Below are 576716 nucleotides of genomic sequence, written 5' to 3' on the forward strand. Positions count from 1 at the left end.
AGAACCAATACTTTTAGAATTGTATAATGAGGCTTTGTTGGAAGCAAAAATGCCTGTTTCATGGAGGGAAGCATATATCACGGTGATTATGAAAGAAGGTACAGAAGCAAATCAAATCCAAAATTATAGGCCAATTTCACTTCTGAACGCCGATTATAAAATTTTCATGACTATTATAGCAAGAAGGATAAAAAAAATATTAAATGAGATTATTCACCCTGACCAAAATGGTTTTCTCCCATTGAAACAAATCAGAAATAATACAAGAACAGTATTGAACATATTATGAAGTCCATCCAGAGAAACAAGAAGCACTTGTTTTTCTGGATGCCCAGAAAGCATTCGACAATTTGAATTGGTAATACATGATTCGACAAATTAGAGAAATGAAATTCGGAGACAAATTTGAACAAATGATAGAAGCAGTATATTCTTCCCAAAAAGCAAGTATTATAATAAATTGAGATATTACAAGAAATAATTTGAAATAAAGAAAGGAGTCCACCAGGGATGCCCACTGTCACCTCTGCTCTTCATTCTGACATTAGAGTCATTATTAAAAAAAAAAAAAAAAGAGCAAACCCAGAGATTAAAGGAACCAAAATCAGAAAGGAAGAGTATAAAATACAGGTGTTTGCGGATGACCTGGTATTTTTTATTGAGGACTCAAAGGAGACAGGACCTATTTTAATATGGGAAAGAGAGAAATTCGGAGAAGTATTGGGCCTTAAAGTTTATAAAACAAAAACAAAAATGATAGTTAAAAATATAGCATTAAAACAGAAAAAAGAATTAGAGGAAGAATTCGGACTACAGAGCATGAAAAAACTTAAATACGTAGGAATTTGGCTGACAGCGAGTTGTTCCTTGATTAAAAAAGATAATTATGTGAAATTAATACAACAATTAAAATTGTATTTGGAAAGATGGGGGACATTACAGTTATCTATACTAGGTTGAATTGCAACCATCAAGATGAATATTTTGCTGAAACTGCTCTACTTTTTTCAAACTATATCTATAAAATTGGATAAGAAATTTTTTACAGATTTGAATAGAATTATAACAAAGTTTATATGGGCAGGTAAGAAAGTAAGAATAAAATTAACAGGTCTTCAGGATAGTAGAAACAAAGGTGTCTTAGGGCCCCCAGATTGGCGACTTTAATATAAAGTGGCAACTTTAATATGGTAGTGGATTAACCTGAGAAATAGAAGACTGCTTACTCTGAAAGGACATGACCTACAAAAAGGATGGCATGCCTTCTTATGGGACAGGGAGAATAAATCTCATTTATATTTTTTTAGACATAAAGTAAGGGAAGTTCTGATGCAAATATGGCAAGAGATTAAGAGAAAGCATTATATGAAAATCCCCAGTTGGTTATCGACAATGGAAGCGATGATATATCCTAACATTGCTGCCTGCAATTACTGCAGGGTTCGAATCTCGCCAAGGCTCAAGGTTGACTCAGCCTTCCATCCTTTCTAAGGTAGGTGAAATGAGGACCCAGTTTGTGGGGGCAATAAGCTGACTTTGTATAAATATACAAAAGGATGAAGGCTATTGCTGAGCACATTGTAAGCCGCCCTGAGTCTTCGGAGAAGGGCGGCATATAAATCAAATTAAAATTTAAAAAAAAAAAAAAACCACTCTGGATATAGGTAAAATGGCCAAATATAACAAAATTCTAGATAGCCAAGGGAACTTAAAAAATAGACAGGAATTGAAAGAATAAGGTATAATCATAGATTGCTGGCCATATTTGCAACTTCAATCACGGTATAAAAAAAGACAAAGATGAATATGGAATTGAAATGGTGCCGCAACAATAGGATAAACTATTGATTGGCCCAGATGAAAAATTGATAACAAAAATTTATAATTACCTATTAGAATTTGATAGAGCTGAAGATATAGTGAAGGGAGTTATGATAGCATGGGCAAAAAACATCAGGCATAATATTGAATTGGAAGATTGGGGGGAAATTTGGAATAGAAATTATAAAAAAACTAAATCAGCAAAATAGAAAGAGAACCAGTATAAAATGTTTTATCGCTGGTACTTGGCACCCTCTAGACTAGCGAAGATATACCCAAACCTAACCCCGAATTGTTGGAAATGTGGCCAGAAACATGGTACCTTTTATCATACATAGTGGTTGTGCCCTGAAACGAAAAAATACTGGAAGAAAATACACAGGTGGTTACAGGAATTAACAGGACTTCAGATAGAATACACTCTGGAACTATTTCTCCTAGGGATAGTTAAAAGGAAATATGAAAAAAGAATAATATAAATCATTTTACATGTAACTGCAGCAAGGATAGCTTTCGCACAATGCTGGAGAAATATAAACATACCTCCCGAAGGCTTAGTAATAAAAAAATATTTGATTGTGCAGAAATGGACAAGTTGACAATTGAACTGAAAGGACAAATAGATTTGGAATACTACACAACATGGGAGAAGTGGTATAACTGGATTGAGAACAGAAAAATGGAAAAGAAATAGACAAAATAGAAGTAGAATTAAAACGTATAGTAAAAATGTATAGAATGTATTTGAATTGGAATGTTACGGTATGTAAATGGTTGCAGTTATGCATAAGATGTAAGATTTGTTTAATTGTAAAAATGCAATTTAAAAAAAGGTGCAAGGCAGGGTTGTCCTTTATCCCTGTTATTATTTGTGTTGACATTAGAGGTATTAAATAGAAATATAAGACAAAATGAAGAGATAAGAGGTATCAGAATTAAGAAAGAAGAATATAACTTACAGGCATTTGCAGATGATCTGGTGTTTATTTTAGAGGAGCCGCAAGTAGTTGGGCCAAAATTAATAGAACAAATAGAAGAATATGGAGAAGTGGCAGGGTTGAAAATTAATAAAGATAAAATGAAAATATTAGTGAAAAACATCACAGAGAAGCAGAAAAGGGAGTTAATGGAAAAACTAGATATTCAGATTGTATATTTATTTTCATGTGTTATATTGTATATAAAGAGAAGTTAATGAATCCTGCTGAATCAGTTACCTGTGTGTGCTTTCTGGATGTTTGATTTCTGCAATAAACTGACAGAAAAGCTGCCCAGCAAGGTGGTAGACTCCCCTTCAGCAGATGTTTGTGAAGGCCAGGCAGCGATTCTTCAGCAGATGGTTGGATCTACCGGCCAAACTCTGTAATTTCCTCAAAGTGGGCATTGCTAACTTAGCTAGGATGTGAAGGGAACAAGAAATAAATGTCCTTAGTGGTAGTAACTTGAATGAATATTCTCTTTACAGTATGTAATACATTGCTTTGCTCTGCTTTGCTTCTGTGGCGTGTTTCCAAGGATCTTACCCAATAACTCCAACACGAAATGTTCTTGAATCAAAGTTCTTTATTGATCAGTTATTTCTATTACAGGTGAACGTCTGGAAGTGGAAGTGGATCCCTGGACCACACGTTATATACTTGGGAGGCAGAGCTAAGGTAAGGAGGGATCAGGGGAAGGGCCAGGTGGGTGAATGAGGTTAACCCTTACTCTGCCATGGGGAAGCAATGTTAGGCATTTATATGTAACAAATCCCCTTCTAAATGCCTAACAGTTGGAGCTGTGTGTATGTGTTGTATGTGTACACCTAATCTTGAAGTTAGGTAGGCGTGCTGTTTGTTCTGCAAAGGTTTGGTCAGGATGTCAGCGATGTTAGGTGTTTTGTGCCAGCCATGGCAGTCTTTTCAAAGGCCACCAGATGGGGGCAAAGAGGCACCTTTGATCCCATTGGTGGGTCAAAGGGCTCTGGCCCCTGCAGCCCCATTGGGGAAAGTTAATGGCCCTCCGGCCCCCTCACACACCTTGTAAGGGAGGGGCCAGGGGCCCCTATAAGAACCCCTGCACAGGGGATGCTCTACCCTCCCTTTTTTGCCCTTTTTACCCGTTTCCTTTTGCCTGCTCTTGTTCTAGTCTCCTATGGGACTGACCCATGGGCTCAATCCAGGCATGGATGCCTCCATGTCTGGGACCTTATTTTACTCCACTTTTACTTCTAAATAAAGACTTAATTTGATTGCATCCTTGTGTGCTGACCTTTTTTTGGAAGCGCCCTCAACGAACCATCATTCTTCGTGAGATCCCTCACAAAGTGGTAGCCAAGGATGGTTTGAGGCAACGCTTCCAAGCCAGCAGAAGCAAGATGCCAGGAGGTTCCAGCAAGAACCCCCAAGAGATGGATGGCAGGACTTCACCGGTCATGACCAGGAGTCTTCAAGCAAGGTTGGCAGCCCTGCATCCAGTCCCTGATGCGAGCTTCGATCCAGAGGAGGTTACAGATGATCTCTATGCCCCCAAAGGACCCAGCGGAACGCAAGGGACCCCTTCGCATGCTTCCTTGCAGCTGCAAGCCACAGAGGAAGGCATGGAAGACCAGCAGTCCACCCAGGACTGCCAGGACACCGGGGATGTGGCCAGGGACCAGGCCACCCCCAGCGTAGACCAGCTCACTGGTGAGGAATGCAGAGAGCTGCTATGATTGCTCCTAGCAACCCGAGGGATGCCAGGAACCCAGCCATGTGGGACACCAGCGCAGGGGGCCTCTGGACACCGGGTAAGTCCTTCCCCAGCGCCCAGGAGGCTCCCCAACATGGCGCCGGCCACCCTGGGGGACCCCGGGGACCCGGAGCTTTTGGCAGGAAAATTCCCGCCAAATCGTGACCTGCAGCTTCTGGGGCCAACCGGAAGCAACATGGCAGCCCCCAGGCCACCTACTCCAGCGAGGCTTGGTAGGCCTCAGCTAGGCCACGAGGCCCAGCAACAGATGGCAGCCAGCCAAAGCAGCATGCAAACTGCTCGGTCCCCCCCCACAGGCAAGCCTCGAAGTCTGTCCAGCCGCTCCTGCTGCAACGGGCATCAGGGCTGCAATCCAAGTCCTGGTCGCAGCCCTGGAGGCCACGATGACCGAGGCCTCAACCTCGGGGGCAGCCAGCCTCCCTCAACACCCCCAGGGGATCAGCGAGGGGGGGCATCCAGTCCGGAGCCCCCCAGCCAGGACCTAGGCCTCCAGAGAGCCCCAGAAGAACCCCTGGGGGCTCCAGCCTTCCCAACACCCCCACCAAGGCAACGGAGGACTCACCTGGATGACTTCAGGGGGCCTCCAGCCGAGCCTCCCACCTCCCAAGATGGATGCCTCCTCCAGAGTCTTCAGGACCAGCAGTGGGCCCCTCCAGGCGATCCTCAGCATTTTCGGGCTTTTCTGGCCCCATCCTGCAGCCTTCGCCCCCTGGTAAGTGTTCCAGTACCAGGGGGGCTTCCAGAAGACTCTTCAGAGCCCCACAGGCCTGGGCCCAGGCCTGGCTCTGAAGCACAGAGGGAGAGGTCCGCCCCCGTTGGCTCCTGGGCTGGAATGAGATCTGAGCATGCTCAGCAGTTTGCACATGCTCAGTTGGCTCCACCTGAAAAAGAAAAGAATAATCAGAGAAAAATACCTACACTGGCCAGCAGAGGGATCCCTCTCCCATTTACTTCAATGGAACCAAAGCAAAGATACCTTGGACAGCACAATATATCAGCATTTTCTGCCCCAGCTGTGTCTGTTCTCTCAAATAATTTCTAGAAATTACATCTGGCAGGGGAAAGTTATAATATATGGAACAAAGAGATTCAGGTATGTCTCTTAAAAGAGGGGACCCTAGAAATGGTTTTAGACCCCCCACCTTTCCCTTGGGGACCTCAAGAAGAGTGGTACCACAGGAGAACCTATACTACTCTACTGAGCTCACTGGATGCTAGATTGTACCCTAGCATTCCAGATGGGCTCACAGCTGGTGAAATTTGGGGGTTGTTATATAGCCTATTTAATAGTGATAGCTTGGGCTCCACCACAAGACTCACAACAGAGTTCTATAACACCAAGCTAAAATTTGGGGCTAGCATGGCTGAGCACCTGGGAAAGTTGAAGGCACTCAGGGCAGAGCTGGTGCTCAGGGACTACCCCGTGACTGAGACCAACATGATCACTGTCATTCTGGCATCCCTGGACAAAAGTTGGGGCAATTTTATTGTCTCACTAGAGGAAACCAGAAAGGAAGCCATGACGCTGTCCTACCTCACAGGGGAGGCGCAATGAGGAAGACAGGAGGCGTAGAGATGCGGGAGAGTACACCAGGGCCACAACTCATCACATCAACAGAAGGCACCAGAGTTCAGAGCAGGTTAATGCTCTACCCAAGTGTTTCATCTGTGGCTCTGAGGAGCATCTGAAGAAGGACTGCCCCCATTACCAGCAAGGACCCAAGGAAGGGGCAGGGGGCAGAGAAGGGGGCCTGGTGGGGGCAAAGGTGATGCTAAGGGCAATTTTGTGAATACTAGCTATTTCACCCCCGCCACAAAGGCTGATGGCCCTACTGGCCTCTGGTTACTGGACTCTGGGGCTTCATCTCACATTGCTAACTTGAGGCAAGGCTTTAAGAGGTTAAGGAGAATTAACTCCTCTGTTAAGGTTGCAAATGGTAACAATGCTTTGGTTGTTGGGGAGGGCACTGTCTTTGTACCAGGGCTGGGCAATGTCGAAGGTGTATTACACGCTCCCTCTATAGCCAATAACCTGTTAAGCATAACCAAGCTATGTGATGATGGCAGGGTGGAGGTATTGTTTTGCAAAGGGGGAGGTCATGTCACTCGAGACAAAAGGGTCATTGGGAATGTTACCATTATAAATGGTTTGCCATATTTCTCCCCCGAGTACCCAGCCACAGGAGACAGCTCACAGGGGCCTGCGCGCAGAGAGAGAGAAAGGCTCCACAGCCAGCTCCCAGGCTGTCAAAGATGCACAAGACTGAGGCAGTTGTGCCCACACCGCCTCAACCAGTACCACAGCCCTCCAAGGCCAATGCGGGCAAGAAACCCGAGCCTCAGCAGGCACCTAAGGCAGGTAAGCCCAAAGAAGGGCCTAAGGTGCCAGCACCGCCCAAGGCAACCAGAGCCAAGGGGGTGTCAGTGGGAAAGCCACTGCACGCTAAATGTGCCCACCTCTTACATCGGAGGTTAGGCCATGCGAGCTTCCCAGTGGTTAAAAAGATGGGGGAATTCGCTGAGGGGATTCATCTCCAGGATTGTGAGGTGTTTCTGGACTGTGCCATCTGTAAGAGGGCAAGGAGGAAGGCCGCCCCAATACCTAAGGTGTCACTGCGTAAAACTCAATACCCATATCAATTAATACATGTTGATTTGGTTGGGCCATTTACACCGTCCATAGGAAAAAGGCAGTATTTCCTCACTGCCGTCGATGATTTCTCGAGGTATGGCCATGTGTATACCCTCACAGAAAAGTCTGAAGCCTTTGATGCCATAAAATCATTGTACAACTATGTGGAAACTCAGTACAAGACAAAGATCGCGCAGCTGCAGAGCGACCGTGGGGCTGAGTTCATGTCCCGAAAATTCCAGGACTGGATAAGGCACAGGGGCATACACCATTTTCGTACAGCGCCCTTTACACCTGCGCAGAACGGTGTGTCAGAAAAATGCAACGGCATTCTGCAGACCATGGTGCACAGCCTGATTGCGGATGCTGGGGTTGCGGAATCGTACTGGGCGGAGGCGGTACACTATGCCAACTACACCCTGAACCGCACCTGGAGCAGCGTTGTGAACCAGACCCCATATTTTCTGGTCCACGGTAGGAAGCCAAATTTGGGACACTTGCGTGTGTTTGGCTCCTACGCTTGGGTGCACATCCCCAAGCAGCTGTGGAAGAAGGGGAGATCCGTCTCCCAGAGACTGAGGTTCTTGGGCTATGCCCCTGGCTCCAAGGCCTACCGATTCCTGGGAGAAGGGGGCAGGATTGTGACCTCCCAATCTGCCTCCTTCGAAGAGGACTCCAATTGGACCCAGATCCACTCAAATGATCTGGGTCCATACATTAACCGGCCCAGCAAGGCTGCACCAATCATGACACCGCCGGAGACAACCACAGACCCTGCTACCAACAAGAGCGAGGAACAGGATGAAAAGGTCAGCCTACCTGGTCCAGATGAGGAGGATGAGCCGTCCAGTCCTGAGGGGAAAGACACACCATCTTCACCTGACTCTTCGCCTCCAGTGACCCTCCAGAGGCCCATGATACCCAACGCCTGGGACCGAGGGCCTCCACATCCCGGTCGTGAACAGCCAGTTGGCGAGGAACCCACAGAGGAAAAGGGTGGTGAGTGGCAGGAGGTCAGAAGGTCAAAGCGGTCCAACAAGGGGGTCTCACCTAAGAGAATTGACATTGGGCATGTCGCATCCGTCAACAGCGTCGTGGTCACCCCAAAGACTTTCTCTGACATCCAGGAGCTGCCCGTCGAAGAACAGGAGAAGTGGCAGCTCGCGATGGAACAGGAGATGGAGAGCCTGAGAAAACTCAAGGTCTTCACCCCCGGGCAACCACCCAAGGAGAAGAAGGTCATTGGCACAAGGTGGGTTTTCAAGGCCAAACCACTTGCCAATGGCTGCTACCTGTACAAGGCCCACTTGGTAGCACAGGGGTTCGCCCAACGCTACATGGAGGACTACATTGACACCTACTCTCCAACTGTTTGGGCAGAAAGTGTCAAGGCCGCCCTTGTAACTGCAGCCGCTCTGGGGAAGGAAGTCTACCAATTTGACATCCAGACGGCCTACCTCCATGCCAACTTGGACCGGCAGATCTACGTGAGGGCCCCTCCTGGTTACCAGCAGGAGGGGGGAAACACATGGCTACTCCAAAAGGGATTATATGGCCTCAAGCAGTCGGGGAAACTCTGGTATGACTGCCTCAAAAAGGGTTTAGAGCTAATTGGCTTCAGGGCATCTCATGCAGATGAGTGCGTTTTTACATGTGACACCAAAGGTGATACAGAATGGGTGTTGGTTTATGTGGATGACCTCCTATACGTAGGGCCTGGCAAGGATAGGTGTGACGAATTTGCCAAGGCCCTGGGGGAAAAGTTTACCCTGAAGTCCTTGGGGCGGGTTGACGGGTACCTGGGTGTACATATCTTGGCCGCTAAAAAGGGATTTGCATTATCCCAGAAAGAAAAAATTGAGGAATTGTTGGCCAAATGTAAAATGGCAGAGTCTAACCCAACGCATAGCCCCATGCAAAGTGATTACTACGGCCACAATCACAAAGACAGCCCTGACTTCACAGACAACAAATTATATAGATCTGTGATTGGCTCCTTGCTATACATTAGCAATTGGAGCAGGCCTGACATAGCTTTAGCTATAAATCTATTGTCTAGGCACGTGGAAAACCCAAAGGAATTCACTGGAATGCTGTCAAGAGGGTACTTAGGGGCATGGCTGATGCCCTCCTTATGCTGGAGCCAGAGAAGGGGAAGCCAGCCCAGCTCTCCGCTTACTTGGACGCAGACTGGGCTGGTGACACCAAGAGTAGATGGAGCACCTCTGGTTTCCTCATACTGCTAAATGGCTGTCCTATCCATTGGCATGTTAGGCAGCAAAAATTTGTTTCTTCCTCCACGGCTGAGGCAGAATATGCCAGCCTATTGGACACTACAAATGACTTAATTTGGTTCAATGCTCTGGTAACGAGCATCTGGGCACCTCCTACTCTGCCCATCCAAATTCAGGAAGACAATACGGCCGCAATTGGGATCTCCGGGGCATACGCAGTGGGCTCTAGGTCCCGCCACATAGACATCCATTACAAGAATGTCAGGCAGCTTGCCAGAATGGGGTTTGTACAAATCAAACATTGTAACACTACCGACCAGTTAGCTGACCTGTTTACAAAACCTGTGCCTATTGACTGACACAATCTTCTGTGTAAGCGTTTGTGTTTGATCCTGTAAACGATGCATCTGTATGTCTATGACACCTGCTCGCCCCCTCACACACATTCACCATCACCTGTCATTGGCTGGCAAGAAGGGGAATTGTTAGGTGTTTTGTGCCAGCCATGGCAGTCTCTTCAAAGGCCACCAGATGGGGGCAAAGAGGCACCTTTGATCCCATTGGTGGGTCAAGGGGCTCCGGCCCCTGCAGCCCCATTGGGGAAAGTTAATGGCCCTCCGGCCCCCTCACACACCTTGTAAGGGAGGGGCCAGGGGCCCCTATAAGAACCCCTGCACAGGGGATGCTCTACCCTCCCTTTTTTGCCCTTTTTACCTGTTCTCTTTTGCCTGTTCTTGTTCTAGTCTCCTATGGGACTGACCCATGGGCTCAATCCAGGCATGGATGCCTCCATGCCTGGGACCTTATTTTACTCCACTTTTACTTCTAAATAAAGACTTAATTTGATTGCATCCTTGTGTGCTGACCTTTTCTTGGAAGTGTCCTCAACGAACCATCATTCTTCATGAGATCCCTCACAAGCGATTTGTTCAACAGTCTCGCAGTGTATGGCTTTGATAAAACCAATGTTTGTAAACTGTCTGACGTGCTTATGTTTGATATCTATGTGCCTTGATCTCTTGCCCACGGCATCTGCCATGGATATGTCTCCTTGTTGTCCTCATGTATTTTTTTTATATATATAATTTTTATTAATATATTCTATACACTAATACACAAATAAAATATACAATCCTGCCACCATGGTATAATATGATTACATTGTCCATAAGTATAAAATCATTCCTTTATACATACATATTTGCCATCATATATATACATCATCATATGTCTATTCTATCCCACCTTTTCTGGACCCAATCGTACCATACTTTCCAACTGTTATAAAATTCTGAATCTTTTTTACCATTGATCAATCTAGTTAGTCTATCTGATTCCGCACACTCATTAATTTTATATATTATTTTCAAATCTATCGGTAAGTATTGATTTTTCCACTCCTGCGCATACGCTAATCTTGCTGCAGTGATAATGTGAATCAACAAGAACCATATATCTGATTTAACATTCAAAGGTTTTGCCCCCAATAGGAAAATCTCAGGTCTTAATTCCAAATTAATCTGTGTAATTTCCAAAATCCATTACCGTATTTTTTTCCAATATTTAACCGCCTGCGGGCAGGTCCACCATTGGTGAAAATAGGTTCCATTGCTGTAACCACACTTCCAACAGCAGGCAGATGTCCCGGGAAACATTTTAGCTAATCTCGCCAGGGGTAGATGCCACCGGTAGATCATTTTATATATGTTTTCTTTATATGAGGAGGCCATGGTTAATTTCATATTTTTCAACCAAATCTGTTCCCATTGCTGGAAGTCAAGGGGATATCCAAAATTTCGCCCCCATGCTATCATACAATCCTTCACTACATCCTGTCCTATCTGCAGAGACAATAAATATGCATAACATTTAGATAATATCCCTTTCCCTCCTTCTAGTAAGATCTTATCCAATTCTTGTCTTTTACGGTAGATTCCTTCACTATGTAAATCTTTTTTATACCTGGAGTGCACTTGCGAATAAGACCACCAGTCTATCTTATATCCTTGAAGAGTTAATAATTCTCGTGACTTTGGATTACCCTGAACATCCAAGAAACCTTCATATGTCAAGGTTTTCTCCCCTTTATACAATGTCGGGTAAACCTGAGCTTCCTGCGCTGAAATCCTACATGGAACTTTTGTATATACTCTTCTTCTAACCTTTTCCCAAGTGTACCCAAGTGTCCTACATAAATAGTGATCATCAAAGTGTCTAGGACAGCCGGATGCTCCCGGCCATAGAAAATAGTGCCAGCCATGTTGAAGACCGGCTCCCTCAAATGTCAAAAGTCGTCTCTTTTGTAGGACCATCCATTCTTTCACCCAAATCAAGTTCGCTGCTTGGTGATAGAGCTCCCAATTTGGGAGTCCAAATCCTCCTCTATTTTTGGGTTCTTGTAACATTTTAAATCTAATCCGCGGCCTCTTTCCCTGCCAGATAAATTTAGATATACTCCTATCCAAATTTGTAAAAAACTCTTTATTCAACCTTACCGGGGCTGTTTGGAATAGAAATAACCATTTGGGTAACACGCACATCTTAATGGTTGCCACCCTTCCCAAAATTGATAGCTGGAGATTTTTCCATCTTTCTAAGTCTCTGAGCATCTGTCTGTAAAGAGGAAGATAGTTATCCTCCTTTATGAAGGAACATCTGGCGGTCAACCATATACCCAGATACTTAATTTTATTTGTTATTCTTAAGCCCATTAACTGCTCCAGCTGTTGCCTTTGCATCTGAGTCATATTTTTCACTAGGATTTTAGTTTTTTCTTCATTCATCTTTAACCCCACTACCTTCCCATACTCTCTAATCAAACATAATAATTTCAGGCCCGAGTCCAGTGGTTGATCCAAGATAAATACAAGATCATCTGCATAAGCCTGAACTTTAACTTCCTCCTGCCTAATCTTCATTCCTCTTACTTCCGTGTTTCCTCTCACTTCTCTAAGCAGGGGCTCTAAAGTTAATACAAATAGCAATGGGGAAAGGGGACATCCCTGTCTTGTACCTCTACGAATTTGAATTCTCTCCGTCTCCTCTCCATCTATGAGAACTCTTGCAGTCTGCTCCCGGTAGATAGCTCGAATTGCCCAAATAAAATTCCCACCAAACTCCATATATTCCAATTGAGAAATCATAAATTCCCAACTGATTCTGTCAAACGCCTTTTGGGCGTCAACAAAAATTAAGGCTAATTGTTTATCCGGGCGATTTTCGAAAAATTCTAATGTATTCATGATAATTCTAAGATTATCTCGTAGATATCTATTAGGAAGGAAGCCGTTTTGGTCTGAGTGAATGAATTGGTTAAGGAAGCAGCTAAGCCTAGCTGCAAGAACCCCCGCAAATATCTTATAATCGGAGTTTAGTAATGATATTGGCCTATAGTTCTTAATAAGAGATAGATCAGTTCCTTCTTTTGGGATAATAGAAATATAAGCCTCAGTCCAAGATACTGGAACCTGAGCCTCTTTCATAACCGCATTGAATAAATCCGTCATGTGTCTTCCTATCACGTCAAACACTATTTTGTATAATTCAACTGGAAGGCCATTTCTACCCGGGGTTTTGCCATTCGCCTGTGCTTTCATAACTGTTTCTACTTCCTCTATCGTAAATTCCGCATTAAGAATTTCCTTCATTGTTTCCGAGACTTTAGGCAAGTCTGTCTTTTCCAAATATTTCCGAATTTCACAGATATTTTCCTCTCCTTTCTGATAAAGCTGTGTGAAAAAATCCTGAGCTACCATTCTCTTGCCTTCCTTAGTACAATGGAAATTCCCAATTACATCTTTCAGCCCTTCTATTCTCCGTTGTTCCTGCTCCTTTCTAAGCCGATAAGCCAACCATTTTCCTGTTTTATTCGCCCTTTCAAAATTTTGTTTAGTCCACTTTAGTTTATTTGCTAATTCCTCTTGATCTAATAATTTAATCTGGTGTTGCCAGTACTCCCTTTCCTCTATCAATGTTGTCTGGGTTAATCCATTTTGCATCCTTTCTTCCACCCGTTGTAATTTATTCAAGAGGTTGTCTCGGTGTTTCTTACCCGCCCTACGTTTGTCAATCATATATTTGATTAACCATCCCCTCATCACTGCCTTAACCGTATCCCATGTATTGTATATTGAAGTATCCTCTTTCTTATTTTCCTGGAAAAAAAGATATAACTCCTTCTTAAATTTACTTATGAATTCTTCATCTTTCAGGATACCTATATTCATTCTCCATCTACTCTTCCTACAATGTGGGATCTTCCAAGTTACCATTAGCGGGTTATGATCCGCCCACTGATTGGGCCCTATTTCCACTTCCGAGACCAGCCCCCTCAACTCAAGAGACATCCATATCATATCTATTCGGGTCCACAAGTGGTGTCTGGGAGAGAAATAAGTATATTGATTTTTATTGGGATTTCTCAACCTCCATATATCCTGTAATCCAAATTCCTCCCTTAAATCATTACATATTTTTGGTAATGTTCTCTTAATATCCTTTAACCTTCCTTGTATGTTTCCCGGGACATAATCCTGCATTCTATCTGTTACAGCATTGAAATCCCCCACTAAACAGACATGTTCATATTCCAGTTCCCCCAATTTAACATATAAGTTTTGATAAAAAGTCCTCTGATTATCATTAGGGGCATAAATACAAACCAATAAAGACTTCCACTGGGCAATTTCTATTTCGAGCATGAGAACCCAGCCTTCCTGGTCAGCAAAAACCTGTTGGGATTTCAAATGTTGTCGTACATATACCACTATCCCTCTTTTTTTTTTGACCTGCTAGTGAGGTATAAGTTTTACCCAACGCCCGGCATTCTAACAGATGGTTTTGATCTTTTTTTATATGAGTCTCCTGCATGCAGACAATATCATACTTAGCCTTTCTTAATTTATTCAAAATCCTACTACGTTTATTAGGAGCATTTAAACCGTTAATATTTACAGATATCAAACGCACTAATTCCCCCATTTCCTTTTCTCACCTAAGTTTTTACTTTCCCGCTGTTATAGCCTTCTTAACTGTTTGTCTTGTCTCCCTCTGAGGTGCTGTTAATTCCTCAGCTTTTCGTATTCCCCCACCCTTCTTTCCCGCCTTTCCTTCTCTCCTCTCCTCTACCTCTTCTTCCTCTTGCGATTCCTCCAAACTTCTACTTTCCCCTTCTCCTTCAACATCTAATTCTGACAAATTAAATTGTTGTTCCATGAATTCTCTTGCTTCTTGAAGACTCCGAATCCTCACCTTCTTATCCCTCCATGTCATCAATAAACCTTCAGGCAATAACCAACGATACGAAATTGCATTTTTCCTCAGGAAAGTCGTCAAAAATTGATATCTGCGTCTCTGTTCCCTTACCCGACGTGGGATTTGTTTCAAAACTATCATCGGTTGGCCTTTATATGTAATAGTTTGATCCCTTGTTCGTTTATAAAATTCTTCACACAAAGCTTTCTTGTTAAAACGAACATGAATTTCCCGAGGAAGATTGTTCCTTTTTGCGTAGCTAGTGAATACTCTAAAGGCCTCATCAATATCCCGTTGGATCATGAGTCTATCTGCCTCCAAAGTTTCTGCAACTATTTCTCCTACAATGTCATCCAGTTTTTCCCCTTTCTCTTCCGCCACATTCTGTATTCTAAGGAAAAAAGAAGATCGCTCCATTTCCAGAAAAATTATTTCTTCTTCTAGTTCTCTATTTATGGTTATTTGTCTCTTCTCCCAACTATCCATCCGTCCTTCGCATTTCTCCGTCTTCTTCTCTATCTCCTTCATTTTTTCCTCTTGTTGTATTAATGTCTGTCGTATATCTCCCAGTTCACTTCGCATCTGTTTAATTTCTTCTTTAACCCCTCTCATTTCCGCTTTCACATCTGCTCCCAAGTCCTCAAAATTCTTAGATGTCGACTCCTGGTTTTTAGCCATTGATTCCATGATGGCTTGTAACATATTTTGAAGAGCCTGCATAGAGGGCGTCTTCCCTGTCGCCGACATATCTTCCGATGTTCTTCTAGAAGCTAAATATGTCGAATTTGGGGTTACAGCGGTAGGCAGAGAGATAATTTTCTTATTTGTTGTGGTAATAGTTGAAGATGTAGACATAACTGAAAACAACCACTGTTCCTCTACTCTTTGTTGAATAAATATATCAATCAAGTCTTTTAAATCAAATAAGTTAATCCATCAGCTCTTGATATATCCAAATTAGTCTATTTTCAATGTTTACTATGAGGCAGTGTATATATATCTTTTTCCCACCTCTTTTCCTTTCCTTTCTTTTCCTTTCCTTTAGTTGTAATATCCCAATCCACCACTAGGTGGCAGTACAAGACCAACCAAGGGCAGTCTCCGTCTTCAGCAGTGGGGAAAGAAGAAAAAAATATCAAGTCAAGATGTGGCAAAAGGCTCGCCTCTTCTGATAATGTGACAAAGAGAGAAGAAAAAGAGAAAATCTCATTACGTCTCCAACAAGATCAGTCAATTATTCCTCATCCAACAGACAATATATTCAAATAAAAAAAGGGAGAAGATGAAGTTTTGATAATATCAAAGTTCAAAGGGAGATCAATAACTGCTTCTGAGGGGGAAATAACAGCTAGCAGCAAGACAGCCGTTTCTCCGTTTCAGCCGCTCCCCCAGTAAATGGCAAATCTTATACGTTTCTTAGGCAGGAGGTTCAGTCAGCTCTGAGCTAACTTAGTAAAGTAGAATTCTTACACCATGCTGGCGGGCTCCCCTCTCCAGTTGGTATAGTCACGATTTCGGGGCGATCCCACGCCGCCCTCTTTCTGCGCTGGTATCCTGAGAAGAAATCTGCCGGCATGCGGGAAAGCCACCTCCTCGCATGCCCCGATGCCTCCCCTTCTTCGCAAGCCTCTCCACGGCTCACGATGGCGCAGGAACAACCGTCAGACACAGAAAAGGGAGAACTAGGATAAGCAGCTACACAATTCCTAGTCCTCCATTTAGCATGACGCAACCGGAAGCCCTTGTTGTCCTCATGTATTATTATCGGGTAGGCTGGCTCAGTCCAGATGTTGGTCATCGAACCATGTCAGGTTGTTGGCTGCCTTCGAGAGGCAGATGTATTCTGCTTCTGCTGTAGATGTGGCCACTAGGTTTTGTTTCCCGGTGTACCAGTGCACTGGGCAACCGTTGATGAGGAATACATATCCAGACGTGCTTTTCCTGCTCTTTGTGTCGCCTACCCAGTCAGCATCAGCATAACAGGTTAATATGGGCTCTTTGGAACTCACCGGCTCTAGGCGTAGGCAGGCATCTGTGCTGTACTTTAGGTATCTGAGCACACGTTTTACACCTTCCCAGTGGTATGTTTTTGGTTCGTTGACGTGCCTAGACAAGAGGTTGACCGCTAGGATATCTGGCCTAGTCCAGTTGGCTATATATAGTAGTGACTCAACGACAGACCTATAGAGGGTATTGTCCTTAAATGTTTCACCTTCTTCGTTCATGTGTTTTAGAAAGTCAACTTGCATGGGTGTTTCGCATGGCTTGGCATCCTTCATGTTGCATTTGTGTAGCAGCTCCAATATCTTCTCCTTTTGGGAGATTCTGAATCCTTTCTGTGTTCTGTCGATCTGGACATCCAGGTACTTGTTTACCTTTCCCAAAGTTTTTAGTGCGAAGTGCTTCCCCAATTTATCAGCGAAATCATCACATTTCTGTTTGTGCTGGCCACAGTATAAAATATCATCCACACAAACAAGCACGTATTCAATAGATGTGCCCTCCTTTTTGATGAAGAAGCATAGGTCAGCAGAGGTGGCTGTGAATCCCATGTCCCTGAGAATTTTCGCTAGGCACTCATACCACCTCTTACTGGATTGCTTCAGCCCATACAAACTCTTGTTTAACAACCAGGTATCTCCCTTTTGTGTGTTTATTCCGGGGGGTGCTCTGACAAAGATCTCTTTGTCTAGTTCCGCGTGGAGATAAGCTGTCTGCACATCAAATTGGTAAACTTCTAGGCCTAGAATTGTTGCTATCACCAGGACGCTCTTGACACTTTCGGCCCTGACTGTGGGTGAATATGTATCGGTGTAGTCCTCCGGGTATTTCTGCGCAAACCCCTGCGCTACTAACCTAGCCTTGTACAGCGTCTTATTGTCCTCAAGCTCCTTGATTTTAAAAACCCACTTTGTCCCAGTGGGTACTTTGTTGTCTGGTACCTTGGATGAAGTATACACATTTAGCTCTCTCAGGCTGGCCATCTCTTTCTCCATGGCCTCTTCCCACCTAATCCTTTCTTCTTGTGGCAACCTAAGTATGTCTTCGTAAGAGTTGGGTGTCGTGGTGTTTGTGTGTATTGATAGTACATAATGGATTCGGCAGTGTGGCAGCAGTGGCTGCAGTGGTGGCAGCGCCGGTGGATCCTGGTCGGTGCTGGTTGGTCTCCGGGCGAGTAGAGAAGCCTGGCGGAGGTCGTATGGTTGGTGAGTAGCTGTTTTGCCTTTCTATTCCTGGGTCTTGCGTTGTTGGTGCAGCCGGTGGCGAGTGCGAATCCTGCGGTTGGTCGATCCTGCAGGTGATCGGGTTCCGGTGCTCGGTTTCTGGGCGCGTTGTTTCTCGGAGGGTTGGCTGGGTTGGTGCATGGTTTCCGGTGGCCACCCTGTTGTCCCTTTGGCTTTGGGGTGCCTTGGGGTGGTTTTTAGCAAGCGCAGGAGGCTTGAATGCGGAGCCGAGTGCTGCCGCAAGAATCTCGATCGCTTTTTCCACTTCGGGCCCAGTAGGTGGGCTCTTGCAGGCTTGTGTTATTATTTCTGGGCAGTTTTCGTGTTCTTCCCCATTTGTATTGGGGTCTTCGTTGTTTTGCGCCATTTTGTTTGAATCTCGGCTCCCCATTGGTTGTTGGCCATTCCAAGATGGCTGCCAGGAGCATGGCGTGGAAATGAAATTGTCCATGTCCAGAGCTTCAGCTTGGGAATGCCTTTCCCTTGCTGGACTGGCGACTTCATTGTCTTGTTCCTGGGTACTCATTGCTGCTCCATGGCTTTCTAGGAGGCCTTGGAGTTTCGCGATGAGCTCCTCTTTACTGGCGGGTGCTTCCAGCATCTTCAGTATGGTTGATCGGAAGTCGTCTCTGCTCGGTGGCTCACTCCTTTCGCGGCTGCAGGTTTCCTCTCTCGGTTCCTTGTCCCAGAGTAGTGGGCTCGGGTCATAGTCCTGCTCACACTTGCTCGTGGCAATTCTTGCTGTGGTGCCTTTGAGAGCCTGCAGCTCTTCCCTCTGCTTGGTATAGGCTCTGGTGCACATCCTGCTTTCTGCTTCGGATTGGATTCCTGATTCTGCCATTTCTGTGAGTTGTGGGTTAACCATCCTCTGCTACCAATCTGTGGCATGTTTCCAAGGATCTTACCCAATAACTCCAACACGAAATGTTCTTGAATCAAAGTTCTTTATTGATCAGTTATTTCTATTACAGGTGAATGTCTGGAAGTGGAAGTGGATCCCTGGACCACACCTTATATACCTGGGAGGCGGAGCTAAGGTAAGGAGGGATCAGGGGAAGGGCCAGGTGGGTGAATGAAGTTAACCCTTACTCTGCCATGGGGAAGCAATGTTAGGCATTTATATGTAACAGCTTCAAGCTCTTTCTCAGGACAGCTTCTGTAGCAGCATTTAACAGATTTTGGCAAATGCTGCAGGAGAAATGCCACTCAGCCTCTTGGCTCCACTTGCCAAAGTAGGACATATCATTACTTTTTCTATAGCAAATACTTTATTCATGTCACAAAGGCTTTTACTCAGAGTCAGCATTTGTGCAGAAAGTTCTAGTTTTGCCATGTGATAAGAGAGAAAAGCTTTGAAAGGTGAAATCGTTACTGAAGGCCTCACAGAAATGGCAGCTCCAATGCTGTTGCTGCATCTCTATCTGCCAAACACCTGATTGGCACATCAGAGATTCCTTTGTGGCAATTATTTTTGAGGGTTTCAATCTGACCCTTTCCCCTCTGTGAGCTTTGCATGGAGAGTATAAACAGTGTTTTAACAGGGTTTAATGTGAAATGACCCAGCAGATTGCATATAAAAATAAACCCTTTTCACACCCACCCACACCCACACCTCCATATATGTATCTTCCTCAATCATGTATCTTCTATCAGAGGTCTGGGAGTTTGAGGGTTCTATGTAGTATATTAGCTGTTCCTAGCACTGCATTTTTCTGGACACCTCTGGCTCTCATGTCTTTCCTGCTGGAGCCACTCTCCCAGCTCAGGAAGAAATAAATGTACCTGACCTTGTAGGAACTGTAATCTAGGTAAATGGAGCTGAAACACTTAAGTACAGAGAAACAAGATAAAGGAAGTCCTCATTTAATTATCCCAATTGGGACTAGCAACTCCACCATTAAGCAACACAGTCATTAAGCATGACATCATGCTTCATTATCTCAATAAAAGTAGTTTTACTTTTCTTGAGAAATTGATTTCCTGGCCTGGTCTACCAGTGGAGCTGACAATAAAAACACTGACGAAGTCTCAGTGCAGAAAGGCAACTGAGATGTAATAACTTCTATTACTGAACTAAAATAATTGAAACAATAGCCATATTACCTGTTAAAGTATCAACACTGATATTGACATGCCTTGTTGAAATCTCTGGGTAAAATAAGTGGAAAAACACCATGGCTGGCATCTACTTATCTCCTTCCAAGTAAGAAAATATTGTTTTCCATTAAAAATAAGAGTGTTTTCAAAGGGATATGGAGAGGTAGAGGAGATTCTTTATTTTACAGTTTTTCATGCAGTCATTTGAAGAATAATTCAGTATTTTTGGCAATTGATTAAGACCAAATACAGTTGTGTTTTATTTTAGCTATTTGCTTGCCATGGATTGTGTATATTGTTTGATAATTGTTTTTAATGGTTTGGTTTTTAATACTTTAGCAGTTGTGCAGTCTTGCTGTTTACTGAGATTCTATCAAATATATGAAAAGCATTGATATAAGAGACTTCAAAGAGCCTTTCCTCTTCTAAGTATTATTGAAGTAGATTTGTGAAGCTGTATTAATGGTACATTAACTTGGACAAGCTTTTATATAAATATAATCAAACAGATGATATTTTGGGGTGTGAGGTCAAAACATTTATAAATGGATTCCCTTTAAAGGCTTTTTTGAACTTTTACTTGTCTACATCCAACAGTTTAATGTTTAGAATCAGGATTAGAAATAACAGAGTTTACCAATTAAACGAGAAAACACATAATAAACTATAAATCTAGTAGTAGAAAGATGTAGCAAAATAAAACTCTGAAACACAATGATTGCGGGAACAACTGTATCCCTAGTCAAGAGTTTTGTGGCACTCTCAGGCATTTGTGGGACACATTGGCAGAAATCTTCTAGAAGATAAACAGAGTTGGAAGGGACCTTGTAGGTCATCTAGTCCAACCCCCCGCCCAAGCAAGAGACCCTATACCTGTGATGGCAAACCTATGGCATGGGTGCCACAGGTGGCACATGGAGCCATATCTGTGGGCATGCGAGCGTTGCCATAGCTCAGGTCCAGCGCACATGCGTGCGCCAGCCAGCTGATTTTTGGGCCTTCTGGTTCCACCGGAAGTTGGGAAATGGGCTGTTTCCAGCCTCCAGAGGGCCTCAGGGTGGGGGTGGGGAAAGCTGTTTTCACCCTCCCCAGGCTCCAAGAAAGCATCTGGAGCCTGGGGAGGGTGAAGAACAGGCCTACCGGGCCCATCGTGCCATCACTAAAAGCGGAAGGGGCATGGGGTTCACATGCACATGTGCGGGTTGCATTGAATTTTGGGTGTGGGCATGCATGTGGCCAACCTCCCCCTGCTCCCCCCGCTTTTGGCACGTGACGATAAAAAGGTTAGCCATCACTGCCCTATACTATTTCTGACAAATGGCAGTCCAATCTCTTCTTGAAAGCCTCCAGTGATGGAGCTCCTACAACTTCTGAAGGCAAGCTGTTCCATTGGTTGATTATTCTGTCAGAAAATTTCTTCTTATTTCTAGGTTGAATCTCTCCTTTGTCAGTTTCCATCCATTATTCCTTGTCTGGCCTTCTGGTACCTTGGAAAATAGTTTGACCCCTTCCTCTCTGTGGCAGCCCCTCAAATATTGGAACATTGCTATCAAGTCCTTCTCTTCACTAGCCAAGCCATGCCAGTTCCTGTAACAGTTCTTCATATGTTTTAGCCTCCACTCCCTAATCATCTTGCATTTTTTTCTACAGTCTCAATATCTTTTTTATAGTGTGGTGAACAAAACTGGATGCAGTATTCTAGATGTGGTCTTACTAAGGCTTTATAGAGTGGTATTAGTATCTCACTTGATCTTTTTTTAAAAAAGTTTTTTATTAATAATACAAAATTAATAAAACATTGGACATAGATATGACATCACTGGTTCCAAACATCTTCCGTCACTTTACAATATTAGTACTCATATAAACATATAGTTCTTAAACATATTTATCTATAATAACATCTATATTTTTGTTTTAACACAATACATTTGTCTTGGCTACCCTCTTGTTATCTATCCAATCATAAAATTGTTCCCAGATTTTGTAGTACTTAGTTTCGCTTTTATCCTTGAGTTCCAAAGTGAGTCTGTCCATTTCTGCACAGTTAAAGATTTTCAGTAATATTTCCTCTTTAGTTGGAATATCTTTCTCTTTCCATTTTTGAACGAAGGCTATTCGTAGCGCTGTGAATATATGGAGTAATAAATAATTTGTATCTTTCTTATATTTTCTTTCTATAATTCTCAGTAAGAAAAATTCCGGTTTGACTTCTATATTTGTTGACAAAATTTCTTTCAGCCAGTTCTTTAGTAAATTCCAAAATTTTTGCGCCTTTGGGCATTCTCACCACGGTAATTCCCAACGGTCTCTCCACACTTCCAGCATATCAAAGATTTCCCCTTATTCATTCGTGTTAATCTTTTTTTTTTTTTTTTTTTCATAGAGACATTTTTTTTAAATTTCTTTAATAGTTGAAAAATATGGAACGCTTCACGAATTTGCGTGTCATCCTTGCGCAGGGGCCATGCTAATCTTCTCTGTATCGTTCCAATTTTAGTATATGTGCTGCCGAAGCGAGCACCATTCGTGCTAATCTTGTTCGGGGGTTTTCTTTGTAGGTTTTCCTTGTAGGAAGTTGCTAGTGTGATTTTTAAATTTTTTCCCCATAAACTTTGCCAATTGTCCAAATCGATATTGTGCCCAAAATATTTACACCAAATTATCATCGTTTCTTTCACCTGTTCCTCAATCAGATCTTGTTCTAATAAATATCGATATAGTTTACTTATGTTTTGCCTTCCCTGCTAAATAAAATTTTATCTAATTCTGATGATTCTTGCTTTATGCCCCATTCCTTTTTATCTTTGCTACATTTAGATTGAATTTGGAGATACGCCCACCATTCCAATTCGATTCCTTCTTTCTTTAAAGTATTTCTTGCTTTTAATTCTCCTTTCTCATTCAAAATATCTTTATAGGTGACAGCTCCCCGTTTTGTCAAATTTGGATGTGTGTACATTTCTAATGTTGACACCCAATTAGGAATTTCCATATAATTATTTCTTGTTGGTTTTTTCCAAATATCCAATAGTGCTCTCCTAATATAATGCCTCCGGAAGTACTGATGGACTAAATGTTTTTCCTCCCATAGAATAGTGTGCCAGCGTCTTTAAGTCATGACTTTCTAGTGCCAATAGTCTTGTGTTTTTAAGATGCATCCACTCACTTAGCCAAACCAACGCCGCTGCCTGATAATACTTTGTCCAGTCTGGTAGGCTAAATCCTCCTCTTTCTCTAGCATCTTGTAATAATTTGAATCTGATTCTCGGTCTTTTCCCTTGCCATATGAATTTTGAAATGAGTCTGTCCAAATTTGTAAAAAAATCTTTTTTGCGCCGAATTGGTATGCATTGGAATAAAAAAAACATTTGCGGAAGAACATTCATTTTGAAGGTGGCTATCCTGCCCATTAGAGATAGCTGTAATTTTCCCCTTTTTCCAAATCAGACTTAATTTATGCCATTGTCATAGTTATCTTCTTTAAGTGTGATTCATCTCACTGTTAATTGAATTCCCAAATATCTTATTTTTCTCATAGTCTGAATATTTATCTTTCCCTCCACTTTTTTTTTTTGTTCTTCAGTCATATTTTTAACTATTATTTTTGTTTTATCCTTGTTTATTTTCAGGCCTGCTACTTCCCCATAGTCCTCCAGCATTTCCATCAGCCTAAAACCAGATTGTACAGGCTCTTCAGTAATAAATACAAGGTCGTCCACAAATGCCTGTACCTTAAAACTTTCTTTTCTTACTTTTAAACCTTTGATTTGTTTGTCTTCTTGAATTGTTCTAATTAAAGCCTCTAGTGATAAAATAAAAAGCAGTGGTGATAGTGGATGTTGCCTTGTACCTTTTTGGATTAAAAAGTTCTTTGTCGTTTCCCCGTTTATCACCACTCTGGCTTCTTGTCTGGAGTAGATTGTTTTAAAACATCTTTATAAATTTCCCCCTGAAATCCATACATTTTAATCATTCTAATATGAAGTCCCATTTAACATTATCGAATGCTTTTTGCGCATCGATAAATATCAACGCCATCTGTTTTTCATTGTGGACTTCATAGTATTCTATCATATCCAAGATAATCCTGATGATGTTCCTTATATGCCGTCTGGGAAGAAAACCGTTTTGATCAGTATGAATGAAATTCTCTAAAATTTTCTTTAGTCTGTCTGCCATAATTGTCATAAAGATTTTATAATCCGAATTTAGTAGGGATATCAGCCTAATTTTTAATATAAGTCAAATCGGAATTTTCCTTGGGAATTTTATTTATTTATTTGTTTAAATTTCTATACCGCCCTTCTCCAAATAGGACTCAGGGCGGTGCACAGCCTAAGTAAAAACAAAGCATACAAAATTTAAAAAACAGTATTAAAATAATTAGATATCAATGTGATTGTTGCTTCTTTCCACGATTCAGGTATCTTAGCTTCATTAAGTACATCATTATACACCTCTAATAACAGTGGGCTTAATAATTCCTGGTGATTTTTATAAATTTCTGAAGGTAGACCATCTGGGCCTGGTGCTTTGTTACTTTTTTGTTTCTTGATTGCCTCAGATTGTATTGTATTGTATTTGTTTATTGAATAGCCCAAAGGCCTTTTCAAACAAAACAGAAAAGAAAAAGGGATTATCTCCCATGCTGTTATCTCATTATTTAATAAATTTTTACCTTCCTCCAAGATTCTGGGCAATTCTGTTGCCCTATCTTAACCTTCTTCTATCTTCTCCTTATCCTCATATAGGTTTTTTAAAAACTCATACGCTACCTTCCTGTTCACGTCATTTTGATAAATTAACTCTCCTTCTTTATTATGTAATTTACTAATCTGGTTCTTTTCTTTCTGTTTTCTTAATCTATAAACCAGCCATCTTCCCAGCTTATTTGCATTCTCAAAAAAAAAATTGTTTAATGCTTCTAATTTGTTGTGCCATATTTTCCTTTTCAATGATATTTGTGTTTGTGTTTATTTGTTGTTTCAATTCCCGTTTTATGGGTTCTTTCTGCAGCTCTTTTTCCAGTTTGCTAAGACCTTCCTCTAATTTTTTTTGCCGTTGTCTTTTTTGTTTGTTGTCTTTGGCCATGTATGATATTGCGATACCCCTCATAAGAAGCTTTTGCCATGTCCCACAGGTTCTGATTGTTCGTATCCTCTTTATTACTTTGAAAAAACAAACTCATTTGATCAACCATCTTTAATTTAAATTCATTTTGATTCAAGATTGCTTTTTTAAGGGTCCACCTCCTTGTCTTTTTTTGCCCCTTTCCATTTAATTTTAATGGGATTGTGATCTGCCCATGAATTTATGTCAATATTAACTTCCTCAATTCCTAGATTCAAATCTGTCGATGCCCAAACCATATCAATTTGAGACCAAGATTGATGTCTACCTGAATAAGTATATTGTTTCTTATCCCCATTTTTTTCCCTCCAACAATCCTTTATGCTTAATTCTTCCACCATCTTGAAAAATCAATTAGGTAATATCCTTCTAACACTTTTCTTTTGTTTGTCATTTCTATAGACTAATTCTCTATCTACAATCACACTGAAATCACCAATTATACACAAATTATCGCATTCTAGGTCTCTAATCATGTTATAGTTTCTTATAAAATAGTTTTTGGCCCTCATTTGGCGCATATATTCCAACTAACATAAGTTTTGTCCCATCCACAGTTAATTCTATTATCAATATTCTGCCCTCTTCATCTTTATACATTTGTTTGGCCAAAATACTCTCTTTTACATACAGTACAATTCCCCCTTTCTTCTGTTGTGATGAAGATATCTGCTTGCCATGGATTGTGTATATTGTTTGATAATTGTTTTTAATGGTATGGTTTTTAATACTTTAGCAAGTGTGCAGTCTTACTGTTTACTGAGATTCTATCAAATATATGAAAAGCATTGATATAAGAGACTTCAAAGAGCCTTTCCTCTTCTAAGTATTATTGAAGTAGATTTGTGGAGCTGTGTTGATGGTACATTAACTTGGACAAGCTTTTATATAAATATAATCAAACAGATGATATTTTGGGGTGTGAGGTCAAAACATTTATAAATGGATTCCCTTTAAAGGCTTTTTTGAACTTTTACTTGTCTACATCCAATAGTTTAATGTTTAGAATCAGGATTAGAAATAACAGAGTTTACCAATTAAACGAGAAAACACATAATAAACTATAAATCTAGTAGTAGAAAGATGTAGCAAAATAAAACTCTGAAACACAATGATTGCGGGAACAACTGTATCCCTAGTCAAGAGTTTTGTGGCACTCTCAGGCATTTGTGGGACACATTGGCAGAAATCTTCTAGAAGATAAACAGAGTTGGAAGGGACCTTGTAGGTCATCTAGTCCAACCCCCCGCCCAAGCAAGAGACCCTATACTATTTCTGACAAATGGCAGTCCAATCTCTTCTTGAAAGCCTCCAGTGATGGAGCTCCCACAACTTTCGAAGGCAAGCTGTTCCATTGGTTGATTGTTCTGTCAGAAAATTTTTTATTTCTAGGTTGAATCTCTCCTTTGTCAGTTTCCATCCATTTATAGAATAGCTTTATAGCTGGTTGTCCACTAAGACTCCAAGATCCCTCTCACAGTTACTGTTATTAATCCTGGTTTCACCCAATCTATGTGTGTACTTTTGGCTTTTCTTGCCTAAGTGTACATTGAATTTCATTTTGTTAGATAGGGCCCAGTCTTCAAGTCTGTTAAGCTCCATCTGATCTTGAGCCTATCTTCTAGGGTGTTAGCTATTCCTGCCAGCTTAGTATCATCTGCAAATTTTGTAAGTTCCCCTTCTATTCCCTCACCTAAATTGTTTATGAAGATACTGAAGAGTACTGGGCCTAAAATGGAACCTTGTGGCACTTGTGTGATATTTAACCCAGAATACTTTTCAGGTGAATTCTAAACTGAAAACTCCTTGTATTCTAGGAATGCACATATGTACTAGCCCCTTCTCACAAAATAGCAAATGTGAAAAAGTGGAGCTGTGACCTCTTTGCATTTTGACAAGAGTGCTGGCCTATGGTCTTCTCTGGCAATCAGTGAGAATTTAAAGTAGTTCAGCTCCATATCTAGTATAAGTTTATATGCAAAAAAAAAATCTTATCTAGAATTATATGGATATCTAACCCTATCAAGTTACTAAATGAAATTAAAATAATATGGGAAGAAAATATTTTTATTAACAATTTTGAATAGTTAGTAAAGACTATTCCTCCCACAACCACTATTATCTATTATATGTTTTACTCTTTTGAAATATAACAACAAAACATAAGATTCCAGTGTCACAAACTCACTCTAAGGGAAAAGAACAGTGAAATAAGACTTATTTTTATTTTATGAAAAATAATAAACTAAAATAAAAAAGATTTGCAAACTTCCCAGTGGCACATCATAAGCTTTGGAAGTAAGATGTATAACACTTCCCCCAAACATGGTGAAACTATTTAAAGAGCTTAAATCTATTTTCCAATCTGTAGCAGAAAATATTCTATTAAATCTTTTTTCTGACTGGCAATTTGCAACAAATTATTTTTACACACTAGAAATTATCTTATTGCTTTGCTTTTCCCTGAGAACTATCAGAAAGCTAAATCTTGACCCATGAAGAGAGTGGGGAATTAAATACATGCGGAAACGTAACAAAGTGGTTAACAGACAAATCCCCCCTCCCCCAGTCACTGATATTCAGTATTTAGAAGATTAACTCCAGGGAGCAGAACAGTTAGAAGATTAACTCCAGGGAGCAGAACATCATGCAGACTGATGATAAAGCTTTTTCAACCAAACTGCTTGAATCCCACCCATTTAGTATCATCTTATTGTGGGTGAAAGGCCCTTGCTGTACCAACTCAGGGTGAAATGCCATGGTCAAATGCTTGCATTTCAGTGTGAGGATTGGGAGGGGGGAGGGTTGTTTTTTTAACACGATGTACCACCTTCTGATCCTGGTAAATAGATGGGGAAAAAATGGAGGTAGTGACAGATTTTATTTTCCTAGGCCCCAAGATCACCGCAGATGGAGAGTGTAGCCAAGAAATAAAAAGATGCTTGCTCCTTAGGAGGAAAGCTATGGCAAATCTAGACAGCATACTAAAAAGCAGAGAAATCACCCTGCCAACAAAAGTGCGTATAGTCAAGGCTATGGTTTTCCCAGTTGCAATGTATGGCTGTGAAAGTTGGACCATAAGAAAGGCTGAGCACCAAAGAATTGAGGCCTTTGAACTATGGTGCTGGAGAAGACTCCTGTGAGTCCCTTGGACTGCAATGCGATCAAACCAGTCAGTCCTAGAGATCAATCCTGACTGCTCTTTAGAAGGCCAGATTCTGAAGATGAAATTCAAATATTTTGGCCACCTAATGAGAAGGAAGGACTCACTGGAGAAGAGCCTAATGCTGGGAAAGATTGAGGGCAAAAGAAGAAGGGGACGACAGAGAACTGGCTGGATGGAGTCACTGAAGCAGTCGGCGTGAGCTTAAATGGACTCCAGAGGATAGTAGAGGACAGGAAGGCCTGGAGGAACGTTGTCCATGGGGTCGCAAAGAGTCAGACACGACTTCGCAACTAACAACAAAAACCATCTTCTGAAATAAAAAAATGAATTCTTAGGCCAGAAAAATAAGGTTATACGTAGAAAGATCAGACTTGCCTCAAATGTGATAAAACATTTATGTATAGGCCATGAAGGAATTTTGATTGCTCAAAATGTGATCCCCAATACTACAAAGCATTTTCTTCCATAGAAGTGAATGTATCCTTTTATTCTTCAAGAAGACAATGAATGGCAGCATGGAAACACACCATGTGAAGCCATCTTCTTAAAATTTCCGGTGTTGGAGCATTCACAACTTCTGGGAAAAACTTTGACTTTCACCACTGGTTATTTTTGACATATAAATAACAAGTTTGTTAGTAATGGGAGGGGAATGGAAGCAATCTGTAGCCTGATTCAGTCATGGGCTTTTAAATCAGCTATTATGTGTGCCTGAGTAACAGTTAAAGCTATTCATTTCTATGAGCCATGGTGACGCAGTAGTTAGAATGTTGTACTGCAAGCTACTTCTGCTGACTGCCTGCAGTTTGGCAGTTCCATACTCACTGGCTCAAGGTTGACTCAGCCTGCCACCCTTCCGAGGTGGGTAAAATGAGGACCCAGATTGTTGGGGACAATATGCTGGCTCTGTAAACCGCTCAGAGAGAAATGTAAAGCACTGTGAAGTGGTATAAAAGTCTAAGAGCTATTACTATTGCTATGGAAGAAAAAGCTCTGACTTTCTGCCAGTTGTCATATGCAGTAGTCCAATTTTACTCAGCAAGGATCCTCAAATATAGTACACATTTTTTTCACAAAATCATAGAATCATAGGGCTGGAAGGGATATTCTCGTCCAACCCCTACCCAAGGCAAGAGCATTTATGCCTTCCTTTCCACCCCTATGAGTCTATCCTGGACAGATGACAGTCCAATCTTTTCTTGGAAACCTCCAGGGATGGAGCACCCCCACCTCTGAGAGTGAAGCTGTCTAATTCATTGTTTTTACAATCAGGAAATTCCTCATTTCCAGGCTGGATCTCCCTCTGACAAGCTTCCACCCATTGCTTGTTATCCATTTTATAGGACTGACAATTCCCTAACAATTATTTAGGGAAGAACATGAAGACTGCATTTGAGAAATAGAGAACAAGTTTGGTATTTGCCAAAGAGAGTTCAGCAGAAGTATTTTGTTCCATAGTCATTTCCCTAAATGCAGTCATTTATTTTCTTTCATGAGGCAGCATATTAATTTGGGGGGTGGGAGGAAATGACATTACTACCATTCTTACTCTCCAAACCAAAAGTAACTTGAAAATGCCATTAAACCTGCTGTGGTTGAACAGGGAGCTGGGTATTTATGAAAAAGAAATATATGTATGTGATTCATGGCCATTCTAAAATAAACAGCATATTCTTGAAAATGTGAGGCAGAAAAGGTAATACTTGAGTGATATTTCTTGATGAAGTGATAGGAAGGTGAACCAAGGAACTAAGACATGCAAAAAAATGCCAAAAATGCCAAAAAAAGTTTCTTTCAATATGTAAGGAATAAGAAGCAAGGCAAGGAAATGATAGGTCCACTGATGGGAGATGGTAAATAATAAATAATCCAACCTATCAAAAATAGTCCAACCTATCAAAAGAAGCACCATAGGAGACAGAACAGGAATATAGGTCAAGGTAGGCAAGGAATTGGTAAGAGAAGACCTATCAACCAGGGATGAAATCTAAAATTTGTTACTACCGGTTCTGTGGGCGTGGCTTGGTGGGGGGGGTAATGTGACTGGGTGGGCGTGGCCAATTATTTTTTTTTCTTTTAAAACCATTTAAAAGTAAAAACCATGTAAAAAATGCTTTCAAAAGGCTCTGACGATCCCAGCTGAGTTGCCTGATTGGCAGAGACTTTTTTTCTTTTAAATGCCTCTGACAATTCAAGCTGAGTTGCCTGATCGTTAGAGGCATTTAAAAGAAAAAAAGTCTCTGCCAATCAGGCAACTCAGCTGGGATCGGCAGAGGCATTTAAAAGAAAAAAACCCTTTTTTTCTTTTAAAAGCCTTTGATGATCCCAGCTGAGCCGCGTGATCATCAGAGGGTTTTTTTTTACTTTTAAAAGCATTTTTTCCGCCGAAGAGGTTGCAGAAAAAATGCTTTTAAAAGTAAAAAAAAAAAAAAAAAGAAAAAGCCTCTGATGGCTCAGCTGGGCATGGGGGGGGGGGGGCAGGGATTTTTGCTACCAGTTCTCCGAACCACCCGCCTCCATCGCTACCGGATCGGGCGATCTGGTCTGAATCAGGAGCAATTCACCCCTGCTATCAACTCTAGATAAGATGAGATTACCCAGACCAGATGGATTACATGCTAGGATTCTGAAGGAACTGGCAGACAGGATCGCAGAACTACTGAATAAAATCTTTCAAAGGTCCTGGAGCACAGGGGACCTACTAGAGGACTGGAAAAGAGCTGATGTGGGTCTGATCCTAGGTTGCATTAATAGAGGAATAGAATCAAGATCACGTGAACTACCAGTACTGCTCTACAAAGCCTTGGCAAGACCACACTTAGAATACTGCATCCGGTTTTAGTCACTCCAATACAAAAAAAGATGTTGAGACTTTGAAAAGAGTTCAGAAAAGAACAACAAAGTTAGGGGCCTAGAAACTAAAACATGAAGAATGATTTTAGGAATTTGGGTATACCTATTCTAGTGAAAAGAAGGATCAGGGGTGACATGATAGCAGTCTTCCAGAAATTGTGGGTTCCCCAACACTGGATGCTTTTAGGAAAAGATTGGACAGCCATCTATCAAAAATAGTATAGATCTCATGTGAGAGCAGGTGGTTGGACTAGATGACCTTCAAGATCCCTTCCAACTCTATCACTATTACAATTTTCAAAAAAAGGAAAAAAAGTGGAACCAGGAAACTACAGACCAATCACCTTATCATCAATACCCAGGAAAATCCTAGAAAAGATCATTAAGCAGTGTATTTGTGAGCACCTAGAAATGAACAAGAAGATTAATAGAAGCCAGCATGAATTTGTTAAAAACAGATCATGACAAACAAACCTTATTGCCTTCTTTAATAAAATGGTAAATTAGTTGATTCGGGAAATGATGTGGATATAGTATGACTGGACTTCAGTAAGGCATTTGACAAAGTGGAGCACAGCCTATTTCTTCGTAAGGCAGAAAAATGTGGGTTAGACAGTACCACCACCAGATGAATTCACAATTGGCTGACCACATACACCAAGTATATAATCCTCAATGGTCCTACATCTACAAGGAAGGAAGATGAGGACGGGTACCTCAAGGTTGTCTTGGGCCCAGTACTTTTCAACATCTTCATAGATGATCTAGAACAGGAGTGTCAAACTCGATTTAATTGAGGGCCGCATCAGGGTTGTTTGACCTTGGGGGGCCAGGGTGGGCGTGGCCAGCTTGACGTTACTCGTGTCAGGGGATGCTTATGGTGGTCCGAGCACTCTGCTAGTGAAAACAGGTTCCTGAGTGCTGTTTTTGGCTGGGACGGCCTCCTGCAAACCTCTGCCAGTGAAAACGGAGCTCAGGAAGGTAACCCACAGCCCTCGTGAGCTCAGTTTTCGCTGGCAGAGGCACTGTGGGCTGGTCCCTCACTGTTTCCAGGGCAGCCCTGTTGGCCAGATCTAAGCACCCCACGGGCCAGATCTGGTCCACAGGCCTTGAGTCTAACACCCATGATCTAGAAGAAGGGATAGAAGGAGAACTCATCATGTTAACAATTTGAAAGACAGACTTAAGATTCAGAAGGATCTTGACAGATTAGAGAAACTGGCATTATCCAACAAGATGCAGTTCAGTTGTGAGAAAACTAAGATCCTACACTCAGGCACGAAAAATCAATTGCAGAGTTATAGAATAAGCAGTTCTGGGCTAAATAATAACTGTGACAGAGATCTAGGACTCCTAATGGACTACCACTTAAGTATGAACCAGCAGCGTGCTTCAGCTACCACCCCCACCCCCCAAAAAATACCCAATGCAGTCCTAGGTTGCATCAACAGAGGGATAGCATCAAGATCATGGGAAGTGATAGTAGCATGTTATACGGCACTCTATGATCACACTTAGAATACTATGTCCAGTACTATCTCATGCTACAAAAAAGCTGTTGGCGATCCTAGAAAGAGTGTAGAGAAAAGCAACAAAGACAATAAGGGGTCTGGAGACTAAACCATATGATGAACAATTAAGGGAAGTAGGTCTGTCTAGCCTAATAAAGAGAAGGATTAGGGCTGACAACATTGTCTTCCAGGATTTGAGGGGCAATCACAGAGATGAGAGGGTTGATTTATTCTCCAAAACACCTGAGGGCAGGACGAAAAGCATTAGGGGGAAACTTGTTATAGAAAGATCTGACCTGGAACTAACAAGAAATTTCCTGATAGTGAGAACAACTAGCCAATGGAACCACTTACCTTCTGGAGTTCTGGAAGCTGGAGGTTTGCAAGAAAAGATTGGACGTTCATTTATTTGGGGTGGTAAAAGGACTTCTGCCTTGGGCAGGGGATTGGACTACAGTAGAAGACCTCCAACGTACCTTCTAGCACTATGATTCTATGACTTCTATGTGTACATTTGCTTTTTCTTGTTGCAGAATTTTTCAGATACTGTATGCTATTTAGTACCCATATGGCACATTCCTCTATATTGAACCTTCCATGCAAACTCCCACTAGTCTTAAATGGAATGTAAAAATACTAAGGAATAGTTTTTAGAAAATACATTCAATGCACATTTCAAATTTATAAAAAAAGATGGGAAATTATGTATTATATCTGTGGGGGGGGAAGTAAAAATGAGTAGAGTAGATTCACGTGACTATTGGCAATTCCAGATAAGTTGTGTGAAAATATATTTCTTAATTTTTTTATGTAGTGAATAGCATCAATTTCATTAAAAATTGTACATTGGCTGCATCCAATGATTTGCCCTGGAAGTTTTCAGATGTTCATAACATATATCTGAGACCCATCATATTCAGCCAATGTTATAAATTTCTCTTTCTGCCACGCATACATGCTGGCTACATGCTATGGGAGAAAGTCTATTGGCAGATAGTGGTTGGTTGCCCTGAAATACCAGAGAATACATAATTTTAATTGTATGTATATATTTGTTATTTTTCTTTTATCTTCACTGAAGTTCCTTGTTAAACAAATTTCATTAAAAATTAGTTCTACTGTCAAAGTGGCCTTATGGGATTGGGGGGCAGGCGGGGGGGGAGGGGGCTCCAGTCCACCTCCACCACCATATAGCAATTAACATACATTGATTTACATATTACCCATTAAAGCAAGCAAGTAAGCAAGCTTTAATTTATGTGAAACTTACATGGCATATTTGGAACCATGTGCTATACTATACAAAGGACTTTGCCACAAAAGATTAAATGTATGCATAATTTTACTAATCAGTCTTCCATGACTGATTCTCAGTGAAGAAACACAATCTCAGCTTCATTCCTTTGCAGTTGCAGTGAGCATTTTCACTCAAACTAAAGAGGGCTTAAAATCCCTTTCTGAGACTGAGTAAATCACTTTATTAATCTTACTTCAAAAGCATGCAAGTGCAGCAACAGCAAACTATCCATACTTTCTTTCTCAATAGGTCATTGATATTACCATTTCACTAGTAAGTTTGTGTTAAAAAGGGGAAGAGCAGCTGAGCAGAACAGTAAAAGTATTTCAATTCAAAGAAAAAATTCTCCACAACGCTTGCAGAGAACCCTGTCACCACAGTGATAAAATCTCTGAGTCACTTTCTTTCCCAGTATATGATAAGCAAGTGAGAAAAGAAAATACACAGTGCAAGGGAAAAAGACAAATCTAGCTAAGATATCCAACAATCCTCCCTCCTATATTTGAAGGGATCAGTTCATTCATTATCACTAATGAAGAAAAGGCTTTTGAGAAAAAAAAAATCTTGGGATGCAGATGCCCAATCAAAACATTTAAAAAGTCATAATTAAGGCAGCTTGCTGCATTCCTGCTTTGGCAACATCAATACAGTGAGATACATGGGCAGATTAGGTTCTGATCTTTAGCCTCTCTTCTGTGCCATATTTTTCTTCTTGGGAATGTGTTCCCAATCCTGCCTGCAGGGAAGTAGAGCCTTGATAGTACAGTGGTTTAGTGCACCCTGTTATTAACACAGCTGCCTGCAATTTCTGCTGGTTCGAATCTCTCCAAGGCTCAAGGTTGACTCAGCCTTCCATCCTTTCTAAGGTAGGTGAAATGAGGACCCAGTTTGTGGGGGCAATAAGCTGACTTTGTATAAAATATACAAAAGAATGAAGGCTATTGCTTAACGCATTGTAAGCCGCCCTGAGTCTCCAGAGAAGGGCGGCATATAAATCAAAAAAACAAAAAAACAAAAACAAAAAAAACCCTACAGGCATAAACTCTCACATTTGTTCCAAGCATGTTACTAAATCAGCAAAAACCTTTGCATTTCTGATACTGAGACAAGAAGGAAGAAAGCAAATTTAAGATTCAAAGAATATGATCACAAATTTAAAGATCTTGCAAAACAGCTCTAGAATGACACAGGCTGAAGTGATTAAATTATTTGCCTCTCTATCCCATGTATATAAGTGTGAAAGGGAAAACTGCAAAGTGACTTAGTGTTGTTTCAACTCCTTTGTAAAACAGGTTTCATGCCAAAGACATTGGTCCTAGGTGTCACCCAGCTCTAGTTTTGACGACTGCTTGCCCCCATAGTGGTTTCATCAAGAGTTTCTTCAGTGACCTCTACATCATCATCCTTTTTAAGTCCTCTGCGTGGTTTTTTTGCACCAAGAGCATCTTCCTTGATCAACTCTGAAGCAAGTAATGATGTGACTGCACAGCCAACATTTTTGTTTCCTGGAATGACACAAAAACAAACAAAAGCTAAAATATTAAAAAACAAGAAATGAAGTGTACACTGTCTTAGTGTATTAGTACAATGCCTAATATACTAGCCATTTTCTCTCAAATACTTTAGTTTATACTTGTTCCAATGGTGGGTTTCAACCGGTGTTACTACCAGTTCGCTTCGCGCACACACATCCCAAGTGAGTACAGGGACCTGGTGGAAGTGTTCAGTGAGAAGTCCAACATGCTCTCTCCCCATCGTCCTACAGACTGTGCAATTGAGATGAAACTGCCTAAGCCCAAGATGTATGCAATGACCCCCAGGGAGATGGAGGAGTTGAGGAATTTTGTGGACAAGAACCCGGTGAAAGGATTCATTCAGCCAGAAAAATCCCAGGTGCCAGCCCCTGTACTGTTCAACAAGAAGGATGGATCCATGAGACTGTGTGTGGATTTGCGTGGAATTAATGGTGTGTGTGTGTGTGTGTGTGTGTGTGTGTGTGTGTGTGTCAAGAACATGTATCCCCTCCCCCTCATGAAGGACATTCTAGGATACCTATCCAAAAGGAAGGTACTCACTAAGCTGGACTTGAGGAAAGCATATTACCGAATACGGATTAAGAAGGGAGATGAGTGGAAGTCTTTCATTCAATCAGTGTGTTGTCTGGGTATAAATAGTTTGAAAGATAGTAATCATAATGTTTACAACAATATTCATTACATTGATATTAATTCTGTAATAAAAATAATAATCATAATATTTACTTTTCTATTTTAACAAATTTCCCTTATTTTATTAATCTTTTCTTTATATTTCCATGTTTCTAACTTCTGTTTTTGTTATCTAACCATTGATAAAATAAATCCCATATCATAAAATATTCAGTTTGTTCCTTTTTCTTAATTGCAAGTGTTAATCTATTCATCTAAGAGAGGCGGGGCTGACATCACAGCAAAATGGCACATCTCCAAGGGGCTCCATGGAATTGCACCAAATTTGACTTGCTAGGAGGTTCTGAGGGACCCAAATCATCTTGGAGGGGTGATGAAGATAGAGAGGACTCTCCGTAGATCACAAGGAGACAAGCAACTTCTTTGATTGATCCAGACTAAACTCTCAATCTGGTGGGAAGAAAAAGATGGCCATTGCATGAAGCTGTGACAGCCGACCGACATAGAAAGCATAAAAGATTGAGGAACAGTGTGGTCAATCTGGGTGAGATTTTTCAACTTCTGCTGAGGAAAGAGCCCCCTTAAAGCTAGCCTTGGTGAAAAGAGGATGAGGTGGAATTGTTTGTTTTCCACCCCTCAAGAAAAGCGGTGAGCAAGCTATCTATAGATCTGGAAACAGAGAAAAGAGAACTTTTCAGAAGAGAGAAAGAAATTTGAAGCTAGGAAGCTGAACTGGGGAACTTAACTATAATATTGACTAAGTTGAAAACTTTTTAGATTATGGAATTCTGACCCAGAGAACTTTTTTGGAAAAAAAAAGCTTGGACTGAATAGTATCAAATAAATTAAAGAGAGAGAAAAGGGAGAGAAATAGAGCAGCAGCGACATCTACTGGTGGAGAAAAACACAAGAGAAGTGAAAGGAAGAAGTGAAAGTGAGAAAAAATATGACCTTGAAGGTCTGCTGAAGATAAGCTTGGCTGTTATAAACAACACCTGCACCAGCAAATTGTTTGTACTGGATAGCTGAGACAGAAAGTGAAACATGACTTTTTAAACAGTGGAGCTCTTTGAACTTATGTGGAAGCTAAACAGATAAAGTGAGCAGAAGTTGGGAATAGCAAGGAACGTCTCCTTTTTGAACTCTCCTTTTGGTGATTTATAAGCCTTGGTGACTAAGCTTTGGGGCTTGGTGGGCCTATGTGGATTAGGCCCACCAAATGTACAAATTTATCAAGAGACGAAGAGAATATTTTTTGAAAAACTCGGACTAACGAACAACTTTTTTTGGATTACAATAACAAAGTGAAATTGTTTGCAGATTGAAAATAAGAAGAGGGGGGAAAAGAAAAGGGGTTTTGTGGTATTTTGATTGTTGAAAAGACTTTTTAAAAGAGGAAAGTTGGTAGGTGATTGTGAAATTTGTGTTATAACATCTGGGTTAGTATTAATTACCTCCTTTAACTTACTTAAATCCTCTAAGGCTGCCCAAAATGACAAGCACTTCAAACTTAAGTAAATTAGAGGGGAAAATGCATCTGGGTCATCATCAGCACAAGTATTGGTAGCATCTAGCCCAGTAGGTCAAAGAACTTTGGACACTATGTTGTAGCAAGAAAAAATGAATACGATGCAGGCAGAAATGAAATCAATGATTCAATTACTGCATGAAGACATGAAGGTAAGAATGGAAAAGATGGAATGATAAAATGGAGAATATTCAACAAATAATAAAAATGAACAACAGATGCAGAAAGTAGAAGAGAAAGCAGAACAAACAGAGAAAAAATGGAGATGGACTATAGTAGTGATGGCTAACCTTTTTGCCATTGCGTGCCAGGAGCGTGTGTGTGTGTGTGTGGTCGCGTGTGCACATGCCCACACCCATAATTCTATGTGCCCTGCCCCTGCGACCCCCCTCTCCCGGCACAGGATGGCATGGTAGGCCTATTCTTTGCTCTCCCCAGCTTCCAGAGCCTTTCTAGGAGTCTGGGGAGGGCGAAAACGGCCTTCCCCACCCTCCCAGAGGTCCTCTGGAGGCTGAAAACAGCCCGTTGTTGGCATTTCTGGCCTCCGAGGGGGGGGGGGAGAGGCGGGGAAGGCCGTTTTTTACCCTCCCCAGACTCCTAGAAAGGCTCTGGAGAGCAAAAAATGGGACTTCTGGTCCACCGGAAGTTGGGAAATGGGCCATTTCTGGCCTCCAGAGGGTCTCGGGGGGGAGGCCATTTTCACTCTCCCCAGACTCCTAGAAAGGCTCTGGAGGCTGGGGAGAGAGAAAAATGGGCCTTCCGCACACTCCCACCAAGGTCCTCCGGAGGCAGGAAACTGCCTGTTTCCCTACTTCTGGTGGGCCCAGAAGGCCCGAAAAACAGCTGACCGACGCTCACATGCGCGCCAGAGCTGAGCTTGCATGACCACCGATATGGCTACATGTGCCATAGGTTCGCCATCACGGGACTATAGACTCACATAGACAGACAAAAATCAAGAGAAAATAATAAATCACATTGGAGATGGCTACGGCTGAATATTTCTTGAGGTTCCAGAATATTGAGGAAGAAAAAGGGGAAAACCTTGCAGAGATAATGGCAGAACTGTTGGTGGAGACTTTAGAGGTGAAACTTCCTAGAGAGGTACATGTGAGATTCACCAAGAAAGCAATAAGGGTGGAAATATTACAAAGAGTAAGAGATGACCCACTGAAATATAAAGGGAAAGAAATACGTAGTAGTCCTAAAACAGATCCCTAGAAGTGTAAGGGATACAAGGAAACAATACCAATTCTTGACAAGACAACTAATTAAGCATGGAGTAAACTTCAGATGGCTGATACTAGAGGGAATACTGGTGACTTGTATGGAACAAAGACATAGACTGGACTCCATAGAAAAAGCGGAACAATTCTGGACTCTATAGAAAAAGCGGAACATTTTGGGCCATACGAAGAAAAAAGATCAAGAGAGGAAATAGAAGAAAGAAAACAAGAGGAAGCTACAGGAGGGGGAAACATACAACAAAAAGAAGATGAAACAAAACTAGAGGAAAGAACAAGACAAGAAGGCACAAGGATAAAAGAACAGAGAAAAACAAGAATGACTAGAACAACAAGACCTATCTACAAGTAAAAGTATGGAAGAAGAAATGAAACTATTGTCAATTAACATAAATGGACTAAATTCTCCCATGAAAAGGACTTTCAATAAATATGGAAAATTAAAGTTAGATTTAATTTGTCTTCAAGAAGTCCATATTAAAAAACAAAACAATAAATTACTGGAGTATCCGAAAATTGGGAAATTATATTCCTCTTTAGCGCAGCAAAAGGAGTAGCTTTATACATAAAAGAAACAATAAACGCTAGGCAAATTTTTGCAGATGAAGATGGGAGAATTTTGATGGTGGAGGTAACAATGAACTATAAAAATATACTTTTTTTCCTGTCTTTTAATTCCCTCCATTAATTCCATCATAGATATTCTTTCTTCTAATAATTTTTTGAACTTTTCCGGGATTGTAGGCAGTTCCATTTTCTTCAAATATTTTTCTATCTCATCTTCTTCTAGTATTTCTTGTTGATACAATCCATTGTAGTATTTCTTAATTATCCTCTTCTTTTCCTCACTTCTATAACATATCTTTCCATCTTGATCTATTAATTGATTTATTAATTTCTTTTCTTTCTCTTTTTTCATTTTATATGCTAACCATCGTCCTGGTTTATTTGCATTTTCAAAAAAGGTTTTGCTTTGTAGCTTTTATTCTATTCACCAATTCTTCATTTTCCATTAAATTCATCTTATGTTTTTTGCAAATCCAACAAATTTTTAATCTTTTTGTCGTGTGGGTTTTTTTGTAGTTCCATCTCTAATCTCTTATATTCTTCCTCTAAATTCTTTTGCATTTGTCTGTTTTGTTTATTTCGTTTTCCTAAATATGTCATTGCCAATCCTCTAATGTATGCTTTACTGGTATCCCACACGTTTTGTAAAGATGTATCTTCTTTCTTTTTCTCTTTTAAAAAAAAAGTCAATTCTTTTTCCATATATTGTTGAAATTTTTTTTCATTTAGTAATTTTTGATTTAATGTCCATCTCATTTTTCTTTTTCCCCCTTTCCATGTCATTATTATTGGATTGTGGTCTGCCCATACATTTATTCCAATATCAATTTCTTGTATTTTAGCTATTAATTCTGTTGACATCCACATCATGTCTATTCTTGACCATGATAGATGTCTATTTGAGTAAAATGTGTACTGCTTTTCTTTTGGATGGCTTCGCCTCCAAGCATCTTGTATTTTTAATTCATCTATCATTGTAAAAAAAGTTTTTGGCAATGTTTTTCTTATCTTCCTATTTAATTTTGTAGGTTTATAGTCCAACTCATTGTCTATTATTGCATTGAAATCCCCTAATATACATATCTCTTCATATTCATATTCTATTATTTTTTTATGTAATTTCCCATAATATTCTTCTTGATTATCATTTGGAGCATATATTGCCACTAACAATGTTTTTTTTTTATTCATAGTTATTTGGACCATTAATATCCTTCCTTCCTCATCTTCAAAAACTGTTTGGATTGAATTGTTTTTTTAATATATAATGCTACCCCTCTTACTTTGACTGGCAAGTGTTGTATATAATATTCCCAATTTCTTTTGCTCCAATAGATACTTATGTTGTTTCTTAATATGAACTTCTTGTAGACATATAATCTCTAATTTTAATTTTTCTAATTTATTGAATATTCTTCTTCTTTTTATTACTGAATTTAGTTCATTTATATTCACTGATATTACTTTTATTTCTTCTTCCATTGTTACTTGTTTATTTGTTTAGTAGATCTAGTCACTCTTGTTTCTCTTTGTTCTTTTATCTCTTTTGCCTTTGCCCCCTCTCTCAATGCTCTTTCCTCTTGTTCCTTGGTTGTCTCTGTGTGGCCCCGCCCTCTGAGCCTGTCCCATCGGAGGAAGAAAGCTCCGAGCATGAGGAAGAGGAGTCAGCCAGGCCTCCCTCTCCAGGCCCCTCCCCTCTGGCACTGTCTCAGGTGCCGGCCGAGGGAGAGGAGATTAGCAGGGAGACAGGTGGCTCCGATGAGAGCGAAGGAGAAACATCATTCCTGGACACACGCCTCCGAAGGCGTGATAAACGATTGCAGCAGCTCAGGAGACGTGCTAGGGATTAGAACTGAGTCACTGGACCACATCCCAGAGACTATATAATAGAGGGTGGTGGCCAGTGATCCTTGTGACGAACAAAAGTAAACCTTGGATAGTCACTAAAGCCTCGTCCGGAACTGCTGAGAGAAATATTATTCTGATTGGACTTTTTGTACACTAAGTATCTTATCTTTCTGTTTTGTGGAAATAAACGCACTTGGCAGACGGTGTGTAAATCGCTGCCAAGTTGGAGATAAAGACCTGGGTGTGTGCCAAAGTGTTTCCTTAACCCTCGGCTGGCTGTGTTTGTGTGTGGTGTGGACGGGGACAGATCAGTCTCAGTTAGTTGTTCTCTTTTCTCTTCCTGGCAGCTTGCCCCTTCTTCTTCTCTCACTTTTGCTTCTTCTTGTTGTTCTATATATTGCTGATAAAATAGCTCTGCCTTTTCTACTGTATCCAATCTGTGCCTTTGTTCTTGTAAGTTCACCAAGATTCCTTCTAGTATCTAAAACTCACTCCTTTTTTAATCAAATGTTTCGTCAAAAATTGGTATTCTTTTCTTAAATCTCTCACTCTTCTTGGAACTTGTTTCAATGCCACTATCTCTCTACCTTTATATTGTATTGTTGTGTTCCTCATAAATTGCAAAATCTCTGTTCTCAGTGTTTTTTTTGGTAAATCTAACATATATTTCTCTGGGTAGATTATTCCTCATCACATATCTTGTATATACTCTGTAAATTTTATCTATCTAGTTAATTATCTTTTCTGGGCTTTCTTTCATAACTTCCACTAATATTCCAGCAATTTTTTCTAGTAAATTCTCACCTTTTTCTTCTTCTATATTTTGGAATCTTAAGTAAAAATCTGCTCTGTCCATCTTGAGCTGTATAATTGTCTTTTCCTGGCTTTTATCTGTAGTTGTGAGTTTATAGTCCATCAATTCCACCTTTTTCTCTGTCGTTTCTGCTTTATCTTCCACTGTTATCAATCTTTGTTCATTTCTGCCCGTCATTTCTTTCATTTACTTAAGGTCATCATGCATTGCTTGTATCATGCTTTTTAATTCCATGTTGGTTTTGTCTTGTTGTCTTGTTGTTTCTGCTGCTTTTTGTGCTGCGGAGCTTGGTGCTGCTGTTATTGATGGTGATGATAAATGTTGTGGTTGCTTCTTCATTTTAATCTTTACTTTCAAATCGCCCAATTTATAATCCAAATTTCGTAAATCAATATTTATAATCCACATTTATTGTCCTGGTCACCACAGATCTTCAGGTTCTTGATACCTTAATCCATAAGTTTAAAAAATATTAACAAAACCAAACACTAATGTTCCCCCTAAAGGGAAACTGAAATAAGAAAAAAAAAAAAAAGAAAAAAGAAAAGAAAAAGAAAAACTAGGCAGTGAAAGAAAAAAAGAAAAAGAATTTTTTCCTATAAAAATATACTTTTGGTAGCAATATATGCACCAAACAACAAACAAACAAACTTTTATGGAAAACTCCATAAGAAAATAATAGAATTGGAATATGAAAATATATGTGTGGTAGGAGATTTTAATGCAATTGTAGATGCAGAACTGGATTATAAAAGTAGTAAAGTAAGCAAAAAAGCTAGGAAAACACTTCCAAAGATATTTTTCAAAATGGCAGAAGAATTAGGCATTCAAGATGTATGGAGAGAGATATACCCTAAGAAAAACCAGTATTCATTTTATTCAAATAGACATACATCTTGGTCAAGAATAGATAAGATATGGATGTCACCTGAGTTAAATGTCAGGGTTCCAAGTAACATCCCCAACGAAAGAAGACTCCGAGGCTAGAAGTTCATCAACGTTCCATTTTATTAGAGATGTCATATTGGCATCTCTGAGAAAACCCAAATCTGAAAGCTTCCAGATTTTCCCCACCCAAAAGGAAGTCCAAGTCCCTTCCCCTGCACCCACATGTCCATCACATGGTCCAATCAATGCACTGTACCAATTGGAGATGCCTCCCAGTCACACACTCCAGGTGCAGGCAGAATGTCCTTGACTCTGAGAGAAAAGAACGTTATTATGGCTAGATATCTCTACAACTCCATGCAATTCCCCCTCCCAGTTTCCTACAGCACTAAGTGTGGCAGCCCTGAAGATATGCCTCCAGGGCTGACATTAAAATCAAGTTTGCAGGAAATAGAAATAGAAACAAGCATTTGGGCAGACCTTAACCCAATAAAAGTTAAATGGAAAGGACGAAAGAGAAAATTGAGATGGATGCTGAACCAATCAATATTAAACGATAAGGAATTTATTCAAACTATGGAAAAAGAACTAATATCTTTTTTTTAAAGAGAATAGGAAAGAAGAGACTTCACTGCAAAATGTATGGGATACTGCTAAGGCGTATATTAGAGGATTAGTCATAACCTAGATGGGAATGAACAATAGTAAGAAACAAAACCAAAAAATATTAGAAGAAGAGTATAAAAGACTAGAAATAGAATTACAAAAAGAACCACAAAGGATCTAAAAATCAAGTGGAATTAACAAAACATAAACTGAACTTACTAGATAAAGAAGAATTGACACAAAAAAATTAAAAGTGCTTGTCAGGTGTGCCTCCTTTCAGTACTCAAGAAAGAAAAACTCCGACTCCATTTTCATAGAGAAAGGTACTTTTACTGAGTATGAACTGAATGCAACCAAAGAAAAGCAAGGTCTGAGGCAATAGGTGCGAAAATCACATATAGAAAGCATCCTTAAAACCCTCCCCCCAATTGTCCAGTCAGGATTATCCAATCCATATCCCCCCCAAGGGTCATGTGGGGTGCAGCTTCCAATGGTGCCATTCTCCTGGTATGCCACGACGGTTGACCTTGAGTGGTTATCAGCGTTCTTCCCAGCTGCATAGAAAATGCTGAGGAAAACTTTCTCCCCTCTTCTTCACCAGCTCACTTCCCCCCTCCCAGACATTCAAACAGCTCCCCCCATTACAATGGCAGCCAAGCAATCAAGCAATAAAAAGGTGGAGGCTGACATTCGGCCCTCCTGCAGAAGAGACATTATTCCTACAAGAAAAACAGAATAAAGGAAAATAGATAATTACATAAGCAGGAATATGTACAAGATTAAGGTTTATCAGGATATTTGGAATAAAATAATTGCAGCTGCTTCGGAGCCCTAACATCTCGCTTATTTACCCTTTCAGACTAAGCTAAAGAGAAATGTTTCCAGGCCGAGTACTGCACCTTACCATGATGTTTCCTCAAATCCAATATTTCTTTGACTTCAAAATGCTGTTCCCCTTCAATGAGTATGGGGACAGGAGGAGGTTCTTGGTCTGGACGCAAAGGGGCCAAACGCTCTGGTTTCAGCAAACTGACATGAAACACCGGATGAATCCTTCGCAAGGTTTTAGGCAACTCTAATTGCACCGTAACAGCGTCCCGGGTCACCCCGCATTTCGTGGCGACGGCTGAGGAGCCCATGGAGCTTGGAGCAGCCAGACCGCACCTGATGGCCCAGGAGCGTATGCGAAGATGCCAAGGGGGATTGTGCCTCTATTGTGGAGAGGCTGGACATTTTGCCATGTCGTGTCCCAGGAAGCGAAGTGGGGCGCTCATGCCTATTCCGGAATCTCGGCGTGACCAGCCGGGAAACCGGGCAGGCCCGGCCTAGGGGAAACCCTAGGCCAGGTGCGTGTCAACGCCCCGTCGGACTTAGCGGATGTGGACTGTGAGCCCCCTTGGCACCTGATTCTGGACACCCGGGTATTGTTGGCCAACCGGTCAGAGAGGCTTCAAGCGCATGCGCTGATGGACTCAGGGGCCATGACAAACTTCATGGACCAGGCCTTTGTGGCCCATTTTAAGGTTCCCTTAGTTCCGGTGGACCCTCCATTGAGAGTCGAGACTATTGACGGGCGGGAACTTGTAGCGGGGCCCATTAAGTTCGCCACTCAGCCTTTGCGCTTCGCCATTGGGGCCCACAAGGAAGCGATCCAATTTTATGTAACGGCGGACCTGCATTTCCCGCTGGTCTTGGGAATGGCCTGGCTTCGGGCCCACGATACACAGGTGGCCTGGTCGAGGAACGCCATCTCCTTCCCGAGCCTACATTGCGTCGACCACATCCGCCACACCTGTGCCGGCCAGGACGTCTCCACCCCTGCCGTCTCCTTGTCTCCTGAGCTGACGCCCTTCGCCGACGTGTTCAGCGAAAAGGAGGCGGACCGCTTACCCCCGCATCGACTCTATGACTGCCCGGTGGACCTGATCCCCAACGTTCCACTGCCTGCGGAACACCTGTATTCCATGCCGGAGCCCGAGTTGGCCGCCCTACGGGACTTTCTAGACAAAAACTTGGCCCGAGGGTTCATCTGGCCTTCGTCTTCCCCTCTCTCGGCCCCGGTCCTCTTTGTGAAGAAGAAGACGGGGGACTTACGCCTGTGCTGCGATTACCGGCGCTTGAATGCCATCACGGTGTGGAATCGCTACCACCTGCCGCTCATCCCGGAGCTGATGGAGAGGTTGCGGGAGGCCTCGATCTTCACTAAGCTCGATCTCTGAGGGGCCTACAATCTGGTCCGTGTGCGAGAGGGGGACGAGTGGAAGACGGCGTTTGGCACCCGATACGGCCACTTCGAGTACACCGTCATGCCGTTCGGGCTGACCAAAGCCCCCGCAGTCTTCCAGCACCTAATGAACGACATTTTCCAGGAGCACCAACTCTATGCGAAGTTGGAGAAATGTTTCTTCTTCCAGACTTCCATAGAGTTCCTTGGGCACATCATCTCCCCCGAAGGCATCGCTATGGATCCGCACAAGGTAGAGGCCTTGTGTAGTTGGGAACCCCCTCGTCGGGTGAAGGACATCCAGCGTCTGCTGGGGTTCGCCAACTACTACCGAACCTTCATCCCGGGCTTCGCCACCCTGACCTTGCCGCTGACCCAACTCCTTCGCAGGAAGGTCCCGCTCCAGTGGGGGCCCCCGCAGCAGCAGGCATTCGAGATTCTGAAGCAAGCCTTCGTCACGGAGCCTGTCCTGAGGCACCCCAATCCACATCGTCCGTTCGTGGTAGAGACGGATGCGTCCAATGTGGTGATTGAGGCGGTGCTGCTACAGGCCCCGGTGGATGGCGGCTCTCTTTTTCCCTGCATGTACCACTCACAAAAACTCAATCCTTCCGAGCGCAACTACACCATCTGGGAAAAGGAGTTGCTGGCTATCAAGGCCGCGTTCAAGGCTTGGCAGTATCACCTCGAAGGGGCCCGACACCAGGTGGAGGTGTGGACGGACCATCAGAACCTGGAGCACCTCAAGACAGCCAGGAAGTTGAACCAGCGGCAGATCCGGTGGTCTTTGTTTTTCGCCCGGTTCAACTTCCACGTGACTTATATCCCAAGCAGCCACAACAAGAGAGCAGATGCTCTACCCCGCAAGCCTGACTACTTTTGCCTTAAGGACTCCCTTCCCCCACGGACGGTGCTGCCAGTGGAATCCTTGGCCACAGTCCAGGAACTTACGGACTTGCGGGCTCAGGTGCTGGAAGCGCAGCGCCGGGATTACTGGTCGCAGCAGCAGAGAGCGGAAGTTGGCCCCGCGTGTACGTGACGTCCTGTGTGACGTGCTGACAGGCCAAAGCCGCATTCGGTCATCAACCCGGTGGCCTACCGGTTGACTCTGCCACGCTCCATGTGACTCCACCCTGTTTTCCATCGGTCCCTTTTGGTCCCTGAAGCCCCAGCGTGCCACCTCCGGCGTCCGACGACTCCTGCCCCCTCAGCCCCAGTCGACGAGGACGACTCCTCAACATACGAGGTAGGCAGCATCTGAGACTCCCGTTGGCTAAAGGGGTGTTTTCAGTACCTGATTGCCTGGAAGGGGTACGGGCCCGCGGATTTCACTTGGGAGGACGCTTCCTCCGTCCATGCCCCTGACCTGGTACGGGCCTTCCATGACCAGTTCCCGTCCCGACCGCATCCCGACCGTCAGCAACGGGGGAAGGGCCCTGCGGTGGGGGATAGTGTTGTGGCTCGGTTACCGGAGCCTGTGTCATCGTCAGGAGAGGACTCCGAGAGTGAAGGGGAGGAGTTGGCAAGGCCTCCCTCTCCAGGACCCTCCTCTCTGGCAATGCCTTCGGTGTCCGCCGAAGGGCAAGAGATAGGGCCAGGGCCAAGCACGTCCACGCAGACACAGATGGACAGTGGTGAGGGTAATGAGTCTTGGCTGGACCCACGCCAGTGTCGCAGAGATAAGCACGCGCAACAGAAGAAAGGGCGTGCCCGAGATTAGGCTGAGTCACTGGACCACACCCCACAGGATATAAAAGGGAGCATGGTGGCCAGTCAAACCTTGTGACGAACAAAGCTGAAAGCTTCCATGCCATTCTGCATTGCCGGACTTTTGCTTTAAGACTTGACGGGATTATCTCTGGACTTGATTGTAATTATTGAGCTGCTTTCCTTTGATGTATCAGAAGTGGGGAGAAGTTATCTCTCCTCTTTGTAAATAATAAACTCTTGGCAGGCAGCCACTAGGTTGTTGCCAAGTTCCGTTATCATAAGGAAAAGGATTTTGCTGGCTGGTTTGGTCTTTAACTCCTGAATGTCTGTTGGTGTGTGTGCGTGGGGTTGGGGACAGAACAGGTTTTTATCAATAAAGTCTTGTAGTTCCCCCAACTCCCTGGGGGTCATGGGGTAGATTTTTGGTTTAGCGAGTTTTACCCCAGGAAGGATTTCTATGCTACAGTCTGTAGGCCGGTGGGGGGGGGGGAGGGGCAGCACAACTGATGCCTTTTCACTGAACACTTCCCGGAGGTCCCAGTATTCTTTTGGGATCTTTTCTTCTCCACAATGTGGTCTGTTGCAGTCGCCGTCCCGTCGCTCACCACTTTGGCCACGCAATAGGGGTTCTCCCGTCTCTTCCCTTGTTGATTAGAGCAGATGCGCAACATGCTCGTTTTCCAATTTATACGTGGGTTCCATTTTCAGAGCCAGGGCAACCCAAGTAGGGGGGGCCGTTCCATGCCAGGGGCCACAATAAAACTCAGAGTCTTTAGGTGATCCCCCATCCTCATCTCAATTGGTTCGGTTACAAAATGGGCTGCCCCCCCCCCAGCTACCGATCCGTCTAGCTGACAGAATGCGATGGGCCTTTTCATCGTTTTTAGTCTTAGACCCATCTGTTCCACAATGTCCGGGCTGATGACACACCTAGTGCATCCCGAATCTAGAAGGGCTAGCATCTTCCTGTGGGCCCCAGTGGATGGTACCTTTAGTTCTAGTGGTATGGTCATGGGGCCCCCATTCTGACTTACCAGGAGGTCCTTGTCAGAATTGGTTTTGGTTTCGCTGTCATCGGCGATGGTCAGAGTTCCCAACTCACCCTGGTTCAGGGGAGTGAACTCAACGACGTCTACCCCTTTTAGGGTGGCTTTGCGGGATTTTGCGGGCGCTTTGTCAGCTCTCTTCCCTCCACTAGGGGTCGCCTTGTGTACAGGCTTAGAGAAACACTCAGCTGCTTGGTGCCCCTCCTTCCCACATCTGAAACTTGCGGAGGACTTCGGCTTGGAGTCTGCCGGCCCCACTGCGGCCTTTGGAGGCCTCTTGTGGGATGAGGAGGGTGGTTGGCTCCAGGTGCGCCCACCACGGAAACTATCTCTGTGTCAGATCCCTAAAAGTGATACTGCCATTCAAGTGAAGGAAGGGGGGACGTGGATTCGATTTACTAGCATGGCCTGTGTCATCAGATATTTTACAACCTATATCCTGGCGCCAAGCAAGCCTGAGATTCCTTTTACCTGCAGGAATTTATATGATAGCCATGTGGGTTGTCTCACTTTAAAGGGAAGTGGTGGGAATGCATGTTTGTTCAGGTTCTCAAAGGAAATAGTAAAGAAAACATCTTCACGCTTGTGTATTGGCTGAAATCTGCATTCTGACCTAAAGGGAGGGGTCTCTACCACTTTATTCCTACTGATTTGCCTAAGGGCATTCAGATTGTGCTTTAGCTGGATGGTTTTCACTTCTGCTTAATAAAAGAATCCTTTTGAACAACTACGTTTCAAGAGTTCGTACTTTCTTAAGTTGGAAGGAGAGGCGATCCTTACAGAAAGCACAATCTGCAAAACGGTCAACCCAGAGAAGCAATCTTTGCTCTACTGAGGGGACCTTGCAAACCATGTCTGAACAAAGCAGAGAGCTGGGAGAAACCGATTGCTGGGGAGAGACAGTAACCGCCACCCAGTCGGATGCCTGTCTCGTGCAACCCATCGGAGAGGATGAGGTAACCCTGGAGAATCCTGAAAAGCCCCGCTGGTCGATTGACATCGGGAAGAAAGATGGCTGGGATGAGAGAACCAGAGGAGTCACCCTCAACCGTGGCAACCGAAAACCGGGGTGGAAACTGGAACTAGAAGCCCTTACTGACCAGGGGGGGTTGACCGAAGCACCCCTGAGGGAGGACTATCTGAAGAGGCATATAACCCAATTGGTGATGGAGACTTTGGAAAATCTTAACATCCGAAGGGAACCAGGACAACAACCAAAGAGCACTGAAAGGGCAGCAGTCATGGATGATGCCAGGGGAGGCACCCCCCTCCTGGAGGCCGCCTATCGAGCAGATGGTGCAGCAGCTACGGGAGAAGACCCAGCAAACCCTCCCCCCCAGGCAGCATGCACACCGGCGCCCATTCCCAATCAACCCCGGGCTCCTCAGCTGGAAAGAGAAACTCCCCCTCTTGGGGTGAAGTTTGATGGGAATCCGCAACAATTAGGATTCTTTATGGCACATGTGCTCACCTACATGCAAGAGTATGGGCGTGATTTCCAAACCCAAGGCTCCCGAGTGCGAGTTGTGACCCTAGCCCTAGAGGGTGCCGCAGCCAGATGGATGGTGACCCTACATAATGCCAACGCACCAGAACTGCGGAATTTCGACCATTTCATGATGGCCCTGCGACGTCGGTTCGAGGACCCACTGGCAGATCGCAAAGCACGTGACCGCATTAAGGTGGTGAGGCAGGGGTGACGGCCAGTAGCAGAGTATACTGAAGAATTCCGGGACCTCGCGTGTCGTGTGCACTGGCCGGAAGATATTTTGGTGAGCTGTTTTAAGGACGGACTGAGTGATGATCTATACAATGCCTGCGTGGCCCGAGGGGCACCGAATGACCTACATGAATGGTATGTCACCGCCGAAGAAGCTGAGATCGATATGGCCAGAAACCAGTATCGAGCGGGGCGAGCATGGAAGAAATCCTCACCCCAATGGAAGCAAGAGCCCCACAAACCACAAACCGCATTCTCCCCGAGATCTTCAGCCTGTTTCAAGTGTGGAAAAGAAGGGCACCGAGCTGCAGAGTGTCGTTCGCAAACACCCGCCCAGAACCACCCACCGGGGGAGGGTCCTGGAAAACTGGGTCGGCGTGGGAAGGAGACTGCCCTGAGGAGCAGGGAGGCCGTAGAAGTCCCATCCCCTCCCCTCTTTGGGGAAGAAACCCTGGCATCTGAACAGGAGGAATCACACTCGTTTGGAAGCGATCCAGATGATGAGCCACTGGTAAGCAAACCAATTAAACCGCTTACCCTCCCCTTAAGACTATTTATCCCAAACCAGAACAGGGAGATAAGTATCCCCACCCTAGTGGATTCGGGGTGCACCCGTTGTTTGATCAGCCCAACCTTAGTAGGAAAGTTAGGGATTAACGTAAGAAAGCTGAAAACCCCCATTGCTTTCTGCCAACTAGATGGGTCAATAGCAGGAGGGGAGCCAGCTTCTCTGGCCACCGTGCCTCTACATATAGGCATTGGAAGCCACGAGGAAAGGCTTACCTTTATAGTGGCACCTGGCATGGAATGGCCGTTGGTTCTGGGCCTTGCGTGGCTAAAAAGATGGAACCCACAAATCAATTGGAAACAAGGCATCATAAAATTTCAGCGGAAGGTGACTTTCGCTGAGTATCCACATAAAGGACTTGAGGGGGCAGAGAATCGAGAAACGGCCATGCCTGGTCACGCCACACCAACTGAGGGCATACCCATAGAATACAAGGATTTAGCTGAGGTTTTTAGCGAAAAAGCCTCAGATGAGCTCCCCCCCACCGCGCCACTGACTGTGCAATAGAAATCTTACCCGGCGCGAAACTCCCTAAACCCAAGATGTACAGCATGTCACCGAGGGAGTTGGAAGAGCTGAGAACATTCATTGAGAAAAACCTAGCAAGGGGTTTCATCGAGCCAGCCCGACCAAAAATTGCAGCCCCAGTGTTGTTTAGAGAGAAAAAAGATGGTTCAAAACGCTTATGCGTTGACTACCGGAACATTAATACTATCAGTGTGCAGAACGTGTATCCTCTCCCCCTTATAAAAGATATGTTAGCACACCTCGCTAAAGGGAAAATTTTTTCAAAGCTGGACTTAAGGGAGGCTTACTACCGTGTCAGAATTAAGGAAGGGGATGAGTGGAAAACGGCATTTAACACCCCCCTCGGCTGCTACCAATTCAAGGTGCTCCCCTTTGGGTTGCAAGGAGCTCCTGCAGTGTTTATGCAGTTAATAAATGAAGTGCTGCATCAGCATTTATATAAGGGGGTTCTGGTCTATTTGGACGACATTTTAATCTATACCGAGACCAAAGCAGAACATGTAAAACTAGTCAGGGCAGTTTTAAACAAACTCCGTGCTGCCAAACTTTATGCCAAACTTTCCAAATGTGAATTCCATCAAGAGAAGATTGACTATTTGGGATACCGCATTTCACACCGGGGGGTTGAGATGGATCCTCTAAAAGTGCAGGCTGTACTTGATTGGGACCCTCCACGCACACGTAAACAGTTACAGAGCTTCCTGGGGTTTGCCAACTTTTACCGCCAGTTTATCCCTGCATTCGCTCAGATTGCCCTCCCCATCACCAAGCTCTTAAAAACAAAGGGGGAGGACAACCCTAAACCAAAGCAACCATTGAACTGGACTATGGAATGCCAGGCAGCATTTGAAAAACTTAAACGGCTGTTCTCAGCAGAACCAATTCTACAACACCCGGACACGGAGAAACCATTTGTCATACAAGCAGATGCCAGCGATGTGGCAATAGGAGCGGTCCTGCTTCAGAAGAATGAGCAAGACCAACTACAACCCTGCGCTTACACATCCAAAAAGTTGAATGAGACTGAGCAAAGGTGGGCTATTTGGGAGAAAGAGGCGTATGCAGTTCGTTGGGCATTGTTAACCTGGCGGCACTTCCTAGAAGGCAGTAAGACCCCTTTTGAAGTCTGGACTGATCATAAAAATCTAGAAGCCCTAAAGACCCCAAGGAAACTCTCCCCAAAACAAGTACGATGGGCTCAGTACTTTAAATGGTTTGATTTTACTCTAAAATACCTCCCGGGGGGGAAAAACTTCCTGGCGGATGCGCTATCCAGAAAACCGCAATACATTCGTGCAAGGTCAGACGTAATCAAACCTATAGTACAAAACAGTCAACTAGCCACTAAAGTAGTCACCAGATCCCAGGAAAAACAAGGAACAGTGACAGACAATGACATCACCCAAAATTTTAAACAAGCATTGGCCACTGATGAATGGTTTTTGAACAACAAATCCAGCTGTCTGATGAAAGAAGACTTGGCTTGGGTGGGGGGGAAGTTGTATGTCCCTGCAAGCCAAAGACTATGCTTAATGGTACGGTGCCATGACTCCAAATTAGCTGGACATTTTGAGTTTGTGAAAACTTTACACCTGATTAAAAGACAATTTTGGTGGCCATCACTAAAAAAGGACATAGAAAGCTATGTAGCTAGCTGCCCCATTTGTGCAGCAGCTAAAAGACGCCAGGGGAAATCCCCAGGTCTATTGCAGAAGGTAGCTGAACCTTCAGCGCCTTGGAGAGAGATTGCTATAGATTTCATTGTGGAATTGCCAAACAGTGAGGGAAATACTGTTATTTGGGTTGTGACAGACCTATTTTCAAAACAGGCACATTTTATACCCTGCCAAAAGATCCCAACTGCTAAAAGTTTAGCCAAATTATTCCTAATACACATTTATCGACTTCATGGTGCTCCACAAAGGATCATCTCCGACAGAAGGGCTCAATTCACCTCCAACTTTTGGAGGGCGTTTTTGGGCTTACTTGGTACTGGCCAGGGGTTGAGCACCTCTTTTCATCCGTGTACTAATGGCAATTCTGAAATTTTGAACTCGGTACTAGAACAATATTTAAGATGTTTCATTAATTTTCAACAGGATAACTGGACCGAACTTTTGCCTTTTGCTGAAGTTGCGTTTAATAATGCTGTCCATTCAAGCACTGGTTTTACCCCTTTTAGAGTAGCAACAGGCCAGGATTTCAGCCCCATGCCTGAACTACCCACAGAAGAACCCACCATCCCCTCACTTAAGGAGTGGATGGACAATTTGCAAAACACGTGGCCAGTGGTTAGATTAGCCTTACAGGAAGCTAGAGAAGCTTTTAAGATTCAAGCTGACAAGAAAAGGATGGAACCCAAACCTTTTCATATCGGAGACAGAGTATACTTATCTAAAAAATTCTTGAAATCATTACAACCATCAAAGAAACTAGGGCCAAAGTTCATTGGACCTTTCCCCATCACTAGATCATCAATCCAGTAGCAGTTGAACTACTTCTTCCAAAGACACTCAGGCAGATCCACCCAGTATTCCATATCAGTTTACTCAAACGAGAAGTAATCTCATCCCTCAGACCACCTGCATCTACACCACCTGTTCCCATCATGATTGAAGGTGAACAACACTTTGAAATCAAGGAAAACCTTGATTCTAGGATCCACAGAGGGAAAGTCCAATACTTAGTTGCTTGGAAACATTTACCATCAGCACACAATGAATGGGTTGCCAAACACCACGTTAGGGCTCCAATCTTACTGAGAAAATTTCACTCCCAATACCCTAACAAACCTTGTTGATATACTATCATGAAATCTTGAAATCTTGTGTGTATTTGTTTTTTTTTACAGGTGGACCCTTTTGTTTTCTAAGGAGGGTAGCATGTCAGATCCCTAAAAGTGATACTGCCATTCAAGTGAAGGAAGGGGGGACGTGGATTCGATTTACTAGCATGGCCTGTGTCATCAGATATTTTACAACCTATATCCTGGCGCCAAGCAAGCCTGAGATTCCTTTTACCTGCAGGAATTTATATGATAGCCATGTGGGTTGTCTCACTTTAAAGGGAAGTGGTGGGAATGCATGTTTGTTCAGGTTCTCAAAGGAAATAGTAAAGAAAACATCTTCACACTTGTGTATTGGCTGAAATCTGCATTCTGACCTAAAGGGAGGGGTCTCTACCACTTTAATCCTACTGCTTTGCCTAAGGGCATTCAGATTGTGCTTTAGCTGGATGGTTTTCACTTCTGCTTAATAAAAGAATCCTTTTGAACAACTACGTTTCAAGAGTTCGTACTTTCTTAAGTTGGAAGGAGAGGCGATCCTTACACTCTGGCCAAGTCGATCTCTACGTCCATAGCCAGCACGTACCAACTCTGCAGATCCCTAGAGGCCCCTCGGGAGCAGCAATCCTTGTAGACATCCTCATTTAGCCCTGTCCAGCAGGGCTACTTCTGACCACCCTCTCATGTAGGGTGTCAAATCGCAGAACTCCTGGATGTACTCCACCACCGATCTCCGCCCCTGATGTATGGACTTCAGTCTAGTAGTTTGTATATCCATAGTCTTTTCTAATTCTATCTCCTGTTCTTTTGTAAAGTTTTTAGTTAATAATTTTTATTTATTTTTATTTATTTTTAAACCCGCCACTGTACCAAATTCCTCTATTTTTCTCATCAATTTAGGGTCTGATTTTAGCGGGTCTTCAATTATAAAAACCATATCCTCTGCATAGGCTTGAATTTTATACTCCTCATTCTTAATTCTCAATCCTTTAATCTCTTGATCTTCCCTAATTCTATTTAAGAGTGGTTCTAGTGATAGGATAAAAAGAAGTGGGGAGAGTGGGCAACCTTGTCTTACTCCCTTTGTTATCTCAAATCCCTCTGTCGTGTCTTAATTAAATACTACTTTTGCTGTTTGTTTTGAATATATTTTTTCAACCATTTTTCCAAATTTTTGTCCAAATTCCATTTTCCTTATCAGTTTTGTCATGAATTTCCAGTTCAGATTGTCGAAAGCTTTTTGTGCATCAAGGAAAACCAGTGAACTTTGCTTCTCCGAGTGTATTTCGTAATACTCTAATATGTCAACTATCGTACGTGTATTATTTTTAATTTGGCGTCCTGGTAAAAATCCGCTTTGGTCCGGATGAATATGCTTATTCAGGATCATTTTTAGTCTTTCCGCAATTATTAACATAAGTGTTTTATAATCAGAATTCAATAGAGAGATAGGCCTGTAGTTTTGTATTAGTTGTTGGTCCGAATCTTCCTTGTGTATAAGTGTAATTAATGCCTCTGACCATGATTTCGGAATATTTGTCTCCTGCAATACATCATTAAATATTTCTAACATTAGCCCTCCTATCTGATTTATTGTATTCTTATATAGTTCAATCGGTAATCCATCAGGGCCTGGGGTCTTATTATCTTTTTGTCTTTTTATAGCCATCCCAAATTCAGTTTCAGAAATTGGTCTGTTCAGTATTTTTTTTTGTTCGTCTGTCAATTTACAAACATTTATTTCCTCCAAGTATTTTTTAATTTCTGATTCTTCTTTTTTTTCTTGTGTACATAATTTATAGAAAAAATTATAGATTATTCGTTTTTTATCTTCTTTTCTGTATCGAATTGCCCCTTCTTCATCTTTCAGGCATTGTATCCTTCTTTTGTCCTTTTCTTTTTTCAATTTGTAGGCTAACCACCTACTTATTTTATTTGCATGCTCAAAATAGTTTTGCTTCGCTGTCTTTATTTTCCAGGCTAATTCTTCCTGTGTAATCAAATTTAATTTATGTTTAATTATCCTTCTTTCCTCTTTAATTTTCTTGTTTTGGGGATCTTTATATAATTTTTCTTCTAATTTTTGGAGTTCTTCCTGTAGTTTATTTTGTTGTTGACTTTTCTCTCTCCTTTTCTTTGCAATATATGCAATCAAGACCCCTCTGATGTAAGCTTTTAGAGTATCCCAGAGATTTTGAGGCGAGGACTTCATTCTAATTCTCACCTTTCGCTCAGCTAAGGGTCCTCAAAACGCGTTCTGAGGGCTGCCATGAATTGGTCATAATTCCTCATCAGGGGGGAATCTTCATTATGGAGTCCCACCATCTACTCAGCTGCCACCCCCTCCAGGGCCCTGGTAACACACCTCATGCGTGTGGCATCTGGGGAAATTCTCCCCCCAGTTCTGCATGTGGTTCCACACTTGGGTTAAAAAGAATCCCAGTCCTTTCGGATCTCCCCCGTAACTTACTGATAGTAAGGGAATTTTGGGCTTGCTTCGCCTCCCTTAGGGCCTGTCCAGCAGGAGGGCCCTGGGCCACAGCAGCCGCTTGAGTTCCGGAGGCCTGAGCGGTCTCTTCCCAGGCTTGGGCTCTCTTCCACACAAGCAGCAGCCTCCGTTTCACCCCCGGGGCGTTCATCCTCCCGCCTGGCAGGCAATCCATACCTTTCACAGGCTTTATGACTCTCAGCAGCCTCTCTCAGTAGTTTCAAAGCATGGGTGATCAGAAGATTTTCTTTCTGCTCTTGCTGCTGTCAGCCTTGGAAGCCATATTAGGCCGGAAGCTTCAATGCTGCCACCTCCTCATGTGTGGGAAAGTAGGAGGGGGGATTTAGGAGAGGGGAGTTAGTAGACATAATAGCATTCTTCCTATCGGTCAAGGTCAGGGTGAGCCAGCATCTGGAGGAGTGGTCAGGGGCTGGCTTGAGGTGGAACGGACGATGATTGGAGCATGTGATCGACTGAGGAGAAAGGGGGTGGTTTTGGGAGCTTTGAATTACTGAAGGAAAGCCCAGGCTTTTCAGATTCGGGATTTCCCAGATGTGCCAGTTTACCTATTTCTAGTAAAGAGAACTTTGGAAAATGCCTGCTTCCGTGTCTTTACTGGGTGTCGGGGGTTTTCTGGAACGCTGACAGCTGCCAGGCAGCATCTCCGCCTTGGCTTCTAGTAGTTGTTACATCTTGGAGGGTCTTTTCCAGCTCCGGTAATCTCCCCACGCCCAGCGACCATTTGGCTCTCTCTGGCTTTTCCTCCAGCTGTAAATCAGCCATTCACTCCGAAGCCTCCCAACTGGGGTATGATGGGGAGGTTGCGGAGCCAGCAGCTCCCATCTGTTCCTGGTCGCTGTCTTGGTCAGACATTGTTTGCTCAGCCCCCACAGTAGTTTTCCAGGATGGTTGCTAATTGCAGACCTTGCTTAATGTCAGGTGTGCCTCCTTTCAGTACTCAAGAAAGAAAAACCCCAACTCCATTTTCATAGAGAAAGGTACTTTTACTGAGTATGAACTGAATGCAATCAAAGAAAAGCAAGGTCTGAGGCAATAGGCGCGAAAATCACATATAGAAAGCATCCTTAAAATCCTTCTCCCAATCGTCCAGTCAGGATTATCCAATCCACATCCCCCCCAAGGGTCATGTGGGGTGCAGCTTCCAATGGTGCCATCCTCCTGGTATGCCATGACGGTTGACCTTGAGTGGTTATCAGCGTTCTTCCCAGCTGCATAGAAAACACTGAGGAAAACTTTCTTCCCTTTTCTCCACCAGCTCACTTCCCCCCTCCCAGACATTCAAACAGCTCCCCCCATTACAATGGCAGTCGAGCAATCAAGCAATAAAAAGGCGGAGGCTGACAGTGCTAAACAGAAATTTTTTGAAAATGCAAATAAACCATAAGATAGTTGGCATATAAATTGAAAAAGGAGGAAGAAAAGAAACTGATACATCAATTAGTAGATGAGAAAGGAACTCTCCATTATCAAAATGATGATAAAAAAATAATAATTCAAGATTGCTATGAAAAGCTGTATGATCAGGAGAAAATTTCAGAAGACAAAATAAAACAATATTTGGAAAAAGCTGAATTACCTAAAATACCTGAGACAGTGAAATCCATGTTAAATGAATGTATAACAATGATGGAATTAACAGAAGCGATCAAGAGGCAAAAGAGTAATAAAGCACCAGGACTAGATGGACTACTGGCAGAACTTTATAAAGATCTACAAAATATTTTAGGCCCGTCAATGTTGGAAGTTCATAATGAAGTACTGTTAGATGCGAAGGTACCAAATTTGTGGATGGAAGCATATATATTACTATTATACCAAAAGAAGACTCAGATTTAATGCAGATAAAAAGCTATAGGCCTATATCCTTACTGAATGCTGATTACAAAATATATGCCTCAATAATAGCAGAGAGATTAAAAAGGGTTTTGAATGAATTTATATTGTACATTCAGATCAGAATGGATTTCTGCCTAAAAGACAGATTAAAAACAATATGAGAATGATCTTAAACACACTGGAGTATTATGAAGCACACCCTGGAAAACAAATGTTGATTTTCCTAGACGCACAGAAAGCATTTGATAATATAAACTGGCAGTTTATGTTATTATAATTAAAAACTATGGATTTTGGGGAGAGATTTATCAATATGATTAAGGCAATATATCACAAGCAAACGGCAAAGGTGATGGTAAATGGAGATATGACAGAGAACTTTAATATTAAAAAAAAAGGCACAAGACAAGGATTTCCACTATCCCCTCTAATATTTATATTGACATTGGAAGTGTTAAACAGAAATATTAGACAAGATATAGAATTAAAAGGCATGGAAATAATAAAAAAAATATATAAGCTACAGGCGTTTGCAGATGATTTGATTTTTATTTTGGAAGATCCACAACAAACAGGACCCAAATTAATTAAAAAATTAGAAGAATATGGTGAAGTTGCAGGACTGAAAATAAACAAAGAAAAACCTAAGATTTTGGTCAAAAACCTTACAGATATACAGAAAAAAGAGTTAATGAAGAGAATAGATATTCAGATAGTTAAGAAAGTAAAATATTTAGGAATTCAGTTAATGGTAATATGTGTAACTATTAAAGAAGATAATTACTATAAAGTGATGCAACAAATTAAAATAGACTTGAAGAAGTGGAAAAACCTGCAACTGTTGCTGACAGGAAGAATAGCTACTATAAAAATGAATATCCTGCTGAGACTACTATATCTATTTCAAACAATTCCAATAAAGCTGGAAAAAAGATATTTTAAAGAACTAAATAAAATAATATTAAGATATATTTGGCAAGGGAAAAAAGCAAGAATAAGCTTGAAAATGTTGCAAGACTCGAAAAATAGAGGTGGTTTTGGGTTGCCAGATTGGGAGTTGTATTATCAGGCCTCGGTATTTACTTGGGTGAAAGAATGGCTTGGTTTGAGGCATAAAACTTTGCAGGGACATGATCTTTAACTGGATTGGCATGCATTTTTATGGTATTGGAAAAACAAAATACATGGTTATTTTCAAAGACATTATATTAGAAATGCATTATTACTAGTATGGGAGAAAATCAAAGAACAACATTATTTGAAAATACCAGTCTGGCTCTCCACAATGGAGGCACTGATCTATCCAAACGTTATCAATCTGGGAAATATTATTAGATACAAATATATTTTGAATGAAAAGGGGGAGCTCAAAAGTAAACAGGAACTGAATGGTCAAGGGATTGATAGCATGGTGGCCACAAGTGCAGATACTATCTAGATATGAGAAAGATGTTAAAATGTATGTTTTTTTAAAAAAAAAATTAACAGAACTAGATCAGATACTAACAGGGCCAGATGAAAAACTAATAAAGAAAATGTTTAGTTATCTATTAATATTAAAATGGAAGATGAACAAGTAAAGGAGACAATGATAGTATGGGCTAAAAACTTTGGATATACAATAGAATTAGATAAGTGGCAGAAATTATGGGATAGGCATTATAAATTAACGATGTCAACTACATATAAAGAAAACTTATATAAACTTATGTTTTATAGATGGCACTTCTTGTCCTCGAGGTTGGCAAAGATGTTTTAAGGATAAGTTGGTTAAATGCTGGAAATGCCAACAGATACCTGGTTTGTACTGTCATATGTGGTGGACATGCCCAAAAGCAACAAAAATTGGACAAAAATACATACATGGTTGGAAAAAATGATAAAGCAACATACTGATTTAAAACCAGAAATATTTTTGTTGGGTATTCTTCCGGATAATTATAATAAGGGGAATACATATTTGATCCTACATGTATTAACTGCAGCCAGAATTGTATTTGCACAACAATGGAAAAGTGAAGAGATCCCTACAGATGAAAATGTGATTTAAAAAATATTAGAATGTGCAGGAGTGGAAGACAGCTTTTAATTGCCCTCTGGAATGCTACCAGTTCCGAGTGATGCTGTTCGGGGTACAGGGGCCCCCAGCCATATTCATGCAATTAATAAATGAGGTGCTCATATAAGCATCAAAAAAAGGGTGTCTTACATCCTCATCTACTTCGAAAAGTGTGTGAGGTGCTAAGGAAAGTCCTAGATGCTAAACTCTATGCCAAACTATCAAAATGTGACTTCCATAAAACTAGCATGGACTATTTCGGTTACCAGGTGTCAAGTAAGCAAGTAGAAATGAACCCTGGGAAAGTGAAGGCCATACTGGAGTGGGAAGCCCCCCAAACCAGAAAACAGCTGCAAAGTTTCTTGGACTTTGCCAACTTTTATAGACAGTTTATTCTGTCATTTGCCCAAATTGTTCTGCCCAACCAAGCTACTAAAGATGGGTGGACGGGGGAGTGAAGCTCAAGCTCAGTCAGTTGCTGAACTGGACCATGGAATGCCAAGCGGCTTTTGAGAAGCTCAAGCATCTGTTTGTGGCAGAGCCAGTCCTTAAACACCTGAACCCAGATGAACTGTTCGTCATACAAGCCAACGCCAGCGATGTGGTGATGAGGGCTGCCCTACTTCAAAAGAATGCTGAAGGAAAGCTGCAACTATGTGCCTACACATCCCGTAAACTCATGGACACTGAGAGGTGTTGGGCAGTGTGGGAGTAGGAGACTTACGTGGTCTGATGGGCACTACTGACCTGGAGGCAGTTCCTAGAAGGCAGTAAGATCCCATTTGAAGTATGGACGGGCTACAAGAACCTAGAGTCCCTGATAATACCGAAGAAGCTTTCTCTGAAGCAAGTATGATGGGCTCAATATTTTAACTGATTATACTTAAGTACTTGCCTGGAGGAAAGAACTTTCTGGCAGACGCATTCTCCCAGATGTATAAAAACATCTGTATAAAAACACCCAGAAGGAAATAGTTAACTCTATCATCCCTGCCAAGCAACTGGCAGTCAAAACCTCTGACAGGTGGCAGCCACTGAGCACTCCTCAGGTGCCTGACAAAGGGTTGACTCGTCAACTGAGAGAAGCCCTACAAAACGATGAGTGGCCCATTGGGATGAGATGACAATGAGGGAAGACCTGGCTTGGAAAGAAGACAAACTACATCCTGGCAAGTCTAAGAACCCAGTTCTTACACCGAAGCCATGATGCAAAATCAGCTGGCCACTTTGGCTTTGTAAAGACCCTCCACCTGGTCAGGAGACAGTTTGGGTGGCCCAAAGAGAACAAGGACATAGAGAGCTATGTGATGAGTTGCCCAGTGTGTGCATTTATGAAATAAATGCAAGGAAAAACCCCTGGGCTGCAGCAGCAGTTGGCTGATCCTAGCCAATCATGGGAAGAGATCACTATGAATTTTATTGTGGAATTGTCGGAGAGCGGGGGAAGCATGGTGATTTGGACTGTATTCGACTTGTTTTCAAAGCAAACCTATTTCATTGTGTGCCCCAAGCTTCCATCAGCCCAGAAGCTAGCCATACTGTTTATACAACACATATACCGGCAACATGGAGTTCCGAAATGCATCATCTCAGACCGGGGGGTACAGTTCACTGCAACGTTCTGGTGCAAGTTTTTAAAGTTGATAGGTTCCTCCCTATCAACTTTAGTTCAGGGTTCCAGCTGAATACTAACGGGGTGGCAGAACCGACCAATGAAATAGTCAAACAATAGTTACATTGCTATATGAAATATCAGCAAATGAACTAGATGGAACTTTTACCATTTGCAGAGATAGCCTATAACAACTCAGTTCATAGCAGCACTGGGCTTACCCCATTCAAACTGGCTACAGGAATAGAATTTGTGCCCATGCCAGTCAGGTCAGCTTCAGGGTTGACAGAAAGGGTACCCGATGTCAGAAGCAGAATGGGTGAAAGAACAGGATGTTAACGCTCATAGGTTAGTGAGAAGATTCCATGCTAAGCAACCATGAAAACCAGGGGACTGAAGGCTCAAGAAACATGAATAAGGATGTTTGATATCTATGTTTGATATTTTTCCAGGTCTCCTCTTTTTCCCAGGGGGTTGGCATGTCAAGGTTGAACTACTTTTGAAATGTTTAGGTCTTATCGCTCTTCAACTTGCCAAAAAACTGAGGAGAGGAAAGAGTGAAAGAATGCAGACACTCTAGAGACAGACCATGAGAGCCAATATCCCACCAAGGACACTGATGCAGGTGTCCGACAGAGAAGTGAACTGTTCTCAAAAGAATCGGACAATTCATAATTGGACAATGTGACCAATCTGTGCATTGCACAGGAAAAAACAGAGTTGGTTTTGATTCTTCAGTGCTGAAATGGTGTTATGCTTTTGGTATTTAAATGTTCCTGAGTGTATTTTTTTTGGGTTCGCTAGTCGGACCGTTGACCGCTAGTCGGGCTTTCTCTATTTTATCCCTACAGCCGCTATTTTGAGCCAATGATTGATATTGAATTTTATGGATAAACAAGATTTAACTAATTGATCGAATAACTATATTCTACATTATATTATATAATATATTATATGTATGAAGTACATGGCAGAGACATCAAAGCTTTGTTATCTTCAAAAGGCAAGTGGAATTTTTTTTTCTATTCAATTCTGTCTTCATAGTTCAAAACCTAGAGTTGGTTCATAATGGTGCTAAGAAAAATGATTATTTCACACTTGCTTTGAAGACATTTAAGCAAAACCATACCTTGGCGTGGTCCTCTTTTTCTACGGAAGGCTGCACCTGACTGTAAGGCTTCTAGTAGGCTGTCCATAACTCCTGTCTCATCTCCTTCTGCAAGAACACAAAATAGAGATTTCTTGTTATTTTCATTGGCACCTCCATCTAAGAAGTAGCATTATAGACTCAAGACTATGTGTGTTTTGGAATGTGTACTGTAGAAAAGCGAATAACATTGTCATTAAAATATTTCTTGATAAAAACAAAGAAGAGCTGGTCATGTGTGAAAATTTACTATGTGAAGACAACAATACACAAAAATCTTCCTTTGTCTTAAATCGGGAGAAACCTTATACAAAATTGCACAATGGAGGGCTTAAAGAAGGATTTTTTTAAAAAAATACTTCCTGGAAGTTTCTGAGGCATTTTTCCTTCTCTCAACGTAGCTGTTTTATAAACACACAATTTCCAATTTGGATATAAAACAAAGAGAAATTCCTTATAACATTTCATCTCTTCCTTTATATGTCACAGACATTCTGGTTTAATAGTACAGCTATGGTATTACTCTGATGCCTTGAAATCATTAGTATCCTGAGGGGTTTAGAGTTATGCATTTTCCACTGATCTACTTTTCATTTTATACAACAGTCAGAGTATTAAGAAAACTGGCTGAAACAGGCCAGTTAATGCTGTTTCCTTAGCAACAAGCATATTTCTCGTCTCAAAAACAGGAAGAGGAAGAGCACCTACATTGCTCCTGTGATGAAGACTATGTTTTGCCAATGCTGCTTTCTGCTAGACAAGAAGCTGAGCCTCTTTGGAGACAACAATACCATACAACCAAGTATTTACTTAATTGCAGGCATTAGAAAAAGAACAAATGGGTATAAACCATAACTTGGCATCTCTTTCAACAGGAGCAACAAAGCCAGCACTGTCTTAGAGGGCAGAGAAGTACATGTGAGAAGAACTATTTGTGTGTTTGTGTGTAAAACATTTGAAAATAAAATTGTACAAACTCTTCAACACAGACTCTACAAGTATACATTTAAAAGAAAAGTCCCTGAAGACTACAATATTTTCTATTCCATTTGAATGTTTGCCTCCCCCAACTCTCATCAACCTGGCACTGAATGTGTTAACTGCAACTTCATGAGGAGCTTGCAAAATCTGGTTTCCATAGTAACAGTTCCTGACAAAACATAAACCTATAAAATCACATTAGAACATCTGCTCTGGTTTTAGGTAGACTGAATCCATTGTTTGTACTGCCACCTGCTGGCCAAAATAAATGGCCAAATGTTACCAATATATTCTGGAAGCCTTCATTAATGCCTTCAAGAACAGAAAACAAAAATGGAGAGAAATTGCCACAGAAACCTTCATTTTTCCAATTCCATCAGAAAGTCTATGGCATGGTTAGTAAAAAGAGATAGGCTCCAATTACAAATGATTCAAATAGTGATTATGAAGTACAGTTTTACAGCACTGGAATTAAAAGGCATTTACAATGCAGTTGCTCATTTCCCATTATTTAAGCAAAGGAAGTAGTATATGTAGGGTAGATATTTTGAAAGCTATGTTTAGCCTTACATTTACATGTGTGCATACTCACACTCAGTATTTTTGCTGATGCAACCTCATATGGAACATCACATAAATGATGTAATTGTACAAGAAATGATGGATTAAGCTTTTGATTTGTAATTTCAATTACTGTCTTTTTAATAAAAATGACAAGGTGACAAGTTGTCAATGTATTTGTGTACATTCACATCCCCCAATCTTATCTCATGTTGACACTGCCTTTAGCAATATATTGTGCTTAGGCATCTCCTGAAAGAAATGGATACAAAGGAGTTTGGAATCATCTGGCAATCAAAAAGGGCCACATGATGATGGAAAAAACCACAAGTGACAGAGGCAGCTAAACAGGCATTCCATCTGCTTGCTGACACATTTGAGGAAAAGTCAGTTATCAAAGGCAAAATTTAAATGCTCTCGTATTTTTCACTCTTGCTCTTCCATCTTGATTATCTAACCTGCATTATATTTTGGGTCTCTCAAAAAAGTACAAAAAGAAAAAAAAAGAATAGTAGTGCTAAGAAATGTGCAGAATTTCAGACAGGAATGTTTTCTGATAAAAGAGACATTAAAGAATTAATTTGGTTCTTATGGATAAGAGTAAAAAAAACCACAGAAAATTATTATTACAACACAGGGCAAGGATTTTAAAGCTCTGTCCCTAAAGTTAAAAGAAGGAAAAGCAGAAGCAGAGGAAGAGCCCCTCCCAAGAGAAATAAAGACGTGTCACTACAAGCAGAAAGAAATAATTATGCTAGAATGGGAATGGTTCCCTGAAACTTATGGAGTCTTTCCTTCATTCTGCCAAGTGCAGATACTTTGCAGAAATATTAAACATTGCAATGTTTCACCACAGTAACTCAAGACAAGGTTGTGGGGGAAGGGGAAAAGAATGTGAAGAAAACCAAATGGCATGTCATTTAGCACAACTTCAAGCAACTCAAAAGGAGACAGAACTGGCAGGAAATTGTGGGAGTCAGGAAATAGAGAGGGATGGTAATTGAGTCAGTGTGTTCCAAGAAAGTGGTAGCCAGTTTTTTTGTTGCAGTAAAAAAACAATAACCAAGAATCATATGGCATCTGAAACACTAATAAATGTATCATCACAAGCTTTTTGTGCTTCTAGGCCAATTCATCAGATGCACGAAGAAAGATCTTGAGAGAGGGATTGCCTATGTATGCAGAATTAATTTTTAGGGCAGAGGAGGGGACGAGTAGGGGGAAGGAGAGAAAAGGCAGGATTGTTTCAAAAGATGGGAGACAAGGAAAAAGGCATTTTAGATGTTAATAATGAATAACAGTAAAAATAGAACAGACTTTTCTTTCCACCTGTCAGATTTTTGCAGCAAAATTGGCAGATTTTTATCAACCCAAAGTCCATTAAATCTAAGTAAAGGAATGTATTTCGCAGCAAAAAAAATTATTCTTTTGTACAAAAAATAGCATAAAGTGGAATACAGGTAGGCCTCGAGTTATGAATGTAATGGAGCCTGCCCATTCCATTTGTAACCCAAGGATTTGTGGGAGTGAATCTCATACCTTGAACGTGATCACTCCCTCCTTTCACCCACACATTCAATAATCAAATGCACAGCTTGTTAAGTGCACATGAGGTATCTCGGAGTGGGGAAGGCCATGGATGTGGAACAGGCCACCTGCTTCAGACTACCCAAGGCATCTCCCCAACCCACTGAAATATCTCATGCTTCCCACAATTGGTTCTCCCCATCCCAACCTGCTGCGCTGGGTCACTTACCTTGTGAAGATCTGTCTCCTCTCCAGCATCTGTTTCTTTGTCTGCTCCCGGAGAGAGTAGAGGGAACAGGACGAGTGCGCCCGGCTCTGATTCTCTGATCACCAAGCCTGCCTGCCACTTCTGGAGCGGCGGGCAGTCTCGGTGAGTCTCCTCCAAAGGCTTCCAGGCTCTGTGCGGAAAAGCGTTTGCACAAAGTGAGGCTTTGGGGCAGCGAACTCGCATTGCTCCAAGCCCCTCATTAGCATGCAACCACTTTTCCCGTGGAGAGTGAAACCTTCTGGGTGCCCTGATTCCGTGGGACGTCAGGCACCCATTCACTGCAAAAGCGGATGGGTGCCTGAACTCGCACAAGACCATGCATCCCAGAAGTTTCCTATGTTTGTCTGAGTGAAAAGTGTTTGAGCAACCGTGGGGTGGGTGGGAGGATTTTGGAAACAGAGCAAAAAGCTCTGTTTTCAAGCAATTCACTCCGTTTCCAACACACATATCTCGGGGCTGCTCAAAAACTTGTCGCCCTGACAGAGACCAGAAACTTCATCTGCATGGAAATGGGGCACTTGAAAATGGAGCAAAAAGCACCCCCTTTCCATGCAGACTACGTTTGCAGTCTCCATCAGGGCGACAAATGTTTGAGTGGCCCTGGGAGGGTTGGAAATGGAGTGTATTGCTCCATTTCCAATTGCCCTAGGGTTGCTCAAACACTTGTTACCCTGATGGAGACTGCAAACGTAGTCTGCATGGAAATGGGGTGCTTGAAAATGGAGCTTCTCTTCAGCAGAGGCCTTGAGAAAAAGCCCTTCCTGGCAAAAATGGAGCTCCAGAGTGACGCACGCTCCCTCCGAGGTCGCCATTCTCAGCAGCAAAGGCTTTTTGCAAAGATGGCAAAAGTCTTTGCAAATGGCGGGAAAGCTTCGATGTTCCAGGCCTTCCCGCCATTTGCAAAGCCTTTTGCTGCAGCTCTTATCCAAGCCTCAGTTTGCAGAGAACAGAGACCTAAAGTACCGTGATCAATAGTGTGAGTTCTCGCGCTACTGATCTAGTGTGATCTTGCAGTACTTGATGCCTCCTTTCTCTGCATACTCACCGAAGGCCTGAAGCACCAAAACAGGCCAAGAAAGCAAAGGCTCTCTACCAGGCCTTCTTTCCCAGAAACTGTTTGTGCTTCTGAAGCCTTTAGAAATTCCACAGAGTTTGCATGCAGTCTCTGAAAACTTTAGAATCCCAGTGCAACTTCAACAGGCTTTGGAAGCCTCACATGATTTGGGAAGCCTTTGGTGGTTGCATGCAAACTCTTGTGGAGCCTCTGTAGCCTTTCAAAGTCATGCCAGGGTTCCAGAGCCTCTGAAGTTCTGCCAGGGTTTCAGAGCTTTCTGAACTTTCACACAACTTCAGAACGTTTTGGAGTTTACACAGAGCTTTCAAAAGGCACAAGTTGAAGCCTTCTGAAGTTGTGCTGGGCTTCCAGATCCTTAAGAAGCTTTCAGAGATTTTGTGTGAAGTGTCATGGAGTCTCCAGGGCCTTCCAAAGTTGTGGTTTCTGGAGATTTTGGAAGCCTTGCACAATTTAGGAAGCTGGAGCTTCCATAAAAGAATTCCAAAGAATTTGGAATCTCCACACAAACATGCTCCGGGAAACAAGGCCTGTGTGGAACCAGCAGCTGTTTCTTGTGGGCCGCAAGAACTCCTTGACAGCAGGAAAGAAATGCCTGAAGATAAGTGGTGTGCAGCAGATCCTCAAGAGTGCTAGGTGACTGGTATGATGTGACATTTGTGAATGGCAGCAGTGGCAGCACGGCTGATGTGGCAACTGGTTGAGGTTACTAATGCCCCTGAGCCTTTACTGCCCCACCCCAAGGCACCCAGTACTCTACTTAATGACCTGCACAATCAAAACCTAGGAGTGCCAGAATTGCAGTCATTGAGGGAAGCAGTCATGTCAACTTACAACTATAATTTGGAGCTTGGTTGTGGTTATAAAGTCAAGGATTAGTATGAAAAATTTCAACTGGAAATGTTAATATAAGCCAATGGATCCACAGAACATAGTCTTCATTAATGACTTCCAAAAATAAGAGCAAGGGAATGTTCATTGCAATATGAAAATAAGATCCTGAGAAATCTTTCACCTGTTTTTTATCAATTAGACAAACATTGTGCAATGTGCTTGCATTTATACTACACAATGTACTCATAAAATGTACTAACAGTCATATTCTAAAAAATGAACAGGGGCAATTTCCTAATAATTACATTAAATACAAGAATTAACTATATTTCACAGATAAAAACTTTTGCTGCATATGAACATGGTAATCATGTACCAAAAAGCTGCATTCAAATAGCTTATTCCTATACTAATACTAATTTCTGCCTTAAATTTCTATTATATATCATGTATAGAATTATATAGAAATAGAACAGTATAATACATAGCACGTATTAAGTATGCTTCAAGAGGAGGTTTTGCTATGCATTTTCCAACTTTCCAACTTGTATCCTTTTGGATTTTCAAACATGAATTAGTGAATGTCTGCATATCACAAAAATATTTTAATTAAAATATTTGTCCATCTGGAAGCATCTTTAAACATTACATACCATTGAGAGATTATGGAATTTGAAAGTGAGATAAAAATATACAGATGTACAGCTGTCAGTCTGAGAGATGAATATATGTATTCATGTATATGTACAGAATTACTCCACCTTTGAATACCAACTGCTAGGTGACAAAGAATCTAGAAACTGCTATGGTCTCCATATCCCTTTTGAGTGCTTTCTGGAGCAGTCTGACTACAATTGTACAGGATTTATTTTGGGCTCTGAAGCTATATGGTTCACAATTTTGTTCACATTATATTTACATATGCCATATTCAGGCATCCTTTTTCTCTAATTAATGCAGACTTTAAAAATACCAGTAGTCCTAAACTTATCACGAGCTGTTTGAAATTTGAAATTTATCATTTGAAATTATGAGATTCCAAAAAAGGGACTTATAACCCAAATTCAATGTTCTGACATCCCTCCTTCCCCAAACGTCATGTGACAGTATTTTGGGTGCTCAGCAACTGGTCCTTATTTATGGCTGTTTGCAGCGTCCAACAGTCACATGACTGTGATTTATGATATTTTTGTCAGAAATCTTATTTTATTTCCAGTTTCTGGCAAAAAACACCCAATGTCAAACAATGGGTTCATTTAACAAATGCAGCATTTGCTTAACCACCACCACAAAAAAGGTAATAAAATTGGGCATAGTCACGTGGTGACCTACTTTACAACCCTTATAATGGACAACCAAATTGCAGGCTCAGTTATGGTTATTAATCAAGGAGAACCTTTAATAATAATGTATTAAACTTGAATACTGCCTGATTCCCAGCAATTTGGAGCAGCTCACAAGAATCAAGGAAATTGATTCAGACTAGATGGAAAAAAGCAAAGAGTCTCATTCTCTCTCACCAAAGACGTGGATGATGACCCAGGTCTTCATGGCTATTCTGAACAATAGCAGAATCTAGATATGGGAGGGAGGAACCTCATTGCAGAGGGAAAGCATTAAATACAGAGATAACACACTTCCAGGGGCCTAATAGACATTATTTAACTGAAAGAACCAAGAGCATGCCAATCTTGCAAGATCAAATTGGCCAGGCAAATACTATGGAGACAGATGATCCCTAAAGTAAATGCCCTCTAATGAGGCCAATGCAGTCTATTTTAAATCTATTAAGCACAGTCAGTAGTTATCACGGTCAAGTACTATAGCTGCTGACCAGAAATTATCCCTTTTCTGCTGGGAAGAATTTGGATAGGGAGTAAAAGGCAAGTGGACAAGGACTGGGAGACCTTAAAAAGAACTTGTAGACCAGATGGGAAATCCCTATAGACTTTGGGTCAAAGCCCATAGTGAAGACTGGATGGACCCTGAGCCACAATCAAATAGTACCCTTATGATATTACCAAGTAAGAGAAGTCTCTTCTTCCCATCTGTTTTCCACTGAGATAAGAAATTTACACAAACTGCAATATTCATGGTACAGTACCTGCATTCATATCAATCAGTTGTTCTCTCTTCTTTTGCTTTTCCTGACGTTCTTTCTCTGCTTTTTCTTTTGCTAATTTAGCTCTGCGCATCTTCTCCTCCATCTCACGCCTTTTCTGATTCTCCTTCACAGCTTGCTAAAAATAAGACAAAGGTGATAAGATACACAAATGGAGAATCATAACAACGAATTTGCTGTGTTATGATATGTAGATCATATTTTTCATTTAGCAGAATAAAAGACTGCAGTGCTGGCTACCATGCAAAACAAAGTAAACAGTGATGGGTTTATGAATGATAGATTTATTTACTACTTTTATCCATAAAAATTAATGGAATCACAAAATATATAGGTAATGTATCCCTGAGAACCAAATGCTGGAGGTCCAAGAACATATAAAAACACAATAGGAGCAAAATATGCAACATATGCAACAGAAAATAGCCACCTTCTTATGTCATACAATTTGAGTTTGTTTCAAAGTATTTTACCTGTTGCTTTGTTTGATGTAAAAAGCACTTCAAATAAATAGTGGCTGATATTGTAATTAAATACGTAATATGAAATTACATATTGTAATTAAAACAGATGGATGCTCACCACAAACATATTTTTGAAATTGCGCAGATTTGTGAAGAACTCCTCAATAGATATCTTATTGGTGTCAAAGAGGAAGTATTGTCCTAATTCCATATAAAGATTTTCCATATTTGCATGCATCATTCGTAACTTCTCATACTGTTCTTGGGCTTCCTTAACAAAGCTGTAAGACTAAGAGTTAAAGACTTCTAACAAATTGTAAACATACTTTATGACAATAAGTCAATTGCTTTGAAGTTGCTAAGAGTTTGGCTTTTGTATTTTTAGTTTCAGATTCTTATCCCATCTTTTTATGCAAAAAGCAGTTTGACAAAATAACACCATATAATTAACTATGAGGAATTAAACACAGTACTAATGTAACAAAGCTCTTTTTTGCAAAAATAAATTCTGATTGGGTCATTGTGATTCACCTCATTTTTATATTCCATTGACTTCTAGCCATTGGAAATACCATCGCTGACTGTAAATAATTTACTTCCCTGACTGCAACTCTTCATAGGGCACAAAGGGAGGACTCAGCTACAGCTGCTTTACCTAGGGGGGCTTTAAGCAATCAGTTATTTTAAAATTTCAATTTACTGAAATGATTGTATCAATCAAGTGTTAATTTATTATTAAATCTATTTTAAATATACTGCAGGTTATTAATCCATAATTTATATGAAATAATTCGTAATTTTAAAGAGCAAAGTAAAATTCAGTACATGAATAAGCAGCCTTTCATTACACAAGATCATCTGGGTACTTGCTGCCTTATCTTATCAATAATCATCTGTTGGAATAGCATCAAATGTGAGGGATACCTGCACATTCTCCAGTTCATTGGGCTCTCTTGAACACCAAAAGAAGTTTATTTCTAGAGGTATGACTCCTTACACTTCTGGTGATAATAATACCCTTAATTCATATGTTCAAGATTACAATAAAGAGAATCCTTTCTATTGGTTTTAATGGCTACTATTTTTTTCCCAGAGTCCTTTTTGAATCTCCCTTGCAAAGGCTGTAATATATAAATGAAGATGGTGTGCTCCTGTGATGTCCAAAGCATTTTCTAAAACCATATTCAAGAGGTCTACCACATTAATTGCTAGGGAAGCATTCAGGAAGAAATGGCATTCCAAAGTGAAAAATGCTTGGGGGGTGGGGAATGGGACTTAGCATTCTCTATTACAAGTGAATGTTTCTAGTTATCCTCCTCTCAGCATTTATTCATTCAAAAAAATAATTATCTATGTATTAATGTGTAGGCCTGTGGCTCTCCAAACCATTATATTACAACATTCAGTAATTGAATTTTTGGTAGGAATTCCATCCCCACTCCATCCTGCAGCAAAGAAAGATGGGCACATCGTGTAAAATCCAATAACCATTCAAAATAAACAAATAAGCCAGTTACAGGTAAGCAATCTATTGTTATTCATCAACTTCATTCATCTCTATGTATCACTCACATTGGAGTATAGCAAAATTACCTAGGAGGTGGGCCAAGAAGTCCTCAATAAAAGATGTTCCAACCCTTTCTAGGGCTGTCTAAAGTTACATCTTAGAAATGTAATAAGCATCTTTCAGCAAGTTTTGTAGAAGTTGTTCTTGTGAAAATGACTTAGATGGCAGGCACATATGAGAGGCAAGAAAATATTAGCTTTCTAAAAAAATGTTGCCATGCCAGTTTTGTTCCTTTATAAGAAATTACCTCTAAATTCATTAAGCAAGTGAGCAAATTCTCTTTCTCTTTCACTATTGGGAGAATGGTAGAAAACAATGCCCTGCTGAAATGAGAAACAGATATTAACAGATATTAACCTTCTATATGAGAGTAATTTCTAATCACAGTATCATTTTGTTCCATGATTACTAAGATACCTAAATCTAGAGGGAAAGATGTTTGCCACTCCAAGACCACTATCAAAAACAAATTTTTGTAAACAACCAAAGAGAAATGGTAGCCAGAGATCAAGTGATTTATATATTATGTTAAAATTACTCAAAATCTCAAGTGAGGATTTAATTATGGTATTTCAGGATATAATTTGGCCTGGAGGCCGGGCGGGCCTGGATGGGGAGAAACAGGCTCCGACTCAACCCTTCCAAGACCGAGTGGCTGTGGTTTCCGGCGTCCTGATATAGCCAGCTGGTGCCATCGCTGGTTATTGGGGGCAAATCACTGGTCCCCACGGAGAGGGCTCGCAATTTGGGCGTCTTCCTGGATGCACGGCTGTCTTTAGAAGAGCACATGACGGCTGTGGCCAGGGGGGCTTTTTATCAGGTCCGCCTGATACGCCTGTTGTGTGTCTTTCTGGATCGGGACTCCCTACGCACGGTCACTCAGGCACTCCCTACGCACGGTCACTCAGGCACTCGTCACTTCCCGCCTGGACTACTGCAATGCTCTCTACATGGGGCTCCCCTTGGGGTGCACCCGGAGGCTCCAGCTGGTCCAGAATGCGGCCGCGCGGGGGATTATGGGAGCGACGGGGTGCTCCCATGTGACACCTCTCCTGCGCGAGCTGCACTGGCTCCCGGTGGTCTTCCGGATGTGCTTCAAGGTGTTGGTGAACACCTTTAAAGCGCTCCATGGCCAGGGTATCTACGAGACCGCCTTCTGCCACAAATAGCCTCCCACCGGCCAGTACGCTCGCACAGAGAGGGCCTCCCCAGAGTGCTGTCCGCCAGACAATGTCGGCTGGCAACCTCCAGGGGGAGAGCCTTCTCTGTGGCAGCACCCGCCCTCTGGAACGACCTCCCCCTAGAGATACGCACGATACCAGATCTCTGGACTTTTCATCGGGCCCTGAAAACTCATTTATTTCACCTAGCCGGGTTGGCTTGATCCCATCCGTTTCGGTTTTAATTTGAAATTGGTTTTAATTGGGTTGTTTTAAATTGTGGCCGAAATTATTTAATTACCTTTTAAACTATTTTTAAAATTTTGTATGCTTTGTTTTATCTCGGCTGTTCACCGCCCTGAGTCCTGCTGCAGAAGGGCGGTATACAAATCAAAATAAATAAATAAATAAATAAATAAATAAATAAATAAATAAATAAATAGTGCCATTTTGCCTAGTATCAATTAACCACAGGATGATAAACTAAATGTCCATGCTACATTGATGTATCCAGGATTTCTGTGAGTTCAGCTATGGAATATTTTGGAAGAATAGGTTACGCAGGTGCAACCCCAGATGTATAGACTATGACAAATAAGCTTTATTTATTCATACCTAGTTCTACTGCCTGCAAATCACCCAAAGAGACACCAGGAAGGAGTTTACACTTTGTGCTTTCAACTGTTTGAATGGGAGTCTACTCAAAGCAAGACTCTTATTTTCATTTGGCCCCCAAAATAAGGCTTATTTGGGGGGGGGTCTTATTTTTTTTCCACATATGGGAGGGCTCACTTCTGCTTGCTTGTGGTGGGGCAGGAGGCTGCATGATGCGCCAGTGCCCCTGCTGCAAGGCAGGGGAGACCTGCCCCACGTGCCCTGCACCAGCTTACCTCAAGGCCCCCACAGCCAGGCCATCCATGCCCTGATACCTGCCTCGCCTCACAGGCCAGATACCTGCCTCGCCTTGCGGCACACCACTCAACCTCCTCCACAAGCAAGCAGAAGTGGGTCGGTGGCCACATGGGCTCCTGCTGCACATGGTTGCTGGTGTTGTACATGTGAGGCAGGTGTCGGGGCATGGATAGCCTGGCTGCGGGTGCCCTGAGGTAAGCCAGTGCAGGGTGCATGGGGCAGCTCCACCACCACCCTGGTTCTCCTTGTGGACATGACATCGCAAGCAACCAGACAGGATGGGCAGGTGGTCAGCTGCGCAGGCTCTTAAGTAGGCCTTATTTTGGGGTAGGGCTTATATTACGCAAATGCGGAAAAACATGCTAGGGCTTATTTTCAGGATATGTTTTATTTTTGGGGAAACGGTATATGTTACTTGCTAAGGGTTCCTATTACTGTCATTACCTTGTGAAAAATGAGACAATTCCTCTTTTGATACAGTGTATCTTTCTAATACTATTAAAGTATGTCAATAAACAGTGATATATAAATGCCACTTTAAGAACCTTAAAATATAAAATTTGCTTTATAATGAAAATGAGGATTCTCAGAAAAAATAATACAAGAATGGGAATTCATTATTCAAAGTCTGGTAATACTTGCATCAGTAAGTACCTATATTGATAGCTGTAGAGAACTTGCTTTTTCTAACAGCTGATCTTTGCAACCATCCCACTGCTGAGCACTCTGCTCAGTGTTTTTCTCATTCTGAAACCAGTGATTTTATCCCTCAGTATCATATATAAGATTCTTTCTTTCATAGGTTATTTTCAACATTTCTCAGTGCATATTTTTGAAGGATATGGTCATTTTCTCCACAAATTTGTCCTTCTCTTCTGTTCTACTGGGAAAATTGTTAACATCATGCTGTAGATCTGAAATCTGTTTGTTCATCTGATCCAGATTTTTCCGCAAAATTTCAGCAGAAACTTGGGGGGGGGGGGAAAGAGACAATGTAGCAGAATTGCAGAAACAATTAACATCAACTAAAATAATAAGTTTTATTTATTGTAGTCACATTCTCTAGGAAGCCATGCAAGTATATTCTTTGGACTACCCGCTTCCCTTAAATGAGAAGGGTTAGTCTGATTAATATTACTTCATGGGACAGTTTCTATTTGTGTTCAAGTTGAACAGGAAAGAAAACTTAGGAAAGGTAAAAAAAAAAACTTACAGTAGTAAGAAAAAAGTAGGGTTATGCTCCCTACTTGGTATAAAACTCAAATCTGATGTAAAATAGGATAATAGAAAGTATGTATTTCTAACTTGTCTTATTTCCAATTCAAAAATTATTTTAGAACTCTGCCTATAATATATGGACTGCAGCTCCAGCATACAATGGAATGGGCAGGATATTGTGCTGCAGTCAAAATTTAAGATTTTTAAAAATCTTTTTTGGCTCAAAACTGCTCCTCAACTACTTGGTTAGGAATTAGTAGTATTGAATTCATGGATTTCCAAGGGCCAACTTTAAAGTAATTGGAAGTTAAGCAACATACAAATTTAATAATAAACAAAAATAAATGGCAGGGTGATAAGTGTAGGAAGTGAAAAGTTCCTTTTTGAAATGACAAGAGATCTTTAAATGAGTCACTTTGAATAGTGAGATACACAGCATATAAATTAAATTAATTAAATAAATAAATCCCAGCTACACTACTTGTATGCATTATAAAAAATCACAAGCCGAGGCAGTAGGCAATACATAATATCAGCAATCTGCTGATATTCCAACTCTGTTATTCTGTTATTTTCAATTTAATTTGGCATATTTTTTTCAAATGTTTATGAGAAACTAAGGAAGAAACAAGAATTGGGGAGAGTTGAAAATACTTTGATTCATCATTAAGAGCATGTGACAGAGTTTCAAATAGTATTCTGAACAGAATTCCAAACAAAATGCCTATATGGTGACAACAAAGAAAAGGTTGCAATCTTAAAACACATACACATGCCTAACAGTACCTTGACAAGCTTTCTCCACATGGATGAGTTCATCAGGAAAATTCAGGATATCTGGATATTGCAGTTCACATGTTTCTGCCAAGAAGTGAAGTAAGGTCATCTTCTGATCAGTTGACTTTGTGTCACGAAGCTAGAAGATATGAACAAGACTACTGGTGAACAATGCAGAAGCAGATGTTTATTATTTTTTTATTCCTCCCCAGGCTTTTCTCCTCATGTTTACCTTGCAAACAAAACTAATGTTGAATCCAAAGGCACCAGCATTCATAGAGCCAGAATTCATGTAGTTGCCCACAAGGAGGATAATGGAGAGAAGACTACCAAAGTTCTCACTATTGCGAAGTTCCTCACAGGCTGCTGTAACAGCAACAATATCTGGCTTTATGTTTTCTACCTGCTCATTAAACTGTAGCTTGAAGAGTATAGCATTGAGTCTTGATAGCAGACGGGAAACTGAACTAATCTGTGAAGAAAAAGAGACACAGTTACACAAAGAGAAAGGAATAAGGATATTAGCTTAAAGGAAGGAACACAGGAGATCTGAGCAAGAGAAGACCCACATAAGTATAGTTTACCAAAGATGAATTCATTGAATATAATGTAGCAACATGAAGTTGAAAAACATTCCCAAGAAATATTAGATGGCTTAAAGGAATTTGCAAATCCTGGAGGTACAAAAATTCAGAGGTACAAAAATGGCTAGATAGCAGCAAAATCTAGAGAAAACTTTTTTTGCCATCTAGTCATTGTCCTGATTTTGCAACTGAGATCTAACAGCCCTGGTAAAACCTATATATAGAAACAAATACATATCTTTTTCCAGTTGTAATTACAAGAGAACAGAATGGGTAAGAATGGGAAGCATCAATTTGTTGATATATTTGGAAAGAGAGTGTAGAAGATAGACAAAAACACTCTATTGTTTCCTCTCCCAAATCCACAGCAACTAAAAGTCTAAGAATCTAATCTGAGAAAATTTGCAGTATTTACTCAATGAATTTGATATAAAATAATATGTTGAATATTAGGAAAAAATAGTATATGGATGATCGGAAAGACCTTGACTGAGTTCAACAATGATGGTAGTGCTCTCTTCTCAGATAAAAACTTATTGTGTTTTATACTGGCCTTTAGAGTATGGGAAAAGGAATAAGAGGAATTGAACTCTTAGCAGGTATAAACAAAAATGGACATTAGAGAAATATTGTGGGATAGCTCCCATGACTGGAATATAAGAATGAACATAGATGATAATTGCTGTAAAAAATAAAAGATCTGCGAGTAGCTGGTCTTTCAAATAACTCCAGTGAAGGAGAGAATGGGAGATCATCCACAACTGCTCTGAATGGCAGCTCATGAAAAGATAATAAAAATTTCATGAAGCACAAGGAGCCAAAAGAGACATCTTTGCTCTTCAGTAAAATCTTTGCTCTTTGCTCTCAAAGCCTTTCATAAGGATAGTAAACCATCCAAACCCACTTTCTAATCACATTCAGAAATATTCAATTTAATCACTTTATTGATAGTAGAGATCTTCAAAATTGCAAGCTTAAATTGACATCTGGGGAGTTTTACCTATTTTGAATTTAAGAAATTTTGAACAAAAATTTAAAGTAATACACAACTGGCAAAAACCAAATAAAATAAAATATTTTGATTTAAGAACATTTTAAATGGTTTGGTGTATTATTTTTGCTGTAAGATTTGAAAACCAAATATATAATTAAATAATGTATTTATGGGAAGCAACTGAAATGCAACTACAGGTAGTCCTTGACTCACAGCAGTTCATTTACTGACCATTCAAAGTTACAACAGCACTGAAAAAAATGTCTTATGATCATTTTTCACACTTACGACCATTGCAGCATCTCCATAGTCAAGTGATCAAAATTTAGACACTTGGCAACCGACTCATATTTATGATGGTTGCAATGTCCTGGAGTCATGTGATCAGCTTTTGCAACCTTCTGACAAGCAGTCAATGGGGAAGCCAAATTCACTTAACAAGTATATCATTACTTAACTTCAGTGATTCACTTAACAACTCTGGCAAGAAAGGTTGTAAAATGGGGCAAAATTCACTTAACAAATGTCTCACTTAGCAACAGAAATTTTGGGTTCAATTGCAGCTGTAAGTCGAGGACTACTTGTAATTCCATAATTAATAACTGAGGCTTGATGAAGGTTGCAAATGGATACTAGAAGGAACTAAAGGACCAGGCAGAAATGAGTTAAAATGGTTAAGCCAGCTATAACTTTTTTTATCTTAAAACTGAAATATTAATAATAGAAAGGATACAAATTTCAATAGACAAACCTTTAGAAGATGAGAAAAACTAAATACATTCATCTTGGACATTATAATTTGAAGACATGGAAAACATAATTGTGATTACCAAAATGGAAATACAAAAGACAAATAAAAAAAGGATTTGAACATGGAACAGCTGCAACAAGAAATTCTAGACAATGCTACTATGGGAAAAACAGGACATGCAGAAAGAAATTCTGGATGATACTTCTTTATGGGATTTACTAGTTGGCTGGTGAAAGCTCTGAGGACTCCTTTCAAATGCCAAAAAGTGATGAAAGATCAAATCCTGTGATACCATAATGATTTAAAGGTCAAAACTGTTGATCAGGTAATTCCTAATGGACCTTTTGCTAAACTAGGATTGAAAAGATGATTTCTGAATTGTGTATCCATAAAAATTATTTATTTATTTATTTATTTATTTATTCAAATTTCTATACCGCCCTTCTCCTTTCGGACTCAGGGCGGTGAACAGCCAAGATAAAAACATCTATACAAAACATCACAGTTTAAAAATAAAGTTAAAATAATTTATAATTTGGCCCATAATTTAAAACTTGTCAATTAAAATCAATATTAAAATTTTAAAAACTAACCCTAAAATCAAGACAGACCGGCTAACTGGAAAAAATGAGTTTTTAGGGCCCGACGAAAAGTCCGAAGGTCGGAGATCACTCGTATCTCTGGGGGTAGATTGTTCCATAGGGTAGGTGCCACCACAGAGAAGGCTCTCCTCCTGGGGGTCGTCAGCCGGCATTGTCTGGCCGACGGCACCCTGAGGAGGCCCTCTCTGTGGGAGCGAACCGGCCGGTGGGAGGCTATTGGTGGCAGAAGGCGGTCCCGTAAGTACCCTGGCCCTAAGCCATGGAGCGCTTTAAAGGTGATCACCAACACCTTGAAGCGCACCCGGAAGTCCACCGGAAGCCAATGCAGCTCGCGCAGGAGAGGAGTCACATGGGAGCGCCCCGTCGCTCCCATAATCCCCCGCGCAGCCGCATTCTGCACCAGTTGGAGCCTCCGGGTGTACCCCAAGGGGAGCCCCATGTAGAGAGCGTTACAATAGTCCAGACGAGAAGTGACGAGTGCTTGAGTGACCGTGCGTAGGGAGTCCCGGTCCAGAAAGGGGCGCAACTGGCGTATCAGGCGAACCTGACAAAAAGCCCCCCTGGCCACGGCTGTCATATGCCCTTCTAAAGACAGCCGCGCATCCAGGAGGACACCCAAGTTGCGGGCCCTCTCCGTGGGGGCCAATGATTCGCCCCCAATAACCAGCGATGGCGTCAGCTGGCTATACCGGGACGCCGGCAGCCACAGCCACTCGGTCTTGGAAGGGTTGAGTCGAAGCCTGTTTCTCCCCATCCAGACCCGCACGGCCTCCAGGCACTGGGACATCACTTCCAAGGCATCATTGGGATGGTCTGGGGTGGAAATGTACAGCTGAGTATCATCAGCGTACTGATGGAACTCCACCCCAAAACCACGGATGATCTCACCCAGCGGCTTCACATAAATGTTGAACAGGAGGGGCGAGAGGACCGACCCTTGCGGCACCCCACAAACAAGGCGCCTTGGGGTCGACCGCTGCCCCCCTGTCAACACGGATTGCGACCGGTCGGAGAGATAGGAGGAGAACCACCGCAAAACGGTGCCCCCCACTCCCAGTCCCTCCAGCCGGCGCAACATGATACCATGGTCGATGGTATCAAAAGCCGCTGAGAGGTCTAATAGGACCAGGATAGAGGAAGAACCCCTATCCCGGGCCCTCCAGAGATCATCCACCAACGCGACCAATGCCGTTTCCGTGCTGTACCCAGGTCTGAAGCCGGACTGGAGCGGATCCAGATAGACAGCTTCATCCAGGTACTGGGGAAAAATTAGGCTCTGGGGAGAAGAGTTTTCTTATTTGTAACTTTACAAAAGGGTGAAAATATATTAGCTTATGCTTGGTATGGTAAAGGCTGGATGCCACTTCTTCCTTATTGTCTATATTGCCTTTTTCTTTCTTTTTTTCAACTATTTCCCCCTGCACCTTCTGGATTTTTTTTCTAGTTTAGTTTTTATTTTTTTTCTCTGTTTATTAAAAACTTCAATAAAATTATTAACAAAAATGGAATATAAGAACTGAACAATGTTCACACAAGTACTTCTGTTTTTACTTGGAGACCGCTTCTGGACTTTGTGCTTGAGGTTGAAAAAAATGAAAATTTGATTTTGGGTTTTATTGATTAGATAGATCTGTTGTTATAGAAATGGCTAGTTTATACTGCTATGCAAAAGTAAAAAGTCGAGATTCGATGTTACTTCTTATTCTACTGCACCAAAGGGAGTCAGAAGTCAATGCCTTTTTTCTTTTTTCCTTTTTCTCTTTTTCCCTCTCCTATTTTTCCTATTATTTTGTCTTGTATTTTTGTATTTTATATTATAAACTAATAATAAAAAGGATTGAGATGGCTAAAAAAAAAAGAGAACTGAACAATGCACACAAATAATACAAGAGGAAGAGAATTTGCACTATTAGAATTATCTACTGCTGATTCAGAATCCTAAAATAAATAAACTTAGCAAGATTATTGAGGAAATCAGAGTTAAAATAAGAGGAGGCATAAATAAAAGATACACTATTATTGTCATCAGATACTGCCATCCAAAAAAAGATGATGATGCTTCCAGAAATGTCACATGTGATCCTTCTAGGAAATTCCTGACTTGTCTTGCTGATAATTTGCTTCTTCAAAGAGTGAAGCAACATACAAGTCAGTGGTGGGTTGAAGGTTTGTTGCGAAATGAGGGAAGAAAGAGTAGAAGACCAACTCTGAATGTAATTAAAATTCCTTATTTTAATGCTTTCTTTAAGGAAAACATGTATATGTATGATTAATTATGTATAAGAAAATGTACATTTTATATTATGTGTATAAGAAATAAAACTGAAAAACTTTTCAAAAAAAAAAAAAAGTCAGTGGTGGGTTGCTACCGGTTCACCCCAGATCGGGCTAACCAGTAGCGGCGGGAGGCTCTGCCTACCTGCCCGGACGTTTCTGCACATGGGCAGAAGTGTTGCGTGCACATGCAAGTGCATCCACTAGGAAACCGGTAGTGACGGGTTTTGAAACCCACCCCTGATACAAGTGATCAGCTATCCTTAAATCAATGTTAACCAACCTAGATGACTTAATTAAGAAAATGGAAGGCGAATGAATGCTGGCTGAAAGTGACCATGTAATACTGGAGATATTGATTTGAAGGGAAATTAAATCCAGGTACCAAGAAAGTGGACTTTAACCACTGGAGATAAATTATAAGTAGAATTTAAAGCTGGATTCTACGTGGTAGGAATTCAGGAAAATACAATAAAACCACAACAGCAAACAACCTAGAGGAGGAGGAGGAGGAAGCAGAGGGTGCCAATATGGAAGCACAAAACAGTTAAGTGAAAATCTAAAATAAAAATGGCATTTATAAAGAGTAAAAATCAAGATAGGTTACTAAAGAAGAAACACAGGTAGTTTGGAATTGTAGACATGCAATCAGACAAAATAAAATTTAGAATGATTTGAGTTTGCCAAAGCATGCAATAGATAATAAAATGCTTCCGCATAGGTTTAAAATAAAAAAAATAATAATTTATACATAAGCTTTCAAGGAATGGCAAAATGCTAATAGGAAATAAAGAACATTTGCCTTCATTTGTGAAAGAACATTTGCTTTACTTTTTTCCAATAAGAGGATGTGTTCCTCAAAGCAGAATTAAGAGGCAGGATTAAAGCCTGACATTGATAAAAAATTTTTGTCAGGGAGTAATTATTCACTTTTAATGTTTTAATCTAGAGCACTGAAAGAAGTTGCTTACGGACCAGCTTCATCTTTGTATATTATTTGAGAAATCCAGGATAACCGATGAAGTGCCAGATGACAGGATAAAGGCAAATATTACTATATAGAGATAAAAAGAGAATCTAAAGAAATCCACACCATTCAGTCTGACATCAATAGCTGGGAGGTTTGTAGAGCAGGTCATGAAGTAATCTGTAACCATCTTGAAAACAATATTACTATCACTAGAAGTCTGTGTGTGTATTCATCAAGAACAAGGTTTACTAGACTAACCTTATCTTATATTTGATGAGCTGGATATCATGACAATTAAGCAGAAATAGAGCTGATCTGAAAACTGTACTCAAAGAATGCTCATCAATGCTTCTTCCTCAAGCTGGAGTACGTATCGAATGGGACACCACAAGATTCAGTCCTGGGCTCTGCACTCTTCACCATTTTTATTGTAACAATTTGCACTTGGCACAAAATTGGATGGGATAGCTAACACCCTAAAAGATAGAAATAATACTTAAAGTAAGTAAGGTAAAGGAATGCAATTTAAGAGAGAGGAAAACAATATTAAACATATAGAAAAAATTCAAATGGACTATTGTGTGCATTATTTGAATAATGCAAATTTGGTTTGGAATTTGAGATTTGATTTATTACTTGTGAAAAAGTTCTTTGGTTATACACTGAATTATGCAGCTGTATGACAATAGTTTCAAAAACCAAAAAAGAAATTTTTGGCTGCATCAGTAGAAACTTAGTTTCTAAATCATTTCATTTTGCTCTGCAGTAGTCTACCTGTCAACTCTGAAGCTGGCCTAACTGTAGCCATTTTCTTTTCTGTAACTTTCCTCTAAGGAGGTTTCTCTTCGCATTACTTCAGGGCTGACACAGCCTGGAGCTAAGGGGTGTTGTAGCCAAAATAAAATTTTTTCTCCTGGGAATTAAGGGCATTCATGCAGGTGTTGGAAGGTAGAGACAGAAGTCACCTAGCAACTGGACTATGTGCTGATTGGACCATGTGACTGGTGACTTTGGGGGGAAGTGACAAAGTTTTACTTTTAATTGGGTGTAAAACCGGTGGGAACTTAGAGCTTGTTTTCCACCAAGTTTGTGCCAATGTGATATGTCCCAATAAATGTTCTTCGAGGAATATGCTTGCCTAGGAGTTCTCATAGTTGGTGATGTATTACTTGGAACCTTGACCAAACTCTAAGGCTCTAAATCGGAGTTGCTGTCAAGGGTCCTGAACTCTGGTCGCTTATCCGGTCTACCCAGGTAGCATAAAAGACTCAGGGAAGATGGAGAAAGAAACCGGAGAGACGACAAGTGCCGGCGAAGCCTGTGGGGGAGTGGAGAGCCCACCATTCCCCTTGACGCCCTAGTGAGTAGCAGTGGCTGAAGCCGAAGTCGAGTGCCAGCTGGGGACCCGGCCCAAGGTGGACATCAAATGGCTGGCTTCCAAGTAACTTTACTGGGTGGAGGAGGATCTGGAATCCAAACTAGCTTCCCAGGGCCAAATAAGGGAGAGACCGGTCACATCCATGAGGGAAGCGAGAATGGTGACCCTGGAGTGGGGGTCGACAGGACCCCTGGATTTAAACAAGTCGGGAGAATGGAAATTCCAGACTCACAGCCAAACCCTGGAGGGATTACCCAAAAGATTCAAACAGATGTATCCCAGCAGCATTGGACAATTGCAGCAAACCGGCCATGTGATGGCAGTCCTTGACCAGCTGACTTTTACATTTCCCCTGAAGCAGGACCAGTCTACCCAAGGTGCAATGCCTCAAGCCCTGCATTCAGTGCAACATGGGACGTAGCCAAGACTGCCCGGGAGGAACCGATCAACTCTTTGGATGACCCGAACTACTAGCCCTCCGCCACCGCCATCAGCTTGGTTGAGTCCCAGTTCTTATTGAAGCCCACCCAGGCACAGAAGACCAGCCAGCCCCCAGGCCAAACCCCGCTGCCAGCATCTGGGGAGGTGCCCCCTGGATGGGCCTACTACCCTGGACAAGGCTGGGTCCAGGTCCAGGCACAGTAGATTCCAGCCCCGCTGGCACCGCCACAGCCACTTCGGCCCAGAGGGGAGGCTCCACTGCACTTTCGAGTGGTGTTTGATGGGAGCCCGGATAAATTGGCTTTCTTTTTAAACCGAGCATGGGCTCACATCAACTGCTATGGAGACAACTACCAAGACAACTGAGAAATAGTTTCCACCCTCACTGACAACAAGGGGGCTCCTGAGCTGGGGACTGTCAATGATTTCCTACAAGAATTAAGGAGCCAATTCAAGGACGTATCCCACGGGCAAGAAGGAAAGGCAGAAATCAAGAAAATCAAACAGAGATGCCACCTATGCAAGGAATACGTCTAGGAATTTTGGAGAATCGCCAGAAGCTGAGGCGGTGGCCTGAACTGCTGCTGGTCCATTTACTTTAAAGAGGGCCTGGACAAAGAACTGCTCCAAATCTGCCTTTGCCGGAGAGTTCCAGATCGCATCCATGACTGGTACCAGATGGCTGTAGCAATGGACCTCGAATTACGGTGACACCAAAAGGAGATCCCGGAGCGGAAACCTAAGAGGCAATTGGAACGGTGATATAGCCCATGCCACTAAGAGGAACTCCACAATGCCCATTAAATGCTTCTGGTGTGGACAACAGGGTTACCAAGTGTCTAAGTGCTTGGCCCCAACCCCAGTGCAACAAGCGAGATATCAAACTGCCGCAAAGCCAAAGAGACCATTGGGAAAGACCACGGAGAAAGGGAAATTCGCCCAACAAGTCATTGAGGTCTCCCCTCCCCAAAAAGGGGAAGAGGGAACTACGGCCCCTAAGGTTGCACCACTTATGAGTGGTGATAGCAGCGACGACAGTGAGGATGACCCAATGGTAAGTGAAGCCATCACTATTAAGTCAAAAATAATGGAGCCAGAGACAGGAGGCCAAGGGGAAGTGGAGACCATCATAGACATGGGCTGCACCCATTGCCGGTAAGCCCCTTCACAGTCGCTAAGCTGGCCATCAAGACAAATCCCCTAGCAAGCCCTTTACGATTCGAGCAGGTCGATGGGTCACTAGTAGGGGGGAGCCCAGCTACGCTTGTCACCGAATCCGTCAAACTAGAGATGGGATGCCACTGGGAGCTGATTCGGTTCATAGTGGTGCCAAAAATGACAGAGTCCATCATACTGGGATTGCCTCGGTTAGACAAATGGAACCCAATGATTACCTGGGAAGGGGGCTGTCACTGCGTTAAGTGTTTGCCAGCTGAGCTTCCATCCTAAGGCTTACGGTAGCCTGGCCAGAGAACCTTATCCACTTCGACAGGGGCTACCGAAAATTAAGGCTAGCGGTGGGTCCAAACCAGGGGTGAAATCCAGCAGGTTCTGACAGGTTCAGGACAACCAGTAGCAGAAATTTTGAGTAGTTTGGAGAACCGGTAGCGTAAATTTTGAGTAGTTTGGAGAACCAGCAAATACCACCTTTGCCTGGTCCCAGAGTGGGGTGGGAATGGAGATTTTGCAATATCCTTCCCCCAGGAATGGTGAGGGAATGGAGATTTTGCTGTATCCTTCCTCTGCCATGCCCACCAAGCCACACGCCCACAGAACTGGTAGTAAAAAAATTTGGAAGCCCGACAGAGCTCCGGATCTGGGACGTTTCTGCTTTAAGCAGAAGACGCCGCAACCACTCCTGCAAACAACGCTTGGAATAAACATCATTTGGAAGCAGGCTGAGCAAACTCAGGAGAGATTAGATCTGCAAGTACTGAACTTTAACTCCAAATGTGTATTACTTCCTTCTGACTTATTAAGGGGAGAAAGTGAAACCAAGATGGCGATTGAGCTTTAATGGGGCGTGAAAGCAAAAGTTAAAAAGGAAGTTTCTTTAGTGTTGGGAGCCCGTTCAAAATTAGAGATTTGTGCTTTAAAAAAAGGAGAAGATCAAAGATTACAGCAGTGATTTTTTTAAAAAGGATTGATATTATTTAAAGACTGATTTCTGGATTTGGTGGATTTATTGTTCTGGCAGCTGATTAAATTTAAATTGGAAACTAAAAATGGCTTCAAAACAAATTAAGGCTATTGTTCCCAAAAGTGCTGGGACTTCGCCAGCTCAAACGTCCAGATTGCAATCTGTCTCTGTTCCAACAGAACCAACAATATTAACATTTGAACTGCTGCAGGAAGCCCTCAAAACACAAGCCTCTGTTACAGAAAAAAAACCTGCTTCAATGTTTCAGGAGCAAACTCGAGAGGTTGCTGAAGAGATAGCTCAAGTCAAAGAGACTATTCAAAAACGAAACCAAGAAATTAGAGAAGATATTATCACGGCAGTACAAGGATTGGCAGGACATATTGAAGCAATAGATGAAAAAGTGGAAGAAATTAAGCAGTCTAATGAGAACTTGGAAAATAAAATGGGGGAGGTCCAGGACAAGATGGAAAGAGCAGAGGCTGATGTGATAATGATACAATATAGAGACATGGAATTTGCTCTGAGAATAAGAGGCCTCAAGGAAAATAAGCAAGAGAATTTGAGAGAGATCTTTTCAGAAGCATTTGCACAGATAATGGGAGATCAAAAAGCAAATTTTGAATGGCAAATTGACAAAATTTATTGTGTCAATTCATGGGTGGCCAGACAGAAACATCTACCAAGAGACATTGTAGTTTATTTTACAACAAGGAGACTACGTAATGAAATCCTACAAGTCACTTTTAAAAACAAACTTCAAGTGCAGGGGTAGGAGGTTTTAACATCAAAAGAAATTCCCCCCAAAATGTTGAGAGCCAGAAAGGATTATGCCTTTCTGGTGGAAGAACTGAGAAACCGTCAGATACAGTATAGATGGGAAGTTCCAGCTGGTCTAGTGGTGAATTATTCAGGAGAAAGATACTGTCTCAATTCAGAGTGGAAGGCAAGAGATTTCTATACCAATGTATTAAAGGCTGGATGCCCACAACCCCAGGAAGCTAGAAGGAAGACGGAAATAGAGGGGGCAAGAAAGGGGGAGAAAGAAGAATTGTTGACACAGGCCCTAAAGGGTGATTTGATTATTCAAGAAGAATTAATACAATTTTCAACTACTGTTCAAGCTTTGGAGATAGAAGAACCTAAGGATCAAAGACAGACACGAGCGGCAGCCAAGCGTCAAGAAGAATTAAGAGTGCAGCAACTTCAAATGATTCAAGATACTACAAAAACAGAAGCAGTGGGAGGAGCAAGGCCAAAAAGTAAAATGCATGGAGATTTCCAGCAGATGCTCCAAATGCTTCAGGGGGCCAAGAATGGCAACTAGATTTCTGACCTGGAATATTAATGGCCTAAATTCACCACAAAAGAGGAGAAACATATTTCATTATTTGAAACAGTTTAAAAATGATGTAATTTGTTTACAGGAGACTCATATTAGAAGTAAAAATCAAAAGTACTTAATAAATGCAAGGTTAGGTATACATTTTGTTGCATCTGCTCCTGAGAAGAAGAATGGTATAGTTATATACCTAAAAAAAGACAATTGCCAAATTAATTGAAGCAGATGATCAAGGAAGATTTATAGCAACTGGACTTTTAATAAAAGGAGAAAAAATACTTTTAATTGGAGTCTACGCACCGAACCAACAACAGGAAAAAATTTTATAAGCTTTTACATTCCAAGTTACTACAATGGGATTATAAATCATGTATTTTATTGGGTGATTGGAATGGAGTTTTGGACACTAAAAAAGATAAGGGGCTCTTGCAGAAAATTTCAACGCGTGCCAGATTGCCAAATTCGTTTTTTGAAATGATGGAGGATATGGAGCTGAGAGATATCTGGCGAGAGAGAAACCCTGAAGAAAAAGACTTTACCTTTTTCTCTGATAGACATCAATCTTTCTCTAGGATTGATTTTATATTAATTACAAATGATCTTTTTTCCAGGGTGAAGAAGATGAAGATTTGTCCAAGAGTTTTAACGGATCATAGTCCAGTTTGGATGGAATTAGAGTATGGAAGGGGATCTAAGAGGTCTTGGAGGTTAAATGAAAATCTGTTTAGATATGAGGAAAATGTAAAAGAATGTAAAAAATTTATGAAAGAATTCTTTACCATAAATATGCATAAGGGTACATCTATGGAAATGGTTTGGGATGCAAGTAAAGCATATATGAGAGGCATTTTGATACATTTGAATAATAAATATAGACGCAAACAGGAAAAAAAAGGAAGGATTTAGAAGAGGAAATTAGAAAAAAAAGAACAAGCTTTGATATTGAATCCAGCAGATAAGAAAATAAAAGAGGCAATTAATTTATTGCGAGGGCAATTTAATATGTCAATGGCAGATCAGGTCGCAATTAATTTGCAATATGCTAAACATAATATTTTTTGTAATGCTAATAAACCAGGGAGGTGGTTAGCATATTTGTTAAGGAAAAAACAAAAGTCACGGACCATAGAGAAAATAGAATATAAAGGTAAAGAGGTTTATCAGCAAAATATGATTAAAAAAGCATTTTTAGAATTTTATACGAGGTTGTATGCTAGTGATAAAATTCAAGGTATAGATATAGATAGATATTTACAGAAAGAGAATATTCCTACAATTACAAAAGAGCAAAGGGAGGGTTTAAATCAACCAATAACCACTGAGGAGATTATGTTTGCAATTAAGCAGTTGAAAGTGGGTAAAGCTCCTGGGATGGATGCCTTGACAGCCGCTTATTATAAACATTTGCAGTTAAAAATGGTGGGACCACTTAAAGAATTATTTACTAATATACAATCTGGAGGAGATGTACCCCCATCTTGGAGGACAGCTTATATTTCTCTGATTCCAAAGGAGGAGCAAGACCACACCCAGCCAAAAAATTATAGGCCCATATCACTCTTAAATACAGATTACAAGATTTTTGCTAAAATATTAGCAAATAGGTTAATGACAGTCATGCAACAAATGATTCATAATGATCAAACTGGTTTTATAAATGGTAGACAAATGAAGAGTAATGTAAGGCAATTTGTTAACCTATTGGAGTATTTGGGGAAGAACAACCAAATCCCTGCGGTGCTAATATTTCTTGATACGGAAAAAGCATTTGATTGATTGAATTGGCAACTTTTATTGAAAATAATAGAAAAGATGCAGTTTGGAGAACATTTCACAAAATCTATTAAGGCAATATATCAGAAACAAACAGCGCAAATAATAATTAATGGTAGTTTAACATATACTTTTAATATAGAAAAAGGAACAAGACAAGGATGCCCTTTGTCTCCATTATTGTTTCTCTTGACTTTGGAATTTTTGTTAAGTAAGATACGTGGGTTGGACAAAATAAGTGGAATTAAGATTAGGCAGTATGACTATAGATTACGAGCATTCGCAGACAACTTGGTTGTTACTTTAACCCAACCATTATAGTCGGTTGTAGGTCTAATGGATATAATTAATCAATATGGACAAGTATCTGGGTTTAAAATAAATGCAGGGAAAACGAAGATAATAACTAAAAATATGACTATAAATCAAAAAGAAGAATTAGAAAGACTAACAGGATTTGAAATTGTAAAAAAAGTTAAGTATTTAGGGGTCTATATTATGACATCAAATGCGAAATTATTTAAGTATAATTATGATCCGTTATGGCAAAAAATACAGAGAGAGATGGAAAACTGGAAAAAATTACAATTATCCTTGTTAGGAAGAATAGCAGCAGTAAAAAATGAATGTTTTGCCTAAGTTTTTGTTTCTTTTTCAAATGATACCAATACTTAAAAAAGATGAGAATTTGAAGACATGGCAGAAGGGTATTAATAATTTTGTCTGGGCAGGGAAGAGACCGAGAATAAAACAAAAAATAATGCAGGATATACGTGAAAGAGGAGGTCTCAAAATGTCCAATTTAAGACTATATTATGAGGCAGCTGCCCTATCAGCAATGAGTGACTGGATGAACTCAACAGAAGAAAGAATATTGAATATTGAGGGATATGATTTGGTTTATGGGTGGTATGCTTATTTATTATATGATAAGAAAGTGGACAAGACTTTTAAAAGTCATATATTAAGGAATGCTCTATTGCGTGTCTGGAAAAAGTATAAGTATAAACTAAACGAGAAGTTACCATTGTGGGCAATACCCAAACACGCAATAAAGAATATAAGTGTAGAGCAAAGGCAGGATGTGATTACATATAAAGAGCTTCTTAACAAGGAAAGAGGTATACTACAATTAAAATCTTTGAATCAATTAAGAGAAGAAAGGACAATTCGAACATGGTTTCAATATGTACAGTTGCAAGCTAGATGGAGAGAAGATCAGAAAATTGGTTTTCTGCAAAATGAGGAGAATCTGGTAAAACAGATTAGAGATCAAAGTCAAATGCACATAAAAAGGTTGTATAATGCGTTGGTAGAAATAGATTCAGAAACGGAGTTAGTTAAGGACTGTATGATAAAGTGGGCACAAAATATTGAAGAACCAATAATGATGGAAGCATGGGAAAAAATATGGGTTAGAAATGTGAAGTTCACGCAAGCCCAAAATTTAAGAGAGAATTTTTATAAAATGTTTTATAGATGACACTGGATCCTAAAAAGTTCGCTTGTATGTATCCAAGTGTGCAACCTAAGTGTTGGAGATGTGAATGTGATGATGCGACGTATTATCATATATGGTGGACATGTAAAAAAATTAAGGCATTTTGGATAAAAATATGGATTATTCAAAATATTCTCAAAAAGAAGATAAAATTTGCTCCACGGTTCTTTTTGTTAGGCATAATTACAGATTGTACTGTTATAGAGACTAAGTTGATTTTAAATTTAATAACAGCAGCCAGACTCTTGGTGGCACAGTATTGGAAGAACGAAGACTGCCTACTATTGAAGAATGGACACTAAAAGTAGTGAATTTAGCAGAGATGGCCAAAATTTCAGCGTATTTGAAGGACCATTCAAATGAAAGATATACAGTCAGGTCCAGAAATATTGGGACATCGATACAATTCTAACATCTTTGGCTCTATACACCACCACAATGGAGTTGGAATGAAACAAACACAATGTGCTTTAACTGCAGACTGTCAGCTTTAATTTGAGGGTATGTACATCCAACTCAGGTGAACGGTGTAGGATTTACAGCAGTTTGCATATGTGCCTCCCACTTGTTAAGGGACCAAAGGTAATGGGACAATTGGCTTCTCAGCTGTTCCATGGCCAGGTGTGTGATATTCCCTCATTACCCCAATTACAATGTGCAGATAAAAGGCCCAGAGTTCATTTCAAGTGTGCTATTTGCATTTGGAATCTGTTGCTGTCAACTCTCAAGATGAGATCCAAAGAGCTGTCACTATCAGTGAAGCAAGCCATCATTAGGCTGAAGAAACAAAACAAACCCATCAGACAGATAGCAAGAACATTAGGCGCGGCCAAAACAACTGTTTGGAACATTCTCAAAAAGAAGGAATGCACTGGTGAGCTCAGCAACACCAAAAGACCCAGGAGACCACAGAAAACAAGTGTGGTGGATGACCAAAGAATTCTTTCCCTGGTGAAGAAAACACCCTTCACAACAGTTGGCCAGATCAAGAACACTCTCCAGGAGGTAGGTGTATGTGTGTCAAAGTCAACAATCAAGAAAAGACTTCACCAAAGTGAATACAGAGGGTTCACCACAAGATGTAAACCATTGGTGAGCCTCAAAAACAGGAAGGCCAGATTAGAGTTTGCCAAACAACATCTAACGAAGCCTTCACAGTTCTGGAACAAGATCTTATGGACAGATGAGACCAAGATCAACTTGTACCAGAGTGACGGGAAGAAAAGAGTATGGAGAAGGAAAGGAACTGCTCATGATCTTAAGCATACCACCTCATCAGTGAAGCATGGTGGTGGTAGTGTCATGGCGTGGGCATGTATGGCTGCCAATAGAACTGGTTCTCCTGTATTTATTGATGATGTGACTGCTGACAAAAGCAGCAGGATGAATTCTGAAGTGTTTCGGGCAATATTACCTGCTCACATTCAGCCAAATGCTGCAGAACTCATTGGATGGCGCTTCACAGTGCAGATGGACAATGACCCAAAGCATACTGCAAAAGCAACCAAAGAGTTTTTGAAGGGACAGAAGTGGGATGTTATGCAATGGCCAAGTCAATCACCTGACCTGAATCCCATTGAGCATGCATTTCACTTGCTGAAGACAAAACTGAAGGGAAAATGCCTCAAGAACAAGCAGGAACTGAAGACAGTTGCAATAGAGGCCTGGCAGAGCATCACCAGGGATGAAACCCAGCGTCTGGTGATGTCTATGCGTTCCAGACTTCAGGCTGTGATTGACTGCAAAGGATTTGCAACCAAGTATTATGAAGGGAAAGTTTGATTTATGATTATTATTCTGTCCCATTACCTTTGGTCCCTTAACAAGTGGGAGGCACATATGCAAACTGCTGTAAGTCCTATACTGTTCACCTGAGTTGGATGTACATACCCTCAAATTAAAGCTGACAGTCTGCAGTTAAAGCACATTGTGTTTGTTTCATTCCAACTCCATTGTGGTGGTTTATAGAGCCAAAGATGTTAGAATTGTATCGATGTCCCAATACTTCTGGACCTGACTGTATATTGAAATGGAGAAGAGGGATTGAATATATTCAAAACAAGTATCGGACTAAAAAGTTTCAAATAGCTTATGAATGAAACCTTTTTTTTTTTTTTTTTTGGAATATGTTTAGTTAGTTAAAAGGGGAGTTAAAGAGCAAGAGGGAGTTTGGAGACCACAGAAAGTTAGTTTTTTTTAGCTTATGTTTGTTATACCCTGTTTTTGCTCTGGGAAGTCCGGGGGGGTGAGTGGTGGGGGGGAGGGGGGTTGGAGGGAGAGGGGGGATGGGGGGTTGTTGGGGGGGAAATTGTTGTAATGATTGTTAAAACTTTTTAAATAAAAAAAAAAATTGAATTTCACCACTGGTCCAAACCCTCCCCCAATCTTAACAGAAAGAGAAGCCCTTCAGCGGCTGAATGACACTAACAGAAAAGAGAAAGCTGCCGCAACATTAGAGCCACTCCCAGGGACTCTCCAGATCCCAAGAGAACACCAAGACTTAGCAGAGGTGTTTGGTCAAGAGGAATGCAATGCTCTTTCCACCCCCCTCCACACAGACTGTGCAATTGAGTTCATGCCATACAACCAAAGCTGTATTCCATGATTCCTAAAGAGATGAAAGAGTTAAGGGAATATATTGAAGCCAACCTAGCCCAGAGGTTCATACAACCAGCAAAAGCTAAGGTAGCTGCCCCCATCCTGTTTAAAGAGAAGAAAGATGGGTTGATGAGGCTCTGCGTTGATTTTAGAGGAAAAACACAGTATGCATGGAAAACACCTACCCACTGCCACTAATGAAGGACATGCTGTCCCACCTGGCCAAAGGGAAGGTATTCACCAAGCTAGACTTGCGGAAGGCATACTAGCAGGTGCTGATCAGAGGAGACGAATGGAAAACCGCTTTTAACTGCCCACTAGGCAGCTTGCAATTCAAAGCAATGCTGTTTGGATTACAAGGGGCCCCTGCTGTCTTCATGCAACTTAACAAGGTGCTAAATGAGCCTATATAAAGGGGTCCTCGTCTATTTGGACAATATTCTTATCTTTAGTGAAACCATAGAATAACATGTGAAGTTGGTGCACCAAGGGCTGAAAAAACTACTTGCGGCAAAACTATATGTCAAGCTGTCAAAATGCGAGTTCCACAAGACTGCTCTAGACTACCTGGGCTACCGTCAAACGAGGGGGTGGAAATAGACTTGGCAAGCAGTACTAGACTGGCAGCTCCCTCGCACTCACAGACAACTCCAAAGTTTTCTAGGGTTTGACAACTTCTACAGGCAATTCATCCCCTTCTTTGCCAAAATAGCTTTGCCCATCATAGAACTATTAAAACCCGGGGAGGTGGGGGGTGACCAGAAACCCCAGACCGGCCAACCCTTAAAATGGACGTTGGAATGTCAGTGGGCATTTGAATCACTCAAAAGTTTGCTGAGGAACCCACCCTTAAACACCCCGACCCCAAATAGCCATTTGTAGTGCAAGCAGACACCAGCAACATCGCAGTTGCCGCTATCCTACTCCAAAGAAATGCAAATGGGGACCTGCAACCATGTGCTTACACTTCCAAAACTGACTGACACTGAAAGGAGGTGGGCAGTATGGAAAATAGAGGTATCTCCCCAAGAAACATTCCCCAAATCAGGTTCGCTGGGCGCAATACTTCAAATGCTTTAACTTTGAACTAAAGTACATCCCGGGGGAAAGAACCTGCTCGCTGATGCCTTGCCTAAAAAACCATAATTTAATAGCAAGCGGGAAGAAGTAATTCATGCAATGATTCCCCCCTCCCAACCAGCAGCACAAGCCACCACTCGGTCATAAGCCAGGTATCAAAACCCCATGGACTAGGGGAGGGGGGGGACATGAGCCAAAACCTCAAGAATGACTTGCTAACAGACCTCTGGTACAAAGAGAATAAAGGAGCACTAAGTGATACTGCCATTCAAGTGAAGGAAGGGGGGGCTTGGATGGCCTGTGTCATCAGATATTTTACAACCTATATCCTGGCGCCAAGGAAGCCTGAGATTCCCTTTACCTGCAGGAGTTTATATGATAGCCATGTGGGTTGTCTCACTTTAAAGGGAAGTGGTGGGAATGCATGTGTGTTCGGGTTCTAAAAGGAAATAGTAAAGAAAACATCTTCACACTTGTGTATTGGCTGAAATCCGCATTCTGACCTAAAGGGAGGGGTCTCTACCACTTTAATCCTACTGCTTTGCCTAAGGGCATTCAGATTGTGCTATAACTGGATGGTTTTCACTTCTGCTTAATAAAAGAATCCTTTTGAACAACTACGTTTCAAGAGTTCGTACTTTCTTAAGTTGGAAGGAGAGGCGATCCTTACAGAAAGCACAATCTGCAAAACGGTCAACCCAGAGAAGCAATCTTTGCTCTACTGAGGGGACCTTGCAAACCATGTCTGAACAAAGCAGAGAGCTGGGAGAAAACGATTGCTGGGGAGAGACAGCAACCGCCACCCAGTCGGATGCCTGCCTCGTGCGACCCATCGGAGAGGATGAGGTAACCCTGGAGAATCCTGAAAAGCCCCGCTGGTCAATTGGCATTGGGAAGAAAGATGGCTGGGATGAGAGAACCAGAGGAGTCACCCTCAACCGTGGCAACCGAAAACCGGGGTGGAAACTGGAACTAGAAGCCCTTACTGACCAGGGGGGGCTGACCGAAGCACCCCTGAGGGAGGACTATCTGAAGAGGCATATAACCCAATTGGTGATGGAGACTTTGGAAAATCTTAACATCCGAAGGGAGCCAGGACAACAACCAAAGAGCACTGAAAGGGCAGCAGTCATGGATGATGCCAGGGGAGGCACCCCCCTCCTGGAGACCGCCTATCGAGCAGATGGTGCAGCAGCTACGGGAGAAGACCCAGCAAACCCTCCCCCCCAGGCAGCACGCACATGGGCGCCCATTCCCAACCAACCCCGGGCTCCTCAGCTGGAAAGAGAAACTCCCCCTCTTGGGGTGAAGTTTGATGGGAATCCGCAACAATTAGGATTCTTTGTGGACATGCAAGAGTATGGGCGTGATTTCCAAACCCAAGGCTCCCGAGTGCGAGTTGTGACCCTAGCCCTAGAGGGTGCTGCAGCCAGATGGATGGTGACCCTACATAATGCCAACGCACCAGAACTGCGGAATTTCGACCATTTCATGATGGCCCTGCGACGTCGGTTCGAGGACCCACTGGCAGATCGTAAAGCACGTGACCGCATTAAGGTGGTGAGGCAGGGCGACGGCCAGTAGCAGAGTATACTGAAGAATTCCGGGACCTCGCGTGTCGTGTGCACTGGCCGGAAGATATTTTGGTGAGCTGCTTCAAGGATGGACTGAGTGATGATCTATACAATGCCTGCGTGGCCCGAGGGGCACCGAATGACCTACATGAATGGTATGTCACCGCCGAAGAAGCTGAGATCGATATGGCCAGAAACCAGTATCGAGCGGAGCGAGCATGGAAGAAATCCTCACCCCAATGGAAGCAAGAGCCCCACAAACCACAAACCGCATTCTCCCCGAGATCTTCAGCCTGTTTCAAGTGTGGAAAAGAAGGGCACCGAGCTGCAGAGTGTCGTTCGCAAACACCCGCCCGGAACCACCCACCGGAGGAGGGTCCTGGAAAACCGGGTCGGCGTGGGAAGGAGACTGCCCTGAGGAGCAGGGAGACCATAGAAGTCCCATCCTCTCCCCTCTTTGGGGAAGAAACCCTGGCATCTGAACAGGAGGAATCACTCTCGTTCGGAAGCGATCCAGATGATGAGCCACTGGTAAGCAAACCAATTAAACTGCTTACCCTCCCCTTAAGACTATTTATCCCAAACCAGGACAGGGAGATAAGTATCCCGACCCTAGTGGATTCGGGGTGCACCCGTTGTTTGATCAGCCCAACCTTAGTAGGGAAGTTAGGGATTAACGTAAGAAAGCTGAAAACCCCCATTGCTTTCTGCCAACTAGATGGGTCAATAGCAGGAGGGGAGCCAGCTTCTCTGGCCACCGTGCCTCTACATATAGGCATTGGAAGCCACAAGGAAAGGCTTACCTTTATAGTGGCACCTGGCATGGAATGGCCATTGGTTCTGGGCCTTGCGTGGCTAAAAAGATGGAACCCACAAATCAACTGGAAACAAGGCATCATAAAATTTCAGAGGAAGGTGACTTTTGCTGAGTATCCACATAAAGGACTTGAGGGGGCAGAGAATCGAGAAACAGCCATGCCTGGTCACGCCACACCAACTGAGGGCATACCCATAGAATACAAGGATTTAGCTGAGGTTTTTAGCGAAAAAGCCTCAGATGAGCTCCCCCCCCCCACCGTGCCACTGACTGTGCAATAGAAATCTTACCCGGTGTGAAACTCCCTAAACCCAAGATGTACAGCATGTCACCGAGGGAGTTGGAAGAGCTGAGAACATTCATTGAGAAAAACCTAGCAAGGGGTTTCATCGAGCCAGCCCGACCAAAAATTGCAGCCCCAGTGTTGTTTAGAGAGAAAAAAGATGGTTCAAAACGCTTATGCGTTGACTACCGGAACATTAATACTATCAGTGTGCAGAACGTGTATCCTCTCCCCCTTATGAAAGATATGTTAGCACACCTCGCTAAAGGGAAAAATTTTTCAAAGCTGGACTTAAGGGAGGCTTACTACCGTGTCAGAATTAAGGAAGGGGATGAGTGGAAAACGGCATTTAACACCCCCCTCGGCTGCTACCAATTCAAGGTGCTCCCCTTTGGGTTACAAGGAGCTCCTGCAGTGTTTATGCAGTTAATAAATGAAGTGCTGCATCAGCATTTATATAAGGGGGTTCTGGTCTATTTGGACGACATTTTAATCTATACCGAGACCAAAGCAGAACATGTAAAACTAGTCAGGGCAGTTTTAAACAAACTCCGTGCTGCCAAACTTTATGCCAAACTTTCCAAATGTGAATTCCATCAAGAGAAGATTGACTATTTGGGATACCGCATTTCACACCAGGGGGTTGAGATGGATCCTCTAAAAGTGCAGGCTGTACTTGATTGGGACCCTCCACGCACACGTAAACAGTTACAGAGCTTCCTGGGGTTTGCTAACTTTTACCGCCAGTTTATCCCTGCATTCGCTCAGATTGCTCTCCCCATCACCAAGCTCTTAAAAACAAAGGGGGAGGACAACCCTAAACCAAAGCAACCATTGAACTGGACTATGGAATGCCAGGCAGCATTTGAAAAACTTAAACGGCTGTTCTCAGCAGAACCAATTCTAAAACACCCGGACACGGAGAAACCATTTGTCATACAAGCAGATGCCAGCGATGTGGCAATAGGAGCGGTCCTGCTTCAGAAGAATGAGCAAGACCAACTACAACCCTGCGCTTACACATCCAAAAAGTTGAATGAGACTCAGCAAAGGTGGGCTATTTGGGAGAAAGAGGCTTATGCAGTTCGTTGGGCATTGTTAACCTGGCGGCACTTCCTAGAAGGCAGTAAGACCCCTTTTGAAGTCTGGACTGATCATAAAAATCTAGAAGCCCTAAAGACCCCAAGGAAACTCTCCCCAAAACAAGTACGATGGGCTCAGTACTTTAAACGGTTTGATTTTACTCTAAAATACCTCCCGGGGGGGAAAAACTTTCTGGCGGATGCGCTATCCAGAAAACCGCAATACATTCGTGCAAGGTCAGATGTAATCAAACCTATAGTACAAAACAGTCAACTAGCCGCTAAAGTAGTCACCAGATCCCAGGAAAAACAAGGAACAGTGACAGACAATGACACCACCCAAAATTTTAAACAAGCATTGGCCACTGATGAATGGTTTTTGAACAACAAATCCAGCTGTCTGATGAAAGAAGACTTGGCTTGGGTGGGGGGGAAGTTGTATGTCCCTGCAAGCCAAAGACTATGCTTAATGGTACGGTGCCATGACTCCAAATTAGCTGGACATTTTGGGTTTGTGAAAACTTTACACCTGATTAAAAGACAATTTTGGTGGCCATCACTAAAAAAGGACATAGAAAGCTATGTAGCTAGCTGCCCCATTTGTGCAGCAGCAAAAAGACGCCAGGGGAAATCCCCAGGTCTATTGCAGAAGGTAGCTGAACCTGCAGCGCCTTGGAGAGAGATTGCTATGGATTTCATCGTGGAATTGCCAAACAGTGAGGGAAATACTGTTATTTGGGTTGTGACAGACCTATTTTCAAAACAGGCACATTTTATACCCTGCCAAAAGATCCCAACTGCTAAAAGTTTAGCCAAATTATTCCTAATACACATTTATTGACTTCATGGTGCTCCACAAAGGATCATCTCCGACAGAAGGGCTCAATTCACCTCCAACTTTTGGAGGGCGTTTTTGGGCTTACTTGGTACTGGCCAGGGGTTGAGCACCTCTTTTCATCCGTGTACTAATGGCAATTCTGAAATTTTGAACTCGGTACTAGAACAATATTTAAGATGTTTCATTAATTTTCAACAGGATAACTGGACCGAACTTTTGCCTTTTGCTGAAGTTGCGTTTAATAATGCTGTACATTCAAGCACTGGTTTTACCCCTTTTAGAGTAGCAACAGGCCAGGATTTCAGCCCCATGCCTGAACTACCCACAGAAGAACCCACCATCCCCTCACTTAAGGAGTGGATGGATAATTTGCGAAACACGTGGCCAGTGGTTAGATTAGCCTTACAGGAAGCTAGAGAAGCTTTTAAGATTCAAGCTGACAAGAAAAGGATGGAACCCAAACCTTTTCATATTGGAGACAGAGTATACTTATCTACAAAATTCTTGAAATCATTACAACCATCAAAGAAACTAGGGCCAAAGTTCGTTGGACCTTTCCCCATCACTAGAATCATAAATCCAGTAGCAGTTGAACTACTTCTTCCAAAGACACTCAGGCAGATCCACCCAGTATTCCATATCAGTTTACTCAAACGAGAAGTAACCTCATCCCTCAGACTACCTGCATCTACACCATCTGTTCCCATCATGATTGAAGGTGAACAACACTTTGAAATCAAGGAAATCCTTGATTCTAGGATCCACAGAGGGAAAGTCCAATACTTAGTTGCTTGGAAACATTTACCATCAGCACACAATGAATGGGTCGCTAACCACCACGTTAGGGCTCCAATCTTACTGAGAAAATTTCACTCCCAATACCCTAACAAACCTTGTTGATCTACCATCATGAAATCTTGAAATCTTGTGTATATTTGTTTTTGTTTTTTTTTACAGGTGGACCCTTTTGTTTTCTAAGGAGGGTAGCATGTCAGATCCCTAAAAGTGATACTGCCATTCAAGTGAAGGAAGGGGGGACTTGGATGGCCTGTGTCATCAGATATTTTACAACCTATATCCTGGCGCCAAGGAAGCCTGAGATTCCCTTTACCTGCAGGAGTTTATATGATAGCCATGTGGGTTGTCTCACTTTAAAGGGAAGTGGTGGGAATGCATGTGTGTTCGGGTTCTCAAAGGAAATAGTAAAGAAAACATCTTCACACTTGTGTATTGGCTGAAATCCGCATTCTGACCTAAAGGGAGGGGTCTCTACCACTTTAATCCTACTGCTTTGCCTAAGGGCATTCAGATTGTGCTTTAACTGGATGGTTTTCACTTCTGCTTAATAAAAGAATCCTTTTGAACAACTACGTTTCAAGAGTTCATACTTTCTTAAGTTGGAAGGAGAGGCGATCCTTACACACTAACCCTCAAGGATGGGCTGCCATGAAAGGGATCCAAAATCTATGTGCCGCAGAGCCTATGGCTTGAAGTGCTTCAAAAAAGCTACAATGTTAAACCAGTTGGACATGTATCTCACCAGGAAGCAATTTTGGTGGCCAAAAATGAAGAAAGATGTTGAGGATTATGTGAAAAGCTGTGCTGCTTGTGCAACCATGAAAAAGAGACCAGGGAAGACCCCAGGTCTCCTCCAACAAGTGACAGATCAGTCCCAACCTTGGGAGGAAATTGCCATGGACTTTATTGTGGAACTTCCTAACAGCAGAGGGAACACGGTCATATGGACCGTAGTATATTTGTTTTCAAAACAAGCCAATTTCACTGCCTGCCCAGGTCTCCCATCAGCAAAAAAGCTTTATTAAACAGATCTATAGGCTATATGGAGTCCCCCGTAGAATCATATCAGACAGGGGGGTTCAATTTACAGCAGAAGTTTGGAGGGAGTTTTAGAAGTCCATTGGATTATCGCAGGTGTTCTCTCCCCATCTCACACACGCACACAGTCAGCCAGGAGTTAATAAAACCAGCAGTCAGGAATTCCTTTGAGATAACAGAATTGGCAGCAACCCAGTAGCTGCCTGCCAAAAACTTTACTCACAAAGGGAGGTTTTTCTCCTCCGTCCGATAAACCAAAATAAGTCCACAAAGCCAAAGAATTGTCAAGTCCAGTCCATAAATAATACAAGGAGGGCATATAACGAAGTTCCAGAAACGCAGTATGACTTGCTAGCTTTTCAGTTTTGTTTGTCACAAGGCCTGAATGGCCACCACACCCCCTTTTATCCCCTGTGGGGTGTGGTCCAGTGACTCAGTTTAATCTCTGGCATGCCTCCTTCTCTGCTGCAAACGCTTGTCTTTCCGACGCTATCGGGGATCCAGCCAAGATTCATCTCCGTCGCTGTCTAACTGCGGCTGCTCGGAAGTGCCTGGCTCCTGGCCCATCTCTTGGCCTTCGGAGGACACCTGAGGCACTGCCAGAGAGGAGGGTCCAGGAGAGGGAGGCCTTGCCAACTCCTCTCCTTCACTTTCGGAGTCTTCTCCCTCTGATAAGACGGGCTCGGGGGTCGGAGTCACAACAGCAGGGATATAATTTGGCTTTCCATCTAAGTACGAATGGGGCAGCGGAATGGACCAATGCAATGATTCAACAATACTTGAGATGCTATGTAGACTATCAACAGTCCGACTGGGCAGAATTACTGCCGTTCGCAGAGGTGGCATACAACAATGCGATGCATAGTAGCACAGGATTGTGATCTTTCCAGGTCTGTTGGAATGGAGTTTATCCCTATGCCAGAATTACCCAAAGAACCCCCCTCATCCATGTCATTAAATGGATGGAATTCCTAAAAGAATCGTGGGAAAATACCAAGTGTGCTTTGAGAGAGGCGGCAAAAACATATAAAAAGCAGGCAGACAAGCACCAGTTTCTTTAGCCACAGTTCCGAGTAGGAGATAGAGTTTACCTGTCTACAAAATATCTGTTTGGAGACCACAGAAAGTTAGCTTTTTTTAGCTTATGTTTGTTATGCTATACCCTGTTTTTGCTCTGGGAAGTCCGGGGTGGGTGGGTGGGGGGTTGGAGGGAGAGGGGGGGGATGGAGGGGGAAAAATTTTGTAATGATTGTTAAAACTTTTTAAATAAAAAAAAATATCTAAAATTAAAGCTGGCCTCTAAGAAACTGGGCCCGAAGTTCGTAGGACCTTTCCCCATAGTGAAAATGATTAACCCTGTTACGGTACAATTAAGGCTTCCCCGGCTGTTGGGGAAAGTGCATCCACTGTCTTCCATTGTAGCCTTCTGAAATCAGCAGTAAGCTTTCAGATCAGGTTGATAGATGGGCAGCTCCCAAGCCACTTGTAGTTTTTTGTTCTTTTTTTGTAAATTATTTATTTTTTTCCCAACATAAATATAAAAAATAATTTTTTTTCAAGAACGAAGTCTTGGTCTGGTCACAAATGGGTACACTAATTTAACAAATAAAAAACAAACAATTTTAACATAAATTCCAACATCTTAATAAATTTTTCTATTATCTCATCATACATCCTAATCTCCTACTAAAGCAAAACTCCTTTTTATATTCAATTATAAATTCAATTATAAATCAAAATTCAATACCACTTTGTCTAAATTTTTTATCCCTTGCTCTTTTTAGCATCAGCATTAAACACAAAGACAATCAATTCTATTAATCTATATATTTACCTTACAATTTTATTACCAATCTTAATTTCCAAGTGTATACAACTCAATTCTTATTTCAATTTTAATCAAAATTTCTATTTTTCTCGTTTTCTAAACCCAATCTATCCTATCATGTTCTTAAACTTTTACACAGAAATCTGAAAATTTACCATTTTATTTTAATTATCACCCAAAATTTTCTTTTTCACCCCTTATTAATAATTATTCTTCAATATATTATCCTCATTCTCCTCCATTACTCCACCTATTATTTGGCTGATTTCCAGCATAGCATATTTTGGCTGAGTTTTCAGCATATTATCCTCCTTAACTCCCCCTTTTATTTGGCTGATTACCAGCATTTTCCATTATTTTGGCTGATTTCCAGCATATTTTGTTTTGGCTGATTAACAGCATTCTCCTCCTTAACTCCACCTATTATTTGGCTGATTAACAGCATTCTCCTCCTCAATTCCACCTATTATTTGGCTGATTTCCAGCATTTCATTTTTTGGCTGATATCTCAGCATATTCTCCTCCATTAACTCCAACTTCTATTCTACTAACTTATTAAAAATTTCTTTTTCCATATGTTATCTATTAATCCACTATTTCCAACTGTACTCTTTCAGGGTGTTTCCCCATTTATTTCTTAATATTAATCGTTCCCAACATATATTAAATGCAATCACAATTACCAGGACCCAGTTGTGGGGGCAATAAGCTGACTTTGTATAAATATACAAAAGGATGAAGGCTATTGCTGAGCACATTGTAAGCCGCCCTGAGTCTCCGGAGAAGGGCGGCATATAAATCAAATTAAAAAAAAAATTATAACTTCCATCTGTGTACCTTAATACATCATCAAAAATCATTAACAATTAATCATAATTATCATCCACCACTTTGTTATCAAATTAAAACTAAGCATGTTACAACAAGTTATGGTTTTAGGAACATATCACTTTTAGTCACCTTAGCTTCCCATTTCTATTTTTATAATATTTCTATCTTTGTTTACCATAAACACTTCTTGTTTTTATTTAAAGCTCATTTAAATTTTGAAGCATTTAAACAATTAAACATTCAAACATTGCTATTCAATTTATCTATTTTTCTTTTTCTTCTCCTTATCTGTCCATATACATTTCAATTCAAAGTCAATACTTCCACGCTTAAAACTCTGCATATCCTTTTGATTCTATTATAAAGTCTGTTTCCAGTAAAACATGAGCTTCTCAAATTCTGGTCCTGCGCCAAGACTTCTGTGGCTGCGCTAATTAAAAGTTTATTAAACATTCTATTTCTTCTTTCTTTGTAAAGCCATCAAACGACAGAATAGGAATCTCCAAAGTTCAAAAAGCCATAGTTCTTTTCAAGGTAATCCACAATATGTAACAAGTCAAGTAGGTTCTTTTCAGAAAAAAAAAAAAACTTAGTCACTTAGTCACAGCTTCAATCACCATTTTAAAGCATTTATGTAGCAATCCGTTTGATCTCTTTGTTTGACTTTTAAAGCTGGCAAATCCTTAATTTCGCTTTTCTCTTTTCAAGTTCATTTCAGTTTTAGCAAAAAAGTTCAAGTATCTAGCTCTAATTAGTTAATAAGCAATTCCCTCCAATCGATCAGTGGTGAAATAAAATTCTTAAAGGGTTTGAAACTTCTTTCCCTTTCCCCCCCCCAAAAAAAATCTTCAAGCCCCTCAGATCTTCAGACGCTAGTAAGGCTGGGGGTCTTATTTATAAATGTCCTCATTAATGCGTTGTTCTCGCCTGGGCTGGTGTCACTCACCCGGCTCCGAAGCACTTCGTCCTTTCTTCCTTCCTCCTGCACTTTGCTTGTCCCGATCTGTCGCAGTCTCGAGGCAGCCGCCATGGCTGCCATCCCCCGCCGCTTAGAGGATTGCCTCTGGCCTCCGAGAAACTTGCCCGTTCCTCTCGGCCGCCCAAGGGGTCCCTCTCTTTTCCCCTGTCCCTTCAGGACAGGGTAGGTCCACAGACCTGTCAGCGGCAGTTAGCCAGTCGGGGTTTTGGAGGGGCTCATTGGAGCCCCGCCATTTTCCTGACTGCATCCCCGTGACGCCAAACCGGAAGTCCCAAACCACTTGTAGTTGAAGGGAAAACACATTATGAAATAAAGACACTTAGATTCTAGAGTACATAGAGGGCAGTTGCAGCATTTAGTGTACTGGAAAGGATACCCTCTCTCTGAGACCTCCTGGGTGAAAAGTTGAGAGGTGAAGGCAAATAGATTGGCGAAACAGTTCCATTCAAGTCTAACTCCACTTCAAACCAAGAGTTGTTTCCTGGCAAAGTTCTTTTTTTTTTTATTGAAAAGTTTTACAAAGAAAAATCCCCCCCCAGTTCCCTCCCCTCCACCCCCAAACCCCTTCCCCCCCTCCCATCCCACTCACCCCCCCAGACTTCCCAGAACAAAATACAGGGTATTTCTGTTTAACAATCATATGCTAAATTAACCTAACTATTCTTAAACTACCAAATCCCACCCAAAACCTTAACTCCACTATTGATAAGATAATACTTCTGAAGTTTAATATTCACACATAAACTTTGCCACTCCTGGCAAAGTTCTTGAAGATCAGAGATTTTGAAGATGGCTCCCATCTTTAAAAAAAAAGAAAAGAGGGGGGAGGAGAATGATCCAGGAAAGTACAGAGCAATCAATCTCACATCAATATCTAGGAAAATCCTGAAGAAGATAATCAAGCAACAGATCTGCAAACACCTAGAAATGAATTAAGCTATTACTAGAAGCCAACATGGGTTTATCAAAAACAGATCATGCCAAACAAACCTTAATGTCATTTGACAAAGTAATTTAGTGAAGCAGCAAAATGCTGTAGACATTGTATAAGTGGACTTCAGTAAGGCATCTGACAAAGTAGACTAAAGTAGACTAAAGCTACTAATACAGAAAATGTGGGATACAAATCTACAGCTTTGTATGGATGGATTCGTAGCTGACTGACCAACCCGAGTTAACATAATCCTCAATGGAAGTACATCTACATGGAAGGGACGAAACTGTCAGACCCCTAAAGTGATACTGCCACTCAATTGGGAGAAGGGGGAGACTTGGAATCGATTTACTAGCATTGCCTGTTTCAACAGATATTTTACAACCTATATCCTGGCGCCAAAGCACCTTGAGGTCTCCTTAACGTTGAGGAATGTTTATGACAGCCATGTGGGCTGTTCCACTTTAAAGGATAAAGGAGAAACGATGTGAATACATACTTATCCGGTTCTCAGGGCAGCTGGTAAAGAAAACATCTTCACACTTGTGTATTGGCTAAAATATGCATTCTGGCTTAAGGGAGGGGTCTCTACTGCTTTAATCCTACTTGTCTTACCTAAGGGTATTCAGATGTAGCTTTGAATCCATTGCTGTCACTTCTGCTTAATAAAAGGTTCCTTTTGAGATACTACGTTTCAAGAGTTTTTACTTTCTTAAGTTGGAAGCAGAGGCAATCCTTACAGAAAGCAAAGTCTGAATACCCTTAGAATTTCCATCCCCCCCCCCCCCCGCTCTTTGGGGAGGAAACCTTGTCATCTCAGCAGGAGAAATCACACACATTTGGAAGCGATCCAGATGAACCACTAGTAGAGCAAACCAATTAACATTTGGTTAATTAATGTAACCAAACTGGGGATTAACATAAGAAAGCTGAAAACCCCCATCGCTTTCTGCCAACTAGATGGGTCAATAGCAGGGGGAGAGCCAGCTTCTTTTGCCACCGAGCCTCTACATATAGACATCAGAAGCCATGAGGAAATACTTACATGTATAGTGGCATCTGGCATGGAATGGCCATTAGTCTTGGGCCTTGCATAGCTGAAAAAATGGAACCCCAATATTAATTGGAAACAAGGCATCATAAAATTTCAGATGCCGAGAATCCACATAAGGAAACTGAGGGGGAAGAGCACCAAGAACAGCCATGCCTGGTCACACCACGCCAACCAAAAGCATACAAGGATTTGGCTGAAGTTTTTAGTGACAAAGCCTCAAACGAGCTCCCTCCCCACCACGCCACCGACTGTGCAATAGAAATCTTACCTGGCGCTAAACTCCCTAAACCCAAGATGTACAGCATGTCTCCAAGAGACTTGGAAGAACTGAGCAAGGGGTTTCATCGAGCCAGCCCGACCAAAAATCGCAGCTCCAGTGTTATTTAGAGAAAAATAAGATGGTTCAAAATGTCTGTGTGTTGATTTTAGAAATTTGAATATAATCAGTGTGGAGAACATGTACCCCCTCCCCCTTATGAAAGATATGCTAGCATACCTCACTAAAGGCTGGACTTAATGACTTAAACTGGACTTAAGTCAGCTTAAGTCAGAATTAAAGAGGCGGACAAGTGGAAAACTGCATTTAACATCCCCCTTGGATGCTACCAATTCAAGGTGCTCCCTTTTGGGTTACAAGGAGCCCCGCAGTGTTTATGCAATTAATAAAGTGCTACATCAGCATTTGTATAAGGGGGTCCTGGTCTACTTGGACGACATTTTAATATATACCGAGACCAAAGCGGAACATGTAGTCAGGGCTATTTCAAACAAACTCTGCTCTGCCAAACTTTATGGTAAACTTTCTAAATGTGAATTCCACCAAGAGAAGATTGACTATTTGGGGTACCACATTTCACACCAGGGTGTAGAAATGGACCCTCTAAAAGTGCAGGCTGTACTTGATTGGGACCCTCCACGCACACGTAAACAGTTACAGAGCTTCCTGGGGTTTGCTAACTTTTACCGCCAGTTTATCCCTGCATTCGCTCAGATTGCTCTCCCCATCACCAAGCTCTTAAAAACAAAGGGGGAGGACAACCCTAAACCGAAGCACCCTTTGAACTGGACTATGGAATGCCAAGCGGCATTTGAAAAACTTAAACGGCTGTTCTCAGCAGAACCAACTCTAAAACACCAGGACATGGAGGAACCATTTGTCATACAAGCAGATGCCAGCAATGTGGCAATAGGAGCGATCCTGCTTCAGAAAAATGAGCAAGACCAGCTACAACCATGCGCTTACACATCCAAAAAGTTGAATGAGACTGAGCAAAGGTGGCCATTTGGGAGAAAGAGGCTTATGCAGTTCATTGGGTACTTTTGAGGCACTTCCTAGAGAGGAGTAAGACCCCTTTTGAAGTCTGGACTGATCATAAAAATTTAGAAAACCCTCCCCAAAACAAGTACGATGGGCTCTTTACTCTAAAATACCTCCCTGGGGGGAAAAAACTTTCTTGTAGATGTGCTCTCCAGAAAACTGCAATACAGTAGTGCGAAGTCAGACGTAATCAAATCCATAGTATCAACAATCAACTGGCCGCTAAAGTAATCACCAGATCCCAGGCAAAACAAGAAATATTGACAGACAATGACACCACTCAAACTTTTAAACAAGCATTGGTCACCGATGAATGGTTTTTGAACCACAAATCCAGCTGTCTGATGAAAGAGGACTTGGCCTGGGTGGGAGGGAAAGTGTATGTTCCAGCCAGCCAAAGACTATGCTTAATGGAAAGGTGCCACGACTCAAAATTAGCTGGATATTTTGGTTTTGTGAAAACTTCACACCTAATTAAAAGACAATTTTGGTGGCCATCACTGAAAAAGGACATAAAAAGCTATGTAGCTAGCTGCCCCATTTGCGCAGCAGCAAAAAGGGGCCTGGTGGCTCAGCAGACTGATAGCATTGTGATTAACACCAGCTGTCTGCAATTACTGTAAGTTCGAATCTCACCAGGCTCAAGGTTGACTCAGCCATCCATCCTTTCTAAGGTAGGTAAATTGAGGACCCAGTTGTGGGGGCAATAAGCTGACTTTGTATAAATATACAAAAAGTATGAAGGCTATTGCTTAACACATTGTAAGCCGCCCTGAGTCTCCGGAGAAGGGCGGCATATAAATAAATAAATAATAATAAAAAAATGATGTCAGGGGAAAACCCCAGGTCTCTTGCAGAAAGTAGCCGAGCCTTCAGCACCATGGAGAGAGATTGCTATGGATTTCATTGTAGAATTGTCAGACAGTGCGGGAAATACTGTTATTTGGGTCGTGACAGACCTGTTTTCAAAACAGGCACATTTTATGCCTTGCCAAAAGATCCCAACTGCTAAATGTTTAGCCATTTACCCGCATCCCAAAACGAATGGGTCGCTAAACACCATGTTAGGGCTCCAACCTTACTGAGAAAATTTCACTCCCAATACCCTAACAAATCTTGTTAATATACTATCATGAAATATTTGTTTATATTTTTTCACAGGTGGACCCTTTCATTTTCTAAGTAAGGTAGCATGTCAGATCCCTAAAGTGATACTGTCATTCAATTGGGAAAAGGGGGAGACTTGGATTCAATTTATTAGCATTGCCTGTGTCAACAGATATTTTACAGCCTATATCCTGGCCCCAAAGAGCCCTGAGATCCCCTTAACGCTGAGGAATGTTTATGACAGCTATGTGGGCTGTTCCACTTTAAAGGACAAAAGAGAAACAATGTGAATACATACTTATCCGGTTCTCAGGGCAACTGGTAAAGAAAACATCTTCACATTTGTGTATTGGCTAAAATCTGGTTTAAGGGAGGGGTCTCTACTGTTTTAATCCTACTTGTTTTGCCTAAGGGTATTCAGATGTTGCTTTGAATCCATTCTGCTTAATAAAAGGTTCCTTTTGAGATACTACGTTTCAAGAGTTTTTACTTTCTTAAGTTGGAAGGAGAGACAATCCTTACAGAAACAGTGGAGTAACCCAAGGTTCTACCTTAGGCACAGTATTCTTCAATATCTTCATAACAATTTAGATGAAGGGATATAAGGGGAACTCATCAAATTTGATAGGCTCAAGATCTAGAACAGACATGTCAAACACAAGTCCCATGGGCAAGATCCAGCCTGCAATGTGGTTATGCTTGGTGCAAGGGACTGCCCTGGAAACAGCGAAGGACTGGCCCGAAGCAGCTCGGCTGAGCTCAGGCCAACTGGGTGCTGATCTACAACTTGGTGGCTTAGATCCACCCCGGCCAACAGGCACATGTACAGGAGGTGACGCGCGCATGGGACCTGGCTTGCGCTGCCAGTTCCAGGCAGCGGAGATCGCGGCAACAGTGTTTTTGGGTGGCAGTACCTTGCTTTACGCCCCTTGCACAGTGCCCGCTTTGCCAATTGAGTATCGATCTCCCCACTTCCCCGGGCTGTTTCCGGAATCATGCTCCGACCGAAGCAGCAAAGGTGCAAGGACTTGCCAGGAAGCGCGGCACCGTGTTTACGAGATGGCAGCATCCAGGAGGACTGAAGTGTTATGTCTCTATCGGGCCTTGCTGCAAGAAAGCCAGGCTTTCAACACCTACAGCTATAGGTAGGAAGATGGGGGCATCCTGAGAGTGGATCCTTTGGTGCCAAGTCCCTCTTCTGCCCCCATGAAAATCATACCCCACCCCACCCCACCCACCCCAGTTAAATGTGCCTAGGTTTGTTTTAAATGGATAAAAAGATTGTGCTACTCGTTATCAAAATCCGAGTGAAAGTGAAGACGCAGCTGATCCTGATGCTGGTAGGCAGAGGCAGAATTCTTTTTTTCTTGTTTTCCTCCCCAAAAATTAAGGTGCGTCTTATAGTCCGGTGTGTCTTATAGTCCGAAAAATATGGTACTTTCTCTTCATTTCCTTTTGTACAATGCAGTAATCTTCTTCCTCCAGTAGATGGCTCCCCTGCTCCCAATTCCAGTGTTCCACAGAATATAAAAAACCAGAAACAGCTGACTGTCATCCAGTCAGGGGAGTTGGAGATAAAGTTTAGAAAAGCAATTTCTCCCAACAGTCACTTTTCACAATGTTGTTTGGCTTTTCCAGGCTTTCTATGTTTTGAATCATCCTTTAGGTTTTTCTTTTACTTCTAAATCTTTCATCTTTAATCTTCCTCCATAGTTTTTAGTCTTTAGTTTTTCTCCATAATTTTGGAAGTTTAGCTCTAAAGTAAGAGTTGGAAATTTTCTCACCCAGTGTCACTGCTCTGTCCACACACCGCTCCAGCAAAAAATCTTAGTGTCCCGTTTTGTTGTGATCTAGGCTTACTGAGTCATTACAAGAAACAATTAGTCCCAAACAAACCTATTTTGTTGTAACAACTGAGAATTATGTTCATTCCCAGCTGAGTCCCAATTAGTTGCAAAACAAGTCCTTAGGAAGAAGTCCTTTGGGATAATCACCAACCTTTATCTTCTTTGACACCCTGCCAAAGGCCTTACTTGGCAAAGCCCCACAAAGTTCAAAAACAAACAAGAGATGCTGACTGGAAATAGAGTTAGCAACGTTGCTTTCCTGCAAAAAGGCCCAAGTGCCTTTCTCTTTTAAGCCTCTTTTAAGCCTTATCACCTCCTGGCCTTACTCCCGAGTCGTCCCTTTTGCTTTAGCTGCTCTTGCCTTCTAGCAGCTCTGCGTATGCATGCACTAGGAACAGGCTCCTCCTGTTCCTCTGCCTCTCTGATATCTGACTCTCGGGGCTCCGGAGTCTGCGCATCACTCCCAGATGAACCTGGCCCCATCTCTGCCTCCGACACAGAGCCCTCATCCTGGCCTTCCCCAGACTCCAGGATTGGCCCATGTTCCTCCCCAGCCTCTTTACTGTCCAAACTCCGCTGCCAGCTCCGCAGGCTGCTGGCGGACCACAACACGGTTGTCCCAGCTTGTGATTGACCAAAAATGGCCGTCGTCCCTGCTGCTGTTCCGAAGAGCTTTCTTTGGATCAGCGAGGAAATTGTATTTTCCTTGCGATCGACAAAGCACCTCTCCTTTCTTCACCTCCCCTCCAGGGAGGCTTAACCCTATAGGGTCTCCCAGCAAGCAGTTGCTGGCTGCATTTCAGGGAGCCCTGGGAGCTCTGCTATTTTCCAGCCGTTCTCACCATGAAGTCAACTGGAAGTCACATTTTCAGGTTGACCATGTTCTGAATGCTTCCCTTTCACCCAGGACGCCAGCGCTTGCTGCCTCCTGTGCACACACCCAGGGGGCAGGGCTGAGGTGGTGGGGCGGCCCCTTGCTGGCTCCAGGACAGCCTCATGGGTCAGATCTAAATGTCAGGGTTCCAAGTAACACCCCCAACGAAAGAAAACTCTGAGGCCAGAAGTTCCTCAAAGTCCCATTTTATTAGAGATGTTCTCGGCTTGTCCACCCAACCGCTCATCGGCCCCTTCTCATCTTCCTCCCCAACAATGGCGAGACCCATCCGGGGCTCGACAGATGTCATATTGGCACATTTGAGATAACCCAAATCTGAAAGGTTCCAGGTTTTCCTCACCCAAAAGAAAGTTCAAGTCCTTGCCCCAACACCCACATGTCCATCACATGGTCCAATCAATGTACTGTCCCAACTGGACATGGCTCCCAGTCATACCACCCCAGGTGCAGGGCAAGATATCCTTGACTCTCAAAGAAATGAATGTTATTATGTTAGATATCACTTCACTCCATACAATCCCCCCTCCCAGTTTCCCACAGCACTAAATGTGGCAGTCCTGAAGATCCAAAGTAAAAGATGGTTTCCACGACTGACACTAAGGGTGACTGCATTCCAGCCTGGATGGCCTCCACAAGTTGTAGATCAGTGCTGCATCTGCATCAGCTCCTCCATGCCCCGCTCGCCAGTCTGGCCTCACAGCCCGTGAGGCTTCCCTTTCGCCAAGGCAGTGGGCGGCCCCTCGCTGGCTCCAAGGTCTGCACGGGTCAGATATAAGGCTGATTGCATTCCGGCCTGGATGACCACCACAAGCCTCCATGCCCTGCTTGCAGATCTGGCCCTGCAGCATGCAAGGATTCCCTTTCCACTGGCAGCACTGCCAATCTCTCCCCTTCCCCTCATCCCTTCCTGAGTGCAGAGAAGGAAGAAGATGGGAATGAGAAGCAGGGAGGCAGGGAAGGAGAGAAAGAAAGAGGAAGGAAGGAAGGAAGGAAGGAGAGGCAACTTGGTTGGAGATGCCCCAGTTTATGCAGTTCTATATCAGTCTTGGATCCATTGAGACTTGGGTTCAAAGGAGAAAGCAATTTTGTTTTCTGTTTTGTCACAGATGGGACTTTGTTGGCAATCCAAGTTAACATTGGTATTCTTGAATTGTGAGCTCTCATGAAAGTATCCCCTCCTTGTGTGTTACAAACAGCCATTTCCATTGGGGAAAACAGGACAAAGCAGAGTGGGGAAAATATTTTCCTTTGTTATATTTCCAGTCTGAATTAGACCATGCAGGGTCCCTACAGGAGAACCCTTTTAAAGATTATGTACTAATAGAAAAGCAACTAACTTACCTGTATTCCTAAATGCTAAAGCTAAATGCTAAAAAACAGGAGAGCTCTGATCAACTATCACAGCCACCATTTTGACAGTTTTGCTGTACTGTTGTCTGTGGACACCCCCACTAAATGCAAGCATGGGATAAACTGAGTCTAGTTTGTTCTCAGTCTTTTAACTGGCCACAAACAACTAGCAAAAGTGGCATTTGATCACAAGGCAAGGAGGCATTGAGAAATGTTTCTCCTTTTGCATTTGAGTATCCAAGAATGGGCAGGAAAAGAGAAAGGGAAAGAGGAAAGACAAAGAAAAAGAAGAAAAGAGGGGAAGACAGCAAGGAAGGAAAAAGAAGGAAAGAGGGGAAGGAAGGAAGGAGAATTAAGAGGGAAGGAAAAGGAAGAAAAGGGGAAGGAAGGAAGGAAGGAAGGAAGGAAGGAAGGAAGGAAGGAAGGAAGGAAGGAAGGAAGGAAGGAAGATTATGAGAGGGAGAGAGAATCTCAGGAAAGACCTGCCTTGGCACTTGGCCACCAGCAGTCCTGCTGCCCTTTTGCCATCCCCTTGCCCCCTCCTCTTCTAGTGGTCTCCTATCCTATAGCTGAGGATGCTTTGGTTACAAAGCCAGATTGCAAGGAGAGGGAGTGGGCCTCCCTCTGACCCACATAATTTGCCTTCCTCCACACACCATGAGCAACCTGCCCAAGAAGAGCGAGCACAGCAGCAGCAGCCTTGAAGAGGAGGTAAGCGCAACCAAGCGCCCCCTAGGGGAAGCAGGGATGGGCTGGGCTGTGGGGTCCCGGTGCCCTGGGAACTCAAGGGCTGGGCTGGGCGCTTGCCCTCCACTGCCCAGGGCTCAAAGCAGCCTGCACTGCCTTCCGGGGGTCCTCCACGTGGCCTGAGAGGGACGGTGAGGCTCCTCTGATAGGCAAGGGTTTGGTGCTTGCCCTGGTCTCACCTACCTCTGCTGAAGACAATGGATCCCCCCAGCCCCATCCGGGCCACCACAGGCACCCACCAACACGAGTGATGTCGAGCTGGCCATGCCCCCTTGCCCTCCCCCCGGTCAACCACAACCCTGATGCGTCCCACAATGAAATCGAGTTTGACACCCCTGATCTGGAAGGATATCCACAGACTTGAACACTAGGCTCTATCTAACAAAATGCAATTCAGTGGCTAAAAAAATAAGATTTTACACTTAGGAAGACCCTGTTGTGGCCCCGCCCTCTGAGCCTGTCCCATCGGAGGAAGAAAGCTCCGAACATGAGGAAGAGGAGTCAGCCAGGCCTCCCTCTCCAGGCCCCTCCCCTCTGGCATTGTCTCAAGTGCCGGCCGAGGGAGAGGAGACAGCTGATTTGGATCAGAGTGATGAGGAAACATCATTCCTGGACGCACGCCTCCGAAGGCGTGATAAACGTTTGCAGCAGCTTAGGAGGCGTGCTAGGGATTAGAACTGAGTCACTGGACCACACCCCAGAGACTATATAATAGAGGGTGGTGGTCAAGGATCTTTGTGACGAACAAAGCAAACCTTGGATAGTCACTAAAGCCTCGTCCAGAATTGCTGACAGAAAGATTTAAAGTGTTGGACATTTGGACTTGAGTATTTATCTTTCTGTTTTACTTTGAAAATAAAGTCACTTGGCAGACGGTGTGTCTATCGCTGCCAAGTGGGAGATAAGACCTGGGTGCGTTCCAAAGTGTTTCCTTAACCCTCGACTGGCTGTGTTGGTGTGTGTGTGGGTACGGGGACAGATCAGACCCAAATGCACAGGTATAGAATAGGTGGTACTTGGTTCAACAGCTGTAACTGTGAGAGGGATCTAGGTGTCCTAGTGGACAAACACTTAGGTATGAGCCAGCATTATACTACAGTTGCCAAAAAAAAAGCCAACACTGTACTAGGCTGCCTCAATAGATGGGTCAAGGTATCAAGATCATGTGAATTGTACCGCTTTGTACTTCAGTCGTAAGACCATACTTGGAATGCTGCATCCAGTTTTAGTCACAATACAAAAAAGATGTTGAGATTCTTGAAAGAGTGTAGAAAACAGCAACAAAGACAACTAGGAAGATAAATATATGATGAATGGTTGAAGGAATTGGGTATGTCTAGTCTAACGAAGAGAAGAACTAGGAGTGACTTGATAACAATTTTCCAATGTTTGAAGAGCTGACAACAGAGGAGGCAGTCAATCTATTCTCCAAAGCTTTTGAGGTCAGAGCTAGAAGTAACAAGTGGAAGATTAAAGAAAGTTGCAACCTAAACTAAGGAAAAATTTCCTGACAGTGAGAATAATTAATCAATGGAATGGTTTGCCTCCAGAAGTTGTGGGTGCTCCATTATTGAAGGTTTTTAACCATTTTTGTTTGGAATGGTATAGGGCAGTGATGGCTAACGTTTTTGCCATGGCGTGCCAAGAGGGGGGGGGCGGGGGAAGGTCACGCACGCACGTGCCCACGCGCATGCGTGCGCAACCCTCTCCCCCCTCCCCCCCGCTCCTGGCACATGATGGCCTGGTAGGCCCGTTTTTCTTTCTTACCTGGTTCCAGATCCTCTCTGTGTATCTGGGAAGGGCGAAAACAGCCTTTCCCACTCCCTTGGAGGCCCTACGGAGGCTGAAAGGGCCCATTTCCCAACTCTCGGTGGGACAGGAAGTAACATTTTTTGCTGTCCCCAGCCTCCAGAACCTCTCTAGGAGTCTATAGGAGCCTCTCTAGGAGTCTCTAGGAACCTCTCTAGGAGTCTCTGGAGGCTGGGGACAGGAAAAAACGTCACTTCCTGTCCCACCGGGAGTCAGGAAATGGGCCCTTTCAGCCTCCGTAGGGCCTCCAAGGGAGTGGGAAAGGCTGTTTTCACCCTTCCCAGATACACAGAGAGGATCTGGAACCAGGTAAGAAAGAAAAATGGGCCTTCCCCACCCCGCCCCCAGGCCCTCCAGAGGCAGGAAACAGCCTGTTTCCCTACTTCTGGTGGGCCCAGAAGGCCCGAAAATCAGCTGGCCGGCGCGCGCATCCACCCCAGAGCTGAGCTGGCGTGCCCACTAATATGGCTCCACGTGCCACCTGTGGCACACGTGCCATAGGTTCGCCATCACAGGTATAGGGTCTTCTCTTGACCAGTGTGTTGGACCCAACTGTTAAAGTTTCCCCTTGAATAGCAGTATACTCATCACCTTATTGTTTAAGCTTCAGAAGTGTGAAAGACAAAATGTATATTTCTATAAAATATAAGTGAAAATAAAGAAAAATAAAGTGGGGGAAGGAAAAAAGGAGAAGAGAAAAGTGTGGGATAAAGAGAAAAAAGAAGAAAAAAACATTAGTTTCCAACTCTTCAGCGCAGCATACTGAATATATACTAGCCATTTTTATAGCAACAAATAAATCTAATCAGCAAATCCTAAAATCAGAATTTCATTTTTTTTCTGTCTAGAGCACAAAATAAAATTTTAGAATTTCAAATAGCTCATGAGACATATAGTTAGAACATAAGGACTATACTTAAAGCTAAGGGAAAAAAATGAAGCACTTAGAATAAAATAGTAGACATAACAGTGGGACGTCCTAGCAAATGATGTGACACACTGATAAATAAGAGGGAGAAACTTACATTGTATTATTGTGGGTTTGTTATCAATTTCTTTTCTGAAAGAGATATGATTCCTCTTCTGCAATGGATAATCACTTACCACAATTCCAAATTGCTCAGACTCAGCTAGTTCATTATATTCTTCTTTTAGTCCTGCGATCATCTTTAATTTGTCTGGTTCAGGCATTAACTTAATCAGATTCTGAGAAAAAAGTTAAAAGGATACAGTTGCTTGGAATAGCTTTTAATATGATAATATTGACCTAGGAAAAACTAATCTAAGGATGAGTTTTTTAATTTTGACATAATTTGATATGCCTCTAAATAGCAAATATTCAAATACAAGGGATCCAATGACATCATAAAATCTCTTGATTATTATATACCCAAACCTGAATAATTTATGATCTATCAAACAGAAACCTTGGGGCTGCCAGTACTTGACAATCTCTCTCTGTTCTTACAATCCTGGATAGCAAAATAAGCACTTGTTAGTTGCCAGAATTACTGAAGATTGAGTTCAGCTTAATGGATACTGGCTGTGAAGACTTACACTCTAGAGAGAAAATATGATCACACATTCTAGTCTTTCTCACCTGCACCATGGATTCAGTCAACACAGCTTCATTCACCTCCAAGATGGCATTCTTGATTTCCTCATAAGGCAAACGAAAGGAGCCCAAAAAAATTGCTGCCACATTTAAAGAGAAGCACAATTAACCAAATTATTGGCATATCCAAATATTAAAATCAGAGAAATGTACCTTTCCTGACTTTTCCTTTCTTCTTTCAAATAAGCATTCAAATATTTCTGAAAGTTTTTACAGGTAACTTAGGCAAACTTTCCCACCAGAATTACAGAATAACAGTGGATGTGACCTTGGAAGTCTTCTAATCCAACCCATTTGAGCAGAAGAATCTATACTAATCCAAACAACTCCAGTCTCTTCTTAAAACCTCCAGTTAATGGAGCACTTACAACTTCTGGAAGCAAGCTCTTCCACTGCTTTTTCATTGATAGAAATTTCTCCTTTTTTCTCATCCGTTCTTGTCAATATTTCATCCAGTTCAGATTTCTCCAAGTTGAAGCCATATTGTCTACGATCTGCTTCATATCTTGATTATATTTGCAGTCTTGTATACCAATCTATCTCAATCCCTTGACTCTCTAGTTCTTGTTTTTGTTTCAGTTCTCCCCAATCTGTCAAAATGTCTTTATATCTAACAATATTCCCCATGTTCACAATATTTGGGTATGTCACCGCTTCTATTGTAGAAAGCCACATTGGTAATTCAAATATTGTTTTTCTTTCACTCTCTCCCACACTGATAACAAACCATTTCTTACATAATGTGTTTGGAAGTATCCATGTATCCTTTGTTTCCCGTACCATAAAAAGGCATGCCAACCCAGTTGTAAATCATGACCCTCTAATATCAATAGTCTTGTATTCCTTAATAAAATCCATTCTTTAATCCATGTTAACGCCGCCACTTGATAATACAATTCCCAATTCGGAAAGCCAAACCCACCGCTACTTCTTGCATCTTGTAGCATTTCTATGTTGATCCTTGCTCTCTTTCCTTGCCACACATATGTCCACGTTATTTTCTTCAACTCTTCAAAATATTTTTTCTCCAGCTTTATTGGTATAGTTTGAAATAAAAATAATATTTTTGGTAATACATTCATTTTTATTAATGCTATTCTTCCCCATTAGTGATAATTGCGAGTTTCTCCATTTCTCCAGGTCTATTTCAATTTGTTTTTTTCAGTTTATGATACAGTAATTGTCTTCCTTGAGCGTTGCACATCTTGATATCAGATAAATGCCCAAATATTTCACTTTCTTCACAATTTGGATGTCCAGTTTCTCCATCATCTCCTTTTTTTGCTTTTCTCTCATATTTTTAACTAATATTTTTGTCTTATCTTTATTAATTTTCAGACCTGCTACTTTCCCATATTCTTCTATTTGTTCTAATAGTTTTGGCATTGTCTCTATTGGGTCTTCCATGATAAACACCAAATCATCCACAAATGCTTGTAGTTTGTATTCTTCTTTTTTAATTCTCATTCATTCATTCATTCATTCATTCATTCATTCCATTTCATTTATTTATTTATTTTTATTTATTTATATTTATTTATTGCAATTTATATGCCGCCCTATCTCTAAGACTCAGGGCGGCTCACAACGGTAAAATGCATAGTTCCTCATAAAAGCCAATATAAAATTAAAATTCCAATTTAAAACAATTTAAAATTTATTAAGAAACCCCCCATCAGTCCAGGTTACGGAACAACCAGGTCTCCAAATCGCGGCGGAACGAACGAAGGTCAGGGGCCATCCAGAGCCCCAAAGGAAGCTGGTTCCAGAGGGTAGGTGCGCCCACAGAGAAAGCACTCCCCCTGGAGGTTGCCAGCCGACACTGTCTGGCCGACGGCACCGTGAGGAGGCCCTGTCTGTGGGAACGCACCAGGCGATTGGGAATTGTCGCTGGCTGCAGGGGGTCCGACAAATATCCCGGGCCTAGGCCATGAAGGGCTTTGTAGGTAATAACCAGCACCTTGAACCTCACCCGAAGGGCAACCGGTAACCAATACAAGTCGCGCAGGAGGGGTGTAACATGGGAGTGTCGGGACGCTCCCATCACAACCCGCGTGGCCGCATTCTGCACCAGCTGAAGCCTTCGAGTGGTTTTCAAGGGCAGCCCTAGGTAGAGAGCGTTGCAGTAGTCAAGACGGGAGGTGACCAGCGCATGAGTAACAGTGTGTAGGGCATCTTGGTCCAAGTTAAGGGCGCAACTGGCGCACAAGGCGAACCTGGGCAAATGCTCCCCTGGTCACGGTCATCACATGATCTTCCAGAGACAACCGTGAATCCAGGAGGACACCCAAGTTACGAGCCCTATCCACAGGGGGTAACACCTCACCCGCGATGGAAGATCTCGATCGGATCAAGATGCTGGTACCCACAGCCACTTGGTCTTGGCGGGGTTGAGTCGGAGCCTGTTCCTCCTCATCCAAGTCCATACCGCTTCCAGGCAGCAGGACATCACATCGAGGGCATCACTGGGCTGGTTTGGGGTGAATATAAAAAGCTGGGTATCATCAGCGTACTGATGATACCGCACCCCATAACCACGGATGATCTTCCCAAGTGGCTTCATATAGATGTTGAACAGTAGAGGCGAGAGGACCGACCCCTGGGGCACCCCCCAAGTGAGGGGGCCTCATAGCCGACCTCTGTCCCCTGCCAACACCGCTTGCGTACGGCCCGAGAGATAGGAGAACCACCGTAGAACAGTGCCTCCCACTCCCAACCTCTCGAGCCGTCGCAGCAAGATACCATGGTCGATGGTATCAAAAGCCGCCGAAAGATCCAAGAGGACCAGAACAGAGGAGTATCCCCTGTCCCGAGCCCTCCAAAGATCATCCACCAGCACGACCAATGCCATCTCCGTGCTGTATCCCGGCCTGAAACCCGATTGGTACGGATCGAGATAGTCTGTATCCTCCAAGGCCAATGGGAGCTGTCGTGCCATCACGCTCTCAATAACCTTCACGACAAAGTGAAGGTTGGAGACCGGACGAAAGTTATTCAGTATGGTTGGATCCAAGGCAGGTTTCTTGAGGAGGGGTCTCACCACTGCCTCCTTCAAGGCGGCAGGGAAGATCCCCTCCTCCAAGGATGCCATTATTACTGCCTGGATCCAATCCCATGTCACCTCTCAGGCCGCATAAGCAAGCCAGGAGGGACACGGGTCCAGTACACACGTGGTGGCACTCAGCCTTCCCATAATCCTGTCCACTTCCTCAGGGGTGACAGGATCGAACTCCTCCCAAATCCCCAGACCAGCTGCCTCCTCACCATCAGACCCTGCCCAGTCAGAGTCCAGACCGTCCCGAATCTGAGCGATCTTATCCAGCAGATGCTGACTAAACTCCTCGGCACGTCCCCGCAAAGGATCCTCCCCCGCCCTCCGATTCAGGAGGGAGCGGGACACCCTGAACAGGGCGGCCGGGCGATTATCTGCGGACGCGATGAGGGCGAAGTATGCCCGCTTCGCCGCCTCCATCACTACCAGATAAGATCATGTGAACGATCTCAACTGGGAACGGTCAGATTCGGCTCTCCAACCGCTCTCTAGGCCTCTCCTACGGCGTTTCATGTCCTGGAGCTCCTCCGTGAATCAAGGAGCCAACTGGGATCTGTGTCAGTCAGAGGCCGCAAAGGCACGACACGGTCGAGTGCCCCGGAGAGCGCCTTTTCCCAGGCATCCACCAGAGACTCGACCGGGGCGAGAGAGAGAGAGAGAGAGGTGTTGTTTCAAGCTCCGTCTGGAACGTCTCCAGATCCATCAGGTGTCTGGGGCGGAACCAGATGGTCGGTCCCGCATTTCAGCGGGGGGGTGGCATTCTGGAAGCCCAGCCGCAGGAGATAATGATCGATCCATGACAGGGGATGAATAACTGGTACTCCCCCACCGAGATCATCACGCCACTGTTCCGAGATAAAAACAAGATCGGGGGTGTGCCCCCCTCATGAGTCGGGCCCTGAATTATCTGGGTCAGGTCCATGGCTGCCATGAACTCCCGGGCCGCCCCCGAAGCTCCACCCAGGGACGGCAGATTAAAGTCCCCCAGAACAATAAGTTTAGGGAACTCAACCACCAGCCCCAAGAGAGCATCAATCAGCCCGGGCAGGGCCGTTGATACGCAGCTGGGAGATAGGTACGTAATCAACAGGCCCAACTGCCCTTGCGGACCCCATCTCATAAGGAGGGACTCACACCTGTCTATCTGAGGAAAAGTGACCTCCCGCGGACCAAGGGACTCCCTAATAACAACTCCCACTCCCCCACCCCTGCCCTGGGCCCTCGGCTGGTGTAGCACCCAAAAACCTGGTGGGCAGAGTTGTCAGAGGGACTCCTCCCTCCAAGCCCAACCAGGTTTCCGTAATGCAGGCCAGGTCTGTGTTCTCCTCCTCAATCAACTCACGGATGAGGGGAGCTTTGTTAACCACAGACCTGGCATTAAAATAAACCAGCCTAAGGCTAGGGACCTTCTCTCTCAAACCCCCGGGCGGTTGGACAGAACCAGAAGGGTTGGAGCACGCCATCGCTCGAAGATAGCCGGGGCGCACTCCCAAATACCGATATGGCCCTCTGTTCATCCACCTGCCTCCATTCCCAATCGCAACCGGAATCGAAGTACCCATCCTTTCCCTTGGGGCGCCATCGGCCCCCATCCCCGCTCCAGCCCCACCGCTCTCCTCCCTTGGCCTGGACTGACATTGATCCAGAGGAGCCCCCCAACTACCTGCCGGAAATCACAACCCTCCCCCCTCCCCAGTCTCCTTAAAAATTTACATAAAAAATTATATAAAGCCTCTTTAGTAAAACCCTTAAGGCTCTTGTGCCACCTCTCGGGATCCCAGGACCTGTCCTTAAGGCAGTTCTTAGCGAGGCCGGTCGGCCAAACCCAGGAATGGGGGGCATTCCTGAGGGCATGCAGTTCAGCGGTTGCATAAGTTCGAGATGCCTTCATCAGCCATGGAACGGATATGGCAACGGCAAATGGGGAACAGTGAATGTCACAATAGGTATAAGGCCAAAACACAACCCAGCTTTCTGGAACAGCCACTCCCGGTGCTCTCTCACAACATCCAGGGCATACAATGTTCACAACCCTTGCCTCCCTGTCACCAAGACAAGGTCGATGTAAAATGCTGGGTGGACCCCAGGGCCGGCGATCCCAGTCCTCGGTGCTCTGTCACAGCAGCGTGGGCCGGGTCAGCTGAAAAAGACCCCACAGCCGCCCTCTCACGGCAGTGGATGTTGACATCTCGGGGCAATGGCCATTTCAGGCTGCAGGAGGAGTCCAAGGCGATCGATGAAAACTCCTAATCCATGCAGCCATAGCAACAGAGGTCCGGGAGAAAGGGCGGCAGAGGTCCCAGTGTATTTCCTTTTCCTGCCTCACTTTTCTATTTAAAATCTCTAATGTCAATATAAATAATAATGGAGATAAAGGGCATCCTTGTCTTGTTCCTTTTCTAATATCTATTTTCTCTGTCATTTCACCATTTACCATCACCTTTGCCGCTTGGTCTCTATATATAGTTTGGATCATATTTATAAATCTGTCTCCAAAATCCATAATTTTCAACTGTTTCATCATAAATTGCCAATTCACATTGTCGAAAGCCTTTTGTGCATCTAAAAATAACAACATTATTTGTTTCTCTGAGTGTAATCCATAATATTCTAGCATATTTAATTTAGTTCGCATATTGTCTCTAATTTGTCTTTTTGGTAAAAAGTCATTTTGGTCCAAATGTATAAACTCGTTTATTAATTTTTTTAATCTTTCAGCCATGATCGATGCAAAAATCTTATAATCCACATTTAATAAAAATATCGGTCTATAATTCTTTATCTGTTGCAGATCTGCCTCTTCTTTTGGTATTAAAGTTATATATGCCTCCATCCATGAGTCCGGAATTTTAGCTTTAAGTAATAGTTCATTGAATACTTGCAGCATCACGTTGCTTAGTACATCTTGTAGGGTTTTATATACCTCTGCCGATAATCCATGGGCCTGGTGTCTTCTTATTTTTCTGTCTTTTAATTCCCTCCATCAATTCCATCATAGATACTCTTTCTTCTAATGATTTTTTGAACTTTTCCGGGATTCTAGAGCGTTCCATTTTCTTCAAATATTTTTCTATCTCATCTTCTTCTATTATTTCTTGTTGATACAATACATTGTAGTATTTGAGCATAAATGATTAAGAAATTATATAATTATTTATTGTGTAATAGAGTAGAGGATGAAGAAGTAAAAGAAACAATGATAGCATGGGCAAAGAATTTTGGATACACTATAGAATTGGAGAAATGGCAACACATTTGGGAAAGAAATTAACAATGGCAACAGCCTATAAAGAAAACCTGTATAAGATGTTTTATAGATGGCATATGCCACCAGAAAGATTAGCTAAGATGTTTAAAGATAAATCAACTAAGTCTTGGAAATGTCACCAGTTGCCGGGATCATACTATCATATGTGGTGGTTGTGTAAAGAAACAAAACAATATTGGGTGAAAATACAAACATGGTTAGAGGGAATGTTGCAGCAAGTTAAAACCAGAGATATTCTTATTGGAAATCTTACCAGAGAATTATAGTAAAGAAGATACATATTTGATTATTCATATAATAACAGTGGCTAGAATTGTATTTGCACAAAACTGGAAAGCAGATAAAATCCCATTGGAAGGAGAATTATAAAAAATTTTTTAGAATGTGCAGAAATGAATAGATTAACATTGAGAATAAAAGATAAAGAGGAGTCGATGTATTTCATGACATGGGATAAATTTTATGATTGGTTAGAAAAGAAATATGAATAAGGCTATAGAGATAAATTAGATAGAGAATAGATGGGAGAAAACAATTAGAAAAATAGATACCCAGATGATGTCAAGTAAAAGGAGAAAGGAGGGGGGGGGGTAAAAGGGAAAAAAGTGAGATATCATAAAATGTATGCAAATGATGTAATAAAATTAAATAATAATTGAATAAGAAATTGAAATGAGAATAAAGATAATTAGAAAATCGGGGCTCCTTGAATACCACTTTAGATTGAACTGAAAAGGGAAACAACAGGAGAGGAAGGTGTAGAGAGAGGAGAGGAGAAGAGAGGAGAGGAGAGGAGAGGAGAAAGAAGAAAGGGAAAAGGAGAGGAAGAAAAGGAGGGGATACAGGAGCAGAGGAGAAGGTTAGAAGGGGGGAAGATGAGAGGAGTGGGAGAAGAGAAGGGGAAGTAGGAAAGAGAACGAGAGGAAGAACAAAGGAAGTAGGAGGAGAAACAGGAAGGAAGAGAAGGGGAGGAGAAGAAGAAAGGTTGGAGTAAAGGTAAAGGGTAAAAGAGCAGCCACAAAAAAGTAAAAATTAAAAGAAAAAGAAAAGATGAATGAAAAACGATGGAAATGACTGTACATGCAAATGTGTTTAGGAGAAATAAAAATAAAAAATTTAAAAAAAAGAAATTTCTCCTTAACCATATCAAATCATACTCACAAAGGTTCTGAGCATTTTTTGAATCTAGCACTCTCAGCTCCTTGACTTTCTTCTTAGGTTGGTTCTTTTCCTCTCCACTCTCAGGTTGCTTTTTTGCTGTGAAGAATTAAAGATCATAGCGACCCAGATAATTTCAACAGAACTGTCCATAGTTACCAATTTCTCAAAGAAATTCAGAGCATCTCTTAATCACTGAAAGGATTTTAAGAGGGGTAAAAAGATAAGGTATGCCTGCTATGATAGGTGTGTCTAATATCAGGAGGTATCTTTCAAACTTCCCCTCACAAAACTACACTGTTATTCTCCCATTTATTATTTGAAAGCAGCAACTGATCCATTTATGTGCTCATACATAAAGGACTATGCTACAACACTAGAATGGCACATTGAAACGTTGAATAATAATAAAGGACTATATCTTAATATAAACAAGTGTATTAACACTAGGATTACTAATGGTGGCCTGACTAGAAGCCAGAATAGAGCAGGGGTGAAATGCTCCCGGTTCGGACCGCCCGATCCGGTAGCGATGGAGGCGGGTGGTTCGGAGAACCGGTAGCAAAAATCCCTGCCCCCCTCCCATGCCCAGCTGAGCCGCGCGATCATCAGAGGCTTTTTTTTCTTTTAAATGGCTCTGACGATCCAAGCTGAGTTGCCTGATCGTCAGAGGGTATTTTAAAAACCCTCTGCCGATCAAGGCAACTCAGCTTGGATCGCCAGAGCCATTTAAAAGAAAAAAAGTTTTTTTCTTTTAAATGCCTCTGACGATCCAAGCTCTGACAATCCCAGCTGAGTTGCCTGATCGGCAGAGGGTTTTTAAAAAACCCTCTGATGATCAGGCAACTCAGCTGGGATTGTCAGAGCCTTTTGAAAGCATTTTTTTTACAAACTCTTCGCCGAAGAGGTTGTAGAAAAAATGGTTTTAAAAGTAAAAAAAAAAAATTGGCCACGCCCACCCAGTCACATTACCCCCACCCCCACCAAGCCACGCCCACAGAACCGGTAGTAACAAATTTTAGATTTCACCACTGGAATAGAGGCAGAAATAAGAAATAGGGGGAATATTAGCACACATATTTTTCATACAATAGAATAAAAGCAATAACTAGAGGGAAAGATTAGAGGTTGAAAGAGGGCAGTACTATGTAAACTCAAATAATATTGTGATTGGCATTAAAATGGAACATTGAAATATTGAATAACTACTTTAAAAGAAATATGTATATTAATACTAGGATTTCATGAATTTGATTAATGTAACAAATACTATTAATATTATTAGTGCCATTTGTCCCAAAATGAATGATACCCAGATACTGCACTGTTCGTGTATTGATACTGATGTTGATGTACATTCAAAAAATCAAAATAAAAAAAAAAACTTTAAAAAATATGGATAAGATTTAGATAAGCAATTTAGATAGGATATAAACCTTATAGAAAAAAAGAGGCACAGCATAATTAGAAAATAGGATCTTGCCCTAAAGTACAAATGGAAGATATATCAAATTGGGGCATTAGAATCACAAATAATTACCAAGATGACCTGCAATAATGGTACAAAGCCAGGAAGATACAAAGTGAAATGCCCCTATGGATAAAAATATTCCCTTCATGGAAGATAACTACACGGGAGGGAACCATTTAACCAGTTTAATTTTCTATGTACAGGAAATACAGTACATGATAAAACATATTGATATCTATTATCTGAGTTTGGACCTGCCCTGAGAAATGGTAGATAGGCCACAGATTCACCAGCTCATTAAGAATGACACAGTCATGACCATAGTTATTAGAAATTGCCTTGTCATACTCTGAAGAGTAAAAAATACATTATTACATAAAATTTTATGAATCACAAACTACCACATCAAGTGCATGGAATATAATCCTATTAGATATATTATCACAGCTGTTTGTTGGGGAAAGGAAGGAAAAAGAGGAATGTTAATAAAAAAAGAATTGCCTTAGAGGTAACAAATCCTATATTAGCAGTTAGATGTGAGTATATACTCTATTACCGTGATGGCGAACCTATGGCACGGGTGCCACAGGTGGCACACGGAGCCATATCGGTGGGCACATGAGCTCATCTCCGGCACGCATGCATGCGCCAGCCATCTGATTTTCGGGCCTTCAGGAAACACACTGTTTCCGGCCTCCAAAGGGCCTCGGGGGGGGGGCGGGGGGAAAGGCCGTTTTTGCCCTCCCCAGGCTCCTAGAAAGGCTCTGGAGCATGGGGAGAGCAAGAAATGGGCCTACCATGCCCACCGGGCCATCACGTGCCAAAAGCGAGGGGAGCACGGGGGGGCGGGTCACATAGAATTATGGATGTGGGCACGCATACGTGTGACTCCACCGCGCTCCCCCCACTTTTGGCACGCGATGGCAAAAACGTTAGCCATCACTGCTCTATTATATTAACAAGAAAAGGAATTGACAGATTTATGTAACTAGGAATTCAAGCATTCGTTAGATGTAACACAATTTCTCATGGATTAAATAAGGATTATTTTTTCTCATCATGTTACTTATGCTTACCAGCTAGTTAATGTAATAATATCTGTGTCACATATAAATTGGTGCTTCATGTTCAGTCATCTCTAAGGAAATAATTATATTCTGCCTTCTATTTTTCTCCTCTCCAAAAGATAAAGAGTTACTCCTTTGAAATCAGTTAATGAAAGCAAGAGGAAAACAATTTGGTTCATTAACAGATTAAAAAAAAACACAAAACCTGAATTTAGAGACTGAAATAGACCTGAGAAAGCATATTCAGCTCTTCTGAAAATAATGTCTGAGGTCCATGTCACAGTAACTTCCTGAAGTTAAACTCAATAATGAAGAAACAATAGTTTGAGCTCTGGGTTTTTGGCTATTACAATAAGCTGATCACTCTCAAATATTGCAATAATGAATTTTGACTCAGTGTTGATGCAGTTTTTCCATCAATAAAAGGAGATTAAGAGCCCCTATATCCTCTACCTGATAGCAAAACCTGAAATATGAATCGGAGAGGGAAGCTCACATGCTGCATATCAAAACTAAATAAAACAATGTATTAATATGTCATTCATATTCATGGGAAAGCATCTTTTACTTTCAAAAATTACCAATAGTCTGTTTCTGATAATTATTACTTTCTGTTTGTTGCTTCCTTAAACCTTCCCCCACTATGATTCATACCTTTCCTGATTAGCTAAATATAGCAAAAGATTTAGTCTGACATGTAATCATTTTCCTGAAAAATAACTGAAAGATATGAATGAAAAGAAACCAACCATTTGCTTGGTTTGTCAGCATTGACTTAATAGACAGAAAAAATTGTTCAGGGTGGCTAAATGTAATTTTTAACTGCTATTGATCACAAATACTACTTTTCATGAAATAAAGCTTGCTTGTTGGCCTGTGTCTGCTGAGTGAGCATGAAAAAAGCAGGAAGCAGAGCCATCAAATAATAGCAGCCTTTGACTCAGCATGGTTTTCTTCCTGCAGACTCCTCCCTTGTTCAATTTTATTTTTTTCTGCGCCATCAATACAAAATGGAGTCTAAAGGGAAGGCAAACATCCTCCCTAAAATGGCTGAATGCGGCAAAGGAAGATAGAGAATAGTAAAATAAGGCAACAGCACCATCTGGTGCTTTAAAAAAAACCTGATTTGGCATTGAGATGCTTTAGAATTGAGAAGCATAAATTGCAATGGAAATAAGAAGACCTGATAGTAAATGTGAAATCTGTAAAATCACTCTGATTTATATCTATTCTATTTTTGAGCCACAAATTCTTCTACAATTATAATCCATAAAGGTCTATGTTTAAACTCTGCCAGATTAAATTTACACATAATATTGTAGAGACTTATTATTATATATGCTATATAAATGCAGTATTTATGTACCGTGAATTTGAATTTGAATAGGAAAATGATTATTTCAACTTCCAAATTTTGGCTTTCTGTGATATTATTATATTTCAAGAGCAGTTTGGAAAGTGATACGAGCTCATGGAAATTCTTAACAACTGTAGGTCCAGCTGAAAATGCTTAAGACTTTTAAGAGCCACATGACAGCATTAAATGTCTCTACTGAATTTCAGATTTAGGATTTGCAGAAATAAATTTAAATTTATTTTCCCAATTTAGCCTGCATGAATTACCCAGGAAAATTGCAAAATTACACATTTCATTTTGCAGTGTGAACTTGAGAATGTCATAAACCTAAGCCATTATATAGACGTGTGGGGTTTAAGTAAAATACAACTATATGGAAGGCTAAAAAGCAAACTTCCCTTTGAATAGAAAATTCAAAGTGAAGTATTACAGTATCAGAATAAAAAGCCTAGCACATGTTGTAATTAATTATCCCCAATATATTCCATAATGGAATATGGAAAAGTGAAACAATTTACAACTGTTCAGGTACCAGATGGAAAATCTACATAAGAGTTTTAAATTCTGACTAGATCTTTCTCCCTACTCTCCACCACCACCACCACTCCAAAGATAAAGCTGATAAATCTCTTTGATTACACTTAACTCTCTAAAATACAGTCTGGATGCTGTTAAAGCTTCCTGGTATGGGAAATGTACTATAAAAAGAAAGAAACAGATGGGAATAACAAGATGCTCTGGCAGCCAAGCAAAATCCTTTATCTGAGGAAAAGGAACACCCCCCTTTGTTTTCTTTGTTCCTGAGAAATGAGGTCAGCAAAAAGGGAGGGGGCAGGAGAAGGGGGAGGAGGGAGGGGAGGAAATGGCCACCACCCTGATGACACAATGTCAGGAGATCTCATCTTCCAATCCAGTGGCTCTGACATCACCACCCTGAAACTGAGCCAAAATTACTCAACTGCGCACATCTGGTGGATGAAAAAAACACTGCAAGAAATTTAAGAAAAGTTGGATTTGAATTATGCCTTATCAGTGCAAGAGAGGCACAGAACTGGGAAACAAATAATAGCCTACTTGGAAGAGTTTATTAGGGGTATCTCTGAGCATTTTAAAGCTGTATTTAAAATATTAAAACAACTTAGATGCTAATTACAGACCACTTATCAAAAATGGATAGCCTTGATTATTCACAGATGGACAAATGTATAATATGCAACATACTGAAACTTTCAATTACAGAAATAGGTTGGTTCACACAAGATATTTATACACTGCAAACAAAATTAATGAAACTTCACTTATTGGGCAAATAGGGCAACTAATTCTATAAGTGAACAATTTAAATGAATTGTATGAACCAATCATATAGTTGTTGATAGATTTGCACTCCTGTATCAATGCAGCATCGTTTTGATCCTGTTTATTTTTTTTATTTTTATTTTATTTTATATCAAATTTATATACCGCCCTTCTCCCTAAGGACTCAGGGCGGTGTACAGCCAAAGTAAAAACATAAACTACAAACATTAAAATACAATTAAAAAGAGATATATATATATATATATATATATAGCCACATAATTAAAAGCTAATTTAATTAATTAACATAATTAAATGTTACCAATAAGAATTCTTTAGAAAGAAAATAGGGGAGTGAAATTAATTATAAATATATGGGTCTCTGCTGCAATTCTGTATTTCAATATCTCACATTTTATGTTCCAAAAAAAATACAACAATGGCATAGGAACAATTTTATCTTCATCTTCTTTCTTGACAATTCTGCATGAGGCTGTCCAAAGGATCTGGAAAAGGTGCAAACAATGCTCCTCTTCCCGTAATATAAAAGCTATCTTTGCTAGCTTTCAAGAAAGCTGTTTCAAACTACCTATGTCTGCATGTGCTGAACCAACAACAGAAATGAAACAAAGTGACTGTATTGCACACATATGCCCAACCAACTGAAGCAGCTGCATGAGCCTTACAAAGAATATGGCTATTTTAATGATTTCAAAAGAGATATTTCATCTATATTAAAGCAAATAGGAAAATACCTTTTTTCAAACCTTTTGTCCAATCTTTGCATACTCACTTTCAGTGGTAGATTTCCTTCATAAAAAAGTTACTATGAAAACATTTATGTTTCCACATATATAGGAAAATACTTGTCAAAATGAGGCAAGCTGTTGGGATAAATACATTATTAAACTATCTATAAGATGCCATTGCTTCCAATTTTAATCAAAATAGCCAGATAACATACGGTGATAGTATTAACTTATTTACTCACTGAGATATTAGGCATCCTTCCTAAGTCTTGTCTTGAAATTCACCAAAGCTTTATCCCATTGAACAAGTTATATTATATTTGAGGGAGATGGGCACTATGGAAATGTGAAATAAATATTTCTACTAATGTTTGGAAGAAAGTATGAATGACTGCACCAGAAGAAATAGCTACAAAATGAAAGGACACATTCACAGTAGCCTAGAGTCCTAGGCTGAATCCTTCTGTATATTTTACCCATCAAGTATACAAGGGGAAAAGAATGGTACAACTGAGACCTGGACATACAGACACACACAATCATACCAAGGAATGTCTTAGTGCAAATAATGGAGCAGAAAGCTATAGATGATCATAGATATTAATGCACCTGCAATTAAATTTATCCCATTCAAAATGGGAATGAATGGTTAAGTTTTATAATAAGAGAACAGATAATTTTTTAAAATTATATTTCAGTAACATCCTACATCTTACAAAGTATTTGACCTTTCACACAGCATTACAGTAATCCTTCAACAGTCATGGAGTGCACTGTGGTGGCATATGTCCTTCCTATTTACAAGGTAGACCATAATATGCATGCTGTTATATTTTGAAGACAACTTTAAATGATACTCAGTCCTATATTTTAGTACTATCCATTATATCATATCTGCCCCTTTTTCAGATGGAGCACGTGGAAGCAATATATATATAGAAACCTAATTCATTTTATTTATTCAATTTCTATATCTGCCCAATTCAACCAAGTGTCTCTGGGTGGTTTACAAGTATAAGATTTTAAAATAATTTAAACAATTTAAAAGACATTAAAATAATAAAACCATCCACAAAATAAGTAAATATAAAAATAAACAGCAGTCTTGATGATTAATCAGCTAATAGTAAAGACAAGTAATGCGGCCCTTCACACATTCCAAGCCCTAGTGTCAGATCCCTAAAAGTGATACTGCCATTCAATTGGAGGAAGGGGAAGACTTGGATTCGATTTACTAGCATTGCTTGTGTCAACAGATATTTTACAACCTATATCCTGGCGCCAAAGAGCCCTGAGATCCTCTTTACCTGGAGGAATTTTTATGATAGCTATGTGGGTCGTTTCACTTTAAAGGATAACTGTGAATGCATGGTTGTTCGGGTTCTCAGGGAAACTAGGAAAGAAAGCATCTTCACACTTGTATATTGGTTAAAATCTGCATTCTGACTTAAAGGGAGGGGTCTCTACTGCTTTAACCCTACTTGTCTTGCCTAAGGGTATTCAGATTCTGCTTTAACTGGGTGGCTATCACTTCTGCTTAATAAAAGGATCCTTTTGAATAACCATGTTTCAAGAGTTTTTACTTTCTTAAGTTGGAAGGAGAGGCAATCCTTACACCTAGACCAGGATACATAGCCAAGTTTTTAGAGCTTTGTGAAAAGCTAACAAGATTGGGGTGATTCTAATCTCTGAGGGGAGGATATAAGGCAGAGGCTACAACAGAAAAAGCCCATCTCCTAGTTCCACCAGTCGGCATTCTTTGGCTTACCGAATCTGTAGTACAGGGATGTCAAACTTATTTCATTGAGGGCCGCGTCAGAGTTGTGTTTGACCTCAGAGGGCCAGGGTGGGCGTGACCAGCTTGATGTCACTCATGTCGGGGGCACCTGTGGTGGCCTGAACATTCTGCCAGTAAAAACGGGCTCCTAAGCTCAGTTTTTGGATGGGATGGCCTCCTGCAACCCTCTGCCAGCGAAAAGGGAGCATGTGGCCTTCCTGAGCTCTGTTTTTGGCTAGGATGACCTCCTGCAACTCTCTGCCAGCGAAAAGGGAGCATGTGGCCTTCCTGAGCTCTGTTTTTGGCTAGGATGGCCTCCTGCAACTCTCTGCCAGAGAAAAGGGAGCATGCGGCCCTCCTGAGCTCCATTTTTGTTGGCACAGGCACCGCGAGCCGGTACTTGGCTGTTTCCAGGGCGGCTCCATGGGCCAGATAAGCACTCCGTGGGCTGGATCCCTTGAGTTTGACATCCCTGCTGTAGTATGTCCAATCTGTTGGATCTAATTGGACAGGTAGAAACTCTTGGAAAAAGACATTCCCTCAGGTAATCCAGTCCCAAGCCATGAATGAATTGTAAATTCATACTGATAAACAGTATGTGAGAAAAGTTATCATGCTAACCTGTCCAATTATAGCTCCTTTTTGGGAGTCTGGATAGTTGTATCAAATGGAGACTACAGAGATGAAATTCTCTTCAAACCAACTCAAAACAAAACAAAACAAACTTTCTTTAATAGAACTGCATTTCACCTCTGATACTATTTTGTTACAAGAAAAAACCTTTCAAAGTAGACAATGTTGTACATATTACAAAAGCTATTTTCCAATTTACATTTTTAGAGACCAGGGAACTGACCAGAAAGTATATATTATGGTATGAAAATGATGGAAGAAATATATTATTCTTTTGGCCAAAAGTCTGAAATGTTTTAATACTCTAATGAAATTAGTGGAAAGTAAAATATTTTCCCAGGGCAGCAAAACAATAATTATTCTTGTTTGTGGTGGCATGCTACTTTTCCTGTTTCAGTATCTAAAGAAACTTTCAAAAGAAAGATATAGGCCAGCATATTCTTTCTGTCTTTTGTAAAGCAATACATATTAAAAAGTAGCTTCCTATCTTTTTCTATTTTGCAAGGCCAAAGAGAAAGACTAGGTCCGTGATGGTGAACAGGTGGCACACAGAGCCCTCTCTGCTGGCACGCGTGCTGTCGTCCCAGGTCAGATCTCTGTGGTGTTTATTTCGTGAGCTTCTGTTTCCCTGCAAATAATGAAACAGAAGCTCATGAAAGAAAAAGATTTTAACTCTTGCTGTGCTGCCTGTGTTGGGATGTCCCGCCTCCCACCTGGATTTCGGGTCTCTGCTACACATGCGTGCATGTCCACACATTCACGCACGTATGTCTGTGCATGTATGCATGTCCACACATGCATTTGCGAGTGCGCACACCTTTCAGTTTGGGCACTCGTTGTCTAAAAGGTTTGCCATCACTGGACTAGGTGGAAGAAAAAGTCTTTAAAAGAATGAAGGGAAACAAGCATTATTTTCCCGCCAGCAGATGGCATCCAAAGCACATACTTGAAAGATTGTTACTCAGATTAGGACTGCTAGAAATTTCATTAACTGCATTTTGGAAGCTTGCGCAAATTTTAGCACAATTATAAACATAATATTCCATATTATGCAAAAAAGAAACATCTACATTATGCTTTTGAATTGTTACTAAATTAACCATTTGTCTTTAGTTTCTTTTTTTCATTGGTAGTTTTAAAACTATACAAATTTTAACCTTTATATTATAACACTTCCTCTTTTAAACTATCATCAACATCATTGCCAGAATTACATACAGGTAGTCCTCGATTTACAACAATTCATATAGTGACCGTTTAAAGTTGCACTGGCACTGAACAAAGTGACTTATGACCGTTTTTCACACTTACAACCATTGCAGCATCCCCATGGTCATGTGATCAAAATTCAGTCACTTGGCAATGGACTCATATTTATAATTGCTGAAGTGTCCTAGGGTCATGTGATCCCCTTTTGCAACTTTCTGACAAGCCAAGTCAATGGGGAAGCCAGATTCACTTAACAATGTTACTAATTTAACAACTACAGTGATTCATTTAACAAATGTGACAAGAAAAGTTGTAAAATGGGGCAAAACTCATTTAACAATTGTCTTGCTAAGCAACATAAATTTTGAGCTCCATTGTGGTTGTAAACTGAGGACTATGTGTAATGATTAACTTCTTCCTCATTATGAGAAAAGGGAGAGATTGAAAGAAGTGACTGATTTTAAATCATAACAGAAACAAAACTGTTCAATCACAAGCTAAAACTAAAAGTGGGCACCCCAAAACAGTATGTACAGAAAGATCAGAGAGGAAAAAAACAGTAATTGAATTTCAGAGGGTTCTAGGATGAAGAGATAATTAGAAAGCGAAGTACATATTTTAGAAAGCAACAGAATAAAAAAATAGAAAAGCGGATAACTGAAGAAAGTCAGAATTAAGTCTAAACTAGTGCTTCCTAAACCTTTTGCCTCATTATTCAAAACTGCTTATTGGAATGTTCTTTTTACAGCTTATCAAAGAAGTCCTTATTTAAATGTCCCTGTTTCGACTGAGTAATGAGTTTGTGTGTTGTTACCCAAAGAAAAAACACTTTCACCCAACTTTGGATAATTTACTCAAGAGTTTGAGATGCTCTGGTCTAATTTATGTGAATTCTAATTTTAATTAAATTAGGTTTTATAGAATTTGTTTGAAATGTATGAAACTTATAGAACGTATTTTTGTAATATTCAGTTGTATCCACTAGAGGGTAAATATAATTTTTCAAGTTATTTTCTACATGAAAAATTAGGGCCTTACTTTCCCAGACATAAACTAGTATATATACAACACAAATATACAACTACATTAAGAAAACACTTGCATGAGGTGATATTATAAGCAGCTACTATATGCTGGTTTGTTTTATATGAATAGAAGTTATTATTTACAAATATTTTGCACGTTTTACAAAACAGATACTGTGAGAAAATAGGAATTATTCCTGTAAAAGCATAACCTGAGTTACGCCATTTTGAAATCATTTTGTCTAACCTGATTATATAATTTAGCTGACATTTAAGAACATGAGAAAAGAAGTGTGTAATTCCTGTGTTTTTTTAGAGGATGTTTGTTTTGCAGGAAATATGTTCTTGGGTCAACTTGCCCTCATTAATTAAAGGAAGTACGCAATTGATGTTTTTGAGGGGTATTTCTGTTGGGAATTGGGGAATTTCCAGGGTGGAATTATGTACTGCATATGTTATATAAGATGTTATGTAAGATCTGAAACTGATTCCCAAGGTACTTTATTGACGTGTATCCTGATGTTCCTGAAGACTATAAAAACTTGTGTAAATTGTTTTATTTTCGTCTTTCTCTACTTTAGAGAGAAAGGCCCTTTGCAAAGAATAAACTTTGTTCCAGGATTATTTTGGTCTTTGTCTCTTTAAAACGATAATGGGATTTACCTGTCTACCACAATTGGCGCCCGAAGGGACTGAAAACATTCTGTCTGGAATGGAATTCCCTGATACGTGCGCACAACCACTGATTTCAGTGAGATGGGGTTATTTCCTTTCCAGCCGGAATTGCTTTTCTATGAACCTTGAGGCAGAGACCTGAATGCCTGGACAGAGAGAGGAACGTTCCTGAAAACTTCGGTGCACCAGGAGTGAGTATATGTTTTCTTTTTGGTGGTTTGGATTTGTGTATGTTTGTGTGTGTATGGCCTGTATGATTTGTGTGTATAATTAGTGTAATACAGGTTGGAGAAAGTATGGGGCCTTTACTAGGGAAAAGTGCTGCTGAGACTGAAATATCCTCCATCCCCCATATCTCCATTAGGGAAATTGTTAGTACAGTGGTTAGAGGATTGGTTGAAAGCTTGTACGAAGGTATTAGATAAGGAGATTATGATTAATTATTGTAAGGAGGTTTGGTTGACGTTTGTGTTGATACAGCCTAATTATAGGTGGAGTAAGTTTGGGGAGTCAGACCCATATTGGATCAATGTTTTGAAGAACGTTTTGGTGAACAAAGAAGTTGAAAGCTCAATTGTTATATGTTGAACCTCAGTTCCACGTTCAGTAGTTTAACCCCTCTTCCCCGAGAAGTTCTAGAGTCTTGTATGGGAAGGAAGAAGAAGAGGAAGGTTGGAATCCTTTAGCTTATGCTACATGCCCACCTCCCCCTCCTTCGTATAATGGAAGTTGTGGGTGAAATTGATGTTGCTGCTGGGAGCAGAAAGGAAGAGACTTCAGCAGGGCAGTAATATAGGTAGCTGGAGAAGGAGTTGGGTGAATTGTTAGTAACCGTGAAACAGAATCCGTCCACTTCTCCTCATGTTAAATGTTCACAAACTAAAGGAATGTTTCCTTTAAGAGGAATGCCGAATGGTATTGCGGCTTTTGTGAATGAGTCTTTGACATCTTCTGATCTGGAAGATTATAAAAGAAATATGCCGTCTTTATAGGCGGATCTGATCAAGTTGTCTGAGTCATTGGATTTATTCCTGAGAACCAATCTGTATACTTTTGCAGAGTTACAGTATATATATTGGGTTATTTGTTCTCCCCTGAGGAGAGGTCACAAATTTGAAAGGCAGCTATGGCTTTTTTGTTGGGATAAAACCCAAGTGGGGGCTGTTCAGCCCGTTGCTGCAGATGTTAAGTCTCCATTAGTTGATCCTGGTTGGAATAATAATAATTTAGCTGATCGGGAGCAAATGGAGGGAGTTAAGACAGCTGTACCTCAAGGAAGAAACAAAAGGTTTGGAGGTGGAACAGTTGTGGGAAGAAACACCGTCTGTATTTCTGGAAAATATTAAGGACAATTTGAATAAGCACACTGGTCTTTCTCCTGAAACGCCGGCTTATGAGTCCTTAATGAAAATGAAATTTGTGACGAAATCATGGCCAGACATACAGAAGCTACTACTGATATTGCTACTCTGTTGAAAGAAGCTCAAAAGGTCTATGTGAATAGGGACGTGGCCAAGACTAGAAGGGAAAAAGAAGGAAAGAAATGATGAATGATAGTGTCTGTGTTGAAATGGACAGGAGAGGGAAAGGAGTTAGGTAGAAGAGGAAAAGGTTTTGTGAAACTTTGGTTGCAATGTGGCGACAGTGTCCTGGAATTGGGAGAGGATTACTCCAGTGGAAAAAAGTCTAGTGTTGGTGGATTGGAAAGCAAAAAGTGCTTTGTGTGTGTAAAGGAGAGGCATTTTGCTAGAATTTGTCCTGAGAAGAGGATGATTAGTGGGTCCAGAAAAGGAAGATCATGTGTTTCTAATAGATACGGGTGTGACTAGAACCTCTATTTGTAAATTGCCTAGAGGAGTGCATCACACAGTTGTAACTATTAAGATAAGGGGTGTCAAGGGTATACCTTTTTGATGTGCCATTGTTGAAGAATGTGCAATTGAGTTGTGGAAAGTGTATTATATGTTTGGATGTGATATTTGTTCTTAATTTGCTTGGGAGAGATGCATTGTCTCTTCTGGGATGTGAGCTTGGTATACAGATCTTTATTGTTCTTGGATGAGGCAGAAAACTCTGTAGGAATGTGGTAAGGAAGGTTTATTGTTCTTCTTATCTGAGGTTGAATGCGAATATTTTGTCTTTGATTAATGTGATGTGATGGTGATATGTGTGTGCCGGCTAATTAAGTGACCTTCTTGGCTTAAGCCTGGAGCTGTGGAGAACAGGTGTGGTTAGGGCCCGAAATCAAGTTTTTGATTAAAAACCGCATTCTGAAGTTTTCCACTGCTTGAGGAATAGGCTACAAGATGTCAAGGATAAAAATGAAATGGGTATCTGAAGGGATGGAACCTTTCCAGGTTTTATTCCAGGTTTGCAAATGTTGTTAAATGGTATATGTGTGTGTAATGAGAGTTGTTTAGGCAATAGAGCTCATTGTCTTGTAAAATAATAATACTGAGAATGATAATAAAGCTCCTTGAAGTATTTATGCTGACTAGTTGGTAGGGAAAAGGCATGTGTGTGTTGGAATACACTAAAAGGTCTGATTGCAGAATAAATATGAGTGAGTGTGGTAAGCCCTTAAATGGGGGTGGTAAAGTGATCCTGATATTTGTGAATGCCTGTGTGTTGAACCTGAGAAATCTTCTTTTGTATATTGAAATAGTGAGTGGCAAGAGTTTGTTGTTGTAGTTGTTGTTATGTTGTAATAGCAAGTGTTTGAATGAGCAAGTGAGAGATGAGAGAGATCCTATGGAGAAGTAGGATTAGGTAGAGGTATTTGCGATGTTAATTGGAGACAGGAGTAGTATTTTTCTTCTCTATATTTCCTCCGTCTTTTTGTTCTGAATAAGAGGGGGGAGGGAAGGTGCGGTTTGTTTTCCCTTTTACACATTTTTTTTCCTTTGTTGAGTTTGTCTGAGAGAAAGGAGGGGCGAATGGGTGATTTGATCCTGCATTGTTTCTGACTGCATTGGCAGCTATGCAGATGTATTTCCTGTTCTGCTTTAGAGAAGTGACATTGAAAGTTTGAAAAGTTTTTGGGAGTAGAGATCCGGAGTACCTCTATTAGGTAATTTTCTTTTGCTTTTTGAAGTTTTTTATTACCCTCTTTTATGTTTTTGTGTCTGTGTATTTTGAATGATTTTGAATGCTGAGAAGGAGATTTTTAGATACTGGATAGTCTGGGGAATAGTTGACTATGTTATTTAGCTTAGTGTTGTCTAGATAAGGGATGTTCCCTTGAGGGAAGAATTATTGGTAGAAGGTAAAGATGACTTTTGGTCTGGTTAGCTAGGAAGTTACTTGTAAATTAGTCTGTATAGACTTGTGAATTTAGATTAAGCTTTGTATTTCTTTGAAGCTTGTGGAAATAGTTTAGCTAATTGTGATAGAAGTGGGGAGAGTTGAGTATTTATTGAGACTCTATTGATTTATTGATAGTTAATTCTAAACTAAGTTGTTTGGAAGAAAGATTGAAGAGTTGAAGAAAGTAATAATGTAGTGTTGCTCCAGTGTTATGTTTGCCTAGTTTAAGGAAAAATTTCCACTTGTCTGTAGTAATGGAAGATGGAGTGCCATAGGAGTGTTGGTTCGCATGTGGACTGGGAACTAAAGGTGGTGCACAAATGCTAGGTTTTTTAAAATTGTCTCAAGAGAGTTTGGTTCTCGTGACCAATAGGAGAGAGAGATGGGAAATTGTGTGGTTATGAATAAATGAATTGAGACTGGATGAGATGCAGTTGTGAATGGAGACACTATTGAGATATTGGAAGCGGGAAAGTTACCGTTTGAATGGTCAGTGCAGATATGTGAGGTTTTTGCTTTATTGTAAGCATTGCACATATTAATTAATGAGGTAGGGAATATTTATGCTGATTTAAACTATGCTTATGGTATCTTACATACTTTTGGGATAATCTGGATTGAAAGGGGGTTGATATTTAGTAAAAGGAATTGCTATAGGTGGAACTTATCACAGCTGTTTTAAAGGCAGCTGAGGATCCTTCTAAACTTGATATTATATAAATAGTGGATGAAGGGGTGTGTAAGTGAATGGGAAATGGATTAATAAGAATGGAGTGCAAATTTTTACTAAAGTTGTGATGTGGAATGTGATTGAATGAGTGCATGAGGGAACCTATTGGAGAACGCAAGCACTTATTGATTTTATTAAATGTATATGCATATATGTGTCTAGGGGTGTGTATACAATAGTTATATAAATGGTACGGAAATGAATACATTGTGTATGTAAAGAAAAAAATATGTAGAGATTTGACCATTTGGCCTTTTCAATGAATCTAAGTAGATTACATTGAAATGCTGGTGGTGTGACCATTGATATATGTAATAATAATAGTGGATTATTTTACTGAATAGGTTGAAGCCTTTCTTTGTGTAAAGATAGGTGTTCAGAAGATTGTTAAATTATATTGGAGTGAATAATACGCAAATATGCATTGGTTGATCTTATTGATAGTGATAGGGGTATACATTTCATTGTCCAAGGTGATGAAGCTTATGGAACAATTAGGAATTGATTAGCAATTACATTTATTGTTTATGTGCTAATCAGATAAGTAAATCTATGTTATAAAAATTAATGTTAGAGTTTCAACTACCTTGAATGAAGTGTTTGCCTTTAGCTCTATTAAGAATAGGAACTAGTCCTAGGAAAGATTTGGGGATATCTATGTATGAAATGATGTTTGGATTGCCATATGTGGGGAACGTTGGAATGCCTAGGATAGAATTGAAGGATGTTTTTTCTGAAAATATATATACAGAGACTGTCCCAGTGTTTTTCTCATTTAAGGTAAAAAGGACAGAATCCACCGCTTGATTTCCAAATCCATGAATATAAAAGTGGAGACTGGGTCCAATAAAAGCCATTACTGAGAAGAAGTTGCAGCTGGTGTGGAAAGGACCGTTCCAAGTTTTGCTGACTACTGAATCGGCTGTAAGGACTAAGGAACAAGGTTGGGTATGCTATTCCAGAGTCAAGGGACTGGTGGTTTTGCATTATGGAAGGACAGTTGCTACGGAACCTGCAAACCCTTTTAAATTGACTTTTTGATGACAAACCTTAGACGATTGGGGACCAATGGATGGAAGAAGAGTTTTAAGAAGAATTTTGTATTTGGCTAGGAGTGGTAATAATTCTTGTTGTGTTTTTGATTGTATTGAGGAAAGATATTATTGATTGGTGTAAATCTATGTTTTGGTATCCAGTGGATGTAAGTTCTCCTTGATTGATTGATTGATTGATTGATTGATGTTGGGGGAGCTAGTTCACTAGGAATAATGGGTTTTTTTTTGTGGTAGTGTTTGTTATTCTACAGGTGTGGATAGGAATGGGGATTTTGGCTGTGTTGCCTAGTTATCCTATAACATGGTAGCAGCTATGTTTCCATACTGAATTCGAGCACCGTTATTCTCTTATAGAAACACCACTAACCCTAATAGACACCACTGAGGAAGCTGAGAAATGTATTAAGTCATCCTTTGAAGATGGTGTGTGCCAAGTGCAAACGCACATATGAGATAGTTCCTCAATACATTGGCCTTACAAATAGAATGGAATTTTTATATAAGCAATGCACTGAGCTATTTGGTAATTATATACCTTCATACAAGAAGTTTTGAATTTTGGAGGAAGGGTTACATTTTCTATGTCTAAGGATACAAGTTCCTTACAAGTTAATGTTTTTATGTGGTAACATGGCATTGACCAAATTACCTATTGTATGGAGAAGAGTTTCTATACTGTTACAGGATGTTCATAGTTTACAGGAATAAAAGATAATGAAGAGGAGAATTGGGGATTGTGAGAAAATAGGAATTATTCCTGTAAAAGCATAACCTGAGTTACGCCATTTTGAAATCATTTTGTCTAACCTGATTATATAATTTAGCTGACATTTAAGAACATGAGAAAAGAAGTGTGTAATTCCTGTGTTTTTTTAGAGGATGTTTGTTTTGCAGGAAATATGTTCTTGGGTCAACTTGCCCTCATTAATTAAAGGAAGTACGCAATTGATGTTTTTGAGGGGTATTTCTGTTGGGAATTGGGGAATTTCCAGGGTGGAATTATGTACTGCATATGTTATATAAGATGTTATGTAAGATCTGAAACTGATTCCCAAGGTACTTTATTGACGTGTATCCTGATGTTCCTGAAGACTATAAAAACTTGTGTAAATTGTTTTGTTTTCGTCTTTCTCTACTTTAGAGAGAAAGGCCCTTTGCAAAGAATAAACTTTGTTCCAGGATTATTTTGGTCTTTGTCTCTTTAAAACGATAATGGGATTTACCTGTCTACCACAGATACTGCCGAGGTAATAAAGCATTGATTAAAACTCAGCTTGATACAAAACAAGAAGGAACTGAAGACCAAATTATATGAACATACAAATTATATGAAGGTACTGGCTATGTTCAGCTTGAAGAAAATTGCAGTAAAATTAACATTCAAATATCTGAAAATACTGTAGCTATGAAGTACAGCAACTTTGTTTTCTGTTATTTCAAAGAGAAGAATGAAAATACAGTTTAATTTTAAAAGTTTACAAGAAAGAATTTAGAGATGAAATACTAGGAAAATTTCCTGATAGTACAGATGATCCAAAGAAAGCAGTTGAGAATGAAAAAGGTTGTCAATGAAAGTCATTCACTAGTGCCTTTTTGATGGCTCTTCTGTCAAGTGCTAATCTGTAGTGTATTTCTTGATTGCTGATTCATTTACTATTAATGGTTGATCCCAAAAGCTACCAATATCTACACTGTCAATACATACCATTGAATAGTTTACTATTTGCATAATTTAATCATTTTAATCAATTGTATTGAGCTATCTCATTTAGTATGATTTAAATAGATGATGATTTTATATATCTTTCTATGACTTGTCCCTAGTTCACCAATACATTTTAAATTGATATTCCTTTTGGTTCCAAAAGGAATTGATTTACTTGTTATCTTCCATTAGCTTGCTTAAGAAACTCATCAAAAACTCATCAAGGGATCTTTTTTTTTTCACAGAATCTATTAGAGGAAGATGGTTATTAATAGTGACAAATGGCTATCAGGGATGCCAAGCAGACAATTTCCTGCACTGGCTTAGAGTAACCTAGCTTTATCTGACATCAGCTCCTTAAAGAAGGTCAAACTGTTCCATCACATCTTCTGCTACAATTGAGCTAACTTCTACTCTAGGGAAATGAGATTGAAACACAGGATTCAAGTCTATCTTTAGTCACAGAACTCCAAGTGACTGTGACCTAGTCACTCTTTCTCAGTCTAACCTACTTTACAACAAGCACTTATATATCAAGAACACCTACACATCCAAGAGATGTAAATATACTGTAGAGACTTTATGGATATGGGTTTACTGTTAAAATTATGGAGTGGTAACTTCACTGATTACAAAATGCGCTTTCAGAGGAATGGGAGTATTTAATAGGCAAATTGAGACATAGGGAATGTGGCCTTGCAACTCACAGTGGCCCCATGGGTAAGTTTTATCTTTATCCAATCACTGAATTTCAAGATGCAAATGTTTCTTCTAAGACTGTTGTCCTATGTAGATAACAGAAGGGCAGAAAGTAAACTGAGATCTATTATACTAACACTCATGAACATGTAGGCATGTTCATTTCCCCCTCCATTCTGAAATGTATAAAAGAATGCATCTTTTTGTCTGCAGGGGTGTGTCTCTCACTATTGTTTTAAAGAAGACCCTCTCCAGTAAGTACTATCTAATAAACACTACAGTGAGCTTGATTATTTGCTTTGGGTCCTGTTTTGATTCTACAGAAACTGACATCAGAAAATTCACAACCTTCAAGCTTCAACCAGATGACAACAGGGCGCCTTATAGGGTGAGTGTTGTGGTGAGTTTGATCTCATGTCCCTTCCTGCTGCCAAATGAGGGCACCATTTAGAAGTGTGTGTAAGGTAACCGTCTATGCCTAAAAGTCTAAGGAAGTTTGTTGGATGAGCATTGTAAACCGCCCTGAGTCTCCGGAGAAGGGCGGCATTATAAATAAATAATTTTTTTAAAAAAAGTGTGACCCTCCTAATTTTCAGCTGCCACTGGCCCTGCTGCGAACTCAATTTATTTTCCCCACAAAAGCATAAACCATCCTTAACACATTTCTGTCTTCAGTGTACATCTATGAAGTTATTACTTTATTTATTTGGTAAATTATATCGCTGCCCAGCTCACATTCCTTACTTATTGTTGCTCAAAGTGCATACTTACATTTGGTCTGTGCAGTTGAGAAACGAAGTGTTAGCTTGGCAAAAAGATCATCACTCTCATAACGATCCTCCTTAGCTTTCACCCAGAAACAGCCTTCAGATAATTCCTGTACTGTAATCTGTAAAGGTTACATATAACATGGCATAATCCCTATAAATACCATTGCAGATTCCTATTGCAGTTTAAGTGTCCTGTACATATTTTAAGCATAAAGACCATATGCCTGTTAGAAAACCTGTTATTTATTTGTTCATAAGCTTTTATGAAGCAAAAACCATTTCATCAAAAGTAAATAGTGTTTGTCTGGAGATAATATTGCTGAATTACATTTATCAATTTATGGGATTAATTTATTATGCATTTTTCATATCATCATGAAATGTAAGAGGTGGCTGGCTACCTTTCTACCCATAAGAGGTCAGATAAGTGGGGCACAAATAAAAAAAGAATAATGTAATTACATGCTTAATGCCAGCTCTTATGTTGCAGAAAATAAAATAGTTCTAATTAGCAGAGACAAACATGCAAGGAAATGCATCTCAAAAACTGGCAGGCATCAAAAGATTTTAAACAGAGAAGCCAATGGAGAAAATTCCAGGGTGTATGTATTACCCAATATTCTAGCTAATGATTTTTAAACCAGAAACCTTCTGCAAGGTTTCATTCAATAACAGATACTGTAAGCCTTAAAATATTCTGGTCCTAAATTATATACGGTTAGGATATGTACAACTACATTTTCCAACTGAGGAAATCTGATAAGGATATTCACAAAATATCTAAAAGTTTAAAAAACTTAAGACCACAATAACTGTGCTGTTTAAAATTCATACATATATACAATTTCACTGTAATCCATTCTATTTAAATTATTGCTATAATTATTTCTAAAAAATTAAAAGCAGTATTAAATATCAAAAGAAATTTTTCATCATTTTAAAAGATTATTCATAGAGGTAAATTGACACATTTATTAAGTATCAAGAATACATCCAACTTTATATCTCATAAAATTCTACAAAATGAATTGCCTCCAGAGATAAGGAGAATCCAAGACCTCGGTGCCTTCCGCCGTGCCCTTAAAACCTTCCTTTTTCAGCAAGCCGGGCTGGCCTAATTTTTTAAGTGTTTTTAAGTGTTTTGTTTATTGTTTTTAATTAATGGGGCCAAATTTATATATGTATATTTTAACTGTATTTTAATATTTGTACTTGATGTTTTTACTTGGCTGTTCACCGCCCTGAGTCCTCAGGGAGAAGGGCGGTATACAAATTCAAAATAAAATAAAATAAAAATAAAAATAAAATAAATAGTTCTGCAACAACCAGTAAATAATCTTTTCTAGTCCTCAGCATTCAAAATCTTGAACACAGAGTAATTAACGGGAAAAAGCACTGGTAGACTGAGGAGCTTGAAAAAGGAAAAGGAAACATTGACAATGGGTAAAATATATCTAATTATCAATTACAAGAAATCACCTTGGACCAGTTAGTTCTCCTAAGTTGAACTTCTGGTTTGTAAACCTTCTTGGGAGGCAATCCAAATGGAAGAATTGGGGTTGCCATAATTCCAAAACCAGATAGAGTAGGAGGTGGTGGCGGCATTGGTATCCTAAACTGATGTGGAGGGGGCAGCCCTGACATCCCAGGTAGAGGTGGTGGGGGGAGGGGGTAATCCTGGCATACCAGGCAGAGGTGGTGGGGGAGGGGGCAACCCTGGCATACTGGGCAGAGGTGGTGGGGGAGGGGGGAACCCTGGCATACCGGGCAGAGGTGGTGGGGGAGGGGGTAATCCTGGCATACCAGGCAGAGGTGGTGGGGGAGGGGGGAACCCTGGCATACCGGGCAGAGGTGGTGGGGGAGGGGGCAACCCTGGCACACCGGGCAGAGGTGGTGGAGGAGGGGGCAATCCTGGCATACCGGGTAGAAGTGGTGGGGGAGGGGACAACCCCGGTATCCCAGGTAGAGGTGGTGGGGAAAGTGGCAACCCTGGAATCCCAGGTAGAGGTAGGGGAGGGGATGGGGGAGGTGGTAATCTCAGCATCCCAGGCAAAGGTGGGGGAGGAGGAGGCCCTGACATCTCAGGTAGAGCAAGTGGAGGGGAAACAGTTTGTGAAGAAAGGGATGAAGGGATTTGGTGACTTTCTGTCCCGGTAGGTAATGGTTGCTGTGATGGGAAACCCGTAGATGAAATGACATGCTTCATTTTCTTCTTAAGTTCTTCAAGTTCTTTGGTCAGAAGAGCAATCTTTAGAGAAAGAAGTAGAACAAATCAGACTGGAAAAGTCACATTTCTAAACCACAAAAATAAACAGACTGCCCATCTCTAGGCCATTATTCACTATTATTCACTAGGCTCAGGACCGGGGTATCTACGAGACCGCCCTCTGCCACCAGTGGCCTCTCACCGACCAGTACGCTCCCATAGAGAGGGGCTCCTCAGGGTGCCGTCGGCCAAACAATGTCGACTGGCGGCCCCCAGGGGGAGAGCCTTCTCTATGGGGGCACCTGCCATCTGGAACGAGCTCTCACCGGAGATACGGAGGATCCCGGACCTGTGCGCTTTCCGCTGTGCCATCAAAACATTTCTTTTCCAGCAGGCTGGCCTAGCCTAACCTCTCTTTTAAACTTTTTTAAAAAATTTTAAATTTTAAATTTGTCCTATGAATTGGGGTGTTTTAAATTTCATTTTTCGGGCCAATTATTTAATTGTATTTTAATGGGTTTTTTAACATTTGTATATGTATTTTATTTGACTGTTCACTGCCCTGAGTCCTTTGGGAGTAGGGCGGTATACAAATTCAATAAATAATAATAATAATAATAATAATAATAATAATAATAATAATAATAATAAGAAGAAGAAGAAGAAGAAGAAGAAGAAGAAGAAGAAGAAGAAGAAGAAGAAGAAGAACAACAACAACAACAACAACAACAACAACAACAACAACAACAACAACTACTACTACTACTACTACTACTACTACTACTACTACTACTACTACCCTGTTGATATTTCCTTTACTCCTTTGGGGTTTTCAGATTGCTTTTTGTGTAACCCAATGCAACAGATACAAGAATAGGCAGATCACACTGAATTGGTAGTCTTATTCTGATTTAGGGCTGTGTGATTCCTGCACAAGAGATCCTTTGGAACACAGCTTTCTGAATGGTCAAAGCAGGACTTTTTTCCAGGCTTGCAAAGCTACTCTGGAAGCTGATCATGGTTTTTCTGAACCAAGCATGCACAATACAGAACAAAGTGGCTGTGCAAGCAAAGTGTGAGGAGACACTGTGTAAGCTGGTTAGCGCCCACAATGGAAAAAGACAAACCTATTATATGATTCAAAAAGTACTCTATTAATGTTCCTAAAGCATGCTTGGTTCAGAAAATCTTTTTTTCAGATTGTAACACATTGCACATCTGATTTAACATTTCAACCTAATCCAGTTGTAGATGGCTAGTATGTGGGGCTCTCAATGTTTCTGCGCTAAGAGATACAATTAGGATTTTCAGAGTAAATTATAGGTATTTTCACAAAACAGCTGCCATGATGAAAGTAGAAATTGGAAAGATTGCTTTTTACTACTACTTCAACTTTTTACCATGTCAGCTTACTTTCCAATTTTTTAAGGATGTGCAAATTTCCAGAAAAAGTATGCTGTAGTGGGCAACTATCATTTTATTTTCTAAAAATAATTCTGGAGGTCACAGGGAGACCAAATTATTGTTGCCAGCAGAACTTATGGTAGAAAAAAAAGCTTTGAACACAGCCAGACTGGCACTATAGGAGATGCTGTCAGACATACCGCAATGCATTGGACCACACCAGTAACCCAGGGTTTATTATAGGGCGCTCATATTTCTCAACTAGCAACTTGTTATATTTGCTATAAACTGTCAAGACATAATTGGATGTGGTGGGGTATAAATCCATAAATAAATGATATGCTTCAATCCCAGAATTCATATCCAATTCATTTTATTCACAAAGAACAAAACAAATGTTTTACATCATGCCACCAACTATCCTGACTCCCTCTCTTGAACATCATAATAAAAGGGATGTCATATAGTGTGGAATAGCAACATTTACATGCATCCATTAACATCCCAATATCCTAAAATTTTACAGTACAGCTTTTGATGTCCCATTACCCATTCTTTCTCCAAGAAAATAGCAATATTTCTTCTTCCATTTTATGATTCTTGAGACTTAGGACTTAAACATTAAATGGCATGTTTCTCTAATGTAATCAGTTTATTTATACCATTGCTCATTACCTCATCATTCAACAAAGAGCTATTAATTTCTAAGTTTTGCTTCTCTGAGGTAATACGCTGTTTCTCAGCTGCCACTGTTTCTTTCTCCTGAAGTAAATTTTGAATTTTTTCCTCAAAATCACTTTCCTTCTTCTTCATTTCAACTTGTAATTCATGACGTGCAGTCAACTCAGATTCCAGCTGAAAGAAAGAATTATGCACAATAATCATGCCAATATACTCCATATGCCATATTGGTTAAATCTCAAGTGAGATAATATTTTCCTTCTTGGGGAGTACAACAGACAATGCTGATTAGATGACAAGGAGATAAAATTTAATACTACTAAATATGAAAACATTTCAGCAGAGTATGCGTTAATTAGTTTGTCATAATCCAGGTCAAAAATGAAATTATTAAATAAAAGGAAGTTTTACATGTAATAACAAAACCATTATTATAAAATTCTGAAATATACAGTAATCTTTTAAGAAAAATAGTAAAGAAAAATGTTCCAATGTTTGTGTTTTCTGTGTTACATTTTACTTTGGTGAACATTTTAAAGATAAGCCAATTTTATACTGTCTTTGTAAAAAACAGCAGAATATAGCTTTTAATATAGATGGATGAATGAATGAGTGACATTTTCAGAGCACTGGCAGTTCTAAACCCTGGACAAAAAGAAGATGAGGTAACTTGTATTAGTATAAGTGCAACATGCTAGGAAAGCAAATGAAATTCTTAAGTGATGCTGATATATCAGGTCACTATTCTATGTAGCTTGGTTTTATCTTGGCCAGCCGTGATTTACCAGAAATCCTTCCCTCTTCTGCTATTCAAGGTCCTTTTACTTGAGGTGACAAGGACTGAATCAGAACCTTTTGCAAATCTCTCTTGGCTGTAGGATTTGTTTTTTCTTTTTAGTTGATACATTTAAAATTTCTTTAATAAATTAATATCTCTTCTTGATTCCTAATACAATTTTCTTATAAGATATTCAGAATGATGTGCGAACAATTACCCCTGGTCTATAAAGTCTAGATTTAATGATAGTTTTCCACTTTATCAATGAAGAACAATGTTGTTTCCTTCTATCAATTAGTACAAGGGTCCCCAACTCCCGGACCGCAGCCAGTTCGGAACAGGGCCACACAAGCGGCGGCCTGGTTCCGAACTGGCAGTCATGATGCAAGAAACTCCACTCACGAGTGGTGAGTGCTTGCGCCCATGTGCGCAGCCCCTCACAAATGCAACTCCACTTGCACAAGTGGCGGGATTTCACACGTGAAGCTCCACTTGTGCCAATAGCACTTGCACTCGTGCTATTGTAGTTGTACGTGCTCATGCATACACACCTGCCACTCACAAGGAACCATCCCCCCCCATGCTGGGCCACCAAGCCGCAAAGGCTAGGGATCACTGAATTAAAAGTACTGAACTGTTGCTGCCACCTGCCTTTTCTGGCATTAAATATACAAGTAAATTTGGTAGGACTTGGTCTATATACTGTTAAATGTTTGCTAGCAATAGTAAAAATCCTCTAGCAAATTAAAAATATACAGGATGATGTGTATTTAAGATTAATACATGAATTATACATATAACCTACTTTAGAATGTTTAAGCTTATACATATTTTTCTTTTCAAATGCACCACGATGAGAAATAGAAAAAATAAACCTGTTTATAAATATATAGTTAGTTAGTTCAGAAATGTTAAAAATAAAGGACAATGAAAATAAAAGTTTATGATAGCATGCTACTCAGTGAAAACTTTGGCATACCACTTCCTATTTGGGGAATGACTTTTATGGCACCCCATGAAAAAACAGTATTGCAGCAATGTTCTAACTGTTATTGCTGTTATTGCTGCAAAATTTTAAAAAAAGAATGTACTTCTGAAGATGAAACCAGTATCAATCCAGACCTGTAATGTTTGGGAGAAAGCCAAGGGAATACTCCTCTTGCATACTTATAAATACTTCTCCTCTTTGCATACTTATAAATAGTAGTCTATGAGTACTAAAGAACAGAGGCATCAAGAAAAAAGAACTCAACAGAAATAAACAGCTATCAGCACCACAAATGGAATAAAGGAGTTTTTTTAAAAAATGAAGATATTTAAAAACACAAAAGTAAATTTAAACTGTTCTGAGTAAGGAAAAAGCCAGTAAAATAAAGGAAGAATGAAAGATAAAGAAAAAAATATGATTGTAACCTTCTTCTCCAATTCCAGGGTTTTAGCTTCACTTTTTGCCACCTTAGTTTGATCAATGAAATTATCTACAGGAAAAAAAAACCAAAGTAAGAATACTGTGAGAAAAATTCCCCTTTACACTAAGCAACCCTATAGAATAGAGGTGCATACTTTTGGGGAAGGAGTGGGCTTTTTCATTTGAGTGGCATCCTCAGGTTGTGCAATTGTATAGACGTAGGGGAAAAACTGAACTGGATTTTATTTTATTTATATTTAATTTAAATTTAGTGAATGTAGTTAATTTCTGGCCACCTATTTAATTATTAATTGCATCACATTTATACTGTACTTAGCTGCAGGTGTAAATGCTATAGCAATTACCAAACTAAAAATTATAATTTACTACTGAAATCTTTGAAAGCCACACTCAAAGCTTTCAGGAGGCAAATATAGCTCGGAGCACAGCTCTATTGTAAAGCCTTACTCAAGGTTATGCATTGCTTTGTTACGTCCTGTTGTGGCCCACCAGCGGCCTACACGGATTGTTGCTGATCCCGATTATGAGGAAGCTGGTGTGGTGTCGCGCCAGCAGCCTGTGCAGCCGGCGCTCGAGTCGGACAGCGAGGAGGCTGAAGAAGATGTGGTGCCAGAGGCAGGGATTCAGCCAGGGCCTTCAGAACCTCCAGAGGCTGCTTTAAGTGAAGAGGATGAAGTGGAGGAGCCTCTTCTCAATGCACAAGCACACAGAGCTGCCAAAAGACAGGAGTGGTTTCTCAGGAGGAGGTCTCCTCGAGAGTAAGGCTTGGGGCTAATTGGCCACTCCCTTAGCCTATTTAAGTTTGCACACAGCTTGTAAAAAACTGCAGGAAACAACGTGTGTTCGCTGATCATTGAGTTTGAATTTTCTCTGCAAACCTGGCTTCTGGGCTTTCTGCAACTCTAGTAAGACTCTTATCTTATCTGTGGAATTTCTGGCAGGTTGTTAAGAATGTTTTATTAATAGCCTGCATTTGCAAAAAGACTGTGTTTTGAAGTAAACTGAGTTTTGTTCGGAGTTTGTGTGCTACATTCTTTGGGATCCGTAGCTGGGGCAGAACACGTCCTTGATTTACCAGACATAGCTGAATATGTACATATCTGTCTTTCACTCATGTCTTTTACTTTTCACTCATGTAACAGATCAGAAATAGATCATTTCTTGTGTCTCAGTATAACTGAAAGAGCAAAAAATGTCATGCTGGAGAGATTTTCACCATGAAATAAAAGTACAATTGTGGCAATGCTTTCAATAGATTGTAGGTACTTTGAGCAAACAGTAAGAAGTATTCTGCAATCTTTATTCTTTAAAAAAAATCTAATATACTAATATATTAAAAATCTAATCAATTAATATACTTAAGCTGAGTGATTTAGTTTTTACAATGGGACAAAAAATGATACAAATATATTCACTTTCTGTCAGCTCATATAATAGTAACAAACAGAAAAATACATTTTTCCTGGACAATTAGCAAAATAAATATAGCTATCAGTGGCATCAGACTCACCTATTAAGGCCTCAACATTAAAGTCAAAGTGTTTGCGCTTAAAGTCTGGGTCAGCCCCATTCCTGAACAGAACTATCTGTGAAATGCATTCATCGATTAATTTAAAATATTGAGGCCTAAGGCAAGAACAGATATTAAAAAAAAAGATATTAGTGCTGATAATCAGAAGTAAAGCTTCCTACTCAAAAAACTATGTACCGTGTTTCCTCAAAAATAAGACCCAGTCTTATTTTCTTTTAGGCCCTGAAATAAACACTAGGGCTTATTTTCAGGGATTGTCTTATTTCTTTTGAGTGGCATTGCCACGAGGTGGGGAGGTGGAGATGCCTGATGCACACACCGGCTTACCTGAGGGCCCCTGTGGCTCCATGCCCCGACAACTGGCTTGCAGCGGCAGCACCAACAAACATGTGCAGCAAGAGCCCATGTGACCACAGCCCCCCTTCTTCCAGCACCATACTCGCTGGTGCTGCAGCCACGAGGCAAGCCGGGGAGGGGGGTGGAGGATAAGGAAAGGTAGGGGAGGGGGTGGAGCTGCCACATGAGCATGCTGACTTACCTCAGGCTCCGCGCAGCCAGGCCACACACCCCTAACACTAACTCACAATCCCTAACCCTAGCCCTAACCCCGCCCCCATCCCATCAGTGCAACCTGTATGGCATTTAAGTTTTGATTGCTGGGCAAGACCTCTCCCAACAGAAACTTCTTCCCAGCTTCCCTTCCAGAGCAAATTGCCTTTGTATAATCAAGCCCTGGAAGATTATGGGAAGCATGTGTTTAGAAGCAATGTGCAGCCTCTTTTAGTAATGAGAATTGCAGGAAATGCTGTCCCTTTCAAACAATCTTCCAGGGCTTGAACGCCACACTTTCAGCTTGATTTCCCACCCCACCCCCGCCAGGCTAGTCTGGTGGGCAGGATTGCCTTCCTCCTTCCCTACTGCTGTGGTCAGCAACCACAGGAGGTGGTCAGGAGGATTTTGCATTAACCTTCCCCTGGATTGGGGAGGGAATGGAGATTTTACAGTATCCTTCCCCTGCCATGCCCACCAAGCCACCCCCCAGAATTGGTAGTTAATTTTTTTTTTATTGAAAAGTTTTAAAAAGTTTTACAAACGTTTCCCCTTCCCCCTCCCTCCTCCCCTTCCAACCCTCCCCTCCCCTTCCCCTCCCTCCCCCCCCCACTTCCCAGAGCAAAATACAGGGTATAACATTTGACAATCATAAGCTAACATAAGCTAATTATCTATAACCTCCTATCCCCCTCTTGAACTTTTAACTCCCCTTTTACTAAACTAAATTTAAGTACTTTATAAAATCTCTTTGATCATTCATAAGCTATTTGAAATTTTTTAGTCCAATATTTGCCTTGAATATAATCAATCAATCTTCTCCATTCTAACATATATTTCTCATTTGAATGGTCCTTTAGATATGCTGAAATTTTCACAATTTCTGCTAAATTTACTACTTTTAGTGTCCATTCTTGAATAGTAGGTAAATCTTCTTTCTTCCAGTACTGCGCCACCAAGAGTCTTGCTGCAGTTATTAGGTTCAAAATCAAATTAGTCTCTATAGCCGTACAATCTGTAATTATACCTAACAAAAACAACTGTGGAGTAAACTTTATCCTTTTTTAAAAAATATTTTGAATAATCCACCATATTTTTATCCAAAATGCTTTAACTTTTTTACAAGTCCACCAAACATGAAAATAAGTAGCATCAACACAATCACATCTCCAATATTTGGGTTGTAGGTTTGGGTACATACAAGCTAACTTTCTGGGATCCAAATGCCATCTATAAAACATTTTATAAAAATTTTCTCTCAAATTTTGGGCTTGTGTAAATTTTACATTTCTTACCCAGATCCTTTCCCATGTTTCCATCATTATTGGTTCCTCAAAATTTTGTGCCCATTTTATCATACAATCTTTAACTAACTCTGTCTCCGAGTCTATTTCTATCAATATATTATACAACCTTTTTATGTGCATTTGACTCTGGTCCCTAATTTGTTTTATCAAATTTTCTTCACTTTGTGTAATACCAATTTTCTGATCTTTTTCCCATCTATTCTGCAGCTGTACGTACTGAAACCAGGTTTGAATTGCCCTTTCCTCTCTTAATACATTCAAAGACTTTAACTGTAGTACATTTCTTTCTGTAATCAGAAGTTCTATATAAGTAATTACATCCTGTCTTTGTTCTATACTTATATTTTCTATTGCATGTCTGGCTACTACCCACATGGGTATCTTGCCATTCAATTTATATTGGTATTTTTTCCAAACACGCAGGAGAGCATTCCTTAATATGTGACTTTTGAAAGTCCTATCCACCTTCTTCTCATAAACTAAGTAGGCATGCCAACCATATAGCAAATCATACCCTTCAATATTCAATATTCTTTCATCTGTTAAATTAATCCAGTCACTAATTGCTGACAAAGCAGCTGCTTCAGAGTACAATTTTAGATTGGGCAATTTCAAACCTCCTCTTTCACGTATATCCTGCATTATTTTTAATTTGACTCTCGGTCTCTTCCCTACCCAAACAAAGTTATTAATGCCTTTCTGCCATTCCTCCAAATTTGCATCCTTTTTAAGTATTGGTATCATTTGAAAGAGAAATAGAAACTTGGGAAAACATTCATTTTAACTACTGCTATTCTTCCCAACAAAGACAGTTGTAATTTTTTCCATTTATCCATCTCTATCTGTATTTTATGCCATAACAATTCATAATTATACTTGTATAATTTCCCATTTGACGTTGCAATAAAGATTCCTAAGTACTTAACCTTTTTCACTATCTCGCATCCTGTTACTCTTTCCAATTCTTCTTTTTGATTTATATTCATATTCTTAGCTATCATCTTTGTTTTCCCTGTATTTATTTTAAACCCTGACACTTGACTATATTGCCTAATTATATCCATCAAACCTGTAGCTGAATTTACTGGTTGGGTTAAAGTTACAATCAAATCATCTGCAAATACTCGTAATCTATAATCATGTTGCCTGATCTTAATACCCTGTATGTTATCCGAGTCCCGTATTTTATTCAGCAATACTTCCAAAGTTAAAATAAACAATAATGGAGACAAGGGACATCCCTGTCTTGTTCCTTTCTCAATTTTAAAAGTTTCTGTGAGATTACCATTAACTATTATTTGTGCTGTTTGTTTCTGGTATATTGCCTTAATAGATTGTATGAAATGCTCTCCCAACTGCATCTTTTGTGCTACTTTCACTAAAAACTGCCAATTCAATCGATCAAACGCTTTCTCTGCATCCAAAAATATAAGCACTGCATGGACTTGGTTGTTCTTCCCCAAATACTCCAGTATATTAACAATTTGTCTTACATTACTTTTCATTTGTCTCCCTTGTATAAATCCAGTTTGATCTTTATGAATCACTTGTCGCATAACTGACATTAGTCTATTTGCCAAAATTTTTGCGAAGATTTTATAATCTGTATTAAGCAATTATATGGGTCTGTAATTTTTGGGTTGACTATGATCTTGATCTTCTTTCGGAATCAGGGAAATAAAAGCTGTTCTCCAGGATGGTGGCACCTCTCCTCCCCGTTGTATTTTAGCAAATAATTCCTTAAGAGGTTCTACCATTTCTAATTGAAAATTTTTATAATACACTGCTGTCAAACCATCTATACCAGGAGCCTTTCCACTTTTTAATTGCTTAATTGCCAGAAGAATTTCCTCAGTGGTTATTAATACATTCAATCTTTCCCTTTGTTCATCAGTAATTACAGGAATATTTTCCTTCTGCAAATATCTCTCTATATCATTATCTTGTATATTATCACCAGCATATAACCTCGTATAAAAATCTAAAAATGCTTTTTTAATCATATTCTGTTGATATACCTCTTTACCTTTATACTCTATTTTTTCTATTGTACGAGATTTTTGTTTTTTCCTTAACATATATGCTAACCACCTGCCTGGTTTATTTGCATTGCAGAAAGTATTATGTTTGGCATATTGCAAGTTCGTTGCAACTTGATCTGACATCAACATATTAAACTGTCCTCGCAATATTGTAATGGCTTCTTTTATATTCTTGTCATCTGGGTTCTCCACTAACGCCTGTTCCTTCTTTTTTATTTCCTCTTCCAATTCCCTCCATTTTTCCCCCTGTCTACATCTATAGGAATTATTCAAATTTATTAAGACTCCTCTCATATATGCTTTACTTGCATCCCATACCATTTCCACAGATGTACCTTTATGCATATTTAAAACAAAAAATTCTTTCATTAACTTTTTACATTCTATCACATTTGCCTCATATCGAAATAAGTTTTCATTCAGCCTCCAACATCTCCTAGACCCCTCCCCAAACTCTAATTCCATCCACACTGGATTATGGTCTGTTAAAGTTCTTGGACATATCTTCGTCTTCTTTACCCTGGAAAGAAAATCATTTGTAGTTAGTATGAAATCAATTCTAGAAAAAGATTGGTGCCTATCAGAAAAAAAAGTAAAATCCTGTTCTTTAAAATTTCGTTCACACCATATATCTCTCAACTCCATATCATCCATCATGTCAAAAAAAGATTTAGGCAATTTAGCCCATGTTTGAATATTTGGCAAAAGAGTCTTTTTGTCTTTTTTAGTGTCCAATACACCATTCCAATCACCCATCATTATACATGATTTGTAATCCATTTGTATTAATTTTTTATGCAAAAGTTTATAAAATTTCTCTTGTTGTTGATTAGGTGCATATACTCTCTCTAAAAGTATTTTCTTCCCTTCTATTACTAATTCAATCATTATATATCTTCCTTGTGGATCTGCTTCAATTAATTTAGCCATTAAATCTGTTCTTAAGTATATAACTATGCCATTTTTCTTCTCAGGAGCTGATGCAACAAAATGTTTGCCCAGTCTAGCATTTATTAGGTATTTCTGATCACTTGTTCTAACGTGTGTTTCTTGCAAACAAATTACATCATTTTTAAACTGTTTCAAATAATGAAATATGTTCTTCCTCTTTTGTGGTGAATTTAAGCCATTAACATTCCAGGTCAAAAATTTATTTGCCATCCTTGGCCCCTGAAAGCTTATGGAGCACCGACTGGAAGTCCTCCTGGAATTTCCTCTTCAGTCTAGCTCCTCCAACGGCTTCCATATTTGCAATTGCAATTTCTTGGGTTATTATCTGACTTAGTTGCTTCTTTAATTCTTGTTCTTTACGTCTGGTTGCTGCTCGAGTTTGTCTTTGATCCTTGGGGGTCTTCCATTTTTTCAAATAAATCCAAAAGTTGAACATCCTCTGAAAGTTGCAATAATTCTTGTTGAGTAGTCAAAACACCTCCTTGAGCTTGTGCTTGCATAATTTCCTTTTCCCCCTTTCTGGCCTCTCCTGCTTCTTTCCTTCTTCTGGCTTCTGGAGATGGTTGGTTTCCAGCCTTTAGTATAGTAGTGTAAAAAATCTCTTGCCTTCCCAACTGAGTTGAGACGATGTCTCTCACCCAAATAATTCACCACTAATCCGGCTGGAGCTTCCCATCTGTACTGCAACTGACGCCTTCTAAGTTCATCAACTAAAAATGCATAGTCCTTTCGAGATCTCAACATTTTGGGGGGAATTTCCTTCATTACTGAGACCTCCTGTCCTGCCACTTGAAATTTCTTCTTATAAGAAACTTGTAGAACTCTGTTTCTTGTTCTCCTTGTAACAAAGTAGATCACAATATCTCTTGGTAGTTGTCTCTGTCTGGCAATCCATGAATTAACGCGATAAATTTTGTCTATTTGCCAGTCACACTCTGCTTTAGATTCTCCAGTAAACTGAGCAAGGGCTTCTACAAAAATCTCTCTGAGGTTTTCCTGGTTATTTTTGTTCAAGCGTCTGATCCTCACTGCCCATTCCATCGCTCTGTATTGTGTCATTATGAGTTCTGCTTCCGCCTTTTCGATCTTATTTTGAGCCTCTCCCAATTTAGCTTCCACATTCAAGTTAAACTGGTCAATTTCATCCACCCTTTCTTCCAATGATGTAACATGACCCACCAGTCCCTTAAATGTTTCAACAATATCTTCTCTTATTGCATCATTTTGGGTTTGAATTGTTTCTTTAATTTCAAGCAGTTCCTCAGACACTTCTTTAATTTTTTCCTCAAAACGGAGTGTGATTTTTTCTTCCAAATCAGTAGACAGTTTCTTTAAAGCTCCTTGAAGAACTTCTAGTGTCAGTGTTTGTGTATCTGGTGGGGCTAACAAAGACTGCATTTTTGATGTTTGAGCTGGATAAGTCCCCGCACTTTTAGTCACAACAGTTTTTATTTGCTTCGCAGCCATCTCCAAATTACACTTTCCCACCAGCCACTCAACAGAACCAACAGGTCTTCTTAATCTCAGTCCTTAATAATTATTATAGCTTGTTGTAGTCAATATTGTATTCTTTAATTTCCAATCCTCAAAATTCCCCAACAAAGTCTTTTAAAAGGTGCTGACACCGTTAACGAGCGTTAATGAGCGTTAACAAGCACTTTCTCTTTTAACTTTCGTTTTCACGCCCTTAAGCAACTCAGCGCCATCTTTTTTAAGCTTTCTCCCATCTCAAGCTCCGAAGGAAGTGGTAATTTATTAGAGTTAAAGTTTAGTACTTGCAGTTGTGATTTCTCCTGTCTTTGCTCTGCCTGCTTTAAAGTCCAATCGGTGTAAAATCATTTAGTTCGCAGGGGTGGTCGCGGCGCCCTGTTCTGTTTGAAACAGAAAGGTCCCGGATCCGGAGCTTCTTCAGGTGCTTGGGGAGCTCTCACCCTCCGCACCCCAGGATTAATCCTGGAGGTCTTGGGGAGCTCTACCCACACCTGCCTGCTCGCCTTCCCCTCTTCTCCCGAGGGGAAAGTTCCGAGCCGCTAGAACAGCTGATTTTCGCTGCTTTAGCAGCTTTACGAGATTGCGGGGGTTAGCGCTCCCAAGGGAGCTGCCGCCGACGCCTGCGGTGCCACTGGAAGTTCGGTAGTTAAAATTTTTGAAACCCACTACTGGGGTAGGGCTTACAGGTAAAACTCGAAAAATTAGAATATCGTGCAAAACTTCATTTATTTCAGTAATGCATCTTAAAAGGTGAAACTATATGAGATGGACTCATTACATGCAAAGCGGGATAGTTCAAGCCTTGATTTGTCATAATTTTGATGATTATGCCTTACAGCTCATGAAAACCCCAAATTCACAATCTCAGAAAATTAGAATATTGTGAAAAGGTTCAATATTCTAGGCTCAAAGTGTCCCACTCTAATCAGCTAATTAAGCCATAAAACTTGCAAAGGTGTTTTTGAGCCTTTAAAGGCACCTGAGCCTTTAAATGTTCTCTCAGTCTGGTTCAGTAGGAATCACAATTATGGGAAAGACTGCTGACCTGACAGTTGTGCAGAAAAACATCACTGACACCCTCCATAGGGAGGGAAAGCCTCAAAAGGTGATTGCAATAGAAGTTGGATGTTCCTAAAGTGCTGTATCAAAGCACATTAATAGAAAGTTATGTGGAAGGGAAAAGTGTGGAAGAAAAAGGTGCACAAGCAGCAGGGATGACCGCAGCCGGTTGCTCAGTGGTCCAAAGTCCTCTTTTCTGATGAGAGCAACTTTTGCATCTCATTTGGAAACCAAGGAGGAATAATGGAGAGGCACACACTGCAAGATGCTTGAAGTCCAGTGTGAAGTTTCCACAGTCTGTGTTGATTTGGGGAGCCATGTCATCTGCTGGTGTTGGTCCACTGTGCTTCATTAAGTCCAGGGTCAACGCAGCTGTCTACCAGAGATTTTGGAGCATTTCATGCTTCCTTCCGTGTGGGAATGCGGTGGCCATAGTACATGTATAGACCAGTTTAATTGGTTGGACACATGTATGGAGCTTGGCACCGAAATAATCTGAGTGGAAAAAGCGGGTTCATATGGATACTCTCTGAAGGGCCCTATTCGTTCTCTCTTTGTTCATAACATAGGCTGTGCCTGCATAGCAGAGACATCTCCTTGTAGAACATTCCTGAGGCTTGAGGTAATCTGATACCGGGAAGATGGGCCTCCCGGCTAGCAGCAAATATGATAACATGGCAAAGTTAAGTTTTGTTTTTACATTAGGTATCGCTTTCCTAGAATTCACGTGATTTACTGTAATACGGTAGGATGTGAAAGTTATGTCCAGATATGGAGAAAATCCTTTGTATCATGGATGTAATATGAGAATGTATAGCTGTAATCATGCCTTCTGATACGCCCAATACCCTTGCTTAATAAAAGAGAGGTCTGGAGTCAGCTCGAGGCTCTCTCATCCCGAGAAACACCTGTCCTTGTGTTATCTCTAATCTGAACCTCTCATGAGGAGCGCGCCAGGATGATCGCAACACTTCCGCAGATGAGCTTTATGGGGATGCTGACTTCATTTTCCAGCAGGACTTGGCACCTGCCCACACTGCCAAAAGTACCAAAACCTGGTTCAATGACTATGGGATTACTGTGCTTGATTGGCCAGCAAACTCGCCTGACCTGAACCCTATAGAGAATCTATGGGGCATTGCCAAGAGAAAGATGAAAGACATGAGATCGAACAATGCAGAAGAGCTGAAGGCCGCTATTGAAGCATCCTGGTCTTCCATAAACCTCAGCAGTGCCACAGGCTGATAGCATCCATGCCACGCCGCATTGAGGCAGTAATTGATGCAAAAGGGGCCCAAACCAAGTACTGAGTACATATGCATGCTTATACTTTTCAGAGGTCCGATATTGTTCTATGTACAATCTTTGTTTTATTGATTTCATGTAATATTCTAATTTTCTGAAATTGTGAATTTGGGGTTTTCATGAGCTGTAAGCCATAATCATAAAAATTATGACAAATCAAGGCTTGAACTATCTCGCTTTGCATGTAATGAGTATCTCATATATTAGTTTCACCTTTTAAGTTGCATTACTGAAATAAATGAAGTTTTGCACGATATTCTAATTTTTCGAGTTTCACCTGTATTTTGCAAGCAGCATGAAAAATCATGCTAGGGCTTATTTTCAGGGTAGGTCTTATATTTGGGAAAACACGGTACATACATCCACACATCAATATCTTTTCACAATATTATAAAGGGTTTCCTTCTCTACCTGGCCTCATAGTCATTGCGGATTAGCAGGAAGTGTTGCAAAATTGAGAGGAAATGTTGTTCTGCCTTAGAATCCTTTACTGTATTCAGGAGAATCTGGAAGATTTCGTTGAAATCAGTAAAAAAAATTAAGGATTCAAAAGCCATTCAAAAGAAATACAGATGCACAGTGCTAATTCATAAAAGAGACCTAGTTTACTTAATTAAAACCTGATTTCTGATCACTTAGCTATCTCTCTGCTTCAGTAGGAGTTCCCACATATACCTTCAAGGATTATGCCACATTTTCTGTTACTGGAAGCTTAAAATATATTTCCTTAGGGAAGAATATTTTCTAGAGTGTGTGTGTGTGTGTGTGTGTGTGTGTGTGTGTGTGTGTAAGTATGTACTGTATATGTACACACACACACACACACACACACACACACACACACACACACCTTGAGAACCCTTGTCAAGTTCAGGGACTAAGCAGTCCAAGCAGTCACAAGGAGTCAGCACTGACATAAGATATAACATGGTGATGTGTCAGTGCTGACTCCTCGTGACTGCCTGTTAACTTGACAAGGTTTCTCAGAAGTGGTTTGCCATTGCCTGCTGCCTAGAGCTGAGAGAACAGGATATAAATCTGACAAACTATAATCCTACTGTAACAAGAGAATCTTGGAGACAATAACAACATAAAATAACATAAAACAATAGGATTGGAAGCGACCTTGGAGGTGTTTTAGTCCAACCCACTGCTTGAACAGGAGACCCTGTAACATTCTGACAAATGATTGTCCAATCTCTTCTTAAAAACCTCCAATAATTAAACCTTCCATTAATTAATTGTTCTGTTAGGAAATTTCTACTTAATTCTAGGTTGAATCTCTCTTTAATGCTCTTCCACCCATTACTTCTTGTCCTGCCCTCACGTGCTTTAGAGAATAAGTTGACCCTCAAATACTGGAATATTGCTATCATATCATCCCTCATTCTTTGTTTTAGACTAGACAAACCTAGTTCCCACAACTGTTCATTGTATGGTTTAGCCACTAGACCCCTTATTATCTTTGTCTTATATGCTGAGTTATTGGATGATTGAGTCATATATTTTGAAATAAAAGGATATTCCATTTCTATTCGAATGTCTTCCAAGCGGCCCCTGAGTTCTGCAGAATCCTCTTCACCATATTCTTCAAACACCTGCAGCTGTAGTTTCAGCTCCTCATTGTCTTGAGCATGCAGTTCCTGTAAAGGACACTGTCACTTCAGAGAATATCCACTAGACATTATGACCCTTTTTTATTCCAAGAAAACTTCAGATTATTTAATGATTGTTTTGTTTTCTCTCTTCCCTTTCCTTTCTCCCCTCCCTGCTCCCCACCCAATAAGAGAACTAATTTGTTGAAATTACTTGAGACAAGAGAAAAGTTGATAAACACAAAACTGATGACAATGTCCCTGTCCAAACACCCAGGACATAAGAAGAGAAGCTATTGTATTATTTATATATAGACAATTCATAATTGAACACAAATTGCTCAAGGGCACAAATGACATACAGGGTAGTCCTCAACTTATGACCGCAATTGGGACCAGAATTTCCATTTCTAAGCCAAACAGTTGATAGGTGAGTTGCACCTGATTTCACAATATTTTTACCATGTCCTTAAACAAATCACACAGCTTTTAAGCAACCTAGTTTTACCAATTGACTTTACTTGTTGGAAGTCATCTGGGAAGGTCGTAAATGGTATCACATGACCTCTGGATATTGCAACCATTGTACACACATGCCAGTCAACAAGTACCCAAATTTTGGTCATGTGAACATGGTGAAACTGCTATGGTCATAAGTGTGAGGACAATTTGTAAGCAACTTTTGTTGTACCTTCAAACAGTAACTGAATGTTGAGGACTAGCTGTATACAGATCTTAATTAATAAAAAAAGATGTGAGGCTGAGGATACCAAGCACAGTTCTATCCTTTCCGTACAAGGGATAGGTATGTAAGAGCTTCTATGAAAAGGGCTAACAGCAGAGTTCTCATCTTCATTCAATAATCCATTACATTTCCAACCACGGAGACTACTTCATTTGCATAACTACACATTCCTTATTATTTTAGTTCTGTATCATTCTTCCTTTTGAGAATCCTAGGTAAATAAGGCAGTTATTCTTTTGAAATATGGCCAGTTATAAAAGAACACAGGTATTCCTTGACTTATGACCAATTGTTATGCCAGTTCAGAAAGACAATGGGGAAGCTGGCAGGAAAGGTTGCAAGCTGCTGCTGCCGCTTGCCAAACAATATTTCTTAAGTTTTTTATTTTTTATAAAGATATCAAATCAAAGCATGAACAGTGTGGCATCTGGGTGTCATATATTCTAATACACATAAAACTCTTCAGGTTAATCATAATCATTACATTCAATCCGCTTATGTATTTCTAATACACACTTGTGTTAAATTATAGTCTATCATTGTTCAATTATTTCATGTTTTCTCTTATTACTTTCATTTTATGATATAAAATGTATACACTAATATTCCCCCTTCTCTTATTTCTATCATTTATTCGAGTTTTTAATCATATCACCCTTTATTAAGAGACTTTTCCTTTCTTTCCTATCTAACTTCTAATCATATCACCTATCTAAAAAAAGAAAGAAAAGGAAAAGAGAAAAGGAAAAGCAACTCAGAACAACAACAAACAGAAATCATCCATTCATCATCTCTTGCCCCCTTCAATACTTTAATTGCTATGCTTTAAAAGAAAAATAGGAAAAAGGAAAAGCAAATCAAAACAACAACAAAAATCATTTATCCATCATCTCTTGCCCGATTCAGTACTTTAATTGCTATGCTTTTTTTAAAACTTGCCTCCCGAATTCCTCTCTCAAATCTTTTTCTCTGTCTCTGTCTGCTTCTTGACTGTTCAATCTAGGTATTCTTCCCACCTCTACCCTCTTCCACTGCCTAATTTCTAAAATTTCTACTCAGGCCCCTGTCTTCCTTTCAAACATATCTTCCCACTCTTTTAATATATTTTCCCCCTGGTTTAATTCACCAATCACTATTATTTCCATTGTTGTCTCCTCTTTGTCATCTTCCTTCTTCATTTCTTCTGTTGACTCCTCCCTTTCCCGGGTATCTTGGTCTTTGCTCATCATCCCTCGTACAGTATTTTCCTTTTTTTCCCATAATCTCCTTAAATCCTTTCTCCATTATGTCTTTTGTATTTTGAAAAAGTAAGTCCATCTCCTTCACAATTCCACTCATTTCTTCCTTCTTAAGTATCTTGTTTTATTTTAAATTCAATTTTTATCCAGCTGTCCAAGAACTATTTATTCAGTCTTTAAGTTACCCTTCAAGGAGAGCATTAGTCCCCGTTCTTTATGTCCCAAAGGTTCCATTTGAATAGTCCCAGAGGTTATCAAAAGCCCCTTTACAGATTCAATCTTCTAGTATAACGTTCAAGTGTCTCTTTAATTGAATAGCCTCCTCATTTTCATATTTGGGTCTCAGTAATCATAGGGTAGCTAGAAGTAATCCAATGGGCGTTTTCACTGTTCTCATACAGGTATTCCCAGATTTGTAATTTTTCCTTTCGTCAGCAGGTGGCACTCTCCACTTAAATTTCAATTTACTAGTCCATCGTCCATTGTCATTTTGATTATAAAACAGTTATAAAAGTAGAATAAGTTTTGTAAATAAATAATTCCAGCATTTAAAATGCTTTCTCAGTACCATGTCTTCCAAATTTAGGGGTCCAATTTTCTATTTATTTCAAAGTCTATTATTTTACTCTCATGTGCCTTCATTTCCGGTCAGGTATTTCCTTTGAATGCCCTAAAATGCTTAGACGCCGCTTAAAACATAGTTCTGAGCAAGTAGCTCTAGATTGTTTCTTGGGGTTAAATTTAGAGCAAAAGAAAATCCTCTCCCCCAGTTCCAGTCACTGTTCACCTACTTCACTCCAATACCAGTCTTAGATGTTCATCGATTGTCCCAGTTTTGTAGCAACCATCTTTAGCTGACTCTTCTTCTTACCATGGCTGAGAGGGAAAAAGAACCCCAGGCCAGACAGGAGAGCTGCGACTCTCCTCGACCTCGCAGGGTGTCCCTCTTTGCTTCACTGCCCCTAGGGAGGGGCTTTGGCTCCCTTCAGAGCCCACAAACAGGAAGAATTCAGCACGGGAGCGTGGAAACCCGCCCCACATGTCCGATCCCGCTGTGACATCAACCGGAAGTCTGCCAAAAGATTTTTCTTTCCTTTCATGCATGTGGGGAGGAGGAATCCTTTGCCAGGCTGCAGAAACGAAGCCACAAAATGGAAAGGAAATCTTGCCCTGGGCTGCAGAAATGAAGCAAAGATCCAAGCTCTGTTTCTCCAGCACAAGACTTTCCTCCTGCGCAAGATGGGGAGGGGAATTCCTTCATTGACCTAGAGAAACAAAATAAGAATCCCACAGCTCTGTTCCCACACTCCACTACAGGAGTTCTCTTCTATTCACAGAGGGGAGCTGCCTGCCCTCTTTCGGCAGGCACGGTGCTTTCACTTTGTTCAACTTAAAACTAGAAGAGCTGGAAATGCACTTTTTGGGCAAGGCAATCATATGCATGTCTTGCTGAATGACTTCGCTCAATGTGCTAGATTCCAGTGTTAATTATGGCCATAAGTCAAGAATTACCCGTAACCCCCCCCCCAAAATAATGTTGAAATATAATTAACCCTATCAAATCACTTACACTTTAAACGGAGTCTTAAGATTATAGATATTATCTTTCCCAATATAGCAAAGTTATCACAGTAGAAAGGAGATATATTTCTAACCTTGAGGATTTCCTGCAGTCCAGAGCGCATTAATTCACTGCGGATGTGCACTCTGAAGTCAAGCTCATCTGATGGGATGATTAGAGCATTGATCAACTGTAAACAAGCTACCTAAGAAAGTCAAAAAAAAAATATGTGTTGAATCAACAAATTCTTTTCCTTCATTCATTATAAGCTAGCTAATTTGTCAGAACAACTATGAAAAACTGCCAGACAAAATACTTTTTTCCACCAAATTTTATCACAGCAAAGCAACCTAAAAGTGAAATTCAGGTAAACAGTACAAATAGTGTTGAGAAAAAACAAAAACAAGTAAGGAATCAACACTGATAGTTGGAATTCTGAAATCTCATAGATTAAAACAACACAAGAAACCAAATGAAAAGAACATGTTTCAATTAAACACCAGACAATGATTTGAAGGCAACCCAGCTCATATTCTAAATCTACTCCAGAACAGAAGTCTTCTCTATAAAAGTAATTAATACTTATTGCCAATGGTGTCTCTTGTTCCTCTTATATATATGCAGGGAATCGAGTAACCTTGGAATAATATACCTAGAGCAACTTGAAAAGACTTCTCCCTCCTTTTCTATCTCAAAACCAGAATGTAGAATTTTAGACTCACAATGCTTACAAAATGCTTTATAATTAATAAGATAGCTAATATGCTCTTCTAGGGTTTGTTAAGCTAATCAAACCATCTTCCTATTACCTTATTCTAAACAAATTGCCTGATTGCTACCTTGGGCTGGTTCTGAAGATATACAAAAAGAATTTCAGGATAAAAATCCATTGAGAAATCAAGTGTACTCAGTAATGGTGAAATGAAAGAGAAAACAAAAGGCACTAGAATATTATGAAAGATAAGATAGATAGACTGTTATATTCTTTTTCCAGCTTCCTATTACCTTTAATGCCACTGAAGTTCCACTTTTCAGGCCATCCACAATGGGTTTAAATCGTTCTACTTCATCCATTTCTGCACGTTCAGTCAATGCTCCCAAAACTTGCTCATGCCTAACAAAAAATAAAGGAATCATAAAAAATAGAAAGAAAAAAGGAAGAAAAAGGAGGGAAATAAAAACCAGCTTTTATCATTGTTAGATACCAAGTCTGCATTTTTTTAAAAAAAATCTTATTTTGACGTGGCATTTTAAAGATCCGATATTAAAATTTAGGATGCCAATCAAATCCTTCTGAATTTGAATGTATCAAATTTAGACTCAATTGTACAACTGGGATGTACTCACAGATTATATCTGGCATTTGATGTTTTTGTAAAGGGTACAAATAATTAATCATCAAGTTTATTAAATTCAAAGTTTGCTCACAGCTGCCAGTGTTTTTATTAATTTTTTATTGTCTTCCTTCAGCAGGCAATGTACTGTACCCCCTAGAACATAGACTCAAAACCACTGCTCAACTCAGGAAAACTTACAGTATCCTGGTCAAGTGGCTGTCCAGTCTATTTTTGAAAACCTCCAGTGATGGAACACCCACAGCCACTGGAGGCAAGCTATTCCACTGATTAATTGCTCTGTCATAAATTTTTTCCTTACTTTTAGGTTGGATCTCTCTTTAACAAGCTTCCAGCCATTACTTTCTGTCCTGCCCTCAGGTGCTTTGGAGATTAAGTCAGTCCTTCAAGTACTTGGAAGACAGCTATCATGTTCCCCCGCATCTTTCATTTTGATAGGCTAAATCCCTCAGCCATTTCTCATACAGTTTAGCCTCCAGACGTATTATCTTTGTTGTCTTCTCTGCACACTTTCGAGGGTCTCAGCATCTTTTTTCTATCATGGTGACCAGAACTGTACCAGTATTCCAATTGTGAACTTACCAGTATAGTATTATACTATTATAGTATTACCAGTACTAAAATTTCTCGTGATGTTGATGCTATCCTGCCAAAACTTTGCTGGCTCATATTTAAGTGGTGATCCATAGGGTTACGGTTAGGGTTAGTCAGTGCCAACTTACCCAGAGGGAGACACGATCGCGTTGTGTGCAACTAGAGTGGGCGGGAGGAAGCCCTGGAAAGGCAGCGTTAGGCGCTGCTAGGGCTGGAGAGGAGGGCATCAGAGGGCAACACAATGGCGCTGCCGCTTGCTCTTTTCGCTTCGCTTTCAAAGATGTACCTGCCCTCCTGCCACTGTTCCCCTCTTGCGACAGAGTGGGCAGTGTGGCCCTCCGCTTTGCTAGACTAGTCAGCTTGTGCTGAGCACTGCCTTCTTCAGGGGTTGCTGCTAGGTAGGTAGGGAAGGAGGGAGAGGGAGGGAGGGAGAGAGAGAGAGAGAGAGAGAGAGAGAGAGAGAGACAGAGACAGAGACAGAGACAGAGACAGAGACAGAGACAGAGACAGAGACAGAGACAGAGAGACAGATAGATACGGGGTAAGAGGCTGCGTGATTTATTTTCTTTCTCTCTCCTCGCTGTCTGCCCCGTTTAATGATCTGATTAGACTAGAGTGGTCAAAGCTATTATCAGATGAATGCACAGTGTCTCAATTGTCAAAATGCAAACCAGTTTGAAACTACAACACGTTGTAGTATCTCAGAAATTGCCAAGCACCAGCTTCTTGCCAGATTCTCAGTCCATCCTTCTCCCAATTAGCATAGACATCATAAAATGCTCAAAGTATTAACAAAATTAAGTATGAGTTTCTGGTGAATTTCTTACAAGGATCCTTACCTTCCAGCCAGCAGGGCTTGCAAAGCTCTGCTCACCGTGGCTGGAAATGCAGGCTGGGGGAGGGGGCCAAGAAGAAGGGGAGAAGGGGAAAAAAACACCTTGCCCCAAGCACGCTGAGCTTCCCCTTTGCCCGAATCTGTCTGCAAGCCTGAAGCTGTGAGGAGGATCCTCACCCACTTTCTATGTAGTCAACGTTATTTTGAAACAGTGGCAGCTCTGGCTTGGGGGGAGGGGTTGGGGGAGACTCTGAAGTGAGCTGGGGGGTTGTGTGTGTCTGTGTGTGTTCTCTCTTTCTTCCTCTCCCTCCTTTTTTGTTCGTGAGAAATCTCTGTTTTAGTTACAGTCTTAATTGGTGCAGTTCTCAGTCTGTTTTATTGTGTGATCATCTGAAACATATGATCAGGAGTTATTTTGAAGGAAATCCTGTTTGTTTTATTCTTTTTTTAATGGCCTATTTTAAGGAACTTGAAGCTGCTGTTGTAATAAAGTTAGGCAAATGGCAAGAAAGTTTGCGCTCTTTTTCCCTTCGGGGAGGGGGGTCTTATTAAATAAATAGATGCCTTTGAGCAAGTACAGCTAAGAAAGGACAAAGGCAAAATGGACTGCTAAATTGGCCCCACCCACCCAGTCACATGACTACCTAGCCACGCCCACCCTGCCGGTCATTAGACAGATAAGACTATAGTCCGCCCCCCCCCCCCAACAGTCTGAGGAATTGGTCCCGTTTAAAAAGTTTGAAGACCTCTGTTCCAAAGTATTAGCAATTCCCTCCAGCAAATCTGATGACTTCCTTTTCTATCCCTCGTCTAGATCATTTAGGAAGATGTTGAAGAGTACTGGGTCCAAGACAGAACTTTGAAGTATCTAATGAATACTTCTCTCCATGTAAATATAGTTCCATTAACTAAACGTTTAAATAAAAAATTAAACTTTCATTTCTTCATTACAAAAGGCTCAATTAATAAATTATTACCTTTTGGGGATATAAACTGAAAACATGTGAAATCTCTTTGAGTCCTTGTAGCACACACTTCATTTTTCTCTCATTATTACATTTTTCTGTTTTATTTTCTTGAAGAGGGAAAAATACTGCCTTCCTAAATATAGCTACATATTTTATTTCTCTTCATATATCAAAAACGTTTTGAACAAAATTGTGCAAAAGTGATGGTCGAGGAATCTAATTGATGTTACAAAAAATACTTTACTTGAATTAACCATTCATAACAAGTAAAAGTTAGGAAGATATGTAAACAGAAGTAAATTTGTGAAACTAACTTTGATGTTTCTTCATCTCTTGCCATAACTTCCATTTATGTTCTGAAAAGCTATAGGTGTAAAACTTCCTTAAGAAACATGGGATAAGGGTAATGGCTTCAGGAAGAGAAGGAAGAGCATATTGCTTCAACTTTTTTTTCCTTGGGATATTCAGAACTCATCTATTGCACCAATTATGTGCTTATTAGGAGGCATAACTGATAAAGAAACCATATTTTAATATATTTTTCCAAACATTTAAATCAGTAAACTAACCCATTCTTCTACAGCATACAAGTGAACCAAAACATAAACTACTCATTGTCACATACATATCCACAGGCTGAGGCAGGATGCAGAGAGCAGAGAGTAGCTTGATAGTGTCAATCATCATTGTAGGGACTTTAGGATCAACTGCTTTTGCCAAAAGTAGAATCCCATCATCTGTTTCAAGCATTGTCTTAATTCCAAACTAAAAAGTAAAAATCAATATACCCTTGGGTGAATAACTTAGATTATAGAAATAATACTCATGACACAAAATGATGCAAATCTAACAAAAACATTACATTATATGTTCAGAAAACAAGAGAAAGGGAATATGTTCCCATTACTTTGCTGGTTTTGCGCATGTTTTTTATTCCCCTGCTTGGGGGAATAAAAACAACTTCTAAAACACAGCTGATCTTTGGAGAGAGAAGCAATGAGAAAAGAAGGCGAAGCTCGGAAGATCGCTTCACTAGATCGCTAGCGCCTTGTTAGGGCTGAAAAAAGCTTCTAAAGCACAGCTGAGAGTCAGAGGGAGCAGGCAAAGCTTGGAAGATTTCTTGCTAGCGCCTCGTTAGAGAAGAAAAAAAAATTGAAAAAGCTACATTCGGAGTATAAGACGCACCCAAATTTTCAGCCTCTTTTAGGAGGAAAAAGTGTGTCTTATACTCTGAAAAATATGGTAATAGGGGACTTACTTTGTTGTTCATAAAAGCTTTTAAGCATCTAATAATTTCATGTTCAATCCTGAAGTCATATGACCTGGTAAAAACAAGAAACAAAACTGAAATAATAATTATACACACAGAATTATCTATTTATACAATTGGCCTTCCATCCCAGAACATTAAAAAAAACATGCAACACCATAAGAAATTATAGCAGAGTGATCCTAACTATATCAAAATTCAGTAGAGGAGTCAGGGAAAGATATGACAGGATAAGAATACTACGCAGAAGACAAATTCCATTATACACAATCTTATGGATCCATACATCCATTCAAAAAAGCACAACAAAGAATGTTCTTTCTGTGCCAACTCAGAAAGCTCAAACTGCCCAAGGAGCTGCTGATACAGTTCTACAGAGGAATTATTGAGTCTGTCATTGGCACATCTATAACTGTCTGGTTTGGTTCTACAATCCAACAAGACAGACACAGACTTCAGAGGATAATTAGAACTGCAGAAAAAATAATTACTACCAACCTGCCTTCCATTAAGGACCTATATACTGCACGAGTCAAAAAAAGGGCTGTGAAATTATTTACAGACCCCTCGCATCCTGGACATAAACTGTTTCAACTTCAAAATGACACTATAGAGCACTGCACACCAGAACAACTAGACACAAGAACAGTTTTTTCTCGAACGCCATCACTCTGCTAAACAAATAATTCCCTCAACACTGTCAAACTAGTTACTAAGTCTGCATTACTATTAATCTTCTCATCGTTCCTATTACCATCTCCTCCCACTTATGACTGTATGACTGTAACCTTTTGCTGGTATCCTTACGATTTATATTGACTGTTTCCTAATATGATTTGATTGCTTATCTGTTCCCTATGACTATCATTAAGTGTTTTACCATATCCGAGGTGGCGCGATGGTTAAAGTGCACTACTGCAGGCTACTTCAGCTGACTGCTAGCTGCAGTTCAGCAGATCAAATCTCATTGGCTCAAGGTTGACTCAGTCTTCCATCCTTCCGAGGTAGGTAAAATGAGAACCCAGATTGTTGGGGGCAATATGCTTACTCTAAACCGCTTAGAGAGGGCTGTAAAAGCACTATGAAGCGGTATATAAGTCTAAGTGTTATTGCTATTGCTACTCTTGACGAATGTATCTTTTCTTTTATGTACACTGAGAGCATATGCACCAAGACAAATTTCTTGTATGTCCAATCATACTTGGCCAATAAAGAATTCTATTCTGTTCTGTTCTGTTCTGTTTTGTTCTGCTCTGCTCTGCTCCTATTCCTATTTCCTATTCTATTCTCCTTATCCTATCCAGATGTCCTTATTTTTCTCCTTTAATTTTTGTATACCCAAATAAAACACACAATTAAAACATATTTCCAGCATGCAAATATGATCTTATCCATCCACCCATCCATCCACCCATCTGTATTTAAAGTTATATTCATTCAACATTCCAACTTATCTACTTTATGAAAGCCAGTGTATTTAAAGTCCTGGAATAGGTATGGAGACCCAGGTTCTAGACCTCCTTTAGGCATAGAAACTCACTTGGTGATTTTGGACCAATAACACCCTCTCAGCCCTACACTTCTGAGAAGTCAAAAAATATCTCTCTACCAACCAGCATGGTAGATTACAATCCATATAATTTGTGTATAATCCGTATATACAAATGAGCAGAATGTGTGGGCGTATACACAAATTTATCCAGATGCATATGTGTGTGCAAGCATTCCATCTAGGGGGATTGTGAATTAAGCATATTCTATCTATATTATACTATATTAAGTTTATCATCTATACTAGTTTAAATAAATACATATAAAAATCTATCCATATACAAATGGATAGATTTTATCATCATTTTACCACAATTTAAACTATTTTAATTCAAATGTTCCTTACCCAGAAAACTCATCCTTCTCATCATGAAGACCTTTCAATATGTCCAGCAGGCAATTCAGACCTTCAGCTCCAAAATTTTGCACCCAGCTGCAATTGTTGCAGAATAAAACACATTATTACCTAAATAAAATAATTACCACTTCATCTTCTCATTGCACTGGCGATTGCATAAAGGTAGTCCTTGACTTGCAACCACAATTGGGACTGGAATTTCCATTGTAAACTGCTGTGGTCATAAGTCGATCTGGACCTGATTACCATATTTTTCAGAGTATAACTTGCACCGGATTATAAAATGTACCTACCTTTTTTGGTGAGGAAAACAAGAAAAAGAAATCTGCCTCTGCCTCTGCCTCCTAGCAATTTTGCCTCGTTACAGCAAACAGCAAATAGTCTACTTTTCTTTCATTTTCAGCATAGCTTGATTAGCACAAGAAAAAAAAATCTGCTCCAGCAATTTATCTCCTTGCAGCAAGCAGCAGAGGCCCGGGCAAAGCAGCTGAGAGCAAAACAGGAGGCCGATCCAATCAACTTGTGCTAATTAGGCTGTGCGGAAGCTGAAAGGAGCTGTTTCTTCTTGCTGCTTGCAGCAAGGAGGTAATTGCTGGGAGGCAGAGGCCAAAGGGTGTAGGGCCAGTGTGTGGGCGGGGCTACATTTGGTTTATAAGACACGCCTAAATTTTCACCCCCTTTTAGGGGGGAAAAGGTGCGTCTTATACTCCGAAAAATACGGTAAACACATTTTTTATGGTGGTCATTAATCAAAGCATTATAATTGTTAATTAAATCATGCAGTTGTTAAGTGAATCCAGCTTCTCCAAAGAGTGTTTTTATGCCAGAAATTAGCAAAAAGGATTGCAAATCACAATCATATGACCACAGAGTGCTGCACCCAGTAGCTGGATAAGATGTGCCCAAATTGTGATCATGTGACTGTGGGGGAGGTGCAACCATCATAAGTGTGAGTACAGGTCATAAGTCACTTTTTCTGAGGCCATCATAACTCTACACAGTCGTTAAATGAACAGTTTTAAGTCGAGGACTACCTGTACATCTGTCTCCAGACATGCATCATGCCCACAAATTTTAAACTTTGCAGTATTTAGCAATCAAGAAAGTTTTATCTGAACCATTACCTGACAGGATTGTTATTGAGTGACACACGTAGAGACTCTAAACATCCAAGGAGCTGTGCATCTTTAAGACCAGATTTTAGTTCCTGAATATACATAATAGGAGACTTCGAGCTCTCCTTTTGACTCATGCCCTACAAACGAAAAAATAATGATAAATGTATGTCCTTTATTTCTAAATTAAATACTGTATGTCTCAACAGCCCAGAATAAAACTCTTTAATTGATTTTTTCTCTAATACTCAACAGATGAATACAACGAAGTTTCAGTTTTTAAAAATGGTTCAATTGGATATTGTTGAGCTATATCCAATTACATTCCAGAATTATATTCCTTTTCTATTTGCTATAATTTAGGGCTATTTATTATTCAGTATTTGAATACTGACTTTCTACTATTTTCTCCATCCTAAAAAGTTTTATTATTATTATTATACTTCATTCCAAAAATATATTAGAATATAGCTGGCAATACATTGCATGTTTACCTTATACTTATAATTCACAATAGAAATTTGTTACTCAGATCTTCTTGTAAAAATGTCAGTCTAGGGTTGATTTCAGGAACGTGGAATCGGTTATTACTGTTTAATATGTACATTTCTTGTCCAGCAAGTACTCAAGAAGACAAAAACAAGTAGAAAATAGAAAAGATGCAGTTTGGAGAATTCTTTACACAATCTATTAGGGCAATATATCAGAGACAAACAGCACAAATAATAATTAATGATGGTTTAACAGAAACTTTTAAAATTGAAAAAGGAACAAGACAGGATTGCTCTTTATCACCATTATTGTTTATTTTAACTTTGGAACCTTTATTGAATAAAATACGAGGGTCAAATAAAATAAAGGGAATTAAAATCAGACATCATGATTATAGATTAAGAGCATTTGCAGATGACTTGGTTGTTACTTTAACTTAACCAGTACAATCAGTTATAGGTTTAATGGATATAATTAGCCAATATGGACAAATGTCTGGATTTAAAATAAATAAACAGAAAACAAAGATAATAACTAAAAATATGACGGTAAAGCAAAAAGAAGAACTAGAAAGACTAACAGGATTTGAAATAGTAAAAAAGGTTAAATATTTAGGGGTATATATTACAGCTTCAAATGTAAAATTATATAAAAATAATTATGAATTGTTATGGCAAAAAATACAAAAAGAGATGGAGAATTGGGGAAAATTACAATTATCTCTGCTGGTAAGAATAGCAGCAATAAAAATGAATGTTTTACCTAGGTTTTTATTTTTGTTTCAAATGATACCAATACTCAAGAAAGATGAAAATTTGAGGGAATGGCAGAAGGGTATTAATAATTTTGTTTGGGCAGGGAAAAGACCGAGAATAAAGTTAAAAATAATGCAAGATATATGTGAAAGAAGAGGTCTTAAAATGCCTAATTTAAAATTATACTATGATGCAGCTGTCCTAACAATAATTAGTGACTGGATTAATTCAACAGAAGAAAGAATATTGAATATTGAAGGATATGATTTGTTATATGGCTGGCATGCTTATTTATTATATGATAAAAAGGTGGATAAGACCTTTAAAAGCCATATACTAAGGAATGCCTTGTTACGAGTTTGGAAAAAGTATCAATATAAGTTAAATTATAAGATACCTAAATGGGCAATACCCAGACATACAATAGAGAATATAAGCGTAGAACAAAAGCAAGAGGTGATTACCTATAAAGAGCTTCGTAAAATGGAAGGGGGTATATTGCAGTTAAAATCTTTAAACGCATTAAAAGAAGAAAGAATAATTCAAACCTGGTTTCAGTATGGTCAGTTGCAAGCTAGATGGAGAGAAGATCAGAGAATTGGTATCATGCAGAACGAGGAAAATTTGGTAAAACAAATTAGAGATCAAGGTCAAACGCATATAAAAAGATTATATAATATACTGATAGAAATAGATTCAGAAACGGAGTTAGTTAAGGATTGTATGATAAAATGGGCACAAAACATTCAGGAACCAATAATGATGGAAACTTGGGTTAGAAATGTAAAATTTACGCAAGCACAAAATTTAAGAGAAAATTTTTATAAAATGTTCTATAGACGGCATTTAGATCCTAAAAAGTTGGTTTGTATGTATCCAAATTTGCAATCTAAGTGTTGGAGATGTGATTGTGATGATGCCACCTATTATCATATATGGTGGACTTGTAAAAAAGTTAAAGCATTTTGGATTAAAATCTGGTGGATTATTCAAAATATTCTTAAAAAGAAGATAAAGTTTACTCCACAATTGTTTTTGCTGGGTATAATCACAGATTGTACGGTTATAGAGACTAAATTGATTTTAAATTTAATAACTGCAGCTAGACTTCTGGTGGCGCAATATTGGAAGAAGGAAGATTTGCCTACTATTGAAGAATGGACATTAAAAGTAGCGAATTTGGCAGAAATGGCGAAAATCTCAGCATATTTGAAAGATCATTCACAAGAAAGATATATATCCGAATGGAGAAAATGGATTGATTATATTCAAAACAAATATCGGACTAAAAAGTATCAAATAGCTTATGAATGAATAGAAAAATTAAGAGTATTTATATTTAGTTAAGTAAAAGGGGAGTTAAAGTGTGAAGGGGGGATAGGAATCCATAGTTAGTTAGCTTAGTTTAATATGATTATTAATTGTTATACCCTGTATTTTGTTCTGGGAAGTTCGGGGGGGGGGGAGGTTGGGAGGGGGGGGAGGGGGAAATATTCATTAAAAAAATTTTTTTTGTAAAACTCTTTAATAAAAATAAAACAAAAACAAGTGAGACTCGTTAAGTTAGACTAAAACAAAAAATGGAATATAAACTTATTATAAATTGAGTTTAATAATAAAATATTAAAATCAATTAACAATTAAAAGCTTGGCAAAAAAGATGGGATTTACAAATGTTCTAAATAGGATAGTAGGATCCAAATATTTATCTTAACAGGAAAGAGTGTTACTTAGGTAGTCAGCATCAAGCTACTTAAGACTTTAAATTGAGCTCTCAAATTATGTTCAGTAAACTGCCAGCAACCAATTTTTCAGTAGAAGTACTGCATAGTTTCTGCACCTTGTACTTCTTAACAGCCTATACTGCCTAGCTTATACACCACCTGAAATTTCCAAAAATTTACAAGGGTACTCACCAGTGGTGGGTTTCAACTGGTGTTACCACTGGTTTGCTTTGTGCATGCGATTTGCGTGTGATCCACATGCGCAAACGTGGATCCACGTCCACACCAAATGGATGTTCCACTCTTACTTCTTGTCCTGCTCTCAGGTTCTTTGGGGAATAGGTCAAAAACCCCTCTTCTCTGTAACAGCCCCTAACCCTAACCTTTAGTCCTTCTCTTCGCTAGACTAGACATACCTAGTTCCCTAAATGATTCATCATATGGTTTAGCCTCCAGATCCCTTATACAGGTAGTCCTCGAATTACAAATGTAATGGAGCCTGTCCATACTTTGAACGTGATCACTCTCTCCTTTCACCCACGCATCCACTAATCAAATGCGAGCCTCGTTAAGTGCATATGAGGTATCTCGGGGTGGGGAAGGCTATTGGGAGGGACTTAGTGATGGAACAGGCCACCCAAGGCCTCCCCCAACCCACTGAAATACCTCATGCTCCCCACAATTGTTTCTTTCCCCTCCAAACCTGCCGTGCCGGGTCACTTACCTTGTGAAGATCTGTCTCCACTCCAGCGTTTGTTTCTTTGCCTGCTCCTGGCCAGCAGCGAGAGCAGAGGGAGAGGAGGACAAGCACGCCCTGCTCGGATTCTCTGATCCCTGAACTTGCCCACCATTTTTGGAGTGGTGGGTAGTCTCAGTGACTCTCCTCCAAAGGCTTCCAGGTTCCATGCGGAAAACCATTTGCACAAAGTGAGGCTTTGGGACAGCAAACTCGCATTGCTCCAAGCACCTCATTAGCGTGCAATCACTTTTTCCACAGAGACTGGAACCTTCTGGGTGCCCTGATTCTGTGGGACGTCAGGCACCCATTCTCTACAAAAGTAGATGGGTGCCTGAACTCATACGAGACCATGCACCCCCAACATTTCCAGTCTTCGTCTGGGTTAAACGTGTTTGAGCGGCCCTGGGGATGTTGGAGGGAATTGCTTTTCGCTCCGTTTCCAACTGCCTAGACTGCTCAAACACTTATCACTCTGATGGAGACTGCAAACTTTGTCTGCATGGAAGTGGGGAGCTTGAAAATGGAGCTTTTCACTTCATTTCTAACCACCCCATTTCCATGCAGACAAAGTTCCCAGTCTCTGTTAGAGTGACAAGTGTTTGAGCAGCCCTGGAGCAGTTGGAAATGGAGCGAAAAGCTCCGTTTTCAAACATCCCATTTCTATGCAGACGAAGTTTGGAGTCTCCGTCAGGTCTCATCAAGGCACCAAGTGTTTGAGCTACCCTGGGGCAGTTGGTAACGGAGCAAATCGCTCCGTTTCCAACCGCCCGAGGGTCACTCAAACACTTGGTGTCCTGACAGAGACTGGAAACGTCATCTGCATGGACCTGGGGCAGTTGGAAATGGACACTATTCGCTCCATTTCCAACTGCCCCTTTTGCATGCAGAAGAAATCTCCAGTCTCTGTCAGGTCTCATCAAGGTGCCAAGTGTTTGAGCGACCCTGGGACAGTTGGAAACAAAGCAGATCACTCTGTTTCCCACTGCCCCAGGGTCGCTGAAACACTTGGTGCCCTGACGGAAACTTTGTCTGCATGGAAATGGGGCACTTGAAAAGGGACCTTCTCTTCAGCAGAGGCTTTGATGAGAGGCCTGTCCTGGCAAAAACAGAGCTTCAGAGCAGCGCACATTCCCTCTGGGAGGGAGCAAAGGCTTTTTGCAAAGATTGCAAAAGGCGTTGCAAACAGAGGGAAAGCTTCGATGTTTCAGGCCTTCCCACCATTTGCAGAGCCTTTTGCTGCAGCTCTCATCCAGGCCTCAGTTTGCAGAGAACAGAGGCCTAAAGTACCGTGAGATCACACGAGATCAATAGTGTGAGTTCTCATGCTACTGAACTAGTGTGATCTTGCAGTAATTTAGGCCTCCATTCTCTGCATACTCACCAAAGGCCTGAAGTGCCAAAACAGGCCAAGAAAGCAAAGGCTCTCTAGATCTTCACAAGGTGAGTATCCACAGGCCTAATACCTATGGAGACCTGGCGCGAGGGAGGTGGGGAATAGACAGGGCAAATGTTGCAGAGCCTCTGCAGTTGTTCATAAGAGCGAATAACTGCCGTGGTGCTGCAACATTCGTAGTTTCACAACTTGTTCATAAATGCTAGGAGACGAGACTTCCAGCGGTGACGTAAGGTCGTGGCGGCATGGGAGAGAAGTGCTCTCTCTCTAGCATCAGATTTCTAAGCTTTTGGTGCCTTTTTCGGCGAAGACTGGTCCTGGAGAGATCGGGAATAAGGAGGGGAAGCGTCGGGGGAGGCGAGGAGAGGTGCGATCTCCCGCCGTACCGAGAAGATCCCTTAATCCAGGCTTGGAAGAAGCCAGCTGGCGCGGTGAGTGCAGCTGGCCCGGAGGCCCGACGAGCCGAATGAGATCATCGGGAGCAGAGGAGTGAGTACAGTGCAAGATCACTGAGGGTGAGCAGAAAGTGAGAATTAATTTGGATTATTTTGGCGCAAAATCGAGGAGAAAGTATTTTTCGGAGGGGCAGCATGAAAAAAGAAGAGCTCAGAGCGTAAATGGGCGGCAACTGAAGAGGCGAGCAAAAAGGAAGAGGACGGAATATAGATCAGTGAAGAAAGACTAAAAAACATTAAAACAGTGAAGACGAAGGTGAGGAGAAGTGGATTTAAATTGTGGAGATTAAAAGAACGGACATCTCTTGTATCCTCTTTTTAGCTGCCCTAATAGAAGGAGAGAGGTAGTTTGGCAAAATAAGAATTGCATATTGTGAGTGTGCAGATTAGAGATCGCCATATTGAAACCGGAAAAGATTCCAGCAATAATAAAACGAACTTGTCTTTTCCTTTGCTGAAAATATAACAAACAAGATTCATAGAACACTGAAAATATACTGCTCCTATTTGTCCTTTTTATTTAGACATAGATAAATTGTTACTGGCATTTATTGGAATCAATTAAGAATTATAGTGATATTTATTTATTTATACTTATTTATTAGCAAATAAAACAGTATTTAACAATCTAGAAAAATATTTAAAATTTATAATATACATAGAGATTTAGAAGTAATTATTGGGAAATAATTAAATTTGAAATAGTAAAAAAAAAAAAAAATATTTCTTTTCTTGATTTTATATAACTTAAGTATTACAGTTACTAATTACTGAATAATCAAATATTAAGTATTAAGAATTGTCTGATTAAGTCTTTGATTATTTAAGCCATATATTTATATATATATATATATATATATATATATATATATATATATATATATATATATATATATATATATATATATATATATATATATATATATATTTATATTTCTGTTACATTTTTACGGAGTATTTTATAGAGATAATTAATTATTTAAAGGAATTTATTTAAAGGAAAGAGACCAAGCGATTGAGAGGTTATTGATTTGAACTTTTACGAGAGAAAAGAAAAGGAAAAGAAAGAAATTATATAGAATTTGGATGGTGATTTGGGAGAAAGTTGATAAAATATTGGTGGAACAATATAGAATTTTGAAAGAAATGACTAGCACCACGACAACAATGTTGAAGAAAGGGAAGAAAACAACATCAGTTCTAACGGGAACGTCGGCCTCCCCAATGACGCAGAACACCTTGGAGGGAATGTTTGCATCAGAGAAGCAACCTAGCACACCCAAAATGCCAACAATGCAGACCACGCTTATGACAATCCAAGAGACCATGGCCAAAATGCAAGAATGCATGACTAGAAATCACGAACAATCTAGAAAAGACATGGATGAGGTAAAGAGAGAAGAACGACATCCAAAAGATAGATGAAAAAATGGATCTGATACAAGAAATCATCCAAAAAAATGATCAAAGGATAAAAGAAATAGAACAAAAAACCGAATTGACAGAAGAAAAATTGGAAGCATTGGATACAAAAATGATGGGATTAAATAAGGAATTTGAGAATACCGTGGCACAATTGGAAATGGAAAAAGCAGCATTTTATCTGCATTTCCAAAATGTAGGTGAAGACAGGGAGGAAAATCTGACGATGGTAATGGCGGAGATGATAGCAGAGGCACTCCAAAGAGAAAAGGACAAAATAATAAATGAATTAGATGAAGTTTACCGGGTTCATACAAATTACCCCCGACAAAACAAACTTCCCCAGGAGGTACATATAAGATTTGTAAGAAGGAAGGTGAGGGATATTGTATATAAGATAACAAAGGATGAACTTATGTTCTATAGGAACAAAGAAATAATTACTTTAAAGCAAATTCCCAAAAGAATAAGAGACTTGCAAAAAGATTATTGGTTCTTGGCCACATTACTAAATAAAAGATATATACCCTTTAGATGGACAACGCCAGAAGGAATGCTGGTAACGTGGCAGGGAAAGAAAATAAAGGTGGATTCGCAGAGTAAAGCAAGGGAACTATAAGATCAAATGACGGGCATCGAGACAACAAGTGGCAGTAAAGAAGAGGGAGGACAGAACACCAAAGGAAAACAGAGACGAGAACGTGAAAGAACCCCACAACAAGGAGGAAAAGAAGATAAAGGAGAGACTCAGGAAGAAGAAGGAGTGAAAACAAGAGGCAAAAAAAAGGAACAGGAAGAAACAAAGAAGAAACAACAGGAAAGTCAGTAAGAAATGGAACAAACCCTAAAAATTCTACCGGTGAATGTAAATGGCCTCAACTCACCATCCAAACGACACCAAATTTTCAAAAAAAAATTGGAAACAAAAATCAGATATTGTGTGCCTCCAGAAGGTACACATAAGAAAACAAGATATAAAATATGTATAATATAAGAAATTAGGTAAAGTATATTCATCATTGGCAGAAGAAAAAAAAGAGGAGTAGTGGTATATATCAAGAAAGGAATAGATAGCAATATAAGATATGTGGATACAGAAGGTAAAATAGTGATGATAGCGCTAAAACTTGATTTCAAAAATATATTATTGGTAGTAATATATGCTCCAAACAGTCAACAATCAGAATTCTATAAAAAAGTGCATGAGAAAATTATGGATCAAAAAATGGAAAATGTATGTCTGATTGGAGACTTTAATGCTATTTTAGATGTAAGAAAAGATTATAAATATGGTCAGCAAAATAAAAATAAGAAAAATATATTGCCCAGAACTTTTACAGATGTGGTGGAAGAGTTAAATACGGTAGATAGTTGGAGATTCTATAACCCCGAAATTAAAACTTTACATATTATTCGAATCCACACAAGTCCTGGTCTAGGTTGGACATGGCTTGGGTAACCAATATGTTAATGATGGAAATAGAAGTGGTAGAAATTTTATCAAATAATTGGGCTGATCACAATTGGGCTGATGTGGAAGGGGCAGCAGAGAAAGAAAAATAGATGGACAATGAATACACAGCTATTAAAAGAAAAAGAATATAAGAAATATATGGAAAAGGAGTTAGAATTGTTTTATAAGGAAAATACAAAACAACACACCTCCCTACAAAACTTATGGGATACAACTAAGGCATATGTAAGAGGCCTCACAATAGCTTATAATGCAAGATGGAGAAAAGAGAGAAAAAAAGAATATAATAAATTACGAGAAGAAATTCAAAATTGGGAATGTAAATTGCAAGGAAACCAAGGGGATGAACAAATAAGGATAAATTGGATAGCGGCAAAACACAAGCTGAATATATTAGAACAAAGGAAATATACGATGACTTTGAAATATGTAAGGCAGAATTATTTTGAACACGCAAATAAACCAGGGAGGTGGTTGGCGTATAGGCTGAGGAAGGAAAGGGAAAAAAGAACAATTCAGAAGCTACAAGACGATGAGGGAGGGATCCAACAGGGCATAGAGAAGAAAAAGGAGATAATAGTTCAATATTACCAAAAACTTTACGAAAAGGACATAGTAACAGCGGAGGAAATTGAACATTACTTAAAAGGAGAGGGATTGCAAACACTAACAGAGGAAGAAAAAGAATTATTAGATAAGGAGATTACGATAAGGGAACTAAAAGAAGCGCTGAAGAGACAGAAAAATAATAAAACTCCGGGGACTGATGGTCTACCAACGGAGTTTTATAAAACATTTGGAGAATCATTAAATGGAATATTATTAGAAATATATAATGAAGCTTTGATGGAGGCAAAATTACCAAACACATGGAAGGAAGCATATATTTCCCTAATACCCAAAGAGGAGGCAGACATCACATTAATAAAAAACTATAGGCCGATTTCTTTATTGAATACCGATTACAAAGTCTTCATGAGTATAATTGCCAATAGGATGAAAAAATTATTACACAACAAAATACATCAGGATGAAAATTGTTTTTTGCCCACAAGACAAATAAAAAATAATCTAAGGATGGTAATGGATGTTTTAGAATATTACGAGGTGCATCCAGAGAGACAGGTGGCTCTGATCTTTCTGGATGCACAAAAAGCGTTTGATCAAGTAAACTGGCAATTCATGAAACAGCAAATTAAAAGTATGAACTTTGGAGAGAGATTCACAAAAATGATAACATCAATATATCAGAACCAAAAAGCATGCATTTTGGTGAATGGGGATCCAACAAAATTTTTTGGAATAAATAAAGGAGTAAGGCAGGGATACCCGCTGTCACCCCTACTTTTTATTTTAACTTTGGAAAACCTGTTAATTAGAATTAGGGCAAACAAAGAAATACAAGGATTAAAGCTTAAGAGAGAGGATTACAAGGTCCAAGCTTTTGCGGACGACCTTGTTTTCTTCATAGAAGATCCAATAGAAACAACCCCAAAATTAATAAAAGAGATTGAAAAATTTGGAAAGGTAGAAGGCCTAAAAATTAATAAAGAAAAGACAAAAATCATAAGAAAAAATATGACAACAAAACAAGTAGAGAAATTAGTAAAAGATTCAGGATTACAGGCAGTTAAAAAAGTGAAATATCTAGGGATAAATTTGACGGCTAGAACTGCAACAATAAAAGAAGATAATTATGAACCTTTAGTCCAGAAAATAAAAGAGGACTTAGATAAATGGGGGAAATTAAAACTGTCCTTGTTGGGGGAGAATAGCAGCAATAAAATCAAACATACTTCCAAGACTCCTTTATTTATTCCAAACAATTCCAATAAAATTAGATAAGAAATTTTTTGATAATTTGGACAAAATAACTACAAAATTTGTGTGGGAGGGGAAAAAATCAAGAATAAAATTAAATATATTACAAGACGACAAAATTAGAGGCGGATTTGGGTTCCCAGCATGGGAATGAGCATTGGTCTTACCTGATACGCCACTTCTAGTCACTAGGAAACGCCGGTCACTAAAGGGTTACAACCAAGCCAGTAGCTCTAGGACCGAGTCCACCAACAAAAGAAGCCCTGCCTCTTCCTGTATCCAGTTTGAGATGAGGACGAAAGGTAGACTGTCGTGTCTGTAGAAAAATAAAGGAAAGGTAAAAAATCCCCAGGACCCACCCCCCTCTGTCAACAGCCAAAAGCCAGCACGAGAGGTGCCGGACCAATTGGGAGGGGGTGACCGGCATTTCCTAGTGACTAGAAGTGGCGTATCAGGTAAGACCAACGCTCATTCTCAGTCACGGAGGAAACGCCGGTCACTAAAGCGATATACCAAAGCCCGTGTACCTATTGGGAGGGAGAAGGCCGGCGCCTCTCCTGGTCCTGGGAAGATACCCGCTGCAGCACATGTCTTCCAAAGGAGGCTTCCGCCGATGCATAAACATCCAACCGGTAATGCCGGATAAATGGAGATGGAGACGTCCAAGTAGCGGCTCGGCAGACCTCCTCGAGTGAAGCTTGGGTAGACCAGGCAGCCGAAGTAGCCGCGCTCCTGGTAGAATGGGCTGTAACACCACGAGGCACTGGCAACGATTGAGCTTCGTAAGCTAAAGAAATGGAAGCCCTGAGCCATCGACCCAAGGTAGTAGAAGAAACCTTTGACCCCGTGGACTGGGGTTGGAAAGACACAAAGAGAGCCTCGGAGCGACGAAAGAAAGAAGTCCTGGAGATATAAATCTTGAGAGCCCGACAAACATCAAGCTTGTGCCACACAGTCTCCAAGCGATGACGGGGGGAAGGACAGAAGTTGGGAAGAATGATCTCTTGAGAACGATGAAAAGTTGAATTGATCTTTGGAATAAAAGCTGGATCCAATCTCAAAATTACTCGATCAGGATGAATAATACAGAGATCCTGGCGAACTGAGAGGGCAGCCAACTCCGAGATCCTCCTAGCTGAGGTGATAGCCACTAGAAAGGCTGCCTTAAAAGACAAGAACTTCAGCGAGACTTCCCGGAGAGGTTCAAAAGGAGTACCAGTAAGAGCTAACAGAACCTTATTCAGGTCCCAGGTGGGAAACCGATGAACAGCCGGAGGACGTAGATTGGTTGCGCCTCTGAGGAATGAACGGATGAGAGGATGAGTGGACACAGACTCAGCGGTGCCGCAGGTGAGGATAGATGAGATGGCAGAGATTTGCCTCCGGAGGGTATTGGGAGAAAGCCCCGAATTGAAGCCATCGTGAAGGAAGCCCAGGATGTCAAGAATGGAAGCAGCAGTAGGAAGGACCTTCTTACGGCGACACCAAGCAGAGAAGGCCATCCAAGTGGCATTGTAAATACGGTTCGTTGATCCTCGACGGGAGGCCTGGATCATAGAAATTATTGGAACCGCTCAACCTCCAGACGGTCAGCCGGAACCACTGAGGGTCTGGATGAGCTAGACGGCCCTGCCACAGAGATATTTTGTCGGCTGGGATCTGCCAATGGGGAGCAACAGAGAGAGCCATCAGATCCGCAAACCACGGTTGTCTGGGCCAGAAGGGAGCCAGAAGGATGAGCTCGGCTTGTTCCTGCAACAGCTTCCTGATGACCCTGGAGATGAGGGGAAGAGGTGGAAAAGCATAGAGAAGAAGACCACAAGGCCACGGGCTGATCAAGGCGTCCACAGCTTCGGCTCCCGGGACAGGAAATCTCGTGTAAAACCTCGGAAGCTGGTGGTTGGATTCGGATGCGAAGAGGTCCACTACTGGAAGGCCGAAGCGATGCACGATGTCCTGGAACAGAAGTGGATCGAGGCTCCACTCCATCTGGTCCACCACCGATCGACTGAGAGCGTCCGCCTGAACATTTGCTGACCCTGAGATGTGAGAGGCGTGGATGGATGCCAAGTGACTCTCCGCCCACCTGAAGAGATGAGATGCCTCCCTCATGAGAGCCTTGGAGCGGGTCTCTCCTTGCCGGTTGATGTGGGCCTTGGCAGCTACGTTGTCTGTTCTGATCAAGACATCCAGACCTCGAAGGAGAGGAGCGAACTTGCGAAGAGCTCTGAAGATGGCTCTGAGCGCCAAGATGTTGATGTGAAGTCCCCTCTCCTGGACCGACCACTGCCCTTGGGCCAGCTGAGACCCCAGGTGAGCCCCCCATCCGAAGCGGCTCGCGTCCGTGGTGATGCTCACGCGTTGAGGCACTCTGAACAGGCATCTCTGAGCAAGAGCCGGAGAGGTCCACCATGCCAAGGACCGGAGAACTTGAGGAGTCAAGGGGACTCTGGCCTCTGACGTGCTCCTGCGAGACCGTTGAAACGGAAGTAAAAACCATTGAAGTTCCCGGCTATGAAACCGAGACCAGGGAGTGATCCCGAAGGCAGAAACCATTTTCCCTAGCAAGCGGGAAAGCCCCAGGAGGGAAAAAGAGCGAGAGGCCTTAACCTGACCTACCTGCTCAACAATGCTGTCCTGACGATCCTGAGAAAGGGAAACCTGCAACCTGACAGAATCAATAACAGCCCCTAAATGCTGAATGCACGTGGAGGGAACTAAATTGCTTTTAGAACGATTAACCAAAAAACCATGGGATTGCAGGGTCTGAAGGGTGACCTGAATATCCTCATTACCCCTAACCTCAGAACTAGACAAAATAAGAATATCATCTAGATAAAACAAAACTCTAATAGGAAAAGATCTCATATGGCCCGATAAGGCAGCCATGATCTTTGTAAAGACCCTAGGAGCTGAGGAAAGGCCAAAGGGAAGGGCTCTATACTGATAATGCCTACCCCGATAACAAAAACGGAGATATTTCCGATGGTCCGGAAAAATGGGCACATGGAGATAAGCCTCCGTCAAATCGATGGAAGACAAAAAATTACCTGGACGGATAGAAAGGAGAATGGTCTGGAGGGATTCCATCTTGAACCGACGATAGACTATATATCGGTTCAAGGATTTAAGATCCAATATGGCCCTCCAGCCTCCTGAAGCCTTGGGAACTAGAAACAAACGGGAATAGAATCTCTGGCCAACTTCCCCTAGGGGAACACATTGAACAGCCCTAATCTCCAAAAGATGTTGAATAGCCTCATCTAGCAGAACCCTCTCGGACCTGACATGAGAGACAGGGCATCTGACAAACAAGTCAGGAGGAACCGAAGAGAACTCAAGGGTCAACCCAAACCTAATAGTACGTCTAATCCAGGGGTCTGAAACTGAACAATCCCATTGGTCAGCAAAAAATGCTAACCTACCTCCAATTAAGGAGTCAGAGATAGGTAAAGGAGAACTAACGGGACCTGCGAAAGGGACGCCCCCTACCCCCCCTGAAGGGTCTGCGGGGAGGGAAACGGGACCCCTGCCTGACCTGGAAATCCTGCTGTTGTCCGCCCCTGGGCTGAGAGTACCGCTGAGGCCTGGACTGGAAGGAAGTCGGAGCGAAAGGAATGGCTTCGAAAGGAACCCTGCTGATGAGGATCAGATCTTCTCGATAAGGCGGGCAGAATCTTGCGATGATCCTTCGTCTCAATGAGGAGTGGGTCCAAGGCTGGGCCGAAGAGATAGTTCCCCGAGAAAGGAGCTGATGCCAGTCTCCACTTGTTCCGAACATCTGCCTGCCACTGACGAAGCCACAGGAGTCTACGAGAAGTGACTGAAGCCCCGATAGCCTTAGCTGAAAACCTTGCCGCATTCAGAGTAGCATCAGCAGAGAACTCAACAGCAGCTAGGATCTTGTTGATGTCCTGGTGAGATCGCATATCAGAAGGAGGCAGCCTTTCCTGTAGTTGGCCAAGCCAAAGAATGGAAGCCCTGTTAAAAAAGGAAGCGGCCGAGGAGGCCTGAATGGACCAAGCTGAGGCCTGGTGGTCCTTGACCAAGGAGCGTTCAAACTTCTTATCTTCAGGGTGCAGGAATTCCTCTGACGGACCAGTAAGAGGAGATGCAGAAGAGAGGGCGACAACGGGAGCATCTACAGAAGGAACTTGAAGAATATTAGCAAAATCAGATGCCATATTATAAAACCTTTTATCTAGACCATTGGGAACCGGGCCAGAACTAGGAGAAGACCACTGTCTTTGAACGACATCAGAAAACAGCTTGGGAGCTGGAACGACCTCTGCACGAATGGAAGGTTCCTGAAATAATAATGATGAAGAGGGATGCTGAGAAGAGGATGTAGAAGCCCCTTGAGAGGAAGGAGTAGAAGAAATTCCCAGGCCAGTAACATTTTGAGCTTTAAATAGAAGGGATCTGAATAATTGAGGCTTGAAAAGACCAATGAAGGAAGGCTGGTCTGGTTCTAGACCTTCATCATCCGAGAGATCTTGATCAGGGGCAATTTCCCCCTCAGACAGGGAACCTTGACTTGCATTTTCCGGGGAATCCACCCTTTCTTCACATTGCACAGGATCAGCAACCACCTGGGCCCTCACAGAACGGCTCTGCTGACTCACATAACTGGAGGCCTCAGAAGAGGCCCTTTGCTGAAGGCCTTCAGCAATACCCTGCCTAATTGAAACAGAAATAAGTTCAGCTAGGGCAGGAGTTAAATTTACAGGAGCCTCAGACCCCTGAATGCAGGATTGGGCTTGAGCCTCAGGAAATTCTTGCCTTGGGGGGGCCTGAATAGAAACAATTGGAGATAGAGGCCTAGCAGCAGGAAAAACTGAAGAAGCATCAACAACTACATTTTCACCCAGAGTAGACTGATCAGGAGAAAAATCATGTTCAATTTGAATTTGGGAAGACGGAACAGCCACATTGGAAGTGGGGAGGGCAGGAGATTTAGAAGGCCCCACAGAAGGAGATGAAAATCTAGAGGCCTCTGAAGCAGCTTTTTGAAAGGCCTTTTCCATGACCTTATGCCTCCTGGTCTCTTCTCTTGATGATGCAGCAATATTAGTACTCTTGGAGTGATTAGATCTAGTAGAAATTCTGGCTGCCTTGGGAGGAACAGAATCCCCTGAGGAACTTTCTTTAGGATCAGAAGAATGGCCCCTTTTTCCTTTGCTTTGGGATTTATTGCTCCTAGCATCAGCCATGATAAAGCAGAAATTTACTTTTGCAGCTCAGAATAAATGCAAAGGATAGAAATCACCCTTAAATGCACCCACAGGGAATAATTGGTGGTTCAGGTAACTCACTGCACCAGGAGAGAAGCAGAGTAGAATCCAGGAGCCAGGAAGATTACTCAGGAGGCAGGAAATGGCCACTAGCCAAAGGGCTTAACAGCGTGGCAAAATTGGGCGCGGAAAAGCCTTCGCGCCAGAAATTAGCAGCCAGAATTCTCCAACAGCAGCAGGAGGCAGGGAAACCTCTCCAAAAGCCTCCAAAATCCTTTGAAAGTGCTGCAAAAGGTAGGGCGATGCAAAACGCACGTGGGCGTTGCTGCAGGGCTGCTCAGGGCTGCTGGAGCGTTTCTAGCACTCCCCAGCTGATTCCAATAAAGTTTAGCCGCTTTTGAAGAAAACGCCAGCAATTTGAGCAGAAAAGAGCAAACTAAGTAGAAATAAGCCAGCAATGGCCAAATAACTCCCCCACGAAGAGTTAATGAGAGAGAACTAACAGACACGACTGTCCTCTACCGGACCGAGTCGAAAAACTGGATACAGGAAGAGGCGGGGCTTCTTTTGTTGGTGGACTCGGTCCTAGAGCTACTGGCTTGGTTGTAACCCTTTAGTGACCGGCGTTTCCTCCGTGACTGAGAAAAATACTATAAGGCTGCAAGCCTATTATGGATCAAAGAATGGATAACCCTGGATAACCAAAGACTGTTAAATCTGGAAGGACATGACTTAATGAAGGGATGGCATGCCTTTATATGGAGCTCTGGAAATAAAATATACAAACATTTCAACAACCACACTATCAGGAAATCTTTAATCAACACATGGCAACAAATCAAATGCAAACACTACATGAAAATTCCCAGCTGGCTATCAACGATAGAAGCAATAACTCACCCCAATATATTATCAAAACAAAAAATGTTAAAATACAGAGAAATAGTAGATGTACAGGGAAAATTGAAAACTAGGGAAGAACTTAAAGAACAAGGAATAGTAATAGACTGGTGGCCCTATTCACAAATAAAGATAAGATATAAAAGAACCAAGAGGAGGGAGGAATAGACTTAAAACAAAATCGATTGGACAAATTATTAGAATCTAAAGAAGGGAAGTTAATTTTGAAAATTTATAAATACTTACTTGAATATGATTTGGCAGAAGAATTGGTTAAAGGGCAGATGATAGCGAGGAACATCGGGCACAGTATACAGTTAGAAGAATGGGAAAGAGCATGGGAAAACAATTACAGCATGACAAAATCGGTAGCTTATAAAGAAAATCACTATAAGATGTGGTACCGATGGTATCTGGCCCCTGCAAGGTTAGCCAAAATGTACCCGAACGTAAATCCGGCCTGTTGGAAATGTAAAAAAACACAGGGAACTTTTTACCATGCTTGGTGGCTTTGCCCAGAAATTAAGAAATATTGGAACAAAATAAAAACATGGATAGTAGAAATAACAGATTACGAAATTGAATTAGAACCTGAAATCTTTTTATTAGGCATGATTAAAAAGAATATTAGAAACGATATAAAATATTTAATACTTCACATAATTACGGCGGCTACACTAGCGTTAGCACAACTCTGGAAAATAGATCATTTGCCAACCGACCAGGAGCTAATACAAAAAATCTATATATGCGCAGAAATGGACAAATTAACTTTAGAGTTACAGGACAAGGAAGACTCAAAATATTTTACAATATGGAATAGATGATACCAGTGGATAAACCAGAGGAGGGGGAATGGGTAAAGATGAAATCCAGAAGAAATCAATACAATTAAAAATAGCACTGTCAGATGGATAGAAAAGGAAATAAGTCACTGTGTGTATGTATATATGTATATATAATAGAAATTAGTCAGTAGGTGAAGTTGTGTACTGTATATGTAAATTTGTTTTTGATTAAGAGAAACTTGTATGTTTTAAATGTTTTTTAAGAATGAATAAAGTTTTGTTTTAAAATTAAAATAAATAAATAAATAAATAAATAAATAAATAAATAAATAAATAAATAAATGCTAGGAGACGCATATTGTGTAACTTTGAATGTTCGCTAAGGGAATGAGTTTCCCTTCTATCTTCTCATCTAGATCATTTATGAAGATGTTGAAGATTACTGCCCCCAAGACAGAACCTTGAGGTATCCCATTGCAGGCTTCCCTCCATGTAGATCAGTGGTTCTCAACCTTCCTAATGCCGCGACCCTTTAATACAGTTCCTCATGTTGTGGTGACCCCCAACCAGGGGTGGGTTCTAAATTTTTTTTACTACCGATTCTGTGGGTGTGGCTTATTTTGTGGGTGTGACTTGGAGGTCATGTGACCAGGTGGCCATGGCTATGTATTAAGGGACTACTCAGAGGGCTGAAAAAAGTCATTTCTGACAGGTCCTCGGACTTTTGACTGGTCCTCACACTTATGACCATCCTCACATTTATGCCTGTGCAGCATTCTTAACAACCATGTCACTCATTTCACAACTGCTTCTCTTCAACATGGTGATAAGATAGGGCAAAAAACGTAAAATGTGAGGACAGTCGTAAATTCGAGGACTGGTCAAAAGTGCGAGGACCAGTCAAAAATAACTTTTTCAGCCCTCTGAATAGTCCATATGCATAAAAGGATACAGCAATAGAGAGGGATGAAGGAAGGGAAGGGAAATTAGAGTAGGAGTGAGGGTAAGAGAGGGAGGAAGAGAGGAAGAGAAGGAGAAAGGAAGAGGAAGTAGGGAGAAGAAGAAGGGGGGAAGAGAAAGTAAGAAGGAAAGAAAAGAGAGAGGTGGTAGGTTTGAGGAGAAAGATTGCTGTACAATAAAAAAGATGAAAGGGAAGAAAGCCAACCCCAAACAAATATAAAGATATTAAGATAAAGAATGAATTGTTAAATTTTAAAGAATAAAAGAGAACAAACAGGAATAAATAGCAATAATTAGAAACACACATACAAACATATAACGTATTTTCTTTGAACAGAGTATTTGGCTGGTTCACAAATTTAAACAGTTGTAGGAGGTTAGCACCCACCCCTTTCCTAGAAGAATGAAATATTTTGGGAAATATTAAAAAGGCAGAATATTATATTTCCCTGGATGAGAAATAGAGAAGCATATTTTACAGACAAAGCAGCTCCCACCTTCCTGCCCCCCACCCTTTGTTAATGGGCCAGAGGCAGAAAGTCAATCCTTTGTCAAAGGACATTTGCAACACAATAGCAACAGAAACTAACACAATGGGCCCCATCTAGCAACCGAAACTCACCACACGTGACCTGGGAAGCATGTGACCTGGGAAGCACATGTGACCATCAGCCAGCAAGGCTAGCTAAGACCCCCACCCCCTGGGAGTCTGACAACCAATCAGGATACTCTTTTGGGGCCCAAAGAAATGCAAAGCCAGAGAGAGCATAAAAACCCGAGGATTTACTGTATCTGCTCCTTTTCTGTTCAGGAACTCAAGCCATGTGATCCTGTCCACCATTAAACCATCTTTCCAAGCAGTCTCCATGTTTCCAGTGTCTTTTTCCCCACTTGGAGCAGAACCCGAAGGATATTTCTTCCAACACAGTGTTTAGTCATTTCAATTAAATTTACAATTTCTATATTTCCTTTTTACCATATTTATTCCTCATCTATTTTTTTAAAAAACCAATATTACCCTTCATCCTCATCTCTAATCTTAATCAAATTCAATTTTTCCCTTCTATTCTATATTATACCCCTTCCCATTGTCATCTATTTTTATATCCATCCTCACATTGGTTAATTATGTAATTATGTAATACAGTTGTTTAATACAAATTCAACATTTTAATATAAATTAGTTATATAACTATCTTTTTTTGTATATTAATCAATATGAACATGAATATTCCAATTATTTCCATGCAATCCAATTTCTTACAAATCAATTAATTATATTTACCAATAATAATAAACCAAATAATTTCCCCCATATATTCCTCCAAACCACAACTTAACCATTTCTGCTTTCAACACAATATACAATTAATAGTATCTCAATTATTACAATTCCCTAGTTAAATAGAGCTTTTTTTCTTTTGTGTTTTAAAATCTTGAACTCTCCTCTTTTGCCCTAAATTTCCCATTGTTTGCACCTACCTTTTTTGGTGAGGAAAAAGAAAAAGAAATCTCTCTCTGCCTCATTTTGTCACGTTGCAGCAAAGACCCTGCTTTACTTTCAATTTCGCTTTTTCAGCATAGCTAGGGGGAAAAAAATCTGCTCCAGGAATTTACCTCTTTGCAGCTAGCTAGCAAAAGAGCCCTCCGCAAAACAGCTGAGAGCAAATCAGCTGAGAGTCCGGAGGCTGATCAAATCAACTTATATAATTAACCTATGCTGAAGCTGAAAGGGGCTGTTTTTTCTATTTTTGCAGGCACCGGTCTATTCATTTTTTTTCTTTTAACACTGATCAGCTGTAGGGCGGCCCTTTGAAGCCCCGCGGCAAGAATTTAAAGTTTTTTTCCCTCTAGACATTAGCTGGGACTCCGGAGGCAGCAATAGATTGGGAGTGGGCGGGGTAAGCGAACGGCGAACGGCTATCTAACGCAGAGGGTGAGGGTGAGTGAAGGCGTGGGGGGGGGAGAGGGCTTTGGCAACCCCTGTGAAATGGCCCTTCGACCCCCAAAGGGGTCGCGACCCCCAGGTTGAGAACCGCTGATGTAGATGTAATTCCATTGGAATTCATTTGTTGGTGGTACTGTCTATTCCACATTTTTCTATCTTACCAAGTAGGCTATAGACTACTTTGTCAAATGCCTTACTGAAGTCTAAGTAACTACATCCATAGCATTCACCTTATCCAGTAATTTATTCACCTTGTCAAAGAAGGCAATAAGGTTTGTCTAGTATGTTGTTTTTACAAACCCATGCCTGCTTGTAGTAATCTTCTTGCTCTTTTCTCCATGCTCACAAATGTGCTGCTTGATTATCTTTAATCAGTTTCACTTATCCTGCAACATAAATCAAGCAAACCCTAGAAGTATTCTATAAATTTGACCACAATCCAAGAACTCACAGCTTTGGAAGTATGCAGGTACTGAGACACCATTTCTCTCTTGATACTAATGTCTTTCTCCCTTAAAGGCTGCTGCTTTTCCTCATTTAGATTCATATCCACCTAGCAAAGAAAGCATAAAAATAGTCATAGAATTATCGAGTTGGGAGGTATCTAGGAAATCATCAAGTCTATCCTCATGTACACTGCAGGAATGATTCCATACACCATCCCTACTAGGTGAAGCTATATTCCTTTGACAAAATTACAATACTTGATTTCTCCCAAATGAATTCTGGTTTTAGGATTTTTGTTTACTTGCTGTAGTAGAAAAACAAATCAAAGTCTTCCTTCTCAGAGCAGAAAGAATTTTTCACATCACAGAAATCACACTTTCATTTCAGAATAACTATAAGCATAGGAAACTTTTAGCTTTGTTATTCTCAAGATATAATTGTAATGGTACTTACCAGCATCTGCTCAAAGAGAACCAGCACATCTTCATCAGAGATATCCTGCAATGTCTGACCTGACCCAGAAATATCTGAGTATGAAGTAGATGAATTCCTATATGTTGTATTGGGTTTTTCTTTCTCCTTCTTTATCCTCATACTGGTGAACCTTTCAAGCTGATTAATAAAATATAAAATTAACATCAGTGTTCTTTTTCGATTCTTTTCCATTCAATTTTAAATTGTGCTACTTTCTTAACTATAATGTGTGAGTACTTTGGCAATATATTGGAAAAATCAAAATCAATGTTCTTTTAAATCTCTTCATGCAATTCTGCTAATTACCAGGGCTGTCTGTGCAAAGCTTCTAGTGGGCCTTTCACCAAAGTTTCAACTGAATCATTCCATGAAAAGAGATTACATATCAAAGTAGAGATTCACAAGTATTGAATCAAACGTCTGCAAAATGCTTTACAAAATTGATTTCTTTTCTGCTGCTGTATACAACACACACATCCACACAACACTGTTGCAATTCCAAACAGAGAGGCCAGTGAAAAGATTAAATGCAGAATGGCTAATGAATAATCTGTTACTGAAATTATGCCCACTTTAAGGAGTTATTTTATTAAACTATTAAATTGACTCTTTTGGGATGGCAAAGCTAATATTATTTTGAACTGTATTTACTTTCTCACCTCTCAATATCTTTGATGTGGCCATTTAAGTCTTAACTCACTGACTATTGGGGGTGAATCATTGGCCCCCAAGGAAAGGGCTCGCAACTTGGACGTCCTCCTGGATTCACGGCTGTCTTTAGAAGAGCACTTGACGGCCGTGACCGGGAGGATTTTTCATCAGGTTCGCCTGATCCGCCAGTTGCGTCCCTTTCTAGATCAGGACTCCCTACACACAGTCACTCATGCCCTCGTCACTTCTCGTATAGACTATTGTAACGCTCTCTACATGGGGCTCCCCTTGAGGTGCACTCGGAGGCTCCAACTGGCGCAGAGTGCGGCCGCGCGGGTGGTGATGGGAGCAACGTGGAGCTCCCATGTAACACCTCTCGTGCGCGAGCTGCACTGGCTCCCGGTGGTCTTCCAAGTGCGCTTCAAGATTTTGGTTACCACCTTTAAAGCGCTCCATGGCTTAGGACCTGGTTATCTACGGGACCGCCTGCTACCACCAATAGCCTCCCACCAGCCAGTACGCTCCCATAGAGAGGGGCTCCTCCGGGTGCCGTCGGCCAAACAATGTCGACTGGCGGCCCCTATGGGGAGAGCCTTCTCTGTGGGGGCACCTACGATCTGGAACGAGCTCCCCCCGGAGATACGGAGGATCCCGGATCTTCACACCTTCCGTCGCGCGCTTAAAACCTTTTTTATTTCATCAAACTGGCCTGGCCTAAATCTTCTCCTTTTTTAAATTTAAATTTTAAACACAAATTTTAATCTGTTTAATTATGGGGTATTTTAAAATTCAGCCTAAATTATTTAATTTCTTTTAATCTATTTTAAATTTTGTATCTCTGTGTTTTATCCTCTGGCTGTTCACCGCCCTGAGTCCTTCGGGAGAAGGGCGGTATAGAAATTTAATAAAATAAAAATAAATAAATAAAATAAAATAAACTCATTGTCCCTTGTGACAATGATGTTACAATTCCATATGGGCTCAAGATGGAGGATTGATTCAAGGAAACTCAATATGCACTCTTGGGTCAAACTCTTTATTAGGGCAGATTTAAACTTTTTGACAATGATTGAACAAGTGTATAATATAGGGACTATCCCAAGCATTAGCATGAGTTTCAAAGAATAAACGTATGATTAAAGTACTGCTTTTTGCATTATTCTTTTGCTAAAATTGGTAGCTATAACACATTTAAAACAATGTTGTATGTGTTTCTAGGATTAGGGATGGCAAAACTATGAATGCTACTTTTTAATTTATCTCATTGTTTCAGCTTACTCCTATTGCTTCTCCGAATAATATAGTATATTTTCACAAGCCACTATACTAAGACAATCCTGATTCTTCTAACCCCTTTCAGCTTGTGAATTTGCTTGCCAACTAGCTATGCCATGCCTCTTTGTATCCCAGAACTCCCCCCCCCAAAAAAAAACCCCAGACACAACAAAGATACAGTACTCTATAGGGGTAAATCAATTAAAATTCTTCAGTTTTATACCAAGCCTGGTACCTCAGAAAAATGGGTGGAAACAAAATGCTTACCTTTTGAATAATATTTGAAATGTTTTCTTTTAAAATGGGATAGGACAGTTTCTGCAGTTTTCATTGTGTCACTCAACCAGCTAAAAGCAGTCTCTCTCAATTTCTATATTAAAGAGGCGTGCAACATTATCCAAAGCAAAGTATCCTGTCCTTGAATAGGCTCATTTTATAACCATCAGAGTTCACTCTCATCTAAATTAAGTTTCAGTTTGTTTACTGATGAATAATCCATTACCACCAGGGTGGATAAAAATCAATGATTTTTTTAAAAAATCAAAAATATCGGATTTTTTTTATTTAAATCGGATTTTTTTGAATTAAATGGGATTTTTTGATTTAAATCAGATTTTTTTTTATTTTTATTGAATTTATTTTAATAAAAAACTTTTGGGGTAAAAATCTATCGTAAGATAGTTTTCTATTTAAGATACATACATAATTTAGTTTATTCAGCATGAAATGGAGCTTAGTTATGTAGCACAAGGCTGTATATTCTGCAACACCGGGACTATCGGTGAGTCAACAGCAGATCAAAGGAGTAGCAGAGATGACAGTTGCTCTTTAAAAATTATGATTTAAATCGAGTTGATTTAAATCAAGTCTTTTTACTAGTGATTTAAATCATGATTTAAATCATGATTTAAATCGACTTGATTTAAATCAAATCCACCCTGATTACCACCACCTTTGGGATACAAAGATTTATTTAGAATTTCTATTTTTTTCACTAGAAGCATGTTTAAGAACTAACAATACTCCAAATTAAGTATCAAGATACTTAAAGATAAGAGAAAACAATGGGGACTCTTGTGCTTGCCTATCATCATAATGCCTATTATGTATAGGAATAGTTCAGAGAATCAGATTTTTATAAAGAAGGGAGGTAACATATGTTATCTTCCAGGCCCATTCTAAAAAAATAACCAAGGAAGCTCTCCTTTCAATCTGTTGGTGCAGATTATAGATTTATCCATTGAGCAAACTGGAAGCCAGAGTCAAAGTGACTCAGCTTCCACAAAAGATACCATTAAATGATATCATTAAACATGTACACACATCCCTTGCAAAAAAAAAAAAAAATAACATCAGGGAATACAGTAACAGAGACAAGAATACTATACCATCCTTAAAAATGGTTAATATACTCTATCAAGGAAAACACAAAAGAGAAAAATTAGCAATCAGAAAGCTAATAACAACCCAGGGAAGAGAATGCACAAAATTTGTATCAGGATTTATAGATAACTCACAAAATCAGTTAATGCCAAAAATATATAGCACAATTGCTCTTACCTCATCTGCCATTACACGCTTCAAGTTCTACAATTGGGGAAAACAAAGAAAAAAAATGAATCAATAGATCACAAAAAAACTAGTAGCAAATGAGAAATGGCTAGGAATACACATAAAATAGACATTAATATCCACAAATATTTTCTTCTTATACAAAACGCAATTGGACTTCCAGCAGAGCCTCCAGCTCTTGAAATAGTAGAGATAGTTGATCTCTGTTAAATTTTCTCCATAGTTACAGGTTTAGAATGTTTTCTAAGCCAGAAGAACAACATACACACACCAGGAAAGGGGAGGACTTGAAATCAACCCTTTTACTCTCCTGAGTAGCTGGATGCTCTCAGACTGCTTCTTGAAGAAGTAGTAGTAATTGGGTGAGTCCCTGGCTGGGGAGCAGGGCAACCATACAAGTTCACTATCTGTAAGGATTGCCTCGCCTTCTAACTTAAGAAACTACGAACTCTTGAAATGTAGTATTTCAAAAGGAACCTTTTTTTTTATTGCAAAAGTTTTACAATTACATTTTCACCCCTTTTTCCCCCCCACCCCCAAACTTCCCACCCTCCCTAACCCTACCCTCCCCCCAGACTTCCCTATAATATACTCATAACTGGTAAAGAAAGATAAAAAAAAACACACAAAAAAAACCCTTAATATGACACTTATGTAAAAACTTGAACCCCTCCCTCCCCTGTATAGTTTTTCTTTTTACCCTCATTACATTAAAATATTTCTAATACATTATTTTCAAATAAAAGCTATTTGATACTTTCTAGTTTGATATTTGTTCTGAACATATTCTATCCACCTTTTCCATTCCCATTCATAAGTCTCTTGTGAACAATCTTTTAAGTACGCTGAAATCTTCGCCATCTCTGCAAAACTGGCCATCTTCAAAGTCCATTCCTCAATAGTGGGCAAAGCTTCATTTTTCCAATATTTACCTATCAACAATCTTGCTGCTGTTATCATATACAATATCAATTTTGTTTCACCCGATGTAAAACCCTTAACTATGCCCAATAAAAACAATTGTGGAGAGAATTGAATTTTTTTCTTCAAAACATTCTGCATGACCCACCAAATTTTTATCCAAAAAGCCTTAACTTTCCTACAGGTCCACCAAACATGATAATACGTAGCATCCAAACATTCACATCTCCAACATTTTGGCTGAACATTAGGGTACATACATGACAACTTTTTGGGATCTAAATGCCATCTATAAAACATTTTATAGAAATTTTCCCTCAGGTTCTGCGACTGTGTAAATTTAACATTCTGAACCCAAATTTTTTCCCATGTTTCCAACATCACTGGTTCTTCAAAATTTTGTGCCCACTTAATCATACAATCTTTAACTAATTCAGTTTCTGAATCCCTTTCTAGCAAAACATTATAAAGCCTTTTGATATGCATTGGACCTTTCTCTTTTATATGTCTAACCAATTCTTCCTCGTGCAACATAATACCAGTTTTTTGGTCCTCTTTCCATCTCAATTGTAATTGATTATATTGTAACCAAGTTAAATTAATCCCTTCGTCCAACAGTGTCTGCAATGTCTTCAGCTGCCATCTGCCCGCATCTGTAAAAAGAACCTCTTTGTATAAAAACCCCACGAGTGACATTATATTTGTATTCCACAAGGTATGACCAAGATCCAGCCATAGCGGTATTTTATAATCCCATTTGAGTCGGTGCTTCTTCCAAACTCTCATCAAAGAGTCTCTAAGTATATGACTTTTAAATACTTTATCAACTTTGTCATCATAAAGTAAGTAAGCATGCCATCCAAATTCAAGATCAAAACTTTCTGCATTCAATATTCCAGCCTTTTTACTTCCAAACCAATCACTTGTTAAAGTTAAAGCTGCTGCATCATAATATAACTGTAGGTTTGGAAGTTTAAGACCTCCTCTTTCTGGAACATCTTGCATAATTTTCAATTTCACTCTCGGCTTTTTCTCGTTCCAGACAAACTTATTGAGTCCAGTTTGCCAGACTTTCAATTGTTTATCACTTTTAAGCACCGGAATCATTTGAAACAAAAAAAGAAATCTTGGCAAAATGTTCATCTTAACTGCTGCTATTCTTCCAAGTAAAGACAGCTGCAGTTTTTTCCAAGTCTCCATGTCTTTCTGCACCTCTCGCCACAACACCTCATAGTTATTTTGAAACAATTTCATGTTTGATTCTGCAACCTGAACTCCTAGATATTTTACCTTAGGTACAGTCTCAAAACCTGCCCTCCTTTCAAGCTCATGTTTACGATCTTGTGTCATGTTTTTAGCTATCATTTTAGTCTTTTTTGGATTCAGTCTAAAACCTGAAACTTTACCATAGTCTTGTATAATGTCCTTCATCAGGATTATTGATTCCATTGGTTGTGATAGGGTAACAACCAGATCATCTGCAAATGCCTTTATTCTGTAATCCTCTTGCCGAATCATTATACCTTTCAAGATATTAGAGTCCCGTATTGTATTTAGCAAGACTTCTAGTGTTAGAATAAATAAAAGTGGGGACAACGGACATCCCTGTCTTGTTCCTTTTTCAATTTTAAACTCTGTTGTCAAACTTCCATTAATAATGATCTGTGCCTTTTGCTCTTGGTAAATTGCTGAAATCGCCTGTATAAATTGATCCCCAAAATCCATCTTTTTTAAAGTCTTTAATAGAAAATTCCAATCCACTCTATCAAAGGCCTTCTCTGCATCCAGAAAGACCAGCACTGCAGGAATCTGTTTATTCTTCTCAAGATATTCCAATAAATCTATTACTTGCCTTACATTATCCTTCATGTGTCTGCCTTCGATAAATCCCGCTTGATCATCATGAATCACCTTTTGGATTACTGGCATCAACCTGTTGGCTAATACTTTCGCATAGATTTTATAATCTGTATTCAAAAGAGATATTGGTCTATAGTTCTCTGGTTTTTTAGGACCGACTTGTTCTTTTGGTATCAAAGATATGTAAGCTGTTGTCCATGATGGGGGTATTTTACCCCCTTGTTGAATATTGCAAAATAAATCTCTGAGTTGTTCCACCATTTCAGCTTGCAAAGTTTTGTAATACACTGCGGTCAAACCATCCGTGCCAGGAGCTTTGGCTGTTTTTAGCTGTTTAATTGCTACTATTATCTCCTCCTCTGTTATAGGATAATTCATTCTTTCCTTTTGTTGATCAGTAATTTTTGTAACTCTTTTATCGTTTAAATATTTTTCTATAAATCCATTCTGCACCTCCTCTTTAGCATATAGTTTGGTATAATAGTCCACAAAAGCTTCTTTAATTAATTTTTGTTGAAAAATTTCTTTCCCTCCAATATCAATACTATCAATAGTCCGTATACTTTGTTTTTTCCTCAATGTGTAAGCCAACCATCTGCCCGGTTTATTAGCGTTACAAAATGTATTGTGCTTCGCATATTGTAAGTTTGTTGCAACTTGTTCCGCCATAAGCATTTGAAATTGGTCTTTCAAAAGTTTTATAGCACCGCATATTCTTTCATCTGTTGGATTTTTAATAAGTAACTGTTCTTTATTCTTTATTTCTATTTCCAATTCAGATCTTTTCTTTTGTCGAAACAGTCTATGTTTAGAGTTCATGTAGATAAGTACCCCTCTCATATAAGCTTTACTTGCGTCCCACACAATTTCAATTGGGGTACCTTTATTCAAATTTATTTCAAAAAATTCTTTCAAATGCTTTTTAAGTTCTGTTGTATTTTTTTCATATCTAAACAAGTTCTCATTTAATCTCCAAGAACGTCTCTCAACCTTATCCATCTCAATTTCTATCCATACTGGGCTATGGTCAGTCAAAGTTCTTGGAAAAATCTTTGTTCTTTTGGTCTTGACAAGTAAATCATCTGACAACAAAATGAAGTCAATCCTAGAGAAGGATCTGTGTCTGTCAGAAAAAAAAGTGTAGTCCAATTCTTTTGGATTATGTATTCTCCAAACATCTTTTAGTTCCATATCTTCTTTCATGTCAAAAAAGGTCTGTGGTAATCTGATCCTAGACTTTGCCAAACTCTTTTTATCTAATTTAGAATCAATTACTCCATTCCAGTCTCCCATAATTAAAATAGATCTGTAGTCCCATTGCAGTATTTTAGTATGTAACATCTTATAGAAATGGTCCTGTTGTTGATTGGGAGCATAAATTCCAATCAGAAGAATTTGGCCATTTGCTGTAGGCAATTCAATTGCTACAAACCTGCCATCTTCATCTGCTTCTATAACTTTAGCTGTTAACTTTTTATTTACATAAATAACCACACCATTCTTTTTTTGCGAAGTTGAAGATATAAAATGTGTTCCTAGTTTGGAGTTTATCAAATATTTTTGATCTTGAGTTGTGATATGCGTTTCTTGTAAACAAATTATATCATTATTAAATTGTTTCAAATATGTAAATAATTTCTTCCTTTTCTGTGCTGAATTCAACCCATTCACATTCCAAGATAAACACTTAAGCGTCATCTTCATCTTTCTGGAGCAAAGAGCAGAATAATCGAATGTCATCCGAAAGCTTCGATCTTGCTCCCCCCATGGCTCCAGTCTCTTGTGCAGTACTCTTAACTACCTTCTTGTCTTGTCTTTCCTGTTGTTGTTGTTGCTTTTGTTTAAGTAACTTAGATTGAGCTCGAGTTATACGTTGATCCTTAACTTCAATCATCCGAACCGGGTCCAAGATTGGAGAAGATTCCAGCAAAGGCTCATCCAGAAAACCTCCTTCTGCGCCTTGCATTTCCTCTAGTTCCGGCTTAGACTGTTCTTGCAGTTCTCGTTGAGGTTGCTTCTCATCACTCTCCTTAATCTCCAAAACTGTAGATGTACGTGGGGATGGTGTTCTTTCCTTAAGAATAGTAGTGTAAAAGTGCTCTGCCTTCTCCACGGTATTCAAACGATATCTTTCTCCCTTGTATCTGAAAATTATACCAACTGGGGCGTCCCACCGAAATGGTATCTGTAGATTTTGCAATTCCTTAACAAGAAAGCCAAATTCTTTTCTGGTTTTCAGCATTTTAGGAGGTAATTCTTTATAAATTCCAATTCGTGAGCCCCCCACTTGCACAGAAGTGTAAAAGGATTTTTGCAGGATGTCATTTCTTATTTCTCTATCTGTAAAATATATGACCACGTCTCTGGGCAATTGTCTTTGTCTGGCCACCCAAGAATTCACTCTGTAAATTTTATCTATTTTGTGAAAAACCACATCAGGATTAACTTGTAGAATATTGGCCAGGGCCTCAGAACAAACCTGTCTCAAATCCTGTCTTTCCTCTTCTCGAATTCCTCGAAGCCGTATGGCAAACTCCATTGCCCTGAATTGTACCATCACAATCTCATTTTCAACTCTTTGCATTTTATTGTCAACATCAGCAATTTTATAATCATTGTCTTTCATCTTAACATTAACTTCTGATTTAAATTCTTCAACTTTAGAATCAACTTTCATAATAAATTCTGCCAGGCCAGACGCCACTTCTGATATTTTTTTGGTCACCTTGTTTTGATTCTGTTTCACCATATCTTTAACTTCATTAATTTCCTGCATAAATTCCTGATGTGATTTTTGAAGTTTATCATCTATCTCCTGTTGAGATTTTTGAAATTTATCATCCAAAGTTTTAGAAATAAATTCTTTTAAATCTCCCACATCAAAATCTTTTTTCTGAGTCTGTATCTGTTGTGCAGGGGGAGGCTGTGCTTTATGTGTGGGAGATCCACCTCCTGTTGCCTTCGCTTCCTGCTTCTTTGAGGCCATCCTGCCACGTAGGCTGGTTTTACTAAAAAGGGAAGTTCTTCTTCCTCTCCCGCCTCCACAAAGACTTCTGAAAAAGTCCCCCAGATTTAATCAAATAAGAACCAAAGTAAAGCAAAGTCCAGTATTGAAAAAGGAGAAATTTCTCTCTTATTTCTCTTGTTACAAGCGAAGCAACTTCGTAGCAGTTTAGAAACTTTGTAACAAAGCAAGATGAGTTCAGCAATCCACACTCGCCAGCTCGTTAACTCTAAGGCTAAGCGCCATGTTTTTACAGTTCACTTTCACTCATCCGCATTTTTTCACTCAAATTAGAAAGCCAAGAAAACTCTAATACTTGCGATTCCGAGTTTCAGGGTTCAAGTAACAGTATGCCGCTTATTAAGGCTGGTTCCTTTTCTTTCAGTTTGAAGTTTCCTGTAGCCGGCTTGTTCTGCAAAAGCAGACTTGTCCCACGCCGCCCGGAGTTCCAGCAGGTTGAATGGGAGCCGCTCCTGTTCCCTCCCCAGAAACTATTCCCTGGGGGGGTTGCAGGGGCTCAACCTGTGCCCTGCGATCTCTCTTCAAAAATCCTAGAGATTTTTGAAGTTTTCGAGCCGCTTCTTAGTCGCGAAGCGGCTCTACAAGCGGCGGGGCTGGCGGAGCTTCAAAAGGCACCGCCGCCGCCGAAGACGAGGAAACCGGAAGCCCAAAAGGAACCTTTTATTAAGCAAAAGTGACAGCAATGGATTCAAAGCAACGTCTGAATACCCTTAGGCAAGACAAGTAGGATTAAAGCAGTAGAGACACCACCACCCCTTTAGCCAGAATGCAGATTTTAGCCAATACACAAGTATGAAGATGTTTTCTTTACCAGCTGCCCTGAGAACCAGATAAGTATGTATTCCCATCCCTATCCTCCATTTCCTTTAAAGTGAAACAGCCCACATGACCGTCATAAACATTGCCCCAAAGTTAAGGAGATTTCAGGGCTCTTTGGCGCCAGGATATAGGTTGTAAAATATCTGTTGGCACAGGCAATGCTAATAAATCGAATCCAAGCCCACCCCCCCTTCTCCCAATTGAATGGCAGTATCACTTTTAGGGATCTGATATGCTGCCTCCTTAGAAAAAGAAAGGATCCACCTATGAAAAGATATAAACGAAAAAAATCCATTATAGTATATTAACAAGGTTTGTTGGTGTATTGGGAGTGAAATTTTCTCAGTAAGATAGGAGTCCTAAAATGGTGTTTAGCGACCCATTTGTTTTGGGATGAGGGTAAATGTTTCCAAGCAACTAAGTTTTGGATTTTCCCTCTGTGGATCCTAGAGTCAAGGATTTCCTTGATTTCCTTGTTGTTCACCTTCAACCATGATGGGAACGGGTGGTGTAGATGCAGGTGGTCTAAGGGATGAGATTACTTCTCTCTTGAGTAAACTAATATGGAACACTGGGTGGACTTGCCTAAGTGTCTTTGGAAGGAGTAGTTCAACTGCTACTGGATTGATGATTCTAGTGATGGGGAAAGGTCCAATAAACTTTGGCCCTAGTTTCTTTGATGGTTGTAATGATTTCAGGAATTTTGTAGACAAGTATACTCTATCTCCAACACGGAACAGTTTGGGTTCCATCCTTTTCTTGTCAGCTTGAATTTTAAAAGCCTCTCTAGCTTCAGTTAAGGCCAATCTAACCACCGGCCATGTGTTTTGCAAATTATCCATCCACTTCTTAAGTGAGGGGATGGTGAGTTCTTCTGTGGGTAGTTCAGGCATGGGGCTGAAATCCTGGCCTGTTGCTATTCAAAAAGGAGTAACACCAGTGCTTGAGTGTACAGTTATTAAATGCAACTTCAGCAAAAGGTAAAAGTTCTGTCCAGTTATCCTGTTAAAAATTAATAAAACATCTTAAATATTGTTCTAGCACCGAGTTCATCCTCTCAGAATTTTCGTTAGTACACACGTGATGAGATAAGATCAACCACTGGGCAGTGCCAAGTAAGCTCAAAAATTCTCTCCAAAATTTGAAGGTGAATTGGACCCCTTTGTCAGAGATGAACTTTTGTGGAGCTCCATGAAGCCGATAAATGTGTATTAGGAATAATCTGGCTAAACGTTTAGCAGTTGGGATCTTTTGGCAAGGTATAAAATGTGCCTGTTTTGAAAACAGGTCTCTCACAACCCAAATAACAGTATTTCCAGCACTGTCTGGCAATTCTACAATAAAATCCATAGCACTCTCTCTCTCCATGGCGCTGAAGGCTCAGCTACTTTCTGTAAGAGTCCTGGGGTTTTCCCCTGACATCTTTTTGCTGCTGCACAAATGGGGCAGCTTGCTACATAGCTTTCTATGTCCTTTTTTAGTGATGGTCACCAATTTTTTTTTGCTTTAATTTATATGGCGCCCTTCTCCAGAGACTCAGGGCAGCTTACAATGTGTTAAGCAATAGCCTTCATACCTTTGTATATTTATACAAAGTCATCTTATTGCCCCCACAATCTGGGTCCTCATTTCACCTACCTTTGAAAGGATGGAAGGCTGAGTCAACCTTGAGCCTGGTGGGATTTCAACTTGCAGTAATTGCAAGCAGCAGATGTTAATAACAGTGCTTTAGTCCACTGTACTACAGGCTCTTAAAATTGACTTTTAATTAGGTGTAAAGTTTTCACAAAACCAAAATATCCAGCTAATTTGGAGTCGTGGCACCTTGCCATTAAGCATAGTCTTTGGCTGTCTGGAACATACAACTTCCCTCCCACCCAAGCCAAGTCCTCTTTCATCAGACAGCTGGATTTGTGGTTCAAAAACCATTCATTGGTGGCCAATGCTTGTTTAAAAGTTTGGGTGGTGTCATTGTCCGTCAATGTTTCTTGTTTTGCCTGGGATCTGGTGATTACTTTAGCAGCCAGTTGATTGTTTTGTACTATAGGTTTGATTATGTCTGACTTTGCACCATTGTATTGCGGTTTTCTGGATAGTGCAGAAAGTGCCAGAAAGTTTTCTCCCCCGGGGAGGAATTTGAGAGTAAAATCAAACTGTTTAAAGTACTGAGCCCATCGTACTTGTTTCAGGGAGAGTTTCCTTGGGGTCTTTAGGGCTTCTAGATTTTTATGATCAGTCCAGACTTCAAAAGGCGTCTTACTCCGCTCTAGGAAATGCCTCCAGGTTAAAAGTGCCCAACGAACTGTGTAAGCCTCTTTCTCCCAAATGGTCCACCTTTGTTCAGTCTCATTCAACTTTTTGGATGTGTAAGTGCATGGTTGTAGCTGGTCTTGCTCATTTTTCTGAAGCAGGACCACTCCTTTTGCCACATTGCTGGCATCTGCTTGTATGACAAATGGTTTCTCTGTGTCCTAGTGTTTTAGAATTGGTTCTGCTGAGAACAGCTGTTTAAGTTTTTCAAATGCTGCTTGGCATTCCATTGTCCAGTTCAAAGGCTGCTTCCGTTTAGGGTTGTCCTCCCCCTTCGTTTTTAAGAGCTTGGTAATGGGGAGGGCAATCTGAGCAAAAGTGGGGAGAATCCAAGGAAGCTTTGTAACTGTTTACGCATGTGCGGTGGTTCCCAATCAAGTACAGCCTGCACTTTTTGAGGATCCATTTCTAAGCCCTGGTGTGAAATGTGGTACCCCAAATAGTCAATTTTTTCTTGGTGGAATTCACATTTAGAAAGTTTAGCATAAAGTTTGGCAGAGCAGAGTTTGTTTAAGACTTTTACATGTTCTGCTTTGGTTTCAATGTATATTAAAATGCTGTCCAAGTAGACCAGGACCCGCTTATACAAATGCTGATGTAGTACTTCATTTATTAACTGCATAAACCCTGCGCGGGGGACCTTGTAATCCAAAGGGGAGCACCTTGAATTAGTAGCACCCAAGGGGGGTGTTAAATGCCGTTTTCCACTCATCCCCCTCCTTAATTCTGACACGGTAGTAAGCCTCCTTTAAGTCCAGCTTTGAAAATTTTTTCCCTTTAGCGAGGTGTGCTAGCATATCTTTCATAAGGGGGAGGGGGTACATATTCTCCACATTGATTGTATTTAAATTCCTAAAATCAACACAGAGACGTTTTGAGCCATCTTTTATTTTCTCTAAATAACACTGGAGCTGCGATTTTTGGTCGGGCTGGCTCGATGAAACCCCTTGCTAGGTTCTTCTCAATAAATGCTCTCAGTTCTTCCAGCTCCCTCAGGGACATGCTGCACATCTTGGGTTTAGGGAGTTTAGTGCTGGGTAAGATTTCTATCGCACAGTCAGTGGCGCGGTGGGGGAGGAGCTCATCTGAGGCTTTTTCGCTAAAGACTTCAGCCAAATCCTTCTATTCTATGGGTATGCCCTCGGTTGGCATGATGTGACTAGGCATGGCTGTTTCTCGGTGCTCTGCCCCCTCAGTTTCTTTATGTGGATTCTCGGCATAAGTCACATGCATCTGAAATTTTATGATGCCTTGCTTCCAATTAATTTTGGGGTTCCATTTTTTCAGCCAAGCAAGGCCCAAGACAAACAGCCATTCCATGCCAGGTGCCACTATACATGTAAGTATTTCCTCGTGGCTCCCGATGTCTATATGTAAAGGCTTGGTGGCAAAAGAAGCTGGCTCCCACCCTGCTATTGACCCATCTAGTTGGCAGAAAATGATAAGGTTTTTCAGCTTTCTTATGTTAATCCCCAACTTCCATACTAGGGTTGGGCTGATCAAACAGCAGGTGCACCCTGAGTTCACTAAAATGGAGATATTTGTCTCCCTGTCCCGGTTTGGGATAAATAGTCTTAAGGGAAGGGTAAGTGGTTTAGTTAATTTGCTTACCAGTGGTTCATCTTCTGGATCGCTTCTGAATGAGTGTGATTCCTCCTGTTGAGATGCTGGGGTTTCCTCCCCAAAGGGGGGGGATGGAAATTCTATGATCTTCCTGCTCCTCAGGGCAGTCTCCTTCCTGCGCTGGCCAGGTTTCGCAAGTTTCCCCTCCGGCAGGTATTTCCGGGCGGGTGTTTGCGAACGACCCTCTGCAACTCAGTGCCCCTCCTTTCCACACTTGAAACAGGTTGAGGATTTCAGAGAAAATGCAGTTTGTGGTTTAAGGGGCTCTTGCTTCCATTGGGGTGGGGATTTCTTCCGTACTCACCCCATTCGGTACTGGTTTCTGGTCATATTGATCTCGACTTCTTCAGCGGTGATGTAGCACTCGTGTAGGTGATTCGGTGTGCCTGGGTCCACGCAGGCATTGTATAGATCATCACTCAGACCATCCTTGAAACAGCTCACCAATATATCCTCTGGCCAGTTCACACGACACGCGAGGTCCCAGAATTCTTCAGTATACTCTGCTACTGGCCGTCACCCCTGCTTCACCACCTTAATGCGGTCACGTGCTTTGCGACCTGCTAGGGGGTCCTCAAACCCTCACAAGGCCATCATGAAACGGTTGAAATCATGCAGTTCTGATGCATCAGCGTTATGCAGGGTCACCATCCATCTGGCAGTGGCACCCTCCAGAGCTAGGGTCACAACTCTCACTCGGGATCCTTGGGTTTGGAAATCATGCCCGTATTCTTGCATGTAGGTGAGCACGAGTGCCACAAAGAATCCTAATTGTTTGATCCCCATCAAACTTCACCCCAAGGGAGGGAGTTTCTCTTTCCAGTTGTGGGACTCGGGGCTGGTTGGGAATGGGCGCCAGTGTGCATGCTGCCTGGAGGGGAGGGTTTGCTAGGTCTTCTGCCACTGCTGTTTTGCCATCTGTTCGATAGGCGGGCTCCAGAGGGGGGGGCTCCCTTGGCCTCATCCGCAGCTGCTGCCCTTTCTGCCCTCCTTGGCTGTCGTCCTGGCTCCCCTCAGATGTTGAGATTTTTCAAAGTTTCCATCACCAATTGGGTTATATGCCTCTTCAGACGATCCTCCCTCAGTGGTGCTTCAGTTAGTTCCCCCTGATCAGCGAGGGCTTCTAGTTTCAGTTTCCACCCCAGTTTTCGGTTACTGATGCTGAGGGGGACTCCTCTGGTTCTCTCATCCCAGCTATCTTTCTTCCTGATGCCAATTGACCAGCGGGGCTTTTGGGGATTTTCCAGGGTTACCTCATGCTCTCCAATGGGGTGTATGAAACAGGCATCCTGCTGGGTGGTGGTTGATGTCTCCCCCCAGCATTCGGTTTCTCCCTGTTCCCTGCTTCGTTCGGACATGGTTTGCAAGGTCCCCTCAGTAGAGCAAAGACCTGGAAGCGTTGCGGTGAGACTGGTTGGGAAAACAACAGGCTCTAACAAGCCTGGCAAAAACTCAGCCAGACGAACCACTGTCAGGGGGTCTTTGGACCGGAACTGTCCTGTAGGGACAGTGAAGAAAGAGAGGCATCTCTGTTGGCTAAAGAGGAACAGGCAAGTTCCTCGAAAAGCCAGAGAAAACTCTTTGCTCCGACGGTGGTGGGCAGTGGACATTGCGAATCACCATGAAGCTGGGGCATCCAGAATAAGAATTGTGCAGGAGCAAAGATTTGAGCAGAGTTTTGGTACCAGGTGAATGACTGGCCAACTCACAGATATGTAATGATATGTAATGAGGCTCTATTGGAAGCAAAAATACCAGATTCATGGAGGGAAGCATATATCACACTACTTCCGAAAGAAGGTACAGACCAAAAACAAATTAAAAATTATAGACCGATCTCCCTTTTAAACACAGATTATAAAATTTTCATGATCATAATTGCGGAATGTCACTGCGTTATTTTATTTGCCAGCTGAGCTAATCATTTCTGGACTGTCTGACTTTCCGTAGCTTGCCAACTTCTTATCAGTAAGCTACGTGCTTCCGCATTCTTTCACATTCCTTCACACATTCCTTTGTTCTCTTGCCAGAAAGGTCCGGCTGAGAAATAGCCGGCAAGAACTATTTCAAAATGTAGCAATTACTTTTCTTAGTTAGTGAGGTGTTTTATTTTCTTTATAATAAATAAATGAGTTTTATTAGAGAACTTTTCTTCGCGTTTCTTTTCAGAATATTACAACTTGGAGAAAGCCTCGACCCATCTCCTCTAATTAATCAGGGTGATTGTCCCAGAGCCAAACATGGGATTAATCAATGCCCTGACACGGAAAGACTAAAAAGAATATTAAATTCCATTATACACCCGGATCAGAACGGCTTCTTACCTGATAGACAAATAAGGAATAACATAAGAATAGTTGTGGATGCTCTCGAATATTATGAAGCCCACCTGGAGAAGCAAATGGCTCTTGTAATTTTAGACACCCAAAAAGCTTTTGATAACCTTAATTGGAAATTTTTGATTGAACAAATTAAAATAATGAAATTCGGAACCAATTTTTTTTTCCAAAAAGTTTTTTATTTTTTAAACAAAAACAACATAAAAACATCGACTTTCCAAACGCTTACAAACAGTATTTCCATCGGTGAAAATCATTTTGTGCTTTCAAAATTTTCAAACTCTCATTATATGACAGATATGAAATTCGGAAACAAGTTTGAGAAAATGATAGAAACAATTTATAAATTACAAAGGGCAAGAATAATAATAAATGGGGATATGACAAATTCATTTCAAATTAAGAAAGGTGTAAGACAAAGATGCCCGTTATCACCTCTGCTATTCATCTTGACATTAGAAACACTATTAAATAGAATTAGGAAAAACGGCGAAATAAAAGGATTAAAGATTAGGGGAGAGGAGTATAAGACTCAGGCTTTTGCGGACCACGTAGTACTCATCATAGAGGAACTGTTAGAAACGGGCCCGAGAATTTTGGAGGAAATAGGAAGGTATGGGGAGGTAGCCGGACTTAAATTGAATAAAGGGAAAACTAAATTGTTAGTTAAAAATTTAACAGAAACGCAAAAGAAAGAATTAGAAAAGGAATTAGACCTGCAAATAGTAAAAAAATTTAAATATTTAGGGATATGGATATCAGCTAGATGCTCAGCTCTGAAAGAAGATAATTACATGCCTCTGGTTAAAAGAATAAAACAGGATTTGGAAAAGTGGGAGAAAGTGCAATTATCACTCTTGGGCAGGATAGCATCGATAAAGATGAATATCCTGCCCAAGTTACTATACCTATTCCAAACGATACCCGTCATTTTAGACAAAAAAAATTTCACAGAAATCAATAAAATTATTAGAAAATTCATTTGGGCTGGGGGAAAAAACAAGAATTAATTTGCGATCATTACAAGACAACAGAAGCAGGGGAGGTTTCGGACTCCCAGCGTGGGAAGTATATTATAAAGCGGCCATCCTAGTATGGATAAGGGAATGGGTTAATTTAAGAAACAAAAGAATCCTAATTTTGGAAGGGCACGATCTACAAAAAGGGTGGCACGCCTTCTTGTGGGACAAAAAGAAAAAGACCAAAACCGTATTTCCATAGGCACAGGATAAGAGAAGTATTAATACAAGTATGGGAGGAAATTAGAAGAAAACAATACATGAAAATCCCAAATTGGCTATCGACGATGGAAGCCATGATATACCCAAATACATTAGAGATTAATAAAATGATTAGTTACAAAGAGCTTCTAGATAATCAAGGAAATCTTATAAGTAATCAATCGCTAGGCGAACAGGGAACACATATTGACTGGTGGCCATACCTACAGATTCAATCTAAGTACAAAAAAGATAAGGAAGAATTTGGCATTGAGATGGAAACAAACAGATTAGACAAATTACTAATAGGCCCAGAAAAAAAAGTACTATCTAGATTATACAATTATTTATTAGAATTCGATAGAGCGGAAGAGGTAGTAAAAGAGCCAATGATAGCGTGGGCCAAAAATATTGGACATAATATGAATTTGGACAAATGGGAGATGATTTGGAATAGTAACTGTAAATTAACAAAAGCGGCAACATACAAAGAAAACCAATATAAAATGCTATACAGATGGCACCTAGCGCCCGCGAGATTAGCAAAAATCTATCCAAATGTAAGCTCCAAATGTTGGAAATGTGGATGTCACCAAGGTACCTTCTTTCACATGTGGTGGTCCTGTCCCGAAGCGATGAGATATTGGAGAAAAATTCAAAATTGGCTAGAAGAATCAACCAATGAAAAAATCGAATTGATACCTGAAACATTCCTCCTGGAATGCTAAAGATGAAATATCAGGGGGAAAAAGATATCCAATCATACATATACTCACTGCAGCAAGAATAGCTTACGCCCAATATTGGAAAGGAAATGACACACTACTAGAGGAACATATTATTCAGAAGGTTCTAGAATGTGCCGAAATGAACAAATTAATGTTAGAATTAAATGAGAAAGAAGACTCAGAATATTATACAATGTGGGATGATTAGTACAGGTGGATTGATAATAGAATAAAGGGGCTTCTGGTTTGGCTTCCGTCGTCGCTAGACAGTCTTTTGGGACCGCCACCCCCGCTGCCCGTAAAGAGCCGCCCTTACAGCTGGGAGGCGGCTCGAAAAACTCCGTTTCCTTAAGGAAATGTGAGGTGAGAGCAGGTAGAGCCCTCTGCGAAGTCCCCCCAGTTTTTTTTTTACTCTTGGGGAGGAAACAGGATGAGGCTCCCTATCCAGCTCGCCGCTGCTCCGGGCTGCGGGAGAACTCTGCGCTTTGCAGAGCTAGACGATGTGACCAACCTAATCAGCAAAAACTAACAGATTGATTGAATAAGCAGGATGAAATCCGGATTTGGGACTCTAAATCGCAAGTATTTGTAACAACCCTATGATTGATTTTAAGAATGAAGAAAGAGTGAAAAGGGGGGGAGGGAAGTTTAAAATGGCGGCTGGCTGAGGCTTGAGAAGAAAGCTGAAAGCGAAAGTCTTTCCGTTTGAATGGCTTAATATGTTACAAAGTATCTAGCAATAGCGCTGGCTACAAGAGAAGGAAAAAAATTTCTGTTTTATGCTTCTTCCTTTCTTAGAGACTTGATATTGATATTGTGTGGAGAGAAGACTTTTGCTTTAAAAAGGGTCTGTTTGTGTGGCAGGATGGCGTTAAAACTGACAAAGCCAGACAACCAAGCTGTGGGGGGAGGGCTCCCCCATTTATAAATCACAAGAGCAATTTTTGAGCTCGCAGATGCAGAAAGATTTAAAGGAATTTGTTGTGGAGGAGATGGCAAGACATGATGAGATTATGAATCAGAATCTTGAAAAATTTAGACAGGAAATTAAAGAGTTGGTTCAACAAAAGTATGATAACCTGAAGCGATATATTGTAACAGCTTTGAAAAGTTTCTCAGAAATAATTCTAAAGATGGATAAAGATATCAATTTAGAAATAGAGTCTAAAATGAAGGAAGCTGATCACAAGATTCATAATCTGGATAATAAAATACAAAGAATTGAAAATGATTTGACAATGATTCAAGAAAATAGCTCAGAAGTAGAATCTAAAATGAAGGAAGCTGATCACAAGACTTACAATGCAGATAATATAAAGCAAAGGATTGAAAATGAAGTTACAATGATGCAATTTAGATCCATGGAATTTGCGATCAGAATGAGAGGAATACAGGAAAATAACAGAGACTTGAGAAAGATGTCTGCTGAAGTTCTGGCTGTGATCTTAAAGGTCAGTGTTGAATAAGTACTCTGTAAGATTGATAAGGCCTACAGAGTAAATTCTTGGGTGGCAAAGCAAAGACAATTGCCTAGAGATGTGGTGATTTATTTTACTGATAAAGGAATAAGAAATGATATTGTGCAAAAGTTTTTCAACTCCACGCTAGAAATGAATGGAATGAAGATTTGTATATATAAAGAGCTGCTTTAAAGATGTTAAAAGATAGAAAGGACTTTGGATTTTTGGTGACTGAGCTAAAGAAACAAAACATCCCATTTAGGTGGGATGCTCCAGTTGGTATAATATTGAGATATCAAGGAGAAAGATATCAATTAAACACTGTTGAAAAAGCGGAAGAATTTTACTACAAGGTTTTTAAAATGGGCCCAACATCTCCACGTATGTCATCAGTGTCAGGAATACAGGAGGGGGATAAAGATAAGCAAAATGAACAAAAGATTGAAACTCAAGCCAAGCAGATGGAGATGGAGGTAATGGAAAAACGACAAGTTATAGAGGGCTTTTTGGATGAGCCGCTTTTGGATTCTCCTTCAGAGGCTATAGCTGGATTACCTATAAATAGAGAGGCAGCTTTGGATCTCGATTTGATGTCTTATCAAGTTAAAGACCAGCATGTAATTCAATCAGCTGACATACAAGTCCTAGAAAGGCAACCAGGGTGGAGACCTAAACCACAACAAGTTAAGAAAAGAAGAAGCAGGTTCTACAAAACTAAACAATTTTAAACTACAATTATTATTTTTTTAGCCAACAGACTAATGCCAGTTATTTAAGAGACGATTAAATAAAATAAGCGGGATGATATATGAAAATACAGTTGAGACAAATTACAGACTTATACTATTTTGAGAAGAATAACAGATCTCTGCAGTGCTGGTGTTTTTAGGATGTGGAAGATGGCCTGTGATTGAGCGGATTGGAACTTTCTATTTTGGACTCTCTGAAAAATGGATTACGTATATGTTGAGCTATAAGGCAAAAGAACTATGGAATTGGGGTATGCAGATGATCTGGCTGTTACCCTAACGTGATTGTCGGAATTAATAATCTAGACAAAAGACATCACAGAAGATACCATATGGAATATAAATATAAAGTCACTCGGGGTTTTTTTATATATATATACAGAAATACTTATTAATGATGGGGGCAGATGGTAATTGAAAATACTGAAAATACTGTTGGAAGCAGGACTTGATGTTACCCTAACATGGTCGATGGAATTAACAATCTAGTTGAAAGACATTACAGAAGATACTATATGGAATGCAAATTTAAAGTCATGAGGGTTTTACTTATATATGGAAATATCTTTTAGTGATATGGGCAGAAGAATAAAGATATTAAATATATTATGTATGGTAGACCTGTAGGAAAGTGGGTGAAATAAAATTGATATGGTATAAGGTGATAGGTAACGTTACTGATTGCTTAGTTTAGGAAAAGGGATGTTATGTTTAGATATTAATATACTTAAAAGATTTGAATTAAGAGATATATGTATAGGGGTGGAGGAAATGGGTAGATTGTGAGCAGAATAAATGCCAAATTAGGATCTATTATATAGTTTTATAGCCGAATGCTGTTTTGAAATGTATAGTATACGGGGGACATAATAATAATGTTAGAAAGAAATGCTAAGCACATGGGGGTGGTGTAAAAGGGTGGTAAAGTATTATATAATGTGATATTAATTTGGATTTCATCTTGTAGAAGCCATGGGGGGAGGGGAGAGGGAGGGGGGGTTAGGGAGCGGGGGGGAGGGGGAAAAATTTGTATTTGAAAAACTTTTTCAATTAAAAAAAAAGATAATAGAATAAAGAATAGGTAAACGTTAATATAAATCTTAAGATGCATATGTAAATTACATTATATTACGATGAAAAGTAAAAGAAGAACCAATCTAACCTGTGTAGAAAAATAACACTGTCTGACTGATTGTACTGTATTGTATTATAATAAATTTCAATAAAAAAATTTTTTTAAAAAAGAAATAATTAATAAGCGATTAGGGGAGGAATTTATATCTGCTGGTTTAAAAAAGATTAATGGAGTTGTCTTATATAAAAAACCTCAATTTAAACCTAAGCTACTTATAAACAGATGAATACGGTAGATTTGTAGCAGTGGAAATTGAACTTAATGGAATAAAATCAATAGTGGTTGGCATGTATAGGCAAATGATAATAAAAGCATATTTTTAAAATTCTTAATAGATCAGCTATTGGCTTTTTTATATACAAACTGGTTTATGTTGGTGGATTGGAATAGAGTGACTATACCAGCTTTGGATAGAACATCTTACAAGGGAATTAAACCATCCCAGGTTAAACTACCAAAGACTTTGAGATGATGGACAATTTAGTACTAATAGATTCATGGAGATATAAAAATTGTTATACTAGTAAATATACCCCTTTTTTCAGAAAGATATCAATCTTTTTAAAAGATTGACATAATATGGACTTCTAAAAATCTCGCAAACAGGGGGAAAAGAGGGGAGGAGTGGGGGAGAGGAAGGAGAAGTAGGGGAGGAGAGGAGAGGAGGTGGAAGAAAGTAGAAGAGGGGAGGAGGGAGGGAGGGAGGGGAAAGAAAGGAGGAGGAGAAGAAAGTTTGTTGTGAAAAGAGGGAAAAGAGAGTAGAAGAGCAACCCCAAATGTAATTAAAATGTCTTATTTTTATGCTATCGATAGAAAAAATATGTATATATATATATATGATCAGTCATGGATAAGAGAATGTACATTTACAATATGTGTATAAGAAATAAAAATAAAAAACTTTTTTCAAAAAAAAAAAAATAAATAAAAATCTCACAAACAAAATTTTGAAACTGGATATTTTACCTAAATCTTTTTCTGATCATAACCCAGTGCTTTTGGTCCTTAGATGAAAGAGTTCAAGTTTTAGATGGAGATTAAATGAATCTATTCTGCAAAAGGAAAAGATTGTAAAAGACTGTAAAAAGAAACTACATGAATACTTTGATAATAATTTAGGTAAAGCGACAAGTTTAACGACTGTATGGGATGCTCGTAAAGCTGTTATGAGGGGCTATTTTATACAGTACAATTGTTTAGAGAAGAAAAAAATCTCAGGAAGAGATGTAAAGGATACTGGATGAAATCAGACAAACAAATTGAATTGCAAAAGACACCTACGGATCCTAAAACTTTACATCAAATTAAATTGTTTCAGCAACAACTGTCTTATGTTAACAGTACAGGAAATAGAAGCAAAATTGAAGTATGCAAAACAAAGACACTTTGAGTTTGCAAATAAACCAGGAACATGGCTGGCTTATAAATTAAGAAAGGAAAGAGAAAAGACAATGATTGAGAAAATTTGTGAAGGCGGTAATGTAATAACAGACAATGAACTTATCAAGAAGTCCTTTCATAACTTCTTTTGAAATCTGTATAAAAAACAGGAGTTAAATATGTCAAAAATAGATGAATATCTTTTAAAACAACAGCTGCCTTAATTATCACAAAGTCAGAGAAAACTTATGAATGATCCAATAACTGCCTTTGAGATATCAAAAGCCATTTTAAAAAATGAAATCAGGTAAAGCCCCAGGCCCAGATGGCCTTACAAGCCAATATTTTAAGTTTTTTGAGAACGAACTTCTTCAACCACTGAAGTATACATACAATGAATGATATATTACAGGGGGGAAAGATACCACAGACATGGAAAGAAGCCAATATTGTGTTGTTACCAAAAGAGGGTCAAGATGTTACAAAGGCAAAGAATTACAGACCAATTTCATTATTAAATAATGATTATAAACGCTTTGCTGCAATTTTGCCAGAAAGACTACAGAAAATTCTATACTCATATATGCATGAAGATCAACCAGGCTTCCTGTAAAAAAGACAGCTAAGAGATAATGTGAGGACTGTTTTGAATATTATTGAATGTTTACAATATCATGAGAAACAAGCAGCCTTAATATTTTTAGATGCAGAGAAGGCCTCTGACAATTTAAATTGGGTTTTTATGTTTGAAGTGCTGGAAGAAGTGGACTTTGGATAGAATTTTAGGAGTCAAAACAGTTTACACATCACAGAAAACAAAAATTGTCATTAATGGTGATTTAACTAATTCATGTGAAATTCAAAAGGGTACAAGACAAGGATGCAAGATGATAAAATAAGGGTTATAAGTATCAAGAAAGAAGTTTATAAATTGAGGACATTTGCTGATGATTTGGTTATTATTCTATAACCAAATATATTATATATTATAAGACCCAAAAAATAATATAGGACATTTGATGAGGAAATTAAATGAGTTTGGGGCTTTAGCAAGCTTTAAAAGAAACAAACAGAAAACAACAATGTTGATCAAGAATATGTCATCTCAGGACAGTGATATATTGACTAAAAAGTCAGGTTTTAATTAAGGTTGAGAAAAAGGTGAAATACTTAGGGGTTATATTGACAAATACAAATATAAAATTGTTTGAAAATAATTATGTGCTTCTTTGGAGGAATATTAAAAAGGACTTACAAAAGATGGGACAAACTGCATTTATCACTATTGGGTAGAATTTCAGTAATTCAGATGAACATTTTACCAAAGATGATTTTTTTTAAATTTCAGACATTACCAATACTCACAACTGATAATCCATTTAAACAATGGCAGAAGGATATTTCCAAGTTTATACAGCAAGGGAAAAAAAAAACCAAGAATTAGATACAAGCCATTGCAAGATGCTAAGGAAACAGGGGCTTGGGTTTACCAGATTTGAAATTGTATGTCAGCCTCCACCTTTACTGCTTTGGCTGCCATAGTAACGGGAGGGGAGAGAGCTAGGTAGCATGGGGGGGGAAGCGTGCTGGAGGAATCTGGAGAAATCGAAAGCGATAGTTAAGCCACCGGACTGTATCTTTGAAGCTGCTGTCGGGTCAACGGTCGTGGCATTCCTGATTGATGACGCTGCCAGATGTGTGCTTCTACCTGACCCCCAGGAGACCTTTGGATTGGAGGATTTACAGTGGACAGTGGGAGGGGATGCTTTCTATATGCAATTTTCGCGCTTATTGCCTTAGATTCTGCTTTCCTTTGGTTGCGTTCACTTCATTTTCTAATAAAAGTACCTTTCTATATAAACAATGGAGTTTGGGTCATTCTTTCCTGGACTTTGAAGGAAGCACACTTGACATTGTATTTCAATGCATGCTGTCTAGCCTGGTTAAAAGAGTGGGTGAACTTTCAGAATAAGAAGCTACTCTATTTAGAGGGCTATGATTTAAGGTTGGATGGCACGGTTATTTATGCTATGATAAATGTTAAAGTTAATCTTGATTTTGGACTTCTGGTTGGCGCCGCGGGGATACAGACGGGGAAATGGCGAGCTCCGCAGAGCTCTGCCAAAACCTTGTCTGCCAAGCTGCTGCCGACAGGTCTTCGGACCTCCCCTGTCTTGAAGGGACAGGGAGACAAGAAGGGACCCCTTGGGCGGCCGATAGGAATGGGCAGGTTCCTCGGGGCTGGAGTTTTTCCCTTCACGCCGGCGGCAGTGGAACGACAGCCATAGCGGCTGTCCCAAAACTGCAGCAACCAGGAACAAAGATCGTGCTGGAGGAGAGGAGGAGAAGTAAGAAGCGGAGAGCGGAGCAGGGAGTTTGAAAGCCGGGTGAGTCGACTTCTGCCCAGGCGGGAACTGCCCGTAAATGCTGGATTTATAAAAAGTGTGCCCCAGCCTTAACAGCGGCTGAGAAACATCGGGGCAAAAAGACTCAAATGAATGGTGGAGAAAAGACCTGTTGATAGATAGCATTAATTATAGACTTTTTGGAAATGATTTTATTACAGATTTGGTCTTCTTTTTTTATTTTTTGTGGATAAACGAGATTGGATTACGTTTGAGAGAGAGGAAGGAGAAGAGGAAACAAATATGCTTTTAAAAGTAAAGATAAAAGACAAACGGAGATGGAAAAGATGGCCGCCAGCTGAAAAGTGAAAGTGTAAACTCCAGACTGCTTGTTACTTGAAAGAGAAACTTTGTTCCCTGTTACTTAAAGTGGATTATTTTGAGAAAAATTTCAAGAGGCTTGACTTTGGACATATAATTGGACATATAATCTGTTTATTGGAGGATATTGAAGATCAGAAAGAAGAAACTAAATGGAATAATGAAAACTGATTTATTAAGCGTGACAACAAGAGAAAAAGGGCATGGCAACAAAAGAAGAACATGATGATACCATATATGGAATAGTCAATTCAGAATTAACTTTATAGAACTTATAACTTTGAGGACATTGAAATGGAAAATAAATATACTCAGATAGATTGGAAAAGGAAAAAAATGGAATATAAAGTAACAAGATAACAGAATACCATAGTTTGAATTAAATGGATGTAATGGTGTCTGGGAATTTGATCTTTGAATAATTTTAGGAGATACCTTCATTCTTCTCTGGGCTCTCTCTCAATTTTTTTTTCTTACTTCTTTCTTTTTTCTTTTGTCCCTTTTCCCCTCTCTATTTTTTCTAATTCTCTTTTCAATTTCTTTTGTTATATTTCTATTCTCTTTCCTATTTTTATTCTTGTTTTTTTCTTTTCTTTTTATTTTAACTATTATTATTGTTACTATTCTCTCTCTTTTTTTCACTATTATTTTTATCTAAGTTGATTTTATGAATATACAACAATTTGACTAGGAAAAAATGAGTGTAGAAATGATTGAAAATTATGATTTTTGGATGTTTTAATACCTTTTTAAACTTGGAATTTTTAAGCTCTATTTACAGATCTAATAATTTAGAAGATGATGTTCTCTAAGGTGCTGGATATTAAGAAGAATTAATTACAGATTTAATAATTATAGAAAATTGATTTTAAAGTGATTTAAAATGTTGATATTCACTGGAAATAAATATGGCATAGGAGAAAGCCTAGGAGAGAATAGGAGCTAAGATATTTATTTATTTTATTTATTTATTTATTAATTTAATTTGTATACCGCCCTTCTCCCAGAAGGGACTCAGGGCGGTGAACAGCCAAAATTAAAAAACATACTAATGCAAAAGTTAAGATAATTAAAAGAATTAAATCATTGGCTACCCAATTTAAAACCCCAAATCCATAAAATTTAAAATCCCAATTAAAAACCATTTAGGCTAGGCCGGCTTGATGAAATAAAAATGTCTTCAGGGCTTTACGGAAGGTCCGGAGGTCCGGGATCAATCGTATTCCAGGAGGCAGCTCATTCCACAGGGCGGGTGCCCCCACAGAGAAGGCTTGCCCCCTGGGTGCCGCCAGCCAACATTGCCTGACCGATGGCACCCCGAGGGGGCCCTGTCTGTGAGAGCGTATTGGCCGGTGGGAGGTTATCGGTAGCAGCAGGCGGTCTCGCAAATACCCTGGCCCTAAGCCATGGAGCGCTTTAAAGATGAGAACCAACACCTTAAAGCGCACCCAGAAGACCACCGGGAGCCAATGCAGCTCGCGCAGGAGAGGTGTTACGTGGGAGCGCCACGTCGCTCCCATAATCACCCGCGTGGCCGCATTCTGCACCAGCTGGAGCCTCCGGGTGCTCCTCAGGGGGAGCCCCATGTAGAGAGCGTTACAGTAGTCCAGGCGTGACGTAACCAAGGCATGAGTGACTGTGCACAAGGAGTCCCGATCCAGAAAGGGGCGCAACTGGCATATCAGGCGAACCTGATAAAAAGCCCCCCTGGCCACGGCCGTCATATGCTCTTCTAAAGACAGCCGTGTGTCCAGGAGGACGCCCAAGTTGCGAGCCCCCTCTGTGGGGGTCAGTGACTCGCCCCCAATAGCCTGCGATGGCACCAGCTGGCTATACCGGGACGCCGGCATCCACAGCCACTCGGTCTTGGAAGGGTTGAGCCGAAGCCTGTTCCTCCCCATCCAGACCCGCACGGCCTCCAGACACTGGGACATCACTTCGAGGGCATCATTGGGGTGGTCTGGGGTGGAAATGTACAGCTAAGTGTCATCAGCGTACAGATGGCATCGCACCCCAAAACCACGTATGATTTGTCGATATAATTTTTTATTTTAAATCAGTTAAAGATATGGAGGAGAATGGATTTAAAAATGAATATGAGTAATATATTGTGAATTAATTTAAAGTTAAATAATTGAATAAGAGATGTAGAAATGGAGGAAAACATAAAGCTGGACAATAATTAAAATAAAATGTTATGAATTAGTTAAACAAATGAAATTAGGAGTGGAGGGAAGCGTGATTGTGGAGAACAGTGAAAGTAAAGCTGTGATCTAGTCTTACAAATAAGATAGGAGTGGAGGAAAGCATACTGGAGAACAGTTATGGCAAAACTGGGAACCAGTTAAAAATAAAAATAAGAGTTAGGAGTGGATGAAAGCACAGGCTGGAAAACAGCCAAAGTAAAGCTGTGAACCAGCCATTAGAGTTAGGAGTGGAGGAAAGCATATGCTAGGTAACAGTTAAAGCAAAACTGTGAACTAGCCAAAAAATAAAAAGTTAGGAGTGGAGGAAAATATACCTGGAGAGCAACTGAAAGACAGTTGTGAACCAGTTAAAAATAGAGGTTGGAGTGGAGGAAAGCATTGCTGGGAAGCAACTATTTGAGTTGCGAACCAGTTTCATAATAGATTTAGGAGGATTGAAGGAGATAACGTTGGTATGCAGTTAAATTATACTGTGAACCAGCTTAAATAAGTAAGGTTAGGAGTGGAGGAAAGCATCGCTGGAAAGCAACTGATTAAGATGCAAACCAGCCAAAAAATAAACTCAGGAGGAAGTGGAGGAGACAATACTGGAGAATAGTTAAGCCAAACTGTGAACCAGTTAAATAAATAGAGATAGAAGTGGCGGAAAACACTGTTGGGAAATAGCTATTTAAATTATGAATCAGTTAAATATTAGACTTTAAAATAAAGTATTTTGGGAGTGACAAATTTTAGATGGAAAGGTTGATTGATTTAGAAACAATTAAGAGAGGAGGAAAATATTCTTTGTCAAGATTATGGATACTAGTTGCCATTTAAAAGAGGTACAATATAGACTCGATGTAATGGGTCTTAGAAATGAGGAATATATATGAAATATTGATTGTTAAAATGACAAAGATTTGGAATGATGTCTATTTGGAAATAAATGTTCAGAATTTAGGGTGACATAGTAGAATGTTTAAAATCTAAAAAAAAAGGTTGAAATTTACTCCTCAATTGTTTTTATTGGGTATAACTACGGATTGTACAGCATTAGAGACTAAACTGATTTTAAACTTAATATCAGCAGCTAGGCTGTTGGTAGCGCAATACTGGAAGAAGGACTCTTTGCCTACTATTGAAGAATGGACATTGAAAGTAGCGAATTTAGCGGAAATGGCGAAAATTTCAGCGTATTTGAAGGACTATACACAAGAAAGATATATATATCGGAATGGAGAAGATGGATTGATTATGTTCAAAATAAGTATCAGACAAGAAAATATCAAATAGCTTATGAATGAATGTTAAATTTTAGAAGTATTATGTTATCTATAGTGGAGTTAAGGTTTCAGGGGGGGATTTGGTAGTTTAAGAATAGTTAGGTTAATTTAGCTTATGATTGTTAATTGAAATACCCTGTATTTTGCTCTGGGAAGTCTGGGGAGGCGGGGTGGGATGGGAAGGGGGGAAGGGGGGTGATGGGGAGGGGAAAAGGGTGGGGGGAATATTGGGGGGGGGGAAATCTTCTTTGTAAAACTTTTTAATAAAAAAAATAAAAATAAAAATAAAATCTAAATGTTTAGAATAAGATTTTTTTTTTCTTTTTTAATTTTTTTTTAAAGAGGTAAATGGATAAAATTTGGAACAAAATTGGTTGAGGGAATGTGAGTAATTGTATTTACTTTATACCGGATCAAATCCTTGCTCTAAAAAGATGTATTTTATGTTTTATGTTTTAAAAAATAAAAAAAACTTTTCAAAAAAAAAAGTTTATGTTGATTTTAATCAGGGTGGATTTGATTTAAATCACGATTTAAATCACTAGTCAGTAAGGCTTGATTTAAATCACAGTTTTCTACATAAAGACTAATTCTTGCTGGTATAACTTTAATATGCAAGTAGATGAAGATTTTTAGAATAACAACTTTTCATATTAGTTTTTTTATCCCGTTTAATAGGTTAATCATTCATATTTGGACAACTTTTCTGTTGTACTTAGGAAGGAGAAAAATAATCATCACCTTAATAATAACAATTTAAATAGATTTATTCAACTGAAACAATAACATTACAGCATATGTTATTTGCTTAAACAAACATCCATGTTTGTTAACTAATTTGGCTAATATATATATATATATTTTAAGAAACTTGGACTGTCAGCCCAGCCTACACATGAAAAACTTAAATACTGTCCTCTGTAGCTCACTCGTCATCTTCATCTTCTTCTTTATTCATAATCTGGAAAAGAAAAACAAGCTTTCCTGCTTTATCGGGTCCCAAATGATTTCTCAATTTAGAATGAATGAGTCCAAAGGAAGAGAATATTCTTTCAACGCCTGCAGAAGAAGCTACTGCTGTTAAAAGTGAAATCATTACTTGAACAGTCTCTAAACATATTATTGCTAACATTTATAATAGCAATAGCATTTACACTTATATACTGCTCAGAGGTGGGATACACTTACCTTCCCTACCGGTTTGCAAATGTGACCTTGGAGTTTCTGAATTCAGCTTACCATCCCTGGCAGACTCAACTTTCTCTTTTGCTCTGGCTACAATATATTCTTCACAATCCCATCTTTAGCTCATAGAGAACATAAAAGCTACTCATTTCCAATTAATGATCAAACATGAAAACTCTTTTCCAAACCTGTGAAATTTTAAACAAGCCTCCAACATGGCATTACTTACTGTATCGTTATGATCTGGCAAACCTGAATATCACTAGAATACTGTAGCACTTAAAGAACCTAAAGAACTTGTAAAGGCAAATATTCTGAATACAAAATAAAAAGCTAAGTATGAATTGTAGGATTGTCTGTTTTAGACACTTTGAAGATTGTTTTTAAACCACAAACTTTTTCATGGCTCATATATCGACATCTTTTGGTGTAGTCAATTCAACACAAAGGAGGAACTTCATATTTTCTATCATCTGTATCTTACAAAACTTACTTAGAAAGAATAAAAACTTTTTCAGCCTTCCAGAACGTAAGCATTAGCATATATAGTACAGTAAGATATTGGGATGCATATTGTATTTGAAATGGGCATTGGACAGATTGGAGTTCACAGTCAGGCATGCAAGCTGCAGTTTCAATGTCACTGCTGTTGACAGCAATCTTTGCACAGATCTGAAAGATAGCTGCTTACAGAGATTAGTGCATAGAGCTAGATAGATCACAAAAGCAGCTACAAGCTATGAGTCTGTTTGACTGAATACATCTGCCATACAGAACAATGCCTTATCAGGATTGCAAATAGCATTGTAAGCACCATGCAGTTCAAATCCTTACACTAACCACAATTCATATAATCATACAAATATTAAAAGGTACTGTGGAGAATCTGTGAAACTCATCTAGTCCAACCTCTGTCCAGTGCAAGAATCCACTAATACATGATGATTTCTATAAGCAGAACATGTTTACAATGCCAAAGCAAACAAAAAGAAAATGCAAATTATCACTCTTTATTTTTTTAAAAAAGTTATAAACACAGAATAAAGGCTAAGATAATCTCCTTAAACCAGAAATGCAAAAACATTAAGTCTTTGTGTAGCATGTGACGTAGAATAGCAGCCAAAGTGGAGTATAAAACTCTCTTGGTCAGACATATCAAATTTAGGTCTATGCAGGCCAGATCCAGCCCACAACGTGGTTAGATCTGGCCCACAGGGCCGCCCAGGAGACATTGAGGGGCCGGTCCCTGCCCACCACAGCCTGGCACTCTCCTTGAGTGCGCACACAGGAGGCAGCACCCCATTGAAAGGGAAGCACTCAGAACACAGTAGCCTGCAGAACAACACAGTCATCGGGGACACTAGTCCCCATGCGCTCGCTGCCTCCTATGCACTTGGCCAGGCGGAGTACCCAGCAGGGCTTGGGGCCGAGACGGCGGGGACTGGCCACTTGTCTCCAGGGCAGCCCCATGAACCAGTTCTAAGGCTGACTGTGTCCGGCCCAGGGGCTGCCACAAAATTGTTGTGCATCAGGGTGTAGTAGAGCCCAAGCAGAAGCGCACACTTGCCACCTGCAAGCACTTACCTTTCACTGGGACACCCCCTGCCTCCCCACCCAGTAAAGCCACAGCCACTGCTGCCACTCTCTCCCCTTCCCCTCGTCCCTTCCTGGGCACTGAGAGAGGGAGGGAAGAAGGGAGGGAAGGGGATCGGAATGAGAAGGAGGGAGGCAGGAAAGAAAAGGGAGGGAGGGAGGAGATTGGAATGAGAGGAAGGGAGGGTCTGAGGGAAGTCCTGCCTTAGCACTTGGCCACCAGGAGTCCTGCTGCCCTTTCGCCATCCCCTTGCCCCCAACTCCTGGCCTCTCCTGGTGGTCTCCCATCCTATCGCTGAGGATGCTTTGCTTACAAAGCCTTGTCTCTGTGCATGGACAGAGAGTGGGTCTTTCTCTGACTCACACACTTCTGCATCCACCATGAGCAACCTGGCCAAAGAGAGTGAGCACAGCAGCAGCCTTGAGGAGGAGGTAAATGTAGCCAGGTGCCTCAGGGAAGCAGGGCTGGACTTGGCTGGGCTGCGATGTCCCAGTGTCTCCAGAGCTCAAGGGCCAGGCTGGGCACTGGCCTTCTGCTGCCCAGGGCTTTGGGCAGCCTACGCTGCCATCCAGGAATCCTCCGCAATGGCCTAAGAGGGACAGCGAGGCTTCTCTAGTGGATGAGGCTTTGAGACTCACTCTGGTCTCACCTTCCTCAATTGGAGACCTCTGGGTCCCCCCTCCCAGCCTTGGCTGCCCCCCCCTCCAGGAGGCAGAGGATACCACTGCTGCATGGAGGAGAAAGTTTGCAGGAAGGCGTTTCCTCCAAGTCTAATTTCTGCCTTGACAGATCTCTGGAGAGGAGGAGGGGCTGGTGGCCGAGCTGCATGAGGAAAGGCTGCCTCAACAAGATAGCATCCTTACCATACACAATTGAAAACAGGGATTCCCTTTCAAGAAGGGCCAGCCTCCCTCATGCAAGACCAGGGAGCGTTGCTCCCCTGCCGCCTCCTCTTGCTCTCCAGAGATCTGTCAAGGTAGAAGTTGGACTCAGTAGAAATTGTTTCCTGCAAACTTTCTCCTCCACACTTACACACAAAGCAGCAGTATTCTCTGCCTCCTGTTATGCTGGGAGGGGGCACCAAACAGGGAAACGTCAACAATGTCTGTGATTGGGAGGGGAACATCTTCTTTGGCATGCTGTGCACACGCATGCATGCACACACACACACACACACACACACACACACACACACACACAGAGAGAGAGAGAGAGAGAGAGTGAGAGAGAGAGAGAGAGAGAGAGAGAGAGAGAGAGAGAGAGAGAGAGAGAGAGAGAGAGAGAGACACCATTCCAAGCTTGGAGACTTTTATCCACATCTGAGCTTGCAACATGCCTGGGCTTGGGGAGAAGGCTCTCTCCTTTCTCTGTGGATAAAATCCCCAAACGTAGAATGCAGTGTGTGTGTGTGTGTGTGTGTGTGTGTGCGCTTGGCTGCCAGCAGTTTGGGGAGGCGAGGAGCTTGTGAGGTACTGAACTGTCCCCATGTTGAGTTAGCCAGAATGACTTGTTCCGTCCTGACACAGCCATCCTGAGTCACCTGTGCCCAGTGAGCGGCATCGAGCCAGCCACGCCCACCCAGCCATGCCCACCTAGTTGCGCCAACCCGGCTGTGACCATCCAGCCACCCCAACCAGCCATGTCCACCTGGCCACTGTGAGTCATCATAGTCTTACATGCAACTGGCCCTTTGAGGGCAACCAAAATGTTGATGTGGCTCTCAATAAAATTGAGTTTGACACCCCTGCTCTTGGTGGTTCTATGTCCCCTTTTACCTTTCTCTTGCTTGATTTGTTAGCTACTATGTTATCTTTTTTTTCTATATCCTTCTATGTTTTCTCAAAGATCCCCCTCTCAAACTCAGGAAGTAGAACAGCTTAGGCATGCATGTAACTTGGCTCTTTGTCTATGACTGGTGGGCTTTTAAAAAATATTAACTGTGGCTCAGTAAAATCACCCCATGGTTTAGAAGTACTATATTTAGATTCCACAAAATTATAAATGAATGAAAATATGTGTCCCAGGATAATGTTGCAGGACCCAATCCGATTGGAACCTGCAAAGTTATAAATGATCTACAATTTTTCTTTCTTTCTGTATTCCATCTAATCCTCACTTTAATCTCCGTGTATGAAATTCTATTTTTTGGGTTCGTTAATTTTAATATCTGTTTTCAGACTAACACACTTAGAAACTCAGGAATTTTGTTTCCTCTCAGTTTAGCTGTAAGTTCAGGATACACAATTATGGGACTGAGGAAAAAGGAACTAGCATATGGAAGCTGGCAATCATAACAGCAATTTACCTTCTAACCCATAGATGGTGAGGGACAAGAAATCAAGGGAGCTGATCAGAACTTCACATTAGATCTTCCATGTTTCTATACACTGCTGACTATAGCAGCATTTTACTTCACTTTGTATTGCAGCCTCAAGCTTAAATTCTATTTGAGCAAAACACACTTCTCATACTTCTCATTTGGGTAAAAGAATTCAACCTCCCTTGTTTTAGCATTTCATATCTGACTAAGACATTCTCTCTCTCCCTTTGTGGTTTCAAATACAGGAAACAGGCTACCCACCCAAAGGCTTACAGCTAACAGAACAGTGCAGTGATGAAATGAGTTAGCAAGCAAGCACTTTTGAAACCGTTACACCCAAAGGAGTATCCAGCATGTTTTAATATTACTTTAAAAGTAGAAATCATTTACTGATGGCTGACTAAAGCATTATGACTGTCTCATTTGTACTTCTGTCCTGTCTAAAATGAGCACTGCTGTAACACATCAACATTTTAAACTTTTGACAGATGTACCATAAAAGGCAAAAGCCCCAACAACAGAAAAAAAAATGCAAATCACACCTAGACTGAGAGGCAGTCATTATTATGCAACTACTCAAAGAAAAGGAACTCCAGGTTGTCTTGTGATGATGGGTTCTCATGATGAATTACTACATAAGCAGTATCAACTAAGTAGCTGCTTCCTTGATATACCGTATTATTGTACATGAGAGACAGAGAGCGAGAGAGAAGATGGATAGACAGACAGATATGACAGAAATCTGTTTGTCTATGGAGATTCTCAGTCATCCAGGTCATGGTTGTCCCAAAGATAATTTTTCAAAAGGCCACTGGGTTTTTTCTTTGTTTTTTCTGTTTAAGACGTTTTGCTTCTCATTCAAGAAGCATTTTCAGTTCTGACTGAATGGTGGGGAATGGAAGGGTTTATATTCCTGGCAATCATCTAGTGTTAGCACTTTGAAAGTCAGACATTAGGTCTCCAAGAGTCATTAAGGAACCTTGGGAGTTTATTATGCCCTCAGGGTCACCTGAATCAGAGTGCAATGGGTATGGAACCTTCTTGGAACTACTGAAAGGACTATGTTGTAAACAAGTGATAGTGTCATATTCCTCCCCCTCTGATGAGAGAGGGCTGTTCAATTTTAACATAGATGGCCTCTTTTAACCCTCTTTCAAACCAGTGGTCCTCTCTGCCCAGAATATGGGTTTAAGGAAAACCTGGGATGGAAGGGGGGGGGGATGTGCACCATCAGACTCCTCCTTTACAAAGAAAATAACTTCTCTCCCACCCACCCCTCCCTGGTCTTTCATTTTTGAAAGCTTTTTCAGCAAATATCCCCAGCAGCCACATCAGGATAGGACTGGGGACTACTGCCTTAAAGCCCCTATTTCTTTCAGTTCACCAATGTGTGTCTTTGCTTTTTTCTCATTTTCTCTGCAACAGGGATTCACTGAAACACACTGGCAGCTTGTCCACATTGCACTTGATCCAGCAGGTTTTTCTATGGGGCAGAAACAGCTGCTACTGCAGCAACTTTTTTCCCACTTGCTCAGGCAAAAGTGGAACATTTTCATTTTCCCATCTTCAAATGAATTGGCAGCAAGCTTGTCCAGTGGAATGCTTTACATGCCACCCTCCACAAATGAAATGCAAACTCCTTAATTTGCTTGCAATATTTACACCAAGAATTCCTGATTTAGTGATTTAATGCATTAAGAAGGTAATTAAAGCAGAAAAGTAAATGACTAAATAAGTGGATCAGAGAAATGCTATGGACAGTTTACCTAGGCTTCAGTAAGTTATTTGACAAAGTAGAGCAGCGGCTACTTCTTGGTAAGATAGAACAATATGGGACACACAGTACAACCACCAGATCGATTCACAATTGGCTGACCAACTGTACTCAATGGCACTACATCTACTTCAGCCTTTCTGGCTCTGTGGAGGAGGGTGAGGAGGGAAGGTTTCATGCGTGTGTGCCACTGGTATAAATGCAGCCTTGCGCACTTGCCTGCCACCTGTGTTCGGGACCCCTGAGCTACATGGAAAGAAGCATGCAGTGTTGTACTTCAAGGTTCTGTTGGGCCTAGAACATTTTCATAAAAGAGCCTTTTTACTAGTGATTTAAATCAAATCCACCCTGAGATGAGGGAATAGAAGGGGAACTCATCAAGTTTACAGACAACACCAGCCTAGGGAGAATAGTTAATACTTTGGAAGACAAACTCAAGGATCTTGACAAACTTGAATGCTGGGCCCTATTCAATAAATTGCAATTCAGTGGTGACAAAAGTAAGGTCCTACACATAAGCAAGAAAAACCAAATGCACAAGTATAGAACAGGTGGTACCTGGCTCAACAAGTTGGGTTTTAGGGTCAACAAAAAGGTGAAATAAATAGGGATTATGTTGACAAATACAAATATAAAATATTTATATTGTCAAAATAATCTCTATTTCACCTAAGTATGTGCCTTTTTGGAGGGATATTAAACAGGACCTACAAAGATGGGACAAACTGCACCTATCACTATTGGGTAGAATTTCTGTAATTAAGATGAATATTTTACCAAAGATGCTCTTTTTATTCCAGACATTACAATATTCACAACCGGTAATCCATTTAAACAATGGCAGAAGGATATTTCCAAGTTTATACAGCAAGGAAAAAACCCCAAGAATTAGACACAAGCCATTGCAAGATGCTAAGGAAAGAGGGGGTTTGGGTTTACCAGACTTGAAACTGTATTTCAATGCATGCTGTCTGGCCTGATTTTTTAAAAAAAACAAGTTTTATTGGTTTGTTTGTTTTTCTTTTCTCCTCTCCCACCTTCACCCACATCTTTCTTTTTTTTTTTTGAACAGTGTTGGTCATTCCTTATCTTATACAATTAGTCAAATTCAAATACATTTTACTCAATTACAATTTTTGTCAATATCATCTTCCCCTCTTTCCTTTTTTTTTGAATATACCTCAGTATTTCTATACTTGCATACATAAACACCTTCATTTATCCCTAAATTCTAACTTTACTATTTGTACATATTTGTCCTCTTTTATTCTTAAACAATTCATTCTTTTTCTTAATATATTTATGTTTGTTCAGAGCTGCCTTTCTTCCACTTCATCTTTTTTTTATTGTACAGCAATCTTTCTCCTCAAACCTAGCCTCTCCCTCTTCTCCTTCCAACTTTCTTTCCCCACCTTCTTCTTCTCTTCTCTACTTCCCCTTCCCTTCTCCTTCTCCTCCTTTCTTCCCCCATCTTAACCTTCTCTCCTACTCTGCTTTCCCTTCCTTTCCTTCCTCCCTACTCTTCTGTCCCTCTCTCTCCTTCCTCCTCGCTTCCAATTCCTTCGTTTCTCTCTATTGCTGTATTCATTTTCAATTTAATGTTTTCCATTGTGGAGTTCAGGCAGCCTCGATCCCTTATCTTTTTAATTATTAACAATATATTTCATCTTGTTCTCTTTTTTCCTTCAAATCTTTACTCAATTTTCTAATCTCTTATCTTTTTTACTTTTACCAATATATTTTTTCTGCTTTACTTCTTGCAAGTATAACATTTAAATCATTTTTATCATTTCAATTTCATTCAGTTTTACATTCAATTTCAATCATTAAATATATTTCTCAAAACATCTTAACAATAAATTTCCACTTATTCAAATATATATTTATAAAGCGCATCTTAATCCTTTCTCATTTTACCCAATCCGATTAGTTCTTAAAATATCTTAATTTGTCTTTTCTCTTTTTAATTGTGTTTCAAATATATAGTTTGAAATATTCCAAATATTACATTTCCCCCAACTGGTTTATTCATATTGTTAAAACTTATCATTCTATAAACCTCCAATATTATTGAGCATGTGACATTTATTACAGTTTTCCCTTTGTTTCTACTTTTCTGATCCTTTTTTGTATCTTTTCATTATTAATATTTTGTATCTTAAAATCGTGAAATCTTTGCCCTTTATTTCCCATTATTTTCCATCCCTTTTCCCTCTTTCTTATATTTCCACTGTAAATCCCAGTGTTATCATTTATGTTTTTAATATTTTTTCTTCTCCTCCACCCTCTTTTTCTTCTTTGCCTTTTGTTTTCCCTTCTTCTTCCTTTCTTTTGTATTTTAAAATTCTGCACTCTCCTATTCTGCCCTATATTTCCCATTGTTTCTCCTTTCTCTTTTTTGTATCTTTTCATTGTTAATTCCAGTATGCTTATTTTATATTTTAAAATCATAAAATCTTTTATTTTGTCCTTTATTTCTTATTATTTTCCATCTCTTTTCCATCTTTATCTTTCCACTGTAAATCTCAGTGTAATCATTTAAGTTTTTAAGACCGCCACCAATAGCCTCCCACCGGCCAGTTCGCTCCGACAGAGAGGGTCTCCTCAGGGTGTCATCGGCCAAGTTATGTCGGCTGGCGACACCCAGGGGGAGGGCCTTCTCTGTGGGAGCCCCAGCCCTGTGGAATAAACTGCCCCCGGAAATACGTAAGATCCCCGACCTCTAGGTATTTCGCTGTGCACTGAAGACCCTGTTGTTCCGCCAGGCCGGGCTATCGACATGATAATTTTAAATTGGGGTATTTTAAATTTCTGGGGTTTTAAATGGAGCCAAATTTATTTAATAATTTTAAATTTTAAATTGATGTTTGTGTTGTGTTTTTAAATAGGCTGTACACCACCCCGAGTCCTTCCGGAGAAGGGCGGTATAGAAATAAAATTATTATTATTATTATTATTATTATTATTATTATTATTATTATTATTATTATTATTATTATTATTATTATTTCTTCTGGCCGAAATAGTGGGTCACACGGTAAGTCACAGTACTAGTTGATTTTAGTATTCGTCACATCTTCCAGAACCAATTATTGACAAATACCAAGGTACCAATATATAAGTAAATTTGGCTAACAATATTCAAAAAATCTCAAGCAGCTCAAATTAAGTGCAGAGGTTAGAGTACAGTACTGCAGGCTACTTCTGCTGCCTGCCAGCGGCCTGCAGTTTGGCAGTTCAAATCTCAGCAGGCTCAAGATTGACTCAGCCTTCCATCCTCCCGAGGTTGGTAAAATGAGAACCCAGATTGTTAAGAGCAATGTGCTGACTCTGTAGAGAGTGCTGTAAAGCACTGTGAAGTGGTATATAAGTCTAAGTGCTAGTGCTAGTAGTAGGTTTGTATATACCGCATGCAATCTTTGGGACAATCAACCCAACTCAGTAATCTTTATCACTATTTTCATTCCATAAGCAACTCAAATGGTAGACAGTAATGGATATACATAACCTTCATTGGCTAAAACAGCTTGGATTTTACAGGGCCTTGCTCAAATATAGAATTCGATACAAAGAGCAATAATTATAGTGTCAGATAATTTCCTCACAATTGAGAAAATTATTTTAGCTTCTTACAAGGAAATATCCATCATTTGCATCATGTCAGTCCAATGTCTTCTTGAAAACTCCAGCAACGGAGCACCCACAATTCCGTGAGGCAAGTTGTTCCATTGATTATCATGAAATTTCTCCTTAGTTTTAAGTTGGATCTCTCTTTAATGATCTTCCACCCATTGCTCTATGTCCAGCCCTCAGGTGCTTTTTTTTTTTTTAATTTGATTTATATGCCGCCCTTCTCCGGAGACTCAGGGCGGCTTACAATGCATTAAGCAATAGCCTTCATACTTTTGTATATTTATACAAAGTCAGCTTATTGCCCCCACAAACTGGGTCCTCATTTTACCTACCTTAGAAAAGTTGGAAGGCTTAGTCAACCTTGAGCCTGGTGAGATTCGAACTTACAGTAATTGCAGACAGCTGGTGTTAATCACAATGCTTTTAGTCTGCTGAGCCACAAGGCTTTGAAGAACAAGTCAACCGCCTCTTCTCTGTGACAGTCTCTTAAGTACTGAAAGATAGCTATCATTTCACTCCTAATCCTTTTCATTAGGCTACACACACCTAGTTGTCTTAACTGTTCATCATACACATTAGCTTCCAGACCTGTTATCATCTTTACTGCTCTTCTCTGTACTCTTTCTAGTCTCAGCATATTTTTTATATCATGATGACCAGAACTGGTTACAATACAGGTAGTCCTCGACTTATAACAGTTCATTTAGTGACTGTTCAGTTACAACAGCACTGAAAAAAAGTGACTTATGACCATTTTTTACATGACCTTTGTAGCATCTCCATGATCATGTGGCCAAAGTTTAGATGCTTGGCAACTGGTTTGTACTTATGACTGTTGCTGTGTCCCAAGGCCATGTGATCATCTTATGCAATCTTTTGACAAGCAAAATCAATGGGGAAGCCAGATTCACTTAACCACCATGTTATCTGCTGCAGTGATTCACTTAACTGTTACAAGAATAGTCATAAAATATGAAATATAAATATAAATATATAAAATGTCTCATTGTTTTGGGCTCAATTGTGATCTTAAGTCAAGGACTATCTATATTCTAAGTACAATATAGAGCGGTACTATCACTTCTCATGATCTTGTTGATGCAAAGAACCACTGCACTGGCTTTTTTGGTAGCTATAGTGCACTGCTGGTTCATACTTAAGTGGTGGTTTACTAGATCTCTCACACAGTTACTACTGTTAAGCTAGCTACAACTATTTTATACCTGTGCATTTGGTTTTTCCTGCCTAACTGTAGGACCTTACTTTTCACATCACTGAACTGCATCTTGCTGAATATGGTCCAATGCTTAAGTCCATCAAGATTTTTCTGAATCTTGAGCTTAACTTCCAAAGTGGTCACAATTCCTTCTAGCCTGGTATTGCCTGCAGATTTGATGAGCTCCTTTTGCCTGTCATATATATCATTTATGAAGATGCTGAAGAGCACTGGGCCCAAGACAGAACACTGCATGCTTCCCTCCATATAGATGTCATTCCACTGAGCACTACATGCTAAGTACAGTTGGTCAGCCAACTGCAAATCCATCTAGTGGTGGTACTGTCTATCCCACATTGTTCTATCTTACCAAGAAATAGGCTGTGATCTACTTTGTCAAATGCCTTACTGAAGTCCAAGTAAACTATATCCACAGCATTTCCCTGATCCACTAACTTAAGTCACTTTATCAGAGAAGGCAATGAGATTTGTCTGTCATGATCTTTTTTAACAAAAACTTATGCTGGCTTTTAGTAATCACCTTGTTCATTTCTAGGTACTCAGAAATGCAGTCAATGACCTTCCAACTCCTATTTAAACGGGCAAAGTATGCATCAATACAGGATCAAGTAAGTAAGTATAAAATGATGCACAAAAAGTAACTGCATATATAAGCTGATAAGAGTCTGAGCTGTCTGGAATTAACTGGAAAAAAGAATTGGGAATCAAGTGTAATAGGACAATGAAAAAATATCAGCTTGGTATGAAGCAGCTGTGAAAAAAATATCCTATACTAGAGAACTTTAGAAATGCATTGAAAAATAAAGCAGCTTATACAAATGTATGGTATATCTGCATCTCAATGCAGTGCTGCTTACATTTGAAAAATTAATATAATTCAGCTGCAAAACATGTAGAAGATTGGAATCAAAATGATCAAAGGACTCCAAATGTCCCTTCAAGAAAAGGCAAGAAATCGGGATCTGAGGTTTGGGAAAACAGAGGAGACATGAATGAGTTATATTAAACTATGTCTGACATTAGAAAGTGAAAATGGAGAATTCCCCCGCCCCCCAGAAAGGCAACCCGTTTTACCAGTTAAGGAGTTGGACTAGAAACTGGGAGACTATGAGTTCTAGTACTCCATGAGGTGCAGAAGGAAGCTGGGTGATTTTAAATCAGTTGCTATTTCTCATTCAACCCACCTCACAGGATTGCAATTGGAAGAAAAGGGAACATTACAGACACAACCCTGAGTTGCACAAAATAAAGGCAGAATACAAATCGAATGAATAATAAACACTTAGACAAGTTGATCAGTGAAGCTAATTAGAAGATGTGGAACAGATAGTTGTGAATTTCATTTCCTCGAGATAGTCCCTAATTTGGACAGCTTTTAAAAGGGATTGCATGATTCAACAAGGCTAACTTTATTAAAGAGCTATCAAAGAGTTATCTCCAGAAAGATAGTTGCTTCCAAATATAGGTTACAAGGGAACAAGTGAAAGGTATTTTTCCCGCCTCTTGCTTGGAGGAACTAGAGACATCTGGCTGGCTCCTATTGGAAACCAAATGCTGAATTAAGCTGGTTCTTGCCTGATTCAACTCTTATATTCTAATCTGCCCTGATCCCTTCAAAAGTACTCTAAGAACAGTTTCAGAGCACTCTGGAAGGAGACTTTACTGCTGGCTAAAAAAATGCAGGTAAAGGTCAGCCTGTTATGTATGTTTACTTTTTCAATGGACCTTAATCCAGGCATGATATAGAAACTGAGTTTTAAAGCAGAATAGAAAGTTGAACGGTGCAAATTGCAGATGTTACATGCCATTAAAAAAAAATCAAGTGAAGATTGGGGTTAAAGTTAATCAAGATACAGCCCAAGAATCCTGCAAACGCGGAAAACTTACTAAATCTATAGGAAAAAACTTTCCAAAAGAGCTGGTGAGGCAAGGCGTGAACCGAGGCCTGAATCACATCCATGCAGGCAGAATTCAGACTCTGTTATTGGACGGACCCAGGAGGAAAGGAAACTTCCTGCCTCGCCCCGTCGAGAAACTGATGGGACAATGCCTGCATCCGTATGCAAGGCCGAGCTGGCTCTACCAGCGCAGGGAACCAAAGAAAAGGCAGGTAGGGCAGCTCGGCCAAGGACTACCCCCAAATCCCTCTGCAATAAGGCAGGTGGCCACCCTTCTCTCAACATTACTTACGAATTTCCGCGGTTTACCGCCGCCGCCGCTTCCACCAGGCTCTCCTGCTACTGCAACTACCGAAGACTCGTCAGCATTCTTGCCTTTCTTCTTCTCTCGGCCGGCTCCGCGCACGGACACCGACCCGCTCCCGCCGCTCTCCATTGCACTGGACTAGCAAGGTAGATGACACGAGCAGCAAGCAGAACCAGCAGCGCAGCAGCGATCAAAGCTGAAGGTGCCCAGCTACTTCGGAGACCGGCTCTCGCAGCAGGAGTCGCTCACCAACGGTTGACTCCACTATAAACCGCTGCGCCGGCCCCACACAGCCACTGCTTCCTTGTAGTTCGGAATGTACGCCACGCCCACTGTGTCGTCATCGCGTTCCACAAAGTAGGTTCCTCAAAAATGAGAAAGCGGGAAGCCGCCTATCTGTGGTTCAACAGGTACTGTTGTTATAGAGATAGATCTTGTAGAAAGGCTGGGGATCAAACTTCCAAGTTCCCTTTGTTTTTTCTTTCCGGGATCGAAAATGAAACTATCTAATCAACGCAATTATTGAAAGCCAATTTTTTTTCTCATTCTTTTTTTCCTTCGTTTGAAAAAAAGTGTGTTTAAATACAGTTTTTAAACCCTGTAAACAATTTTTGCTCAGTTTCCAGCAAAATCTCCCAAAGAAATAGCGTTTTAGGTCAAACACATCTCACAATCCAACTGGTGCATTTGGTTGCTTTTAAAAGTCTTGGATCAATTGACTTATGATGCCAACATTACTCAAGACTCAAAATATGTTTCGTAACATAGACGTTTTAAAAATGTACGGGGATCTACTTTTTCTGCTAGTTTTACCATGACATGTTTGAGCTGTACAAAGTTAGCACCCACCCCTCCTAGAAGAATGAAATATTTTAGAAAATATTATATTTCCCCTAAAAGAGAAATAGAAATCTTAAGGGAGACAGAATCTCACAGCTTCAGCTCCCTGCCCCCAGCAGATATTTGGTGCCCATTGAGAAGGACTGGGCCAGCCTATCTACAAAACAAAAGACCTTCAACTCCAGGGTGATGGGATTAAGACATGTCCCTCCAGGACATAATAGGATTAGCTGGCAGCAGGGCTCACTTCATTGCAAAATCACCTGGGGACATTGCATCATTGCATCACCCTCAAGGCTTCAATCAAACTTGATTCAGACAAACCTGATCCCACATGGCCCCATGGAAGTCTGACTACAGCCAATAAAATACATTTCTTGCATAGGAACAGGAAGCTCAAAGGCAAAGCGCAAGAGAGGGTAGAAATACCCCTCTCTCTCTCAACTCCATGTGGTCAGCTGCCCAGGACCTCAAACCCCTGTGGTTCTGTTCATTAATAAACCATCTTTCCAAGCAGCCTCTATGTTTCCAGTGTCTTTCTCCCTGCTTGGAACTGAACCAGATGGATATTTCTTCCAACAGACCTATGCTGAAATCCAGGATAGTACAGAGTGAAGAAGACATGTAGTCAAAACAAAATTCTTTATAGAAAGTCAAGGCCAAGGTGCCCTGCAGCTGTGCTGAGAAGACTGGGAAGATATCTTCTGTTCCAGACTGTACATGATTGGATGTGTGGTGGACATGTGGGTGAAGGGCAAGCTCTTGAACTTTCTTTTGGGTGAAGAAAACCCGGAAGTTCTCAGATTCGAGTTTTCCCAGATGTGCCAATATGACGTCTCTAATAAAAATTAGCTTTGAGGAAATTCAAGCCTCGAAGTTTGATTTCGTTGGGGGTGTTACTTGGAACCCTAACATTAACCCAAATCTCCTTTCTAACTAAAGCAGTTCCCCCTGAATTTTGGGGTGCTGTCTGGGGTCCTGAGCCCCAAGCGTCAACCAGACCTCAGGCAGCCCGAAGACTCAGGGGAAGATGGAGGAAGAAAAGAAGGCCACAGAGGAAGTAGCAGCCAATGGCTCAAGAACCCCTGTTGAGATGTTTTCTAATCTCTTGCCATGATTTGTACAATGATTCTCTGATAATATGTTGCTGGAAATATCCGTGGTGCTTATCCTTTCCCTCCCACAAAAAGGCGTGCCATCCGTGTTGTAATTCAAAGCCCTCTAGTGATAGCATTCTTTTATTCTTGAGGTCTATCCAGTCCCTTATCCAGTTTAACGATGCTGCTTTATAATATAACTCCCAGTCCGGTAGGCCTAAACCTCCTTTTTCCCAAATATCTTGCATACACTTTATTTTGATTCTGGCCCTTTTCCCATTCCAGATAAATTTTGTTATTATTTTATTAAGGTCCTTAAAAAAGTTCTTTCCTGGCCAGATTGGGGTTACTTGAAAAAGGTAGAGTAATCTAGGCAGTATATTCATTTTTATGGATGCAATTTTCCCTAGAAATGACAGTTGTAATTTGCTCCACGTTTCCAGATCTTTTCTAATTTGTTTCATTAATTTGTTATAATTGTCTTCTCTAATTGTTATTGCTTTAGCAGTAAGCCAGATTCCTAGATACTTTATTCTCTTTACAATTTGTATTCCTAATTTGTCTTCTAGTTTTGTCTCCTGTACTTTTGTCAAATTCTTTGTTAATGCTTTAGTTTTTTGTTTGTTAATTTTAAGTCCTGCGACTCTTCCATATTCCTCTATCTTCGCTAAAAGTTTGGTTCCTGTTATTTCCGGTTGCTCCATTATAAATACCACATCGTCAGCGAAGGCTTGCAATTTGTACTCTTCTTTCCGTGTTCTCAAACCTTTTATTTCCGCATCTTTCCTAACTTCATTTAGTAATATTTCCAATGAAATTATGAACAGTAGTGGGGATAAAGGGCAACCCTGTCTCACACCCTTTTGTATGTCCAGATTTTCAGTCATATCTCCATTAATCATAATTTTGGCCGTTTGGAAGGAGTATACTTTTCTAATCATATGTAAAAATTTAACACCAAAGTCCATGGTTTCTAGTTGCAATATGAGAAAATTCCAATTTAGATTGTCAAAAGCCTTTTGTGCGTCTAAAAAGATTAAGGCTACTTGTTTATCAACTCTTTTCTCGTAATATTCCAGGACGTTGATAATTGTTCTTATGTTGTTTTTGATCTGTCTTCTTGGGACAAAACCGTTCTGATCTGTATGTATGTATTTATAAATAATTGTTTTCAGTCTTTGCGTTATAACCAACATGAAGAGTTTATAATCTACATTGAGCAATGAGATCGGCCTATAATTTTTAACTTGTGTGGGGTCCGTATCTTCTTTGGGGATGAGTGTAATAATGGTTTCAGTCCAGGATTTGGGAATTTCTGCTTCTAATAATGCATCATTGAGGACTTGGAGTAACAGTTCATCCATTGCATTTTGACAGTTTTTATAAAACTCCGTTGGTATTCCGTCCGGGCCTGGAACCTTGTTGTTTTTTTGCTTTTTCCTTGCTTCCACCAGCTCAGACATCGTAATTGGTCTATTTAATGCTTCTCTATGGGACTCCTCTAATTTTGTGATGTTTGTTTTACATAAGTATTCCTTAATGTCTTCATCCCGAATCTCTTCTTTCTTGTAGAGACTTTGAAAAAAATCTTTGACTATACGTTTTTTGTCTAGATTGGTATGGTATATTTGTCCTGTTTCGTCCTGCAATTGAAATATTGTTCTCCTTTCTTTTTCTTTTTTCAGTTTATACGCTAACCAGCGCCCCGTTTTGTTTGCATGCTCAAAATGTTTCTGTTTTGCTAATTTGATATTCTGTGCAATTTCTGTCTGGGTAATCAGATTGATTTTATGTTTAGTAAGGTTTAATTTTTCTTTTATTGTTTTGTTATGGGGCTCCTTCTGCAATTCTAATTCGTATATTCTAAATTGTTCTAACAACTTATTCCTTGACTGTTGTTTCTCTTTATTTTTTTTTTGCCATATACGCAATTGTAAGACCTCTTATGTATGCTTTAATTGTGTCCCAAAGGTTTTGAAGTGATGTCTGTTCTTTAGTGTTTATTTGTAGGAATATTTTAACCTCTTTCTCAATCATCTGTATTTATTCCTTATCTTTTATTATTCCTGTATCCATCATCCACCTCCTTTGCTTTCAATGTCCTTTCCATACTATTTTAATGGGGTTATGGTCTGCCCAGGTGTTCACTGCTATTTCGATATTTTTTACCTCCTCTCTGAGGTCTGAAGTCATCCAGGCCATGTCGATCCGAGACCATGACTGGTGTGGGTTCGAATAATATGTATACTGTTTTGTTTGCGTGTTTGCCTCTCTCCATACATCATGTAGGTGTAGTTCGTTGATCATGTCTTTGAAAGGTTCCGGTAGAATTTTCTTTCTGGTTTTACTTTGTTTATTACTCCGATAGTCTTTTTCTATGTCCATGATTGCATTGAAATCTCCTACCATGCAGATAGTTTCGTATTCCAGATCTTTGATTATATTATGTAGCTTTTTAAAAAAGTCATTTTGGTTTCCGTTGGGTGCATATATGGATATTAATAATATTGTTTTGGATCCTGTTTGTATTTCTATTATTAAGATACGTCCTTCTGTGTCTGCATATATTTGTTTTGTTTTTAGGTATTTCTTTACATATATTACGACTCCTCTCTTTTTTTGGTCTCCTAGAGCTGCATATAGTCTTCCTAATCTTTGGTTGTCCAATAGTTTTTGATGCTGTCTTTTGATATGTACCTCTTGGAGTGTTATGATATCTGTTTCTAACTTTTGAAGTTTTGTAAATGTCTGTTTTCTTTTAGCTGGTGAATTAAGTCCGTTTATATTGATCGAAATAAGTTTTAGCTCTCTTTCCATCTCTCTTTATTTATCTATTTGTTGTTTGCAGTCTTTTTGTGTTTCTAGTAATCATTTGCGTCTTTTCCCTCGCTCCCTCTCTCTCCATTCTTTCTCTTTCCAATCTTCTCCCCTCTTCTTGGTCTCTTTCTTCTTTCTCTGTCCGCTGTTCCTCTTGCCTCTTAAGTTCCTCTTCTTCTCTGCTCTCCTGCTCCTCCTCCAGTACGAAGTGTTGGTCGAAGAAGTCCTGTGCTTTTCCTACGTTATCAATTCTGTATTTTTTGTCTTCCCAGGAGATTAGTAGACCCTCTGGTATTAGCCAACGGAACTTTATTTTAAGTTTATTCAACTGTGCCGTTAGAAAGTTGTAGTTCCTTCTTTGGTCCCTTGTCCTTTTTGGTATCTGTTTGAGGGTTAAAATTTCTTTTCCCTTATACATAGCTGTATCCTCTCTCATCTTCCTGTAGATCTCTTCTTTTAAAGATTTTTTTGTAAATCTAATGTGTATTTCTTTTGGTAACTTATTTCTCCGGGCATAGTTCGTGTGATCTCTATAGATTTCATCTACTCCACTTCGTATCTCTTCCTTGTCCCTCTGGGTCACTTCTGAAAGTATCTCAGTCATGATTTCTCCTAGGTCCTCCTCCTTTTGCTCTTCTACGTTCTGAAACCTTAAATAGAAGGATGCCTTCTCCATCTCAAGATATGATAACGTGTCCTCTAGGTCCTTATTTGTGGCTGCTTGGTTATATTCCATCTTCTCCATTCTCTTATTCGTACGTTCTATTCTCTCCTCCACCTTATAAATCCTCTGTTCGTTTTCCTCTATTTTGTGTTGTATCTTTCCTATCTTCTCATCCATGTTCCTAATATTATCCTTTATCTCTCCCACATCCGTCCTAAGTTCCTCGTGATTTTTCCTTGTCTCCTCATGGTTGTGGGCCATGGTCTCTTGCATTTTATTCATTCCTTCCTGGATCATCGTTAATACGGAATGAATGTTTTGCATACTAAGGGTCGGGGTTGCTTTATCTTTTTCCGTAGTTTCAACTGTTTTTTGTTGTGCTGGAGAGGCCATGAGTATCATCTGGTTTGATGGTATTTTCTTACTTAACTTAGTAATTGTTGTTGAACTTGTAGTTGCCATTAGTATTTCTTTTGTTATCTTCTCCCAGAATTTCATATACTGATTACTATTTTGGGCTGTTATATTTCTTTTGGTATTTATATTTGATTGGTGGCTTTCAGTAATCCCGGTAATCCCAGGGAGATAAACAACTAGGATGAGTTTCCTTGTCACACTATCACTATCTATATATAAATTTGTCTATAAGTTCTATCTTTCACTTTTCAATATTTTACAGAGTTCTTCAATTCTTGATGGCTATTTGTCCTATATTACTCTCTAAACATGGGGGTGAAATATAGAGGGAGGGAGTGAGGGAAAAGTCTAATACTTCAGCAATTCATCAGTTAACTATCTTTATAATTAATTACTTACTATCTTATTTAGATTTATTATTAATTACTATTTATCAAATCAATTACCCTTAATTACAATCCTAGATTCAATTAGTCTGTCTAATATAATTTTTCAAAACTAAACATACAAAACAATATGATATTTAACTACCAAAATAAAATATAGCAGTAAGATAAGTATAAATATATATTTAAAGTAAATATGAAACTAAGTTAACAGTTATATATGTAGTATATAAGGTTATATATGAGATTTCAAAAACAGTACATTTAATATTAATGCTTTTTATGCTTATTAATCACTAATTTGTTATCAGCTTTTAATACAATTGATTATACTTTACAATTGATTCTTCTTCTTCTAGATCACTCTCTTCTTTTTTTTTTTCAAATTTGTATCCTTCTTATTTATTGTCTATTTACTTCCAAGGTCTAATGTCCCAATACTTTTAAATTGAGTGTCCAGTGTCCACCAAAACTCCAAAGCTCCCGAGTGTCCACCTTTCAACAAAAAAAATAAAAATAAAAAAAATAAGCCAAGTCCCAATGTCTAAGTGCTGTCCAAATTTCGTCCAAATATCCAAAGTCCAAAGGTCCAAAGAAAAATATTCCATTTAGGTTGGTTTGATTTAGCTCCAAAAGTCACTAGCTTCCACTTTAAACGAAGTTTTTCTGCCGCTCTCTCTTCCGGTATCGGCTGCTTGTTAATTGCCTCGTTGTCACCTCCACAAAGGGCAAAGTCTATCAAATTTATCCCTTTCTCTCCTTAAGTTCCGTCTCTCCTCTGTAACAAAATATCCAAAATCCAAGTTTCTCTGGGATCACTTTCTCCTCCTGGGTTTCCCCTGGATTTCCTCCGATTTCGCCGGTTGTTAATTTGTGCGCTGTCACTGTCAAGATGGAATCCGTCTCCGCTTATTTCTCAGTCGCCACTTTCTAGCGAAGGTTCGCTTCTTAGTTGGAGTTTTATCTTCTTCCGCCTTCGATTCTCACGTTATGGATTGTAAATATACCTTTTGAGCTCTTTTTCTTCCCGATCCTTCCACCGAAGTCTTCTTTATTTGATTTTCGCTTCCCTCTTAGTCAGCTATCAACGTTTCTGGCCAGCCGGGATGGCTGGTTTTTCCCCGATCAGGATTAAGGGGGATTTCCTGAACCTTCGGGGGGATTGCTGTCCTCCCCGAGGTCCTCGGAGTTTCCCCTTTTTTCTATTGACCTCTCCGAGGTCAATAGTGCCTAAATCGGCTCCTAAATCGGAGATATTAGGGACTTGGGGAACGGAGACCGTTCCTTTCGTCCCTAGCACGCTGATGTCACCGCCGGAAGTCCACCCCCCCTTTTCAATTAAAGTTAAATTAGTGGTGCCTGAGACTCAGGAGGAAGGAGAAGCAGTAATAGATACAGGCTGTACCAGATGTTTAATTGGGTGTTGAACAATTAGGAATAAAAACTAGAGCCCTAAAATGCCCAGTTAAATTTAAACAGGTGGGTAGAACATTAATTGGAGGGGTTCCAGCCACCCAAATTACAGAACTTGTTAAATTAGAAATGGGGGTGCATCATGAACTTATACGATTTATAGTAGCGCCAAAAATGTCAGAATCCGTCATATTAGGGCTTGCGTGGCTTGACAAATGAGTCCCTACCATTAAGTGGGAAGATGGATACTGGAAGATCATAATTGGTGTCAGCCCACTGCCCCCGGTCCATCCACCCCGCCAAACTATAGGGGTCAACTGCCAGAAGCAGAAGCAGCCGCTTCAGACTCACCTCCAGGCAAGCCCCAGACCCTAAAGAATATAAAGACCTAGCCGAGGCATTTGGTGAGGAGGAGTGTAATATCCTTCCCCCTCATCGAGCCACTGATTGTGCCATCAAACTAGAACCTGGGGCCAAGTTACCAAAACCCAGAATGTACTCCATGACACCTGCAGAAATGACTGAGCTGAGATAGTACATCGATACCAATTTAGCCAGAGGATTCATCGAGACTGCAAAATCTAGGCAGCCCCCATATTGTTTAAAGAAAAGAAAGATGTGGGGGCTGAGATTATGCATTGATTTTTGAGGTGTTAATGAAATTTGCATACAAAATATCTACCCCTACCCCTAATGAAAGACTTGCTGAACCACTTGTCAAAAGGCAAGAGCCCTAACATGGTGTTTAGTGACCCATTCATTTTGGGATGAGGGTAAATGTTTCCAAGCAACTAAGTATTGGATTTTCCCCCTGTGGATCCTAGAGTCAAGGATTTCCTTGATTTCAAAGTGTTGTTCACCTTCAATCATCATGGGAACAGATGGTGTGGATGCAGGTGGTCTGAGGGATGAGATTACTTCTCGCTTGAGTAAACTAATGTGGAATATTAGGTGGACTTGCCTGAGTGTCTTTGGAAGGAGTAGTTCAACTGCTACTGGATTGATGACCCTAGTGATAGGGAAAGGTCCAATGAAATTTGGCCCTAGTTTCCTTGATGGCTGTAATGATTTCAGGAATTTTGTAGATAAGTATACTCTGTCTCCAACATGGAACGGCTTGGGTTTTCTGGAGAGCGCATCTGCCAGAAAGCTTCCCCCCTCCGGGGGGGGTGTTATTTGAGAGTAAAATCAAACCATTTAAAGTACTCAGCCCATTATACTTGTTTTGGGGAGAGTTTCCTTGGGGTCTTTAGGGCTTCTAAATTTTTATGATCAGTCCAGACTTCAAAAGGGGTCTTACTCCTTTAACTTGGAAGAAATGCCTCCAGGTTAAAAATGCCCAACGAACTGCATAAGCCTTTTTCTCCCAAATGACCCACCTTTGCTCAGTCTCATTCAACTTTTTGGATGTGTAAGCGCATGGTTGTAGCTGGTCTTGCTCATTTTTCTGAAGCAGGACTGCTCCTATTGCCACATCACTGGCATCTGCTTGTATGACAAATGGTTTCTCTTTGTCCGGGTATTTTAGAGTTGGTTCTGCTGAGAACAGCCATTTAAGTTTTTCAAATGCCGCTTGGCATTCCATTGTCCAGTTCAAAGGCTGTTTCAGTTTAGGGTTGCCCTCCCCCTTCATTTTTAAGAACTTGGTAATGAGAAGGGCAATCTGAGTGAAAGCAGGGATAAACTGGTGGTAAAAGTTGGCAAAACTCAGGAAGCTTTGTAACAGTTTACATGTGCGCAGTGGTTCCCAATCAAGTACAGCTTGCACTTTTTGAGGATCCATTTCTACACCCTGGTGTGAAATGCGGTACCCCAAATATTTTATTTATTTATTTATTTATTAGTTTGATTTATATGCCGCCCTTTTCCGGAGACTCAGGGTGGCTTACAATGCATTAAGCAATAGCCTTCATACTTTTATATATACCTGCTAACACCCCTAAGCGGTGTTCTTTTTTATACAAAGTCAGCTTATTGCCCCCACAATCCGGGTCCTCATTTTACCTACCTCGAAAGGATGGAAGGCTGAGTCATCCTTGAGCCTGGGGAGATTTGAACTTGCAGTAATTTCAGGCAGCTGGCAGCTAAGTACTACTTTAACAGCACTTAGTCCACTGCATCACTCAAGGCTCCTTGAGTCAATTTTTTCTTGGTGGAATTCACATTTAGAAAGTTTAGCATAAAGTTTGGCAGAGTCGAGTTTGTTTAAGACAGCCCTGACTAGTTTTACATGTTCTGCTTTGGTCTTGGTGTATATTAAAATGTTGTTCAAGTACACCAGCACCCACTTATACAAATGCTAATGTAGCACTTCATTTATTGATTGCATAAACACTGCGGGGGGCCCTTGTAACCCAAAGGGGAGCACCTTGAATTGGTAGCAGCCAAGGGGGGTGTTAAATGCTGTTTTCCACTCATCCCCCTCCTTAATTCTGACATGGTAGTAAGCCTTCCTTAACTCCAGCTTTGAAAAAAAAATTCCCTTTACCGAGGTGTACTAGCATATCTTTCATAAGGGGGAGGGGGTACATGTTCTCCACACTGATTGTATTTAAATTCCTAAATCAACACAGAGATGTTTTGAGCCATCGTTTTTTTCCTCTAAATAACACTGGAGCTGCGATTTTTGGTCAGGCTGGTTCGATGAAACCCCTTGCTAGGTTTTTCTCAATAAATGCTGTCAGTTCTTCCAGCTCCCTCGGGGACATGCTGTACATCTTGGGTTTAGGGAGTTTAGCGCCAGGTAAGATTTCTATTGCACAGTCTGTGGCGCGGTGGGGGGGGAGCTCATCTGAGGCTTTTTCGCTAAAAACTTCAGCCAAATCCTTGTATTCTATGGGTATGCCTTCGGTTGGCATGGCGTGACCAGGCATGGCTGTTTCTCGATGCTCTTCCCCCTCAGTTTCTTTATGTGGATTCTCAGCAAAAGCCACATGCATCTGAAATTTTATGATGCCTTGCTTCCAATTAATTTTGGGGTTCCATTTTTTTCAGCCATGCAAGGCCCAAGATTTAACGGCCATTCCATGCCAGGTGCCACTATAAATGTAAGTATTTCCTCATGGCTCCTGATGCCTATTTGTAGAGGCTCTGTGGCAAAAGAAGCTGGCTCTCCCCCCCCCCCCACTGCTATTGATCCATCTAGTTGGCAGAAAGCGATGGGGTTTTTCAGCTTTCTTACATTAATCCTCAACTTCCCTACTAGGGTTGGGCTGATCAAGCAGTGGGTGTTTGATTGCAGAGGAATGTTCAAAAAGAATTAATGCCTTGTGCTTATGTGTTGAAAATATTAACAGACATGGAATGCAGATGGGCAGTTTGGGAAAAGAAGGCTTTTGTGGTGTGATGGACTCTCTTATCCTGGAAACATTTCCTAGAAGGGGTTAAGGAGCTTTTTGAGGTGTGGACTGATCATAAAAATCTTGAGGTGCTAAAGACCCCTCAGAAGCTTTCCCCAAAGCAAGCTTGCTGGGCTCAATATTTTAAATGCTTTAACTTCAACCTAAAATACATCCCGGGGGAAAGAAACCTACTGGCTGATCCATTGTCCAGAAAACCCCAGTTTTACAGCCAATGAGAAGAAATAGTACATGCCATGGTCCCTGAAGCTCAACCAGCTGCCCAAGCATGCAGTAGGGCACAAACCAGACTCTGGTCTGACCTCCCCAAGGACAAGCTGACAGCAGAGTTAAAATCTATGCTATCAGACTATGATACATGGTTTAAGGAGAACCAAACGGACTTAATGTTGCGGGAGGGACTGGCTTGGAAAGGGAGTAAGATTTATGTTCCCAGCTCCATGAGGCTGCTAGTGCTGAAGCATAGTCATGACTCTTGACTAGGGGGCCACTCTGGGTTTTTAAAAACCCTTCATTTGGTTAGAAGGCAATTCATGTGGCCAAGGATGAAAGCTGACATAGAGGACTATGTAAAAAGCTGTACTATCTGTGCCACCATGAAATCCCAACCGGGGAAAGCCCCTGGTTTTCTCCAGCAAGTGGCCAAACCATGGGAGGAGATTGCAATGGACTTTATCATTGAACTTCTGGAAAACGGGATAAATACAGTCATTTGGACTGTCATTGATTCGTTCTCTAAACAAGCACACTTCACTGCCTGTAACGGAGTACCCTCTGCCAAAAAGCTGGCAAAACTCTTCATGAAGCACATCTACAAGCTACATGGTGTTCCGTGGAGAATAATATCAGATTGAGGAGTCCAATTTACTGCGAAGATCTGGAAGGAGTTCCTGAGATCCATTGGGTCATCCCAGGGGCTTAGCTCAGCTTTCCATCTGGCTACCAACGGATCCGCGGAATGATCTAATACAATGGTTGAACAATACATGTAAATTATCAATGAGAAAACTGGGCAGACTTATTGCCATTTGCTGAAGTGGCTTACAATAATGCACTGCACAGTAGTACCGGGTTGACTCCCTTTTGAATAACTACTGGCATGGATTTGTGCCTATGCCTGAATTACCTCGAGAACCACCAACTTCCATGTCCCTAATGGAATGGATAAACTCATTGGAAGAATACTAAGAAAACTCTAGCACAGCGGTTCTCAACCTGGGGGTCGCGACCCCTTTGGGAGTCGAACGGCCATTTCACAGGGGTCGCCAAAGCCCTCTCTGCCCCCCCCCATGCCTTCACTCACCCTCACTCTCTGCTCTGCTGGATCGCCGGCCGTTCGTTTACCCCGCCCACTCCCAATCTATTGCTGCCTCCGGAGTCCCAACTGATGGCTAGAGGAAAAAAAACTGTTTAAATTCTTGCCGCGTGGCTTCAAAGGGCCGCCCTATAGCCAGTGGTGCAGCCGAACCGTTTGTTAAATTGCTGGCTTGCCCCGCCCCTCCGCACCACTATTTATTGCCAATAAATAGTGGTGGGCGAGGGGCAGGCGAGCCAGCAATTTAACAAATGGTTTGGTGTTTTTTTGTAATTTTATTGGCCCATGGAGCTTCAGCATAGGTTAATTAGCCCTGGATTAGATCGGCTCCCGACCCTCAGCTGATTTGCTCTCAGCTGTTTTGCTCAGGGCTCTGGTGCTTGCTTGCAAAGAGTGCTGATTTTTTCCCCCTATCTATGCTGAAAAACGAATCTGAAAGTAAAGCAGTTTGCTGTTGCTGCAAAGCAGTTTCCTGTTGCTGCAAAGTTGGAAAATTAGGCAGGCAGATTTCTTTTCTTTTTCCTCACCAAAAAAGGTAGGTGCAAACAATGGGAAATTTAGGGCAAAAGAGGAGAGTTCAAGATTTTAAAACACAAAAGAAAAAAAGCTCTATTTAACTAGGGAATTGTAATAATTGAGATACTATTAATTGTATATTGTGTTGAAAGCAGAAATGGTTAAGTTGTGGTTTGGAGGAATATATGGGGGAAATTATTTGGTTTATTATTATTGGTAAATATAATTAATTGATTTGTAAGAAATTGGATTGCATGGAAATAATTGGAATATTCATGTTCATATTGATTAATATACAAAAAAGGTAGTTATATAACTAATTGATTTATATTAAAATGTTGAATTTATATTAAACAACTGTAATATTACATAATTAACCAATGTGAGGATGGATATAAAAGTAGATGACAATGGGAAGGGGTATAATATAGAATAGAAGGGAAAAATTGAATTTGATTAAGATTAGAGATGAGGATGAAGGGTAATATTGGTTTTTTACAAAAATAAATGAGGAATAAATATGGCAAAAAGGAAATATAGAAATTGTAAATTTAATTGAAATGACTAAACACTGTTTAAATTTGTGAACCGGCCAAAAACTCTGTTCAAAGAAAATACATTGTATGTTTGTATGTGTGTTTCTAATTATTGTTATTTATTCATATTTGTTCTCTTTTATTCTTTAAAGTTTAACAATTCATTCTTTATCTTAATATCTTTATATTTGTTTGGGGTTGGCTTTCTTCCCTTTCATCTTTTTTATTGTACAGCAATCTTTCTCCTCAAATCTACCACCTTTCTCTTTTCTTTCCTTCTTACTTTCTCTTCCTCCCCCTTCTCCTCCCTGCTTCCTCTTCCTTTCTCCTTCTCCTCCTCTCTTCCTCCCTCTCTTACCCTCACTCCTACTCTAATTTCCCTTCCCTTCCTTCATCCCTCTCTATTGCTGTATCCTTTTATGCATATGGACTACTCAGAGGGCTGAAAAAGTTATTTCTGACTGGTCCTCGCACTTTTGACGAGTCCTTGAACTTACGACTGTCCTCACATTTTACGTTTTTGCCCTATCTTGTCACCATGGTGAAGAGAAGCAGTTGTGAAATGAGTGACACGGTTGTTAAGAATGCTGCACGGGCATAAATGTGAGGATGGTCATAAGTGTGAGGACCAGTCAAAAGTGCGAGGACCTATCAGAAATCACTTTTTTCAACCCTCTGAGTAGTGCCTATACACATAACCATGGCCATCCGGTCACATGACCAGCTAGCTACGCCCACCCAGTCACATGATCTCCAAGCCATGCCCACAAAATAAGCCATGCCCACAGAACTGGTAGTAAAAAAATTTAGAACCCACCCCTGGTTGGGGGTCACCACAACATGAGGAACTGTATTAAAGGGTCGCGGCATTAGGAAGGTTGAGAACCACTGCTCTAGCAGAAGCAGCAGAGAAATATAAAACGCAGGCAGACAAACACAGGTCTCTCCAGCCACCTTTTTGAATAGGAAATAAGGTGTATTTAGCAACTAAGTACCTAAGGTTGAGGCTACCCAGCAAGAAATTCAGACCTTAGTTCATTGGTCCTTTCCCTATAGTGAAAGTGATTAACCCGGTAACTGTCCAGCTTAGCTTCCCTCGTATACTAGGGAAGGTACATCCTGTGTTTCACAGCAGCTTGTTGAAATCAGCACTAGGATCCACCTTAAGACCCTTACCAGCTGCTTCCCCTCCACCTATGATAGTACAGGAGGAGGCTCATTATGAAGTCAAGAAGATTCTTGATTCTAGATAACAACAGGGTTGATTGCAGTATTTAGTATTCTGGAAAGGATATCTATTGTCAGAAGCTAAGTGGGCAAAGAGTTGGGGTATGAAAGCTGACAGACTAGTAAAACAGTTTCATGATAAATTCCCGGACAAGCCAAAGGGTCCTCCGGGAGAGGGGAGAGGGGGTTAAGCAGTTTTATGAACAATGTGTTAACCCCTTTTTTGTGTTTTGTATGTTTTATTTTCTAGGTTGTGTTTTTCCCTTCGGGGGGGGGGGGAATGCCTGTCAGTTTTAGAAGCCATATTAAACTCAGAAGCTTCCACGCTACCACCTTCTTGCACTTGGGAAAGTAGGAGGGGGGATTTCATAAAGCGATTTTTGTTAGATATAATAGCATTTTTCTTTTCGGTCAAGGTCATGGTGTTCCTGCATCTGGAGGAGGAGTGGTTGCAGAGGTATCTCAAGTTGGGACGGATGGTGATTGGGCCATGTGATGGACTGATGGGTGCAGGGGCTAGATATGGGGTTTTGATTTATTGAGGGAAAACCCAGAACTCTCAGATCCAGGTTTCCCCAGATGTGCCAGTATACCTATTCCAATAAATGAAGATTTTGAGATGGAGATTGTCTTGGAGTTTTTAAATGGATGTCAGGCTTGCCTCCGTTCAAAGCTCAAGAAAGAAAAACCCCAACTCCATGTTTATAGAGAAAGGTACTTTTACTGAGTATGAACTGAATGCAGCAGAAGAAAAGCAAAGTCTGAGGCAATAGGCGTGAAAATTACATATTGAATTCATCCCCCAGACCCCTCCCCCCACAGTCCCAAGGCAAATGTCCAATCCACATCTCCCCAAAGTGTCATGTGGGGTACTTCTTTAGGCGGCCCCATCTATCTGGTATGCTGGACCTTGGCAGTTATCAGTTCTTCTCTGCAGCTGCTAAAGAAACAGCAAGAATATCTCTCCCTTTTCCGAGACGTCTCCACCAGCTCACTTCCCCCCCTCCCAAATACCATCAATACCTTCCCCCGCCCATTACAATGGCAGCCGAAAGCAAGCAAGCAGCATGAGGCTGACATTCGGCCCTCCTGCAGAAGAGACATTAGTCCTAAAGAAAAACAAATGGAAATAGACAGAGTAGAATGAAATGATACAATATCCAATATACATATAATACAAATAAATCCCAACTTGTTACAGTTTATCAGGGTATTTACTGTGAAATTTTTGTAGAAGTATAGGAGCTCTAACATCTTGCTCATTCACCCATTCCGATTGTGAGAAAGGGAAATGTTTCCAAGCCACCAAGTAATGTACCCTACCCCTATGTCTCCTGGAATCAAGGATTTCTTTGACCTCAAAATGTTGCTCCTCTTCAATAAGAAGTGGGACCGCTGGGGAGGTCGAGTCCATACGAATCGAGGAGGCATGTTCAAGTTTCAGCAGACTTACACGGAACACCGAGTGGATTCTCCTGAGAGTTTTGGGTAGCTCCAATTGTATGGTAACTAGGTTTACAATTCTCACAATGGGAAATGGACCAACGTATGTAGGCCCAAGTTTTTTCGACTTTTGGGTAGTTCGTAAGTACTTAGTGGAGAGGAAAACCCTATCCCCAACTTAGTAATTCCTAGGTGTAGCCTGTTTCTTATCCGCCTGTTCCTTATCGGCTCTATGAGCCTCGTCTAATGCCTTACGTGCTACCAGCCAAGTAACCTGTAGCTGTTCAATCCATTCCAACCAAGGAAGGAATTTGAGGCTTTTCCTGTGGTAACTCCGGGATCAGCACAAAGTCCTGGCTCGACACCACTTTGAACGGTGTAAACCCAGTACTGCTATGTATGGAATTATTATAAGCCACTTCTGCAAACGGTAGTAAATCTACCCAGTTATCCTGCTGGTAATTTACATAACATCTGAGGTATTGTTCCAACACCAAAGTAGCTATTTCACATGCCCCATTAGTCTGAGGATGGTGAGTGGAGCTTAAACCTTGGGCAGAGCCTAAAAGCTTCAGGAATTCCCTCCAAAAGTGGGAGGTGAATTGAACCCCTCTATCAGAAATAATTCATTCTGGAACCCCGTGTAATCTATAAACATGTTGAATAAATAATTTAGCCAATGCTCTCGCTGAGAGAATTTTTGAACAGGGTACAAAGTGCACTTGTTTGGAGAACAAGTCCGTTATCACCCAAATGACTGTATTTCCATTACTTTTGGGTAGTTTGACAACAAAGTTCATGGATATCTCCTTCCACAGAGCCCCTGGTCTAGCTACCATCTGGAGTAACCCGGGTGGCTTCCTGGCGGCCTCTTTGCCGAAGCACATACTGGGCAGCTAGCAATATATGCTTCAATATCTTTCTTTAGGGAGGGCCACCAGAACTGTCTTTTGACCAAATGTAGAGTCTTAACAAATTGAAAATGTCCGGCCATTTTGGCATCACTGCCCCCCTCAGACTGGCCGGAACATACAGCTTGGCCCCCACCCATGCAAGACCATCACGAACAGTACACTTGTTGCTGTGAGAGGTGAACCAGTCATCAGTTTGTAGTGCTCCTTTTAACTGCTCCCTTAGACTAGTGGGTAGGTCCGGTTCTCCTCTCGCCTGGGCTCTGGTAACAACAGGAGCTGCCAACTGCTTCGAAGGGATAACGAGGAGGATCACCTCTAGCTGTGCACCATTGTATTGAGGCAAATGTGAGAGTGCATCAGCCATAAAGTTCTCAAGGTATCACAAGGAGAAATTGAAGCGATTGAAGTGCTGTGCCCAGCGGACCTGTTTTGGCGACAATTTCTGAGGGGTTTTTAGGGCTTCTAAATTTTTATGGTCGGTCCACACCTCAAAAGGATGTTTCGCCCCTTCAAGGAAATGCCTCCAGGTTAGCAAGGCCCAGCAGACAGCAAAAGCTTCCCAAATCGCCCATCTCCGTTCAGTCTCAGATAGTTTGCGGGAGGTGTAAGCACAGGGTTGTAAAGACCCATCAGCATTTGCTTGAAGTAACATCACTCCAATAGCTACATCACTTGCATCAGCCTGGACAGTGAAAGGGGCCTCCATGTCAGGATGCTTCAGAACCAGCTCAGCGGCAAACAATCAGTTTCTCAAAAGCCACCTGACATTCTATGGTCCATTCGAGGGGCCTACTAGGCTTTGGCCTGGCTTCCCCCTTGGTTTTCAGGAGGTTGGTAATGGGCAAGGCAATCTGGGCAAATGTTGGAATAAACTGCCGATAGAAGTTAGTGAAGCCTAAGAAGCTTTGTAGTTGCTTGTGGGTATGGGGGGTGCCCACTCCAGGACCTCCCTGACTTTCTCCAGATACATTTCTATCCCTTCATGAGATATGTGGTAACCCAAATAGTCAATCTTACTCTGATGGAATTCACATTTCAACAATTTTGCATACAGTTCAGCCTCTCTGAATTTTTTCAGAATGGACCGCACCAATTTCACATGTTCATCCATGGTCTCTGTGTAGATAAGAATGTCATCAAGGTAGACCAGGACCCCCTTGTAAAGATGCTCATGTAACACCTCATTGATTAATTGCATGAACACTGGCGGGGCCTCCTGTAGACCAAAGGGGAGCACCCTAAATTGAAAACAACCCAAGGGGCAATTGAAAGCAGTTTTCCAGTCATCCTCCTCCTTAATCCGGACCCTGTAGTAAGCCTCTCTCAGATCCAGTTTAGTGAATATCTTCCCCTTTGCCAGGTGAGCTAGCATGTCTTTCATAAGGGGTAATGGGTAGACATTTTCCACAGAAATTGTGTTAAGGTTCTTATAGTCAACACACAAGCAAAGAGAGCCATCTTTCTTTTCCCGAAACAAAACCAGGGCGGCCACTCGGGGCCTTGCCGGTTGGATGAAGCCTCGTTTTAGGTTTTTATCAATAAAGTTTCTCAGCTCCTTCATTTCGCATGGGGTCATGGAATAGATCTTTGGTTTAGGGAGTTTCACCCCTGGGAGAATCTCTATGCCACAGTTGGTGGGGTGGGAGCACATCTGACGCCTTCTCACTGAAAGCCCCCCTGAGGTCCCAATATTCCTTAGGGATTTTCTCCTTCCCTGCAATATGTTTGGTCATCACTGTTGCCCACTCTTTTGCCATTTCAGCTGTGCAGAAAGGTTTACCCCCTTCTTTCCCCGGCGGGATGGAGGGGATGCGTAACCACCCCCTCATGTGGCGCACCAGCTCATGAAACTCCTGGATGTATTCAGCCACTGATCTCCGCCCTTGAGTTATCGATTTCAACCTGATTCTGGCCTGCTCAGCTAGGGGGTCCTCGAAACGCTCTCTGAGTTCCATTATGAACTGATCATAATTCCTCAGCAGGTAAGAATTCTCATAATGGAGGCCCACCCACCAGTCAGCAGCAGTCTCTTCCAGGGCCATGGTGATGCATCTCACACGGGTGGCATCTGACGGGAAATCCTCCCCATACTCCTCATTTGTGGTTCCACACTTGGGACAGGAAGAATGCCAATCTCTTGGGATTCCCTCCGTATTTTACATTAAGTGGAGGAGCCTTTGGCATTTGACATCTCCCTATTCCTGCCCACCCAGGGGGGCCCTGGGCTGCAGCCGCAGCTTGAACCCCGGCCGCTTGTTCTCTCTCTGGCTGAACTCTGGGAACCTCTCCTGTGCTCGCTGCAACTGCTACTCCCCCCCCCCCGGTTGTTCAGTCTCCCTCTGGGCCGGCAATGCATACCTTTCATGGGCTTTCTGGCTTTCAAAAGCCTCTTTCAGAAGTTGCAAGGCTTGAGTCAGCAGGAGGTCTTCTTTGCTGTCTTCTTGCCAAGCTGACTCTCCCTGCTGGCATCTGGTAACTGTCATCCCCAAGGGGATTCCTTCTGAAGGGTCCATCCTTCCCATGCCCAGTGACCAGCTAGCTCTGACTGGCTTTTCTTCAAGCTGTAATTCAGACATCCAGTCCGAAACCTCCCCACTTCGTTTGGTTAGAGGAGAGGTGGATCCAGCGGCTCCCATGTCCTCTTGGTCGCTGTTTTGATCAGACATTCTTGGCTCAGCCCCCAAGGTAGAGGTTTCTTCAGGATAGCTGTTAGAGCAGACTTTGCTTAATGTCAGGCTTGCTTCCATTCAAAGCTCAAGAAAGAAAAACCCCAACTCCATGTTTATAGAGAAAGGTACTTTTACTGAGTATGAACTGAATGCAGTAGAAGAAAAGCAAAGTCTGAGGCAATAGGCGCAAAAATTAAATATTGAATACCTCCCCCAGATCCCTCTCCCCACAGTCCCAAGGCAAATGTCCAATCTACATCTCCCCAAGGTGTCATGTGGGGTACTTCTTTAGGCGGCCCCATCTATCTGGTATGCTGGAACGTTGATCTTGGCAGTTATCAGTTCTTCTCTGCAGCTGCTAAAGAAACAGCAAGAATCTCTCTCCCTTTTCCGAGACGTCTCCACCAGCTTATTTCCCCCCCTCCCAAATACCATCATTACCTCCCCCCTCCCGTTACAATGGCAGCAGAAAGCAATCAAGCAGCATGAGGCTGACAATGGAGTTGGATCGTTCTGGAACCCTGACACAAGGACCACAATTGGGACTGTTGGGACCCAGCACCCCACCTCAGCAACCGATCCTCAGATTGCCTCCAGCCGACCAGATCCCTCCTGGCTGGGCTTTCTACCCTGGCCAGGGGTGGGTGCAATATCAATGGATGTCAGTTCCAGTCCTGCAGCCCATGCCGGCCCAGCAAACAGTGCAGGTCCAGCCACCAGTCATGGTCCCACCACCAGTACCGATCCAGCCACCAGTACAGGCTCAGAAGACCATGCCGGCCCCTCAGCCGGCCCCACAACTGGTCCTGTCAGCCGCTCCCCCACGTGATTTAGACCAACATTTGCTGGGACCCCAGGTAAGCTGGCCTACTTCCTCAATCAGGTCTGGGCCGACATTTATCATTATGGGGACCAATGCCTAATTGATCGAGACTTGATCTGAGCAATTGCAAATGGCATGAATAAAGGAGAGTGAGCTATACGATGAGGGAGCCCTGAAGCTAGACAATGCAGACAAATTTGTCCAACTGCTCCAAGGCCAATTCGAGGACACGGCCCACCGAATAGAAGCCAAAGCCCAGATTAAAGCCTTGAAGCAAGCAGATCAGCTCCCCAAGGAATTAGTGTGGGAATTCCAAAGGCTGGCTGGAAAACTAAGGGACTGGCCTGAATGTCTCCTCATTTATCACCTCAAAGAAGCCCTTGACTGAGACCTCAGACAAGCTTGCAGCATCAGGGGAGTCCCAGAATGTATACAAACCTGGTACAGCACAGCAGGGGCCATGGGCCTGGAGATCCACTGCCATAGGAAGTTGACTGTAGAGAAACCAGCAAGAAGACCCCTGGGCCACCGAACCCCAGCTAAACCACCCAAAGCGCTGCAACCCACACAGTCTGGGACAGTCAAATGCTACCGGTGTGACCAGCATGGACACAGAGATCCAAATGCCTGGCTCCTGCCCCAGTCCCTCAAACCCAGACCCCCTCCATATCTCGGGGTAGAAGGATCCTGCGGAAGCCATCAGACAAAGGGAAAATAATCAAGCAGGCTGTTGAGGTTCCTCTCCTTCCAACTGAAGATGAGGGAACTCCAGCCAAAGAAACCCCTCCAGGGTCCACCGAGGGGAGTAGCGGCGAAGACAACCTGATGGTAAGTGAAGCCACCCACCCCTTCACTATCAAAACCTGGATTGTAGTGCTGGAAATGGTGGCCCAAGGAGAGGTAGAGGTTGTCATAGACACTGGCTGCACCAGATGCCTAATCAGCCTCCCCAGCTAGGCATAGACATGAAACCCCTAGCACGCTCCATCCATTTTGAACAGGTTGAGGGAATGCTAATAGGCAGCGCCCTAGCCACACAAGTCACAGAACTTGTTAGGCCAGAAATGGGCCACCACTGAGAACTCATCCTATTTGACATAGTTCCCAAAATGACTGACTCAATCATATTGGGCCTCTTGTGATTAGACAAATGGGGATCGACCATCACATGGGAAGATGGCTATAGAAAACTAAAAATAGGCATTGGACTGTTACTGCCATCAAGCCAGACCGTTGCCAAAAGGCCACAAACCCCAACAGCCTCAGCAAGCCAGAAATAGCCCCCACAGCACAGACGGACTGCCTGGCAGCTCACAGGTGCCAAGAGAGTACCGAGACCTGTCGGGGGTCTTTAGAGAGGAGGACTGCAACCTCCTCCCCCCTCACTGCTCAACAGACTGTGCAATTGAATTTGTACTGGGAGCCAAGTTGCCTAAACCAAAGATGTACATCATGACTCCCAAGGAAATGGAAGAACTATGGAAATACATCGATGCCAATATAGTGCAGGGTTTTTATTCAGCCCACAAAATCCAGAGTGGCAGCCCCAGTACTATTTAAGGAAGAAAAATATGGGGGGGGGTGAGGCTTTGCGTTGATTTTTGTGGAATTCATGCCGTGTGTGTGGAGAACACCTCCCCCTCCCCCTCATGAAGGACATGCTAAGTCACTTAGCCAAGGCCAAGGTGTTCACCAAGCTGGACTTGAGGATCAAAGAAGGAGACAAATGGAAGACCACCTTTAACTATCTGCTTGGCAGCTTCCAATTCAAAGTCATGCCATTTGGTCTGCAAGGAGCCCCAGCAGTTTTCATGCAACTAATAAATGAGGTGCTACATGAGCACCTATATAAAGGGGTCCTAGTTTACCTAGATGACATCCTTATATTCAGTGAAATTCTCGAAGAGCATGTAAAGCTAGTGTGACAAGTGCTGGAAAAACTCCTAGCCTTAAAGCTCTACGCAAAGCTGTCAAAATGTGAATTCCATAAGACCTCCCTAAATTATCTAGGCTACAGAATATCCAGCAGAGAGGTGGAAATGTACCCAGGAAAAGTGAGTGTGGTGCCAGACTGGCAACCCCCACACACCTGCAAACAGCTTCAAAGCTTCCTGGGGTTTGCAAACTTTTACAGGCAATTCATCCCAGCATTCACAGAATTTGCCCTACCCTTGACAGAACAGGGCCTCCTCCCACAAAACCACAGATGAGTCAACTGCTCACCTAGTCAATGGACTGCCAAAGAGCCTTTGAGAAATTAAAACGGCTCTTTGCTGAGGAGTCGATCCTCCAACACCCGGACCCAGAAAGACAGTTCATTGTCCAAGCAGACACTAGTGATGTAGCAGTAGTGGCCATGCTCCTACAGAAGGACCTATAAGGACAACTCCTGCCCTTTGCCTATGTGTCCAAGAAGCTCACCAACACTGAGAAGAGGTGGGCTATTTGGGAAAAAGAAGCCTACGTAGTCTGCTGGGTCCTTCTCTCCTGGAGACATTTTCTGGAAGGAGGTAAAGTGCCTTTAGAGGTCTGGACTGATCACAAAAACCTTGAAGCTCTAAAAATCCCCAGAAAGCTGTCTCCCAAACAAATCCATTGGGCACAATACTTCAGGTGAGTTAATTTTGAACTGAAGTACATCCAAGCTGGGAAAAATCTGCTAGCTGATGCCTTATCGATAAAACCACAATTCAATAGCCACAGGGAAGAAGTCATCCATGTCATCATTCCCCCCTCACAACAAGCCACACAAGTTACCACCAGGGGTCAAGCAAGATGACAACCCGATCCCAGACAGGACAAGCTGACAGCAGCACTGAAATGGCTCACAGATAATAAAGATATCTTGACCATGAGAGATGGACTGACTTGGAAGGGATCCAAACTATATGTCCCCAGCAGCTTGAGACTGGAAGTACTACAGCGCAGCCACGACTCACAACTGTCTGGCCATTTTGGGTTTGTTAAGGATATTGTTGTTGTGTTACCAACCAGCAGAGTGTAGAGCACAGAGAAACGTTGCTGAGAGCAATGAATAAGAGATGTGCAAACTGGTTTATCAAAAGTTTACTTTATAGTGAAAAAACAATCTCATAGTCTTTAAACAAATCCAAGTCTTTGCCAGTTAAATCAGTCCAGTGATACAAAAATCTCTTCTTACCACACAAACAGTAGTTGGTTAGAATAACAAACTCACTCTGGTTCACAAACCACGATGGTAGCAGATCCATCCAACCAATGATAGCACAATGGTTGCAACTCCACACACAATGGTAGCTTATCATCAACTCAATACTTTACAGTACCTTTCTTAAATACATTCACAACCAGGGATTATCTAATTACAGCATGACTCAGCATTACAATGAATCAGCAGGAAAACTTTAAAGTCACACAATACATATTCATTTTAAAGTCACAGAACACATATATTGCCTGGACAACTTGTTAGGCTCAAACCATATCCTAACATTCTCCCTTTTGGACAGGTCAATATATATACAGTCTAGATTCTTAATCCATAGCTTTCACAACATGTTTTATGTTTGATAGCACCTTGCGCTTTGGTAAAATTATCAGCAATATTGTCTTCCGACATACAATATTCCAATTTAACCATGTTGCTTTGGATACACTGCCAAACATTTAGATACCGAATGTCAGTATACTTAGATCTAGTTTTAACTGCTAAATTTGTTGCCATTTTTATAGCAGCTTGGTTGTCCTCATGTATTACAATTGGATAATCCATCTTTAAACCAATATCCATCATTAGTTGTTTTTAATAAATCAGATCAGTACAAACTAGTGACAAACATGAGAATTCTGCCTCCATAGTAGATAGACTAATATGTTTTTGACGAATTGATTACCAGCCAATCAAACAATTGTCTAACATGATAGCTATACCCAATGTGGACTTTCTGGTGGTCAAATCAGTAGCAAAACTGGCATCAACATATGCGCTCAATACTAAATCATTGTTAGGTTCTAGATACAATGCATAATGCATCGTCATTTTCAGATATCTTAATATACGCTTTGCGGCCTGCCAATGCCTATCAGTTGGCTCTGCATTATATCTCGCTAATTGGTTTACTCCAAATGAAATATCAGGTCTCGACCAATTGCTTATATAAGATAGACTACCTATAAGAGACTGATAGATCTCACTTCCGATGGCTCCGTAGGACGTTGTGGACGCTCCCTGGGTGAGTGCTAGCCCCACGACTTTGTTAGCCGCTAGAACAGCAAAAAAACAGCTGTCTAGTGGCGAAGAACCTTCCCCCCCCCCAGGAGAAGAGGGGGAAGCAAGCAGCCAGGCGCAGGGTAGAGCTCCCTAAGAGCCCTAGAATTAACTCTGGGGCTCAAAAGGTGAGAGTTCCCCAAGAGCCTGGGAAAGCTCCAAAGCTGGGATGCCTCTGCCAGAAGGCAGAGCAAAACGCCACGTCCGCCCCTGCTACCAATTGATACAAAGTGAAAATTGAAGCAGGCAGAACAAAGACAGGAGACTACATAATTGCAAGTATTTATTCTTTAATTCCTTTGAACATTGCTTCTTTTCGAGCCTCTAAGAGCGTAGCTGGAGTGGAAAGGGAGGGGAAGATGGTGCTGGCTCGCTAAGACAAAGAGACAAAAGTGAAAGTTAAGAAGAAAGTTCCTATAGACTTGTTAACTCATTAACGCCTATCAGCTAATAACTCCGCTTAAAACTTTTTGGATTTAACCTTGTATCTTGGACTTTGGGAATTAAAATTTAGAGATTCTAAAGATTTTCTGATCTTTCTTCGCTGGCTATAAGAACTTTAACAATTGTTTCTGAGACTGTGTGATTTTAAAATGGCTTCAAAGCAGACAAAATTGGTGCTGCCTAAAGCAGGGAGTGCGGGAAGCTCAAACTAGCAGGTTGCAAACCTTATTGCCTCCAGCAAATACACAAGCTCAATTACAACCACAACTACAACCACAAGCACAAATATTAACACTTGAGATGTTTCAGGAAGCCATGAAAGAAATTAAAGAAGGTTTTAAAGAGGACATTGCATTTGCATTTAAAGGAGTCTCAGAACAAATGGAAGAAATGAAGGACATAATTAAGACAAGAAATAAACATATAAGGGAAGATATAGTTCTTGCACTCCAGGGACTGGCAAAACATGTTAGCCATGTAGAAGATAGAATTGATGAAGTTGTTCAAGCCAATGAGATTTTAGATGGTAAAGTTGAGGAATCACAAACTAAGATTGACAAAACAGAAGTTGAAGTGTTGTTGACACAATATAAGATGATGGAATTTGCTGTGAGAATAAAAGTCTTGAAAGAAAATCCTAAGGAAAACTTGAAAGAGATTTTTGAAGACGCTCTGGCACAGTTTGTGGGAGAGCCCAGAGGAGAACTTGAATGGCAAATTGATCGGATCTATTGTGTTAATTCATGGGTAGCTAGACAAAGGAAACTACCAAGAGAAGTTGTAATTTACTTTGTCACCAGAAGGATTAGAAATGAGATTTTACAAGCTGCTTATAAAAAAAAGTTGCAAGTGGCAGGACAAGAAGCTGCAGTATTTAAAGAAATACCACCCAAAATGTTGAAATCCAAGAAAGAGTATGCTTTTCTGGCAGATGAGTTGAGGAATCGACAGATACAATACAGACGGGAAGTTCCAGTCAGATTATTGGTGGACTATGCAGGAGAGCGATATCGTCTCAATACAATATGCAAAGCAAGAGACTTTTATAGTAACATACTAAAGGCTGGACAACCACCAGTGGTGGGAGGTAAAAAAGCAAGAGAGGCGACAGAGGGAAGGAAAGAGGACCAGCAGAAGCAATTGGAAGGCGGAGCTATGAGTATGCAGGAAGAGGTACTGCAACTTTCAAGTGCTGTCCAAGCATGGGATATAGTTGGAAAACAAGAAGAAAGCAAAGATCAAAGACAAACCAGAGTAGTTACTAAACATAAAGTTCAAGAGTTAAAAAAGTTACAAGAGCAGGCTTTATCACAAGAAGTGAATACTGGCACAGAAGCTGTGGGAGGGGCGAGACCTAAAAGGAAATTCCAAGAGGATTATCAAGCGGTTCTTGCCAAGCTTCGAGAGTCTGAAGATGGCTTCTAGGTTTCTAACCTGGAATGTTAATGGTTTAAATTCACCACAAAAAAGGAAGAAAATATTTCACCATTTGAGACAATTTAAAAATGAAATAATATGCCTGCAGGAAACACATATAAGGACAACTGATCAAAAATATTTAATAAATACAAAATTGGGAACACATTTTGTTGCATCAGCCCCAGAAAAAAAAGAATGGATTAGTGATCTATTTGAAAAGAGATTTGATGGCTAAATTAGTTGAGGCAGATCAACAAGGAAGACTTTGGCAATTGAGATAATGATAGAAGGAAAGAAAACACTTTTATTGGGGATATATGCTCCTAACCAACAACAAGAAAAATTTTATAAATTGATACACACAAAATTACTACATTGGGATTATAATTCATGTATATTGATGGGAGATTGGAACGGAGTGATAGACCCTAGTATTGATAAGAAAAGAATAGTACAATCTACTAAATTGCGATCCAGACTGCCTAAGTCTTTTTTCGATATGATGGAGGATATGGAATTAAGAGACATTTGGCGTGAACGGAATTATAGAGAACAAGATTTTACATTTTTTTCAGATAGACATCAATCTTTTTTGAGAATTGACTTTATATTAACTACAAATGATTTTTTTTCCAGGGTAAAGAAGATAAAGATTTGTCCCAGAATTTTAACTGATCATAGTCCAGTCTGGATGGAACTGGAGTGTGGGGAAAGAGCTAGGAGATCTTGGCAGCTAAATGAAAACCTTTTCAGATATGAGAAAAATGTAATAGAATGTAAAAAACTAATGAAGGAATTTTTTGTTTTTAATATGAACAAGGGAACATCTATGGATATGGTATGGGATGCTAGTAAAGCATATATGAGAGGAGTCTTGATAAATATGAATAATGCATATAGGCGTAGACAGGTGGAAAAAAGGAGGGAATTAGAAGAAGAGATCAAGAAAAAAGAAAGGGTGTTAATTTATAACCCAGGGGATAAGAAAATCAAAGAAGAGATCACCCTATTATGTGGGCAATTTAATATGATGCTCTCAGATCAAGTTGCAACCAATCTACAATATGCTAAACATAATACTTTTTGTAATGCAAATAAACCAGGTAGATGGTTGGCATATATGTTGAGGAAAAAACAAAAATCTCGTACCATAGAGAAAATAGAGTACAAAGGTAAAGAGGTTTATCACCAAAATATGATTAAAAAGGCATTTTTAGAATTTTATGCAAGACTGTATACTGCAGACAAAATACAAGGTGCAGAGATAGAGAGATATTTGGATAGACAGAATATTTCTGTAGTCACAGAGGAACAAAGAGAACGGTTGAATCAATTAATAACAGAGGAGGAGATCCTCTCAGCAATTAAACAGTTAAAAACTGGCAAGGCTCCTGGTACGGATGGATTAACAGCTGTGTATTATAAATATTTACAATTGGAGATGGTTGTACCTCTTAAAGAATTATTTAATAGAATTCAGTTGGGTGAAGGGGTACCACCTTCATGGAAAACAGCTTTTATTTCGTTAATTCCAAAAGAAGATCAAGATCTGACACATCCCAAGAACTATAGACCCATATCATTATTGAATACAGATTATAAGATATTTGCTAAGATATTGGCAAATAAGTTAATGTTAGTAATGCAAAAAATGATTCATGCTGACCAAACTGGTTTTATACAAGGTAGACAAATGAAAAATAATGTAAGACAAATTGTTGACATATTGGAATATTTGGAAAGGAATAACCAAATCCCTGCGGTGCTTATATTTTTGGATGCGGAAAAAGCTCTTGATCGATTAGATTGGCAATTTTTATTGAGAGTAGTTAATAGGATGCAATTTGGGAATTGCTTTATGCAGTCTATTAAAGCAATATATCAGGAACAGACAGCTCAGATAATTGTTAATGGCAGTTTGACAGAAACTTTCAAAATTGAAAAAGGTACGAGGCAGGGATGTCCTTTATCGCCATTATTATTTATATTAACTCTAGAATTGTTGTTAAACAAAATATGTAATATAGATGAGATAGAGGGAATTAAAGTTAGAGACTATGAATATAAGACACGGGTATTTGCAGATGATTTGGTTATGACCTTAACTCATCCAGTGGAATCAGCAAAGGTTTTGATGGATATAGTGAAACAGTATGGTCAAGTGTCTGGGTTTAAAATAAACATTGGAAAAACAAAGATGATAGTTAAAAAGACCACCCCAACGATGCCCTTGAAGTGATGTCCCGGTGCCTGGAGGCCGTGCGGATCTGGATGGGGAGGAATAGGCTCAGGCTCAACCCATCCAAGACCGAGTGGCTGTGGTTTCCGACGTCCCGATATAGTCAGCTGGTGCCATCACTGACTATTGGGGGCGAATCATTGACTCCCACGGAGAGGGCGCGCAACTTGGGCATCCTCCTGGATTCACAGCTGTCTTTAGAAGAGCACTTGATGGCCGTGACCGGGAGGATTTTTCATCAGGTTCACCTGATTCACCAGTTGCGTCCCTTTCTGGATCGGGACTCATTACGCACGGTCACTCATGCCCTTGTCACCTCCCGCCTGGACTATTGCAATGCTCTCTACATGGGGCTCCCCTTGAGGAGCACCCGAAGGCTCCAACTGGCGCAGAGTGCGGCCACGCGGGTGGTAATGGGAGCGACATGGCATTCCCATGTAACACCTCTCTTGCGCGAGTTGCACTGGCTCCCGGTGGTCTTTTGGGTGCGCTTCAAGGTTTTGGTTACCACCTTTAAAGCGCTCCATGGCTTAGGACCTGGGTACTTGCGGGACCGCCTACTACCACCAATAGCCTCCCACCGGCCGGTACGCTCCCATAGAGAGGGGCTCCTCCAGGTGCCGTCAGCCAAACAATGCCGACTGGCGGCCCCCAGGGGGAGAGCCTTCTCTGTGGGGGCACCTACTATCTGGAACGAGCTCCCCCCAGAGATACGGAGGATCCCGGATCTGTGCACCTTCCGCCACGCTTTAAAGACCTTATTATTTCACCAGGCGGGCCTGGCCTAATTTTCTCCCTCTTCATAAAAGATTTTTAATTTTTAAATATCTTTTAGTATTTTATACATTCAATTTTAAAATTGGTTTTAAAAAGTTTGGGGTTTTAAATTTGTCGGGGCCAAAATTATTTAATTTGATTTTATTCTACTTTTAAATTTTGTATGTATGTGTTTTATTGTTTGGCTGTGCACCGCCCTGAGTCCTTTGGGAGTAGGGCGGTATAGAAATCAAATAAAATAAATAAATAAAAATAAATAAAAATATGACAACAAATCAAAAAGAGGAGTTACAAAGGGTAACGGGATGTGAAATAGTCAAAAAAGTTAAGTACCTAGGAGTTTATATTGCATCTTCTAATGGCAAATTGTATAAGTATAATTATGAATTGATATGGCATAAAATACAAGCTGAAATGGATAAATGGAAAAAATTACAACTGTCCTTGTTAGGTAGAATAGCAGTTATAAAAATGAATGTTTTACCTAGGTTTTTATTCCTCTTTCAAATGATACCAATACTAAAAAAGGATGCCAACCTGGAAGAATGGCAGAAAGGTATTAATAAGTTCGTATGACAAGGTAAGAAACCAAGGATAAAATTGAAAATAATGCAGGATTCACGAGAAAGAGGAGGATTGAAAATGCCAAATTTAAAATTGTATTATGAAGCAGCTGTTTTATCAGCAATTAGTGATTGGATTAATTTAACAAATGGAAGGATATTGAATATTGAAGGGCATGATTTGGTTTATGGTTGGCATGCTTATTTAGTGTATGAAAAAAGGGTGGATAGAGCATTTAAGAGTCATATATTGAGAAATGCTTTATTGCGTGTCTGGAAGAAATATCAATATAAGTTAAATGAAAAGATACCTATATGGACAGCACCCAGGCACGCAATAGAGAACATGAGCATAGAAAGTAGACAGGATGTAATTACATATATAGATATTCTCAATATGGAGGGAGGTATATTAAAATTAAAACCTGTGAATGTGTTGAAAGAGGAGAAAATAATTCAAACTTGGTTTCAATATGTACAATTACAAGCCAGATGGAGAAAAGACCAGAAAATTGGTGTTATACAAAGTGATGAAAATTTAATTAAACAAATTAGAGACCAAAGTCCAATGCATATAAAAAGATTGTATAATATATTGATAGAGATGGACTCAGAAACAGAGCTACTTAAGGATTGTATGATAAAATGGGCGCAGAATTTTGAACAGCCAATAATGATGGAAACTTGGGAAAAAATATGGGTGACAAATGTAAAATTTACTAAAGCGTAAAATTTAAGGGAGAACTTTTATAAAATGTTTTATAGATGGCATCTAGATCCAAAAAAATTATCTCGTATGTATCCGAATGTACAACCAAAATGTTGGAGATGTAATTGTGAGGATGCCACTTATTTCCATATTTGGTGGACATGTAAAAAGGTTAAAGTGTTTTGGATAAAAATTTGATGGATTTTACAAAATATTCTTAAAAAGAGGTTGAAATTTACACCACAGCTGTTTCTGCTGGGTACGGATTCTGCTGTACGGATTGTACAGTTATAGAGACTAAATTGATTTTGAATTTAATAACTGCAGCAAGACTGTTGGTGGCACAATATTGGAAGAAGCAAGATTTATCTACAATCCAAGAATGGACAATGAAAGTTATAAACCTAGCGGAAATGGCAAAAATTTTGGCGTACTTTCATTCAAATGAAAGATACTTAAGAGACTGGAGAAGATGGATAGATTATATTCAAAATAAATACTGGAATAAGAAATTGCAGATAGGTTATGAATGACTATATAGATATTTGGTGTGTCTTTAAATAATCAAGTTAGTGGGGTAATTAGGGAATTGAAGGAACAAGAGATGTGGAATGTTATAATTATTTAGACTAGGTTTGATCATGATTGTTGAAGGTTATACCCTGTAATTTGTTCTAGGAAGAGGAGGGGGGAGGGGGGTGGTTGGGAAGGGGAGAGGGTGGGTGGGGTAGGGAAGGGGGGGAAATATGTAAACTTTTTGTAAAACTTTTCAATAAAAAAAATAAAAAATAAAAAAAAGAGATTGGTAGATCTCCTTACTAAATTTAGGACTTTGGATTTCTCCTTGTTGAAAATCCTGTGCCATAGGCGTTTTAGCTGGCTTACATAGCTCCATGCCATAACGTTTCAACATTTGGCTTATTTTGCTAGATTGAGATATTTTATAACCTCTAGCTGTTTGATTGATATCTAGACCCAAATAATGCCTAATATTTCCTAAATTTCTGATCTTAAATTTAACTGTTTAACAATATCTATGGCTTCCTTGTCAGTTTTAGTTATTATGGCTATATCATCTGTAAACAATAATAAAAATGATACTAACCCATTATTATCGCTTTTAAAGAGACACTTATCCGCTACACCTTCATGAAAACTGATCTTATTTAGCTCTTTAACTATACATTGGTTCCACTCAAACCCTGATTGTCTCAAACCATAAAGGCTTTTATTTAACTTCCAACAATCAGTGTGGTTTTGTGTTTCAACTCCTAAAGGCTTCCTCATATAGATGGTGTGTCTTAATGGAGCATGCAAGTATGCTGTCTCCACATCTATATGGTTAATACTATATTTATACTTAGCCGCCCACACTAGCATTGTTCTTAAAGTACTAGCATGTAAACTAGGAGCAAAAACCTCATCAAAATCGTTTTTGGTCTGAGAAAAACCTTGAGCTACAAGGAGAGCTTTATGGGTTACTGTCCCATCTATGCTTTTCTTAATTTTGTAAACCCATCTACAACCTATTAATTTTTCACCAGGTGGCAATTTCACAGTTTCATAAACACCTAAATTAGTTAAAGAATTAATTTCCTTACTCATTGCCTCCTTCCAAGCATTCTGCTCTTTTTCAGGATAAAGCCTGATATCCTCATAACTTGAAGGTTCTATGTTAACCTAGCAAACTATGGTTGCTTTATATCGATCAGGTGGATGCCTTTCTCTAGTAGATCTCCTAGGTAATACAGGACTTACTGCAGATGGTTCATCTGACTCCTCCCCTAAAACTACCTCCTCTAAACCTACTTCCTGTTCTTCATCCTTGATAGAGGATTTTACATCATCTAAATCCTCAGGAATATCATCAGGAATATGATGCTCTATACTAACAGTATTATTATCATGTCTATAATCTGCACGCTCTAGTTTATCCCATCCTTCGTGCTCTAGAAATTTAGCACTTGCACTACAGTAAACACTAGTAGTTCCCTGTGCCCAAAATCTAAAAGACCTATGATTTGATTCATAGCCAATGAAAAACATTTTTCTGGCTCTCTGTTGATCCTTTCTCCTTAAACTAGATGGAATATGTACTCAAGCTGGGGCTCCAAATGTGTGTAAGTAACTAAGATTTGGTTTCCTCCCATGCCATAAGGTGAATGGTATTTCACCCGTAGAGGAATGAACCACGTTGTTTAACATATGGTTAGCACACATAACAGCCTCACCCCATAAATTTTCAGGCAAACCAGAATCTGCCAACATAGTTCTAGTCATGGCTTGTAATGTTTGACCTCTTCTCTCGATATACGAATTGTGTTGTGGTCTGTACGGAGCAGACCGTTTATGCTGGATCCCTGCATCCTGCAAAAACTTTTCCAACTTTTGGTTGGTAAATTCTGTACCATTATCAGTCACTAAGCATTTAACCTTAAATTTCTGTTTTCTTTCCACAAAACACAGCCAGTTGTTAATATGCTGGAATGTTTCACTTTTTGTTTTCATAAGATAACAGAATCCGTATCTTGAATACTGGTCTACTTTGCTTAGAATATAGCAGGCACCTCCTATGCTGGGTTTCTTGGGTCCAATTAGGTCTACAAACACTACCTCTAATGGCTTTTTGGTTTTAAAACCATTAACACAGTTTGCTGGTGTTATCCTACTTTTTTGCTGACTACAGGCATTGCAATTCAGATATTTACTACATGCTTGTAGTTTTATCCCTTCAGATAACAGAACTGTTTTCTTTAATGTCCTGAAATTTAAATGCCCAAGTCTCCGGTGTAACAGATGAATACATTCATCATGTGGTTTAACATTCTTATAAACAGACTTAGACTTAGCCACCAATACTGGGTTATCCCTTAAAATAAATAAATCATTTTCTAAACTTGCAGTAACAACCTTGCCATCTCTCTTAATAAAACACTTATCATTTTTAAATGTTACTGTAAACCCAAATTGCAATAATGATTTAACAGATAATAAATTGAATTTTAACCCAGGAATATATAACATAGGCAATGGTTCATTACTAAATGACCAACGAGCAACACCCTCTCCAGCTACTTTAACCTTCCAGCCATTTGCTAATTTAACATGTTGGTTACTCTTCTCCATTTTAACAAAAAAATTTCTATTTCTAGAAATAGATTGAGGAGCACTACTGTCAACAACCCAACAATCCTGGTTAACATCAGTAGTTGAACTGGATATAGCTAAATTACAACCCTTCTTGGATCTAGTATTGTCCCTAACAGACATTTTCTTATTTTTACAATACTTAGCTATATGCCCTTTAGCCTCACAAGCAAAGCAACGTTTTACAAAATAGGCAGTTGAATACATTTTTTCTTCTTTTGGTTGTTGCACTCTCAACTGATCCCTTTCTTGTCTTCTTTTGGATTCTTCTAATAACCTACCGGTTATGCTAGCCAATGTCAGTTCATCTCTGGACAAAACCTCTAACGAAGAAACATAGTCGTCATAACTATTGTCCAAAGAAGAAAGGATTATATAAACTTGTTGTAGTTCTGAGAAAACAAGTTCCTTTTTATGCAGCTCCTGGAAAATTCTGGTCATGGATTCCAAATGAGCCATCATATCTCCTCCTTTAAGAAGATGTTGTTTAAATAATCTCCGTGTGAGATAAATATGAGCACCCACAGAGTCACGAACATATAGTCTCTTCAACTTGGTCCAACATCTAGCATCAGACTCTTCGCCACAAATATGGACAAGCTGCTGGTCACCCAGTGTTAGTCCAATAATGCAAAGAGCTCGTTCATTGTCTCTGTTAAACTTGGCTAATATCTTCGCATCTTCATCAGCAGGATCCCATGCTGTTACATCCGGTGGATTATTAACTATGTCCCACAGACCTTCTCTATGCAAAAGTAGATTACATTTTGTAGACCAGGATACATAGTTTGTTCCGTCCAGCCGGGTTATCATGGAAAAATTTACTGCTTGTTCTAGTGCCATCTTCACTTGGATTGTATATCACAAACACAGTTTGTACTATTCACATTAACTCTCAGTTTAGCTCTTAACAATCCTAGTTAGTTCTGGTTGGCTCTGGGCCGATAACCAATGTTAAGGATATTGTTGTTGTGTTACCAACCAGCAGAGTGTAGGGCACAGAGAAACATTGCTGAGAGCAATGAATAAGAGATGTGCAAACTGGTTTATCAAAAGTTTACTTTATAGTGAAAAAAACAATCTCATAGTCTTTAAACAAATCCAAGTCTTTGTCAGTTAAATCAGTCCAGTGATACAAAAATCTCTTCTTACCACACAAACAGTAGTTGGTTAGAATAACAAACTGACTCTGGTTCACAAACCACGATGGTAGCAGATCCATCCAACCAATGATAGCACAATGGTTGCAACTCCACACACAATGGTAGCTTATCATCAACTGAATACTTTACAGTACCTTTCTTAAATACGTTCACAACCAGGGGTTATCTAATTACAGCATGACTCAGCATTACAATGAATCAGCAGAAAAACTTTAAAGTCACACAATACATATTCATATTAAAGTCACAGAACACATATATTGCCTGGACAACTTGTTAGGCTCAAACCATATCCTAACAGGGTTCTTGAAAACCCTTCACCTGGCCAAGAAACAGTTTTGGTGGCCAAAGATGTGGAGGATTATATAAAAAGCTGTGCCGCCTGTGCTGCCATGAAGATGAGACCAGGGAAGCCTCCTGGGCTTCTCCAGCAAGTAGCTAGCCCCAACCGGCCTTGGGAGGAAATTGCAATGGACTTTATAGTCGAGCTACAAGAGAATGGGGGAAATACAGTGATTTGGACGGTAATCGACTTATTTTCAAAGCAAGCCCACTTCACTGCTTGCTTGGGATTGCCCTCAGTGAAGAAGCTGGTAAGATGTTCATTAAACAGATTTACTGACTGCATGGGATACCCCACCGGGTAATCTCAGATCGAGGAGTCCAATTCACTGCTAAGTTTTGGAGAGAGTTCTTGAGATCAGTCGGATCCAGACAAGGACTTAGCTCGGCTTTCCATCTGAGTACAAACGGAGCTGCGGAATGAGCGAACACAATGGTGGAGCGATATATAAGATGTTATGTGGATTACCAACGAGAACTGGGCGGAGCTGTTGCCATTTGCAGAAGTGGCTTACAACAACACCATGCATAACAGCACCAGATTAACCCCCTTCCAGGTCACCAGCGGCATGGACTTTGTCCCCATGCCCAAACTGCCCAGAGAACCCCCATCCTCCGTGACTCTGACTGAGTGGATGGAGTCGCTGAGGAAGGGGTGGGAGAACACTAACAAAGCACTGGCAGAAGCTGCTGAGACATATAAAAAGCAAACAGACAAACACTGATCTCTTCAAAGCCCCCCCCCTTCTGTGTGGGAGATCGGGTTTATCTATCAATTAAATACATAAGACCAGCCCTGTAAAAAGCTGGGACCTATGTTTTTAGGTCATTCCCAATAGTGAAAGTAATTAACCCAGTGACAGTTCACCTTAGCCTCCCACGCATTCTAGGGAAAGTGCATCCTGTAGTCTGCTAAAGCCAGTGGTCGGGTCAAGATTGAGACCACAGACCCAACCAGCTCTCAAACCTATAGTGGTGCAAGGGGAAACCCATTATGAAGTTAAAAGAATTTTAGACTCTAGATTATATAGAGGTTGATTGCAATATTTAGTTCATTGAAAAGGGTTCCCCGTTGTCTGAAGTTATCTGCGTTAAAAGCTGGGATGTAAAAGCAGATAGGCTAGTGAAGCAACTTCATGATAAATACCCTGATAAGCCAAATGGTCTCCCTGGAGGGGTGGGTGGGAGGGTGGTTAGGGAATATTGATTTAACCCCCTATGTTCCTCTTGTTGCAGGACACAATCATCGGATGAGCGGGGGTGGCCTGTCAGGCCTGGAAGCCATCTTTTGCATTAGATCTTCAGGCCAATGCATAGCACATTTAGTGCTGTGGGAAACTGGGAGGGGGGATTGTATGGAGCAGGGGAGATATATAGTCATGATAACATTCCTTTCTCTGAGAGTCAAGGACAGCTTGCCCAGCACCTGGAGTCGTGTGACTGGGAGACATCTCCAGTTGGGATGGTGCATTGATTGGGCCATGTGATGGGCATATGGGTGTTGGGCAGGGACTTGGACTTTCCTATGGGTGGGGAAAACCTGGAAGCTTTCAGATTTGGATTTTTCCAAATGTGCCAATATGATATCTCTAATAAAATGGAACTTTGAGAAATTTCTAGCCTCAGAGTCTTTTTTCGTTCATTCCTTCTGTTACTTGGAATCCTGACAATAGATTAAGAACATAAGTAAAAATAGGCAGGTAAGACAACACCTATCAACTCTAAACGCGGGGTCTCCAAGTCCTGGGCCATGGCCCACTACCGGGCCTTGAACTGTTTGGAACTGGGATGTGGGTGAGAGTGTGTGCATGTGCATATCCCCACTTGTGCAAGCAAAAGGTGAGCATGTGTGCATGTGTTCCATGTATGCAAGTGGTGGGTGCACTAGCCTGCAGCTTGTGCAAATGGAGCTGTGTGCACGCGAGGGTGTGTCAAATTTTTCAACTTTTAATTTCCAGACATTAGGGCTGCTCAAAAGTTTTGACATGCCTTGGGGATTGTAAAGATATTTTGGTTAGTTTAATACAGTTTAGATGTGCTTGTTATGTAACTACATAAATATCATTACTTTTTAACATTTTGTTTGTTTCATTTTATAGGTTCAGCTGTCTTTCTCCTTTTGTTAAATGTTATTTTGTCTGAGAGTGTTAATACTGCTGGCCTTGCTTCCTGTGAGTGTGATAACAGATCTGTAATGGCTTCTAAAAAGAGAACAAGACTGGGAACATTCACTCATATGAGCAACCTAATTGGGACTGAAAGAGACTTATTGCCATCTGAACTCCCAACAATGCAAGACACTCTCAGATATGGCCTACTGTTAAGAGAACAAAGTAGTGATGATTCTCAAAACTACCCAGCAGCCAGTCTTGCAAGAGACATACATCCAAAACAGTGGTGGGTTCTAAATTTTTTTACTACCGGTTCTGTGGGTGTGGCTTATTTGGTGGGCATGGCTTGGTGGTCATGTGACTGAGTGGGCATGGCTTAGCGGTCATATGACTGGGTGGACGTGGCTTGGCGGTCATGTGACTGGATGGGCATGGCTAGGTGGTCACAATCCTAATTTAATTTAATATTTAATATTTAAATTTATATACCGCCCTTCTCCCAAAGGACTCAGGGCGGTGAACAGCCAGAAATAAAAAACATCAAATATAAAATTTAAAAACAATTAAAAATAAATTAAACATTTTGGCCCGACAGTTAAAATCACCCATTAAAAATCCAAATTAAAATACACAATTGGAGAGATTAGGCCAGCCTGACTTGATAAAATAAAAAGATTTTTTTTTGAAAAAAGTTTTTTATTTTTATTTTTCATCAACATGTTTAAATGTACAGTCTTTGATCCACCCTTACACATTGTTCGTTCATCTTCTTCTTTAACTTCCATTAGATAATTAATTAATTATTTGTTTGGATCTGCTCTTTTACCATTCCCTTCTTTTGTTTTACTACAACCTTTCCTTTTTTCCTTCCCTTCTTTCTCCTCCTTTCTTTCTTCTTTCCTCATTCCTTCTCTCCTTTCCTTTCCTACTTCCTTTCCTCTTTCCCTTCTCCTCTCTTCTTCCTCCCCTTCTTACCCTCTCTCCTGCTCTTCTTTCCCCTTCCTTCTTCCTCTCCTTTTCCCATTCTTTTCTCTTCTTCTCACCTCCCAACTCCTCTACTTTCCCCTCTCTACTCCTCCCCTCTTTTCCATTCCTTTGTTGTTTCCTTTTTAATTCAATCTAAGATGGTATTCGAACAGACCCGATTTCTCTTATTAAAATAGTTTTATTTTACATTTTACACAAAATTAAACCCTAGCATCCCCTCCATTACCTTTCCCTCCTCCCTCCCCCCCCCTACTTCCCAGAGCAGAGTACAGGGTATTTCATCTAACAGTCTTAGACAAACATATGCTAACTGTCTATAAACACTTTTTCTACCCTTTCACACTTTAACTCCCTTTTTGCATAACTAAATGATAACACATCTTCTTAAATACTTGTATTCATTCGTATGCTATTTGAAACTTTTTAGTCCCATATTTACTTTGTGTGTAGTCAATCCAGCTTCTCCATTCCAAAATATAACTTTCTTGTGATTGATCTTTCAAATATGCAGAAATTTTTGCCATTTCCGCTAAATTGGATACTTTTAATGTCCATTCTTCTATGGTAGGTAGGTTTTCCTTCTTCCAATATTGCACCACCAAAAGTCTTGCTGCAGTTATTAAATTTAACATCAATTTAGTTTCTCTAACCGTACAGTCTCTAATAATACCCAACAAGAATAACTGTGGAGTAAAACTTATCTTTTTCTTAAAAATCTTCTGAGTAATCCACCATATTTTAATCCAAAAAGCTTTAACTTTTTTACATGTCCACCATACATGATAATAAGTTGCATCTTCACAGTCACATCTCCAACACTTGATTCGGATATATATATGCTAACTTTTTAGGATCTAAATGCCATCTATAGTACATTTTATAAAAATTCTCTCTTAAGTTTTGTGCTTGTGTAAATTTTACATTTCTAACCCATATTTTTTCCCAAGTTTCCATCATTATAGGTTCCTGAAAATTTTGTGCCCATTTTATCATACAATCCTTAACCAGTTCCGTTTCTGAGTCTATTTCTATCAGTGCATTATATAACCTTTTTATATGCGATTGACTTTGATCTCTAATTTGTTTTACCAAATTTTCGTCAGTTTTCTTCTTTCCATCTAGCTTGTAGCTGTCCAAACTGAAACCAAGTCTGTACTATCTTTTCTTCTTTTAATACATTTAATGGTTTTAACTGCATTATGTTCCCTTCCATTTTAAGAAGCTCTTTATATGTAATCACATCTTGTTTTTGTTCCACACTTACACTTTCTATCGCATGCCTGGGTATTGCCCATATAGGTATTTTATAATTTATCTTATGTTGATATTTTTTCCAGACTCGCAACAAGGCGTTCCTTAATATGTGAGTCTTAAAGACCTTATCCACCTTTTTATCATAGAATAAATATGCATGCCATCCATATAATAAATCATATCCCTCAATATTCAATATTCTTTCTTCCATTAAGTTAAACCAGTCACTAATTATTAATAAGACAACTGCATCGTAATATAATCTCAGATTAGGCATTTTAAGACCTCCTCTTTCACGTACATCCTGCACTATCTTAAGCTTAACTCTTGTTTTTTCCCTGCCCAAATAAACTTATTAATACCTTTCTGAAATTAATACCTTTCTGAAATAAAAAGGTTTTGAGGGCCTGACGGAAAGTAAATAAGTCTGGAATTGTCCATATCTCCAGGGGGAGCTTATTCCAGAGGGCAGGTGCTCCTACAGAGAAAGCTCTCCCCCTGGGGGCCGCCAGTCGGCATTGTTTGGCCGACGGCACCCGGAGGAGCCCCTCTCTGTGGGAGCGTACTGGCCAGTGGGAGGCTCTTGGTGGCAGAAGGCGGTCCCATAAATATCCAGGCCCTAAGCCATGGAGCGCTCTAAAGGCGGTCACCAACACCTTGAATCGCACCCGGAGGACCACCAGGAGCCAGTGCAGCTCACGCAGGAGAGGTGCCATGACGCTCCCATAACCACCCGTGCAGCTGCATTCTGGACCAGTTGGAGCCTCCAGGTGCTCTTCAAGGGGAGCCCCATGTAGGAGACTTCTGGTTGGCACTGAGGCATCGTGGACGGTCTCCTTAGACCGCCAGCCCCGTGACTTCGTAAAAGCCGTTTTGACAGCGCAAATTGGCTGTCTGGCGGCTGAAAAACCTCCCCTTCGGGAGAAGAAGGAGAGGAGAGCTGGTGGGTGAGAGTAGAGCTCCCCAAAAGTCCTCTGGAATAATTCCAGAGGCTTGGAGGGTGAGAGCTCCCCAGTCAGCCCGCCAAGAAGCTCCAAATCTGGGACAACTCTGTGTAAACAGAGCTAGAAGCTGTGACCAATCCTGCTGTCAAAAGTGAGTTTGATTGATTACAAGTGCAGGCAGAGCGGAAACAGGAGAACAAGCCTTAAAGTAACAGAGCTTAACTCTGACTTACATTGTTTCAAATTGAATTTCTTTGAGCTGGAGGCTGAAGATGACGCCTTTGTTATGGGTGTGAAAGTGAAAGTCAGAAACGAAACTGCTTATTGAGAACTTTCTGTGAGAGTGGATTAAAGCTGCTGGGAATTGAGAGCTTGTGGAGAAAAGACTATTTTGCTTGATAAATTAGAGACTATAAATTACAAGCTTTTCAAAATTGTTCAAGGGACTCTGTGGCTTTGAAAGGAAAAAAGATCTTAAAAAAAAAAAAGATGGCTTCTAAACAAGTTAAGCCAGGAGTTGTTAAAGGAGGAGGAGGTTCTCCAGTTGTGTCAGTGGTGACACAGAAAGCACAACTTCCGGCTGATTCACAGAGTCAGGAGGCTTCTTTTAATGATCTCAAAGAATTTATGAAAGAAGCCATGAATAATCAAGCTGCAGCAATGAATAACCTAACAGTAATTGTGGAAGGGAAATTAAAGAAAGTTGAGGAGGATATAAAGTCAATTAAAGAAGTTGTTGCAATAAAGCATGATGAAATAAGAGATGATATTGTTTTTGCAGTATCAGGATTGTCAAAACTTGTTATTCAGGTGGAAGAGAGAGTGGAAGAAATTAATGAAGCCAATTTAAATTTGGAAAGCAAAATGGGAGATATTATGACTAAAACAGAGAGGGTGGATGATGAATTGGTAATGCTACAATACAGATCTATGGAATTTGCCTTGAGATTGAGAAGCCTGAAAGAAAACAGCAAAGAAAATCTAAAGGATATTTGTGCTGAAGCTATTGCAGAGATAATTAAAGAAAGACCAGAAGATGTGGCAAGCTGAATTGATAAAATCTACAGGGTTAACTCCTGGCTGGCAAGACAAAGACAGCTGCCAAGAGATGTGGTGATTTATTTTACAACCAAGAGGATCAGAAATGATATTTTACAAGCTTCCTACAAGAATAAGGTTCAGGTGGCTGGGCAAGAAGTGGTGGTTTTGAAAGAGATCCCTCCAAAAATGTTGAGAAGCAGAAAGGACTTTGGTTTTTTGGTAAATCAACTGAGAAACCAACAAGTGGCGTACAGATGGGACGTTCCAACTGCTCTAATAGTGACTTATAGTGGAGAAAGATACCGGTTAAACACAGTTTGGAAGGCAAAAGATTTTTATGTCAATGTTTTAAAGGCGGGATACCCACCCTCACCGTGGGGGTGGGGGGTGGGGGTTAGAAAGAAAATGGAGATGCTACAACATGAAAAAGATGGAAAGCAGATACAAATTTATGCTGAAGTTGCAGCTGGAGGAATCACCATGGAAGAAGACTTGGATCTTGGGGGCTTACCCCCAACTCTGGTACCATCTAAGAAGGGAGAGCCGAAGGAACAACGACTGACCCGATCAACTTATAAACTTCAAGAACAACAATTAAAAATGCAACAATCTCAAGATCTATCTCAAGAAGTTCCAAAAACAGAAGCAGTGGGGGGGGGCTAGGCCGAAGAGTAAGGTGGACGAGGATGTTCAGCTGATGCTCATGCGGCTTCGAAAGGCTAAAGATGGCAACTAAATTCCTATCTTGGAATGTTAATGGCCTAAATTCACCACAAAAAAGAAAGAAAGTATTTCATTACTTGAAACAATTTAACAATGATGTTATTTGTCTGCAAGAAACACATATTAGATTATTAGATCAAAAATATTTGATAAATTCAAGATTAGGAACACACTTTGTGGCATCAGCGCCAGAGAAGAAAAATGGGTTAGTCATATATGTAAAGAAAGGACTATCAGCTAATTTAATTGAGGCAGATGATCAAGGAAGATATATTGCAATTGAATTATTAACACAGACTGGAAAAATGCTTTTAATTGGAATATATGCCCCTAATCAGCAACAAGAAAAGTTTTATAAATTTTTACATACTAAAATAATACAATGGGATTATAAATCTTTTATATTAATGGGTGACTGGAATGGAGTAATAAACACACAGAAAGATAAAAAAAGTTTATCAAAGATCTCAACACGTGCAAAATTACCTAAATCCTTTTTTGATATAATGGAAGATATAGAACTGAGAGATATTTGGAGAGAACGCAACAAGGAGGAAAGAGACTACTTTTTTTTTCTGATAGACATAAATCCTTCTCCAGGATTGATTTTATACTAATTACAAATGATTTTATTTCCAGGGTGAAGAAGACGAAGATATATCCAAGAATTCTAACTGATCATTGTTCTGAATTGAGAACGGCGGATAAGAGACCAAGATAAGCAACACGGTTTATTCACAGCAACAACACAAGGGTTAAAATATGTAACCTAACATCGGTCGCGCGTAGCCGCTATTTATATTGTAGCTGGGCTCGCGCAGCCAATAAAACACTTTAAAACATTCATACCTCCCGCCGGCCGAGCTATCAGCTCAGCCGATCAGGAAGCCTCCCATTGCTGGGCGGCCGCTCATCAGATTGTAACACTCCTCCCCCTTTAGATGGTACAATAATCGACCAGATAACCCGGGCGCCTACATGTACGCCCAGACCAGCGCAAATCGCCGTCCAAGCGATCAGGGGGTGACGCCGTCTCCGGTACTTCCTGAGATGTTGTAGACGGAGGTAGCTGGTCTGAAGACGGTGGAATATATGATGATCGTGCAAGAACATCTACGGGTACCTCTGGCAATGAAGGAGCTGTAATTACAACAGGTAAACGTGAAGACCCCAACGACGGAGCCTCTAAGGTACTATCGTCCACCGGATCAGCCATCGGAAGTGCACCAAACATATCTGGCTCCTCGTTACCCCGGATCTGAGCCGTAATGCAACTCCTTAGCTGGTCTATATGGCGCCGCCAGGTCCAGCCATCCTCAAGTTCGACTCTGTAAGAACGGGGTCCCGTGACTAAAATGATACATCCAGGAAGCCACAAAGGATCACCCCCATAATTCCTGGCATAAACGCCATCACCAACCCCGAACACCTGGGGCTGGCTAGAGGAATCCACGGGTGCCTCAGGTGTATAGTCCGGATGTAGCCTATCTAACACAGTCCTTAGGCGCCAGCCCATAAGAAGTTCAGCCGGGCTACGATTGGATACCGGGCACGGGGTCAAGTGCTGCGCTAAAAGGTACTGCTCCACCTTCTCTTGCCAATCACCAGAGCCGAAACGGGCCAAAGCGTCCTTGGCCGAGCGGACGGCCCTCTCCGCCCGGCCGTTACTGGACGGATGATAAGGTGCCACTAACAATTACATCGGGAAGTCCATGTGTGGCAAATATGTTACGGAGAGCCTTACTCACAGCGTCCGATGTGGTTGATGCCATACGAACAACCTCCACCCATTTAGAATAAGCATCAACCACGATTAGAAAAGTCTGGCCCTGAACCGGCCCTGCTAGATCTATATGCAGCCTGGACCACGGATTCCTGGGTATCTCCCATTCCCTAGGTGTGGCGGGGGGGGGGGCCCTGGCCGGGATGACTGACAAACTTGACACCTTGCTACCCAATCTATGATGGCCTGATCAAGCTTAGGCCACCAAACATAACTACGGCCTAAGGCCTTCATTCTCTTGATACCGGGATGGCTATCGTGCAGCCGTTTCAGAATAGTTGGCCGCAATACAGGAGGAATCACCACTCGGCAGCCCCACAAAAGGCACCCCCGGGAAATAGAAAGCTCGTGTTGGTGGATGGATTTATGGGACCGCCTTCTGCGTTTACCAACAGAACATGATTAAAAAGGCTTTTTTAGAATTTTATACAAAGTTATATGCTAGTGACTCAATACAAGGAATAGATATAGATAGATACTTAAAGGAAGAGAATATTCCTGAATTAACTTTAGAACAGAGGGAAGGATTGAATCAGCCAATAACTTCTGAGGAGATTATTGCTGCAATTAAGTAGTTAAAAACAGGGAAAGCTCCGGGAACAGATGGATTAACAACTGTTTATTATAAGAATCTACAGTCTGAAATGGTAGAACCGCTTAGAGCTTTATTTTGTAAAATTCAATTAGGGGAAGGAGTTCTACCTTCTTGGAGAACAGCTTTTGTTTCACTGATCCCGAAGGAAGATCAACCTGAAAATTTTAGGCCAATTTCACTTTTGAACACTGATTATAAAGTTTTTGCTAAGATATTAGCGAATAAACTAATGCCAGCTATGCAACAAACAATTCATAATGATTAATCAGGTTTTATAAAAGGGAGGCAAATGAAATATAATGTTAGACAAATAATAAATTTATTGGAATATTTGGAAAAAAACAACCAGGTCCCTGCAGTGTTCGTATTTTTGGATGCAGAGAAAGCATTTGATCGATTGAATTGGCAATTTTTGTCTAAGATAATAGAAAAAATGCATTTTGGAGAGTATTTTACACACTCAATTAGAGCAATATATCAGGAACAAACAGCACAAATAATAGTTAATGGAGGTTTAACAGATGTTTTTAAAATTGAGAAAGGCACAAAGCAGGGTTGTCCTTTGTCGCCATTCTTGTTTATTTTAACTTTAGAAGTTTTGTTGAATAAGTTACGTGACTCTGATAAAATAAAAGGAATTGCAATTAGACAGCAGGATTATAGATTAAGAGCGTTTGCAGATGACCTGGTTGTTACTTTATCTCAACCTATAGAAGCGGCTCCACATATGTTGGACATAATAGTATGGTAAAGTATCTGGGTTTAAAGTAAATCAACACAAGACAAAGATGTTAACTAAAAATATGTCCATATCTCAAAGAGAAGATTTAGGGAGAATAACGGGGTTTGAAATAGTTAAAAAGGTTAAGTATTTAGGAGTATATATTGCAGCCTCAAACACGAAATTATTTAAAAACAATTATGAAGTTCTTTGGCAAAAAGTGCAGAAAGAAATGGAAAATTGGAAAAAGCTACAACTATCATTACTGGGAAAGATAGCAGTAATAAAAATGAATGTATTACCTAGGTTTTTATTTTTGTTTCAAATGATACCAGTGTTGAAGAAAGACGGAAACTTGATGGAATGGCAGAAAGGGGTTAATATTTTTATTTGGGGTGGGAAGAAACCAAGAGTGAAACTGAAAATTATACAGGATGTACGTGAGAGAGGAGGTCTTAAAATGCCTAATTTAAGATTGTACTATGAAGCAGCTGTTTTATCACAAATTAGTGATTGGTTTAATTTAACTGAAGAAAGAATGTTAAATATAGAAGGTTATGATTTGTTATATGGATGGCATGCTTATCTGTTATATGAAAAAAAAGTGGATAAAGTGTTTAAGGGTCATATACTTAGAAATGCGTTGCTGAGGGTTTGGAAAAAGTATCAATATAAGCTAAATTATAAGATACCTATATGGGCAAATCCCAGGCATGCAATAGAAAATATAAGTATAGAGCAAAAAACAGGTGATTACTTATAAAGAGCTTCTTTTTTTGGAAAGGGGTAAGCTGCAATTGAAATCTTTAGATGTATTAAAAGAAGAAGGGATAATTTATACTTGGTTTCAGTATGGTCAGCTTCAAGCTAGATGGAAGGAAGATCAAAAAATTGGTGTTCTGCAAAATGAGGAAAATCTGGTGAAACAGATTAGAGATCAAAGTCAGATGCATATTAAAAGGTTGTATAATGCTTTATTGGAAATAGATTCAGAAACGGAATTGGTTAAGGACTGTATGATAAAATGGGCACAAAACTTTCAGGAACCAGTGATGATGGAAACATGGGAAAAGATTTGGGTCAGAAATGTTAAATTTACGCAAGCACAAAATTTGAGAGAGAATTTTTATAAAAGGTTTTATAGATGGCACTTAGATCCTAAAAAGTTATCATGTATGTACTCAAATTTGCAAGCTAAATGTTGGAGATGTGAATGTGATGATGCAACTTATTATTATATATGGTGGACCTGTAAGAAAATCAAGGCATTTTGGATAAAAATTTGGTGGGTGATGCAAAACATTCTGAAAAAAAGGTTGAAATTTACTCCTCAATTGTTTCTACTGGGTATAACGACGGATTGTACAGTATTAGAGACTAAATTGATTTTGAACTTAATATCAGCAGCTAGGCTGTTGGTAGTGCAATACTGGAAGAAGGACTCTTTGCCTACTATTGAAGAGTGGATACTGAAAGTAACAAATTTAGCAGAAATGGCGAAAATCTCAGCATATTTGAAGGACTATACACAAGAAAGATACGTATGGGAATGGAGAAGATGGATTGATTATGTTCAAAATAAGTATCAGACAAGAAAATATCAAATAGCTTATGAATGAACATTAAGTATTAGAAGTATTATGTTACCTATAGTGGAGTTAAGGTTTCAGGGGGGGATTTAGTAGTCTAAGGATAGATAGGTTAATTTAGCTTATGATTGTTAACTGAAATACCTTGTATTTTGCTCTGGGAAGTCTGGAGGGTAGGGTGGGATGAGGGGAGGGAAAGAGTGGGGGGAATATTGGGGGGAAAATCCTCTTTTTTTCTGTAAAACTTTTCAATAAAAAAAGGGGAGCCCCATGTAGAGAGCATTGCAGTATTCCAGGTGGGAAGTGACGAGGGCATGAGTGACCATGCGTAAGGAGTCCCGATCCAGAAAGGGACACAACTGGCGAATCAGGCGAACCTGATAAAAAGCCCCCCTGGCCACGGCCGTCACATGCTCTTCTAAAGACAGCCATGCATCCAGGAGGACACCCAAGTCGCGAGCCCTCTCTGTGGGGGCCAACGACTCACCCCCAATAGTCAGAGATGGCACCAACTGACTATATCAGGATGCCAGAAGCCACAGCCACTCGGTCTTGGATGGGTTGAGCTTGAGCCTGTTTCTCCCCATCCAGATCCGTACGGCCTGCAGACACCGGGACATCACGTCAAGGGCATCATTGGGGTGGTCCGGGGTGGAGATGTATAGCTGAGTGTCATCAGCGTACTGATGGTACTTCACCCTGAAACCACGGATGAGCTCATCCAGCAGCTTCACATAAATGTTGAACAGAAGGGGCGAGAGGACCGACCCCTGCGGCACCCCACAATCCTAGAACAATCCTAGTTCCCCCTACGAGGATTCCCCCATCCGGACCTTTTGCAATCCCCCAAAGGGTGAAAGGAAATCAAATTCCATACAGCTCTGAACCCTTAAGGCAAACCAAATACAAGTGGTCCTCGCTTAATGACCAGTTGCTTAGCAAGTGTTCTAATTTATGACTGACCTCCCCAGAGCTACTTGACCTGTTTTTGGAGTTTTGACAGCCATGCACACACACACACACACACACACACACACACACACGACCAGTTACAACATCCCACACAGTCATGTAACTGAGGTTTTCTATGTTTTTTGCCAGTTTCCAACAATTCCTTCTCCCGCTGTCACTAATCTTCTCTCTCTTTTTCTCATTTCTCTCTTTTTTTTTTTTTATTTGATTTGTATACCGCCCTACTCCCGAAGGACTCAGGGCGGTGAACAGCCAAGCAATAAGATACATAAATACAAAAATTTAAAAAACCAGTTAAAATCGAATTAAATCATTTTTTGGCCCAGACAAATTAAAACACCCCAATAATTTAAGAACAGATTTAAAATTTATATATTAAAAGAGGGAGGAGATTAGGCCAAGCCTGCTTGATGGAATAAAAGAGTTTTCACAGCGCGGCGGAAGGTGCGCAGATCCGGGATCCTCCATATCTCTGGGGGGAGCTCATTCCAGACGGTAGGTGCCCCCACAGAGAAGGCTCTCCCCCTAGGGGTCACCAGCCGACATTGTTTGGCTGACGGCACCCGGAGGAGTCCCTCTCTATGAGAGCGTACTGGCCGGTGGGAGGCTATTGGTGGTAGTAGGCGGTCCCGTAAATAACCAGGTCCTAAGCCATGGAGCGCACCCGGAAGACCACCGGGAGCCAGTGCAGCTCGCGCAGGAGAGGTGTCACATGGGAGCGCCATGACGCTCCCATTACCACCCACGCGGCCGCACTCTGCGCCAGTTGGAGCCTCCGGGTGCTCCTCAAGGGGAGCCCCATGTAGAGAGCATTACAATAGTCCAGGCGGGAGGTGACGAGGGCATGAGTGACTGTGCGTAACGAGTCCCGATCCAGAAAGGGACGCAACTGGCGAATCAGGCGAACCTGATAGAAAATCCTCCCGGTCATGGCCGTCAAGTGCTCTTCTAAAGACAGCCGTGAATCCAGGAGGACGCCCAAGTTGCGAGCCCTCTCCGTGGGGGCCAGTGATTCGCCCCCAATAGTCAGAGATGGCGTCAACTGACTATATCGGGACGTCGGAAACCACAGCCACTCGGTCTTGGATGGGTTGAGCCTGAGCCTGTTCCTCCCCATCCAGATCCGTACGGCCTCCAGGCACTGGGACATCACTTCAAGGGCATCGTTGGGGTGATCCGGGGTGGAGATGTACAGCTGGGTGTCGTCAGCGTACTGATGGTACTCCACCCCGAAACCACGGATGATCTCGCCCAGCGGCTTCACATAAATGTTGAACAGGAGAGGCGAGAGGACCAACCCTTGCGGCACCCCACATATGAGGGGCCTCGGGGTCGACCTCTGTCCCCCTGTCAACACAGACTGCGACCGGTCAGAGAGAAAGGAGGAGAACCACCGCAACACAGTGCCTCCCACCCCTAACTCTTCCAACCGGTGCAGCATGATACCATGGTCGATGGTATCAAAAGCCGCTGAGAGATCTAACAGGACCAGGACAGAGGAGCACCCCCTGTCCCGAGCCCTCCAGAGATCATCAACCAATGCGACCAATGCCGTTTCCGTGCTGTACCCGGGCCTGAAGCCCGACTGGAACGGATCCAGATACGTTGTTTCATCCAGGTGCTGGGAGAACTGTTTCGCGACCACACTCTCAACAACCTTTGCCACAAAACGAAGGTTGGAGACCGGACGATAATTTACCAACATTGCCGGGTCCAGGGATGGCTTCTTGAGGAGAGGCCTCACCACCGCCTCTTTCAAGGCGGCAGGAAAGACACCCTCACCCAACGAAGCATTTATAATCCCCTGGAACCAGCCTCGTGTCACCTCCCAAGAAGCCAGCACTAACCAGGAGGGACACGGGTCCAATAAACAAGTGGTCGCGTTCAGTCTACCCAGAATCCTGTCCACATCCTCAGGGGTCACAGGATCAAACTCATCCCAGATAACATTCTCAAGACCTGCCCCTGTCCCTCCTCCTGAGACTACCCAGTCGGAGTCCAGATCTTCCCGAATCTGAGTGATTTTGTCATACAGATATTGAACAAAATCCTCGGCTCTACCCTCCAAGGGGTCCTCCCGCGCTTCCTGGTGGAGCAGGGAGCGGGTCACCCTAAACAGGGCGGCCAGGCGATTATCTGATGATGCAATAAGAGCAGCAAAATAACTATATTTCGCTGCTTTTATCGCCACTAGGTAAGTCCTAATATGAGATCTTACCAGTGTCCGGTCCGATTCAGAATGGCTGGCCCTCCAACTACTCTCTAGGCGTCTTTTCTGGCGCTTCAACTCCCTCAGCTCCTCGGTAAACCAAGGAGCTAAATGAGATCGGCGCCGGGTCAGAGGCCGCAAAGGCACGACCCGGTCCAGAGCTCCAGTGGCCGCCCTATCCCAGGCGGCCACTAGGTCTCCAGTCGGGGCGTGTGCCAGAGCCTCAGGGAATGGCCCAAGTTCCATCTGGAACCTATCAGGTTCCATCAGGCGCCTGGGGCGGAACCATCTTACCGGCTCTGCCTCCCTGCGGCGGGGTGTAGCGGTTCGAAGGTCGAGACGAAGGAGAGAGTGATCCGACCATGACAAGGGCTCGGTGACTATATCCCCTATCTCGAGATCACTCAACCACTGTCCAGAGACAAAAACCAGATCCAGCGTGTTTCCCCCCGTGTGAGTAGGGCCATGAATTAACTGGGTCAGGTCCATAGCTGTCATGGAAGCCATGAACTCCCGAGCCACCTCAGACGCCTCGCCCACGGACGGTAGGTTGAAATCCCCCATGACCATAAGCCTGGGGATATCAACTGCCACCGCGGCGATGACATTGAGTAGCTCGGGCAGGGCTGCTGCCACGTGGCAGGGAGCCAGGTATGTGATCAGCAAACCCATCTGAGCCCCGTGGCCCCATTTCACGAGGAGGGATTCACAGCTGGTCGTCTGAGGGACAGTGGCCTCCCTCGGTTTCAGACCTTCCTTAATGATAACCACTACCCCCCCCGCCCCTCCCCTGTGACCTCGGCTGATGGAAGGCAAGGAAACCTGGAGGGCACATTTCAATGAGGGGAACCCCCCCCTCATGGCCCAACCAGGTCTCCGTAACACCTGCCAGGTCCGCACCCCCCTCCTGAATAAGATCACAAATGAGGGGGGCTTTATTTACTACGGACCTGGCATTGCACAACATCAGCCGAAGGCCCGGGCCCTGAGGGTCTGTGCAACCTGGAAAACGGGTGGAGCTTTGGGGGCCGGAGCACGCCATCGCTCGTAAACAGCGAGTGCGAGCTCCCCTAACATGATATGGCCCCCTGCTCCCGCCATATCTACCCCTCCCACCCACAGTATTGATATTCAAAACACTATCTGGATGAGCTCTAACCCCCCCTCGATCCCGGGCCCACCCCCCCACCGTGCTTCGCAGCCAGACCCGACCCCGACCCTCCCCCTTGTGGGTTTTCCCCCAAACCCACAACCTGAGTTCTAATTTGACCCTCCCCCTCCCTGAGGCCCCTTAAAAATTTAACTAAAAAATTTGATAAAAAAGCCCTCAACCCCCTAGTTTTCACATGCCACCTCTCTGGGTCCCAAAGCCCGTCATTGAGGTGGGCTCTCGATAACGATGAGGGCCACAACTGCGAGAGGGGGGAGTCTCGCAGCACAAGCAAATCCGCAGTCTCATTTTTTTCTCTCATTTTTTTCCTTCTCTTTCTTTCTTTCTATCTCTTTCTCATCTCTCACTCATCTCTCTCTGTCTTGTCTCTCTTTCCCTCCCCCCTTTCTCTGTGTCTTGCCTCTCTCCCCCTCTCTCTGTGTGTCTCTCTCTTCCCCCCTCTCTGTGTCTGTCTCTCTTCCCCCCTCTCTCTGTGTGTGTGTCTCTCTTTCCTCCTCTCTCTGTGTGACTGTCTCTCTCTTTCCCCCTTTCTCTGTGTGTCCGTCTCTCTCTTTCCCCCTTTCTCTGTGTCTCTCTCTCTCTTCCCCACCCTCGCGGTGGGAGGAGGCTTGCTGGGTGTCAGAGGGGCGGCGAGCGTTTCGCATCTCCTAAGGGGGATTGAGCCTCTCCACTCACATCTTTGCCTGAGGGCATCACTGGCAGCAGCTTCCTGCATTTCAGGAGGTCCATGCTCTTCCTGCTGCTGCTTGGCATCCTCAATGCGCAGAGGTTTCATTCTCTACCTGGGAGCTCTGGGCAGCAAGCAGCCAAGCAAGCAAGCCAGCAATCTGCTGGCTGCCTCTAATCTGGAGTTTACTCATGAGCAGCATTGGCCTTTCTCCCTAACTCTCCCAGCCAATGGTGCTCACAAATAAACTAGGAATCTCAAATGAAGCCAGGAATGAACATTTGTGTGGTAGCCGCTGGCTGGAGCTACTAAACAGGCAGCCAAACTAAGTGCCTGAAGGACCCCATCACATCACTGGGAGTCCAGGCAGCTTGGCGATTGGCAAGCAGCTGGGCTCCTCGAGAGATGGAGTTTGCAGGGGGCTGATCTACCATTGGCTACAACACAATGTTCATTCTCATCAGTATTTGAGATTTCTAGCCAGGCCTCCAAAAAGTACCGGCAGAAAAAGCTGCTGTCGTTGTTGTCATGTTCTTCACACATGCACATCCCATTTGACTTGCAAGGTAATGGGATGCACGTGTGCGAAGAACATGGCGGTGACAAACATGGTGGCAAGGGCGAGCAACCAGGTGACCTGTTCAGGGGTGTGGCCAGCCGGCCATTTCTACCGGTTCTGCGACCTTGGCCCAATTTTTGCTAACGGTTCGCGTGAACCGGTGAGAACTGGTAGCAATCCACCACTGATCCAAAAGTGCTTGAAAAGTGGGAATGAGCAAACAGTTCTTTTGTGACCCTGTTGTAAATTCATGAGTGATAATTTTGAACAAGATCCAAGAGAGCTGGGATCAAGCCAAAATCATATCTCTTGGTAGAGGAAAGCTAGATGTCAAAGAGATTTTCACTGTGAAACTTGACAAACTGTTTGACATTCTCAACTGCAAGTGTCAAATTGTTCTGTGTAACGAATTTGGCTGCCCTGCTGACTGCAAAAAAGAAGTCCACATTAATTGTACCTGCCCTAAAGAGACAAAGATACCCCTGAAAAAACTTGCTTTCATTAAAGGAACAAAGAGACAAGATTGGTTCTTTTTTAAAAAAATCAAGTTTTATTAGTTTTTTTTTTCCTCACACATACCCATATATTTTATGAACAGAGTATTGGCCATATCATATCTTATACAACTTGTCATATTCAAATACATTTTACTTAGTTACAATTTCTGCCAAAATATTCTTTTTCCATACTTTTTAATCATATCTTAATATTTCTATGCTTATTTATATAAAAACATCTTCTTTCACTCTCAAGTTCTAATTTCTCCATTTTTAATCATATATATTCTCTTTTAATTCTTTGATAATTCATTCTTTATCCTAATACATTTAAACATGTCCGGGGTTGCCTTTCTTCCATTTCATCTTTTTTGTTTCTCTTCTCTTTCCTCTCTCTCCCTTCTTTTATCCTTCCTACCTTCTTCTTCCCTCCTCTCTTACTTCTTCTCTACTTCCCCTTCCTTTCTCCCCCTCCTACTTTCTTCCTCCCTATCTAACCTTCTCTCCTACTCTTATTCCCCTTTCCTTTCTTCCTCTCCTCTTCCCCTTCTTCTGTTCCTCTCTCTCCTTCTCCCTTCCTTCCATCTCTCTACTCCTTCTCCCATCTCTCTCTATTGCTGTATTCATTTTCAATTCAGTATTTTTCACTATGGTGTCCAGGCATCCCTGATTTTTCCTCCATTTATTGAATATATTTCTCAAAATTCCCATATTTTTAAATTCTTAACAATGTATTTCAACTTATTCCATTTTCACCTTAAAACCTTTTAACTAAGTTAACCTTCCACATCTTATTTTCTTTAATTCCTAATTTCTTATTCCCACATCAATGATTGTTTTTCTTTTTTACTAGCATTTCAATTTTATATCTGTAAGGATTGCCTCTCCTTCTAACTTAAGAAAGCACGCATTCTTGAAACGTGGTTGTTCAAAAGGATTCTTTTATTAAGCAGAAGTGAAAGCCATCCAGTTAAAGCACGATCTGAATACTCTTAGGCAAGACAAGTAGGATTAAAGATGTAGAGACCCCTCCCTTTTAGTCAGAATGCAGATTTTAGCCAATACACAAGTGTGAAGATGTTTTCTTTCCTAGTTTCCCTGAGAACCCGAACAACCATGCCTTCCCACCATTGTTCTTTAAAGTGAAACAACCCACATGGCTATCATAAAAATTCCTCCAGGTAAAGAGGATCTCAGGGTTCTTTGGCGTCAGGATATAGGTTGTAAAATATCTGTTGGTACAGGCAATGCTAGTAAATCGTATCCAAGTCTTCCCCATCCTCCAATTGAATGGCAGTATCACTTTTAGGGATCTGACATGCTACCCTCCTTAGAAAACAAAAGGGGCCACCTGAAAAAAAAAAAACAAATATACACAAGATTTCATGACAGAATATTAACAAGGTTTGTTAGGGTATTGGGAGTGAAATTTTCTCAGTAAGATTGGAGCCCTAACGTGGTGCTTAGCAACTCATTCATTGTGTGCTGATGGTAAATGTTTCCAAGCAACTAAGTATTGGATTTTCCCTCTGTGAATCCTAGAGTCAAGGATTTCCTTGATTTCAAAGTGTTGTTCACCTTCAATCATGATGGGAACGGGTGGTGTAGATGCAGGTGGTCTGAGGGATGAGATTACTTCTCTCTTGAGTAAACTAATATGGAATACTGGGTAGACTTGCCTAAGTGTCTTTGGAAGGAATAGTTAAACTGCTACTGGATTGATGATTCTAGTGATGGAGAAAGGTCCAATAAACTTTGGCCCTAGTTTCTTCAATGGTTGTAATGATTTCAGGAATTTTGTAGATAAGTATACTCTGTCTCTAATATGAAAAGGTTTTGGTTCCATCCTTTTCTTGTCAGCTTGAATTTTAAAAGCTTCTCTAGCTTCCTTTAAAGCTAATCTAACCACTGGCCACGTGTTTTGCAAATTATCCATCCACTCCTTAAGTGAGGGGATGGTGGGTTCTTCTGTGGGTAGTTCAGGCATGGGACTGAAATCCTGGCCTGTCGCTACTCTAAAAGGGGTAAAACCAGTGCTTGAATGTACAGCATTATTAAATGCAACTTCAGCAAAAGGCAAAAGTTCGGTCCAGTTATCCTATTGAAAATTAATAAAACATCTTAAATAATGTTCCAATATCGAGTTCAAAATTTCAGAATTACCATTAGTAGCCAGATGATGTGACGAGCTCAACCCCGGCCAGAACCAAGTAAATCCAAAAATGCCCTCCAAAAGTTTGAGGTGAATTGAACCCCTCTGTTGGAGATAATCCTTTGTGGAGCACCATGAAGTTGATAAATGTGTATTAGGAATAATTTGGCTAAACTTTTAGCAGTTGGGATCTTTTGGCAGGGTATAAAATTTGCCTGTTTTGAAAACAGGTCTGTCACAACCCAAATAACAGCATTTCCCTCACTGTTTGCCAATTCTATGATGAAATCCATAGCAATCTCTCTCCAAGGCGCTGAAGGTTCAGCTACCTTCTGCAATAGACCTGGGGTTTTCCCCTGACGTCTTTTTACTGCTGCACAAATGGGGCAGCTAGCTACATAGCTTTCTATGTCCTTTTTTAGTGATGGCCACCAAAATTGTCTTTTAATCAGGTGTAAAATTTTCACAAACCCAAAATGTCCAGCTAATTTGGAGTCATGGCACCTTACCATTAAGCATAGTCTTTGGCTGGCAGGGACATACAACTTCCCCCCCACCCAAGCCAAGTCTTTTTTCATCAAACAGCTGGATTTGTTGTTCAAAAACCATTCATCAGTGGCCAATGCTTGTTTAAAAGTTTGGGTGGTGTCATTGCAAGTCGATGTTTCTTGTTTTGCCTGGGATCTGGTGACTACCTTAGCAGCTAGTTGATTGTTTTGTACTATGGGTTTGATTACGTCTGACTTTGCACTATTGTATTGCGGTTTTCTGGATAGCGCATCCGCCAGAAAGTTCCCCCCCCAGGAGGTATTTTAGAGTAAAATCAAACCGTTTAAAGTACTGAGCCCATCGTACTTATTTTGGGGAGAATTTCCTTGGGGTTTTTAGGGCTTCTAGATTTTTATGATCAGTTCAGACCTCAAAAGGGGTCTTACTGCCTTCTAGTAAGTGCCTCCAGGTTAACAATGCCCAATGAACTGCATAAGTCTCTTTCTCCCAAATGGCCCACCTTTGCTCAGTCTCATTCAACTTTTTGGATGTGTAAGCGCAGGGTTGTAGTTGGTCTTGCTCATTCTTCTGAAGCAGGACTGCTCCTATTGCCACATCGCTGGCATCTGCTTGTATGACAAATGGTTTCTCCGTGTCTGGGTGTTTTAGAATTAGTTCTGCTGTGAACAGCCGTTTAAGTTTTTCAAATGCCCCCTGGCATTCCATAGTCCAGTTCAATGGCTTCTTTGGTCTAGGGTTGTCCTCCCCCTTCGTTTTTAAGAACTTGGTAATGGGGAGGGCAATCTGAGTGAAAGCAGGGATAAACTGGTGGTAAAAGTTGGCAAAACCTAGGAAGCTCTGTAACTGCTTACGTGTGCGTGGAGGGTCCCAATCAAGTACAGCCTTCACTTTTAGAGGATCTATCTCAACCCCCTGGTGTGAAATGCGGTATCCAAATAGTCAATCTTCTCTTGGTGGAATTCACATTTGGAAAGTTTAGCATAAAGTTTGGCAGAGCGGAGTTTATTTAAAACCGCCCTGACTATTTTACATGTTCTGCTTTGGTCTCGGTATAGATTAAAATGTCGTCCAAATAGACCAGGACCCCCTTATATAAATGCTGATGCAGCACTTCATTTATTAACTGCATAAACACTGCAGGGGCTCCTTGCAACCCAAAGGGGTGCACCTTGAATTGGTAGCAGCTGAAGGGGGTGTTAAATGCCGTCTTCCACTTGTCTCCCTCCTTAATTCTGACACAGTAGTAAGCCTCCCTTAAGTTCAATTTTGAAAAAATGTTCCCTTTAGCAAGGTGTGCTAGCATATCTTTCATAAGGGAGAGGGGGTACATGTTTTCCACACTGTTCGTATTCAGGTTTCAAAAATCAACACAGAGACCTTTTGAGCCATCTTTTTTTTCTCTAAACAACACTGGAGCTGCGATTTTTGGTCGGGCTGGCTCGATGAAACCCCTTGCTAGGTTTTTCTCAATAAATGTTCTCAGCTCTTCCAACTCCCCCAGTGACATGCTGTGCATCTTGGGTTTAGGGAATTTAGCGCCGGGTAAGATTTCTATCGCACAGTCAGTGGCGCGGTGGGGGGGGAGCTCGTCTGAGGCTTTTTTGCTAAAAACCTCAGCCAAATCATTGTATTCAATGGGTATGCCCTCACTTGGTATGGCATGACCAGGCATGGCTGTTTCTCGATTCTCTGCCCCCTCAGTTCCTTTATATGGATTCTCAGCAAAAGTCACATTCATCTGAAATTCTATGATGCCTTATTTCCAATTGATTTTTGGGTTCCATTTTTTCAGCCATGCAAGGGCCAGAACCAATGGCCATTCCATGCCAGGTGCCACTATAAATGTAAGCCTTTCCTCGTGGCTTCTGATGCCTATATGTAGAAGCTTGGTAGCAAAAGATGCTGGCTCCTCCCCCCTGCTATTGACCCATCTAGTTGGCAGAAAGTGATGGGATTTTTCAACTTTCTTACGTTAATCCCTAACTTCCCTACTAGGGTTGGGCTGATCAAACAATGGGTGCACCCTGAATCCACTAGAGTGGAAACATTTATCTCCCTGTCTTGGTTTGGGATAAATAGTCTTAAGGGGAGGTTAAGCGGTTTAATTGGTTTGCTTACCAGTGATTCATCATCTGGATTGCTTCCGAATGAGTGTGATTCCCCCTGTTCCCATGCCAGGGATTCCTCCCGAAAGAGGGGAGGGGATGGAACTTCTACAGTCTCCCTGCTGCTCAGGGCAGTCTCCTTCCCACGCCGGCCCAGTTTTGCAAGGTTCTTCCCCAGTGGATGGTTCCAGGCGGGTGTTTGTGTTCGACACTCTGCAGCTCGGTGCCCCTCTTTTCCACACTTGAAACATGTTGACAGTCTCAGAGAGAATGAGGTTTGTGGTTTGTGGGGCTCTTGCTTCCATTGGGGGGGATTTCTTCCATGGTCTCCCCGCTTGATACTGATTTCTGGCCATATCAATCTCAGCTTCTTCGGTGGTGACGTACCATTCATGTAGGTTATTTGGTGTACCTTGGGCCACGCAGGCATTGTATAGATCATCACTCAGCCCGTCCTTGAAACAGCTCACCAAAATATCTTCTGGCCAGTGCACATGACACATGAGGTCCCGGAATTCTTCAGTATACTCTGCTACTGGCCGTCGCCCCTGCCTCACCGCCTTGATGCGGTCACATGCTTTGCGATCTGCTAGTGGGTCCTCAAACCGACATCGCAGGGCCATCATGAAATGGTCAAAATCCCATAATTCTGGTGCGTTGGCATTATGCAGGGTCACCATCCATCTGGCAGCGGCACCCTCTAGGGCTAGGGTCACAACTCGCACTCAGGATCCTTGGGTTTGGAAATCATGCCTGTACTCTTGCATGTAGGTTAGCACATGTGCCACGAAGAATCCTAATTGTTGCAGATTCCCATCAAACTTCACCCCAATGGAAGGAGTTTCTCTTTCCAGTTGCGGGACTCGGGGCTGGTTGCACATGGGCGCTGGTGTGCGTGCGGCCTGGGGGGGAGGGTTTGCTGGGTCTTCTCCTGCTGCTGCTGCGCCATCTGCTCAATAGGTAGGCTCAAGAATGGGGTTGCCTCCCGTGGAATCATCTGTGACTACTGCCCTTTCTGCGCCCTTTGGTTGTTGTCCTGAGTCCCTTTGGATGTTCAGATTTTCCAAAGTTTCCATCACCAATTGGGTTATATGCCTCTTCAGATAATCCTCCCTCAGTGGTGCTTTGGTCAGTCCTCCCTGGTCAGCAAGGGCTTCTAGTTGCAGTTTCCACCCCAGTTTTCGGTTGCCACAGCTGAGGGTGACTCCTCTGGTTCTCTCATCACAGCTATCTTTCTTCCCAATGTCAATTGACCAGCGGGGCTTTTCAGGATTCTCCAGGATTACTTCATCCTCTCCAATAGGGTGTACGAAACAGGCATCCAATTGGGTGGCAGTTGCTGTCTCCCCCACAGCAATTGGTTTCTCCCAGTTCTCTGCTTCATTCAGACATGGTTTGCAAGGTCCCCTCAGTAGAATGAAGATTGCTTCTCTGGGTTGACTGTTTTGCAGATCATGCTTTGTGTAAGGATTGCCTCTCCTTCCAACTTAAGAAAGCATGCATTCTTGAAACGTGGTTGTTCAAAAGGATTCTTTTATTAAGCAGAAGTGAAAGCCATCCAGTTAAAGCACGATCTGAATACCCTTAGGCAAGACAAGTAGGATTAAAGCTGTAGAGACCCCTCCCTTTTAGTCAGAATGCAGATTTTAGCTAATACACAAGTGTGAAGATGTTTTCTTTCCTAGTTTCCCTGAGAACTGAGCAATCATGCCTTCCCACCGTTGTTCTTTAAAGTGAAACAACCCACATGGCTATCATAAAAATTCCTCCAGGTAAAGAGGATCTCAGGGTTCTTTGGCGTCAGGATATAGGTTGTAAAATATCTGCTGGCACAGGCAATGCTAGTAAATCATATCCAAGTCTCCCCCATCCTCCAATTGAATGGCAGTATCACTTTTAGGGATCTGACAATATCTTACTTTCAATTATTTTCACATATAATCCATTCTATCTTTCACATTGCATCTGCTGATCTATTTTACATTAAACAGTATACTTCTTTTTTTGCTTCTTTCATTTCATCCTTACTTACATCATTTACTAACATTTCAATTTTATTTCTTAATTTCAATTAATTTCTTTGTTTTTTCAATCTTTAACACATACTTCTTTACCATCAGCAGATGATTCTCCCCAATCCATAAATCCCCAAACAACAAAATATAAACCATTCTATCTTTCATATTGCATCTGCTGATCTATTTTACATTAAACAATATATTTCTTTTTTACTCCTTACATGCATTTCATTTCATCTTTACTTACATCATTTACTAACATTTCAATTTTGTATCTTAATTTCAATTAATTATTCCCTTTTACAATCTATATATTTCTTCTAATTTACTTCTTGCATATAATTTCTACTACTAATACCATTCCCTTAAATCAACATATTAATGCTTTAATTCTCTTTCAACTGTCCTTTTTTCTTCCCCTTTTAACCATTTTCTTTTAATCTCTCCAAAATTCCATTTCTTAATATTTTCCTCCCTTCCTCCCATTCTCTTATTACCTTCTTTTTCTTTTTCTTTTTCTTTTTCTTTTGTATTTATTATATCTTCCTTCCTGCATCCTTTCTCTAGTTTTTAAAATTGTTATCCTTTTAATTCTCCCTCTCAATCTTTTCCCATTTCCTTCTCTTTTCTTCTTTTTTGAGGGATATTCCCCCTATCCATTTTTATTTTATCACTGTTAAACCCAATGTAATCATCTATATTTTTTCTTCAATTATTTTCTTTCCAATATTGTATTCTTGCTTCTCACTCATCTTTTCTCTTTCTTTTATTTTTTTGTATTCTAACCAGTCCAGTTCTTTATTTCCCTTAAATGCTTCTCTCACCTTTTGAAACATCTCCCTTAATTCCTCATACTCATGCTCCCAATTCTCCATATTATCAATTTAAAGAGAAAGGATTTTTAAATTTATTATTATTTTAGCTTATGTACAATTCAAATTCAAGTCCATATAATGTCTTATTTTCTTTTTTTATTTCCTAGTAGTGTCCAATTCGAATAATCATTTAAATCATTCCAGTTTGAGACTTTGTTCTTTCTGCTTCCTTTTGAAATTGTGCTCCAGCTGTTTAAACAAATACTCCTTAAAAAGTTCCCATGATGTATACTTATTGCAATGCTTCTTTCCCACCAGCAGATGTCTCTCTCCAATTCACAACTCCCCAGGCAACAAAACATCAATTGTAAATCCACAAAGATAGTACTTCCTCTTCTTCAATTATTTCCTTTTGTTGTTAAAGAATGCTTTCCCTCAGTTATCTTTTTCTTATATTATTTTTAATTTCTTCCAAGTCCAATTCTAAATCCAGGTGGTAAATTTTCCTTTTAGTGCTTTGATTTTAGAGTTTGTTTTTTTTCCCTTCACTTTGGATTCCCAAGTGCCAATTAGCCACTTATTTCGGGTTGGGACCTCTTTTAAGCTTTAAAGATTTTTTTTTCTTACCTATGAGTTGGCCAATCACTCACCCGGTAACAATACTCCATTCAATTACCACTCCTGCTCAAATCTTAGTCCAGTTGCCCCAGCTTGTAGCAGCTGTTTCAATGGCCACCGCCCCTAGCACTGGATCAAAGAGCTGCCTCCGACTTTTCAAGGAACTTGCCTGTTCCTCTTGGTCTTCCAAGGTGCCTCTCTTTCTCCCCCATTCCTCCAAGACAGTTCCGGTCCAAAGACCCCCCCGACAGCAGTTTTGTCTGGCTGGGTTTTTGAGAAGCTCATCAGAGCATCGCTATTTCCCAGCCAGTATCGCCATGTTGCTTCTGGTTTTCCAAGACAAGATTGGTTCTTTTGGATCACACCAGATTGGTTTGCCAGATGTGCCTGAGGAGAAGCGACTAGTCAAAAGGCAAAAGTGGCAAGATTATGAGAGACAAAGTTTCGCTAAATATAAACAGAGAAGTATTCCAGACATTTTGGTACTGACAAATGAAGTAATTATCTCTTATGATGAAAATGAAAGATAAGATGACTGATGATGAAGATGAAGAAGAATGTGATGGAAGTTATGAAGAGGCCTTAGACCAAACACATGTGCTATCTACTTCAAAAGAAAAGACAGAATACAATATATTAGAAATAACAAATGTTGCTATGCAGAGCATAAGATATGGTGTTGGTCTACGTGCCACTTCTGCCATTACCACAGCTGCCTTCATAGATGCTGGCTTGATCACCGAAGAAGACAAGAGACTTGTAGTTGACCACAGTAAAGTCAAGAGAGCCCAGAAAAAAGTTATGAAGTCCCTAGATCAAGAATTTGATGAGCTCTGTAAGAAGAGTAAAATAGAATGCATCTTCTTCAACAGCTGTATAGATGCAACTAAAGTTATGCTAAAAGCAAACAATTCAGATCAGCAATTCCCCAGTACCATCAAAGAACATTATTCTGTGTTCAGCGAGCTGGGTGGAAGATATCTTTTTCATTTCACTCCAGAGAAAGGCTCAAAAACAGGAAAAACTGCTCAAGTGATTGCAGATAATCTGATGTATTTCATGAAGAAGAAAGGCGTTGACAAAAGCTTGAAGGCCATTGGAGGAGATTCTACAAATGTTAATACTGGCTGTGAAGGTGGTGCCATGCACTGGGTGGAGGTCAAGCTTGACTGGAAGTTGATCTGGTTGGTGTGTGCATTCCACATGAATGAGTTACTCCTATGATACTTAATCATAAAATTGGAAGGTAAGACCTTGGCTAACAACAAATAGAAAGATAAAATTGGCAACATGCTAGATACTGCAACACAACTTGACATTGATTCTTGATTCACCAGAGTTTCAATTGGTGAGCCTCTCATTTCACTGAGTAACAATGTTGTAAAGGATCTCTCTACTGATCAAGCATATGGATACAGGATCACATAGGCAATAAGACAGTGGTGCGATTCAAATAATTTAACAAGTTCTTCCTAGTGATGGGGTGGGCGTGGCTGGGGGGTCATATGACTGAGTGGGCATGGCCAACACTGCATCACTCATGTGGGTGGTGCCTGTATGGGACAGGCAGGGTTGGGGAGGGAATCCAGGCATCTCTGGTGAGTGGGGCAGGAGGAAAGAAAGAAAGATCCAACCTGTTTGTGTGTGTGTGTGTGCATGCATGAGAAAGAGAAAGAGAGAGAGAGAGAGAGAGAGAGAGAGAGTACACTGCCATCAGCCCTGATATAACTCTGCAAAATTGGATCGGATCTCTCTCTCTCTCTCTCATACACACACAAACGCACACGCACACACACACACACACAAAGAGGTTAGATCAGATAGCCCTCCCTCCCTCCCTCCCTCCCTCCCTCCCTCCCTCCCTCCCTCCCTCCCTCCCTGCTTTAGGCAGGCTTAGAAAGTCTGCCAGGCCCAGCAGACTGGATGCCCCATGCTCACCCCTTTGCCTGGCTTCCCTCCTCTGCGGTCTCCTCGGTGCTCACTGCCACTCCTGTGTGGCACTCTCCCCTCAATGCTAACAGCCGCCACAGCCCCCTTCTCCCTCTCTGTCCCCACTTCTGGGTGATCCCATGTGAAGAAGGGGGCTAGCAGAGAGGGGAGAGTGCAAGGTTGCTGCTGAACAAGGGGACACGGGAAATATCTGGGTCAGGCTCACCCGGCTTCTCTTCCTCTCACAGCCAGTTTTTCCAGTCTAGCTTGACACAGGCTTCCTCCCCAGGACCCCATCCATTTCCTCACCGAACAGCCAGACAAACCTAGGCAAAAAGCCAGACCACACCAGCGCCCAGCTTCATCGACAGTGGGCTTGGAAAGAGCAATGTGGCTCTACCTGCAACAAGCTAGACTGGGGAAAGAGTCTGCGGAGTCTGCGGAGAAGGAGGAGGAGGGCACACAGCTCTGAAATGTGCATTTCCAGGGAGAAAAGCTTTTTTGGGTGGCGGCGTGGATTCGGGAAGGGGATTGCAGTGCTGCCAGCAGAAAAACATTTGGCAAGATCGCAGCAACAGTGTTTTTGTGTAGCAGCACCTTGCCTTACACCCCCTGTGCAGCGCCCGCTTTGCCAACCGAGTTCCGACCTCCACACTTCCCTGGGCCGCTTCCAGAATCAGGCTCCGATCGAGGCAGCAAAGGTGCAGGGGGCTTGCCGGGAAGCCTGGCACCCAATGGGGAGGAGCCCAAGGCAAGGGTTCAGGGTCACAGCAGAACGAGCAACCAAAGCCTGTCTCAGCCGGTGCACCTGCCTCTCCCCCCCCTCTTCTTCTTCAGAAGAACTGCTTGCCGACCCTGGGCACCTGAGGGAAGTGCCAGGTGGCTATTTTGAAAGGGGCGGGAGCGGTTTATGCAAGCCACAGGATAAGTGCATTGCATTTCAGGCAGTGGCTGGTTTCTGGGTGATACATCTCCCGGTTGCGGGCTGCATGCGGGGCCCAAGGTGGAGGGGTGAGCTTCCCCGGCTGGCGCATGGTGCTGCCGAGGGGGCAGGGCTGAGAGCGCTGCCACCGGCTGGGGAACAGTTGTCTCATCAGGGAACGGGCCGGTAACTGGTTGTCCTCCAGTAAGAGGTGCGCCGGCCCTCTTGAAAAAAGTGGAGGCGCATGCATGGGGGGCGCATACATGTGCAGTGTGGGGTGCATGTGTGCATGCGCAGGGCACAGTGCAGGGTGCATGCACATGGGGAGCATGGTGGGGGGGTCATGCATGCATGCGCAAATGGGGGGCGCCCATTGCATTATGGGTGCTGGCACAAGAGCGTGAGAGTGCTCATTCACTCGTGCACTCGCGCGCTCGGACTTTTGGCACGCAACGCCAAAAAGGTTCACCATCACTGATCTATAAGTTCTGTTGAAATCCATATCATATCTATCCTCGACCATGACAAATGTCTATTTGAATAAAAGGTGTATTGTTTTTCTTTCAAACGTCTTTGTCTCCAAATATCTTGAATACTTAATTCTTCAATCATTGTGAAAAAAGATTTTGGGAGAGTTTTTCTGGGTTTCTTATTTGTCTTTGTTGTTTTATAGTCCAACTCCGCATCCATTATAGCATTAAAATCACCCATTATACACACACACACACACACACACACACACACACATATATATACATAGTCCAATTCTATAATTTTTCTGTGTAGCTTCTTATAAAATTCCTCTTGTTTGTCATTTGGAGCATATAATGCTATCAAAAGTATTTGTTTAAAATTCATTTTTATTTCTACCATTAAAATCCTACCTTCTTCATCCTCAAATATTAATTTAGGCTCTAGTTTGACATATAAAACTACTCCCCTCTTACTTTGTTGTATCAATGTGGTAAATTCAACTCCTAATTTTGAATGTTTTAATAATTTTGTATGTTGTTTTCTAATATGTACTTCTGGTAAGCATATAATGTCCATCTTTAGTCTATTTAATCTGTTAAAAATTTTGTTTCTTTTTGGTGCCGAATTCAGTGTATTTACATTTATTGATATTGCTTTTATTTCTTCTTCTATATTTTACTTTACTTGTTACTAGTTTTAAGTTTCATTGCTCTTGTCTCTCTTTGTTCTTTTGGATCCTTTGATCTTGCACCTTCTCTTAGTGCTCTTTCTTCCTGCTCCTTTGTGCTTTCTTCTGTAGCTTTTTTTCCCTCTTTGTGTTTAAGTCCTCTTGTTGCTCCCAATTCATCTTCTAATGGACCACAAAATTGTTCATAAAATAACTTCGCTTTTTCAATTGAATCCAATCTATGTCTTTGTTCTTGCCATGTCACCAAGATTCCTTCTGGTATTAACCTTCTAAAACTCACTCCTTGTGTTATTAAAAATTTTGTTAAAAATTAATATTCTCTCCTCAAATCTCTAACTCTTTTAGGTATTTGCCTCAGTGCTATTATTTCTTTGTCTTTGTACATCAATGCTGTACTTCTTGTTATTTGTAGTATCCCTGATTTTAGTGCTTTCTTTATAAATCTTACATGTACTTCTCTTGGTAATTTGTTTCTCATTGCATATCTTGTATGTATTCTAAAAGCCTCATCAATGTCATTTAAAATCTTCTCCTTGGGTTTTTCTATAGCTTCTGCCAGCATCTCAGCAATCACCTGTGGTAAATTTTCTCCTTTTTCCTCCTCTATATTTTGAAATCTTAGATAATAGTAAGAATGGTCCATTTCCAATGAAATTATTGGTTTTTCTTGATTTCTGTCTACTGAAATCAACTTTTCTTCTAATTCTTCAACCCTCTTTTCTGTCCTTTCCATTTTTTCTCTCTACTTTTTGGATTCTTTCTTCATTTTTCCCAATCATCTCTTTCATTTCTTTTAAGTCTTGTTTCAAATCATCATGAAGAGACTGTATGAGATTTTTTAGTTCCAATGTCTCTGAAGTTTTTGTTTCTGTCGATTAGGGACTTGCTGCTGGGTGTAGATGTGCTGTAAATTTCTTCATTTCCCAAGAAAGTATAGACTCTTGAAACATGGTATTTCAAAAGGAAACTTTTATTGAGAAGAAGTGATAGCAGAACAGGTGAAGCAGACTCTAAATCCCCCCCCCACACACACTATACAGTTAGAAATAGGGCTTTAGAATCCCTCCCCTCCAATCTGAATGTGGATTTAGCCAATCCACAGGTGTGAAGATGTTTATTGCAATGGTCGACCAGAGAGCCAGATAAGGATCCATTCCCATGGTCTTCTTCTGCTTTCAACCAACTGACACAGTCCACATGGCCCTCCCTCCTTATTTCATTCCCAAATGGTGAGAATATTGCAGGGCGCTTAGGCACCAGGAAAAAAGTTATAAAATACAGCTTATCCCCATGCTCCCCCTTCCCTCCATTTGAATGGCAGTATCACATTAGGGATCTGACATATCGCCCTTCTTAGAAAAAAGATATGTAGGAGATAAAGAAAAGAACCATTATAGTATTTTAGCAAGGTTTGTGAGGGTATTGGGTGTGGAATTTCTTTAAGAGTGTGGGGACAATGACGTGTTTTTTGTCCACCCACTCATTTTGGGAAGGGGGTAGGCGTTTCCACGCTACTAGGTATTGGGTTTTCCCTGGGTGGATTCTAGAATTGAGGACATCTTTGATTTCAAAATATTGCTCACCCTCAACCATTATGGGTGTGCGTGGTGTATGGGTTTGAGGTCTAAGTGAGGATGTGACTTCTCTTTTTAATAGACTAATGTGAAAGACTGGGTGTACTTGTCTGAGTGTTTTGGGGAGTGCTAATTCTACCGTCACTGGATTAATGATCCTAGTGATTGGAAATGGTCCCACAAATTTTGGGCCTACTTTCTATGAGAGTTGTAATGTTTGCAAGTATTTTGTGGATACGTATACTCTGTCACCTATTTAGAAAGGTTTTGGTTGTGTTCTCTTCTTATCTGCTTGGTGTTTAAATGTTTCTCTAACATCCTTTAGTGCTAATTTGACTACAGGCCAAGTGTTTTGTAGGGTTTCCATCCATTCCTTCAGTGAGGGGATGGTGGGTGTTTCCATTGGTAGTTCTGGCATGGGGGTGAAATCTTGGCCTGTAGCTACTTTAAAAGAGGTGTAGCCTGTGCTAGAGTGTATGGAGTTGTTGAATGCTACCTCTGCAAAAGGTAATAGTTCAGTCCAGTTATCTTGTTGATAATTAATAAAACACCTTAAATATTGTTCTAACACCCCATTCATTTTTTCACATTGGCCATTAGTCATTGGGTGATGCAATGAGCTTAAGCCTTGGGCAGTGCCAAGTAGTGTTAGGAACACCCTCCAAAATTTTGATGTGAATTGGACCCCCCTATCAGAAATGATTCTCTGTGGAGCTCCATGTAACCGATAAATGTGTATCAGGAATAATTTTGCTAAGGCTTTGGATGTTGGGATATTTTGACAAGGGGTAAAATGAGCTTGTTTAGAAAATAGGTCTCTTATGACCCAAATAATAGTGTTCCCCGCGCTTTCTGGGAATTCTACTATAAAATCCATAGATAGCTCTCTCCAGGGTGCTGAAGGTTCAGCTACCGTTTGTAACAGTCCTGGGGTTTTCCCTTGCCATCTTTTGGCTGCAGCGCAGATAGGACAACTAGCCACGTAGCTTTCGATGTCCTTTTTCAGTGATGGCCACCAGAATTGTCTTTTGATGAGGTGCAATTTTTTGACAAATCCAAAGTGACCAGCCAGTTTAGAGTTGTGGCAGCATTTCCTAAGGTCTAATCTTTGGCTGGCTGGTACGTACTGTATCCCACCCATGCTAAGTCCTCTTTGATGAGGCAGAGGTTTTTGTGGTTTAGGAACCACTTGTCGTTGATTAAGGCTTGCTTAAATGCTTGGGTGGTTGCGTTATCGGTGGTCCCTTCTTGTTTGGTTTGTGATCTAGTGATTACTTTAGCTGCAACTTGATTATCCTGAAGGATTGGTCTGATTACTTCAGGCTTTGGGCTGTTTTATTGTGGTTTCCTTGATAGGGCATCTGCTAAGATGTCCCCCACCCCAGGGAGATATTTAAGGGTAAAGTCAAACCATTTGAAGTATTGAGCCCACCTGACTTGTTTTGTGGAGTTTCCTTGGGGTTTTTAGAGCTTCCAAATTTTTGTGATCAGTCCAGACTTCAAAAAGGATCTTACTTCCCTCTAAGAATTGTTTCCACGTGAGGAGTGCCCAGCAGACTGCATAGGCTTATTTTTCCCTGATGGCCCACTTTTGCTCAGTTTCTGTTAGTTTTTTGGACATATAGGCACAGAGTTGCAGCTGTCCCTGCTCATTTGTTTGCAATAGGACTGGCCCTATTGCCACATCACTTGCATCCACAAATGGTTTCTCTGGGTCTGGGTGTTTTAAAACTGATTCAGCCAAAAAAAAGTCACTTGAGTTTCTCAAATGCCACTTGGCATTCCATTGTCCAGTTCAATGACTGTTTAGGCTTTGATTTCCCCTTCCCTTTTGTTTTTAGGCGGTTGGTTATCAGAAGGGCTATTTGAGCAAAGGCAGGTATAAATTGGTGGTAAAAGATAGCAAATCCCAGGAAGCTTTGTAGTTGCTTGCATGTGCAGGGCGTTTCCCAGTCAATTACTGCTTGGACTTTTGACGGATCCATTTCTATCCCTTGGTATGAAATGCGATATCCCAGGTAGTCAATCTTTTCCTGGTGGAATTCACATTTAGCGAGCTTGGCATAGAGCTTTGCTCCATGGAGTTTATTTAGGACCACCTTGAGTAATTTTACATGTTCTTCTTTTGTCTCTGTATAGATTAAAATGTCACCTAGGTAAACCAGGACCCCTTTATATAAATGTTCATGGAGCACTTTGTTTATTAGTTGCATGAATATAGCTGGGGGTCCTTGTAATCCAAAAGGAAGTACCTTAAATTGGTAGCAGCCCAGTGGTGTGTTAAATGCCATTTTCCACTCAGCCCCCTCCCTTATTCTTATTCAATAGTATGCCTCTCTCAGGTCTAGCTTTGAAAAGATTTTACCTTGTGAGAGGTGTGCCAACATGTCCTTCATAAGGGGGAGGGGGGTACATGTTTTCTATGCTTATTGTATTTAAATTCCTATAGTCCATGCATAATCTCATAGAGCCATCTCTTTTTTCTCTGAAAAGTACAGGGTCTGTGATTTTTGGGCATGCTGGTTCAATGAACCCTCTTTTCAGGTTTTTGTCAATGAAAGCTCTTAATTCTGTCAGTTCTCTAGGGGACATGCAGTATATCTTTGGTTTGGGAAGCTTTGCCCCTGGCCGGATCTTGATTGTACAGTCAGTAGCGTGGTGGTGGGGGTGAGTTCATTGGACACCTTTTCACTGAAAACCTCAGCTAGGTCTCTGTATTCCTTTGGTATATCCCCATTTGGCATTTCCCAACCAGGCACCGCCATTTCATGGTCAGTTCCCCCTTTTCCGGTTTTTTTATTGTCTTATGACTTTTTATCGTCAACAAAAGTTACCTAACTTTTGAAATCTGATTGACCCTTGTTTCCAGTTAATTTTGGAATTCCATTTTCTCAACCATGCTAACCCCAATACTAATGGCCATTCCATGCTGGGTGCCATCACAAATGTCAGTGTCTCTTTGTGATTATCCATAGTTATTTGTAGGGGCTCAATAGAAAACATGGTGGGTTCTCCCCTGGATATTGATCCATCCAATTGGCAAATTTTGATCAGGTTCCTTAGTCTCCTTAGATTTATTCCCAGTTTCTCTATTAGGGTGGGGCTTATCAGGCAACTTGTACATCCCAAGTCTAGAAAAGCAGAGATTTTTATTTCTCTGCCTCGACTTGGTATAAACAGTCTTAGGGGGAGGTAAGCGGTTCAATTGGGTTGCTTACCAATGATTCACCTTCTGGGTCACTTTCAGTGAAAGTTGGTCCCTCCGGTTGGATTTCTGGAGTTTCAGTCCCCAACAGGTGGGGGTTCTGAAGCTCGATGGTTACCTTGCTTCGCAGGGCAGTCTCCTTCCCTTGGGGGCTTGGCTTTGTGGGTCCCCCCCCTTGACAGGCAGTCTGATTTCCTCATTGGCATCTTCGATTGGCACTCTGCAGCTTGGTGCCCCTCCTTCCCGCACTTTTTTTTTTTTGATTTATATGCCGCCCTTCTCCGGAGACTTAGAGTGGCTTACAATGCATTAAGCAATAGCCTTCATACTTTTGTATATTTATACAAAGTCAGCTTATTGCCCCCACAAACTGGGTCCTCAATTTACCTACCTTAGAAAGGATGGAAGGCTGAGTCAACCTTGAGCCTGGTGAGATTTGTACTTACAGTAATTGCAGGCAGCTGGTGTTAATCACAATGCTATCAGTCTGCTGAGCCACCAGGCCCTGGTGGCTTAAAACTCGTACTTGAGCGCCTTGGGTTTGAAATGTGCACCTGTATATAGGTGAATACATGTGCCATGAAGAATCCCAACTGCTGGGGGTGTCCACTGAAGTTCACTCCTAAGGGTGGTGCCTGTCCCTCCAACTGTGGGCCCCTGGGCTGACCAAGTGTATTTGCGATAGCTCAGATCATGGGGGGGGGGTTGTTGCGGAAGTGGCTATTTCAGCGATGATGGCTTGATCCCCTGTGGCGGGATCTTGGGAATTCACCCGGTTGTTGTCTGCGACTTCGGCTCCTCTGGGTGGCGGTTCCGGTTCCCCCCTCAGGTTGATGTTTTCTAGCACCTCTATTAACAGCTGGTTGATGTGGTGCTTCAGATGGTCCCCCTCCCACCCCCCCGGGCCTGGTTTCTTCAAAAGTCAGACAGGGCTTCCAGCTCTAATTTCCAGCCGGGCTTTTGACTGCCTTGGGTTAGGGTGACTCCTTGGGTCCTCCCATCCCAGCTGTCGCTCTTTCTCCCAATTCTGAGTGACCAGCATGGTTTCTTGGAGTCCTCTTTGGGTAACCCCAACTCCATGACTGGCTATGAGGAATATGCTTTGGGTTGAGTGATGGTGGAGATATCTGCATAGCATTTTATTTCTCCTTGTTTGCTGCTTTGCTCGGACATCATTGCAAGGTCCCATGGTAGAGCAAAATGTGCTTCTCCAGGTTGACATACTTTGCAGAGTCTGCTTTCTGTAAGGATCCATCTCTCCTCATTTCCCAAGAAAATATAGACACTTGAAACGTGGTATTTCAAAAGGAACCTTTTATTTAGAGAAGTGATAGCAGAACAGGTGAAGCAGACTTTAAATTCCCTCCCAAAATATACAGTTAGAAATAGGGCTTTAAAATCGCTCCCCTCCAGTCCGAATGTGGATTTAGCCAATCCACAGGTGTGAAGATGTTTATTGCAATTGTCATCCGGAGAGCCAGATAAGGATCCATTCCCATGGTCTTCTTCCATTTCAATCAACTGACACAATTCACATGGCCCTCCCTCCTTATTTTATTTCCAAATGGTGAGAATATTGCAGGGTGCTTAGGCGCCAGGAAAAAGGTTATAAAATACATCTTATCCCCATGCTCCCCCTTCCCTCCATTTGGATGGCAGTATCACGTTAGGGATCTGACAGTTGCACTTAGATATGAAAAACCAAAAGCACAAATTTAGTATAGATAGTAAGAGGCTGAACAGTAATAACTGCCAGAGAGATCTAGGATCCTAGTGGACAACCACTTAAATATGAGCCAGCAGTATGCTACAGCTACCAAAAAAAGGCAATGCAATCCTAGGCTGCATAAACAGAGGGATAGTATCAAGGTCACGTGAAGTGTTAGCATCCTTTGTACGGCTTTGGTAAGACCACATTTGAAATATTGCACCCGGCTTTGTTCACTGTGATACAAAAAGGACACTGAAACCTGCTTCCTTGTCGCAGTTGAGCAGAAAAGCACACACTATATTTAATGCTTGAAATCTATTAAAACTGGAGATGGTGCAGTATATTAACATTTGTGGTGGTTTTTTAAAGGCTAATGCCTTATGTTCACTCAAAGGCCACAAATACAGTACAGGTTTCTGAAGTCGCCCTTTGTCTAGTAAAATATCATAAAAGGAAGGGAAGTCTAATTACTCACCTGTATTTTAGGGAAAATTCAGATTTAATCTTAAATTTAATGCTTGAGGAGGGGCCTCACCACCGCCTCTTTCAAGGCGGGAGGCAAGAACCCCTCACTCAAGGAAGCATTTATAATCCTTTGGAGCCAGCCTCGTGTAACCTCCCGGGTAGCCAGCACCAACCAGGAGGGACACGGGTCCAATAAACATGTGGTTGCGTTCAACCTCCCCAGCATCCTGTCCACGTCCTCGGGAGTCACAGGGTCAAACTCATCCCAGATAACCGTCTCAAGACAGACCTCGGACAACCCGCCTGTACCTACCCAGTCGGAGTCCAAGCCTTCCCGAATTTGAGCGACTTTATCGTGCAGATAATGCGCAAAATCCTCAGCACGACCTTGCAAGGGGTCTTCCCGCGCTCCCAGATGGAGAAGGGAGCGAGTCACCCTAAACAAGGCAGCTGGGTGATTTTCTGCCGACGCGATAAGAGCGGAAAAGTAATTACACTTCGCCGCCTTTATCGCCACTAAGTAGGTCTTGATATAAGACCTCACTAGTGTACGGTCAGATTCGGAGCGACTGGCCCTCCAACTACTCTCTAGGCGTCTTTTCCGGCGTTTCATCCCCCTCAGCTCCTTGGAGAACCAAGGAGCTGGGCAGATTCGGCGCCGGGTCAGAGGCCGCAAAGGCACGACCCAATCTAAAGCACCAGCAGCCGCCCTATCCCAGGCAGCCACCAGGTCCTCAGTCGAGTCGCGTGCCAGAGTCTCAGGAAATGGCCCAAGCTCCATTCGGAACCTATCAGGATCCATCAGGCGCCTGGGGCGGAACCACCTAATTGGTTCCGCCTCCCTGCGGTGGGGCATAGTGGTCAGGAAGTCAAGTCTAAGGAGAGAATGGTCTGACCATGACAAGGGTTCAATAACTATATCCCCTGTATCTAAGCCATTCAACCACTGACCAGAGATGAAAACCAAGTCCAGCGTGTTTCCTCCTATGTGAGTGGGGCCCTGAATTAACTGGGTCAGGTCCATGGCCGTCATGGAAGCCATGAACTCCCGAGCCACCTCAGATGCTTCACCGATGGATGGCAGGTTGAAATCCCCCATGACTAAAAGCCTGGGGGTATCAACCACCACCCCGGCTATAACATTGAGGAGCTCGGGCAGGGTCGCTGCCACGCAGCAAGGAGCCAGGTACGTAACCAGCAGGCCCATCTGCCTCCCATGGCCCCACTTCACAAGGAGAGACTCACAACCGGCTATCTGAGGTACAGTGGCCTCCCTAGGATCAAGACCTTCCTTTACAATAACCGCCACCCCCCCCACCCCTACCCTGGGCCCTTGGCTGATGGAATGTGCGGAAACCCGGTGGGCACATTTCTACGAGGGGGACCCCCCCTCCAGGCCCAACCAGGTCTCAGTAATACCCGCCAGGTCCGCTCCCCCCTCCTGAACCAGCTCACAGATGAGGGGGGCTTTATTAGCCACGGACCTGGCATTGCACAGCATCAGCCTAAGACCCAGGCTCTGAGACTCCGGACAACCCAGGGAACGAGAAGAGCACTGGGGGCCGGAGCATGTCACCGCTTGAAGACAGCGGATACGTGCCCCCACAACATGATATGGCCCCCTGCTCCCACCATACCTGCCCCTCCCACCTACGGTCCTGATGACATCGCCCTCCTCCCTACCAGCAACAACCCCCTCCGATCCCCGCTCCGCACCTCCCCTAGCGCGACCCTGTGCCGGGCCTGGTCCCCTCCCCAACAAATCACCCTCCCTATCCTTTGCCAAACAACCCTCCCCCCTCCCAAAACCCCTTAAAAGATTGGCAAATGACAATTTTAAAAAACCCCTCAAGCCCCTCTTCGCCGCATGCCACCTCTCGGGATTCCAAAATCCGTCATCGAGGTAGGCCCTCGATAGAGTGGAGGGCCAATCCTGCGAGAGGGGGGAGTCTCGCAGAACAAGAAGGTCAGCTGCCGTATACATCTTGCTACAGAGGATAAGTGCCCATGTCCCAAGGGTCAGATGGAAAATAAGAGGTCCAAAAGGGAGCAAATAAAGTGGGGGCATCCAAAATCCGAGGTCCAAAGTCCACTGTCCCCTCACCACAGTGGGAAGGATCTCTTGCCAAGTCGACACAGTTCAAGGGGGATACAATCCAACCACCCTCTCACGGTGATTGGTCTGATGGTCAGTCCCCTCTACTAGTGAGATGGAAGTAGTGAACCTTTGCAATATCAGTTCAGCAGGGGTTAAAGTCCATAGCCACCCTCTCACAGTGGCTGGTCTAATAGTCCGCAACCACCCTCTCACGGTGGTTGGTCTGATGGTCAGTCCCCTCTGCTGGAGAATGCAGATGATACCATACCGACACCGCTCGAGGGGCACAAAAAACCAAAACCACCCTCTCACGGTGGCTGGTGTGATGGACAATCCCCTCTGCCGATGGGATGGAAGAAGTGAACCGGCTCCCATAAGCTCCCAACACAATTTACGGTCCCCCTCCACGGCAGGGGGAAGGGCTCTGATGAATACGAGCTGGATTTCAGTGCCAGCGAGTCCATAGACGGCAACCAGACTGAGACAGGTATAATGCCAAGGGGAACGATGGAAAATAAAGGGGGAAATCTCCCAGCCCCCAAAAGTCAGTGGAGGCCTCTCAACAACGTGAGGGACTAACCCATCAGCTGGGCAGCCCCCCCGCTGGTCATAACCTGTCCCGGACGGACGATGTTATAGTTTGCCGTAAGTCCGTCAAGCACCACAGCAGGGTTGATGGCTGACGCTCTCCTTCCCACCGCCGCCAGACGGCCGCCATTGCAGCCGCAGCCGCCGCTAACGTCGTTTTCACTGCCGCTGCCAAAGAAAAGACTCTGGCAGCGTCCCCGAGCTCACCAGGGAGTCTGACGGCCCCAAGGCAACTGGGGAGATCCCTGGGCCTGGGGCCATCTCCAGGACCACCGACGACCTCCACAGGCCCGTCGCCGCCGCTGCTCCGACTTCCGAGCTGGCTCCGGCCCAGAAAACGCCGCCGCCGCCCAGCTGGTGTGCCCGAACGCCGGATCTCGCCGACGCCGCCATCCCCCCCAGCCTCGATCTTCCGGGGAGACAAACCCCTCAACCGACTGGTGGGGAGCTCCCATGACAGGGTGGGGGGTCAAAATTGCTCAGGGACCCCCAAAACGGACCCATGGGGCAAAAAGCCCCCATCCTCACGCCGCGGCTCAGGCAGACGCCGCCATCTTGGACATGCGCACAATCAGAATCTTCTGATTCTGTGCATTTGCTTTTTCTTGTTCTTGTGTAGGGCCACCACTGAATTGTGTTTTGTGGGATAACGCCCAGTGTTTGCCATTGAATTTCAGTGATATCATCTAGGATGGTTTGGAGGAACTGTAGGAAAGATTCTGGATGGGTTGCATGCACACTGCAAGGCATAGTTGCCCTCCTCTGTTTTGAAATATAGATAAAAATATGTTAATTAAATTTAAAAATAGTTTCCCAAGGATTTACATGGATGATGGAGATGGGCATTTCAAAAATGTAACAAATAAATAAAATGATAAATTGTATAATTTTTGGAAGCTCAAGACAAAGATTCAAGAGAATGGCAGCTTAGCAATGAACTAAGTAATACAGACAACCAAGAAATGGTCTGCTGTCATAGAGACCCAAGTGGCTTGATAAAGTAGGGCAATATAAGAAAGAAGGATGAAACCTGTGGTCTCATTCCACTGGGGATGTAAATGTGTAGTGAAGATAGTATCATCAAGCTCCCGGAAAAATCTCTTCAACACATCTGTGACATCTTCAACGAAACTGTTACTGATATGCAACTTGACATTTCTTGCATCTCGTCGGAACTCCTCCATCAAAATTTTGATACGAGATTTTGCTCCATTCTTCCGATAAATACCTTCATGCTGTAACCCTGATGGAGAAGAAAGGGGAACAGGCTTTATAATAATATGAAATGTATATAGACATTCTCAGTCATCCAGGTCACGATTGTCCCAAAAGTGCTTTTTCAAAAGGCAATTGGACTTTGGGGTTTTTTTTAAGCTGAAGAAGTTTCTTGGATGAGAAGCGAAATGTCTTCAAAGAAACAACAAAGTCCAGTTGCCTTTTGAAAAAGCACTTTTGGGACAATATGAAATGTAATATTTAATATTAAATGTTAATATACATATAACATAATATCTTAATCCTCACCAGTGTAGAAAAAAGAAACAAGCATGTAATAGCTACTTCACCAATCCAAGCAATGTTGCTATCTGAAATGGCTTGCTTTCCTACTGGCTACTGTACGGGCATTGGTCAGAGAGGGGGGGTCTAACTCTCCTCTTCCTCCCTGAACAGGTGCTGCTGGCCAGCAGCTACGTTGTAAATGACACTTAGAGAAGTTAAATTGAAAAACAGAATTGGGGGACTTCCGGGGTGGCGCCACGCTGGTGAGGTGCAGGGGAACTAGACTCCGTTCTCCCTGCCTGATTTTTTGCATTTTGGAAGCCAGTAACGGCAAAGCAGGTCCTTGGAGGGGACAGCTATAGTGAGGGGAACATCCAGAGGTGATGGGGAGAGGAGTGATCCCCCGTTATGAAGGGTGAGAGCCCTGAATACCGGCGTAGAAGAGACCAGCTGTCAAGGCGAGGTCCAGAGACGTGGCGGCCTGACAAAGATATGAGAGGAAGCAGAAAGTGAGAAGCAACAGAAATATCGGTGGATAGGAAAAAGAAAAAATGTGGGACACCGAACTATCTCTCTGGTGGATGGGATTTACAAAAACTACTGAATAGAAGTGAGTCTCCGAGGTGGAGGTGGCGGTGCCTTAGCGGTGAGAGCGGAAAATGAAGAAGTTGGAATTCCTGTGGATTGGTGAGGAGGGAAAGCGATTGTGAGTGTGGATTGAACAGTTGATACCTTGGAAACAGGGTTTTGAGAGACAAAAACCTGTAGTGAAACCCAGCAGGAAGAAAGAAAAGGCTACCTTTTGGGGACAGTCGTGATTGAAGTGAAGGAAAATTAAAAAAAAAAGTGAAGAGAAAGACAGTGACAGTGCAATTTGAAGGCAGCCACCGTTCTGGAAGCAAGAAGGAAGTTGCAGAGTGAACAGAGAGACTAAAGAAAAGAACTGCGGTAACTTAAATGACTTTGAAGGAGACCTCTTCTTAAAGAATTGTATATTGTGAATACCTGGATATTTCAAACTTTTATTGTATATTCTAAATACTTAGATAAGCCCGAAAAAGACTTACTACTGAGAAATTTACATTGAATTATTAGCTCTAAACTTTAATAGTTTATAGAAATATATTGCTTTTTCTGATTTCAAACTTTTGATTGATTGATATGTATATTTAAATGAATTAACTAGTCTTAAATACCTACTGTTGATTAATAATTGTATACATAGAGATCCTTATATTTACTCATAGGTATAATAGTTATAAGAAATTTTAAGAAATTGGATGTTAACACTGTATTATTATTGTAAGGAAGGTTTAGAGTGAAAAACGTGACAATTGATGGTATTGTGGAATAATTTTTTCAAAAATTTAAGAATGTCAAATACATCCACAGTAACTAAGGTGGCAAAAAAAAAAACCCAATGTCAATGAAAGCTTCTCTAGCAGGGCAAAAGTTAATTACAGATATGACGTGCAGTGAAAAACCAGGACCAACACCAACCCTGCAAAGTCTACAATCTTCATTAAATATGATTCAGGAGTTATGATAAAAATGCAGGAATCAATAACAAACAATCATGAGGATATGAAGAGTGAATTAGGAAAAGTAAAAGAAGACATAAAGAAACTGGATAATAGAATGGGAAAAATTCAAGATTCAATAACTAAAAATGAACAGAAAATAAAAGCGATAGAAGTAAGAACGGATCAAACTGAAAAGAAACTAGAAGAAACCAAAGAAAGATTGACAGCGGCAAACAGAGACTTAGTAGAGGCAATTACTCATTTGGAATTAGAGAGATCTTCCTTTATCTGAGGTTCCAAAATATCACAGAAACAAGAGATGAAGACCTACACAAATTGATGACAGACATTCTAGCTGACCCACTACAAATAGATAAAAATGAATTAATGATGATTGATGAAATATATAGGGTGCAAACAAATTACGATAGGAGACACAGACTACCACGGGAAATACATATAAGGTTTGCAAAAAGAGAAGTCAGGGACAAAGTTTATAGAAGAACGATGGGTGATCAATTGGCCTACAAAGGAAGAGAGATCATAACTCTCAAACAGATACCAAAGAGAATAAGAGAGAAACAAAGAGATTACCAGTTCCTTACAAAACAATTAATAAAGAATAAAATAATATTTCGTTGGTTGATGCCAGAAGGATTGTTAATAACATGGCAGGATAAGAAAATAAGGATAGACACGACTTCCGGTTTTTGCCAGCTCCGGTGAAGACGGTGCCTTTTTAAGGACCGCCAGCCCCGCCGTTTGTAGAGCCGCTTCGATCGTGAGAAGCGGCTTGAAAACTCTAGAATCTGTAGGATTTGAAGGAGAGAGCAAGCAAGGCGCAGGTTGAGCCCCTGTGAACCCCCAGAAGTTTGCTATTGGGGGGGAAACAGGCGCGGCTCCCTTTCAACTTGCGAAGACTCCGAGCGGCGCGGGACGACTCTGCTCATTGCAGAGCAAGCCGGCAGCAGCAAACACAAAAATTGATTGAAACTAATTTTACCAACTAAAAGAAAACCTGAACCCTCAAACCAAGGAACTGCAAGTATTCTTTCTCTTTGTGATTTCCCGATTTTACTAAAAAATAACACGAGCGGAAGCGGCTTGAAAAGATGGCGCCGCTCCAGCGCTAACAAGTTAACAAGCTGAAAGGGAGAGTGATTTCCTGAAGTTATTCCAACAAGCTACATTGTTGCGCTGTTTGTAGCAAGCACAGGAGAAGAGGGGGGGAAAAATCCCTTTCTAAACAAGCTGATCTCACAGTTTAATTCTACTTCTAACTTGCTTTAAAACTGGGGGATTTTTTTAGAGGACTTTGTGGTGTTGGAAAAGGAAAAAGGATTTCTCCTTTTAGAAAATCTGACTTACGTGGCAAAATGGCTACTAAAAAACAGGAAAGCAAGGCAGCAGGGGGGGGGATCCCCCACCCATAAGCCTGAAGAGCAGTTTGACTTTGAAAATTTTAAAAAAATTATTACTCAGGCTTTGGATGACAATTTTCAAAAATCTCAACAGGAAATGGATGATAAATTTCAAAAATCTCAACAGGAAATGGATGATAAATTTCAAAAATCTCAACAAGAAATTAAGCAGGAAATTAGTGAAGTGAAAAAATTGGTGAAAGAAAATTATGATAAGGTGACTGATAAATTATCAGATGTGGTCTCTGGCTTGTCAGAAATTATTATTAAAGTGGACTCTAAATTGGAAGATTTTAAAGCAGAAGTCAATGTTAAAATAAAAGATACTGATTTTAAAATTGCTGATGTGGATAATAAAATGCAGAGAGTCAAAGACGAGATTACGATGATGCAATTCCGGTCCATGGAATTTGCTATAAGAATTAGAGGTATTAAAGAGAGTGACCGGCAAGATTTGAGACAGGTCTGTGCTGATGCCTTGGCTGTGCTGTTAAAAATTAATTCTGATGAGATTTTTTACAAAATAGACAAAATTTACAGAGTGAATTCATGGGTGGCCAGACAAAGACAACTACCAAGAGATGTGGTGATATACTTTACTGATAGAAGAATGAGAAATGATATTCTGCAAAAATCTTTTCTTTCCTCTGTGCAAGTGGAGGGAACTCAAGTTGGAATTTATAAAGAATTACCCCCAAAGATGCTGAAAGATAGAAAAGATTTTGGTTTTTTAGTAAAGGAATTAAATAAATTAGAGATATCATTTCGGTGGGATGCTCCAATGGGTATAATTTTGAAGTATCATGGGGAAAGATATCGACTGAATACTGTTGAAAAGGCGGAACATTTTTATCACACTGTTTTTAAGGAGAGATCATCTACTGTATTGGAGATAAAGGAGAGTGACAAGGAGAAGCAACCTCAGCAAGAGTTGGAAGCTCAGCTCAAACAGGCTGAATTAGATCCATCCAGCTGAAGCTAAAGACCAGCGAATAACTCGTGCGGTTTCAAAACAACTCAAAGAAAAACAATTGCAAGAAAGAGCTAAGGCACAACACAAAAAAGGAGCTAAGAGTACTACAGAATATAGTGAAGCCATGGGGAGAGCAAAGTCGGTGGCCTCGGAAGACATCCGGCAATTCTGCTCGTTGCTTCAAAAAAGTTTGCATGATGGTTAAGTTTTTGTCATGGAATGTGAATGGTCTGAACTCACCACAGAAAAGAAAGAAAATATTTACATATTTGCAACAATTTAATAATGATATAATTTGTTTACAAGAAACTCATATTAGAACGCAAGATCAAAAATATTTGATAAACTCCAAATTAGGATTACATTTTATAGCTTCAAATTTGGAGAAAAAGAATGGTGTGGTTATCTATATAAATAAAAGATTATCAGCTAAAATTATAGAAGTGGATGAAGGTGGTAGGTTTGTAGCAATTGAACTGCATACTATACTTGGTCAAATTCTTGTGATTGGAATTTACGCTCCTAACCAACAACAGGATCATTTTTATAAAATTTTGCATACTAAAATATTGCAGTGGGATTATAGATCTATTTTGATTATGGGAGACTGGAATGGAATAATTGATTCTAAATTAGATAAAAAAAGTCTGGCGAAGTCTAGGATTAGACTACCACAAACTTTTTTTGACATGAAAGAAGATTTGGAATTAAAAGAAGTTTGGAGAATATACAATTCAAAAGACTTGGAATATACTTTTTTTTCTGACAGACACAGATCCTTTTCAAGGATTGACTTTATTTTATTATCAAATGATCTACTTGTTAAAACAAGAAGGACTAAAATCTTTCCAAGAATCTTATCTGATCACAGCCCAGTATGGATAGAAATTGAGTTTGGAAAAATTGAGAGAAGATCTGGTTGTTACCCTTTCACAGCCGATGGAATCAATAATCCAGATGAAAGACATTATAAAAGATTATGGTATAGTATCAGGATTTAGACTGAACCAGAAAAAAACTAAGATGATAGTTAAAAATATGACACAAGATCGAAAATATGAACTTGAAAGGATGGCAGGTTTTGAGATTGTACCAAAGGTTAAATATCTAGGAATTCAGGTGGCAGAATCAAATATGAAATTATTTCAAAACAATTATGAAGTGCTATGGCGAGATGTTCGAAAAGATATGGAGACTTGGAAAAAGTTACAGCTTTCGCTACTTGGAAGAATAGCAGCAGTTAAGATGAACATTTTGCCAAGATTTCTTTTTCTGTTTCAAATGATTCCGGTGCTTAAAAGTGATAAACAACTGAAAGAATGGCAAAGTGGAGTGAACAAGTTTGTTTGGAATGAGAAAAAACCGAGAGTGAAATTAAAAATTATGCAAGATGCCCCAGAGAGGGGAGGCCTTAAACTTCCAAACCTACAGATATATTATGAAGCAGCAGCTTTGACTCAAGCAAGCGATTGGTTTGGAAGGAAAAAGACTGGAATATTGAACATAGAAAGCTTCGATTTGGATCTTGGTTGGCATGCTTACTTATTTTATGAAAACAAAGTGGATAAAGTTTTCAAAAGCCATATACTTAGAGACTCGCTGATGAGAGTTTGGAAGAAGCACCGATTTAAATGGGATTACAAAATACCGTTATGGTTGGATCTTGGTCATATCATGTGGAATACAAATATAATGTCACTCGGGGGGTTTTTATATAAAGAAGTTCTTTTTACAGATGCGGGCAGATGGCAACTAAAGACATTAGAGACACTGTTGGACGAAGGGATTAACTTAACCTGGTTACAATATAATCAACTTCAACAGAGATGGAAAGAGGACCAAAAAACTGGTATTATGTTGCATGAGGAAGAATTGGTTAGACATATAAAAGAGAAAGGTCCAATGCATATTAAAAGGTTATATAATGTTTTGTTAGAAAAGGATTCAGAAACTGAACTGGTTAAAGATTGTATGATTAAATGGGCACAGAATTTTGCAGAACCAGTAATGTTGGAAACATGGGAGAAAATATGGGTTCAGAATGTTAAATTTACACAATCGCAGAACTTGAGGGAAAATTTTTATAAAATGTTTTACAGATGGCATTTAGATCCCAAGAAATTATCCTATATGTATCCTAATGTTCAGCCAAAATGTTGGAGATGTGACAGTTTAGATGCTACATATTATCATGTTTGGTGGAATTGTAAGAAAGTCAAGGCTTTTTGGATAAAAATATGGTGGGTTATGCAGAATGTTTTGAAGAAAAAAATTCAATTTTCTCCACAACTGTTTTTATTGGGTATAGTTAAGGGTTTTACACTGGACGAAACTAAGTTGATATTGTACATGATAACAGCAGCGAGATTATTGATAGGTAAATATTGGAAAAATGCAGCTTTACCCACTATTGAAGAATGGACTCTCAAGATGGCCAGTTTTGCGGAGATGGCGAAGATTTCAGCATACCTAAAAGATCGCTCACAAGAGACTTATGAATGGGAATGGGAAAAATGGATAGACTATGTGCAAAAAAAATACCAAGTTAGGAAGTATCAAATTGTTTTTCATTGAAAGTTATATAGAAATAGAAATGTATATATGAATTATGAAGAGGGAAAAAATTATAGGGGGTTTGAGGGGCTCAAGTTTTTATAAAAAAAAGGGGGGGGATTTTGATGGGATTATATTCTGTGGAAGTCAGGGGGGAGGGTTAGGGGGGGTTTGGGGGGGTTAGGGTGGGGGTGGTCAGGTGGGTTGGGGGGGAAAAAGTGGGGTGAAAATGTAATTGTAAAACTTTTGCAATAAAAAAAAAAAGAAAATAAGGATAGAGCTTATAGATAGAGAAAATGGATAAAGCTCAGGAATTTTATGCACGATATATAGAGGAAGAATCAGACAGCAGAGAAGAACTGGAAACCCAAAGTCAAGAAGAACAACAGCTAGAGGAAAAGGGACTGGAACAAGATACGAGAGAGAGAAGTGATACTGAGACCCAGGAAAGAGAAGGAATGAGAACAAGAAAGCAAAAGGAAATGAGACAAAGGAGGGAAGTGTAAGGATCGCCTCTCCTTCCAACTTAAGAAAGTACGAACTCTTGAAACGTAGTTGTTCAAAAGGATTCTTTTATTAAGCAGAAGTGAAAACCATCCAGTTAAAGCACAATCTGAATGCCCTTAGGCAAAGCAGTAGGATTAAAGTGGTAGAGACCCCTCCCTTTAGGTCAGAATGCGGATTTCAGCCAATACACAAGTGTGAAGATGTTTTCTTTACTATTTCCTTTGAGAACCCGAACAAACATGCATTCCCACCACTACCCTTTAAAGTGAGACAACCCACATGGCTATCATATAAATTCCTGCAGGTAAAGGGAATCTCAGGCTTCCTTGGCGCCAGGATATAGGTTGTAAAATATCTGATGACACAGGCCATCCAAGTCCCCCCTTCCTTCACTTGAATGGCAGTATCACTTTTAGGGATCTGACATGCTACCCTCCTTAGAAAACAAAAGGGTCCACCTGTAAAAAAAAACAAAAACAAATATACACAAGATTTCAAGATTTCATGATCAACAAGGTTTGTTAGGGTATTGGGAGTGAAATTTTCTCAGTAAGATTGGAGCCCTAACGTGGTGTTTAGCGACCCATTCATTGTGTGCTGATGGTAAATGTTTCCAAGCAACTAAGTATTGGACTTTCCCTCTGTGGATCCTAGAATCAAGGATTTCCTTGATTTCAAAGTGTTGTTCACCTTCAATCATGATGGGAACAGATGGTGTAGATGCAGGTGGTCTGAGGGATGAGGTTACTTCTCGTTTGAGTAAACTGATATGGAATACTGGGTGGATCTGCCTGAGTGTCTTTGGAAGAAGTAGTTCAACTGCTACTGGATTTATGATTCTAGTGATGGGGAAAGGTCCAACGAACTTTGGCCCTAGTTTCTTTGATGGTTGTAATGATTTCAAGAATTTTGTAGATAAGTATACTCTGTCTCCAATATGAAAAGGTTTGGGTTCCATCCTTTTCTTGTCAGCTTGAATCTTAAAAGCTTCTCTAGCTTCCTGTAAAGCTAATCTAACCACTGGCCACGTGTTTCGCAAATTATCCATCCACTCCTTAAGTGAGGGGATGGTGGGTTCTTCTGTGGGTAGTTCAGGCATGGGGCTGAAATCCTGGCCTGTTGCTACTCTAAAAGGGGTAAAACCAGTGCTTGAATGTACAGCATTATTAAACGCAACTTCAGCAAAAGGCAAAAGTTCGGTCCAGTTATCCTGTTGAAAATTAATGAAACATCTTAAATATTGTTCTAGTACCGAGTTCAAAATTTCAGAATTGCCATTAGTACACAGATGAAAAGAGGTGCTCAACCCCTGGCCAGTACCAAGTAAGCCCAAAAACGCCCTCCAAAAGTTGGAGGTGAATTGAGCCCCTCTGTCGGAGATGATCCTTTGTGGAGCACCATGAAGTCGATAAATGTGTATTAGGAATAATTTGGCTAAACTTTTAGCAGTTGGGATCTTTTGGCAGGGTATAAAATGTGCCTGTTTTGAAAATAGGTCTGTCACAACCCAAATATTTCCCTCACTGTTTGGCAATTCCACGATGAAATCCATAGCAATCTCTCTCCAAGGCGCTGCAGGTTCAGCTACCTTCTGCAATAGACCTGGGGATTTCCCCTGGCGTCTTTTTGCTGCTGCACAAATGGGGCAGCTAGCTACATAGCTTTCTATGTCCTTTTTTAGTGATGGCCACCAAAATTGTCTTTTAATCAGGTGTAAAGTTTTCACAAACCCAAAATGTCCAGCTAATTTGGAGTCATGGCACCGTACCATTAAGCATAGTCTTTGGCTTGCAGGGACATACAACTTCCCCCCCACCCAAGCCAAGTCTTCTTTCATCAGACAGCTGGATTTGTTGTTCAAAAACCATTCATCAGTGGCCAATGCTTGTTTAAAATTTTGGGTGATGTCATTGTCTGTCACTGTTTCTTGTTTTTTCTGGGATCTGGTGACTACTTTAGCGGCTAGTTGACTGTTTTGTACTATAGGTTTGATTACGTCTGACCTTGCACGAATGTATTGCGGTTTTCTGGATAGCGCATCCGCCAGAAAGTTTCCCCCCCCCCCGGGAGGTATTTTAGAGTAAAATCAAACCGTTTAAAGTACTGAGCCCATCGTACTTGTTTTGGGGAGAGTTTCCTTGGGGTCTTTAGGGCTTCTAGATTTTTATGATCAGTCCAGACTTCAAAAGGGGTCTTACTGCCTTCTAGGAAGTGCCGCCAGGTTAACAATGCCCAACGAACTGCATATGCCTCTTTCTCCCAAATAGCCCACCTTTGCTCAGTCTCATTCAACTTTTTGGATGTGTAAGCACAGGGTTGTAGTTGGTCTTGCTCATTCTTCTGAAGCAGGACCTCTCCTATTGCCACATTGCTGGCATCTGCTTGTATGACAAATGGTTTCTCCGTGTCCGGGTGTTTTAGAATTGGTTCTGCTGAGAACAGCCGTTTAAGTTTTTCAAATGCTGCCTGGCATTCCATAGTCCAGTTCAATGGTTGCTTTGGTTTAGGGTTGTCCTCCCCCTTTGTTTTTAAGAGCTTGGTGATGGGGAGAGCAATCTGAGCGAATGCAGGGATAAACTGGCGGTAAAAGTTAGCAAACCCCAGGAAGCTCTGTAACTGTTTACGTGTGCGTGGAGGGTCCCAATCAAGTACAGCCTGCACTTTTAGAGGATCCATCTCAACCCCCTGGTGTGAAATGCGGTATCCCAAATAGTCAATTTTCTCTTGATGGAATTCACATTTGGAAAGTTTGGCATAAAGTTTGGCAGCACGGAGTTTGTTTAAAACTGCCCTGACTAGTTTTACATGTTCTGCTTTGGTCTCGGTATAGATTAAAATGTCGTCCAAATAGACCAGAACCCCCTTATATAAATGCTGATGCAGCACTTCATTTATTAACTGCATAAACACTGCAGGGGCTCCTTGTAACCCAAAAGGGAGCACCTTGAATTGGTAGCAGCCGAGGGGGGTGTTAAATGCCGTTTTCCACTCATCCCCTTCCTTAATTCTGACATGGTAGTAAGCCTCCCTTAAGTCCAGCTTTGAAAAATTTTTCCCTTTAGCGAGGTGTGCTAACATATCTTTCATAAGGGGGAGAGGATACACATTCTGCACACTGATAGTATTAATGTTCCGGTAGTCAACGCATAAGCGTTTTGAACCATCTTTTTTCTCTCTAAACAACACTGGGGCTGCAATTTTTGGTCGGGCTGGCTCGATGAAACCCCTTGCTAGGTTTTTCTCAATGAATGTTCTCAGCTCTTCCAACTCCCTCGGTGACATGCTGTACATCTTGGGTTTAGGGAGTTTCACGCCGGGTAAGATTTCTATTGCACAGTCAGTGGCACGGTGGCGGGGGAGCTCATCTGAGGCTTTTTCGCTAAAAACCTCAGCTAAATCCTTGTATTCTATGGGTATGCCCTCAGTTGGTGTGGCATGACCAGGCATGGCTGTTTCTCGATTCTCTGCCCCCTCAAGTCCTTTATGTCGATACTCAGCAAAACTCACCTTCCTCTGAAATTTTATGATGCCTTGTTTCCAATTGATTTGTGGGTTCCATCTTTTTAGCCACGCAAGGCCCAGAACCAATGGCCATTCCATGCCAGGTGCCACTATAAAGGTAAGCCTTTCCTCGTGGCTTCCAATGCCTATATGTAGAGGCACGGTGGCCAGAGAAGCTGGCTCCCCTCCTGCTATTGACCCATCTAGTTGGCAGAAAGCAATGGGGGTTTTCAGCTTTCTTACGTTAATCCCTAACTTCCCTACTAAGGTTGGGCTGATCAAACAACGGATGCATCCCGAATCCACTAGGGTGGGGATACTTATCTCCCTGTCCTGGTTTGGGATAAATAGTCTTAAGGGGAGGGTAAACGGTTTAATTGGTTTGCTTACCAGTGGCTCATCATCTGGATCGCTTCCGAACGAGTGTGATTCCTCCTGTTCAGATGCCAGGGTTTCTTCCCCAAAGAGGGGAGAGGATGGGACTTCTATGGTCTCCCTGCTCCTCAGGGCAGTCTCCTTCCCACGCCGACCCGGTTTTCCAGGACCCTCCCCCGGTGGGTGGTTCCGGGCGGGTGTTTGCGAACGACACTCTGCAGCTCGGTGCCCTTCTTTTCCACACTTGAAACAGGCTGAAGATATCGGGGAGAATGTGGTTTGTGGTTTGTGGGGCTCTTGCTTCCATTGGGGTGAGGATTTCTTCCATGCTCGCCCCGCTCGATACTGGTTTCTGGCCATATCAATCTCAGCTTCTTCGGTGGTGACATACCATTCATGTAGGTCATTCGGTGCCCCTCGGGCCACGCAGGCATTGTATAGATCATCACTCAGTCCATCCTTGAAACAGCTCACCAAAATATCTTCCGGCCAGTGCACACGACACGCGAGGTCCCGGAATTCTTCAGTATACTCTGCTACTGGCCGTCGCCCCTGCCTCACCACCTTAATGCGGTCACCTGCTTTGCGATCTGCCAGTGGGTCCTCGAACCGATGTCGCAGGGCCATCATGAAATGGTCGAAATTCCGCAGTTCTGGTGCGTTGGCATTATGTAGGGTCACCATCCATCTGGCTGCGGCACCCTCTAGGGCTAGGGTCACAACTCGCACTCGGGAGCCTTGGGTTTGGAAATCACGTCCATACTCTTGCATGTAGGTGAGCACATGTGCCACAAAGAATCCTAATTGTTGCGGATTCCCATCAAACTTCACCCCAAGAGGGGGAGTTTCTCTTTCCAGCTGAGGAGCCCAGGGTTGGTTGGGAATGGGCGCCCGTGTGCATGCTGCCTGGGAGGGAGGGTTTGCTGGGTCTTCTCCCGTAGCTGCTGCACCATCTGCTCGATAGGTGGCCTCCAGGAGGGGGGTGCCTCCCCTGGCATCATCCATGACTGCTGCCCTTTCAGTGCTCTTTGGTTGTTGTCCTGGCTCCCTTCGGATGTTAAGATTTTCCAAAGTCTCCGTCACCAATTGGGTTATATGCCTCTTCAGATAGTCCTCCCTCAGGGGTGCTTCGGTCAGCCCCCCCTGGTCAGTAAGGGCTTCTAGTTCCAGTTTCCACCCCGGTTTTTGGTTGCCACGGTTGAGGGTGACTCCTCTGGTTCTCTCATCCCAGCCATCTTTCTTCCCAATGCCAATTGACCAGCGGGGCTTTTCAGGATTCTCCAGGGTTACCTCATCCTCTCCGATGGGTCGCACGAGGCAGGCATCCGACTGGGTGGCGGTTGCTGTCTCTCCCCAGCAATCGGTTTCTCCCAGCTCTCTGCTTTGTTCAGACATGGTTTGCAAGGTCCCCTCAGTAGAGCAAAGATTGCTTCTCTGGGTTGACCATTTTGCAGATTGTGCTTTCTGTAAGGATCGCCTCTCCTTCCAACTTAAGAAAGTACAAACTCTTGAAACGTAGTTGTTCAAAAGGATTCTTTTATTAAGCAGAAGTGAAAACCATCCAGTTAAAGCACAATCTGAATGCCCTTAGGCAAAGCAGTAGGATTAAAGTGGTAGAGACCCCTCCCTTTAGGTCAGAATGCGGATTTCAGCCAATACACAAGTGTGAAGATGTTTTCTTTACTATTTCCTTTGAGAACCCGAACACACATGCATTCCCACCACTTCCCTTTAAAGTGAGACAACCCACATGGCTATCATATAAATTCCTGCAGGTAAAGGGAATCTCAGGCTTCCTTGGCACCAGGATATAGGTTGTAAAATATCTGATGACACAGGCCATCCAAGTCCCCCCTTCCTTCACTTGAATGGCAGTATCACTTTTAGGGATCTGACAGGAAGTAAGGGTGACAAATAAGTAGTGGAATGGAGGAAGAAGTGACATTATTTTCGGTTAACATAAACGGATTAAACTCACCGATAAAGAGAAGACAAGTAATTGCTAAACTCCAAAAACAAAACACAGACATTATCTGTTTACGGAAGGTCCATACAAAAAAAGGAGAAGGTAATTTTTTGGAAGCCCCTAAATTAGGTAAAATATTTTTGGCCCTAACAGAAGTAAGGAAAAGAGGAATTGCAGTCTATATAAAAGATTGGTTAAAACCCAAACAAATATATGCGGATAAAGAGGGAAGAACGTTATTGATTGAGGTACTAATAAAACAGAAAAGAATATTAATTGCAGTCATATATGCACCGAACACACAACAGAAAGAATATTACTGCAAATTACATAAACAAATTGTAGAATTGGAAATAGATAATGTATGCGTATTAGGAGATTTCAACGCGGTGGCTGATCCCCAAAAAAGACTACAAATCAGGAAGTAAAAAAAATTATGAAAGGAGAACATTACCAAAGACGTTCTTTGAAATGACCCAAGAGTTAAATCTGAAAGAATTTGGAGAGAAATTAACCCACACACACAAAAAAAATCAATATACGTGTTTTTCCAACCCACATAACTCATAGTCCCGGATAGACATGGTCTGGATGGATTCAGAAACAGGAAAAACCATAGAGCAAATAGAGACAAAACTGAATACCTGGGCAGATCATCACCTGATAATAGTCAAATGGAAGGGGGAAGAAAAAAGAAAAAAGAGATGGACCATGAATCAAAGGATAACGAAAGAAAAAAAATACTTTTAACACATAGAAAAAGAATTAGGGTTATTCCTACAGGAAAATTGGAATGAAGAAATAACTATACAAAACCTGTGGGACACAACTAAAGCTTACATCCGGGGTCTTACAATAGCATATACTATATGAAGAAATAAAAATAAAAGAAAACAATATATAGAATTGCAAGAGAAATTGGGAAAATTAGAAGATAAAATGCAGAAAGAACCCCACAACCAGGAAATTAGAGATGAAAAAGAGATAATTAAACATAGACTTAATCTAATTATATAAGAAGAAGTAGCGCAAAAAATTAGAGCAACCAAACAAAACTACTTTGAAAATGCTAATAAACCGGGAAGATGGTTGGCTTATAAATTAAAAAAAGAAAAAGAAAAGAAATTAATACAACAACTAGAAGATGAAAAAGGGATAGCACACCATGAGAAGGAAGAAAAGGAAAATATAGCAGTAAGATATTATCAAAACCTATATAGTCGGGAGCATATAGAAGAAGATGACATTAAAAGATATTTACAGCAGAGAAACCTCCCAACACTACCAGAAAACATAAAAGAAACATTAGACAGAAAAATAACGATGTTAGAACTAAAAACGGCAATCCAAAAACAAAAAAGCAATAAAACACCGGGCCCAGATGGAATCCCAGCGGAATTTTACAAAGAATTACAAAGACCACTGGAGAATTTAATATTACAAACATATAACGAAGTACTAGAGCGAGCAATGATACCAAAATCTTGGATGGAGGCACTGATAACCTTAATTCCCAAAGACAATGTGGAAAAGAAAAAAAATCCAAAATTATAGGCCAATCTCGCTGCTGAATGCTGATTATAAGATATTCATGACAATAATGGCAGAAAGGATGAAACATATACCAAACGAAATCATACAACCAAACCAGAATGGATTCCTACCCACCAGACACATAAAGAATAATATAAGAACGATAATGAATACACTAGAATATTACGAAATACATCCAGAAAAACAGGCAGCTTTGATATTCTTTGACGCACAAAAAGCATTTGACAATTTAAATTGGGATTTTTTAATTAACCAACTAGGACTAATGAATTTTGGCGAGAAATTTATTAGAACAATAAAGCAATATACTCAAACCAGAAAGCAAAAATACTATTGAATGGAGAAATAACAGAAGGTTTCAGTATAACAAAAGGAGTTAGAAAGGGATGCCCCCTATCTCCTCTGTTATTTATTTTTTCAATAGAAACACTGTTGCAACAAATTAGGCAGAATCAGGAAATCAAAGGATTAAAAATTAGAGGACAAGAATATAAAGTACAGGCCTTTGCTGACGACTTGGCATTTATTATAAAAGAACCCTTAAAGACAGGATTAATACTATTACAGGATATAAACCGATTTGCAAAGTGGTGTTCTATCCCCGTCTCACACACACACACAAACAGTCAGCCAGGAGTTAATAAAACCAGCAGTCAGGAATTTCTTTGAGATAACAGCATTGGCAGCAACCCAGTAGCTGCTTGCCAAAAACTTTACTCACAAAAGGAGGTTTTCCTCCTCCGTCGGATAAACCAAAATAAGTTCACAAAGCCAAAGAATTGTCAAGTCCAGTCCATAATAAATCCAAGGAAGGCATATAACGAAGTTCCAGAAATGCAGTATGACTTGCTAGCTTTTCAGTTTTGTCCGTCACAAAGCCTGAATGGCCACCACACTCCTTTTTATCCCCTGTGGGGTGTGGTCCAGTGACTCAGCTTAATCTTTGGCACGCCTCCTTCTCTGCTGTGCGCGCTTGTCTTTCCAACGCTGTCAGGGATCCAGCCAAGACTTATCTCCGTCGCTGTCTAACTGCGGCTGCTCGGAAGTGCCTGGCTCCTAGCCTATCTCTTCTCCTTTGGAAGACACCTGAGGCATTGCCAGAGAGGAGGGTCCTGGAGAGGGAGGCCTTGCCAACTCCTCTCCTTCACTTTTGGAGTCTCCTCCCTCTGATAAGATGGGCTCAGGGGTCAGAGTCACAACAAGTGGCAGGTCTCAAAATAAATAAAGAGAAAACTAAAATAATAACCAAAAATTTAACCAAAACACAAAATGAAGAACTAGAGGAGAAAATGGGAATTTTAAGAGCAAAAAAAATTAAATACCTGGGAATATGGCTGTCAGCAAAATGTAGTACGATAAAAGAGGATAATTATAATACACTGATAAAACAATTACAAAAAGATTTGGAAAATTGGAAGAAATTACAGATATCACTAATTGGCAGAATTTCAACAATTAAAATGAACATATTACCCAAACTGCTATACCTTTTTCAAACGATACCAATAAGATTAGAAAAGAATTTTTTCGAACAAATAAACAAAATAATATCTAAATTTATATGGGCAGGTAAAAAACCTTGCATTAAATTTAAGGTGTTACAAGATAGTAGGAACCACGGGGGTTTCGGTCTCCCAGACTGGGAGCTCTACTATCAGGCAGCAGAGCTGACATGGTTAAGAGATTGGATTCAACTTAAAAACAAAAGAATATTAGCATTAGAAGGGCACGATCTCCAAATAGGTTTCTATGAGAAGGTAAAAATAAAACACATTCATATTTTCAGAGGCATATAATAAGGAATTCTCTATACAATGTCTGGGTAAAGATTAAAAAGCACCACTATATGAAAATGCCAAATTGGCTATTGACAATGGAGGCAATGACACACCCAAATACAATAGACCTCAGTAAAATGGTAAGATATTCAGAAATTTTAGACAAGAATGGAGAATTAAAATCAGTGCAAACATTGAAAACAAAAGGAATAAATATAGAATGGTGGCCCTACCTACAAATCAAAACAAGACTAAAAAAAGATAAAGAACAATTCGGCATATATGAAAAACAATTGGAGTTGGATAAAATTTTATTGGGAACAGAAGGAAAAATTATTACAAAATTATATAAATTTCTACTAAGACACATAAAATGGAGGAGGAAGTTGTAAAAGAAACGATGATTTCTTTTGGGGAAGGAATTTTCTTTTTGGGGAAGGATTTTCTAGTTGGGGAAGGAATTTTGGCCACAACATAGAATTAGAACAGTGGGACAAACTATGGGAAAGGAACTACAAACTCACAACAGCAGTTACCTACAAAGAAAACCTCTATATAACAAAGCTGGGGCGAGCTCGGAGGAACTTTTTGCCATTACGCCGACGAGATGCGAGATACCCATTTGTTGTTGGATATATTAACTTTATCCTGAGAAGATGTGTATGTTTGTGGGTGTGAATGGGTTAGGGATAGGTTAGAATTTAATTATTAGAATGGAAGGAATGGGTTTGGAGTGGCTGGAATTAGGAAGAATGAGGGAGCCGGGGGCAGGAAATGGAGTCCCCTCTGCTGAGTGTACAAGCAGAAGCAGATGGGGGCTCAGATGGGAACCCTGGTTTGGTATGAGTGGGATGCCTTGCTTGCTGGAGAGGTGGGGGGCCGCTGAGGTGGGGAAGGGGATTTCTAGGGGGATGGAGAGCTGGAATATTACAGTTATGACTGGGAGAGGTATGGTGGGAGCCAAGGGGTAGGCCGCTTTCGGGGAACTAGGACTCACTACCTCAAAGCAATTACTTGTTCCAGCCCCTTTGGTTCTGGTTCACCGGGCTCACCTCCTATACCTGGTGGCTTGGGATGTCAGGGCCCTGGCCTCAGGCTGCTGCTGTTTAATGCCAGGTCTATTGTTAACAAGGCTCCCCTTGTTCGGGACTTAATCCTGGAGGAGGGGGCTGACTTGGCATGTGTAACTGAGACATGGCTGGGCCAGGAGGGGGGGGGGGCGTTCCCCTCTCTGAGATGTGCCTAGACGAGTTTCAGATACTGCATCAGCTGCAACTCCAGGGAAGGGGCAGCTATTGTGGAAGAGGAGTGGCAGCTATTGTCCGGAAGAGCCTTTGTCCTCGCAGGATCCCTGCCCCAGAGATTGTTGGGTGTGAGTCTCTCCTCTTGAGGTTGGACTCAAGGGTTCAGTTGGGCTTGTTGTTGACATACCTGCCTCCCAGCTGCATGACAACAGCCCTGCCTGTGCTGCTAGAGGCAATAGCCGGGTTGGCGGTGGAGTTCTCCAGGCTCATGGTACTGGGGGACTTCAACCTACCGTCACTTGGCGATTCCTCAAATGGGGCTCAGGAGTTCATGGCTTCCATGACAGCCATGGACCTGACCCAAGTAGTTCAGGGTCCGACCCATGAGGGGGGACACACACTTGACCTGGTATTTCTCTTGGAGCAGTGAAGATATGATCTGGAATTAAGGGGTATAGAGGTCTCTCCCTTGTCGTGGTCAGATCATTTCCTGTTGAGGTTGGACTTTAAGACGCCATTCCTCCATCGCAAGGAGGTGGAGCCGATTAAGTGGTTCCGCCCCAGACGCCTAATGGACCCTGAAGGGTTTCAGAAGGAGCTTGGGGAGATACCTGACTCCCTTGTCCATAGTCCAGCCAAAACCCTAGTGGAAGTGGACAAGGCTGTAGGGGAGATGAGCTCCTCCACTTGCTTGTTGGACCTGTGCCCCTCCTGGCTGGTTTTGGCCAGCAAGGAGATGACATGAGGCTGGCTCTAGGCTTTAGTTAATGCTTCCTTGAGGGAGAGGTCCTTCCCGCAGCCATTAAAGGAAGCGGTTGTAAGGCCCCTCCTCAAGAAGCCTTTCCTGGACCCAGCAGAATTAAAAAACTTTCGTCCAGTCTCCAACCTACCCTTTCTGGGAAAGGTTGTAGAAAAAGTGGTAGCACTTCAGCTCCTGCGCTCATTGGATGAAACGGATTATCTGGATCCTTTTCAGTCCGGCTTCAGACCTGGCTACAGCACGGAAACTGCCTTGGTCATGCTGATGGATGATTTCTGGCGAGCCTGAGACAGGGGTCATTCCTCTATCTTGGTGCTACTTGACCTCTCAGCAGCTTTCAATACCATCGACCATGGTATCCTTCCTCGGCAACTAAGAGAGCTGGGAGTGGGAGGCACGGTGTTGCGGTGATTCACCTCCTATCTCTCTGGTCGATCACAGTCGGTGCTGGTAGGAGGACAGAGGTCGTCCCCTAGGCCCCTCGTCTGCGGGGTGCCTCAGGGCTCGGTCCTCTCTCCCCTCCTATTTAACATCTACATGAAACCACTGGGTGAAATCATCCGACGACACAGGGTGGGATATCAGCAATATGCTGATGATACCCAGCTGTATATCTCCACCCCTCGTCAGTTCAGTGAAGTGGTAGATGTGATGTGCCAGTGCCTGGAGGCTGTGAGGGTCTGGATGGGAGTCAACAGGCTCAGACTTAACTCAGACAAGACCGAATGGCTCTGGGTATTGCCCCCTAAAGACTATGTCGATTGTCCATCCTTGGTTCTGGGGGGAGAGAAAGTGCCCCCCTCAGAATGGGCTCGCAATTTGGGTGTCCTTCTTGTCACTGCGTTTTTGTATTTACCAGCTGAGCTCATATTTTTGGACTTTAAGATTTTCCGTAGCTTGCCAAACTTCTTATCAGTAAGCTAACCACGCATGTCCACATTCCTTTCTTTCTACTTCAGACTTTTCTTTGTTCTCTTGCCAAAGAAGTCTGGCTGCTGAAAGGTAGCTGGCAGGAATGTTGCCAAAATGTAATTATTTTAGATTAGTAAGATGTTTTACTTTCTTTATAACAAATAAATGAGTTTATTCTTAGAAAAATATATCTTCGGGGTTTATTTTCTTACAAAAGTATACACAAGGAAAATGCCACAATCCACGTCTCTAAATCAAGGTGCGATTACCCAAAAGCAGAATGGGATTAATCAGCACCCTGATACTTCTAGACTCACAGCTGAGATTGGAACAACATCTGACAGCACAGGGGACCTTTGCACAGGTTCGTCTGGTGCGCCAATTGCGACCCTACTTGGATCAGGAGGCTCTCCTCACAGTCACTCATGCCCTTGTCACCTCACGGTTGAACTATTGCAACCCGCTCTACATGGGGCTACCCTTGAAAAGTGTTCGGAGTCTATAGTTGGTCCAGAATGCAACCACACAAGTTATAGTGGGTGCACCTAGATACACCCACATTATACCAATTCTCTGCGAGCTACAGTGGCTCCCTATCGGTCTCTGGGCGCAATTCAAGGTGTTGGTTATTACCTTTAAAGCCCTACATGGCTCAGGACCAGGCTATCTTCGAGACCGCCTTCTACACATAGCTCCCAGTGACTGGTAAAATCCCACAGAGTCTGTCTCCTCCGGGTCCCGTCAGCTAAACAATGTCGGCTAGTGGGCCCGCAGGGGAGGGCCTTCTTTGTGGCTGCCCCGGCTCTCTGGAACCAATTACCTCCTGAAGTCCGGACCGCCTCCACCCTATTGGCCTTCTGGAAAGCGGTGAAGACCTGGCTCTTCCGGCAAGCCTGGAGCCGTTGATCTCGTTATAGTGATCTTGCGAGACCCGGCCACAAATTGGAGTGTATGTGTTTTAACGTTTTAATGTTTTAATGTTTTAATGTCTTCTTTTAACTTTTGTATGGGATATTGTTGCATTGTTTTATTCTCTGTTGTAAGCTACCCAGAGTCCCTTGGGAGTTGGGCGGCATAGAAATGCGACAAAATAAATAAATAAATAAATAAATAAATAAATAAATAAATAAATAAATAAATAAAGTTTTATAGGTGGCATTTGCCACCTGAGAGATTGGCCAAGATGTATCCCAACTTATCACCTAATTGTTGGAGATGTAACTATAAATCAGGAACATTCTACCATATGTGGTGGATGTGCCCCATCACAAGGAAGTATTGGTGTCAAATTCAAAAATGGTTGGAAGAAATTACAAAGCAAAAATTTGAAGATTTGAAAGATTTGAAACCTGAATTGTTTTTATTAGGAATACTGGGCCTGAAAATGAATAAAAACCTTCAATACATTATATTGCACATACTTATCGCAGCAAGAATCACATTCACAAAAAGTTGGAAACAAAAAAATATACCGTCAGATGAAACTGTAATTAGGAAAATTCTAGAATGCGCAGAGATGGATAAAATGACTATGGAGTTGAAAGAGAGAGAGGATTCGGACTATTATGAAATATGGAATAAAATGTACACTTGGCTCGAAAATAGAAATAAGAACAAAAAATGTTTAGCTTAATATTGATGAAACTTAAAGTAACTGAACAACATTAAATAAAGAGAGGTAAATATAAATGAATATAAATGTGTAGATAAGAACAAATGAATATTATAATGTGTATATATATATATGTTGGAGTAATGCAGTTATTCTACTACTGAGTAGTAAATAGAAATGATAGAATAGAGAACTACAAAAGCAAAGTACGTAAGTTAATACAAAATGCTGTAAAATTACCATTAATGTTATGTAATGTTCAATACGTTATGTTTTGACATGTTTCGTTTTTATATATGCATGATTGTTTTTTGTGTTGTTTTTAAAGACAAACTGTTTAATAAAAAATATTTTTTTTAAAAAAAAATAAAAACAGAATTGTTTCTGATGTTATAAGCCAGACTTCCCCAACATTTCTGATTTTGTGGGCCAGCAGGGAGACAGGGGGCAGACAGAGGATGGTTTCATATGAGTGGCTATCAAGTGCACATGCAGTTCCATTTGTGTGAGCAGTGGGCACGTGCCTCCCTGCTTGCATAAATGGAGCACATTTACACACACTGCTCATGCAAGTGGAGATGTGCATGAGCACACACTCTTGCCCATTGCATCCGTGGCCCAGTTCCAAACAGCTCATAGCCCAGTAGTGGACCATGGCCCGCAAGTTGGGAACCCTTGTTCTAAGGCACCCAGAGCCACTTGGATGAGTTGGGCAGTTATAGAAAATGAATAAATGAATTAATAAAACAATGAGAACTTTCTTACCAGCTCTACTACAGTTGGTAGCATGCTAGTGAGAAGGTGAGTGACAAGGAACACCTTTGTTTTGCATTCTGCACTGTGTGCCAATTTGCTTCTGAGTCCAATCCAAGGTGTTAGTTGTGACCTATAAAGCCCTACGAGGCATGGGACCAGGCTATCTACAGAACCATTTTTGCCCCATTAGATTGGCCCCTCCCACCAGTCAGGCAGGGAAGATATGTTGTAGATCCTGTCAGTTAAAATAATTCCAATTGACGGGATCTAAGCAGAGGGACTTCCCTGCTGTTGTCCCTGCTCTTTGGAATATTCTCCCCTTGGGGATGAGGCAGGCCCTACTCTCCTGGCCTTTTAAGAAGGAGTTTAAAACATGGCTTTGCGGTGACTTCCGGTTTGGCATTGCTGCGGGATGGTCATGGGTAATGGGGCTCCAGGAACACAGGCCAAATTCTCCTTATTGGGGGGGCCCTTAAAGGGCTAGAGTCACCCTGAAGCTACCTCGGGTTTGCCAACTTCTACAGACAGCTCATCTCCACTTTTGCAGAGATGGCACTCTCTCTCATGGAATTGTTAAAAATGGGAGGGGGATCCCAAGTCGAAGCCAAGTCAGCCTTGGCCTGGACTCTAGATTGCCAATGAGCCTTCGAGGCCCTAAAGAAAATATTCGCTGAGGTACCAATCCTTAGGTACCCTGAACCAGAGAAACTGTTCATGATCCAAGTGGATGCCAGTGACATGGCCGTACAGTGGTGCTATTGCAAGAGAACCCCCAGAGACAGTGACAACCCTGAGCTTACACCTCTAAAAAACTCACTGACACTGAGAGATGATGAGTGGCAGCAATGGAGGAAGCATAATTACATCACAGGGAGTTAAAAGAAGAGAAAAATTGCTATTAAAGTAAGATAAATGATAGGAGGAGAGGTGGAGAGGGAAAGACAAATCATAGAATAATCATAGAGAAAGAAAAATAAGTGGAGAAAGGAAAAGGAGAGGAAAGACTGGAGAAATAGGAGGAAAATGATCCACAGTGAACTTGGGCTGCTGAGAGAAGCCCAGCTACACCTGAGAGGCCTACCCAAGAGCACGGAGGCCCATTGAAGTGAGGTGAGCGGAGAAGCAAAACACACCAACGGAGAATAATGAGGCATGTGGGGCCCAGCTGTGGAGCAGGGAGGAAAATAACCCATGGGGCAGAGAGGAGAGCTGACTGAGGGCAAAGCAATGACTGGCAGAGAAGGAAAAGGTGAGCCGGTTAGAGAGACAAAGGAGCAGGGAGGAGGATGAGGAGAACCGGCTGTGGAGAGGAGACAAGAGGCGAGCTTGCCATGGGCTACCCAGGTGGTCCTGTTGCTGGGAGAAGCAGCACAAATGGGAGCCATGTGGCTGAGGAGCCAGGAGCAGCAGCAGTGCAGCAGAAGGGAGAGCCGGCAGTGAGAGGCAGCACAATGAAGCAGATCCTGAGAGGAGCGTGCAAAGCAATGGGAGAGCATTGGTGCAACTGGAGGCTGTTGGTGTTGGTGGAGCATTTCAGCACAGTGGATCAGCAAACCGGTGACTGAGAACAGCAACAGAACAGTGTGGGAGACCAACAGGCAAGGTGGGAGGGGTGGACTGAGAAAAGCAGGGAGAGCTGAATACCCGGTAGTGGCAGGAGAAAAACAAATCGGAAGGGAGGATAAAAAGGCAACATAGGACACAAGGCAAAAGAAAATCAAAGGCAAGTAGACACTAGCAAGTACAGAACATATAAAAGCAGAGAAGTAAGAGATAATTAATTTTTATAGTTATGTATTTGATCTTGGCTGTTCACCGCCCTGAGTCCTTTGGGAGAAGGGTAGTATATAAATATAATAAATAAATAAATAATAAAATTTATGAAACAGATCAGGCAGGTTATTATTTTTTTTAAATTTGATTTATATGCCGCCCTTCTCCGAAGACTCAGGGCGCCTTACAATGTGCTCAGCAATAGCCTTCATCCTTTTTGTATATTTATACAAAGTCAGCTTATTGCCCCCACAACTGGGTCCTCAATTTACCTACCTTAGAAAGGATGGAAGGCTGAGTCAACCTTGAGCGTTGGCGAGATTCGAACCCTGCAGTAATTGCAGGCAGCTGGTCTTAATAACCAGCTTAATAACAGGGTGCCTTAAACCCCTGTACTACCAAGGTTATACATTAAGAGATCAAAAAATAGAATTGGATAAACAGAAAGACATTCCATTTTTTTTAATTCAAATTCTTTTTAAATATAATAATTCCAATGTCAGGCATGCCTCCATTCAAAAATCAAGAAAGGAAAACTCCAACTCCATATTTGTAGAGAAAGGAACTTTTACTGAATTTGAATTGATAGCAATGAAAGAAAAGCAAGATCTGAAGCAAAAGGCGTGAAAGGTACATATTGAAAGTATCCCCAAATCCCTCCCCGAAAGACCCAGGGTAAATGTCCCATCCCCATCCCAATTGGTTTCATGTGGGCAGCATCTTCAGGTGTTTTCTTCCATCTGGTATTCCAGAACGGTTGACTTTGACTGGGCATTTTGACCAAAAAGCTTCCAAGTTAGTCAATATTATATTTGAGGTCCCCAGTCCAGCTTCCTAGTTTCAAAGTTCTTTCACTCTTTTAAGAGGTTCTCTAGTCTTTCTTTTAGAAGCATGGTTAGGTGACTCAGTGGCTAAGACACTGAGCTTATCGATCAGAAAGGTCGGCAACTCATTTTTTCTAACCAGGTGTGTATTTTGGTCCAGTATTTTTTTGCTTTTGAACATGTCCACCACATGTGGTAATACGTGCCTGGGATTTGGTTGCCCTTCCAGCACTTGGCAGACATATCCTTAAACATTCTGGCTAATCTTGCTGGTGGGAAGTGCCATTTATAAAACGTTTTGTATAAATTTTCTTTATATGCAGTGGACAATGTCAATTTATAGTTTCTGTTCCACAACTTTTGCCATTTGTCCAATTCTATGGAATATCCAAATTTTTTGGCCCATGCTATCATAGTTTCTTTTACTTGCTCCTCTTTCATTCTAATAATCAATAAATAATTATAGAATTTTTTAATCAGTTTGTCCTCTGGTCCTATTAAAATTTGACCCAATTCTGTTGGTTCTTTATAAAAAACATATGTTTTGGCATCTTTATGGTATCTAAATTGTATCTATGCATGCGGCCACCATGCTAAGTTTATCCCTTGGTTATTCAATTCCTGTTTGTTTTTCAATTCCCCCTTCTCATTTAAAATATCTTTGTATCTTACAGTTTTTCCGATGTCCATCACATTTGGGTATGTTAGTGCCTCTATCGTGGAGAGCCAAACTGGTATTTTCAAGTAATGTTTTTCCTTGATTTTTGCCCATACTGAGAGTAGGGCATTTTTAATGTAGTGTTCCTGAAAGTATTTATGTCTTTTCCATTATTTTCTTAATAACTTCGTCTTGCATTGGCATTTTCTCATTTTTCCAATTTTTAGCAAACACAAATCTAGCCATTGTTAATACTTTCACAATCAAATATCTCAATTCTCTATTGTATATTTCAGGTACAATCCCCAATAAAAAAAATCTCTGGTTTAAAGTCTATGTGTTTTTGTGTCATTTTTTCCATGTGTGGATTTTAGTCCAGTATCTTTTAGCTTCTGTGCACGTCCACCACATATGGTAATATGAGCCCGGTATCTGATGACATTTCCAACATTTTTCGGATTTATTCTTGAACGTTCTAGTGATTATAGTCAGGGGTAAGTGCCACCTGTAAAACATCTTATACAAATTTTCTTTATATGCAGTTGACATTGTCATTTTATAATTTTGCGACCACAATTTTTGCCATTTCTCTACGTCAATTCCATGTCCAAAATTTTTCCCCCAAGCAATCATTGTTTCTTTAACTTGTTCATCCTCCAATTTAACCTCTAATAGATAACCATACAATTTTTAAATTATGTTTTCATCACTACCTGTTAAGATTTTATCTAAACTAGTCAGGTTGTTATAAAAACCTACTGTCTTATAATCTTTATCATGTCTAGACTCTATTTGCAAATAAGAAAACCAATTCATATTTATACCTTGTACTTCTAATTCTTGCAAAGATTTAAGTTCACCCTTTTCATTCAGTAATTCACTATATCTAACAATTTGTTCCTTTCTAAATGTTATTGAATATGAGAATGCTTCAATAGTTGATAACCAGACCGGAATTTTTAAATAATATTGTTTTTTTACCTTCTCCCAGTTTAATAGCAAAGCCTCTCATATGAAATGTCTTCTAAAATACTTCTGTGTTTTTGTTTCCTTGTACCATAAGAAGGCATGGCAACCCAGTAACAAATCATGCCCTTCTAAAGTCAATAATCTGGCATTTCTTAGCGTTATCCATTCCTTAATCCACATCAAACTTGTCGCTTGATAATATAGTTCCCAATTAGGCAAGCCAAAACCACCTCGTATTCTGGCATCTTGCAACAACTTTAGTTTTATCCTCATTTTTTTACCCTGCCAAATGTATTTCAGCACTATTTTATTCAAATCTTCAAAATAATCTTTCCCCAATCTGATTGGGATTGTCTGGAACAGGTATAGGATTCTAGGAAATATATTCATCTTAATCGTTGATATTCTCCCTTAAATAAATTTTAAATAAAGTATTTAACTTTATTTGTGACCTGCATCTTCGATATTTCTGCCAATTCTTCTTTTTGTTTTATTAACATATTTTTTGTCAAGATCTTTGTTTTGTCTTTATTTATTTTCAAACCAGCAACTTTTCCTTATTCTCCTATTTTGTCTATCAATTTAGTTGTTGATTCTAATGGATCTTCAAGAATAAAAACCAGATCATCAGCAAATGCTTGCAATTTGTATTCTTCCTTTTGAATCTTTATTCCCTTTAGATCTTTATCTTCTCTAATATTTCTCTAATATAGTGTTTAGCACTTCTAATGTTAATACAAACAATAAAGGTGACAGTGGACAACCTTGTCTCGTACCTTTTTTGATTTCAATAGACACTGTGAATTCTCCATTTATTATTACTTTTGCTGTTTGTTTGTAGTATATGGCTTCTATGGTTTGAATAAATTTTCCACCAAAGCCCATCTGTTCCAGCTGTAATAACATAAATCGCCAGTTCACATTATCAAAGGCTTTCTGAGCATCTAAAAATATCAAAGCCATTTGGTTTTCAGATTGTGCCTCATAATATTCCAATATATCCAGGATTATTCTCATATTGTCTTTAATCTGTCTTTTTGGCAGAAACCCATTTTGATCGGAGTGTATGAAATTATTTAAATATCTTTTAAGTCTTTCTGCCAATATTGAAGCGAAGATTTTATAGTCTGAATTTAGTAGGGAAATAGGCCTATAATTCTTAATTTGTTGTGGGTCAGTATCCTCCTTTGGAACAAGTGTAATATATGCTTCTGACTATGATTTAGGTACTTTCTTCTTTGACATGACTTCATTCATGACTTCTAACAATGGGAGATTCAGCGATTCCTGTAATGTCTTGTAATATTCTGCTGGTAACCCGTCTGGGCCTGATGCCTTCCCATTCTTTTGTTTTTTAAGTGCTTCAGTTAATTCCATCATCATTATATTTCCTTCTAACATCACTTCAGTGTCTTTTGAAATCTGGGGTAGTATATTCATCCTCTAATGTTTTATAAGCTTGTCTTTTCTTAATATTTCTTAGTCTATAATCAGGCCTCTAGCATAGGCTTTCATTGTATCCCAAAGGTTTTGCATTGATGTATCTTCTTTTCTATTTTCTTTAAAGAAGAATGCCAATTCTTTCTCCATTTTTTGTGCAAAATCCTTTTCTTTTAATACTGTGTCATTTAAAGTCCATCTAGATCTTCTCCTTTGTCCTTTCCATTTCATTGTCATTGGATTATGGTCTACCCAGGTATTTGCTTCTATGTCAATTTCTTCTATATTAAAAGTCAATTCCCTTGTCATCCATATCATATCTATTCTGGACCATGATGAATGTCTATTTGAATAAAAAGTATATTGTCTATTTTTTGCATTTCTTTCTCTCCATACATCTTTTAAGTTTATTTCCTCTATCATTTAAAAAAAGGATTTCGGAAGTGTCTTTCTACTTTGTTTTGTCATCTTCTGTGTATTGTAATCTAATTTCTCATCCACTATACCACTGAAGTCTCCCATCAAGCAAATATTATCATAGTCCAATTCAATTATTTTCGTGTGTAATTTTCTATAAAAATCTCCTTGATTATCATTAGGTGCATATATTGCTATTAAAAGTATTTTCATATTGTTGTTTGTTATTTCCACCATCAAAATTCTTCCATCTTCATCTGTATCAATTTGCTCCACTGGGATTATGTCTCTAATATATAAAACAACTCCTCTTTTCTTACATTGTGGCAATGAAGTGAATATTTTCCCTAATTTTGGCTGTACCAATATTTGTTCATGTTGCTTTTTAATATGCACTTCTTGTAAACAAATTATATCAAACTTTAATTTCTCTAATTTATGAAATATCTTTCTTCTTTTAATAGCTAAATTGAGTCCATTTATGTTTATTGTAATCAGTTTTTTCTCTTCCATGTTTATATTTTATAAGAAGGGTTTATTGCTCTAGTGGATCTCAGTTCACATAGCTCTTTGTATTCCACCTTGCCACCCACTGCACCTTCTTCTTTTTCAATCATTGCTAAGCATTCTTCTTGCAATTTGATCGTGATTCTTCTCTTCTTATCTCCTCTTCTTTCTCTCTAAAATATTCTACGTAAAAAGCTTTTGCTTTATCAGTTGAATCTATTCTGTATTTTTGTTGTTGCCATGTAAACACCAGGCCTTCTGGTATCAACCATCTGTAGTTCACACCTTTCTGAAGTAATATTTTGGTCAAAAAATGATATTCTCTTCTCATCTCCCTCACTCTTCTTGGTATTTGCTTCAGAACCACAATCTCCTTATCCTTATATTTCAATGTTTTCTCTCTGGTAATCTGCAGTATTTGCGTTTTAATCGATTTCTTAATGAATCTTATATGAACTTCTCTTGGTAGCTTATTCCTCATTGCATATCTTGTATAGACTCAAAATATCTCATCTATACCATCCGTCATCTTTTCTTTAGTTATTTCTAATGTTTCTGCTAAGATTTCTATAATTATTTCAGCCAAGTTTTTACTCTTTTCTTCTTCTATATTTTGAAATCTGAGGTAAAATTCTGATTTGGCCATCTCCCATCCTATTCCACTCTTATCTCGTTCAACCTCATCCAATCTACTGTCAATATCTCTGATTTTTTTATCCCTTTGTTCTTCCTTTTCTTCAATCTTTTGGAGTCTATCCTTATATTTCTTGATCATTTGGTGTATGTTCTCCACTTTTTCATCTGTTTTTTCTGTTCTTTGTTCGATTTTTTTCTGCTCTCTGCTCAATGTTCTCTACTCTTGATTGTATGTTTTGAATTCCTTGCCAAATCATCTGCTTCCTTATCCTTCTCTTGTTCCTTCTGCTTTTACTGTTGCAATATCATCTGTATTGATCGTTGTCCTCCAGATGGTGAAGAGGAAGGAGTCAATGTAGAAGAACCAATAGCTGTTGCCTTTCTGCTCATTTCTGTGAAATGGTTACAGAAATTTCAAACAAATAAAAAATCTTCAGGTTCTTCTATACCTTAATCCATTTATATGTAGTACAAATATTGTCCCAAATAGCAATAAGAAAAGGAAAAGCCCCCCCCAAAAAAACCCTAAAAAAAAAAAGAAAGAAAAAAAGGAAAGAAAAAATCTTCAGGCTCTTGTATGCCTTATTCCAATTAAACAAAGGGATATTAAACACATTAACAGTCTCCCATCAAAGAATGAGAAAAAGAAAAATCAAAAAAGGGGGAAAAAAAGAAAAAATAAACACTAATAAAAAAATCTATGTGTATATAAAAAATTAAAAATCTTTCAAAAAATCACAGTCCAACTAAAAATAATTAAATAGGGGAAAAGTGGAGAAGTGACACCAAAAAAAAAGAAAGAAAGAAAGAAAGAAAGAAAGAAAGAAAGAAAAGAAAGAAAGAAAGAAGAAAAAATAAACTTTCTGTCTGAAAAGAAAATCCACAACAGTATAATACCCAAAAGTTCTTTTGTTAATTCTCACATAATATTTACAGCTCTTTTTCCAAAGTCACTGCAATCTTCTTTCTTTCAATCTCAGACTCCTGCCCTTAATAGTTTCCCAGAAGAGCACCTGAGTAAACAATCCTGTAAACAGTCTCTGATGCTCTTCCCACTATCTTATCTATGAATAGGCTCAGAGTCCTTGAAATGTAGCACAATTGTTACTTTTTTTTTAAAGATACAATATATCCAATCCACTAGATGGCAGTGTTACTTATTTTCTCCACTTCCCCTTCCCTCTATATCCAATACATGATAAAATAACAATGGAGAGAAAAGAAAAATAAAACAGTAAAACCAGCAAGAATTTGTGCTAAAAAGGCACTAAAAATTTAGCAATTAAATAAATAAATAAATAAATAAATAAATAAATAAATAAATAAATAAATAAATAAATCCAGTCCAATCTGGTCCAGTCCAGGTTAAAGAATAAAATTGTCCATAAACATCCACAAGTAGAAGTAAATTGGAAAATAGGAAAAACTACCTTAGACTCAGGCTTAATTCCGCACTTAACTTCTTATGTCTTCAATTTTAGTTGTCTTTTCATCTCAGGGCGTTCTTTCAAATAATCTATTTAAAGAGTCTTTCACCAAGCCAACACACTTTCTCGCATTCTCTTCTGTTCCGGAGCTGTCCCAATTTCAGCAGCTTAATGGCTGCCTCTTCACCGCCGGAAAAAAGGGCTTCTTCTGGATCAACCAGGGACTTTGCGATGTCCCTGGGATCAACAGGATGTGCCCTCCACTATCACCATCTCTACGGGATGGTTAGGTCCAAAAAGGACTGTCCAGCGGTGGAGCAGGGGTGAAATGCTCCCGGTTCGGACCAGCTCGGGTGAGTAGGCAGCGATGGCAGCGGGTAGTTTGGAGAACCGGTAGCAAAAATCCCTTCCCCCCCCCCCCCAGCCTCCACCTTGCTTACCTTAGCTGCTGGTCGCAACGCCTGCTTCGCTTCGCTTGCTGTAATCCCTGCAATCCATTTGCATCAGCAAGCAACTTAATCTCCCTGCCTGGAATCAAGCTCATCGGTGAGCAGCTCTATCTGCCTGCCTGCCTGCCTGCCTGCCTGCTTGCCTTGTCCCAGTAAGTTTTTTTTCCCCTTTGGGAGCTTTAAAAAAATAGTTAATTGGAGTTTTTTTTAGTTGTTCTTTTTTTAGACCTAGCCATTTAAAGTTTAGGAAGTTTTAAATTTAGCTGCCATTTATTATATTTATATACTACCCTTCTCCCAAAGGACTCAGGGCGGTGAACAGCCAAGATCAAATACATAACTATAAAAATTAATTATCTCTTACTTCTCTGCTTTTATATGTTCTGTACTTGCTAGTGTCTACTTGCCTTTGATTTTCTTTTGCCTTGTGTCCTGTGTTGTCTTTTTATCCTCCCTTCCGATTTGTTTTTCTCCTGCCACTACCGGGTATTCAGCTCTCCCTGCTTTTCTCAGTCCACCCCTCCCACCTTGCCTGTTGGTCTCCCACACTGTTCTGTTGCTGTTCTCAGTCACCGGTTTGCTGATCCACTGTGCTGAAATGCTCCACCAACACCAACAGCCTCCAGTTGCACCAATGCTCTCCCATTGCTTTGCACGCTCCTCTCAGGATCTGCTTCATTGTGCTGCCTCTCACTGCCGGCTCTCCCTTCTGCTGCACTGCTGCTGCTCCTGGCTCCTCAGCCACATGGCTCCCATTTGTGCTGCTTCTCCCAGCAACAGGACCACCTGGGTAGCCCATGGCAAGCTCGCCTCTTGTCTCCTCTCCACAGCCGGTTCTCCTCATCCTCCTCCCTGCTCCTTTGTCTCTCTAACCGGCTCACCTTTTCCTTCTCTGCCAGTCATTGCTTTGCCCTCAGTCAGCTCTCCTCTCTGCCCCATGGGTTATTTTCCTCCCTGCTCCACAGCTGGGCCCCACATGCCTCATTATTCTCCGTTGGTGTGTTTTGCTTCTCCGCTCACCTCACTTCAATGGGCCTCCGTGCTCTTGGGTAGGCCTCTCAGGTGTAGCTGGGCTTCTCTCAGCAGCCCAAGTTCACTGTGGATCATTTTCCTCCTATTTCTCCAGTCTTTCCTCTCCTTTTCCTTTCTCCACTTATTTTTCTTTCTCTATGATTATTCTATGATTTGTCTTTCCCTCTCCACCTCTCCTCCTATCATTTATCTTACTTTAATAGCAATTTTTCTCTTCTTTTAACTCCCTGTGATGTAATTATGCTTCCTCCATTGCTGCCACTCATCATCTCTCAGTGTCAGTGAGTTTTTTAGAGGTGTAAGCTCAGGGTTGTCACTGTCTCTGGGGGTTCTCTTGCAATAGCACCACTGTACGGCCATGTCACTGGCATCCACTTGGATCATGAACAGTTTCTCTGGTTCAGGGTACCTAAGGATTGGTACCTCAGCGAATATTTTCTTTAGGGCCTCGAAGGCTCATTGGCAATCTAGAGTCCAGGCCAAGGCTGACTTGGCTTCGACTTGGGATCCCCCTCCCATTTTTAACAATTCCATGAGAGAGAGTGCCATCTCTGCAAAAGTGGAGATGAGCTGTCTGTAGAAGTTGGCAAACCCGAGGTAGCTTCAGGGTGACTCTAGCCCTTTAAGGGCCCCCCCAATAAGGAGAATTTGGCCTGTGTTCCTGGAGCCCCATTACCCATGACCATCCCGCAGCAATGCCAAACCGGAAGTCACCGCAAAGCCATGTTTTAAACTCCTTCTTAAAAGGCCAGGAGAGTAGGGCCTGCCTCATCCCCAAGGGGAGAATATTCCAAAGAGCAGGGACAACAGCAGGGAAGTCCCTCTGCTTAGATCCCGTCAATTGGAATTATTTTAACTGACAGGATCTACAACATATCTTCCCTGCCTGACTGGTGGGAGGGGCCAATCTAATGGGGCAAAAATGGTTCTGTAGATAGCCTGGTCCCATGCCTCGTAGGGCTTTATAGGTCACAACTAACACCTTGGATTGGACTCAGAAGCAAATTGGCACACAGTGCAGAATGCAAAACAAAGGTGTTCCTTGTCACTCACCTTCTCACTAGCATGCTACCAACTGTAGTAGAGCTGGTAAGAAAGTTCTCATTGTTTTATTAATTCATTTATTCATTTTCTATAACTGCCCAACTCATCCAAGTGGCTCTGGGTGCCTTAGAACAAGGGTTCCCAACTTGCGGGCCATGGTCCACTACTGGGCTATGAGCTGTTTGGAACTGGGCCACGGATGCAATGGGCAAGAGTGTGTGCTCATGCACATCTCCACTTGCATGAGCAGTGTGTGTAAATGTGCTCCATTTATGCAAGCAGGGAGGCACGTGCCCACTGCTCACACAAATGGAACTGCATGTGCACTTGATAGCCACTCATATGAAACCATCCTCTGTCTGCCCCCTGTCTCCCTGCTGGCCCACAAAATCAGAAATGTTGGGGAAGTCTGGCTTATAACATCAGAAACAATTCTGTTTTTATTTTTTTTTAAAAAAAATATTTTTTATTAAACAGTTTGTCTTTAAAAACAACACAAAAAACAATCATGCATATATAAAAACGAAACATGTCAAAACATAACGTATTGAACATTACATAACATTAATGGTAATTTTACAGCATTTTGTATTAACTTACGTACTTTGCTTTTGTAGTTCTCTATTCTATCATTTCTATTTACTACTCAGTAGTAGAATAACTGCATTACTCCAACATATATATATATACACATTATAATATTCATTTGTTCTTATCTACACATTTATATTCATTTATATTTACCTCTCTTTATTTAATGTTGTTCAGTTACTTTAAGTTTCATCAATATTAAGCTAAACATTTTTTGTTCTTATTTCTATTTTCGAGCCAAGTGTACATTTTATTCCATATTTCATAATAGTCCGAATCCTCTCTCTCTTTCAACTCCATAGTCATTTTATCCATCTCTGCGCATTCTAGAATTTTCCTAATTACAGTTTCATCTGACGGTATATTTTTTTGTTTCCAACTTTTTGTGAATGTGATTCTTGCTGCGATAAGTATGTGCAATATAATGTATTGAAGGTTTTTATTCATTTTCAGGCCCAGTATTCCTAATAAAAACAATTCAGGTTTCAAATCTTTCAAATCTTCAAATTTTTGCTTTGTAATTTCTTCCAACCATTTTTGAATTTGACACCAATACTTCCTTGTGATGGGGCACATCCACCACATATGGTAGAATGTTCCTGATTTATAGTTACATCTCCAACAATTAGGTGATAAGTTGGGATACATCTTGGCCAATCTCTCAGGTGGCAAATGCCACCTATAAAACTTTATTTATTTATTTATTTATTTATTTATTTATTTATTTATTTATTTATTTATTTTGTCGCATTTCTATGCCGCCCAACTCCCAAGGGACTCTGGGTAGCTTACAACAGAGAATAAAACAATGCAACAATATCCCATACAAAAGTTAAAAGAAGACATTAAAACATTAAAACATTAAAACGTTAAAACACATACACTCCAATTTGTGGCCGGGTCTCGCAAGATCACTATAACGAGATCAACGGCTCCAGGCTTGCCGGAAGAGCCAGGTCTTCACCGCTTTCCAGAAGGCCAATAGGGTGGAGGCGGTCCGGACTTCAGGAGGTAATTGGTTCCAGAGAGCCGGGGCAGCCACAAAGAAGGCCCTCCCCTGCGGGCCCACTAGCCGACATTGTTTAGCTGACGGGACCCGGAGGAGACAGACTCTGTGGGATTTTACCAGTCACTGGGAGCTATGTGTAGAAGGCGGTCTCGAAGATAGCCTGGTCCTGAGCCATGTAGGGCTTTAAAGGTAATAACCAACACCTTGAATTGCGCCCAGAGACCGATAGGGAGCCACTGTAGCTCGCAGAGAATTGGTATAATGTGGGTGTATCTAGGTGCACCCACTATAACTTGTGTGGTTGCATTCTGGACCAACTATAGACTCCGAACACTTTTCAAGGGTAGCCCCATGTAGAGCGGGTTGCAATAGTTCAACCGTGAGGTGACAAGGGCATGAGTGACTGTGAGGAGAGCCTCCTGATCCAAGTAGGGTCGCAATTGGCGCACCAGACGAACCTGTGCAAAGGTCCCCTGTGCTGTCAGATGTTGTTCCAATCTCAGCTGTGAGTCTAGAAGTATCAGGGTGCTGATTAATCCCATTCTGCTTTTGGGTAATCGCACCTTGATTTAGAGACGTGGATTGTGGCATTTTCCTTGTGTATACTTTTGTAAGAAAATAAACCCCGAAGATATATTTTTCTAAGAATAAACTCATTTATTTGTTATAAAGAAAGTAAAACATCTTACTAATCTAAAATAATTACATTTTGGCAACATTCCTGCCAGCTACCTTTCAGCAGCCAGACTTCTTTGGCAAGAGAACAAAGAAAAGTCTGAAGTAGAAAGAAAGGAATGTGGACATGCGTGGTTAGCTTACTGATAAGAAGTTTGGCAAGCTACGGAAAATCTTAAAGTCCAAAAATATGAGCTCAGCTGGTAAATACAAAAACGCAGTGACAAGAAGGACACCCAAATTGCGAGCCCATTCTGAGGGGGGCACTTTCTCTCCCCCCAGAACCAAGGATGGACAATCGACATAGTCTTTAGGGGGCAATACCCAGAGCCATTCGGTCTTGTCTGAGTTAAGTCTGAGCCTGTTGACTCCCATCCAGACCCTCACAGCCTCCAGGCACTGGCACATCACATCTACCACTTCACTGAACTGACGAGGGGTGGAGATATACAGCTGGGTATCATCAGCATATTGCTGATATCCCACCCTGTGTCGTTGGATGATTTCACCCAGTGGTTTCATGTAGATGTTAAATAGGAGGGGAGAGAGGACCGAGCCCTGAGGCACCCCGCAGACGAGGGGCCTAGGGGACGACCTCTGTCCTCCTACCAGCACCGACTGTGATCGACCAGAGAGATAGGAGGTGAATCACCGCAACACCGTGCCTCCCACTCCCAGCTCTCTTAGTTGCCGAGGAAGGATACCATGGTCGATGGTATTGAAAGCTGCTGAGAGGTCAAGTAGCACCAAGATAGAGGAATGACCCCTGTCTCAGGCTCGCCAGAAATCATCCATCAGCATGACCAAGGCAGTTTCCGTGCTGTAGCCAGGTCTGAAGCCGGACTGAAAAGGATCCAGATAATCCGTTTCATCCAATGAGCGCAGGAGCTGAAGTGCTACCACTTTTTCTACAACCTTTCCCAGAAAGGGTAGGTTGGAGACTGGACGAAAGTTTTTTAATTCTGCTGGGTCCAGGAAAGGCTTCTTGAGGAGGGGCCTTACAACCGCTTCCTTTAATGGCTGCGGGAAGGACCTCTCCCTCAAGGAAGCATTAACTAAAGCCTAGAGCCAGCCTCATGTCATCTCCTTGCTGGCCAAAACCAGCCAGGAGGGGCACAGGTCCAACAAGCAAGTGGAGGAGCTCATCTCCCCTACAGCCTTGTCCACTTCCACTAGGGTTTTGGCTGGACTATGGACAAGGGAGTCAGGTATCTCCCCAAGCTCCTTCTGAAACCCTTCAGGGTCCATTAGGCGTCTGGGGCGGAACCACTTAATCGGCTCCACCTCCTTGCGATGGAGGAATGGCGTCTTAAAGTCCAACCTCAACAGGAAATGATCTGACCACGACAAGGGAGAGACCTCTATACCCCTTAATTCCAGATCATATCTTCACTGCTCCAAGAGAAATACCAGGTCAAGTGTGTGTCCCCCCTCATGGGTCGGACCCTGAACTACTTGGGTCAGGTCCATGGCTGTCATGGAAGCCATGAACTCCTGAGCCCCATTTGAGGAATCGCCAAGTGACGGTAGGTTGAAGTCCCCCAGTACCATGAGCCTGGAGAACTCCACCGCCAACCCGGCTATTGCCTCTAGCAGCACAGGCAGGGCTGTTGTCATGCAGCTGGGAGGCAGGTATGTCAACAACAAGCCCAACTGAACCCTTGAGTCCAACCTCAAGAGGAGAGACTCACACCCAACAATCTCTGGGGCAGGGATCCTGCGAGGACAAAGGCTCTTCCGGACAATAGCTGCCACTCCTCTTCCACAATAGCTGCCCCTTCCCTGGAGTTGCAGCTGATGCAGTATCTGAAACTCGTCTAGGCACATCTCAGAGAGGGGAACGCCCCCCCCCTCCTGGCCCAGCCATGTCTCAGTTACACATGCCAAGTCAGCCCCCTCCTCCAGGATTAAGTCCCGAACAAGGGGAGCCTTGTTAACAACAGACCTGGCATTAAACAGCAGCAGCCTGAGGCCAGGGCCCTGACATCCCAAGCCACCAGGTATAGGAGGTGAGCCCGGTGAACCAGAACCAAAGGGGCTGGAACAAGTAATTGCTTTGAGGTAGTGAGTCCTAGTTCCCCGAAAGCGGCCTACCCCTTGGCTCCCACCATACCTCTCCCAGTCATAACTGTAATATTCCAGCTCTCCATCCCCCTAGAAATCCCCTTCCCCACCTCAGCGGCCCCCCACCTCTCCAGCAAGCAAGGCATCCCACTCATACCAAACCAGGGTTCCCATCTGAGCCCCCATCTGCTTCTGCTTGTACACTCAGCAGAGGGGACTCCATTTCCTGCCCCCGGCTCCCTCATTCTTCCTAATTCCAGCCACTCCAAACCCATTCCTTCCATTCTAATAATTAAATTCTAACCTATCCCTAACCCATTCACACCCACAAACATACACATCTTCTCAGGATAAAGTTAATATATCCAACAACAAATGGGTATCTCGCATCTCGTCGGCGTAATGGCAAAAAGTTCCTCCGAGCTCGCCCCAGCTTTGTTATATAGAGGTTTTCTTTGTAGGTAACTGCTGTTGTGAGTTTGTAGTTCCTTTCCCATAGTTTGTCCCACTGTTCTAATTCTATGTTGTGGCCAAAATTCCTTCCCCAACTAGAAAATCCTTCCCCAAAAAGAAAATTCCTTCCCCAAAAGAAATCATCGTTTCTTTTACAACTTCCTCCTCCATTTTATGTGTCTTAGTAGAAATTTATATAATTTTGTAATAATTTTTCCTTCTGTTCCCAATAAAATTTTATCCAACTCCAATTGTTTTTCATATATGCCGAATTGTTCTTTATCTTTTTTTAGTCTTGTTTTGATTTGTAGGTAGGGCCACCATTCTATATTTATTCCTTTTGATTTCAATGTTTGCACTGATTTTAATTCTCCATTCTTGTCTAAAATTTCTGAATATCTTACCATTTTACTGAGGTCTATTGTATTTGGGTGTGTCATTGCCTCCATTGTCAATAGCCAATTTGGCATTTTCATATAGTGGTGCTTTTTAATCTTTACCCAGACATTGTATAGAGAATTCCTTATTATATGCCTCTGAAAATATGAATGTGTTTTATTTTTACCTTCTCATAGAAACCTATTTGGAGATCGTGCCCTTCTAATGCTAATATTCTTTTGTTTTTAAGTTGAATCCAATCTCTTAACCATGTCAGCTCTGCTGCCTGATAGTAGAGCTCCCAGTCTGGGAGACCGAAACCCCCGTGGTTCCTACTATCTTGTAACACCTTAAATTTAATGCAAGGTTTTTTACCTGCCCATATAAATTTAGATATTATTTTGTTTATTTGTTCGAAAAAATTCTTTTCTAATCTTATTGGTATCGTTTGAAAAAGGTATAGCAGTTTGGGTAATATGTTCATTTTAATTGTTGAAATTCTGCCAATTAGTGATATCTGTAATTTCTTCCAATTTTCCAAATCTTTTTGTAATTGTTTTATCAGTGTATTATAATTATCCTCTTTTATCGTACTACATTTTGCTGACAGCCATATTCCCAGGTATTTAATTTTTTTTGCTCTTAAAATTCCCATTTTCTCCTCTAGTTCTTCATTTTGTGTTTTGGTTAAATTTTTGGTTATTATTTTAGTTTTCTCTTTATTTATTTTGAGACCTGCCACTTGTTGTGACTCTGACCCCTGAGCCCATCTTATCAGAGGGAGGAGACTCCAAAAGTGAAGGAGAGGAGTTGGCAAGGCCTCCCTCTCCAGGACCCTCCTCTCTGGCAATGCCTCAGGTGTCTTCCAAAGGAGAAGAGATAGGCTAGGAGCCAGGCACTTCCGAGCAGCCGCAGTTAGACAGCGACGGAGATAAGTCTTGGCTGGATCCCTGACAGCGTTGGAAAGACAAGCGCGCACAGCAGAGAAGGAGGCGTGCCAAAGATTAAGCTGAGTCACTGGACCACACCCCACAGGGGATAAAAAGGAGTGTGGTGGCCATTCAGGCTTTGTGACGGACAAAACTGAAAAGCTAGCAAGTCATACTGCATTTCTGGAACTTCGTTATATGCCTTCCTTGGATTTATTATGGACTGGACTTGACAATTCTTTGGCTTTGTGAACTTATTTTGGTTTATCCGACGGAGGAGGAAAACCTCCTTTTGTGAGTAAAGTTTTTGGCAAGCAGCTACTGGGTTGCTGCCAATGCTGTTATCTCAAAGAAATTCCTGACTGCTGGTTTTATTAACTCCTGGCTGACTGTTTGTGTGTGTGTGTGAGACGGGGATAGAACACCACTTTGCAAATCGGTTTATATCCTGTAATAGTATTAATCCTGTCTTTAAGGGTTCTTTTATAATAAATGCCAAGTCGTCAGCAAAGGCCTGTACTTTATATTCTTGTCCTCTAATTTTTAATCCTTTGATTTCCTGATTCTGCCTAATTTGTTGCAACAGTGTTTCTATTGAAAAAATAAATAACAGAGGAGATAGGGGGCATCCCTTTCTAACTCCTTTTGTTATACTGAAACCTTCTGTTATTTCTCCATTCAATAGTATTTTTGCTTTCTGGTTTGAGTATATTGCTTTATTGTTCTAATAAATTTCTCGCCAAAATTCATTAGTCCTAGTTGGTTAATTAAAAAATCCCAATTTAAATTGTCAAATGCTTTTTGTGCGTCAAAGAATATCAAAGCTGCCTGTTTTTCTGGATGTATTTCGTAATATTCTAGTGTATTCATTATCGTTCTTATATTATTCTTTATGTGTCTGGTGGGTAGGAATCCATTCTGGTTTGGTTGTATGATTTCGTTTGGTATATGTTTCATCCTTTCTGCCATTATTGTCATGAATATCTTATAATCAGCATTCAGCAGCGAGATTGGCCTATAATTTTGGATTTTTTTTCTTTTCCACATTGTCTTTGGGAATTAAGGTTATCAGTGCCTCCATCCAAGATTTTGGTATCATTGCTCGCTCTAGTACTTCGTTATATGTTTGTAATATTAAATTCTCCAGTGGTCTTTGTAATTCTTTGTAAAATTCCGCTGGGATTCCATCTGGGCCCGGTGTTTTATTGCTTTTTTGTTTTTGGATTGCCGTTTTTAGTTCTAACATCGTTATTTTTCTGTCTAATGTTTCTTTTATGTTTTCTGGTAGTGTTGGGAGGTTTCTCTGCTGTAAATATCTTTTAATGTCATCTTCTTCTATATGCTCCCGACTATATAGGTTTTGATAATATCTTACTGCTATATTTTCCTTTTCTTCCTTCTCATGGTGTGCTATCCCTTTTTCATCTTCTAGTTGTTGTATTAATTTCTTTTCTTTTTCTTTTTTTAATTTATAAGCCAACCATCTTCCCGGTTTATTAGCATTTTCAAAGTAGTTTTGTTTGGTTGCTCTAATTTTTTGCGCTACTTCTTCTTATATAATTAGATTAAGTCTATGTTTAATTATCTCTTTTTCATCTCTAATTTCCTGGTTGTGGGGTTCTTTCTGCATTTTATCTTCTAATTTTCCCAATTTCTCTTGCAATTCTATATATTGTTTTCTTTTATTTTTATTTCTTCATATAGTATATGCTATTGTAAGACCCCGGATGTAAGCTTTAGTTGTGTCCCACAGGTTTTGTATAGTTATTTCTTCATTCCAATTTTCCTGTAGGAATAACCCTAATTCTTTTTCTATGTGTTAAAAGTATTTTTTTTCTTTCGTTATCCTTTGATTCATGGTCCATCTCTTTTTTCTTTTTTCTTCCCCCTTCCATTTGACTATTATCAGGTGATGATCTGCCCAGGTATTCAGTTTTGTCTCTATTTGCTCTATGGTTTTTCCTGTTTCTGAATCCATCCAGACCATGTCTATCCGGGACTATGAGTTATGTGGGTTGGAAAAACACGTATATTGATTTTTTTTGTGTGTGTGGGTTAATTTCTCTCCAAATTCTTTCAGATTTAACTCTTGGGTCATTTCAAAGAACGTCTTTGGTAATGTTCTCCTTTCATAATTTTTTTTACTTCCTGATTTGTAGTCTTTTTTGGGGATCAGCCACCGCGTTGAAATCTCCTAATACGCATACATTATCTATTTCCAATTCTACAATTTGTTTATGTAATTTGCAGTAATATTCTTTCTGTTGTGTGTTCGGTGCATATATGACTGCAATTAATATTCTTTTCTGTTTTATTAGTACCTCAATCAATAACGTTCTTCCCTCTTTATCCGCATATATTTGTTTGGGTTTTAACCAATCTTTTATATAGACTGCAATTCCTCTTTTCCTTACTTCTGTTAGGGCCAAAAATATTTTACCTAATTTAGGGGCTTCCAAAAAATTACCTTCTCCTTTTTTTGTATGGACCTTCCGTAAACAGATAATGTCTGTGTTTTGTTTTTGGAGTTTAGCAATTACTTGTCTTCTCTTTATCGGTGAGTTTAATCCGTTTATGTTAACCGAAAATAATGTCACTTCTTCCTCCATTCCACTACTTATTTGTCACCCTTACTTCCTGTCAGATCCCTAAAAGTGATACTGCCATTCAAGTGAAGGAAGGGGGGACTTGGATGGCCTGTGTCATCAGATATTTTACAACCTATATCCTGGTGCCAAGGAAGCCTGAGATTCCCTTTACCTGCAGGAATTTATATGATAGCCATGTGGGTTGTCTCACTTTAAAGGGAAGTGGTGGGAATGCATGTGTGTTCGGGTTCTCAAAGGAAATAGTAAAGAAAACATCTTCACACTTGTGTATTGGCTGAAATCCGCATTCTGACCTAAAGGGAGGGGTCTCTACCACTTTAATCCTACTGCTTTGCCTAAGGGCATTCAGATTGTGCTTTAACTGGATGGTTTTCACTTCTGCTTAATAAAAGAATCCTTTTGAACAACTACGTTTCAAGAGTTTGTACTTTCTTAAGTTGGAAGGAGAGGCGATCCTTACAGAAAGCACAATCTGCAAAATGGTCAACCCAGAGAAGCAATCTTTGCTCTACTGAGGGGACCTTGCAAACCATGTCTGAACAAAGCAGAGAGCTGGGAGAAACCGATTGCTGGGGAGAGACAGCAACCGCCACCCAGTCGGATGCCTGCCTCGTGCGACCCATCGGAGAGGATGAGGTAACCCTGGAGAATCCTGAAAAGCCCCGCTGGTCAATTGGCATTGGGAAGAAAGATGGCTGGGATGAGAGAACCAGAGGAGTCACCCTCAACCGTGGCAACCGAAAACCGGGGTGGAAACTGGAACTAGAAGCCCTTACTGACCAGGGGGGGCTGACCGAAGCACCCCTGAGGGAGGACTATCTGAAGAGGCATATAACCCAATTGGTGACGGAGACTTTGGAAAATCTTAACATCCGAAGGGAGCCAGGACAACAACCAAAGAGCACTGAAAGGGCAGCAGTCATGGATGATGCCAGGGGAGGCACCCCCCTCCTGGAGGCCACCTATCGAGCAGATGGTGCAGCAGCTACGGGAGAAGACCCAGCAAACCCTCCCTCCCAGGCAGCATGCACACGGGCGCCCATTCCCAACCAACCCTGGGCTCCTCAGCTGGAAAGAGAAACTCCCCCTCTTGGGGTGAAGTTTGATGGGAATCCGCAACAATTAGGATTCTTTGTGGCACATGTGCTCACCTACATGCAAGAGTATGGACGTGATTTCCAAACCCAAGGCTCCCGAGTGCGAGTTGTGACCCTAGCCCTAGAGGGTGCCGCAGCCAGATGGATGGTGACCCTACATAATGCCAACGCACCAGAACTGCGGAATTTCGACCATTTCATGATGGCCCTGCGACATCGGTTCGAGGACCCACTGGCAGATCGCAAAGCAGGTGACCGCATTAAGGTGGTGAGGCAGGGGCGACGGCCAGTAGCAGAGTATACTGAAGAATTCCGGGACCTCGCGTGTCGTGTGCACTGGCCGGAAGATATTTTGGTGAGCTGTTTCAAGGATGGACTGAGTGATGATCTATACAATGCCTGCGTGGCCCGAGGGGCACCGAATGACCTACATGAATGGTATGTCACCACCGAAGAAGCTGAGATTGATATGGCCAGAAACCAGTATCGAGCGGGGCGAGCATGGAAGAAATCCTCACCCCAATGGAAGCAAGAGCCCCACAAACCACAAACCACATTCTCCCCGATATCTTCAGCCTGTTTCAAGTGTGGAAAAGAAGGGCACCGAGCTGCAGAGTGTCGTTCGCAAACACCCGCCCGGAACCACCCACCGGGGGAGGGTCCTGGAAAACCGGGTCGGCGTGGGAAGGAGACTGCCCTGAGGAGCAGGGAGACCATAGAAGTCCCATCCTCTCCCCTCTTTGGGGAAGAAACCCTGGCATCTGAACAGGAGGAATCACACTCGTTCGGAAGCGATCCAGATGATGAGCCACTGGTAAGCAAACCAATTAAACCGTTTACCCTCCCCTTAAGACTATTTATCCCAAACCAGGACAGGGAGATAAGTATCCCCACCCTAGTGGATTCGGGATGCATCCGTTGTTTGATCAGCCCAACCTTAGTAGGGAAGTTAGGGATTAACGTAAGAAAGCTGAAAACCCCCATTGCTTTCTGCCAACTAGATGGGTCAATAGCAGGAGGGGAGCCAGCTTCTCTGGCCACCGTGCCTCTACATATAGGCATTGGAAGCCACGAGGAAAGGCTTACCTTTATAGTGGCACCTGGCATGGAATGGCCATTGGTTCTGGGCCTTGCGTGGCTAAAAAGATGGAACCCACAAATCAATTGGAAACAAGGCATCATAAAATTTCAGAGGAAGGTGAGTTTTGCTGAGTATCGACATAAAGGACTTGAGGGGGCAGAGAATCGAGAAACAGCCATGCCTGGTCATGCCACACCAACTGAGGGCATACCCATAGAATACAAGGATTTAGCTGAGGTTTTTAGCGAAAAAGCCTCAGATGAGCTCCCCCGCCACCGTGCCACTGACTGTGCAATAGAAATCTTACCCGGCGCGAAACTCCCTAAACCCAAGATGTACAGCATGTCACCGAGGGAGTTGGAAGAGCTGAGAACATTCATTGAGAAAAACCTAGCAAGGGGTTTCATCGAGCCAGCCCGACCAAAAATTGCAGCCCCAGTGTTGTTTAGAGAGAAAAAAGATGGTTCAAAACGCTTATGCGTTGACTACCGGAACATTAATACTATCAGTGTGCAGAATGTGTATCCTCTCCCCCTTATGAAAGATATGTTAGCACACCTCGCTAAAGGGAAAAATTTTTCAAAGCTGGACTTAAGGGAGGCTTACTACCATGTCAGAATTAAGGAAGGGGATGAGTGGAAAACGGCATTTAACACCCCCCTCGGCTGCTACCAATTCAAGGTGCTCCCTTTTGGGTTACAAGGAGCCCCTGCAGTGTTTATGCAGTTAATAAATGAAGTGCTGCATCAGCATTTATATAAGGGGGTTCTGGTCTATTTGGACGACATTTTAATCTATACCGAGACCAAAGCAGAACATGTAAAACTAGTCAGGGCAGTTTTAAACAAACTCCGTGCTGCCAAACTTTATGCCAAACTTTCCAAATGTGAATTCCATCAAGAGAAAATTGACTATTTGGGATACCGCATTTCACACCAGGGGGTTGAGATGGATCCTCTAAAAGTGCAGGCTGTACTTGATTGGGACCCTCCACGCACACGTAAACAGTTACAGAGCTTCCTGGGGTTTGCTAACTTTTACCGCCAGTTTATCCCTGCATTCGCTCAGATTGCTCTCCCCATCACCAAGCTCTTAAAAACAAAGGGGGAGGACAACCCTAAACCAAAGCAACCATTGAACTGGACTATGGAATGCCAGGCAGCATTTGAAAAACTTAAACGGCTGTTCTCAGCAGAACCAATTCTAAAACACCCGGACACGGAGAAACCATTTGTCATACAAGCAGATGCCAGCAATGTGGCAATAGGAGAGGTCCTGCTTCAGAAGAATGAGCAAGACCAACTACAACCCTGTGCTTACACATCCAAAAAGTTGAATGAGACTGAGCAAAGGTGGGCTATTTGGGAGAAAGAGGCATATGCAGTTCGTTGGGCATTGTTAACCTGGCGGCACTTCCTAGAAGGCAGTAAGACCCCTTTTGAAGTCTGGACTGATCATAAAAATCTAGAAGCCCTAAAGACCCCAAGGAAACTCTCCCCAAAACAAGTACGATGGGCTCAGTACTTTAAACGGTTTGATTTTACTCTAAAATACCTCCCGGGGGGGGGGAAACTTTCTGGCGGATGCGCTATCCAGAAAACCGCAATACATTCGTGCAAGGTCAGACGTAATCAAACCTATAGTACAAAACAGTCAACTAGCCGCTAAAGTAGTCACCAGATCCCAGAAAAAACAAGAAACAGTGACAGACAATGACATCACCCAAAATTTTAAACAAGCATTGGCCACTGATGAATGGTTTTTGAACAACAAATCCAGCTGTCTGATGAAAGAAGACTTGGCTTGGGTGGGGGGGAAGTTGTATGTCCCTGCAAGCCAAAGACTATGCTTAATGGTACGGTGCCATGACTCCAAATTAGCTGGACATTTTGGGTTTGTGAAAACTTTACACCTGATTAAAAGACAATTTTGGTGGCCATCACTAAAAAAGGACATAGAAAGCTATGTAGCTAGCTGCCCCATTTGTGCAGCAGCAAAAAGACGCCAGGGGAAATCCCCAGGTCTATTGCAGAAGGTAGCTGAACCTGCAGCGCCTTGGAGAGAGATTGCTATGGATTTCATCGTGGAATTGCCAAACAGTGAGGGAAATATTTGGGTTGTGACAGACCTATTTTCAAAACAGGCACATTTTATACCCTGCCAAAAGATCCCAACTGCTAAAAGTTTAGCCAAATTATTCCTAATACACATTTATCGACTTCATGGTGCTCCACAAAGGATCATCTCCGACAGAGGGGCTCAATTCACCTCCAACTTTTGGAGGGCGTTTTTGGGCTTACTTGGTACTGGCCAGGGGTTGAGCACCTCTTTTCATCTGTGTACTAATGGCAATTCTGAAATTTTGAACTCGGTACTAGAACAATATTTAAGATGTTTCATTAATTTTCAACAGGATAACTGGACCGAACTTTTGCCTTTTGCTGAAGTTGCGTTTAATAATGCTGTACATTCAAGCACTGGTTTTACCCCTTTTAGAGTAGCAACAGGCCAGGATTTCAGCCCCATGCCTGAACTACCCACAGAAGAACCCACCATCCCCTCACTTAAGGAGTGGATGGATAATTTGCGAAACACGTGGCCAGTGGTTAGATTAGCTTTACAGGAAGCTAGAGAAGCTTTTAAGATTCAAGCTGACAAGAAAAGGATGGAACCCAAACCTTTTCATATTGGAGACAGAGTATACTTATCTACAAAATTCTTGAAATCATTACAACCATCAAAGAAACTAGGGCCAAAGTTCGTTGGACCTTTCCCCATCACTAGAATCATAAATCCAGTAGCAGTTGAACTACTTCTTCCAAAGACACTCAGGCAGATCCACCCAGTATTCCATATCAGTTTACTCAAACGAGAAGTAACCTCATCCCTCAGACCACCTGCATCTACACCATCTGTTCCCATCATGATTGAAGGTGAACAACACTTTGAAATCAAGGAAATCCTTGATTCTAGGATCCACAGAGGGAAAGTCCAATACTTAGTTGCTTGGAAACATTTACCATCAGCACACAATGAATGGGTCGCTAAACACCACGTTAGGGCTCCAATCTTACTGAGAAAATTTCACTCCCAATACCCTAACAAACCTTGTTGATCATGAAATCTTGAAATCTTGTGTATATTTGTTTTTGTTTTTTTTTACAGGTGGACCCTTTTGTTTTCTAAGGAGGGTAGCATGTCAGATCCCTAAAAGTGATACTGCCATTCAAGTGAAGGAAGGGGGGACTTGGATGGCCTGTGTCATCAGATATTTTACAACCTATATCCTGGCGCCAAGGAAGCCTGAGATTCCCTTTACCTGCAGGAATTTATATGATAGCCATGTGGGTTGTCTCACTTTAAAGGGAAGTGGTGGGAATGCATGTGTGTTCGGGTTCTCAAAGGAAATAGTAAAGAAAACATCTTCACACTTGTGTATTGGCTGAAATCCGCATTCTGACCTAAAGGGAGGGGTCTCTACCACTTTAATCCTACTGCTTTGCCTAAGGGCATTCAGATTGTGCTTTAACTGGATGGTTTTCACTTCTGCTTAATAAAAGAATCCTTTTGAACAACTACGTTTCAAGAGTTCGTACTTTCTTAAGTTGGAAGGAGAGGCGATCCTTACACTTCCCTCCTTTGTCTCATTTCCTTTTGCTTTCTTGTTCTCATTCCTTCTCTTTCCTGGGTCTCAGTATCACTTCTCTCTCTCGTATCTTGTTCCAGTCCCTTTTCCTCTAGCTGTTGTTCTTCTTGACTTTGGGTTTCCAGTTCTTCTCTGCTGTCTGATTCTTCCTCTATATATCGTGCATAAAATTCCTGAGCTTTATCCATTTTCTCTATCTATAAGCTCTATCCTTATTTTCTTTTTTTTTTTATTGCAAAAGTTTTACAATTACATTTTCACCCCACTTTTTCCCCCCCAACCCACCTGACCACCCCCACCCTAACCCCCCCAAACCCCCCTAACCCTCCCCCCTGACTTCCACAGAATATAATCCCATCAAAATCCCCCCCCCTTTTTTTATAAAAACTTGAGCCCCTCAAACCCCCTATAATTTTTTCCCTCTTCATAATTCATATATACATTTCTATTTCTATATAACTTTCAATGAAAAACAATTTGATACTTCCTAACTTGGTATTTTTTTTGCACATAGTCTATCCATTTTTCCCATTCCCATTCATAAGTCTCTTGTGAGCGATCTTTTAGGTATGCTGAAATCTTCGCCATCTCCGCAAAACTGGCCATCTTGAGAGTCCATTCTTCAATAGTGGGTAAAGCTGCATTTTTCCAATATTTACCTATCAATAATCTCGCTGCTGTTATCATGTACAATATCAACTTAGTTTCGTCCAGTGTAAAACCCTTAACTATACCCAATAAAAACAGTTGTGGAGAAAATTGAATTTTTTTCTTCAAAACATTCTGCATAACCCACCATATTTTTATCCAAAAAGCCTTGACTTTCTTACAATTCCACCAAACATGATAATATGTAGCATCTAAACTGTCACATCTCCAACATTTTGGCTGAACATTAGGATACATATAGGATAATTTCTTGGGATCTAAATGCCATCTGTAAAACATTTTATAAAAATTTTCCCTCAAGTTCTGCGATTGTGTAAATTTAACATTCTGAACCCATATTTTCTCCCATGTTTCCAACATTACTGGTTCTGCAAAATTCTGTGCCCATTTAATCATACAATCTTTAACCAGTTCAGTTTCTGAATCCTTTTCTAACAAAACATTATATAACCTTTTAATATGCATTGGACCTTTCTCTTTTATATGTCTAACCAATTCTTCCTCATGCAACATAATACCAGTTTTTTGGTCCTCTTTCCATCTCTGTTGAAGTTGATTATATTGTAACCAGGTTAAGTTAATCCCTTCGTCCAACAGTGTCTCTAATGTCTTTAGTTGCCATCTGCCCGCATCTGTAAAAAGAACTTCTTTATATAAAAACCCCCCGAGTGACATTATATTTGTATTCCACATGATATGACCAAGATCCAACCATAACGGTATTTTGTAATCCCATTTAAATCGGTGCTTCTTCCAAACTCTCATCAGCGAGTCTCTAAGTATATGGCTTTTGAAAACTTTATCCACTTTGTTTTCATAAAATAAGTAAGCATGCCAACCAAGATCCAAATCGAAGCTTTCTATGTTCAATATTCCAGTCTTTTTCCTTCCAAACCAATCGCTTGCTTGAGTCAAAGCTGCTGCTTCATAATATATCTGTAGGTTTGGAAGTTTAAGGCCTCCCCTCTCTGGGGCATCTTGCATAATTTTTAATTTCACTCTCGGTTTTTTCTCATTCCAAACAAACTTGTTCACTCCACTTTGCCATTCTTTCAGTTGTTTATCACTTTTAAGCACCGGAATCATTTGAAACAGAAAAAGAAATCTTGGCAAAATGTTCATCTTAACTGCTGCTATTCTTCCAAGTAGCGAAAGCTGTAACTTTTTCCAAGTCTCCATATCTTTTCGAACATCTCGCCATAGCACTTCATAATTGTTTTGAAATAATTTCATATTTGATTCTGCCACCTGAATTCCTAGATATTTAACCTTTGGTACAATCTCAAAACCTGCCATCCTTTCAAGTTCATATTTTCGATCTTGTGTCATATTTTTAACTATCATCTTAGTTTTTTTCTGGTTCAGTCTAAATCCTGATACTATACCATAATCTTTTATAATGTCTTTCATCTGGATTATTGATTCCATCGGCTGTGAAAGGGTAACAACCAGATCTTCTCTCAATTTTTCCAAACTCAATTTCTATCCATACTGGGCTGTGATCAGATAAGATTCTTGGAAAGATTTTAGTCCTTCTTGTTTTAACAAGTAGATCATTTGATAATAAAATAAAGTCAATCCTTGAAAAGGATCTGTGTCTGTCAGAAAAAAAAGTATATTCCAAGTCTTTTGAATTGTATATTCTCCAAACATCTTTTAATTCCAAATCTTCTTTCATGTCAAAAAAAGTTTGTGGTAGTCTAATCCTAGACTTCGCCAGACTTTTTTTATCTAATTTAGAATCAATTATTCCATTCCAGTCTCCCATAATCAAAATAGATCTATAATCCCACTGCAATATTTTAGTATGCAAAATTTTATAAAAATGATCCTGTTGTTGGTTAGGAGCGTAAATTCCAATCACAAGAATTTGACCAAGTATAGTATGCAGTTCAATTGCTACAAACCTACCACCTTCATCCACTTCTATAATTTTAGCTGATAATCTTTTATTTATATAGATAACCACACCATTCTTTTTCTCCAAATTTGAAGCTATAAAATGTAATCCTAATTTGGAGTTTATCAAATATTTTTGATCTTGCGTTCTAATATGAGTTTCTTGTAAACAAATTATATAATTATTAAATTGTTGCAAATATGTAAATATTTTCTTTCTTTTCTGTGGTGAGTTCAGACCATTCACATTCCATGACAAAAACTTAACCATCATGCAAACTTTTTTGAAGCAACGAGCAGAATTGCCGGATGTCTTCCGAGGCCACCGACTTTGCTCTCCCCATGGCTTCACTATATTCTGTAGTACTCTTAGCTCCTTTTTTGTGTTGTGCCTTAGCTCTTTCTTGCAATTGTTTTTCTTTGAGTTGTTTTGAAACCGCACGAGTTATTCGCTGGTCTTTAGCTTCAGCTATACGAGCTAGATCCAAAGCCACATCTCTTGTAGTCAAAATTGGAGAGGATTCTAACAGGGGCTCCTCCAGAAAACCTCCTGTAGCTCCCTGCGCTTCTATTGGATCTAATTCAGCCTGTTTGAGCTGAGCTTCCAACTCTTGCTAAGGTTGCTTCTCCTTGTCACTCTCCTTTATCTCCAATACAGTAGATGATCTCTCCTTAAAAACAGTGTGATAAAAATGTTCCGCCTTTTCAACAGTATTCAGTCGATATCTTTCCCCATGATACTTCAAAATTATACCCATTGGAGCATCCCACCGAAATGATATCTCTAATTTATTTAATTCCTTTACTAAAAAACCAAAATCTTTTCTATCTTTCAGCATCTTTGGGGGTAATTCTTTATAAATTCCAACTTGAGTTCCCTCCACTTGCACAGAGGAAAGAAAAGATTTTTGCAGAATATCATTTCTCATTCTTCTATCAGTAAAGTATATCACCACATCTCTTGGTAGTTGTCTTTGTCTGGCCACCCATGAATTCACTCTGTAAATTTTGTCTATTTTGTAAAAAATCTCATCAGAATTAATTTTTAACAGCACAGCCAAGGCATCAGCACAGACCTGTCTCAAATCTTGCCGGTCACTCTCTTTAATACCTCTAATTCTTATAGCAAATTCCATGGACCGGAATTGCATCATCGTAATCTCGTCTTCGACTCTCTGCATTTTATTATCCACATCAGCAATTTTAAAATCAGTATCTTTTATTTTAACATTGACTTCTGCTTTAAAATCTTCCAATTTAGAGTCCACTTTAATAATAATTTCTGACAAGCCAGAGACCACATCTGATAATTTATCAGTCACCTTATCATAATTTTCTTTCACCAATTTTTTCACTTCACTAATTTCCTGCTTAATTTCTTGTTGAGATTTTTGAAATTTATCATCCATTTCCTGTTGAGATTTTTGAAATTTATCATCCATTTCCTGTTGAGATTTTTGAAAATTGTCATCCAAAGCCTGAGTAATAATTTTTTTAAAATTTTCAAAGTCAAACTGCTCTTCAGGCTTATGGGTGGGGGATCCCCCCCCCCGCTGCCTTGCTTTCCTGTTTTTTAGTAGCCATTTTGCCACGTAAGTCAGATTTTCTAAAAGGAGAAATCCTTTTTCCTTTTCCAACACCACAAAGTCCTCTAAAAAAATCCCCCAGTTTTAAAGCAAGTTAGAAGTAGAATTAAACTGTGAGATCAGCTTGTTTAGAAAGGGATTTTTCCCCCCCTCTTCTCCTGTGCTTGCTACAAACAGCGCAACAATGTAGCTTGTTGGAATAACTTCAGGAAATCACTCTCCCTTTCAGCTTGTTAACTTGTTAGCGCTGGAGCGGCGCCATCTTTTCAAGTCGCTTCCGCTCGTGTTATTTTTTAGTAAAATCGGGAAATCACAAAGAGAAAGAATACTTGCAGTTCCTTGGTTTGAGGGTTCAGGTTTTCTTTTAGTTGGTAAAATTAGTTTCAATCAATTTTTGTGTTTGCTGCTGCCGGCTTGCTCTGCAATGAGCAGAGTCGTCCCGCGCCACTCGGAGTCTTCGCAAGTTGAAAGGGAGCCGCGCCTGTTTCCCCCCCAATAGCAAACTTCTGGGGGTTCACAGGGGCTCAACCTGCGCCTTGCTTGCTCTCTCCTTCAAATCCTACAGATTCTAGAGTTTTCAAGCCGCTTCTCACGATCGAAGCGGCTCTACAAACGGCGGGGCTGGCGGTCCTTAAAAAGGCACCGTCTTCACCGGAGCTGGCAAAAACCGGAAGTCGTGTCTATCCTTATTTTCTTATCCTGCCATGTTATTAACAATCCTTCTGGCATCAACCAGCGAAATATTATTTTATTCTTTATTAATTGTTTTGTAAGGAACTGGTAATCTCTTTGTTTCTCTCTTATTCTCTTTGGTATCTGTTTGAGAGTTATGATCTCTCTTCCTTTGTAGACCAATTGATCACCCATCGTTCTTCTATAAACTTTGTCCCTGACTTCTCTTTTTGCAAACCTTATATGTATTTCCCGTGGTAGTCTGTGTCTCCTATCGTAATTTGTTTGCACCCTATATATTTCATCAATCATCATTAATTCATTTTTATCTATTTGTAGTGGGTCAGCTAGAATGTCTGTCATCAATTTGTGTAGGTCTTCATCTCTTGTTTCTGTGATATTTTGGAACCTCAGATAAAGGAAGATCTCTCTAATTCCAAATGAGTAATTGCCTCTACTAAGTCTCTGTTTGCCGCTGTCAATCTTTCTTTGGTTTCTTCTAGTTTCTTTTCAGTTTGATCCGTTCTTACTTCTATCGCTTTTATTTTCTGTTCATTTTTAGTTATTGAATCTTGAATTTTTCCCATTCTATTATCCAGTTTCTTTATGTCTTCTTTTACTTCTCCTAATTCACTCTTCATATCCTCATGATTGTTTGTTATTGATTCCTGCATTTTTATCATAAACTCCTGAATCATATTTAATGAAGATTGTAGACTTTGCAGGGTTGGTGTTGGTCCTGGTTTTTCACTGCACGTCATATCTGTAATTAACTTTTGCCCTGCTAGAGAAGCTTTCATTGACATTGGGTTTTTTTTTTTTTGCCACCTTAGTTACTGTGGATGTATTTGACATTCTTAAATTTTTGAAAAAATTATTCCACAATACCATCAATTGTCACGTTTTTCACTCTAAACCTTCCTTACAATAATAATACAGTGTTAACATCCAATTTCTTAAAATTTCTTATAACTATTATACCTATGAGTAAATATAAGGATCTCTATGTATACAATTATTAATCAACAGTAGGTATTTAAGACTAGTTAATTCATTTAAATATACATATCAATCAATCAAAAGTTTGAAATCAGAAAAAGCAATATATTTCTATAAACTATTAAAGTTTAGAGCTAATAATTCAATGTAAATTTCTCAGTAGTAAGCCTTTTTCGGGCTTATCTAAGTATTTAGAATATACAATAAAAGTTTGAAATATCCAGGTATTCACAATATACAATTCTTTAAGAAGAGGTCTCCTTCAAAGTCATTTAAGTTACCGCAGTTCTTTTCTTTAGTCTCTCTGTTCACTCTGCAACTTCCTTCTTGCTTCCAGAACGGTGGCTGCCTTCAAATTGCACTGTCACTGTCTTTCTCTTCACTTTTTTTTTTAATTTTCCTTCACTTCAATCACGACTGTCCCCAAAAGGTAGCCTTTTCTTTCTTCCTGCTGGGTTTCACTACAGGTTTTTGTCTCTCAAAACCCTGTTTCCAAGGTATCAACTGTTCAATCCACACTCACAATCGCTTTCCCTCCTCACCAATCCACAGGAATTCCAACTTCTTCATTTTCCGCTCTCACCGCTAAGGCACCGCCACCTCCACCTCGGAGACTCACTTCTATTCAGTAGTTTTTGTAAATCCCATCCACCAGAGAGATAGTTCGGTGTCCCACATTTTTTCTTTTTCCTATCCACCGATATTTCTGTTGCTTCTCACTTTCTGCTTCCTCTCATATCTTTGTCAGGCCGCCACGTCTCTGGACCTCGCCTTGACAGCTGGTCTCTTCTACGCCGGTATTCAGGGCTCTCACCCTTCATAACGGGGGATCACTCCTCTCCCCATCACCTCTGGATGTTCCCCTCACTATAGCTGTCCCCTCCAAGGACCTGCTTTGCCGTTACTGGCTTCCAAAATGCAAAAAATCAGGCAGGGAGAACGGAGTCTAGTTCCCCTGCACCTCACCAGCGTGGCGCCACCCCGGAAGTCCCCCAATTCTGTTTTTCAATTTAACTTCTCTAAGTGTCATTTACAACGTAGCTGCTGGCCAGCAGCACCTGTTCAGGGAGGAAGAGGAGAGTTAGACCCCCCTCTCTGACCAATGCCCGTACAGTAGCCAGTAGGAAAGCAAGCCATTTCAGATAGCAACATTGCTTGGATTGGAAGTAGCTATTACATGCTTGTTTCTTTTTTCTACACTGGTGAGGATTAAGATATTATGTTATATGTATATTAACATTTAATATTAAATATTACATTTCATATTGTCCCAAAAGTGCTTTTTCAAAAGGCAACTGGACTTTGTTGTTTCTTTGAAGACATTTCGCTTCTCATCCAAGAAACTTCTTCAGCTTAAAAAAAAACCCAAAGTCCAATTGCCTTTTGAAAAAGCACTTTTGGGACAATCGTGACCTGGATGACTGAGAATGTCTATATACATTTCATATTATTATAAAGCCTGTTCCCCTTTCTTCTCCATCAGGGTTACAGCATGAAGGTATTTATCGGAAGAATGGAGCAAAATCTCGTATCAAAATTTTGATGGAGGAGTTCCGACGAGATGCAAGAAATGTCAAGTTGCATATCAGTAACAGTTTCGTTGAAGATGTCACAGATGTGTTGAAGAGATTTTTCCGGGAGCTTGATGATACTATCTTCACTACACATTTACATCCCCAGTGGAATGAGACCACAGGTTTCATCCTTCTTTCTTATATTGCCCTACTTTATCAAGCCACTTGGGTCTCTATGACAGCAGACCATTTTTTGGTTGTCTGTATTACTTAGTTCATTGCTAAGCTGCCATTCTCTTGAATCTTTGTCTTGAGCTTCCAAAAATTATACAATTTATCATTTTATTTATTTGTTACATTTTTGAAATGCCCATCTCCATCATCCATGTAAATCCTTGGGAAACTATTTTTAAATTTAATTAACATATTTTTATCTATATTTCAAAACAGAGGAGGGCAACTATGCCTTGCAGTGTGCATGCAACCCATCCAGAATCTTTCCTACAGTTCCTCCAAACCATCCTAGATGATATCACTGAAATTCAATGGCAAACACTGGGCGTTATCCAACAAAACACAATTCAGTGGTGGCCCTACACAAGAACAAGAAAAAGCAAATGCACAGAATCAGAAGATTCTGATTGTGCGCATGTCCAAGATGGCGGCGTCTGCCTGAGCCGCGGCGTGAGGATGGGGGCTTTTTGCCCCACGGGTCCGTTTTGGGGGTCCCTGAGCAATTTTGACCCCCCGCCCTGTCATGGGAGCTCCCCACCAGTCGGTTGAGGGGTTTGTCTCCCCGGAAGATCGAGGCTGGGGGGGATGGCGGCGTCGGCGAGATCCGGCGTTCGGGCACACCAGCTGGGCGGCAGCGGCGTTTTCTGGGCCGGAGCCAGCTCGGAAGTCGGAGCAGCGGCGGCGACGGGCCTGTGGAGGTCGTCGGTGGTCCTGGAGATGGCCCCAGGCCCAGGGATCTCCCCAGTTGCCTTGGGGCCGTCAGACTCCCTGGTGAGCTCGGGGACGCTGCCAGAGTCTTTTCTTTGGCAGCGGCAGTGAAAACGACGTTAGCGGCGGCTGCGGCTGCAATGGCGGCCGTCTGGCGGCGGTGGGAAGGAGAGCGTCAGCCATCAACCCTGCTGTGGTGCTTGACGGACTTAAGGCAAACTATAACATCGTCCGTCCGGGACAGGTTATGACCAGCGGGGGGGCTGCCCAGCTGATGGGTTAGTCCCTCACGTTGTTGGGAGGCCTCCACTGACTTTTGGGGGCTGGGAGATTTCCCCCTTTATTTTCCATCGTTCCCCTTGGCATTATACCTGTCTCAGTCTGGTTGCCGTCTATGGACTCGCTGGCACTGAAATCCAGCTCGTATTCATCAGAGCCCTTCCCCCTGCCGTGGAGGGGGACCGTAAATTGTGTTGGGAGCTTATGGGAGCCGGTTCACTTCTTCCATCCCATCGGCAGAGGGGACTGTCCATCACACCAGCCACCGTGAGAGGGTGGTTTTGGTTTTTTGTGCCCCTCGAGCGGTGTCGGTATGGTATCATCTGCATTCTCCAGCAGAGGGGACTGACCATCAGACCAACCACCGTGAGAGGGTGGTTGCGGACTATTAGACCAGCCACTGTGAGAGGGTGGCTATGGACTTTAACCCCTGCTGAACTGATATTGCAAAGGTTCACTACTTCCATCTCACTAGTAGAGGGGACTGACCATCAGACCAATCACCGTGAGAGGGTGGTTGGATTGTATCCCCCTTGAACTGTGTCGACTTGGCAAGAGATCCTTCCCACTGTGGTGAGGGGACAGTGGACTTTGGACCTCGGATTTTGGATGCCCCCACTTTATTTGCTCCCTTTTGGACCTCTTATTTTCCATCTGACCCTTGGGACATGGGCACTTATCCTCTGTAGCAAGATGTATACGGCAGCTGACCTTCTTGTTCTGCGAGACTCCCCCCTCTCGCAGGATTGGCCCTCCACTCTATCGAGGGCCTACCTCGATGACGGATTTTGGAATCCCGAGAGGTGGCATGCGGCGAAGAGGGGCTTGAGGGGTTTTTTAAAATTGTCATTTGCCAATCTTTTAAGGGGTTTTGGGAGGGGGGAGGGTTGTTTGGCAAAGGATAGGGAGGGTGATTTGTTGGGGAGGGGACCAGGCCCGGCACAGGGTCGCGCTAGGGGAGGTGCGGAGCGGGGATCGGAGGGGGTTGTTGCTGGTAGGGAGGAGGGCGATGTCATCAGGACCGTAGGTGGGAGGGGCAGGTATGGTGGGAGCAGGGGGCCATATCATGTTGTGGGGGCACGTATCCGCTGTCTTCAAGCGGTGACATGCTCCGGCCCCCAGTGCTCTTCTCGTTCCCTGGGTTGTCCGGAGTCTCAGAGCCTGGGTCTTAGGCTGATGCTGTGCAATGCCAGGTCCGTGGCTAATAAAGCCCCCCTCATCTGTGAGCTGGTTCAGGAGGGGGGAGCGGACCTGGCGGGTATTACTGAGACCTGGTTGGGCCTGGAGGGGGGGGTCCCCCTCGTAGAAATGTGCCCACCGGGTTTCCGCGCATTCCATCAGCCAAGGGCCCAGGGTAGGGGTGGGGGGGGGTGGCGGTTATTGTAAAGGAAGGTCTTGATCCTAGGGAGGCCACTGTACCTCAGATAGCCGGTTGTGAGTCTCTCCTTGTGAAGTGGGGCCATGGGAGGCAGATGGGCCTGCTGGTTACGTACCTGGCTCCTTGCTGCGTGGCAGCGACCCTGCCCGAGCTCCTCAATGTTATAGCCGGGGTGGTGGTTGATACCCCCAGGCTTTTAGTCATGGGGGATTTCAACCTGCCGTCCATCGGTGAAGCATCTGAGGTGGCTCGGGAGTTCATGGCTTCCATGACGGCCATGGACCTGACCCAGTTAATTCAGGGCCCCACTCACATAGGAGGAAACACGCTGGACTTGGTTTTCGTCTCTGGTCAGTGGTTGAATGGCTTAGATACAGGGGATATAGTTATTGAACCCTTGTCATGGTCAGACCATTCTCTCCTTAGACTTGACTTCCTGACCGCTATGCCCCACCGCAGGGAGGCGGAACCAATTAGGTGGTTCCGCCCCAGGCGCCTGATGGATCCTGATAGGTTCCGAATGGAGCTTGGGCCATTTCCTGAGACTCTGGCACGCGACTCGACTGAGGACCTGGTGGCCGCCTGGGATAGGGCGGCTGCTGGTGCTTTAGATCGGGTCGTGCCTTTGCGGCCTCTGACCCGGCGCCGAATCTGCCCAGCTCCTTGGTTCTCCGAGGAGCTGAGGGGGATGAAACGCCGGAAAAGACGCCTAGAGAGTAGTTGGAGGGCCAGTCGCTCCGAATCTGACCGTACACTAGTGAGGTCTTATATCAAGACCTACTTAGTGGCGATAAAGGCAGCGAAGTGTAATTACTTTTCCGCTCTTATCGCGTCGGCAGAAAATCGCCCAGCTGCCTTGTTTAGGGTGACTCGCTCCCTTCTCCATCTGGGAGCGCGGGAAGACCCCTTGCAAGGTCATGCTGAGGATTTTGCGCATTATCTGCACGATAAAGTCGCTCAAATTCGGGAAGGCTTGGACTCCGACTGGGTAGGTACAGGCGGGTTGTCCAAGGTCTGTCTTGAGACGGTTATCTGGGATGAGTTTGACCCTGTGACTCCCGAGGACGTGGACAGGATGCTGGGGAGGTTGAACGCAACCACATGTTTATTGGACCCGTGTCCCTCCTGGTTGGTGCTGGCTACCCGGGAGGTTACACGAGGCTGGCTCCAGAGGATTATAAATGCTTCCTTGAGTGAGGGGTTCTTGCCTCCTGCCTTGAAAGAGGCGGTGGTGAGTCCCCTCCTGAAGAAGCCCTCTCTGGACCCAGCTGTTTTAGCAAACTATCGTCCAGTTTCCAACCTTCGCTTCCTGGCGAAGGTTGTTGAGAGTGTGGTTGCGCGACAGCTCCCGCAGTACCTGGAGGAAACCGTCTATCTGGATCCGTTCCAGTCCGGCTTCAGGCCCGGGTACAGCACGGAAACGGCATTGGTCGCGTTGGTTGATGATCTCTGGAGGGCTCGGGACAGAGGTTGCTCCTCTGTTCTGGTCCTATTAGACCTCTCAGCGGCTTTTGATACCATCGACCATGGTATCATGCTGCGCCGGTTGGAGGGGTTGGGAGTGGGAGGCACTGTTTTACGGTGGTTCTCCTCCTATCTCTCCGACAGGTCGCAGTCTGTGTTGGCTGGAGGGCAGAGGTCGACCTCGAGGCACTTGGTTTGTGGGGTGCCACAAGGGTCGGTCCTCTCGCCTCTCCTGTTCAACATTTATGTGAAGCCGCTGGGCGAGATCATCCGTGGTTTTGGGGTGCAGTGCCATCTGTACGCTGATGACACCCAGCTGTACATCTCCACCCCAGACCACCCCAACGATGCCCTTGAAGTGATGTCCCGGTGCCTGGAGGCGGTGCGGGTCTGGATGGGGAGGAACAGGCTCCGACTCAATCCCTCCAAGACTGAGTGGCTGTGGCTGCCGGTGTCCCGATATAGTCAGCTCGTGCTATCGCTGACTATTGGGGGCGAGACATTGGCCCCCACGGAGAGGGCGCGTAACTTGGGTGTCCTCCTGGACGCACGGCTGTCCTTAGAAGAGCATTTGACGGCCGTGGCCAGGGGGGCTTTCTATCAGGTTCGCCTGATACGCCAGTTGCGCCCCTTTCTGGATCGGGACTCCCTATGCACGGTCACTCTTGCCCTCGTTACTTCCCGCCTTGACTACTGCAATGCTCTCTACATGGGGCTCCCCTTGAGGAGCACTCGGAGGCTCCAACTGGTGCAGAATGCGGCCACGCGGGTACTTATGGGGGCGGCATGGCGCTCCCACGTGACACCTCTCCTGCGCGAGCTGCATTGGCTTCCAGTGGTCTTCCGAGTGCGCTTCAAGGTGTTGGTTCTCATCTTCAAAGCACTCCATGGCTTAGGACCCAGTTATTTACGAGACCACCTTCTGCCTCCGATAACCTCCCACCGGCCAACACGCTCCCACAGAGAGGGTCTCCTCAGGGTGCCGTCTGTCAGGCAATGTCGGCTGGCGACCCCCCGGGGAAGAGCCTTCTCTGTGGGGGCACCCGCCCTCTGGAATGAGCTGCCCCCAGGGATACGACTAATCCCGGACCTCCGGACCTTCCGCCGGGCCCTGAAGACTTTTTTATTTCAGCAAGCCGGGCTGGGTTAAAAAAATTTTTAATTGGTGAATTTTATGGGTAACGGGGTTTTAAATTGGAGAAGCCTAAGATAATTTAATTTTGTTTTAATGTATTTTAATATTTATATTGTGTGTTTTTAATTTTGGCTGTTCACCGCCCCGAGTCCTTCGGGAGAGGGGGCGGTATAAAAATTTAATAAATAAAATAAATAAATAAGTATAGAATAGGTCATACGTGATTCAACAGTTGTCAAAAAAGCCAATGCAGTCCTGGGTTGCATCAACAGAGGATAGTTTCAAGATCACATGAATTGATAGTATTGCTTTATAATGAACTGATGAGACCATATTTGGAATACTGTGTCCAGTTCTGGTCACCATGATACAAAAAAGATATTGGGACCCTAGAAAAAGTGCAGAGAAGAGCAACAAAGATAATAATGGGTCTGGAGTTTAAATCATATGATAAACGTCTGAAGGAACTACCGTGTTTCCCTGAGGGACTTATTTTCTTTTGCCCCCCCCCCAAATAAGGACTTGGCCTTATTATTGGGGGGCCTTATTATTTTGGGGGTGCAGGAGGTGGTGAGCATGGGACTGGATGTCCCGTCGCTGCCATTGCCTCCCCTCCCCATTCTTCATGCCAGCCAAGCGGCTGGCCACTGCTGCCCTGACATGTCCCACTGCCGCTTCCTCATGAAGCAGGACTCTACAAGGCTTGTGCCGTTGCATGCATGAAAAGCAACACCGCTGCAACTTCATCATATTGGCACAGCTGGTGTCCTGCCGCTTGTGGCTGCACCGGTATGTCGAACTTTGCAGTAGTGCTGCCATTCGTGCGTGCAATGGCACAAGCCTTGCAGAGTCCTGCTCTACGAGGCGGAGGCAGCAGCATGACAAGTCTCATAAAGACTCATTTCTGGCAGGTGGGGTGGGGAAGAAGCGAGATGCATGAAGCGAGACATGGCTTCCCTTGCCATCTCTTCTCCCTCCCTCACCAGGCATGACAGGGCTCCTGCCCCTTGCTTAGCCACCCGCCCCCTTTAGGGATGCAATTTGGGAATGGCAAGTGGGGCAGGCGAGAAGCAGGATGTGCGTCTTACCTTTCCAGCACTGTTGCATTTCTCACCGTTGTGTCCAGGGAAACACATTATAAAAGAAAACTCGTGAGTTTGAGGTTTTACAATGTGTTTCCCTGGGCACAACGGCAAGGAACACGACGGAGCTGCAAGTCTCTGGTAAGACGCATGTCTCATGGTGGAGTACAATTTGGAGATGGCAGATGGGGCAGGGGATGGGGCAGGGCAGGCCGCAGAGAAACTTGGAAGCTCAGAGGCAGAGTTTGGGGGAGAAAAAGAAATACTTCTGCTGCTTTCCTTGCATGCAGCCAAAAGCAGAAGCAGCAGAAGTCTTCCTTTTCTCCCCCAAACTCTGCCTCTGCAGCTTCCAAACCCCAGCCAGGGCAGCTGCCACTCTGGGAGTGTACTTCCCACTCTATGGTGATGGTCGCTGGAGTCCTCCCCTTCCCCCCTGCTCCTCTCCACTCCAATCACCCCATGGTCCCCCCACCTGAGCAGTGATCGACCAGAGCACCCGCTGGCAAGCCCCTCCACCTCGGGAGTCACCGGATGGGACAGTGACTGGGCTGGACTCTTCCTGGAGAGGGGAGCCTTGTGGGACCCCTGCTGCTCTCCCTTCCTCCTGCAGGCCCTGCTTACTCTTCCCAGGCACCCAGCAATGAGATGCTGGGCAGCTGCACCAAAGGCAGCCCTGACAAACATAGCTCAGCTAGCCCAGCCATGGCCAGCACTCCCCACCCACAGTTGAGTTTGGCCTCAGGGGGCCGGCCGGTGCCTCCGCAGGTGGCAGCGGCAGCACCAGCAACACCCGCAGTGCCTCAGCCATCCCCACCGAGAGCCCCGTGCCCAGCTGCAAGTTGTAGTCCTCTGCGACTGCCCCACCGTGCGACTCTGCTCCCACCAGAAGCGCATGTGCCAACTTCCACCTGCCATGTATGGAGGCCTCCCTGCCACTGCTGGCTGCCCTGCCGAGGAAGCCCCGGAACAGCGATACTGGTGCTGCTATTGCGGGTGCTCAGTAGCAAGAGTGTGTGGGCTGCCATCGTGGTGCAGGAGTAGGCACTTGAGGTCTACGGTTGATGCCGTGGGCAGCGGGGGCAGCGGAAGGGGCAGGTGGGGTGCAGGAGTTCGCAGGAACCTTGGGAGGGTTGGGGGGGAGGGACCTGTGTGTGTGAGAGAGAGGGGGGACAGAGAGAGCATTGCTGCCAGCCCTGGATAACTCTCCAAGGTTGAATTGGATCTCTCTCTCTCTCTCTCTCTCTCTCTCTCTCTCTCTCTCTCTCTCTCTCTCTCTCTCTCTCTCTCTCTCTCACACACACACACACACACACACACACACACACACACACACACAAACACACACCATTCTTTCTTTGGGATCGCAGTACAGATGCCCCTCGCAGGATTGGAAGGCTGAAGGCTTCGGATGGAGCATTTTGGGGATGTCTGAGCACAGCACAGTCTGTGCTGTGATCCCAAATAAAGAATGATCAGCAGGAAAAGAGGGAGGAGGCTGCAGCTGGGGAGGTTCTGTGGAGATCTGGGCCGAGTTGCACAGCCCTTGCTGGCTCAGCTGATCAGTGGGCAGCAATTAAGGGGCCGAACCTCAATGAGGTGACCGGGGAAGGGAAGGCTGCCTCCTGTGCTGGCCATGCCCACTCCTTCACTAGGGCTTATTTTGGGGGGAGGGCCCACCCCAAAAATCAGGCTTGGCTTTATTTTCAGGACATGTCCTATTTTCGCGGAAACATGATAGGTATGTCTAATCTAACAAAGTGAAGACTAGGGTGATATGATAGTACTCTTCCAGTATTTGAGGGGCTGTCACAGAGAAGGAGTCAACTTAGCACCTGAGGCAGGACAAAAAGTAATGGATGGAAAATTATCAGAGGTCCAACCTAAAACTAAGGAGAAATTTCCTGACAGAATAATTAATTGTGGAATGGCTTACTTTTGGAAGTTGTGCATGCTCTATCACTGGAGGTTTCCAAGAAGAGATCATTTGTTCTCAACCATTTGTTCAGAAATGGTTTCAGAAATGGGTTTCCAGCAGGGTTTCCTGCTGGAGAAGGGGGTTGGAAGACCTCCAAAGTCCCTCCCAAGCTTATTATTCTATTTTCCCTGTCAGAAAAAAAAATATGTACACAGTCATAATTAAAGTTGCCAATTCAATGCTTTAAGTAAAATACCTTGAGTGTGTATAAATCTTCAATAAAATCTTCAATAAAAAAGTGAGGGCTAGCTCGGCAAGATTATTCACTGACAAAAGAGAAATTGGAAAGAAAGAAAAAATAAGAACTATATACTTTGTCTTAAGAAGTAACCTGAATCATCAACAGATGACACAGAAGAAAATTCTCAGAAACTGTATGTGTCTTCCACAGTCAATGCACATATAGAAACCTTGTTTTCTGATACCCATTTTATTTGTCCTTCGGTCTCTACACTTGAATCAATATATCTTGGAAAAAGAGAAAAACCACAAACTATATGGTGAACGTACCTCAAATTTCTGATCAATATAGGACATGTTTTGATTTCATGCAAACTATAGTCACTAAAATTTAATTCTATGGTTCTCTTCCTTAGAAATTTCCCAGAAACCCCAGTGCCTGGAGAGATACAAGGAGCTAATGAACTGCTTGCCCCATCTCAACCGCAGAACCTTGGCTGCTTTGATTGGCCACTTGTATCGGTTAGTCTGTTCTTCCTCACTTGTTCCTGTCAGAACTTTCATGACATATTATTTTTTTAAGTGCCCCTTAGATATACTGATACGTTTGTTTCGAAGATTAAGACCTCAGAATGTGGAATTTGAGCTCTGCAGAAAGAAAGAAATCAAGAACAATAATCAGCAAAAACAAAAAAACTACTACTTTCTATAGTGTAGTTGTTGCTACACTTGGTCTTTTGAACCTTAGATTTGAATCTGTTTCCCAGGTCCATTTTTATTTTCTAAGACACAAATCTGTTTCTGAAAGCCCTTCATGTTGTTACTAAAAGATTTGTCCCCCCGCTGCTGCAATCAACTATTGAATTATTAGCAGTCATAAATAAATTCAACCAGATTAAAATAACCAAATCTACAATATCTAGTGGCAATATGTGCAATGGTGACAGGTCTTACTCCCAAATGCTTCCAGTTTTCAAACATTTCCAGAAGCCCAACAGTAATGGTGTTCCCATTACATGAAGAAGAAAGCTATAGGACTTCATTGGTTAAAACCAGCACTTTAAATTGTATCTTGAAATTTACTGGTAACCAGTGTAGCAATTGTAAAATATATGATAACAGTAGTTACATTTGCCAAAACTATTACTTTTTGAACCAATGCAATATTCAAGTAATCCTCAACAGCAGCCTAATATACAGTATATCACATTGTAGTATGGTAGTAAATGTATGAGTGACCATTCCCTTGCCTCCTGTAATAGGGAAGATACATCCAGAGATGAACAAAGTGCCCCCTGCTAAAGCTTTCATCTTCTTATCTGTCAGGAGCTGTAAATCCAAGGAGACCTCCATATCATATAACTCCTCTTTCAAGAACAAGTCCAATGCTCCAGAATTATGTCTGAAGCAGATGAAGATTTGTATAGATAGTTACTTCATCTTGCTAGTATTCAATTTCCAGGCCTCAACAGTCTCTAAACATTTGTTCAAAATATTTATGGCTTGGCCAAAGTTGAGAATATAAAGCTGCCTATCATCAGCTCAACCCAAACTGATTAACACATACAGATGTTTTGTGTAAATGTTAAAGCAGCGGGGGGGGGGGAAGCATTGAGCTTCATGAGAATTACATATGAGCTTACTGACTGACCTATCCTTCCTCATTGCTAACTACTGATACCATCCACTTAGAGATACTTTTGCTTCAGTGGTTCTGTTTCATTCTAAGATCAAACTCTTGCAGTTGATGCTGAATGATATTGTGTTATCAAACACTCATGAGAAGTCTAAAAGGACTATAAGGAATGTATCCCCCCATTCAGGTCTCAAAAAAAAAAAGCATGTTTCCATCCCATGATTGAATCCAGACTGAAATGAATATAGATAGCCTACTTATTCAAGAGCACCATGTAACTAACACTCCATCCTTTCTTGTTGATAGTTATACCTAGACTTCTGTTTGCAAGTATGCCAGACCCTGCAGATTTCCCTCTGCTCACTGCCTCCCCTTATTGGACACAGCTTTTAATTAGATCTTTTTTGCTCTCCACTGCAGGGTACAGAAATGCGTCAATCTCAATCACATGAGCACCAAGAACTTAGCTTTACTATTTGCTCCCAGTCTCTTCCAGACAAATGGAAAAGGGGAACAAGAAGTCAAGGTGATAGAGGATTTGATTGACAACTATGTTCATATTTTTAATGTGAGTCTGAGTCTCCTTCCCACTGTATCATTACATATTTGTTTTATGTGTATTTTACTGTAGCTTTTCTTTTACTCTAGATCGGTGAAGACCAGGTGTTACAAATGGACTTGGAGAACAGTTTGATTACTACCTGGCAGGATGTGAAGGTACTACAGTACCTACTATCCTTCCCTTTTGTGTATTGCTTAGCAGATATATTGACAACATCAGAATAGTAGATTAACAGAGTTGGAAGGGACCTTGTAGGTCATCTAGTCCAACTCCCCACCCAAGCAGGAGTCCCTACACCATTTCTGACAGATGGCAGTCCAGTCTCTTCTTGAAAGCTTCCAGTGATGAAGCTCCCACAACTTCTGAAGGCAAGCTGTTCCATTGGTTGATTGTTCTCACTGTCAGAAAATTTATCTTTATTTCCAGGTTGAATCCCTCCTTGTTCTGTTTCCATCCATTATTCCTTGTCTGGCCTTCAGGTGTTTTGGAAAATAACTTGACCCCTCTCTGGCAGCTCCTTAAATATTGGAACACTGCTATCATGTCTCCCCTGGTCCTTCTCTTCACTAGACTAACCATGCCCAGTTCCTGCAACAGTTCATCATATGTTTCAGCCTCCACTCCCCTAATCATCTTGGTTGCTCTTCTCTGCATTCTTTCTAGAGTCTCAACATCTTTTTTATAGTATGGTGACCAAAACTGGATGCGGTATTCTAGGTGTGGTCTTACTTTATAGAGTGGTATTAGTACCTCACTTGATCTTAATTGTATCCCTCTGTTAATGCAATTTAGGGTTCCTTTGGCTTTTTTGGCTGCCGCTGCACACTGCTGGCTCATATTTAAATGGTTGTTCACTAAGACTCCAAAATCTCTTTCACAGTTACTGCTATTAAGCCTGGTTTCACCCAGTCTCTATGTGTACTTTTGGTTTTTCTTGCCTAAGGCTTTACTTTTCTCTACATTGAATTTCATTTTGTTAAATAGAACCCAGTGTTTAAGTCTGTCAAGATCCATCTGGATCTTGAACCTATCATCTAGGATGTTGACTATTCCTGCCAGCTTAGTATCATCCACAAATTTGGTAAGTTCCCCTTCTATTCCCTCATCTAAGTCATTTATGAAGATATTGAAGAGTACTGGGCCTAAGACAGTACTAACCCCACTGCTTACTTCCCTCCATGTAAATGTAGTACCAGTAAGAACTTCTCCTTGACTATTGTTTGTCAGCCAGTTACAAATCCATCTGATGGTGATGCTATCTATCCCACTTTTTTCTAGCTTACCAAGAAATCAGCTATCAGGGGCTAGTAACCAAAACCACTTTGTGTATATGCCCATGAGGACACTTCATTGCTGATTACTTATAATACAAGAAACTCACCCAATTGTCTACCTTCCCTTGGGAATTGGCAGATAAGGGTTTGAACTCAGATGTTTTCTCCCTGAACTGACTCCAGGTTGGAATGTATTTTTACTCCCATAGAGGAGCCTCTTCTTCTTCAGCAAGTGATTCTACCACATCAGTAATTAAATAAACATTTTCTTAAGACAGGGATAGTAAACCTTTTCAATATTTATATGATCAAGGAATAGTAATGTCAAGTGCTGAGAAAATCAGGAGATTCAGACAGTTCAATTGAGTATAACGAATTATTGCAAGCTTAACTTCTCTGCAAGAATCTGACCAGCCTGCCATTAAGAGAAATGAGCGGAAGATAAGGGAGGCATCCAAGGTGGGCTGGACTTAGATCTCTTGCGGGTGCACAGGGATTCACAACTTATTATATATTTGACCCCTCCTTGGGCTCAGCCTGGTCATCTCCTAGATCATCCATCCTTTCATCTTGGCCCCCCTCCTCTTCCATGAGTTCTTTTATGCTGCTTTTCCATTCCAGCATTGTGCTTCAAAGTCTGAGTTCTCATGGGAACATGTCAGGGGCAGAAGGGAGACCATCTCAAAAGAATCCTCCTCACACTCCTCTGCAGCAGCTGGTGAGCCTGGTGGTGGTTGCTCTAATACAAACATCATTAGAGGTTCCCTCCCCTCCTCTTCCCAGGAATTGAAGGTCAGATGGGGAAGGCCCATCATAGATGAGTCTCCCTCCTCCTTCAGGAAAATGCTGAGAGATTCCTCAGGCAAAACTGAGTGGTGTGCTGGTAGTTTGGTTGGCTTTGACTTGTCAGGGAAGTGCTGGTGGAACTGACAAACCAAATTGGGGACATGAACATACCATGCATTTTCCCAGGAGCAATCAGAAATCAGGTAGGCCTTCCAATGAATCAAGAAAAGAGGCCTTTGCCTCTTTTCCAAGAGTCGAAGATTTCTTCCATCTTGTATTCTGGTTCTCCCTCTACTATGACTGGTGGTAGTGGGTGTCACTGGGATCTTATTGTGCTTGGGGGTGTGTGGCATTTTTGACAAATAATGCTAAATGAAAGACTGGATGCACCTTCACTGAAGGGGGTAATGTAGGTGGAAGACCAAAGGTTGATTTGTTGGAAAACTTTGAAGGCACCCACAAACTTAGCATCTAGTTTCTTGGAAGGTCTTGAAGTGGCTAAGAACCTAGTAAAGAGCCAGACCTTGTCTCCTACTGCTATGGGTGGACCCTCCTGCCGATGTGCAAGTTGCTGTTTCAACAGGTCTTGGGCTGCAAGTTGCTCTTCTAATAAGCCATACACACACACACACACACACACACACACACACACACACACAAGGGAGAGACAGAGAGAGACAGAGAGATAGAGGGAGGGAGGGTATATGTGTGTTATGTATATGTATGTATATAGATAGATATATATTGTAAGGTCCTGCCTCACCAGTCTTCTCAAGAAAGCAGAACTCTTGAAATGAGCTCTCTCAGAGTTCTCAGGCAATTCTACAATAAAATCCATAGAGATCTCTCTCCAGGGTGCTGAAAGGTCTGCCACTCGCTGGAGTAGACCAGGGGTCTTTCTCTGCCTGTGTTTAGCAGCAGTGCAAATGGGACAGCTTGCTACATAGCTTTCTACATTCTTCTTCAATGAAGGCCACCAGAGTTGCTGCTTTAGTAACTGTAAAGTCTTCACAAACCCAAAGTGACCAGCTAATCTGGATTTGTGACAGGCTTGCATAATTTTCAATCTTTCCTTAGCTGGAACATACAGTTTGTCTCCCACCCAAGCTAACCCATCCTTTATTGTGCAGGTATGTTTATGGGTGCAAAACCACTCATCTATTTCCAATGCTTTTTTGAACTCTGTGATGATGGCATTGTCTAAGGCGGAGGGGTCTTTCTTCACCTGGGTGCATGTGACAACTTTGGCTGCCAGCTGGGAAGCCAGGAGCATGGGCTTAATTATTTCCACTTTAGCACTGTTGTAGTGAGGTAGTCTGAACAAGGCATCTGCCAGAAAGTTTTTTCCCCCTGGTAGATACCTCAAAGTAAAATCAAACCATTGGAAATACTGTGCCCATCAGACCTGTTTTGGGAACATTTTCCTCAGGGTTTTGAGAGTTTCTAAGTTTTTATGGTGGGTCCATACCTGGAAGGGTATTTTATTCCCCTCCAGGAAATGTCTCCAAGTCAGGAGTGCCCACCTGACTGCAAAAGCCTCTTTCTCCCATATCACCCACCTTTGTTCAGTTTCAGTTATTTTTTTAGAGGTGTACATGTATGGTTGCAATTTGCCTTCTTCATTTTCTTGGAGTAGGACTGCTCCAACTGCCATGTTACTGGCATTGGCTTGAATTACAAACAGTTTCTCTGGATCCGGGTGTTTTAACACTGGTTCAGCTGAAAAAAGTATTTTCAGTTTTTTGAATGTTGCTTGGTATTCCATAGACCATTTTAGTGGCTGGCTGGGTTTCAGCTTATCTATCACTTTGGTTTTCAATAAGTTAGTAATTGGAAGCATTATCTGGGCAAAAGAAGGGATGAATTGCCGATAGAAGTTGACAAAGCCCAGGAAGTTCTGCAACTCCCACTCCAGCACCGCTCTGACTTTTGTGGGATCCATTTCCACTCCTTGGTGGGAGAGTCGGTATCCCAAGTAATCTATTTTGTCTTGGTGGAATTCACACTTGGATAGTTTGGCAAACAACTTAGCTGATCTTAGCTTTTTCAAGACCTCCTGCACTAATTTCACATGTTCAGCCTTAGTTTCAGTATAAATCAATATGTCATTAAGATAAACCAAAACCCCCTTGTACAAGTGCTCATGCAGTACTTCATTAATCAGTTGCATGAAAATGGCCGGAGCACCTTGGAGTCCAAACAGCAAAACTTTGAACTGAAAACACCCCAACGGGCAGTTAAATGATGTTTTCCATTCATCTCGCTCCCAAATTCAGATCTGGTAATAAGCCTCCCTTAAATCTAATTTGAAAAAAATCCTGCCCTTTTCCAAGTGGGCCAGCATGTCCTTCATCAGAGGTAGGGGTACACATTTTCCTTGCAAATAGCATTCAAATTTCTATAGTCCATGCATAGACATAGCAAGCTGTCTTTTTTCTCTCAGAACAGTACTGGGGTGGCCACCTTGGGTCTGGCAGGTTTGATGAAGCTGCACCTGAGGTTTTTGTCTATGAATTTGTGCAGTTCATCCAGCTCCCGAAGGGTCATCGTGTATATTTTTGGCTTAGGTAATTTAGCCCCTGGTAGAATCTCAATGGCACAGTCTGTGAGTCTATGAGGGGAGTTCATCCAAAGCCGCTTCGCTAAACATATCCGCTAAATTTTGGTACTCCCTGGGAATGCCCAGTAAGGGTCTGTTTGTTGTGGCAGCAGCTACTTCCTCACAGTGTGACATTCCTGCCTTGTAAGGCTTCTCCATCTGAGCCAGTTCACCATTAGGGAATCAGAGGGTCTCCTCGGTCCAATCCACCCTCAGGTTCCATGTCTTTAGCCAGGTTAATCCCAAAACTAGAGGCCACTCCATTCCTGGCATCATTATGAAAGCAATGGTTTCGGAGTGGTTTGCCATTGTGAGCTCCAGCAGTTCAGTAGCGCACATGGCTAGAGTGCCTCCCACGATGGACCTGTTATGTTGGCAAAAAGAAACTGGAGTTTTTAATGTCCTCAGTTGGATTCCCAATCTTCCAACTAAAGCGGGGCTTATTAGGTTCCTCATGCTTCCCGAGTCCAACAATGCCTTACTTCTTACTTTTCTTCCCATTAGTGGGATTAATAGTTCTATTAATTAAATTAATGGGGATTAAAATGGGTTTGACAGTCCCACTTACCAATTGGTCATCATAGTCACTCCCTGAGTCGTCAGGTTCTTCTGCCAGAGGGGTCAGAGTTTTCGGCACTAGAGGCAACTCTGGCGGGAACTACATGACCGTGCGTCTCTTTAAAGCGGTGTCCCTGGGGCACTGTGGTGGTTTTGCAGGCCTTCCCAAGGTTTGCTTCTCTCCCTGTCAGGCAGGACCTCTGCACAACAATCAGCCACACAATGGCCATCCTTTCCGCAGTTGAATCAGGTGGTCGAGCATGGCGGGGCAGAGCAAGGTTTAGCTGTCTTCCTTCTCCATTTGGGTGGGGACCTCCTCCAGATGTGACTCGCATGGTACTGGTTATGGGCTTGGTCAATTTCAGCTTCCTCAGCCAAAATGTACCAGTCACGCAGGCAGACTGGGGCTCCATGGGCTATGCAGGCATTATACAGCTCATCATTGAGCCTATTCTTGAACCAGCTCACCAGTATTTCCTCTGACCAATCCACATGGCAAGCCAGGTCATAGAATTCCTCAATTCACCAGTCGGCGTCCTTTCCTGACATATCTGATGTGATCTCTGGCCTTTCAGCTGGCTAGGGGGTCCTCAAATCTCCATCTCAGGGCTGTCATAAAATGGTTGAAGTTTTGATGTTCTGGGGCATCTGCATTGTGGATGGTCACCATCCAGCACACAACTGCCCTTTCTAGGGACAAGGTGACAACCCTGACTTTGACTCCTTCTGTGGGGAGGTCCCTCCCATACTCCCACATGTAGGTTAGTACATGCTCAAGAAAAAAACCTAGTTGTTGGCGGTCCCCATTGAACTTGATACCCATGAGGGTGCCTTTCACTCTAGTGGGAGAAGCCTCCTCCTGCTGAACCGCAGGCCATGCCCTGTGTCATGGTCCCTCCAAGCCAAATTTTCTGGGGTGACAGTAGATTTTCCAGTGGCTTCTGTGTTATCAGCAGACATTCCTGGGATTGGGGACTCCCCCCATTCACCAGTAGTTTCCTCTCACACTTTGTCCTTGCCCACAGTGCCGAGGTGCTTTGGATCCACATGCCATGGATGGCTTCTCTCAGGAGTTGGTTGGATCAGCCTGGAGCCTCCTTCAATTCATCATTGTTGTAGAAGTTCTCCAGCTTGCGCTTCCAGCCTTGCTGGTGGCTCCCATGGGTGAAGGTGACTCCCTTGGTTCTGCCATCCCAGCCTCCTTTCTTTCGGATGCTGATGGACCACCTCAGTTTTGTAGAGCTACTAGAGGCAATGTTCTCCTCAGCCCACGCACTTAGGGTCTCCTCCTGCTGGGTTTTTGTTGAGGTTCCTCCCCAGCATTCAGCATCTTCTTGATCACTGCCCTGGGTAGACATCATATGTACGGTCCCCATAGTAGGGTTGTTGCCTCTCCAGGTTGACCAGTTTGCACTTCCTGCCTAATGTAAGGTCCTGCCTTGCCAGTCTTCTCAAGAAAGCAGAACTCTTGAAATGAAATCCATTTCAAAAGGAAACTTTTATTGGAAGATTGTGACAGCTAGAGATGTAGGCAGGATGTGACTTTTCCCACCTGAAATGTTAGATTAAACCATTGCAGACAGAGCCCCTCCCAAAGTCCAATACATCATTGAGCTAATCCCAGTGTATGAAAATGTTATGAGAAACTCTGGCCAAGTAGGTAATAAATGCCAATCTCCCAGGCAACGCTGCTGTACCTCTTCAGAGATGAGGCACAATTCATTCCCCCTCCCAAGGTCCCAAAAGTTACAACAAAGCAAAGCAAGAAATAGAAACAGAAACCCCATACAGAGATCCCCCTAAGCCTCCCCCTCCCACCAGAATGTCAGCATTCCTATAGAAATTATGGGACCTGACATATACTTTCTTTTGAGAGCAGACAACAGAATTTCATTTTTAATGTGCCAGTGTGCTCACTGTAACAGAAAGGTTATCTTAATTTTAATCTTATTGTAAGAAAAGTCTGCAAGTGGGAGCGACAATGGCCAGTTGTCTTGGTTGTAGTACCTGTTGGAGGAGTTGGTTAGTCTTCTCAGATTCTCCATTCATGGATGGGTGATGGTCTAAGTGGAGGTTGATGTTGATATGGTAACTGAAAAAGTGTGCTCCACAATCTAGATTGGAATTGCACCCGTCTATCTGACACAAGTGCAGGGGGGTGGGGCTGACTTCACAGTGTTATGACGTATTTCACAAAAGCTCCATGGGGTCATTGAAATCCCAGCTGCTGGGTGGACCTATCTGGTCCTAAATCACCTTGAAGGGGTGATAAACAAGGGTAGCACACTCTGTTGGTCTCAGGGAGTCCGCAACTCCCTGATCGATCCAGAGATAGCTTCCTAAACTGATAGCTGGGAAGGTGGCTGGTGCGAGCCACTATGAAGCTGGAGCAGTCACCAGAAGAGTGAGAAGATGAAAGGTGTGAACAATCTGGGTGAGATACTGTTACTAAAGGACTTTGAAGTGTTTTTAAAATAAAACTTCCCCCCCCCAAAAAAAAGAAGGAAATCGGCATCAGGGCTCTAGAAAAGAAGGTTCACGGAAGAAGACTGTTGTCTCTCCCTCTCTCTTGTAAGAGAACATCTCCAATGGCTACAACTGATGCATCTGTATGGAGTCTGGACTATAAATCTCTTGGATGTATTCCGGTACTGAAGCAGGGGCTGGCAAGCAAAAAGTTTTAACTCTTTGAAGGCTGATTGGTGTGTCCAAGCAAATGTAACTCTTTTCTTAGTCAGTTGAGTCAATAGTTTCACTTTATGAGCAAAGCATGGTATAAATTTCCTGTAGAAGCTAGCAAAGCCCAGGAAGCATTTGACAACTTTAGCTGTGCGAGGGACTTGCCAGTCAAGTACAGCTTGGACCTTCTGTGGGTCAATCTGGAAGCCTCTTGTGGAAATACAGTAGACCAAGAAGTCTAACTGTTGCAAATCAAAGAAACATTTTTCTGGCCTGGCAAAAAGGTATGTGGTCTGTGTGCTGAGCCTCATTCTCAGAGTAGATTAAAATATCATCTAAATATAAAATCACAAATTTATCTATCAAAAATTTGGCTCATGAATCTGGAAAATACAGCTTTGTACAAACCAAAAGGCAGCACTGTTATTCATATTTGCCATATCTGGTGTCAAAGGTGGTTAAGCATTCATGGCCTTCTTTTATTCAAATAAGATTGTAAGCATTGCAGAGATCTAGTTTTGTAAAAATTCTTATTTTTTGTAGTCTCTAATAGGTCTGGAATTATTGGCAATGGATAGCGGTCTCTTACTATGATAGAATTCAAGGCTTTGTAATCATGCACCTGTCAGGGTTCTGACCAATGCCCTAATAAAAGCAGGAGCCTCAAGCCATTTTTCAAGAAAAATCCAGTTGTTTATTAGGAATGTCATGTCAGCACAAACAAAGTGAAGCCAGCTCTGATTTCACCCAGTTCACGCCTTGCCTCTGACCCTGTTTTCCCCTGCCCCCAAGGTGTCACCAGTCACATTCCCCAATGAAGCAATTTCATGGGTTGTAGAAGTCATTCCCTTTGGCCATTGCAGGTCTCCATAGAAATGGTCTTGACTTCGGCCAGCTAGGATGTGTTTTGTTTTGACTGAGGTGCAAATTCCTTGGTGCAGCTGTGAGATGCAATTTCCCATCCCCCTGCCTATGGCAATTCAGTAGCGGGTCAGGAAAGCTTCGTGAGTTGACATTCAGCTTCGCTCACTTCCTGAAGGCAACTTGTCCAAAGGAAAAACAATTTGAGTACAGATGTATCTTTTAGGGGTGTGATTCCCCCCACCCCGGCTTGGTTAGATTCCTTTCATGGAACTTGGCTATGAGGCAATCAGCTTGGATGTTTTTGCTCTTTACCCAGGTTGCCTCTGATAGACGATAGCCCCCCCCCCAATTGATTAAGTATTGGAGTTGCCCCCTGTGACACCTAGAGTCGAGGATACATTGCACCTCGTAATGGGTTTGGCCCCCTATGACCACTGTATCTGGGGGCTCACAGGGTGGTGGTCTCAGGGTCAACCTGACCAAAGGTTTTAAGAGGCTGCTGTAGAGTACCAGGTGTATTTTCCCCAGCAGTCAGGGTAGTTTCAATTGCACCATGATCAGGTTGATAATCTTTACTATGGGGAATGGCCCTGTGAATTTAGGACCCAGTGTCTTGTTGGGGAGTTTAAACCTTAAGTATTGTTCTGACCTAGGCTTCCTTAGAAATTAAACAGCACAAACTTAGTCCCGGTAAACCTCTTTAATTCATATGGCTGTAAATTACTTTCATTTACAATCTGCAAGGTTTGATAAACAGTCTTTCAGAGGAAGGTTATCAAAACCCACCTATCTCATGTGGAACGCTGCCAAAGAGCTAATTTCCAGATGCAGGGCAAGGCCAAACTTGGCACAGAGTCACAAACAGAATTTTCAAATATTGAATTGGCCAGATGAACTAATTGCTTCCTGCAAAAGCTCATGTCCCGTTCGCTTCTCTTTTATGTCTTATGGGAGGGGCCAATCATCACCAAGCCTTACTCCCAAGTCGATCCTGTTTCCTTAATTGTTCCTGTCTCCTGGCAGCTCTGTGCATGCGCACACTGGGAACAAGCTCACGTTGTTCTTCTGCCTTGCTGATGTCAGACTCCAGAGACTCCAGAGGCAGCAAAGAACTATCAGATGGCCTTGGCCCCCTCTCTGCCTCTGGCTCAGAGCCATCGTCCAAACCTTCCCCAGACTCCAGGACTAGCCCACGTTCCTCCCCAACCTCCTCACTGTCCGAATCTGCTGCCAGCTCTGCTGGCTGCTGGTGGGCCACGACAAGTATTTTGTGGAGAGGTAGACCTTCTCCCCCAACTGGAATGGCCATTGTGGGGCTCAGTGTTTGTCTGTCTGTTGCTTATAAGTCTGCGCCGCTTTAGCTAGCGCTTTCTTGATGTTTTCCCATGCCACTTTTAGCATTAACAGCCAATCTGTTAACCTGACTGAGGAGGGAGGTTCCCTTAGGTATTCCGGCATTGGGACGAAGTCCATACTGCTTACTATCTTGAAAGGGTTAATCCCGTGCTACTGTCAACAGCATTATTGTAAGCAACCTCTGTGAATGGCAGAAGGTCCCGCCTAATTGGACTGTTGGTAGTTCACGTAGCATCTTAGGTACTGTTCTACCATGGCGTTAGGTCTCTCCACCCCGCCATTGGTGCTCAGATGAAAGGCCAAGCTAAAGCCCTGGGATGACCCAATGGATCGCAAAAACTCCCTCCAAAACTTGGAAGGTCTGTGAACTGGACCCCTCTGTCTGAGGTGATTCTGCGCAGTATTCCATGCAGGCAGTAGATGTTCTTCAGGAAGAGTTTGGCTAGCTAGTGGGCTGAGGGTAGTCCACTGCAGGATATGAAGTGTGCCTGCTTGGAGAATAAGTCAATCACAGTCTAAATCACTGTGTTCCTCCTGCACTTTGGCAACTCAACTATAAAGTCCATTGCAATTTCCACCCATGCCCTCATTGGCTCTGCCACCTGTTACAGCATTCTTGGGGGGGGGGTTCCTGGTCTCTTTTTCATGGTGGCACAGATGGTGCAGCTTTTTATTAACTGTCCACATCTTTCTTCATGCTGGGTCACCAGAATTGTCTCCTCACTAAGTGTAAAGTTTTTAAGAATCCAAAGTAGCCCGCTGATTTGACATCATGGCTTCTCCAGAGAATTGAGGTAGGTAGGAACTCGGGGATGTAGAGTTTCACCCCCTTCCATGTTAGGTCCTCCCTTTTTGTCAAGATGTGTTGATTGTCATGGAATCAAGAGTCTGCTTCCAGTTCGGTTTTGAGTTTCATGGTTAGATTGCTTGCAGTTGGCCTTACCGGTTGCAGCATTGTTGGCAAGTGGTTACTTGGGCCGTGGCTTGGATAACGAGAATGATAGCATCTACTACCTCCTCCTTCCCGCATTTGTATTGAGGCATTCAGGAGAGGGCGATAGCTAGGAAATTCCTCCCCCCTTGGATGTATTTTAGCACAAAGTTGAAGTGGTTGAAGTATTGAGCCCAGCGGATTTGTTTGGATGACAGTTTCCACAGGGTCCTAAGGGCCTCCAGATTCTTATGGTCAGTCCAGACTTCAAAGGGTTTCTCCCCCCTTTCCAAAAGCTGGCACCAGGTTAGTAGTGCCCATCTTACTGCAAAAGCCTCTTTTCCCATGCTTCCCATCGTCTTTCCATGTCAGTGAGTTTGCGGGAGGTGTAGGCACAAGGTTGTAGTTTTCCCTGGCAATTTCTTTGGAGTAAAACAGCTCCCACTGCCACGTTGCTGGCATCTTCTTGGATGACGAAGGGTTGTTCGGGGTCAGGATGTTTCAATACAGGTTCTTTTGCAAAAAGCTCTTTTAGTGTTTCAAATGCCTTTTGGCAAGTTAGGTCCCACTGTAGGGGTTGCCCCAGATGGGGCTTTGTCCCTGGGCTCCCTGTCTTTAGGAGGTCTATCATGGGTTTGGCAATTTGACAAAGGAAGAAATGAATTGTCTGAAAAGTTTGCGAATCCCAGGAAAATATGTATGTCTGCAGGTGCGAGGGGGCTGCCATTCTAGGAAAGCTTGTACTTTGGCTGGGTCCATCTCTATCCCCTCATTCAACACTCGGTAATGTACATAGTCTAGCCGTGAGTGATGAAATTCACATTTTGACAGCTTGATATATAGGTTTACTGCTTTTCAAGCACCTGGCGGACTAGGGGTATGTGGTCCTCTATGGTCTCAGTAAAGATGAGGATGTTGTTCAGGTAGAAGAAGACCCTCTTATAGAGGTACTCATGCAGTACTTCATTTAATTTTTTTTTCCACCTCCGGAAGTGGCTTCTGGGGATTTTAACTCTTTTTTTAAAAATTGTTTTTTTCCCCAATTTTTTTTTTATTTTTCAAAACACAAAACATAAAATACATCTTTTTAGAGCAGGTGCTTGTTCCGTCATATAATAAGTACAATTATTAAGATTCCCACAATCAATTTTGTACCCATTTTTATCCAATTACATCTTTTTTAAAAAAAAAAAAAAGAAAGAAAAAAAATCTTATTCTAAACATTTATCATTCAATTATTTTGCCCAACATTCTAAACTATAAACACCATTCTAAATCTCTATCATTTTAAACAATCAATATTTCATATATATTTCTCAATTTAAGACCCATTATGCCAAATCTATATTTCACCTCTTCTTGATCACAACAGGGAAATATAATATTCTGCCTTTTTCATATTTCCTAAAATATTTCACTCTTCCAGGAAAGGGGTGGGTGCTAACTTCCTACAGCAGGAAGGTGGGAGCTGCTTTGACTGTAAAATATGCTTTTCCATTTCTCATCCAGGGAAATATAGTATTCTGCCGTTTTAATATTTCCCAAAATAGTTCATTCTTCTAGGAAAGGGGTGGGTGCTAACCTCCTACAACTGTTTAAATTTGTGAACCAGCCAAATACTCTGTTCAAAGAAAATACGTTGTATGTTTGTATGTGTGTTTCTAATTATTGCTATTTATTCCTATTTGTTCTCTTTTATTCTTTAAAGTTTAACAATTCATTATTTATCTTAATATCTTAATATTTGTTTGGGGTTGGCTTTCTTCCCTTTCATCTTTTTTATTGTACAGCAATCTTTCTCCTCAAACCTACCACCTCTGTCTTTTCTTTCTTACTTACTTTCTCTTCCCCCCCTCTTCTTCTTCTCCTACTTCCTCTTTCTCCTTCTCCTCCTCTCTTCCTCCCTCTCTTACCTTCACTCCTCCTCTAATTTCCCTTCCCTTCCTTCATCCCTCTCTATTGCTGTATCCTTTTATGCATATGGACTACTCAGAGGGCTGAAAAAGTTATTTTTGACTGGTCCTCGCACTTTTGACCAGTCCTCGAACTTACGACTGTCCTCACAATTTATGTTTTTGCCCTATCTTGTCACCATGGTGAAGAGAAGCAGTTGTGAAATGAGTGACACGGTTGTTAAGAATGGTACAATGGGCATAAATGATGACCAGTCATAACTGTGAAGACCGGTCAAAAGTGTGAGGACCTGTCAGAAATCACATTTTTCAGCCCTCTGGGTATTCCTTTTGTGCACAGGGACCACTCAGAGGGCTGAAAAAGTTATTTTTGACTGGTCCTTGCACTTTTGACCAGTCCTCGAATTTACGACTGTCCTCACATTTTACGTTTTTTGCCCTATCTTATACCATGTTGAAGAGAAGCAGTTGTGAAATGAGTGACATTGTTGTTAAGAATGCTGCACAGGCATAAATGTGAGGAGGGCCATAAGTGTGAGGACCAGTCAAAAGTGCGAGGACCTGTCAGAAGTGACTTTTTTCAGCCCTCTGAGTAGTCCCTATACACATAGCCATGGCCACCCGGTCACATTACCAGCTAGCCACGCCCACCCAGTCACATGACCTCCAAGCCACGCCCACAAAATAAGCCATGCCCACAGAACCAGTAGTAAAAAAAAATTAGAACCCACCCCTGGTTGGGGGTCACCACAACATGAGGAACTGTATTAAAGGGTCGCGGCATTAGGAAGGTTGAGAACCACTGATATAGGTATTCCCAGATTTGTAATTTTTCCTTTTGTCAGCAGGTGGCACTCTCCACTTAAATTTCAATTTACTAGTCCATCGTCCATTGTCATTTTGGTTATAAAACAGCTGTAAAAGTAGAATAAGTTTTGTAATTAAATAATTCCAGCATTTAAAATACCTTCCCAGTACCACATCTTCCAAATTTAGGAATCCAATTTTCTATTTATTTCAAAATCTATTATTTTACTCTCCTGCACCTTCATTTCTGGTACCACCTTCAGAGGTATTTCCTCTGAATGCCCCAAAATGCTTAGATGCTGCTTTAACACATAGTTCTGAGCAAGTAGCTCTAGATTGTTTATTGGGGTTAAATTTAGAGCAAAAGAAAAATCCTCTCCCCCAGTTCCAACACCATTCATCTACTTCTCTCCAGCACCAGGCTTAGTTGTTCTTCGGTTGTCCCAGCTTTGTAGCATTCATCTTTAGCTGCCTCTTCTTCTTGCCATGGCTGAGAGGGAAAAAGAACCCCGGGCCAGACAAGAGAGCTGAGACTCTCCTTGACCTCGCAGGGTGCCAGTCTTTAGTTCACTGCCCATACAGGGCAGCTTTGGCTCCCTCTGGAGCCCATAAACAGGACGAACTCAGCACGGGAGCATGGAGACCACTTCACATGTCCGATCCTGCCGTGTGTCCGATCCTGCCTCGACGTCAACCTGAAGTCCAGATATTGCATCTTCTGCAGGGTGTGTGCCATCCCATCGAGAGCAAAAGAGAATACAGTATTTTCTTGACATCTGAGAGTTCTTCTGCAGACACACTAATTCTGTTTTGGGATTAAATCTGAGTTTGTTCTTCTTCATCCAGTCCCTTTCAACTTCAAGGGTCTGGGTCAATTTTTCCATTAGATATTCTGTTCTCCCTGGCATAAAGATATAGTATACCACATCCTTAACATACTTCTGATGTTTATTTTCCTGGATGCCTCCTGATACCCGCATATACTAAACTTTGGACTCTTTTTCTGAACATCATTTTTCAGAGCGTCCTTTGCATCCCAAGGAGAAAGTTCTAGAGCAGGCCCTGCAATGGTGCAAGTTACCAAAACCCAGCTCTGCATATTTACTTGTGAAAAAGTTGTCCATCGAGGAAGGAAGCTGTCTTTTCACAGGTGTGTGAGCCTATTATTTAAGAGACAAATATACTTGTTACTGTTTTTAAAACCATCAGAACATTTTCTATAGCATTCCTGTCTTGCCTAGTATTGGCCTAGCTGGCCTGATAATATAAAAGAGTATGTCCAAAAGTATTTTATGGAGGAGGAATAAATAGTACAATGCATGTTTTCCAGTATCTATCATCTCCTACTAAAACAGCAATGTGAAATCCTTTTGATGTTGATGATTGTATTTACTCAAGAATTAACACAATAACAGAATAACAGAGTGGAAGGGACCTTTGAAGTCTTCCAGTCCAACCCCCTGCTCAAGCAGGAGAAGCTATTCCATTCCAGGCAAATGATTGTCCCATCTTTTTTTGAAAATCTCCAGCAATGGAGCACCCACAACTCAAAGAGGCAAGCTGTTCCATTGATTAATTGATTAATTTGACAGGAAATCTCCTTAATTCTAGATTGGATCTCTCTTTGATAAGCTTCCATTTCAAAACATTTTGCTTTACATTGCTCCTGAAATGGAGGAAAGGCACCAAGATTGGAGGCTGCAGGATTTCTTTCTTAGGATTTGTTTTATATTTCTTTGTATATTGTGTTTAAAATCACTCGGTGTGGCAGAGCTCCTATGTCATCACTCGGGTGCTGGGTGACCCTTCAGTGTTTCACCAGGGCATAATCACTTAACAGCAGAATCCAGCTCCATCTTCAGGAGCGCCACAGGATGTGTTTATTCCCATTGCCATCTTTCTTTAGAAAAAGATATTCAGATTCAGCAAAGAATTGTGAAATTAAAAAGATATCACACATCTGTCACATAACTACTAAATAATGATTCTATAACTAATTTGCCTGGTATATGTATTTGAAATATAAGTTCTCTTTGTAAAACTTATTCCCAATGTCTCTATTTTGCTGTAGATACTAAATGTGAGAGCCCAAAATATGGTCTTTTGAAATGCCGTGAGGAATTGGCCAAGCTTCTGGGGAACAAATTTCAGGAACGCTACTTTGTCATCAAAGATCAAAAGTTGCTTCTACTCAAAGAGAAACAGGTATAGTAATCTGACAAATTAACACAACAGTACAAAATAATAAAGTTGGAAGGGATCGTGGAGGTTTTCTAGTCCACCCCCCACTCCCACCCCTGTCAAACAGGAGACCCTACACCAGGGTTTGTGCAGAGAGGATCTTTGGGCACACCATGAAATATACTTGTCACTGTGTTCCCAGAGCTTTCAGGTAGCTCAACAATGAAATCCATGGAGATTTCTTTCCAGGATGCTGATGGGTTAGCCACCTGTTGTAATAGCCCCCATGGCTTGCCCACCATCCCTTTTGCTACTGCACATATAGGCCAACTAGCCATGTAGCTTCTACATCCTTTTTCATGACCCACCACCAAAATTGATGCTGGATCAGGTATAGGGTTTTAATGAAAACAAAATGTCCTGTGATTTTACAGTCATGGCTCCTCTGCAAAACTAAGAGCCTTTGGCTGGCTGGCACATACAGTTTGCTGCCCACCCATGCAAGTCCATCATGCAGGCACATGTTTTCCTTGTTTTTTTAAGAACCATTCATCTTGGAGCAGGGCTATTTTTATTCCCAGATCATGTCCTTAGACAAATCTGGCAGTGCTTTGTGCTGAGCTCTGGTGGTGACCAGTGATGCTATTTGATTGGCAGGGATGATGACGTCCACCACCTTCTTCTTGGTACTATTACACTGAGGCATTCTGGACAAGGCATCTGCTAGAAAGTTTCTTCCCCAGGCAAATACTTTAACTTAAAGTTAAATCAATTGAAATATTGCTCCCACCTCACTTTAGGGGACAACTTTCGGGGGTGGAGGTTCAGCACTTCTAGGCCTTTAGTCCAGACCTTGAAAGGTTCCTTGTTCCCTTCCAGGAAGTGTCCCATGTGAGTAACATCCATCTCACCGCATAAGCCTCTTTTTCCCAAACTATCAATCTACATTTTGCCTCAGATAGTTTTTGGGAGATGTAAGCACATGGTTGCAAGGCCCCTTGGGGTCCTTCTGGAGAATTGCCAGATTGCTGGACTCCAATTCCTACATCACTTGCATCTGCCTATATGACAAAAGGCTTATTGGGGTTGGGTGTTTCAGAATTGGGTCAGCTGAGAATAATCACTTGAGTTTTTCAAAAGCCTTCTGGCATTCCATGGACCATTTGAGAGGGGTTTCCGGTTTAGGCCTTCCTTCCGCTTTAATTTTTAACAAGTTGGTTAATGGCAGAGCAATCTGAGTAAAGTGGGAATGAATTGTCTATAAAAGTTCACGAAGGCCAGGAAACTGCTTTCAGGTGTGCTTGCACCTTTTCTGGCTCTATCTCCACTCCTTCATGGGAGTCCCAGTAGCCTAGATAGTCCAATTTGGGTTGGTGAAATTTGGAATGTTTCACATACAACTGTGCCACCAATAGCTTTTGCAGGACAGTCTCTACCAGCTTCATATGCTCCTCCAGGTTTTGGTATAAATTAAGATGTCACCAAATAGACCAAGACACCCTTGAATAAGTGTTCATACAGGACTTCATTAATTAGTTGTATGTACATGGTGGGTGCCCCTACAGGCTGAAATGAAGAACCCAGAACTGGAAACAACTCAATGGGCAGCTCCAGCTTTAATCCACAACCCGGTAATACGCCTCTCTCAAGTCCAGCTTAGTAAAGATTTTGCCTTTGGTTAGGTGGGCCAACATGTCCTTCATCAGAGTTCTATTACAAATCTAGAGGAGCCGCTAAGGAGCTGTCCAACTGTTGGAATGCCACCAGTACTTTTATTTTGCAGAATTGCATTCCAAGCCCTCTGCTACAGCTGGGCTTATAAAATATCGGGTACATCCAGATACTATTAAAGTTACACTTTCCACCCCGAAGAGGCTACTTTTAGTTGCACTCTCACTACCATTAATTTTGAGTCACCAGTCACCAGTCACCAGTGGATTATCGTCACTGCTGCCATCCTTTCTGGCTCTTCACCAGGTTATCTTCCTCCTCACTGAAGAGTAAAAACTCTTTGACTTTGTCCCCTTCTCTGGCAGTAGTTTTGGGTTTGGCCATAGCTTTCCCTCATTTTAGTGAGGAGTGCTTAGTCATAGGCCCCGGATGAGGGCTTGAGCAATCAGCTGCCTGATTACCCTCTCTGCTGCAATGGAAGCAGACCCAGGTGCTGCTTGGGATTGGACTCCCCCTTACTTATCTTTAGGGAAACCCTCTTCTCCAGCACTCTGCCCCCACAGACCTCACTCTATGGTCTCGTGGATAATGACAAAGTCATTCCCCCCCCCACCAGCCAGGATGTACCACTATACAAGGTTCTGGGTGACCCCTGGGAGAGGCAGGTGATTAGGTCCTCCAGGTTGAGGCCTTGTTGAAAGTATTCCATTCCATGTCTTGTGGCCAGTCTGGGAGCCAGCTAGACAAACCCCTGGAATTCTTGGATGTAGGCCGTGATTGATCATCTGCCCTGCCAGATGGTCTTGATCCTTCTCTTTACTTTCTGATCTGCCAGAGGGTCCTCGGATCATCACCTCAGGGTGAACATGAAGTAGTCAAAGTCATAGAGCTCTTTGGTGCCAGCATCATGGAGTGAAACCACCCAGTTAACCACCTCCCCCTTCAGAACCACAGTGATGCAATTTACCTTGGCTTCATCATCCAGGAAGCTCGGTCCATGGTGTGCCATGAAGTTCCAAACCTGGATGAGGAAGTACCTCAGCTGTTCTGCCTTTCCTCTGAATGTTACTTTCAACTCTGGGATTTGGCAATTGTTTTGCCTCACTGGCCCCACAGGGATCAGGGATGCTGGGTTGGTGGGTTGGGCTGCTGCTACAGTCCAGGTACAGAAATGGGCTGCTCCATGGGAGACTGAGCCAAGAGCTCCCCAAGCATTTCTTTAATGAGTTTGACTCTCTGGTCAATGGTCATGTCAGGAGCCCCCCTCTGGGTGGCATGGCTTGGCTCTGGATCCTCTGGATCACTCCTGTCAGTGCTTCCTTGATTTTCTGATGCCAAGAGACTATTGGGGCCAATCCCTTGGCATTGGACACTACCTCTGTCTCTTGGGGGATCAGAGCAGAGTTCTGGCCTTCGTGTGGCTGTCTTAGGGCAGGTGACAGGCTCAGCTGTGGTTCTCTGGTTCCTTCTCCAGGTTGGTAGAACCTCTTGTTCCTCCCCCAGGTCAGGGTTTTCATAGTTGCCCTCCAGTCATGTCACAAATTTTCCCCACCTTCCAGCTCTGCTTAGTCTTCACCAGAGCTATGTGTAGAGCAATTGAAACAGGTTCAGAGAAGTATACTGAGGATTTTCAAGAGACTGGAAACCAAATCCTTTGAGAGTTAATGAAAGAAGCTGGTAATGGTTAACTTCCAGAAAAGATGACTGAAGGGGGAAATAGGATAACACTTTTTGAATACTTGAAAGAATAACATATAAAATATCAAGATCTATTTTCTTTTCAGTCATAATATAGGACATGGAATAATGGATTTAAGTTACAGAAAAGTAAATTCTGGTTGAATGTCATAAAAAGCTTCCAGCCAATACAAAATTTAGTAATGGAACCAATTAACGAAACAGGTAGTCATGACACCTTTTACTGGATGGATTCAATTAGATGCTACATAGCCATCTTTCAGGGCTTTATTCTGGAATCCTGTACCATGCAGGGGATTGGACTCAATAGCCTACATCATCTGCTCTAATGCTATGATTCTGTGATTGTATGATTTTCTGTTTCATTGATGATCACATAGGACATCCTCAATCTAGAGTCTTTACTGAATCAAATTAGTAATCCTTCATCAGAGTTTGTTGCAGAAATAATCAAATTTAGAAAGCACAAACAGATAACTGATTCAGCTGGATTCATTAACTTCTTTATATACATATAACACATGAAGATAATTGTACAATACCAATAGCAGATTCTTCCAATGTGGTAGAGAGGAGAGATTGCTTTCAGTTCCAGCAGCAGACTCAGAGCTTAATACAGACAAAGAGAACTTCCTCTATACAGGGCAGTTAAACTAAGCCTAAGCCAAGCCCAGGCTCCAAGCTGTTTCAGCTCCCAAACAGCCCTCATTGGCTGACTTAGTTTCTATGCAACTTAGTTACATTGGCTGACCTTGTTACCATGTCCTATTCCAGCCAATCCCCCATGACTGACCTTTTGCCATCTCTATCCCAGTTTGTGAATATTCTGGCATCCTTGACAAGTTCTCTTCTTTGATCCCAGTAGCAATGAATCTCTTAAAGAGCCAGATAAAATATCAGTCAAACTTTTCAATACATGAAAAGAGGCTAAATAAGATCAAGATGAAGAAATATAAATGAAAAAGCCAGAAACAAGCCAAGGTCACATAGTACAGATCTGGTTATACATGAATAGCATCAGAAAAGCTTACGCATGACTGAGCAAAGAACTGCTGGAAACAATGAGAGCTGCAAGAAATTGGTTTGCAGAAATCAGGGGTGTCTCCCCCCCCCCCGCCCCATGAGCCCATTTCCTGCTAGTTGCTTGCATTTGTGGGGGGAATTCCTTGTTCTGTGAGATCTCAGTCTCAGAAGTTATTTTCTCTTGCTTGTTACACTGTCATCGTTTAATGTTTACTAGGAGCCCAAAGAGAAAGACAGGAAGATCCAGCAATTTCTCCAATCAATGGGCTCCTTCTTGATGGAATTTGCAATCCAGCTTTGTCCCTACCTGTTTGCTGTGAATTTATAAAATCACAGCAAGATTTGTCACTCTCCAATAGGCAGCTTTACATTATTGCCAACCATAACCTGGATCAATATATCTCCTAGGTCCCCACAGAGAAAGTCTCAGGTGAGACTGCCCTAACAATGAAATGTCCCAAGAGCTTCTCTATGTCTTTCCACTGTATCCGGATGACTATCTTCTGAACATGTATCTGAAGTCATTGCAGTTGCTCCCTATTGGTCAAAAAGACATTTGTATAGGTATTCATGGGATTTCTCATGAATGGGGAGCCCAGTTTCACTCAGACCCACACCTGTGTGTGGCTTAATTGGCAAGCTGTTGCAACTCCTAGCTACAATGCTGCAAGATAGTGCAAGATAGTCTGGGGTCTCTTCTTTTATATGGCACTACAAATTTAATTCACAGGTCTTGGTTGAGGCATCCTATGGAAATGAATCCTGTGACAAAAAGTAATCTTAAGTTATTGAACAAGAGCATTTTAAATAAAAGTAAGGAAATAGAAAAGTTAAGTCCCTAAATTGAATGTTGTCTTTCTCAAGAACCCAGAAATAGTCTTGAGTTTTTGTTGAATTGGTATAATAGATTACATATGCAAGTGACTAAAGCTATTTCAAGTATGCTTATATAGAGAAAAAATATTTCCACTTTATTAAGCTTGAATAGTAATTGTCTAGTCAAATGTCCTGGATGAAGTGAAATAAAGATGGACAATGATTTACCTGATTCACACTATAACCCTTTCTTTATATCTATGAATTGAGGTTGTCTTTCTATTGTACACCTCTAGAGTGTCAAGCCACAGCGAGAGTGGCTACTGGATACGGCCAAGGTTTACCTGGGGATCCGAAAAAAACTGAAACCACCTTCACGGCAAGTGACTATCAGATGCAATATTTACAGCTTGGTAGATATCCAAATGTCAAAACTGTCCAAGCACTGATTACTATTCTTTATACTGGAGATCCTCAACTTATAACCACAATTGAGCCCAAAATTTCTGTTGTTAAGTGAGACAGTTGTTAAGTAAATTTTGTCCCATTTTATGACCTTTCTTTCCACAATTGTTAAGTGAATTGTTGCAGTTGTTAAGTTAATAACATTGTTAAGTGAATCTGGCTTCTCCATTGACTTGGCTTGTCAGAAAGTCGCAAAAGGAGATCACATGACCCTGAGACACTGCAATTGTCATAAAGACAATTGCCAAGTGTCTGAATTTTGATTATGTGACCGTGATGCTGCTGCAATGGTTTGAAATGTGAAAAATGGCCATCAGTCACTTTTTTCAGTGCCATTGTTACTTTCAACAGTCACTAAACAAACTACAGGACTATCTGTAGTTTTATGCATAGAACATAGTAAGTTCCAGTTCTGCCAAGAAGCCTTAATATGCATTTCCCATAATTTAATACATGAAATGAAACAACAGCAAAAAAAAAAAAAAAAAAAAGCAAAGGGACAAGACATCTGGAAAGCTTTTGCATTTCTCTGTGAAGATACATTCTTAGCTTCTTTGTGTTTGATGGGGCAACTTTTTCTGTTCCCTAGAATCATCCTTTGCCTTTGTGCTTGTATGTGGTACAGAAGATGGTCAAGCACCTTAAAGTATGTCCAAAACAGGAAAAATCAACCTGATTTGGGGACAGAGAGAAGTTTTAAGGAGTGAAATGTCTTAATTGCCTGCATGGCTCAGGGTACCTTTTATCGCTCCAATCTTTCCACACGCAAAAAAGAAAGAAAAGCATTACTATCAACAAAATTTTCTATCAAGAATTTAGGGATTACAGGTTTGGGGATGTGGTTGTTTATTTAAGTGCCTATAGAATAGCCCCAGATGTGTTTAGTTTCAGCTCATTAGTTTGTTTAAACTATAATAATACTATAATCATACTGTATTTCTCACTATTACAGATGGGGGTTTACTCTAATTCTTCAAAAACAGCAATTGTGAGTATCTTTCACAAAAACATGATCAGTGAAGTGAATATAAACCTAAAGTTATATAATTCTGCACCTAAAATTAAACATACAACTTAAAATACAGTGCATTATAATCCAATATTATCTACAATATTATCTAGAAAAAATTCTGGGGTTGGGTAGTTTGGGACTTGAATCTTACAATGCATACTGAAGACTGTCCATTATAAGAATACAGAATATCAGAATTGGAAGGGATTTTGGAGGTCTTCTAGTCCAACCCCCTGTTCAAGCACTGACCACGCTTATTTCTACATTCAGTTTGTTCTTTCTTCTTGGGGCTTTTCTCATCTCAAGCACAAAGAAGTTGAGAAAGGAATGACAGTAGAATTCACAAATATTGTTTCATCTCATTTATACAATGGTAGATAATGTCCTTACCATATTTTGATTGGCTGCATTTCAATCTACGAATGTCACCATTCAAAATTTAATGCACAGTTTCTATTATTGATGAAAACCCTTGGTGAGTTAATGCTCCTGGTTACGCTGAAGATGTAGGCAGTATAACTAGTAAATATTCAACTTTAAAAGATGGAAACAATGATGGTATACTATTTTCTACTTTCAGAGATGTAGTTTATTATGCTGTCGTAAAAGATTTAAAGAAGTTTAAATACATAGTTTCTTTGATAAGCTAAATGTGGGAGAACTGCAACATCTCCAGGATGATGATCATTCATGACTTCCTTTTTTAAAAATAATTTTACTAAATATTATAATTTATAATATAAATATGTTCATATATTTATTTTGTATTGTTTTCATTTTTTTGTTTTTATGATGTATGCCACCTAGAGTCACTTGTTGAGATGAGTGGCTATAGAATTCAAATAAAAAAACAATAAAAACTAATACAAATTTTAAAAGATAGAATGTACAGAAAAGAAAGAAATAAGGAAAAATACAATTAGAAAAGAAAGAAAAATAAGAATATGATAAAAGGAAAAGTAATATATAAAGAAGTGATTTCCTATCTTCAAGTATAAACAATTTTAGTAACATCACCTTTTCTTAAAATCAACAGTTGCTTCTTCCTATATCCCATTTTTATCTATAAACAAATCCATAAAGCATATTTATTTCAATTCTGACATCAGCAAAAACTATCAGTAGTAGTACTGATGTTTTCTATTATTTTCTGTGACTCTCGCAAATATCATACTCAAGAAATGAGGTTTTGACAATCAGGTAGTGACTTTTAATAATGAGCAGTTTTCTGGGTTTATTCCTCCCTTCTTTTCAAATGCGGAGGAAATTCTGACTGAGGGAATAGCAGTTATCTCTCTCAACATGGCAATTAGAAAAAGGCAGAAGAGAAACAAGAGAAAAAGGAGGGGCAAGCAAGGAGGCATTTTTCAGAGACTCGGGAATCATGGGGTAAGAAAATCTCCCTTCCCCTTGCTGTATTTGACAAATGGTTGTCCAGTCTCTTCTTGAAGGCCTCCAGTGATGAAGCACCCACAACTTCCGAAGGCAAACTGTTCCATTGATTGACTGTTCTCACTATCAGAAAATTTCTCCTTATTTCTAGGTTGAATCTCCCCTTGATCAGTTTCCATCCATTATACCTTGTCTGGCCTTCAGGTGCTTTGGAAAATAGGTTGTCCTCTTCCTCTCTGTGACAGCCCCTCAAATTTTGGAACACTGCTATCATGTCACCCCGCTCCTTCTTCTTCACTAGACTAGCCATGCCCAGTTCTTGCAACCATTCGTTATATGTTTTAGCCTGCAGTCCCCTAATCATCTTTGTTGCTCTTCTCTGCACTCTTTCTAGAGTCTCAACATCTTTTTTATAGTGTGGTGACCAAAACTGGATACAGTATTCTAGGTGTGGCCTTACTAAGGCTTTATAGAGTGGTACTAGTACTTCACGTGACTTTGATTCAATCTCTCTATTAATGCAACTTAGAATTTCATTTAACTAATCTTCGCTCACTCATAAATAAGATAGAAGAACTGCTCCTTTTAAATAAGAACAACTCAGACTTTTACAACTCAGCAGCCCTCTGTTTCATTGAAACCTAACTGGATGATTCAGTTAATGATAGCTGCTTGCAAATCCCAGGATTTCAGATTCATAGAGCAGATACAATTGCAGAAACATCCCATAAAAAGAAGGGTAGAAGTATCTGCTTCTGTATTAAGAACTGATGGTGTAAAAATGTCACTAAACTAAAGACGTTTTGTGATGTGGACTTAGAGACACTATTTATCAATTGCATACCCTATAATTCCCCCCAAGAGTTTTCTTCATTCATCCTAGTTGGGGTCTACATATTACCCCAAGTTTGCATAAACAAGGCATTGCAAACCTTAATTGACCAAATCCTGTGAGCTGAACAGAGATCTCCAGGCTCCCTACTCATTGTATTAGATTTTAATAGTACCAACCTAAACCAAGAGCTTCCAAGATACATTCAGCATGTCAACTATCTCACTAGAGGCAAGAATATTATAGACTACTAAAATAAAAGATGCCAATTGCTCTCTGCCAAGAACTGCTGTGGGACACTCTGATCACTGTATGATCCACCTTCTACCTGTTTATAGAAAAAGGCTTAAAATCATAAAACCAATAGGTAAAACAATGAAGTCTTAGACTGAAGAGGCAAAGTTAAAGCTACAGGCTTGCCTCGACTGCACAGACTGGAATGTTTTTGAAGCTGCCTCAGTGAACTTGGATGAACTGTAACATATGTTAGCTTTTGTGACAACTTATGTATGTTAACCAAAACTTTATGCATCTACAGTAATAATAAAACTTGGTTCACAGCTAAGCTCAAACATCTATGTTGTGCCAAAGAGGAAACCTACAGGAAAGAGGATAGAAAACTGTACAATCAGGCCAGGGATATATTAACAAAGGAGATCAGGGCAGATAAAATAAGCTACTCTGAAAAGCTGAGTAATCAACTCTCCACAAATGAACCAGCAAATGTGTGAAAAAGCCTTAAAATATCACTGGCCAAAACAAACCTCCCTCCCTTGTGGAAGAGAATCAGTAACTGGCAGATTACCTGAATGGTTTCTACTTTAAGTTTGAGAGGAGACCACTGTCAACTATCACTACCTTCTCCATCTCAGATATACCAACAACAGCTCCTACATCCAACTCCATCCCTCTGGATCCCCTATCTCTGGTTATCAGAGAAAAAGATGTGCAAGGTCTACTTCACAGACAAAAGGATGGAAAAGCACCAGGACCAGACAGGGTAATTCCCTCTTGCTTGATTGGACCCCATCTTCACCCACATTTTTAATAAATAACTGGAAATGTGCTCTGTCCCTTCTTGCTTCAAATGCTCTACTACCATTCTGGTGCCCAAGGAGTTGAATGACTATAGACCGGTGGCTTTGATATCCATAGTTATGAAAACTTTCAAAAGGTTAGTGTTGGCCTTCCTGAAAGCCATCACAGATATGCTGCAAGACCCCTATTTGCCTACAGTGCAAATAGATTGGCAGATGATGCTGTCAATATGGCACTGCACTACATCTTACAACATCTTGAATCCCCAAAGAACTATGTAAGAGTCCCTTTTGTAGACTTCAGCTTGACATTCAACACCACCATTCCTGAAATCCAGCTCTCTAAACTGCCTTAGCTAGCTGTGCCTACACTTGTAGATGGATTGTAAGATTTTTAATGAATAGGAAGCAGCAGGTGAAGCTAGGGATATTCACACCAAATACCTGCTCAATTAGCATAGGAGCCCCCTAGGGCTATGTGTTCTCTCCATTACTCTTTCTATATACCAATGACTGCATCCCAAAGGATCCCTCTGTTAAAATATTGAAGTTTGCAGATAATAAAACAGTCATTGGTTTTATTTAAAATGATGGTGAGTCTGCATATAGATGAGAGGTAGACAAACTGGCCCTGTGATGCAGCTACCGTGTTTTCCCCAAAATAAGACCTATCCCGAAAATAAACCCTAGCTTAATTTTTAAGTGTGCACTGAATATAAGCGCTACCCAAAAAATAAGCCCTAGTGAATATCATCATCAGCCTGGGGACGAGGGTAAGTGTGGCCAGCACAGGAAGTGGTGAGCGACAGTTTGCACGCCACCAGGCCTGGAGCTCGGGTTTTGTTCAGGCTGCTGCTATGACAAGGCACAAGGCCCTGTGGTGCATTGGCATCACCTCCCCCCCACCCCCCCACGCAGCCTCTGCCTGTTAATGGTGCTGCTATCTGTTGGAATCGCTGCCTCCATTAAATTGGGTGTCAACCTGGCCCACAGTCTCTCCACTTGCCTACAACCACAATGGGACAAAAGCCCATGCAGGCTTGCCTCCCCCCACACCTTTTCCTGGGCCTACTGCACCTGCTGCTGCTGGTCTCATGCTTTCAGGCACCCTCCTGAGCTGCTCCTCTCTGGCATAGGGCAAATCGGCCCAGATTTACCATATGACTTCCAGAGTGCTTTTCCCTGCCACTGCCAGGGCCTCTTCGCAAGCAGACCAAGTGGAGTCATACTGCCTGCAACTCCCTCGGCATCTTTAGCCAAGCCCAGGCTGCTACCCAGCAGCCCCCATTAGCTTAATTTCCATTGGAGCTGCCCCATGCATCCCACAAGCCAGGCAGCATGCACACCTTTGCTGTCTGGCAGGTGGAGGGATGCAGTTTCACCCCCTGCCACCTGTCTCACCTCATCTTGTGGTGGCAGCACTGACCCACTGGATGGGCTGGGCTGGGGGAAGTTGAGGCGGCAGCAGCAGAGCAACTGCAGGTGTGGTAGAGGCTGAGGGCAATATGGGCAGCATGCACCACTGGTGACCACTGGCAAAGGGGCCCTGGCAGACCAGTGGTGAGGGAAGGCACACTGGAGGTCATAGATCTCGGCCGATTTACCCCACACCAGGCAGGAGCAGCCCAACAGAGCAGCTGAGAGCCCAAAGGCAGCATGGGCAACATGGCTCCACTGGCGACCGCTGGCAAAGGGGCCCTGGTAGGCCAGCAGCAAGGGAAGGCATTCCGGAGATCATAGATCTGAGCCGAATCACCCCAAACCAGGCAGGAGCAGCCCAGCAAGGCAGCTGAGAGCAGCATGGCTAGGAGAGTGAAGAGCCCCAGTGAGGCCAGCTGCAGCAAGTGCAGCATGCCCAGCAGCTGGTCAGATACATGGGGGAGGCAATCCTGATGTGCCATGTGGTCTTGTGCCCTTTCATGGCTTCAGGCAAGCCAAGAGACAGTGGGATGGATTGACACCTGAATTAATGGAAGCAAGTGATTCCAACACATGGCAGCACCGGCAGCAGGCAGAGGCAAGGGGAAGGGGCAGTCGATCCTTTTGTGCTGCATGGCCTACTGCCTTGTCGTAGCAGCAGCCTGAGCAAGACCCAAGCTCCAGTGTTCCAGCAGCAGCAGGGCCAGCTGGCAGGGCAGGGCAGAAGCTGGGATGCGCTGAGAGCTTGGTCCATTGTGGCCATGGGCAAGCAGATGGTAGGACAGAGGGGGCTGGCCTGACAGTAGCAGTGCTCCCATTCGTGTCAACCCCCACACTCAGCACTTCCTGTACATCAAAAAAAATAAGACTTACCCCAAAAATAAGGCCTAGCACTTATTTTGGAGCCCGAAAAAATATAAAACTGGGTCTTATTTTCAGTAAAACAGTAGAACAGCCTGGAGCTGAACACTTAAAACTTTAGAGATGATAGTAGATTTTAGAAGAAGCTCTCCTATTCTACCTTCTCTTACAATATTACCCTGTTTCCCCCAAAATAAGACATCCCCTGATAATATGCCCAATCAGGCTTTTGAGCACATGGCAATAAGGCCAAGTGCTTATTTCAGGGTTCAAAAAAATATAAGACATGGTCTTATTTTCAGGGAAACATGGTAGGCAACACAGTATCAACAGTAGAGACCTTCAAGTTTCTACATTCCATTATCTCCAAGGACTTGAAATAGAGACTTAATATTAGAATTATCACTAAAAAGGTGCAACAAAGAATGTTCTTCCTGCATCAACTCAGAAAGCTCAGATTGCCCAAGGATCTGCTGATACAGTTCTACAGAGGAATTATTGAGTCTGTCATTTGTATCTCAATAACTGTCTGGTTTGGCACAGCAACGAAACAGGACAGACACAGATTTTAACAGAAAGTTAGGACTGCAGAAAAAAACAATTGCAACCAGCCTGCCTTCCATTTAGGATCTATATACTGCACAAACCAGAAAGAGGACTGAGAAAATAACTACAGACCTCTCAAATCCTGGACATGATGTATTTCAACTTCTACTATAGAGAATTACATGCCAAAACAACTAGACACAAAGATAGTTTTTCCCCTGTGCCATCACTCTGCAGAACAGTTAATTCGCCACAGCACTGTCTCATTTCTCATCTTTTCTCATCTTCTCATCTTGCCTGCTATCATCTCCTATTGGTTTCTTATGATTTATCGATTGTTGTTTGAATTCTATTTTATTCTAAAAATTACCAGAGATAATGACATATTTATTTTAACCTTGGTCAAATAAACCAGATTTATATTCCTTATTTCTATTTCTAACAATCTTAATCTTAAATTTGTTCAAATACTTTTGTACAATTTGATTTTATTTTTCATTTTTCTTTGTCCCTTCTCAAAAGATCCTTTAAAATAGAAAAATTACCCAAGTTGTGGTCCTTGGTTTATTGTTTCTATATCCCTTTTAATTATTAAATCATCAGCTGATGACTTTTGTATGTCCAATGTAACATCTTTTCCCATATCATTCTTGTAGCCTGTCATTTATAAATCTACATTCAATTCTAGATCTTGCTAGATCTTCCATAACATCTTTTAGACACAGTCTCTCCATAGAGGCAAATATCATCTGAATCCATTGTTCAAAAATATCTTTCAATATGTCCATTAGAATATTTTGTTTGCTGTAATTGTACGTCAACTGCATGTGTTCCATTAATTGTAATCTTTAATACCCTCTAGTTCCCTCTAGTGTCCAATTTTTAAAATCTTATTTTATGGGGTTTTTTTATTCAAAACAAAAACATGTTTCCACAGGAAGGATTCTTAATAATTAATAATTAATTCCACAATCTTATTTCAAATTTATCTGGCCCCTTAGTCTGTCCATAATTTTCTAAAATCAAAGTTTTAATTTCCCACAAGTTGTAATGGTATGTGGGAAGGACCTTGGGAGAGGGGGCAAAGAGATGCTGCCTAGGTCACAGTCAGATAAGGGACAGCATAGCCTGCAGCTGGATGATGGGCAGGGCAAAGGCTCAGAAGGAACCCTCCCTAGTTTTTAAAGCTATAAAGGAAATATGCAAAATTGATTTCAGCCTTACCAGGTAGACCAGACAAGAAATACAACCAAATAAGCTAATTCTAATTTATTGTAAAGCTACATGAATAGAATTTTGCAAGTCTGAAACTACAATTTCTTGCCGTCATCTTTACAGCTGAGAAATTAGGAAGGGTCCCTTCTGAGCTTCCTGCCCCACCCACTATCCAATTGTGAGCTATGCTGTCTCTTATCTGACCATTCTGTAAGCAGCATCTTTCCTACATACCATTATACAAGTGCTCCAGACCGCAAAATAGCAGGCTTTAGTGGATTTAGAGACAAGGAAATAGCCATCTTGTTCAAACAACAGTTGCAGCTTTGAAAGGACACTAAGTTCACATAACTTCCTTCTAATCACTTAAGAAAATAGCTCGTTAATTAGTTTTAACCTATTAGAAACCTTTGGATCAAGAAGTTTGACAGCTTTGAAGGGTAAATTTCCTTTAATCTTTAATAAAAGAAAGTTATAACTACAAGTTCAGGGGAAAAAATGGAATACTATTCATGAGTTCATAAAGATCAGCAATAACAATAGTTATTTTCTTGGCTGCTTTTAGAAAATCCTGGGCACTTCTCATGTTCCATTAGTGAGTTCTTTCTCTGGAAAAACTCAGACTTTTTTGTAGCTGCTCTGGTGAATCCTATGCTATTTGTTGAATTAGAGAAGTTAATGAGACAAAGATCACCAGAATTGACAGTAATTGTCAAGTGTTTATTCTGTAGGTATTTAACATGCACAGGGCAATCGGAGTTATGGGACTGGGTCACCAGCATTCTGAAAGCTCAGGTAAGTAATGAAAAAAAGGAATATATATCATTAGTCATGCTCTATTAATAAGATAGGCATAATTGATTATGAAGGTAATATGATAGTGATAGCTTGAATATGCTGGTTCATCTCCAGAAAGGAAATTTGCTGGATAAAGGTTATTATTATACTTTTCTTCATAGTCAACATTTTTATTGAATTATAAAGTTTCATAAAATACAAAGTAAATAGAAAAGGGGGGTGGAAAGGAAAGGAGAAGAGTGGAAAGAAAAAAAGAAACAGAAACCTTGACTTCTGACTCTCTATTACAGTAAAATAAGGCATTAACATCAAATCACAATTTTTTGCATTTCTATAAAAATCTATCAGTCTAATAGGTAAAACCCAAAGTCAGAGTTTCATTCTTTTCCACATCAACTATGAAGTTCAGAAGCAGTCTCCATGTGGAAACAAAAGTACTTATCTTTAATTGAAGTAGTCATTTTTGCCATTTCAGCCAACTCCATCAGCTATTGTTATACTTTTCTTAATGAAATGTACTTTAATTGCTGACAGAAAAGGAGAGCCATGGACAAAATGAATCCTACTCATACATCAACAGATTTCAAGTATGAAAGTAAAAGGGTCAGAAATAAATACTTCCCATTCACCTTACATATATACTTTTGTATGTATAAATTGTTGCATGTAAATGCATCTCTCTACGAATTCTAACTTGGATGTTTTGCAATGAAATCACCATTTGACATTTTTTAATCAAAAAATTAGAATCAGTCAGGAGAGTTCAGTAGGAATATTCTTAACAAATTTTCTCTCTAAATGGACTGTGGTAATTAGCTAACCTAAGAACCTGAGAAAAGAAGAAGCATAAAATAAAAAGCATAAAAGGCAGAATCTTAACAATTGAAGATGGAGATCAATAAATAAATTGGACTGGACAGTCATAATTTTCAGTGCTTATAGAGTTCCTGCCTGAAAACAACCTGGCATGAACTGGAAGCAAGTCCTTGAAGAAAACATTAAAGAATTGGAATAGTGAGTGGCAATGAGGTAGATATTTATATATCAGAAAAAGCTGGTGCTATAACAGGAATTGGAAGACAAAGGAACTCTCCATAATTAAGAATCAAACAAAGGAGCACATTCAATGGACAATAGTCTGTCACAAAAGCGAGAGATGCAGAATGTACTCTGTACCACTGGAACTAAAAAACAGACTCTTGCAGAAAAAACTGGCTTCAAGCCTTCAGACAAAAAAGAAAAAGAAAAAAAAAAGACCCTGAGGAACAGGAGACAAGACTGGTTTACTGAAGAGCAGAAGAGATATACTGCACCTCACAAGAAAACAAAAGGTTGTAGTAATTGTGATTTACTGTTCCAAAGAACTGAAAAGTAAATACCAACCAGAGTCCCTGACTGGTTTATGGAAGGTACTCTTTGCCTAAACTGAAGATCAGTTATCAAAATAATAAAATAACTTGTAAATCCATTGACAATTATACCTTCCTATTAATCCATGTAGTAATCCATGATTATTGAAGTTGTAAGAAGAAAGCTCAAAGAGGCTCAGGTGGTATTCTCATCCATTCTTTTACATGGAAGAGGACTAGAAAAACAAGACTACTAAAATTAGATGACAAGCAAATCATACTGATGGAAAGCTGTCTGCCTGTCTCAAACATCATGGATAAAAGGTTCTGAGAAAAGATGTTTTGAGAGGAATACATTTTTAAAAGAGAAAGATTCAGATAAATTTCTTACAGTCCTGTTCAGGCAGAATGCCTCATTTGTATATTTCTGAACCAGTGGTGGGATTCAATTTTTTTAACAACCTGGGGGTGTATTTGCCTGGGGAAGAAACTTTCTAGCAGATGCCTTGTCCAGAATGCCTCAGTGTAATAGTACCAAGAAGAAGGTGGTGGACGTCATCATCCCTGCCAATCAAATAGCATCACTGGTCACCACCAGAGCTCAGCACAAAGCACTGCCAGATTTGTCTAAGGACATGATCTGGGAATAAAAATAGCCCTGCTCCAAGATGAATGGTTCTTAAAAAAACAAGGAAAACATGTGCCTGCATGATGGACTTGCATGGGTGGGCAGCAAACTGTATGTGCCAGCCAGCCAAAGGCTCTTAGTTTTGCAGAGGAGCCATGACTGTAAAATCACAGGACATTTTGTTTTCATTAAAACCCTATACCTGATCCAGCATCAATTTTGGTGGTGGGTCATGAAAAAGGATGTAGAAGCTACATGGCTAGTTGGCCTATATGTGCAGTAGCAAAAGGGATGGTGGGCAAGCCATGGGGGCTATTACAACAGGTGGCTAACCCATCAGCATCCTGGAAAGAAATCTCCATGGATTTCATTGTTGAGCTACCTGAAAGCTCTGGGAACACAGTGACAAGTATATTTCATGGTGTGTCCAAAGATCCTCTCTGCACAAACCCTGGTGTAGGGTCTCCTGTTTGACAGGGGTGGGAGTGGGGGGTGGACTAGAAAACCTCCACGATCCCTTCCAACTTTATTATTTTGTACTGTTGTGTTAATTTGTCAGATTACTATACCTGTTTCTCTTTGAGTAGAAGCAACTTTTGATCTTTGATGACAAAGTAGCGTTCCTGAAATTTGTTCCCCAGAAGCTTGGCCAATTCCTCACGGCATTTCAAAAGACCATATTTTGGGCTCTCACATTTAGTATCTACAGCAAAATAGAGACATTGGGAATAAGTTTTACAAAGAGAACTTATATTTCAAATACATATACCAGGCAAATTAGTTATAGAATCATTATTTAGTAGTTATGTGACAGATGTGTGATATCTTTTTAATTTCACAATTCTTTGCTGAATCTGAATATCTTTTTCTAAAGAAAGATGGCAATGGGAATAAACACATCCTGTGGCGCTCCTGAAGATGGAGCTGGATTCTGCTGTTAAGTGATTATGCCCTGGTGAAACACTGAAGGGTCACCCAGCACCCGAGTGATGACATAGGAGCTCTGCCACACCGAGTGATTTTAAACACAATATACAAAGAAATATAAAACAAATCCTAAGAAAGAAATCCTGCAGCCTCCAATCTTGGTGCCTTTCCTCCATTTCAGGAGCAATGTAAAGCAAAATGTTTTGAAATGGAAGCTTATCAAAGAGAGATCCAATCTAGAATTAAGGAGATTTCCTGTCAAATTAATCAATTAATCAATGGAACAGCTTGCCTCTTTGAGTTGTGGGTGCTCCATTGCTGGAGATTTTCAAAAAAAGATGGGACAATCATTTGCCTGGAATGGAATAGCTTCTCCTGCTTGAGCAGGGGGTTGGACTGGAAGACTTCAAAGGTCCCTTCCACTCTGTTATTCTGTTATTGTGTTAATTCTTGAGTAAATACAATCATCAACATCAAAAGGATTTCACATTGCTGTTTTAGTGGGAGATGATAGATACTGGAAAACATGCATTGTACTATTTATTCCTCCTCCATAAAATACTTTTGGACATACTCTTTTATATTATCAGGCCAGCTAGGCCAATACTAGGCAAGACAGGAATGCTATAGAAAATGTTCTGATGGTTTTAAAAACAGTAACAAGTATATTTGTCTCTTAAATAATAGGCTCACACACCTGTGAAAAGACAGCTTCCTTCCTCGATGGACAACTTTTTCACAAGTAAATATGCAGAGCTGGGTTTTGGTAACTTGCACCATTGCAGGGCCTGCTCTAGAACTTTCTCCTTGGGATGCAAAGGACGCTCTGAAAAATGATGTTCAGAAAAAGAGTCCAAAGTTTAGTATATGCGGGTATCAGGAGGCATCCAGGAAAATAAACATCAGAAGTATGTTAAGGATGTGGTATACTATATCTTTATGCCAGGGAGAACAGAATATCTAATGGAAAAATTGACCCAGACCCTTGAAGTTGAAAGGGACTGGATGAAGAAGAACAAACTCAGATTTAATCCCAAAACAGAATTAGTGTGTCTGCAGAAGAACTCTCAGATGTCAAGAAAATACTGTATTCTCTTTTGCTCTCGATGGGATGGCACACACCCTGCAGAAGATGCAATATCTGGACTTCAGGTTGACGTCGAGGCGGGATCGGACACACGGCAGGATCGGACATGTGAAGTGGTCTCCATGCTCCCGTGCTGAGTTCGTCCTGTTTATGGGCTCCAGAGGGAGCCAAAGCTGCCCTGTATGGGCAGTGAACTAAAGACTGGCACCCTGCGAGGTCAAGGAGAGTCTCAGCTCTCTTGTCTGGCCCGGGGTTCTTTTTCCCTCTCAGCCATGGCAAGAAGAAGAGGCAGCTAAAGATGAATGCTACAAAGCTGGGACAACCGAAGAACAACTAAGCCTGGTGCTGGAGAGAAGTAGATGAATGGTGTTGGAACTGGGGGAGAGGATTTTTCTTTTGCTCTAAATTTAACCCCAATAAACAATCTAGAGCTACTTGCTCAGAACTATGTGTTAAAGCAGCATCTAAGCATTTTGGGGCATTCAGAGGAAATACCTCTGAAGGTGGTACCAGAAATGAAGGTGCAGGAGAGTAAAATAATAGATTTTGAAATAAATAGAAAATTGGATTCCTAAATTTGGAAGATGTGGTACTGGGAAGGTATTTTAAATGCTGGAATTATTTAATTACAAAACTTATTCTACTTTTACAGCTGTTTTATAACCAAAATGACAATGGACGATGGACTAGTAAATTGAAATTTAAGTGGAGAGTGCCACCTGCTGACAAAAGGAAAAATTACAAATCTGGGAATACCTATATCAGTGGTTCTCAACCTTCCTAATGCCGCGACCCTTTAATACAGTTCCTCATGTTGTGGTGACCCCCAACCAGGGGTGGGTTCTAATTTTTTTTTACTACTGGTTCTGTGGGCATGGCTTATTTTGTGGGCGTGGCTTGGAGGTCATGTGACTGGGTGGGCGTGGCTAGCTGGTAATGTGACCGGGTGGCCATGGCTATGTGTATAGGGACTACTCAGAGGGCTGAAAAAAGTCACTTCTGACAGGTCCTCGCACTTTTGACTGGTCCTCACACTTATGGCCCTCCTCACATTTATGCCTGTGCAGCATTCTTAACAACAATGTCACTCATTTCACAACTGCTTCTCTTCAACATGGTATAAGATAGGGCAAAAAACGTAAAATGTGAGGACAGTCGTAAATTCGAGGACTGGTCAAAAGTGCAAGGACCAGTCAAAAATAACTTTTTCAGCCTCTGAGTGGTCCCTGTGCACAAAAGGAATACCCAGAGGGCTGAAAAATGTGATTTCTGACAGGTCCTCACACTTTTGACCAGTCTTCGCACTTATGACTGGTCATCATTTATGCCCATTGTAGCATTCTTAACAACCGTGTCACTCATTTCACAACTGCTTCTCTTCACCATGGTGACAAGATAGGGTGAAAAACATAAAATGTGAGGACAGTCGTAAGTTTGAGGAGTGGTCAAAAGTGTGAGGACCAGTCAAAAATAACTTTTTCAGCCCTCTGAGTAATCCATATGCACAAAAGGATACAGCAATAGAGAGGGATGAAGGAAGGAGAAGAGAGAGGGAAGAAAGGAGAGAGAGGGAAGGAAGAGAAGGGAGGAAGGAAGGGAAGGGAAATTAGAGTAGGAGTGAGGGTAAGAGAGGGAGGAAGAGAGGAGGAGAAGGAGAAAGGAAGAGGAAGTAGGGAGGAGAAGAAGCGGGGGGGAAGAAAGTAAGAAGGAAAGGAAAGAGAGAGGTGGTAGGTTTGAGGAGAAAGATTGCTGTACAGTAAAAAAGATGAAATGGAAGAAAGGCAACCCCAAACAAATATAAAGGTATTAAGATAAAGAATGAATTGTTAAACTTTAAAGAATAAAAGAGAACAAATAGGAATAAATAGCAGTAATTAGAAACACACATACAAACATACAATTTATTTTCTTTGAACAGAGTATTTGGCCGGTTCACAAATTTAAACAGTGTTTAGTCATTTCAAATAAATTTACAATTTCTATATTACCTTTTTGCCATATTTATTCCTTATCTATTTTTTAAAAAAACCAATATTACCCTTCATCCTCATCTCTAATCTTAATCAAATTCAATTTTTCCCTTCTATTCTATATTATACCCCTTCTCATTGTCATCTATTTTTATATCCATCCTCACATTGGTTAATTATGTAATATTACAGTTGTTTAATATAAATTCAACATTTTAATATAAATCAATTAGTTATATAACTATCTTTTTTGTATATTAATCAATATGAACATGAATATTCCAATTATTTCCATGCAATCCAATTTCTTACAAATCAATTAATTATATTTACCAATAATAATAAACCAAATAATTTCCCCCATATATTCCTCCAAACCACAACTTAACCATTCCTGCTTTCAACACAATATACAATTAATAGTATCTCAATTATTACAATTCCCTAGTTAAATAGAGCTTTTTTTCTTTTGTGTTTTAAAATCTTGAACTCTCCTCTTTTTCCCTAAAGAGGAACTACCTCTTTAGGGAAAATTACCTTTTCACTAAAGGTAGTTGCACCTACCTTTTTTGGTGAGGAAAAGGAAAAGAAATCTGCCTGCCTAATTTTCCAACGTTGCAGCACCAGCAAAGCCAACAGCCTGCTTTACTTTCAGTTTCATTTTTCAGCATAGCTAGGGGAAAAAAATCTGCTCCAGCAAGCAAGCAAGCAGCAGAGCCCTGAGCAAAACAGCTGAGAGCAAATCAGCTGAGAGTCGGGAGGCCGATCTAATTAACGGGCTAATTAGCCTATGCTGAAGCTCCACGGGCCAATAAAATTACAAAAAAACACCGAACTGTTTGTTAAATTGCTGGCTCGCCCGCCCCTCGCCCACCATTATTTATTGGCAATAAATAGTGGTGTGGAGGGGCGGGGCAAGGGGCGGGGCGAGTCAGCAATTTAACAAACAGTTCGGCCGAACCGCCTAAAAACCAGCAGAATCCCACCACTGTTCTGAACTCTTAAACTTTAGAGCAACATGTGGCAAATAGTTCCTTTTTCATTTGATAATGATTTCCTATTGTTTAAATAATTGTATTCCTTTCATATGCCTGGATGTCTCTGAGAATTTGAAACAATTTCTATAAGTGAATGTGTTTTGTGTAGTTGTATAATTATCATTGCAATATAATGACTTTGTTCCAGAACATGTCTTCATATGAGGGCAGGTGCTGTTTTTTTAATACTTAAAAGGAAAATAAATTCCTTCAGATGGAGGATAAATGAAACTTTGTAGAAAAAGGAAACAGTAATGGAAAACTGTAAAACAAAATTAAACAAATTCTTTGACAAGAATCTCAATAAAGCTACAGATATAAGAATGGTTTGGGGTGTAATTATAGTTTTTTATGAGGGGACATTTCATACAGCATAATATGAAACTAAAAAAAAACAGATAACAAGAAATTTTTAGATTCGATAAAAATGAAAGAATTATTTTTTAAAAATTCCCCAAAAAGAAAATTATTTCACAACAAATTAACCTTTTATAACAGCAATTGTCTTTGTTAACAGTAAAACAAATGGAGGTATAAATGAATTATGCAATACAAAAAATTATGCAATACAAAAAATGAATTTGTAAATAACCAGGGAAATTGTTGGTATATAAATTGGGAAAAGAAAAATGGGGAAATGGTTTTAATATTAGTGTTTTCCCTTTGGCCATCCCCCTCAGTTCATTGCATTGTTGTCAGGCCTGGAAGCCATCTTTTTCATTGGATCTTCAGGCCTGCCACATTTCCTATTGTGGGAAACTGGGAGGGGAGATTGTATGGAGCCAGGGTGATATATAGTCATAATAACATTCCTTTCTCAGAAAGTCAAGGACATCTTGCCCTGCACCTCGTTGGGGTTGGGGAATCCTGACAATTGTCCAATTATATCCACTTCTTTTGTTATGAGAATAGCCTGGATCATTCAAACATCTTCACAGTGTGACCTTGGGGGTGGCAGCAGATGGAGTCTTGGCATTCCATTCCCACCCCAACATTCTAACCACCACCCTCCCAATTATTGTGAAGCTGAAAGCAAAGAAGTAACTAGGTGAAAGAGAGAATCACTGTTGACATGGCTAACCCCCCCTCCAAAAGAAAGATACATCTGAAATACATATAAACATACACAAGCATGAGCAATTATCCATTGTACAAAACCTTAGTCTCACTTCGGTCATTTCGGGTATCTGGAATGAAATCTCTTTATTAGCTTCGCTGCTTTGGTTACCACCCATACTGCATCCACTGTGGGGTAGCCTTTTCACTACACAAGATACTGTAACTTTCCTTGGTGGTGCCTGGAGTCCAGGATATCTTTAATTTTATAGTGCTCCTCCCCTTTTATGAGGACCGGAAAGGGTCCCCCAACTGGCCTTGGTGTAGAGTCTCAGAAGGGCTTTAATAGGCTACAATGAAACACTGGATGGACCCGCCTAGAACTCTTTGGCATCTGTAGCTCAACTGTCACTGGATTAATAATCTGCACAATGGGGAAAGAACCTATATATTTGGGACCCAGCTTCTTACAGGGCCGTTAAGTTTAAATATTTTGTGGACAGGTACACTATCACCCACCTTGAACTCTCTTTGAGGGGGTCTCTTTCAGTCTGCTTCCTTTTTCTGGACCTGCCTTGCTTTTCTTAGTGCCTTGCGCACTGTAACCCATATGCCGCTCAGAGAGTCCACCGATACTACCAGTGTCGTGGAGAATGGGTCCCCCTGGGGAAGTTCCGACATGGCTATGAATTCAAACCCTGTAGCCGCCTTAAAAGTGAGAAATCCCATGCTACTATGCACCGAGTTATTGTAAGATACTTCAGCAAACGGCAGCAGCTCAGCCCAGTTAGTCTGCTGATAGTTTACATAGCATCTTAAATGTTGCTCCACCATTGAGATAGCTCACTCTGCTGCCCTCTGCTGCCCTGTTAGTACTAGGCTAAAAGGCAAAGCTAAGCCATTGGGATGAAGCTCAAAAACTCCCTCCAGACCTATCAAGTTCAAAAACTCCTGCTACAGTTGTGGTGAACTGTACACACACACCGGCAGTGGTGGTATTCAATTTTTTTCCTACCGGTTTTGTGGCCATGGCTTGGGGGGGGGGTCATGTGATTGAGTGGGCATGGCCAACTTGACATCACTCTTGGCCACTCCCACTCAGTCACATGACCGCCCCCACTAAGCAACACCCACAGAACTCGGTAGGGAAAATATTTGAACTTACAGCTATTGCAGCCTTTCTTTCTACCTATTTTTGCCCAGGCCTGGCCTAATCTGTCAAAGGCCTCCTCCTGCATGCTGCCAGCTCTTCCTTCACCAGTCGCACGCGTCACCCCATTTCCCCTCCTTCAGAGGCCCCAGCCCTAGCCCCACTTCCTCCCCCATGACTGCCTCTTTCTTTGGGCTTCCCTTCCTCCCGTAGCAGCTGGTGGCAGAGGGGAAGGCAAGCCAGGGCTGAGCCATCGCTGCTGGGCTCACCACAATCCCATATCTCACCCACCCCCCCTTGTCGCGAAATGCCCCGCTTCCTTCCCCACAACCACCTCTTTCTTCGGGCTTACCTTCCTCTCGCAGTGGCTGGTGGCAGAGGGGAAAGCAAGCTCTCTTTTTCAGTGTGACTGTGAGAAGCCTCCCAGCTGCCGCCTCTTTGCCAGCCGCTTCCCAGCAGCAGCGGCTGGTTGGAGGCTTCTTGTGCTGAAAACTACTGGAGGTCTCGAACATGCCGAACATACCGCTGCAGTGCCGTCACCATCCTGTTCTTTGCACTGGCCACACACGCACACCCCATTGCCTGCTGATTTATAATGTGTTTGATAGGGAAAGAACCTATAAATTTAGGCCCTAGTTTCTTTGACAGTTGTAAGGACTGTAGGAACTTAGTGGATAAGTATACACTGTCCCCTACTTTGAATGGCTTGGGTTCTACTCTCTTTTTGTCAGCTTGTGCTTTAAAGGCTGCTCTGGCTTTGAGTGCTTTTCTTACTACTGGCCAAGTACTTTTCAGTTGTTGTATCCACTCTTTAAGGGAAGGTATTGTAGGCTCCTCAACAGGTAGTTCTGGCTACCAGAAGCAACTCTAAACGGGGTGAAGCCTGTGCTCGAGTGGATTGCATTGTTGTAGGCAACCTCTGCAAAAGGCAGTAGGTCAGTCCAATTGTCCTGTTGGTAGTTCATGAAGCATCTTAGGCACTGTTCCAGAACCGAGTTCATGTGTTCCAATCCACCATTTGTTTGAGGATGATGACTCGAACTCAGACCCTAGTCAGTACCCAGGAGGCTTAGGAAAGCTCTCTAAAATTCTGATGTGAATTGAACCCCCTGGTCAGATATAATCCTTTGGAGAGCTCCATGCAGGTGGTATATATGAAGTAGGAACATCTTGGCTAGGGCTTTTTCTTTTTCTGGCATGGTATAAAGTGGATCTGCTTGTGGAATAAGTCAGTCACCACCGAAATGACAGTGTTTCCTGCACTTTCAGGCAATTCTATGATAAAATTCATGGAGATCTCTCTCCAGATTGCTGAAGGCTCGGCGACTGCTTGTAACAGCCCAGGAGTTTTTCCCTGCCTCCTCTTTGCTGCTGCACAGGTTGGGCAGCTCACCATGTAGCTTTCTATGTCCTTTTTTAGGGGCGGCAACAAGAACTGTCTCTTTATTAGGTATAGTGTTTTTACAAATCCCAAGTGACCAGCTAGTTTTGAATCGTGGCAGTTTTTCATAAGGTTAAACCTCTGGCTAGCTGGGACATACAACTTCCTTCCCAGCCATACCAGGCCATTTTTTAGTAAACAAGTGGGCCTGGAACCATTTGTCAGTGAGAAGGAGTTGTATAAACACCTGGGTTGTGGCATTGTCCATTGGGAGATCTGTTTTCGCTTGTGCTCTGGTCATTACTGTAGCTGCTAACTGAAAGGTTGGGAGCAGGGGTTTGACTACTTCTGATTTTGTGCTATTATATTGCGGCAGTCTGGATAAGGCATCAGCCAGGAAGTTTTTTTCCCCAGGAAGGTACTTGAGGGTAAAATCAAAGCATTTGAAGTATTGGACCCAGCGTACTTGCTTTGGGGATAATTTCTGTGGGGTCTTAAGGGCCTCCAGATTTTTGTGATTGATCCACACCTGGAAAGGAATTTTACTCCCAGGTGTGAAAATGCCTCCATGTAAGGAGGGCCCAGCGGACTGGGCCCTCTTTCTCCCAGACAGCCCTCCTCTGTTAGGTGTCTGTTGATTTTTTGGAGGTGTATACAAATGGCTGTAACAAGTCCTGCTTGTTCTCTTGGAAGAGGATCACCCTGACTGCCACATTGCTGGTATCTGCCTGAATGACAAAAGGTTTCTCTGGGTCTGAGTGCTTCAGCACTGGTTCTGCCAAAAACAATCTCTTTAGCTTTTGGAATGCCACTTGGCATTCCATGGCCCAGTTCAGGGGTTGCCTTGGCTTTATCACTCCCCTTGGCTTTTAACAGGTTGGTGATTGGGAGCGCAATTTGGGCAAACGGCAGGATAAATTGCCGGTAGAAGTTAGCAAACCAGAAAACTTTGTAGCTGACTACGCATATGGGGAGAGGCCCATTCGACCACTGCCTGCACTGCCTCCTGGTCCATTGCTTTTTCCCTTTGGACATCCCCCCTCAATTCACTGTGTGATTACATCCGCTTCTTTTGTTATGAGAACAGCCTGGATCATTCAAACATCAAACATTCAAACAGGCATGGCAGCAGGGTCTCATGATCTGCAGACAGAATCTTGGCATTCCATTCTCACTCTGACATTCCAACCACCACCTCCCTCTCAATTGTTGTCAAGGTGAGAGTGAAGAAGTAACTAGGTGGAAAAGCAAATCACTCTTAACATGTTGAATATTTAAGGAAACAAAATTTATCAGAGATCACAGAAAAACAGAAATAATGACTGGACCTATAACAGCAAGGGAGATATAAAAAAGATCAAAATGGGAAAAGTACCTGGACCAGACACTTTACCAGTCTCTCATTAAAAACATTTTTGAAGATGAACTGTTGCAAACATTCCAAACTCTACAGACTGGAAAGATACAAGACAAGTATATAGAGGACCGTATAGCATTAATACCTAAAGAATCATAGCCCTGAAAGGCATCTTGGAAATCTTCCGCTTATAGCAGGAGACTTTATTTCATCCTGAACAAACAGTTGAAAACCTCCAGCAATGGAGCACCTATAACTTCAAGAGGCAAGCTATTCCACTGACTAATTGTTCTCAATATCAGAAAATTTCTCCTTAATTCCAGGTTGGATCTCTTTAACAAGTCTCAACCCATTGCTTCTTGTCCTGCCCTCAGGTGCTTTGGAGATTAAGTCAATTCCCTCTTCTCTGTGACAGCCCCTCAAATATTGGAAGACTGCTATCATGTCACCCTTACTCCTTTTGGTTAGACTAGACATACCTAGTTTGCTTAGCTCCCTGCTCAAGCAGGGGACCCTATAACAGGGGTGTCAAACTCAATTTAATTGAGGGCCATATCAGGGTTGTGTTTGACCTTGGGGGGCTGGGGTGGGTGTGGCCAGGGTGGGCATCACTAGCTTGATGTAACTTGTGTTGGGGTGCCTGTGCCAGCAAAAACAGACTCCTAACCTCCATTTTCGGCAGTGACGGCTTCCTGCAACCTTCTGCCAGCGAAAATGGAGCTCAGGAAGACCATGCATGGCCCCTGTGAGCTTTTTTCAGCAGCGATGACCTCCTGCAACCCTCTGCCAGTGAAAATGGAACTTGCAGCGGCTGCACAGCCCCCCCCCCCCAGCTCCATTTTCACTGGCAGAGAGGCCTAGGGTATCACAGCTGAAAACAGAACCCAGGAGGGGTGCACACGGCCCTCCCAAACTCCATTTTCATTGGCAGGGGCACCGCGGGCCGGTCCTTTGTTGTTTCCAGATCTATGTACCCCACAGGCCATATCTGGCCCGCTGGCCTTGAGTTTGACACCCCTGCCTTATACCATTTTAAGCATCTTTTTACTACCAGCTCTGGCGAATAGGTAGTAAAAAAATGCTTTAAAAAAGTTTTTAAAAAAGAGGCTCCGATGATCGCGCACCACAGCTGCGATTGTCGGAGCCTTTTTTTTTTTTACTTTTTTAAAGCATTATTTTACTATCTATTCACCAGAGCTGGTAGTAAAAAAATGCTTTTAAAAGATTTAAAAAAAGGCTCCGACGATCACAGCTGTGCTGTGCGATCGTTGGAACCTTTTTTTTACCTTTTAAAAGCATTTTTTTTTACTACCGGCTCAGGCTCAGGAGATCCTGTACCATTTCAAATAGGTGGTTGTCCAGTCTTTTCTTAAAAACCTCCAGTGATGAAGCACCACAACTTCTGAAAGCAAGCTGTTCCATTGGTTAATTGTCCTCACCGTCTTAATTCCAAGATGCTTTTCTCTTTGATTAGTTTCCATCCATTGTTTCTTGTCTTGCCTTCTGGTGCTTTAGAAACTGAGTTGACCCCCTCATCTTTGTCGCAGCCCCTCAGATATTGGACACTGTTATCGTGTCACCCCAGTTCTTTTTTTCTCTAGACTGGCCATACCCAATTCCTGCAAACATTCTTGATATTTGTTTCTAGATGTTCGCAAATCTTTTTTGTTGGTTAACCAGTTACAAATCCATCTGATAGTGATACTGTCTATTGCACAATTTTCTATCTTACCAAGAACCAGGCTGTGGTCTAATTTGTCAAATGCCTTATTGAAGTCCAAGTATACTACATCCACTTCACTAGTCTGTTCATTTAGTTATTTTGTCAAAGAATGCAATAAGGTTTGTCTGGCATGATTTGTTTTTCACGAACATACGCTGGCTTCTAGTAATAGCTTTGGGTTCACAGACCTGTTGCTTGTTTATCTTTTCCAGGATTTTCCCAGGTATTGATGTCAGGTTGATTGGTCTGTATTTTTTATCCATTTCCCCCATTTTTTGAAGATAGGAACTACACCAGCTTTTTTCCAGTCTTCTAGTAGTAGTAGTTTCCCAGTGCGCCAGGATCTTTGAAAAATATGGTTCAAGATCTCTCTTTTTTTTTATTTTTTTTTATTTTTAAACAAATCAAAACATAAAACAACCATCATCCATTACAATTACAGAAAGTGTGTCGATTGGTTATAATTCTTTTGTGCTTAATCTCATATCCAAAATTTACAGGTTATTTAATTTCTCTTATTTGACAATTTATTATATGCCTTTATACTATTATTCTCATTTAACAAATATTTAACAATGGCTTGTTTCCCATAAAAATGCTTCATATATTTTATTATTACATTTATTTCATATTTCATACTTCATTTCCATGCTTTATTATCTAGCCATTGATAAAATAAATCCCATATCATATAATGTTGTTTATCTTCCTGTTCTCTAATTTCAAATGTCAATTTACTCATTTCAGCACATTCCATAACTTTCTTAATAACTTCATCTTCAGTAGGTATTTTCTCATTTTTTCAATTTTTAGCAAATATAATTCTAGCCATTGTTAAAACATTCACAATTAAATATCTCAGTTCTCTATTATATGTTTCTGGTAAAATCCCTAATAAAAATATCTCAGGTTTAAAGTCAATGTGTTTCTTTGTCATTTTTTCCAACCATGTGTGGATTTTAGTCAATATCTTTTATTTATTTATTTATTATTTAAATTTGTATACCGCCCTTCTCTCGAAGGACTCAGGGCGGTGAAGAGCCAAAATTAAAATACATACAATATAAAATTTAAAATAATTTAAAAGCAGAATTAAATCGAATTGGCTTCCCAAAAATTAAAACCCATTACCCTTAAAATAACCGATTAAAATTTCAAGCCAGCCCAGCTTGCTGAAATAGGAAGGTCTTCAAAGCTCGACGGAAGGTCCGGAGGTCCGGGACTAGTCGTATTCCTGGGGTAGCTCGTTCCAGAGGGCGGGTGCCCCCACAGAGAAGGCTCTCCCCCTGGGGGTCATCAGTTGGCATTGCTTGACCGACGGCACCCTAAGGAGGCCCTCTCTGTGGGACCGAGTTGGCTGGTGGGAGGTTATCGGTGGCAGAAGGTGGTCTCATAAATAACTGGGCCCTAAGCCATGGAGCGCTTTAAAGGTGAGAACCAATACCTTGAAGCGCACCCAGAAGACCACTGGAAGCCAGTGCAGCTCGTGCAGGCAAGGTGTCACATGGGAGCACCATGTCGCCCCCATAATTACCCGCGCGGCCGCATTCTGGACCAGCTGGAGCTTCCGAGTGCTCCTCAAGGGGAGCCCCATGTAGAGAGCATTGCAGTAGTCCAGGCGAGAGGTGACGAGGGCATGAGTGACCGTGCATAGGGAGTCCCGATCCAGAAAGGGATGCAACTGGCGTATCAAGCGAACCTGATAGAAAGCCCTCCTGGCCACGGCCGTCATATGCTCTTCTAAAAACAGCTGTGCATCCAGGAGGACGCCCAAGTTGCGAGCCCTCTCCGTGGGGGCCAATGACTCGCCCCCAATAGCCAGAGTTGGCACCAGCTGGCTATATCGGGACACCGGCATCCACAGCCACTCGGTCTTGGAAGGGTTGAGTCGAAGCCTGTTCCTCCCCATCCAGACCTGCACGGCCTCCAGGCACCGGGACATCACTTCAAGGGCATCGTTGGGGTGGTCTGGGGTGGAGATGTACAGCTGAGTATCATCAGCGTACAGATGGCATCGCACCCCAAATCCACGGATGATCTCGCCCAGCGGCTTCACATAAATGTTGAACAGGAGAGGTGAGAGGACCGACCCTTGCGGCACCCCACAAACAAGGTGCCTCGAGGTCGACCTCTGCCCCCCAGCCAACACGGACTGCGACCAGTCGGAGAGATAAGAGAACCACCATAGGATGGTGCCTCCCACTCCCAACCTCTCCAGCCGGCGCAGCATGATACCATGGTCGATGGTATCAAAAGCCGCTGAGAGATCTAATAGGACCAGGACAGAGGAACATCCCCTGTCCCGAGCCCTCCAGAGATCATCGACCAACGCGACCAATGCCGTTTCCGTGCTGTACCCAGGCCTGAAGCTGAACTGGAACGGATCCAGATAGACAGCTTCATCCAGGTACTGTGGGAGCTGTCATGCAACCACACTCTCGACAACCTTCGCCACAAAGCGAAGATTGGAGACAGGACGGTAGTTGTGCAATGCCAGGTCCGTGGTTAATAAAGCCCCCCTTATTTTTGAGCTAATTCAGGAGGGGGGAGCGGACCTGGCGGGTATTACAGAGACCTTTTAGCTTCTATACATGTCCACCACATATGGTAATATGACCCTGGAGTCTGATGACATTTCCAACATTTCTCCGATTTGTTCTTGAACATTCTGACTATTCTCATCAGGGGTAGATGCCACCTGTAAAACATCTTATACAAATTCTCCTTATGTGCTGTTGACATTGTCATTTTATAATTTTGTGACCACAATTTTTGCCATTTCTCTATATCAATCCCGTGATCAAAATTTTCCCCCCATGCAATCATTGTTTCTTTAACTTGTTCTTCTTCCAATTTTACTTCTAATAAATAACCATACAATTTTTTAATTACATAGACATCAGAACCTGTTAAAATTTTATCTAAATTAGTCAAATTACTGTAAAAACCCTCTGTCTTAGAATCTTTATCACATCTAGACTGTATTTGCATGTATGAAAACCAATCCATCTTTATCTCTTGTTCTTCTAATTCTTGCTTCGATTTAAGTTCACTCTTTTCATTCATTAATTCACTATATCTAACAATTTGTTCCTTTCTAAATGTTATTGAGTATGAGAATGCTTCAATGGTCGATATCCAGACTGGAATTTTTAAATAATGATGTCTTTTAATCTTCTCCCAATTTGATAACAAAGACTCTCGTATAACATGTCTTCTAAAATACCCCTGTGTTTTTGTACTCTTGTACCATAAGAAAGCATGCCAGCCCAACAGCAAGTCATGTCCTTCTAAAATCAACAGTCTAATATTTCTTAACATTATCCATTCTTTAATCCACATCAAATTACTAGCTTGATAATATAATTCCCAGTTCGGCAAACCAAAACCTCCTCTTGTTCTAACATCTTGCAACAATTTTAATTTTATCCTTGCCTTTTTACCCTGCCAGATATATTTTAACACAATTTTATTCAGATCTTCAAAATAAACTTTCCCCAACCTAATTGGAATTGTCTGGAACAAATATAAAATTCTAGGCAATATATTCATTTTAATAGTTGATATCCTCCCTATCAATGATAATTGCAAATTCTCCCATTTAGCCAAATCTGTCACTATCTGTTGTTTAAGCTTATTGTAATTATTCTCCTTAAGTGTACTGCATCTTGATGTCAAATATATCCCCAAATACTTAAACTTGTTCGTGACCTGCATCTTTGATACTTCCAATTCTTCTTTTTGTTTTTTTAATATATATTTTTGTCAAAATCTTCATTTTATCTTTATTTATTTTCAAACCTGTTACCTTGCTAAATTCTCCTATTTTGTCTATCAGTTTATTTATTGATTCAAGCCGCTCTTCCAGAATAAACACCAGGTCATCTGTGAACGCTTGCAATTTATATTCTTGATTTTGAATTTTCGTTCCTTTTATTTTTTTTTTCTTCTCTAATATTTCTATTTAGTACTTCTAATGTTAACATGAACAACAGTGGTGATAGTGGGCAGCCTTGTCTCATTCCTTTTTGTATTTCAATAGATTCTGTCAATTTTCCATTTATCATTACTTTTGCTGTTTGTTTATGATATATGGCTTCTATGGCTTGAATAAATTTCCTCCCAAAGCCCATCTGTTTCAGCTGTAATAACATAAATTGCCAGTTCACATTGTCAAAGGCTTTCTGTACATCTAAAAACATCAAAGCCATTTGCTTTTCAGGATGTGTCTCATAGTATTCCAAAGTGTCCAGAATTATCCTCAAATTGTCTCTGATCTGCCTTTTTGGCAGAAATCCATTTTGATCTGAATGTATAAAATTATTTAAATATCTTTTGAGTCTTTCTGCCAATATTGAAGCAAAGATTTTATAGTCAGAATTTAGCAGGGATATAGGCCTATAATTCTTGACTTGTTGTGGATCAGCATCCTCTTTTGGGATAAGTGTAATGTATGCTTCCAACCATGATTTGGGTATTTCCATCTTTGACATTACTTCATTCATAACTTCTAACAGTGGGAGACTCAGTGATTCCTGTAAAGTCTTCCGCAGGCAATCCATCCGGGCCTGGCGCCTTCCCAGTCTTTTGTTTTTTAAGTGCTTCAGTCAATTCCGTCATCATTATATTTCCTTCTAGCATTATCTCAGTATCTTTTGAAATCTGGGGTTCGCCTTGTATAAATATTGTTTAACACTTTCCTCCTCTATATTTTCTTTTTCATATATTTTTTTATAATAATCTTGTATAATATTTTTCTTCTCATCATTCCCAAATCTAATTTGTCCTTGTTCATCTACTAATTGTGTTATTTTCCTTGAATCTCTCTCTTTTTTCAATTTATATGCTAGCCATCTGCCTGGTTTATTAGCATCTTCAAAATAGTTCTGTTTGGCACTTCTAATTTTTTGTGCTAAATCTTCTTTTTCTATTAATCCCATTTTATGTTTATGTTTATGTTCATTTTAATATCCTTTTTTGTGGGAATTTCTGTAATTCTTTTTCAAGTTCCTTATAATCATCCTCTAATGTTTTATAGACTTGTCTTTTCTTAATATTTCTTTTCCTTGTATAGTCAATTATCAGGCCTCTGGCATAAGCTTTCATAGTATCCCACAAATTTTGCAATGATGTATCCTCTTTTCTGTTTTCTTTAAAGAAAAAAGCCAATTCTTTCTCCATTTTCTGTACAAAATCCTTTTCTTTTAATACTGTAATATTTAAAGTCCATCTAGGCCTTCTCCTTTGTCCTTTCCTTCTCACCGTCATTGGATTATGGTCTACCCAAGTATTAGCTTCTATATCAATTTCTTCTATGTTCGAAGTCAATTCCATTGTAATCCATATCATATCTATTCTAGACCATGATAAATGTCTATTAGAATAAAATGTATATTGTCTATTTTTTGCATTTCTTTCTCTCCATACATCTTTTAAATTTATTTCCTCTATCATCTTAAAAAAAGATTTCGGCAGAATTCTTCTACTTTGTTTTGTTGTCTTTTGTGTGTTATAGTCCATTTTCCCACCCACTATGCCATTAAAATCTCCCATCATGCAAATATTATCATAGTCCAACTCAATTAATTTCATGTGTAATCTTCTATAAAAATCTTCTTGATTATCGTTTGGAGCATATATTGCTATTAACAATATTTTCCTGTTGTTATCTATCATTTCCACCATCAAGATTCTTCCCTCTTCATCTGCATAATTTTTTTCTGCTGGTATTATATCTCTAATATACAAAACCACTCCTCTTTTCTTGCATTGTGGCAGTGAAGCAAATAATTTCCCTAATTTAGGCTGTACCAAAAGTTGTTCATATTGTTTTTTAATATGCACTTCTTGTAAACAAATTATATCCAATTTTAATTTCTCCAATTTATGAAATACCTTTCTTCTTTTAGTTGCTATATTAAGTCCATTTATATTCATTGTAATCAATTTTTTCTCTTCCATATTTATACTTTATATGAAAGCTTTACTGCTCTAGTGGATCTCAATTCATGTTGATCTTTATGTTCGACAATGCCTCCTACTGCGCCTTCTACTACACCTTCTTCTTTTTCTTTTTTTTTTATTGCAAAAGTTTTACAATTGCATTTTCACCCCTTTTTTCACCCCCCCACCTCCCTCCCCAAACTTCCCATCCTCCCTAACCCTCCCTAGCCCTCCCCCCCCAGACTTCCCTATTATGTACTCATAACTAATAACACTGATATATATAAGCTTGAACCCATCCCTCCCCCTGTATAATTTTTCCTCTTTGTCTCTTTACATTAAAATATTTCTAATACATTATTTTCAAATAAAAGCTATTTGATACTTTCTAATTTGGTATTTGTTCTGAACATATTCTATCCACCTTTTCCATTCCCATTCATAAGTCTCTTGTGAACAGTCTTTTAAATATGCTGAAATCTTCGCCATCTCTGCAAAACTAGCCATCTTCAAAATCCATTCCTCGATAGTGGGCAAAGCTTCATTCTTCCAATATTTACCAATCAACAATCTTGCTGCTGTTATCATATACAATATCAGTTTTATTTCACCCCGTGTAAAACCCTTAACTATACCCAATAAAAACAACTGTGGAGAAAATTGAATTTTTTTCCTCAAAACATTCTGCATGACCCACCAAATTTTTATCCAAAAAGCCTTAACTTTCCTGCAGGTCCACCAAACATGATAATACGTAGCATCTAAACATTCACATCTCCAACATTTTGGCTGAACATTAGGGTACATACATGACAACTTTTTAGGATCTAAATGCCATCTATAAAACATTTTATAAAAATTTTCTCTCAGGTTTTGTGACTGTGTAAATTTAACATTCTGAACCCAAATTTTTTCCCAAGTTTCCAGCATCACTGGTTCTTCAAAATTCTGTGCCCACTTAATCATACAATCTTTAACTAATTCCGTTTCTGAATCTCTTTCTAACAATACATTATAAAGCCTTTTAATATGCATTGGACCTTTCTCTCTTATATGTCTAACCAATTCTTCCTCATGCAACATAATGCCAGTTTTTTGGTCCTCTTTCCATCTCAGTTGTAATTGATTATATTGTAACCAAGTTAAATTAATCCCTTCGTCCAACAGTGTCTGCAATGTCTTCAGCTGCCATCTGCCCGCATCTGTAAAAAGAACCTCTTTGTATAAAAACCCCCCGAGTGACATTATATTTGTATTCCATAAAGTATGACCAAGATCCAGCCATAGCGGTATTTTATAATCCCATTTGAGTCGGTGCTTCTTCCAAACTCTCATCAAAGAGTCTCTAAGTATATGACTTTTAAATACTTTATCAACTTTGTCATCATAAAATAAGTAAGCATGCCATCCAAATTCAAGATCAAAACTTTCTGCATTCAATATTCCAGCCTTTTTACTTCCAAACCAATCACTTGTTAAAGTTAAAGCTGCTGCATCATAATATAACTGTAGGTTTGGAAGTTTAAGGCCTCCTCTTTCTGGAACATCTTGCATAATTTTCAATTTCACTCTCGGCTTCTTCTCGTTCCAGACAAACTTATTCACACCAGACTGCCAAACTTTCAGTTGTTTATCACTTTTAAGCACCGGAATCATTTGAAACAAAAACAGAAATCTTGGCAAAATATTCATCTTAACTGCTGCTATTCTTCCAAGTAAAGACAGTTGCAGCTTTTTCCAAATCTCCATGTCTTTCTGAACCTCTCGCCACAACACCTCATAATTATTTTGAAACAATTTCATGTTTGATTCTGCAACCTGAACTCCAAGATATTTTACCTTAGGTAAAAACCTGCCCTCCTTTCAAGCTCATGTTTACGATCTTGTGTCATATTTTTAACTATCATTTTAGTCTTTTTTGAATTCAGTCTAAAACCTGAAACTCTACCATAGTCTTGTATAATGTCCTTCATCAGGATTGTTGATTCCATTGGTTGTGATAGGGTAACAACCAGATCATCTGCAAATGCCTTTATTCTATAATCCTCTTGCCTTATCATTATGCCTTTCAAAATTTTAGAGTCCCGTATTGTATTTAGCAAGACTTCCAATGTTAAAATAAATAAAAGTGGGGACAACGGACATCCCTGTCTTGTTCCTTTTTCAATTTTAAACTCTGTCGTCAGACTTCCATTAATAATAATCTGTGCCTTTTGCTCTTGATAAATTGCTGAAATCGCCTGTATAAATTGGTCCCCAAAGTCCATCTTTTTTAAAGTCTTTAGTAGAAAATTCCAATCCACTCTATCAAAGGCCTTCTCTGCATCCAAAAAAACCAGCACTGCAGGAATCTGTTTATTCGTATCAAGATATTCCAATAAATCTATTACTTGCCTTACATTGTCCTTCATATATCTGCCCTCAATAAATCCCGCTTGATCCTCATGAATCACCTTTTGGATTACTGGCATCAACCTGTTGGCTAATACTTTCGCATAGATTTTATAGTCTGTATTCAAAAGAGATATTGGTCTATAATTCTCTGGTTTTTTAGGACCAACTTGTTCTTTTGGTATCAAAGATATATAAGCAGTTGTCCATGATGGGGGTATTTTACCCCCTTGTTGAATATTGCAAAATAAATCTCTAAGTTGTCCCACCATTTCAGCTTGTAAAGTTTTGTAATACACTGCGGTCAAACCATCCGTGCCAGGAGCTTTGGCTGTTTTTAACTGTTTAATTGCTGCTGTTATCTCCTCCTCTGTTATAGGATAATTCATTCTTTCCTTTTGTTGATCAGTAATTTTTGAAACTCTCTTATCATTTAAATATTTTTCTATAAGTCCATTCTGCACCTCCTCTTTGGCATATAGTTTGGTATAATAGTCCACAAAAGCTTCTTTAATTAATTTTTGTTGAAAAATTTCTTTCCCTCCAATATCAATACTATCAATAATCCGTATACTTTGTTTTTTCCTCAATGTGTAAGCCAACCATCTGCCCGGTTTATTAGCGTTGCAAAATGTATTATGCTTCGCATATTGTAAGTTTGTTGCAACTTGTTCCGCCATAAGCATTTGAAATTGGTCTTTCAAAAGTTTTATAGCACTTCGTATTCTTTCATCTGTTGGGTTTTTAATAAGTAACTGTTCTTTATTCTTTATTTCCGTTTCCAATTCAGATCTTTTCTTTTGTCGGAACAGTCTATGTTTAGAGTTCATGTAGATAAGTACCCCTCTCATATAAGCTTTACTTGCGTCCCAAACAATTTCAATTGGGGTACCTTTATTCAAATTTGTTTCAAAAAATTCTTTCAAATGCTTTTTAAGTTCTATTGTATTTTTTTCATATCTAAACAAGTTCTCATTTAATCTCCAAGAACGTCTCTCAACCTTATCCATCTCAATTTCTATCCATACAGGGCTATGGTCAGTCAAAGTTCTTGGAAAAATCTTTGTTCTTTTTGTCTTAACAAGTAGATCATTTGACAACAGGATAAAATCAATCCTAGAAAAGGATCTATGTCTATCAGAAAAGAAAGTGTAATCCAATTCATTTGGGTTATGTATTCTCCAGACATCTTTTAGTTCCATATCTTCTTTCATATCAAAAAAAGTCTGTGGTAGTCTAATTCTAGACTTTGCCAAACTCTTTTTATCTAGTTTAGAATCAATTACTCCGTTCCAGTCTCCCATAATTAAAATAGATCTATAGTCCCATTGCAATATTTTAGTATGTAACATCTTATAAAAATAGTCCTGTTGTTGATTGGGAGCATAAATTCCAATCAAAAGAATTTGGCCATTTGCTGTAAACAATTCAATTGCTACAAACCTACCATCTTGATCTACTTCTATAACTTTAGCTGTTAACTTTTTATTTACATAAATAACCACACCATTCTTTTTCTGCGAAGTTGAAGATATAAAATGTGCTCCTAGTTTTGAGTTTATCAAATATTTTTGATCTTGAGTTGTGATATGCGTTTCTTGTAAACATATTATATCATTATTAAATTGTTTCAAATATGTAAATAGTTTCTTCCTTTTCTGTGCTGAATTCAACCCATTGACATTCCAAGATAAACACTTAAAGGTCATCAGCCTCTTTCTGGAGCACAGAGCAAAATGCTTGAAGTTCATCCGAGAGCTTCGATCTCGCTCCTCCCATAGCTCCACTCTCTTGTACAGTACTCTTAACTGCCTTCTTGTCTTGTCTTTCCTGTTGTTGTTGTTGCTTTTGTTTAAGTATCTTAGATTGAGCTCTAGTTATACGTTGATCTTTAACTTCAGTCAACTGAATCAAATCCAAAATTGGAGAAGAATCAAACAAGGGCTCACTCAGAAAACCTCCTTCTGCACCTTGCACTACTTCTAATTCCTGCTTAGACTGTTCTTGCAATTGCCTCTCTTCACTCTCTTTAATCTCCAAAACTGTGGATGTACGTGGAGATGGTGTTCTTTCCTTAAGAATAGTAGTGTAAAAGTGTTGTGCCTTCTCCACGGTATTCAACCGATATCCTTCTCCCTTATATCTAAAAATTATCCCAGCTGGTGCATCCCACCGGAAGGGTATCTGTAAATTTTTCAATTCCTTAACAAGAAAACCAAATTCTTTTCTGGCTTTCAACATTTTAGGAGGTAATTCTTTAAAGATTTCAAGTCGTGAACCCCCCACTTGTACAGAAGTATGAAAAGATTTTTGCAGGATATCATTTCTAATTTCTCTATCTGAAAAGTATATGACCACATCTCTAGGCAGTTGTCTTTGTCTGGCCACCCAAGAATTCACTCTGTAGATTTTATCTATTTTGTGAAATACCACATCAGGATTAACTTGTAGAATCTTGGCCAAGGCTTCAGAGCAAACTTGTCTCAAATCCTGTCTCTCCCCTTCTCGAATTCCCCGAAGCCGTATGGCGAATTCCATCGCCCGGAATTGTATCATAACAATCTCATCTTCAATTCTCTGCATTTTATTGTCAACTTCATCAATTTTATAATCATTGTCTTTCATCTTGACATTAACTTCTGATTTAAATTCTTCAACTTTAAAATCAACTTTCCCAATAAATTCTGCCAGGCCAGACGCCACTTCTGATATTTTTTTGGTCACCTTATTTTGATTCTGTTTCACCATATCTTTAACTTCATTAATTTCCTGCATAAATTCCTGATGTGATTTTTGAAGTTTATCATCTATCTCCTGTTGAGATTTTAGAAATTTATCATCCAGAGTTTTAGAAATAAATTGTTTTAAATCTCCCACATCAAATTCTTTTTTCTGGGTCTGTAACTGCTGTGCAGAGGGAAGCTGCGTTTCTTGTTTATGTGTGGGGGATCCCCCCCCTGCTGCCTTCCCTTCCTGCTTCTTTGAAGCCATCCTAGCATGTAGTCTGGATTTTCTAAAAAGGGAAGTTCCTTTTCCTTTCCCTCCTGCACAAAGACTTCTAAAAAAGTCCCCCAGATTTGATCAATTAAAAGCTAAGGTAAAACAAAGTCCAATATTAGAAAGGGAGAAATTTTCCACTTGCTTCTCTTATAGCAAACAAGGCAACTTTGCAACAACTTGAAAACTTGTAACACAAAATAACTTCACCAATCCACACTCATTGGCTCGTTAACTTTAAGGCTAAGCGCCATGTTTTTTTCAAAGCACTTTCACTCACTCAGATTTGTCTCAGTTTGAAAAATCAACAAAGCGCTGATACTTGCGTTTCCAAATCTATTTTAAATCTTTGAAGTTGCCATGTAAACACCAAACCTTTTGGTATCAGCCATCTATAGGTCACACCTTTCTGAAGCAGCATTTTCATCAAAAATTGATATTCTCTTTTCATCTCTCACTCTTCTCGGTATTTGCTTCAGAACCACAAATTCCTTGCCCTTGTATTGCAGTGTTTTCTCTTTTGTAATCTGCAATATTTGTGTTTTAATTGATTTCTTGGTGAATATTATATGAACGTCTCTTGGTAGTTTATTTCTCATTGCATATCTTGTATATACTCGATACATCTCGTTAATGCCATCAAACATTTTTTCTTTGGTGATTTCTAATGCTTCTGCCAAAATTTCTATCATTTTTTCTGCCAAATTTTCTCCTTTTTCTTCTTCAACATTTTGAAATCTTAAATAAAATTCTTATTTGTCCATCTCCCATCCTAATCCACTCTTATCACATTCAACCTCTTCTAGTCTACTGTCCATATCTCTAATCCTTCTCCTTTTCCTGCTGCAACATTGCCTGTATTGATCGTTGTCCTCCCGATGGTGAAGAAGGAGTTGATCTGGAAGAACTAATAACTGCTGCCATTTTACTCATATCTATAAAGTAGTTGCAATCTATTCAATTTTTTTAAAAAAATAAAGTATCTTCAGGTTCTTCTCAATCCTAATCCGTTTTTATGGAGGGCAAATATTATCCCAAATAACCATAGGCAAAGGAAAGAAAAAAAAATCCAAGGAAAACAATTTTCAGGCTCTTGTGTGCCCTAATCCAATTAAATAGAGAGGTAACAACCAAATTAATTAACAGTCTCCAATTAATGGGGGGGGGAGAGAGAGAGAGAAAAAAGAGAAAAGGGAAAAAAAAGAAAAAGAAAAAACCAAAAAATAATTTCTTCAGGCTCTTGTATGTCTTAATCCAATTAAACAATAATGTATTATGAAAGAGGAAAAACGAGAATAGGGGAAAAAAAGAAGAGAGAAAAGGGGAAAAAAACTATTTCAAAAACTTAAAAATACTAAACGTCTCCTAAAAGCAGACACAATCCTATTAAAAAATAGTTAGAAGGGGGAGAAGTGGAATAATAAAAAACAGCACCCACACAATAAAATTAAAAAAAGAAAGAAAACTTTCTATCTAATATAGAGGTCCACAACTGTGTAGTATTCAAAAGCTCTTTTATATTTCTCACTCAATTTTACAGCTCTCTTTCCAGAGTCACTGTTATCTTCTTCTTTCAAGTTTTATCTGCCTGTCAACAATAGTTTCTCCAAAGAGCACCTGCATAAACAATCCTGTAAACACTCTTTGATGCTCTTCTAAGTTTTATCTATAAACAGGCTCAACGACCTTGAATTATAACACAGTTGCTACTTTCTTTTATCAGTGGGAAAAAAAGAAGAGATACAATGTTTCAGTCCACTAGATGGTAATATTTCCTGCTTCTTCCACTCTCCCTCTATCTCCAATATACAATAAAGCCAATGAAAAGAAAAAAAGAATTAAAAGTTAAAATTTGGCCAAAGGGAAAGGTAACAAAATTAATCCAAAATCATGTAAACTAAAAAAGGCACCAAAAATTTAGCAATTAAACAGGTAAAAAAGGAAATCTCCCTTCCAATCCAGTCCAGTCAAATTTAAAAGTAGAACTCTCCACAAGCATCCACAAATAAAAATAAATTGTATTGCAGGAAAATTAACTTAAATTCAGGCTCAATTTTGCCACTTAATTTCTTCTATCTTCAATTGTAATTATATTTTCACTTCAGGGTGTTCTTAAAATCTTAATTTAAAAGTCTCTCACCAAATCGTAACACTTTCACTCATTCTCTTCCATTCCGGAGCTGTCCCAACTTCAGCAGCTTAATGGCTGCCTCTTCACAGCCAGAAAAAAGGACTTCTCCTGGATCAACCAGGGACTTTGCAGTGTCCCTGGGATCTGCAGGATGTGCCCTCTATCACTGTCTCTACGGGACAGTGAGGTCCAATTTGGACCGTCCAGCTGTGAAGATATCAGCGGTGGTGTCAGCCATCAACAGGTGGTCTCAGAGCACTGAAACCTTCCGCGTCCCATCACGATGTCAGCCCCGCCCCCTCAGTGATTCCAAGATCTTATCTGCTACTTCCTTCAGAACTCTGGGATGTAATCCATCAGGTTGTGCTGATTTGAACTTGGCTAGAGTAAGATACATGTTATTTTACCTTTTTCATGTCTATTTTGTCTTGTATCTATGGTACTGCTTTTGATGGGTTGGACTAATTTTTCCTTTTGGGCAAATAATGAATTAAGCAGTTCCACTTTCCCCCTGCTGCTGTCATCTTCTTACCATCAGTGGTAAGATGCTGCTGTCATCTTCTAACCATCACTGGTTCTTTTCTTTTCTTTTCTTTTCTTTTCTTTTCTTTTCTTTTCTTTTCTTTTCACATAGAAAAGAAACATTTTAAATGATTTTTGACATTGTTGCAAATCTTAGTATATTCTGAACCTTTACTTTCCTAACTTCATCTTTGCAGATTCAGACTATATACTGTTGGTCTGCATTAGTTATGTGTCCCTCCTTTTCACTTTTTATACTTATCCTTCTTATCTTTTAATTTATCAGTGTTCTTTATGCAACCATGCTGCTTTTTTCTGAGATGTTATTTTTTTCTTTTTCAATGGTATTGCACCAGATTGGGTTTTATAATCTCATGTTTCAGTTTCTAAATCTCTTTGAATGATTTCCATCCATGGAATCTTTCCAAGCTCTCACTGTGTTTGTTGAAATAAGCTCTTTTAAGTCTAAGACACTAGTTTGATTTTGTTCTATGGCATGTGCCTGCATTATGTTGAATTCCAATGTCACATGGTTGTTGTAGGAGAAATGATGGAACTAGGCCAAGCTCTTCAATGCAGGAAAGAGTTTATTGTGCAAGGTTCAAACAGTCCAAAGACAGCCAAGGGTCTGAACAATGATGGCCGCTTTTGGCCAGATATTTATACAGTATAAAGACAAAGTTATTACGAAGAGTGAGACATTTCACACGTAGAGGTTACCCTTTAATCTATCTCTAGGAAAGACATAACAGCCCTTTTCCCACAGGCTCAGGTTCTCAGCTCCGGAGCTCAAGACATAATAAAAAGGAGACAAGGGGCTCAAAGGCACCTCACGAGCAGTAAAGAGGACAGTAAGGAAAGCAGTATTTCTTCTCTAGAATCTACATGACATTTGGGGTGTAATAAACATTAAACAACAGGATGTATCTGTTTAGGGTCAGTTTGCCCTTTTACAATTCTGTACCTATGTCAAATACCGTTTGTCATCTCAGCACCTTGGCACGGAAGAGGCACTTCTGTCTTGACCAAAGATTTGGATTTCTAATATTTGAGTTTTATCCCACTATCAAATCTTAGCCTGGCTCATACCCCCCTTTGTGACTCATCTGACTTATCCAGACGAGTCACACCTCCAGGTCCTCTTCCTGCTGGAGCCATTTGTAATCCCACATAGCCATCACCTGAGCGGTTGTCTTACATTCCACCAGCAAGGATAGACTTTTAGAAATAGTCTTAACAAACAGAGGTAAGATACATGGGAGAAAAATACACCCTGCAGCTATTAATCCCACCAGGCCAAAAATGGCCTGCAGACCAGGTAACTTTGGCCACCATCCTGAAAACATATCCTGTAAATTAAGGCCTTTCCAAGTCTGGACTGGCACATGAGCTATTTTAACCATTTTGTCTGTTATTTCCTTAATAACCTTTCCGCTTTCATCAACTTCTATGCAGCAGTTAGTCAAATTAAACTTTCCACATAACCCTCCTTCCTTGGCTAACAAATAGTCTAAGGCTAATCTATTCTGCATAATATATGTCCTTGATTTGACACTCTCCCTAGCTAATTGAGTAAGACCTTTTACAGTTTCGTTGGTGATGATTTCAACCACAGCTTGCAGACGAATTAAACAGTTCAGAATATATATAGGGGTCCGATAGCCATACATGCCATCTTCCGCCCATGTAGCTGGTCCATAAACCTCAATAATTCGCTCTGCAGGCCACTCTTCACTTCCCCAACTACGTTGGTTACCTCCGACCCTAACTTTTCCTATTGCAGATGTGTCTACATGTCTTCTTTGTCTTAAATTTCCCACCTCATCATATACCGGGACACCTAAAACCTGTCGGGTTTTAAGGGGAAGCAAAAAGAATCTGGGCCTAATTAATCCCAAGACACAGGCTCCACACCAAGATTTTGGTAGAACCCCATATGCCATTTTACCACATATCCAGTATAGTCCATCAGGAGCCAGCCATTCAAGGGTCTGATTATCTGGATCCTTTAAAAAGGACAGCCCATTTACCAGAAACAGAGCCATTTCATCAGTTCCCTCTGTGGCATTGCTTCCTGGCCACCATACCTTACTTTCCCATTTGCCTGTACATATGAGGTTTCCTACCTGATGACAGCCCGCCACAATTTTTCTCTGAAAACTCACGTTCCCTACCAGACTAGTAGTCAATGTCCAATCTCCATCCTTACCCTTATTATATGACAGGTTGTTTTTCTGATCCATTTCTAATATTTTGGAATAATTTAATTCCTGGGCTTCCCATGGCCATTTTTCTCCCATGTTAGTCCCTCCACAAACAAAACAATTTGATACATTCAGGGTATGGGCTATGTCTTCTGCCAATTTGACAAAGGTATTTGTTACATGACTAGGAATTTCAGGTATATTCAACTTCTCCATCTCCAAATAATATGACCAGAACAATCCTTTTGTATCATGTGTTGCTCTGGTAACCTTAGTAACATACCATCGAAGGGTTACAAGGGGATCTTTTCCCTTAGCATAGATTCCTAATCCGTAATCCTCCTTCCATAGTTTTGTCGGGATACATGTGATCTTTATAGGATTACATTCATTCTGTCGGCAGTTGCTACTAGCTACCCCATTTTCCAACTTGCATCTCTGGGTACCCCCTGGTTGATCTCCTGTCCACATAACTGCACAAGACCAATATGGACAATAACTATATGTGCTTCGATCACTGCATTCTCCCTGCTTTTGGCACATATACTTTTTGTCCAACATATAACTTCTTTCCCATTCTAATGTCCCACATGTTGACTTCCAGACATCACAGTTACGATTAATAGCTAAACAGGCATCAAATGTTATCTCTACTGGATTCCCCAACTTCCTAAATTCTGTCCTGTTCAAAAGTTCTTCTCTCCCACATTCTGTTGTGTATATTGACATTTCATAAGTAGTTATCCGTTTGGCTTCTGCTGGGTTATAGCACTGCACCTTATCCTTTAGTATACACATGTGATATATGGTATTGTTTACTTGACAGGTTCGGGGTGTGTGTTCCTTACACCCATCAGGTTTTTGAGTGTTTCTAAATCAAGGTTTTAGAAACTCGTGTTCCCTGTAATGTTGTCCGTATGCACGGGTCACAATTCTCTTTGCTTGTTGGTTCTATCCTGGGAATATCTGACTCACTTCGCAGTCCCATTACTCATCCACTTATCCATAATCCCAGTCCAACAATCACCATGTTCTGCATCCTCCCAGTCCTTTTTATTCCGATCTCTCAATGCTATCTCAATAGTTGGGCTAGTCTTAAGTGTATAATAAGATGTTTCCAAACCTATCACCAAATAGTGCTCTAGCACATCTTCTATGATTTTTATGTCACACTCAACCAAACACCCTGTGCATAAAACACAATCTATACAATGAGCGCAACAACAACACTCACATCCACAATTACAAAACCAACACATTGGAAAGACAAAAATTTTGGTACATTCGAGAATCGCCTTTCACCTATTACAACCAGTATTTCTTTGATAAGCAAACAATTTATACTATATGGGTGTTCAGAAGAAGATCCAGGCAGTTAGGGATTGGAGTAGCTGGTGCCTCGATGCTCTTCGGTTGTCCACAAAACCACTGTTTATACCTGTAAAACACAATAATCGACAGGACCAATACCCCCAATCCCCAATACGCCCACATCCAACTCTCCTCCCACATGGATCCTTGTTTTTCAGCCGCTTGTCTTTAATCTGCCTCCAAAATAATGCGCCACCCCAGGTATCCAGTCCACTTTCTTGATCTGTTGCGGGTCCCCACAATTGGTCACAGCTCCAAGTATCCTATATGTAAAATAGAAAAAGCTGTCTTTAAGCACGCTTAAATGTTAGCTTAGTGGGATTTTGTTTATCCATGGTCACTTTCCAGCCAGATTCTGCTGCCGCCTTGACTCGTGTCCAATGAATCCACGACTTTGATTCTGCAATCTTAATAGCAAGGGGAGAAGTCATAATAACGGTAAAAGGTCCTTTCCATCGTCCTTCCAGTGGCTCCTTCTTCCAATGTTTGACCCATACTTGATCCCCTGGTTTGAATGGATGACAATGGGTTATTAACCGGGGGGGCACTTGTACCATCACATATCGCTGGAGCCTCTCAACTTGCTTATTAAATTCTTGTACCATTTCCATATTCCAAACTCCCCCCTTATGCCCCAGATCCGGCCACCCTGCCAAGTTCCTTCTTAACAACCCTGGCGGTCGTCCATACATTAACTCATATGGCGATAACTTGTGTTGGCCCCTTGGCGAGCTTCTGATTGCATACAAGGCTAGTGGTAGAGCATCCGGCCACTTTAAATGACTATCTGTACAAATCTTAGTAATTCTTTCCTTAAGAGTCCTGTTCATTCTTTCTACACATCTAACTGATTCTGGCCGAAATGCACTGTGAAACCGCCACTTTATTCCTACCGCCATTGCAACTGCCTGATTAATATGATGAACAAACTCAGGACCATTGTCCGATGAGATATAACTGGGAATTCCAAATCTGGGAATTATCTCTTTTAGTAATAGTCTTGCCACCTCCCGTGCCTGCTTGGTCTTCGTTGGAAAAGCCTCAGGCCACCCTGTATACATATCCACCATAACCAACAGAGCTTTAAACAATCCACATCTAGGCATATCAGTAAAGTCTATCATAATATAATCCATGGGGATGTATGACCGGAGTATGGCACCAGGGGGCAGTAAGGGCCCTTGCCTTGGGTTAACCTTAGCACATGTAACACACTTTGCAACCGTTCCGGCAGCAACTCCGGCCAGCCCATTGATATAATAATCTCTTCCTAATGCTAGTTCTAAAGCCGTTTTACCCATGTGTGTTGTTTCATGGGCTAGGCGCGCTAGTGTCCATGCCATCGAGACTGGTATGAAAATCCTCCTGTTGGGTAATACATACCACCCATCTTCAACCTGAGCTTTCAAATCTGTCACTGTTTTCACACTTTCCTGTTGCGTATATGTTGGTTTGATTTCAGGGGGTATAACCCCTAAATCCATTGCTACACAAACAGACAAATCGGGCAGCGGTCCCTCTTGCTTTGCCGCTTCCCTTGCTTCTACATCAGCTGCTCTATTCCCCATAGCTACCTTATCATCTCCCCTCTGATGTCCTTTACAATGCATCACTGCCACTTTCTTTGGTTTATTCACAGCTTCAATCAAGCGGCTAATAAGATGTCCATGCAAAATAATTTTCTATGCTGAATCTCTAAACCCTCGTTCCTTATAAACAGCTCCATGTGCATGTAAAGTAAGGAATGCATATTTACTATCTGTCCACACATTCAATGTTTCTCCCTTGGCCCTTTCTAAGGCACATATCAGTGCCCACAACTCAGCCACCTGTGCACTATGTCCACTTCCTAGAGGTCCGCTTTCCACCACTCCTTCATCATCTACAATGGCATATCCAGACACCCGATACCCATCTACAATGTAACTGGATCCATCCATGTACCAATTAAACTGTGCATTGGGTAACGGGATATCCGTTAAATCAGGTCGGGTAGAATAAACTTTCTCTAATACCTGTATACAATCATGCTGTGTGTCCACTTCCGTTGGCAACAACGTAGCAGGGTTCAGCCTATTGGACATTACCAAACATACCTGGGGATTCTCAATCATAATTGCCTGGTATTTTGCCAATCTTTGTCCACTAATCCATAAGTGTCCTTTAGCGCCCAAAATGGACTGCACCGCATGGGGGGAATGTACAATTATAGGACAGGAAAAAGTAAGTTTATTGCAATCTTGAATTAATTCTGCAATCGCAGCCAATACTTTTAAACAATGTGGCCAGCCTCGTGCTACTCCATCCAATTGTTTTGACAGATATGCTACCGGTTGTTGCTTACCTTCCCAGCGGTTGGGTAAGCACCCCCACTGCAATATTTCTACTTGTATCTAAATATAAATTAAAAGGCTTCTGCAGATTTGGTAAGGCTAACGCCGGAGCCTGGGTTAGCGTAATTTTTATATCTTTAAAAGCTTTTTTCTGTTCTCCCCCCCATTCGAGGGGTTCCGTATTAGTGCCCCTGGTGGCTACATACAAGGGTGCTGCCATCAAAGCAAAGTTAGGAATCCAAATACGACAGAAGCCCACCAACCCTAAAAAGCTTCTCAGTTGTCTCTTTGTTCTAAGTTCAGCCAGCATCAAAACTGCCTGTTTCCGCTCTGGTCCTAAAGCTCTGTGTCCTTTCTCAATATCATATCCCAGATACCTCACCCTCTCTTTCACTAATTGAGCTTTCTTCCTTGATACCCGATACCCACACTCTAGTAACAAATCCAACAACATTTTAGTATTATCCCAGCATAAATCCTCTGTCCGTCCTGTCACCAAAACATCATCAACATATTGTAAAATTGTATCTCCGGTTGCTGAGGCATGTAATACTGCAAGTCCCTAGCCAATGCTGTCCCAAACAATGTCGGGGAATTTTTAAATCCCTGTGGCAACCTAGTCCATGTGTATTGCATTTTTGTGCCCGTATGAGGGTTCTCCCACTCAAATGCAAACAGCGGCTGGCTTGATGGATGAATAGGAATTGTAAAGAAGGCGTCCTTCAAATCAGCTACAGAAAACCACCCCACCTGGGGTGGGATTAAATTTAACAAAGTGTATGGATTGGACACAGCTGGGTGTAAGGTAACTGTTAGGCGGTTCACAAATCTCAAATCCTGAGCGGGGCGGTAAGACCCATCTGCCTTCTTAATTGGAATAATTGGGGTATTCCATGGGGATTGAGTAGGCACCAAAACACCCGCTTCCAAATATCTCTGTATACTCTCATAGATGGCATATATTGCTTCCCATGAAACGGGACGTTGCCTTATTCTTACTGGCATTGCTCCCGTCTTTAGCTCAACCACCACTGGAGGGTGGTGTGCTGCAAAACCTGGCGGATTATCCTCTGCCCACAAACCTGGCACATCAAACATCCTCCACTTTTCCTCCTTTTCTTTCTCACCGACCTGTCTCCCTATCATCAACCTCCAAATCTCCTCCGGGGAATGCCTTATGGTCATTTTCTGACTACCTTCATCAAAAGAAATTGTTGCCCCTAATTTGCTCAGCAGATCCCTGCCTAGCAACGGAATAGGGCACTCAGGGATGTACAAAAATTCATGCTGGATTTCAGCTCCTTTAAAATCACACATCACAGGCTTTAGGACCTGCCATCCCATAATCTGTCCTGATACCCCCTGAACCTGTATTTTACGTGATCCAGGGGCTGCAATTTGCTTATTTACAACTGATCTACCCACTCCTGTATCCACTAAAAATGTTGTCTGCTGGTCCCCTATCCTCATTGTAACCAACGGCTCAGGCAGGGGTTCTTCCAAGCCTGGTCCCCGTCAATCCGACCACACCATGTCTGCCAATCCAATACTCATCGCTTTTCTTGGTCTGGCACCCCCTTTAGCTCCTCTACCAAAACCTCGTCCCAAGCCTCTTTGTCCAAATCCTCTATTCAAGCCCCCCCTTATTCCTCGTTCTCCCCATCTCCCCGCATACTGCCCACGCATCCCTGATCCAAACTCCGGTCTTCTCGTCATCCCTCTACCTCTCATCACCCGTCTGGGGCATTCCCTTTGCCAATGCCCTTCTCCTTTACAATAGGCGCATTGGTTAGGGCCCAGGGGAGCCCCTAGGTTAGGGTCCAAATTCATTCCTCCCTATAATGCTACTGCCAATAATTCAGCCTTCTTTTACATCCTGGCTTCTTTCTCCTTCTTTCCCACCTTATCCCTATTTACATACACTTTCCGTGCCAATTCCAACAATTCAGTCGTGTTCTTCCCAAGCGCTCCTTCTACCCGCTGCAGTTTTCGCCTTATATCTTCATAGCTTTGAGCTATGAATCTTTCATTCAGCATCCGCACATTATCCCCCTGCCGTGGATCCACCTGTGTATATAACTCATATGCTTCAATCAATCTCTGCAGGAAACTTTCCGGACTTTCATCCGCTCCCTGCATCACTAAAGATGGCTTAGACATATTCACTGGGGGCTTCCCTGCTCTTCTGAGACTTTGCACCACCAAATTCTGATAGTCCCTCAAACGTGTCCGGTCCTGTTCCTCCTTAGGGTCCCAGCCCAGATCCATTTCGGGCGCCCGGACCAACACCTCAGGCTGCACATCCACATCATTTGGCAACATCTCTTTCACACACTGCCTAACTGCAGCTTTCCACTTCTCTCGTTCTTCCGGAGTTAACGGAGCGCGTAACAACTGTTGTAAATCCTGCCACGTTGGATTATGTGTTAACATGATAGTTTGAAACAGGTCCGCCATCTCAGTGGGCTTAGTGGTCAGCGGCCCATTGTGTTGCTTCCAGTTTAAAAGATCAGTAGTAGTAAACGGCACGTATTGAAAAAGGGGCTGATGCTCCACCTGCCCCTGCTGGTTTACTATTATCTGATCCACCTGGCGCAAAGGTGCTGTAACTTCTTGCTTGCTAGCCTTCAATTTAGCTGTCACCGCGCGGGTTTGCACCCCCACCTGCTCTTCTCCTGTTGCTTCCTTTAACCCCTTATCGTCCCGATCTTCTCCTTCACTCTGACTACCTTCTCCCAGCGGGGGACTTTTCCTAACTTTCGGTCTAGCCCCAGGATCGCTCATGCGTCTCTGATTTCCACCTCCCTCTCTTCCTACAGCTCCCTGCAGCTGCTGCTGTTGGTCTAGGGGCTGCGCTGGGGGCGGCTGCTGTGCCGGGGGCGGCTGCTGCGCTGGGGGCTGCCACTGCGCTGGGGGTTGCCACAATGGAGCATAGGGGGGGGGTCTAACTACCTCCTCCACATCCTCTGTCAATACTTTTCTCCTTCTTGGGTATTCCTCTGCTCTTTCTGCCTGAGTTTTTCCTTGCTCACTTCTCCCCCCTTTAATCTTTCCGCCAGATCTGGATACACATAGCCTGACCATTTCAGCCTGACACAGCAGCAAATCTTCAGCTTTTTCTGTTAGGGCTCTCACCCATTGATCAATGTATTGAAATTGATCAAGATATTTATCCTGATTCACTACAATCACCCCCCACAACTTATCCACCGTTTCCTCCCTTAGTGATCCCTGAGGGGGCCACCCTGTCCCCAATAATGGCCACACATGCTTAAATAAAAATTTTAATCGCTCCTTTGATCCTTTCGGATAGGAAGGGTTGCTAAAATACTTGTCAAAACCTTTTAACATGCATGCCAATGGAGTATTTGGCATGCTCTGAGCCCCTCCCATTCTATCACACTGCCGCCGACTCGTAGCCCCGGAACTTCACGGCCACTAGCGAGAAATGCGACGGCTTAACCACCCACACAACCTGACACGGACTTCGTTAGGGTAGCCACCCCGAGTCCGAGGGAGTGATCAAGTCCCTCCTTCTGCCTTCAAATGAGGCAGGTACAATTCTTTTACAATATACTCACTTAAAAACGCTCCCACTCTGTAGATTCCTGGCCAGGAATTTGTTCAGACCACCTTTCCTGCACCACAGGGTTCTTGGACTCGATCAGAGCTCCGTCGGTCCCATAGGGCTATCGCTGCTGTCTCCCAGAGACGTATCTCCGTGGCGCCTGGAGAATGTTCAGGAGCGACCTCCCGATGGTCCCGAGGGGTCGAAACGGCCCTCAGTGAAATATCGCCTTGCACCTAGTCCCGGCGGAGTCACCAGCTGTTGTAGGAGAAATGACGGAACTAGGCCAAGCTCTTCAATGCAGGAAAGAGTTTATTGCGCAAGGTTCAAACAGTCCAAAGACAGCCAAGGGTCTGAACAATGATGGCCGCTTTTGGCCAGATATTTATACAGTATAAAGACAAAGTTATTACGAAGAGTGAGACATTTCACACATAGAGGTTACCCTTTAATCTCTCTCTAGGAAAGACATAACAGCCCTTTTCCCACAGGCTCAGGTTCTCAGCTCCGGAGCTCAAGACATAATAAAAAGGAGATAAGGGGCTCAAAGGCACCTCACGAGCAGTAAAGAGGACAGTAAGGAAAGAGGTATTTCTTCTCTAGAATCTACATGACATTTGGGGTGTAATAAACATTAAATAACAGAATGTATCTGTTTAGGGTCAGTTTGCCCTTTTACAATTCTGTACCTACGTCAAATACCATTTGTCATCTCAGCACCTTGGCACAGAAGAGGCACTTCTGTCTTGACCAAAGATTTGGATTTCTAATATTTGAGTTTTATCCCAATATCGAATCTTAGCCTGGCTCATGGTCACTCTCCCCCAAGGTTCCTGTAACTTTAACACCCTCTCTATCATTTCATCTGTTAGTGAGAATTAAATCCAGTATAGCAAACCTTCTAGTTCAGGGGTGTCAAACTCACATTGTCACGGCGGCGTCACATGACATATTGGGACTTTTTTCCCCTATGCTAAACTGGGCGGGGGCAGCACGTGATGCATCTGGCCCATGGGCCGAGAGTTTAACACCCCTATTCTAATTCATAAGGAACATATTTGATCTCCCAGTAGATGCAGAGTTTGTCTCCCAGTTGATAGTTCAAGTCCCCCAATATATTGTAGTGTGCTTCATGCACACATTAGCTAAAAGTTCTATTTCTTTTATTTGGTTAGGTGGTCAGTGGTATATACCTATGATAATGTCATTCTTTTTTTATATTAACACAAATGCATTGAAGAAGGTTTTCATCTTTGGGTTTTTGGGTGGTTTTTTGCATTTCCATAGAGGTGTAACTATTTTTTATATATAATGCAACTCCACCTTCTCTTTTATTAGGCTTGTTTCTTTTCAACAATCTGAATTTCTCTAGCTGTACATTCCAGTCATGGGTTTCATCCCACCAAGTTTCAGTAATGGCAATAATATCATATATGCGTCATGTACTTGGATTTCAAGTTCATCGTGTTTGCTCCTCATACTTTGAGCATTAGTCTATAGTCATTTGAATCCTTTTTGACTGATCTTGTGTTTGCTATCTACATCTCCTGTGTTATATCTGAGTTCCCCTTCTTTCTCGCTACTTGGTTGGTTGCCTTGAGATTTATCTAAAATTGGTCTGCCTCCTCCCTCCCTGTTTTAGTTTAAAGCCCTTCAGATAAGGCCAGCCAGTTGGATTAACCAATTATAGGTATTGTAGACAATGGTCTAGGAATCCAAAGTTCCAACTTTCTCTCAACAGATCTTTGTCATTTTATTTGTCTACATATGAAAGAAGGAACAGGGGTAACAATCTGTTTACTTAATTATTTTAGTAAGCCTCTCAGTCACATCTTTGATCTTTGCTCCTGAGAGACAGCAAACCTCCCTAGGAAGATTGTTCAGTCTACAAATTGCTGGGTTAGTTTCCCTGAGTAGTAAGCCTCCTATCACCAATACATGCCTTTTTTTTCTTGTGGAAGTCTGATCTACTCTTTTTCTATCATACTTTTCTTCCTATCGATATACTTTTTCCTATCATTGGTGTACTTTATGATGTCCCTTCTTTTGGTGTCTTTCCACTTTCTTCCAAGGGAAGATTATGAATTTTGATTCATAATCATGAATTATGGTTCATTTTCTTTATTAGTTAATTGTTCCTTACTATGTTCAGTTTGGTTGCAATCTTCTTCTTTTATTTATTTATTTATTTATTTATTTATTCAAATTTCTATACCGCCCTTCTCCTTTCGGACTCAGGGCGGTGAACAGCCAAGATAAAAACATCTATACAAAACATCACAGTTTAAAAATAAAGTTAAAATAATTTATAATTTGGCCCATAATTTAAAACTTGTCAATTAAAATCAATATTAAAATTTTAAAAACTAACCCTAAAATCAGGACAGACCGGCTAACTGGAAAAAATGAGTTTTTAGGGCCCGACGAAAAATCCGAAGGTCGGAGATCACTCGTATCTCTGGGGGTAGATTGTTCCATAGGGTAGGTGCCACCACAGAGAAGGCTCTCCTCCTGGGGGTCGTCAGCCGGCATTGTCTGGCCGACGGCACCCTGAGGAGGCCCTCTCTGTGGGAGCGAACCGGCCGGTGGGAGGCTATTGGTGGCAGAAGGCGGTCCCGTAAGTACCCTGGCCCTAAGCCATGGAGCGCTTTAAAGGTGATCACCAACACCTTGAAGCGCACCCGGAAGTCCACCGGAAGCCAATGCAGCTCGCGCAGGAGAGGAGTCACATGGGAGCGCCCCGTCGCTCCCATAATCCCCCGCGCAGCCGCATTCTGCACCAGTTGGAGCCTCCGGGTGTACCCCAAGGGGAGCCCCATGTAGAGAGTGTTACAATAGTCCAGACGAGAAGTGACGAGTGCTTGAGTGACCGTGCGTAGGGAGTCCCGATCCAGAAAGGGGCGCAACTGGCGTATCAGGCGAACCTGACAAAAAGCCCCCCTGGCCACGGCTGTCATATGCCCTTCTAAAGACAGCTGCGCATCCAGGAGGACACCCAAGTTGCGGGCCCTCTCCGTGGGGGCCAATGATTCGCCCCCAATAACCAGCGATGGCGTCAGCTGGCTATACCGGGACGCCGGCAGCCACAGCCACTCGGTCTTGGAAGGGTTGAGTCGAAGCCTGTTTCTCCCCATCCAGACCCGCACGGCCTCCAGGCACTGGGACATCACTTCCAAGGCATCATTGGGATGGTCTGGGGTGGAAATGTACAGCTGAGTATCATCAGCGTACTGATGGAACTCCACCCCAAAACCACGGATGATCTCACCCAGCGGCTTCACATAAATGTTGAACAGGAGGGGCGAGAGGACCGACCCTTGCGGCACCCCACAAACAAGGCGCCTTGGGGTCGACCGCTGCCCCCCTGTCAACACGGATTGCGACCGGTCGGAGAGATAGGAGGAGAACCACCGCAAAACGGTGCCCCCCACTCCCAGTCCCTCCAGCCGGCGCAACATGATACCATGGTCGATGGTATCAAAAGCCGCTGAGAGGTCTAATAGGACCAGGATAGAGGAAGAACCCCTATCCCGGGCCCTCCAGAGATCATCCACCAACGCGACCAATGCTGTTTCCGTGCTGTACCCAGGTCTGAAGCCGGACTGGAGCGGATCCAGATAGACAGCTTCATCCAGGTACTGGGGAAGCTGTCGCGCCACCACACTCTCAACAACCTTCGCAATAAAGCGAAGGTTGGAGACTGGACGATAGTTAGCCAAAACAGCCGGATCCAGGGATGGCTTCTTGAGGAGAGGCCTCACCACCGCCTCTTTCAAGGCAGGCGGCAGGACACCCTCACTCAAAGAAGCGTTAATAATCCCCTGGAGCCAGCCTCGCGTAACCTCCCGGGAAGCCAGCACCAACCAGGAGGGACACGGGTCCAATAAACATGTGGTTGCGTTCATCCGCCCCAAGATCCTGTCCACGTCCTCGGGAGCCACAGGATCGAACTCCTCCCAGATAACACTCTCAAGGCCTGCCTCAGTCATCTCGTCTGAACTAACCCAGTCGGCGGCCAAGTCTTCCCGAATCTGAGTTATTTTATCATCCAGATACTGTACAAAATCCTCAGCTCGGCCCTGCAGTTGGGGTTTCTCATTTGTTGTTTGATTACACAAAATTACACTGATAGCACTGAGCATAAAAAAAAATTACTTTGCATCACCACTGAGCAAAAAAGGAGAAAAGAAATAATAGGCAAATATGAGAGTGATATTCAGATTAGTGATCTTGCTAGGAAATACAATATGCCTAAAATAACAGTCTCCACCATTATTAAGAATAAAGAAGCAATTAAAAAGGCTGATGTTAGGAAATGAGTTAAAGCAGTAATAAAGGAACATTCCCAAACATTCAAGGAAGTTGAAAAAGTGATGTTAATTTAGGTAAATGAGAAGCAGTTAGCAGGTGACAGTGTGTCAAAAGGCATGATATGTGAAAAAGCAAAAAGTGTTGTATGTCGATCTTTCGAAAACAAATCGGGACAGAGTTGCAAGTGTTGAAGTTTTTAAAGCCAAGCATGGTTGTTTGATAATTAAAAAAAAAAAAAAGACTGGCATCCATAGTATTGTGAGGCATGGCAAGGCAGCAAATATTAACAAAAAGGCTGTTGATGAATTAATCCATGAAGCACAGAGAAGCTGCAGGAACTACAGGAGAAGCAACAAGAGATGACTAAAGAAATTTCTTCAGGGGAGAAGGAGATAAGAGAGGATATCCCTATTTCCTTGATTTAAGAAATGTGTGGAAAATGGGCAGAAGTTCAAAATTGTGGAGAAGTACCATCTGGACAAAACTCTGACAAGTAAAAATGTGAATTTATTCAATGACCAAACAATTTCACACTTTCGAGGAATTCTGAAAAGAAGACAAACAGTCCTCATTGGATAAGTTTTTAGTGAAGCTGACAAAGAGTGTGTCAGAGCCTGTGATGCAAGTTGAAAAAAGGCAGAAAAGAGAAAGAATACCTGAAGTGCAAGTGCCCAATAGTCTATTGGAGCAGGACTCTCCTTCCAAGCAACCCTACATGCAACCTCTCCTCCTCATTGCTCTTCTCCTACCATCCCTGTAATGGCTTCCCTAGATGAAGAGACTTCAGAGTAGAGCTCAGGGGAATATCAAGAAGACACCAAGGGAGTGAACGGGTCAGAGGAAGAAGAGAGGCCAGGAACCTTGGAGGGGCCATCAGAGGAATGACCAGATGAGTGCCTGGCTGGAGAGGGGAGAGATGCAGCTGTACTAGAGGCTCAGAGACCCAGTCAGAAACACAGGGTGGAAAGTCAGCATGGATGAAAAGGAACTGTTTCCTCCCCCAGATCCTAGAACACATAGGGGCTGAACAGAGAGAGGCACAAGGGAGTCAGCAGGGCTACTCATGAGGCAGCAGCCTTGTCTCTCCTAGTGAGTTACACTGGTGCACACCTGTTTAGCCCAACATATGGAGCAACGTGATGTCAAATCAATTGTCTGTATTCTCTGCCTTGCATGTGCTCCAACTCTGTGACTCCAGTTTTTGTGACTTCAGATCTGTGCTTCATGTGGCTGCATGTTTGGACTTCAGATTTGCTTTTTGGACTTTGTACCTTGACTTGGATATGTCATGTGTAGACTCTGGATTGTGCTTGTGTGTGTGTGTGGACTTGCAGATTTGTGCCTTTGCCTGTAGACTTTATAACCCTACACTTAGGCTGAGCAGACTTGGACTCAGGGGAACTTTGCAGTTGGTGCAAGTGTGACCTGTCTTAATAAAGTCTTTAAACCTCCCCATGGGTTTGTGCATGTGGACTGAAACAGGGCAATCTCATTAGGACATGGCCTCTTCTCAGTACAGAAAAAGTGAAGTTTTTATTTTATTCAATCTAAGTACAATATTTATTAATTTTTAGACTTATTTCTCATGTAAAGTAATGATATACAACCCTATTTTTTTACTTATTGCCTTAAAATGTGCATTTTTGGTTCGGGAATGCATTACATTTATTTATATTGTTTCTTATGAGAAAAAATTGTTTGATACTCATTTTTAGTGTCCATCATGCCTCCCAGAACCAATTAACAGTGAGTATCAAGGTACCACTGTATGTATGTATGTATGTACAGTATGTATGTGTATGTATACATATGTGTGTGTATGTATGTGTGTGTACACACACACACATATGATATATAATCACAGTTAGTGTAAAAATATATAAAGGTAGTAAATCTCTTTTTCCTTCAGTTGCAGCTGCTGATGCTGATGCTCTTTTAATATAGTGTATTGATTAAACACTGAGAAATATATAGTTAATTCAAAATTATATTATAACTTAGGTTTTTTAAATAATATATGATTGCAGAAAAATTTATGTTAGATTATGTAGCCTTTTGACAGAGAGTGTACTGATGATACTGCACCCTGAATTGATGGATAACCTTGGTTGACGTTTAAAATTATTTAAGGACTATTTATAAAATCCAGAACTCAAGTGGGCAATCTCCATACACTAACACTATAAATATGTGCATGAGAAGAGGAAATGGATAAACAAGTCATGCTGTTAATGTTACTATCACTAAATAATTATTTACTGCCTTTCATGTAGCATGACAGAATCTGCCCAGTTCATCTACGTCGACTCTCTTCTTCTGACTTGACTAAGCCTAAGTTTGGCACCATGCCTCTGATTTCCCTACATGGAGACAGCAGTAATCCAGTCATGCTCTCTGTTAATCAAACCTTGGTAAGGTTCCATTTGGAAGCCAAACTTTTGAAACAAGAATGAATTACAAAGCACACAGGGCATACATTTTATTTATATCATGCAGTCATTTTGAGTTTATGTGGGCTCGAGGAGCATCACTTTATTGTATGACATAATACGAAATTCATGTATTAAGTCAGTATGCAAACTGTTGCATTATCCTAATAGTCATTGGCAGGAACACTACGTTTTTATGTTCCACCTTAATAAATAATAAATACTCCTTATCCATCAGTACCCCCACCATCCACTGCCCATGAAGCAAGAACCTAGTTGATAATAAGCATTTATTCCTTTAAAGCAGGCCCTTTCTGACCAATAGATGTGACATAGATTTCACTTTTCAATGCATCTGTTGCATAACCTTCCCTTTGCCTAGATGGCTGGATGACTTCTTCACAAAGGATAGGTTATCTATCTTTCTTGCAAGAACTATGTGCACAAACTCTCCAGATTGTCCTAATTTTTATTTTCCTGTTTTTCTGTGAAATTGTTACAGCTTCATCTGTCTACTTTTTTTTTTCTTTTGCATTCAGCATCGCTTACACACTCGAAGGATATTGTCCATGTTCTTTGTAAGTATTTGTTGATTTGTTAAAGCCATAGTTCAGTATATTTAAAATTCCATTAAATGTTGGGCCTATGAAGGCAGCTCTTAAAGCAGAAGTGCACAACTGGATATCCTTGAGCTACAAACAACTGTAGACATTTTGGGTGCAATTCCTAGAGCATCTCAAAAAATGGCTACAAAATTGTATTTTTTTAATATGACTTAAGATGAAAATATTTAAATAGAGAATAATTACACAAACAAACCACTCCTGAAAACTTGCCAAAAAGGATATCCCCAGGCAGTTGCTAGGAACCAAGACTGACTTGAAGCCCAGCCCCCAAGAACATTCTGACTTGCCTTCAAGTCAAAAATCTTTCAAAAAGCGCTGAGGCCTTTAGTTAGAACCTAAAACACAAAAAGTAATTATTAGGTTTTTTTTTTTAATAAAAAAGTTTTTATTTTCTGATCAAACAAGTATACAATATAAACAATCATTCATACTATCATCAGAAAAAAAGAAAAAAAAATCAATTTGGTAAACTCAATCTTCAACCCCTCCTTACCACCCCCCACCCCCGACTTCCCAGAACAAAAACAGGGCATAGATTTCACCAAACATTCGCTAAAATAAACTAGCTAACTGCAAGATTTAATAACTCCCAAGACCCCTTAACTCCCCTTTTACAATTTCATCAACCTCCCTTTATATAAACACAAAGTAACATGTAATCCAATAACTCTAAGAATTTTAAAACCATTAACAAATCTTAAACATTCAAACCTAAAAACATTTTTCCCCCTCCTATTTTTCTCAAAGTTCAGATATTTTGAAATCTCATAACAAAAAATAAACCTTAGATATTCACTAATTAAATTTCTACATTTTTATAATTAACCATTAGTACATTAACTAGAAAACCAAAAAAGATTAATCAACCATTAATACATCATATTTAAAAATCAATATTCAACTTTATACTTTTTCCCCCTCAGTAGTTATAACACCTAAAACATAATCAATTTAAACCATAAATAGAACAACTGCAAAGCCAAAAAAAAAAAAATTAATCTTCCATTCTTGGTTTCTTATTTTGAAATCTCATAACAAAAAATAAACCTTAGATATTCACTAATTAAATTTCTACATTTTTTAAGTTTCTAAATTTCCCCCCTTCATTATTCCTCCCTCCAATTTTTAAAATTTAAAAGATAATCAACAACATAATTAACCATTAATACATAAACTAAAAAACCAAAAAGGATTAATCAACCATTAGTACATCATATTTAAAAATCAATATTTAACTTTATACTTTTTCCCCCCTCAGTAGTTATAATACCTACAACATAATCATTTTTAACCATGAGTAGAACAACTACAAAGCCAAAAGAAAAGGTTAATCTTCCATTCTTGCTTTCTTTTTATATTTTTTCCAATCTTTCTGCATCCCTCCTACTTCTATTTTGAGGAGGTTTTTCATTTTAATTTGAGGTTGATATAACTGCAAAAATTGTCCCCTTTTTAAAAAAGTTTCCTCTGATTTAGAGCCCCCAAATCGCCTCTTCATGCTTATATAAATCAGTTCATTCCTTCGTCTGTAAAACCAAAGTTTGTCAAGAGTTTGTGAAGAAAAGTTCAATTGTTTCTTTTCTATTAAATGTATAGATGCCACTGACAAGTCTCCTTCATCTTCTGAAACTTCGAAAGTCTGGTCATTTACTACTTTTTTCCAAACCAAGTCATAATTTTGAAGGATTCTATCAATTTTTCCGAAAAGAGCAGAGAGTAAGCTCGAAAATTCTTGAGAAAATTCTTCCACCCTCTCTGCTGCAATATCTCCTGAGTTGTCATCATGCTCCGTAGTTGTTTTGATTTCCTCAGTCATTTCTGTTGTTATCCCTTTAAGAATTGCTATTTGGTTACTTATAGCTGCAGTATGATTATTCATGGCTTCTTTTATAAATTCTGTAAGTTCTGCATCAAAATCCTTACAACTCTGTAAATCAGACAACTGTTTCGTTTCTGACACCTCCAAATAGCATCCAGCACTTTCAAGATCTCCTTTCTTAGAAGCCATTTTATTTTAAAGAAATTTTCTTTCTTCCCACAACCATAAAATCATAAAGTCAGAGCCATCCTTTTGAGCAGCATTCAGCAATTTCTTTATAAACAATCTTTTCCCAAACAGCTCTTCAAAATCTATTCCAGCAACTTAAAGCCAGTCTCTGAGCACGAGTCTGTTAGCAAAAACTTTTTCTAACTTTCCCTTTTAAAATCGCAACAAAGAAACGCCATCTTAACTTCCAGCTCAGAAAATCCAATTAGAAACATTTTATCCCCGGAGTTAAGTGTTATACTTGCAAAAAGCTTGTCCTCCTGCTTCTGTTCCGCCTGCTTTTTTGAAATCATTTAATCTTCTGTTTGACAGCAGAAATTGGACGCAACACCTAGCTCTGTAAAAAAAAACAGAGTCCCCCCGGATCCGGAGCTTCAGTGGGCTGAACGGGGAGCTCTCACCCTCCTAACCCCTGGAATTAATCCAGGGGTTTTCAGGGAGCTCTACCCTCACCCACCTGCTCTCCTCCCCTTCTTTTCCCGAAGGGGAGATTTTCAAGCCGTTTGACAGCTGATTAACGCTGTCAGAACGGCTCAACGGAATCACGGGGGCGGCGGTCTAAAAAGACCGTCAATGGTGCTGCGGAGCCAACCCGGAAGTCAAAAAGTAATTATTAGTTGATCTCCAAAGCACAAGGCCAAACAAACATTTTTATTAGTTCGGGTTGATCCAGGGTTCTGACAGGTTCTGGAGAACCTGTAGCAGAAATTTTGAGCAGTTCAGATACCACCTCTGGCTGGCCCCAGAGTGGGGTGGGAATGGAGATTTTGCAATATCCTTCCCCCAGGAGTGGTGAGGGAATGGGGAGGGAATGGGGATTTTGCACTATCCTCCCTCTGCCACTCCCACCAAACCACACCCACAGAACCAGTAGTAAAAAAAAATGGATTTCACCACTGGGTTGATCCCAAGTGTTCATACTGTCTAACTCAAGCCTATGCATAGATCTCTGAGTGGCCTGTTTGGCTTAACCCTGGACAATAAGATCCTCAATTGAAGCCCCAAAGTCAAAGCAACCCATCATGAACACAGAATCTTTTTTCCCTCAAGCCCAAAGAACAAATCTCACACTTTCTATCTTGACCCCCTTACAGCCAATGAAAATGCATCAAGATACAGAACAGCAGGAGCCAGCTGAGTCAGAGCCTGTCTATGAAGAGGTGGGCAGCTTTACAGACATAGATTTTCTGGAACCCAACCATTCCCTATTGCCTCCTATGGATCAGGCTAAGAAACCAATTAGTTTTTCAGATCAGGTGACATCCAGCATGCTGCCCCCTTGTTGGGTTCCAAGAGCATCTGAAACTGATTTAACAAAACCATGCTTTGAGAGGACCTTTCAGGTGGAACCAAATAAACAGAATCTCACTGATAGAATATCAGAACACAAACTAATTCCAACTGTCTCTATAGAGCAGCAGACTGGGCTGCCTCAAGCACAGTTTGCACTGGGCAAGGAAGAGGGCCAACATACTGCACTTCCAACCCTCCATCGGGAAAATCCAACTGAAGTGGAGGCTCGGGTCAGTGAGACAAAGAAAAGCTTCCAAACATGAGTCACAAGACCTGAATATATCTCTTCTAAAAGAAAAAAAATACCAGATTCATTATCACATTAGGAAAGCAAGAATTTGTGTTGGAGAATGAGGCTTGTAAAGTAAAAGTGAGCTGAGCAGCAGATCCCATTAATGACTGGTGGATCAGGGAGGGTAATCACATCTGGGGCTACTGAAAGAATGAGGCAACTATAGCCAATTGTCCTTCCTGAAAGTGCAGTATTAGAAACTCATCCTCATTTTCTCTTGCTTTTACAAAGCTGTTTTTAATTCATAATGTGGTGAGAGGTTATGCTTCCATTTTTACATTGCTTTGAGAATTATTTTCCCTTTTTCTTCTCTCCTCTGAACAACTTCCTGCTCACTATTATAGTCTCTATCCCCCATTCTTCTTTAATGAGATACCATTACAATCAAAAGGATAAGCATCCTACTCTTCTCTTACATTCATAAACTGTCAATCATCTCTGTACTTTGTGCTTGTAAGGGAAGGGGAGAAAGAAGAAAGATAAAATCAAAATAGAAGCTACCATCTAGGTAGGCAACAGTTCAGACAGGACAACTTTTAGAAGCCATGTGTGGGAAAGGGGAAGTGAAACATTTTATTTTATTTTATTTTATTTTATTTTATTTTATTATTTTACTGTTAAATTTTATTTAAAAATAAAAATAATTGAAAATATTTTTAATATAAAATATAAAATGTTCAAACAGAAAATATAAATGAACAAAGTAAAACAAATTTTACAAAAGCAAAAATTCAATTTTTAAAAAATCATTTTCCTTATATTTACCCCATAAGTTTCATGTAGCACAATTAATGTACTAGTCCTTGACTTACGATCACAATTGAGCCCAAAACCTGTTGTTAAGCAAGACAGTTGTTAAGTGAGTTTTACCCCATGCTACGATCTTTCTTATCACAGTTGTTAAATGAATCACATGTAATCACAAGCAGTTGTTAAATTAGTAACATAGTTGTTAAATCAATCTAGCTTCCCCATTGACTTTGCTTGTCAGGTTGCAAAAGCTGATCATATGACCCTGGGACATGGCAGCCACCATAAATATATTCTAGTTGCCAAGCCTGCAAATTTTGATCACATGACCATGGGGATACTGCGATGGTTTTAAGTGTGAAAAACAATCATGTGTCACTTTTTTCAGTGCTGTTCTAACTTTAAATGGTACTAAACAAATACTTGTAAGGACTACCTATATTAAAAGTTTGCTAATATGAATTAAAAGATAAAGATCAAATGAAATTAAAATTATCTTTAATTAAAGAACTGTCCAATTGTATTTGGTGCTGTTTTAATTTTTCAACCAATACTATTTTCTACACCCTCAAATATAATTGTACTAGAAGAACAATGCAGTTTTCCAGTGTTTTTCAGTAATAATCCTAGTCACTAGAAACAAAAATTAATTTCTTCTATTGTCCTATTTTACATTTTTTTTTTCTTTTTATGACCCTGTAATCTCTTTATTCGGGGTGGAATCAGGGGGACTGAATGGAGTTGAGCATTTACTGGGTGGATGCCTTTCCTGATGCCTACAGACATTTTCTCTTTGTGCCCTATTGAACTCTCAACCTTCTGATTGAGCATCTTCACCTTTAGGCCACTACAGCATTCTTTGTCCTATTTCACATGATTTGACAAAACTGTACAATAATGCTGTGTTAGCAATAATTGCCCAATTTAGTAGTGGCATGTTTTCCTTTAAAAAAAAAAACTTTCAACCAAAATGAACAAGTAAATGGCCATTGCTAACCGATGAGAATATGTATTAATTTAATTATCTTTTCCAACAAATTTAGAAAAATGTTTGCTTAGTATATTTGAAGGCTATAGTATAGCTTATAACTAATTCGTGATAAATTTCCAAAATCAGTTTAATAGTTACATCATGCACACTTCAAAGCTGATTGATCAAATTCACATCCCAAGTCATTTTCTCACATTTTAAAGAAGTTAAAGAGAATCTGTTGCATTCAGTGTAAGAAGAGTAATACAAATTGTCTTTGATTTTAAGTGATATGGTATGTACTATTTTTACAACACTGCTCATGTTTTCTAATTGGGATAAGCTCCTGAGCTGAGGAAGAAAGGACTGAACTTATCTTATTTAAAATAGTTGGAATTTCAGTGATACCATTCAGCAAAATATAGCCTCCCACCGGCCAGTACGCTCCCACAGAGAGGGACTCCTTAGGGTGCTGTCGGCCAGACAATGTCGGCTGGCAACCCCCAGGGGGAGGGCCTTCTCTGTGGCAGCACCTGTCCTCTGGAACGACCTGCCCCCGGAGATACGTAGGATCCCAGATCTCCGTGCTTTTCGCCGTATCCTTAAAACTTTTTTATTTCATCAAGCCGGGCTGGCTTAACCCCCCCCCCCTTAGATTTTTTAATTGTTAATTGATTTTAGTTGGGGTGTTTTAAATTTATTGGGCCAAAATTTGTTTAATTCTTTTTTAAAAATAATTTTAAATTTTGTATGTGATGTTTTTATTCTTGGCTGTTCACCGCCCTGAGTCCAGTGGGAGAAGGGCGGTATAAAAATCTAATAAAATAAAATAAAATAAAATAAAATAAAATAAAATAAAATAATAAAATAAAATAAAATAAAATAAAATAAAATAAAATAAAATAATAAAATAAAATAAAATAATAAAATAAAATAAAATAAAATAAAATAAAATAAAATAAAATAAAATAAAATAAAATAAAATAAAATAAAATAAAATAAATAAGTAGAAGCCAATAGCCAAAGTTTTCTATTGCCTCATTCCTTGAACAGTTTGTATTTATCCTGTGGAGGAAATACTGGGAATATATATATATATTTGGCTCTTGGAGAAGCTTCCTTTAAGTGTTTTGCCAGGACTTTCCATGAGTCTGAAAGTCTGGAAAAGGGTATCAGTTGGAGGTGCCCTTCCTCAATTTTTTTCCTGAGCACAATGATGACATTTTTTCTTAGTTTTTCAGAAAAATGAAATATATTTATCATATATATATATATATATATTTGTTTTCTCAGGTTTTCGCGGGTGTTTGTATGTAGGTCTTTGGTTATTCGGGTCTTCTCCCACGTAAAATTGGAAGTGTCTTGGCGACGTTTCGACAAAGTCTCATTCGTCATCTTCAGGCTGGTGTTCTCGGCTTCGTGCTTCCAGGAGCAATGTGAGATCGCAGCTGTCTCTTCCTTTTAACTGCTAGTGGGGGTGTGAGCTGATTGGGTGGGAACTTGGCTGTGTTCTGATTGGGTGGAGGTGTGTGCACGCACTCTCACACCACCACCCTGCCCAGATCAACTCTGTAGCCAAGATACTCATTTCCAGAACAAAACGCTTAGCTGATGAACAACACCTAAAAACCAAACTACACACTCTCACTAACGTACTAACATCCAATGGATTTCAAAGAAATAAGATCACCAACCTAATCCAAAAAGAAACCCCCACTAAAATCCAAGACAGAGAACAAGAAAACGGCAAAGCCCTCCTCCCATATATAAAAGGCACCACAGACAGAATAAGCAAAATCCTCCACAAACATAACATCAAGACAGCATTCTACACAAACTGAAAAATATCCACCATCGTAAGGAACCCCAAAGACAAAATTGAGTTAGAAAATCAAGGAGTATATGAAATCCCATGCACCGCCTGCCCCACCACATACATCGGACAAACCAACAGACGAATAAGTGCACGCATAGAAGAACACAAGAACTCAGTCAGAAAAGAGGAACCAACTTCTTCCCTGGTCCAACACCTTAAAGCCACAGGACATGATATTGACTTTAAAAAGACCAGAACTATCGCCAAAACTGAACACTTTAACAACAGAATAATCAGAGAAGCCATCGAGATAGAAAAACGCCCACACAGCATGAACAAACGAGACGATACCTCCCGCCTACCAGCCATTTGGAAACCCGCCCTTATTGACAAACGAGTCCCTAACACGACGAATGACACCAGACCCACACTCACGAGAGCCACACAGGATGTCACCACCACACATCCACGCAGAAAGCAGACTCAAACCCACACTGATAATGAGCCACGACCAAGGACCAGAAGCCAGACCGCAGCTGCATCATTAGCCACTTTAAACCCCTCCAATCCATACATGAAGCAGACTGACACCCACCATGAAGAGCTCGCACGGCCACAAACACGAAGCCAAACAACAACAACGCAGCTCACCAGCTCAAATCCCCCTACAACTCAGACTAAGCTGAGCACAACCAAGCCCCCACCCAAACAGAACACACACCCAGCCAATCAGAGCACAACCAACCCCCCATCCAATCAGAGCACAGCCAAGCCTCTAACCAATCAGAACACACCTCCACCCAATCAGAACACAGCCAAGTTCCCACCCAATCAGCTCACACCCCCACTAGCAGTTAAAAGGAAGAGACAGCTGCAATCTCACATTGCTCCTGGAAGCACGAAGCCGAGAACACCAGCCTGAAGATGACGAATGAGACTTCGTCGAAACGTCGCCAAGACACTTCCAATTTTACATGGGAGAAGACCCGAATAACCAAAGACCTACATATATATATATATATAATTTATATTTTGCTGATAAAGAAATAAAGGGAGACTAGTATAGATCTATTTCAAGCTTTTTAGCTTTCATCAGCTAGCCATACCCTTACTCAGATTCGAACTTGGGCTTCCTGCATGTTAGGCAGTTGAATTAACCTTCTGAGCCACAAGTTCTCCTCCCTTCATCAGCTTGATATATATATATTCTTGTATGTTTCGTGAACAAATATAATATATATATATATAATTACAGGTAATACTTACATTTTTCACTATCTTCTTTTTTGCATTAGAATGTCCAGTTTTTGGTTTTGGTATAGTTGTACAGCAAGTGTGCATTATAAATTTCTAATCCTAGCTAAATTTTCCAGATATGGGGGGGGGGGGAATGTTTGTAACCTTGCTTGTGTAAATCAATAAAATGTTTCTTTAAAATGTTTTCTTCAGAAATAAAGATTTGTAAAATTGTTTTTATAATCATATGAACAACCTTCATTGTGCTAGTATAATAGTATTGTGGAGAGACTTCAAATTGCCTCCAGAATACCTGAGTAACACTAGAAAAAGCTACAGGTGGCCTAAAACTGTTTCATGTGCTTTGAATGAGGTTTTTAAAATGTATGCACCCAACTGCCCTTGCCAAATTGGTCTAAATAACAAAAAAATGTATCCAGACCCAGTTAAACATGACCAGTGTTGAAGAGATGGTAGCCTCATTTCAGGTCCAAAATGTGTAACTACTAGATGAGAGGGCTTGCTTGCTTGCTTGATTTATTATCCAATAGACTCAGATTCCAGATTTCCATTAAAAATTTGTGCTATTTTTTTCTGTAAATAGTTGTCGTGCTTGAAAAAGACCAATAGGCTCACAGTTTTATGGTGGTGAGTTTATTAAACGAAAAGGATATCATTTTGGAGAAAATAATTCCCTTAACTTGTGAATTTAGCACTCACTCACACATCTCCCTAACAATTCTCTCTAAAAATTGCTGTTCCTTAAAATGACCTCACGATGCTTTTTTTTATTAATCTGTAGTCCAGAGCCAAGGTGTTTAAATTTATATTAAGATGAGCTGACCCTAAAGTGTTTCCCACCTTCTCCAAACACAAGCTTTGCTGTATGAATAATTTGTGATACCTCAGTGGTGGTGACTGAGGTAATAACGTCAGTAGGGGCTGCTTCAGCTCAGCTTTTATTGGCCACTTTGCACCATACTGTGCACTCCCATATTGTTTGGCCCCACACAAAACTGTGCCTTCTCAATTGCTAAATGATTTATTCAGAAAGTATTTAAAGCTAAATACATGATTCTTGAGAAAGGCAAATCCTTCTGTGTTGTTTCCTTTTCCAAAGCAAGCAACTTTGAATTGCTTGCTAGAGGCAGGAGCAGTGGTCAGTTACAGTGTTAGTGCTGGACAGATGATCAGAAGTAGCACATCCACCCACATATCAACAGCCCTCATCAACTGTTTTTAAACTGAATGTCAGCATCTCAGCGCTGACATAGAAAAGGGAGGATGAAGCCTGAACTTTTGCCTGCTAACTCCCTTTGAAGATTCGGTCTCCTTGGAGATGAGGAGGGGGGAAACATTCCTGTGAACTGACGGGAAAAGGAATCAGGAGAGTGACTTGGAAGATAGCCAATGAGAAGCAGAGAATTGGGGATTGGAAAGGGAGGGATTGGGGGACAAAGGTCAGTATTGACCGTGAAGAGCCAGGATCCAGTTGCTGTGCTCGAATAAAGAGAAAATTTCCTTAAAGATTGGCAGTTTGGAAGTTCATTTATTTTGAGATAGCATCGAAACCTGACAGATGGTCAATACTCACAACTTTCCAAACCAAACTGGCAAACCTCCAGCCCTCCAGCTCCCTGCCAGATGTTTGGACGGAGTGGTGCCAAGGTTCCGAAGCCATGGCAGAAAGCCAACTCTCTACTGAAAGCTTACTTCAAGTGGCTGTGAACCAGCCCCCCCTCCCTACTCCAGCCAGCTTGGATGCAATGGGGCCACCCCCTCCCCCAGCAAAGCTGCAACCCCCCCCTTCCCCCCCCCACTGCCACAGAATTACCAAGGACAGACGATCGTGCTCCAGCCCAAGAGAAGAAAAAATGATGAACCTTGGTGGACTTTGCCAAAATCTGCAGAAGCTGAGTTCCCCTTTCCAGACGCTAAAGGTAAGGGGAAGCCCCTGAGTGAATTGGGAAGGGCGGACTGGTTATGGGACTGGCAGCGGGCCAGACAGCAGAAAACTTCAAAGCTGCCACTCGAAAGCCCCATGGAGGAATTAAAGCAAGATTTTGAACGTGCCGTCAGACTGGAAGAGGGTCCATCCTGCAGGCCCAAAGATAGAAGGAGGCCAGCTGACCCTGTTGAACTAAGTCACCATAGACGGAAGCGCAGCCCCCCACACACACACCAGAAGGAAAGAAAATACCAGTGTACATCCATGGGTTCCTCCTCTGCCCAGCAAGCATACCAGCCTAAACAGGGCATCGCCCCCCCACCCCCGAATGAGAGATGAGGAAGAAGCCCAACGACACCCTAGACAGGTTCACAGAGCCCCACTATGGGAGGAGGGGCCACCGAGGGCAGAGCCACCCCGGTTCAGAGGGAAGTTCGATGGGGATCCAGACCAGGTAGCGCAGTTCCTCGACGCAGCTGAGATCTATATCGAGTGCTATGGGCACCTTTATCCATTCCCCAGAGCCCTAGTCAATGCCATTTCAGAAGGGCTGGAGGGAGAAGCAAAGACTTGGTCATCAGCCCTCTACAAGAATAGAGCCCCCCAACTGCAAGACGCAGATGGTTTCTTGCAACTACTATGGGCGAGGTTTGAGGAAGCCGGGGAGGATCCTTATGTGGAAGACGAACTCAGAAACCTAATGCAGAGAGGGAAGCCTATCAAGGAGCACATTCGTGAGTTCAGAAGAGTCGTTGGCACCTTACCTCCCTTACCAGAGCGACTACTAGTGTATTTCTTCAGAACAAGCCTAGATAAGTGGATCGCCCAAGTGACCACTTATTGGGACATCCCAAACCGACTCTCCGAATGGTTCCGCGTGGCGATGCAAGTTGAAAGGGGGCTGCGCGCCAACGACATGCTAAAGCAACCAGAGGCCAGGGAAAGATACCAATCGGACCCGAGACCACATACCACAGCACTACGGCCTACCCAAAGGCCTTTCGTTCCGCGGAGCCCAATGAGGTGCTACAGATGTGGGGGAATGGGCCATCTAGCAGCAGCGTGTGGAACCCCGGGCCCGAGGCCAAACCCTCAGCCAAAGGCACAATGGGAACGGGGCCCCAAGCGAGCCACCAATGCACCACGAAATCTCCCCCCACCTGACCGAAACAAGGGGAGTCCCGGATGATGGAGACCAATCCCCCGACTCGTATGACAGCCAGGACGATGGTGAAGATGACCCGATGGTGAGTGGACCCATCCACCCTTTCCTTTTCCCCATACGCCTAACAGCCCCAAAAACAGGAACCCAAGAGACTTTCCAAGCCCTGATAGATTTGGGCTGCACTAGGTGCCTGATTAATCTACCCACAGTCCTAAAATTGGGGATCTGAGCTAAGAAGCTCAACCACCCATTTCAATTTGAGCAAGTTGATGGGACCCTAGTAGGCAGAGCTTACGCCACACAACTGACCGAGCCAGTGAAGCTAGAACTAGGGGATCACTGGGAGACGATTCGGTTCATAATAGCCCCCAAGATGGCCGATCCAGTCATAATGGGACTCTCCTGGCTAGACAAGTGGGGTCCAATCATCTGGTGGCAAGAGGGGACCCGCAGATTGAGGATAGCAAAGGGGCCTCAACCTCTGCCGCTCCAACCAGGACAGATACCCCCCACACTCGAACCCCAACTTCCCCCGCCTGAACAAAAGAAGATGGCACCGACACAAGGGCCCCTCCCGAAGGGCACTGCGAAGCAGCTGGGGGCCACATCCAACATCTCCCATGAAGCAGAACAGATCCCAAAAGAGTACCAAGACCTAGCACAGGTATTTAGCGAGACCGAGTGTGACGTCCTACCTCCCCACCGCGATGCCGACTGCACCATCAAAATCATCCCCGGGGCGAAACTACCTTAACCTAAATTGTATGCCATGACGCCCTGTGAAATGCAAGAAATGCGAAACTACATAGACAATGGTGTTCATGCAATTGATAAATGAAGTTCTACACGTTCTACAAGTTCTAGACGAGGGGGTCCTCGCCTACTTAGATGGCATTCTCATTTACATGGAGACCATAGACGAACACATATCTCTCGTCCGCAAAGTGCTGGAAAAACTGCTGAAAGCGAACCTCTATGTCAAACTGTCAAAATGCGAGTTCCACCAATTGCGACTAGACTATTTAGGTTACCGAGTGTCAAACGAGGGGACAGAGATGGACCCGGCTAAAGTACAATCAGTCCTAGACTGGCGACCCCCTCACACCCGCAAGCAACTACAAAGCTTCCTGGGGTTCGCAAATTTCTACAGGCAATTCATCCCCTTCTTTGCAAGAATTGCCAAACCTCTGACGGACCTCCTAAAGACAGGGAGTCTGACAACGAAACCCTGCCCGCGACAACCTCTACAGTGGGACCCGGCCTGCCAACAGGCATTCGAGACACTAAAACAAATGTTTGCAAAAGAACCGGTCTTGAAGCATCCTGACCCCGAACAACCCTTTGTCATCCAAGCAGATGCCAGCAATGTGGCAGTAGGGGCAGTCCTACTCCAAAAGAACAGCCAGGGGGACCTGCAACCTTGTGCCTACACATCCCGCAAACTCACCGACACAGAGAGACAATGGGTGGCGTGGGAAAAAGAAGCGTTCGCGGTGAGGTGGGCACTGTTAACCTGGCGACACCTGCTAGAAGGAGGCCAGACACCGTTCGAGTTTGGACTGACCATAAAAACCTGGAGGCCCTCAAGACCCCACAGAAGTTATCACCCAGGCAAGTCCGGTGGGCCCAATACTTCAATCGTTTCAACTTCGAGCTGAAGCACATCCCAGGGGGGAAGAACTTTCTGGCCGATGCCCTCTCCCGAATGCCTCAATACAACAGTGAACATGAGCAGGTAGTGAATGCCATCATCCCCTCTGCCCAAGGAGTGGGCCAGGTAACCACCAGACGGCAGCATCGAGACCAGCAGGGGCAACCAGCAAGTGACCTAACGACAAGGCTCAAGGCAGAAATGTTGGCGGACCCCTGGTTCCGAGACAATTAATATCTCTTGACAAAGAGAGATGGCCTAGCATGGAGAGGGATGAAACTTTATGTCCCAGAGACCTTACGCACCTTGGTCCTCAAGAGGAGTCACGACGTCAAACCAGCGGGACATTTTGGTTTCCTAAAGACTCTGCATTTAGCACGGAGACAGTTTTGGTGGCCCCACATGAGAAAAGACGTAGACAGCTATGTAAAAAGTTGTACCATCTGTGCCACGATGAAAACCCGATCAGGAAGGCCCCCGGGGCTGCTGCAGCCAGTAGCTGAACCGTCAAGGCCATGGGAGGAGATTGCTATGGACTTCATAGTCGAACTGCCAAGGAGCAGCGAAAACACAGTGATCTAGACTGTAATAGACTTATTCTCCAAACAGGCACATTTCATACCCTGCAGCGGACTACCCTCAGTCCGCCAATTGGCCAAACTGTTCATGAAACACATCTACCGCCTGCATGGAGTACCCAGAAGAATCATCTCCGATCGAGGTGTCCAGTTTACAGCGAAGTTCTGGAGGGAATTCCTTCAATCCATAGGATCATCCCAAGGTCTCAGCTCAGCGTTTCACCCGAGCACCAATGGGGGGGGGGCGGAGAGATTGAATGCCATGATAGAGCAGTACCTGAGGTGCTACGTTGACTACCAACAATCGAACTGGGCGGACCTCTTATCGTTTGCGGAGGTCGCATATAACAATGCTGTTCACAGTAGTACAGGACTAACCCCATTTAAGATAGTGAGCGGCATGGATTTCGTCCCCATGCCAGAGTATGCAAGGGAGCCTCCTTCCTCAGTTAGCTTGACCGAATGGATGGCAATGCTGAGAGAAACCTGAGAGAACGTCAAGAAGGCATTAGACAAGGCGGAACGGTTTTATAAGAAACAAGCAGATAAGCACTGAGCCCCCAGAGGCCGTTCCAAGTAGGGGAGAAAGTCTACCTCTCCACCAAGTATTTAAGACTCAGACTCCCGACCAGAAAACTGGGGCCGAAATTCATAGGACCATTTCCGATAGTAAAAATAATCAACCCAGTTACAGTACAATTGCAGTTGCCCCGGTTACTAGGGAGGATACACCCTGTTTTTCACAGTAGCCTCCTGAAGCCTATGAAAGGGTCAACTTTAAGGCCGGCGCCACGTGATCCCCCAGGGCCCTTGATTATTGGAGGCCAAACCCACTATAAAGTACAGTGAATTCTTGATTCGAGGTGGCACAGAGGGCACCTCCAATACTTAATTAAGTGGAAGGGTTACCCTTGTCAGAAGCTTCCTGGGTGAAGAGGACGAACATTCAAGCTGACTGCCTTATAGCTAAATTCCATGCAGATCACCCGGACAAGCCAGGGGGGGTGGGACACACCCTCGGACGGGGTAAGGTACTAAACTTGTTGTTTGTCTCACGCAGGCCTCACTGGGAGAGTGAAGGGAGAGGGGCTGGATGTTAGCGTCTCAGCGCTGACATAGAAAAGGGAGGATGAAGCCTGAACTTTTGCCTGCTAACTCCCTTTGAAGATTCGGTCTCCTTGGAGATGAGGAGTGGGGAAACATTCCTGTGAACTGATGGGAAAAGGAATCAGGAGAGTGACTTGGAAGATAGCCAATGAGAAGCAGAGAATTGGGGATCGGAAAGGGGGGGATTGGGGGGCAAAGGTCAGTATTGACCGCGAAGAGCCAGGATCCGGTTGCTGTGCTCGAATAAAGAGAAAATTTCCTTAAAGATTGGCAGTTTGGAAGTTCATTTATTTTGAGATAGCATCGAAACCTGACACTGAACTTGCAAGCTAGTAAGAAAATTTGCATTGGGCCCAGGAGCTTCCAGAGATGGCAGGAGAGTCTCTGTAGATTAAATTCCAACAGATTTATTTCATAGATCTAGACATCTGTTCATTTTTTCCTATTCTCATTCTTTTACTGCTTTCTTCAGAGCAGTAGTTCGTGTGTTCTATTTTTGAAAAGCAATAGATGTTGAACCATTATATTTTTCCATATTTACTGCATTTAAATGCGTTAGTATTATTTTGATTTCACACACACAAAAATGAAGTAGGATTTATATCATGGCTTTTTAATTAACATTTACAGAAGAGCATGATAGGAAAGTTCTAAAGGGTTTAGTTGATCCCAAAATTCAGATTCAAGTCTTTGTTCCTAGAAAGAAAATCTATCCAGAATTTTCATGTGAACCTCCAGGGTTTTTACTGAGCAAAGATATCTGCCATGTGTACATGTTCAGACATTTTGTGTTGAACACCACAATGAAAAAGCTCAAAGCAAGTTGCTGCTTGATTATGTTACAGGAGTTATATGATTTGTGGAAACAAGAACAGTATCCTTGGAATACTGTTTTCCTACCATTAGCTAGGAAAATACCAATTTCTTTATTGCATTCCTAGAAAAGGTGTCTTTCCCCTGTGCTGAGACAGATCTATACTCAATAAAGAAAATGCAGTTCCTCAGTAGCAAGATTTGGTCAATGCTTGGCAATGTGATATCCATTGCTCCTGAGTATACAGCACTTACAAGTCAAATACCACTTTAATAAAGACCTCAGAGGCATTGTGTTTCAAAGTTAAAATGGGCACAAGAATGCACACAAATCTAAACAATTTAGCTGTTGTCTTATCTGAGTCACTACATATGCAAAGAACCCAGAACCTTTTTATCCTATTCATTCCCCCTACATGGCTGAGATCTCTTGGGATCTGAAGGATGTGGTTTGCCCTCTGAAAGAAACAAGACCATCGTGCATCAGAAATATGCCACCCAGAGCTGCTAGGGAAACATTTGTGTGAGAGATGAATGCCAACTACCATGAGCTAGAATAATTTGTTAGTTGCTTTTTCTATTGTTAACGGTAGAAGCTTCAGTCTATGAGATTGGGCTTATTGCAAGTACCTCATACTGAGCCCTAGTATGATGAAGAATAGAATTCTTATCAGTGGAGGCATGCTAATACATCCTGTTCTCTTAAAAGACACATATTAGTAAAACATTGACTTTAGCAAAGTTTTCAAGAGCACAGAGGGGCTTGGATTTCCACTAATGTTTGTTTACTCTACAACATGCTCTTATTTCTGTGATTATTGTTCTGCTTTTGGAATGAATGATTGGAATATGGAATTTGCCAGCCTTACTGATAACAGTAGCATGTCCTTTTGGTGGTCTGACCACGCCAAGTAGAGAGTAGCTTTTCCAGCTAGGATTAGTCTGCTTTGATGTAGCAACTTCATCCCTGCAAGCCTGAGGTCTATTCCATGTGGATCTTTCTCCTTAGCAACTTATGCTAAGGAGCATGCAGTTGGTAGGACCTGAAAGAACAAAGATAGTCAGTATCAAAAATGCTGTTTTATTGGAGTCCCATTGCGAATCCATTCCCAGAGGATTAAGCACTATTCTAGGCTTTCTACAAGCCTGATGCTGTCGTCTTACCTGTTTGGTTTACTTGAATACTAATGCCCTTGACCTACACATGGCAGGGTTTTTGTTGCTTATATAAACAGAAATAAAAATTTGGTCTCATAATCAGTTACAAGAATTTATTTTATTCTGTTTTCATAGAATAATCAAGATGATAGTTAAAATAAACCCTAACAGAGGATTATTTTAATCTTTATTGAAATTGGCCTCTTCCCAGCATTCTGAACAGGAACGTGTGCAAATTTCCAAGCTCAGCTTTCATTATGAGGTTCCAGTCTTAACTTTCCTTAATTATTAGTGTAAATCTTTAATCCATTTTAGCACATCTCACTTTCCTAGGGATTAGCCAAATCTTCTAGTTTCTGTGGCCAGCCACAGTGGTAAGACGTATTAATCAACATCTATGTAAGTGCATAGTTAAGATGGCTCCAATATGCAATTATTCTGCAAGACTGCTTAGGGCAGGCCCCCAGTACCGGGCCAGCTACAGCCCAGTATCAGGCCACAAAAGCAGCATATGACCACATGCACAAAGCTCCATTTGCACAAGTGGTGGGCAAGCACATGTGCACATGCAGTTCCCATTTGCATGAGCGGTGGAGAAGTATACGCATGCACGCAGCTCCATTTGTGCAAGTGGTGAGCGAGTGCATGCATGCACACAGCTCTATTTGTGTGAGTGGCAGATAAGTGCATGCATGCATGCAGTTAGCTCGATTTGTGGGAGCAGCAGGTGTGTATGCCTGCTGCTCGTGCAAATAGAGTTGCACACACATGCACCCAGCTTACATAGAACCATCCTCTCTCCTCCCTTCCACACTGGTCCACAAAGCCAGAAACAACAACAACAGCACAGTGGTGCAAGTATTTAGTAGTATAAAAGTGTTACACTTGTCAGGTCCCTGATGGGATACTGTCATTCTGAAGAGGGAGGGGGCAAGTAGCTGGAGCTGAATTCTTTGCATGTTTTCCCTTTTGCTTTACTTCAGGGGATTTAGGGAGGGGCTGGATGGATGGGCTTCTTCTCAGTTAGAACCAGTTTACCCAAGGTTGCAGTGCCCTGAGAGTAAACTACTATCAAGTTAACGTCTTGGAGTTTCTCAAAACACCTTTGTGGCATATTATGGACTATTGGGGGACTGGAGGATTGGGTGGGGTTTGAAGAGGGAAAAAGAGCTTAATGCTTTATGCGGGCTTTTCAGATTCTGCCTGACTTCTGTGCAATCACTTTCTCTCAGTAAAAGTTCCCTTTTGAACTACAATTTGAACTACCAAGAGTAATGCTTTCCTCAAAAGTTAGCTGAGGCAGGTCCTTACATTAAGTGGAATCTGCAAAGTGGTCAACCCAGAGAGGCAAGCAGCCCTACTGTGGGGATCTTGCAAACTATGTCCACCCAAGGCTGAGTGTTGGGGGGAAGCCTCTGGCAAGACTCATCAAGAAACCAAGGCTGGAGGATGGACAGAGGAAGCTGCCAGCCTGGGAGACCCAGATGGTCCATCAGCATTGGGAAGAAAGATGACTGAGAGGGGTGGACCAAGAGAGTCGCCCTCATCCAAGACAGCTGCCAATGTGGCTGGAAAGAAGAGTTGGAGGCACTTGAGGATGACGAGAGGAAGGGGATAAACTTAATCATGCTGCATTGCATGATGGATGCATTCCAGAGCCTGAAAGCATGGGAGGTATATTGGCTGCCGGAGCCAAGCCGAGGAGGGGGAATGGAGACCCTTGTCTCTTGATACCACAGTCACAGTGCCTGCCATCCTGGCAGGGGCTGCTGCAGCTATGGGACCTCAGCCAAGAGACACCAGGGGCCCCAATGTTCAAAGGGTGGGAGAGGCAGCAGGGCCATGGAGGTGGAAGATTACCCCCCCTGGCATGAAATTTGATGGGAACCCCCAACAACTGGGATTTTTCCTGGCCCATGTCCTGACCTACTTGCAGGAATATGGCCACAAGATCCCTATGAAGGAGCCAAGATTAAAGTTGTCATGCTGGCACTAGAAAGGGCTGCAGCCCGATGGATGGTAATCCTCCACAACTCAGATACCCCTGAGTTTATGACAGCACTCCAATGGCAGTTTGAAGATCCCCTAGCCAATTGCAAAGCCAGAGATCACATAAAGACTGTCCAGTAAGGGAACAGACCGATGGCTGAATATTTCATGACCTGGCATGTCATCTTGACTGGCCAGAAGACATCCTCATGAGCTGTTTCAAAGATGGGCTTAATGATGACCTGTACACTGCATGTGTCATGGGGGGGAGGGCTCACCTCTAAAGACTGGTGTATGCTGGCTGAGGAAGTGGAAATCGACCAGACCTGAAACAGTATTGTTCGGCCAAAGTTTGAAAGAAATCACCCTCAGAGAGGAAGAGAGAGGCAACCGAAAGGTAAACCCAGCCAGCACACTCCATTGCCTGTTTCAAGTGCAGCAGAGAAGGCCACCAAGCTGCAAAGTGCTGCACCAACCACCACAAACACCTTTGTGGCATATTATTGGCTATTGGGGGACTGGGAATTAGGTGGGGTTTGAAGAGGGAAAAATAGCTTGATACTTTGCACAGGCTTTTCAGATTCCACCTGACTTCTGTGCAATCACTTTCTCTCAGAAAAAGTTTCCTTTTTAACTGCTACCATTTCAAGAGTCATGCTTTCCTAAGAAGATAGCTGAGGCAGATCCTTACAACACTACTTTTCAAGTTCATGAACCTGTGTCAGATGGAATGACACTATTTGTTCAATTTAAAATTTTGAAGACTGCACACTTGCTTCTTTAATAGATTAAACTGCTCACCGTATGCTCAATCTACAGTGGCAATTTCAGCTTTGTTTTCTAGAATTTCAGTCTATAGAGTAACTTCCACTGCCTTACATACCTATGTAGCCTTTTCTGCCATTTGGGATCTGCTAAGACCTTTATGCATCTTTAACAATTTATTCAGTATTAAATAACAATGGCACATGATTTTATTTAAAAAATTCTTTCAAGTTATAGTTCAATGTAAATTTTAAACCCTTCATCCACGTGTTCCATAGTTCAAGCATTATATTACACCCAAAATTCTTTGCCCATTGAATCGTGTTTTGTTTTATATTCATTCTCCAAATTCAATTTCAATAATAAGTTTATAAACCTCAGCAATGTTCATCATTACCACACAATACAATTTCAAATTAATTTTTCCCAAGCCCATAGTTTTTCCAGACCCGTAGTTTTTTTGTCTAGTTTAAAACTTTCAATTGTATATATGTAAATCTATGACAGACACATCCTTCTGACTTTAACTTTTCTTTAGATTTAAGAATATATTCACTTTGAATGAAAGTTATTATTTAACCATACATCTACCAGTCTGGGCTCACCATTGTTTCTTTTCGGAAAAAAAGCTTTCTGAGTTGACATCTGAAGATGTTGTAAGAACCTGCCTCTGTTATCCCCACAGGAAGGCATGACTCTTGAAAGAATTAGTTACCAAAAGGAACTTTTACTGAGAGAAAGTGATTGCAGAGAAGTCTGAAGTTCCTGTGCAAAGTGTTAAGCTATTCTTCCCAATTCAAACCCCATCTCCCTTCACCAATCCATCAGTAGCCAATACAATTCTGCATAGGTTTTTTGAGAACTCTGAGGTGTTAGCTTGATAGCAGTTCATCCCCAGAGTGGAGCAACCTTAGTGTCAGGCTGGAACTGGCTGGGAAGAAGTCATCCGTCTTCAAGATAGCCCCCCTTCCCTAAATCCCCTAAATCCCATGCGGTTATAGCAAAAGCGAAAGCATGCAGAGAATGCAACCCTGATAGCCTCTCCCCCTCCTCCATCATGTCCCAGGAGGAGACCTGAGATGCTGGCCTCTCAAAAGGATGGTTTATACCTGTAGAACATAACATAATAAATAGGAAAGAAAAAAAAACATTTAGTTTCATTTAGGTTTATTAGGATATTGATTGTGAAACCGTTTGATTAATTTAGGGGCTCTAACTGGCAGTGGTTAACCCATTCATTTCGGGCAGTGGGAAAATCTTTCCATGATGCCAGGTATTGCAGGCTTCCTCAATGTTTACAGGACTCCAAAATTACTTAACTTCAAAATGTTGTTCACCTTCCACCATAAATGGTGGAACCTCAGATTTCAACAGACTACAGTGAAGTCATTATGACATTATGTGGACATTATGAAGGGGCTTGAGTAGGTCAGGGGTAAAATCCAGCAGGTTCAGACAGGTTCTGGAGAACTGGTAGCAGAAATTTTGAGTAGTTCGGAGAACCAGTAGCAGAAATTTTGAGTTCAGAGAACCGGCAAATACTACCTCTGGCTGGCCCCAGAGTGGAGTGGGAATGGAGATTTTGCAATATCCTTCCCCTGGAGTGGGAGGGGAATGGGAATTTTGCAGTATCCTTCCCCTGCCATGCCTATCAAGCTACATCCACCAAACCACACCATGCCCACCAAGCCATACCCACAGAACCGGTAGTAAAAAAAATTTGGATTTCACCACTGGAGTAGGTCTAACTATACTGCAACAGGGTGTATCATCTCTTGCCTGCTTCAATACTTTAATTGCTATGCTTTAAAAGAAAAATAGGAAAAAAAGAAGAGTGAATCAAAGTAACAATATAAAAATAAAAAAGAAATCATCAATCCATCGTCCCTTGCCCGCTTCAATACTTTAATTGCTATGCTTTTTTTTTTACTTGCCTCCCAAATTCCTCTCTTAAATCTTTACCTGCTTCTTGGATGTTTAATCTAGGTATTCTTCTCACCTCTACCCTCTTCTACTGCCTAATTTCTAACATTTCTACCCAGGCCCCTGTCTTCCTTTCAAACATATTTTCCCACTCTCTTAATATATTTTCCCCTGGTTTAATTCATCAATCATTATTATTTCCATTGTTGCTTCCTTTTTGTCTTCCTCCTTCTTCATTCCTTCTGTTGACTCCTCCTTTTCCTGGGCGTCTTTGTCTTTACTCATCATCCCTCGTATGGTATTTTCCATTTTTTCCTTAAATCCTTTCTCCATTATGTCTTTTGTATTTTGAAAAAGTAAGTCCATCTCCTTCACAATTCCACTCATCTCTTCTTTATTAAGTATCTTGTTTTGTTTTAAAAAATTCAATTTTTATCCAGCAGTTCAAGAACTATTTATTCAATCTTTAAGTTACCCTTCAAGGAGTACACTAGTCCCATTCTTTATGCCCCATAGGTTATCAATCAGTTCCATTTAAGTACTTGAGTCTCCAATAATCAAGTAGTCATAGGGTGTCTAAAGGTAATTCAATAGAAATTTTCACAGACCTTCATATCGATATTTCCGGACTTGTAATATGGACTTATTTCCAGACTTGTAATTTTCCCTTTCGCAGGGAAGGGAAGCAGGTGGCACTCTCAGCTTAAATTTCAATATCACCATGTTTCCAGCATTCTTTTAGTTATACAAGAATTATAAAAGCAGAATAAGTTTTGCAAATAAATGATTCCAGCATCTTAAAATGCCTTCCCAGTTTAAGGGTTAAATTTTCTGCATATTTCAAAATTTCAAAGTTTATTATTTTCACTCCTGCACTCTTCACTTCCGGTCTTGTGGTCTGGTGGTTTCTTAGAATGCTTAGATGCCACTTTGACAGATGATTCTGAGCAGATAATTCTAAATTGTTCCTTGCGGTTAAATTTAAAGTGAAAGAAAAATTCTTTCCCCCAGTTCCACTCACTGTTCACCTACTTTGCTCCAGCACCAGTCTTAGATTTTCATTGGCTGTCCCTGCTTTATGGTGGCCATCTTTAGACTTCTTCTTCTTGCCATGGCTGAGAGGGAGAAAGAACCCCGGGGCCAACAGGAGAACTGCAACTCTCTTCGACCTTTCAGGGCGCCCCTCTTTGCTTTACTGCCCCTACAGGGTGGCTTTGGCTCCTCTTGGAGCCCACGAATATGGAGAAGTCAGCACAGGAGACGCAGAGACCCATTCCCTGTGTCTGCATTGCCATGACATCAACCGGAAGTTCTACACTGTAACAGGGTTAATGATGCATTTAATCAGTAAAGGTCCAACAAATTTGCATCCTAACTTCTTAGAAGGTTGCAATGACTGTAAGTATCACATGGAAAGATACACTTGATCCCCCACGTTAAACTTCTTTGGCTCAATTCTTTTCTTGTCTGCTTGACATTTATAAGCCTCTCTAGCCTCAGTGAGTGCTTTATGTACAATCAGCCAGGTATTCTGTAACTGGCCGATCACTGAACTGGCTTTCAGTGAGGAATCACTGGGTCCTTGGTGTGTAACTCAGACACAGGCTTGAAATCTTGACCAGTTGCAACTCGGAAAGGAGTGAAACCAATACTGCTACATACAGAATTATTGTAAGCCACTTCTACAAATGATAAATGGTCTGTCCAGTTCTCTTGTTGATAGTTTATGAAACACCTAAGGTACTGTTCCAGAACTGAATTTGCTCATTCACATCCCCCTGTTCGTTTGCAGATGGTGACTAGAATTAAGTCCCTGGTCAATACCTAATAAATCCAAAAAGGCTCTCCAGAATTTAGAGGTGAATTGACCCCCCCATCTGATATTATGCATTGGGATGCTCCATGTAGCTGGTACATGTGATGTAAAAACAGTTTGGCGAGTCCCTGTACCATAGTTTTTGGCACAGGACAAAACACACTTATTTTGAAAATAGGTCTGTCACCACCCAGATTACTGTGTTCCCCAAACTTTCAGGGAGTTCTACAATAAAGTCCATAGAGAGCTCTCTCCATGCTGCTAACGGCTGTGCCACAATCTGAAGGGTCCTGGTGTTCTACCTTGTCTCTGCTTAGCAGATGCATACACAGGGCAACTGCATAAATTAAATGTCTTTTTTAAGGGAGGGCCACCAGAATTGTCATTTTATTAAATGCAATGTCTTTACAAATCTGAAATGTCCTGCTGCTTTTAAATTGTGGCATGTCTTCATAATCAGGAGCCTTTGGCTAGTTGGCATATACAGTTTTGCTCCCACCCAAGCCAGTTCATCCTGGATGGAGCAGACATTACTGTGGTTACAGAACCATTCATCATCTGTTAGCGCCTTTTTCAGGGTGGTGGCCACATCGCTGCTAACTGGCAGCTTTTCTTTCTGCTGTGCTCTGGTCATTACTTGGGTTGTCAGTTGATACGATGGGAGCACTGGTTTGATTATTTCTGCTTTGGAGCAATACTGTGGCATCTGCGATAGGGCATCAGACAGGAAATTCTTCCCTCCTGGGATGTAGCACAAAGTGAAATCTTACTGTTGAAAGTGTTGTGCCCAATGTGCTTGTTTAGGGGAAAGTTTACGAATGGTTTTCAGTGCTTCCAGGTTTTTGTGATCAATCCATACCTGAAAAGTGATTTTGCTTCCTTCTAAAAAGTGTCTCCAGGAGAGGAGTGCCCATCTTACAGCGTAAACCTTCTTCTCCCAGACGGACCAGCATTGCTCATTGCTTTCATGTGTGATGAAAGGTTTGTCGGGGTTTGAATGTTTCACCATGGCTTGCCACAAAAAGCTGCTTATGTTTTTCAAACATGGCTTGTGTTGTAGTCCACCGGTGGCCAGCGAGCTGGCAGCAGAGTCAGACAGTGAGGAGGTTGGGGAGGAACATGGGCCAGTCCTGGGGGCTGGGGAAAGCTCGGACATGGGCTCTGCATCAGAGGCAGAGAAGGAGATAAGACAGTAGTGAGGCAGAGGAACAGCTGGAGCCCATTCCCAATGTGTGCATGCGCAGAGCTGCCAGAAGAAAAGAATAACTCAGAAAGCAGGGTCGACTCAGGAGTAAAGCCACACCCTGGAGATGATTGGCCCCTCCCATAGGAAATAAAAGAGGAGCAAACAGGGAGAGGGCTTTTGCAGGAAACAATTCATTCGTTCTGTAGTTTCAAGAGTGGAAAGTTCTGTTCGTGACTCTAAGAGACTCTGTGCCAAGTTTTGCCTTACTCTGCATTAGGAAACAAGTTACATGGCAGCTTACCAAACGAGATAAGGTGTGTTGATAAATATTCCTTTGAAAAACTGTTTGGACAAACCTTGCTGACTATGAATGAAAGTAATTCACAGTTGTGTAAATAAAAGAGGTTTTGCTGGGACCAATTCCTGCTTCCTGGTTTTTAAGGGAGCCTAGATCAGAACAACTTGACATTCCATTGACATTTCAAAGGCTGGCTGGGTTTAGTCTGTTTTCCTCTTTTGTTTTTAGCAAATTTGTGGCAAAAGATGGGATAAATGCCTGTAAAAGTTTATGAACTCTAGGAAGCTTTGTAACTACTTCCTCACATGGGGCGGAGCCTATTCTAGTACCGCCCTAACCTTTTTGGGGTCCATTTTGATCCCCCATGGAAGATTTAGTAGCCCAGATAATTTTAATTATCTTGCCTGGTGGCATTCGCACTTGGAAAGTTTGGCATAGAGTTTAGCGGCACGAAGCTTCTTAAGGAACACTCAAAACAACCCCAAGTGTTCCACTTTGGTTTCAGTGTAAATTAAAATGTCATTCAAATAGACCAGCACCCCTTTATATAAGTGTTCATACAGTACTTCATTAATGAGTTGCATGAAGATTGCAGGGGCTCCTTGTAATTCAAAAGGAAGCACTTTTGAACTGAAAAAAAACCTTAGCAGGCAATTGAAAGCGGTCTTCCATTAATCCCCCTCCCTAATTCTAATATGGTAATTCACTTCCTGCAAGTCCATCTTAGTGAAAAAAATCTCCTTTGTTAAATGGGCTAGCATGTCCTTCATCAGAGGGAGGGGGTACATGTTTTCCATGAATACTGCGTTCAGACCACAATAGTCAATGAAAAGATACAAAGTCCCATCTTTTTTCTCTCTGAGTAAAACTGGGGCCACCACTCGTGGTCACACCAATTGAATAAATCCATGAGCCAGGTCTTTATCAATGAATAAGCACAGTTCTTCCAATTCTCTAAGGATCATTGTGTATAGTTTTGGTTTTGGTAGCTTTGCTCCCAGAAAGATTTCAATGGCACAGTCTGTGGGCCGATGGGGAGGAAATTTGTCTGACCCCTTTTTGCTAAACACATCCCTCAGATCTCTGTGTTCCTTAGGAATGGTAAGAAGGGGCTTCCCTTGCATCGCTGCACCAAGTTCAGAGCATGGACAGGAGTTCACTGGGGTTCCCTTTGGGCTTGGAGGTTGGCTGCCCATCTTGAATTTCAGAAATCCCCTCCTCCAATTCACATACAAATTTCACTTTTTCAGCCAGGCAAGCCCTAAAACAAGGGTCTCTCCATCCCCAGTGCCATTATGCAGCTCAGGAATTCTGAATGGGGCTCCATCCACATTTCTATGGGTTCAGTCACAAAAATTAGAGGGGTGCCTCCTGCGACTGAATCATCTAATTGGCGGAAAGCAACTGGGACTTTTAGCCTCCTCAGCCAAATGCCTAGCTTTTTCACCAGTCCAGGTTCACCAAGCACCTGGTGCAGCCTGAGTCTAGTAAGGCTCTGAGGGTGGCCTTCAATCCTGACCCTGAGAAATGGAGTTCTCTGGGGACAGTCACAGGTGTGATTGGGCCACTTACCAAGGGGTAGGAGTCGGTAGCAGTTAGCCTTTGGGGTTGGAGTTCCCTCCGTCTTTTTGGTTGAGGGAGTGCACTCCATGACCTCCACTCCTTTCAGTGCCATCTATCTCATATGAGATTGCAACTTGGGGTTTTTCCCTGCAGGGGCTTGAACTATTTTCTTGACTGGATGGTTAGTTCTGCATTCCACATTTGAAGCAGGTGGTGGATTGCAATTGCGGGGCTTGAGTTCTGGCTATGTCCCTCTTCCTTTCTGGAGGCAACTTTTTCCAGATTTTGGCTGTGTGGTACTTGTTTTGGGCTTGGTCAATCTCCACTTCCTTGGCCAGCACGCACCAATCATGAAGGTGAGCCGAAGCCATTCTAGTGATGCAAGTGGTATACAGGTCATCATTAAGCCCATCTTTGAAGCAGCTCATGAAGATATCCTCTGGCCAGTTGAGGCAGCACACCAGGTCACGGAATTCCTCTGTGTATTCTGTCACTGCCCTGCACCCTTGCCGCATGGACTTTATGTGGTCTCTGGTCTTCCAATCGCCCAGCAAGTCTTCAAACCACTGCCTAAGTGCTGTCATGAACCAGTTGAAGTTACTCAATTCAGGGGCACTTGCATTATGGAGGGTCACCATCCATTGGGCTGCCGCCCCCTCTAATACCAGGGTGACCACTCTCACCCTGGTGTTGTGGCCAGTTGGCTGCCAGCAGAGCTAGCAACAGAGTCAGATGAGGTGGAGGGAGAGCCTGGGCCAGCTTCTGAGCCTTTGAAAGGCTCTGATAAGGAAACAGAATCAGAGACAGAGGCAGAGCTGGGGCCTTCAATCCTCCCCCAGGTCGAGAGGCAGCTGTCTTCAGGGCCTGAGCTGAATGAGGGGGAGGAACAGGTGGGGCCCATCCTAGATGCACATATGGATATAGAGGAAAGGAGAGAGCAAAGAAAAACAATAAGCCAGCTCTCAGGGAAAAGCAGACATGGACGCTACCATCCCGTCCCTGGCTGGGAAATAAATAGTAGGGGTTTGGGAGTGGCCAGTTGTTGCAGACAACCATTTGTTTACAGCAAGAAATTCGGATTCCTTGACCAGAACCAGGTTTGTTGGGACTAATTATGTTTGGTTTTTGTTTAGCCACGTGAATAAAAGACTGTTCCTGCCCTGTTTTGAAAAGGGGCTTATTTTACTTGTGAGTAAGCAGCTTATAATTACTTGAGAAGGCTGGGTCAGAACCCTTGGCTCTCCCTCCGTGGGAATCTCATGGCCATATTCCTGCATGTAAGTGAAGATGTGGGCCAGGAAGAATCCAGTTATTGGATGTCCCTGTTGAATTTCACACTGAAGGAGGTTGCCTTCTGCCTTCGGGACCCCACAGCATCAGCCGACCTTGGGACATTGCCTCTGGCTGTCTCTCTCTCTCTGCAGTCGCCCCTGCTAGGGTGGCAGATATTGCTGCCATGGTGTCAAGTGATGAAGCTTCCCCTTCTTCATCTTTGAATTGTGTTCGGTGGCCATCATCACCAGACATTCTGGCCTGGTCTCCCATGCCTTCAAGTTCTGGAATGCCTCCATCATGGAATGCATGGCTTGCTTCATGAGAAAGTTGGTAGGTTGGGCTCCTTCCCTTCTTCCTTATCATCTTCGAGCGCTTCCATTTCTTCCTTCCATCCACTTTGGTGACTGCCTCAGATGAGGGTAACTTTTTTAATCCTCCCCTCCCAGTCATCCTTCTTCCTGACGCCAATGGACCAACTTGATTTTGATAAGTCTCCCAGGTTTGCAGCTTCCTCCATCCATCTGGCAGAGTCTGTTCCCAGGTAAGCCTTGGCAGAGGCTTCACTCCAGCACTCAGCTTCCTCTTGGTTGCTGCCTTGAGTAGACATCATTTGCATGGTCCCCACAGTAGGGCAGTATGCCTCTCTGGGTTGACCATTTTGCAGATTCTGCCTAATGTATGGAACTGCCTGAAGAAAGCATGCCTCATGAAGGAATTAGTTATCAAAAGGAACTTTTACTGAGAGAAAGTGATTGCAGAGAAGTCAGGCAGATTCTGAAAAGCCCGCACCAAGCATTAAGCTATTCTTCCCAATTCAAACCCCACCCACCCCTTCAGCAATCCATCGGTAGCCAATGCAATTCTGCATAAATGTTTTGAGAACTCTGAGGCATTAGCTTGAAAGCAGTTCATCCCCAAAGTACAGCAACCTTGGTGTCAGGTTGAAATTGGCTAGGAGGAAGCCCATCTGTCTTCAAGATAACCGCCCTCTTTAAATCCCATGCTGTTACAGCAAAAGCGAAAGCATGCGGAGAATGCAACCCCGATAGCTTCCTCCCCCTTCATCTATCGGAATGACAGCATGTCCAAATTTTAGCTTTTCCACATTTCAGGTTTTAAACAGAAAAAAATAGAGGAAAGGAAGAGAAAAGATCCAAAAATTTGCACTCCAGGTAATCAGCAAAAATAATATATCGGCAGATAATATATAGACAGGAAAAAAAAATTCCAACAAAATATTCTTTGAACTATTACTCAGTTGTTAATCTTTTTTCTTCTTCCGCTTCTCCTCTTTCACTCCCACTGAGTCATAAGACAGTTTATCTCAAATGTTACTCAAGGTCATTCTTTGTTCATTCCACACTTCCCCCCCCCCCGAAAAAAAGGATTTTTTTCCTGCCACTAGATGGCACTGTATACCTTCACAACTTATTTTCTCTGATCTAAAGTCTATTCGTTATGACTTAGACCTTTCCGGTTTCTAATTAAAAGTCCAAAATTCATCCGTATTTCAGTCTAAATTCACTCTGCCCAATCTGCTTTCCCTTATTTTCATAATCAGTTCATATTCTTTGAAAAAAATATATATATTTGGCTAGTATCTTATATCACCGCTGATCCAGAAATGGGGAGGTAGCCAGATATCCACTTCCTCCCCTTTCACTCTTGCCATTCCTTTTCATTCTAATTAATTTTTTTACAGTTCAGGTTATCTCTTAAAAAATAGAAGTCTTATTTCCAAGACAGCAATTATTTTCTCACCCAGATGTAATGCCTTGTTTCCTCTTTCTTTCTCTTCACTCGTGACTGCTCCGGCTTTGTGACAGCTCTCAATGGCTGTCTTCCCAGCTGTAGAGTCGAAGGCTCTTCACTGGCATTACAGGGAAATTACGGATTCCCTGCCCACACCAGCCTGTGCCCCCTTTTTTCACTGACCCCACGGGTCAGTTATGGTCCCCTATGAACCCCAAAACAGCTGAGATATCGACACTCACTCCAGAGCCCCAGAATTTGCATTGTTCCACCAAGTTGCAAGCCACGCCCTCTTGCAAGCCACACATGTATCTTCATAGAGAATCTTGTTTTATATTTATTCCAAACCCTTGGGACAGCACTTCTAACAAAATTATTCTTCAACAGTCAGCATTCACCTTAACCTTGTCATGCCATATATAGGAATGCCATCCGAATCTTAGTTCAGGGCCCTCTAGTTTGAATAATCTCTTGTTTTAGAGAGTCACCCACTCTTTCATTCACACCAAGCAGCAAGCATCAAAGTACAAATCTAGTAGACCTAAACCTCCTCTTTCTTTGGCATCTTGCAGTAATTTGCATCTAATTCTTGGGGTTTTGTCCCTTGCCATATGAATTTAGAAATATCCTTTTGCCATTGTTTAAATGAGGTGTTGGTTGTCAATATTAGTAAAGCCTGAAATAAAAATAACTTCTTTGGTAAGATATTCATCTTAATTACAGTGATTCTACCCAATTAAGATAATTGCAATAATTATCTTAATTCATCTTTTTTATTGTCATTCCATACAGGTACAAAATTTTTTTGAAAAAGTTTGGGATCTGTATTTGTCAATGTAACCCCCAGATATTTAACTCTTTTCATCACCTTAAAAGCTAACTTTCTCATCACTATTTCATTACTTTGAAAAGCCATATTCTTAACAAGCATTTTATTTATTCTGAAGGCTGCTAAAACTTCAAAGCCATTTAGCTTCTTCATCAAGTATTCTATACCAGTTTGAGGTCTTACAGGAATATAACTAAGTCATTAGCAAAAAGTCTCAAAATCTTCTTTCTTGATTTTTATGCCCATTATCTTCTCTAATGTATATAGGAAATGTAAATATAAGGAAGGAAATTTCTACTATCTTTGATGAACTTCTGACAAGGCAAAGAAATACTGGAATAAGATTCATATTTTAATACAGAAGATTCTGTATTAAGCCAGAGAACAAAATTCTCTGGTTTAATTTGTATATTTGTTTTAATATATAAATTAAGCCAGATAATTTTGTTCCAGATTTAATGGACAAAGAAATTTTTTTTAAAAATTGGCACTTTGTTATATATGTTGACAGGAGCGAGAATATTTTATGCACAAAAAACATGATAGCAGTGTTCCAATGTTTGAAATGGCTGCCACAAAGAAGATGGGGTCAACCTATTCTCCAAAGCACCTGAAAGAAGGACAAGAAGCAATGGATGGAAACTAATCAAGGAGAAATTTCCTGACAGTGAGAACAATCAATCAGTGGAACGACTTGCCTTCAGAAGTTGTGGGTGTTCCATTGCTAGAGGTTTTTATGAAGAGACTGGCAGCCATTTGTCTGGCATGATATAGGGCCTCCATGGTCCTTTCCAACTCTGCTATTCTGTGATACTGAGTATACAAAGTATAAAAAGTTGAGGCTGTAATGTTATTATGTTCATTCTACTGTGCTGCACTGAAAATAGTTGGGAGTTAATGGTTCCCCCCCCTTTATCCTAAATTTCTTTCTTTCCTCCTTTCCCCTTATTTTCATGTTATATTTTATACCTTAATGAGTTTAATAAAATAATTACTTGCTAACAGGCACAGCCTGTTGCTGTTTTTTTAAATGAGGATTCAGGGAGATGGGCAAAATTATAATCCAGGTTTAGCAGATTTACATCAGTGAAGAATTCCTCAAAAGATCTGTCTTTTGTTTATACCTCTTTTGTGATGCTTACATTTCAAATGCCTTACAGGACAATCACATACCGGTAATTCTTTTTGTTTTTAAGTAAGTTTTATGCCACTAAATATATTACCCAAAAATAAAAATATTGCTTTCCCTTCATCTTCGTTGGCAACTTGTGCCAGTTTTATTTATTATCTAAATAATAGGAAAGGGGTGAATAAATGAAGGGAATAGAAGGGGAACTCATCAAATTTGAAGATATTACCAAGCTGGGGAGAATAGTCAACACTTTAGAAGATAGGCTCAAGATCCAGAAAAATCTTGACAGACTTTAACACTGGGCTCTGCTAAACAAAATGCAATTCAGTGGTGAGAAAAGTAAGGTTTTGCACTTAATCAAGAAAAAAACCAGTGAACAGGTATAGAATAGGTGGTACATGGCTCAATAACAATATCTATAAGAGGAATCTAGGTATCCTAGTGGAAACCACTTAGGTATGAGCCAGCAGTATACTGCAGCTGCCAAAAAAACCCCAATGCAGTCCTAGACTGCATCAATACAGGGACAGTATCAAGATCACAGTTTTATTGCTTTAGTTTAGTTTTACTGCACTAGTGAGGCCACAATTAGAATACTGGACCCAGTTATGGTCACCACAACACAAAAAAGATGTCGGCACTCTAGAAAGAGTGCATAGAAGACTAACAAAAATAATTAGGGGACTGAAAGCTAAATCTTATGATGAGTAGTTGCAGGAACTAGATATGTGTAGTCTAATGAAGGACTAGGGTTAATTGATAGTAGTCTTAAGAGAAAAGGGAAACCTATTTTCCAAAGTACCTGAGAGCAGAACAAGAAGTAAGGATGGAAAATTATGAAAGAGAGATTCCAACCTAGAATTAAGGAGAAATTTCTTGAGAGTCAGAACAATCGGTGAAATGACTTGTGGGTGCTCCATCATTGGACGTTTTTAAGCAGCAATTGGACAGCCATTTGTCTGGAATGGTATAGGGTCTCCTACTTGGGGAGGGGATTGGACTAGAAGACTTCTAATGTCCTTTCCAATTCTCTGTTCTGTATATTGAAAGAAACTTATTTTTGTTATTTTTGACATTTATGGCAAGTCTTAGTTTATTCTGAACCTGACTCTGTTTGCAGATATAGGATATTTGCTGATATTCTGTTTTGGTTATGTTTCCCTTTTTCCCTTTTTTATATTTGTCCATTTTTCTTTCAGTTTGTCAGAGTCCATTGTGCATGCAGGTTTGGTCTGGGATCTCATTTTATTTCTCTGTGGTATTGTGTTTTATTGGGCTTTTATGAACTCATTTTTCAGATTCCCATGGCTCTTGTTTTTCCCTTCTATCCATGGAATCCTTCCTAATCTCTCTCTTAATTTGTTGAAGTGAGCTCTCTTAAAGTCTAAATCTAGTGACTTGGTTCAATTACCTGTGCCTGCATTATGTTGAATTTTAGTATGACATAGTTATTCACCCCCGGGTTTCTACAACTTCTATCCCTTCAATCATTTCATCCCTATTGGTAAGAATTAAGTCCGGTATACTTGACCCCCCCAGTTCCCTAATCTACCTTTTGGGTGACAAAAGTGTCAACTAGACATTTGATCTCCCACTTGCTGCACAGTTTGTCCCCCGGTTGATGTCAGTAATGAGGGTCATTAAAGTCCCTCATTACTACAGAGGTATGTTTCTGCATACCTTAACTAACTGATTAGAAAACAGTTCGTCAATTTCCTCTGCTTGGTTGGATGGTCTGCAGTATACACTTTTGTCATTTATTTTTCCTCTAACATATTTGAGAAGGGTTTCCTCCTTGCTGCTGTGTATTTCAGTAGAGGAGCAGTGATTTCTTATGGACAATGCAATTACCCCTCCTCTTTTGTTTGATCTATTTTTTAAAACAATTTATATCTTTCTAAAAGTACTTTTGACTCATGGGTTCCATCCCATCAAGTTTTGAGTCCTTCCTTGAGGGAGATGGGCAATTCAGAAATGTGAAATATAAATAGGTTTCAGTAATAGCAACAATATCATACCTTCTCTCATGTACTAGGACTTCAGGTTCCCTCTGTTTGTTCCCCATACTTTGAGCAATAGTGTATAGGCATCTGAGTCCTTTATGGCTGATATTTTGTTTGCTTCCTATTTCTCTTATTTTGTAACCGAGTTAGAATAGAATAACAGAGTTGGAAGGGACCTTGGAGGTCTTCTAGTCCAACCCTCTGCTTAGGCAAGAAACCCTATACCACTTCAGACAAATGGTTATCCAACATCTTCTTAAAAACTTCCAGTGTTGGAGCATTCACAACTTCTGAAGGCAAGTTGTTCCACTGATTAATTGTTCTGTCAGGAAATTTCTCCTCAGTTCTAAGTTGCTTCTCTCCTTGATTAGTTTCCACCCATTGCTTATTGTCCTACCGTCAGGTGCTTTGGAGAATAGCTTGTTCCTCTTCCTTCTTGCCATTTCCTTCCTTGTTGTCTGATTGGTTATTGTGGGGTTTATGTTTGAGGTTTATGTTTCCTGAAGATTTGTCTACTTCCCCTCCCTTCCAGTTTTAGTTTAAAGCCCTTGGATAAGCTAAGGGTTCTGATCTAGGCTTCCTTAAAAAGCATGAAGCAGAGTCTTGGTCCTGGCAAAACCCCTTTTATTTACACGACTGTGAATTCCTTTCATTCACAGTCAGCAAGGCCGGGCAAACAGTCTTTCAGAGGAATATTTATCAACATGAACCTTATCTTGCTTGGAATGCTGCCAGATACCAAACATAGTGTAAGGCAAAACTTGGCACAGAGTCTCTTAGTCACAAACAGAACTTTTCACTCTTGAAATGACCAAACGAATGAATTGTTTCCTGCAAAAGCCCACTCCCTGTTCACTCCTCTTTTGTTTTCTATGGGAGGGGCCAATCACCTCCAAGGTGTGGCTTTACTCCCAAGTCGATCCTGCTTTCTTAGTTGTTCTTGTCTTCTGGCACTCTGTTCATGCATACACTGGGAATTGTGCATGCGCACACTGGGCTCCAGCTGTTCTTCTTGTTCTGTCCCCGTCTCACACACGCACACCAGCAGTCGACCAAGAGTTAAAATAAACCAGCAGACAAGAATTTCCTTTGATAGCAGAATTGGCAGCAACCCAGTGGCTGCTTGCCAAAAGTTTTTACTTACAAAGGGAGGTTTATTTCCTCCGAAAACATCAAAGTAAGTCCACAAAAACCAAAGGATAGTCAAATCCAGTCCAAGAATCCATCCAAGCAGAGCATATAACAAAGTTCCAGAAATGCAGAATGACTTGCTAGCTTTCAGTTTTGTCCGTCACAAAGCCTGAATGGCCACCACACCCCCTTTTATCCCCTGTGGGGTGTGGTCCAGTGACTCAGCTTAATCTCTGGCACGCCTCCTTCTCTGCTGCGCGCGCTTGTCTTTCTGACGCTGTCGGGGATCCAGCCAAGACTTATCTCCATCGCTGTCTAACTGTGGCTGCTCGGAAGTGCCTGGCTCCTGGCCTTTCTCTTCTCCTTCGGAAGACACCTGAGGCATTGCCAGAGAGGAGGGTCCTGGAGAGGGAGGCCTTGCCAACTCCTCTCCTTCACTTTCGGAGTCTTCTTCCTCCGATAAGACGGGCTCGGAGGTCGGAGTCACAACACTTCTGCCTCACTGCTGTCTAGCTCCCCCTCTGCCTCTGATGCAGAGCCCTCATTCGAGCCTTCCTCAGCCCCCAGGACCGGCCCATGTTCCTCCCCAACCTCTTCACTGTCTAACTCTGCTGCCAGCTCTGCTGGCTGCTGGCAGGCCACAACACTAAGCCAATTGGCTTAGCTTATCCAAGGTCTTTAAACTAAAACTAGAAACACATTCCAAACACATTCTTCCCAGCTCTTGTGGGTTGGAGTCCATCCCCTGCCAGAAGCCCTTTCTGTAGATACGGTAAACCATGGTCCCAAAATCTGCAGTTCTTTCTATGGCACCTCCCTTAAGCCAGCGGTTGACCTTCCATCAGAAGTACAGATAACAACATCATCTGGACTCCTTTTGGCTTTCCTGCCTACAGTAGTCTCTTGATATTGCTTTCAGGATTTTTGTGGCATAATTCATCTCAAGAAATCATCAGTCACAAGTCAACAATGTGAAAACGAGGGGATTGAGGGGTTTTCTAACAAAATTTTTAGTCAAATTTTTAAGGGGTCCTAGGGAGGGGGAGGGTCAGATTGGAATTCGGGCTGTGGGTATGGGGGATAACCCACAAGGGGGAGGGTCGGGTCTGGCAGTGAAGCGTGGCATGGGGGATGGGGGACCCGGGATCGAGGGGGGGGGTTAGAGCTTGTCCGGATAGTTTTTTGAACATCAGTACTGTAGGTGGGAGGGGTAGATATGGCGGGAGCAGGGGGCCATATCGTGTTAGGGGAGTGCGCACTCGCTGTCTACGAGCGGTGGCGTGCTCCGGCCCCCAAGGCTCTACTTGCTCCTCAGGTTGCATAGACCCTCAGGACCCAGGCCTTCGGCTGATGCTGTGCAATGCCAGGTCCGTAGTAAATAAAGCCCCCCTCATCTGTGATCTTGTGCAGGAGGGGGGTGCGGACCTGGCAGGTATTACGGAGACCTGGTTGGGCCAGGAGGGGGGAGTTCCCCTCGTTGAAATGTGCCCGCCAGGTTTCCAAGCATTCCATCAGCCGAGGTCACAGGGGAGGGGCGGGGGGGTAGCGGTTATCATTAAAGAAGGTCTGAGACCGAGGGAGGCCACTGTTCCTCAGACGGCCGGCTGTGAATCCCTTTTTGTGAAATGGGGTCATGGGGTTCAGATGGGTTTGCTGATCACGTACCTGGCTCCCTGCCACGTGGCAACAGCCCTGCCCGAGCTACTCAACGTCATCGCCGCGGTGGCGGTTGATACCCCTAAGCTTATGGTCATGGGGGATTTCAACCTGCCGTCCGTGGGTGAGACGTCAGAGATGGCTCGGGAGTTCATGGCTTCCATGACAGCTATGGACCTGACCCAGTTAATTCATGGCCCTACCCACACAGGGGGAAACACGCTGGATCTGGCTTTTGTCTCTGGACAGTGGTTGAGGGATCTTGATATAGGGGATATAGTTACTGAACCCTTGTCATGGTCAGATCACTCTCTCCTTCGTCTCGACTTTCGAACCGCTGCACCCCGCCGCAGGGAGGCGGAGCCGGTCAGATGGTTCCGCCCCAGGCGCCTGATGGAACCTGACAGATTCCAGACGGAGCTTGGGCCATTTCCTGAGGTTCTGGCACACGCCTCGACTGGAGACCTGGTGGCCGCCTGGGATAGGGCGGCTGCTGGTGCTCTGGATCGGGTCGTGCCTTTGCGGCCTCTGACCCGGCGCCGATCTCAATTGGCTCCTTGGTTTACCGAGGAGCTGAGGGAGTTGAAGCGCCGGAAAAGACGCCTAGAGAGTAGTTGGAGGGCCAGTCTTCTTGAATCTGACCGGACACTAGTAAGATCCCACATTAGGAATTACTTAGTGGCGATAAAAGCAGCGAAATGTAGTTATTTTGCTGCTCTTATTGCGTCATCAGATAATCGCCCGGCCGCCCTCTTTAGGGTGACCCGCTCCCTGCTCCACCAGGAAGCGCGGGAGGACCCCTTGGAGGGTAGAGCCGAGGATTTTGTTCAGTATCTGTATGACAAAATCACTCAGATTCGGGAAGATTTGGACTCCGACTGGGTAGTCTCAGGGGGAGAGACAGGGGCAGGTCTTGAGAATGTTATCTGGGATGAGTTTGATCCTGTGACCCCTGAGGACGTGGACAGGATTCTGGGTAGACTGAACGCAACCACTTGTTTATTGGACCCGTGTCCTTCCTGGTTAGTACTGGCTTCCCGGGAAGTGACACGAGGCTGGCTCCAGGGGATTATAAACGCTTCGCTGAGTGAGGGTGACTTTCCCGCCGCCTTGAAAGAGGCGGTGGTGAGGCCTCTCCTCAAGAAGCCTTCCCTGGACCCGGCAATGTTGGTAAATTATCGTCCGGTCTCCAATCTTCGCTTTGTTGCGAAGGTTGTTGAGAGTGTGGTCGCACAACAGCTCCCCCAGCACCTGGATGAAACGACGTATCTGGATCCGTTCCAGTCGGGCTTCAGGCCCGGGTACAGCACGGAAACGACATTGGTCGCGTTGGTTGATGATCTCTGGAGGGCTCGGGACAGGGGGTGCTCCTCTGTCCTGGTCCTGTTAGATCTCTCAGCGGCTTTTGATACCATCGACCATGGTATCATGCTGCACCGGTTGGAAGAGTTGGGGGTGGGAGGCACTGTGTTGCGGTGGTTCTCCTCCTTTCTCTCTGACCGGTCGCAGTCTGTGTTGACAGGGGGACAGAGGTCAACCCCGAGGCCCCTCATATGTGGGGTGCCGCAAGGGTCGGTCCTCTCGCCTCTCCTGTTCAACATTTATGTGAAGCCGCTGGGCGAGATCATCCGTGGTTTCGGGGTGGAGTACCATCAGTACGCTGACGACACCCAGCTGTACATCTCCACCCCGGATCACCCCAACGATGCCCTTGAAGTGATGTCCCGGTGCCTGGAGGCCGTACAGATCTGGATGGGGAGGAACAGGCTCAGGCTCAACCCATCCAAGACTGAGTGGCTGTGGTTTCCGACGTCCCGATATAGTCAGTTGACGCCATCACTGACTATTGGGGGCGAATCATTGGCCCCCACGGAGAGGGCTCGCAACTTGGGCGTCCTCCTGGATTCACGGCTGTCTTTAGAAGAGCACTTGACGGCCGTGACCGGGAGGATTTTTCATCAGGTTCGCCTGATTCGCCAGTTGCGTCCCTTTCTGGATCGGGACTCTTTACGCACGGTCACTCATGCCCTTGTCACCTCCCGCCTGGACTATTGCAATGCTCTCTACATGGGGCTCCCCTTGAGGAGCACCCGGAGGCTCCAACTGGCGCAGAGTGCGGCCGCGCGGGTGGTAATGGGAGCGACATGGCGTTCCCATGTAACACCTCTCCTGCGCGAGCTGCACTGGCTCCCGGTGGTCTTCCAGGTGCGCTTCAAGGTTTTGGTTACCACCTTTAAAGCGCTCCATGGCTTAGGACCCGGGTACTTGCGGGACCGCCTACTACCACCAATAGCCTCCCACCGGCCGGTACGCTCCCATAGAGAGGGGCTCCTCCGGGTGCCGTCAGCCAAACAATGCCGACTGGCGGCCCCCAGGGGGAGAGCCTTCTCTGTGGGGGCACCTACTATCTGGAACGAGCTCCCCCCAGAGATACGGAGGATCCCGGATCTGCGCACCTTCCGCCGCGCCTTAAAGACCTTACTATTTCACCAGGCCGGCCTGGCCTAGTTTTCCCCCTCTTTTATAAAAGATTTTTAAAATTTTAATTATCTTTTAGTATTTATATATTCAATTTTAAATTGGTTTTAAAAGTTTGGGGTTTTAAATTTGTCGGGGCCAAAATTATTTAATTTGATTTTATTCTATTTTTTAAATTTTGTATTGTATGTGTTTTTATTGTCTGGCTGTGCACCGCCCTGAGTCCTTCGGGAGTAGGGCGGTATAGAAATCTAATAAATAATAATAATAAAATAATAATAATAACAAGAGAGTACCATATCAGGAAACTACTATCATTACACATACCCAGTATTCACTGAAAATTGTGTTTTTGGAGTTCCACAATTCTTAAAAATGTATACTTATTTGGCATTTCAATTTCCCTAAAGATATTACCCTTATTTCACCATTTTCACAAGGGAATTTATGCAACACTATCCCAGCTCTTTCAATAGCCTCAGCACACTGTATACCTTTAGAACTGTTGTGTTAATCAATATTTGATTTATATTTTTCTAATGACTTTATATACTGAAAGAACAAAATTCAGATTGTGAATTTCTTGATGCACATAGGAGAAAACAAGAAAGAAATTAAAAATAACTACCTGATGCTTTATGCCACTTGCTCTACTGGGCAAATTTCCAGTTCGGGTCCTATTGAAAGAACTTGTCCTTGTTTGTTATCTGATACTTCATAAACTACTCTCTGATGGCCCATCTGTTCAGCTTTTTTATCCTCCTCTAGCTCTTCTGATGAAAGATCTTTGGGTCCTGGAGTGGAGTTAGTCTCAGTTGCATAACTAGCAGCAGAGTTTATTGCTTCTTGTGAAGAATGTGCCTTAGGGTATCCTCCCTCTGTTTCATTGATGGCTATATTTGTATTGGCTGTTAAATTTAAATGAGTTAAATCATCTACAGTAGTCTCCTTTGGTGGTCTTTCAGGATCTGGCTGAACTAATTTTCTTTCCTGTACTCCATCTGTATGAACAATTCCATTCTGTGACCCAGTCCATTGAAGTTTCTCATTGCTATAAGTCTCCTGGTTTGTATCAGCTACATCCGGCTTGTTCTCATGAAAGGATTCTTCCTGGGATTCATGGGAAATGGTTTTTTTCTCAATATGGGTGACACGAAATCTAGGGGGGGAAAAAGACACATCACTCAGCATCAGCAAATTATTCAGAAAGAATCTGACCAGGCATCATTTTTGTTGCCTGGTCAGTGAAGATCAGATTTTAAGATCCAGAGGCAGAATCTAAGTCTCAAAATATGATGGGTTTTGTTAGTCCTTTTTGCTGAATTTGCAAAAGAATTATTATTACATTTTTTCCCATGTGTTTTTAGATTGATTTATTTTGACTTGGGCAGAAGTCAGGGAATGGGCCTTGTGTGGAAATTTACCTAATTCCTATCTATCCCTTCTTATTTATTTCTTAGCTTGTTCTCTAAATTTCCAAAGAATTAGCCAATTGGAGCACTGAAATTTGAACATCTGAATACTCTTGCTGCATTGGCATGCTAAACTTCGCAACTGATGCTTCTTCATTCCCATTTGTCTGTCTACGCTGTTTTTCAATAGCACCTTCTCAAACATCTGCTCAATTCATGTATTATCTTTTATTTCAAACATTGACCTTTTATTAATAGTTCTATCCAAAAGGCATTCAGTTCCATCAGTTGGAAAATTTAGTTGAGGGAGTGACTAATACAGCAACTGTGGGAAAATGATTATGTAATGCTGGAATTCTTAATTTTCAGCTGCTAAGTTAATGCATACTTAAATAGTATGCTGTTCAATTCCTATTTTGGTTCAGTTTTCTCTGACAAAAAAAAGTATGTACTTTACCAGCGAAGGTTAAAGGAGCAGAATCTATTACACTGTAGCTTAATGGAAATATATATATATATATATATCTTGCTAGACTAATCTTGCCTCAGTTTTTGATTGGATAACGAAAATGAATAGGTTTTGGGAGTGTTGGAGACATATTGGGAGTGTTGTAGACATCCGTGGACAGGATTCTGGGCAGACTGAACGCGACCACTTGTTTACTGGACCCGTGCCCCTCCTGGTTAGTGCTGGCTTCCCAGGAGGTGACGCAAAGCTGGCTCCAGGGGATTATAAATGCTTCGTTGGGTGAGGGTGACTTTCCTGCCGCCTTGAAAGAGGCGGTGGTGAGACCTCTCCTCAAGAAGCCTTCCCTGGACCCAGAAATGTTGGTAAACTATCGTCCGGTCTCCAACCTTTACTTTGTGGCGAAGGTTGTTGAGAGTGTGGTTGCACAACAGCTCCCCCACCACCTGGATGAAACGACGTATCTGGATCCGTTCCAGTCGGGCTTCAGGCCCAGGTACAGCACGGAAACGGCATTGGTCACATTGGTAGATGATCTCTGGAGGGCTTGGGACAGGGGGTGCTCCTCTGTCCTGGTCCTATTAGATCTCTCAGCGGCTTTTGATACCATCGACCATGGTATCATGCTGCACCGGTTGGAAGAGTTAGGGGTGGGAGGCACTGTGTTGCAGTGGTTCTCCTCCTTTCTCTCTGACCGGTCACAGTCTGTGTTGACAGGGGGGCAGAGGTCGACTCCGAGGCCCCTCATATGTGGGGTGCCGCAAGGGTCGGTCCTCTCGCCCCTCCTGTTCAATATTTATGTGAAGCTGCTGGGCGAGATCATCCGTGGTTTCAGGGTGAAGTACCACCAGTACGCTGATGACACCCAGCTGTACATCTCCACCCCAGACCACCCCAACGATGCCCTTGAAGTGATGTCCTGGTGCCTGGAAGCCGTGTGTATCTGGATGGGGAGGAATAGGCTCAGGCTCAACCCATCCAAGACCGAGTGGCTGTGGTTTCCGACATCCCAATATAGTCAGTTGGTGCCATCACTGACTATTGGTGGTGAATCATTGGCCCCCACGGAGAGGGCGCGCAACTTGGGCGTCCTCCTGGATTCATGGCTGTCTTTAGAAGAGCACTTGACAGCCATGACCGGGAGGATTTTTCATCAGGTTCGCCTGATTCGCCAGTTGCATCCCTTTCTGGATCAGGACTCCTTATGCACGGTCACTCATGCCCTCGTCATCTCCCGCCTGGACTATTGTAACGCTCTCTACATGGGGCTCCCCTTGAGGAGCATCCGGAGGCTCCAACTGGCGCAGAGTGTGGCCACGCGGGTGGTAATGGGAGTGACATGGCGCTCCCATGTAACACCCCTCCTGCGCGAGCTGCACTGGCTCCCGGTGGTCTTCCGGGTGCGCTTCAAGGCTTTGGTTACCACCTTTAAAGTGCTCCATGGCTCAGGACCTGGGTACTTGTGGGACTGTCTACTACCACCAATAGCCTCCCATCGGCCGGTACGCTCTCATAGAGAAGGGCTCCTCCAGGTGCCATCGGCCAAACAATGTCAACTGGTGGCCCCCAGGGGGAGAGCCTTCTCTGTGGGGGCACTACTATCTGGAACGAGCTCCCCCCGGAGATATGGAGGATCTGCACACCTTCCGCCGCGCTCTAAAGACCTTTTTATTTCACCAGGCGGGCCTGGCCTAACTTTCTCCCTCTTTTTAAACAATTTTTAAACAATTTTAATATTTTAATATTTTTAATATCTTTTAATTTTCAAAGTTTAAATCTATTTTAAATTGATTGGGGTTTTAATCTGTTTGGGCCAAATTATTTAATTCAATTTTAGTTCTGTTTTTTAAATTTTGTATGTATGTATTTTATTGTTGGCTGTTCACCACCCTGAGTCCTTCGGGAGAAAGGAGGTATACAAATTAAATAAAAGTAAAAAAAGTAAAGACATCAGCAAATCATCTGACAAGAACTTAATGATATACCATTTAGGCTGGATGGCAGGATAATTAAAATATATACATAACTGTCTCAAAATGCATAAACAGTGTTTGCCAGTGGTTTCTTATCACACTGGAGAGAGATTCTGTGTGGGGTTCTTCAAAGAAATGTTTTGGGTCCTCTTTTTTCAGTATTCTTATGAATGAATTTGAAGAATTACCCAATATTGGATGAGATAGATAATATCCCAGAACACAAAAATAAAATTCAGTATGATATTGATATATTAGAGGAATGGGTGGAAGTGAAATAATGAAATAGAACTGTAAGGTCCTGCCTTGCCAGCCTTCTCAAGAAAGCAATACTCTTGAAATGAATGGCATTTCAAAAGGAACTTTTATTGGAAGATAGCGATAGTAGAAAGAGTGTAGGCAGAATCTGAATTTTGTGTGCTGGAGTGTTAGGTTAATCTGCTCATTCCGGGGCCCCTCCCAATGTCCAGTTCATCTTTGAGCCAATCCCAAAGTGCAAAGATGTTGTGAGAACTTCAGGCTGAGAAGGTGATAACAGATGGTTCCTAGGCACCGTGATCTTGCTCCTCCAGTGGTGAGACAAAACAGATGGCCCAAGGCACATTCTTTCCCCCCTCCCAACATCCCAAAGGTACATCAAAGCACAGAACAAGAACAAAGGAAAAAAATATGCAAGCTTAGCCCGAATCCTCTCCCTCCCTCCAGAATGGCAAGATCCCGACAGAGATCAACGGGAGTTGACATGCTGCCCCTCTAAGAAAAGGAGACATCCACCTCTAGACAAAAAAAATAACGAAGTGGAAGACAATAATAAACAATTAGTTATGTTTGTCAGGGTAGAGTTGGTGGAAGCACTCGATTAATCTAGCGGCTCTGTGTTTTTTGTGAACCCACTCGTTTTGAGATGCAGGGAGGTCTTTCCTGGCCACTAAATACTGGGTGGATCCATGGTGCCATCTTGAATCAAGAATCTGTTTAATCTCAAAGTGTTGTTTGCCCTCTACCATAATGGGTTGTGGTAAGGGTGGGGCGTGGGTCATAAGACTGAGGTCACTTTGGATTTTAAGAGGCTGCAATGGAAGATTGGGTGCAGATCCCCAACTTTAAATGCTACACTCTCTGTTTGTCTGCCTGAGCCTTATAGGCTGCTTTCGTTTTGTCTAGGGCAGGGATCTGCAACCTGCGGCTCTGGGGCTGCATGTTGCTTTTTGGGCCCTCTGCCATGGCTCCCTGTCACGGCAGTGGCATGGTCGGACCCTTAGTGCAGGAGCAAAGCACCCCTACACTTGCCTTTGTGCGACAACAGCATTCCCCCTGGTACATTTGCTGTTGCCATCATCAAGGGCTACTGGGAGAGAACAGCGGGGGCAGATCTTGCAGGGTGGGGGCTATTCCCCCCAAGCCTGGCCTTCCACCTCCCTTGTCGGTGGGGCCAAGAGAAAAAAGGGGGCGGCATGGGGAAGCATTCCCCTGCTCATGGCGCTTTCTGTTTCCTGTGCCTTCCCTGATCTCAGCTCTTTCAGAAAGAGCTATATTTCCATTTGCTTACGTTTCCTAGGGGGAAGGGGAAACCCACTCTCTCTCCACCCCTCTCTCTGTTACTCTCTCTCACTCCCTACCTCTGTCTCTTCTCATACTCGGAAAGCCCTGCAGCCCTGCGTACTCTCTTTGGGGCTTTTCGCTGGCTGTTTTTTTTTTGTCCCTTCCTTTTGAAAAGCCGGGCTGGCAGAGCAATGAGCGCAACCTGCGGTGGAGGCTTCCCTCCCCCTCCCCCTCCTCTTGTGTGTACCTTCCCAGCCCCGCCACATCCGGTCTGGGCGTGCAAGGGGGGGAGGAGGAAGGAAGCCTCCTCCGCAGGTTGCGCTCATTGCTCCACCAGCCCAGCTTTCCAAAAGGAAGGAAAAAAAAACAGCTGGCGAAAAGCCCCAAAGAGAGCACTCAGGGCTGCAGGGCTTTCTGAGTGTGAGAAGAGACAGAGGCAGGGAGCAAAAGAGAACAACACAGAGAGAGGGGGGGAGAGAAAGAGAGACAGACAAATGAGAGAGGAAAGAGAGTGAGATAGAGAGGGTGATAGGGAGATAGAAAAAGAAAGACAAATGAGAGAAAGATAAAGATAAGAGGGAGAGAGGGAGATAGAGAGGGAGAAAGAGATGGGAGAGAGGGAGATAGGCAGAGAGGGAGAAAGAGATGGGAGAGAGGGAGAGAGACAGAAGGAGTTACCTATTACCCATAGAAAACACGGAGCCACAAAACCTGGGTAGGCGTGGCTGGGGGGTCTGGTGTGCGTGACATCAAGTTGGCCATGCCCACTCAGGTTTTGTGGCTCCCAGTGTTTTGTTTTCTGTAGGAAACAGGCCCAAGTGGCTCTTTGAGTGTTTAAGGTTGCTGACCCCTGGTCTAGGGCTTTGTGGATCATAGGCCAGGTGGTCTTTAGCTGATTGATCCACTCCTTTAGGGAGGGGATTGTTGGTTCAATAGTGGGTAGTTCAGGCATCAGGTTAAATTCTTGATCTGTGGCTACTTGGAATGGGGTAAAACCCTTGCTGGTGTGCACTGAATTGTTGTACACTACCTCCACAAATGGCAACAGGTTAAGTCCAGTCATCCTGTTGGTAGTTAATAAAGCATTGGAGGTATTGTTCCAGAACTGAGTTAATTTGTTCCTGTTGTGATCCGCCAGCAGCCTGCAAAGCTGGCAGCAGAGTCAGATAGTGAGGAGGCTGGGGAGGAACATGGGCCAGTCCTGGAGTCTGGGGAAGGCTTGGATGAGGGCTCTGCATTGGAGGCAGATGGGGCTAGGGCCATCTGGGAGTTATGTGCAGACTCCGGAGCCTCCAGAGTCAGTCATCAGAGAGGCAGAGGAACAGGGGGAGCCTGTTCCTATGTGCGCATTCACAGAGCTGCCAGAAGGCAAGAACAGTTAAAACAAAAGGGATGACTCAGGAGTAAGGCTTGGAGATGATGGGCCCCTCCCATAAGACATAAAGGAAGAGCAAAGGCATGTGGGCCTTTGCAGGAAGCAACATTGTGGATGGTGTCAGTTTGTACTTTGAAGCTCTGTTTTTGACTCTGTGTTTCCGTGTGGCCTTGCCAAGATAATTGCCAATTAGATCTTTGGCAGGGTGTCAAAGAAGATAAAGGTGGGTGTTTACCAGCTTTATCCGAAGGACTGTGGCAGACTTCTGTTGAACTATTTATAAACTCGGTGATTCAGCACGTGCTGTGAATGAAAGGAATTCACAGCCGTTAAAAAAGGGGGAGGGGGTTGGGGACTAATTGTGTGCTTTTTACTATATCAGGAAGCCTAGGTCATAACAGTTCCATCGCCCAATTTGTTTGAGGATGGTGACTACAACGGAGGCCCTGGTGGCTTCCCAAAAGGTCCCAAAAACTTTCCAGAATTTGGAGGTGAACTGGATCCCCCAATTTGATATAATTTGGCGTGTAGTGCCATGTAAGCGGTATATATGAAGTAAGAATAGCTTTGCTAGAGTTTTGGCCATTGGGATTTTCTGGCATGGGACAAAGTGCACCTGTTTTGAAAAAAGGTCCATCACCACCCAAGTTACTCTGTTTCTGGAGCTCTCTGGAAGTTCTATGATAAAATCCATAGAAATCTCTCTCCAGGGTGCTGAAGTTGCAGCTACCGGCTGCAAGAGATCAGGAATTTTTCCCTGCCTGCACTTTGCCACTGCGCAGGTGGGGCAGCTGGCAACATAACTTTCAATGTCCTTTTTAAGGGATGGCCACCAAAATTGTCGTTTCAGGAGGTGCAGAGTTTTTACAAACCCAAAGTGCTCTGCCAATTTGGAATCATGGCAGGTTGCATGGTTTTTAGTCTTTCACTAGCTGGGACATAAGAGTTTGCCTCCCACCCAGGGCAGTCTGTCTTGCATGAAGCAAGTGTTTTTGTGGTTAAGGAACCACTATCCTTCTCTAGGGCCTGTTTAAAGGCTACAGTGATGGTGTTGTCTGCAGTGGAGTTCCTCTTTTGCTTGCTATCTTGTGATGACCCGTGCTGCTAATTGCGATATGGGAAGCATGGGTTTAACTACTTCTGTCTTTGCACTGTTATATTGGGGCAGTCTGGACAAAGTGTCTGCCAAGAAGTTCCCCCTCCCCTCCCCCCCCCTGGCAAATAGTGGAGGGTGAAGTTAAATCCCTGGAAGTACTGGGCCCAACATGCTTACTTGGGGGACATTTTCCTTGGGGCCTTTAGGACTTTCAGATTCTTGTAGTCGGTCCATACCTGGAAAGAGATTTTATTCCCTTCCAGGAAGTGTCACCAAGTGAGGAGAGCCCATCTGACTGCAAATGCTTCTTTCTCCCATATTGCCCAATGCTGCTCAGTTTCGGTTAGTTTTTTCAATGTGTATGCACAGGGTTGTAGCGGACCCCCCTTATTTTCCTGAAGCAACACAGCCCCCATTGCGACATCACTGGCGTCAGACTGAATCACAAAGGGGTTTTGGAGGGTCTGGGTGTTTCAACACTGGCTCAGCTGAGAAGAGCTTTTTTAGCTTCTCGAATGCTACTTGGCATTTCATGTTCCACTTTAGTGGTTGGCTGGGTTTAGGCTTATCTACTCCCATGGTTCTCAGCAAGTTAGTAATAGGGAGGGCGATTTGAGTGAATGATGGGATGAATTGCCTATAGAAATTTGTGAACCCTAGGAAGCTTTGTAGCTGTTTTTGGGTGCACGGGGCTTCCCATTCTAACACTGCTCACACTTTTTCCGGATCCAATTCTACCCCCTGGTGCGAGATCCAGATAGTCTTTTTTGTCTTTGTGGAATTTGCATTTTGAGAGCTTAGCGTATAGTTTGGCAGCTCAGAGTTTTTTCAGGACTGCCCGTACCAGTTTTATGTGCTCAGCTTTTGTTTCGGTATATATCAAGATGTCATCAAGGTACACCAAAACACCGTTATATAGGTCTTCATGCAGCACCTTATTTATTAGCTGCATGAACACTGCAGGGGCCCCTTGAAGTCCAAACAGGAGCACTGAAAACACCCCAATGGGCAGTTAAAAGCCATCTTCCACTCATCCCTGTCCCAAATCCTGACTTGGTAATAGGCTTCCCACAAGTCCAGTTTAGAAAAAATCTTGCCCTTTGAAAGGTAGTCCAGCATGTCCTTCATGAGGGGTAGGAGGTATACATTTTCCATGCACACTGCATTTAGACCTCTATAATCAATGCATAAATGAAGTGAGCCATCTTTCTTTTCCTGGAACAGTACCAGGGCAGCTACTTTGGATCTAGCAGACTGGATGAAGCCATGCTCTAAGTTTTTGTCTATGAAATTGTGCAGCTCATCTAGCTCCCAGGGTGTCATGAAGTAGAGTTTCGGCTTTGGTAGCTTAGCTCCTGAGAGGATCTCAATTGCACAGTCAGTAGTTGTTGATTTCTCCTTAATTCCAGGTTGCTTCTCTTTTTGATTAGTTTCCAACGATTGTTTCTTGTCCTGCCCTCTGGTGTTTTGGAGAATAATTTGATCCCCTCTTTGTGGCAGCCCCTCAAATACTGGAATACTCCTATCATGATACCCCTCTTTCCTCTTTTCTTTAGACTAGCCAAACCCAAATCCTGCATCCATTCTTCATATGGTTTAGTCTCGAGGCCTTCAATCATCTTAGTTGCTCTTCTCTAAACTTTTTCCAAAGTCTCAACATCTTTTCTGTAGTATGGTGACCAAAATTGGTTGCAGAATTCCAGGTGTGGTCTTACTAGGGTTTTATAAAGCGGCACTAATATTTCACATGATCTTGATTCTATGCCTCTGTTTATACAACCCAGGATTGTATTAGCTTTTTTGGCTGCTGCTGCACACTGCTGGCTCATATTCAAGAGATCATTCACTAGGACTCCAAGGTCCTTTCACAGTTACTGTTTTTGAGCCAGGCCTCGCCTAATCTGTACTTATACCATTGATTTTTCCTGCCTAAATGTAATACTTTGCTTTTCTCCACATTAAAATTCATTTTGTTGGATAGGGCCCATTGATCAAGTTTGTTAAGATCTTTTTGGATTCTGAGCTTGTCTTCTGGGGTGTTGGCTATTCCTGCCAGTTTAGTACCATCTGCAACTTTGATGATTTCCCCTTCTATTCCCTCATCTAAGTCATTAGTGAAATATTAAAGACTACTGGGCCTAAGACGGAATCTTGTGGTACCCCACTGCTTACTTCTCTTCATGTGGATGTAGTACCATTAAGGACTACTCATTGAGTATGTTTTGCAGCCAGTTACAAATCCATCTGGTGGTGATCCATCTATTCCACATTTTTGTAGCTTACCAAGAAGTAGATTGTGGTCTACTTTGTCAAATGCCTTCCTGAAATCTAAGTATACTATGTCCACAGCATTTCGCTGGTCTACTAATTTAGTGACTTTATCAAAGAATGAAATAAGATTGGTTTGGCATGATCTGTTTTTAACAAACCTGTGCTGGCTACTAGTTATAACTTTATTTGCTTCTTGTTCGCAGATCTGGTTTTTTATTATCTTTTCCAGGATCTTCCCATGTATTGATGTTAGACTGATTGGTTTGTAGTTTCCTGGGTCTTTTTTTATTCCTTTCTTGAAGATGGGAACCACATCAGCCCTTTTCCAATCCTCGGGTACTTCCCCAGTGCTCCAGGATTTTTCCGGGAGAAATCTTCGAGTCCAAACTCCAGCCCAAGGCAGGAGACCTTATACCATCCCAGAGAAATGGCTGTCCATTTTTTCTTGAAAACCTCCAAGTGATGGAAGCACCCACAACTCTTGGAAACAAGCTGTCAGGAAATTTCTCCTTAACTCCAGGTTGGATGTCTCTTTAATGAGCTTCCACTCATTGAGTTCCTTTAATTTTCGGACAAGATTTCAAAATTGGTTTGCCACTGACTCCTTTCTAGGACTGAAAAAGAGTGACTTTGTGACTACGTTGGGACTAGAACTCACAGTCTCCCAATTTCTAGTCTTAATTACTACATCAAACTGGCTTTCTTATGCCTTAGAATCTGACACTATTACTCTTCTTGTATTTCATTAGATACTTATTGTGAGTTAATCCAAAACTCTTCTATAGAATGCAAACTAACACCTACCTGCCAACTGAAAAGACTGTTGTTTCCCCAGGGTGCATCTTGCTTTTGCTCTCTTTTAACCGGCCCTGACGATGTATGGGAGGTCTCTTTTTCTTGCTGCAATGAATGCAAGGTGCTTGTGTTGAACCTAAGTGCACTGTGTGGTGATGAGGAATGCCACCATCTTGGCTGCTGCGATGTGGGCATAGAGCACTGGAGAAAAGAGCCATTAGATTTAAAGATTAGCAGTTACATAAATGAAATTCTAAAGCAAACCCCATTAGTACATATAACATAGAGCCAACACAGAGAAACCTGCACTGGAAGGCAAAATCAGACTTCCACTCAGACTATTTTCAAACTCCTAGATAGTAAAATATAATCCATGAAACTCCATTCTCTTCAAAATACATCTACTGAGGCCCAAATGAAATAAATAGGAATTGTATAAGAACATTACACAATTGCTATACAACAATGTAACATCCTGCATCAACACAATTAACTAGGGCCATCTGAGCCTGACCTTCTGTTCTGGTTTTTTATCCTACTGCAAAAAGATGGGCTGCAATATGTTTAGCTCCTCTGAATGACAGACATCTAATCTGGTCATTCAAACAGAGTGAAAACTACACATATGCATTCAATATGCAGCTCTTCTTACCACTCTTCTCTATCCTAGTAGACCCCATAGGATATGCTGGGGGCAGACCTCTAAATATTTCCTCTCCAACCACATTCTTTCCCTGCCTCTGGGATTTGAAAGAATCAGGAAGAAAATCCTCAATTAGCACTTAGTGGCATTGTGGGGGGATTACAAGACAGATGACTGAGGAGAGCTTTTAAACTTACCCTCCTATGGCCAGTAATCTCCATTACACTTATGTTATGTTGAAAATGAATAATAAGGCAGAATGTATGTCATTCACATACATACCTATATACACTCACTACTATATCATGTGATTTAGTCACATGACTGAGGGAAGGAAGAAGGAAAACATGAGAGATTCTCAAGATGTGATTTATATCAAATTGAACCTATATGCTCTCCTCACCTGGGTACAGGCACTGGCAGTGGGAGATCAGCATCACTTTCTCCAAGCATTTCTTTCAGAACTTCAACATTTGCTAAAAAGGGAAGAAAATAAAAATGTATCAGAACAAGGCCCCAGGTGCTACGGCTTTACTTAACTAAGCCAAAGTTATGCCCACCTTCATTTTGAATGATACATTTCACTATTTTTTCTACAGTATCCTCATTCAGATCCTCATCATCATCTAAAAGAAAACGAAATATAGAAGTAAAAAAAGAGTAATTGTAACTCCAGTAATTAGTGCGACCTTCTAAGAATCCTGAAAACCCCCAAATACTGCCCAGTTACAAACCCTTAATTATTTTTGTTTTGTCCTTTTCTTTCAATATGGCCCCTCCTCCAACAACACTCTTCTGTTTGTTATTTCCCTTGTGCAGTTTCAAAATTCTAGGTAATCCTTTAATCCTGTAATCTAAAATTACAGGTGCTTATTATTTGTTTAATTTTTTTCCTGGTACAACAATTGATCATTACATGAGAACAATTGGTTGGTTATTTGAAACAAAAAAATGAATGAATAATGAATGAATGTTAATTTTGGTTGCAAAAAAAAGTCAATTGTAAGGGCTGATTTACTAAAGGAACTATTTAATTAAGGACACCAAACCAAAAAGAAGGAAAAACCTCTGGCAGGAAAAGATCTCAATAGTAATTTTTAATTTCTATGCTGATGAATGCAGTTTATTTTGAAAAAGCATACAAAACATGAAAGCAGGATGACTATGCAATAGGTTGACAACAATACCATTTCAGTTCTCTTGAAAATTGGTTCTTCTACACTGTCCATTGAATGATATAAAATGCTGAACCATATTCTTCTATATTTAATCATACATTATTATATTATAAAATAATAAGGATAGGATAGGATAGGATAGGATAGGATAGGATAGGATAGGATAGGATAGAAAAGAGAATAGAATAGAATAGAATAGAATAGAATAGAATAGAATAGAATAGAATAGAATAGAATAGAATAGAATAGAATAGAGCAGAGCAGAGCAGAGCAGAACAGAATGAGCTGGAAGGGACCTTGGAGGTCTTCTGGTCCTTCTCTTCACTAGACTAGCCATGCCCAGTTCCAGTAACCTTTCTTCATATGTTTTAGTCTCCAGTCCCCTAATCATCCTGGTTACTCTTCTCTACACTTTTTCTAGAGTCTCAACATCTTTTTTATAGTGTGGTGACCAAAACTGGATGCAGTATTCTAGGTGTGGTCTTACTAAGGCTTTATAGAGTGGTATTAGTACCTCACTTGCTCTTGATTGTATCCCTCTGTTAAAGCAGCATTGGCTTTTTTGGCTTATACCTTTGATTTTTCCTGCCTAAATGTAAAACTTTGCTTTTCTCCACATTGAAATTCATTTTGTTGGATAGAGCCCATTGTTCAAGTTTGTCAAGATATTTTTGGATCTTGAGTTTGTCTTCTGGGGTGGTGGCTATTCCTGCCAATTTACTATTGTAGGAAGTTAGCACCTACCCCTTTCCTAGAAGAATGAAATATTTTAGGAAATCTTAAAAAGACAGAATATATTTCCCTGGATGAGAAATGGAGAAACATGTTTTAAAGACAAAGCAGCTCCCACCTTCCTGCCTCCCCCCCCCTTTTGTCAATGGGCCAGAGGCAGAAACCCAATCCTTTGTCAAAAGACCATCATCTGCAACACAATAGGACCCATCTAGCAACAGAAACTAACACAATGGGACCCATCTAGCATCAAAAACTCACCACATGGCACTTGGGAAGATTACATCAGCCAGCAAGGCTAGCTAAGACCCCCACCCCCTGGGAGTCTGATAACCAATCGGGATACTCTTTCTGGGCCCCAGGAAGTTCAAAGCCAGAGAGGGCATAAAACCAAGGCACGCTCAGCATCTCTGCCCTTTTCTGTTCAGGTACTCAAGCCATGTGATCCTATCCACCATTATACCATCTTTCCAAGCAGTCTCCATGTTTCCAGTGTCTTTTTCCCCACTTGGAGCTGAACCTAGAAGGATATTTCTTCTAACACTATCATCTACAAATTTGATGAGTTCCCCTTCTATTCCCTCATAATATTTTATTATAATATCCATCAAATATTTACTTTGCCACTTTCAGAAAAGAAGTTAGAGCTCATCTAGGCCAATATAGAAATCCAGCAGCTTTGACATCTATCCATCCAGTTTGTGTTTAGATGCATTCAATGAAAGAGTATCCAACCAGCATCTAGGGTGAGCCATTCAATTCTAAAACTGATTTTACCATTAAGATTTTTTTCTTGATGTACAGTTCCTTGCCACTTTAAATTCATTGTTCTTCCCGTCTTCTGAAACAACTTGAAAGAATTCTGCCTAGTTTTGTACATAACACCTTTTCAAATACTTGGAAGATATCTTTGGCGTCTCAATACCATCTTTTTTTTTTCAGCTTAAACATACCCAGTGCTTCCCAACATTTCTCATAATTTTTTATTTCATGTTCCCTATCCTTTGCACATATTCTAGTTTGTGAGTGACTTTTTAAAAATCTGGTTCTAACAAATGAAGAAAGGGCAGGAATAATGACTTTTGTTAATCCTGACACTTTACTTTTCTTGATCCAATTTAAGATGTCCTTCCTTCCTTCCTTCCTTCCTTCCTTCCTTCCTTCCTTCCTTCTTTCCTTCCTTCCTTCTCCAACTGCATGTTCAACTTGTGATCTGCTAAGATACCCAGAACAGTAATGTAAAATGGAACTTGTACTATATCACTGGTACCTGTCAACTTCGGACTGAACCTGGCCGCAGCCATCTTTCTATTCCTCAGTTGCCACACAGAGGGTGAAGGGGGAAGGAGGTTGGAATGCATTACTACACACAACAAAGAGCTTTCTCGTGAGAACCAAGGTAATCTCTACTGGCAACAGATAACGGTAGGAAAGGAGTGCCTGAAGAGCCCGCGAATTAACCCAATTGGCCAATGTGACCTGTAACACTTGTGGATGGGGTTATTTCCTAGTTTATACTGAGACTGCGGGAAAGATTTAGATTTGGTTTTCTATTGAAGCTGTGTCAATATAATGTACTCATTAAAGAAGACCTTTGAGAAGAAGCCAAGTTGAAGAATCAATGGAGATCCAAATCGCCAAGAAGGTAAAATACCTGGGGGTCTGGATTTCATCAAGGTGCTCGGCCCTTAGAGAGGATAATTATTTACCATTGATTAGAAATATTAAACAGGATCTGGAAAAGTGGGGAAGACTACAGATATCATTATTAGGCAGAATCGCGGCAATAAAAATGAGCATATTACCCAAGTTATTGTATCTATTCCGAACGGTCCCTGTTAAATTAGATAAAAAATTCTTTCTGGAGCTCAATAGCATCATCAGGAAATTTATTTGGGAGGGAAAGAAACCAAGGATAGCAATTAGGAATTTACAGGACAAGAAGGAAAGAGGGGGTTTCGGATTACCTAAATGGGAGTTATATCAAAAAGCTGCAAACCTAGTATGGCTGAAAGAATGGGCAACCCTAAGAAATAAAAGACTGTTAACTCTAGAAGGGTATGATCTCCAGAAGGGTTGGCATGCATATCTCTGGGATACTGGGAAGAAGATAAAAACTTACTTCCATAGACATAAAATAAGGGAGATCTTGATACAAATATGGGGAGAGATGAGACAGAAGCACTATAGGAAAATTCCGAGATGGCTTTCCACCATGGAGGCTATAATATATCCAAATGTATTAGAAATGGGTAAAACGTTCAGATACAATGAATTATTAGATGGGGGAGGGAACCTTAAAACAAGGGAAGAATTGATGGAACAAGGTATTTCTATAGACTGGTGGCCATATAACCAAATTAAATCCAGATATAAAAAAGATAAGGAGGAATTCGGCATTGAAATGAGCATAAATGGATTTGATAAGATATGGATGGGTACGGACGACAAAATTTTAGCTAAATTATATAATTATTTATTGGAGTATGATATGGCAGAGGCAGTAGTTAAAGAACCGATGTTAGCATGGGCCAAAAATATAGGACAGAATATAAATTTGAACGAATGGGATTCAATATGGAATAATAACCTTAAAATGACAAAGGCGACGGCTTATAAGGAAAACCAATACAAGCTGTTTTATAGATGGCATATGGCCCCAGCCAGGATAGCGAAGATCTACCCCAATTCGAGCCCTAAATGTTGGAAATGTGACCATCAGCAGGGTACTTTTTATCATTGCTGGTGGACATGTAATCAGGCACAAAAATTCTGGAGGATGATATGGGTGTGGATTAGAGAAATAATAAAAGAAAATTTTGATTTTGACCCAAAAGCTTTTCTCCTGGGAATTTTGAAAACTGAATATGCAAAAAAGAAAAAGTATTTAATTATACATATTCTGACAGCCGCTAGAATTTCCTTTGCCCAGTATTGGAAAGAAAAACAAATACCACCTCAAGAACATGTTATTGGAAAAATATTGGAGTGCGCCGAAATGAACAAATTGACTTCAGAAATTAATGACAGAGAAGATTCAGAATTTTATAGCGTGTGGGACATGTGGTACGAATGGATGGGGGAAAGAAATAAAGAAGGTAATAGAGATTAAATTTTAACTAATTAACAAAATCTATATGAATAGTATTAGATTTAGTCTGAGGGAGCTGAGCACTATTATTTTTAAGTGTTTGAAATTAAATCTAGCTCCAAGAAACAATATCAACAAAAGACAAGCAATAATGTATGCAGATGTATATATGTATATAACTGCACCAATGAACCGAAAATGTACCGATTGTATTACTATATGTTATAATAAAATCTAATTAAAAAAAAAAAAAAAAAAAAAAAAAAAAAGAGAAGAAGCCAAGTCTCAGAGTTCTGATTTGCTTGGGTTTATTAGTCGAAGCCTTGACAGTACCATTGGCACACATTTATTGGATATGATTGTTCAACCAACTTTTTATCTATCTAATGGTAAAATATTCCAGCCCACATTTTGCCTTCTTCTGTTTAAGAATCTCCTGGGAGACTTTAGAACAGCAACAGTTGCCTATATACCTTTAGCCAGCATTTCCACTTCTTGTCTCCTGTTATTTTTACCATTCTTTCTGTGATGCTGATTTCCTACTCCATTTCTTTCATTTCGCATTTCATTTCATTGTGTTTCCTTGAAAATAAGACCTGGTCTTTTTTTCCCTCCAAAAGAGGCATTAGGTCTTATTTTCAGGGAATGTCTTCCACTGTCTCATCTCGCGATGGTGACACTGACAGACCCGCCCAGCAGGAGCATGTGTGGCCACTGCCAGCCCATTTCTTCTGCGACCGCTTGCCGCCGCTCCTGTGTGGCACCTCATGGTCTCCATTTTGCCATCAGAGGCTGTCAGGAAAGGTATCTGCAGCTGAGAAACAAGCTCCAGATTGATGAACGCGGCACCCCCCCGGCCTCCATTTCGAGCTCTGGATTGACATGTGCTGCGCCCCTTGGCCTCCGTTTCACTGTCAGAGGCCTTCAGGAAAGGGCTCTGCAGCTGAGAAACGAGCTCTGGATTGATGCATGCAATGCCCCCAGGTCTCCACTTCACCATCAGAAGTCTTCAGGAAAGGCCTCTGCCGGCAGAGAAATGAGCTATGGATTAATGTGTGCAGCAGCACCTCCCACTGCCTCCATTTCGGAAAGGCCTCTGACAAGGGCAACGTATGTATCAATCCGGAGTTCGTTTCTCAGCTGCAGAGGCCTTTCCTGAAGGTCTCTGATGGTGAAACAGAAGCCGGGGGCAACATGCACAAGGAGATGGCAAGCTGCCACAGAAGAAGTGGGCCAGCAAGGTGAGGCAGATGTTGGGGGTATGGGAGGCCTGGCTGCAACTGTCCTAAGGTAAGTGGGTGCAGGGCATGTGAGGCAGCTCCACCCCACCATCCCCACCTTAGCTTAATTTTTACCCGTGCACCTCGCCCCACCTCGTGCAACCAGGTGGGCGGGGTCTTAACTGTGGCTTATTTTGGAAGTAGGGGGCATGTGTAAAAATCAAGCTAGGGCTTATTTTCTGGATAGGACTTGTTTTCAGGGAAACACTGTACAAAGTAATTTAATCTCCTTATTTTAGTACTTGATATCATCATATAAAGAAACGAATGTTTCTAAATGTTAGCTTATACATGAAGGATAGTAAGAAAAACCCTGTTTTATAGCCAGTTTCTTTTTCTGGTGACTTATTCTTAGAAACAATATGCCCATGAAGCAAGAAAAGTATATCTCTTACAACATGTACCACATGTCATTGCACAAAGCAGTATTTTATACACAATTGTAAATGCATGTTTATAAAAGTATAAGTTATTTAGAAAAATTGGAATGCAATTTCCTGTCACTAAATTGTTGATGCATGCATAATTTGAACACTAAAACCTAAGTTAATAAAATCACATTTTAAAATCTTTTTAGTATCAGACAATTTCAAGACAAATGGAGTCATTTTCTTCAAAAGAAGAGGATGAAAAATGGAAGTAGCACAAACAATATTTGGGATTTTAGGGAAACTATTTTTATGTCTAAACATGGCCAATTGTTAATCTCGTTAAAAGGTTTTTCATTTAAAGAATGAAGATTAATTGTACCCTAACAGGCCTCTCTGTTTTGGCTTCTTCGGTTATTACTATCTATGCCGATACCACAACTCCTTTGGCAGCTCATGTCAATTTGAATCATCTCCATTAATGGAAACAGCTCTTAAACCCTGGAGGGTCTTTGGGCTAGGACTGGATTGCCTATATTCACTGCTCCAGTCCCACTCCTCCCACAGTCTGGTTCTGAAACCCATCTAGTTGGGGAGATTTCTCAGACTCCAATTGTCAGTATATTTTCACAATAAAACTAAATGAGTTGCAAAATCAGGAGAATAGAAAAGACAACTATGTACATTCTGCTTTGATGTAAGTTCACTTTAGTTCTGTGTCAATTTACCTCAAATTATCAAAAGTGGTAGTAGCTACAACCCAACACATATTAGACTAGGAACTATGTTTCTACATTTTAGAAATAACAATACCACTCACAGAGATGCTAGACAAGTGTAGATGGATAGGAAATGCCAAATTTGATAGTGGCTGATCTGAAATCTCTGAGCCCTCCACCAAACCACTTATATAAGCTTGATTCCTTCTTGCATATCATCCTAAATCTGATTTACCCAATAGAACTGTGGTAGTCAACCTGGTCCCTACCGCCCACTAGTGGGTGTTCCCGCTTTCATAGTGGGCGGTAGAGGTTTTGTCCCTACTTTATAAATCACCATTACTGTGGAATTGGTCGGCGGTTAGAAAATTTTACTACTAACAGAGATTCAAAAGTGGGCGGTAGGTATAATAAGGTTGACTACCCCTGCAATAGAATATACTGTTTTAAAGCACCATGCTTGCGACTTTAGAATTAAGGAGCAGTTTCTGGCTTGACTGAACTCCTCATCACAACTGAGTTGCAAAAGATGCTGCCAAGAAATTTAGTTTCTCGCTCCCCATCCCACCTTCCAGTTACTTACCATCTTGGAGTTGTGTCAGTGATTCCTTGTTGTCAAAGTCAAATTCATCACTGAATGTCCGACAGCGGTATCCCTTTTTCTTTAGGATATGGCAAATGAGAAAGCCCGCAAGACCCATGACAAAGAAGACCAAAATCAGCAGGATCAGCATATATAAGCCATGCTGGGGGTCCACATCCCCATCTGTGGTGCTGCTGTGCTCTGACATCCGGAGCTACAAAAGGGATGGTAAGACTGAGAGTTCTTTGAGATTCACTTTTATTGTTCCTGCTGCAGCTATTATTGTGATGGCGACTGCTGCTATTACTACTACTATCCATCACTCCACAAACATATCCTAAAAGCAAAATTTTGGTCTTAATTGAGGGATTATCCATCCAAAAGTGAGAAAGGAAAGAACTTCCAAAAACATTCTGCTTGTCAGCTACACTTAGAAAACTCCTCCTCCTCGAGGTATTTGGGTTTCCGATTTAAGTGATTTTGAAAACTGCAATCCTCTTTCCTCCAATTCTCGTATTTACTTTTTCTAGTCAATTCCAGATAGCTTGCTGGCTCGCGCGCCCGCGCACTTTCCCGCCACCCCTTCCCTCTGTGCCTCGCAGTCATTGCCGCTTCCTTCATGACATTTCCCAAGGTCGCTGCTGCTTTTGCAATATGCAATAATCTTCCTGCGTTTTGATCGCCTCTCGGAGGACCCCAACCCCTTTTCCTACTTGGAGCAAGAGCTATGGTGGGTGGGTGGGGTTAATATTTACTAATGCCTCTCATCCAGATTCCTTGGCGCGACCTCCCTCTAGCTTCAGCCCTGTGCTTTTCCGGGACGCGGATTCTTCCCAAGGGCAGAGCGGAGACTGCCTTTGCGCTTGTCTTTACTGCATCGCCTCTACAATGGAAACGCAAACTGGCCCCGCCACTGGCTCTGCTGATGCCCCCCCCTCCGCGACGCTCCTTCTTATTCTCTATCCCAGGTACTGTACTCACAAAAAAAGAAGGCCGAGTTCAGCTGCGAATGTAGGAATCCAAGGTGAGCAATAGAACTGCAGCAAGGCTGCAAAAGCCAGCATATAAACAAGTCGCCTTTTTAGACTGCACCAGCCCTACCAGCCCCACCATTTACCTATTTCCAGAACTGCCTGCCAAGCGGTCCTTTCCAGACTCAGCACTGATCTCTGCATCTACTTGGTTGTACTTCTGAGGTATGTCCCATCACAAAAAATCTCCTCTCCCCTCAGAATACCCCTGACCATGAGGCACTGCCCCCTTCTGTCATCAGAATTGTGCACTCCTGCTTAAGGTGCAGTATCCTGAATGCTGCAGCTTCTGGTATACCTGAAGGATTCTACTTTGGGTAAATCTATCAACCTTCATCTGTCTCCTAGCAACTCTGCATCTTGCACTGCCAGATACTATTCTAAGCACCTTCTAGTCTCACCATTTCATTTGGGCACAAAGATGAAGAGTAAATAGCAAGCTATTTCTATCCACCTCAGTGGCTACCAAGGCTTTTTTGCAGGAATAGCAGTAGTCTTCCAGCATCTAAGAAATATCTTTGAAGTTTTAGCAATATCTCAAGAAAAGCCTACAAGGACTCCCCTGGTCTGAGAGGGCAATAGCTGGAAGGTTTCTAGAGGAACCACTATGGATAACTATGGGGCTAAGAAATAAGTTTATCATCTCCATATAAAAGCAATCACCAAGCTTATGTGTATACTTATTTCTCATTTTTCTAGTGAGTCTTTGTTATATTGTCTCTTGCAACTCTCTTCCACATGGTGTTCACATTAAAAAAAGCCATTCATGTCAGATGTGGACATCAGATACAGGATAGTCTACATATACAGTATAAAGACCCCATGGGAGCTGAACTTCTATGTGGGTGCATGTTCAGCCCTACAAATATTCAAGGGGCATAGCATTCACGATTGGTATTGAAAGCACAAATATTGGGGTCTATGCTAGTGATATGTTATAACTAGTAGTTCTCCTGCGCCTTTAAATATAATTATTAGTTACAGTACTTAAAAGAGAACAACATATTCTACAAGTTTTCATAAAACTAGATTTGTTAAGTTCACATATGTGAATTTAAAATTAAGGGAGTTTTTTCTTTGTGCCATCAAGTCAGACTTGACTTCTGTCAATTGCATAGAGAAGTTCCTGCAGCTTTCTTGCCAAGATTTGTCATTGCCTTTTCCCTAGGGCTGAGAAAGAGTTAGTGGCCCAAGGTCACCCAGATGGCTTTCTGCCTATGCCAGGACTAGAACTCAATAGTCTCCCACTTTCAGCCCTTGTGTCTTTAACCACTACACTGCACTGCATTTCAAAAGAATCGTGGAGTTTCACAAATGTAAGCAAAAAGAACAGTAAAATTTCATCTGAGAATACAGTATGTGGATTTTCCTCCCTCACCCTGAATGATTATAGCATTTGGCTCCTCTGAACATTAACAGAATGATAAGAATCTCCAGCAATACTGTTAGATAAATTAAGAAGCGGAAGTGAATGGTCTTTTTAGGAACTACTCAAAAGTTTAATCTGCATAGATTAAAGAAGTGGTAGAAAGGTTGGATAGAAAATGGGGGAAATGAAACTATAAATTGTTAAATACAACTTCCCCCAGGGACTACTTTGAAATGAGAATAACAGCTACAAGGGAACATTCGAGAAAAGAGATTAGATTGAAAGCTTTTTTCTTCTTGATTATAAAATGCTTTTTAAAAATGTTGCATTTTCTGACAGTACCAGGATGCAGTACCAGCATGCCAACAGAGATGTTGCACTGCAAATATAGAAATTACTGAAAATAGGCAGAAGAATGTTATGAAGATATAGCACTTATGATATAATGCTTATGAATTTAAATGGAATGTTCAGGAGAAAGAATGACAAGATACAAAGCATCAGAATAATATGTTTTGCTAGGCTTTCCCACTTGTAAAGACTAATATGAGAAGTACTGTTATGTTTTGTAACATCACCACAACTTACATTTTATATGCACTTTATAAATTATACAAAGGTCAGGTAATAATGAAAAACAGATTTTCTTATTATGAAGATCATAGTAATAGTAATAATTAAACTAGTATGCAACCCAATTCTCAGTGACTCTAGGTGGCTCATAACAATTAAAGAAATTGCAATAAATTCAATAAAAAAAATAAAACGAAGAGATTATGATAATAATGATGATATCTGGATTTTTTGCCTGCTGTTTGGAAGAGCCATGAAGGCCTGGTTTTTCATTCAAGTATTTAGTAAGGAAGAGTTAAAACTCTCCCACCCCACTTCATCATGCTTGCCATCTTTACATACTTTATTTATTTGATAGTCATTTGTTTGAATGTTGTGAGCTACCTGGAATCATTGAGAATTGGATGGGATACAAATTTAATAAATTATTGTATTATTGGTACCAATACAGGAGAATATTTGTAGCTCAGGGTTGAAATGAGGATCCTTGGTGTTCTCTGAGCTTGGTTGTTTTCTTGTAGATTTTTCCTTACCCGAACTAGGTAATATTATCAGTGTTAGTATTAGCCTCAACAGACTAATATTTATGATGTTACCTAGTTTGGTTAATGAAATGTCTGCAAGAAAACAACCGAGCTCAGAGAGCATCAAGAACCCCTCATGTTATATTATTTTCTGTATGCCTCAGTGATACTGTGGCCTTAGTGTTCTACTATTAGTAGTAGTGGTGTTCTACTACTACTATTACTTAGTACCAAAATCTATGATTTTGGAGTTTTCTGTCCAATTCCAAGCTCCCAATTTAAGAAAATTCAGACAAACTGTATCTAGTTTGAAGAATGGCTCTGAATATAATCAGATGAAAAAAGAAGAAAGTGATTGAGAAAGTTTAACTTTATGAAAGGAAGACTGAAGGGAAATAAGATAGCACTCTTAATACTCCTGGAAAGGATGTTAAATGGAAAAGGGTCTCCATCATTCCTTGAAAACAGGACAGAATATTTATTTATTTATTGGTTCGATTTATATGCCGCCCTTCTCCGGAGACTCAGGGCGGCTTACAATGCGTTAAGCAATAGCCTTCATACTTTTGTATATACCTGCTTAGTAGGGCTTTCGGCCCCCCCTAAGCGGTGTTCTTTTTTATACAAAGTCAGCTTATTGCCCCCACAATCCAGGTCCTCATTTTACCTACCTTGGAAGGATGGAAGGCTGAGTCAACCTTGAGCCTGGTGAGATTTGAACTCACAGTAATTGCAGGCAGCTGGCAGCTAAGTGCTACTTAACAGCACTTTAGTCTGCTGCTCCACCAAGGCTCCTATAAATCTACCAATATGGATTTCAAGTTCATGAAGATAGATTCCAAATGAATATTAGGGGAAAATCCTATAGCAAGAGTATTCTGACAGAGGATTCAATTGCTCGGACACTGGTGGGTTCTCCTTCTCTGGATGTATTCAAGTAGAAGTAGAGAGTCACCAATTGGAGATAATTTAATTTTGATTCCTGCACAAAAAAGGAGTTTGGACTTGAAGGCCTAAATAGTCCCTTCCAATTCTATGATTTCATGATTCAATACATAACTGAAATTGTAAGTATGATATTAATAGTCATCTCCTATTCTAGGTCACAAACATGCTGCTAGTTGTACAATTACAAAACTAACTTCCAAAATGCTTTCAAATACCACATTTGACCAAATATGAATCACATTACTTATGCCATCTGAAAATTCAAGAGGTAGAAAGCACATAATCCACAATACAGAAGAATGCACAGGCATTGATACATTATGGACTAGGAGAGAATGTAATAGCTTCTTCATGATTGCTTATTTGTCTGTTTTATGTTGGAGAACATCGTATCTTTATTCAGCCATCACCTAACATTGATTGGTGAATTGGTGCATAGCTAATATAATTATGTTGTTAATGAAAAATTCTGTGAGTTACACCACTGAAATATCTACTAATGTTGCTGTTATATAATGTGCCAATTAACATTAGTGCATTGCTAAGGATGATCTCAATGTTCCAATATTTGAGGGGCTGCCACATTTGTCCAGTTTAGCTACAAAGATACCTATATTTATTTATCAATAATTCTTAATTAAATTTTGGAGAAATATACACATAAAAATGCGGGGAATATGGCTAACTGAACACATGCACGGGGAGAGATCTTCAAAGGATTTTATCTTTGAAGATCTCTTCTAAGATCTTTGAAGATCTTTGCTCTTCTACCTTTTAACTGAAGGGGCTGATATCCCATCAGTTTTTATGACCCACCTGATTAGGATGTGTTGAAGAACTTCCCCTCAGGATCCGTCTATATAGCTGTAAGCCGGAAAATTGCTTTTGGAATTGAACTCCAAAGCATGCCAAAAGCTGGAAGGGGAAGGGGCTGCAATCTGTTTGGGGGTTGAAGAAGCCATCCGTTTTTTTTATTTTTATTTTTTTAAACAGTAAGTTATGCCTTCCTTTCTTAATCACCTTCAAAGATTATTATTCTATCTTAAATCAATTTAATAGAGGCTCTTTCTAGCAACAGCCTGCTATATCTTTTTGAACATCTGCGCCATTTCAGGTCTTAAAGAACAAGGAAGAAGGCTGCTAAGGCAAGCCAAATAAGGAAGTTTGCTGAGAGAGAAAAAGAAAAGTTGACCGAGAAAGATTAATATTGAAAATTGTGGGACTTCCCGGGTTACTGTCACGCTGGTGCGGTGCAAGGGATTGGAGGCTCCGTTTCTTTTGCCCGATTTTTCATGTCTGGAAACCGGTAACAGTAAACCTGAACCTTGGAGAGGACAGTGATTGAAAGGGGATAGCTCAGAGGTGGTAGGGAGAAGGGCGATCCCCCACCATGGAGGGTGGCCCCCCCTGAAATCCAGTGTGGAAGAGACCGGCTGTCAGAGCCGGGTCCGGAGACGTGACAGCCCAAATGTATAATGAAGAAGCAGAACAGTGAGAAGCAACAAGAAGCATCGGCGAAAGGAGTTTTATAAGTGGCGAAATATCCGAACTATCTCAGTGAAATTGTGGAGGTTACAGACAAGGAATAAAGGGAGTCTCCAAAGAGTTAAAAACAGCGCCTCAGCAGTGGGAGCGGAAGGAAGACAGACAGAGAGTGAAAGTGCTTTACGAGCGGTGTTCAGAGGGATTGGATTGCTGAGAAAATCAAACAGAAAGTTGGAACTGAGATTGAGACTGAGAAAGTGTTGAGGGTGTGCGTAGGTGATGAATGGATCAGAGAAAGAAGGAAAAAAGAATTACTTTTGGAGATAGAGAAGGAGGAAGTGTAACGAAGGGACAGTGATTGGGCAAATCAGAGGAAGTTGTCATTTTCAAGCTTAGAGAAGGGGATATAGGAAAGAAGGGGGGAAAAGGGACTGAGACTGAGAAAGAAAGAACATTGGTACTTTGGAGGAAGATTTATGGACTGGAAACATCAAATAAATTAAGTATATGGATTGGTAATGGACTTTTAACCTACCCCTGTGAGATTTATATGGAACTTTGGATTTAATACTTAATACAATCCTGGAACTTGATATTTAAGATTTAATATAAACAATACCAAACATAGTTATACTCTTTGTTACCTTTTTGTGATTTCCCTTTCCTTCTTTATTACTTATTGATCCCTCTTATCTTTTCTTTTTAAATATAGTTAAATAATTTAAACACTCTAATAATAGGAAATACATCTATTTTTCTCTTACTACTATAGATTTGAAAATAAGTGTGGACTGAGATTACTGATTAAGTAATTATTGATTATAAATAGTAAATACAGAACGGTGCTTTATATAATTAATTGGATATAGAAAATAGATTTATACAATTTGTTGTGATTAAGTGATAAATTATACTTTATTGATTTAGGTTGCAATTGTATTTGTATTATAACAAGCTTAGGAAGAAAGACTATAGATAGAAAGAGATACAGACACAGACTGAAGTAGTAAATTAGATATATATGGTGTTGTGAAATAGTCTCCTCCAAAAAATTAAAATGTCAAATACAACTGCTGTCACAAAAACAGTAAAGAAGACAATTTCTATGACAGCCTCACCTACAGGGAAGAAATTAATAACAGATATGCCAATCACTGAAAAATTAGGATCAGCATCAACTGTACAAAACATGCAAACCTCACTGAACATGTTGAAAATGCAGGAATCTATTAATAATAATCATGAAGAAATGAAAGGGGAAATGTATGAGGTGAAGGGAGACAAAAAGAAATTAGATGACAGAATGGAAAAGATTCAGGAATCAATAGCAAATAATGAACAAAAAATTAAAGTAGTAGAGGCAAGAGCAGAAAGAACCAAAAAGAAATTGGAAGCTGCAGAGGAGAGATAGATAGCGGCAAAAAAGGAGTTGAAAGAAATAGTATCACATCTTGAGTTAGAGAGATCCTCCCACTACCTTAGATTTCAAAACATAGTAGAGAATAGAGAGGAGGATCTCTATAAACTCATGGTGGAAATTCTAGCAGAGCCCCTGAATATGGATAAATAGGAACTATGGAATAGTATTGACGAAGTATATCAGGTATACACAAATTATGCGAAACGACACAGACTGCCACATGAAATTCATATTAGATTCACAAAGAAATCAGTACGTGACGAAATTTATAGAAAGACAAGAGAAGACTAATTGATTTACAAAGAAAAAGAAATTATAATACTTAAACAGTTACCAAAAAAAATCTGTGATCCACATAGGAACTATCAATTCCTCTCTTCTAAACTGATTAAACATAGAATAATGTTCTGCTGGTTAATACCAGAGGGTATGCTGATAACCTGGGAAATTAAAAAAATAAGAGTGGACACAGTAGAAAAGGCCCAGGAATTTTATGAGCAATGTTTTGGGGAAGAATTAGACAATAGAGAGGAGTTAGAAACAAAGAGTCAAGAAGAACAACAGATAGAAGAAAACGAACCAGCCCGAGAATCAAGAGAGCGGTTAGATATGGAAAACCAGGATAGAGAAGGGGTAAGAATAAGATAGCAAAGGGAAGTAAAACAAAGAAAGGAAACAAGAAGGACAAATAAGTAATTTAATGGAGGAGGTGAATTTAATATCAATTAACATAAACGGACTGAATGTACCAATAAAACGAAGACAAATAATTACTAAAGTTCAAAAATTGAATATGGAAATAGTATGCTTACAAGAAGTGCATATCCCAAAAGGAAAAAGTGGCTTTTTGGAAGCCCCCAAACTAGGGAAATTATTTGTAGCATTGGCAGAAACAAAAAAAAGAGGGATAGCAGTTTATATAAAGGAAAGGTTAAATCCCAAACAAATGTATGCAGATAATGAGGGAAGGACACTAATGATTGAAATCTCAATAAAACAAAAAAGAATATTACTTGTAGTCATTTATGCACCCAACATACATCAGAGAGAATACTATAATAAGTTACACAGAAAACTAATAGAATTAGAAATAGATAACCTATGCATATTAGGTGACTTCAGTGCGGTGGCAGACCCTAAAAAAGACTACAAAACTGGAAAAAAGAAAAACCATGAAAGGAAAATATTACCAACTATTCTTTGAATTGGCCCAGGAATTTAACTTAAAAGATATGTGGAGAGAAATTAATCCCCCAAAAAAGCAATATACTTTCTTCTCTAAGCTCCAAAATTCGTGATCTAGGATAGACATGGCATGGATGGACCCAAAAACAGGGAAAGACATCGCAGAAATAGAAATTGAAACTAATACTGGACAGACCACAACCCATTAAAAATCAGATGGAAAGATTGGCAAAAATGTACTCCAGCCTATCACCTAAATGTTGGAGATGTGGCCATAAGTTAGGAACATACTACCACATCATGTGATGTGCCCCTGTGTTAAAAAAAATTGGTATAAAACCAGAAGGTGGCTAGAAGAGATTACACTCCAAAAGATTGATTTCAAACTGGAGTTGATAAGAAAATGGAGAAAAGTTTGTACTACATAACATTGCATATACTAACAGCGGCCAGAATTGCTCTGGCGCAAATGTGGAAACACACCATCTGAATTAAATTAAAATTTTAAGTAATTAAAAAGATCCTTGAATGTGCTGAAATGGATAAAATGACAATGGAGATTAAAGAAAGAGATGATTTGGACTACTATAAAGTGTGGAATAGATTCTATATGTGACTAGAAAATAGGAATCAAAATAAGAAATAAGACTGTAAATTGAAATTTGATTAATTGGAATCTAAGAATATTGAATACTGGTAAGGATAAAATATTGACTATGTTAATATTTATTATGTTATGACTATGTTATTAATGTTAATAAATAGGACGTAAGTATATATAACAATTTAGTTTATAAGAATGCTCAATATGCTTTATATAATGCTCAAAATATTATATAATATTGTTATTTATGTTTTGTATTTTACCATTTGGTGTATATATAAGTTCTTTTTTTCTTTTTTCTTTCTTTTTTCTTTTTGTGTCTTTTTCTATTATGTTTTTGGTTTTATTTTATTGGTAAAATATTAAATAAAAATTATTTTTTAAAAAAGATTGAAAGTTGTGATTTTAGTTTACTTTGTAGTAACTGGCAGCTTGATCTTCTTAGCTGTGGGTGGCTAAAATTTTCTGATTCTGATTTTGACTAAAAGAGGAAGCCAAGTTGCTGGAGCAAAGTATTAAAGATATATTTGAAAAGTTCTAAATAGAAATATCTCTAAATAAAATAGACCAATTTGTGGGCCAATTGCTTTTTGATGATAGAAAATCCTTTCAAAGCACTTCTGAGATGCAAATATGTGGGTATGTTCCCAAACTGCAGAGGCAAATTTTCAAGTAGGTGAAAATGCAGAAGAGTATATCCACAGCCTTGAAAGAACTGGATATGAACTTTCATTTTCACGTTCACTATTATGGTTCAGATGTAAACCTCTCAATACAACTGAAAGAAGAGTGGTGAGAAAAAAGATAAATTTGGGACTTTTTCTTTAAGGACATTAACAAGGTTGAGGATTTTGTGATAAAAAGAAAGGAGTACAAGTTTTTCATACTTCCAGAGAAGAAAAAGATTTTACTCCAGCTGGAAAGAGTAACTTAAATTTAATGAGTTAACTGGAATCAGGATGCATTTTTCTCATGTGCAAATGAACTCAAAATTTAACTGAAAATTTGAAGTGTGTGTACGCGAAAACCACTCACGCTGTAATCATGAAATCTCCAGATCTTGTAAAGCCTACAAACTTGAAATTTGCCACGTATGTTCCTCTTGGCTTCTAGGTGCTCACTAAGAAAGGATTTTTTCAAAATGACCATCAGAGCATTAATATTTCCTATATTATGATTAACACACTCTAATGCTAAGGAGTTCTACTCCCCTCCCCACCTGAAAAGACATCTGTTCCAAATGCAAAACACAAGCAGAGGAGAGGAGTTTCACTTTCAGTTTTACTTTCACAGAAGCAACCAGGGAGGATAGGGGAGGCATCTGTGGGGCAAGGCTGAGGGAGAGAAGGGGATAGGATAGGGGAGGCTTCTGTTGGGCAAGGCTGAGGGAGAGAAGGGGAGAGGAGAGTCCGATCATAACTACTCATTAATTTTCAAGCTGTAAGTGTTGATTTATCAAGCCCGATCACATAGTTTCTTAGTGAAGCACGGGTATCCAGCTAGTATTAGTGTGTGTGTGTGTGTGTGTGTGTGTGTGTGTATGTATGTATGTATGTATGTATATGTATATATATATATATATATGTTTTCTGAGGTTTTCGTGGGTGTTTGTATGTAGGTCTTTGGTTATTCGGGTTTTCTCCCAAATAACATCCAATGGATGTTATCCTGTACTAACATCCAATGAATTCCAAAGAAATAAGATTATCAACCTAATCCAAAAAGAAACCCCCACTAAAATCCAAGACAGAGAACAAGAAAACGGCAAAGCCCTCCTCCCATACATAAAAGGCACCACAGACAGAATCAGCAAGATCCTCCACAAACACAACATCAAGACAGCATTCTACACAAACCGAAAAATATCCACCATCCTAAGAAACCCCAAAGACAAAATTGAGTTAGAAAATCAAGGAGTATATGAAATCCCATGCACCGCCTGCCCCACCACATACATTGGACAAACCAACAGAAGAATAAGTGCACACATTGAAGAACACAAGAACTCAGTCAGAAAAGAGGAACCAACTTCTTCCCTGGTCCAACACCTCAAAGCCACAGGACATGATATTGACTTTAAAAAGACCAGAACTATCGCCAAAACTGAACACTTTAACAACAGAATAATCAGAGAAGCCATCGAGATAGAAAAACGTCCACACAGCATGAATAAATGAGATGATATCTCCCACCTACCAGCCATTTGGAAACCCGCCCTTATTGACAAACGAGTCCCTAACACAAAGAATGACACCAGACCCACACTCACGAGAGCCACACAGGATGTAACCACCACACATCCACGCAGAAGGCAGACTCAAACCCACACTGATGATGAGGCACGACCCCGGACCTGCTCTTGTGGGAGACCAGGCAAGGCTGGAAGGGGAGATCCTGAGGTCTCCAGCACAGGAAGATGAGACCAGGGAGAGCGCCAAAGCCTAGTCCACCAGAGAAGCCTTGCTGTGAGATTTAAAAAAACAGCAAACCTCAGAAAAAGGTGTAAGGTCCCAAAATACACTTGAGTCACCAGAATGCCAAAGAGAGAGACTCAAGACAAGGCTTGCAAAAAAAACCCAGATTTTATTTATGGCCAAAAACAAAATACTGGGTGGAACTATATCCAGAACATACAGATACAATGCATGCGAGGAAATAGCCACACCTTGGGGAAGGTATGGCATCCTTTTATACCCTCAGAGACGTCAGCTTAGTACCCAATTCTGGCCTCCTAATTTAGGTTTGTGTATTCCTTGTTGCCCTGCAAGGGGGAATAGAAACTTCCCAATTAGTTTTATCTTAAGCATTTCTTTGTTTACTCAATTGGCCACTTAGCCCCCTGGCTTTGGAAGACAAGATCTTATCCAGATCAAACATAAATTAGCGCTGAGGTGTAAATTATCCCTTGGAGATACGTACCATGCTCTTAGATGGCACAAGAAAAAACAGGGAGAAGATTGATATGGGTTCAGGTCAAATGGCAGGGACATATGTTTGACAAATACCAGATACATTACAGAGCCCTAATAACAGAATATGTTTCTTACAGGAGATACAAATATAAAGGCATAATATATGTGATACAAATACAAAGGCATATATGTATTACAAGAACCTAATGGTTACAGAATCTAGTATACCAGTGTATCATATTCTAGTATTATTTATTATATCCTTATTATTGTTTCCCTTCAAAGGAAAATGGAGACAATTGGAACAGGTTATCTTCCTTCCTTCTTCTAATTTAGCTTGGGTCAGCCTGACCTAGCTCAGAATGTACTAACTTAAGTGTCTGACATTATTTCCTCAGAAAATGTGTCATACATACTTCCCCTTTCTAAGTGTTTTACACAGCTAAATAGCTTAGGGTTAGCTCAGGTTATATGAAGGATAAATATGGAGTCACTCAGGCTATACTCTTTACAGGAATAATTCCATTTCTCTCACTTGTTGTTTCTCTCTTTTTTATATATATATATATAATTTTTATTAATATATTCTATACACTAATACACAAATAAAATATACAATCCTGCCACCATGGTATAATGTGATTACATTGTCCATAAGTATAAAATCATTCCTTTATACATACATATTTGCCACCATATATATATACATCATCATATATCTATTCTATCCCACCTTTTCTGGACCCAATCGTACCATACTTTCCAACTGTTATAAAATTCTGAATCTTTTTTACCATTTATCAATCTAGTTAGTCTATCTGATTCCGCACACTCATTAATTTTATATATTATTTTCAAATCTATCGGTAAGTATTGATTTTTCCGCTCCTTCGCATACGCTAAACTTGCTGCAGTGATAATGTGAATCAACAAGAACCATATATCTGATTTAACATTCAAAGGTTTTGCCCCCAATAGGAAAATCTCAGGTCTTAATTCCAAATTAATCTGTGTAATTTCCAAAATCCATTGCCGTATTTTTTTCCAATATTTAACCGCCTGCGGGCAGGTCCACCATTGGTGAAAATAGGTTCCATTGCTGTAACCGCACTTCCAACAGCAGGCAGATGTCCCGGGAAACATTTTAGCTAATCTCGCTGGGGGTAGATGCCACCGGTAGATCATTTTATATATGTTTTCTTTATATGAGGAGGCCATGGTTAATTTCATATTTTTCAACCAAATCTGTTCCCATTGCTGGAAGTCAAGGGGATATCCAAAATTTCGCCCCCATGCTATCATACAATCCTTCACTACATCCTGTCCTATCTGCAGAGACAATAAATATGCATAACATTTAGATAATATCCCTTTCCCTCCTTCTAATAAGATCTTATCCAATTCTTGTCTTTTACGGTAGATTCCTTCACTATGTAAATCTTTTTTATACCTGGAGTGCACTTGAGAATAAGACCACCAGTCTATCTTATATCCTTGAAGATTTAATAATTCTCGTGACTTCGGATTACCCTGAACATCCAAGAAACCTTCATACGTCAAGGTTTTCTCCCCTTTATACAATGTCGGGTAAACCTGAGCTTCCTGCGCCGAAATCCAACATGGAACTTTTGTGTATACTCTTCTTCTAACCTTTTCTCAAGTGTACCCAAGCGTCCTACGTAAATAGTGATCATCAAAGTGTCTAGGACGGCCGGATGCTCCTGGCCATAGAGAATAGTGCCAGCCATGTTGAAGACTGGCTCCCTCAAATGTCAAAAGTCGTCTCTTTTGTAGGACCATCCATTCTTTCACCCAAATCAAGTTCGCTGCTTGGTGATAGAGCTCCCAATTTGGAAGTCCAAATCCTCCTCTATTTTTGGGTTCTTGTAACATTTTAAGTCTAATCCGCGGCCTCTTTCCCTGCCAGATAAATTTAGATATACTTCTATCCAAATTTGTAAAAAACTCTTTATTCAACCTTACCGGGGCTGTTTGGAATAGAAATAACCATTTGGGTAACACGCACATCTTAATGGTTGCCACCCTTCCCAAAATTGATAGCTGGAGATTTTTCCATCTTTCTAAGTCTCTGAGCATCTGTCTGTAAAGAGGAAGATAGTTATCCTCCTTTATGGAGGAACATCTGGCGGTCAACCATATACCCAGATACTTAATTTTATTTGTTATTCTTAAGCCCATTAACTGCTCCAGCTGTTGCCTTTGCATCTGAGTCATATTTTTCACTAGGATTTTAGTTTTTTCTTCATTCATCTTTAACCCCGCTACCTTCCCATACTCTCTAATCAAGCATAATAATTTCAGGCCCGAGTCCAGTGGTTGATCCAAGATAAATACAAGATCGTCTGCATAAGCCTGATCTTTAACTTCCTCCTGCCTAATCTTCATTCCTCTTACTTCCGTGTTTCCTCTCACTTCTCTAAGCAGGGACTCTAAAGTTAATACAAATAGCAATGGGGAAAGGGGACATCCCTGTCTTGTACCTCTACGAATTTGAATTCTCTCCGTCTCCTCTCCATCTATGAGAACTCTTGCAGTCTGCTCCCGGTAGATAGCTCGAATTGCCCGAATAAAATTCCCACCAAACTCCATATATTCCAATTGAGAAATCATAAATTCCCAACTGATTCTGTCAAACGCCTTTTGGGCGTCAACAAAAATTAAAGCTAATTGTTTATCCAGGCGATTTTCGAAAAATTCTAGTGTATTCATGATAATTCTAAGATTATCTCGTAGATATCTATTAGGAAGGAAGCCGTTTTGGTCTGAGTGAATGAATTGGTTAAGGAAGCAGCTAAGCCTAGCTGCAAGAACCCCCGCAAATATCTTATAATCAGAGTTTAGTAATGATATTGGTCTATAGTTCTTAATAAGAGATAGATCAGTTCCTTCTTTTGGGATAATAGAAATATAAGCCTCAGTCCAAGATACTGGAACCTGAGCCTCTTTCATTACCGCATTGAATAAATCCGTCATGTGTCTTCCTATCACGTCAAACACTATTTTGTATAATTCAACTGGAAGGCCATCTCTACCCGGGGTTTTGCCATTCGCCTGTGCTTTCATAACAGTTTCTACTTCCTCCATCGTAAATTCCGCATTAAGAATTTCCTTCATTGTTTCCGAGACTTTAGGCAAGTCTATCTTTTCCAAATATTTCCGAATTTCACAGATATTTTCCTCTCCTTTCTGATAAAGCTGTGTGAAAAAATCCTGAGCTACCATTCTCTTGCCTTCCTTAGTACAATGGAAATTCCCAATTACATCTTTCAGCCCTTCTATTCTCCGTTGTTCCTGCTCCTTTCTAAGCCAGTAAGCCAACCATTTTCCTGTTTTATTCGCCCTTTCAAAAAAATTTTGTCTAGTCCACTTTAGTTTATTTGCTAATTCCTCTTGATCTAATAATTTAATCTGGTGTTGCCAGTACTCCCTTTCCTCTATCAATGTTGTCTGGGTTAATCCATTTTGCATCCTTTCTTCCACCCATTGTAATTTATTCAAGAGGTTGTCTCGGTGTTTCTTACCCGCCCTACGTTTGTCAATCATATATTTGATTAACCATCCCCTCATCACTGCCTTAACCGTATCCCATGTATTGTATATTGAAGTATCCTCTTTCTTATTTTCCTGGAAAAAAAGATATAACTCCTTCTTAAATTTACTCATGAATTCTTCATCTTTCAGGATACCTATATTCATTCTCCATCTACTCTTCCTACAATGTGGGATCTTCCAAGTTACCATTAGCGGGTTATGATCCGCCCACTGATTGGGCCCTATTTCCACTTCCGAGACCAGCCCCCTCAACTCAAGAGACATCCATATCATATCTATTTGGGTCCACGAGTGGTGTCTGGGAGAGAAATAAGTATATTGATTTTTATTGGGATTTCTCAACCTCCATATATCCTGTAATCCAAATTCCTCCCTTAAATCATTACATATTTTTGGTAATGTTCTCTTAATATCCTTTAACCTTCCTTGTATGTTTCCCGGGACATAATCCTGCATTCTATCCATTACAGCATTGAAATCCCCCACTAGACAGACATGTTCATATTCCAGTTCCCCCAATTTAACATATAAGTTTTGATAAAAAGTCCTCTGATTATCATTAGGGGCATAAATACAAACCAATAAAGACTTCCACTGGGCAATTTCTATTTCGAGCATGAGAACCTGACCTTCCTGGTCAGCAAAAACCTGTTGGGATTTCAAATGATGTCGTACATATACCACTATCCCTCTTTTTTTTTGACCTGCTAATGAGGTATAAGTTTTACCCAACGCCCGGCATTCTAACAAACGGTTTTGATCTTTTTTTATATGAGTCTCTTGCATGCAGACAATATCATACTTAGCCTTTCTTAATTTATTCAAAATCCTACTACGTTTATTAGGAGCATTTAAACCGTTAATATTTACAGATATCAAACGCACTAATTCCCCCATTTCCTTTTCTCACCTAAGTTTTTACTTTCCCGCTGTTATAGCCTTCTTAACTGTTTGTCTTGTCTCCCTCTGAGGTGCTGTTAGTTCCTCGACTTTTCGTATTCCCCCACCCTTCTTTCCCGCCTTTCCTTCTCTCCTCTCCTCTACCTCTTCTTCCTCTTGCGATTCCTCCAAACTTCTACTTTCCCCTTCTCCTTCAACATCTAATTCTGACAAATTAAATTGTTGTTCCATGAATTCTCTTGCTTCTTGAAGACTCCGAATCCTCACCTTCTTATCCCTCCATGTCATCAATAAACCTTCAGGCAATAACCAACGATACGAAATTGCATTTTTCCTCAGGAAAGTCGTCAAAAATTGATATCTGCGTCTCTGTTCCCTTACCCGACATGGGATTTGTTTCAAAACTATCATTGGTTGGCCTTTATATGTAATAGTTTGATCCCTTGTTCGTTTATAAAATTCTTCACACAAAGCTTTCTTGTTAAAACGAACATGAATTTCCCGAGGAAGATTGTTCCTTTTTGCGTAGCTAGTGAATACTCTAAAGGCCTCATCAATATCCCGTTGGATCATGAGTCTATCTGCCTCCAAAGTTTCTGCAACTATTTCTCCTACAATGTCATCCAGTTTTTCCCCTTTCTCTTCCGCCACATTCTGTATTCTAAGGAAAAAAGAAGATCGCTCCATTTCCAGAAAAATTATTTCTTCTTCTAATTCTCTATTTATGGTTATTTGTCTCTTCTCCCAACTATCCATCCGTCCTTTGCATTTCTCCGTCTTCTTCTCTATCTCCTTCATTTTTTCCTCTTGTTGTATTAATGTCTGTCGTATATCTCCCAGTTCACTTCGCATCTGTTTAATTTCTTCTTTAACCCCTCTCATTTCCGCTTTCACATCTGCTCCCAAGTCCTCAAAGTTCTTAGATGTCGACTCTTGGTTTTTAGCCATTGATTCCTGGATGGCTTATAACATATTTTGAAGAGCCTGCATAGAGGGCGTCTTCCCCGTCGCCGACATATCTTCCGATGTTCTTCTAGAAGCTAAATACGTCGAATTTGGGGTTACAGCGGTAGGCAGAGAGATAATTTTCTTATTTGTTGTGGTAATAGTTGAAGATGTAGACATAATTGAAAACAACCACTGTTCCTCTACTCTTTGTTGAATAAATATATCAATCAAGTCTTTTAAATCAAATAAGTTAATCCATCAGCTCTTGATATATCCAAATTAGTCTATTTTCAATGTTTACTATGAGGCAGTGTATATATATCTTTTTCCCGCCTCCTTTCCTTTCCTTTCTTTTCCTTTCCTTTAGTTGTAATATCCCAATCCACCACTAGGTGTCAGTACAAGACCAACCAAGGGCAGTCTCCGTCTTCAGCAGTGGGGAAAGAAGAAAAAAATATCAAGTCAAGATGTGGCAAAAAGCTCGCCTCTTCTGATAATGTGACAAAGAGAGAAGTAAAAGAGAAAATCTCACTACGTCTTCAACAAGATCAGTCAATTATTCCTCATCCAACAGACAATATATTCAAATAAAAAAAGGGAGAAGATGAAGTTTTGATAATATCAAAGTTCAAAGGGAGATCAATAACTGCTTCTGAGGGGGAAATAACAGCTAGCAGCAAGAAGTTTACAAGACAGCCGTTTCTCTGTTTCAGCCGCTCCCCCAGTAAATGGCAAATCTTATACGTTTCTTAGGCAGGAGGTTCAGTCAGCTCTGAACTAACTTAGTAAAGTAGAATTCTTATACCACGCTGGTGGGCTCCCCTCTCCAGTTGGTATAGTCACGATTTCGGGGCGATCCCACGCCGCCCTCTTTCTGCGCTGGTATCCTGAGAAGAAATCTGCCAGCATGCGGGAAAGCCACCTCCTTGCATGCCCCGATGCCTCCCCTTCTTCGCAAGCCTCTCCATGGCTCACGATGGTGCAGGAACAACCGCCAGACACAGAAAAGGGAGAACTAGGATAAGCAGCTACACAGTTCCTAGTCCTCCATTTAGCATGACGCAACCGGAAGCCTTAGCATGACGCAACCGGAAAGAGATGATTTGGACTACTATAAAGTGTGGAATAGATTCTATATGTGACTAGAAAATAGGAATCAAAATAAGAAATAAGACTGTAAATTGAAATTTGATTAATTGGAATCTAAGAATATTGAATACTGGGGTGGAGCAGGTGGCAAGGGTCTTAGGGTATATTCTCTGACCAGTCTCAATAAACTACTGTGGAAAACAGGGTGTACTTTTCCTAAGATGCGAGGGAGTCTAAGTTGGACAGTCACTGGGTTAATAACTTTCACTATAGGGAAGGGACCTATGAATTTGGGTCCAAACTTTTTGCTCAATCTTAGGTACTTTGTTGACAAATACACCTTATCGCTTATTCACAATGGTGGTTGGAGGGACCGGCGTTTGTCGGCCTGGGCCTTATATCATTCCGCTGACTCCGTTAAAGCTTTTTTTGTATTGTCCCAACCCTTTCTCAATGAGGTCATCCACTCTGTTAGGGACATAGAAGTAGGCAGCTCTCTAGGCAACTCAGGCATCGGCACAAAATCCATGCCCGTAGTTATCTGAAAAGGAGTCAACCCAGTACTGGTGTGTATTGCATTATTATAAGCCACTTCTGCGAATGGTAGCAAGTCCACCCTGTTCTCCTGTTGATAGTTTACATAACACCTAATGTATTGCTCCACCATTGAGTTCAACTTCTCAGCCGATCTGTTAGTCGACAGGTGAAAAGCTGAGTTAAGTCCCTGGGATGACCTAATGAATCACAGAGACTCCGTCCAGAACGTAGCGGTAAACTGGACCCCGTGGTCCGATGTTATTCTCTTAGGGACTCCATGTAGCCTGTAGATGTGTTTCACAAACAGCTCCGCCAGTTTCTTGGCCGAGGGTAGTCCGCTGCAGGCAGTGAAGTGTGCTTGCTTGGAGAATAAATCAATGACAGTCCAAATAACCCTGTTACCCCCCCACTGTCAGGGAGCTCAACTATGAAGTCCATCGCAATCTCCTCCCAGGGCTTGGTGGGTTCGGCCACAGCCTGGAGAAGTCCAGGGGGCTTCCCTGTTCGGGATTTCATGGTGGCACAGGTGGCGCAGCTCCTCACATAGTCTTCCACATCAGCTTTCATCTTTGGCCACCAGAATTGTCTCCTAGTCAAATGGAGGGTTTTTAAAAACCCAAAGTGGCCCCCCCAGTCGAGAATCATGACTTCTCTTTAGCACCAGGAGCCACAGGCTGTGGGGCACGTAAAGTTTACTCCCCTTCCATGCCAACCCATCCCTTAGGGTTAGGTCTGCCTGATTTTCTTTGACCCAGGAATCAGTGGAGAGCACCGCTTTTACCTCCGCTGTCAACTTGTCTTCGGGGAGATTGGAACCCTGGCGCGTTTGCGCTCTGGTGTGGGCTTGGGTGGCTGGCTGAGTCTGAGATCATGGCATGAACTATCTCTTCCCATCGGCTGTCAAACTGGGGCTTACGGGAGAGGGCGTCAGCCAGAAGGTTTTTACCCCCCGGGATGTATTTCAGGTTAAAGTTAAAGCGTTTATTTATTTATTTATTTATTAAATTTTTATACCGCCCCCTCTCCCAAAGGACTCGGGGCGGTTAACAGCCAAAATTAAAAAACATATTTTGAGCCCAACAAATCTGCATGGGAGAAAGTTTCCTCGGGGTCTTCAGTGCCTCAAGATTTTTTTTTTTATTGAAAAGTTTTACAGAAAAAAATTTTTTTCCCCAATATTCCCCCCCCTTTTCCCTCCCCACACACACACACCCCAGACTCCCCAGAGCAAAATACAGGGTATTTCAATTAATAATCATAAGCTAATTCAATCTATTATCCTTAGACTACTAAATTCCCCCCTGAAACCTTAACTCCACTATAGGTAACATAATATTTCTAATACTTAACATTCATTCATAAGCTATTTGATATTTTCTTATCTGATACTTATTTTGAATATATTTAATCCATCTTCTCCATTCCGATACGTATCTTTTATGTGTATAGTCCTTCAAATATGCTGAAATTTTCGCCATTTCTGCTAGATTCGTTACTTTCAGTGTCCACTCTTCAATAGTAGGCAAACAAACCTTCTTCCAGTATTGCGCTATCAATAGCCTAGCTGCCGATATTAAGTTCAAAATCAGTTTAGTCTCTAATACTGTACAATCCGTCGTTATACTCAATAAAAACAATTGAGGAGTAAATTTCAACTTTTTTTCAGAATGTTCTGCATCACCCACCAAATTTTTATCCAAAATGCCTTGATTTTCTTACAAGTCCACCATATATGATAATAAGTTGCATCATCACATTCACACCTCCAACATTTAGCTTGCAAATTCGGGTACATACATGATAATTTTTTAGGATCTAAGTGCCATCTATAAAACATTTTATAAAAATTCTCTCTCAAATTTTGTGCTTGCGTAAATTTAACATTTCTAACCCAAATCTTTTCCCATGTTTCCATCATCACTGGTTCCTGAAAGTTTTGTGCCCATTTTATCATACAATCCTTAACCAATTCTGTTTCTGAATCTATTTCCAGTAAAGCGTTGTACAACCTTTTAATATGCATCTGACTTTGATCTCTAATCTGTTTTACCAGGTTTTCCTCATTTTGCATGACACCAATTTTTTGGTCTTCCCTCCATCTAGCTTGAAGCGCCTCGAGATTCTTGTGGTCAGTCCAAATCTCAAAAGGCTCATCCACCCCCTCCAGGAAGTGTCTCCAGGACAGGAGATCCCATCGCACCGCAAATGCCTCTTTCTCCCACACCGCTCATCTGCGCTCAGTGTCTGTTAACTTCCTTGATTGTTAACAGACACTGAGATTGTTTCGGGAGTCCCTTTGCAGTAGAACAGCAGCCACCACCATGTCACTTGCATCCGCCTGTACCACAAGGGGCTTATTCAGGTCAGGATGCTGTAGGATTGGCTCCACCGCAAATAGGCTTTTTAATCGTTCAAAGGATTTTTGGCAGTCCATTGTCCAAGCTAAGGGCTGGCTAAGTTTTGGCTTGGTGGGAGATGGGCCGGTTTTTAGCAATTCTGTCAAAGGGAGTGCGACCTCAGTGAAGGAAGGGATGAATTGTCTGTAAAAGTTTGCAAATCCCAAGAAGCTGTGGAATTGCTTACGGGTGCAGGGAGGCTGCCAGTCCAGCACTGCCCTCACCTTCCCTGGGTCCATCTCGATCCCCTTATTCGACACCCTGTATCCCAGGTAGTCCAGGGCCTCCTTATGGAACTCACATTTGGACAATTTTGCATAAAATTTGGCTGCTAGGAGCTTTCTCAGCACTTGTCTGACCAATTTGACGTGGTCTTCCATAGTTTTGCTGGATATAAGAATGTCATTGAGATAAACAAGAACCCCCTGATATAAATGGTCATGCAAAATTTTGTTGATCAGTTGCATGAAGACCCCTGGGGCCCCCTGGAGCCCAAAAGGCATGACCCGGAATTGGAAACTGCCCAAGGGGCAGTTAAAAGCAGTCTTCCATTCGTTTCCCTCCTTTATGCGAACTCGGTAGTAGGCTTCTCTTAGATCTAGCTTGGTGAAAATTTTTCCTTTCGATAGGTGGTTCAGTAAGTCCTTCATCAGTGGGAGGGGGTGTCAGTAGGTATTTTGCATGCAAATGGTGTTGATAGAATGAAAATCAATACATAATCTTAAGGAACCATCTTTTTTTTCTTTAAACAGTACTGGGGCGGCCATGCTGGATTTCGCAGGCTCGATGAACCCTCTGGCTAGGTTGTTGTCAATGTACTTCCTCAACTCGGTCATTTCAGCAGGTGTCATGGAGTACATTTTAGGTTTTGGCAATTTTGCCCCCGGTTGTAGTTCGATGGTGCAGTCTGCGGGCCAGTGAGGTGGGAGGAGGTTACACTCTTCCTCACCGAAAGCTTCGGCTAAATCTGCATAAACTTTAGGGATTTGGTGTTCGCCTGGAGGCCCATTGGACAAGCTGCAGCTGTCTCTGGCCCCTGGCCGTTATGGGTGGGTTGCTGTTTGGGGGGAGGGGTATGGTGTGATGGGCCAACCGCTGTCCTGATTTTTCGGTATCCATCGTCCCATGTGACGGTGGGGCCCCATTTGTTCAGCCAAGCCAGGCCCAGTATGATAGATTCTGACATTTTTGGGGTTACTATAAATCGTATAAGTTCATGATGTTTCCCCATCTCTAATTTAATCAGTTCAGTAATATGGGTGGCAAGGACTCCCCCAAATAACGTTCCATCCACCTGGTGAAATTTAATTGGGTGTTTTAAGGGTGTTGTCTTGATCCCCAATTGTTCCACCACTTTAAGCCCGATTAAACATCTGGTACAGCCGGTATCTATTATTGCTGGCAGTTCTGCTTGTTTCCCTGTGTCTGGCAGCACCAGTTTTACTTGAATTAAGAAGGGAGGGATGGGTGCACTCACCATCGGGTCTTCATCCCCGTTAGGCACACCGGGAAGGGCTTCTTTAACCGGAGGTTCATCCCTCTCTTCAGTGGGGAGGGGAATTTCCACAGCTTGTCTGGCAAATCGGCTGGTGTCTAGAGTTTTCCTTGGAGCCCTCCTGCCTTGTGCAGCTGGGGCAGGTTGTTGCTGTGGAACTGGGGCAGGGGCCAGGTACGCAGAAGCTCGATGTCCTGTTTGTCCACACCGATAGCAATTAATCGCCCCCTCCGGTTGAGGGGTGGGTGAAATTTGTAGCCTTTGAAATGGGTCATCTAGATAACGATCTCCGAGGTGGCTGCTGTGCTGGGGTTTGGCTGGGGGGGGTGTACTTCTCTGTTTAGAGCAATGGACATAGTATACCAGTCGTGGAGACGCTCAGGCACTTCCTGGATCCCACAGGCTTTTCTGACTTCTGGGTCAATAGCTTCTTTAAAGTAGTCTAGGAGTATGCGGTTAGGCCAATGGCCTAGATTTCCTGCGACTCGTCTAAAGTCCCATACAAAGTCTTTTATAGGTCGATTACCTGGCTTCATGACTTTTAGCGTGGCTTCACTTTCATTTACGCGGTCAGGGTCCTCAAATCGGGACCGGAGCAGTGTGATAAACCGATCAGCATTCTCCAGTTCTACAGCGCCCTCATTGTGCAGCTGGGCTATCCATTCAGAAGCCTCCCCCTCATTCATCCCATCTGAAATTGCCGACACTAAGTCCCGTTCTGATTTGTATTGGTCCCCATACTGATCCATGTGAGCCCAGACCCTGCTGAGGAAATAAGCTAACTTGCCTGGCGTCCCGTCAAAGGTTGCTCTGAAATGGGGGGGCATTGGCCTCGCAGGTGGTTGGGATAGAACTTGCTGTGGGGCTGCTCTTGGTTGGTGCATTCCAACAGGCTGCTGTGAGAGTTGCTGGGCTGGAAAGGACGGGGGCAACGTCGGCCGCTGGGGGAGGGGGCCCAGCTGCTGAGCTGTTTGCTGCATTGGAGGGGGGTGGGGCATTCTAGCCGGTTGCTGGATTACTCCCCCCTGCAGTGACTGGATCGTTTGGCCATAGGAGGGGGGCCAGGGGGATCCCTGGAAGCTTGGAACAGACAGCGTGGGATACCACTGGCACTGGATCCATCCCTGGCCAGGACAGAAACCCCATACAGGCTATATATTCTCAGCAGGAGTTAACGCTAAGGCAGTCTGGCAAGGGGCCCCGAAAGGCGGGTTTTGCATTCCGTATGCTGGCTGAGCCTGATGCCCCACTGCTGCAGGATTGGAATGCTGCACTAATCCTGTCATTTGGCCTCTGGGTGGATAAGGGGATAAGGGTCTGCAACCTACTAATGGCTCGGAGGTGGCTCGGGAGTTCATGGCTTCCATGACAGCCATGGACTGACCCAGTTAATTCATGGCCCTACTCACACAGGAGGACACACTCTGGACTTGGTTTTTGTCTCTGGTCAGTGGTTGAATGGTCTAGATACAGGGGATATAGTTATCGAACCCTTGTCATGGTCAGACCATTCTCTCCTTAGACTTGACTTCCTGACTGCTACACCCTGCCGCAGTGAGGCGGAACCGACTAGGTGGTTCCGCCCCAGGCGCCTGATGGATCCTGATAGGTTCCAAATGGAGCTTGGGCCATTCCCTGAGACTCTGGCTCACGACTCGATGGAAGACCTGGTGGCCGCCTGGGATAGGGCGGCCGCTGGTGCTTTAGATTGGGTCGTGCCTTTGCGGCCTCTGACCCGGTGCCGAATTGGCCCAGTTCCTTGGTTCTACAAGAAGCTGAGGGAGATGAAGCGCCGGAAAAGATGCCTAGAGAGTAGTTGAAGGGCTAGTCGTTCTGGATCTGACCGAGCACTAGTGAGGTCTTATATCAAGACCTACTTAGTGGCGATAAAAGCGGCAAAGTGTAACTATTTTTCCACTCTTATCGCGTTGGCAGATAATCACCCAGCTGCCCTGTTTAGGGTGACCCGCTCCCTTCTCCACCTGGGAGCACGGGAAGACCCCTTGCAAGGGTGTGCTGAGGATTTTGCGCATTATCTGCACGATAAAATCGCTCAAATTTGGGACAGCCTGGACTCTGACTGGGTGGGTTCAGACGAGGTGTCCGAGGCGGGTCTTGAGAATGTTATCTGGGAGGAATTTGATCCTGTGACTCCCGAGGACGTGGACAGGATGCTGGGGAAGTTGAATGCAACCACATGTTTATTGGACCCGTGTCCCTCCTGGCTGGTGCTGGCTACCTGGGACGTTATATGAGGCTGGCTCCATAAATGCTTCTTTGAGTGAGGGTTTCTTACCTCCCGCCTTGAAAGAGGCGGTGGTGAGGCCTCTCCTCAAGAAGCCTTCTCTGGATCTGGCTGTTTTGGCAAATTACCTCCTGTCTCCAACCTTCGCTTTGTGGCGAAGGTTGTTGAGAGTGTGGTGGTGCGACAGCTCCCACAGTACCTGGATGAAACTGTCTATCTGGATCCGTTCCAGTCCGGCTTCAGGCCTGGGTACAGCACGGAAACGGCATTGGTCGCATTGGTTGATGATCTCTGGAGGGCTCGGGACAGGGGATGTTCCTCTGTTCTGGTCCTATTAGATCTCTCAGTGGCTTTTGATACTATCGACCATGGTATCATGCTGCGCCAGCTGGAGGGGTTGGGAGTGGGAGGCACCATCCTACGGTGGTTCTCCTCCTATCTCTCCGACCGGTCGCAGTCCGTGTTGGCTGGGGGGGCAGAGGTCGACCTCGAGGCACCTTGTTTGTGGGGTGCCACAAGGGTCCGTCCTCTCACCTCTCCTATTCAACATTTATGTGAAGCCGCTGAGTGAGATCATCCGTGGATTTGCGGTGCGGTGCCATTTGTACCCTGATGACACTCAGCTGTACATCTCCACCCCAGACCACCCCAATGATGCCCTTGAAGTGATGTCCCGGTGCCTGGAGGCCGTGCGGGTCTGGATGGGGAGGAACAGGCTCCGACTCAACCCTTCCAAAACCGAGTGGCTGTGGCTGCCGGCATCCTGATATAGCCAGCTGGTGCCATCGCTGGCTATTGGGGCGAGTCATTGGCCTCCACGGAGAGGGCTCATAACTTTGGCGTCCTCCTGGATGCACGGCTGTCTTTAGAAGAGCATATGACGGCCGTGGCCAGGGGGCTTTTTATCAGGTTCGCCTGATATGCCAGTTGCGTCCCTTTTTGGATCAGGACTCCGTATGCACAGTCACTCATGCCCTCGTCACCTCTCGCCTGAACTACTGCAATGCTCTCTACATGGGGCTCCCCTTGAGGAGCACCCGGAGGCTTCAGCTGGTCCAGAATGCAGCTGCGCGGGTAATTATGGGGGCGATAAGGCGCTCCCATGTAACACCTCTCCTGCGCAAGCTGCACTGGCTCCCGGTGGTCTTCCGGGTGAGCTTCAAGGTATTGGTTCTCATCTTTAAAGCGCTCCATGGCATAGGGCCCAGGTACTTATGAGACCACCTTCTGCCACCGATAACCTCCCACCGGCCAATCCGCTCCCACAGAGAGGGTCTCCTCAGGGTGCTGTCAGTCAAGCAATGTCGACTGACAACCCCCAGGGGGAGAGCCTTCTCTGTGGGGGCACCTGCCCTCTGGAACGAGCCACCCCCAGGACTACAACTGATCCCAAACTTCCGTACTTTCCACCAAGCGTTGAAGACCTTCTTATTTCAGTAAGCCGGGCTGGCTTAAGATTTTAATGGGTTATTTTATGGGTAAAGGGTTTTAAAATTTGGGGAAGCCAAACTGATTTAATTCTGTTTTAATTTATTTTAATTTTTATACTGTATGTATTTTAATTTTGGTTGTTCACTGCCCTGAGTCCTTCGGGAGAAGGGCGGTATACAAATTTAATAAACCTAAACCTAAACTTAAACCTAAACTTAATCCTCCCTCCATGTCCTGGATCAGGGAGGGTGAATGTTGGGTTCACCAGCCTCCAGCTCACCTCCAGGGGTTGGGAAGGGGGGGCAAAGCCCCCTACTTCCATTCGCTCAAAACTCTCAGCCCAGTTAAGGACTGGCTCTGCATTGGGTGCAGCTGATCCCAGCCCCGGGAGTTCCTGGATTCCACAGCAGCCCCCATCCTCCCATCTGGCTCAGGGGGCGACTTCATTTCCGCTCCTGGAGCTGGGTCAGACTGGCAACTCTTCCAGGAATCTGACGCCTCAGCCCAAGCCCCAAGTCGAAGGGCTTCCTCTGCAGCCTCCATGGCTCATCCCATTTCTTCAGAAAGAGCAAGCAAGGGATTGGCAATTCTTTGAGCATCCGGGGCCCTGGCGGGCCTCCCTCCAATTTCTCCTTTCTCCTCCATGTTCACTGAGTCTTTGCATCACCCGGATTTAGGTAGATGCTGGGGCTCAGTACCCCTGACAGCCCCCTTACAGAGTGCTGTTAGGTTTTAGAGAGATTCAGGTTAATGTCAGCGTTCCAGAAAAAACCCTATTCCAAGTAAAGATGCGGAAGCAAGCATTTTCCAAAGTCCTCTTTACTAAAATAGGCAAACTGGCACATCTGGGAAAACCTGAATCTGAAAAGCCCGGGTTTTCCTTCAGTAAGTCAAAGCTCCCAAAACCATCCGCTTTTCCACCCAGTCAGTCACATGCTCCAATCAATGTCCGTTCCATCCCGATCCAGCTCCCTGACCACTCCTTCTCCAGATGCGGGCTCGCCCTGACCTTGATCGACAGAAAGAATGCTATTACGTCTACTAACCCCTTCTCCTACTTTCCCACATATGAGAAGGTGGCAGCATTGGAGCTTCCGGCCTAATATGGCTTCCAAAGCTGACACTGGTCACAATTTATCTAATTGATATGCTCAGTTGTCTTTGATAATTTTTTAGTGTTTGTTATATGCATTTTCTAAATCTATGCAAAGAATGGTAGTCTTTCCTCTGATGTTGTTGCCTGCATTACTTACAACTGCGTAAAGGATTTAAAATATATTCAATTAACAGTGCAAAAAACAAAACAAAACAAAACCCAGAGCATTATGTTCAGATTGATGACTGGAAATCTTCAGGCAATAGGGATTCAAAAAATAGTGCAAGGGGATCACTGCTATTATTTTCATACATTCTGAAGATGTATGAGATAAGCAACAAAGTATTCACTTGGGTCTTGTTATTTCAAAAATAAATAACCTGAAACATAAGGATCATATCTATTTTTTGCAGCCCCTAAGTATTCTCCCACCACAATGCTGAATTTCAATGACATGATGGCTGAAAAATAATAGCATGGTCCCTGAAATTTCAGAATAAAATACATTAAAATTAGACTTTCAAGAAGTATAAGAAAATTTAAAAACTTAGAAGCCATTGTGTATAATATCATCCTTTGGTATTCTTTTCCCCCCTTTTCCTTCTGTATTTCTCCCAAGGATGTTAGCACCTTAGCATGGCTAATTCCAGTGCCTGTCACTGCTGATAATGATTTAACTCTTTACTGATCAATTAAACTATTGCTGACCAGATTTAGATGCCAATTAAATTCTTATTTTCCATCTAGTCAATGGAGCAGAGGTAAACCTCCTCCTTGTATTCTTTTGTTCTACCTTTTATTAACTAACTATTTTCATGTCTCGGTTTCTTTTACAATATGCATATATTAGTTTGACATTGCTCTCTCCATGTATGCCTCTATTCTTTGCAAGATCATAAGCAAAACTTTGATTGCCTAAAGAAACACTGCAGTATATTTTCGTTGTATCACTTGCCTGTCATTATTTCCTTTTTTTCAGAGAATTATATTCTCCATTATGATGTTGTGAACTTATGTTCAGCAAAATCCTATACATAATCACATAAGAGAAAGATCCATGGAAGTTATTGTCCTGTCTATATAATTTTTTAAATGGGGCAGTAGATCTGTGAAGGAGCCTTGACCAGCTGTAGTTCACTCTGCATAAATGATCCTTATAATGTGTGAAATAGCTGATGACAGCTATTGTCAGTGCTCTTGTTGCACTGACTTTTTAGTGAATTTGAAATTTGTTTGCTATATAAACCAAGTTTATATAATACCTACTGCATTTAATTTTCAAGACTGCTTGAAAGTACAGACTTTGACTTTCTAATACTATACATCCACTTTTCTCATCACATTTTAAAACAAGAAAAATTCAGAAGAAAAATTCTGACAAAAATCTGTGGCTTTACTTTACTACTCTATAAAATTATACTGACACATAATTAGATTATTAAGCTACAGTCATTTGGCAATAGACCAGAATATCTGATACAATCCTGATCCAAAGACATGTTGCATTTATTTTTTATTTTTTATTTATAATTAATAAACTATAATATTTCAGTATTAACAGGAGGACAGTTTGTGGGTTGAGAAGAAACAATATTTCTTACCTCTCTTTCTGCCAAGATGATTGTGCTATCTAGTCCCAAAATGCAGTTAACTTTCAGAATATGGGCTAACTTTATCTCTCTCTTGCACCTTGCTGATCTGAAGTCCCCATCACGCAAAGTCCAAACAGGCAGCAAAAAGGAGAGAGAGAGAGAGCTATATATATACTGACTCGTGTAGCTCAATCATGTTCAAAATTAGGTGCTTTTAGGTACACAGAAATCAATGAGTTTATGTAAATCTAACTCAGCAAAATAGCCATTTGATTTAAATAAAGATACATTTGGTATTGAGCCAATATAATTATGAAACAGAATTATTTGCACACAAAATGACTGTTATGAATAATCTAATAAATATTAGTTAGTCTGCAAAGTGCTTTGAGGGAAAATCTCAGTATGCCAGTTGGACATTATAATTAATTAAGATTCAAAATGAGATGCCCATTTCTCTGTCTGCTTCTATTCCAAGGGATTAATTTCAATTCTTGAATCATAATATGCAAGTTTTGCATATTCTCTCAATCTTTGCCTTGGATAGCTCAATTAACTCACCAAAAATATTGACTGACTAGGCACAGAGTATAACATATATATTTCACAGGAATGACCTTGTTCTCTAAAGATTCATATTTCTATAAAGCATTTTTTTAAAAATGGGGATACAACTAATAACCCATCAATGGCAAACACAGATGTTAATACTATACCTGCCAGCTGGAATACAGCCTGTAAACCTGAAAGATTCCATTGTGGCCAAATAGGGAAAGAAAATCTGAAAGCAGCAAAAGGTAGGAAATCTATAAAATACTTTTCTCATACCTTCTAAAATAACTTTGCTAAACCAATGATTACACAAAAAGTGTCCAACCTGCCACAACTTAAACCTCTAAATAAAAATGATCCTTGGATCCATTTATTGAGAAAGGTATAGTTCGTTAGAGATCAAGTATATTGCAATAGTGTATTGCAGTAGTGCAGTATTGCAAAGCCAGAACTGAAAATCACGCACCAAAATCCCTAAGTCCTATTTCCCCCTCCCTTAATTGTCTCTCATTGCCCACCCCTATATAACCAACCAGGTTCAGGCAAGCATAATGGTCAGTCCAAGCAGATATGTTGTTCTCTCCTTCTAGCTGGATGACCTTGAAGCAGCATCTTGAGGAGATACAGCACTTACTTTCATTTCCCCAAGCATTCCCACTTTCATTCTCCCTCCCCATAGTTCATGGCAGTCTGCCACCCCATAGCAGTGAAGCATAAGCAGCCATAAAGTGACAAAAGTCTTGTAATGGGCCAGGAAGCTAGCTAGGAAAAAGCATTTACTTTGCTGGAAGGGCATACTATAGAAATATTAAATGAACTGGAAGACATTTCTGAAACTCTTCAGTCTATCACACTTGTTCTCCTTTCACACTGGAAGTCTTAAATAACCAGGAGGTTCAAACATGCATTGCAAATGCATCTGAGAAACGTGCTGGATTTTGGAATGTGTGTATGCAAAGTATTATGAGAAAGCTTTTTAAATGCTTTTAAATGTGATCTCATAGGACACAGAAGAATGCACAGAACTCTAAAGCTGAAATAATGGTTTACTTAGATGAATATCAATTACCTTATGAAAATATCACACTAAATTATAATATTCTTTGATCACAATGATCCTACTCCAAGCTCTGTTGTAAGACAGCATCATGTAAGCATTACAGAACACATTATAACCTCACTCATTGATGCCACTGGGATTGCTTATTTAAACTACTTAATCAAACACCAAGGCAAATCCCTTGCTGCACTTATATATGCACAAGCAACATGTTTTTTTCTTCTTCTTAACTACAGAACATCTTAAGGTTACTTAAAACTGTTGGGAGTAAAAACCTCACCCAGAAACAGAGCAAAAGGAATAAACATGGAATGCACACAACATATAACAAGGATTGCTACCATTAGTTCTATTGTAATGTGCAGGAAAGATTGTTTTCAAGTACTGGGATAGTAATGTTTTCTCTCTCTTCCATTTTTTTAGCACATGTTTATTTTTGTACTTGTTACACTGTAGTATGATGTGTTTCCTCATCCCAGTACAGTATTTAAGATGTTATTTACACCAAGTTATGCAAACATATTTCAATGTACTAAGTAAATGCTTCAGTAACAGTATATAACTTCATTATATATACTATTAAGAATTATTACAATTCCCAGTAACAAGTAGCAGACATTGAGAATAAAAGATAAAGAGGAATCGGTGTATTTCAAGACATGGGGATGATTTTATGTATGGTTAGAAAAGAAATATGAATAAAAGATTATAGAGAAATAAATTAGATAAGGTATGAGTAAATGAGAGAGAAGACAAAAAAGAAATAGAAATCCAGAAGACACCTGTGTAAATGGTAAAGAGGAAAGGGGGCGGGAAAGAAAGAAAATGTTATTATATAAATGTACATTTATGATGATATGGATGAATTTAGTAAAATGAAAAAGTAATTGAAAAGAAAGTAAAAATCAGGATTGCTTGAATACCACCTTAGAAAATACTAAAATGAAAATGAATACAACAATAGAGAGAGAATGGAGAGGGATAAAGGAAAGAAGAGAGGAAGGAGAGAGAGGGAAAGAAGAAAGGGAAAGGAGAGGAAAAAAGAGGGGAAACGAGTAGGAGAGAAGGTTAGAAGTGAGGAAGAAGGGAGGTGTGGGGGAAAGGAAGGGGAAGTAGAGAAGGAAAAGGAGAGGAGGAAAGAAGAAAGTAGAAGAGTAGATGGAAGAAGGGAGGGAAAGGAAAGAGAGGAGAGGAGAGGAGAGAGAGAAGAAGGATTGATGTAAAACAAGGGAGATGAAATGGTAGAAGAGCAACCCCGAATATAATTAAATTGTTTAGGATGAAGATTGTATTAGTATGAAAATTAAAAGAAAGTATGTATGTTAGATAAGAAATTGTACATTTAAGATATGTTTATGAGAAAAAAACTTTTTCAAAAAAAACACACAACAGAGACAGGTTGGTGTAGTTGTTAAGATGCTGGCCTAGAAACCAAGAAACTCTGAGTTCTAGTACCCATATAGGCATGAAAGCCGCTGAGTGATTTGTAGTCAGTCACTGTCTCTCATCTAACTTACCTCACAGGATTGTTGTTGTGGGAGAAATAGGAGAAAAGAGTACGTTCATGGCTTGAGTTACTTATAAAATAATAAAGGTGGGATAAAAGTCTAATAAATAAATGTATACATCAGGATAGATAACATTCCAACAAATTTGATCTGCAGTGAAGTGGGCTTATGGTGCAAAGGCCATATTACATTATGAGATTGGTGAAGCTATAGTTTTCAATCCATTCTCTACTTCTTGGGGTGAAGCGGGATCAGCTAGGTCTTTCCTAATTTAACAATGTTAAACATTCTAGAAATCTTGTAGTAGTGGCGGGCAGCCACGGAAGGCTCATCTTCACATGGTGGCTCTGGCAGCAGATGGAAGCAGAGGTGTGGGGCATTAGGCAGGCAATCCCAAAGTGCCACGTGGGCCGCAGGCAAGCCGAGACATGAAAATGAGCCTCCTGCGGCCACCAGCTCACTCTGGCCCACTGACTCTTGGCTTTCCTGTGGCCCACACAGCACTTCCGGGTCACCTGCCTTCCCCCCCCCCCCACCACCACCAATGCCTCTGCCTCTGTAAAATGCCAGTAACACCATGAGAAGATGAGTCTCCCGCAGCCGGATGCAACTCCAGGCCAATTCTCAGATTTCCCATGGCCTGCACAGCATGTCCAGATTGTGTGCCTCCCCACATCTCTGCCTCCACCTGCTGCTTGGACAGGTAATCAACTCACCTGCGTTGTGTGGGCTGTGGCTGCTGCTAAACACTGTCAGCCCGCACACGCTCGCTGCCTCCTGTGCTTGGCATGCCCAACCCCTTCACTAGGGCTTATTTTTGGGACAGGTCTTATTTTTGGGGAAACATGGTATATTGTTCCCCCAATTGAATACTGATAGATGTATTACTGCAATAATAGTTCCCCCCTTGCAAAACAGCTCCACAGCTTGTAAACCTCTACAAATCTATTTGCAATCATATGACTTGTCATCTATGTGCTGTATATAAAAAAGATTGTTAACAGATAATCCAAAGGTGAAGTTAAACTTCAAAACCCACTGTTAACAACCTATTACAGGTAATCTTTGCGTTATGAATGTAATGGAGCCTGCCAATTACATTTGCAACTCAAAGATTCGTTGGAATTACATAAAATGAACATGAAAACTCCCTGCTTTCACCCAAGTATTCACTAATCGAATGTGCAGGTTGTTAAATGCACATGAGGTATCACAGGCTGGGAAGGCCCTGGAAGGCCTAGTGATGGAACAGGTCACCTGCTTAAGGCCACCCAAGGCTTCCCCCAGCCCACTGAGATACCTCATGCTCCCTACAATTGCAAAGATTTAGTGAACTGTTTCCTCTCCAGCCTCTCTGCTGCACAACATCACGGTCACCAGAAGCTTCCAGTCTCTGTGCAAAACATTTGCAAGCAGAGGGAACGCTTTGAGACAGCGCGATTTTGCAATTGTGGGGAGCTGGGGGGGGAAAAATAGGCAGAGTGAATGTTGCAGTGCCTCTGTGGTCATTCATAAGGGTGAATAACTGCTGTGGTGGTGCAACATTCATAATTTCGGGACTGTGTCAGAAATACTTAGGGGGGTTATTGCATAACTTTGAACCGTCACTAAGTGAATTGTCGTAATTTGTGAATTACTTGTATTACATTTAGCTCACAGAAAATCTACAAAGGCTAATCTACCACAAACCACTATAATCATTAACTCTGATCCATCCAATATTGAATAGGATCAAATTTAATAATAATAATAGTAATAGTAGTAGTAGTAGTAGTAGTAGTAGTAGTAATAATAATAATAATAATAATAATAATAATAATAATAATAATAATAATAGTCAACATTGCCATACCTGGTGACAAGAACTGGTGGGATCATAAGCCTGAAAAAGTGGTCGAAAATGAGCATGCAAAACTACTATGGGACTTCCGAATACAGACTGACAAAGTTTTGGAACACAATACCCTGGATATCACAATTGTGGAGAAGAAAAAAGTGTGGATCGTCGACATTGCCATACCTGGTGACAGCAGAATCAACGAGAAACAACTTGAAAAAGTCACCAGATATCAGGACTTGAGAATCGAATTGCAGAGACTCTGCATAAACCAGTGCAGGTGGTTCCAATGGTACTCAGCACACTGGGTGCTGTGCCGAAAGACCTAGGCAAGCACTTAAAAACAATTGGCGCTGACAAGATCACCATTGGTCAGCTACAGAAAGCTACCTTACTGGGATCTGCTCGCATAATCTGCCGATACATCACGCAGTCCTAAACGCTTGGGAAGTGTTCGACTAGTGATTTAGGATATGAAATCCAGCATGGTTATCTCGTTTGCTGTGTATATTGTCATTTTTGTGTAGAATAATAATAATAATAATAATAATAATAATAATAATAATAATAATAATAATAATAATAATAATAATAAATAAACCATAGGCATATTATTTTGAAGCATAAGGTCTTCATTAATGCAGAATTGCAAGACATTGCAAACAGAGTAGTACAAAACCAAGGCTCAAGTGTAACTGATAATACAGATAATTTAGAAGTGGAGCAACAAGTAGTGGAGAAAAGGAAGGAAATCAGAGAAGCAGATGAGGAACAAAAAGCAGGAGCGGGTGATAGATTTCCGGTCTGGAACCGCGGCGACACAGTCGGGGGAATGGCGGGCTCTAACAAGCCCACAAAAACCCCGACTGACGATCCATTCTCCAATCGGTCTTGGACCGACCCCATCCTGTAGGGATGGGGGGAGAAGAGGAGCACCTCGCTGGGCCAAGAGGAACAGGCAAGTTCCTCGGAGGCCAGAGGAAATCCTCTAAGTCGGAGATGGGGGGGAGGCAGCCATGGCGGCTGTCGCAAAGCTGCGGCAGACCGGGAAAAAGATTGTGCTGGAGAGAAGAGGAGAGAGCAATACCTTGAAGCCGGGTGAGTGACACCAACCCAGGCAAAGCAACAGAATTTAATGGATTGAAAAATAAGACCCCAAGCCTTAAATAGCGGCTGCAGATTTATGGGGCTTGAAAATTAAGGAAAAGAAAAAAAAAACTTTTGGAGACAAAGACCCATGACAGACTTTGAAATTCGATTTGGAATAATTGACATTTAATAATTTTAAAATTGGATTCTATCTTTTTTTACTTATTTGGAGTTGATTGGAGAAATGTTTTTCTGGGAATTTACACCTTTAGAAAGTTAACGAGGCTAATGAAGAGTGACAGACGGGTGGCTACATAATTGCCATGGAGTCTGCGGTGACTAAGCAGGAGAGTGGATTAAAGAGATTTTCCTTTCACTTCTGGTTGGTGACTTGTGACGACATGGCGTGGTAAGAGCGATCGCTCCTTCCCACTGCCACTTAACGCTACGTTTTGGGGACCCTTCGAGGTGTGGAAGCCTGGAGGGCTTCGCGGACAATAGTGGGGCTTCGGTGAGTCGAGTGGTGGAGCACAAACCCACCCGGCAGGACCGATATCCACTGTCAATCTAACGGAGCGCGTCTGCCTGTTAATGGCAGACTCGAAGCCACGATAGCTAACGAGACGGGAAGCAAAAATTCCGGGAAAGAGAAGCGGAGTGCACTCGTAACCACTTCTTCTAGAGCACGCCTGAAATCGGCAAGAGCTTTGCTGGCTGGGTCGGATCGAAAGGTCTCATAGGAGGAAAAAGCGGCGACTGAAAGAAAGAGGAGGATTTGACAGCTGATAGGATCGCAGACAGGCCGGCAAGAAACAAGAAGGAGAGATTGGCAAGTGGAACAGCGGCGCTACCTGATTTGGATGTAACTTGCTGTGTGGATCGATCAAGAGAGCTCTGAAGACGTAGGAAAGAGATTTTGCTGATTGGAAAGAAGAACGACCGGAAATTAGGACCGGAAGTGCAACCATACTTGATACCAATGAGAAGAACAACGAAGAGCTAGAGAGGAAAGAAGGAGTACCAGGAAGTGACAAGCGGAATAATTAAACTCATTCTCATAAGATTCTAAAGAAGCGAGAAATAAAACGGGTGATATTAAACTATCATACTTTCCTGCACAGACTTTAACAAGTGTGGTTCCTGAAGGGACTAAGAAGAACTGAATAAAAATTTGTACCTACATAGATTATTATTAGTTTAAAATTAGTCTATATTTACAATATATTTATATCTATTTTTTCTTCTTTATACATTTAAAGTATTTAAAGTATCTATATAAGTATTTAAAGTATTTATATATTTAAAGTACTAAAAATATCAATATAATGTAGCTAATTAACATATTTACAAAGTTGAATATAACTCGTATTGCATCAAATAACTAGTATATTATAAGGTTAAATATCTGCATAGTCATATTAGGATCTATTCTCTTTTCTTGTTTTCCTTTTTTTTTTTTTTTTGCTTGTTATGTGCATAGATTGACTATATTGCCTAATATTATTAAGGATTAATTTTTTTAACAGTGATTTATCTTATAATATTAATTAATGAATTGTTTACTGATTGGCTATTGAGCATTAACTTACTGGCCTCCTGTTGACTATATATATATGTACTGAGAGCCTTTTTATGAATTGAGAATTTAATTAATTGATAATCAGGATTTAAGCTAAATAAGAAATATTGTCTTTAAACTGTTTGATTGTGCTATTTAATATTTGTCTGCAAATTGGGAATATTTTAAAACAATTCCTAGTCCTGTTAATCTAAGTAAAGGGAAAAATAATTAGTGAATGATTATTTGGAGGAACATAGAAAAGATAGTCAGAGAACAGGCGAAAGTGTTGAGGGAGATGACAAGTCTTGCATCCACTGTGGCAAAAACAGGAAAGAAAGTAACCTCCAGCTTCTCAAACCCCACAATTACAATGTCGTCCCCTGCAACCCAAAAGTCGATAGAAGGGCTATCAAAAAGCAAGAAATCATCAGTGATTCCAACAATGCAAGCGATGCAGTTGTCATTAGCAATGATTCAAGAGACAATGCTCTTAATGCAAGAGAAGATGTCCAGCAATCATCAAGAATTGAAAACAGACATACAAAGCATTGACCAGAAAATGAGTGACATACAACAAGCTATACAAAAGAACGAACAGAGAATACAAAAAATGGAATCTAAGATTGAACAACAAGAGAAGAACCTAGAGACAGTAGATCAAAAATTAATGACCCAGAACAGGGATCTGGAAGATTCGATTACGCAGCTGGAAATGGATAGAGCTTCTTTCTATCTGCGTTTCCAAAACATTGCAGAAGATAAGGACGAAAACCTGGGCCAAGTAATGGCAGAATTAATAGCGGAGGTTCTTCAACAAGATACAGACAACATAATAAAAGAACTGGACAGGGTGTACAGGGTACAGACGAACTACGCCAGACGGAACAAACTACCTAGAGAGGTACACATAAGATTTGCACGGAAGAAAGTTAAAGACATCTTTTATAAAATGGTAAAGGAAGAACCAATCAACTATAAGGAAAGGGAGGTGGTTGTCTTGAAGCAAGTGCCGAGGAGGGTGAGAGAACAACGAAGAGACTATAGATTCCTTGCCATACAGTTGAACAAAAGGAATATACTCTTCAGATGGACCTTGCCAGAGGGTATGCTGGTTACATGGCAAGGGAGGAAAATTAAAATAAACAGCCTGGTGGAGGCTCAAGAATTCCTTGACCAACTGAGAGGGTCAGAAGATGAACAGAGTAGTAAAGAGGAATTGGAAGCAGCTACCACAGAAGAGGAACTCACCCAAAGAAGATCCAAAGAAGGGACCCCGGAGGGGAAAGAGAGTTTAGAGGAGAAAGAGAAGAAAGAGAAAGAAAGCAGAGAAGCAGGGAAGAAACAAAGACCACAAAGAGTGGTTCGAGCAAACACCAACCTTAAATTCAAGTAAAACAACACAAGGCAAAAAGGATGGATGATTGGAAAATCCTATCGATCAACGTAAATGGACTTAATGATTATAAAAAAAGAAAAACTTTCTTTAACAAATTAGTCACTCAAAATGTAGATATAGTCTGTCTCCAGGAGGTACACATTAAACAAGAAGACAAAAAATATTTGGAATATAAAAAATTGGGGAATCTTTATACCTCCTTAGCCATGAAAAAGAAGAGAGGGGTGGCACTATATATCAAAAAAGAGATAAAAACAGAATTGAAATATGCAGATCCAAAAGGTACATTACTAATAGTTGAAATTAAGAGAGGCAACTCTCCAATATTAATAGCAGCGATCTACGCTCCAAACAAAAATTTGAAAGAGTTTTACAATAAAATGCGAGAAATAATAAGGAGAATGGATAATAACAATATTTGCATCATTGGGGACTTCAATGGAGTGGTAGACGCGAATAAAGATCATAAAAGACCCAGAGGACAAAAGAAAAAAAGGAAAAATCTACCAAAAACTTTCTTCGACTTAGTGGATGAACTAAATCTCGTAGACATTTGGTGAACATTACACCCCAATAAAAGACAGTACACTTTCTATTCTAATCCTAATAAATCATGGTCTCGAATAGATATGATGTGGGTGAGCAGGAATATGGGAATGGACATTGTATCAGCAGAGATCTTACCCAACACCTGGGCAGACCATAACCCACTGAAAATTAGATGGAAGAGTAGATATAAGAGAAAGAATACGAGATGGAGAATGAACATACAATTCCTACGAGACAAAAAAAAATATTGATAAAGTTAGAGGGGAGCTAACAAACTTTTTTGAAGAAAATGAAAAAGAACCAATGGATCAGGGAATAATCTGGGATACGATGAAGGGCTATTTAAGAGGCCTAATGATAGCATACGGAGCATACAGAAACAAAGAGAGGAGAGAAGCTCAAAAACATTGCTAGAAGAACTGGCAAAGGCAGAGAAAGAGGCACAACAAAACCCTGATAATGAAACAATAAAAGAAAATTGGATGACCATTCATCATAAACTAAATATAATGGATCAAGAAAAATTAGCACATGAAATTAAGAGAACAAAACAATATTATTTTGAGAACGCCAATAAGCCAGGCAGGTGGTTGTCCTATAGAATTAAAAAAGAGAGAGAGAAAGGAATTATTTTCCAATTAGAGGACCTGGAAGGCCACATTGTAACCAAGGAGGAAGAAAAACTGGAAATAGCACGTGAATACTATGCATCTTTATATAAAGAAGAAGATATTCCCAAAGAGAAAGTAAAACAATATCTATTGGAGGAGGGAATGCCACAGATCGGAGAGGAGGAAAAAGAGATGTTGAATAAAGAGATTACATTGACAGAGTTAAAAACAGCAATTGCCAAACTGAAAAAGAATAAATCTCCGGGCCCAAATGGATTCCCAGGGGAATTATATAAAAACTTAGAATTAGAAGACATTCTACTTCCAAGAATGCTTGAAATTTTTAATGAGGCCCTACTGAAAAATAAAATACCAGAATCTTGGAGAGAGGCTTATATTACACTCCTACCAAAAGAAGGAACAGATACCAAATTGATACAAAATTATAGGCCAATTTCTCTTCTCAATATTGATTATAAAATATACATGAGCATATTAGCGGAAAGACTAAAAAGAATCCTCAATAAGATAATACATAGTGACCAGAATGGATTCCTCCCAGGGAGGCAAATTAGGTATAACACAAGGACGATTCTGGATGTGATAGAATATTATGAGGAACACCCAGACAAAGAGGTGGCATTAGTTTTTTTAGACGCCCAGAAGGCCCTCGACAATTTGAATTGGGAATTTATAAAGCAACAAATTGATATAATGGGATTTGGACAAAATTTTGCAAACACAATAAACACAATTTACGAGAAGCAAAGGGCTAACATCTTAGTAAACAGCGAACTCACTAAAACATTTCAGATCAGTAAAGGAGTAAGACAGGGATGCCCAATGTCACCACTTCTGTATATATTGGCACTAGAAGTGTTATTAAAAAAGATTAGGGAGAGTGACCAAATTAAAGGGCTCAAAATCAGGAAGGAAATATATAAAGTCCAAGTGTTCGCGGATGATGTCGTCTTAGTCATGGAAGAACCGGTGGAAACAGGCATACAAATATTGGATGTACTTGACAAGTATGGAGAAGTAGCGGGGCTCAAATTAAACAAATCTAAAACCAAAATGCTCACCAAAAATATGACAAAAAATCAGAAAGAAACCCTGGAGGAATCCATGGGAATACAAATTGTGAAGAAAGTTAAATACCTGGGAGTGTGGATCTCAACAAAATATTCGGCCCTCAAAGAGGACATTTATGTCCCTTTGGTAAAAAGCATAAAACAAGACTTAGAGAAATGGGGGAAGCTCCAGATTTCCTTTCTAGGGAGGATAGCGACAATCAAAATGAGTGTCTTACCTAAATTGTTGTATCTGTTTCAAACGGCGCCAATTAAATTAGACAAAAAAAATTTCAGAGAACTTGATGCCATCATTAGGAAATTTATTTGGGGAGGAAAAAAGCCAAGAATAGCAATTAGGAGTTTACAAGATAAAAAAGATAGAGGAGGGCTTGAACTACCTATTTGGGAAACTTATCATAAAGCAGCAATTCTAGTTTGGCTAAAAGATTGGGCGACCTTGGCGAACAAAAGAATTTTAACATTAGAAGGGCATGATCTTCAGAAAGGCTGGCATGCCTTCCTATGGGAAACAGGGAAAAAAACAAAAACACACTTTAATAAACACAAATTGAGGGATATATTGAAGTTAACCTGGAAAGAAATAAGACGAAAACATTATACTAAAATCCCCAGTTGGCTCTCAACTATGGAGGCGATAATATACCCAAACATTCTGGAACTTGGTAAAATGGTGAAATATAAAGAAATATTAGACGAGGCAGGAAATCTCAAAACAATAGAACAGTTAAAAGAACAAGGTACTCACATAGAATGGTGGACATACACACAGATAAAATCAAGGTACAAAAAAGATAAAGAACAATACGGTATAGAAATGGATAGCAAAGATTTCGATAAGATCTGGATGAGCACGGACAATAAATTACTGGCTAAATTGTACAATTATTTGGTAGAATATGACCTGATGGAGGAGGTGGTTAAAGATCCAATGTTAGCATGGGCCAAAAATATTGGGAAAAATATAAATTTGGAAGAATGGGACCAAATATGGAATAACAATGTAAGACTCACCAAGGCAACCACATACAAGGAGAACCAGTATAAGATGATCTATAGGTGGCACCTAGCACCAGCTAGGATTGCCAAAATTTATCCCAACCTAAGTCCAAAGTGTTGGAAGTGCAGACATCAGCAAGGCACTTTTTACCATTGCTGGTGGACCTGCCCTCAAGCTAAAAAATATTGGAAGATGATTGGCAATTGGCTTTCAGAAATAATAGGTGAAACTTTTGAATTAGATCCTAAAATATTCCTCCTGGGAATTCTGAAGATGGAAATGGCAAAAAAGAAGAAATACCTAGCAGTGCATATAATAACAGCAGCAAGAATCTCTTTTGCTCAACAATGGAAATAGAAAAAAATACCAACTAAGGAACAAGTAATCGGTAAAATAATGGAATGTGCCGAGATGAATAAATTAACGTTGGAAATCAATGACAGAGAAGATACTGACTATTATAGCGTGTGGGACAAGTGGTATGGGTGGTTAGAGAAGAGGAAAATGAAATTAAAAAAAAATGGAAGAGACTAGATTGAGTACAAGAAATAGTCAAATGACATAGTAAGAGAAGATGTACCGCAGATTGTAGAAAGTAAAATGAAGTAAGGAAAGGTTATATAGGTAAGCAAAAGATATGACTTATGTATTTATTAATTTACCTTTAAAGACCTATTATATATATATATATACATTAAGAATGATATAAGCACATATCAGTATAAGTACATATTTATATACTATGTAACTGAGTAGCAAAGATTATCTATATGTACACACATCTGTATTCTTATTTATTTCCTTTTCCTATACTATGTAACCAGATGGACAAAAACTGTATTATTATAATTTCTTAACAATAAAATATTAAAAAAAATAAATAAAGAGATTTCCCTTTCTTTTGGAAAAGAAACATCGTAAATGGCTTTATATCTTGGACTATTTTGAAATTAACATTAAATTTATGGATTTTGGAGATTCCTACTCTGTCCCTGGGTGATTCTATGAAGAAAGAAAAAATATTTTGGATTTTTCACAATGGAATTTAACAAGCCTAGCAAAAAAACTGGGTGCGGCGCAGGAACAAACACCGGAGGTTGATGCATCACACATGGACTAGACATTCCAAAAGCATTAAAGTGACACACACAATTTTTAAATTGAGCAGATAGACTTTTGAAGTGGAACAGCTGGACAGAAAGGAGAAGGAAGGAAAAAGAAGATAAAATCAAATGTAATTAAATTGAAATGTAATGTTTAAAAGCTTAAAGATATAAATGATTTTGATTGGAGTAATAAAAATAGAAAATAAAAGATGGTAATCAAAATAGAGGATTGAGATAAAGGTTGCTAAAAATATTAAAGAAGAGTATATACAAATACGGGATAACTTTAAGAAAAATAAATGTTTGATGTAATATGTTTTGACTTTAACTTGTAAGCAATGTTAGATTGGTAAATGTTTAATTATGGTTTTATTGAATGAAACAAGAAGATACACAGACCTTAGTAACAAAGTGTGATTTAATCTAAAATATGCTGGAAATGATTATTATGAAACATATTGAGAACTAATTTGAAAAAGTATGTTGGGAAACTGACATGAAATAGATAATTGTATTGCAAGGGAAAATTAAAAGAAGAGGTGATGGGCACCATCACCATCACTAGTTAAGAGTTTGAGACTTGGGAGGAATACGTTGGAAACTAGTTAAAATGCTGGAAATTAGCTAAACAATGGTAGGAGAGTTGGAGGAGAATAGGCTGGAAATCAGCCAAATAATGGTGGGAGTTTTGGAGGAGACTATGCTGGAAATCAGCCAAATATAATATGCTGGAAATCAGCCAATAAAATGCTGGAAATCAGCCAAGCAACAGGAAGAGAGTTGGAGGAGATATGCTGGAAATCAGCCAACATAAAATGCTGGAAATCAGCCAAGCAACAGGAGGAGAGTTGGAGGAGATATGCTGGAAATCAGCCAATAATGGTGGGAGGCTCAGAGGAGAATATGCTGGAAATTAGCCAAAATAGTGGGTGTTCTGGAGGAGATTAGGCTGAAATCAGCCAAACACAACATGCTGGAAATTAGCCAAATAATAGAAGGAGGTATGGAGGAGAACATGCTAGTAATTAGTTTAAATAAAATTTTAGGGATGAATCTGTGTAATTTGAAATGTCTAAAAGTAATGATAAAATTTAAGATATCAAGATTTGATGGAATGGGTCAAGAGTCTAAGAAATGTAGTTAGAATTTTGTTGTATAAATGGTAAGAAAAATGGAGACGTATTGAATTTGAAATTAAGATTTGAGGTGATAAAATTGTAGTTAATAATTAGAATAAGAGATTAGAATATTGCTGAAAAGTATTTTGCAACTGATGGTAAAAGAGATGATAAAGACAATGTGGAGAAGAACCAGAGATAAGCAGGATTGATACTTAGACACAAATGAGCTAAAGTAAATATGAAATTAAAAATGTATTGATATAAAAGATATATATAGATAAGGATGTTAGAGTCTATGTTAAAATTTATTCTTCTTACGTTTTGAACTTTTACCTGTTAAAGATGCAATGGGAAATAGTGAATGGAGTTTGTCAAAGAAATGTAAGCATGGTAACCATCTATGACCGGATCGAGTTTTTGCTCTTGAAAGTTATATTTTATGCTTATGTTTGAAAAATAATAAAAAATATTTACAAAAAAAAGAAAGAAGAAGAAGAAGAAGCAGGAGCTGGATTAGATCTTGAAGAACCAACAACTAGGAAAAATATAAAAGAAGACCTCATATTTAAGTTCTTTGAATTGTAGAAAACTCAATTTCTAATTATTTGCATTTAATTTAGACACAGTATTTGTTTATTATAGTAATGATTTGATTTTGTAAGTGCTGTGCTGTGCTAAATCAAGTTTGTAATCTCTTTGGATGTTTTCCCTATTTTAAATTATAATAGATTTTTGAATTAATTAGGAAAGCGTTACGCCTTTCCTCAGATAACAATTTAAAAATAATATACTATTATACATTGTACACTATTGTATACATTGTATAGTAGTATAATGTACACTATTATATACATTAAGAGAATAAATCAGCTTGTAAGGTCCCAAAATACACTTGAGTCACCAGAATGCCAAAGAGAGAGACTCAAGACGAGACTTGCAAAAAAAACCAGATTTTATTTATGGCCAAAAACAAAATACTGGGTGGAACTATATCCAGAACATACAGATACAATGTATGCGAGGAGATAGCCACACCTTGGGGAAGGTATGGCGTCCTTTTATACTCTCAGAGACGTCAGCTAGTACCCAACTCTAGCCTCCCAATCCAGGCCCGTGCATTCCTTGTTGCCCTGCAAGAGGGAATAGAAACTTCCCAATTAGTCATCTTGAGCATTTCTTTGTTTACTCAATTGGCCACTTAGGCCCCCTGGCCCTGGAAAGTAGGAGTCTATCCAGATCAACATAAATTAAGACTTAGGTGTAAATTATGCCTTGGAGATACGTACCATGCTCTTAGATGGCACAAGAAAAAAACAGGGAGAAGATTGATATGGGTTCAGGTCAAATGGCAGGGACATATGTTTGACAAATACTAGATACATTACAGGCCTAATAACAGAATATGTTTGTTACAGGAGATACAAATATAAAGGCATAATATATGTGATACAAATACAAAGGCATATGTGTATTACAGGAACCTAATGGTTACAGAATCTAGTATACCAGTATATCATATTCTAGTATTATTTATTATATCCTTATTATTGTTTCCCTTCATTCCACACTTTTTATTTAAATGATGGAATGCTTTCCATTGCGGGAATCATGTGACTATTCTTTGGGTTAAAGGGATGAGACAAGGGAGAAGAAGGAGACCTCCAAGGGTTAACAATCATCAATTTTGCAAACAAAATTTGTGGGATTAATTTTTCCATACACACCTACTTTTGCTAACAAATAGTGTACAGCAAGTCTATTCTGGAATATTGCTGTTTTCAACAGAGAGTGCTGTTTTCAACAGAGAGTGCTGTTTTAAACAGAGAGTGCTGTTTAACTAAGAAATTTAGAGCACTAGCAGTTGTATTAGGTATCATTGCAATCATTGGCTGTAACCTTACAATTCTATTCAGCATATAAAGGGAGTTCTGTACCATCTTCTGCCCAGGTGGCTGGTCCGTATACCTGAACTATTATTTCTGGAGGCCACTCATCTTTCTATGGCCTACATCCACATAAATAGGTATACCCAGTTTTTCACCTTGTTGTATTGTCAGTAGAAAAAGGAAGAAAAATAGATTTTACAGTTCCTAATACACATGCTTCATACAATCGGCTAGGCAATTGCACATAGGCAAATTTTCCATTTATCCAATATAAGCCATCTGGAGCATGCCAATTAAGAGTTACCACATCCGTCCATAACCCACTCAGTCTAGGTATATTTTCAAATGGGTTACTAGGTTACTGTCCCAGGCTTGGCTAAGTTTGTCCTCACATCAGGTTTTATCAGGACCCAATCACCAGGCTGGAACTTATGAACAGCAAAATTGAGAGGTAGGGTTTGAGCTAGGAGTCCTTTGATTCTGAGGTAAAATAAAGAAGAATAGAGGCCACGTATACAGTTCTTTACAAACATGTCTTTAGTTTCATATTGTGGAATTTCCCCCATTCTGTCCAAACATGGTAATCCAAACATCATTTGGCAAGGCAAGGGTAAAGATTTGGTTCACAGCAGAGATGATTTTGCATTCCATGGAACATGACATTCCCACTGCCTCCATTATTAATTGAAGCACTTTTGCAATAAAATGAGTCTCTTGGTTGCTGTCTATAGCTTCTACTATCCCATATTTAGGTATTATCTGTTAATTTTGGTGACTACTGCTGAGTGGCTCTCATGGCTGGATAAGCCTCAACCCATCCAGTCACTATCACCAATAAATATCTAAGTCTCCCCACTTAAGTTAGTCTAATGAAATCAACTCAAATGCATTGAAATGGTCTCACACTAAAGTAGCCCTCCCTTCTCTTTCTACTGCTCACATTTTCTTTAACTAGTACTTCTCACCTAACACTAAACATTCAGTTCTTTCTGCCGCTGCCATCCTGGCTTCCAAGTAGCACCTCAAGCTTCAAAGAAATTCAAAGCTTGATTTCACAAGCCTGTACAAACCAACTTACCTAAATGTCTTCTCTTACCTGCTACCACTTTCTCTTCCCATCTATAAACAAATTAACCCCTTCTCAGCACCAATATCTGATTGTCCTTCTAAATCTCCTTGTAAACTGAGCTGGATTCAAACAAAAACAAGCATACTCTCAATCAAGATCATCCTCACTTGAGGAGGGGCACTAGGGCTCCTCCAAAAGTCAACTTTCTGCTTTCCTTCATTAACACTGCCATAGCTGCCACTGCTTGAACACAAACTGGAAATCCTTAACAGGCAGGATCTAACATTTTAGACAAAAATGCCACTGACTCTCCTTTACTACATATTGTAATTTCTAACTCATCTCTGTAACAATTCCTAAAAAGGCAGCAACTTGTGCTGCTAACAAACAAACAAGCAAGCAAGCAAACAAACAAATAAACAAATGAATAGGATAGAGCACCTTGTCAAAATTGCATTCCGAGCCAAAAACAATGAAACTGCAAAGGCAGGTATCAGATATCACCCTTTACCCCGCCTTTCTCAGGCTGGTTCAGCAGAGAACCAGCCCACAGCCCCCCTTTTTCCTGCTTCTCTCCTCCAAGGGAGGGGGGGAAGGAAATACAGGGAGAAAAAATGTTTAAACTACATAGAATTCTCACCTCCTTTCACCTCTCAGCATCCTTTCAACAAAACAACCCTCTGCATTTCTTTCTAACCTCAACACACAGGCATTCACAGGTCTCAGGATCACTTCACTTTATCACTCCTTATGAGCTTCGGGACATCTCTCACACACACATTCACATTTGTACTGCAATCAGACTTTTTGTATACACCAATTTCACATACAAAAATTTCATTTAATGCTTCCTCCATGCAAACCAAATTATTTCAGGGAGCTTTTCACAAGCCAAAGCGCTCCATTTTCTAAATAACTTTTTGTGTACTGTTGTTAGAGGGTCTCCTGCAGGTTTGGAAATGATTACATACATACACATACACACACATACCATCAAACGTTTCCAGACCTGTGGAGGTTGTTTTTTGTTTTTTGTTTTAATTTTATTTCCTTGGGCAACCTATAGCTTATTCTTAAAGCAGTGGGAAAACTCAGAGAGCAGTTTAAATCATAAATATGATTGTGAGCCCTAACTACTTTCCATTTCCCACAGCTCCAAGCCGAGATGATTACTTAATTTGCAGGCTGGCCAGACATATCACAATCAATTCTACATACTATTATTATAGATGCATATCCAAGAATTTTGTAACAGAAATCACACCAGATTGATCAAGTCAAATTATATGAGTCTCCCCATTTAGGCAGGTTTTACATTTTTATTACCTGCTAAAACCCAGGTGGGAAGAACAATAAACAATTTCTTCTTTATTCTTAGTTCTTTCAGACTTCTCTGGCTCTTTTGAGAATGGTAAATTATCAAGATCTTTATAACATTGCAATATTTCTTTGCCACCCATAGATCTCTCTTTAGACACTAGATTGTTACTACGTGCCTCTGCCCTGGGGCTGTTCTGTGTGTTCTCATTCTAACTTGGAGCTCTCAGCAATCGCTGGCCCATTTTAAAGATCAAGATGTATAAGAGGTATACACATCGTTTGCATTTAGCCAGGGCTCTCATGAGCAAGTTTGAACTCCACTTTTTTTTTTACAGACAACTTTTACTGCCACAACATTTTTCATTCATTTTTTTATACTCTTTTTTTTGTTTTGTTTTTTCACAACTTGTTTGTAACGTGTTCCAGTGGGCTAACATAGCCAAATGGAGAACACGGCCCAATTCTTATTACTAGTTATTTGTTCCAAACAGGCTACCAGCATGGTTGCCCATTTTTCCCAGGGGATTCCTTTCTATCAGTTCGAAGCCTGACTTGACTCTCTTTCTTCCTGAGGAGATTTCCCACACCTTTCCGTTGGTGTGAAGCCTAACCAAACCCTCTCTTTTTCCCTAAGAGATTTCCCAGACCTCCCCTGCGGGTCCAAAGTTTGGTCAGAGCCCTCTCCTGCACTACAGATTCTTATTCCAACAGTTACGTGCCTTTCAAAGCAATCGTCTCTGGCTGATCTCCTCTCGGATAATCAGAAACACAGATTGGATCTCCACACATCGCTTCGAGGGCAAACCTCTGAGGAATTTCCCTTGTCTCATTCACACACTCACAAAGCAACACTCCCCTTCCCAAGAGAAAAAAAAATTATACTCACCCAGAAGAGCTCAGTTCCATAACCCCACACAGTGCAAGCCTCTTTGTTAGGCATTCAGGACAGGCAGGATCGGAGCCTGCCAGCAAATGACCAGATCAAAGTCACTGGATAAATTTTTCCAGGAGCGCTCTTGACTTTGGTACTGGTCCAAGCTGGTTTCTTCCATCTGCCTTTAATGAAGGCCACGAAGCCTCAAAGCGGCTCAGTTTGTGGGAAGCTGAATGCAGCCACCTTGAAGAAACTTTGCCTTCAAGTCCCTGTTCGGGCGCCAGAAGTGTAAGGTCCCAAAATACACTTGAGTCACCAGAATGCCAAAGAACCACTCAAGACGAGACTTGCAAAAAAGACAGATTTTATTTATGGCCAAAAACAAAATACTGGGTGGAACTATATCCAGAACATACAGATACAATGCATGCGAGGAGATAGCCACACCTTGGGGAAGGTATGGCGTCCTTTTATACCCTCAGAGATGTCAGCTAGTACCCAACTCTGGCCTCCCAATCCAGGCCCGTGCATTCCTTGTTGCCATGCAAGGGGGAATAGAAACTTCCCAATTAGTCATCTTGAGCATTTCTTTGTTTACTCAATTGGCCACTTAGGCCCCCTGGCCCTGGAAAGTAGGAGTCTATCCAGATCAACATAAATTAAGATTGAGGTGTAAATTATGCCTTGGAGATACATACCATGCTCTTAGATGGCACAAGAAAAAAACAGGGAGAAGATTGATATGGGTTCAGGTCAAATGGCAGGGACATATGTTTGACAAATACTAGATACATTACAGGCCTAATAACAGAATATGTTTGTTACAGGAGATACAAATATAAAGGCATAATATATGTGATACAAATACAAAGGCATATGTGTATTACAGGAACCTAATGGTTACAGAATCTAGTATACCAGTATATCATATTCTAGTATTATTTATTATATCCTTATTATTGTTTCCCTTCAAGCTGTTAGAACTAACCAGTAAAGTAGTATTTCAGAACTCTGCAAATAAGAAGACAAGAAATCATCTGCTTCAGACAGCAGCTCCTTGTGAGGAGACTGTAGTGGTCTCCTATGGGTCTAAATACTAGAGTTTAATTATTTTTATTGTGTTATTAATATATAAAATACAAAGAAAAAGAAAAATAGGAAATTAAGAAAAGGAACAAGAAAGGAAGAAAAAATATATGAGGTACACGGTGTTGGAAGAAAATTTCCTGTGTTTGTTTCCCAGCTGGGAAGCAGTCACAGTTGCTGAGAAGAAATAGACCTGAACGCCAGCTGTCAGAAAAGGGATCTTTTAATTCAGGAAGGCAAGAAAAGTAGTGACACAGCTAGAACGTTCCTGGCTTGCAAGCAAAGAGGAATTAATATTAATTAAGCATAATTAATATGCTTAATTCCCCTTTGAAGCTCCTGCAGCCTGATGGGTTTTGATGGGTTTCTGATTGCCCTGAGTTTTATTTTCCTGTTTTCCTGGGTTAATCTTGGTCCCAGGTCTTTTGTTAATTTTATTTATTTATTTTATTTATTTATTTGTTTAAATTTCTATACCGCCCTTCTCCAAATAGGACTCAGGGCGGTGCACAGCCTAAGTAAAAACAAAGCATACAAAATTTAAAAAACAGTATTAAAATAATTAGATATTCTGGCCATAAATTAAAACAACCCAATTTAAAACCAATTTAAAATTTAGCTCAAGCCAGCCCAGCTAGTTGAAATAAATAAGTTTTCAGGGCCCGACGAAAAATCCGGAGGTCTGTTATTATACGTAACTCTGGGGGAAGGTTATTCCAGAGGGTGGGCGCCGTCACAGAGAAGGCTCTCCCCCTGGGGGTCGCCAGCCGACATTGTCTGGCGGACGGCACCCTGAGGAGGCCCACTCTGTGCGAGCGTACTGGCCGGTGGGAGGCTATTGGTGGCAGTAGGCGGTCTCGTAAGTACCCCGGCCCTAAGCCATGGAGCGCTTTAAAGGTGGTCACCAACACCTTGAAGCACACCCGGAAGACCACCGGGAGCCAGTGCAGCTCGCGCAGGAGAGGTGTCACATGGGAGCGCCTCGTCACCCCCATAATCCCCCGCGCGGCCGCATTCTGGACCAGCTGGAGCCTCCGGGTGCACCCCAGGGGGAGCCCCATGTAGAGAGCGTTGCAGTAGTCCAGGCGGGAAGTGACTAGTGCCTGAGTGACTGTGCGTAGAGAGTCCCGATCTAGAAAGGGGCGCAACTGGCGTATCAGGCGAACCTGATAAAAAGCCCCCCTGGCCACGGCCGTCAAATGGTCTTCTAGAGACAGCCGTGCGTCCAGGAGGACGCCCAAGTTGCGAGCCCTCTCCGTGGGGGCGAGTGATTCGCCCCCAATAGCCAGCGATGGCGTCAGCTGGCTATATCGGGACGCTGGAAGCCACAGCCACTCGGTCTTGGAGGGGTTGAGTCGGAGCCTGTTTCTCCCCATCCAGGCCCACACGGCCTCCAGACACTGGGACATCACTTCAAGGGCATCGTTGGGGTGGCCTGGGGTGGAGATGTACAGCTGGGTGTCATCAGCGTACTGATGGAACTCCACCCCGAAGCCACGGATGATCTCACCCAGCGGCTTTACATAAATGTTGAACAGAAGGGGCGAGAGGACCGACCCTTGTGGCACCCCACAAGCAAGGTGCCTCGGGGTCGACCGCTGCCCCCCCGTCAACACAGATTGCGACCGGTCAGAGAGGTAGGAGGAGAACCACTGCAGAACGGTGCCCCCCACCCCCAACCCCGCCAACCGGTGCAACATGATACCATGGTCGATGGTATCAAAAGCCGCTGAGAGGTCTAACAGGACCAGGATAGAGGAGCAACCCCTATCCCGAGCCCTCGGGAGATCATCCACCAACGCGACCAATGCCGTTTCCGTGCTGTGCCCAGGTCGGAAGCCGGACTGGAGCGGGTCTAGATAGACAGTTTCATCCAGGTACCGGGGAAGCTGTTGTGCTACCACACTCTCAACAACCTTCGCAACAAAGCCTGTCAGGGAGGCAGGAAAAAGGGAGTTTTGGTTTACCTTGGAGAGTTTATTTTTAGCCTGATTCCCCTTATCTTAATGGCTCTATTTAAGTGTTCCTTTCAGCTGGTTCTTTTGCCTGGAGTTTTCTTAAAGGGTTGTCTTGAGTCTCTTGACACTGTTTTCTGAGGTTTCTGGTGCTGTGAGGTTTCTGGCACTGTCCTTTTGGGGTATACTTCCCACAAAGGGGAGAAAGGGGTGGGGAAGTATTGACTTCTGACTCTTTTTAGCATAGTACAAGATAACATTGCAGCCTCAACTTTTTACTTTTACACATTAGTATATAACTAGCCATTTCTATAACAAAAATCTATCTAATTGGCAAAACCAAATCAAAGTTTCATTTTTTTCATCACAAGCACAAAATCCAGAAGTGATATCCAAATAAAAACAATTAAATATATTCTCCTCTTTGAATAAAACAATAAATTTAACCATTTCTGCCTTATTTTCCTTGCTGTGGAAATAATATATATTTCTATTTGCACTTAATAATCTTTATAAACTATCACCATTTATATTAACAAAATTCACTTATTCTTTCAGATTCTTTAATCTTAAAGGAAAAATACTTTTTTTCCATTCATTTTAAAACACTAAACTTTTCTTTAAAAACGTTTCTAAAATCAAAACTTTCTAATATATTTTTTAACTTCCTCTTAACATATATACTTTGAAGTTCACTATTAAATTTAGATCACTCCTTCCAATTTACACTCATAGAATAATTTTTCTTCTTGTATACATCCTTTTTAAAGTCTATAAATTTTTCTTTAAATGAATACATCTTTTCTTTAATTTTCTCTTAACACATTTACTCACAAATATAGGTTCAATAATATTTTATAAACTTTAGGAATTACTTAAGCATTTATACATAAAGGAAAATTACATTTTCAAACTTTAGATTAAGACTTTCTGTCAGGTCCCATATATTTCTATTGGGAAGCTGGCATTCTGGTGGGAGATGAAAGGACTGGAGGGATCTCTATATGAAGTTTCTGTTTTTATTTCCTGCTTGAGAGATCTCTATATGAAGTTTCTGTTTCCTGCATTGCTGTACTGTGGGAGGGGTTTTGTTTGCATTGTTTTAAAATGCTGTTTTTTAAGTGGGAAAGTTTAGTTCCTTCCTAGACCTCTTGCTATCACAAGCCTTTCAATAAAAGCTCCTTTTTGAACAACTTCAGTTTCAAGAGTACTGCTTTCTTGAGAAGATTGGAGAGGCAAGACCTTACATTAGGCAGGAACTACAAACTGGTCAGTTCGGAGAGGTAACAGCCCTACCGTGGGGATCATGCACACCATGTCTGCCCAGGGCAACCATGAAGAGGCTGAATGCTGGGAGAGAAAACTCCCAAAACCCAAGCAGAGGAGGCCCTCAATGCCTGAACATTGCCTCAAGCACCGCTGCCAAGCTGATGTGGTCCATCAGCATTAGGAAGAAGGATGGCTGGGGCGGCAGGACCAAGGATGTCACCCTACCCCTGGGAGTTGCTGACCTGGCTAGAAGCAGGAGATGGAAGACCTCTATGACGACGATAAACTGGAAGAAGCCCCAGACTGGTCCAACCAACTCCTGAGGGAAGCCATGACCTCATGAGGGAGGCCATCCATGGCATGCAGATCCAGGGCACCCCAGCTTGTGCTGCAGGTGAGGTAGGAGTGCAAAAGGAAGCTACCGATGAATGAAGGGGATTCCCAACCCCAGGGGCATCTACTGAAATTGCAGGGGCTACTGGCGAACCCATTGCCACCATGGAAGATCCATGGTCCAAGATCACACTGGCTCTAGAAGGATCAGCTGCATCTTGGATGGTGAGCCTCCATAATGCAGATGTATCAGAGCTCTGCAATTCAACCATTTCATAACAGCGCTGAGTCAGAGATTTGACCGCTGACAGCAAGGCTAGAGACCACATAAGGCACATCAGACAGGAGCGCCATCCAATCACTGAGTACATTGAAGAGTTTTGTGACCTGACTTCCCACGTAGATTGGCCAGAGGAAATACTCATGAGCTGGTTCAAAGATGGCTTAAAAGATGACCTGTGCAATGCCTGCATTGCCTGTGGAGCCCCAATCTGCCTGCACGGCTGGTGTGTCTTGGCTGAGGAAGCTGAAATTGACCAAACTCGAAACCAGTACCACACAAGATGTTCCTGGAAGAGATCCCTACCGGAAGGGAGAAGGGAGGGAACCAAACCTTGCTCTGCCCCACCATGCTCAGCCGCCTGCTTCAATTGCGGGAAGGAAGGCCACAGCGCAGCCAAGTGCTGTGCGAGGATGCCCACCCAGAAGATAGAAAAGTAGGTCGGAGGGAAACCCTCAAAGCCACCACCATGTTCCAGAGACACCGCCCTAAAGACCCATGCAGTTGTTGAGTTCATGCCAAAATTAATTACAGTGCGAGGAATTCCGAGCCCTCCAGGGAAGGAACCTGATCAGTCAGAAAGTGACTACGAAGACCCTTTGGTAAGTGGAGTTGTCAAACCCCTTACAATCCCTATAGAATTGTTAATTCCATTAACGGGGAGAAAAGTGAGACTTAAACCATTGCTGGATTCGGGGTGCACAAGAAGCCTAATAAGCCCAACTCTGGTCGGGGAACTGGGCATTCAACTGAGGCCACTAAATACCCCAGTCTCATTCTGCCAACTTGATGGGTCCATTGCAGGGGATGCCCCAGCCACGTTTGCCACTGAACCACTCAAACTAACGATGGCAAATCACTCCAAAATCATTGCTTTCATTGTGACACCAGGAATGGACTGGCTCCTAGTTCTGGGACTAATCTGGTTAAAGAAGTGGAACCCAGGGTGGACTGGATGGAGGGGACCCTCCAATTCCCTAATAATGAACTAATCCGGAGTGAAGAATCCCACCAGACTGGAATACCGCAGAGTGAGGAGATAGCAGTGACTGCGGTGAATGGACCCCTACCGGGCATCCCAAGGGAATACCGAGATGTGATGGATGTTTTCAGCAAAGTGGCCTCAGATGAACTCCCTCCCCCCCATACATCTACAGACGTATGCGCCATCGAGATTTTACCAGGGGCCAAACTACCTAAACCAAAACTTTATGCTTTACGTTTCCCCAGGAACTGGAAAAAACTGGCAATTTATAGAAAAAAAGCTCAAGCATGGCTTCATTGAACCGGTGAGACCCAAGGTGGCTGCCCCAGTCCAGTCCTGCTCTTATATATGGATTATAGAAATTTAAATGCTATTTCCAAGGAAAATCTCTATCCCCTACCCTTAATGAAGGACATGCTGGCCCATCTGGTGAAGGGGAGATTTTTTTCTAAACTAGACTTAAGGGAGGCTTATTACTGGATCCGGATCTGGGAGGGGGATGAATGGAAAACAGTGTTTAATTGCCCATTGGGATGTTTTCATTTCAAGGTTTTTGCCATTCAGGCAAAACATATAATACATAACCAATTCATCAGTACATCATCTGAGTGCATCTTTTGTGACTTCTTCCTCCTCCTCAATTATTTCTCATATCTTAATATTTATCATGTGAAGTTTCCAAAAGATGCCCTAATTAAATCATAAGCCTCGAGCCAAGTTTCAAAAGAAATCCAGTCATTTATTAGGAGCACCATTCCGGCAATTACTCAAATGGAGTCAGCTTTAACCCCCCACATGATTTGCGGGCCCCTATGACCCTGTTCCTCCCTTCCTCCTTGGGCATGTCATAAATCACGTTCTCCAATGGGCCACGTTGGCGGGCTGAAAAATCCCACCCCTCCTGCTGACCCCAGTAACCTAGGATACAATCTTTGACAAGGCATGTGTGGAATGTATTTTTCGTTTGGGCAGCTGAGCAGCTTCGTCAGTTCTCCCCCTCCTGTTTATGGCAACTTGAAAGCTGGTCTGGAAAGCTTTGCAAGTTGACATTCAGCTCCTCTCAGTTCCCGAAGGTGACCTTTGCAAAGCAAAAACAATTTGAGTACAGATTTAAAGTTTAGGGACATGCCCCCCCCCCCAGGCTTGTTTGGATTTTCTGCATGAAATTTGGCTATAAGGCGATCAGCCTGGATGTTTCTACTCTTTACCCAAGATGCCTCCAATAAGGGCTAACCCTTCCACTTGATTAAATATTGGAGTTGTCTCCTGTGCCACCTCGAATTGAGGATTTGCTGCACCTCATAATGGGTTTGGCCCCCTATGACCACGGGGTCTTGGGGCTCATGGGGTAGTGGCCTCAAGGTCGACCCGATTATGGGTTTTAAGAGGCTACTGTGGAAGACCAGGTGTATCTTCCCTAGCAGTTGGGGCAATTTCAATTGCACAGTGACTGGGTTGATTATCTTTACTATGGGGAATGGTCCCATGAACTTTGGCCCCAGTTTCCTGCTAGGCAGTTTTAACCTCAAATATTTTGTGGAGAGGTAAGCCTTCTCCCCAATTGGAATGGCCTTTGGGGAGCTCGGTGTTTGTCTGCCTGTTTCTTATAGGTTTGTGCTTGACATTCTCCCAGGTCACTTTCAGTGTTGCCATCCATTCGGTCAAGCTGACTGAGGAGGGGGGATCCCTTGGGTACTCAGGCATTGGGACGAAGTCCATGCCAACCCTTGAATGGGGTTGTCTGTGCTACTGTGAACAGCATTATTGTACGCAACCTCAGCAAAAGACAGGAGGTCCACCCAATTGGACTGCTGATAGTTCACGCAGCATCTCAGGTATTGCTCTACCATAGCATTCAGTCTCTCTGCACCCCCCCCCCCCATTGGTGCTTGGATGAAAAGCCAAGGTAAGGCCCTGGGACGACCCAATGGACCGCAGGAACTCCCGCCAAAATTTAGTGGTGAACTGGACCCCTCTGTCTGAGATAATTCTTCGTGGTATTCCATGCAGGCGGTAGATGTGTTTCAGGAGCAGTCTGGCCAACTGGTGGGCTGAGGTAATCCACTGCAGGGTATGAAGTGCGCCTGTTTGGAAAATAAGTCTATTACAGTCCAGATCACAGTGTTTCCCCCACTTTTTGGCAACTCCACTATAAAGTCCATTGCAATCTCCTCCCATGGTCTCATTGGCTCTGCTATTGGTTGCAGCACTCTCGGGGGGTTTCCTGATCATTTTTTCATTGTGGCGCAGATGATGCAACTTTTCACATAACTGTCCACATATTTCTTTATGCCAGGCCACCAGAACTGCCTTTGTGGTAAGTGTAAAGTCTTTAGGAACCCGAAGTGGCCTGCCAGTGTAGCGTCGTGGCTCCTCTGAAGGATTAGGGTATGTAGGGATTCTGGAATGTAGAGTTTCGTCCCCTTCTATGCGAGGTCATCTCTTTTTCTCAAAATGTGTTGATTGTCTCGGAACCAGGGGTCTGCTAGCAGTTCAATTTTGAATTTTGCGGTTAGGTCACTCACTGATTGATCTTGTCGGTCTCGGTGTTGTCGTCTGGTGGTCACTTGGGCAGCTACTTGAGTACGAGGAATGATTGCATCCACTACCTGTTCCTGCTTGCATTTGTACTGGGGCATGCAGGAGGGGGCATCAGCTAGAAAGTTCCTCCCCCCTGGGATGTGCTTTAGCACGAAGTCGAAATGGTTGAAATATTGAGCCCAATGGACTTGTTTGAGTGATAGCTTTCGTGGGATCCTGAGGGCCTCCAGATTTTTGTGGTCAGTCCAGACTTCGAACGGTTTCTGGCTGTAAGGATCGCCTCTCCTTCCAACTTAAGAAAGTACAAACTCTTGAAATGTAGTTGTTCAAAAGGATTCTTTCATTAAGCAGAAGTGACAGCCATCCAGCTAAAGCACAATCTGAATACCCTTAGGCAAAGCAGTAGGATTAAAGTGGTAGAGACCCCTCCCTTTAAGTCAGAATGCAGATTTTAGCCAATACACAAGTGTGAAGACTATTTCCTTTGAGAACCTGAACAAACATGCATTCTCACCACTACCCTTTAAAGTGAGACAACCCACATGGCTATCATATAAATTCCTGCAGGTAAAGGGAATCTCAGGCTTCCTTGGCGCCAGGATATAGGTTGTAAAATATCTGATGACACAGGCCATGCTAGTAAATCGAATCCAAGTCCCCTCTTCCTCCACTTGAATGGCAGTATCACTTTTAGGGATCTGACATGCTACCCTCCTTAGAAAACAAAAGGGTCCACCTGTAAAAAAAAACAAATATACACAAGATTTCAAGATTTCATGATAGTAGATCAACAAGGTTTGTTAGGGGCAGTTTTCATTCCACGCATGCCCAAGATGGCGACGGTTGCCGAGATCGCGGCTTGAGGATGAGGGACTGACCTACCCTCTGGGGTCTTATTTTATTTATTTATTTATTTATTTATTAGATTTCTATACCGCCCTACTCCCGAAGGACTCAGGGCGGTGCACAGCCAAACAATAAAAACACATACAATACAAAATTTAAAAAATAGAATAAAATCAAATTAAATAATTTTGGCCCTGACAAATTTAAAACCCCAAACTTTTAAAACCAATTTAAAATTGAATATATAAATACTAAAAGATATTTAAAATTTTAAAAATCTTTTATAAAAGAGGGGGAAAATTAGGCCAGGCCAGCCTGGTGAAATAGTAAGGTCTTTAAGGCGCGGCGGAAGGTGCGCAGATCCGGGATCCTCCGTATCTCTGGGGGGAGCTCGTTCCAGATAGTAGGTGCCCCCACAGAGAAGGCTCTCCCCCTGGGGGCCGCCAGTCAGCATTGTTTGGCTGACGGCACCCGGAGGAGCCCCTCTCTATGGGAGCGTACCGGCCGGTGGGAGGCTATTGGTGGTAGTAGGCGGTCCCGCAAGTACCCGGGTCCTAAGCCATGGAGCGCTTTAAAGGTGGTAACCAAAACCTTGAAGCGCACCCGGAAGACCACCGGGAGCCAGTGCAGCTCGCGCAGGAGAGGTGTTACATGGGAACGCCATGTCGCTCCCATTACCACCTGCGCGGCCGCACTCTGCGCCAGTTGGAGCCTCCGGGTGCTCCTCAAGGGGAGCCCCATGTAGAGAGCGTTGCAATAGTCCAGGCGGGAGGTGACAAGGGCATGAGTGACCGTGCGTAAAGAGTCCCGATCCAGAAAGGGACGCAACTGGCGAATCAGGCGAACCTGATGAAAAATCCTCCCGGTCACGGCCGTCAAGTGCTCTTCTAAAGACAGCCGTGAATCCAGGAGGACGCCCAAGTTGCGAGCCCTCTCCGTGGGGGCCAATGATTCGCCCCCAATAGTCAGTGATGGCGTCAACTGACTATATCGGGATGTTGGAAACCACAGCCACTCAGTCTTGGATGGGTTGAGCCTGAGCCTGTTCCTCCCCATCCAGATCCGTACGGCCTCCAGGCACCGGGACATCACTTCAAGGGCATCGTTGGGGTGATCCGGGGTGGAGATGTACAGCTGAGTGTCGTCAGCGTACTGATGGTACTCCACCCCGAAACCACGGATGATCTCGCCCAGCGGCTTCACATAAATGTTGAACAGGAGAGGCGAGAGGACCGACCCTTGCAGCACCCCACATATGAGGGGCCTCGGGGTCGACCTCTGTCCCCCTGTCAACACAGACTGCGACCGGTCAGAGAGAAAGGAGGAGAACCACCGCAACACAGTGCCTCCCACCCCCAACTCTTCCAACCGGTGCAGCATGATACCATGGTCGATGGTATCAAAAGCCGCTGAGAGATCTAACAGGACCAGGACAGAGGAGCACCCCCTGTCCCGAGCCCTCCAGAGATCATCAACCAACGCGACCAATGCCGTTTCCGTGCTGTACCCGGGCCTGAAGCCCGACTGGAACGGATCCAGATACGTCGTTTCATCCAGGTGCTGGGGGAGCTGTTGCGCGACCACACTCTCAACAACCTTCGCAACAAAGCGAAGATTGGAGACCGGACGATAATTTACCAACATTGCCGGGTCCAGGGAAGGCTTCTTGAGGAGAGGCCTCACCACCGCCTCTTTCAAGGCGGTGGGAAAGTCACCCTCACTCAGCGAAGCATTTATAATCCCCTGGAGCCAGCCTCGTGTCACTTCCCGGGAAGCCAGTACTAACCAGGAAGGACACGGGTCCAATAAACAAGTGGTCGCGTTCAGTCTACCCAGAATCCTGTCCACGTCCTCAGGGGTCACAGGATCAAACTCATCCCAGATAACATTCTCAAGACCTGCCCCTGTCTCTCCCCCTGAGACTACCCAGTCGGAGTCCAAATCTTCCCGAATCTGAGTGATTTTGTCATACAGATACTGAACAAAATCCTCGGCTCTACCCTCCAAGGGGTCCTCCCGCGCTTCCTGGTGGAGCAGGGAGCGGGTCACCCTAAAGAGGGCGGCCGGGCGATTATCTGATGACGCAATAAGAGCAGCAAAATAACTACATTTCGCTGCTTTTATCGCCACTAAGTAATTCCTAATGTGGGATCTTACTAGTGTCCGGTCAGATTCAAGAAGACTGGCCCTCCAACTACTCTCTAGGCGTCTTTTCCGGCGCTTCAACTCCCTCAGCTCCTCGGTAAACCAAGGAGCCAATTGAGATCGGCGCCGGGTCAGAGGCCGCAAAGGCACGACCCGATCCAGAGCACCAGCAGCCGCCCTATCCCAGGCGGCCACCAGGTCTCCAGTCGAGGCGTGTGCCAGAACCTCAGGAAATGGCCCAAGCTCCATCTGGAATCTGTCAGGTTCCATCAGGCGCCTGGGGCGGAACCATCTGACCGGTTCCGCCTCCCTGCGGCGGGGTGCAGCGGTTCGAAAGTCGAGACGAAGGAGAGAGTGATCTGACCATGACAAGGGTTCAGTAACTATATCCCCTATATCAAGATCCCTCAACCACTGTCCAGAGACAAAAACCAGATCCAGCGTGTTTCCCCCTGTGTGGGTAGGGCCATGAATTAACTGGGTCAGGTCCATAGCTGTCATGGAAGCCATGAACTCCCGAGCCATCTCTGACGTCTCACCCACGGACGGCAGGTTGAAATCCCCCATGACCATAAGTTTAGGGGTATCAACCGCCACCGCGGCGATGACGTTGAGTAGCTCGGGCAGGGCTGTTGCCACATGGCAGGGAGCCAGGTACGTGATCAGCAAACCCATCTGAACCCCATGACCCCATTTCACAAAAAGGGATTCACAGCCGTCTTTGGGGGTCGTTGTGAAGATCTACGACCCCAGGCCCGCTTAGGAGAACTCTCTGCCCACACGGAGAGGGTCTTTTCCCCTCCGGATATTGAGGCTGGGCAGAGAGAGAGAGCGGGCGATGTCGGGAGCAGCAGACTGCGTCAGCTGGGCATCGGCAGCGTTTCCTCCAGCTGGAGTCCACGTGGGCGTCGGAATCGGCGTGGCGGCGTTTTTTTGCCTGGGGTGCTGCGGTACGGCGATTTCCCAGGCTGAGGGGTTGCCCGGAGTGCTATGGGAGTTGCCGGATTTCCCAGGAGATCTTTGGGACGCTGCCAGACCTTTTGGGGCATTACGGCAGCGACGGCGGCAATGGCATGACGACGGCAGCTGTGATGGCAGCCCAGAGGGCCTGGCAGGGAGGAGACACCCCCCCCCGGAAGTTGGGGATGGGGGGGCAACGAGGCCGGGAGATCATCAGCCCTTTGGGTTGGGCAAGGACCTGGCATGAGACGCTTTTAGATCTTGGGAGGCCTCCATTGTTATGTGGGGGCTGGGGGGGGGGGCTAGAGATAACTGCCCCTGTTTCCCCCCAATGCTTCTCTACCAAGACTATGCCCACCTTGGATTGTCGGCTAGCTCACTGACTCACCTGACGCCAAGTTTATTCTCATCTGAACTTTCCCTAACTGTGGGGAGGACTATTTAAATCTGAATGGGGGCTGGTACATGGCTCCATCCCATCAGCTGAGAGGGCTGGGCTCAGTTAAGCCACCGTGAGAGGGTGGCTCTGATGTCGGGGCCCCTGGGGGCTGAACTGGGATGATATTGAATTTCTTGCATCTGCCAGCAGAGGGGACCTGACCATCGGACCAACCGCCGTGAGAGGGCGGTTCTTTTTGGACCTGAGCCCCGGATGCTGTGCTGTCTGCATTGGTTCATTGCTGCCATCTCACCACAAGAGGGGGTCGAATGGTTGATCGGACCTCCGTGAGAGGGTGGTTGGGTCTTCCCCCTTCCCCCCTTGGACTGTGGTCGACCTGGAACTTGACTTCGTCCTCTGTTGTGAGGGGACAGTGGACCGGTCCTGTTGAAAATGTTCTTGAGACTCCCATTCCATGTCTCTCCCCTGGACCTTCTATATGGACCCCTAGGATATGGTTGCTCCCATCCTCTGTGGTCAAGATGTATTCCGCAGCGGAGCTTCTTGGTCTGCGAGACTCCCCCCTCTCGCAGGCTTGGCCCTCCACTCTATCGAGGGCCTACCTCGATGACGGGC

The 576716-nt window shown here is 41.5% G+C and overlaps 3 protein-coding genes and 1 non-coding gene across 8 annotated transcripts; 1 reads left to right on the plus strand and 3 right to left on the minus strand.

Moving 5' to 3' along the window:
- Window positions 1-22408: 22408 nt before the first annotated feature.
- LOC139316057 (U6 spliceosomal RNA) lies at window positions 22409-22515 on the minus strand. Its single transcript, XR_011600314.1, has one exon. It is a non-coding gene; the product is annotated as a U6 spliceosomal RNA (small nuclear RNA).
- An 11443-nt stretch (window positions 22516-33958) lies between these two features.
- On the minus strand, window positions 33959-239430 carry DIAPH1 (diaphanous related formin 1). The gene is given in 28 exon segments (XM_070940849.1): window positions 33959-35456; window positions 63341-63427; window positions 70706-70841; window positions 71306-71470; window positions 75670-75794; window positions 76831-76960; window positions 77054-77293; window positions 117483-117584; window positions 117979-118073; window positions 125475-125570; window positions 145000-145117; window positions 146478-146663; window positions 146665-147246; window positions 149284-149463; window positions 151481-151545; window positions 153007-153122; window positions 162143-162259; window positions 163256-163374; window positions 166965-167075; window positions 167876-167984; window positions 171248-171387; window positions 171881-171944; window positions 173790-173876; window positions 174926-175056; window positions 195473-195574; window positions 195922-196080; window positions 199429-199455; window positions 239141-239430. Coding segments are annotated over 28 exon segments (3906 nt in total). The 5' UTR covers window positions 239285-239430; the 3' UTR covers window positions 33959-35283.
- A 141406-nt stretch (window positions 239431-380836) lies between these two features.
- On the plus strand, window positions 380837-468445 carry LOC139315011 (arf-GAP with Rho-GAP domain, ANK repeat and PH domain-containing protein 3-like). The gene is made up of 12 exons (XM_070941035.1): window positions 380837-380956; window positions 381037-381105; window positions 387193-387337; window positions 395739-395867; window positions 396789-396922; window positions 402403-402485; window positions 403524-403559; window positions 411617-411680; window positions 455393-455530; window positions 456088-456126; window positions 467582-467773; window positions 468194-468445. Exons 1-12 carry the CDS (start codon window positions 380837-380839, stop codon window positions 468443-468445), a joined length of 1401 nt encoding a protein of 466 aa, XP_070797136.1.
- RELL2 (RELT like 2) lies at window positions 455718-543749 on the minus strand. Of its 5 annotated transcripts, none has more exons than XR_011600154.1 (8): window positions 543681-543749; window positions 514319-514532; window positions 506928-506993; window positions 506771-506843; window positions 505734-505925; window positions 495423-495953; window positions 472710-472883; window positions 455718-456509 (listed from the first exon to the last, which is right to left on the minus strand). XR_011600154.1 is itself a non-coding variant. In XM_070939165.1 (7 exons), the coding sequence occupies exons 2-6, from the start codon at window positions 514524-514526 to the stop codon at window positions 495431-495433; spliced, it is 1062 nt and encodes a 353-aa protein (XP_070795266.1). In that variant the 5' UTR covers window positions 514527-514532; window positions 543681-543749; the 3' UTR covers window positions 471622-472883; window positions 495423-495430. The 5 variants fall into 5 exon arrangements, 3 of the variants coding, with proteins under 3 accessions (XP_070795266.1, XP_070795268.1, XP_070795267.1); XR_011600155.1 differs by lacking the exon at window positions 455718-456509 and adding an exon at window positions 470358-470406; XM_070939165.1 differs by lacking the exon at window positions 455718-456509 and having other exon boundaries at window positions 471622-472883.
- Between the last annotated feature and the right edge of the window lie 32967 nt (window positions 543750-576716).

This window comes from Pituophis catenifer, unplaced genomic scaffold (assembly GCF_029215685.1).
Source record: "Pituophis catenifer annectens isolate HBS135680 unplaced genomic scaffold, rPitCat1.0.hap2 SCAF_3, whole genome shotgun sequence".
Taxonomy (NCBI): Eukaryota; Metazoa; Chordata; class Lepidosauria; order Squamata; family Colubridae; genus Pituophis; species Pituophis catenifer.

Excerpts from the sequence above, each read along its gene's own strand:
- LOC139315011 (XM_070941035.1), top strand. The coding sequence starts at position 380,837 with ATGAGCACCAAGAACTTAGCTTTACTATTTGCTCCCAGTCTCTTCCAG. Across the intron at positions 411,681-455,392 it reads CCAGCATTCTGAAAGCTCAG|CATGACAGAATCTGCCCAGT; the intron begins GTAAGTAATGAA and ends CCTTTCATGTAG. Across the intron at positions 467,774-468,193 it reads ATGGTGAAGATGACCCGATG|ATACCCCCCACACTCGAACC; the intron begins GTGAGTGGACCC and ends CAACCAGGACAG.
- RELL2 (XM_070939165.1), bottom strand. The coding sequence starts at position 514,526 with ATGTCAGAGCACAGCAGCACCACAGATGGGGATGTGGACCCCCAGCAT. Across the intron at positions 506,994-514,318 it reads ACTGACACAACTCCAAGATG|ATGATGATGAGGATCTGAAT; the intron begins GTAAGTAACTGG and ends GTTTTCTTTTAG. Across the intron at positions 506,844-506,927 it reads ATGTATCATTCAAAATGAAG|CAAATGTTGAAGTTCTGAAA; the intron begins GTGGGCATAACT and ends TTCCCTTTTTAG.